Below are 445631 nucleotides of genomic sequence, written 5' to 3'. Positions count from 1 at the left end.
GAATAACTAGAAACAGTGCTGTTATTAGTACCACTCCAAACAGTTACAGACTTTCAAAGTTTGCATAGCTTTTAAAATGGACCATGTCAAAATCATTTAAGAAAAATGTAGATTATAAAATGTCACATTAGAGTTGTGCCATATCCACTTATGGTATTTTTCACTTATATTCGTAGTTAAATGTTGTCAAATTTTATGACAAGCCTCAGAGATACTGTGGTAATAAGGATAAAAACTTATTGCTGAATAAATTTTAGATATGATATATGGAGGGGTTTGATCGATACTCTCCATCCATTACATAATTGGGTGGCTATCATGTAATGTTGCAAACCTACCATTACTTAAAAAGTAACAGCTTTTCCTATTAATATTTCATTCCACTTTTTTATCAGATGCACTTACCTTGAGTATATTTTATAATTTAATTGTTTGCAATGACCATGGGCATCAACAAGACAACACAACTATATCATTTTATTTCTATACTAACCTCATACCCATACAGCTCAAGTGGCTGTCGTACCACTGACATTTTGACATGTTATGGGTATACCTATACACCAATGCATCTACAATATTGCATATATCTGTTAATCAAGAGCAATATCTATGCAAGCTCTGGTACTGCCATTTCCTTTCTTCGACTAGTTTATTTTTTTGGCTGCATTGGGTCTTCATTGCTGCGCACGGGCTTTCTCTAGTTGCGGTGAGCGGGGGCTTCTCTTCATTGTGGTGCACAGGCTTCTCGTTGTGGTAGCTTCTCTTGTTGTGGAGCATGGGCTCCAGGCGCGTGGGCTTCAGTAGTTGCAGCACGCGGGCCCTAGAGCATGTGGGCTTTGGTAGTTGCTGCGCGTGGGCTCAGTAGTTGTGGCTCGCGGGCTTAGTTGCTCCGTGGCACGTGGGATCTTCCCGGACCAGGGATCAAACCGATGTCCCCTGTGTTGGCAGGCAGATTCTTAACCACTGCGCCACCAGGGAAGTCCCTCTTGGACTAATTTAAAGAGAAGAATAATGAACACCTGCTGAGGTATAAGGATGGGAATATGAGTAATGGATTAAGCAAAAGCAAAGGAAAAGTGAATGCATATGTTGTATCTTGCAGTACATCTTGATTAATACTTTGTAATTAATTAGTCAAGGGTCTATGATCTTAACATGTCCTGCTTTATCTAATGGCACAGTGTGCTTCACCTCTGTTAGATCTTTACTATTTTCTTCTTGTTGACTGTCTTCCCTACTAAGCTGGATTTCTCTCTTTATACGTGGCACTTAGTACCATGGGAATAAAACACAGTATAAAAATAATGATTTTGAACTGTATTAAAATAAACAAAATTATAGTATTAAATATTCTTTTCAGTCAGGACAGTATCCAGAATAAAACCTTATTATTCCAGTAGTACAAAGCATTATCGCCTATAAAATACTGTTTATAAATAAGTGAATAACATCTTTAGATGTGGATGAATAGAGTCAAAGAAAGAGGGCATTTACCACGTTCCAATTGCTCTTTGTCCAGTTGCTCATTTCTCCAGCTGGTACTGGAGAAAAGAGATTTTGTTCTAAATTGTTAAGAACACATGGGGGAAAATATGAGAATTTGGAATTTTTAGCTGAACCCTAACCTTTAGGCGTTTGTCTTTGTTTATTCTTGGCAAAATGCAATCCTAGTTTGGAGATAAAAAGGGTTAACTGGGCTATTAAAAGTCTCCTTGAACGTCTCCTTGAAAGAGCTCTTAAATGAACATTTTCACAATTTAAATATGAATGAATGAAACCATGTGGGTTACTTTCCTTTAAATTACACATGCATTTAGAAATTAAGGGAAAATACATACAGAAAACAAATTATAGGTTTCATCACACTCTGTATTGAGGGGTCAATATGCCGTTAACATGTCTACAATTAGTTTAAAATTTAAATGTATCTAAAGCAGAAGAACAATCACTAGATTAGAATAAAACAAAAAAAAACTTTACCATAATACAAATCCTCAGTGTCACCAAAAATTAGTTACTGACTGTACATGATAATGTATCATAAAATGCTACCCAGATCCAGTCTCTCCTTTCTGGGAGTTTATAATAACTCACGGACATTGTGAGATAAGTTCATTCGTTCTTCCTAAAAAAGAACATTAATAATATTTACAGCATGTACAGTGTACCACAAGGTGCGTTGTTCTTTTCAAGACTGCATACTTGGCTGGAGAAGAACCATAGACACACCAAGTCAAAATCTGTAATGAGAGAGAGATATGGATGGGGAATTGAGAGCTTTTTTCTGTCACAGCTGAAAGAGAAATCTGTGAGATTTATTTTTAAATGACGACAAGATAGTGGCTTGTCAAGCTACAATTTGGAGGGACATTCTAAGTACATGGTGCTGCTAATCAAATCGATTCAGTGCACATTTACTGAGTCCTGGCTATTGTACGGTGCTACTAGTAAACAGTCCCTACAACGGGAATGACTGGGGACTCTGCTTTCAAGACGTATCTAATGGAGTGATGAATCTTGGAAAGAAACAGAGAAATCAATTGTATTTTTTGGACGCAAGTCATAAGTCATTTTAGGTTCTCCGAAATGAGATGGGAGACACAAAATACAATATGAAGAAATTTCTAAATGGCAGGAACCATGTCCCAGGTAAAATCAGTGAAGTGAGGCTCACATAGACATGTGGCCAGCTACAGTTATTACATATGTTTATCCTCACTTCCCAGTCAGGGTTTTCTTCTGGGTTATTGATGCAAGCTGCCAGAATTGTCCCTGTGGATACTGCTTTTTCTCATATCAGGAATCACATTCACAAGTTTATTTTAAATTGTGATGCAAGAGTGCCTTCTGGGTGAGCCGTTTCTTCATAGCCATTGCCTTACTTCTTCTTTAGAACATGCTGCTTGGCACTTGATACCTCAATTCAAAATTCAATACCTCAGTTTTTACAGACATCATAAGAAATTTCTTTTTACTATAGCCATATATACATCAATTAAATTGAGAAAACATATTTGTTTTTGACGTTTCAATCTCAGTACAACCAGGTTCCTATTTCTCCTACATTTATCTAAATGGGATACTCTGCCTTGGACTAGGTGTTCTAAGTATAATGAATTTATAGGCACAATCTTTGATGTATTGGTTTCTTCCAGGTCTTTTAGGAACTCAGAGTCAACTCACATCCATCGATTTGGTCTTCATTTGCAGAAAAGCACAGACGAACAATGATAGTTCTTTCTTCAAGCACATCAAACAAACTTGTTACCAGGGCCAAAACCTAACTGATCTCTAAGGTTTGAAACTTGAGCCAGATTCTGATCTCACTGGGAAGGATTGAGGTATCCAAATTAGACCCATGCACAAAGCCTCTATTCTAAACACTAATGGCAGTGTTCTTGTGTCAGTTGAAGGCCCTACGGGTCTCTCACAATTCTCAGCAATGAAACAATATGAAGTTTTGAAAAAAAGAAATCTCATTCTATGTATATTGTTTCCCAGAAGACAGCACTCAGTTGACTCAGTGCTGGTGTCTGGAAATGAAAGAAGTACCCATGACCTCTAGTTCTGAGTGAAATATTCTCTTCCCAAAGGAAGCCTCTTAACTCAGTATGAGTACCTGTTTATTGCACTAAGTTCTAAAGAGGGCAGGGCAGGTGAGACAAGCAGACTTTGGTGCACAGTCTTTCCTGTCATCTTCATCAGAGTATGTTTGATAGCAAGTAACTGAAACCTGCTCAAGCAGGGGGATTTTCTGCAAGCTCATGTTGGGTATCTCATGAAACACTAAAGAAAGAAGCACAGCTGGGCTGGCTTAGGATAAGAAATGCTTGCTGGAAAGTCATCAGGGATTGAGCAAGTTACTCTTGAGTTAGTATGGGATTTTATAGTGGTTAACAGCGTGGAATCTGGAACCAGGCGTCATGAGTTCAAGTCCCAGTTCCTCCATTTGCTTGCAGTACTTTTTTGAAACATAATCTCTCCCTGTCTCTTCTTTCTTCAGCTATAAAGTGGGATAATATTAATTCCTGCTATAGAGGATTGTTGTTGGAGTTAAGAAATACAAAGGGTATGTAGTACCTGGCATGTGTAACTGCACTCAATAAGAGGTAATCACACTAATAACCTATTTATTGACAATGTGACATTTATTTTATTACCTGTGGGCAATTATCCCTTCAATACTTACTTTTAGAAAAAGCTATCCCTTAACATAAAATATTAATAAACTGAATGAGTCAAAAAAGGGGTGGGACAGGGAACAACTGAGTAAATTAAAAGAGTAACATTGAACAAAATAGCACGTGATACAGAATATCCATGAAATAAGGTTCATATAAGATCAAACGCATTCAAATTGGTGGTTTATTTTATGTTGCACAAAAATTCTACATCAAGTCTTTCTTTCTGTGACTTTAGCCTGTATCAGTTACAAGTCAGCAAGATGTTTTGTCCTTTTAAAAAGTATAAAAATGGTTATATCAAATAAAAACCTGTTACATACAGTAACATTTGGCAAGTAAAAGAGAAAAAATCATAATATTGATAAATCCATTGATTTTTATGTGTGTATGTATACATACAAATGAAGGACATGCCCACAAAGATATGGCAGTGTGTTAGCCTTCTAGAACTTAAACCTAAAACTAGGGACTTGAGGGAGAAGAAAACGCCTGAATTAGCTGAGGTATCCTGACTTGACTGAGTTAGCATGCAGCAACTGAGTTTTCACTGTCAGGCAGAATGGGGACTCAAGAAACAAATTAAGTTCAGTTTTTATCTTTTTTTTTTTTTTTTTTGCATAAAAACTTCTTCATAGCAAAGAACATCATAAATAAAGTCAAAATACCAAAAAGCCATAAAAGTTTATTTAATTTGGCTACATATAATTATAACTTCTATAACTATACCATTAACAAAGTCAAAATACAAACAAAACACTGAGAAAAAGTCTTTGCAATGTGTTTCACAGAAAAGGACTAATCTCCTCAATATATAAACAGCTCATAAAAAATCAGTAAGAATAAAGACATACAGCCCAAAAGAAATATGATTCAAGATTAGTCACAGAAAAGAACTTTGGAAAATTTACCCAGCCTCATTATATAAATTGTATTCTAATGTCATAAGCCATCTAAACAACATGCTTTGTTTACGAGTCTGTGGAGAAACACACACTCTCATGGAAGTGGAAGTATAGTTTTTTGTTTTACAAACCCCGTGGACTATTAAGCAACGTCTCTTGAAAATACAAATGCATATAAATTTGATCCTGCATTTCATCCAGATTTATTTGCATGTACGTGAAATGAATGTGTTTTCTTATTATAGTACATCATTTTCTAAATAGCAAATTATTAGAAAAAGTTCAATGTCTATCAACAAAGGACCAGTTAAATAAATTATGGTAAATCAAAAGAATGAGAAAATATTTTATATATTTGTTCTGTATGAAGCTATGTAAAACAATCTACGAATATTATATGGAGAGATCTCTTAAGTGAAAAATATTTACTACATACCTTTTTATACACTTTGAATTTTCAACCATGTTAATGCATCACCTATTCAGAAAATTAAATTTTGAAAATTAGAGAAGTTATGGTAGTACTCACAACAAATAAAATCTAATTAGAGAGTTGTTCCATCATTGCAGGAGCAGTGAAGCAATATGTTTGTTCAACCTTTTTATTATGAGAAAACTTCAAATTAAAATCATGCTGTGATACCGTTTTTCATTTATCAGACAAGGAAAATCTAAAATTGACAATTCACAGTATTGGTGAGGCTCTCTGGAAATAGACACTTGTACATAGCTGGCAGAAGTATGAGCTGTCTGCCTACTATATAGCAACATCCTCACCTATTTCTTTCTTTCTTTTTTTTTTTTTCTTTTCTTCCAGCAGAGCCTCCCACTATAATAGCTGAACATATTAGCTACTTGCTTTCCCAGCAATGTGTAGTTAGAGCATGGGCATATATAAACTAGTAGAGACAAATAGAACCTGAGAGGATGTCTGGGATTTGGGGTTGTTATTCCCCCTTTCTAATAGAAAGGAACACACAGATGGAGAATATTTTCCACTCCATATGACACCTTTGACTGTGGTAACTATCTTGGACTATAAGGAACAAGCTAAAAATGCCATGCTTTCAGATTTTGTGTTATATGTAAAGGACATTTCTGTCTTTTAGCCACTTTTAGTTGGGTATTCTTATTTATAGCTGTAAGCATTCTGATACCTGAAGTTTCTCAGAAAGCAGATCAAATGCTAATAAATAGAGCAACTTCAAGTTATGTTTGTAACTGTTCTCCACAGGTCAAAAGTGGAAAATTAGAGAAGTGAGAGAGGGCGAGAGAGCATTAGAAGAAGGTGCAAACGTTGCAATTTTCTATAGGTGTGCATTGCTTTGCTTTAGCAACACCGTTCCTTACTTGTGTGGTTTAAGAACATACGGTTTTAATCTCACCATCAAATATAGTTTGTGGGCATAACAAATGCTAGTATAGTTTACTGAATGAATGTGGAATTCGAGAAAATAGCTTCTCAATGAACAAAGGTAACACTGAGTTTTACATCTTTCTCGATTTTGTCTATTTCAGGTGTCAGCACCTCTTTGTCATTTAGACCCCTAAAAATAGGGATCATTCAAAGCAGAATAACATTAGTGGTCTCTCCTAAGTTATCCACTAACCAGCAATTAACTTATGAAAATCCAGTTCATCTACGATCCTATGAAACCCTTGCAAAATTACTACTGCCTTATAAACTCAATAAATTTAAATTCTAAGCAAAATTTGTTCTTAGGCTTTCAATTCTATAGACTAAAAAAAAAATCCCAACAATTTTGTTTTTCTCTAAATCAAGTGATGCTACCAACTGACAGATTGTTGGTAAATTTACAGATTGTTGGTAAATTGTAAATTTTACAGTTAATTTGTCTTTGTTACATACAAACTATTTGTATGTAACAGACAAATTAACTGTTAAAATTTACAAAGAGAAATGTAAGTAAAGATTTCTGTTAGGAATGTCTGAACCAGTTGTAATCAATCAAAAAGCTGATTAAAATTATTAATTTACTAGACTATGAATTACTTCTCTAGCTCTAATTTTCTGTACTGTAAACACTCATTTGCCATGAAATTAATAGTATGAGCCTGAAACTGGAAAATTCTATGTCAACCAATATCCAAATATGTATATGGGTGTGTGTATATATATCTATATATATATTTTAAATTATGAGTATTAAGGACTTACTGATTCCTTCATTTTGCCATTTCATTTATGGCCAAATCATACTTCTTATGTAAATTTATTTTCATGCAACTAGAGTTTGAGATACATTTTTCCAAAACCTTGTAAAATCTAGATGAAATTTGGAACCATTTTATTTGCAGTGGAAATGGCATCTAAGAAATTATGAAATTTCACAAATATTTAGGGTCTCATTTTCCAGAATTACATGAAATATTTAATGTAGAACTTAGTAGAACAATTAAATTAGTTGTTAAATATTAAATTCTATGCTGGCCATTCAAAATATGTCACTCTACTTGTTGTCTATAATGATATATATTTTTGTCTTTATACTTAGATATTTTAATCAGCGTGAAATCCATATTGTATCTTTAGGAGGAACAGAAGTTTATAAAATTATGTAGCAGATTTAGTTGATTCCCTTTACCTTAAGGAAACAAATTGTGCATTGTCTCAAGCAGGGAACAGAGGTAAGGCATGCTCTGAGGGAAAGAGGAAGAAGAGGGGGGCATAGTAAAAGCCACTTGTGATCTTTTAAGCGACTCGGTTATATCTGAGGGGGAAAAAATCACAAATTCAGCACACAAAGCATTAAGGGATAATGTGGATTTCTCTGAATGAGTCATGGGAATATGCAGGTGGAGGCAATTGTCATCACATATCACAAACAAAACCTCCCCCAACCCCTCCTTGGGCATCTCTGGCTTGTTACAAGCTCTAGTCCCTGAGGCTGATGACTTCCATCTTGTTCTCATTCTCTCCTTCTGCCCAGACTTCCTTCTTCACAGGCCCGTCCTACCAGAATTCCCTTTCTCTCCTCCCTCAGCCTCTCCTTTTTTCTGCTTTCCTATCCTACCAAGCAAAAAGTGGCTCGGCTATGAGCCCAATTTAGATAGTGTTTTTCCTCTAACATGGCTCCTGAAGGAATGTGTGTTTGTCGGGGGTGGAGGAAAGTCTCAATTCTTCTGCTGTATATAATGTCTTATGTATATTTGTGAGAATGTATTTGTTGCATCTATCCTGTGTACCTAGCCCTGTGCTCAACAACAGTGATACACAAATAGATATGTAGATACCTATCTATATGAATATATACACACATACATACATATATCTACATATAAATACACACACATATATACACAAATATACGTATATTTTAATACATGTATATTATATAATATTCCCATTTCATTTCATATAGGACTAACTTTTTTTTATAATTAAGACTTGTACTCAAACACAGATTACATGCTTCCCTAAGTGGTTTCACCTCCCTTTCAAGAATGCTTTGATAAGATTTTTAAAGTAATTTTATTAGTCTTACACCTGATACTCATACTCATCATTATTCTCTTGCTTTCTCTGGGTTCATCTTGTTTCTGCTTCTTGGACCCTACAATGGTCACTACACAATGAGCCTCACAAAAAGTACTGTATGCAGAAGTATAGAATTCCAGAAGGAATGTATTAAAATAATAGTCAAAACAAGCCCCAGCTTCATTCCCAGCTACTCTTATTTTGTTAAGCTCTTTGTTCATGGTTCATGATGAGCATAATCTCTTGTCTGTTCTGCTATGACAAGAGCCCCAGACTGCACAACTTTACCATCATTTCATTCCGGTTGCCCAACCAGTTCAACTTTCCACACATGTGAACATGTACTGGTTTTACAATCTTGAAGGATGAAACAGTTAAACTTAGTTTTCCCAGACCCTTCCATTCTATTTTATTTCTACCCCCCACTTTACTAGAACCTAACTCATTCCTTCTTGTCCTTTTCTTAGTAAGAATGGTCATATTTCAATCATCTTCCCTTTATCTGAAGGCCATTATATATTCATTTTTTCCATTCTGTGTAATTGTATCCCAAACCTTTTGTCATTTTAAGAGCATACCACAGCTAAGGAATAACTAATTATTATTCAGTGCGATATTGCATTATGATTTATTGCCTTTCCTTTCAATTTCATCTATATTTTAAAGATAAACATAGAGAACTTTCCAAAATGTATCTAATTTTAAACCACTACCAGTATTCATGGGCGTTTAACCAAAGTTTTCACGCATTCTGAAATACCCTCAAATATCTCTAAGGAGTGTGTCTTCACGGGATGTTTTTTCACTTCCATGTACAAAGCAGTAGTGTGAGTATAATTGGCAGAGAACCTTAACAGAATAAAGCTTTGTTTCAGTTAACCAACAGGAGCAATAGGCTTTCTCAATTTCAACGTCTTTTTTTTTTAATATCACTCACCTACTCCAATTAGAAACATAAGGAAAATATATTCACTGTCCTTGGGCTTTCTAAGCTTGCATTAGTCCATGGAATAATGAAAAAGAAATGTCTTAGTTACACATCAGTGAAAATACTTGATTAAAATTTTTTAAGTGAATTTGTATAGAGGCACATCTAAGTATGGTATTTGTGTCACAAGGATTGGGTAATACCACTAACAACTACAATTATTTTTAGGTCTTTTACATCATTAGCCGTAATGCACTTGAATGGTACACGCATCTTAGTACCGGTAAGCAGTTCAAATGAGTATCACTTTATGACAAAATTGCTTAGGGTAAGTGAGTTTCCTTTTCCAAATAACTTTCTTTCAGTACTAAGGGGGAAGGAATTCATTAGAAGTCATGGAACATTCACTGTCGAGCCATTTCCATTTTCTGAAGGTAGAAACAGGTCATTAAAAAAACATTATGGGTAATGGTGGAAAAGCAACAAGAGAATGTTGTCTCACAACCCATGGGAGCATGGGAAGGAAGAAGCACCAAAGTAATCAGAAATTGTTTAAGGCAGCTCTCTTGTGCCAAAAAGAAAAAGAAAGAAAGAATGAGGGAAGGGAAGGGAAAGAAAGTGAAGGGAAGGGAAGGAAGAATAGCCTATAGTGTCTCATGAGATATGCCTTTACCTCTCTGGTCCTTAGATTCCCCTGCCCCTGCTACACACTCACTCTGCATTCTATAGATCTATTCCAGTTGGGAGTTGCAAATAATTTTTGTCATGTGATTCTTTCCTCTACTCTTCCACGAAAAACCTTCTTACTCAAAAATTTAAGAAAAATAAAAAACTTTTTTGAATGATACTGTGACAAGAGGACTTAGAAAATGAAAGTCTTTTATTCTCTTTCTTTCCCTTCCCCTTTCTTCCCTCTCTCCCTTCTTTGCTTCCTGTCAATCATCTACTGATGTATAACACATATTCCTCATTTTGTTATATTATATCATGCAATTTAATTCAGTTAGATAAACATTTACTAAGTGTTATGTACAAGGCACTTAGCACTTTTAAGATAAATCTTAGAATTTTGAAGGCCAGGGATGAAAACATCCACAATCAAGGATAAAAGGCAGCCAGAGCACGCTACTTCTCTGCCAAGCAGAAGTTCGTATGAGCCCTTGTATGTACAGGCTCTCATTCTTTCCATGGTATTCACTTGGTTTAGCACTTAGGGCCTTTATTTTGAAGATCTCTGTGACTGTGGTTATGTATCCAAATCTTACTTGTTTTGATTGCTTGATTCCCACTATTGACCCATTTAGGACATTGCATTTATTCTTTCCACCTCCATGAAAGTTTATTAAAGCCCTTCTCTTCTGAGTGGGAGGATTTAAGATACTCATTAAACTTGGACTATATTATTGCTATCAAAAAGCATTATAGTAGAGCCTTACGTTATTGTGTACAGTAATCCATTACAGGGGGATTAAAGCCTCCTGTGTGAAAGGCAAAAGTAGAAAAACTTTTCTAAGAACATATAGAAAGACGTTTACATGGACTTGGGACAGAATAAGATTTTGCAACAAAACAGAAAAGTGATAACCATAAAAGAAAAGATCGATAAGCCACAAAATTCAATTAAGAACTTCCGTTCTTCAAAAGACACCATAAAACAATGAAAAGACAAGCCAGACACTCTGAAATATATGACTGTTCAGAAAGAACCCATACCAATCCCTAGACAAGTGCACAAAATTCACGAACAGCAGGACGTTGATGCTGGGGGAGGCTGTGCACGTGTGGGGTGGGGAGTACGCGGAAGTCTTTGTACCTTCTCCTCAGTTTTGCTAGGGACCTAAAAATGCTCTAAAAAATAAAGTCTATTTTAAAAAATCATGAACAAGCATTTCACTGAGAAGGAAACATCAAAGATCTTAAACATGGGAAGATTGCTATTGATTAGAAATGTGCATATTCAGACTGCAATTAGTCACCATTTCCATTTATTCCCCCGAATTAGCAAAAGTCAAAATATCTGATGATGCTGAAGGCTGGTGCGCATGGGAATCAATGGAACTCTTTTATACAGTTGGAAAGTATGTGTATTATGCAACCATTTTGAAGGATAGTTTAGCATTGCCTTGTGGAGATAAACATAAGCATTTTCCACAACCCAGTGTTTTACTCTTGCAAGATGTGCCAGGATACAGGTACTTAGATGCTGCAATAGCTAAAACTGGAAACAATTCTCATGTCCTTGAAGAAGACAATATATAAACAAATCATGGTATATAAATAATGAAGTATTATACAGCCATTATTGAAAGGATTAATGAAAATAAATGAAATATAACTATCTTCAAAAACAGAATAATATTAGAAATATATATTTGAGGAAAGATATGAATTACAGCAGTAAGGTAACATTTTTATTGAGCTCAAAAGCAAACAAAATCTAACAGCATATAGGTTGTCTATACATACGTAAAGTTATAGAATAATTTAAACAGAAAAAAAAGGAAAAGAAATGATTAGCTCAAAATTCAGAATAATGATGGAGTCTGAAGGTGAGACAATGGGATGTAGTTGAGAAGCATACACAGCTGGGTATAAGGGATTGGCAGTGTTCTAGATCCAAAGTTGGGTAGTGACAATAAAAGATGTATACTTTGGTATTCAGTTTCTTAACTTCTGTGAATACTACATGTGTTTTTCCTGAGGAATTACCTGTCGCGTGGATACATTTTCACAATATCCATTTATTGCAGTGATTAATTACCAATAAAATATATCAAGTATTTATAAAATTTAAGGGAATGGCAGATTCAGAGAACACATTTGTCACCTTGCAGTTTTACCTCTTTTAAAGATAACAGACAATTGTAGCCAAGCAAATAAAGAATTTATTTTTCAAAAGATTAAATCCAAACTGTACAAAATTCAACTCTAAAGCTTATTCTATCCAAATATAGGAATAAAAATCAGAATCGATTCTCAACTTTAGACTTTCTAAAAAATTATATAATAGCAATCAGGAGAAGTTCTTGTTCAAAAGTACAACAAAGCAGTGGTACCTCACCCTAGGCCTTAATGCAAACTTTGATTCATTTGACTCCAGTGATGGGAGTCAGTGCTTATGATTCTAGTTGATCTTATCATAGACTCGTATCTACTCTGTCACGGGTGGATGACTTGTGCAGTCTTTGAGTCTTCTCTTTCTTTGGCCCAGTTATGCTAAAAGCTGGAAGATTCAACTATATTTTACTGATTTATGAGGAAAATAGACTTTGGAAGACAGTGGTTACTCATGCCAGCCCTGCTCTGGCTAGGTCTTCCCAGATAATACTGTAGAATAGAAAATTGCTATTTGGGGAGTTCCCTCAGTGTGCTAGGAATTGAAACTAAGACAATTTGGGCAAGGTCAACTGAGGTATGGGCTTAAACTATAACTACACTATATATATATATATATATATATATATATATATATATATATATATATACACTATACACTATATATATATATACTATACACTATATATATATATGTATGTATGTATATACTAGAACATTTTTCCAAGACACAGGAATACTTGTTTATCATTTATTAAAAAGAAATTAAACTTGATTCAGAGCTGGGCTGGTTTCCACCAAAGTGTTTATAATATTTTTTTTTACAAAGCCAGCAGGAAAAAATAAATTCAAAAATAAATCAATTTTGAGATAGCTTGAAATAATGAGTCAACATTTCCTTTCAATTATAGGAAATGTATTCCTTATAGAGAGAAAAAGTGTCTCTGACTCTGTACCCTAAATTACTTCTTTTATAACGTTTCATTTCGGGGGAAGTTCCTGCCGTTCAGACTGGGCAAACAATCTTGCAACTCCATAAGAATTTTTAGTTATAAAAAATGTGTTTTCTGGGCTTCCCTGTGGCACAGTGGTTGAGAATCTGCCTGCCAATGCAGGGGACACGGGTTCGAGCCCTGGTCTGGGAAGATCCCACATGCCGCAGAGCAACTAGGCCCGTGAGCCACAATTACTGAGCCTGTGCGTCTGGAGCCTGTGCTCCGCAACAAGAGAGGCCGCAGTAATGAGAGGCCTGCGCACCGCAATGAAGAGTGGCCCCCGCTTGCCACAACTAGAGAAAGCCCTTGCACAGAAATGAAGACCCAACACAGCCATAAATAAAATAAATAAATAAATAAATGTTAAAAAAAAAAAAATGTGTTTTCTGCAAAAGCCACCTAACTAGAAGCGTAGAGAATGTCATTACAGTAAGTTGAAGCACCCTCCTCCTCATCTGTGGGCATGTGGGCATACATTGTTTAAGCTGTAGACCAGGAAATCGGCCTACAACCGGGTGTGGAGCTATAATATTTACATATTCAGATAATTCTTCCTTCTCAACAGAACTGGTGATAGATATAGAAGAAGGTGTTATGAGTATAGCAAATACAATAGATTTACTTAAGTAAAATAAAAAGTCATTGAGCAAAACCTTGTTCATTTAGTGTTTGTCACATCATAGAAATTATATATAAAATCAGGCAAACCCAACTTGCCCTGATGCAGCTATAAGAGCAAATAGTTGAAAAATCAGTTAAGCACTAACAACAACAGTAAAAAAAAGCAAAATAAAACAACCAAAAAACAGCAGTAGTTTTGTCCAAACTGGACATTATTTTTTAAAAAGCAAAATTCTTAAATATTTTATAATTCCCAAATATTTTTACTCTAAAGAAAGATACTTGTTTTCTATATGTGTCTTAATTTTCCTCATAGCTATTAGATTCATGCCTGAAACCTGAATCCTATTTGCTTCCTCTCTGTATGATTAGGGTTAAATGGTCATTTAATGTGTTTCAGTGTCACAACTAAGGACACACTGACTCTTAAAGCAGCTCAGACTCCAGACTCTTGTCACCTCCCTTTTGTTCTTTTGTCCTTCTTGCCAGAGTTCCTTCCAGGTACACATTACAGCCGTCTTGCATTAGGAACACCAGACAGCGCTTCCACCCTACCCTTGGGGACCATTTTATTTTTTTGCTTATTCATTTATTTATTTAAATATTTATTTTATTTTGGAGCATAGTTGATTAACAATGTTTTGTTAGTGGCAGGGGTACAGCAAAGTGATTCAGTTATACATATACATATATCTATTCTTTTTCAAGTTCTTTTCCCTTTTAGGTTATTACAGAATATTGAGCAGAGTTCCCTGTGCTATACAGTAGGTCCTTGTTGGTTATCTATTTTATTTTATTTTACTTATTTATATAAATTTATTTATTTATTTATTTTTGGCTGTGTTGGGTCTTTGTTTCCGCGTGCAGGCTCTCTCTAGTTGCGGCCAGAGGGGGTTACTCTTTGTTGTGATGCGTGGTCTTCTCATTGCGGTGGCCTCTCTTGATGCAGCGCACAGGCTCTAGGCGTGCGGGCTGCAGTAGTTGTGGAATGCAGGCTCAGTAGTTGTGGCGCATGGACTAAGTTGCTCCGCAGCATGTGGGATCTTCCTGGACCAGGGTTGGAACTTGTGTCCCCTGCATTGGCAGGAGGATTCTTAACCACTGCACCACCAGGGAAGCCCTGGTTATCTATTTTAAATGTAACAGTGTGTATGTTAATCCCAAACTCCCAATCTATTCCTCCCCTGCACCCTTTCCCCCTGGTGACCATAAGTTCGTTCTCTAAGTCTGTGAGTCTGTTTCTGTTTTGTAAATAAGTTCATTTGTATCATTTTGTTTAAGATTCCTCATATAAGCAATATTATATTATATTTGTCTTTCTCTGTCTGACTTACTTCACTTAGTATGATAATCTCCGGGTCCATCCATGTTGCTGCAAATTTTAAACAGCAAAACACGGAAATGCAAAAAAAAAAAAAAAGAAAAAAAGGTAGTAACTAGATAGTGAAAGGGACACTTGTTGATAGCATGAATGCTGAAACAAGGCAGAGCTTGGCCTTGTTCAGCCTCAGCTGGGAACATGCACATTAGGTGACTCAAATTTTTTGCTGCTCTGCCCATGTCTGTGAGTAACCACAGAGGCACATCCCTAGTATTAATTTTGCATTTACAAATAAATTTTAGTAAGTAGGCAAATTAGCAAATACTAGGTCCTTGAATACTGAGGATTGAATGTATTTCTCTAATGCCACCTCTCAAACAGAACAAGCCTATCTCTTCTTGTATTAGCCCTTCTCAACTTCGAGGCTAAAGTAAGAGCTAACAGTTATGTAGCCTTTGATAGTTGCCAGGCCCCTTTCACAGGACTTCACTTGTATTTACTTCTTCGATTCTCACAACAGTTTTATGAGGTAGACATACCATGATCATCATCTTTATTTTATAAGGCACTCAACGAGCACAGAGAGTTTTGATTATTTGCTCAAGTTACACAGGCAGTAAGTAGCGTAGGTGGAATTAAACGCAAGCAGCCTAGCCCCACGCTTGTTCAGGTAAACAGATGCTCAGCTGTACAGCTCACACAAGTGCCTCCTCTCTCCCCACCGCCTAAATGTCCTCAACATACCCAGTGCCTTGGTCTCAAGTCATGCAGGTTTTGCTAGTTTGGTTTTATCTCTGAATCAAGTTAAAGTGCAGAAAATTCTGTGTGTGTGTAACATGGTCTTGGCTCCTTGGAGGAAGCTTTTCACAGTATTCTGTCCTGGGCTCACACGGTGAGATACCATAAGTGCCATATGGAACCTGTTACTTTATTTATTGGAGATATGTTGTTGAGGACGTTGCCTTCGACACTCCTCAGTGTTCCCAGTATAAAGAACCACATGAATCATTTCCCTCAGGCCTAGTGCCAGGAAGAGCCTAAGTAATACGCATGCATTTTTTTTCTTTTGGAACAATGTGGGTCAGATTAATAACCATATTTCTTAAGTGAATTTTAGGCAACTGTAGAACTCTAAAGGAGGCCATGTGTTCACAGCATCCTACATGGTCATTAAAGCTTATGTTACTATATACTCATTACATGTTTTCATCTTTCTTCTCTTGACAGTTCATTCTATTTGAATTTCTACCTTACATATATCTATATATGCTACCTCAAAACAATTGTGGGATGAAACACGGGGAAAGTATATAAAGAAATGAATATGTAAATTAATTTGATCTGGAGTCACCTCATTGTCCCTGTCACTGTCTTCTAATGCATTCTAGCTTATAGACACAACTTTAAAAGGAGCATCCAACACTGAATGTGAAATTCTAGAAGTGCTCTAACCGACACTCCTAGCCTTATTCTCATTTGCCTTGATCAATTTTGGTTAAAAGATAGCATACACTTTGTGTCTAAGTTTCCTTAATTCACTATGTGATAGAATTATAATATTTTAGAAATTTATAAGGATATATTTGGTAAATTCCAATTTAGATTTATAAGCATATGTTTTTAAATAAAAATCTTATTTTTAAATTGTATCAATTTTTTTATACAAACAATAAAGTTATATTCAAGCTCTGCAATATATTTTTAAAACTTCTGCAGATAAATCTAAACAAGACCAAAGTGACTACATTTCCTAAGAGTGAGTAGATGAACATGTGTGGGTGTGAGCAGAGTCACACCTGCATAGATTATGCTCCAAAGCAAGGAAGGACTCCTAGTTTTGTAGATGTTATGTCAGCCTAGCAACATGATCACATCACCTTCAATTCTAGGAATTCATCCACTGATCACAATTATGATGTGATCATAATCTTATGTTTTGACCATTTTCTTCTAGAAATGTAATGAAGTTATTTACTGTGGGTTATAGACTGGCATCAAAAATTGTTTTTAACTAAATGTGATGGGGTTGAAAAGGTGAAATTATTCTATGAGCCTGTATATATTAGAACTTTAAAAATAATCTTTAAAGAGTCATAAAGGAGCAAGAAGAAAGATGAGACTGCTAACTGTCTCATAGGAGGGATGAGTTTAGCATGTTGTAAAGTAAAACATGGTTTGGTCTCAATATAAGTTAACTTTATTTTATTAAGGATATTTTACAACCCAGAAGATATAGTCCATGTTGAGACTTTTAGGAGGCTTTAAAATTTATGTGTAGGAGGCTCTTATTTTATGTTAAGAGAAGTGGTATCTGTTTATTATCCAAGAGAGAATAATCCACATTTTGTTTCCATGATTACGGATATGATATTGAATACAGTTAAAGAGCACATTGTGGATTGATTTTTTTGACTTCAGAAAGTGCCAGAGATAGGTAGATATAAATACACACACACACACACACACACACACACACTCACACACTCACGCACACACACAGATTAGGTAGATGTGATTACTAGATCAGTAATGTAAAAAGCAGAATCGTCGGGCTTCCCTGGTGGCGCAGTGGTTGAGAATCTGCCTGCCAATGCAGGGGACACGGGTTCGAGCCCTGGTCTGGGAAGATCCCACATGCCGTGGAGCGGCTGGGCCCGTGAGCCACAATTACTGAGCCTGCGCGTCTGCAGCCTGTGCTCCGCAACAAGAGAGGCCGCGATAGTGAGAGGCCCGCGCACCGTGATGAAGAGTGGCCCCCGCTTGCCACAACTAGAGAAAGCCCTCGGACAGAAACGAAGACCCAACACAGCCATAAATAAAATAAATAAAAATAAACATAGAATAAAAAAAGAGGCCGGTGGAGGTCGTGGGAATTTGAGCTCTCATTTGAAAAAAAAAAAAAAAAAAAGCAGAATCGTCACTTTTCCAGAGAACCAAGAGGGCAGGCTTGACTAAAGGTAAAACAAAGTTAAAAATATAGACTATTTTCCCCAGAAGTTGTTGAATTTTAAACATACTAATTTTAAGCCTTTTCCCAATGTTGAATTTTAATCATTCAAATTTAAGCAGGGAACTGTAGGAAGAAACTAAGCTTGATAAAAAGTAATAAAGAAGAAAAAAACCACACTAGAACACCTAATATACATTACTCTATAGCATGGATCATTACAGACCATTATTGAAGCATTTTTATTTTGGTAAAAGATACACATTTTGCCACCTAATAGTTCTGATATTTGTAAGTGTATCCCTATAAAGCAGTTCTTAATGCTACCACACAGAGGAAAAGAGTGTTTCCCTGAATTAATTATATCAGTGAATGAAGTAACAGAATCTTCCTTAGGTATTTATTATTCTCTTTTCTTTTAGGTGGTCAGCAAACTTAAAGTCTTCAAGGCAATACAGGTACTTTTTTTATATATGGCTTTTATTCTGGCATAAATCCCTTAAAATCAAGTAAAACTCATCATGCTCAACCAACAGAAAACTTCAGGAAACATAGCTCCTTCTGATTAGTAGACATAAATGTATTGGCACAGACATAGGAAGTATAAGTCCCACTGACAACAATATTTTTGTTAGAGAAAATGCATTTATTTATAATGTATCCAGAGTCTTAAAATCATCTAAGTAATGTATAAAGAAACTTAGTCCCTCTCCAGCGATGGAGAGCACATTCTCTGTCTGATTGTGGATAATTACAGTCCCAGAAGTCAGCAGCAAAGAACTTTATCATGTAAACAACATCTCAATTTCTATGCAAAGGGTTGTATGTTAAGAAAACACTTAATATGGGACATAAAGCCACCTAAAACTAACATTTTTCTGAATAATGACTAAGGATGATGGTATTTTTCTGAGTTGTGACATAAAACATTAAGTGCTGGGATTTGAAAATATTAGAAATAAAAGAGAAATCACCAAAAAAAACATGCAAAATCTTAACCTGTCTTCTGGTCTACTAATTGAAAGCATAACATATAAAACAATTAATGGTAACATCCACTCAGTATATACTGAGTAGTTATTCTGTGCCAAGCACTGCTTACAATGTATAAGTGAATCTAGCACTCAAGGATCCTGTTGCATTCTCTTTGCCTTGACTGGTTTATATTCTTCTTTCCTGTATTACCTTATTTTGTTTATGTTTACTATTATTATCAGTTGTTTTTCCCAGTACTTACACAGTGTTTATTATTTTAGTCTAGATCTGTGCTATCCAATATGGCATCCACTAGCCACAGGCGACTATTAATTTAACTTAATTAAAAAATAATATTTAAAGTTTAGTTCCTCAGCCTCACTAGCCACATTTTAGCAGAGCTAACAGGATTTGATGATGGACTGCAGGAGGGATGAAGAGAAAGCAAGCCATCAATGAGGATCCAAGGACTTGGCCCTAAGCACTGCTAGGGATGAATTTGCTAACTACTGAGATGAGAAAGCCTGTAGATAGAGATCAGTAATTGCATTTGGAACATGTTAATGTAAGTTATGTATCTTCACATCTCTAAGTGGAGATGTGAAGAGGGCATTTGGCTATACAAATCTAGTGTTCAACAGAGAGGTTTGAATTGAAGATTTTAATTTGGAAATAACAACATAGAGGTGATGTTAAAACCTAGATAAGATCGCCAAAGTAGCAAGTATAGATAGAGGAGAGAAGATGAAAGACTGAGAATTTACATACTCCAAAATGAAGATGTCTGGTAGAAGCTGAGGAAAGAGTGTAGGAGAGCAGTGTCCCGGAAGCCGAGAAAGGGTGTGCAACCAAGGGGAAAGGTAATCGATTGTATCAAATACTTTGATAAGTCAACTATAGGGAGAACTGGAAATTAACCATTGGATTTAGCAACCTAGATGCAACTGACAGAAGCAGTTTCTGAGGAAGGTAGGAGTGAAAGCTTGATTAGAGTACGTTTAAGAATGAATTGGAGAGGGAGTTTGGAAACAGGGCTTATACTTGACTTTTTGAAGATTTTCGCTACGAACAGGATAGTAGCTCACAGGTAAATGGGATCAAGAGAAAGAACTTTCAAAATAAAGAAATTACAGCTTGTGTGGTTGGAGATGAGAATGATCCAATAAAGAGGGAGTATTGGTGATGTCAAGGGGAAAGAGGAGAATTACTGGGGTAGAGGAGAGGGGATAGGATCTGTGCTCCCATGGATGCATTGACTTTAGACAGGCTTGTGAGGTGCTCTTCCATAGTCTTGGATAGTAGCAGAGATCATGCATGAAAGGATAGATGTGGAGGAGGCACATAAGCTGGTGGGGGTCTGTGGAAGTTCTCCTCTGAATGCTTGCTTTCCTCACCGAGCTAGGAGGTTGTTGTTTGAGAGTAAGCATAAAGGAAGAGATTTGGGAGGGTAAGGGTTAAAGAAGAAAGTAGGAGATACACATTTAAGAGTTTATGATGCATAGTATTATTGTCTGGCAATACTAGGAGTCCTTTTTTTTTTTTAATTTATTTTTTTATTTTATTTATGTTTGGCTGTGTCGGGTCTTAGTTGTGGCACGCGGGATCTTCGTTGAGGCATGCGGGATCTTTCATTGCCGCGTGCGGGTTTTCTTTCTCTAGTTGTGGTGCGCAGGCTCCAGGGCGCATGGGCTCTGTAGTCGTGGCACACCGGCTCTCTTGTTGAGGCGCGCAAGCTCAGTAGTCGTGGTGTGTGGGCTTAGTTGCCCTGAGGCACGTGGGATCTTAGCTCCCTGACCAGAGATCGAACCCGAGTCCCCTGCATTGTAAGGGGGATTCTTTACCACTGGACCACCAGGGAAGTCCCTGAGAGTCCTTTTGAGGTTAAAGGGCATGAAATGAGATCAGTCCACATGATTGTGTGACTTTTCCCCAGCTTTCATCTTCACAGATGCAGCTGTGGAATAGGGCAGAAAAGTATTTAACCACAGCTGTGGCTAAAACTAGTATGATAAAGAAATCTAGGCAAGAAAATTAATTTTATATACAAAGGCGTACCTAAGCTGGGTAAAAGGGGCTAGAGGACCTCATGGAGTAAGGGACAAGGAAAAGATGGTAGCATCTAGAATGGTAGTTCTCAATGTGTGGTCTGGGCAGCCCTGGAAGTGCTCCAAGATCCTTCCAGGGAGTCCTAACTATTTTCATAATGCTACTAAGATGTTACTTGCCTTTTTCACTCTTATTATCTCATAAATCTACAGTGGAGTTTTATAGAAGCTCACGATGTGGATATCAAAGCATTGACTACAGAAACATAGGAGAATCCATCTGCCTTCTTTTAGCTAGACGTTAAAGAGATTTTCAAAATATAAAACAGTGCTACTTTTCTCTTAAAGTTTATTTTTGCTTGGGAAATATAGTAATTTCCCCAACGTGGAAATTGATGCTAAAATGTGTATTTATGTTTATATAACATAAGTCTATTTTTGCTGTTTTTAATAAACTTTTAAATAATTTAAATTTTTACTTTCGTTTATGATTCAACAAAAAGCAGTAGACAGCCACATAAATAAAAGCTTTTTGGCATCCTCAGTAATTTTTTGAAGTGTAAGGTGTTCCTGAGATTTAAAACTTGGAGAATTGATGAATTAGAGGAAGTGATAGAGTGAAACTATTGTTGAAGTCATAGTAAAACAGTGAGCTGAAAACATAGGAGGTGTTGATAAACACACAATGCATGCAGTTGAGCTTGGGGAGGGATTAAAGTTATTGAATTCAAGGTCTACAGCAGTACTAGCTAATGAAATTTTCTGTGATGATAGAAATTTTCTATATCTGAGCTATACAATATAATGGCCATTAGGCACAGAAGGCTACTGAGCCCTTGAAATGTGTTTAGTGCAACCAACGAATGAAATTTTAATTGTAAATTGTATTTAATTTTAGTTTTAATTAAATATGTATAGCCACATGTATCTACCATATTGAACACTGCAGTATCACTGTGAGACTATACAGCTGAAATAGGTTGGAAAACAAGATTATTGCAGAAGAAGAATTCAGCCAACTGAGAGAGGCCAAAATGTTGGAAGGATTATCTATCCATAAGTGCATTTTGCGTGTTGAAATCATCAAGAGTAATATAGTAATCATCAAAATGACTAATATTCATAGAGCACTTTATGTACCGGGCTGATACTTTCACATGTATTTATTCATTTACTTGTCATAATAGTCCTGAGATTTAGGTACTATTATTATCTCTATTTTACAGATGAGGGGACAGAGGCAGATGGCTGTTAGGTAATGTGTCATACAAGGTATTGTATGGTTGAGGGAGATTTAAACCCGGGTGCTCCAACTTCAGAGTCCACTCTTAGTGCATTATACGGCTTTTCTTATTTGAGGCTGGTAATCTTTTAAAGTTTCCTCTAAATATTGCAGATAGGTGATTTTACACCAGGTACACTCTGTGCTAATTGCTAAGACAGGAATCATACTAAAAGGGCTTGTGATACAACTAAAGCAAGCTTTATGATGGAAAATATACTATATAAATAGTTGACAGATGTGGCCTGGCAAATGTTCAATACATTTTTGAACCTCGCCCCCTGAAGTGTACTGATGGCTAAAATTTAGGTCATAAAGGCGGATCTCAATCTTTATGAACTTACATTTTCCAGCTGAGCTAATTAGCCCTCTTGGCTATTTCCATAATGCTGATAACTATAAACACTGAACTAGGTATTTATGATGATAACACAGGAACACTGAATAGGCCTTTTTTTCAGGGTACATTTAAATATCTCCAAGGTAGGAGGGACATTTCTTTGTCAGGGCAAGAGGTAATGTCACATTAACTTTACCAAATCGTTATCAATACCAATGATAATAGATTGAGAATATAACATTTTTCTTATAAATACATTTGGATTAATAATTAATTAAACAACCCTAGCAACAGAATAAAATAACACAGTTTAAAAAGATTTAAACTCCCTTTTACTAAAGTGTTTATTAAACTAAGAAAAAGGTAGACGTATTAATTACTTTGAAGGTAATATTTTATTTACTTAACTTTTATTTATATCTTTTATTAAGCATTTAACATCTAAAATTTATTTATTCAGAGAGGAAGAAGGCTTGGGTGAAAGCATGCAAGCACAAAACATGGGCAGTCCTAGTGGAATTAGACTCTAAACAATAAAATCATGTAGCTAAGAATCATTACTACAAAAATAGTGCTAATATTAAAAAGTAGTATTCCTGAAAGTTAAAGTCAGTGGCTGAGGCTGACATATGTGAATTCATAAGTATTGGTCAAGGGTCTGCAGTGTCCTGGCCTCCATCCTAATTGATGAGCATCCAGAGGTGAACAACACAGACATTATCTCTGCTTTAAAGTCACCACAACATATAGTGTTAGAAAATTAAAGGAACCTGAAATATTCAAACCTCTGTGAAGAACAAAATATTTGATTGTGAAGAACAGTTATGAAAATAAAGACAAATCTCATAAACACCACTCTATAACTTTTTCTTAATTAGAGTAGTTTCTAGGAGAAGCTGGTCAAAAGAAATGTGAGGTTTGTATATATAGTAAACAGTCTTTAGCACACTAATAATGTACGCTGTATTTTCAGTGTCTCTAATGTGACATCAGGAGTTATTGTAACTCTTTGAGCATTTTATTTTTCTATCTGTCAAATTACCATAATGACTCACTCACATCAGTTAACAATTCTCAAGGGTGTAACGAGCCATGCATATTTTTAAAAGAGCTTTGAAAAATTTTGTTATTGCCATTACAGTTTGATGTTGCTACAGGTTTGGCAAACTTTATTGCCACAATGTATTTATTATGAATATCAACATATAGAACAGGCATTATTATCTATGATTCAAATAGATGTTTCCAGCTATGACATTTATTTAGAAGTAAACATTCTAATCTGTTGCTATATAAATATTCCTAGTTTCTTAAGCTGTCTGACTGTTTACATGACACTCCTGTGGTTACTAAAACAAATGACGCACCATTTTTGCTTCTTTATCAGAGTAATATATTTGTTTCGTTTCCTCTGTAATATATAGCTTGATGAACCATTATGTACATATTTCATTCAACAAATATATATTTGTTACTAGGTGTACAGCTAAAGTTTAGCTCATGTGAAGAATACAGAAGAATATACAAATGATTCCTGTGATCCAAAGGTTAAAATTTTAATTGAAGAAGCAAGAAAAATGAAATAAAGGGTATAATATAATCGTATCGTATAGTAGATACAATACAGTAAAATTAACATCACAGTGTATAGAAAATAAAATATATTTCATTATTGATTTTCATGAGCAGAATGATTTTTGCTGTCATTTTTAGATCTATCAATTATGTTCTATTTCTGTTCATTTTGCTGTGGCTATTTCCTGAAATATACTTAGCCCATACTTGGCTTAGTTCATTATTGTTTTAGAACTCCATTGTGAAAATGATATTTTGCTCTCAAAGTAGAATGGTTTCCTTTGGTCATCTAGGTTTTGCCTGCTTATTTGGAAGTTTCCTAATTGTGTGTGTGCGTATGTGTTCATGTATACGTACCTTTATTTATTGTGTGAGTGATTGGAGCTCATGGTAATCAAACCCTGAAGAGGTGATTTTATTATGATGATATTTATTTTTTAATTTGCATTGCTAATCAGCCTAAAATCTTCATGTTGTTTGATCAGCTGACCTCTTCTTCATAGGAAAGCTTATGTGGGATAGTAACGTACTATCTTGTGATAGTAGATCAAAATAAAAGGGCCTTGGACATAATGTTGGCAAGTTATGATGCTGTTCACCTTCTCCATTTAAGGACGCATCTTCCTAACTTATCACAATATCTACGTTAGCAAATCCCAGCATCACATCACAATCAAAAAAAGGAGGAAAACATTCTGTCATTTCCCCATGATCTAAACTCCATGAAGATTGTCATCTTTTTGTATTTTAATGAATGTTACAATTTTAAAAGTTAAAATATATTTTGCCTTAGTTTTATTTTATGACAGTTGCATCCAGTTATGAAAAGATTATCAATTAGCGATCTCTTTAAAATCACAAGTGGGGTGACTTATTTTTGGAAAAGAAAACAATGTAAATCTCTCTTTTTGTGTGTTAAGTTTCTTGTATCTTTTCTCTGTTTTAGGGTTTATTTAGTTCTTCATTCCCTATCAGTAAAAAAAAAAAAAAAAAAAATCCTCATATGGAAGCATTTCTCCTTATAGTCAGATAGCTTTTTATATATTTGGAAATTGTCCATGGGTAACATATACTTAATCTCTAAATTTCTGACTAACTTGAAAGATTTCATTATTCGTCTTTGCAATTGACATTTTATTTATTTTTTATGTACAAGTTATATATATTTAACTTGTAACACTTCACAAGCACTAGATAGATACATAGATACATAGATAGACACATAGACAGATATTTAACCTTTTCATGCCCTTTAACCTTACACTGTTAATTCATTTTATTATGTTATATTAGTTTTACTGATGCTACTACTTTGAAGAGTTTTGTTCTTTGATGAGCAACGCTTACGAGGAGTTTAAGGGAATAGAAGGAGATTGGGGCTTCTACAGAACAGATTCTATACATTATAATTGCTAACAACAGTAAAATTAGAGAAACTGCTTTTTTTACTGAATAACAAAAATCATAGCCTGTTTAGGACAATGCTTGGCATATACAGTGATTGATATTACTTTCATTAGATCTTTGTTGAGACTATGAGCTTTCTTTATCTACTTTACTGATTATGCTGACCACTTCTCCTTGGCTGAGGATGGTATATACAGTACAGGGGACAGAGGGTAGAACACAGGGGACTGGCCAAAGTGCGGGAGACTCGCTGCAGATCAGAGCTGAGCAACCAAGTAGAATCTCTCCCAGCACTGACTCTCATCTATACAGAGATTCTTAATTTTCAGTGATTTCTTATTACCGTTTCCTGAATCAAATTTTATTTTTCTAAACCTAAATCCATGAAGAGATCTCAGCTAGTCATATGGTTTCGACTACCTGTATTCACTTTGCTGACTGAACCTGAATTTGGAGGGTACTTGTAACTGCGAGTAATCTTTTGATATTTTCTTAATTTCCTGTGGGTAAGAAGGGGCAGCTATATAATAAACTGTGTCTTAGGTACCAAGCAGCTGTGTAGAAGAGTTGCCAGTCAGGTAATAGGCCAGAACATCAGATATATGTTTGATCACTGTTAAATTTTTTGTAAACGGGTTTCTAAGAAAGTTACTTTTATAGTAAAAACTACAAAAAAATTACGTACTTTACTAAAAGAAAATTCTGAATCAAATATTCTATATTTTTCTTTGTCTAACATAAGTGCTGTCAATATGGGTCAGACGATTGTGCCAAAATGCCAAGACTTGTGACAATGTCACCTAACAAATACCAGGAATCCAGAGCAGTGCCAACTCAGATCAACACGAACTTTAATGTACTAATTGCTAACACTTCATGTTTCAGATCTGCTTAATATTGAAGTCATTGGTAGCCGTTTAAAGGTTGGCTGTGAGTTCAGAAGACAGTCATAAAGCTCAGTGAACTAAATAATACAAACTAGTTTAGAGACAAGGTTCATATAAACTGAGAGAATAACACTGAAGAGGGAAATTCCTGATTTCACAGAACAGAAATGAACTCGAGGAACATCCATCTTACTGTGACTGTGTTTTCTTGCCCCACTTCTTCCTAGTAGCTGAATTCACAGTGAACATTAGATTCTTCAGAGCAAGCTGCCAGTCTCAGTCTGGGCTTGTGGAGGTCATTGAAGACTGATTCTTAATTGGGGTTTAAGAGAATTTCAGCTTGAAGAAAGAATAAGATGTTCCAAAATATGCCTTATTTTGTTCCTCTGTAATTTAGATACCCTATTTCCCCTGTAGGTTCCCCAAGTTCCAAATTAGCAGTTGTGAAATTTACATTGTACTCCCAGCACTAATGTGATACTTGGTATGTAACAAACTTATATAATTTGTTAAAAAAAAAAAAATTAATTACATTATTTTACAATCTGTCCTTATTTATTTAATTTCACTAAAAATAAGCTGGTATATATCATTTAATTTTTAAAATCCAATTTTAATATAATATGAAATATACTTTATATGATTTTATCTTATATGACTATAGTATGTTAATAGTATATTATGTTGTACTATAAAATATATATTATAATTAATATATTTTAAAGGAATGTTGTGACATATTCATTATAAAATAAAAATATTAGCTAATTTAATGCACTCTATTATTTTATGTTTTAGAATTGTATTGATTATAACTAACCATGAGTGCATTATTTACTTACATTACATTTAGTATCATCACATTAATATTATAGCTTTAAAAGCCCTATTGAGTACTTGCTATTTCTTAGCCATTGGGTTAAGTACTATATAGCACCTAATGTTATCCTCAAAACAACCTCTGATTTATCATTCCCATTTTACAGACAAGGAAATTGATACAATAATTTCCTTGCTTGGTGAGTGGAGCAACTGGAATCTAAACCAAAGTATGCTAATTCTAAAATGATCTCAGTGGATATATCTCTGTCTCACCTACTTAAACATTACATCTGTCTTAGAAATAACAAACACTGCACAAATCTCATTTTAAGAGATTATATTTTGACTCCCACATGAAATCACTCAGTATGTCACTGATACATCAAAGTTTCAATCTTATGGCACCACCAATATAATTAAATTATTTTAGATGACACATGCATACTTTCCATGGAATAAAAGTTATTGTGTATTTATAACAATGAAACTGCTTCCAACAGCTCAGTTCACCAAGGGGAAAAACAGACAGATGTTAACATGGCTCATTATTATCATTTTTCTTAAATTCCAAATTTCAATTGATATTAGAAGAGGAAAAGCAAGCTAATTAAAGTCGAAAAATCAGCTGATTATTTTAATGCCCAAATGACAGCACTGACGGTCTGTTACCAAATGTCACTCTAACACTTAGTTTCTAAAACTATTATATTTAATGGAGGAGGATGTGAGAATGTGTAACAAGTGCTGCCAACTCTGTCCAATCTCAATGCTCAGCTTTTCACTCAGGTGTTTGAGCACTGAGGAATCAAAGGATATGAAGGTCTGGATCTTTCCTTCTGTTGAAGATGGAGCCCATAGCTAAAGCCTGGAGGTGCATTAATTAGCTCAGTGGGAGTACATAGCATCAAACACCTTGTGACGATGCCTTCTGCTAATCAGTATGTCACCAATATTAACTGGCTATAATTAGTAAGTAAATTATGTCCCGACTTTTTGAATGCTTTTCAAAGGGACAGGAATTTTATTTTTCTCTTGCCACAGTGTTTTGGATGTACTGCAAATTCTCTCCTTTATATTCTTTTCCACTTCTGTAATTAGATAAAGAGCCTTACTTTTTGGTAGAAGCAAGGGAAACCTTCCAAGATAATTACCATCTAAGTTTGTATTTCTTTCTCCTACATAGGGTTCTGATTTCCTAAATCCTTTGGTTCATCTGCAGATGTAGAGGCTTGCCAGGTTCTGCTCTACCTGAATGGAGGCATTAAATTTTAATTTGTTTCTTATGTATCTGTCTTCTAAACCCTCAAAATAATTCTCACCTAATATCCCATTTGGACGCCAAGAAACCATGAGTATAAATATCTAATTCATGTAATTAGCTCACAGGCTGTATTCTTTTAAGAAATGACATGCATGTAAGTTCTCTGTAAAAAGAATTAAATAATTTAAATGTAAAAATCCCTAATATAGGTAATTAAGCTTTCTAACTTTTAAAAGTGTTTAAATTTAATTTAAACTGAGATATGAAGATTAAAATTCCCAGTAAAGATGAGAATCATATCCACAAGGACACTAAAGAAAGACTCATTTTACTGCTGAATGGCATCTGTTCATTTAACTTCTATTTTTCAGTGAGTACTGATAATCTAATGACATCCCAGAAAATAACGGAAAAGAAAAAAAACATCAAGATTTCAGACATATTATCTTTCCATTCTGGAAAAATCATCAGTGAACATCCTTCTATAATAAGTTGTTACCCTAAGAGAATGGATGCATTATAACTCAGAATTGCTAAAGAATAAAAAAGTCCTTCACATAGATTAATACAAATTTAGAAAACTTATAAGAATAAAGCACTTATCAACTCCCCTGAAACTTTTTAAATTGCTATAAAAAGTGTTCAGTTCTGATTCTGATTTAATAAGACTATCATACTGAGGCGGGCTCAAATGTCAGTGGGTAAAAATAATAATGTATAAAATGATCAATAAAATAGATGATCACTCTGTACATAGCACTTGGTGGAACAAAATATAGGAATGTTTTTAGTTCCTTTTTATCTGGCATCTAAATTCTTGCAATGGAGCTGAGTCTGTGTTCCCTTTTTAAGATGAAGAAGCTCAGAGACTTTGACCAAGCAGAGCTGGTTGCACCAGTGGAGCCCCAAAGGAATATGACACAGAGGCCTCCATGGGATGTGGCGACAGTTTTTGATCCCCACATTAGACACGCTAGTCCTTAAATCTTCAAGGATAGTGGCTAAGAAATAAATGAACTTACAAATCAACACTTTTTCAGTTACGCTTTATAAAGATAGTTAGCAATGAACGAAACAATAGCTTTTGCTAGATTGGCTTACATTAATAAATATAAAGATTTTTTGCCACAGGATTCTTTTTCTGCTCCATTTAAATTTAAAAATAAATTGATTTCAATTAATGAAGAGTCTCCAGACACGTGACACTGTTAATAACAGCATTTTCCTCGATGTGTCAACATAGCTAAAGAGTAAAGGATGGCAAACCTTTAAGGAAAGTAAAATAGACTGCACAGTGATCTAATTCTTCCATCTCTGAGTACATAAGCCTGCCAAGTTTTAAAAAGCACACATACACGCTCACAAAATCTAACAAATCGCAAAATAAGCGGTAAGCAAGACTAAAAAAAACTCTCATTAGGCAAGTCCAAGAACTTAGCAATAGAGTAAGTACTCTAAAATACCCTTTATATTTGATATGTCAATGTATCTTTTGCTGTTTGATGTTATAATGTATTAAAACTGAACAGTAATTAATGCTCCATACAAAGATAAGAAGTCTGTTGATGAGAAACTATATAAATTCCAAATTATGACTCCATTTTCCTGTCCTCCATACTGATAACAAAACACAGCCCTTAAGGTTCTTCAATTCTACAGCAATTCTGCGGCAGGAAAGGCAAATTTTTTAGCATAAGAAAAAGGAGCAAAACTTTTATTTTACCATTGACATAGATTTCAGTAAGGAGTGAAACTAAGTTAAAATAGCAAGTGCCTCAAATTTTGTTCTTTAAAAGTTAAGAGTAAAATGGGTAGCTAGAGTTCATAAAAAATTGAAAGCAAGATTTGCTACATGAAGCTTGACTTCAAAATGTATCTAAATGGTTCTGTATAAGTATTTTTAAAATGCTATATAATTTAAACAATAACATTCCATAGTGGTAGTTAAGATAACATAGTAATTTCTACTTTTGCCATGAATTTTATTTTGAAGCCACTAGATATCTAACAAGCGTAGATGTATAGATTTGCACATATGTTTGTTTTCTTACATATACATATTCACATCATATATTTTCCAAACCATGTGCTAGAGCAAATTTGTATGAAAAAACTGCAAATAGAAGGGACATGTAAAAACATTTCTCTCCAAAAATTTTAGGCTGTGTGCCTTAACTAGGAAAAAAAAAAAAAAAAAAGGTAGAAAGACAGGCTGCTATTTTCTTGTTGCCAATGAGATTCTTTGGTAAAACTGATCATTTCCAGAAGTACTTGAGCTAAAAATGGAAGATGTCTAATCAAGGAGCTCAACACAAAGGGAGTAAATTAAGTATTCTTGATCCCAACTGTGATCTTAGTTTTTACCTTATTTTTGCTTAAATTAAATATATCTTTCTATAATTCAATTTCTTCAGCTTTGAAAACGTCATATTAATTTTACCAAGTGCCACGTATAAGGATAATTTTGTCACTTCAAGTCAAAAGTGTTTTGATGAAAGTTCAGTGTAAAACTTAATGAATAACTATTATTACTTATAGCCATTTCATATTTTACCTAGAAGTTTTAGTCTAGAATTTAATTTATATTTAGTAAGAATAATAATATGTCCATATACTTTTTCCAAAACTTTAGGGCCAGGTGTTTTTTGGAATTCAGGATTTGGAAATTTGAAAAAGTTAAATGGCACATATACCATATCTTGTGTCATATTTCTTCTAGAGTCTGGGGCTACAATATATAATTAAACTCATTAAATGCTTGCAGTGAAAACAAATTATTCATTCTGTAAGCAGCCTTATATCAATTCAGGTTAAATATTGTTGCCAAATGAATTACAAAAAGTCTATAACTTTCAGAGTATTTTGGATTTCAGAATTGTGGACCTGTGATAGTGACCATTTTTACATACTGCCATTTATCTAATCCTCAGTGAATACTAAATACAATCCTGCATGCTAGGATTACTTACCCCACTTTGTAAACGATGGAATTGAGATCCAGAGAGCATAACCGCGTTTGACGGACTCCAACCATGTGATCTTTCCGAAGACATACTGCCTCAAAAAAGGAAAGTGTGGCGATCATGTGGATGTGAGAGAGATTTTTGCAACTTTTCAAGCTGAAGGGAAGAAACTCCCCAAGTTTCTCCCTGTATTTAGAAATTATTAGGAAGAATAGGTGCTAAATTTATATAAAATAATGTAACCCTGATAAAAGTGCAAGATGTTTCTTGACCTTAGTCAACTGTGAGTTCAGTCACTGAAAAATCTGACAGATCGTTTTTTTCAGTTAGACATCCAGTTTCCTATCGTGGACAGTGTGTATTCTGTTATTATTAAATCAAATCTTGCATTTTCTATCTCAGTTTTCTTAATAAAACCCTTGAAATCTCAGTAATAAAATGCATAACAAGGAAAGTCGTAGTAGAAATTTGGCACTAGACTCAAATGAGTTTAAATTTCAATTTACTTAGTCATACCATGAGCAGTCACTAAACTTCAGTTTTATGAATTGAAAAGTGGGAATAACAATAGTTATCTAAAAGGGTTCTTGTGAGGATACAGGAGATAATATATGGCAAGTGCTTAATAAATAGTTGGTAATCAATAAATGGCAATCATGATAAATTCCATTTTATAAATGAGGAAGAAGGAGCATTAAATTAGGTGACTTTCTCAGTGAAGTATATCCTGAATCATGGGATCTGGCATCCAACTCAATTGAGCAATAAAAAGAAAAAAAATGGAAACAGGGAGTGAGAGATAAGGAGTTGTACCTTAAGGATATGAATTATATCTTTTCATCTTATTTTTTCTTAAAAAAAAAAAAAGCAAGGAACTATGTTAATACATACCTCAGAGTCTCTCAAGAGTTTGCAGTCTCTCCAAAACACCAAGGATATAAATGCTAATTAATAATGGTGGATCTAAGCTCTTCTCCCATGCTATATGTTATAGAAATTGTAGAGAATAGGTCATCCTATGTAATTCATGACTGAGTAGGAACACCACCAGTAGGAATCCAAGTTATGAGGATGTGTGGTTTCTAGAAAGAGAGAACCATAGACACAAACTACATAATAAGACAGGCCAACCATACCCTGAAGGTCTGAGCCTGACTGCAAAGTAATTAGCTTAAGTAGTTATTTGAACTGGCTTTGAACAAGTGCATTGTTTAAAGTGACTGTAATTTGCTTGTTCCAGGTAGGGAACGCAATTAAAATTTGAGTGTACAGGGGAAAAAAGGCCCAATCCTGAGTAATAATGAATAAGGTAATCTAAAATTATTTATACTCAGAGATTTGTTTTCCTTTTGCTTTTTTTTCTCTTACTAGTTAAATGATAGGGAGAAGAAACTCAAATTTACTGAGTTCACTTACTGTGTTGGGCTTTTGACATGATGCCTTATTTAATTGAGAAAACATTATGATGAGCTATTCCTATGCCTACTTTACGAATAAGGAAGATTAGCCTCCAAGATGTTAAGAAACTTGTCTAAGGTTACACAGTAACTGAAGGAAGCCAGGTTGCTCTGACTTCAAACCCCATGTTTTGAATCCATGTACATGTCCATATTCCTGGCTGTTTGAAGTTTGTTGGTTATTATCAGAACATATTTTGCATGAAGCTGACTGAATGTCTGATTATCATTAAGAAAATGAATTTAAAATGTGTCATTGTAATATATTCTATAAAACAGTGCAAAAGGATTAAATATTTTAAGGTAATAATAGTTACTCATCATAATTTTATCCCTGTAGAAAAATGTAGTATCTAACTAGTTGAATGATTTTTTTTCAAAGTTCACAGATTTTCATAGCACAGAAATTCATAACTCATAAACTTGACAATTTTCCACACTAAAATCTTATATGCAAAAGTGGGCTGATCTTATTCTTCAAGTGAAAAAAATGATTAATCAACCAAATGATCTTTCTTCTAGTAGAACATCTGGTATAGTATAAATATAGTAAACATTACAAGTAGCTTGGCTGCTGTGAGCTTTGGTAAATCATTATGAGATACAGGGAGAGGCCCTTCTCTATTCTAAATATGAAATTTAACAAAAAATCCTTTTACCATATGGTTCTGGATTAACATTACTATGTATACTGTTCATCGATATTGTTCCCAAGTGAGAAATGTTCTTCATCAAATTGTAGACTCTACTTTCCTGTGGTGCATATAATTAACTTGTTGAAATTTGGATACTCTAGAGAACATAAAACTGTTTCTCATGAAAGACCAAAATGATAGCTAAGTAATAGAATAAGGCATCCAGTAAATTTCGAGTTGACAAACTTTTATAAGGTCAAAATTGGTTACTGGATAAAATAGTCTGGGATAACTCAGAGATCAGATTTAGATTAACATTTATTAACAACTTTTATTAGCATGAGTTATACAGCTCTATTATCTATATAACATGCTAAAATGTATTTTTATTTCTGATAAATAATTAGAAATTGAAATAAGGTTTGCTCATGAATTAATCTTAGTTTATTTTAAATGCTGAGTAATTGAAAAACTGTATAACTTAATGACACATTGCTTTTAACAACCCAACTTTAGAAAACTTAATGTAATTTTCTTAAACTTACAAATTTTAATTCTCCAATTTTTAATTATAGAATAAAGTATATTTTACTTTATGTAATTCACCATTTCTCACATTATTAGTTTTCATACTATTGTCAAATTTTTTAAAATGTTTTAAACCAAGTAACAAAATTCAGAACATAAAGGCATCTTCAGATGCTAAATAAGTGTTCTAAGCTTAGTCACACAGATTTTCCCGTTTTTAACGTAATTCTTTTTCAAAATTACCTGAAATTACCAAAAATATTACCTGATGTTAAGTTTAATTTTGATATCACTGAATAAATAAAGCAGAAGGAAATATTGTTATTATTTCTTTCAAAATTGTTCTTTAGAGTTCTTTTGTAACTGTGTTCTATGTATATATTGTACACCCAAATGACTTCACAAGAGTAAAAGGCCCAAAGTCATCTTTTATAAATTTAAATGTTATCCTCCAAAAACTGTTGAAAAGTTCATACTCAATAAGTATAGCAATAACCAGAAGTCTAAAGGCATATTTTCTAATTAAGTCATCAAAATGAAATAAAATTACCTAGTATTTTGCTGGATGATTTTACTAGAAATGTAGTTATTCACTATGCATTTTCATCTTTTAAGGTCTATTGTTACTAGTAAAAATTTTAGAAGTGAGTTAAATCATTTTAAAATCAATTTCTAGGAAAAATTTTCACAGATTTATCTAAAGATGTTACAAGGAAAGAATCAGAAGAAAACAAGTATTGGACTAAGACATAGAAATGAATAATCATTTGCAAGAACAAATAAATTACATTCTAGTAGGTTAAGGAGTTAACACGAATGGCCATACTTAAAAAATTATTTCTGATAAAAGCAAATTTAAATTGGTTAAAATTTTTAAAAATTGAAATAATCTATGAGAGCACATCCTTCTCTATATTCTCAATTAAATAGCAACACCTAGAGTTTATTGTATGCTTACTTGTGTCACGAACTGTAGTAAATATGCACCTTCATTCCTTACCACATTACCTTTTGTAGTCCTCTCAACAGCATGAAGTAGGGGCTTTTATTATCTGTATTTTAGAGATGAGGAAACTGAGACTTAGAGGAATTATGAATCTTGCCCAGTCTATTCAGATCAGGCAACTAAGTGTCAGAGTCAACACTGAAATACTTTTCTTATTGCAGAGCCCACATCTTTTAATTCTACTCAAGGCTGACACTTAGAACACAATTGGTAAAATTATCTTCTAATTCAGTTGAAAATTACATACTAAAAATGCCTACTTCTTAGGATGCAGAAATAGAATACTGCTGATAGAAGAAAAGAGGCTAAGATCAGAGTAATGAGAAACAACACTGTTCTGTGAAGCTAGATGTAAGCCCAGAATAAAGGCAGAGAAAGAATGACTACTAAAATAACCTAGGTGGAAGCTGATGGAAGTCTAAATAAGAATTGTGATAATAGAGAAAGGGATGAGGGAAAATATTCAAGAAATATTTAGGGGATAAAACTGGTGGAACTTTTTACTTCATAAATTTGGATATTGGAAGAGGCAAGAGTTGCCAGTACCTCCCAGATTGCTCTGAGTTATTGAATGGATGATTTATTATTGATTGCATTTGAGTGTTTTGCCTAAATATAAATTTTCTTATGCATATACACACATTGAAACAGAATTTTCATGTAAATCCCAAAGAAAAGTTAATGGACTTACAAAAGCATCTAATGCTTTCTTAAATAAAGCTTCTCATCTCACTGTTTAGTCTGTGTTTTGGACTGAATGTTTGTGTCTCCCTAAAATTCATACCCCTCGATATGATGGTATTAGGAGGTGAGGTCTTTGTGAGGTATTAGGATTACGTGAATGTGATGGTATTAGGAGGTGAGTTCTTTGTGAGGTAATTAGGATTATATGAGGGTGGAGCCCTCATAAATGGGATTAGTGCCTTACAAGAATCACCAGAGAGCTTGCTTTCTCTCTCTGCTCTTTCCACCATGTGAGAATACAAAGAGATGTAGCCAGTCTATAACCCAGAGAGGTTTGTCACCAGAACCTGACCATGCTGGCTGGCACCTTGATCTTGGACTTCCCAGCCCCCAGAACTGTGAGACATGTGTCTATTGTTTAAGTCACCCAGTCTATGGTACTTGGTTACAGCAGCCCAAACTGACTCTGACAGTTTACGTTCTTTACATTGCTGGACTACAACCCAATGTTGAATGTAAAAAGTATTCCTTTTAAACATTCTGTGTTCAGTTATCATATCTCCAGTTCAGAGGCTGTATTTAAAGACCAGTCTGTATTGCTTCTTGTACTGTATACAATTTTTTGAGAGTTTTGCCTTATGGTAGAATATTTACACATTCACAGTTAATGCAGAGATGGTAAGGTTTGTGGAAAAAAATTTAAAAAAGGACATTGAGAAGGTACTGAGTGTGCTACCTTCGTCACATTTTTTCTGGACCTTCATCATCTGTATTAGTCAGAGATCTCCAGAGAAACAGAATCAATAGCATGTGTACATAGAGAGAAAGAGAGATTTATTTCAGGGAATTGGCCCTCGTGCTAGTGGGAGGTGGCAATTCAAAGTTCCAACAAGAGTTGATGTTGCATTCTTGAGTCCAAAGGCAGTCTGCAGGCAGAATTACTTCCTTCTCAGGGCTTCAGTGAGGCCCACCACATTATGGAGTATAATCTGCTTTACTCAATGTCTACTGATTTAAATGTTAATCACATCTAAAAAAATACCCTCACAATAATATCTAGATTGGCATATGACCAAACAAGTGGACCCCATAGCATAGCCAAGTTGATACATAAAAGTAACTATCACATCATCCTTCTCGACCCCACCATTGCTTTACTGACATTGATTTGCCTTTCACTCAAAGGCAAATGATTAGTTATTTAAAAGTCTTACTATGCTTCCTATAGCCTTTCAATAAACTGGTGCAAAAGTAATAACTTAGTACACTGCATTGTTTCTGATCAGAGATTAATGCATCGAGTCAAAACTGTTAGAACAAATTCATACTTAGTATTTTCTGTTTACATAAATATTATACCAATATTTTCCTGAGATTCAAGAGAATTCTCTAAGCCAGCTATTTACATGAGAATAATGAATTATATAAAACACTGTGGTCAAAATATTATAATTTTAGGAATGTATACAATGGCGTTTTCTGGGATAGAGAATCTAAAAATAACAGGTTTTTTTAATAGGAAATAGAGTTATTTTTCTTATGTTGTAATTCATGGCCAAAAAAATTGTAATTCATTTTTATTCTATTTGAGGACTCAAATCAATTTTCCTAATGAATAGAGACTGAGAAAGCTTATAATATAAAAATGTAACTAACACTAAAATTATGTAATCAGATTCTAGTCTTAATAGAATTTTATCAAACCTTTGACAATATATCTCATGATTTTTCAAATATTTAAAGCAAGAAGAGTATAATTTCATTAAAAATTTTTGAGGAAACAATTTGAAAAATTAATATACACATTTCTCAGGATTTTTTATTATGAAAATTTACATTTATATAAGTCAAAAACAATACTACAGTAAACAACCATAAACACTTCAGCATGCATGTCATTAAATTTTTCAATATTTGTTTAACATTTCTCTTTGATGTAAAATTTATATACAGTTTACTGCACAAATGTTAATTGTACCATTCTGTAAGTTTTGATAAATACACACAGCTATGTAATACAAATACCTACTAAACATTGCCATCCATCCAAAAGTTCCCTCATACGCCGTCCCACTCAATCTTCATTCCTACCCTTTAGTAAACAACCAGTGTTCTAATTTTTTTTCCCTTCCTTAAGAGTAATTTGCCTGTTACAGAACTACATATAATTAGAATCATAACAGTTTATGCTCTGTTGTGTAAGGCTTCTATCACTCAGCATATCTTGGAAAATTTTTGATTATACATATATTTGTGTGTATGTGTTTTCTGTTAGGTTTTTGGCATTTGGGCAAGTATATTTTTATGATTCCCAACATACACATTATAAAAATTCCATGTATTAACTTGCCTAATGTTTTTGAGCACCTATAGTACGTAAATCGAGGTATTTACTTGTTTTTTTGTTTGTTTTTTTAATAGTTTTTGTTTGTTTTTTTAATTTATTTGTATTTATGGCTGTGTTGGGTCTTCGTTTCTGTGCGAGGGCTTTCTCTAGTTGTGGCAAGTGGGGGCCACTCTTCATCACGGTGCGCGGGCCTCTCACTATCGCGGCCTCACTTGCTGCAGAGCACAGGCTCCAGACGCGCAGGCTCAGTAATTGTGGCTCATGGGTCCAGTTGCTCCGCGGCAATGTGGGATCTTCCCTGACCAGGGCTCGAACCCGTGTCCCCTGCATTGGCAGGCAGATTCTCAACCACTGTGCCACCAGGGTAGCCCGAGGTATTTACTTTTTAAATGTATTCAGTGGTTATGTATTTGGAAGTTTACAGTTTAGTTGGAAAAAAAACAGCAGAAAGCCAGAAATATCAATTCAATTTGTTAAAGTTAAGCACAAACTGCTATCAGAGCCAAAAATATATAATTAACCTAAAGGATCGTAGTTGGCTACCTCTTTGTTGTAAAGTATAAATAATGAATTGTTTTATTTCTTAATAAGATTGATTAAGGGTAACATAATAAGAAAAAATATATACACATACCACATTATCTGTTTCTTCATTGGTTTTAATAACTTCTTCAGTAATTGTTTAAAACCACACTTCACCAAAAAATAAATTGTATGAACATCATTATTTTTAAATAAATATTTTAAAGGATTAAAAAGAAAGCAATTGTGAAGCCTATATTATTTGCACTCTTTTATAAAATGAATAACTAATTTGCCTTCCACAGAGTAAATACCTGACTCTAGTACATTTTAATCAGAGCCAAGAAATATTTTCAGAAAAGATTATATTTAAAATGATGACTAAGAAATTAATCTATATGGTAGTCAATCAGTTATGAAGTAACAGTGGTTGCTGTGATAAGGGCATATCACAGCCTTATCACGTTGGGAGAGATCAGGACAATATTTATTCACAATCACAAAATAAGTGATAAGGTTCTGCTTAAAGATATAGCAGTTTTATGTTTTTAAAACTAACTTATATTTAAGACAATTATTTTTAATTTTATATCAAATGGTAAAGGCAAAAATGGTTCGATGTGTGATTTAAAGATATCAAAACATGTACAGGACTGCAAATCACAGAGCCGATAAAATTGTCAATCTGGAAGCATAATGTAACAGATTGCATATATCTTTCACTTTTCTCTAAGAATTACTAATAATTTCAGGCACAGAGAATAAGTATGTGACAAAAACAAACATGAAAAAGCTTTCTTAAAGAAAATACATATGTTGCTTAAAATGTAAAGAAAATACAAATGTTGCTTAAAATGTAAATAGCATTCATACATATTAAAACATTAACTACAGGAGAAAAACACCCCAAACAATATTGGCTCAAAAATTAATGAATCCTAATATAATTTTAAAACTCTCTTACTCACTATACCTAAATTTGATCAGTGCAATTCTTATGGTCTATGTACAATCTGTAATCTGTACCATCCATTCATTTATTCTTTTATTTATAAATAAGTATTTAGCATCTACTCTATATGAGGGATCACTTTGGGCACATTAAGTGTATTGGCAAACACACACAGCTTGCATTTATCAGGGGGTGACTGATAAAATAAAATTAATCTATGAGTAAATTACATAGCATGTTAAAAGGTGATGAATGTCACAAGGGGTTTTGAGGGACCATATGCAATGTTAACAGGGTGGTCAGAGTTGCCCCCATTGAGAGGATGACAATGGAGCAACAAGACCTCTCTCAACAAACCTCTCTCTTGGTTTGTTGAGAGCACAAACGAAGAAGATATCTAGAGATCTTCTAGGCAATGGAGGAGCCACTACATAGACTCTAAGGCAAGGAAACCAGGGCAGCTGGAGCAACCTGAGTGAGAGGAAGAAAAGTAAGAAACACAGTAGAGATGGGAAGGAAGCCAGAATATATATTGTATTGTAAGTCACGTTAAGGACTTTGGCTGTGACTTTGAGTGAAATTGGGAGAGTCGGCACAAATGAGTGACTGTAATAGCTGGAGAAGAAGTGGGTGATGGTTGTATAAGAGAAAGAAAGGAGTCAGAGTTGACTCCAAGGAGGGTTTCTTGTTTGTTGGTTTGTTTGCTTGTTTCTTTTAACCTGAGTATTGAAGGATGGATTTCTAGGGTGGCCCTACATTCCAGATTCCTCCAGCTCAGTGTTTGCCTATAATCTAATATAGTACACCTTTTACTTTGAAAGTACCTAGTTTGAATGATAAATTATATGGTTTTTCTGTGGTCAATGAAATACTGGCAAGAAGCAGAATTTTGAGGAAAGGTCAGTAGTTAAGTTTTGGAAGTGCTCAGTTTGATTTGCCTATAGGAATTGTGGTTAGAAGGTTGAGTAGGAAGTTAGATGTTGAGTCTTTTCTTTCCCCTGGTTTTATTGAGATATAATCGATATACAACACTGTATAATTTTAAGGCATACAGCATAATGTCATGACTACATTTGTTGTGAAGTGATTACCACAATAAGTTTAGTTACACCCATCCTCTCATATAGCTACAAAAAAAAAAAACAAAACAGTTTTTTCTCTTTGTGATGAGAACTCTTTAGGGTTTACTCACTTCACAACTTTCACATATACCTTACAGTTGTCAGAAATTTGGACAGGGCTCGAGCAGGTGATCATTTTGCTCTTCATAGCTTGACTAAGATCCTCAGTGGTATTGAGCTGGTGGAGGGCTGATCTGGAGGATCTAATATAGTTTCCTCACATGTCTGGCTTCTTAGCAGGGGTGTCTGGAAGGCTGAGTTCAACTGGGATGGTCTTGCAGAGCACTTATAAATGGTATCTCCAACCTGGCAGTCTCAGTGTTACCAGACTTACTACATGGTGGCTTAGGGCTGCCAGATGGAAAGTGTTCTTCAGGACAAGCAGTAGAAGGTGCCTGTGCCTTAGGTTCTGGGTCCAGAAACTGGACCAACATGACCTCCCCCATGTAGGGAAGGAGACATAGACCTCAACTCTGAGTGGAGTGATAAGAAATTCATAGCCATTTTTAATGTACTGTAGAGTGACTAAATGTTAATTGTGGCTGCCAGCCAAATCATATGAGGACTGAGAATTGACAGTTGGATTTAATAACATGAAGATCACTGGTTTCCTTTATAAGAGAAGTTAAGTTTCATTGTCATGATGATGATGAAAACTTGATTAGAGTAGGTTTAAAACAGAATAGGAAAGCGAGGTACAACACATGGGTTCCCCCTTATCACCCCCTTGGTGATAAGATTGAGCGATTCTAGTAGTAATATTGCAACTTAAATCACTCTGAATACTCTTCTAATGCCAGAAAATTGTCTTTTATTTACTTATTTATTTATTTATTTATTTATTAAACATCTTTATTGGAGTATAATTGCTTTACAATGTTGTGTTAGTTTCTGCTGTATAACGAAGTGAATCAGTTATACGTATACACATATCCCCATCTCCCCTCCGTCTTGCGTCTCCCTCCCACCCTCCCTATCCCACCCCTCTAGGTGGTCACAAAGCACAGAGCTGATCTCCCTGTGCTATGCACCTGTTCCCACTAGCTATTTCACACTTGGTAGTGTACATATGTCAATGCTACTCTTTCACTTCGTCCCAGCTTACCCTTCCCCCTCCCCATGTCCTCAAGTCCATTCTCTACCTCTGCGTCTTTATTCCTGTCCTGCTGCTAGGTTCATCAGAACCATTTTTTGTTTTGTTTTTTTAGATTCCATATATATGTGTTAGCATACAGTATTTGTTTTTCTCTTTCTGACATACTTCACTCTGTATGACAGACTCTAGGTCCATCCCCCTCACTACAAATAACTCAATTTCATTTCTTTTTATGGCCGAATAATATTTGATTGTATCTATGTACCACATCTTCTTTATCCATTCATCTGTCGATGGACACTTAGATTGCTTCCATGTCCTGGCTATTGTAAATAGTGCTGCAGTGAACATTGTGGTACATGTCTCTCTTTGAATTAAGGTTTTCTCGGGGTATATGCCCAGTAGTGGGATTGCTGGGTCATGTGGTAGTTCTATTTTTAGTTTTTTAAGGAACCCCCATACCGTTTTCCATAGTGGCTATATCAACTTACATTCCCACCAACAGTGCAAGAAGGTTCCCTTTTCTCCACACCCTCTCCCAAGAAAATTGAGTCTTTCAGAGTAAAAAATATTGACCTTGAAACTCTGCCAAAAAGTCCCTTTGAGTATTTGTTGTTTTTTATTCCTTTTTACGTACATTGTTGAAGTGGCAATGTTGGAACTATTCTGTAATAATTAAATAGCAAGAAATTTTTTCATACGTTGAGCATAGACTTTGTGTATTTTTTCACATCCTCAGCATCATTTATCTCAGATCAGACATAAGGGAGTAAAAATACAAAAACATAAACCATCCTTTCCTAGTCTAGCAAAGACATAAATATTTAATATCTTGTTTTATTATAATTTATGTTAATTTTATAGTTTTAAAATATAGATTTTGCTAATTAGTTTACAGTTTTAGAATAAGTTCAATTTCTTAAGCAATATAGAAAAAAACCATGGGAACTGGGGAAAGAAGAGCAGTGAGTAATGAGTAAGCCATTTTGTAAAAGGCACAAGATTTGTATGGTCTGAAGAGAAACATGAGTTTTGAGTAAGCCTTTTGGGAGTAAAAATACATGACTTCAAAAGCATGATGTTTTAAATCTAAGATTCCCTTTGAGTATTTTAACTTGTTTAAACATCGTTGTTCAATGAGGTGCTTCAATAAAAAGCAAAACTGTGTCATGTTATTCACCTAATATTGTTTCAAATTTTGCACAATAAATGTTTAATACTAGTATGAATATTTAATCAGTTAAATTTCCAATGACAGCATTGCAAGCCTAATAGATTTTAATTGAAAAGGTGTTTTAATTGTTTGGGTTATTTCTTATAAATATTTAAGTGTATAAAGTAATTTTAATACACTGTAAAATCCAAATAATTCATGATAACTAAATAAGGTGTTTCTAAGGGCCAAGGAAATATGTTCCATAAATTTCAGGCAATGTAATTAATTTAGATGATGGAGAATAGAAAATCACCTTTAATTGCAGGCACCCATTTTCCCTGATTAATATTTTCTTTAGCTCGTTATTTTTGTTACTTTTACTTAAGTAATTAATGTCTTCAAACCATCACCACGTGAATTGGTTAAATTATGTTATCAACTTGGTTTAAATGCTGCTGCACAATTCAGTCATTACTAAGTAAGTAGTGAAATATCATAGGGGAGTGTAAAGAAAGTTACATAATTGATTAAAAAGAATTTTATAAATACTTGTTTTAAATTGAAAGATTTTCATAGAAATATGTGTGCTTAAAAATTAAGTTCCTGAGAGCTTATGCAAAGTTGGTAAACAAGCACAGATAACTTCCAATAACTGCCATCCTCATTCACCTCTATAAGAGAATTAGACTATAAAATAACATACAGGATTCATGTTCAAAAGATGTATGAATTGACATTAGTATTTACTGGTAGTATTGATATTGACAAAAATGTTGAAATAAACCAAGCTTATTCATGACCCCTTTAACTATTCCTCTTATCATCTTTACTCCCAGTCTATCTACACTTTTCCTACCACCAACCCTTATTGCTACCACAAAACACTTCTACCTTCTGCATTTCTTTCAGCCCATCTGTTCTTAATATTCCCCTGGATCTGTTGCACCTCCCTCCATGTAAAATGTCCAGTAGTCTGTTTGATTTTTACCATGTCCTCCTTAGTTGATAATCAACTTGAAAAAAGATTGGTAATCTTATTTACACCAAAGTGTTTGGTTCATAGCTAACATCAGTATTAACAACTATATATAGTAGCATGAAGATGATCATGCTAGACAACATGAGAAGCAAATATTTGTTTCTTTCATTTTGTGTATACCTTATTATTATGTCCAGGGAACAGAGAGATGTCCATGGAAAAGGTACTGTTTTCAGGGCAGGGAATCTGTTTATAGCCTACGCATACTGTTTTAGTCAGGGTCCTCTGGAGAATCAAAACCAAAATGATATATATAGCTATATATAAGAGGAGATTTATTGTAGAAATTGGCTCATAAGGTTATAAAGACCTAGAAGTCTGACAGTATGCTTTCTGCAACCTGGAGAACCAGGAAACCAGGTGGTGTAATTCAGTCCAAGTCCAGAGGCTAGGAGCTCTAATGTCAAAGGACAGGAGATGATGGACAACCCAGTTTAGGAAGAGAGATTAAATCCATCCTTCCTCCATCCTTTTGCTCTATTTGAGCCCTCAATGGATTGGATGATGCCTGCCCACATTGGTAAGGGCAGATCATACACTTTATAGATTCAAGTGATGACCTTTTCCAGAAACACCCTCACAGATACACCCAGAATTTATGTTTGACCAGCTATCTGAGCATCCCTTAGCCCAATCAAGTTGACAGATAGAATTAACCATCACTAATACATATGTTTTCAAAACTAACATCACTTGTAGTCTACCTTCATGAGTTTTCCCATATCAACATGTCACATGTACTATTTAGCTACTTTTTAAATTTTAAGTCAACTCATTATTTGACTCATAAATTTATTTAGAATAGGAAATGTATATCACAATGGTAAATGAAAACCAGTGTCACTTGCCATAAGTAGTAAGGATTAACATCCATTAAAAAAAGGTAGTAAATATGAAAATTGAAAATATTTATTCATGCGCTGCCTAAAATATCACACACACTGAAAAAAATGAAATATGAAATCATCTACCTCCTATTATTTAAAAGATAAACCATCTTATGGCAGTCCAAAAGAGCAAATTAAAAGATCAGCTATTATGAATTTTTTAATTTGTCCAATCTCTCTTTCTCTGTAAATCTCATGAAAATGATAGTAAGTTAAAAATTGACCAGAAAAAATAGAATTGGAGAGAGGGATAATGACAGATAAAAGATACCAACAAAATTTTTTAAGGTTAAAACAAATCATGAAAGAAAATCCTTGTAATCTACCAGAGAAGAAACTCAAATATGCACAAAAGTCTACAAAGAACCAGATGATTTGTACTTCAGAAATATCAGGAGTTAAAAGCCTATATAACCATGAATGAACGATTCTTGCTCCTGTCTAAAGCTAATCCTTCCACATGTGATGTGGGTCTCATCACCTCTCATCTGCTCAAGAACAACAATCCAGGATTTCTCTCCTAAATCATCAGTGCCTTTTAATCTACTGGATGCTTTTCATCAGCATTCAAATATACTATGATCACTACCATCTGAAAACACAATAAAACAAAACAAAATTTAAAACCTTCTCTTTTTCCACTTCTACCACCATCTACCACTAAATTTCTTTGGTTTTAGAAGAGTTGTCCAATCCTGTCCTCCCATTTCCTTAAACCCACTTCAGTGAGGGCTTTGCTCTCCTTGGTCCATAGAAACTAGTCAAAATCACCAAAGTCTTCCATTCCGCAAAGTCCAATGGCCAATTCTTAGTACTTATCATACTTGGCCTATGAGAAGTATTTGACACTGTTGCTCAGTGTCTCCTCTTGAACCCTTTCTTCATTTGGCTTGCAGAACACCCCTCTTTTGGTTTTCTTTTCCATCTCCCTGAACAACTTTGTCAATTCCTCCTCTCCTCAGTCTCAGTCTCTTAATATTCGGGTGTCCCAGTCTCAGGCTTGCTCCTCCTTTCTTTTCTGTGTATATTCATTCCTTTAGTGATACTGTCATATCTCCTGGTTTAAATACCATGTTTATGCCAGGAATTTTCCAATTTATATTCCTACCCATATCTGTTTTTCTCTCTGTCTCCAACTCCAAATTCATATATTCAAATGCCTATTTGACATCTCTATTTGGATGTCTAATCGCAACATCTCAAACATCATGTCCAAAACTAAATACATTATCTTCCCCCAAACTTCATACTTCTGGTTACTAAAAATCATAGGGTTTTCTTGATTTGCTTTTTCTCACATTCCACAGAAAATTAATCAGGAAATCTTGCAAAATATATCTAATATCTAAACAAACTTAAGTTTCAGGTTAACATTTTCTCTTTCCGGGATTACTGCAACCTGCCCTTTGGTTAGGTTTCTCACTGGTCAACCTGTATTAATTCAATACAATACCGCTCGTTTAAAAAGGTAAAAATTATTGTCACAAAAATGGAGCTTTCCTTTCAATTCATGTGCCTGATTTAATTTGACTCTCTAGTGGACTCAGAGTTTCAAGGTCAACATAGTATAGCCTATTCTAATTTAGGTAGAATGATGCCACAATATTCTTGCTGTTTTTGTATATTTCTTTGACCTTAGTTTGGGAAATATTGAAAATGTATTTCTAAACAATATAATTATAGTGATTTTCCATAAGGCATGCTTATCTGAAGGAAACAATTTGTCCTGTAAAGTCGCATATCTTCCTGTGTATCTAAGAAGCTTACGAGATAGGTCATGTTGCAACAAGATTTAAGTTTAATATTTCAGAATATAAGCTGCTCTGTGAAAGACCTATGTAGCATTAAGTGACCTGTGGGACAAATGGGAGGCCCTATTATTTTGGCACTATTAATGATGTACAAATGTAATAGAAATAAGCTCTTTAATTGTGTAACACTTTATCTCTCCAGACCCGTTTTTTGTCTCCTCCGCTCTGGGAAAATTGAAGCAAATCTTTAGACCTGTTTCTTGGTATCTGAGCACAGCTGGCCAAAGCAAATAAAATATTCAAAATACAGCTTTATTTAAAAGTACTTTAAGGATGTTTTGGGGATGTGATTTTTCATTTTATTTCTCTTCCAAAACGTTTCAAATCAAATTCTAGTTCTTTTTCAGAGAGTCTCAATTCAGTTCCTTCCTTCCTTTCTTCCTCATTCTTATGAACAGAGTACTCTAACTTCAGGCCTTTTGTAGCCTCCAAAATGAAAACAAAAAATTTACATTGTGGATATAAACAGAGAAACAAACAAAAATCTTACATTACGATCACCTGTGCAACCTTTTAGCCAATTTAAATATTGTGTCATTTAGCTGATAGCAATTGCTGATGAGGAAGCATAGCAGAATGGTTAAGAGCATGGGCTCTGAACCAGACCCTGTCTGTCCTCATTCAGAACTATCACGTATTGCTCAGTGCTTCACCTCAGAGGTCAGGCCATTTTGGTCTCTCTGCCAAATAAGATTAATTTTACTTTGTAACAGCCTAACTATGCCCTTAACATTTAACTTTAGGTGGACAGGGAGTTTTAGTCAAAAGAAATAAAAATGTGCATTTTAGAAATCTCACTACAAAAACATCTAAAGTCCAGAAGAAATGCAAAGTGCTTGTTTTTTGTTTTGCCTTTCAGTAATTTTACAGTCCATGCAGAGGTTTTCTTTTACATAGTTCCTGCCCTCTTCTTTCTCCACTTATTTCTATCATTTTTATCTCTCAGTCCTCCCAACAAGATGCAGATTCTCAGTCATTTGGCTCCATCCAGTTTTCTGTGAATGCAAAGAAGGGGATTGAAGATCATTTTAGATTGAAGACGAAATCGTTAACATCCTCCTATCTGACTAGATCAGAGCTAGTAGTTTCTTTGGTTAATTAAAATATTTTGTTTACGTGTGGAATTTTAAACAAATTTTATAAAATCTATACATCTTGTTTTAATGTAAAGAGTAAATATATGTGTTCATTTGCCAATTTTGTGATACAGACCCAGGTCTCTTTTTTTGAATATGTGTCCATTAAATAAAGTTTTTCAGAGTATTTTATATTAAAGCATACCCATAATCATCTATGATTTTCACTTCAAAATTTGTTAAAGAGACTTAGAACTTAAGGATACTTAAAGCTGTCTGAGTGAATAGTAATTCTAGATTTTGAAACTTTTTCTCCTAATTTTTAACAGTTGTCTCAACAGTACTAGGTTTGATAGCAATTTTTTGATTGGCTTGTCCTTGTTAAGATTTTCCAAAGCATTCCATTAGTGGAAACCACATCTTTTTTTTTTTTTTTCATTCTGTTTGCATTCTTATTTCATTGGTTTGCATAATATTAACTGAATTCTGTAATTACGTTAACAAGTAAAATTAGCATAAAGAGACTTGAGAAGTTAACACCTGACTTTCAGTAAGAACATAGCTCTACAGGTGAGGAAAAATGGTCAGATATTTTAATGAACAGCTTAGTAACCTAGACAGTTCAGCATATTGTAAATCTCAGTGAACAAATAGACTCCGCAGACTATGTTAATCAATCTCATGCGTTGGTTAAGGTGAGGTAAATTACAATAGCTTTTGCTGGAATTTTAATGGCTCATGATGCCACTAGTCTCCTTCTCCTTTCTCATCTTATCTAAAGACCCTTTCTTCCAGCAAGGAGTTGTAGCAGGAAGAAGGGACAGGGTGAAAAAAACTCCATACTGCAACACTTATTTGTACACCTAAAGTCTTAGGCTAGAGTAATATATCTGTAACACATTCAATATGCTGAGTTTTAACAGAATTTATCATTGGCAGCAAATAAGTAGGGTATCTGAAGATAGATACATAGATTATGGATGAACTAAAGAACTATATATTATACTAGTAGAATAAGAAATGGTATATATTTGTGGAATTGATGGAATTTTAATTATTAGCCCAGGTGTTACTGAACACAAGTGCAGAGTGAGGCCAAACAAACTGTAACGTCGTAGTTTGGAGCAGAGAAAGGTTTATTGCAGGGCCATGCAAGAAGACGGGTGGCTCATACCCAAAAAACCCCTGAACTCCTTCAAGGGTTTCAGCGAAGCACTTTTGTAGGCAGGGTGAGGGAGAGGCGTGGTTAGTTGTTGCTTGGTGTCGAAACTTATTGGTGTTGAAATCCTTTGTTCTTGTAGCTGTTCATGTAGGTCAGGTCACGGTGTTCCTGTAAGCCTCCAATAAAATAAATGTTATTCTCTGTTCGTTAACTTTTTATCTCTGTATGAATGGGCTCTTAAAGGTCAGAGCCCTGAGGATAGGCTATTCTGTATATTTCAGGCTATCGATAATAGTCTTTTACAAAAGGTGCAGAGCCAGCGTGACTGAGCACAGGCAATAGGACAGATCTAATATGGAGTCAGATTTGTTCTTCCCTATTACACAGGAACAAGAATTCTTACCACAGCATTGGTCCTTATTTATCACGTCATTGGTTAATTTACGTTTTTGCAAATCTATTGGTAAATATCCACTTGAATTGTTTAACTTGTACTAGTCTTCTTGTCTCACGTTGGCACTATAACATACTTTCTCTGCTCTAAGCTTACTGATTTACTCTATACTATGTATTTCTATTGGTTTTAACTGCATTATAGAAAAAGTAGGATTAATGGGCACTTAATATATTAGTTTGCTGGCACTGCTGTAACAAAATACCACAAAATGGGTGGCTTAAACAACAGAAATGTATTATCTCACAGTTCTGGAGGCTAGAAGGCTAGATCAAGATGTTGACAGGCTTGGTTCCTTCAGAGAACTATGAGAAAGAATATATCCCATGCCTCTTCGCCTAGCTTTTGGGGGTTTGATGAAAATCTTTAACGGTTCTTGGCTTGTAGAAACATCACCCAAATCTCTGCTTCTATCTTTATGTATGTTCTCAGGCATTCTCCCTGTGTGTATATCTGTCTCTTCATGTGGCTTTCTTTTATAAGGATAGGGTCCCACCCTACTCCAATATGACCTCATCCTAGTTTAAATAATTATATCTACAAAAACCTATTTCCAAATAAGGTCACATTCTGAGGTACTTCTGAGGACTTCAGTATCTGAATTTTTGAAGTACATAATTCAACCCACATCACTTATTATCTTTGAATACAAGAATATGTAGAGAAATTAAATAAACGTATAATTTGAACTAGGAGAAATTGTCATACATTTGTCTAACACCTTTACTGTAAATCCCATAAATGAGGTAAGGGCTTAATATTGCTAGGACACAAGAATGAAAATCAAAACAACACCATGACCTAACAGATTTATGCTTGGCTAAAAGAACTAGATTTTTTTTTTTAATCTAAATTCCTCATTCACAGGAATGACAGCAAATCTTCCTTCTGATTTGTGTTTCATTTAGAATTATATTCAGCAGTTATAAACATGAATGAAAATATACTGTCCACCATCACTACCTTCAAATCACACATTCTTAATATGAATCATCAATTTTTCATAGTTTATACTCTCTTCCTATTTAGAGCTACATAAATAATTAAATTATTAAAATTCTTTTTTAAAGTTCAGTAAGTATATATACATATAAAATTTCCTTTCCCCTCTTCAACAATGTTTATATAAAACTGACATTATTCTTTTAAAGCACAGAGTACTTTAGTGACCATTTTAATTGTTTCTATTATATTTACCATCTTAGAATTTTCTACATTTCTTTTCCATGTCTCAGCTTACTTTCCATATTTGCTTCCTTTCTCTTCTATTTGCATTTGAAACGCTGCTTTATAAGAGCTTCATTTGTCAGTTACTCAAGTTTTCATATGGTTTTCCTGTTTTATTTTGAAAAGTGTGTTTTCTATCTTATAATTACATTTCTCCAAATTATAGTGTATAAAATGTTTGTCTCTTGAAGTTATGTTGTTTATGATACACTGTATTTTTTAGATCTTCTTGTATAGATTTTAAAAGTAAATGGGCAATGATAAAAAGTAACGTAGGAACAGACATCATATCAAGTAATATAATTTGGACTCCTTTGGAAATCAATTACATTTTTTTCCAAAATCACGTAAACATAAATCATATCACAACTTTATTATTTTAAGCGTGTCCTTTTAGTATTAACAGAATTACAGCTAATAATATAGAGCCCCAGAGAGCACTGATTTGCATCTGTAATGCCATTATAAGTCAATCAAAAATCAAGTTAAGCCCCTTGACATAATTGGAAGTTTTAAAGTGATCTGAAGAGCACAATTTTCTGTTACATATGTCAAAGCTAGATGGGAAAAGTACCATGGGAACAGAAAGGTCAAGGGCTAATCCACTCCAAAGTCATTAAAGATCGTATTTAAATTGCTTTGGAAACGTCAAGGTTTTTAAAGCCATCATCAAATTCCCCACCAGGACAAGGTGCCTCTGACATGACAGCCACTCTGTACAGGGAAGGAAGCAAGTTCCTTTCTCTGTCAAGCTGAAATGGATCTTTGGCTTTTTAAGTCTATTTTGTTATGCATATTTATGTATTACACAAATTAGTTAAATTTTAAAACAGAACTTTATTCTGTGTTATAATAGAAGGATTTTTTTTAGCTAAGTGAGCCTACTTCAAATTGAATAACACTGTATTTGAAAAATTAATTGTGGCAGTTTGCACAATGCCATCATATTAAATATTGAAGGAAAGGAGTTCCCCATTTATCCTGAGTATATCACCAGCATTGAAGACCTGGAAGAGCAAAGTAATTCCCTAAGAATTAAGGCTACAACATGAGCATTTTTCATAAATCATCCAGATAAGATAATTACTTCATTGTCACTACATTTGGGCAGTGGAAACCTATTTTATTATAAGCATTAAGTCATAATCATTTAAACTTGCTATATGGCTGTGTAATCAAAACAATGTTAGAAGACATATAAACATATCCACACACCACTAGCAAGTTGCTGGAACAGAATAAAGTACATAAACATATCCAAATATGTATATATTTGTGCATTTACTACATAATAAAAGCTGCATTTAAATTTAATGTGAAAACAGGTTATAACAAATGGTTTTGGCAGAAGATAAAAGTAAAAATGGACAACAAATCTATGGACCAGTATGCAACTGGAGGAAATGAAGATGCCATTGTGACTGGATATCACATTTTACCCATTAGACGGACAAATTTTAAAACAATAGTTGCCTCATTATTCACAATAGCCAAGATATGGAAGCAACCTGAGTGTCACTGGATGAATGGATAAAGAAGATGTGGCACATATATATATATATATGTACACATATACACACACACACATACATACATACATACAACGGAATGTTCGTTAATCAGCCATGAGAAGGAAGGTAATACTGTCATTTACAACAGCATGATGGACCTCGAGGGCATCATGCTTCTTGAAATAAGTCTCACAGAGAAAGACAAACACTGTATGGCAACCCTGACATGTGGAATCCAAAAAAGCCAAACTCATAGAAATAGAGAATAGAATGATGGTTGTTAGAGGCAGGGAGTGGAAGAAATGTAGAGCTGTTAGTCAAAGGGTACAAACTTCCAATTAGAAAATAAATAAGACATGGGGATGTAATGTACAGCATAGGAAATATAGTCAGGAGTATTGTATTAACTTTGTAAGGTGACAGATGGTAACTAGGCTTATTTTGGTGACAATTTCACAGTGTATACAGAAGTTCAACCACTATATTGTACATCTAAAATTAATATATTGTATGTCAATTATACCTCAATTTAAGTAAGTAAATAAATAAAATGTACTTTTATCATATTCTTTTTATATGTATGATATGTCTCACAACAACTTTCTTAATTAAAAAATTTGCAAAGTGGAAAAAAATAAAATACGTGAAACAATTGATAATATCAAATGTTGGTAGGGTGGAAGAAACTGAGAATCTTAAAAACCACTGGTGTATGTATAAAGTTTGCTAACATATTTTTAAAAAGATATTTGTCAGCTCTAGTAAAATGTGAACTATGCACACATTTGACAAAGCAGTCCTATTTGTAAGACTTTGCCTTCTGAAATAAATGCAACAGTAAATAAGAATATATTATAATAGTATTTATTGCGTCATTATTTAGAGTGGCAAAAACTCTAAATAATGACCGTTACAGTAATGACCGTTATTAGAAAAACTGAATAAATTATTTAATATCCATATTATGGAGCTATTACATTTTTAAAAACATGAGTTAGATCTGTAGATACTGACCTGAAAAGCAAGTAATTTCAAGATGTTGTTTGGAGGAGAAAAAAGCAAAATTTGTTTTAATGTGTGTAGTGAGATGCCATTTTGTAAGAACAAGGCAGCGGGGGCAATATATAATGGTGTGTATAGCTACAATTTAAGGCCAAATTTATGCTACCTAAGCTTTATTTTAAGTCAAATCACATATAAAAAGATCTAAGCATCTGGATTGGTTTAACACTCTATATTGCTGTCATTCAGACATTTTGTTTAAGTATTTAGTGTTTCAGACAGGAGAAACACAGGAGTAAATTATTCGCTTGGGGTTTACTGATTTTTAAAAAGGAAAGTTCAAGTGCTAAAATAAGTAATAGGTGACTACAAGTACTTCCTAAAATTCAACTCCCCTGATAGTATCCAGAAAAAATGTATACTTCTCTTCACCAATATCTCTGACCATAAGGGAAACAATGGAGTAAGAGAGAAGATGCGTAGCTGTTCAAATTGTATCACCAATTTTTGCCTTCCTCTTAAATTCCTAAGATCCCTGCTCACCTTAGGGAAAGTCATTCTTCGTCCTAGAAAGTTAGAATAATATATGACAACTAGTAAGTTCATATCACTGCATCTTTCCAATAGTCCTATTAATATAAGACATAGTCTAGTGTGTATTTGATGCACATTCCAGATACAAATTGATATTATGATTCCTGTATGTGAGGTTATCATTTTATCATTTTTAGAGTCATTAAATGGCATTTATTCATAGCCAAACTCAGTAACTAGATGTGCTACTGTTTCAAATAAATAAATACAATGGACTGAATTGTGTTCCCCTCAAAATCCATGTGTTGAAGCCCTAACCCCCTGACTGTATATGGAGATGGGGCCTTTAAGGAAGTAATTAAGGTTAAATGAGGTCATAAGGGTGGGCCCTAATCCAATATGACTGATGTCTTTATAAGAAGAGAAGGAGACACCAGGGATGTACATACACAGAGCAAAGGCCATGTGAGGACAAAGGGAGAAGGTGGCCACCTGTGAGCCAAGGACAGAGGCCTCCAGAGAAACCAAACCTGCCAACACCTTGATCTTGGACTTTCCAGCCTTCAGAACGGTGAGAAAATTAATTTCTGTTATTTAAGCCACCCACTCCGTGGTATTTTGTTATGGCAGCCCTAACAGACAGGTATACATCTATAACATGCTTTATAATAAAATGTGTTATATATAGTGTCATACAATAAACAATTGTTATATTGTAGATACATATATATACACATACATATATATGTGCTAGGATTGCCTTAACGAAATACCAATGTAGCTTAAACAAAAGAAATTTATTTTCTCATCGTTCTGGAGGCCGGAAAGTCCAAGATCAAAGTAATATGTTTTATATTTATACAAAAACTCAGACATGTGTAAGGCTACGTAAAACAATCTCACCGTAAACGTTAAAATAAAAGCTACACTGGGATGTTCAGGTAGAAATTTGTGCCCTAACCCGTGACACCAAAAGAATGGTAAGATACAGTGTGCATAGAATTTGGAAAGTCAAGTTGTGAAAGAGACCAACGTTGTGCAATTATTTTCCTTATTTTCATTTCCTTCATCTTCATCCTGTTCCTCCACCTACATCTGGTGTGAGTGGAGAGAACGTTTGCTACAAATGATCACAGATTTATGGTCCTAGAAAAATTGAAAGGTCTACCAGGAGGCCAAGTCATTTAACCAGCTGTTCCTGGATCATGTTTTATTACTTAGGATTAGACCATAGTGATACAAAGCCATTTAACATGTCCCTCAAGGAAAAGTGGAAACTTGCTTAAGTGATCATGAATCAACCGCTCTAATAAGGAATTAAATTGCTTTGGAAAAACTACTGGGAAATCCTCACTGGAGATAGCTATAAAGAAAAAAAGTCACATGGCAGGATGCGATTTGTGACAGGGACACGTGACAAATCATTTTCCCTAAAGAAATTTTTTAGAAAGCAGTAAGTTTACCTAGAGCAAGAAAACATGATTATAGTAAAAAGAACACTAGACAGAGAAATTCGGTAACTGAAAATTTATACCTCTAGATCATGCAACCTCAGTAGGGCTGATATCAGCCCCATGGCAGGGCAGCGGGATTGATTCTTGGGGAGAGTGAAAAAATTTTAAATACTGTAGTGGTGTGTGGCCCTCCAAAAGACCGCAGTACATAAACAGACTTACAAGATATCTGTGGTGTTACAGTTTCATGGAGTGGAGGTGAGGTGTAATTAGGAAAAATTTGACTACAAAATTCCTTAGGGAAGTGATTGCTTAAAAACAAACAAAAAAAAAGGTTAAGAAACACTGCTGTAAGTCAACTGTAACATGTATGTATGGAGATAAAGACTGGAAGAGTGCTGGACCTGTCTGTTGCCGCCCCTTGATAAGGAACCTTGGCTATCCCGCACTCACAGCCCACCAAATTCCCAACCTGCCGTCTCCAAAGCACTCCCCACACTTTCTCTGAGTTGATAGGGGGCTTATATTCTCTTGGTTTTCTCTACCTCCTGAGCTCTTGCTTCTCTCTGTTAGTCTCTGTTCACTCCTGTATCAACCAAAATGTGGACAGAGCCGCTTCACAAGATCCTCCAAAATAGTATTAATTTTTTTTTTTTAATGTGCTCAAGCATTTGTGAGTCTGGTAGGTTTTACTCCAAAGTTGGTCATAATAAACAAGGTCACAGAGTTTAGTGGACAACAAGCCCCATTAAGGTGCAAATCAGACAGTTAGGTTCTTCAAAAACCCTGCTGGCCAACCCACAGCTGGGAGTTAGTCCTGTATCCTCCTCATCCGTGCTGAACCCCCAGCCTCAACCTCGCCCCGGACACACACACAACTTCTCTTCCTTTCACACAAAAACGTTCACACCTTTTCTCTGGAACGTTAGAAGCAAAGGATCTCTTGGTTACATCCCTTTTTAACCGCTGGCTTACTGTCTGTGATGGTTAGTTGGTAAACATTATTTCTGTGTGTGTCTGTAAAGGTGTTTCAGAAAGAGATCTGCATCTGAATCAGTAGACTGAGTAAAGATTACCTTTATTCAATCCACTGAGGACCTGAATAGAAGGAAAAGACAGAAGAAGGGCAAATTTGCTCTCTGCTGGAGCTGGGACATCCATTTTCTTCTACCGTTGGGCATACTCCTAGTTCTCAGGCCTCGGGGCTTAGACTGACACACCATTGTCGCCTCTGGTTCTCAGGAATCCAGGTTTGAACTATACTGGGTTTGAGTTATACCACCAGCTTTCCTAGGTTTCCAGCTTGCAGAAAGCAGATCATGAGACTTCCCAGCCTCTGTAAATTACATGAACCAATCCTTCATAATAAACCCCTATCTATCTATCTATCTATCTATCTATCTATCTATCTATCTATCTATCATGTTTATATGTATATCCTATTGGTTCTGTTTCTCTGGAGTACAGGGACTAATACAGCATCACTCATGCCAAAATGACTTCTGTTACGTTTCTAGGTGGTTTCAATATCCATATAGATTATGTTTTCATTTCTCCAGGTTTTGAGTCCCTTCACCTTTTCCTCTCCAAATTATCTTCCTCATTCAACTTCAGCCACTTACTTCAACAGTCATAAGCTAGGCTTGTAATTACCAGTAGCTGTACCCTTTCTGTAGTTTTAATTCCAAGCATTACCAGTTTTTGACCACCACCTCTTTCCATTTTTCTCCTAATATTCTGACTGCAAAAGTACTGAGATCTCCAACTCATTGATACTCTTACCATTTCACTTTCCCTCACCCCCCTTCATGTCTTCTCTAGCATTCTAATCCAGTTTCTACTCCAGGGCAATCATTATCATCTTTTCCTTTTGAAAACTTTTAACTCCCTCTCATCTCATGTTTGTAAAAAATGAATAAACAGAAACCTCAATTAAACAGAGTTGGGAGACCAGAAGGGGGAGCTCTCATGCCTGGTGAGACAGCAGAGCCCAACAGGAAGGAAAAAGACACCTCTTCTTTCCTGGCAAGGGCTCAGCCAATAGAAAGCCATGGACTCCTTGTTTACTTAGCCTTTCCAACTTCCTTTTTCTCTCTATAAAATAGTTCTCCTTCCCTTGCCGTGGGGGGATTAACCCGTGGCTCGCCATGGTTGCAGACCCTGAATTGCAATTTCCTGCTGATCCTGAATAAATCATCTTTGCTGGAGAAGTAACTGGCAGTCTGTTTGTTTCAGATTAACATGTTCTACCGTCCCCATTGACAAAACAATTACAAGCCTGGTTAAATATAACTTCTTTCTTTCTCCATGCCTGTACTGGCACAGCTAAACATGACTATAGAAAAACACACAATTAATGCTAAATCATCTCACTTTAAATTTGTGACCTTTAACCTGGAGAAGGCCATTTTCCTGCCTGGTAATTCTATTTCCTTTTTTGCACTTCATTATATCGTTCATTTCATGTTACAACTTTGTGTGCTTCCTCTCCATTCCCATTCTCAGCTGATGATCATGCTTTTCTCATTGAGAATGTTGAACTACCAGAAGTTCCATAGATTTTTCACCACCAAATCTGTCCCTTTTCTACATCTGTATCCTTATATTCTGCCTTTCTGCCATTACCATAAATAAACTATCCTTTTATTCTGCCTTTCTGCCATTACCATAAATAAACTATCTTCGTACCTGAAAACAAATTTCCTTCATTTCTACACTAACCCTTTTCCCTTCCATCCACAAGGGATGTGACTAGTTACAGTTAGAAAGACTGTAATTGTCATGAGTATTTCCTTCCTTTTTTAATGAATATGTTTGTGTGTGTATGTGTGTGTGTGTGTGTGTGTATATATATGGCAAATATCTTTGTCTTCTTTCCTCTTTTACTCCTTTATTATGTAACATAACACATTGACTTTATATCGTCTTTAAGTATTGTTAATTTTACATCATGGATTTCAAGTTATAGGACATCAAGAGAAGAGTAAACATTATTCAAGGACTTTACCTCCTCTTCTAGGGAAAGGATTTTTGCATTTTCAGTTGTATGCAGGAGAGTTGTATCATGTTAGATAGAATTATGACTTTATTATTGTCTTTATTTGGAGACCGTGTATGGCTTAAGGAAATGCATATAGGCATCAAGTTGACAGGGGTGGACTTGTGGTTTTATGTGTTAACCAAGAAATGGCAAGATAGCCCATAAAAGGTTATTTCTCTGTATGTCTGTGACGGTGTTTCTGAAAGAGATTAGCCTTTGAATCAGTGAACAAAGTAAAGGAGATCCACTCTCACTGATGTGGGCAGGCATCATTCAATCCACTGAAGGCCTGAATAATAAAAAAAGTGGAGTAAGGGTGAATTATTCCTCTTCTTGAGCTGGAACCTCCATCTTCCCCTGCCCTTGGACATCAGAGCTCCTGGTTCTTATACTTTTGGACTCAAGGACTTATACCAGCTGTCCCTACTTTGTTCTCAGGACTTTGAGCTTGAGCTAAATTCTATCACCAGCTTTCTTGGTTCTCCAGTTTCCAGATGGCAGACTGTGGCACTTCTTGTTCTCTATAACTATGTGAGTTAATTCCTAGAGTAAATCTCCCCTCCCTGTCCCCCTCAATAGATAGATAAATAGATAGATAGAGCTATATAAATAGAGGAAGATTTATTTTAAATATGTGTATATATGTATATATATCCTATTTATATTTATTTTATATATGTGTACACATTCTATATATCCTATTGGTTCTGTTTCGCTTGAGAACCCTGATTAATACATATAACTGTGTAAAAAAAAATGACTACCAAGCTTAGTGGCATAAAAGAACCATTTATTATACCTCCTGACTCTTGTATCAGGGATTCTGACAGCACACAGCAAGGATGACTTGTCTGTACTCCAAAATGTGTGAAGCCTCAAATGGAAGTGCTGAAGGCTGGACGTTAGAATTATCTGCAAATCTGTTGATGCTGGCTGTCCGCAGGGAGACTCAGGTCCTTTCTAGGTGGCTTTTTCTCCTTGTGGTTTCACCAGAAAAGCTAGTTTGAGCTGCCTCTCCGTGTGGTGGCTGGCTTCCCCAGAGAAAGCATGCCAAAAAGAACAAGCCAGAGAGAAACCAGAACATTTTTATGACCTAACCTCAGAAGTCACATAGTAACACATTCACTAACTCTATTGGTTGAACAGTCATAAAACTCCTACCAGGTTTAAAAGGAGGGAACACAGATACACCTCTTCCTGGAAGGAGTATCAGTGTTACATTGTAAGAAGAGCAGGTGAGATGAGATGAGAAATGTTGCATCATTTAGAAAAATACAATCATCCACATTTGCCTCTGTAGATATTGCCAAGAAATTCCTTGTTCTCTGCCTCTTTACTGATGAATCTGGCTTGGCGTTCTTATTTTCCGTAGTTTAGGTGAAAGCCAGTCACATGTAATGTTAGACACGTGTTTAGACCTATCCTAACGACAACATATAAATGTATGGAATAACCTGTGTGTGTGTATGTGTGTGTACCTGTGGCATAATACGAAATATATTTGGTCTTTATTGTTAGTTCTTGACACAGAGCTACTAAATCCCTTGGAACTTCCTGAGAGAAAAGAGCATCTTTTGTTTTAATGAGGTGACTTTTTTTTTTTTTTTTAACATCTTTATTGGAGTATAATTGCTTTACAATGGTATGTTAGTTTCTGCTGTATAACAAAGTGAATCAGCTCTACATATACATATATCCCCATCTCTCCTCCTGCTTGCGTCTCCCTCCCACCCTCTCTATCCCACCCCTCTAGGTGGTCACAAAGCACCGAGCTGATCTCCCTGTGCTATGTGGCTACTTCCCACTAACATGCTCCTAGACAGACAGCTTCAGGATGGGGGCTGGTCACCAGACAGATGAAACCTTGATTAGAAGTCTAGAACTTTCAGCCGCATCTTCTCAATCCCCGGAAATAGGAAATGGCAGAAGACTGAGTTAATAATCAATCATACCTGCATGTTGAAACCTCTTTAAAAACCCCTAAATGATGGAGTTTGGGTAACTTCCAGGTTGGTGAACACATAGAGGTACTGAGAGAGTAGCATGCTGGGAAAAGGCATGGAAGCTCCATACCCTTCCCCCATACCTTGCTCTGTGAATCTCTTCCATTAGCTGTACCTGAGGTGTATCCTTTATAATAAAATAGTAATAATATGTCAAGTGACTGACTGAGCTCTGTGAGCCATTCTAGCAAATTTTTGCACCTGAGGAGGGAGTCATGGAAATATCAATTAATAAGCAGTTGATCAGAAGTACAAGAGTCCCAGGACTTGTGACTAGTGTCTGAAGTGGGGGCAGCCTTGTGGGACTGAGCCCTTAACCTATGGGGTCTGTACAAACTCTGGGTAGTTACTGTCAGAACTGAATTGAATTGTTGGACACCCAGATTTTGTCTGGAGAATTGGAGAATTGGTTGTTGGTGTTGAAAACACTGCAGAGTGTGCATATGTGTGTGTGTGTGTGTACATATATATATATATGTAAAATCGTGCTTGAAAAATGACTCATTTTCCAACATATTCTTTCTGCAGATCAAAAATAGATTAGATATCCAGTCCTAACCACAGAGCTTTATTTGGAGATTCCTCAATTATTATAAAGGTATTTCTCAGCATGAACGACTTATTTACCAGAGATAGGTATTCCAGTCTAGCTTCCAAAATTGGAAGCCAACCATGTGACAGCTATCACATCCTTTTATGCAATTTATTTTAACAAGATTAACATTTCCAGTTCTCTACTCTATAGCTCCTCTATTATGGTTACCCTCCTCCACTGCCCCCTCCGGACCTATCCAGCTGGACCCAGATTTAACCCAACATTTATCACAATTATCCAGACTTGGTTTGACCAGAGCCTGCCATGTGACTGAACCTCAGTCAATGGGTTGAATGACTGTTATCTGATTTAATACTTACAGCAGTTTTTTGAGGTATGTTTTACTATCTCCATTTTATAGATGAAAAAGACCACATATTTAATCTTATCATACTTCAGTTAGTGAGAGCCAAATTAGACCCCAGAGCTCTCTTAATTTTCTATAAAACAAAGATGCCTCTCTTTGGGGCTAATTCTGCACCTGTCCTCCGCTTTTATGACTGAGAGGCTACTCATCCCTCATCTTAGAGGAATCAAGATTCTGCTGCCCTCTTGAGCCTGCAGTATTTTCCTTGTTTTGTCCAGTGATGCATAGCCATGCTTATCACAAAACTTGAAACCGTGGGTAATCATTAGTCAGATCCATTTCACCTGCCTTCACTAATCAAGATTGTTTTCCTTGCTACTGCAAAAGACTTGCATGACCTCCAAGCAGCACGTTGCCTACAGTAAGATGTTTGCCCAAGTTGTTTTCCAGGAACTTGGAGTCAGTTGTGTCTAGTTCGAGTTGAGCTGGTTAAGACTGTGTAGGACCACCAACCTTCCAACTGGGCATGCGCAGATGTCCACTCGGTGACCTTTTGATGTCTGAGGGCCAAGAACTCCATGCTCAGATCCTGCTAAACGCCTCCAAGTTTTAATACACGGAGGCCTGTAGCTTAGTTATGCCTGCGATTACTGCACCTTTGTCCAGTCTCTTTTCCCCACACTCCCCATGCCTCAGACCACTCTGATTCTTTATTCTTTATCCCATAAGTACCCTTAGCCCCTTGTCTTCAGGGACGCTAGCCCAGGACTTGTTTTCCCATCTCCTTGCTTGGTTGCCTTGTGGAAAAAAAACCAAAACCTCTGTTTAAAACCTCGGCGTCTCAGTGTTTTGGCTTGCTGTTCTTCGGATAAAATGAACCTGTTTGGGTAACAAACTGTTGGGACAAACGTTAGAACAACCTAAAACAGGAACAATATGATGTGAGATCACCACCATGTTTGGGAACAGAATGTCATAGTTGGTATATAAAACTTGGGGTGAACTTGGATCAAAGTGCTTTACGATGTATTAGGTTCAAAATTAGAGAATCAGGTAATTATATGGCAAGAGAAAAGAAACTATCCACTTAGAACCAAAAAAAAAAAAAAAAAAAAAAGCAAGAAGAGGAATGAATTTCTAAAACTGAAATTCTCCTAATTAAGCTCATCACCAAAGCAAGAGTTAATGGAAAGTAACAGACATTTAGTTCATGCTGAGGGATAGTTATAGAGAAAGAAAGGTGCTGTGTTCCCTCTATGATCATAACACTTAATGGTGGAATAAGTAAAAATATAACTATAATATAAGGCAAAATAAGGTGAATGCTGTAATAGAGCCATAAGTAAAGTGCCGTGGGGAGTTGAAGGAAAGGTCAATGCCAAACAAGTCACAGTATAGAAACTAGATTGACAAAATAATATTGCAAATTTTGTTAACCAAAGAGCGGACATTTCTTCCTGACTCTGGGGGAATTGCTCATTGGTAGGGCAGCCTTCAAGAGCAGTATAACACTAAACAGAAGCGAGGCCAGTATTAAATGAATTTGATGGCTGAAACAGTTTTCTGCTCCTGGGCCTATAATTTAAAGTCATTATTGGGCCTTTGAGGCTAATCCCACTAGAACAAGTTTAGGGGCTCTGAGCAAAAGACAAGTAGAGAGGGGGTAAAGTAGCACCAGCAACTTCTGGTAAACAAATTCTGAAACTTAGTATTTCAGTAATCTCTTGGGAACCAAATTCCAACTATCAGAGGTATTTTATGACTGTAATATATTAAATTTACTTACATGAGTAGCAGCACAGGTGTGTCTTGAACTATAAAAATTGAAAACAACCTTCTAATAGTCATAAGAGGGTGGAGAAATGCCTTTTTTTTTTTTTCTGTTAAATAATGGAAATGCACCTAAGGCCTGGAAACCCTTAGAATTAGGTAGCAAAATTGACAAACTGACTGGCCTGTGTTATTTATTTGTATGTAGAGCTTACATTTTGTGGATATATGTTGTTTTCTTCTACGTTACATGTATTTAGTTTGAGACTAACTTGATGTTTTAAGATATTTCATTCTGTAGATCTTAGTTATTTAAATATTATTTGGAATGAAGGGATTGATATCTGACAAATTTTTATGGGACATAGGATCTTTTCATTATAAAGTTTTGATAAAGGCAGCCTCCACTGATTTTCCAAGTTAAGAAATAAAGTAGTCCCTTCAAACTGTTAATCATATTAAGGTTGATCCTTATTTTGTTTGTCTAAGAAAAGATGAAAGCCTGGTCACTCCAGGCATGCGACATTGTCGACAGACTTTTCAGCACTCCTCCTAATTTATGGCCATTCAGTGGGAACTGAAAAATACTCAGGTGGCTGATGGTAGACTTCGCCGCAGTGATTTATTCACAACATCTGCCATCCGATCACAGATCACATAGGCTCCATTCAGCAGTCCGTGTCTCGTAAAATGGTGTTCCTCCTGAGTTCCTTCTCTTGGGCAGGTCACTTCCCCTCTCAGATAGGTATTGAAAGAGTCTGTCTCCCAAGAGAATTATAGTGAATAAAGTCACTTTTCTGAATCATGTCGTATTTAGCCAGGCAGTTAATAGAAAATGGGGGGGAGGGGGTGATAACAGGAAAAAAAAAACCTACTGCAGGAATCTTAACCTTAGGATTTCATATCTACTTGTAAAATCCAATAGTGTACTTTTATTTTTTTAAGAGATCCATCTTCCAGAAAAGTATCTGTGATATTTATTTGTGAGAGAGATGATTTCAGGGAACTGAATATACTTACTTTCTCTGTATTACCTGCAGAGAAAGTAAGAAAGTAAATGTGAGCACATACATATTTATGCACAGTGAGCTAATTACGGTTTTGTAAAAGAAAAACAATCTCAGATTTCTACCTATTGTGATGATTAAAATTAATAAAGCCACAGATTATAAACAAAGATTGTAGCAATTAATATGCACTGAGTACAGTTAGTTCCCAATACATTTATGACCAGCTGTAAGCTTATTTAATAATACAACGGAACACAATAAGGTTCAGTTGCCAACTTTACGTTAAGTTGCCAATCTCTAAACGTTGTGTCCGCTCGGATATGTGCGTGTTGCCGACACCCTCTGAATTTTTCAGAGACATAGCATAATGAAACCAAAAGCAAGTTTAGAGCCGTTTAGAAGAAACAAGGTTCTGATTGTTTTTGAGGTCGCAGCAAACCATTTGGCACAGAAATAAACTTCTTAAACAAGTGAAACACGAAGAGCTCATCTATCAATCTTTCCTTTGTATTATGTACTTAACACCAAGATATGCTTGGCTGGGAGACCAGCCTCTAATTACATCGCGAGATGTATGATATGCCAACCTTGTAGCACCACATAACCGTTTTCTTCTTTTCCCAAAAGAAAATGCAGTACACTAAGTTCAGAACCTGGGTTGGGATCCTAGCTCTGCAGTTTACTTGCTGCGTGACTTGGGCAAATCGTTTAACCTCTTCGTCCTCAGTTTCCTCACCTGTAAAATAGAAATAATTTACTCATTTCATAGGTTTATTGTGACTAATGACTAAAATGACTAAATAGATGTGAAGACTTTGGACAGGGCTCGGCACATAATTTGTGCTACATGAGCATAAGCTATCCTTACTACCATTGTGTCTGGCGTGCGGGGAAGACGCACATTGCGCAATCACTGCATCAGGTACACACGTCTCCTTCAAACACCCCCTCTTACTTCTATTTCGGGCTCTTCTCTTTCAGCTTCCTCTGAGTGCCCCCAGCATACCTTTTTTTTTTTTTTTGGTCTTCACCAGGCTCACTTGCTTTAGCCCCCTGTGTCCAGAATGGCATCCCACACCAATCATAGCTTTCCATTGCTCCATTTCTTACACAGAACTTAGCTTTGTCTCAGCTTCTACAAAGTTGGATCCTCTCACCTTTACTTAATCTTGTCTTCACATACCTGAAAGTATATTTACTGTAAACACCGAATTTGTTCCCTCTCAGCAAACAAAAGACCTTCTATAAACTAGTCTCCAGTATTCTAGAAATGTGAGTCGGGAATTATAAATAAGGTTTTTTTTAATTTTTTGGTAATACAGGCCACACTTACTACCATTAATGTGACATATGATTTATTTTTATAAATATCTTTCACCATCCAGTAATTTGATACCATTGAAAGAAACATTAAATATATGAAAACATTAGCAAGTGTGTGTTCAGTGTAGTAATTTAGAATAATGGAAATGGTTTTATTTACCTGTTCAGGCTACTTAGTGCATAAAAGTCATGACTATAATCTTTAGTTAAGTTCCATATTCAGTTATAATAGGTAAAAATATATGAACATGTTTTCTTTAATCGGGACTGTACAAAAACTAAAACAAGATTACGTGTATATGTATATTTGTACAAATTTACTCAGAGTAGTAAATATTTTGTAGAGTTTTCATGTAGACAGAGATATAGATAATACGAACTAGAAAAAAATAATAAAGTCACTCTCACATAAATTTTCAATGCTTCCCAATTCAGGAAATAGTGAAAATTCAGAATGCTTAGCTAGATGAATGTGAAGAAAATTGTTTTCTACTGGAGCATTTAAAACCAGCTGTAAAAAATCCTCAGTCATTCCCCTACACACACCACTGCACACCCTCTCCCCCAGCCACAAACAATCATTCTCAGTTCAGATTTAATTTGTAAGTTTCCATCACTTGGATTTTTATTGTTCTAGTCATCTTTGCACTTACTTACACAGATCTGAGGTTTTCTACTTCCAATATAGTCTGAAAAATGCCAGTGCTAGTTAACATTTTCTAGGACCAATTTGTCTCTGTGTGGTATGAAGCTGTCTTGCATCTTTCTCTTTTCTGAAGGATTGTTCTCCTACTTGTGTATTTACTGAAATATCATGAACTATAGGTAGGAAGAGGATATCATCTTAAAAGGAGAGGGTAGTAGGCAAATTGAGTCAAAACTGAGACATACTCTCATTAATGCTATGGTGATTTACATCGTATTCAAACACCCTGCTCCTTCAGTTACAGAGGTTTAACTATTTAACTTGTAGTAGGAGTCCCAGCTTGAAAGACAAAACTAATGATCACAGGTGTCAGAGATCACAGTGTGCCTCAAAAGGATTATCTTGAGGTCTGCTAGGATTCAGCTGGCACGAAGGAATGTGGGACTTCCTATGAAGTAGAGGAAGGAAGATTCCTACCTCCAGTAAAGAGCCATGGACATGGGGCTGGTGTGGGTGAGAGAATTGTATCTGCTGTTCAAACTTTCTTCTGGTCCCATCTTCATGGTATATTCTCGATGGATGGCTAAACATGGGTAAGATAATAGAAAAGAGAAAAACACCGGGAAGCGTTTTTGCACTTTACTCTCTGGGTGACTCTTCTGGGACGAGGTGGTGGTATAAATCTCTGGCGGTTTCAGGGCTGGTGGAATGTGTCACTGACAGCTCTGAGGTGTGTCCCTGCAGTCTAAACACGGTTGGTGGGGACAACTGCAGCCTATGATGCCAGTATCACCACAGGCAGCTGGACAGGTGGAGTGGAAATTGTCATATGCTGCATTGCTCATGAGCATGAAAGAAAGAGGGGTGAGGGGGAGGAAGGAAAGAAAGGAAGAAGAAAACAAGAAAATATAGACCCAGCAGAAAATGCTCTGTGAAAATCAACATTGCTACTTGCAAAAATATACAATTCTATTACCTTTTAAAGGATTACAGTAGTAATTTCGTGTTACTACTTTCCCTTCTTTGCAAGATTTCGCTCTACAAGTTACATCTGAAGGTCACCAAATAACGAAAAATATTTTTGAAAAATATTTCGGCCTGAATGCCTTTTTTTCCTTCTTAAAATTAGCTCGGTCTTTTAAACTCACTCACTCTTTTATAGCTATGTCTTAAAAACAGGGAAAAATCTATGAAAAAGACAGGGAAAAACTGTCTTATGTTTTTCTTCATTTTCTCTCTTTCCAGAAGTGAATTACTATTTTCAGTAGCATTTTCCTATGAGAGTCATGAATCATTCTAGCCTATTTTGAAGAAGGTTCTTATGACATTCTTTATGCCCTACCAATGATATAAATATTTGTTGTCACACCTAAATATGCAACTAATTTAGTATCCTAAAATCTTTCAGTTTCATCCGTCCTTACCTTGATGTACTTCATGGCCGGATTTGAATGTAATTTAAATATATCGTATTTGGTAAAAATTGAAGTTAACAAAAGGAGTAGCAAAAATAATTATATGTTTTAAAATGCACTAGATTTAAAATTAAAAGACCACAGTATCAGTTTACTCTAAGTGATAACAATGTGAGTTTTAAGATTTTAAAATATCCAAGTTTTATGACATGTTAAAAAATATTTCTATAACAAGTTTAAAATATTTATAAAATTGATAAATTAAGCATTCAGCAAATAATGAAAGCTCTTTAAATATAAATTGTAGTCTTTATTAAAACTCTATTTTTTCTACTAATATCAAAGTAAATTATACAAAGTAAATTTGAGTCTGACTAACCTGTCAATTCGATTTAAAAATGACATAATTCGGGGCTTCCCTGGTGGTGCAGTGGTTAAGAATCCGCCTGCCAATGCAGGGGACACGGGTTCGAGCCCTGGTCCGGGAAGATCCCACATGCCGTGGAGCAACTAGGCCCGTGAGCCACAACTACTGAGCCCACGTGCCACAACTACTGAAGCCCTTGTGCCTAGGTCCCGTGCTCCACAACAAGGGAAGCCACCGCATTGAGAAGCCCGCGCACCGCAACAAAGAGTAGCCCGCGCTCTCTGCAACTAGAGAAAACCCATGCGCAGCAACGAAGACCCAACACAGCCAAAAATAAATAAATAAAATAAATAAATCTTAAAATGACATAGTTCATAACATATTTTAGTATTAATCACCCAAAGAGAACAGTGTTGTACTATGTATACTATCAAGAAAGTATGCAAATGAGCAGCCTTCTCCTTATGTTCCTTTGTTAAATATAAGGTAAAATCCCCAAAAATATTTGGTTCACATTTTTAAGTTAACCCAAATCACCACTCTGTCAAGCCGGTGTTCTTTTTTGGCAACAGTCATTGATTAATCCTTGATTAAAGGGATGAATGGGAGAGTCTCATTCTAGTTCTCTCACAATATGAGAAACAAAAAATTGGGAATCCCACAACTCCACACCTGCAATGGCCATAAACCGAGTTCAGTACAAACAAATATTTATTGAGAAGCATCTGCGTGCTGAGGACAATGTTATATAGTACAAAGGCCTAAGTATGAAGACAATAAATTCCTGGCTTGCAAAGAAGAATCAGACAGATAACAAATTGACTATAACAGAAAGAATAACCATCCAAGAGCTGTACTAGAACTACAAAACCAGGTCAGGAGCTCTGAGTATGAATACATTTGCATCAATCTTAAATCTGTCTCTTTCAATAGATTGTTTTCTTTTTCCCTCTATTCTTCCATTTTGTTCTCATTCCTTTTTTCCAAAGGAATTAAAAATACAATATCCAGTTTTCATTTCAACTGATAAAAGGTTGGACAAGGTCTTTAAAGGGAATATAAAGAAGAACTGAAAACTTGGTTCAATTATTGTGGTATGTGTAATACACTGTGTTCTTTATTTTCTTAATAATGTGATATTGACAAATTAAAAAGACACTGCTGATTATTTCATATGTTCAACTTCTAGGTGGAAATGGCTCTACGTATAGTAATAATCTTAAAAGCCAATGTTGTTTTTTTTTTCCAAGTGCCAAGTGCTTTAAAAAACACACACACTGTACTAACAGTGATTATTCAACATGGAATGCACTTACCTACTCCATGAATTTTTTAAATTCCCCTTTCTTTCAGAGTGCACTTATGCACATGAAACACAGTTTGTAGAGGCTTATGGATCTCAAGGGATAAACACTACATGCTCAAAAAAAGTCTTGTATGGTTATGGCATAGGATCCCCGATTACTTGTTTTCAGTTACTCAAAGAAAAAAGATACTTTTGGCAATTCTTAATGAGAAAACAGATGATTTTAGTTGAATTTATTTTATAACATGTGCAAAAATATAAGTATCACCCCAAATTTCCATTAAGCACAAAATTCTTTAGTAAGATTTGGACGTATAATATTATTTCAGTTTGGGAATTTGTTACAAGATAGAGAATTACTATCTACTTATAATCAGGAGAGCCTTAGTGTGGTACGTTTGTGTATGTGTGAGTGTTTATTGTGCTTATAAGGCTTTTTTCCCTATATCTAAGTTAGAAAATAGAAACATTCTTTTCACATCCATGTATGGCCTGGAAAATTATATATCCTGTATTGTGAAAATATTGCTATGGCTATTAAGTTCTTGCCCTATTTACCCCACCTGGTTTTTATGAAGATCTAATTTTTAAAAGAATGTGAAAATTTTTAAAAACTATATACTTATAAATTATAAAGCTCAAAAATTTGATGAATAACAATTAAAAATATCTTTATTATTAAGTATCATAATATAGCAACGCTACTCTAGAATTGAGAAAACAGTACATTAAAAAGTTAGCAAAGGGGGAGCTGAAATTTTTTTAACTCTCTGCTTTTCAGTGTGAATACGTATTTCATCCAATTGTATTTAAAGTGGATAATGAATAATAGAGTACACATCATAACCTAGAACTGGCATCCCTACCTCAAAAAAAATTCTTTCCCAGTAAATGCTGTCAAGTAATAAATAGGTAAAACATGGAGAGAGAGCAACTTAACTCAATGGCTTTACAAGACTGGAGGGAAGGGGAGAAGAGGGGAAAGGTAAAAAAGGTAAAGAAAAAAAGGTAAAGAAAACCAGAGAAACGTGTTAACAGGGACATTTTGCATCCTTTTCTCCTACAAAATTTATTTTCCTAAGGACAATATCAAGAAGAGAAAAGAAATTGAGATTGCAGAGTGAGTTAAAAATATTTGGAATTACGTGAAAGGTAGAGAAGTGCCTTCCAATGTGGATCCGCCTTTTACTCCTATGACACTCTCTTCCTAGTGATTCTTTGCTTTTGTCATCAGGTACTTCACTGTGGTCTTTTCCCTGAACTCCTAAATCTGCAACATTGGTCATTTCATTTCCCTTCTATATAGAGCATGTCGTAGTTTTTCAATTATAACTCACTAAGTATTAAATACTAAAAACTTAACTATGGGCAAGGCATCAGGGATATAAGATGGACATAGTCTCTGTCCTGTGATTTGTGATTTTACAACTTGAGATGAGAGGGAGAGAACACAGCCCTAAAGTAGACAATATCAAAGGTAATAGATGGCTTCACAAAGGTAGGATAGAAGCCTTTGGTAATGCTTAACAGAGCAGCCTGACTTAGTCCGATGCATCAAAGTAAGACTTCTCTAAGTATTGATAGTTAATCTGAGTCCTGAATGAGAAGTACCTATTAATCAAGTAACTCATGATGACGAAGAAGAGGGGAGGTTGTATCCAGAGGGTTGGAAGGGGAGAAAACAGTCTGCTCAACAAACTAAGCAAAGCTGGAGGAAAGAGAAGAAACAATCGATAGCATGAAATAAGTAAGGGGAGAGAAGGAGGCAGGTAATGGAGGACATTGTAAGTTTTGCTAATCCAGCTGAAAGGTATCAGCAAGCAGTCATCCCAGTGTTTTAAGCTGGGGAATAATATGATCAGATATGCATATTTAACAAAAAATTCTGGAAATAATGTGAGAACCAAATGGAGGTAGATTCCAGGAAACCACTTAGGTGGCGGAATATTCAATTTGATGTGCCGGTGAAATGTCTAACTGAGTATGTTCAGTGGGCAGTGGATTGATGGGCTGAAGCTCAGGAGAGCCATCTGGGCCAGAGAGATATTCCTTTGAGAGAAAGATTACAGTGATAGTAATTGAAGCCACCAGAGTGAATAAGACTGTGGAAGGAAAGCATGTAGAGGAAGAGAAAAGAGGATAAGATGGAGCCATGATGAGCTCTTCTATAAAAGGATTATATACAAGAGGAAAGGCCAGGAAATGAGAATTTTTTAAAAGTAGGAAACATACTACAGTTATAGTGTCATGAAAGTCCAAGAAAGAGGCATTTTAGAGAAAAAAATAATAGAAAACAATGTAATAATATTGACAAACAATAACTGACATTTTTAAATGCTTCCTCACTCTAATCAGTGCTACCACAAATTTTCTTGTCATGGCACACATTGCCACTGATAATATCACCATGACACACTTTGTTCGAGGAAGCCAGACTGGGGGCAAGGAGGTTTGAGAGAGAACGGGGCACAAGTCCTTTTTTCCTTGCATGCCACCCAGGAATTCAGCCTAAATAAACAGTATAAGTTTCTCTGATTTTACCACACTCTGCCACCAAGTTCACTCTGAAGTACTTTTGTTACCCGAAAAACTGGGTTCACCTCTTGGTGAGCGTCGAGCCAGAAGACACAACCAAGCCAAAGAGCGGGACAAGGAAGGATTTATTACTTGCAGCAAGTAAGAACACCAGGGATCTTTCCCAAAGCAGTGTCTCCTCCAACAGCAAAATTGGGGAAGTTTTAAACTAAGGTTACATGCATATTCATGAAGGGGCTTGAGCAGAGCAGAGTTTAGCATAAAATTGGGGCAAAGGTCTACAGAGTCCAAGCTGTGGTTGATTTTGAAGTTACAAGGGTCAGAAAAGGTCAACGTCAACCTCCCTTAGGTTCCAGTTGATTTAGTGGTTGAGCGCTTCAGGCTAATCTTTACCATTGAAACAGAACTGGCAGTCCTTACAACTGATCTGTTTTCTTTGCTATTGTTACTTCTCTTGACTGATAACAGTCCTTTGTTCATGCATGCTTTTGTCCCCTGAAGATCATTAATGACTGAGACCTGTTCAAAGACAAGCATGGCTTAGGCCAAAAATGGCTTCTCTTATGTCAAGAAAGCCATGCCTGGTTCACCCGGGACCCTATCTGCTTATACTTTGTTCATTCTTGGTGCACAGATGACTTTCCAAAACCCTAAATGGAAAAAGGGCAGAAACCTGTATTCCTGTGGAATCCCCAGACATATTTAACATACTTCCCTATTTTAATTGCCTTCTCTTCATCCTGTTAGTGAGGAAGGGATTCTCTTCCGAGGGTTATGGGGATGGCTGAACACAGGACACCCAACCCTGGGCAGATGAGATGGACAACAGTTGATAAGTCCCATGTACTTATAGCCTGGGGGAGGAGAAGTTCACACCACACAGGGCCAATGGGGGTTGCACCCCGGGCTGTGGGAGGCCGATTTTATAGTATCAGGAGGATGTGGTACCCCATTTCCCACGCAAGAGTGATTGGTGTGTTTGAATAATTCCAGCAGCTTACAGGGAATGGAAGTCCACTACTCAGAGGTGAGTGGGAACTGTACCTGGTCACTGTGATAGGAGATTGGCTAGTGGACCTTCTCCACAGGAGCAGAGTGGGGAGGGGAACTTGTAGTTAGGCTATTCAAATCCCTCTCTGTTTTCCCCAGATCTCAAGGCATACACGATACTGGGCCTAAATCTTAGGCCTTATGCCTCATTCCCATGAAAGCCCGGAGAATACAATTTGGCGACATGGATTTGAACACTGAATATCCCTGAATATTTTGAACTCTAAACACTGAGTATGGAACTCCCTATCTCTCTCTCACTCCTATTTTCCTCCCCAATCCCAATGACTATTTTCCAACGTAGAATAGAAAACCTTAGATTCAGTTGTTGCTTTTCCATAATGTGGAAGAATGTTTTGAGCTGAGCCCTCCAGGCTTGGTTCTTGAAATGCTAAAAAAGAGGAAGGATTTAGAAAATCCTCTCTGAAGATAGAAGCCTTGCTTAAAGGCTTTTTGTCTAGCCCAAAAGGTCAAGTGCCCATCAGTCCCTGCCCTGGGAAGGCAAACAGAAGAGTTTTCACTGGGGTGAGGACTTGCAAGAACAAGTCTTTGGTGGGAATTTAAATGTATTTGTTTGATATTTGTCAACTTTAGAATCTCTGCTTAGAATTGTTATCTTACTATATTGTATTACATGTTTAGAAGCTCTGCTCTATCCATAAGCTTTAAACATCTTGCATATACATATAATACATCCCTGTTATCCACACCAACAATCACTTAAAATTTCTTTTGTCTATGGCCTTGGACATATTTCCCCACTGAATTAGTTCTAGGACTTATACTTAAGTGACTGTGTAGATGGCTTTGCTACCCTCTGAGCTGGGGATTATAGGAGGGGCAGAAACTGAGTGGCTGGGAAGTGTTAGATTTGGTGACAAGCAGAAGTGGGCATAAGGAATTCAATTTGGGTCGTATTGATTTTGAAGTGTGGTGAGACACCAAAGAAAAGACCTAGCTTGAAGTTCAGGAAAGGGTCAATCTTGGAAGAAAGGCTTGAAAGTCATCAGTTTACAAACAGTAGTGAAAACCACATGAGTGAATAGATAGTTCTCATGAGAGCACATACAAAAAGAGAAGAATGCTCAAGCCCCAGGAACATGGGAGGTAGGCTCCCTGGGTCTGTAGTACTGAGAGAGAACACAATAATACTCACTTTGCAGACTTTCCAGAATTATCCTGAGTGAATACCCCATCTCAGGAATCAAGTTGTTTATATTCACGTGCCCTTGTTGTTTTGATGTTTCGTCTTGGTCACCATCTGTCTGGAGTTTACCAAAGGAAACTATTTTGTTGTATGTGCCTCTGAACAAGTGTTAGAAAAGGGTTGCAGACTCTCATTGGGTTCTACCCTAGCATCACAACCCCAAACTCCCAGCCTCACACTCAACTGATATCTCTACACTGATGTTGGGTAATCAGTGACAGTTATGATATACTTCCACAATATTCATTACAAAAAAATTCATACTCAGTATGATATCTGAAGTGCCCAGAATGTGTCTCTCAGATATACATGAAGAATATCTATGACGCTTTTGTTCTCAAATTGAGTATTTTATGCTTTCTTGGACTAAAAGGGGAAGCATGGCTTTTAGTTATAAATTTAAAATCATGGGGGAAATATGTTCCCTCTCAGAGTCTTGAAGAATTTGCTCTTCCAATTGGAATAGTAAAATACCATTTTCCACATTTTTTTGTCTGCTTCATATTTGTGAGATTTGCACAGAACTTCTAACATAATGTGTTTCTAGAATCCGGTTTATAATGGCACTGCAGGAGTTCGTTGATAATCCCATATGACTCATAAGGAAAAAGAAACAAGAAATAGTGTCACCATGTGCTTTGTTTTGAACATGTTAACTAAATATTACAAGAACAGATTAGAAAAGCAATCCCTTTATTTAGTTGAGTAATTGCCCACTTGAATCCCTAAAGATCAGTTATTGTAACATGAACTATAAGATTTCCACTAAGAGTCTTAAATGAGTCAATAAAAGGTCATGTTTATATACGTTACAAACACTTGAAAGAATAATATTAACATTGACTCTCAGGCCATGCCTACACTTGCCCAGTGAAAGGTATTTCTCTAGGAAATAAGCAGCTTTCGACATCAGTATTCTTCTAAATGTGCAGCAGATGTGACCATTGAAAATCATTTTCAGTATCTTTTCATTGAATAGTAGTATAGAGAACCCAATGTTAAGTTCACTGGTATGGAAGGAAGTCTTGTTTAATGTCATGCTGTTGATATTGGCCATTCAATTCATAGATGCAGAAAGCCTGAGAATTGTGTAACTAATGTGCTATTTCAGCACTGTTGTTTTTAATCTGGCAAAGTAGATATTAAAAAGAGAGAAGGTTTCTCACTATTCTTTTCAGTCGAGTTTTAACAGACAAATTGATACATGTGGTTGAATTTGAAAAAATGACTATGTACTCTGCAATTATAAAAGAATGTGGATTCTTCTTTCCTATCAAAGATTCGAGATCACTAAGGATATTGTGATCTCTAATAAAACTTGGTTTAAAAGTTTTCATACTCTCAGAATACACTTCTCAGTTACTTGTACTATAAAATGATGTAATGAAATATGTCACATGAGTTAAGTTGTAAAAGTCAGAAGTGAAAACATAAAAGAAAAATAAAACCCTCTACTTTAAAATTAAAAAAAAAAAAACCTTATGACTTTTCATTTTTGAGGAACACCTAATCATATATCAAAAAATTCAATGTGTTCTCTTAGACCCAAGTAGTATGGCAAGTTAGTATAGAATTTTACTATTTCAAATTATTTGTTAGAGTGTTTCTTTGTCATATTGAAAAACTTAATCTCTTTGGTTTATAACTATTACATTTTTGAGAGTTACCCTTTAGGATTTAGGGCCTAAGATTAAAATCATAATTTTCGACCTAAACTGAGAGTACACTTTTACTACAATTTCCAGTCTTTTTTGGGGGCAAGGGGAATCTGTTGGAAAAATATATGATTCATTAACAAATAATAAGTCATCATGACTCTTAGAAGAGCATTAGAAAGCCAAAGAGGTCTTGTGTGGATGACACCTAAGTTGAAGTTTCTAAACTGGTGGAAATGTAATGTTTGAGAACAGATTATACCAAAGCACTTAGAAATTATGAGTCCATTCGATTGAAGACATCTAAAAAATCCCTTGTAAAACCAAACTCTGAACTGGTTTTTGCACAGCTCCAGAGATTCAATTTCTTACAAAATCAGAGTCCTTTGTAGTCAAAGGAAGACTTAAGTGCACCTACATTTGGGCTAGTTCAAATTCTCTGCCCTGTGCCACCAGGAGAAATCAGATCCTTGGGTATCTGCCTGGGATCTTGGATGTAAGCAGGATTTGCAACTGCTAGTGCAGAGTAATTGCTAATAGAAAATTGAGAAATTCTTGGAAACTCCATTCTAGGAGCCAAAATTTGGAACTTTGAGGGTGGTTAGGATATGCAGCCGAACCCAGAAAGTTTACGTAGTTTTGAAGCTAGAATGACGCTCCAATTTCTGCAAACATCTCTAAGGCTTTACACTAAAGGTAATTTACAGACTTGCAGTTGTGAGGAATCACACTATGTACAGGTGACTCTTGCCATCTTATGGAAATGACAGGAATTCAGATCTCATCTTCATAATCATGACTGATTTGACAACTTATCCCGACATTTCTCAGATATCAGAGTCCAGCTGGAGTGAGATAAACCCAAAAACCATCTTCAAGTTGTCCTCCCATTTTCCTCAAAATCTTGGGGAGTGAATGTGGTCCAGCACTAGCTTTGGTTTTGGCAAATCGGGATAGGGAATACTGCTACCATGAAATCATTTATTCTCTGCAATGAAGAAAAAGGACCAAGGGGGTTAAGGAATCAACGCTTAGGCAGGTGTGTTTTCTCCATAGGAGAAATTGTGATCTGTGAAATTCCACAGAAGGGAGAAGAGTGGAATATTTTTCCCCCAAATGCAAGAGAATGAATTAAACAGTAAGACCAAGTAAGTACTCATAATGATATGCTGAAAGATGGAAGTTGAAAGAAATGAAAACTGATGTTACTGGGGAAAGCAGGGAAGAAGTTTTATTTTTAGGAAATTGGAAGAGCATGACTTTTTTTTTTTTTTTTTTTTTTGGTGAGATAATTTCTTAAAAACTTCAGCTAGATGTGCAGAAGTGGTTCTTGCCTCAGGTTCACAAGGGCTTCAGGAATTTAACACACCTTTGTTGATAAGATTTGTAAAATAATGGTTCCATCATTTGTTGAAAAACTTTACTTGCTATTCAGCATATTTGTTTATACACAGAGGTCCCCTCTTCTTGAGATAAAGCTTGTTAGTCATCGAGTCCAAACCCTGGCACTGATATGCTATTTGCCATTGTTCTTATGGAGATATGTACATATATATCTCCATACAAAGGATAAAGAAGGGTGTGCTATATTTATTTGAGGCCCCCCAGGAGAAAGGTGCTCTTACTCAAAGAACATAAGTGAACAGAATCAGGCAGTTTTCCATTCCCAGAATCCCATTAAAGAATGGATGTTGGTTCTAATAGCAGAAATAGCATCAGTGAAACTAGAGTGTAGAAACCTACTTCTCAAAGTGTGGCCTGCAGACCAACATCAGCATCACCTGGGAACTTGTTAGACAGAAATTTAGAATCTCTGGTGCTTCCCCAGTCTTACTGAATCAGAATCTGCATTTCACCATGCTCCTCAATTGATCTGTTCGCACATTAAAGTTTGAGAACCGCTGATGTGGACTACTCTTTCAAGAAACTTGGCTGTACAGAAAGTAAAGGAGATGTGAAGGAGGTCCTAGCTAGAGGTGGACCATAGGTTCATGGCATTTTTTTTTTAATTTGGACAAACCTTGAGTATGTAAGGAGAATGACATTAATGACAATGTGTGAGGGGTAAAGGGGGCCAGTCTTTTAAATTAACTAAATAATCCTTAATAAGTATTTTCCAGACTACATATTGAGATCCTTCTTGTATGTTTAAAACAAAAAACAAAAACAGTAGGAGCTATGTTGCATATACGGCTAGATGCTTATCAAATTCTTCCTGAAAACACAGAATGACTTCATATAGTTAGAGCTGCAAACTGCCAAAGAAAATCAATCCCAATACACATCAGACTGTGACAGAAGGGAGACATAAACCTTCGCTGTTACTAAGCTCCTAAGATTTCATGCTTTATTTTTAACCATGGCATAACTTAGTCTATCCTAATTCATAAATTGGCATTATATAGGGTTCCTAAAATATTTGTTAAAGACTTAGAGATCAGGTGATAGCAAGAAAAATGACATTGAAATTTAGAAAGATGATGATCCCTGTTATGTAGAGGCAAACATTTGGTAAAACTGTTGTGTGCAGTAACTTGAAAGGCAGACTAGGCTATTTGCCTATTCAGTCAGAAACTTTAGGGGATGTAGTTGGGGGGAAAAAATCACAGAATTACTATATTTTGGACATTATTGACTACTTTCAACAAGGTATTACCGTTAAAGAGAGAAACTCAGGAGTAAATTGGGCATTTTGCAAGCAGAAATGAAAGAGAATACAGAGTCCTGAAATTCTGTGCCTTGTAAAGTTGGAAAAGGTAGCTGCTTATAGATACTGAGCAGTTGGTGATGGTATTTTTAAAGGAGTGAACAACAAAGAGCCAGTAAAATGTGTCAAGTGAATAAAATAAATCAAGGCTAAAATCAATAAAGTGTATATAGTCTTCCCACCCTAGATAGGTGGTCCCAATTAAGGGAGAAACAAGTTGGTAAAAAGCAATAAAATAAAGATATTTGAGAACTACATCTGGAGATGAACTTTGGATATGTGATTACTGGTACATGTAAAATTAGAATAAAACAAATCAGCGGTCTACTGGTTTGAGAGAATTTTATTGCCCAAAATCACGAATTTGAACTAAAGAAGCCTTTGACTGTTTCAGGTTTAAACAAATGAGTAATAATAATAAAACCTTGAACCCCCAATTTTCCATCAGCGTGAAGCAAACTTTGAAGGCTGTAGAGCCCCAAAGGTATTCTCTCTAACACTCACTTCCAATGCAGCCATGGAGAGTAATGGATTAAGGGGGGTCTCCAAATGGGTGGACCAAGGGGCCATGGAGAAAATAGATGTAATAATTCCTCCTAGAGAGATGAATTGGATCTTAATCCAGGTACTTCCCCCCACCCCATGCTCAAGGTGGGGGACCTTCACAAAGTCTTCTCAGTGGGATTTCAGAACTGTAATGGACAAGTCCACTGTCTTTTATTCTTCCCTTTCTGACTAAGAAATTACATTCTATGTTTCAGCATTGGGCAGAGTGTGTGTGTGTGTTAGAGAGAGAGACAGACATACGGACAGACAGAGAGAGAGAGAAGGTAGCTAAAGAACTTGTTTATTTGGTTCACAGGTTCTAATACAAAAGAAGCCATCTATGGACTATTGGAGAGGACTGCGCCTCACCAAAAGGTACAGCACTTTGAGTTCAGTGCAGTCACTGGAAAGAATTTGATTTTTCCCCTGTGGGGAGGATTGTATATGAAAAGAAACAAGTAAATTTGATACTTAATGATCAAAAGACTAGACTGTGTTAGAAAATGGTTAGATATTCATCAAACCTGTTTCCTCTTCCTTGGCAAATAGGAAGATTATACCTGCAAGCCTCCTTTGCAATTAACTTTCACATGAACAGTTCTGTTTAATGGAAAGTGGGAGAAAATGATGAACACCTGGCTGTTAATATTTCTTCTGAGAGTGTCATGTAGTTCTCTTTTGCCTTTCGGCTGTGATCTGTGGTAATGTGTTCAAGATAAAGGTAGTACAAGATGGAAGCACCTCCAAATCCCTCCTTATAGGGAAGTCACAAGAGGAAGCCATGAGAAATAAAACATCATTGAATATATGGGTTACAGTAGCTAGCATTCTATGAAATATATCATTGATCCATTTCCTCCATTGCTACTATTTCTATTCAGTCTACATAATCTCTTCATTCTAAAACATTATCAACACAAATCACAGGGTAATATTATAGGTATGATTGTATTTGTTTATAAACATTCTATAAATTTTCACTGACTATGGCATCACCTTCAAATTAGTTACATAGACTGTAAGGATTCAAACTGCCTGTTATTGATTCATATACCTCAATTTTTTCTACAGTCTTTGAATCACTCCCTAATTTCATTTCTCTGGAAATTTTCTATTCATTTCTCAAGGCTTCTCGTAAATGAAGATTTTTCAGTCATCTCAGCAGGGCTGGGGTGGTGGGGGGGTTTAGTTGTTTTTTCTGCTATTCCTTCCATTCCTCAGTGCATGCTACATATCACTTTTTAAATTTTTTGCACTTTATAGTTTATTTCATTGCCATTGTTTTAATTTTTTAAAATATTTATTTATTTGGTTGCATCAGGTCTTAGTTGCGGCAGGTGGGCTCCTTATTTGCAGCTTGCGGGCTCCTTAGTTGTGGCATGTGAACTCTTAGTTGCGGCATGCATGCAGGTTCTAATTCCCGGACCAGGGATCGAACCCGGGTCCCCTGCATTGGGAGTGCAGAGTCTTAACCACTGCGCCACCAGGGAAGTCCCACATACCACTTTTATTTTATTATAAATGTTTGCTATGTCTGACTTTAATTGTGGGTATCTCCTGAAAAAAAGGTCAATTTACCTTCATATTGCCCTTCCCCGGCATAATTCATAGCACATATTAATGTCTTACATAAATAATAAACATAATAAATGAAAAAGTACCAACAGATACGTTATTCATGCCGGCCAGTTTATTCAGCCAATTCATTGACAAAAGGAGATTTGTTGAAGAACATACTTAGGGAATTTCTTCTATCATATATTTTCCTAACATATTTTTATAACCTCTTATTCATTATTGTTGGACTTCTCACCTAATAACCTATTTAGCGCAAAGCTTCTGTATTGTATTTTATTATGTTCTTATACTTTCTTCATGGTAGTTTTATTAGTCATGTTTCAAACAGTCTGAGAAGCCATCACTCTGAAAGGGAAAAATAGTTGTTATTTCATCCTTCTCCCCCAGACGCAACTAGAATGAGTCTTTGACGTAGATTGTTAGTACAAAGCTAAATTGGTAGTCTAAACTGTATTCAAAAATCAAATCACATCATTAATTTTATAGAAGATGTTGGGCTTAGAATTATAAACCCATGTCTATTTTTGGCTTATTCTTACTGACAATTGAAAATTGACTTCTGATTAAATTATTAAACGCTTTGAATTACACTATAAAAATTAACTTCTAACTCCTTGTCACTATGCAATGAGATGAGATCAAATCATTTATAAACCCCTGCTCTGCCAGCACGTGATGTCTCTTAGACCTCATCAAGAAAGAAATTCAAAGCAAGCTCACTTTCTAACTTAGAACTGAATTTTATAATAAGGTGTCATTCTTTAGAAACCAGCAATAATTTTATGCTCACACTATATTTATTTCCTTGGCAATGTCAGAGACTTGCCTTGAACATTTTTGTATGTGACTCAGTATTCATAACAGTGACAGTTGAAGTCAAAGTTTCCCTTCACATTTCCTCTTATTTATTTAGTTCTCAAGATATTTTGCCACCAAACACATTTAAAGTTTCCTATGATAAGTCAGCAAATGAAAGCTATGAACCTATAATATAAGGCACTATGCTAAAAGCATAGAGCTGCAATGCAAAAGCAAAGAGCTACAATGCAGCACAATTCACAAACTAGCTAACATCCTGGGACTTTTCAGTTTAGTTGGAGCAAAAGTAGCAAAATAAGCCAATGCATTAGAGGTGCCAAATGAGTGATAATAACAAAAAACTATGTTTCTGTAATTATTTAAAGTATCTTTTTTAAAAATTGAAGTGTAGTTGATTGACAGTGTTGTGTTAGTCTGGTATACAGCAAAGTGATTTGGTTATACATATATATACATATTCTTTCTCATATTCTTTTCCATTATGGTTTGTTATGGGATATTGAGTGTGGTTCCCTGTGTTACACAGTAGGACCTTGTTGTTTATCTATTTTATGTATAGTAGCTTGTATTTGCTAATCCCAAACTCCTCATTTATCCCTCACCCCCCATAGTTTGTTTTCTAATATGTCTGTGAGTCTGTTTCTGTTTTGTAAATAAGTTCATTTGTGTCATATTTTAGATTCCACACATAAGTGATATCATATGGTATGTGTCTTTCTCTTTCTGACTTACTTCGCTTAGTATGCTAAAGTATCTTTGTTTTTATATCAATTGGTGACCAAGTATCAATTGGTCATCATTGAAACTATATAAGGTAGAATATAGAATTATAGGATAGAACTATACCTCCCTTTATACAGATCCATTACTATTTGAATTCAATATAGGAGTGCCTCTCCATTGTCTTCGTTCAGGGAGAAATATTGAACAGATTTCTCTAGCAATACTTGAGTGGGGAAGTTGGTGATAGGCTTTACTTTCCATCCACTTAGGGGTCCAGGATCTACTTCCCTATTCTCTGGGGCTTATGACTATCCTGAAATGATAGAATGATTGTCTATATGAGGGTAAATCTAGTGAGGACTGAGCAAAATCTTGGGAAACGTAACAAGAATCACCTGTTAACTTTGTTAAGACTCAGTTTCCTGAGAAAACTGATTTCATATCAGTACCTAAGTTCAGAGATTGTTTTATGTGTGTTGTGCTTATTAAAAGACACAATCTTTTTAAAGTACTTAACAAAATACCAGAGAATGATAAATTTTCAATAAATGTTACAATTGCTAGAGGATTTGTGACTCTTTCAAATGGGAAAATTGGTGGAAAATCAGCTATGCTCTACTTCATTCCTCCAGTAATTCTGGCAATTCTGAGATGCCCTTCCCACAAGGGCATGCCTGCATTGAGGAGCAGGGGTGTCTGTCACATTTGGAAGGAGCATTGTAGTGATAATGTTACCTAGTCCAAACTCATTCTCTCCTCACCACAGGCCAGTACATCGGGAGATGTGTTTTTGGGGCAAGGAATAACAACTTTATTCTGAAAGTCAGCAGACCCAGAAGAAGGCAGACTAATATCCTAGAGAACCATCTTACCCGAGTTAGAATTCAGGCTTCTTTTATACTAAAAGGGGAGGGGATGTGGTTGCTTGTGGCGAACTTCTTGGTGTCAGAGTCCTTTGTTCTTGCATGTGTCCACGTAGGTCAGGTCGTGCTATTCCTGTAAACCTCCAACAAGACAAATGTTATTCTCTGTTCTGCAACTTTTTATCTCTATGTGAATGAAAGAGTGTTATACCTTTAAAGGTCAAAGCCTCGAGAATAGCCTATCCTATATATTTCAGGCTATAGGCAACAGTCTTCTACAAAAAGTGCAGAGCCAGCATGGCTAAGCACAGGCAACAGAACACAAAGATTAAAGTAAAAGAAACAGATCCAACATGGAGTCAGATGTGTTCTTCCCTATTACAATAAGAGTGGTTGAGAACCACTGTTCTAGATCTTGAAGTCAAGGACACTAATTATTTTGAATCTTCATAAGTGCAGATAATTTTTTGTATAAAGCAGATGTCTCAAAATTTTTTGCCGACCTGAATTGAAATTTAAAGTTAGATGTCATCCTAGTTTTTCATTCAAAACTAAATTTTATGCTAATTCCAATGGCTTCCAAAAACAAATTTTTTTTTTTTGAGAAAGAAATCATTTGTCTAGTGAAGAAAGAGTTTCAACTGGAACTGTGAAATAACAACACAGCTGAGTAAGAATATAATGAACAATACGTAGAATGTGGTCTTTTGATCATGGAGAACAATATTTGGAGCAGCAAGTTTGCTCTGTATGGGTGGTAGTATTTGTAAATATTCACGGTAACCATTCAGCCAGATTGCCACTTAGAAGCAATGTCTAGGCAAATAACTCAATCTACTTCCTCCTGACTGTTCAGAAAGTAACAACATGCCCTACAATCACACCTAAATCTGAAGACTGTCATTTCAGGAATTGTGCAGAGGAAAAAGAAAATTCTTAAAACTACTTTTGTTCCAAGTTAGTGATAACCTGATCTCCAAAACATGGATTGGAGAAATTAATTTTGTTTAGTAATTTATTTCACTTTAGACTAAAATTGATATGAAGATACCTCGGCCTCCTAGAAACAAAGGAATTGTTTTCTTTAGTGTTTCCACAAAAAGTTAAATTATGTCACAGGATTCTTAGACTCGCTCTTTTTAATGGGAAAATGAATGAAAGGCAACTTCACTTGATATAAAATAATGTAGATTTCACTTTAGTTTTAAAGAAAATTGTTCATCTCAAATTTATAAATTTTCCATTTTAAGTATCTGCTAAAAGAGTGCTTTATGACTATGTTAATTTTTTCACTTTTTTGTCTCAGTTAATTGAGTACCCTATGATTAAACTGGCATCTGTATTTAATCGTCAATTTTTTTAATGCAAAATGAACTGTTAAGATAGTATTTACATAATTTTATGGGTTTATGAGTTAGTGTTTCCATAATAGATATTAGTGTAATTTATATTTGCCTGTTAATATATTGAAAAAAAATATTGGTGATTTGGGCTTACTATGCAGGGACCAAATAATATATATGGACTACATTACACAATATATTTGTTTCATTAAAATATACATGATTTCAGTATTTTGTGGGACAGAACATGAATTATATTTTCAATATCACTTCATAAATTTATAAACAAGAAGGTATTATATTACCCAGACACTCTCTTTTTCAGAATGTAGAAGTCCACTAACAATACACTTCTTTTAGAATATATCTTTTAAATTTTGACAATGTAGCCTTTCTCAAAGTACATTGAGGGTAATCAACTAATGATGTGCATATTTTTAAGTTTAAAAAAATTAAGACCCTTTTAGAAAATGTTTTTGGAAAAATCTACATATAATTAGGGATAAAAACTCATTCTCCAAAATGAACTCTAAATAGCCATGATCAAAATTTGAAATATTGAGATTCAAAATTAAGACAATAATAGCATCTCTGCCATGGAAATATAATGTAGATCAATCAAGTGTTAATTATATCCATGTTTAATTTTCCTATCAATTACTAGATTGTTGAAATAATACATGTATTCTATATGTTCACATATGTATATAATTCTATAACTTTTTCCAAGAGTAAAGAATAGTGAAGTAAATATTATTTTAAGAAAAAACTGCATCTTTAAAAGTTTGATAAATTGATACCAGATTGCCTTGTAGAAATATGACCAACTTAAAATATATTGAACAGTATATTAAAGTGCGCATTTCTTCATGCCCCCTTCCAATTAGAATAGTATAAATTGTAAAACCATTGCTAATCTGGTAGGTAAAGAATGCCTGCAATGTTTCATTAGTTTACAATTATTTCATTACTAGTGCATGTTGTTGTCTTTTATCTATTTATAGTTGGTTTTCTCTTTTGCTTTTGTGACTTTTCTCTTTAAGTATTTTAAATGATATACATTTAAGGCCCAGCATCCAGTCCACCTTTAGACCAAGGACACAAGCCCTAGAAGTCAACCTAGGGCAGCAAGAATTCCCTTACATAGTAGTAGGTAGACCCAAGAGTGCAGAAGTGTCTCCTGTAGCAGGATAACAATATAATTTTGGCAATGGACCTGAAACTCACAGTCACTCTGACTGGCAGCTTGCCACACATTAGCATTATATAAAAACTTCAGGCATGCCTCTGCAAGGAACTCCAGAGGCGTGAGGGAGCTCCTTTCATCCTTTGTGATTTTTTTATCCTAGTTCTGCTTATAAATCAAAGTGAAGAAAATTTCAACTCAGTTGTCATTCTTATCCATATTCAAATTTGGATCAGTTCTTTGTAGTCTGGCCTACCCCTCACTTTCCAGGAACAGAACTTATTTTCTATGAGAAATTATCTCTGTGCCATATTCTATGTGGCTTGGATGAGCTAATAGCACATAAAAACGTTCATGTGACCAAGGATGACCAATCACAGAACTCATCTCTGGCTTCCTGATTATACTTATTCTGGAGTACATGTCCCAATCAGAGCAAATTTAAGCTTATCTTAGATTTTGCTGGTGGGATTCCTTTCTTGTTTGGGGTAGCTGAGAAAGTAAGATGTAACCCTGAAACTGCCCATGGTCCCCTTGCCACCAGAAGAAAAGGGCTTGTATGAAAATGAAGCCAATATACAGGAAAACATAACTCAGAGATGGAAAAAGAGTTCAGATGCTGTAGCTTAAACAGTTGAATCTAGCTTTACATAGGTTTTCCAGTTAAATGAACAAATATATCCTTCTTTCTATTTGAGCCAATTGTGTTGGGTTTTTGATATCAACACTGAAAGATTCTTGACTGATACAATAATCCATGGTTTTTGTCCCTTTTTCTTTTGGGGTGTACATCTTTTCATTGATTTGTGAAACTTCTCTTTACTTTTAATCGTGTTTATGGTATTTTTTGACAGAATTTTGATGATTTTACATTTTTATTAAGTCTAACCTTTACTTTCTTCCTGGCATGACTCCATGTTTATAAAATCATAATACACCTATTCATTTCACCTATTTATTTATTTATTTATTTATTTATTTATGGCTGTGTTGGGTCTTCGTTTCTGTGCAAGGGCCTTCTCCAGTTGCGGTGAGCGGGGGCCACTCTTCATCGCGGTGCGCGGGCCTCTCACTGTCACGGCCTCTCCCGTTGCGGAGCACAGGCTCCAGAAGCACAGGCTCAGTAGTTGTGGCTCACAGGCCTAGCCGCTCCGCGGCATGTGGGATCTTCCCGGACCGGGGCACGAACCCGTGTGCCCTGCATTGGCAGGCGGATTCCTAACCACTGCGCCACCAGGGAAGCCCTCACCTATTTTTTTTTTAAATTCTTACCTGCAACACACAGTAAATTTCCCTGTTTTTGCAGGTCTTTCTTTTGTTTCATTGCTTTCTTCATCTTTTAAGATAGTACCACACTCATTTTGGTCATATTATCTTTTAACACTTCTTAAAATTTTTTGTCCCTCAATAATTTTCCTTGCTGTTCTTATACTTGTAGTGTCTAGATAGAATTTTACAATCATTTTATCATGTTCCTTAAATTAATATTTGTATTTTGATTGCAATTGTATTAAATATGTGAATTAATTGATAGTAATTCCTATTTTTATAATATTAAACTTTTCCACTTAAGAGCATAGCATATCTCATCTGTTATTTAAATTTTCTCAGTGATATTTTACAGTATTTCCCAAAGAGGGCCTGCACATTTTCTTCTAATTTTTCCCCAAGGAACTCTATAGTGTTTATTTTGTAAATTAATTTTTTTCCATTATAGTGTATTACTGTATGTATTGTGAATATATTAGAAAACTATGGGTTCTGGCATATTTTTTTATGAGATATATTAATCATCTCATATTAGTTTTAATAATTATTTAACTAAATCTTTTGGGATTAATTGGTAGTGAGTTGCATTTTTGTAAACCTTAATAATTTGCCTCATCCTTTCCAGTATAGATAACTCTTCTTATCCCTTTGTGAATTGGCTAATATTTTCGACAAGATATTACATATCACTGGTGAAGAGTGTAGTTGTTTTATTTCTGACATTAATGGAAATACTTCAGGAGTTGCCAGTAATATTGTGATGACTGTAAGTGTATGTATATGCATGTGATTTATATATTGTTAAAAGATAAACTGAGGCATATTACAATTTTTAAAAGCTTATATGAGCAAACATGAATTCCAGTCAGGCAGTGCCAAACAGAAAGTGGTTAGGAACACTCCAGTGACAGGAGCTAGGAGCAAGGTGTTTGTTCTTCCTAACCTTGAGGCATTTGCAGGAATTGACTTTGGCTTAGGTTTCAGTTTGCTTACGTGGGCTATCACACATACAGCTTAAATTCACGTCACATGCAATGTGGTTGGATTGGCAGGAAAAGTCTTACTTAGGTCAGAGCAGCAAACATGATTTTCTACCAGGGATAGATATTTATATGTAACCAAAAACTACATGGGCACCTTAGTAAGCTGAATCGTGCACTGTTTACCTAAAGAAGCAACCAGTATTCGTACTGAAATTGTCAAATATTCTGGTTAAATCAGAAATCACAGTTTTTATGTATAAATGTTGGCAAATTTTAAAGGATAGGCAAGATTATGTTGTAGTAATGAGCAATTTGAAAATTCTAATGACTTACAGCAACAAAGTTTATTTCCTGTCCATTCTACATGGCATCACAGTTTCGCTGCAGCTGTGCTGCATGTCTGCTACATGTCATATTCACTTGAGGCTGATTGAGTTGCAGCAGAGGACAAGGAGAATGTGGCAAAGCATCCAGTGGTCCTTAAAGCCAAAATTAGTAACATTTCACATACTAAAACAGTCACATGGCCAAGACCAATGTCTATGAAGGCAGTAAGTATAATTCTTCCTGCAATGGGGCAGAGAATAGCAACTAATTCAGTCTATAGCAACTACTTCATAATTTATATGAATACAAAGTGGTACAAACAGAACTTGCCAGTGAACCACATTTGGCTTGTGGGCCACCATCTTGTAAACTTTATTTCACACTCCTTTGTTTTAAATTCTGGTTCTAAAACTATATGATTGATAGTCTCCAACTCACTGAACCAAAAAATACAGTTGATTTAGTGAATTGCAGCTATAAGCCTTTCAGTGTCCACTGAAAAATTGGAGAAGCAGAACTCCACAATAGCCTTTGGTGACCTTGTTGGAAGAATCATTGAACCATAAATCATGAGTAATCATTTAACAAAACTAGAATTAAAATTCTTTTCTGAAAGTCAAGACAAACACACAATCTCATGTTTTACCCTACAAATTCTTAAACTTGCCCAAATATCTAAACAACTAGGCTTCTATGGTATATTTATTTCTAGCTGTTATATAAACTAGATACATAAATTGAAAAATCTATTTCCTTAATCACATAATGACCTTCAAAAATAACAAACACATTTCCCAAAAAATTCCATTAATTTTATCACTTGTCAGCATTTCTTATTAAATGTTCAGTAGACCTTGTCAAGATATTTCTCATTGTCTGAAAATGTTTCTTGAACTAATATAGTTTTTCCAAAAGATTACATAAACCACTACGATGGACAAAGAGATGCTCTATCCTTTTCAAAGAAAGACTTCTTGTCAGAGCTGCAGGGAGTGCTGTCAGCGGACCACATTCAGCTGCAAGCTCCTTCAGGATTGCTTCAGCTGCAATGGACCACTCGCCCAAGGTTATGCTTCTTCCAAGGCTGCCTGTATCCAATGACTGATTGTTATGGGGGTACGTCAGTCAGCCTGGATGTGGAAGGTAGAAGAAACTCACAGTCTTGGCCCCACTCAGAACAACTCTAGTGTGTTAGTTCCAGAGCTCCCTATGGGATCAGCCAAGGCACATCAGTGGATGCACAACCTCTGCTTCTGTCAAATTCAGCTTGTGTCCCCTCCCTTCTTCGCTTCCAAAGTTATCAATCCAGAAGGAATTCCCTAATAAGCCTCTTATAGGCTAAACTCTGCTTCAGAGTCTGCCATCAAGAGAACCCAACCTAAGACAGTCTTTGAATATCCTCTCATTACCTTGCTGTTACAGTACATAAAATAGGAAGAAAAAGCCAGAAATTTTAAATATTTGGAATTTAATATTCACAGAATAAAAATTCTAATGAAATTTGAAAATTATAGTATAAGTTTTTTAGAGAATGAGAGAAAAAGAAACAATCTTAAAGTACTATGAGAGTATTAGTAAATATTTTTAATCTTATCTATTGATTATATTGACATTATTTTCATGATATTTTATTACTAAATATTACTTACCATGTAATGACTATTTTGTGATTAAGTCTGGCATTAATGAGTGATTCCTGTATTGTTCTATGAGCAAATACTTTACTGTAATATTGGCCAAATCTCCCAAATATGTGCCATTGATCACTAGAATATCGTCAAGTGATTGCATTTGGGGAGAGGAATGAGCTGGGTGAGTTGGAATGTGGACAGAGAAGGACCATTTTGTTCTAGTGTTGTTGTTAAAAATCTTTTAATGCTACTTTTAAAAATCATTGCATTAAATATTTGGATAAAAACAGAAAAAAGAAAAGGAAAAGGAAAGATAGACAATGGAAAATAAGGTGGGAAATTTGCTCTTTACTGAACATTTTTTAATGTTCTAAGCATTTGGTTGTATGTTTATCTCATCTAGTCCTCCCAAGAAACCAAAATTTAAGTCATTTGTTCGAGGTGTCATATTTAGTAAAATAAGACTCAGTTTTGAACCTAAGCAGTCTGTCTCCAGAGAGTCTAATATGGAATCACAGCATAGTGTACTTAACCCTATCTTTAAACCAAATGATTTGTACAGAGAACGATTGCTATGGAAATTCAGGTGTTAGATGGATTGGGAAAGGTAGCAAGAGGGATTAAGGGTTTGACCTGTGTCTTAAAGTGCTGATATGAATTTGAAATGAAAAGGGACGTCGCGGGGTTTCAAAACTGAATGTGATTGTATGTGTGTATGCGAGAATCGCAGGTCTGCAGACATCAGGAAAAGAGTGAACAAAGCTCTGGAGGTGAAATAATACAAGGCAAACATTCTCCCTTAAATTACAGATTTATTTTAACATGCATAATTAATTAAAAACATACAATTCTCCCTGGAAAATGCATGAACAAAAACAGTATCAATATTAATATATCACTAATTTGACATATAAGTCGATATCAAAAGCAAAGTTTACCTGCCTCTCAGAGTTCAAAGCTTAATAGGCAAATTCATGGTTCCCTGGCCCCCCTCTAACAGGCATTGATAGTGTCATATATTGACTCATCTGACCTCTGATTTTTCTATTTAGGTTATTATAAATATACTAGGATTAAGCTAGGATAAGGACATGCATCTATAAATTTGATATTAGTTGGAAGGGCATCTGTTCCCTTACATAATCGTTGCTAATCATGCTCACTAAGGGAAAAAAAAAAGACAAGAGTCGATATTTGTTCATTGATGCACATACTCATTCTACCTTTCTCAGAGGGGAAAATAATGAAAACCCTCGCTGCAAAACAACCCTGTGTGGAAGGTGTCAAGTCAAATGCCAAGTGTTCTTTGGCCTTTGACTTGAATTCCTGAATTACTGATCTAACTCTTCTTTGTTTATGCTATCCTCAGTGAACAAAAATTTTTGGATACCACTCCCCCATGTTTTCAACCTGTGTGATCATGTGCCCGCAGTGAGGCAAAGACTTGTCTCCCTTTATTTTTCCCCCTAAACAACGTCTCCATTGCGTAGCTTTAAAAAAAACTATCCCAAGTAGATGCTTAGTAAATATTTACTGATTTAATAAATGGTCATTTGATGTAATACTGAGAAATTTTTTCTCCATGTATATTTCCCATTACAAATTTGCTGATAGACCCTATTGGGGAACATTGCTAATGAAGTTTAGAAGTGGTTTCAGAGATGGTAAATAACAGTTTAAATGGCATATGACAAAGAAGAATTGTAATTATGTCAGAATCTTCTTTGTGAACAAAGTATCGTTTATATAGAAATTTCTCCTGAAGATGTTCAGTAATTTTATTATTTCTATAAATGACCATAATACTGAATGCACCATTATTAGCATTTCATTGGAATCTCAAACTGAATACATGACAAAGTATATTTTTTGTTCAGGAGAATATGACATAAACTTGCAGCCTTTTATAAATGTTCAATTTAAAGTAGAAACTATAAATATGCAGTTCTATTTTGTTTTCTTTCAACTTCTATAAAATTATTTTCATTTATTCCATTTTATAAGTGATTGGCATGATTCTTTAGGAATTTTTGAGTCAAATTAATGGCTATTTTTTTTTCAAATTAATTGCATGGCTTCTATTAATACACCATTCTCCACGAAATGTATAAGATGGTTTTAAAGCCAGGAATGCAAAGACAGAATAATATGTTGTATGGTAAAAGTGCCAGTTGGATATAAAATATATGGTAAAACAAAAACTTGTCAGATTGATAAAAATTAGGGCTTGCTTTTTGTTTAAAAAAATTATGAGGTATGAGAGATTTAAAGCAAATATTGCTGAATATTTTTTATTTGCCAGTGTCCCATGATACACATCTCATTATAAAAGGTCAGTCAGATTTTAGCCTTCCATGATTTCCATTTGGTTTCTAAAATAGTCAGTCTGGAAATATCAGTGAGCACTTACTTCCAAGTTTAAGTTTTGGGGAATGAAACTAGAAATTGGCCCAAAAGCATATTCATTTTTGTACTGCTTCAAAATTAAATCTTTACTTTAAAGTTTTATAATTTAGGCATGCATATCTTCATGCCTTGGAAATTTTTATATATTTGGTATATTCAGTAATATATTCAAATGAGGTTTATGTTTATTTTTTCCAAATCCATTTAATTCTATTAATTTTATATTTCTCTACTATCTATAAAATATTAATTGTTCTTTTCCACTTACATATCCTGGAGTTACATCCACAGTATTTAATGTAAAATATTTACTGACCAAACACATTTGAAGAATATGATTAAGCATTAATAAATTGAGGAGAAATGAGATCTATCCCTTTAATAATTCCACAACACATTACTTTCAGAAATTAGGAAGTTAATTCATCTGGAAATATACACACTAATTCCGAGAAGGCTGTTGAAATCCATTATCCCTAGAACATTGAAGGCATCATACATGGGAAACAGTGAGCTTTAAAGCAGCCACAGCTGTGGAACTTTGGACAACTTCCTATCTCTTAACTGTCATTCTTTTATCAGGAAAATGGGCTATAATGATGAAACCTAAGTTATTAAGGTTAAACTTACTAACACATGCACCTGAGCATATTAGTCCTACAAAACTGTTGGGTTATTTGCTTTTCATTTCTTTCCCCTCCTCTTTTTTCCTTGGTAATATGTTGGTGCTTAAGAATGTGACCTCTGTTTAGAATATTGACAAGTAAATGTAGCTGTGTCATTTAACAGCTCTTATAACTGAGAAAAGGTATTCCACTCCTCTTTTCTTCAGTTTTCTCATCTGTAAATTGGGGATAATAATATCAGTGCTTACTTCATAGGGTTTTTCCTGAGTATTAAAAAAGTTAAAACATGAATGAGTAATGCCTGGCTCATAATATAGATTCTATAATTTTAGATATTCTTAACGCCTAGAAACAGAGGATGTGATTTCTCAATAATATTTACCAATGACAGTATTTTTCCATACCTATAGTGAGTTAAAGAGTGTCATCCCAAAATTCATGTCAAATCAGAACCTCAGAATGTGATCTTATTTGGAAATACGGTCTTACTGATGTAATTAATGATCAAAATGAGATCATATTGGATTAGGGTGTGCCCAAAATCCAATGAGAGTGTTCTTACAGGAAACACAAAGGATACACAGGAACAGAGAGAAGAAGGTGATATGAACATAGAGGCAGGGATTGGGGTGATGTGGCTACAAGTCAAGGAATGCTAAGGATCACTGGCAACCTCCAGAAGCTCGGAGAGAGGCAGCACGGAATGGTTTCTCTGCATCGGTGATGTAGAGTATGATGTATACAGCGTGAGAAGATCAAGTCTTTGTCATCTTTACGTCCTTAGACTGAGCCCTATAAGATTTGGAGACTAGTGTTAAAGTCAACTTCAAAGGATTAATCATCTCCCTTGGAATATGCAGATTATCATTTATGGAGTATTGTAAATATTGCTGCTGGATGCATTGGGTCAAGATGACTATTTAGGAGATTAACTCTCCTACAGCTGGGAATATGTCTATCTGGAAGGGTTTGAATGAATCTAATCAAAACCCACTGATTTTTGTCACATTATTGTAAATAAGTGGAGCATTTTCATAAGGCATTTCCTCAGAGCACATGTGATAAGCCTCAAATAAGAAATGCATCAATTCACCGATTATGTACAACATTATGTTGTGTTTGAGACTGATGCATCAAAGGTGCTTTTATGTTCTTTAGAGGGTAGAAAGGTCTTCATTTAAGTCAGCATCCAGGAACAGTCTGAGCATCCCATTTCTTACAATAAAGATATATAAATTGGGCTTCCCTGGTGGCGCAGTGGTTGAGAATCTGCCTGCTAATGCAGGGGACACGGGTTCGAGCCCTGGTCTGGGAAGATCCCACATGCCGCGGAGCAACTAGGCCCGTGAGCCACAACTACTGAGCCTGCGCGTCTGGAGCCTGTGCTCTGCAACAAGAGAGGCCGCGACAGTGAGAGGCCCGCGCACCGCGATGAAGAGTGGCCCCCGCTTGCCGCAACTAGAGAAAGCCCTCGCACAGAAACGAAGACCCAACACAGCCAAAAATTAATTAATTAATTAATTTTAAAAAAAAAAGAAGAAGAACCTCTGCTTTGCTGCAGCTGTGAGGAAGAGGGAATATTAAAAAAAAAAAAAAGATATAAATTAAACTCTATAAGTGGTTATGGACCACAAAAGCTGAATATGAAATCTATTATTCATTTAAATGTTTTGCTACTTGAAGTTTGAGGAATTGACAAATATTTTTAAAATTATATTGTTAACACCCATAATATTCTAAATACTACATAAGACTGTAAGAAAAAAGTCTGAAACCCCATCATAAAGTAGGTGGAGACTAGTGTTAAAATCAACTTCAAATCAGTTGGCTAGATTTCTGACTGGTTATTACATTTAGTGGGAAATTAGTGTTGTAGGATTGGAACTTGTTAAAATTATGTCAGTTAGTTTTCGTCTCAATTATAGCATGGCTAGGGAAAGAAATTCAGAAATCATTTGATGACAGCTGTGTCTTAATAACAGAGATTTGGATTTATTTTAGAGGTCATTTGATGTCTTTGCTTCTGTTACATCTGCTCAATTGCATTTGGTTGCTTATTTGAAAAATCAACAAACTGCTTGCATGACTGCAGTATTGTTCAAAACAGTATGAAAAAAATACATCAAATTATAGCACTGTTATTAAGGTTAAACTTACTAACACATGCACCTGGGCATATTAGTCCTACAGAACTGTTGGTTTATTTGCTTTTCATTTCTTTCCCCTCCTCTTTTTTCCTTGGTAATATGTTGGTGCTTAAGAATGTGACCTCTGTTTAGAATATTGACAAGTAAATGTAGCTGTGTCATTTAACAGCTCTAATAACTGGGAAAAGATATTCCCCTCCTCTTTTCTTCAGTTTTCTCATCTGTAAATTGGAGCTAATAATATCAGTGCTTACTTCATAGGGTTTTTCCTGAGTATTAAAAAAGTTAAAACATGAATGAGTAATGCCTGGCTCATAATATAAGTTCTATAATTTTAGATATTCTTAATGCCTAGAAACAGAGGATGTGATTTCTCAATAATATTTACCAATGACAGTATTTTTCCATACCTGTAGTGGGTTAAAGAGTGTCATCTCAAAATTCATGTCAAATCAGAACCTCAGAATGTGATCTTATTTGGAAATACGGTGTTACTGATGTAATTAATGATCAAGATGAGATCATATTGGATTAGGATGTGTTAGTTTCTGCTGTATAACAAAGTTAATCAGCTATACATATACATATATCCCCATATCCCCTCCCTCTTGCGTCTTCCTCCCACCCTCCCGATCCCACCCCTCTAGGTGGTCACAAAGCACTGAGCTGATCTCCCTGTGCTATGCAGCTGCTTCCCATTAGCTATCTGTTTTACATTTGGAAGTGTATATATGTCAGTGCTACTCTTTCATTTTGTCCCGGCTTATCCTTCCACCTCCCCGTGTCCTCAAGTCCATTCTCTGCATCTGTGTCTTTATTCCTGTCCTGCCCCTAGGTTCATCAGAACCTTTTTTTTTTTTAGATTCCATATATATGTGTTAGCATACGGTATTTGTTTTTCTCTTTCTGACATACTTCACTCTGTATGACAGACTCTAGGTCCATCCCCCTCACTACAAATAATGCAATTTTGTTTCTTTTTATGGCCGAGTAATATTCGATTGTATCTGTGTACCACATCTTTATCCATTCATCTGTCGATGGACACGTAGGTTGCTTCCATGTCCTGGCTATTGTAAATAGTGCTGCAATGAACATTGAACTACATGTCTGTTTTTGAATTATGGTTTTCTCAGGGTATATGCCCAATAGTGGGATTGCTGGGTTGTATGATAGTTCTCTTTTTAGTTTTTTAAGGAACCTCCATACTGTTCTCCATAGTGGCTGTATCAATTTACATTCCCACCAGCAGTGTAAGAGGGTTCCCTTTTCTCCACACCCTCTCCAGCATTTATTGTTTATAGATTTTTTGATGATGGCCATTCTGACTGGTGTGAGGTGATACCCCATTGTGGTTTTGATTTGCATCTCTCTAATGATTAGTGATGTTGAGCATCCTTTCATGTGTTTGTTGGCAATCTGTATAACGTTTTTAGAGAAATGTAGGTCTTCTGCCCATTTTTGGATTGGGTTGTTTGTTTTTTTGATATTGAGGTACATGAGCTGCTTGTATATTTTGGAGATTAATACTTTGTCAGTTGCTTTGTTTGCGAATATTTTCTCCCATTCTGAGGGCTGTCTTTTCGTCTTGTTTGTAGTTTCATTTGCTGTGCAAAAGCTTTTAAGTTTCATTAGTCCCATTTGTTTATTTTTCTTTTTATTTCCATTTCTCTAGGAGGTGGGTCAAAAAGGATCTTGCTGTGATTTTATGTCATAGAGTGTTCTGCCTATGTTTTCCTCTAAGAGTTTTATAGTGTCTGGCCTTACATTTTGGTCTTTAATCCATTTGGAGTTTCTTTTTGTGTATGGTGTTAGGGAGTGTTCTAATTTCATTCTTTTACATGTAGCAGTCCAGTTTTCCCAACACCACTTATTGAAGAAGATGTCTTTTCTCCATTGTATATTCTTGCCACCTTTGTCAAAGAAAAGGTGATCACATATGCATGGGTTTATATCTTGGCTTTCTATCTTGTTCCATTGATCTATATTTCTGTTTTTGTGCCAGTACCATACTGTCTTGATTACTGTAGCTTTGTAGTATAGTCTGAAGTCAGGAAGCCTGATTCCTCCAGCTCCTTTATTCTTTCTCAAGATTGCTTTGGCTATTCGGGGTCTTTTGTGTTTCCATAGAAATTGTAAAATTTTTTGTTCTAGTTCTGTGAAAAATGCCATTGGGAGCTTGATAGGGATTGCATTGAACCTGTAGATTGCTTTCAGTAGTATAGTCATTTTCACAATATTGATTCTTCCAGTCCAAGGACATGGTATATTTCTCCATCTGTTTGTGTCAGCTTTGATTTCTTTCATCAGTGTCGTATAGTTTTCTGAGTACAGGTCTTTTACCTCCTTAGGTAGGTTTATTCCTAGGTATTTTATTCTTTTTGTTGCACTGGTAAATGGGATTGTTTCCAAATTTCTCTTTCTGATCTTTTCTTGTTAGTGTATAGGAATGCAAGAGATTTCTGTGCATTAATTTTGTATCCTGCAACTTTACCAAATTCATAGATTAGCTCTAGTAGTTTTCTGGTAGCATCTTTAGGATTCTCTATGTGTAGTATCATGTCATCTGCAAACAGTGACAGTTTTACTTCTTCTTTTCCAATTTGTATTCCTTTTATTTCTTTTTCTTTTCTGATCGCCATGGCTAGGACTTCCAAAACTATGTTGAATAATAGTGGTGAGAGTGGACATCCTTGTCTTTTGTTCCTGATCTTAGAGGAAATGATTTCAGTTTTTCACCATTGAGAATGATGTTTGCTGTGGGTTTGTTGTATATAGCCTTTATTATGTTGAGGTAGGTTCCCTCTATGCGCACTTTCTGGAGAGTTTTTATCATAAGTGGGTGTTGAATTTTGTCAAAAGCTTTTTCTGCATCTATTGAGGTTATCATATGGTTTTTATCCTTCAGTTTGTTAATATGGGGTATCACATTGATTGATTTGCATATATTGAAGAATCCTTGCATTCCTGGGAGAAACCCCACTTGATCATGGTGTATGATCCTTTTAATGTGCTGTTGGATTCTGTTTGTTAGTATTTTGTTGAAGATTTTTGCATCTTTGTTCATCTTTGTTTGCATTTTTGTTCATCAGTGATATTGGTCTGCAGTTTTCTTTTTTTGTGACATCTTTGTCTGGTTTTGGTATCAGGGTGATGATGGCCTCGTAGAATGAGTTTGGGAGCGTTCCTTCCTCTGCTGTATTTTGGAAGAGTTTGAGAAGGATAGGTGTTAGCTCTTCTCTAACTGTTTGATAGAATTCACCTGTGAAGCCATCTGGTCCTGGGCTTTTGTTTGTTGGAAGATTTTAAATCACAGTTTCAATTTCATTACTTGTGATTGGTCTGTTCATATTTTCTATTTCTTCCTGGCTCATTCTTGGAAGGTTGTACTTTTCTAAGAATTTGTCCCTTTCTTCCAGGTTGTCCATTTTATTGGCATATAGTTGCTTGTAGTAGTCTCTCATGATCCCTTGTATTTCTGCAGTGTCAGTTGTTACTTCTCTTTTTTCATTTGTAATTCTATTGATTTGAATCTTCTCCCTTTTTTTCTTCATGAGTCTGGCTAATGGTTGTTTAATTTTGTTTATCTTCTCAAAGAACCAACTTTTAGTTTTATTGATCTTTGCTATCATTTCCTTCATTTCTTTCTCGTTTATTTCTGGTCTGATCTTTATGATTTCTTGCCTTCTGCTAACTTTGGGGTTTTTTTGTTCTTCTTTCTCTAATTGCTTTAGGGTTAAGTTTAGGTTGTTTATTTGAGATTTTTCTTGTTCCTTGAGGTAGGCTTGTATTGCTATAAACTTCCCTCTTAGAAGTTTGCTTTTGCTGCATCCCATAGGTTTTGGGTCATTGTGTTTTCATTGTCATTTGTTTCTAGGTATTTTTTGATTTCCTCTTTGATTTCTTCAGTGATCTCTTGGTTATTAGTAGCGTATTGTTTAGCCTCCAAGTGTTTGTATTTTTTACAGTTTTTTTTCCTGTAATTGATATCTACTCTTACAGCTTTGTGGTTGGAAATGATACTTGATACGATTTCAATTTTCTTAAATTTACCAAGGCTTGATTTGTGACCCAAGATATGATCTATCCTGGAGAATGTTCCATGAACACTTGAGAAGAATGTGTATTCTGTTGTTTTTGGATGGAATGTCCTATAAGTATCAATTCAGTCCATCTTGTTTAATGTATCATTTAAAGCTTGTGTTTCCTTATTTATTTTCATTTTGGATGATCTGTCCATTGGTGAAAGTGGGGTGTTAAAGTCCCCTACTATGATTGTGTTACTGTCGATTTCCCCTTTTATGGCCGTTAGCATTTGCCTTATGTATTGAGGTGCTCCTATGTTGGGTGCATACATATTTGCAATTGTTATATGTTCTTCTTGGATTGATCCCTTGATCATTATGTAATGTTCTTCTTTGTCTCTTGTAATAGTCTATTTTAAAGTCTATTTTGTCTGACATGAGAATTGCTACTCCAGTTTTTTTTTTTTTTGATTTCCATTTGCATGGAATATCTTTTTCCATTCCCTCACTTTTAGTCTATATGTGTCCTAGGTCTGAAGTGGGTCTCTTGTAGACAGCATATATACAGTTCTTGCTTTTGTATCCATTCAGCCAGTCTATGTCTTTTGGTTGGAGCATTTAATCCATTTATATTTAAGGTAATTATCAATATATATGTTCCTATTACCATTTTCTTAATTGTTTTGGGTTTGTTATTGTAGGTGTTTTCCTTCTCTTGTGTTTTCTGCTTAAAGAAGTTCCTTTAGCATTTGTTGTAAAGCTAGTTCAGTGGTGCTGAATACTCTTAACTTTTGCTTGTCTGTAAAGGTTTTAATTTCTCTGTTGAATCTGAATGAGATCCTTGCTGGGTAGAGTAATCTTGGTTGTAGGTTTTTCCCTTTCATCACTTTAAATATGTCCTGCCACTCCCTTCTGGCTTGCAGAGTTTCTGCTGAAAGATCAGCCCTTCACCTTATGGGGTGTCCCTTGTATGTTATTTGTTGCTTTTCCCTTGCTGCTTTTAATATTTTTTCTTTGAATTTAATTTTTGATAGTTTGGTTAATATTTGTCTTGGCATGTTTCTCCTTGGATTTATCCTGTATGGGACTCTCTGTGCTTCTTGGACTTGATTGACTCTTTCTTTTCCCATATTAGGGAAGTTTTCAACTATAATCTCTTCAAATATTTTCTCAGTCCCTTTCTTCTTCTCTTCTTCTTCTGGGACCCGTATAATTCGAATGTTGGTGCGTTTAATGTTATCCCAGAGGTCTCTGAGACTGTCCTCAATTCTTTTCATTCTTTTTTCTTTATTCTGCTCTGTGGTAGTTTTCTCCACTATTTTATCTTCCAGGTCACTTATCCGTTCTTCTTCCGCAGTTATTCTGCTATTGATTCCTTCTAGAGTATTTTTAATTTCATTTATTGTGTTTTTCGTCATTGTTTGCTGGCTCTTTAGTTCTTCTAGGCCCTTGTTAAATGTTTCTTGTATTTTCTCCATTTTATTTCCGAGACTTTGGATCATCTTTACTATCATTACTCTGAATTCTTTTTCAGGCAGCCTGCCTATTTCCTCTTTATTTGTTTGTTCTTGTGGGTTTTTACCTTTTTCCTTCATCTGCTGCATATTTCTCTGTTTTCTCATTTTATTTAACTTACTATGTTTGGGGTGTCCTTTTTGCAGGCTGCAGGTTAGTAGTTTCCATTATTTTTGGTGTCTGCCCCAGTAGGTGAGGTTGGTTCAGTGACTTGTGTAGGCTTCCTGGTAGAGGGGACTGTTGCCTGTGTTCTGGTGGGTGGGGCTGTATCTTTTCCTTCTGGTGGGCAGGGCTGCATCCAGTGGTGTGTTTTGGGGTGTCTGGGAACTTGGTATGATTTTAGGTAGCCTGTCTGCTAATGGGTGGGGTTGTGTTCCTGTCTTGCTAGTTGTTTGGCATGGGGTGTGCAGCACTGGAGCTTGCTGGCTGTTGGGTGGAGCTGAGTCTTAGTGTTGAGACAAAGATGTGTGGGAGACCTCTTGCTGACTGATATTATGTGGGGCCACGAGGTTTCGGGTGGCCCAATATCCTGGACTCAGTCCTCCTACCTCAGAGGCTCAGGCCTGACACCTGGCCAGGGCACTAAGACCCTGCCAGCCACATGGCTCAGAAGAAAAGGAAGAAAGAAAAAAAACAAAAACAAAAACAAAAAAACAGACAGAACCCTCAGACAAATGGTTAAAGCAAACCTATACAGACAAAATCACACAAAGAAGCATACAGATACACAGTCACAATAAGAGAAAAAGGAAAAAAATATATATATACATAAGTATATATATATATGTGTGTATGTATATAAATGTATATATATAAAGAGGAAGATAACAACCAAACCCATAAACAAATCCACCAATGATAATTAGCTGTAAATAGTAAAGTAAGATAAACATAAAACCAGAAACAAATTAGACACAGAAAGCAAGCCCCAGGTCTACAGTTGCTCCCAAAGTCCTGTGCCTCAATTTTGGGAACATTTGTTGTCTATTCAGGTATTTTTCAGATTCAGGGTTTATCAAGTTGATTGTGGGGATTTAATCTGCTGCTCTTGAAGCTGCATGGAGAGATTTCCCTTTCTCTTCTTTGTTCGCACAGCTCCTGGGATTCAGCTTTGGTTTGGGCCCCACCTCTGCATGTAGGCCACCCTCAGGAGTCTGTTCCCCACCCAGGCAGGAGGGGGTTAAAGCAGCAGCTGAGTAAGGCTCTCTTGCTCATCCAGGTGGGGGGAGGGAGGGGTATGGTAGTCATAATTGGAATGCGGGGTGAGCCTGAGGCAGCAGAGGCCAGTGTGATGTTGCAACATCCTGAGGCACGCTGTGTGTTCTCCCAGGGATGTTGTCCCCGGATCACGGGACCCTGGCAGTGGCGGGCTGCACAGGCTCCTGAAGGGGTGTGGATAGTGACCTGTGCTTGCACACGGGATTCTTGGTGGCAGTGGGAGCAGCATTAGCAGTTCATGCCTGTCTCTGGGGTCCAAGCTGATAGTCGTGGCTCGCACCCATTTCTGGAGCTCATTTTGGTGGTGCTCTGCCTTCTTTGGGCACACGGGGAAGGAATCCCCTTTCCTCACGTGCCCCCAAACAAAGGTCTCTGGCCTCTCTGGCAGGTCCAGACTTTTTCCCGGACTCCCTCCCGGCTAGCTGTGGTGCACTAGCCCCCTTCAGACTGTGTTCATGCAGCCAACCCCAGTCCTTTCCCTGGGATCTGACCTCCGAAGCCCGAGCCTCAGCTCCCAGCAACCCCCGCCCCGGCGGGTGAGCAGACAAGCCCCTCAGGCTGGTGAGTGCTGGTTGGCACCGATCCTCTGTGCGGGAATCTCTCTGCTTTGCCCTCTGCACCCCTGTGGCTGCGCTCTCATTCGTGGCTCCAAAGCTTCCCCTCCACCCACCCACCCCCATCCCCACCAGTGAAGGGGCTTCCTAGTGTGTGGAAACTTTTCCTCCTTCGCAGCTCCCTCCCAGAGGTGCAGGTCCCATCCCTATTCTTTTGTCTCTGTTTTTCCTTTTTTTCTTTTGCCCTACCCAGGTACGTGGGGATTTTCTTGCCTTTTGGGAAGTCTGAGGTCTTCTGCCAGTGTTCGGTAGATGTTCTGTAGGAGTTGTTCCACATGTAGATGTATTTTTGATGTATCTATGGGGAGGAAGGTGATCTCCACGTCTTACTCCTCTGCCATCTTGAAGGTCTCCTATTTATGCTTAAAAACGTACTAGGTGAGTTCCCCCCCAGCCATACAGACAGCCCTGCAGGCTCCTGGCCCCACCCACCAGTTGTGCAGCCAACCATGCAGAAAGCCTACCCCACCATCCAGCAGGCCTACAGCCACTATACCACGTATGGCCTCGTAGCCAGCCAGGCAGGGGGCCAGGCTTGTGTACCAGTAGTCAACCCCACCACAACAGTAGGTTGCATGCAGCCCACATAGGGGGCACCCCTACAGCGTATAGCTCCAGAGATCAGAGGGGGAGCATGTTGCACAATGAAGTATTACGCGGCCATAAGAAAAGAAATCTTGCCATTTGTGACAACATGGGTGGATCTGGAGCATATTATGCTAAGTAGAATAAGTCAGACAGAGAAAAACAAATACCATTTGATCTTACTTATATGTTAAATCTAAAAAACAAAACAAACAAACAAAAAAATGAAAATAGATTCATAGATACAAGGAACAAACAGGCAGTTGCCAGGGGGGAAGGGGCTGGTGGGGGGGTGAAATAGGTGAAGGGGATCAAAAGGTACAAACCTCCAGTTATAAAATAAATAAGCCATAAGAATGTAATATATGGCATAAAGAATGTGGTCAATAATATTGTAATAACTTTGTATGGTGACAGATGGTTACTAGACTTATGATGAAATATAATTTCATAATGTATACAGTTGTCAAATCACTATGTAGTACACCTGAAATGAACATAATTTGTAAGTCACCTATATTTCAATAAAACTGAAGTTGTTTCATTTAAAAGAAAATTTGGAAAAATGGGAATATAGGCAACTGCCATCCCATAGCAGACATTACATTTCATGAGAAAACTTTGGCATCATTCACATTAAATTCAGGAACTGAACACCTGTTTGGTATAATATTAGAATTTCTCATTACTATTACAAGCTAAGAAAATGGTAGATTTATGAATTGGAAGAGAGAGATAACACTGTCATTATTACTGCATAGTCACCTACTTAAAAACACCCCAACATAAATGATTAATAAGAGTACCCAGAAATGACAGCCAGTACCAGAACAACTTACAAAGATTAATAACTTTCCTCTAGACTAGCAGCAACGTATGTGAGATTTTAATAATAGCAGAATTCACAGTGGCAGTGAAAAACTTTTAAGTATTTAGGAATCAACCTAACAGAAAATGCAGAAAATCATTACACCCTATACATGAAAGAGTGGCAAAAATTAGGAAAGGTTAATATCAAGTGTTAGCAAGGATTTATGGAGTTACAATTGTCAGTCTTTAGCAAAATTATGAGTGTGGATACCCAATGATTCAGTGCTCTAACTTAGGTATATATGGTTGTATCAGTTTTAGGTTAGGTAATGCTTTGGTAACAAATACTTTCAAGATCTCAAACCAGCGCTGATTTATTCTTACACTGTGTGTCCATTATGCAACTCGTGGAGGGTGTTATCCTCATGTCTGGATACAGACTGACCAAGAAATACCGTCTGTACTATTGCTGGTCAATGTGGCAGATAAAAAGAGTGTTTTGGAGGGGTTCTCCCATCAAAAATTCAATAGTTGGGCCAGAACTGACAGATGTCACTCTGTCGCACTGTCCCACTCCATTATTTGCGCCAAAGGCAGAGAGGCAGAAATATTTCATGAGCAGTATTAATGGTAACCACGGTTTGCCCTTCTGGTCATTTGGCCCACTCTCCTTCCTACCAACAAACTACACTCAGTCCAAATTTGCATCTGGTCATAGGCATCAGCTTGAAGTTCAGGATCTGTGGGTGATGTCTGATAGTCTCTACATCAAACCCAGATGTGTCTCTTCTCAGTTCGGAGAAATAAAAAAAATTAGCTGCCTCCACACTGCCAGTATACCCTGGTGGAACAAGGAGTCGTGTTAAATGCTCTTCTTCACAAAGGTGCGGGAATGATATGGACGCAGCAGTTATTGGTCCGTTGCAATTCTGAAATATATATGGGGAGCAAGTTAAAATCTAATGTGCTCTTATCAAATGAAATTGAGTTATTTGTAGTGAGGTGGATGGACCTAGAGACTGTCATACGGAGTGAAGCAAGTCAGAAAGAGAAAAACAAATACCGTATGCAAACACACATATATGGAATCTAAAACAAAAAATTGGTTCTGAAGAACCTAGGGGCAGGACAGGAATAAAGACACAGACGTAGAGAAGGGACTTGAGGACACAGGGAAGGGTAAGCTGGGATGAAGTGAGAGAGTGGCATGAACATATATACACTACCAATTGTAAAGTAGATAGCTAGTGGGAAGCAGCCGCATAGCACAGGGAGATCAGCTCAGTGCTTTGTGACCACCTAGAGGGGTGGGATAGGGAGGGTGGGAGGGAGACGCAAGAGGGAGGAGATATGGGGATATATGTATATGTATAGCTGATTCACTTTGTTATAAAGCAGAAACTAACACACCATTGTAAAGCAATTATACTCCAATAAAGATATTAAAAATAAATAAATAAATAATGTGCTGTTTTCAAAATGAAAGCAAAATTCTCACATGGCATCACATGGGCACTTATTCAATAAGTTTATCATGGCATTGTTTGTGGCTCTGGGAGTTGGAATTACCTACAGGAAATCACTGGGGAAATGGAAAAATAGAATGATTGTTGCATACTATGGAATACAGTGCTATACTAAAAGTAAGAAACTAAATACTAGACAACAGCATAAACATATCTCAAAAAGTGTTGCATGAATAAGGTAGATAAACATGTAAATTTTAAAGAAACAGAAATTTAACAAATATTTTCCAGTAATTTATTAATTTTAGGGACATATAGTAAACATATCAAAGAAAATGGCTAGGTAGAAAGTAGAATAAGAGTGGGGAGCAGGGAGAAAGAGACAAATAAAATGAGATAAAATGAAACCAGAGCAGCCTTGCATTGATTGCTAATGACAGTGGTCAGTGTACTGCAATGCTGGTTCACCTCTACTCTTAGCAACAAAAGGTGGTAATAAGTAAAAATTCACAAAGAATACATGAACAACACAGTGGTGTATAATAGTATAATAGGAGACTGCAATTTACTCACAGCAAAGAGCAAAACATATTTTAAATAGATGTAATGAATTACATATACCAGTTATTTACATAACACAGAGAAGACATTTTATATAGAAAATTTTCCTTTTATTTTGTGGAAATGATGCAAGAGTACAGACTTTTTGTCCAATAGTCTTCATTGTACATTTGTACTCGATATTGAGCGATGGTGTTTGGAATTTCCTCCCTGGAAAATGAGTCCTATAATTCAACACACTAACTGCTTTAGGACTGCAGCCTATATTGGGTTGTGCGTATTTGTCAGCTTTTGGTTGAGTTTTGTTTTGTTTTTTTTTCCTCAAAAAAACAAGGAAGCTTGCTGCTGGCTCTGCCAGGCTGCTGGATGGTTTTCGAAAATAGACTTGCTTCTGGAACAAAAGTCTAACTTCACTGACCAGGTCAAGTCTCACAACACCAAAGGCATTTATTTAAAGAAGGTAGAACTTAATTATACACATGAGAACATGGTTTCAGTGCTATGATTAGAAGTGTCTGCTGGAAAATCGGCCACTGTAATATGAGAGTAGAAAGCATACGAAGATGGGGAAATTGTGGACTTGAATATTTATATTTATGACTTTTCTGTTTTGTGGATAAAAAAAGTGGATATGGTCTAGCTTAGAAAATTTTTGATAAATTAGAAAAAGATGATTCTTATATAAAATACCCAATTGGTATCAAGTACAAATGCAATCAGGGCATTTACCACACAAATTAACAATATTTATCAATTCCTGATATTCATAATATTAAATGAGAAAACACTATGTTGAAATCAAAAGCATTTTGGTGCTAATAAGTTACAAATTATTAATCAACTTATCAGTGTTATACGTTACTTTGAACTAGGTGGAAAAACTTTTCCCATTCTTTCCCTCTCTGCTTCACTCCCCGTCCTTGCTCTCCTTTTTACTTGCATTTATGTGATAATGGCCTGTGGAAGTCAGTATCTGTCTAAGTATCACGCAATTTTACCCTTAGATAAAACTGAGTTCCTTAAAAGTTTATAAATCAATGTTGGTTAACAAATTTTGGAATGGCATTTTGAAGCCAATATATGCTACTAGAGATTTAAGCATAGATTAATGAATAGTAGGAAATTTTTCTAGGGACAAAATTTTCTGGTATTTTAAGAAAAGGCAGTAGTCTTATTTTAATAAAATAACATGCGTAAGAATAAGAATATAAAGTAGGTGTATATAAAATTCATGAATAGTATAGAAATTAGAATAATATGCCGGCTAGTCTAATACACACAAACCATACCATTAGATAGTCAAGAAGCCACATGAGGTGAATAAATTAAATTATAAAAATAGGAAAAAAATGTTGCTAAAAACTAACACTTACTTTGCCAAAGCAAAATATTTAATTCAGCAAACCACATTCTCACCTGTATTAATCTTTCCAGGAAAAATAAATTCCTTGCACTGCTAGCTGAACTTAAAATGCTGAACCAGACATTGTCAAAGTCTGAGATAAAAATTTTCTTTCACCGCAAGTGTCCTAACTGATCCTTATGAGGAATATTTACCTTGCATATGAGGTTTTAAAATTCAGGCCCCCAAACTGGGCTTGATTACATTCCCTGGGGGTAAAATAGGGAAATTTCCAGAATCCTTTATAAGTTAGGGATTTGGGAAGCAAGACCTGATTTCTCTCCAGATTCCTGAACCACAAGAGATCCAAATTATAGCTTTATATTTGAAATCCTCTACATTATGGGAGGGCCTGAATGTCGACACACATTTAATTGAAAACCAAGGACAGTCTCTAATACCCAAATTATCAACCCTCTTTTACACCCAGAACACAGAAAAATAACAGCTATTTCCCAGCTGTCTCAACATGTTTGTTTTTCAAGTGTCTACTTCTATTAACTTCCAATATTTAATTTTAATAAGTCAATATCTATAGCAAAATTTTACCCAAATTCACAAAATTAAATTTGAGGTTTACTACTTTAGATTGTTTGACTTAGTGATTTTAGTAACTTCAGTGATTAAGTGATTTCTTCTTGTTTTTTGATAGATTTATTAACTTCATTAAAATGAAAAAAAGTGGATATGGTCTAGCTTAGAAAATTTTTGATAAATTAGAAAAAGATGATTCTTATATAAAAAACCCATGTCCAGAAATAAGAAAATGGATCAACTATGGCTGGCGTATAAAAGGTTAGAAGCCGTTTCTCCTACTTCCCCCCAAAATGATTATGCTCAGTTTGTACCTTCCTCAGCTTATGTACAAAATTTCTGTTTCCATGAATTCAAATAAGATATCATTTTAAAATATTATACAGAGGAGATATGTATATATTTTTAAATTCAATGAACAGATATTCTCAAATCTGTTCTAAAAACAACCTTATAAACACCTAATAATACCCAATTGGTATCAAGTACAAATGCAATCAGGGCATTTACCACACAAATTAACAATATTTATCAATTCCTGATATTCATAATATTAAATGAGAAAACACTATGTTGAAATCAAAAGCATTTTGGTGCTAATAAGTTACAAATCATTATGCAACTTATCAGTGTTATACGTTACTTTGAAGAAGGTGGAAAAAGTAAATAAAAGTTAATGAAGAAATATATAAAACTGTATACTTATTTGATTGCCTAACCTTTTACTTACTATAAATGAGAAAAAAGTAAAATATATTTTCATGCCAGTAAGCTTTATTTTACCTGTGGCCAAGATTCTAAAATTGACTTTTTAATTTATTGAGGTGAAATTCACATAACAAAAAATTAATCATTTTATTTTATTTTACTTATTATATCTATTTTTAACATCTTTATTGGAGTATAATTGCTTTACAATGGTGTGTTAGTTTCTGCTTTATAACAAAGTGAATCAGCTATACATATACATATATCCCCATATCTCTTCTCTCTTGCATCTCCCTCCCTCCCACCCTCCCTATCCCACCCCTCTAGGTGGTCACAAAGCACCGAGCTGACCTCCCTGTGCTCTGCGGCTGCTTCCCACTAGCTATCAGTTTTACATTTGGTAGTGTCTATTAAAATGAACAATTTAGTGACATTTACTACATTCACGATGCTGTACACTCTCCACCTCTATCTCGTTCCAAAACGTTTCTGTTACTCCAAAATAAAACCCCATACCTCATAAGCAGTTTCTCCCCATTCTCTTCTCTCCTCTCCCCAGCCCCTGGCAACCACCAAACTGTGTTATGTCTCTAGGGATTTATATTCTTTGGACACGTCATACAAAAGGAATCGTACTATATGTGACCTTTTGTGTCTGGCTTCATTTGCGTAGTGTAATGTTTTCAAGGTTCATCCAATGCTGTACATGTATCAGTAGTTCATTCCCTTTTATGCTGAATAATATTTCATTGTATGTGTATATCACAGTGTATTTATGGATTAATCCATTGATGGACACTTGGGCTTTTTCCACTTTTTGGCTGTTGTTAAGGAAGTTGCTATGAACTTGAGCGTCCATGTATTTGAGTACCTGTTTTCAATTATTTGGCTGTATACCTATGAGTAGAATTGCTGAATCAAATGGTAAATACCATGTTTAACTTTTGCGGAAGTTCTTTTTTTCTTTTGAGGCTAAAGAATTTTTAGCACTCTCTCCTCATGACCACTGTGTGTGTGTGTGTGTGTGTGTGTGTGTGTGTGTGTGTGTATGGTGAGGGGACTGAGATGTAGCAAAAGGTAACATCTAAGAAACTACCTGATCATTTAGAGTAAATACCCTTTACCTTTCCTGTATTATTCAAAAACTGTGTTTGGTATATTTAGAAGTAGAGTGAGGGAAAAAAGGTTATTTAAAATCCTAATTTAGTTTTTATTAAACAGCCTTTCAAATGTTTTATATTTTCCAATTTGAATAATTTGAGGTCTAATCTTTACTTTTAGCTTCATTTGGTATCTGAAATTTGTCTTTATACACTTGATACGTTTATTTACTCTTTTAGAATGGCTTAAAAGCAATTTTTAAAACAATAGGTTTAATTAAGCTTAAACAGCAAAACTGGAGGTATATTCTTTAAGAATTAACGTATAACAACTTTCTTATAGTTCTGCCTCTTCATTAAAAATTATAAAAATACACATGGTAAAAATTAAACACAACATATTAAGCATTAGTACAAAATAATGAATTATTTAAATATTGATTACCCTTTAAATGAAGACTCTTATTAGGAAGACTTTGATTCCCTCCATTTTTAGTTTTAGTTGTACAGAGATTCCCATTCTGTGTGATGTATCCACGTGAACCCTTCCCATTCTCTTACTTTATAATACCTTAAAATAATAGAGAATGTTATCTATTTTTAAATTAAATTTATGATACAATTAAATAACTTTAAAATATAATTTTATTATTAGTTAATTAAGATTAATATTGGTTTGAGGTTAAAAATCGATGTATATAGATCAGAGAAAAATCTATGTATATATTAGAGTAAAATCTATGTATATATAACATTTTGTTATATTCAAAGATAACAGACAGTTTTATTCTCCTAGGGGTTATAATTTAAGGATCACATCTATGTATGACCCAGGAGTTACTCTAACTCATTTCTCTCTAGTCACAGTGCTACTTTATGTACTTAATGACTTTGCCTTAAGGTCCACAAGTAAAGTACAGCATGGTGACTAGAGTTAATAATACTGTCTTGCGTATTTTAAAGTTGCTAAGAGAGTAGATCTTAAAAGTTCTCATCACAAGAAAAGAATTCTGTAACTATGTGTGGTGGCAGATCTTAACTAGACATTATGGTGATCATTTTGCAATATATACAAATATTGAATCATTATGTTGTACACCTGAAACTAATAATAAGTGTTGTATTTCAATTATACCTTAATTTTAAAAAAAAGTTCCATGAATAGAGTGATGTTGAAAAATCTCCAAGACATATTAAGGAGAAAAAATGGTGTTTAAAATAACACACATACTAAACTTTCTGTAAAAAAAGGGGCAAATAATATATGTTTATGCTTATTTGTATGTGCTTAAACAGGAAGGATAGACTTAGGAATTATAAATAAGAAGTTATTAAGAGCAGTTATGGGTAAGAGTGGGGTAGATAATGATAATCTCTAGTTGGGAGATGGGCATGAATGGAGGACTTTTCACTGTTCATCTTTTTACAGTTTATTGTTTTTGAACCCTGTGGCTATATTACCTAGTGAAAATTGTGTTTCATTTGTTGTAAGCTAGTCAAAAAGCCCACATTTTCAAAGCCAAACTTTTTACCAGATAATGCAATTATGAAAAGGTCAGTCTTAAAGAGAATCACAATTATATAGTAAAACTTGTCATAAACCTTATATTTTGATTGGTTTTCTTCTCCCCCAAATTCCCTAATAAGAAGCTCATTTTATTCACTTCATGATTAATGTGCCTTCTGTAACTTTACCATAAGATGGGTTTTCCATGTGACATTAACTTATAAACTTTAAGTTGTCTAGGAAACCCAAACACAGGTCTGAATTACAAACTTCAGTAGTTTTCTAAGCAGGAAAGACAAGGTGTGCCACTTTCTAAAAACAGAAAGGCTGAGTTTACTGTAAATGAAATGACTCATTCTCTCCTGTTGTTTTTGTCCTTCTGAGTAATTCGGATGGCTCACAAAAAGGAGATCAAAGTTGGATTTCGTAGGTTTACCACACAGTATTGTCAATTTACTAGACTGGAACTATGGCTATCAAAAAGTAAGTGGGGGACTCCCTCCCTGCCCCACCCACACCCACACACACACATATTTATAAACACTACACACCATCCAGGCTTACCTCCTTTGAGCACAGTTTGCTTTATTGCACTTCGTAAATCCTAAATTGTTTACAAATGGAAGGTTTGGAGCAACCCTGTGTGGTGCAAGTCTGTTGGTGCCGTTTTTCCAACAGCATTTGCTCATTTTGTGTTTCTGTGTCACATTTTGGTAATTCTCATCATATTTCAAACTCTTGCATTATTATTACATTTTTTATGGTGACCTGTGACCAGTGATCTTTGACGTTATCACTGCAAAAAGATTATGACTAGTTGGAAGCCTCAGATGATGGTTAACATTTTTTAGCAATAAAAGATTTTTTAATCAAGATGTATACTTTTCTTTAGACATAATGCTATTGCACACTTACTAGATTACAGGATAGTGGAACCATTATTTATATGCCCTGGGAAACAAAAATTCATGTGTGACTCGCTTTATTACAGTGCTCTGGAAACAAACCTGTAATGTCTCCCAGGTAAACCTGTACACACCTACTTTGAACTGAATAGGAAGGAACCATTTTTCTTGGAATTAAATTATATATAGTTATTGCTCTAATAGAACAGAAACATCTATATCAAACTACTTTAGTATGGAGATCCCACTGCAGTGAGCTTAGGTTACCTGACTGTGATTAAATTGAATTGTGATTTTCAAAACAAATAATTAAACAAAACAAAAGTGGAGTTTAAACACTTCCACATGTCAGTCATGAAACTCAGAAAATTAAAGCAATCAATATTTTTCTTTATCTAATTTTAGTTATGGATACAATTATGAAACATATTGAAAACTTGAGGATTAACCTGATTCTGTATTCCAGCTACAAAATTTTAAACGTTTTGTGACTTAAACTGTTCATCAAATTTTGAAGATTAATGTGCCTAAGTACTTCAAATCTAAAAAAACAGAGAATATTTAATAGTAATTTCGATATTTACCCCTAACTCTTCAAAGTTGAGAATCGGTCTACCGTAAAATTCATATTTTATTTCTGGAACAAATTTTTCACCCGTGACACCTTTTACATAATCTGGACATGAACTATAAGACAGAAAGAAAATATTGCTAAGGATCGTGGCTTTGCTACAGTGAAGAAGAGTTTTCTATCTACTTTTCAGAGGGCATTGCAACAGCTATAGAAAATTGCTAAAATCAATGAAATTTCAAGTTTAAAACATGACTTCTAAATAGAACATAACTTGTATAATAAAATAATATGTATCTATATACCATACATTTAATAAAAGTAGAGTTCATTTTTTAATTAAAACACTAAATTTAATTATTAACAATAAACCAGGAAAAGGGTTTACTAAAACTCTGCTCTTTAATTACAAAGGCAAAGATTGAACTTTGCTTGAGTATATGCAAAAATAGAATGATCCTCAGACAGGTTACCATTAACTGATGTTGTGCTAACAATTTATTTGTTTTTAAGAGGCATCAGCAGGAAGGAGGAACTATTAATTCTACCAAAGCTAACATTTATTTCACTCCAGAACACACACAACTGGATTTCTAAGCCTCATCCATGTGCAGAATATCAAACACCTGCTAGTCATCCTTACTTGGAAAAAAAATCAGATTTTTTTTCTGGAAAAATACAAAAAAAGAAAATCATTCGTAAAGGAAAAAAAGGTTACTTAACCGTGTTTGAAAATAATAATATATAAACTTTCTTTGCTAACTGCTGTCATTCCCCAATCCTTTTCTTTCTCTTTTCCCTATTCAAACTATTGTATTATACTTAAAAACTAAATAAGATGCTCTTTATTGATTTTTGCTGCGATCTAACAGAACCCCAGTCTTGTTTGTGACAGCAGTGGGCCCAGGTGAAAATGATCAATTCCCCAAACACTCTTGTATGTAAGAGTCAACAGAGTTCTGGCCAGTGAGATATAAGAAGTGTATTGAATGGGACTTCTGAGAGAAGTATCTTGTGTAAGTTTGTGATAAAAAGATTAAAAACTTGTTTCTTTTTTTTCCTCTCTCTTTGAATGGAATGGTTAGAGTTCAACAGTTCTTTTAAACCAAACTTTAAGATGATAGAGTGGTGAGCTGGAAAGAGATAGGGAGTCATCCTATTAGCCCCGTACTTCCTAGCTCTAGACTTCTTTCATCTCCTGCAATGTTGTGTTGTTTTCTGTCAAATGTGTCTAAATCTAATACTAATACAGTGTTCCTGTGCTTTTCTACAATGCCCGTACCTTTATCACAGTACATTTTTCAGTGTTAAAATTACCGATTCATTGTACTAGACCAGATTTTTAATTTCATGGAGCAATATTTTTTTCTTTAATAAATCAGGCAATAAAAATATCCTAACATCAAATTTACTTCTTAGCATCATTTCATGAATGAAATAAAAGGTATTTCAACACCAAATGTATATTTTAAAGAATTTAGATCTATGAAAGCCTTGCAACTTTGTCTTCCCAGACAGCTTAAAATTTTTCATAAAGAAGCATGCACCTTATCCACATAGCATTTTTTAGGAATCACTGTACTCAGCTATGTGTTTCTCAGGGAAGGTCCACTATATTGTTCTCCTTAGCAAAGCATCTATGGTCAAGATATATCTGCTGAATGACTGAATCACCCAAAGAAAAATCTACACCCAAAGAGAAAAAAGAAAAAGAAAGAAAAAGTCATCTCTTTTCCTTTACTGGGGCCATGTGAAAATGATTTAAAATGTTCTGTGCTGATTAGTGCAAAAATGAAAATGATAATTTGTCTGTTGGATTGTTTGTAAAATCTTGTCACTCTGAGAAGGAAAGCCCGTTGTCTGTTGGTAATCCATTCCCGTATCTATCCTTCTTCCCTGACAGGAGGCTGAGTCCTCGAAGGCCACAGGTTTTAGCCTGCTGCCTACAATATAACTTTACACACTGAGCCTCCCTCTGTGGGCTTTAGTTTCCTGCTCTCTGAAAGAGAGACGTTGCACCAGACGATCTTACAGTCTTTTTCACTCTGGCCTGCTATGATTATATATCCAACTTAATCCTCTTAGGCTTTGGTGTAAGTCTCCTCTTTCCTTTTCTAACCTCCGGGGAGATGGAGATCACAGTCTCTGTGTGCTTGAAAATCATTGCTAAATTTATCCTTCGATATTCCTAGGCAACCTGAATTACCTCATTTCCTCTGTTTTTTTTTTTTTTTTTCTTCCTCATGCTCCCTTAACTGTAGAACCTAAATTGAATATAATGACTTACGAATTTATGAATAATATAATGGAAGGTGGGTAGGTGTGATTCCTATATTGTACATGTCCTAGCGCTCTGCTCGTGCGTGATGTGGATAGCAGAGAGAATTAGTAGTCAATATTAAAACTGGTCCTGTACATGGAAAAAATGCTGAAAATATGGTTATTAAAAGGAATCTTAACTATTCACTTTTAAGCTCTCCACCAAACTTTACAGTACTGCATTAGAATATGGATGTGTGTATTTCCGTCATTTATTTTGAAAGTAGAGTGAGAAATGCCACCTGAGGATGACTGCAGTGTTGTTCTGTAATTCTGCTTTAAAAATATAGTGTATTCTAAAAACATTAGGGAATAATATCCATGGAAGTTTGGAACAACGTATAAAGACAGAGAGAGAGAGCAAGAAGAGTTCAAGAACAAAGTTTATCTTACTGTTCCCTTAGGATATTTCCCATTTCTACTGCACAATTGATGAAACTTTATTTATTTTTAAACTTTTGGACAAAGGCCCTCAGAATTCAACAATAGTTCTCAGAGTATGAAGGTAATTCATCTAACTGAAACTCATTTAGAAATAGCAGTGACATCAGAGAACAATAGCAAACTAATTGGAGTGAAGAGATGCCTTGCAGAAGGGCTCTGGGCTTTGTCATATCTCAAATCTGTGGAGGCAGAAGAAAAACATTCATATTAATGAATCCAAAATAGATCAAATATTCCTTAGAATACATATTTCTCTGGGGCTGTTTTCCTTCTGTTGATGGTGTGTCTTTCTCCTGTGTGTTTACGCAAACACGGACACTGAAGGTGCTGAGTTTCCCCCTGGTGCCTCTATTCCCTCAGGCTCCCTCCCTAGATCAAAGGACAACACTGTGGTTAAAAGGGAACTAAATTATTTTCAAGGCAGAGAAAAGGGTAGTTCTGGTGTATACCCGTAAAACTGTTGCTCAACAGTCCATTCACTCCTAACACATTAAATAGTCTACCAACACACATTCTGACTTCATATTGCCAGCATCCAGCTTGGTCCAGAGGACCAGTATGGTGCTATTATTTATTTACATTGTGATCTCCAGCATTTATACTTATAAATTAGGGCAGGTCAGAAGTAGAAGGGATTCTAAAACCATTTTATGAAATTCCCTTTCCACATCTATAAAATGGGAATAAAATGGGAGTAATATTAATCTATATTTTAGATAGCTGCTGAGAGAAATAACTGAGCCTACATAAAGCAGAATAGTACCTATCCCACAGGTCTGTTTTAAGGATTTAAATGACATCCTGTTTGTAAAGGACATTTTTAAATGACATCCTATTTCTAAATAAAGTAAAACATTACTCAGTACTCAACAAATATTACCTAATAATTTCCCGATGGTACTACCACTGATGTTGTTTCTAACGTTGATGACAGCCTGTACTTTCAAGGAGTCTTTGTCCAACCTAGACTGCAAACACACACCCAGATCATTTTTTAAAAATGACATAGTACGAGGACTTGAGATGTGCACAGAGCCTTAGGGAAGCTCCACACAGGTGCATATATACGTTTGGCTTGCTCTGGGCTTAGTTTAAAAGTGAAGTCAGGAAAGAGTCATCTTGTTGGATCATCTAATCATTGTCTTCTTGCATATTTCTGCATCTTTTTGCCTTGAAAAGCCAAAACTGGCAAAGCAGCTAGAATTTACGTGGGGAACACGATATTAGCTGTGTTACTACTAAGCCTGAAGAGAAAATGGTAATAATGAAACTGTCAAGAGATTATAAGCATGAGGAACACAAGGCTTTGGTAACAAAAATTCATGCAGGTGTATTGCCTTAGGCAGAGGAAGGAGGCGTATTTAACCCGTTTTCTAAAAGAGAAACATAGCTGCAAACATAGAGAAGCAAGACTAGTTTTTATGAAGACAGGTGGTGTTATCCTTGATGTTACAAACTTTCAAGCCTGACTTGCTTCTTAGGAATTTTTCTTGTTCTGCAGTGGCCGGGAGTTTGTCAGGGCCCAGAATAAGCAAAAGTGGAAACTTCACATGGCCTCAGCAATTAGAAAATAGTAGTAGGAGTCCTTGGTGTAGGTCAGGGCCTCCTTGAAACATTTGCCATGTTCCCAAAGGCTCCTTGTGTTCCCTAAGGTTCCTCTATAGGAAAAGATCAGTTCCAAGGGTAGCCATGCAACTTTGGAGTGAAAATCACACTGCTGGGTCCTTCCTTAGACATAGGGAATTAGAATTGATAAGAATTAGAGATGTGATATGGAAATCTATATTTTTAGCAAGTTCCCCCAGGTAATTTTCATGCTTTGCCAAATGTAGCCATTGTTCCAAATTCATACTATGTAGTTACTGCCTCTCTGATATGATAAAAAGACATAAATTGGAAGGATAGCCAGAAAGTGACAATAACTTATTAACCTAAATTTTTAGAGAAAAAAGTGTTAATTCAATAAAAAATCGCTTTAAAAAATTACTTTGAAATCCCAATTAAAACTCTTCCAATTAAAAAGAAATCAATAGGTATATGAATTCTATTCTACTTCATTATGAAGAGCTTTACGTATGAAAATAATATCAAGAAAAGACAAACCCACGTAAGTGAGTTCTTTATAACAAATTAATCTTTAGTTGTAGAGTATCCATTTAATACTGTAAGCACATTAAGCAATGTCAGATGTAAGAGAATCTCTTTGGGCTTAATTTCCCTTAATGGATTTTGCTGGAAAGCCATAGAGTAATTCTAATTCATATTAAATTCCCAAAGGACACAGATAGCCCAGAGTTATCAAGTTAAATGCAAATAATCCTAAAATACTTTTAGTATTTGAAACTAATGTGATATTGAGATTTGAATCTCAATTTAAAGGACTTATTTAAATTGCTTATCAAATATCCATTTGCTATTAATTTCCTAAATGTCAAATACCACTTTAATTTTGAAGGCCAATATATTTTTATAAATATATGTGTGTATGTGAATGAATAAATGTATGTGTATATATGTATATACATATATGTTACCTTGTTTTTCAGAATGCCTTTGAAATTATGATGACATTAAGTTTGTAAAATCCTGTTTGGTAACATGTCATATCAAGGGATAAGTAATTGGTATAATTTGTCAGTATCAACTCTGTTCAATATAATAAGTGAATTCTGATTCTAATATTCAAAATATACAGTATTTAAGGCAATAACCACATGGTTTTCTATCCTCATTTAAGTTAGTTTTTGACAGTGGTACCATAAAAAAAAAATCTATTCATTAATTCAGAAAAAAATACTCATGCATTCTCTCTTCCACTCACTCTTGAAAAGGCTCTTATCAATGTCACCTATAACCTACACCAGTGATTCTCAAAGTGTGGTCCCCAGACCAGCAATATCAATATCATCAAGGAATTTGTTGGAAATATACATTCTCAAGCTCCTCTCAGACTTAATCAGAAAGTCTGGGTTCTAGCAGTCCATGTTTTAGCCTGTCCTATAGGCATCCTTAATGACACTGAAGTTTGAAAACCAGGCTCTGTTGAAAGCCAGTGGTCAACGTCACCTCTTCATCTTACTTGATTTTCAGCAAGAAATGTCATAATCGACAACTTACAACTTTAAAAAAAATTTATTTAATTATGAAATATCTCAGAAGTATTAAGAATAATACAAGATACTCATGACCTCACTCCTGCAACTTAACACACATTAAAAGTTTTGCCATACTTGATTCAAATAATTGTTTGAAAAGAAATGCTTCAGATTCTGTTGAAAGCCACTACCTTACCCAAAACCTTTTCTTTCCTTTTTAAGGTAATCGCTATCCTAAATGTGTGTACATCCATTCGATACATGTTTTTATACCTTTATTACCTATGTATATGTCCATAAATAAATAGAACGATTTAGTGTGTTTTAAATTTTTATCTAAACAAATAAATCTTTACAGTTTGCTTTTTTCACTCAAAATTATGTTTTTGAAATCTGCCGATGAACATATATTGCATTTTAGTTTGTTCTTCTTAAATATTATATACTGTATGAACAATTATTTATAAATTTTTTATCAATTCTCTACTGGTAGAAATTAATTTTTTTTCTAATAAATGATGCTGCAATAAACATTCCTGGAATTGCCTTTGTGTGTACCTGTGTGATGTTTTCTAAAAAATAATTATATATGTTTCTATGTATATAATTATAAATATTTTATATTTATATGGTATATTATAAAATTGTAATGACATGTATATATTTTAATACATATTAAATATTATAATATTTAACTATTATAGCTATTAATATTACATTTAAGTATTTAATATTAAATATTTAATGTTCAATATTGAAAATTTTTTAAATTTCTATTTTAAATGCTTAATATTTAAAATAATTTATAATAATTGTAGATATAAAATCTGGTTTGAGGTATATGTGCAGGGCTGCCACAAACACAGCTCCAGGGGCTACAATTTACATTTTCATTTATGTAAACACTGCCCCCTAGAGCTGTGTACTCCGCATCTTAGGCATCTGTAGAAACTTTACTAGACATTGCTAAATGGTCATAAATAAACAAACTTGTTATCTGGAATGGTGTCCTTCACCATTATTCTTTTCATTAAAAATATTTTAGTTAATTTTGGACCTTTAATATTCCATATGGATTTAAAAATGACTCTTTTCTTTCTTTCTTTATTTTTATTTTATTTTTTTATATTTTTATTGAAGTATAGTTGATTTACAATGCTGTGCTAGTTTTAGGTGTACAGCAAAGTGATTTAGTTTTATATATACATATATTCTTTTTCAGCCTCTTTTTTTGATTAGAATTTCATTATATTTTTATAGATCAATACGGGGAGAATTGATATATTTATTACACTTCATATCCCTACATGTATTCATCTATTGAGGTCTTTGTGCTTGTCAATAAAGTCTTGCCCCACCAGCCTGCATGTTATTAATTGGATGTCATCGTGGTAGGGTTCCTGAGTTAGCTTACCTGTGTATGTGTGCAGGTCTGCAGTTGGCTGAGTCCTAAAGGTAGCTTTTTGCAAAACTGAAGTACAAGCTGAGAAAGCCAGGCAAATCAGGAATCCTTTTAGCCTTTTTATTTATTGATTTATCTTGTTCTTTAGTCTTTCAATATTCGGTCTCTCTGACATGACTGGGGATATTATAAAGAAATTTTATCAGGGCCCACCTAAGCATGAATAGTCTTTGATTCAGTTATTTCTACCACAAATCACCTTTTGGTCTTACCTCAGGGTGAACTTTCTCCAGGGTTTCCTTTTTTAGGAAAAGTTGCATTGAAAACTGGGCTGAATTTGGAGGAAGGTTAGCTACGGGGTGATAATGCCATGTAGATCACCACTTTCTATTACTTACAGAAGAAGAAATCTTGAACTTAGATCTGGAAGAAACCATATGCTGTAAACCTATCCCTTCTACAGATTAAAATCAAGGCAAAGAAACAAATGAAACCCCCTTGACCCCTAGCCATATATACTGTTTACAAAGGACACAGCTGGTAATAAAGAAGAAGCCCTCTGCAAAAATGCTGTGAGAGTGGGAGGCTGCCTGACATGGTACGGTTTGGTTTTAGTTTTCTATTTTCACCCAGCAGCTCCTGGCTCGGAAGCTAGCTACATCAATAATATTCTCTTAGGAAGTTCAAGGTAGAGAAAAGTCAAGCTCCTGGGACTTTACTGTTTGTGGGACTTTACTCATGGGTACGGCAAAACTGCCTCTTCCTAAGAGCCCTAAAATACTGCATTTGTACAAAGTACTTTTCTCAGCTAAGTTCTTTAAGTTTACAGGATTTTTTTCTCTCATTAAAAATACCTGACTAGAATGGCCATCATCAGAAAATCTACAAGCAATAAATGCTGGAGAGGGTGTGGAGAAAAGGGAACCCTCTTGTACTGTTGGTAGGAATGTAAATTGATACAGCCACTGTGGAGAACAGTATGGAGTTTCCTTAAAAAACTAAAAATAGAACTAACATACGACCCAGCAATCCCACTACTGGGCATATACCCTGAGAAAACCATAATTCAAAAGAGGCATGTACCACAATGTTCATTGCAGCACTATTTACAATAGCCAGGACATGGAAGCAGCCTACGTGTCCATCGACAGATGAATGGATAAAGAAGGTGTGGCACATATGTACAATGGAATATTACTCAGCCATAAAAAGAAATGAAATTGAGTTATTTGTAGTGAAGTGGATGGACCTAGAGACTGTCATACAGAGTGAAGTCAGTCAGAAAGAGAAAAATAAATACCGTATACTAACACATATATATGGAATCTAAAAAAAAAAAAAGTTCTGAAGAACCTAGGGGCAGGACAGGAATAAAGATGCAGACATAGAGAATGGACTTGAGGGCACGGGGAGGGGGAAGGGTAAGCTGGGACGAAGTGAGAGAGTGGTATGGACTTATATACACTACCAAATGTAAAATAGATAGCTAGTGGGAAGCAGCCGCATAGCACAGGGAGATCAGCTCGGTGCTTTGTGACCACCTAGAGGGGTGGGATAGGGAGGGTGGGAGGGAGACGCAAGAGGGAGGAGATATGGGGATATATGTATATGTATAGCTGATTCACTTTGTTATAAAGCAGAAACTAACACACCATTGTAAAGCAATTATACTCCAATAAAGAAGTTAAAAAAAAAAAAATACCTGACTCACATATTGGTAATTAACTGTTCACATAGTTCTAGACTGGATGGGGAAAGTATAAAAAATCCCCCCATCCTTTTTTTTTCTCTCACTCTGGTTATTAACACAAATGAAGGCTTAGATCAAGGAAAGTTAGGATCACTCTTTGTTTGACAATTAACTAAAAAATGCTCACTTTCTAAAGTATTTACTTGGAGTCTTCAAAATTTTAGTTACATTAGCAAGCAACTACATGAATGCAACAAAACGGAGGTAAGATTTATTACTATTTCCCCAATATAATCTCCTAGAGACTGACTGACCCAACACATAAGCTTAAGATAAAATTGTTACTATTTAAGTAACATTTTATTCTATTTACCAATTCCTTATTATCCGAAGCATAAATTATTTCTTTAATTTTAAATAAAGAGAAAAATGCCAGTGGAAGATATTAGAAGTAGAATACATCAAAGCAATACTTCAAAAAGCTTTGAAATCACTGATCTAAAAGCCTTGAAGTTACTGACCTAATTAGTCATAATAATCACGTACTTAAGGAAACAGCTGTATTTTCATTTTCACACTGGACAAGCTTTATTCAACACAAAGGTAAGGATTTTGTTCTGTGAGTAAAACATATCCCTGTTCTTTTCACTAGGACAGAATATGTTAATTTTCTCTTGCCTCTTTTGATCACTACATTTATAAAAGAAAATATTCCAACTTAATATTTTTTCCAAGTAGGCTTCCTTATATTTCACACAATATTTGGAAAGTAAAAGTAGAAAATTATTTTTACAAATGTTGATGAAAACAAAGACATACATACCAAAGGGGCCATTCCACAAAGGTATGTTAAGTAATTCTTTTAAATAGTCACTGAAGAACAATACCAAAAAGTTTTGCACACAGTTAAAGCAATAAATTTAAATGAACCCATGACCTTTGATCTGTACAACCCAAAGTATATCTGTGGTGTGCATTTTGGAGGTGGGAGAGGGCAAAAAGGAAAGGTATAGAAACTAAAAATAAACACAAAATAAATCTATAGTGGTTTAAAAACATGTCCCCAGATTCTTTGACAGTTCTTCCATCAAGAATTGGGACTTATGTTCCCTCCCCTCCAAACTGTGTGGGGCTTTATAATTGCCTTGACAAATACTGTAGTATGTAACACAAGGGCCATGGCAATACTGTGGCTTCTGAGGCTTGGTTTGAAAAGGCCATGTAATGCGGCTGGCATCTCTGGAGACACTTGCTCTGAGAGCCTTCACTCACCACGTGGAAAGACTGCATTCAGAGCCTGGAGCCCATGAAGAGAGAGAAACAGAGAGAGACCCACAGAGCTCTTTGTGTCTTCCCAGCTCAGGTACCAGATACCTGAATGACGAATCCAGAGATGACCCCTACCGCTATCTGACTGCAATCCAGTGAGAGACCCTGAGCAAACTGTCTACCTGAGCCCAAATCCCAGATTTGCAAGCAAAATAAATGGTGGTTATTCTTTTAAGCCACTGTTTAGGATGACTTGTTACACAGCAGTAGAAAGATCAGTATGTGATAAAATTAGTATACTCGTTGTAGGTGAACCTAAAATAATAACACTTTTTCACACGGCTAAGCAGAATTACCATATAACCTCATATAAATTAGATGTCAACCTAATAATAAAAACATATTCAAGGTAGATGCTGACATAATTTATTTTCTAACAGTGGAAATATTATTGTTTGTTTTCCTTATGTTATTAATATCAATAATTGCTGTGATTTCAAGGTTAGCATTTCTCTATTTTTATAACATACTTTTAGAATAGCACTACTACTTGAGATCAGGATGCAAGAATATGATTTATTCTATATTTTTCTTACTGAAAATAAGTAGCTCTTTATTTATCTGTCAAAGTTCTTCCCTAAGAAAATTGTGTTTCCTTATTATAATTTCCATTAACTTATTCTATGTAATGTTCTTTCTCGATGGAATTATTGGTTTAAAATGCCTCCATCTTCTTTTTTTCTTTTTTTAATTTATTTTTGGCTGTGTTGGGTCTTCGTTGCTGCACGCAGGCTTTCTCTAGTTTTGGAGAGCGGGAGCTACTCTTCATTGCGGTGCGCGGGCTTCTCATTGTGGTGGCTTCTCTTGTTGCAGAGCACGGGCTCTAGGTACACGGGCTTCAGTAGTTGTGGCACGCGGGCTCAGTAGATGTGGCTCACGGGCTCTAGAGCACGGGCTCAGTAGTTGTGGCGCACGGGCTTAGTTGCTCTGCGGCATGTGGGATCTTCCCAGACCAGGGCTCGAACCCATGTCCTCTGCATTGGCAGACGGTTTCTTAACCACTGCACCACCAGGGAAGTCGCCCATCTTCTTTTAATAACTGTTGGTTTTCATGATCATATTTCTGTTTTCCTAAATTAGGTGCAATGTAAATATAGGACTTAGTTATATTTCTATACAGATTCACTGTTATCCTCCTTTAGCTTTATATATAGTCAATCCTTATTTCTAACTACAGTAAAATGCAAAATAAAAATCCAGGTGCTATATCATTATTCTTTTGTTATAACACCTTTTTCTCTCATTTGTTGCTTTTTTAAAATTTTTTATTGGAGTATAGTTAATTTACAATGTTGTATTATTTTCAGGTGTACAGTAAAGTCAATCAGTTATACATATACATATATCCACTCTTTTTTAGATTCTTTTCCCATATAGGTCATTACAGAGTATTGAGTAGAGTTCCCTCTGCTATACAGTAGGCCCTTATTAATTATCTATTTTATATATAGTACTGTGTATATGTCAATCCCAATCTCCCAGTTTATCCCCCTTCCTCCCTTTCCCACTGGTAACCATAAATGTGTTTTCTACATCTGTGACTCTATTTCTGTTTTGTAAATAAGTTCGTTTGTATCATTTTTTTTAGATTGTACATATAAGCTATATGATATGATATTTGTCTTTCTCTGTCTGACTTACTTCACTCAGTACGACAATCTCTAGGTCCATCTGTGTTGCTGCAAATGGCATTATATTATTTTGTTCTTTTTCATGGCTGAGTAATTTTCCATTGTATATATGTACCACATCTTCTTTATCCATTCCTCCATCAGTGGACATTTAGGTTGCTTCCATGTCCTGGCTATTGTAAATAAAGCTGCAGTGAACATTGGGGTGCATGTATCTTTTCAAATTATGATTTTCGCCAGTATAATTGCTGGATCATATGGTAGCTCTATGTTTAAGTTTTTTAAGGAACTTCCATACTGTTCTACATAGTGGCTATACCAATTTACATTTTCACCAACAGTGTAGGAGGGTTTCCCTTTCACCATACCCTCTCCAACATTTATTGTTTGTAGATTTTTTGGTGATGGCCATTCTGACTGGTGTGAGGTGATACCTCATTATAGTTGTGATTTGTATTTCTCTAATAATTAGTGATGTTGAACATCTTTTCATGTGCTTTTTGGCCACCTGTATGTCTTCTTTGGAGAAATGTGTATTCAGATCTTCTACCCATTTTTTGATTGGCTTGTCTGTTTTTTTGATATTGAGCTGCATGAGCTGTTTGTATATTTTGGAGATTAATCCCTTGTTGGTCACTTCGTTTGCAAATATTTTCTCCCATTCTGTGGGTTGTCTTTTCGTTTTGTTTCTGGTTTCCTTTCCTGTGCAAAAGCTTTTAAGTTTAATTAGGTCCCATTTATTTTTGTTTTTATTGTCATTACTCTGGGAGGTGGATCCAAAAAGATATTGCTGCAATTTATGTCAGAGTGTGTTCTGCCTATGTTTTCCTCTAAGAGTTTTATAGTATCTGGCCTTACATTTAGGTCTTTAATCCATTTGAGTTTATTTTTTCGTATGGTGTTAGAGAGTATTCTAATTTCATTCTTTTACATGTAGCTGTCCAGTTTTCCCAGCACCACTTACTGAAGAGGCTGTCTTTTCTCCATTGTATATTCTTGCCTCCTTTGTCATAGCCTAGTTGACCATAGGTGCGTGGGTTTATCTCTGTTCTATCCTGTTCCATTGATCTATATTTCTGTTTTTGTGCCAGTACCATACTGTCTTGATTACGCTAGCTTTGCAGTATAGTCTGAAGTCAGGGAGTCTGATTCCTCCAGCTCCATTTTTCCGCCTCAAGATTGCTTTGACTATTCAGAGTCTTCTGTGATTCCATACACATTGTAAAATTTTTTATTCTAATTCTGTGGAAAATGCCATTGGTAATTTGATAGGTATTACATTGAATCTGTAGATTGCTTTAGGGTAGTATAGTCATTTTGACAATATTGATTCTTCCAGCCCAAGAACATGATATATCTCTCCATCTGTTTGTGTCATCTTTGACTTCTTTCATCAGCACCTTATAGTTTTCTGAGTACTGGTCTTTTGCCTTCTTAGGTAGGTTATTCCTAGGTATTTTATTCTTTTTGATACAGTGGTACATGGGATTTTTTCCACTTAATTTCTCTTTCTGATCTTTTGTTGTTAGTGTATAAAAATGCAAGAGATTTCTGTGTATTAATTTTGTACCCTGCCACTTTACTGAATTCATTGATGAGCTCTAGTAGTTTTCTAGTAGTGTCTTTAGGATTTTCTATGTATAGTATCATGTCATCTGCAAACAGTGACAGTTTTACTCCTTCTTTTCTAATTTTGATTCCTTTTCTTTCTTTTTCTTCTCTAATTGCCATAGCTAGAACTTCTAAAACTATGTTGAATAAAAATGGCGAGAGTGGACATCCTTGTCTTGTTCCTGATCTTAGAGGAAATGCTTTCAGTTTTTCACTGTTGAGAATGATGTTAGCTGTGGGTTTGTCATATATGGCCTTTATTATGTTGAGGTAGGTTTCCCCTATGCCCACTTTCTGGAGAGTTTTTATCATAAATGGGTGTTATTTGTTTATTTTTTGTACAAGTTAAGATATTGTAAGGATATCACTTGCTTCCAGACACTTGAGTGGATCAGACATTTAATTCACTCTCAGGGTCTGAAATCAACCAGGTTAAGTTTAAGTCTTGTAGTAGTTAGCTTTTATGGAGTAACAAATCATTTCACAAATCAGGGGATTAAAACAACCACGGTTTATTTAGCTCCTGATTGTTTAGTTGGGTAATTGGGTTGCCTGAGCTGGGCAGTTGTTTTGGTCTGGGCTGGTTTCTCAGACATGCATGCCAGTAGAATTACATGCTTTATATAAAATTGATACTTTACCAAACACCTAACTCCTTTCAATTTAAGCTTTTAATTTCCACTTAGTTGCAGAGAGAAGGCAAAGAAGTTCTCACAGTTAATGTGACTTGATGACTTGAGACAATTATCTGTATAAAGAGAATAATCCTTCAAAAACACCATGGTTGTTAACGAAGGAGAAATATTCATTGATAAACCATCCCTAGTCTAATAAAACAATATTAAACAGAAACAAGAAAAATAAATTGTTGCCTTAAGAATCATTAAATAAATTAATTTTGATGAGAGGGTTGCTTCTTTAGAAACTTCTTTCCATCCTCTAAAATTTTTGCACCAAATTCTTTCTTCTGTGGTACTTACTGCCAACTCATGCTTTACAGAAAGATTCTACTATGATTCAGCCATAGAGAGAGAATTCTTTATTAGTCGGATTTATTCTTCACTGAAGAATTTGCTTTCATACTGTGTTGCGAATTTCTGAGGCAGCAAAACTCATTGGAAAAATACTGTGTAAAAAGTTAAAGAAGCCTAAAATGATGTTCCTGTATAGAAAATTTAAAATTCTCTGCTCCAACCATTCACTGCTTTGAAGAGAAAAATAACGTATTTCTATCTCACATGTAGATTACAATTAAAAGCAGAGAACCATCATGCCAAATTTCATTTACTCATATACCACCTTATATGAGGATCAACTGTACTAGCACAGTATTTTTCTATAAATTGACTCACTTCTTAAAATCAATCCTACATTAATCTCATCCTAAACAATAATGTTTATGAAATGACAAGTAAACTGTGTTAGTTATTTTCTAATATTTATGACCATTAACACATGTTTATGAATAGAAGATTACTGTATAAATCATCTAAGATCACTTACATAATACCCTTAGTAGGTACATTATATCTTGAAAAACACTAATTAAAATGTTCACAACTGAGAATTAAGAGCAAGATTTTCCTTTCCCTGGTGCTACATTCAGTAAGAAAAGTTGTGGTAATGATAGTGAATACTGATAGTAAATTCATAGTAATGGAAGTGATGTGGAGTAATTTGTTTAGTTCTCAGAACCATATTTTTAAACCATCATGGATAAACTAGAGCATGTTTCTAATCAAAATTTTAAAAATTAGACCATTTTACGAGTCACAGATTTTCCTGCAACTAAAAGTAGTCAAGGAGGGGTAGAATGAATAATTGCCAAAGAGGTGTGCATGGATTACAAGCATTAATAGATATGTTCTAGGACTCCTTGTAATATTCATATACTATCACTTTCTCATTGTTTTGGGCTGCTGAAAAATAACTGTGATTTTTAATATAGGTGTTATTAAAATCCATTGTTTGATGTATTTCACAGGAAAGAAAATTTCAGGAATCTATTGTGGTTCTTCCTTAAAATGTTTAACAACAATATAACTATAATAATTTCCTAAAGTACAGTTTTTCAATTATACAAATATTTGTTTCTTTTTCATATTCTAAATGTAAATTTTTGAGTTAAGTACATCAACACAATTATTTGCACTGTATACTTTTTTTTAGTTAATCCGTTTAAGCTGACAAGCCAGATGCTACACAACAGATGGCTTATAAAATCACTTTGACCTTCCAGTAGTAGAAATGTTATGAATCATTAGATGAGTCACTTGATAATCTATGCAAATAATATAGCTATATCTGTATTTCTTCATTCAACAAAATGTAATTTGAATGAAGAGTGATATATTATGTAAGAGTGATATACTAAAGGACAATTCAAATCTCAAAAATTTTTTTTTCAAATTCACATTATTTTTGAATTATACCAATTTTAGCTAAAGTACAATTCAGTTTCTGTCTCCCTTCAAACTTGAATCCTATACTTCACTTCTCAAAGAAAAGGCGGAGGGGGTAGGATTTACATCAATGGGTTGGGTTTAATGTGACCTAGGTATAGTTTCCCAAGTTTGTATTGGACTACAGTATAGAAGTAAAATGTATCTATACTGGGCTTGTACCACTACATTTTACATCAGATCAAGAAGGTACTGGTAAAACAAAGTAAATTGAATATTTTGTGTGTGTGTGTATGTGTGTGTGTGTGTGTGTGTGTGAAACCAGTGCTCCAAACCAGTAAAACTTAAAGTTAGCACTTATATAACAAACACAGAAACATCTAAATTAAGCCAGAATAACATATAAAAGAAAACTCCTTTGAATTTTGAATATGAACACGTTGTGATAAAATATTTTAATTAATCAATAAATAACTGATCATTAAGTAAGGTGTGCTCTTATTTCTGAAGAGAATTTGATATTATTTTGCATATCTCATAATAAGTAATTCATCTCTCTTCTAAAAAAAACACACAAAATGTATGCCTGTAAAAACTTATTTTAATTACTGTTACCTCACTTTATTCCATTTTTATCAGAAGTGACATTGAATGTTACTAAAGTTGGAAAACTGTTTCTTTTAAGTCAGTCTATCTAGTCAGTATTAACCCAAAGGAGAATAAATTTCAAGTTATGTGTCATTTATAGTTGTTTTTGAAACATGCCAAGTAATTCATAATAGAGATTTTAGGCAGTTAGCCCAATCTGTGATTCAGGTATTTCTTCTAAATTGCAAATTATTTAAATTTCAAATATTTATGTGTTGTAATGTCTTTCAATAAGTACATCTTTCAGTGTTCTAAAATTAGAATGAGATGATGGTTGTATAAATCTGTACATATACTAAAAACCATCCAATTTAACAATTTAAATGGGTAAATTATAAGGTGTATGAATTATATCTCAGTAAAGTTGTTTAAACTTTTTTTTTCTTACATCTGATATATGGTACCAAACTGTATGGGTTATCATACAGTTCGCTCTACCCCCTTGCTCTTTCTCATGGCTATATCTTTGTTTATTCTCTCCCACTCAGGCACCCTGCTTTGTATGTATCTTTATTATGAATGACCATATAGATTTTTCATAATTATTTAATATCTATTTTCTTTACTAAAGTGTATGTGAGCATTTGACAATAGAGTTTGTGGTTTCTTTTTATATTCTTAATGCTTAGCATGGTAAATAATACATGATAATAAATGTTTGTTGAACAAATTAATTAACTCATATTAAGGAGTTAATTATTATTAATAGCTTTAATATTTAATAACACTAAAAGTGGAAATGCAAAGTTACTACACATACTATGAAAAGAACAGAAGCCAAATGTTGAATATATGGATAAGTTTCAAGTTACATGGATATAAACGTACACATTCCACACTAACATGACTCGAAGTTTCAGCATCCTCTCTGTACCAAGCTTACTCCAAAATATGACAGATCAATTTTCTGGAAAGCCTGTTCTTGCTGCAATGAAAGTCTGGAAAAAATAATTACAACAATCAAAATTACATTTGGAACCCTGCCAGCTTACTTTTGGTTTTTCTCATGAGAAATGCTTCATGAGTATATTTGATAATTTCTCATATCACCACCCAAAATTTGGCAGATTTCCTAGGCAGGCAGGAACATATACCTGAATGTCCAACTCAGAGAAAAAGAATTAATGAAGCTATAAAACAAATAAATAGGCTATATTCTGTTAATAGGTTAACAGTTGAATACAAATTCCCCCTTTATAATGTGAGTTAAATATTTAACATACAGTATAGATTATGAGATATTTGATGTGCTGTTATGTTCATGATAAAGTGTCACTGAAACACACCAATGTAATTGACAAATTTAGCAAGATCTTTTGAAAGAAAACACATTTAATTTTAAATTTAGTTCTTTTAAATAAATCAATACTTTGGACTACTACAATTTCAGAAATTTCCAACTTTGTTGATTCCATCTGGTAGATTTATATATCTCTCTTTTAAAAAAATCGCCTAAATGTCACTCTCTTCCATTTGAAATCCAGCCATCTCTTAAACAGGAAATGGAAACTGAAAGCAGTGCAAAGTGGCTGTAGAACAGTGGAACCCAGTTATATAATAACTCGTTATTAAACAGATTTTATTATTCCATAATTTAAAATATTATAAAAACATGATTATGATTTATGATTTACTATTGTATAGCACAGCTATTCTGTAACTATAGAATTATACATATTGCCTACTATAATTATGATAATGATGAACTCAGGCTTCCCCCAAAACAAATGTCAACCAAATGAAAGAAAAAATTATTTTGTGAGAGAACAAGTGTGAAATTTATAGGACTCAGATAAAAGAAAATCTCATTGCAGACAGTCACTTGGAATACTAATTGCTTGACATTGAGATGATAATTAGGTACACTGTAACACACTACTATAACATTTTTACTGATATCATCATAAAAACCAATGCATTCATAAATATTTTTGCGAAAAAAATCACGTTCTTAAAACATCTGCTTACATTTTAGTTTATCAATTTTTTTTAAATTAATGAAAAAACCTAAGAGAAACTCATTTCTTTTTAACCACTATGTATTCCATATTAAATGCTATTACTTAAAATCCCACATTGGATCATTTTCAATAAAAACACAATACAAAATTTATATAACCTTTTCCATTTTATCAGCAAGAAAGAAATTCTCAGCAAACGCTTTGCTTGGCGGGCGGTATTGTGACTGAATCATTGGCAGGTGCTAATTAGCAAAAGAGAAGGCAGTTTGCAGTAAACACCTTTCTCCATAGAGAAAGTGTTGGGCTGCAAAACCCAAGTTCTTTGAACTTTATTGGCTGTTCAACAAATAGTCTTTTCATGGTAACAAATGCTTGGCTTTACATTAGCATTAAACAAAATTATTTGTAACTCTGAGTATGTGGTAAGTTTCACTGGCTTAATTTCCCAATTAGTTTTTATTGCTCCTACCAAAACGAATCTGAACAGTTCCATGCTTTAAGCAGTTAAAGTTTTTGTTGGGACAATTATTTCTCTCACTGAACTGCAAATGGACCCAAATTACAGGCACAGTTTTATATTTATTATGCAGTGAAAAAGTGCACCCTGTGTAGAATTACAAGGTTCTAATTTCATTGAAAGTTTCTGTGATGTCATAAACCAAAAGGCTGAAAAATAGAATCTTTAAAATCCTGTTATGAAAAGTTAAAAGCATGTATTACCTCAGTATGCTGTGTAATTTAATCTTATATTATTTGTTTCTTAAATGACCCATTTCCTACTTCCATATCAAAATTTGTAAATTTTAAAATATTCAGAAAACCTTTAGTATTTCATTTACCAATAAGTAATAACCAATTTTAAAACTCATTCCAGTAGGAAATTAACTATTTTCTTGCCCTAGAAATGGGCAAAATCATAATAAAATTTATGACATCAGTGAAAACATCTATTAAAATGCACATATAGTTTAAAACAATTTAATCAGGATCTGCCTTTTGCAAAATGCTAGGCAATCATGATGACAATAAATCCCAAAGTTACCCCAAAGTAATAAGAATGGCTCTGTTCAGAGCTTTAAACCCTTCTGTGTAGCTTGGGGTATTTTATAGGCAACAGATTCTTATAAAGAAACGTTGCTACCATTCCCTATTAGCTGGGGCCAAGCTTGAGCTTAACTACGCAAGTTGTCTCAGTGAATTTAATTTTCACCAGAGACAGAGAACCTTTGGGTCTGGGAGACTTGATCGATGGATTACAGTATCCTAGGAAGCAATAGAAGTTCTGAATATACCGCACTAATATTCACAATAGTTTGTATCCTATTCCAAGCCTCCCACAGATTTGCATATTTTGTTTTAAGGTCAGATGAGCTATAAATGAAAAGGTTCAAGAATTATTTTCAAACAGAAATCAGTGTGAGTTGTCTGGAAGCTTCACAGAAGGCATCGAGAGTCCTAGCCTCCTGCGATGAGTAATGCCATGTGTCTTTGGCACATGGGTAACACAGCACAGCATTCTTAGAGCACACACTCCAGAATATTTCCCCAGCCTGTGGTGGGTGACCTCAGTCTCTTCATTAGCACCCAGTCTGAAGCAGTAACACAGTAGTGGCACTTGGGCAACTGCATCCAAAGCAATGGGAGGCTGACACAGCAGTGGTAACCGCAAGCACGAACATCAGCCCTTACCCACAGTAAGAGGATGCTAGTGGCACAGCTGATGAAGGCCAGTCTTAAATGTGCATGCATGAAATGCCCCACAAGTGCGCTTAGAAAAAAAGTGCCAGAGATCTTAAGGGACCAGAGGTTCCCTAGAAATAGAGAAGAGTAGAGAAAATGTGTTTATTACTTATGATATGCAACCCCGTAATGTAAACAGTGGACTTGGGTGTTTATGATGGGTCAATGTAAGTTCATCACTTGCAACACATGTACCACTCTGATGGTGGATGTTGATAATGGGGGAGGCTCTGCATGTGTGGGAGCAGGGCGTATATGGGAAATCTCTATACCTTCCCCTCAATTTTGCTATGAACCTAAAACTGCTCTAAAAAAGTAAAGTCTTAATAACAAAAATTTTTTTAATTAAAATACAATCACACTTTCAGAAGCATAGATTCTTTACATGTTTAAAGTACATATATTGACATTACTTGGGGGAAAATTGAGGGGAAAGAAAATGAAAATATACTTCTAGGACTTCCCTGGCGGTCCAGTGGTTAAGACTCTGCACTTCCACTGCAGAGGGCACAGGTTTGATCCCTGGTTGGGGAACTAAGATCCCGCATGCTGTGCGGTGTGGCCAAAAAAAAAAAAAGAAAAAGAAAGAAAAGAAAATATACTTCCACCTATTAAATTAATTACTCTCATCTTCCTTAAACGCTTAAGAGACATCTGCTGTTTGCTCTTGAGGGTGATATTTCACTTTATTGAATAAAGTAGCCTAGGTAAAAACTTGCTTCAGTTTCTCATTTACCAGCACTAACAGACAGAACTCATTTACACAAATGAAACAGTAAATACCCTGACTGTGTGAGCCTTGGAAAACTTTTATACATGATATTATGCACCAATAAAACACTTTCAGCTGCAGTCATAAACTTATTTTTACTCTAATCATTTTCAGTTAGTTAAAATCAGATATTTTAAAGAATCACTTAAGATAGTCTTGTTCTGGGTAATATAAAATATTAGGTTCATATGGAACTTAATAACATTTTTCTAAAGTACTAATGCAAATACATGTATATATGTAATATAATTTTACATAAATGTGATCATAACATGCTTACTCTTTTATGGTAGTCTTTTTTTTTTTTTTCTTTTACTTGACTCTGTCCTTTACCTTCCTCGTCCCTCTCAGGTAACATGTCTCCCTTGTCCTGTGGTAACACCTCACAGGAACATCTTGTGCCTGTATTTTTAAATACCAATGCTTTCATTTTTATGGAAGAGATGTCTATAAGTTAGATAATGTATAGAATGTGTGGATTAACGTTTTAAAAAATAGATATCACAACTTGTATGGAAACACAAAAGACCCCGAATAGCCAAAGCAATCTTGAGAACGAAAAATGGAGCTGGGGGAATCAGGCTCCCTGACTTCAGACTATATTACAAAGCTACAGTAATCAAGACAGTTTGGTACTGGCACAAAAACAGAAATATAGATCAATGGAACAGGATAGAAAGCCCAGAGATAAACCCACGCACATATGGTCACCTTATCTTTGATAAAGGAGGCAAGGATATACAGTGGAGAAAAGACAGCCTCTTCAATAAGTGGTGCTGGGAAAATTGGACAGATACATGTAAAAGCATGAAATTAGAACACTCCCTGACACCATGCACAAAAATAAACTCAAAATGGATTAAAGACCTAAGTGTAAGGCCAGACACTATCAAACTCTTAGAGGAAAACATAGGCAGAACACTCTATGACATACATCACAGCAAGATTCTTTTTGACCCAGTTCCCAGAGAAATGGAAATAAGAACACAAATAAACAAATGGGACCTAATGAAACTTAAAAGCTTTTGCACAGCAAAGGAAACTATAAACAAGACCAAAAGACAACCATCAGAATGGGAGAAAATATTTGCAAATGAAGCAACTGACAAAGGATTAATCTCCAAGATTTACAAGCAGCTCATGCAGCTCAATAACAAAAAAACGAACAACCCAATCCAAAAATGGGCAGAAGACCTAAATAGACATTTCTCCAAAGAAGATATACAGATTGCCAACAGACACATGAAAGAATGCTCAACATCATTAATCATTAGAGAAATGCAAATCAAAACTACAATGAGATATCATCTCACACCGGTCAGAATGGCCATCATCAAAAAATCTAGAAACAATAAATGCTGGAGAGGGTGTGGAGGAAAGGGAACACTCTTGCACTGTTGGTGGGAATGTAAATTGATACAGCCACTATGGATAACAGTACGGAGGTTCCTTAAAAAACTACAAATAGAACTACCATACGACCCAGCAATCCCACTACTAGGCATATACGCTGAGAAAACCATAGTTCAAAAAGAGTCATGTACCAAAATGTTCATTGCAGCTCTATTTACAATAGCCAGGACATGGAAGCAACCTAAGTGTCCATTGACAGATGAATGGATAAAGAAGATGTGGCACATATATACAATGGAATATTACTCAGCCATAAAAAGAAATGAAATGGAGGTATTTGTAATGAGGTGGATGGAGTTAGAGTCTGTCATACAGAGTGAAGTAAGTCAGAAAGAGAAAAACAAATACAGTATGCTAACACATATATATGGAATCTAAGGAAAAAAAAAAAAAAAGGCCATGAAGAACCTAGTGGCAAGACGGGAATAAAGACACAGACCTACTAGAGAATGGACTTGAGGATATGGGGAGGGGGAGGGGTGAGATGTGACAGGGTGAGAGAGTGGCATGGACATATATACACTACCAAATGTAAAATAGATAGCTAGTGGGAAGCAGCCACATAGCACAGGGAGATCAGCTCGGTGCTTTGTGACCACCTAGAGGGGTGGGATGGGGAGGGTGGGAGGGAGGGAGATGCAAGAGGGAAGAGATATGGGAACATATGCATATGTATAACTGATTCACTTTGTTATAAAGCAGAAACTAACACACCATTGTAAAGCAATTATACTTCAATAAAGATGTTTTAAAAAAAATAGATGTTAGATAGATAATTGGTATCTTTTTAATACATAAGTTTGATAGATATTGCCAGATCATTTTTTAAAGAATATAATTTACTCTTTTTTCTGTATCTTCCTCTTTACAGGCATCCTAATTCATTTAAATACTTGCCAGTATTACAAGCAGTTCCATTATTATCAGTGAGCTTGAGATTTTTTTTTTGTTTTTTGAGATTTTTTTTTTCATGTTTATCAGCGCTTCGGGTTTACATTTGTTTCTCCTTGTATTTCCTATTCATAGCCTTTGCGCGTTCTCTTTGAGTTGCTTTCACCTGTGTATTATATAGCCGATATTCATACAGAATTGTAGGAATATCCATGACATATTGTCAGTTAAAACTAAGCAATTGCAGAGTAAGATATATAGTATAATTATTTATTAATTTTAAAAGTCAGATAAACAAACACCTCTCTGTATGTGCATACACGCCTGTAAACATGAGTGAACAAGGAAAAAGGTGTTGAAGAGCGTCACAGAAAGTTTCTCACACTGGCTGCATCTGGGGTGTGAGCTGGAGGGGAATGTGGCGATGATCATCTTGCATACATACATTTTTACATCGTAATGTTTCGCTTATGTCACAAAGCACATTATGATGTTCGTAATTTAAAATTCTAAGAAATTTTTTAAGATAATAGAAGGTCTCTGATTTCAGTGACAAATATCATTGCTTGGAAGATAAAAAGTATATACTCTACTTCTCATAGAAATAATCATTGTAATCATTCTAAACACAAATTTAGGAAAGAGAGAGCAAGAAAGAGAGATTAATCTCCCACAGTACTCTTAGAAACTTATATTAACATCTTTATAACATCCTGAGATTGTCCTTTTAGTACCAAAACACTTATGGGCATGTATTTATACTTTGGCCAGTGAATTTAATGGGAAAATATCATATCGTGGGAAAAGTTTTCTAGGTGTAAATTAAATAATTTGTTCATATGTTTGAGTTCTCATAAAAAAGGGATTTTCAGCTATGAATCGCTGCACTGAGATACTAAACATATGAAAATCAGGCTGCAAATTATAAATATCAAGTTGTAATATCTTGGTATTAGCAGAGACCTTAATTCAACATAAATTTATCGAGAAATATCTTCATTGTGAAGCTAACAATAGATTATATGAAATTTGAACGGAATATGGTGAAGTTACTCATCGCTTATTTGGTCCAATTTGAGAGAGGTCATGATACGCCCTCCTGCCAAGGGAACTGCTGAGGGGCACGAATTCTGACATTACCGCTCCTTTGAGAGCATGCAGTTGTTACAATAAAAGTATTACCTGTTATATCATTAACCTAGTAGTTCAAATTTCTTGAAAACATTAATTATCCAGTCACCCAGCAGTGTGCTGAGGTCATGAAACTCAAGATGGGTTGATTTTACATCACTAGGGGACTGGAAAGACTGTGGAAAAACATTTATTGACCTGAAAGATTAGGCACGCAAGAGGCAATGTGGCCTTTTGCCTGAGGTGAAAAGCCAGTGAGTTCCAGCGACCTGGAGACTGGGCCAGGGTGGAGTTGCTTGAAACTCTCCTCTCTGGGTTTCGTGGGCTTTTCATTTTCTTACACCTCTCCCCATAAAACAGTCATTCAATGTCATTGTTCCCTAGCATTCCACCCACCACCTTCTCCTATTCTCCCTCTTACGTAATCTCTTTGAGTAATGTCCATAGTGTTCTGTTTTTGATAGGTGGCCAATAGTTCTTATGTGTTGAATTTATGGAAGAATATGAAAACAAGCAAAAGGTAGGTAGGTATAGCGTAAATTTTTAAAAGTCTGAGGCTCCAAACTGTGTACGTGAACTTATTATTTTTAGAAACTTTTTTTATATGGATAGATATATATCTACATATATATTTAAATTATTTCTTATATTCTATATTTTTGAGAAAACAAAGAAAAATTATTTTCTTCCTCTCCTATTGGAAGGGATATGTCAGTATATTCTCATTGAGAAAAAAAAAGTAGAAAATCAGACAATAAATAGTTTAATAAAGAAAAATGCAAGATAAAAATACAAGGGGAATATATATCAATAGGTCTGAATGGAAGATGAATATATAAAAACCATTGAAAAATATTTATGGACCAGCTGGACCAACTAAATGGACTCAAAGTATGGTACTGAAATTACAGTGAACTTTTTTATGGCACACCTTTAAATGAGAATATCTTACAGCCATTATAAAGAATAAAGTAGAAATAATATAGAATAATCCTCAAGATAAATTAATGAAAAAAGCAAAACGTTTACCGCAAATGTTTTGCTGATTTCTAAAATGCTGCATCTTTTCCCCTCTCATATACAGTTTTTAATATAGTCAAATCTGCTGTCTTATTTGCAGTTACCTTTACAATTTCTAAGAATAGCAAATCTTGTACTGTCCATATTTGAAAATAAATATTTGTGTGTGTGTGTAAAAAAAAAAAAGAAATGCATGGTTCAGTATAGACTGAATAGTATGCTACTATTGGTGTAAACTTTTTAAAAGAGATTAACATATACTTAGAGCCTTGTGAGACTGAAATTTTTTGGAAAGCAAGAAATTGGAAGAGAATTTTTCTAAGGAGGGTAATTGAAGGATTGGTGGTCAGGAAAATAAAGACTTATTTGGACTCTAGACTGTATGCTATTTTTTTTAAACCAAATACAGGTATTATTTCTTCAAAAACAATTTTAATTTTTTAAAAAATTATGATACTATAATGTTTGTATTTCTCTACCATTTTATCAGTCTATACCATTAATGGGTATTATTCTTTTAAAATGAATATCAGGGACTTCCCTGGTGGTGCAGTGGTTAAGAATCTGCCTACCAACCAGGGGACACAGGTTCGAGCCCTGATCCAGGAAGATCCCACATGCCACGGAGCAACTAAGCCCGTGCACCACGACTACTGAAGCCCACGCGCCTAGAGCCCGTGCTCTGCAACAAGAGCCCGAGCACCACAGAGAACAGTAAGCCCCGCTTGCCGCAACTAGAAAAAGCCCGCGTGCAGCAACGAAGACCCAATGCAGTCAGAAATAAATTTTAAAAATTTTTTTTAATTAATATCAAAAGTTTTAAAATCATAATAAATAAGACTTAGTACAATGGATAGCTCTGGAGAGCTGATCATTGAGTCGATTCATAAATATCATCATTGGGTAGCACAAAATGTGGAGTACAATGCAAGAGTGAGTGTTTGTAAAAATAAAGAGAGGCTTTTAATTCCTTCACATCCTTGCCAACCCTTGTAATTTCTGTTTTTTTAATTATGACCATCTTAATTAATGTGAAGTGGTATTTTATTTTGGTTTTAATTTGCATTGCTCTAATGAATAATGATGTTGAGTATTTTTCATGTGCTTATTGGCAATTTGTATTTCTTCCTTGGACAAATATCTCTTCAGACCCTTTCATACAATGGTGTATGTAGCTCTTTGGCATACAGTCTGGCATTCTTCAAAAAGTGAAACATAGAGTTACTGTATAATCCAGCAATTCCACCTCCAGGTTCCCGAGAAAAATAAAATCACATGAATATTCATAGCATCATTATTCATAATAGCGAAAGGTAGAGACAACCCAAATGTCCATCAACTGATGAATGAAAAAATAAAATACAGTATGTCCCTATAATAGAAAAGGATTCGGCCATAAAAAGGAATGAATTACTAATACGTGTTACAAACATGGATAAACCTTGGAAACATTATGCCATGTGAAAGTAGCCAGTCACAAAAGATCACATAGTGTGTTATTCTTCTTACATGAAACTTCCAAAATAGCTAAGTTCATAGAGACTGAAAGTACATTCGTAGTTGTCTAGGACTGAGAGAATGAAGGGAAATGAGGAGTGATTGCTAATGAGGACAGGGTTTCTTTGGGAGGTGATGAAAATGTTATAAAATTGTGGTGATGGTGGTACAACTCTGAACTTACTAAAAACCATTGAATTGTACACTTTAAAAGGGTGAATGGTCATACACAAATTGTATCCCAATAAAGCTGTTTTTTTAATAAGAGAGAAGATAGAATCCAATGTCTTTAAAAATCTTAGACTCTCTATATTTCCAAAGCATTTATGTTTCTTATGAGACTGCTGTGGGTTCTGGGAAGGTAATCAAATAACCATGGTTAAGTATGAATCTTTGTTCATATACCGATATATTTATTCAACAAACAATTCCAAGGTGCTTACCATGGAACAATTAATACAAAGCAGGGTTAGAGATATGAAGTTGAAAAACAACGTGTCTGTGCAGTGGGTAAGAGAGACAAGATGAGAGCTGGATAAGTAGCACTAAATACTATGAATGTATTCCCAGATGTGGGGAGAGTGAGGGGGGTATAAGGATTTAACCAGAAAAGATGACACAAAAATCAGGCCTTGATGGTTGCATAGGAAGTCAGCCAAGTAAAAGTTACCGTATATTCTGAGAATTGCCCTTTCCTTCCCCACGCCCTCCACCAGGGATTTGCCCTTGACAGGCATATTGTTAGTATTAGATCCTGTCTGCTGACCACAATGGACTAGACCATAAATAAACCCCTGACCCAAACTGCTCCAGATGTTCTCTCCTAGGAATTAGGAATTTGGACTTAATCAGTCTAGATAGGTATAACTTGAACTGAAGGATATAAATTTAGGAATTATGGATCTGCCATCCTCTGTTATCTCTATGTAAGGGCTGAGAAAGCCAGGCTGGGAAGATGGATTTAAAAAAAAATGATACCCAGAGAGAAGCAGAGATAAGAAATGAAAAGCAAGTACTACTGGGTTACTGATAGCTTTCTTATTCCTGCTGCCAGGCGTGGCAGTCCTGCATTTTGTAAGATACTCCAATATCCTTCTAATAATATTTCCCTTTTGGCTTCAGTGAAAAACAAACAAACAAACAAACACAAAGGATAGTGGGGTGTGAGACAAGTGGGAATGGATAGTCCAGTCAGGAGCTGGCATGTGCAAGGACACAGAAATGTGAGATTTGGGCAGTACTCTATTTATTTGAATATAAATTCACACCTTTTGGGACTTCCCTGGCGGTCCAGTGGTTAAGACTCCACGCTTCCGCTGCAGCGGGCATGGGTTCGATCCCTGGCTGGGGAAATAAGATCCCTCATGCCACATGGCATGGCCAAAAATAAATAAATAAATTCATGCTTTTTATGTTACAGTATTTATTTACTACAGTATTGCAGTCATGTGTAGTCATTCATTATCAAACTTATATTCTCATTAGAGAAAATCTGAGAAAAATCACTTGATTCATAATAACAATGTAGTAACCTCCAAACATCAATGGGTAAGATGAGAAATCAATGGGAAGAAATGCGTAGTCCCACTGGTAATTCTTATTCCTTTCCCTTCTCTAAAAATTCAAGCTACTTCATGGAATACTTGATGCTTTTCAATTTTTTTCTGCAACAGCTTTGACACAGGAGATACATTTGTAATTAGAAGTAAAAGATGATCAATAGCAGAACTTAATCCTCTGGATTACAAATGTGAACCAAAAGCACATTTAAATTTCAGATTCAGGATATTTTTTTCCAAAGTCCAGAGCAAAGAACAAACTAAATACTTAACTCACATACATATATTAAAATTTTTAATTTAAAAGAATTCAAAGTGAGAACTGATAAACAGTCCAATTAAAATACTGAATTATTATAAAACAAGAGTTAATATATTTTACATGGAAATATAGAAGAGTTATAAAGATTTTCGCATCTTGAATTGCATTATATAAATGAAAAGAAATAGAAAATCACTAGCAACTTTCTTACAATTTGTTACCATTCTCTGTAGACTTTTAGCCAAGAAGGAAAATCTCCCCATTTATTTTGTTCATCTAACAAAACTTTCTCTAACATGTTTTTGCCTGGATTGATCCATAGGCATTTCAGTGTTCAGCAATTTCTTCCTATTATCGTATAAAGGATTCAGTAAGAGACATGATTATTTTCAGTATCACATCCAGATATGGTTCCTTCAAATCCTTATTATAAGGCAGCCTCACTTCAGTACATACAATGCCATTATAGCTAGCGTAGTTCCCGCAGTTAGCATATTGCAGGTAAAAAAAAAAAAAAAATGAGGATGGCATTTTAAATTCTTAAGCCAAGTCATTTATGCTTTACATATATAATTCACACATAATTTTGAGTAATGTGTTAGAAGAAGGATTAAATGTGTCAACCAAGTTATGTTTCCAAATAGGAACATTTCATTATTTTGGACTAGGCTGGTGGATGCTGAAGGTTTAGTACTTCAGTTTCTGCTTCAAATAGCTGCTTTATACAATTATAGTTCTTTTTTTAAAATTTCTATTATATCATTATTGTTCTAATCAAAATAGTGCTAATGTCAGTTCACTCTTCTATAAGTAACTCTATTGGAAATAATTTATACATTCTGTATATCAATGCAATTCTATATATTAGACACAGTTATAAGTGTTCTTGGGAATACAGTTATAGAGTTCTTTACCATAAAACTATTATGTCAAACCGGATGTCACTTAGGAAAGCAGTATACAAGTGTTAATGGGAAACTTTGAATAAAAAATAGTCACTTAGGGTAAACCAATGTTGTCCAATTATCTTCCTGCTACATACCCTATATCCTCTCTTTCCTCATTCTACTTGAACTCTTTAGTTAGAGTCTGTATACTTTTCATCATTTGGTCTCCAGAGTGTGGCACAGGGCCTATTAGGATAGACACTCATGGATGTTTACTCAGTTCATCCAGTCATGGAGTCCCATTCATTGCCTGGCCTTGCCCTAGGTAATGGGTTATAGCAGTGTACAAAAATAAAAAATCCCTGCCCTCATGGGGCTTGCATTCTAGAATGGTGAAACTTACAATAAAAAGTAAAAAGTTGATATAGTACACTAGATGTTAGTAAATGCTATGGGAAAAAATAGATCTGTGAACAAGAATAATAAACATTGGGACAGAGACAGCTACAGTTTCAAAAGGGGTGTCACATATGTTCCCACCGAAGTTCTATCTGAGTGAAGACCTGAAGGAGTAAGAGAACCAGCTGTGTGGAAATAGGGAGGAGGAGCATTCCAGGTAGAGGGTAGAGCAAAGGCAAAGATCTTAAAGCAAAAGACTATGTGTTCAAAAAGCAAGGATGCCAGCCCGGCTGCAGTATGAAACCAAAGGGGATACCAATAGGAGATGAAGTCGGAAAGGTAACAGGGAGCCAAATCCTGTGTGTGTGACATCTAGGTCATGTTAAAGACCTGAGCTTTTAGAATAATCAAGTTGGGAAACATTGAAGAATTAAAGCAGAAGCATGACATAATTTAACTTGGGTAGTTTACAAGATCACTCTGGTCCCTGTATTGAGACTGAGAAGAAGAAGGCCTGAAGCAGGGAGACATGGCCATGGAGAGGAAGCAGAGATACCTGCACCACCAGATACAAACACTTCAAAAAAACGAACGAACATGTAATCGATCGGGAAACAGGTGGAGAACTCCCTGCAACAAAATTATGAGTATAATTTGCCGAGCTCTCAGTATGTCACAGAGAGGACAGTGCATTTGTCTGGCCTCCCACAGGTATGTGGTTTGAAAGGGAGAAATCACTTTTTGAGATAACTGATAGTGGGTATGTGTTTCTTTGTCACTGCACCGAAGGTCAAATAAACAGTAGTCTTTTTAATGCTAGTTGCAGTAAGAAATCTGAAACCACATCAGTCAATGTTCTGTACTCTGTTACACTGAAGTCCATTGGTCTACCTTGCACTTCGATTGGATGTTTTATTCATTCATGATCTTATAATGTCATTATAAGAACATTATAATGTTTTGGTAATTTGGAAAATATCGGCTCACTGAGTTACGCAAATATTACAAACACTGACATATTTTATTATACAGTATTTTAAAATAGCACTTTCGCTTGTATCATGTCCATTTTATCAGAAAAACCTTGAGTATTAGGAAGCACAGGTGGCAAATACAAATTGTTCATAATCATAATTTTCATTTGAAAGCTCAAAATTTACCACTGGCAATGAATTGTCAGTTGTTTTTCTTGAAATGACTCACTTTCTTTATTTGTGAGAAAATGTCTGCCAGACACCCAGTTAAGAATCACAATAATTTTTTTGTCAGTTGCTCTTTCGAATAAAAAGTGTATTCCATGAAAAAAGCACAAATGCTTTCCTAGGGACAACTATCTTCCTTTAGTATGCAATAGTAAGGCTTTATGTGTCACCCAGAATATTAAAGACATATACTCGAGTTGAAATCTAATATTAATTATATTAATATTATATATAATATTAATATTTTTACTGTTTCCTCTAGGGCATTCTTAACTGTCATTTAAGAAACTTATTTTTTAAAATGAAAGTGCTTGTTGATGACTTCTATGATAGTTTGGTGCCAGTACCTTAGCTATGCTAAGACACCAACAATTTTCCCCTCTATTACTTTTGTATCTTTGGAGCTAATGTGAAGAACATGGTGAAACAGACAAACAACATGTATTTTTATGAGAATAATTTTGATTTCTCAGACCCCTTGCAAAGGTCATGGAGACTTCTAGGAGACTGTGGACCAAACTTTGTGAACCACTGGTCCAGGAGACTGGGAGAGTGAATGTACTGGGGAAATAAAACATGATCATCAGGTAGCTTCCAAGTTCTTGGCATGAGCTTAAAGTGAAAACTGAAAGTGGTTGTGTGTTTTTCACTAGCCTTGTTCAACTGTGTGCATATTGGCTAAGATTAGACAAAGGGTGGAATTAACCAATATTGTAGTTTGGTTGAGCAAACGCTTGGAAAGGAGAAGTTCAAGAGAATTGAGTGTGCATACCAAAGAGTGATAAGGATTGACTCTGAAATTTAAGCTGTAATAGGAGGAAAGTAAAGAAGTGATGGAAGAAGGAATAATAAAAAAAAAAGATGGCAGGATTAATAAAAGCTGTGTCTGAGCAGGGTCTAAGGATTGTTTTATTTGGTTCTAATTTGGAGCTAGGAAGTTGGGAGGTATCATTTGGACCTGAAATATTTGAGAATGAGATTAAAGATATTTAAAATTATAAAGGTTGTCTAAGGTGTGGCCCTCTATATAAACCGAGTGGACTCTGAATTCCTATCATTGTTGAAATTAATAAGGACTCTATGGTCAGGCCATTCAAGATGGCTGTTCTCTTGCTTTCTGTACATGCCATGTTTGACCGGTCATTCACATGACTATCCAGTCCTCTGAATTATAGGGCTTAGTCAGTAACTGTTGATGTGCTTGCCCCCTGCCCAGCTGCTGGTTTCCCTGGCAACAAATGAGCCAACCTGATGTCAATTCCCTCTATAAATGGTAGCCTCCTTCTCCCCTGAGTAGCAAAAACTGCTTTCATGTCCTGCTTGCCACCATCTGCCATCCTCGGTGGGGTGTTGCTCCAGGACCTTTTGCTTCAGATGTGTAAAGTCCCCTCTCCTATAAACCATTGATGTCTTTGTCTCTGTATCCAGGCTCTTTCTTCAGTCTCCTGGCTGGGCAACTACAAGGCTTGCAGGCCTACGGGTGCAGCCCAACAAGGACTAAGAAAGAGAATGACTACCATGTTGTTGCTCCATGATCAGGGCTAAATACTGGAGCTAAGATCTGCCTCTCTGGTAGTGTGGGTAGTGATAATAGATGCTTCAGGCATAGTCCTACAAGCAAGGTCCTGGTGACTGGGATTAAATATATTTTGCATTACTGTTCAAGAGAACTCTCCTCCCTCTCCCCACCCCTCCCCAAGAAAGGCAAGAGCTACAGTGGGAGGCTGTTCCCACTCATTTAGTTCCAATGTGATGAAGAGGGTAACAGGTGGGTGCCTCTTAGCAATTGTGCTCTCATCTGCTGGTGCTTTACACACAATAATTAGTGTAGGCCAAATCCAGTGTTTATCCCTAGAGAGCTGAAAACTTTGAGTGGGCTCAGCATTTCCTTACTTGTGACCTCAAGGAATATCTTATAGTAATTGGACTTTATGAGGAAAAGAACTCAGTATACACTATCTTTCTCATTCTGCTAAAAAAAAATAGATATTGGAGGGGAAAAAAATGACATTTAAACTCTAACATTGAGGCATTTATTTTTCGGGAAGCCCGTGTATGGGAGGAAAAATAACTTTAGCTCTACACTTCTAGGTTCTTGGCTGAGACCCACCTGTAATAAAAGAGAGATTGATAGGAAAAAAACAAACAAGTCTAATGATGTATATACCTCCTGCATACATGGAGAGACCAGAAAAACTGCGTAACTCTGAATGGCCCAAGCCACCACCTTAAATATCATCTCCAGCTAAAAACCAAAGATGTGGGGGGAGAGGAAAGGCCAGTTGTGGGAGGTTACCAGGAAAAGCATAGTAAAGAAGGGTATAATTGTCATGCAGATTTAAGTCCAAGCCTTCTTCACTGATAAGTTTCTAGAGATTTGGTCTCCTCCTCTTCCTGGCACAGAGAGGGAGACACTCTCACAAATGAAGATTTCTCTTATAAATGTGAATGGACCTTACAAAGGAAAGCTTTCACCCTTTTAACCCAATTTTCAGAGCTTCTCCTGTGTCTGCAGTTTCATAAAAATAACCAGTCTAAAATAAACCTTATGCCGCATAGATATAATCTGGGAGTGGCAAATTCTGCTCCCCTTCCTACATTCCTTCTTTGTAAGAAGGACATTTTTTAGACCAAGTAAGAACCTCCAGAGGCATCACATTAAATATGGAAAAATGGAATGGGATTAGACCATAAATAGAAAGAGTATCTAGACAGGGTAATTAAAACTGGAGCCCGCTTATGGAGGTTCACGAGATGGGAGAATATGTAACAGGGATAAGATTTATTTAACATGTGCATAAGACCTGTATTTCACTTACTTCCATGCTAACAAGACTGTAATTTTTGTTTGTCATGATACTGCTATGACCCTTCCCTCTTCTATGGCTTTGCCAACCCATTCCAGGATTTTTCTGTAATTGAGAATGTGGAGAGTATTGGAGGTAGACTAGAGGTCAGAGAAAGTAGAGAAGGATTTAGCACAAAAGATTAAGGGAAAGAAAGCTGGGAGCGTGGGGGGCTGGGTGGAGGTTCAGAGAAGCGTTGTTGTTTGTAAGGAACTGAATCTCTTAATCTTTCTTTAGAAGTTGCATTTAAATACAGTAATGCCCCCTTATCTGAGAGGAATACATTACAAGACCCCCAGTGGATGTCCCAAATTGAGGGTAGTATTGAACCCTACTTATACTAACAGGTGGGCAGCATGTACAGCGTGGATACAGTGGACAAGGATAGTTCATGTCCTGGGTGGGATGGAGTGGGACAGGGAGAGATTTCATTCACGCTACTCCGAATAGTGCATAATTTACAATTTATGCATTATTTCTGGAATTTTTCATTTAATATTTTCAGACAGCAGTTGACCATGGGTAACTGAAACCATGGAAAGTGAAACCTTGGATAAAGGAGGATAGTGTATTGGAAATTTTTTTATTCTAATTTCTAGATTTGCTTACATGTTAATCCATAGACTAGACCATGTAAGCCCTGCTTTTATTAGGATTTTACAGTCTTCACATGCAGCTCACACTGTAGAAAACTCTCTTACCATTTCCTGCATACACTATAACCAAACATGCTATAACCATGGTTCTCAAACTTTGATTCAAGGTACCATGGGGCACTGCAATAAACTCTCAGAGGCATCGTCAGGTCTTTTAAATATTCAAGGGAAATACACTTATATTTGTTGCATACCATATGAACTACTACTATAATTTGTTTGGACTTAAACTACCTAATAAATGGATCTGTCATGAATTTCTTTTGACCTATAGTTGATATGAAAAAGTTACTGAGACATGAAGGGTCATGAATCAGAAAGTTCTGTAAGTCTTCCAAGTTTCATTCCTTCTCCCATTGCTTTCATTTCACCTTAAATAATTTATTCCCCATCTTTATTTGAAATATAGTTCCTTACTAATTTTCATATTCAGTTTCAAATGCTCCCTCCTCCAGAAAGACTTCCCTTATACCTACTGACCTCCCTGCCTCCATTCTCTGAACTTTTGGTCTAATATAAAGGGGAGCAGAATTTGCCACCCCAAAATGTACCTTTTTGACATAAGGATTATTTTAGGCTGGTTATTTTTAAGAAACGGCAGACACAGGACAAGCTCTGAAAACTGAGTAGGTTACTCATTTGTAAGGGACATTTATATTTATAAGGGAAATCTCCATTTACGAGGGTCACAAATGGACCTCTCTGTACCAGGAAGAGGAGAATGACTAAATCTCTAGGATTTATCAGTGAAGAAGGCCTGGACTTAAATCTGCATGACAATTATACCCTTGTTTACTGTGCTTTGCCTGACAAACTCCCATAACTGGCTCTCCCTACCTCCAACTTCTTTTGTCTTTAGCTGGAGATGATATTTAAGTGGTAGCTTGGGCCATTCGGGGAGCAATTCAGTTTTCCTAGGTCTCTCCTATGTATACAGGAGCTATGTATGTTATTAAACTTCTGTTTGTTTTTGTCCCATTCACCTCGCTTTTATTATGGCAGGGTGGGAGGGTGTGTCTTAGCCAAGAACCTAGAAGGATAAAGGGAAAAAAATTTTCTTCCCCTACGATTAGAACACTACTGTCTTCTCTCCTACAACACTATAAACTCCTTAAGAGTAGAAATCACATCTCATTTGTAGATTGAGATTTTTAGAGGTGGCAGAGACTTGAGGGATTATTTACTCCAAAATATCTTTTACACAAATGAGGGCAGTGAAGCAGAGAAAGAGTAGTTGATTGACAAAGGTAGCACAATAACTTACTGGCAGAACTGAGACTGAATCCCATATTTTCTGACTCTTGGTAACATTTATTCACACAGGGAATTTCAAGTAACATGTCTAAAATATTTGATGAATATATTATTAAACTAATGATGAAATTAAATTGACTTTTTATCAGGATAATATAAATTTTCAAGATATAATCTCCTAAGAAAAAATTAGGTCTAAGGTACCATTTGTATGTCTTTGAGATTGACATTAAGATAATTGAGTAATTTCTATTCACGTGTATTTGCTGAGTGAAAAATCTGGGCTTTAAGAACTTCCCATATATTTCTACCTTAATAGGGTCAGAGGTGTAACAATAAATACCCAATTCATTACAGTCATTTGAAAAAATATATATATATGGAACATGTGATGGCGTGAAATTTTGCAGCCATGTGGGAATTGGTAATTTTATGCTGTAGTTAGAAATTATGTTGTTATTACCAGCTATGTTATTTTTTTGGCTGTATGTAATTTTAACTTACAGTCAATGAATTTACAGATTTTTATAAAGTAATAGCATTAATATTTTTATACTACCTACTATTAATCTTTCATTGTAATCAGATATTTGTCTTTATTTCCTCTGGCAAAGAATATGTTGAAAGTTGTTGCTTTGGTAAATAATAATAATAATATAAATTAAAATTTACCTGACATTCGCATAGCACAGGGAGATCAGCTCGGTGTTTGTGACCAGCTAGAAGGGTGGGATAAGGAGGGTGGGAGGGAGGGAGATGCCAGAGGGAAGAGATATGAGGATATATGTATAACTGATTCACTTTGTTATCAAGCAGAAACTAACACACCATTGTAAAGCAATTATACTCCAATAAAAATGTTAAAAAAAAAAAATTTACCTGACATTTATAAAGCTTAACACTGATTTTCAACTTATATGTGTTATAGTCCAAATTACATATTTATATTTTTAATATCAGTACAATATTCTCTCTGTATAATATGGACTTTTTATAAGCAGCTATTTTCTTTAGATTAAATAGACCTGTAAAGTTGCCAAATCTAATCATAAACTCTGGAAGTGTTCATATGTAAACTTAGTATACAACTGAATTCTCTCTAGACATGTATACACACACACATGCAAATGTATATTATATAAATTTGGATATCTCTATAATCATGGAACTACCAGATTACTTGAGAAAGTCCATTTAATAAGACTGACTTTTAATATGTTCTTTTTTACGTTTCCAGAATTTCATAGTGATCACTGCCATGAAATGAGTCAAGAAAGTCTGAGTCTTAGGACAGATTGCCCTAAAATGAATTAGTGCTTAAGACAATTATATCAACTGTTTGTACTAAAAAAAAAAAAAAAAAAAAAAAAAAAATTTATTTATTCATTTTCTTTGTATATATACACATATATATACACACACATATACATGTATATATACAGAGAGAGATCTTTTCTTGAAAAAACATTATTTAAATTAATTTGATTCTTGATCTGAAGTATTTTAATATATGACATATTTCTATTTCTTTTTTTTTGTCCTTACTCAAAAACTTTTCAAATATTAATGTGTCACATTAAGGGATCAGGTTTTTATGGAAGTATCTATTACATGTATTAGTTATTCAGAATGAGATTTGATTTCTCTTCTACGCTAAATAAATGTCGTAAAAATTTCAGTAAGAATTTGTTAATATTATATCAACTTGTAAATATTTCAACTTATGACCTGATTTTAAGCTTTGCCTTTGATTGCATTTCACAATTTACCTGCCAGTTAGAACTCTAGCACCAAAAGGTGTAGGAATTCAAATAACAAATGCCACACATACCTCAGTCCTTGGATTTCTGTTTGGATGATATGGGTGTCTAAGACTTTCAGGCAACCAAATTATTTGGTTTAATGAAGAGGAATTGAGACTATTTTTACAACAGTAGCAAAGATTTCACCCTTTGAGCCACAGTTATGCTTAACACAAAACACACCACTCATCATCTCTCTAACTCCTTAATGGTTCTTCGAAATGTTTACTTTAGGTAGAGAAAGCTTCTTAAATATTTCTGGAACTAACCATTTAAACAAAGAGTAGACACAATACACTGTGGAATGAATATTACAGACACAGAACCATCATTACAACAAGCAGACAAGCACAAAGTAAAGGCTGACCAACTTTTTTTTTAACCCTACACTAAAGCTTGAGAAGTAAACTATCAGGAGGTAAAGAGCAATCAAGATAAAAAGATCAAAATGGCGCACTCAAGTAGATTTCTCAAAGTCTTTCTCTATTACACTTTCTTTATTATACTTTCTCCATAACCTTGAGCAGGACTAAATAGATTTAATCCCTTGTGTGAATCTTATTTGTCTGAGGGTATTTTATGACTGAAAACTCAACATGCTTTTAGATATCTATCCACCCTTGGTTGAAAGTAAAACAACCTCATTGGTTGTCCAGTGTACATTAAGTAGTTTTAATCTGTTCTGCTGGGGTTTTTTTAAAGCTTCTATGGCTTCATTTTTTTTTTAAGTACTCCCTTGTGTTAATTGTAGCTGATTTGAACAAAACTCTGCAGTTTTGCAGCTGGTTTTCTAAATAACCTTGGGGCAGTCATGTAATATACTTTTGTGATTCCATTTCTCTCAACTATTTAAAAAGGGAAAACTAATTCATGTGTCACAGAGAGGATATACAGGCTCTATAAAATATAAAGATTTACATGATGGAAGATATATTTTATGTATGCATCTTTTATAAAACAAAATTAAAATCTTATTTAGTAGTTCCTCAAATCCCCCATCAACTTTAAGAAAAATCTTATTGATCATTCATAATATTGAGATATGCTTTGGGTTCTTAGGGGAAAGGGCTTATCGGTTACATAATTAGTGACCAAATAAAAACCCCAAAACCCCACATAACTGAATAAATAAGAGTGAGATAGGTAATGTTACTTTATTTGAGAAACCAGGGAACTGGGGAAGGGGAAAAGTAGAAGTTAGAGCAACCCATCCATCCCGGTTTGGTAGGAGAAAGGGTAAGGAACAGAATTTACCTCAAACTTTGTTTTTAGATTGGTCAAGTATGAGACCAAAACAAACGTGTGTGAAGCATAAGAATGTAACTATCCTTACTCCTGTGGTACAAATGATGAGCTTCAGTGATTCTTGTGTTGAGATGAATTTATGATGCTCAGTATATCTGCTATAAATAAAACATGATCTAAGAAAAATAATGGGATAATGAATAGAAATACTTCCAACCTAGTTTCAGTCCTCTGTTTTCTAGTTTTTTGACCTGGGAATGTTATTTAACAACCCTTTGCCTCAATTGCCTAATCTCTACACAGGCATGACAAAACCTAAATTACAGCACTAATGTCTTCTTCTTGTGGATTAATGAAAATGCATTTAAAGTACAGAGCATTGTGTCTTATAAAAGGTTGTTTAAAAATAGTAGTTTTCATTCATTTGTAGCTAAGTAGACATTTCTAGGTTGGTACCAATCAAAATTATAAAATAATTAGATGGATTCTATAACTTTAGACTACTGAAATGGTCTAGGATCACTCACTCACACCATTTGAAAAAGAAGGAGGGGCTTCCCTAGTGGCACAGTGGTTAAGAATCCGCCTGCCAATGCAGGGGACACGGGTTCGAGCCCTGGTCCGGGAAGATCCCACATGCCACGGAGCAACTAAGCCCGTGCTCCACAACTACTGAGCCTGTGCTCTGGAGCCCGTGAGCCACAACTACTGAGCCCACGAGCCACAACTACTGAAGCCCATGCACCTAGAGCCCGCACACTGCAACAAAGACTAGCCCCCGCTCACTGCAACTAGAGAAAGCCCACGTGCAGCAACGAAGACCCAGTGCAGGCAAAAATAAATAAATAAATAAAGTAAATTTATTTAAAAAAAAAAGAAAAAGAGGGAGAAGCAAATTCATATGGGCTCAAAGGGGCAGCAATCCAGTGCTCTTCACAGCCACCGCAGCCAGTGTCCAGAAGGAGGGACCTGCTCCGTGTGTGTCTCTCTGCTAATTGCCCTGTGAGAAGCCCAGGGCCAGAGAATTTATAGCTTGGGTTTTAAGACTTATTTCTTTCTCCAAACCTGTCTGTGGAGTGGGAAACACACTGTTGCTTTCAGAATATATTCTTGCCAAGTATTTAATTTCAGTCATGTTAAAAATATATTCATAGAAAAATCACTTAATGAAAGTTCAATGCAATGTTAACCAAAATGATGACTAATCATGATTTTTATACATTGTACAAGATTTTTCAATGTGTTCTTTAATTTAAAGTAACTTTCAAATTATGTCACATTCCCTTTGATATAACAATTCTACTTGGAATTTATCTTAGGGAAATATTCAAAGAAGTGTATAAATATACCTACTGAAACATTATAAACAATAGCAGAAAGAAGCAACTGAATTGTTCATCAGTAGATGATGTTGTTGAATATTATCAATATATAATGTTGATCAGCATTAAGATGATTTCTTAAAAGATGATACGTACAAAATGTACATGCAGTAAAATATGCAGCCATTAAAGAGAACTAATATAGTCATTGAAAACATACACAATATATTTTAAGACAAAAAATGAATAAAATAGCATGTTTTATGTACAGTATAATCCCAATTTATTATAATTATATATATATATTTTTTAATAAGAAGTTTGTACTTAGAAACACAAAAAAGTTTATTGTAGATTTCTCAAGGTGATGGGTTTATAGGTTTTCTTAATTTTTTAATAGCTCTCTTTTTTATTTTGGCATTGAGCATAAATGATTTTCTATCAATACTTGGAAAAATAAAGGGTAAAATGACAATTTATGAATCATGCAAAGCTTATGATATTTATTTATTTTTAACATCTTTATTGGAGTATAATTGCTTTACAATATTGTGTTAGTTTCTGCTGTATAACAAAGTGAATCAGCTATACGTATACACATATCCCCATATCCCCTCCCTCTTGCGTCTCCCTGCCACCCTCCCTATCCCACCCCTCTAGGTAGTCACAAAGCACTGAGCTGACCTCCCTGTGCTATGCAGCAAGCTTATGATATTTAAAACAGACCAATACTTATAATTTTAAAATCAAGAACTTGAGATAATAGAATTTTAAATATCTAGTCAAATGTCTTTATTTTTCAGATAAAGAAACTGAAGCCTGGAGAGGTAAAATTATCTTCTTTATGTAGCTCATTAAGTACCCAATGCATGCCAATTCTGTGATTCTGTAATGCTTTTAAGTTTGCTTTCTTCATTCCAAATAATTAAGTAGATGTTACACATGCTTATATTATTTATGTGCTTGAAGATTACAGCACAATTTTGTGCAACACCATAATCTGATTCAAAGACCTGGCCATGCCAAGTCTGTAAGATGGGCTTTTAGATAACGTACTGTTTTACCTCCTCCCCATTCCTCAACTTGTTGTTTGTTCGCTTTCATTTTTAAAATACATGTTGAAATAATGCAAGGATTATGTGATCACTGAGGTTGCGAAAGTGCAGTCCTCACTATGATTTATGGGGGAACCCTGGACCCTCTCCCCATGAGTCCTGAATGCCTTCCACTGGCTGAGGTCTTCAAAATGGTAACGAGCTCCCTGCGGTTTCACAGCCCAAGGTAAAGTGGAGAATCCACATTCCACCCATTCCTTCTAAGGAGGGAGCTTGTCAGGCCTTCAGTACAGAGCACAGCTGCTGAGACCACAGAGGAGATTCCCACAGACCTAGACCGTATCAGTCCAGGCGCTCTCCCCCAGGGCTCCACCCCAGCATCTAACCTAAGCACCTGCTCCTTTCCTGCCACCCTCCTTCCTGTGAATCAGATAAAAACCCAGGCTGCTTTGTGACCGCGTTTCTCACGGTCATTTAAGCAAACAAGTACTCCACACCCCATTTCTTATTTCAGGTGTGTCAAATGCCCAGAAATTTGAAATCAAATAGTAATAGAGTCAGAATGATGGCAGAAAGTCCGATTTCCTATATTTCTTAAAGAAGTCCTTGAGATTTTTATGAAGATAGGCACTAACTCACACTATGGTAAAAATTAGGATTTTAAATAATTCGACAGCTAAGACCAATTTAATTTTTCCCTGAGAAAATGCACAAACAGGCAATTATTCTCACCAAATCTATTTAAAATGCACAGATGAACACATCCTAACAGTCTAATGTCTGTGAAAAAATAGAAAACTTCTTGAAATATAATTCTTTAATTCAATGACATATTGTTGCAATATTAAATAGTGTCAGTAGGTACTCCACTGTTCTTAATGATAATCTTCACACTGTTTGTAAAAGTATAAAGCAGTGAAATAATTATTTATAGTTTCTAAATCTTTTATCAGATAGAAAGAAATTCTGGCTAAACTAACCGCCTTGGTTTTATATTTTTCCTCTTTCCTTGAAGATGTGTGTACTTGCATTCAGTTTGCTAGTTATTAAAAATGATGGCAAGGGGCTACATGTTCTTGACAGCTTTTCTTTAAAAAGGAAACTGATGTTATGTAACATAGAGCTCTTACTAAGTAACCCACTCTAATGTTTTCTTCCCCTTGGGCTTTCTCTCAGTCTCCACTGCTAGTTTAAGGACCCAAGAAAGCTGAATTTTGAGCTGGAAGTTTTCCTAATAGGAACCATAAAAACCATCCTTGAAAGATTTTGATTTCTGCCTTTAGATGTTCATAGTTCTCAGATTATAAAATAAAGGTGGACCATTATTGAGTGCAACAATGACAGTTGCACAGATTTGGTTATTTCTAAGACAATAAAAATTGTAGGAGCTGACATAATCACCTCCTTTAAATTGTAAAGGAGCAAAGGCAAAATTATAAGCCTTCCTTTTTTAAATAGTGGAAATTATTTTCTAATATCTTTATATATTGTATATTAATAAGCAACCCTACAATTAAGTATATAGTCTAACATTTTTCCTCTCCTAGTGGTAGAAATTACAGAGCGGGATTCTATGCATAATTTTCTATTAAATGATAACTGTTTCTAAGAATATCATAATTTACTACCAATTGATAAATTACCACATTACATTTACAACCTAAAGTTATCTTGCATATTAAGTTCAAAAGCTTTGGTTGTAAGACTGCTATGAATGGTGATAGGAATCATGACCCTCCCCTCCACCGCAGAAACTAGAGATAGTCATCTACAGGGTAGGATCAAGGTGAGAATCGCTTGGGGAAATGTGGGATTCTTGGGAGCCTAAACTTTCCACCACGCCCTCTTCAAGCAGCTATGATCTGGCTTCTCTGTCTACTGACAGTGACTACACCTTGAAGCAAACCAGTGACCACCCCCAACACCCTCACTGACAAAGCCAAAGCTTCTGCTTTTACTTAGAGTGTGTATTTCAACTGAGTTTCTACTTCTTGAAATTCTCTTTCTTCCCTTGGATCCTCTACGCTTTAACTTTGGTTTATATTTTCTTTATCCCTCTTTCTGAAAGTTAAATGTTACTGTTCTCCAGAGTTATTTCCTCAGCCAATTTCTGTTCTTGAATTGTCTCTTGCTGAGTATTCACATCCATTCTCACAGCTCCAGTCTGTGGTTCCACCTGGAATCCATAGACTGGTTACTGCCAAACAACTCTTTTTGGTCCATGCTTCCTGGCCTATTCCAACACGTCCCATTTTCTGCCTCACATCTCCACTGTGTGTCCTACGGGGACCTCAAATTCAACTTGCCTAAAATTCAGTGCATCATTTTGCGCTTCCTGTTGTGTTTTCTATCTCATTTTTGATGCCAACTTGCACCCACAATCCAGGCAAGAAAACCAGGAGATGACTCCTACTCTTTTACTCTTCTCCAAATAATGACCAAAACTTGCTGTTTTCACTTTTTACACGTTTATAATTATGTCCCCTTTTCCCAGTCACTGTTGCCACTTCCCTTAAAATCATATATTCTTTTTCCTAGTTCATTGTAGCAACCTTCTAATACCAAGTCTCCCATTCTCAAATACATTCTCTTCTAAGCTGCCAAAGTGATTTATATAAAACCCAAATCGAAACATATTGCGCCTCTGTTTCAAATCCAGAAAAGCCTCCTATTATATAGAGGATAAAGATAAAGCTTTTTGGCAGACCGTCCAAGGCCTCCCTAATCTTCCCCTTTCCTGGATCTCCACGCTCATCCTTCCCTTCTTCCCTTCCACTCTAAACCCCCTGTCTGCTCAGCCCACTCCTTCAGCCCCCATTGGCCCTGGCCTCCAGCCTTTCATCTTTCAGAAAAACTCCTACTTGTGTTTTAAGTTAAAAAAAAAATGTCTTATTTCCTCTTGGCAACCTCTGATCCCTCCCCCACTTCCTTTCCCAGCAGGGATTGATACCTTTAGCAATCAGTAAATTTTTTTATTATCTGTCACTTTATTAAAATTAATGTCTTCACTTTCTAGCTTTCACTTCATTCCATAACCCACCAAAATCTGGCTTTTACTACTTCATCCCACTGAAGCTATTAGGAAAAGCCAACCGACAATTTTTAGACTTGTTAATAATGGACCGTCTGAGGCATCTCACCGTGTTGGCACCTACACAGTATATTCATATCACATGTGAACAACAGCTGAGTTTCTTGCTTATTCTGTGCAGTCTTTAGCAAGATATTTGATGGTTCTGTCTTGCATTCCTCATCCGTAAAATGAGTATAATAATGGAATCCATCTGAAAGTTTGTATAATGCATTAATACATGGAAACTGCTTAGAACAGTTTCTGGCCCATGGTTATTATCATTGAGCTGATATACATAATAAATGTGTCTGTATAGGTTTACAAGTTTACTTGAAAAGAATAAATGTTATCTTGAAGAACTGACCCTAATGGAGATATAAAGCCAGATATACATTTGTCATTTATTAAGCCAGGATGCCTTCTAAAGAATGACAGTATAATAATAATTTTGGAATATAATACAATAGTACAGATAAACATATATGTAACTAGTTTCTTCTCTAGACGCAAGGAAATTCTCCCATTTAAAACATGTATTTTCTTGTCCATCTTAAATCATTTTGTTTTGGTAGATAACATAATAACTCTGAAATAACATTTTTATACGTAATATCAAGTTTTCTTGGCCTTTGCATTACATTTTTATACGTAATATCAAGTTTTCTTGGCCTTTGCACTACATTCCTGATTCATAAACTCAAAACTGCATGTTCTCCTCCCTAAAAACATATTTTTTCCTTTTAAAAAAATTACTTACATTGTCCCAGAAATGTAAATCACTGAACCTCTACTTATACTTTTATTTATCGTTGTAGGTATTATATAATTATCTTGTCTCAACAAGTAAAAACCAAAAACAAGATCTTTTACAATGAAAAGGCTATCTGCTGTATTTTAATCAAAAGCGATATAAGTATCAGTGTGTGATTAATTGTTAAATTGGAAAAGTTGTCTTCCTTTCCTTCCTATGAATGAGTATTTCAACTGATATATACAAAGTGCCAGCATACTGTCCCTTTGTCACCTCACCTGGACCTATCTCCCTTAGGCCCACCCCCTTCCTCAAGATCGTTTCCTTTCCACATTGGAAAGGGTCGTTTCCTGGTCATTGTTTATTCCGTCCATGACTTTTCTGCTTTTATGACTGGATAGTGACAATAAAGCTTCTGAGTCAGTACCTTAAACCTCAAAAGTAACGTATATATATATTTTATGGTAGGGGTCTTCAGACACGCAATAGAAATGGGCATAATGGCAAGTCTTTCAATGGGTTGGGAAGGTCATATTTTGGAAGGGTAAGCTGTGTGGCATCTCAATTTTGAACATATATGGAGGTGGACAAGTGAATTTCTCCATCCTCCCAATGTGACATTAATTCTGTTAATATAAAATATTCTGTTATCTTTCATAATAATAGGGAAAAAAGGTTAAAATTCTTCCACATTTGACTGGAAAATCATAAATACTATAATTTATATGAATAACCTCTACCTTTATGGAGAGATATTTCTGGAAACTGTGTCATGGGATCCATGGCCACAACATAGAGAATATGTACTGCTGTTCAAACATGCTTCCATCATCGATGAGCTGGTAGGGTGGTGAGAAAGGAAATCATTTTGACAGTAAGAGAATAATAAAAGAGTAAAATATTAGCCAATGATAAATAGCTGTGATTGTTTTAAAAATGCATACTGGCCATACAAATTCTATATTATGATTAATTAGCATTGTAAAAAATGTTTTAGGGTGCACTCATACTTTTTTGCAATGAAAAGCTACTTGTATTTACTCAAAAGCTCAGGAATGGAGCATGCAAATGTTTACAGAAAATAAAGTCACCTCCCTGAAGAATGGCACTACCAGGTATTTTCCAAACAAATCGCAAATCTCAAAACAGGGGGATCTGTCATGTAGAATTTTTATTTAAACTGGCAATGCCACATTTATTTATGACATCAAGGAATGAAATAATTTGTATGACCAAAATTGCAGCTAGTAATATTCCTCTACTTTAAAAAAATCCTCTAAGAAAATATAATTTTGTCATAATCTACATTTTAAGAATTAAGTAGTATTTGTAAAATGTTTGCATATACATTTGCCAATCATTAGACTAATATTAAAATTTTAAGTATTGAAAATCGGTTCAATCCATTTTAAAAAGTAATGAATGGGATTAATTATGAAACTTTAAATCTCTATACTAATACATTTTCAAATATATCCCAAATAGCTAAATCTTATAAGTACTCAAATATTAAGTGTTGGAGACTTTAATATCTAGATAATTGGAAAACTATTCAGTTCTTAAACATTTTAAGGAACCTTGGTTATCTAAAGCTAATACAGAAATGGAATGTAAGAGAGTCCCAGGAACTGGCCTCCAGTAGGTACTCTGGCTAGGGCATGTTCTAATAAATGTTTGATATGAGGGAGCCATGGTTTATGTTGATTAATCACCTGTCCAGTATGGACTCCAACAATCCTACAGCCTCACTAGGGTCTACAGTCCCTGATCCTACCATCTCTTCAGTGTCCTTCACAGCCCACCTCATTTGATCACTCCTCCTTATCCTAGTTACATTCTGTGGTCAGTCCTTATGCTCATTCTGAACACTATTTCAACTCTTTTTGTCTCTTTCTTTCTTCATCATATTTGCCTCGGGGCCTTTGAACTTGTCCCTGAGAATAGAAAAGGACTTATTCCCTTACCTCCTTCAGGTCTTTAATTAGCTTTAATTATCACCTTCTCAGGAGATCATCACTGGGCACGGGATTTAAATTTTAATATCTCCATAATCCATGCTCCTTTCCTTTTTTTTTTTTTCCTTTATTGCATTTATTATCCACCATAATACAATCTACTTACTCTTTTATTTAGGTCATTTGTCTTTTATTCACTGTTGGTTTTTTTAGTAACTAAAACAGTGCTTGAGTGTAGTTTTTTCTTAATACATGCTTGTTATATAGCTTATGACTCTTCCATAGTGATTATGCATCTTCCTTCTTAAAATTTAAATTATTTATCCAGAAAAGAAAATACAATTCATTTTTAACCATCATAATTGGTAAGAGCTCATGCTCTAGGATCAAAGATCTTGTGTTCACTTTTAGCTCCACCAGTTACCCGATGCATGACCACGGGTGTAATAACAATGTCTACTTCACAGAGTAGCTGTGATCTATTAATGGAGATCAAGCAAGTAGAGTGTTTTGTAGCATTTCTGGCCAGAGTAAATACTGGTAATTGTTAGCTATTGCTTTAATTAGAATGGGTTAGGTGGGCAGGGAAATAGTAGTATAGATCCTGTATGCTGTATCTCATTAAATCTGCTTGCCTGAATGTTAGACATCTTACCTTTGGGGACTCCAGAAATATCTGGGCTCCTCCAGACTAAAGGAGGGTATGAGCAGGTTGATGTCTGGGGCTGTGTGTCATGTCAAGTGTTTACTGGGCATATTTTAATTTATTCTGCAATTACTCATACTCACCAGTACTTATTGGAAATGTAAATAAAGAATCCTATGAATTATGATGAATAGGATGGGAAACCATAAGAAAAACTAAAGGAGCTAGAAATACTCTCTGAAACCCCGACCAGACCAGACACAATGATAGGTCTCGTAGGGGATCCCAGGCCCTAGGAATCCCCGAAAACCTCCAGGGTTTGCCTTTTCCATCTGGGTGTGGGCTTGTGACTCAGGCTGATTCATCACCACTTAACCAGTCCAGCTGTTTCCGTTTTCAGAGCTGGGAGAACCTCCTTGGCCTCCAGGTTGTCAAAGTTAGTCATTTACAGTGCTTTTGAAATTGTTGAAGTGACTTCTGCCTTAGAAAAGCAAAAAATAAATTCTACCCTGTTTTTAGACTTGTGAATCAACCTGGGAGTCCATTCCTAAATTACAAAAAGGACAAAAAGTACTCCAACTCTCCATTTAGAAACCACTCTTGGACTGTGCCTCTTTTGATTTGATAGCACTTTCTCACATAGAGGAAAAAGAAAAGAGGAAAAACATTAAACTCAGTAAAAATGGTAATTTCTCAAAAAAGGCTTTGGTCACAATTTAGGACTTGAAAAAAAAGGAATTAAAATTCTTCTTATTCTAACAGATAGTCCTATAGGGTTGTTAGTAAATATATCTAAATGGAAATCAATTTATTTTGGAAGAATGTATTTTATAACTGTTTGCAGAAGATTTTGCAAGTCAATACGTGGTAAAGTATTCAAAGCTAAAAGTGCTAGAGATGAGTTAGATCAGACTCTGGCTTATTTCCCAGAAAATATAATATTCTATAAAGGAAAGCATTATAATCGGTTTCTTATGCTACTCATTCAGGTGTCTTGTGTTTAGAAGAAATGTAAACCAGATCTTCAAAGAGAAATCTACTTAAAATGTAAAGGAATAAGACCAGATACCAACAGTAGGTGAAGTATTTTCCTGTGCAGAAGAATTTTAGATGCATGAAATTTACAATTTTCATAAAATTAGTGGAAATAAACTATAAAATGATATTGATAGATTTATAGAATTAGAACATACTCATTAAGGAAAAAAGAGCTCAATTTCACTCTTATAGGCAACATAATCAGAGAATCCTGTTCTGATTTAAAGGCTAAACCACATTAAGAAAATACTAATCACTGTGCTGGGCACAGACATGTGCTTGGTAGATGCTGAATGAATGAAGGAAAGTAGCTTTTAACCAGACTCAGAATGAGAAAGGCAAAGAAGATTGAGAAGCTAACCTGAAATGAATCGAATAGGTAGGTAAGCTGATATTAAGTATATTCAAATGATTTTTTTTTTTTTTTTTTTTTTTTTTTTTTTAACGTGCAAGCCCAGTTTCTTTTTCTTTTTCTGTCTTGGGCAGTCCATCGGGAGAAAATGGCAAAATGCGGTAAAGCTTCCAGTCGGCTTGGAAGAACACGATGGCCCTGGGATGGGTGGACAGTCATTCATGCCGGTCGACGATGCTGACACTGTGGGTCCTACTTCGGATCCGACTTTGGAGCTGTTCCGTCTATTTTGGATTCTGTTACCTGCAGTTCCTGAGTTGGCCCAGGGCTGTAGCTCGGTTACAGAAGTAGCTGGCTGCGGGATTGAGCTCCATGGCTTTTCCTTAGAAGTTCACGGCAGCTTCCAAGTCTTCTACTTTCATCTGCTCAGTTCTTCTTATTTCCCGACTCAGTCCTCTTCCGAAGACAAGGCTCTCTCTGGGCTTCGCAGGTCCTGCGGCATCTCCTTGCTTGCGGGGACCGCCTCATCTCTTTCCGGGATTGTCGGAGGAAATGTGAGGTCGCTGTTTTCCACCGCCATCCCGAAAGCGGTCTCCAAGCACTGGACTGGAATACACTGAATGTACACCCTTGTGCTTTTGAAAAGGATACATAATTTAACTGGCAGAGATAAACTCATTGCTAGAAGAATTAAGGTAATGTATCCTGAAAATCTGTTTTACTATTATCACCATCATCGTTATTTATTCTGATTTTTTTGCACTATAGCAGCAAACCTTAATGGGTTTTGTATGACCAGGGATTTGTGGAGGCATTTTTGGTTTTCCCAGTGATTGAGGGACACTACAGCCAGGGATGATAGCCATACTGCAATATGAGAATAGTTCGGCACAAGAAAAAATTTCTCACATAACTTTGAAATATTTTGCTTAACATTCATATATTTGAAATACTTACTTATAATTATCTGAATCTAGACTCTCATTCTGTTTTACACATAGGCAAAAAAATTTGGGGGGCGTTTTAAAATATACCAGATTTTCTAGGAATGCAACTACGTGTAGATGGAAATGTAAATTTATATGTTTATTTGCTTTTATTACCGGGGCTTTAATCCCCACATACTCTGGGAATTCCACTATTTCTCTAGTTTAAGGTCTAGACTAGAAATTAGGCTTACCTGCCTTTTTCCTGATCTTGTTCCTCGGAGCACCCTTCCCTGTTGACAGAGAGGCAAAGAATCTCCACCCAAGTAAAAGAATATTTCTCCCTAAGGTTTAGAGAAGAGGTGCTATAAATTGGCCACCCCAGGTGTCCTTTCCCTGGTTTTACTTACAAAGACAAAGGGACCTCCCAAGAAGAGGTAATCACAAGCTCATCCTTGCCACACCAGCCTAAGGGGAAAGGAAGCAATTTAGAAAGAAGGGAGAATCCAAACAGAGAACACTCCACACAACAGCTTGTAACCCCTAAGTTCCTCACTGGGAAAGCTCTTCCAACACAATGGCCTACTTTGTCCCTACTGAGAAAGGTAGGCTTAGGGCCATCTCTGTGGTGTAAGCCAATACGTACAGTAACTTACCAGAGCTATTTTCTTTGTGATTTTTAACATAGTTTGAGATAATTTTATCAAAAGGAAAAGAACTAAGCAATTATAACCTAATAATTATGATAGACTTTATATGCACATTTATTACTACTATATTAAAATGGAACATTTTAATATCTTTGCAGGAATGTAGAATGTTTAATTCTTCTATTATTACGTGAATTACTATATTAGAAAATACAATCTACTGGAATATGTCAGTGTATTGAATCCTTTATATATGCTAGAACATTTAGAAATTTTTCATTAGAAGTTTACTGTACATCAATGCTCTGTAACTATTTTATTACACTTTTTCTCTATCCTTACTTATAATCTGTCCACATCCATTTGTATTAATTTTTGATAAAAGGGTGATCTGAGGTCTCACATACATGCATAAACACAATGGAAAATGCCCTGGAAACTTTTTTTTTTTTATTTTAATATAACTAGTACATTTTACATATTATACTGGAGTGGGAATCCAGAGCTTTACTACTCAGAGTATGACTCATGGACCAGCAGAATTAACATCACCTGGAACTTGTTTAAAAGGCAGAGTTTCAGGCCCCAGAATCGAAATCTGTACTTGAAGAAGATCCTCTTTGTGATTTGTGTGACATAAAATTTGAGAAGCCAAAATCTTGATCAAGGGTTAGCAAACTTTCTGTAAATGACCCCATTGTATATATTTTAGGCTTTGTGGGCCATTTAGTTTCTGTTGCAACTGCTCGATCCTGCAGTTGTAGTTCAAGAGCAGTCGTAGATAATGTGGAAACATGCGTATGGTTGTGTTCCAATAATACTGTATTTATGAACACTGAAATTTTAATTTAATTTAGTTTTCATGTATCACAAAATATTATTCTTCTTTTGATATTTTCCCCCCACCATTTAAAAATGTGAAATCATTCATAGCTTACTGTGGACTGCCTTAGCCCATGGTACTATAATTTGGTGACCTCTATTCTACAGCACAGTAATCTTCCATAAGATGACTTTTTATGCAGAAGTAATAGGATATTTGAGAAGCAAAACATAGAGTTGCAAATAGAATGGCTCTAGTCTCAAACATCTGCAAATTATATTAAAGACAATAATAAAATAAGGCAGTCATGTAAAGAAAATGTCCTTTGTTATGTATGTAGCATATGCTTACAGAATATATTGAAAATTATAAAGGAGAAATTTAAAGTTATGGAAACTGTTCCCTTCAGGAACAGAAGCTGTAAAACTCTCAGTTTAGCAAGATATTTTTGTACGCATACAAACATGTACAATTTTATATTCCAATTTTCCCACCTAATACTATTTCATAATACTTTTACATGTTAATAAATTGCAGCCTAATATTCTAGCATGAAGCTGTCACATTTTATAAGGCCTTCGTATCTTAAGAGACCAGTGGAAAACACAGTAAGGATAACTCAAAGTTTGGAGAATGAGTAACAATTACTCAGCTTAACATGTTAAATCTAAAATAAGAAGGGCTACAGGCGTACCTAATTATAGATTTCAGAAGATGAACAAGGGCCTCAATTGAGGAATCACCTCAAGGAAGGGTGGGCACTTGGATATATGAAGGGAAGACACCTGGGTATATTTTTTTATTGTAAAGTTAATGCCTATATAGAAAAACATTTTTTTAAGTAGGCATAAGATATTTGAAAAGTCTTACTTCTTCTGAATATGTTTCTGAAATACAAAATAGAAGTACTACACACCTAGACAAAGGAAAGCAATTTCAAACCTACTCTAATCATAATTCAAGACAAAAAGTTATTGAGATCATACTGAAATGCTGCTAAGATGTTCAATGTACATCGCCTGCATGAAGAAAAACAAAAGTAAATAGCGAGACTAGAATGGTTCCTCCTGCTTGAAATTAACAAAATTATTTACAGTGATGTGATGACAAAGATAATACGTTAAATACAAGAACACTGAAATGAATTTTGTAGCTGTGTTGGCTTCTTGCCAAAAATTGTACCATTTGCCATTCTGACTTTCCTTCACTTATGTTATTAGTGAAAAATACCACACATGATATTTCATGATAATATTTTTTACTATTATAAAAGTAATTTATTGTCTTCCAACTTAGAGATGGAAAGAGCCAGAGTAGAATATTAAATTTTCATCATTTAAATTCCAAAAGTGTAATTATTTTATAGAATTAGCAGAGTATAAGCATTTATTTTTACCTAACAAGTTGTAAGTATTCCTTTGAATTCCCTGAATTTGTTGAGAGACAGTCGGTGTGTTTGTGTGCATGCAGGCATATGCATAATTTGTTCCTTAATATAAAGCTATTCTTGGGATTTATTTTGCGAGGATTGCTTTATAGATAAAACATATTTTAATAAAAGATCCTTCAATAAGTGGGTAAGCTAACACTCTACAATGGTGTGCAAGGTACAATTACGACTACTTTTACAAGAGTGTCATTTTATGTATACAAATAGCAAATTATTAGGCCAGCTGTAACTTTAGTCACAACTTGGTTAGAGTGTCCCTATGAAAGACAACAGCAGACTGCCTGGACTACCATCCTGGTTTTGCATAGAGATTGTCTCAACAAAATTATAAAAATAGCCAAAGTGAGTATGACCAAGCTAGTTTTTTTAACATAATGAGATCTTGAAATTATCTTTTGTATTGTGTTGTCTTTTTTTCAAAAGATTACTTATAACTAATTGAGAACCCTTTAAAATGGAAAGTACCTCTCAAGTGATAAATTACTGCAAAACAGCTGTTTAAGAATAAGATGTCAAATAGGAAGTGAGTCACGTAATATGAAATGGACATTGAAAGTTTCCCTTTAAGTATAGTGTGCCTCTCTTGACTCAGGGTGCATTTCCATATTATAGGTGACTGTGTTTTATGAGATTGCACTGCGCATCTTGTTGGAGTCTCTTTCTCCCTTGCTCACTTTGAGGAAGCTAGTGACGATGTTGGGGAATCCCACATGACAAGAACCTATGGGGGGCACCTCTAGGACAGAGGGCAGCCCTCAGGGACAGACTGTAAGAAACCGAAGCCATGGTCCTACAGTCACAAGAAACTGAATTCTACCAACAGTGAATTTGGAAGTGGATCCTTCCCTAATGGAATCTGAGATGTGACCTCAGCTCTGGCAGAAACTATGATTGCAGCCTTTTGAGACCCTAAGCAGAGGACCCAGTGAAGCCATGCCAGACTCCTCCCACAGAAGCTGTGAGACAATGTGTTGTTTTAAATCCTTGAGTTTGTGATAATATTGTTCCTCAGATAATATACTTACCTAGAAAACCATGGTGAGGTGTCACTATTTCTAAGGATGGTTTGAAAAGAATATTGATAATGATTTTTTAAAAAATACATGCTCAGAGCATTCTTCCATTGAGAATTAAATGTTTATAAAACAGGTGATTGAGAAAGTAGGTCTGTAAATGGACAGAAGGGAATGGTTAGAGACCATGGTAAATCTTGATATAAGAGTTATATGACCTTGGTCTCTTATTTGCTTAATTTTTTGTTTTTATTTTCTTCTTTTTTTTTTTTTTAATGAGAGTTGAAAAATGAGCAGTGATTTAGTGACATGGAGAACATCACTTAGCTTTGGTGATGTGATGGGAGGGGTGGCCTGACTATAGGTAGTAATTTGTAAAGAAAGATGAAGAACAGAAAAAGAGAGTAAAAGGGACTTAAAATAATTGCTATAACAAGAAAGAGAATGATGAAGAGATAGTAGAGGGAATGAGGTTTATGAAGGTAGTTTGATGTGTATGTGTTTCTTTCTTTAAGATGGAGAGACTTGAGCACATCTAAACACTTATTGAAGAACGATTGAAAGAGAGAGAAGGAACAATTGATAATGTAAAATTCATAAGAGGTTGAAAGAGACAGAGTCCAATGTACAGCTAGATGTACTAAAGGCAGATGAAGGAAGGACACCACATCTAATTTCACCAGACAAAAAGGAAAGCAGATGTGCGGTAAGTTTCTAGCTTTTTCTATGAAATAAGCATCCAGATAATCTGCTATGACTAAGTAGAGATTTGAAGCAAGTGTTGATTACACCTTTGAAAAGAAAATCTTTGGAAGAAAGTCCTGAGAAGAGTGGACCTTGAGTTTAACAGTAAAACCTCCAAAGACTGCCAGAGAGTATAGAGAGACCAATTGAGGTAATGTTTGTATCTTTAGTGGAACATCTTTCCACTCTTCCATGACTTCCTGCAGCAGTGCCCAGCTACCTTGGGTTTAGTCATGGAGAAAACAGGTAATCAAGTTAATCCAAGGCTGGAGTTTTGCCAGATGGTAGAAGAATAAAAGAGAGGGACTAAGGAGTTAACTTATTGGCAATAGCATTATTAAAATAAGGCAATCTTAGTTCAAAGCAGGATAAAGAGGGAAATAAAGACATTAGAGGGCTGATGAATTGGAAGAAAGTCAAAAGGTTAGTAACCTAAAGGTCCTGATGAGATGTGGCCAAATCTGGCCCTGTTTTTGTACAGCCTGCAGCTAAAAAAAAAGCGTTTTACATTGTAAAATGGTTGAAAAAATATCAAAGGCGCATATTTGGAGGCATGTAAAACTGGTAAGAAATTCAAGCTTCTGTGTCCGTAAAAAAAGTTTTATGTTTCTAACACAGCCATACCCATTTGTTTACATATTGTCTACAGCTGCTTTTGCATTACAAAGGCAGAGTTGAGTAGTTGCCACAGAGACCTGATTGGTGCAAAACCTAAAATTCTTGGTCCCTGAGAGGCCAGAAGGATTTGCAATAGAAGGATTGAGAAATTAAACTTGGGGTAGAGGAATTTTTGCTCAGAGGATGATTACTGAATTAATGCTCTTGAAAATAGAGCAGATTGGTAGTGAAAATACCCAGGTTGTAACCATGAGATTGTTGCTGAGGGAGAAGCAAACCATTAGTGATTAGAAGGTCAAGGAATTGAAAGGGTTGCTAGGTAAGTCATTCATTTGAATAGTGAAGTCATTTGAATGCCATGAGCTAGTGCCATAGTCTTTGATGAAAGATTGGAGGTAATGATGAGGTTGTAGCGGCATCCATGGGGAGAGAGTGGTTAGTTCGAAAGGTATAAGCTCCAAAATAGCAGAGCTTTTTAAAAGGACAATGAACTATTATTGCCTTTGGGAGGGATGGAGATTGAACATGGTCAGTCTGTGCTGCTGTCTCAGCTTCTAGACCAGAGTGGTGGGAAACCCAAAGAATCCCGTTGGGGGAGGAGGAGATGAGCTTTGAAGCTTTATTCTCGACAAATCAAGGTCTTGGTCACAGCCAGAAGGAACCAAAGAATATTTTTTAGACAAAATCTTTACTATGTAAGGAGTTTATGTTAGTGCCAAATATAGTTTTAAATGATCATCTTATATTCAGAGCAGAGCACGATGACTGAAGATGTTTTTCTTTTCAAAATTTCTTTATACTAGGCTCACCTTGAATGATTATATTCTAAAAAATTTTTATAATTTCAAAAATTTATACCTAATATTTTAATTATTAATTTTAAACTGCTTTATTGAGATATAATTGACATACAAGAAAATATATCAGATTTATGATTTGATGTTTTGACACATGTATATGCTCATGAAACCATTGCTGTAATCAAGATAATGAATATATCCATCACCCCCAAAATTTCTTTATTTTTAATTATTAATATATTATTATAATATAATGTCTTATAAAACATAACCTTATTTTAACTTGAAGTATTTGATATATTTTCTTTCATTCATTTGTTCTTACATTCTTCAGTAATGAATAAATGAGTACATTGACATGAATATATTGATATGAGTATATGCCCAGGCTTTTAAGGGTAATGTCACCTAAGCAAGGAGTATAAATTTGGTCAGAAGAAATATCATTATCCCAACATGTAAATAATGGATATTTCTTTTTTAAATCTGTGGATGAGCTTATTTTTACAAAGAAACATATCCCTAAAATAAATTAAATTACTGTAAGATACAGATTTTATAAAATATTTTGCTCTGCAGATTGAATTGTTCAGCATAATTTTCAAAAACATTTTATACTCTGTTAAATTCTGACCTTGTTGAAATGTGTTAAAGACTATTCCTATATTGATTGTAGGATATTAGCTCTCTTTTATTCTGAGAGATGAGATTGTCTTTCTGCAAAGTCATTCATTTCATTAGTAGGAATGGAGAAGTATGGGGTTACCTAGTACCCACATCTCTTCAACCGTACACAGGAGACATTGATATATACAGCACTACCTCTGAATGCATGGAACATTAGGAATCACATAAGAGTTAAGTTATTTAAATCCTGAAAAATCAGTTATTCATTTGTAATGTTATTTCTAGAAGTACCTGATCAGAGATAGTTCTTAAAAGGAAAAAAAAAAAATTTAACCCATTATTCAAATGGTGGGGAAAAAAACTAACTTATCAATATTTATAGACCTTCATGCAGATCTTTTCATACCCCCCAAAATTGAAATGGAACTTATTTAAATATTTTACTATACAATGTTAATATAAAAACGATATAGAAAAATATGGAAATGTTTGTATATTAAAGCTTTGAATGTAATCATATTAGTTTCAAAATTCTTATTCCATTTAAGCTTATTATAACTATCTCTATTATAGATGCTAGAAAATGATGCTCAGAAAAAATATTTTGTTTAAGGGGACCCAGCTACATAGTATTAAAGCAGGATTTAAAACATGCCTTTTTACTCTAAATATAGGTCTGAAAAAAAACTTCCACTTAAAAATATAATGACAGATATGTGTAGAGAGTTGAAATATAAGAAATTGGTGTTTAGCATTATACATTATAAATTAATTATGTTCAGCATTTGTTTTCTTAGTAATTATGTCTTGTTAGCTTTTGACTTGTAATAAAAATTTAGAGCTATTATAATGTAAGATATGGATTTCTGAAGGGAAAGCTGTGTAGGCAGAGGAAACAGCAAATGCAGAGGCTCTGAAGTGGGAGTGTGCTTAGCTAGGATGGAAACTATCCGGGAACTCACTGTGATTCCAGTGGGGTGAGGGAGAAGAGGAATGATACCTAAGGTGGATAACACAGCAGGGGCCAGATCAAGAAGGACCTCAGAGACCACTATAAGGATTTGACTTTTATTCTAACTGATATGGAGCAGAAAAGCATTGATGGAAAGGGACCTAGACATTTCCATTTACTGGGATGGGGGAAGCAGGTTTGCAGATTGAGGAGGCGAAGGGCAAGTAGAAACCAACAGTTCTATTTGAACATGGTAAGGTAAGAATGTTTATTAGACATACAAGTGGAAATCTCTACAAGACAATTGGATATACAAATCTGTCTGAGTTTCATGGAGGGAATGAGGGGTTGGATTTATTGATGTAAATTTGATACCCAGCACATAGATGTTATGAAAAATCATGGTCTTGGGTGAGATGACTAGACGATGTACAGTGGAAGAAGGAGAGCTTCTAGAACATATAGATGGATTTGTTACAGAAACTTAACCTTACGCATTTGTGGAAGCTGGTTAATAAGTCTCTTTAAAGCTGTTGTCCTCATGTCTGATGCTGGACTTTGAAGCACACAGGGCAGGCAGTAAGAGGAGAAGAAGGATGTAAAGTTGAAGAGGAATTACAAGCTGGAATCCACAAGTATGAACTGGAATGCAATGAGGAAAGACTGAAAGCCCTGTCAGCAGTTGTTGCCTCTGACCTTGATGTTGTGGGTGTCCAGCAAAAGCCAGGGCCCTTGGTGGTGGAGTTAAACACATACACCTGTCCCAGGAGACAAAAGCTGAAGGAGGTTTCCAAGAAGGTGGAGGAGTTGCAGATGCAAATATAAGAAAATAAGTATGTTACAAAATGACTGCTGTTTCCCTTCCGCTCTCCAAATCTCCCAAGTTTCCCCTTTGGCTCAACCTAAACGGAAACAGGCAAGAAAGGGAGTTCTGGGAAAGGGAGCTCAGCTTAGCCAGGTTGACCTGCTGCAAATCCACCAGAGGGGGTGAGCATAGGGAGAGGAGAGATGAGGTTGTAGGTTTGAATCCCATGGCACTCAAAAACTTAAGAGGTCAGGAATACGAAGTTTTTTAGCAAGTGTCCTTAAATGCAGAAGGCACGTCCTTCTTCATTCATTCCTAATTATTTTTGGCTGCAGAGAGGATGTGATGGTTGGAGCTTGGACTGTGAGTTGGAGTCTGCCTATTGGGGATGAATAAGCGACAAGATAGAAAATGCTTCTATTAGTTATGGATTAGTTAGCTCCTTATTCTGCCACTTCAGCCCTGGCCCTACCCCCAGACTGTGTTTACAAAAAGGAGAAGTAAAATTTGTCACATTTAAACCACTGTTGTTTTGAGTTTTCTACCACCTGCAACCAAACCTAATTCAAACTGATAGAGTGGATTCAAGAGAAAATGAGAGGCCAACACGTGAAGACAGACTATAGCCAATATTTTGAAGGAATTTAACTGTAAGTTGGAACTCAGAAATAGGTCCCTAGTTGGAGGATTAGTGAGGATAGGGGGAGATTTCTTTTAAGATGGGAAATGTTACCATATTTTTCTATAAGATTGGGGATTATCTTGTAGAGAGGTATTATTCATCCTCTAGAAAAAGATTAAATTGATGCAAGGCATTGTGAACTGAAAAATAGGAATAACAGAAAATTCTAGGAGAAAGATTTACTTGTCTGGGGGAAAATTATATTTGAATTCTTCTCTCATATAGATGTTAATACTGTTATAGTTAAAAACTGTAAGAAACAGCATTCTTGGAATTCAAGCAAATTAGCATAATTTTCAATCAGGCAATCAGGAAAAAAATGGATGATATGCCATGTTTTTAATGGTGTAAATCTTACTTCATTGAAAATAATTAGTAAAGTAGACTTTTTATTTTAAGATGTAGATCAATCAAAAGATGTTTAATTTGATTTTCTCCTTTATTTGCAGTACACATTGTTGTTTCTTGTATTTTAGTCCTAGATAGAGCTTATCCAGTTATTGTGAGGATATGATGCACCAATTAGCTTTCCATGCTTAGCTATTAAAATGTCATTCAAAGTGTACAGTTTTTATTCAAATTCAACTTTTACACCATTTTAACAATGATAAGTGATCCATCTTCAGATCATTAAGTGATTTATTAAAATTCTCCTGCAATTAATTTTAGGCAGAGCTCTAATGCACATACACTAATTTATCCTTGAAAACATGCTAATTTCTTACTTGTATCTAATACAAAGTAAAATTCTAGCTTGAAATATTCTTTCACTTTAGGCCTCGGGGAAGGACATTGTTTTATGTGGTTATATTTTTTTTGGCAAGCAAATAGGGTGAGGTTGGGATTTACTTGATATTTTCTGTTCATATTTTTGCATTATTTATTACCTAGTATAAACATGGGATTATATAAAGACATATTTACATGCAATTATATCATTGTCTCATAGTAATAGTAATATTAGAGATGCTTTAGGTATAAGACAATAGTCATAAAATCAGGGATGATTAAATTTAGAGATCTCCAAACTATTAAATTTTCAACTGAGTTTGCTAAATTTTCGTCAACACATTTTCACAGGAGATATTTTCCTATTTAATACCTTTGTTTCTGACACATTTATGGTCATCTCTTCAAAATTCTAAGCCTCTTGTTAAGAAATAGTTTCTTAACAGAAGTCTTAGTGTTTTTTAAATTAAATGTTGTAGAAAGAACATTTAAATTATTTATCCTTAACTGTCAAGACCCATTGTATCAGCCATGAAAAGTGACCATGCTCAGAATATAAAGTGTCACATTATCATTAGATAAAGCACGTTCTTTATTTTGTATAGTAAACAAACTGCGAGCACGAATAGGCTTGTACTGTGGTTTCATTTACAATTGAACGCATGTAGTACCAGTCTTGGCCTCCACATGGTGCTAGTGTTATGTACTGGGACATCACAAGCCAGAACTACCTGGTAATGCAAAATAACCACTCATACTGCCCATCAAAAATAATCCCAATAATGAAACTAATAACCACTCATACTGCCCATCAAAAATAATCCCAATAATGAAACAACAGATTCAAATAAAAAGACACTACACCTGAAATCCTGCCTTCTTTAAAATCTGCCTCATGCACAGTAATAATTTTGGCAAACCATTTGTGGAAATTGTAGTAAAGCTAAACAAAAGGTGACATGAAATAATGAGTTTAGATTTCTTGTTTCATCTTTGGGATCTCACCAGTGGGTTCAAGATCATGTTCTTTTTTCTATGGATTGTTTTCTCTCTTCCACAGGTTGTTATTTGGAATGGTTTTAAGGAAAGGAAGTCCTTGGGGGAAAAGAGGCTTCGTAGGACTTCTGCCAGGTTTTTATTTTGGTGATTGTGATTCCTTTGAAGTCTAAGATTCACCTTCATAGCCAAAATGTGATTTATTTTGAATATTCTGATTTTCTGTCAGATTCTTCACAACTTTAGTGTTTGTTTCCATTTCTTTTAATGTGAAACATTCATTGAGTTGATGGCAGCTTTATGTGGTATATAAAACTTTATATCCATCTGCCAACTGTATGACAATTGAAGATGTTATAAAATATTGCAAAATATTTGGCCTTTTTGCTTAGTTTCTTGCCAACTGACTAATGGTTAATTGCATTGGCTTTATATAAATCCTTCCTTTTCTTCTTTCATAATGGGATACAATTGTTTTCTTCCTTTTATGCTTACCTATTGGCCATGTGTCCTCTGTAGAGTCAAAGTGAACAAGTAAAAAAATGATCCAAAAAATTAACAGAAAGAAACTAATCTTTGGTTTCTAGATAGCTTAAGCTATACGAGTGCCTTGCAACTATCACACTCTCAAATATTTATTGAATAAATTACTCCATGCCAACTGGTTTGGGCCTGGCTTTAGCAGTGGTAGTTAAACAACAATGGAGATCATGAAGAAAATGAAAGAGGATTCAAAACTTGAAATAAAGTAGAAAAAAATATTACATTGAATTATCACTTACTTTCCTCCTGCCTTCCTTCCCTGCCTCCTTCCTTTCCTTCCTTCTTTCTTTAAAAAAATAATCTGGAAACTGACCTTGAAAAATTTAGACCACTTCTTGCCAGGAAGACAAAAAATACAGGTGGTCTTAAATTCTAGAATGAGATTAAAGAAGCCAGTGGATGGATGACTCCTTTACTGCAATTTATGGCATTTATTTTTGGTCTCATACTGAGTCCCTTTCTTAAGTGGACTGACTATGAAATGTTTTTTTTCATTTGGGTACATTAGTGGTAATGTTGTTTGAAAATGTTGGAATCTTTTGGACAAAATAATATAAACATCAGTTTATATTGGTAAGTGATTTACTACCCCTAAATCCTTTCTTGGAGACTTCTTTCTTCTCCTGCAACCATAACTAGAAATGTGTGTGTGTGTGTATATACGTATGCATACATATGTATATATATTTCTACAAATAAGAGTAACTATTATTATCTGGCAGTTTTTCTTAAAATATCTATTTGTTACAAAACTATTGTACTTTTCAATATGGAATAAAGATTATTAATAGAAAAAAACCCTATTTGCTTAGTTCCCTTAGAAATTGGATCTTTAATAATTTTGCCTACTGTATTTAGCTCCAGTGTTGTGCCTGATTACCAAACTCAGAAGACTCCAGTCAAACCTAACAGCTTACAAGGGTTAGTATCTAGTCAACGAAACAAGTCACTAGAATTTGTGCAATTGGACAGTATAGCCTGGAATGGAATGAACAGAGTATGTGCTGCCATCTGACACAACCTGGGATGGAGGGCTTTATCTGGTGAGTTCAATCTCAATCATAGAGGCTGGTTGTCGACTAAAGCACCAACTGCCTTGAAAGGTTTTTATTGTTAAACTGTATATACTTCCCTACTAATATTTATTAAAGATAAGTTCCTGCTAGTGTAGTAAATTGGAAGAGTCATTACGAAGTCTTATCTAAATAATATTCTCCAAGAAGGCAAGTGTAATGATTGGAACACGGGCCCTGGAGTCTGGGTGTAAGAGGGCAGATTTTTTGCTTATCGGTACTTCACCTCAGGCAAGTTACTTAACATCTGCGTCCCAGGTTTTTTTTTCTGAGTAAATGGCAGTAAAAATGGTTTCTATTGCGTAGGGCTGTTGTCTGGATTAAACTGGATTATATGTGAATGTGCCTTGTACAGTGCCTAGTATACAGAAAACAACAAATGAACATTTTTGTTATTATTATAGTAATCGTTTTTATTCTATTAAAATGGAATCAGTTTGAAGTGCAGTGCTAGGTGTTGAGGACACTAATCAAGTATTAAGAACAGGTCACCATCAGTGCCACCAGTAACTCCCAAATATGTGTTAAAACACGCATATAAACCAATAAATTACAATGTAGTATGGAGGTTTCTGTTACATTTTTTTAAGGTAACTAATTGGATCGCTGCCTTTTAAAGGAATTCTCTATAACCTATAAGGAAGAATATATAGGGAAACCTCTCAGGACCTACAAATTAAAGGATTTCTAGAGTTAATGACACATAATAATTTCATTTTGCCATTAAAAGGGCATGAGAAATAGCGCTGCTCTTTGATTAAAGTCAATTAAAGCTGATACCTGGTCAGAATGCTTCTGCTTTTCTTTATTATCAAGGACCTAAAAGAAAATTAGAGAAAACCTAGTGTCAGTCAGAAGTAAAGAACTTGAAAATTCTATAAAATGTAAATTTTGCTCAAATTTTGTCTTTTTTTTTTTACTAATAGAAAAAATGGAAAAATAAAAGGCCAATTTATTGAATTATTAGCTATCTAAATGATGACATCAGAATGGCATCAGCCAAACCTCTCTCAGGCAAGCGACTGGATTGGCTCCTGGCTGGTACTGATTGATAGGATGCCGTTCTCTGAACTACTCTCAATTACATACAAACCAGGAATAATTTAGTTGTCTCTTTTCCGTCATCCTCTTGAATCACTGAATGTGAGAAATAGTGAATCCAGACTTCTGGAATCCTCACAGATCCTGTACATCATCTGAATGGACTGATCAATAAACACATCAACAGTCTTGGTTGTAAAACCCATCAGCAGTGATGTGGCAGCGGCAGCCGTAGCTGGCAGTATTGGTGGAGCATTTGAGATGCTCCAGGTTGCAGGGCTAGCAGGAGTGGAGGAAGGATTAGTGAACCTGAAAGGCCATGACCATTGTAGAGAAAGTTTATCTTTAGTTCTAAAAAGGATCATCATCGTTGCTATTGTGATATGTTGGTTGTTAATAGCTTTAATCATAATGTTCTTGAGATGTAGTACTTATTTGTTCACCTATAAATACTGTTCATGACACCATTTTTGTGTGCAGTGTTCAACTGGAAAAGCTAAGGGCATGTCTCATCCCATTCTAAAAGTGACATAGGGAATCATGTTACCTCTTACTTAGCCCTCAACTATCTGCATCTCTCTCTGGCTGAAATAAGTTTTAGTGATAGATAGGAAGGAATACAATATCAGTGACTTACTGATGCCATATGTTTGTCTAAGAACCTGTTTCCCAAATCACAGTAAGTAAAGTGTGTGCAGTTCGTTAAGAGAGACTATGTATGCTGTGGTAATAAATAAACCAAATAGTTTAACATATGTTTACTTCCTGCTTATATTAAATTTGCTCTGGGCCTGGGTAACTTTCCAGGACAACTGTCCCCAGTATGGTGATTCATAATTCAAGATGGTTCAGTCTCATAGTTTCACCATTTCAGTGTAAGGCCTCCTCCAGGACTTGAGAGAGACAGAAGAATTGCTTAGGAGTATTTCACTGCCTCAGCCTAGATGTGATACACGTCACTTCTGCTCACATTTATTTGGTCAGAAATTGTCACATGGCTTAACATAACTGCCAAGGGGCTGAGAAGGGTAGGCTTCCATATTTATCTCCTGTCTTCCTGGGTAGGAAGAAAAGAAAGAATGGATATTCTCGAGGCCGTTAGTAAATACTGTGTCCCACAATATGTGAGATAATTTTAAGTGGTGCAGAGAATAAACTTTTACAATTTTTGCTTGTCTTCCACATGTGTTTGAAAAATGTAAGTAGCACACTATGCCTATGAGGTCATGGCTTCGTTTTATATAAATTTAAACTTTAATTGCAGACACTGTGTTCTTATGATGAAAATGGTAAAAAGTGCCAAACAGATGTCTAATGTTTTAATAACACTGACCTAAAAGAACCACTCTAAAACTCAAATTTTAGTACGTAAAACTTTAGGTAAACTGGGAGTACAAGGTGGGGCATTAGAATTTGCTCTTTTAGCAAATACCCTATACCCTTCGTGATTCAGCAGCAGATAGTCTTGGACCACATGCTGGGAAGAATTGTTTCAGAGGCCAGTTGTTCTTCTGCTGTTAAAATTGGGGAACCAGGGACAGAACCCACCATGGGGGAGCCTGGAACTCCTGATAAGTACTCAGTTCCCCTTGTTTTTTTTTTTTCTCACTACTGTGTTGTGACACTAACCACAAAGGGTTAAGGTTTTGGACAGAAACATTTGACCTGGCAGGCAGTACCTTCAGAGCTGCCATTTTCCTTCTTACCTGGCTTTCCATGTTGTCTAAGGTTGTTCAAACTGGCAGTCTCACTCCTCTCAGATCAAATATAATAAAATCAACAGATATTATTGCTAGTTCCAAAGCTCTTTCATTTACTGAAGCTCCTCGTTCACTGTTGGTGGTAAGTCAGTTTTGTTATTTAATTTTTTTTTTTCCATTTCCATGTTTTCTAAGGGAGCCTAGAAATCTCTCCCAAGGAGGGTGACTTTGATGTCCTGATTTGTCTGTAGTAGTCTTGGCTGTCTGTGATTATTAATAGAAGGCTCTTTTACTTTTAAAAAATGTTCTGTTTGGATGATAACGTATATGGTGACCCTGTTCCTGAGAATTCTTCTTCTTTTATTTTATGATGTGAATGAGTGATTTGGTCCCAAAGACCCTTCATTCCATTGCTAGTGGCTAGAGCCACATGCGGGTAGCTGAAGCTATGGTTAGTTTTTTTTGTTTTTTTTTTAAACATTGTTTTATGTTCACTTTTCTTTCAGTTACTTTCAACTTAGGAGAGGTGATACAGGTTTTCCATTGATAGTAATTTATAAAAGTTTTACTCTTTTTTTTTTTTTCAATTTTATTTATTTATTTATTTATTTATGGCTGTGTTGGGTCTTCGTTTCTGTGCGAGGGCTTTCTCTAGTTGCGGCAAGCGGGGGCCGCTCTTCATCGCGGTGCGCGGGCCTCTTACTGTCGCGGCCTCTCCTGTTGCGGAGCACAGGCTCCAGACGCGCAGGCTCAGTAATTGTGGCTCACGGGCCCAGTTGCTCCGCGGCATGTGGGATCTTCCCAGACCAGGGCTCAAACCTGTGTCCCCTGCATTGGCAGGCAGATTCTCAACCGCTGCGCCACCAGGGAAGCCCTATGGTTAGTATTTTTAATAGTCATTTTGGGGGGTCATCATCTGTATGTTCTGTAGAGACTAGAGAGATAGGTAGAAGGACATAGAAAGGAGTTAAAGGGAATAAACAGTAGAAGGACATAGAAAGGAGTTAAAGGGAATAAACAATGACATTGATGACTGAGGGATAAACCAAAGCACATTTCTGAGGAACCCAAAGGAGCTCATTATTCTGGCCCAGACTTCAAAAGGTCCTAACCTTATCTGAAGGATGACATGTAAACACTGAAGATGAATCTTGGTGTATAGCCATATGTATGTAACTAGCATTCATAACATTTATCCCTGCATCAAGATTTCATGGTGTGAATTCTGTACCCTAATGAAATGGTTGTAATGTCTTACATTGCCTCAGTTCCTTACTAGGGTTAGGACAGGCTCTGCACAATCTTAAGTGGACTTTCAGTTGCATGAGTGTAGCCACGTATTTGTAATAAAATTATTTGCATCACATTTACTTTTTCTGGAACCCTACCATTAGATAACACATGTAAAAGCTGCTATTTACTTTCTAGTTATTTCAATTCTGGAAGAAAGTAAAAGAGGATTCCAAAGGTATATTACAGCACACTTAGAAAAACCTTTAGGTCTGTAGCTCATCAGACTGGCTTTTAAAATATGCAAGCACCTACAGAGACCACCCCAGGTTAAAAGTATCTAAATACTTCATGGTACTTTACTCTTAAATAATGTTTAGAGTTTGTTATCTTTTGTAGACCTTGGAAATCCAATTATTTATAATATCCAGTGACATTTACATTTTGCTAAATATACTCTGCTTGTAATAGAACGTATTGTGCTTAGGAAAATGGGTAGAGAATGCCTGGCTCTACATTTGCTTATATATGATGCAAAATACCAGGGTAAACTGTGTTATCTTTTTGTTATAAGTACATGATTTTAAAACCATAATTCTCAAGAGGTATCCTTAATCATTACCATGTAAAATGCAGAATGAGAAAAAGTTAGAGTTGAAACCATTTGTTGACCATTTAACTTTAGGCTATCAAATCAAATATCCATTCAAGTTTATTGGTATCTTAAAATAATACCATTCATTTCCATGCCAACAGCCACAGAGTGTTTGGTTTAGTTTTTGAGACTGATTGAAAGTAGATTGTAAAGTTGACCTATTGTGTTAAGCTTATTTACACAAACATAGTGTCTTGGAAAATAAACTCTGGAAGTGCATAGCAGTTGAATCCCAAGGTATTTTACATCCCGAGTTTTCTAATGTCTACTTTACTGAGATCTGTCCCATACAGAATCTCAAGTTTACCATAGTTATCTTATGTAAGAGAAAAATCACCTTAAAAGTTAATTATTCCAAAATTTGAGATGAAATTTATGACTTGCTTATAAAGAAGAACTTGCTTTTAATTGATTTGAAGAATTTGCCTATGCAAAATAATTTGTTAGTTTTAACATATCTATGAAACAATCAGATGACAGTTTTTCAGATTCTTGAAACGCTTTCCTTACAAAAGTTGAAAATAACATTTCTAAGATGTAATCAGTACAAAAAGCCAAAAATGTGAAAAAAAAAATACAATTTCAGTGGAAACGCAAAAAAAATCAATTTGGGTACTGGATAGTGACAAATAGATTGTTTAAAATGAATCTGTATTTATTCAAGGGTTAATCTTGATGAGTGAACATTTAAAAGCCCTTCCTGATACTCCATCCTCTTCTGTTATTCTTAAGTAAGCAGCCTATGATGTATCATTCTCCCTCCTGATTCCTCTTTCCCATCAAAATGCGAACTTCCCTGCTGTCGCTGAGTGACGCGGGGCCAATAATACTGGGAGGGCGGGTAGGGCCGAGGGCACGTGCACCAGAAACACTTCCTAGAAACAGCAAGTACGCTGCTCAACCCTGCCTGAACTTTCCCCGAAAACACAGCTCGCTGACAGAGCGGCATCCCTGCTGGGTGGATCCTGCAACTCCTAGAGGGAATGGCACTTCTTGTTTTTAATTAGCAAGGTGAAAGGTGAATTAAAACTAGCTGTTTGGCAAGTCAGTGCAAGAGGCTGACTTCTGAGAGGCTAGAACGAGCCAGAAGAGAACAGGAGCTCCACGGGGGAAGGCAGTGGGTGTACTGGGGTGGTTGTTTTTTTCTGAATGAACCGCTTGCAGAAGTGACTAAAAAAAAAAAAAATACAGTTTCTTCCTGAATCCACCGGCATAGTGACTGAAGAGAGCCCTAGACAGGACATGGCTCTGAAGACTCACTCCTTGGAATGTCCTCTTGCTCCCGGCTTATAAACAACTGTCCTGGGGAAAGGCAAGTTTTACGTATCCAAATACAGCCTGACAAATGGCACTTTGGAACTGTGCTTTCTGATGACAACGCGTTCGATTTCTGACAAAGCCTCTCTCGCACGCTGCGCCTGGAGGGGAGTCCTAAGTAAAACTCACCCCGCCTGAAAGTGAGGATCGCTGGCGGCAGGCAGGCAGCATGGCATCTGCCGGGTACCTCATCACCTGGCTCCTGTGGGGCTACTTGCTGGAGCTCTGGACAGGAGGTCACACAGCTGACACCCCGCACCCCCGCTTACGCCTGTCACATAAAGGTAGGTCACCTTTTCAGATCCTTTTGTTACAAAAAAATGAGAAAAAAATTAAAGTCATTTATTTAACGTTGATCTTTGGTCTTCCCAGACCCTTAACATACACCTGAAAAAAATGATTGCAACACTGACCGAAGCTTCTAAGTACCTCTAATGAATAGGTCATACTTAACCCCAGCTTAAAATAGTGTAAAATCACAGGCTAACTTTAGAGATGTTATTTTTGTCTTGTAAATATTAGGTTTTGTTAATAAGTTCACTCACTAGCAGACATAACAGAAGAGGGTAGGAAGCAGGTAGTAAAGAGCCTTGAGGGGCTGAATCCACCAAGTTAGCAAAGGGTATTTAAATACCAATTTATGCATTTTGGGAAGCAAGGACGTTGGGGAAGGACTGCAGAAATAGAGGTGCAATTGGTTTTCTGTTTTGTGTTGTCCATAATGGGGATGAGAGGAGGAAAAAAGAAAACTCCTGAGACTCAAAATGATTCCTTGCCCATGATAACAAAGTCATCACCGTGTAATTAAAATGACTAACAACTGTTATAAATGAGCTTTCTAGTTGAATTGATTATTAGACATTTTTTTAATGTGTGGCAAAAAAAATCTGTTAGCAATCCTTGTGAACTGATTAAAGTGTTAGATACTATTTACTAGCATCTATTCTTTTTAATGTAAATTCATATTGCTTAACTGAAGATCCATCTTTCAGAGAGCGCTTAAATATTTTATTCTGCAACCATGTCTTGTAAGGCAGCATTTAGTCATAAATGATTAAAAGGTAGCTTTTGCATCAGGACCAGTAAAAGCCAGTCATGAATAGGTTTGACGACTCTTCCTGTAAACAAACAAACAAACAAACAACAAACAAAACCCACACTCAAAGTGACTTTGCTGACTTAAAAGTAACTTGGAATAAATTTTCAGGAAAGAAGTATTTATTATCATTAACCACTGAGACAGATAATAGATGGAATAGTGAGAATTACATAAAAAACATTTTTCAGTTGTGTAAGCTTTTAAATTGTCCCCACTGTAGAAGGAAGTCTGTATTTTTAAAATATGAGTGTAATCTTTACCAGAAGGAGAAACAAAAAGGGAGGGCTCAAATTTATGACACAGTTTTTTTTTTTTTTAATTGACAATCATCAGTAGATTGGACTATAGAAGTTTCTCATTTTTAGAACAGCTGTAATCTAGGGGTATTTTCTTAGTTTAAATAGATTTCCTATAGTACTCCCCAGTAGATAACATAAATTTAAGAAACGCATTGACACTGAATTTGTAAAGTATTTAAAATATAGTGCCTAGAATTAGTATAATTCATTTGATTTGGGAAGATGTATCATGGTATGTATCAAAATACATATTCCTAAGAAATTAAGATCAAATATATCTAAATGTAAAAATTTGATGTGATGGAATATGGACACATAAGGATGTCAGGAAAAAAAACCATAATAATGGATTCTTTTTCTTAGGTACACAAACGGATAAGCTGCCAGTTTGGGCAAGCTGCCATTCTGCTATGCATGGTATCAACCTTTTATACCTCATTACTAGGATACTTGTTTTTTGATAGCTCAATATCAGTATGTTTCCAAAGATACCTCATTTTAATATTTCATTGGAGAGCTTCTGATTTAGTCAGTGCATACCGAAACTCTAATGCATAATGTTGTCATCAGTCTCGTCTTCACCACATCTCTCTTAGTCAAAGGAATAACTGTAATTGATTTTATGAGTCCCGTTAAGTGGTGTGGGAGGACCACTGCTAGAAGCTATGGGTACACTAGACAGAAAACTCCCGTAAGATTTCCTTTTGGCTTTTCTTAACCTTTTGATTTAAGGGCACTAGCTGAAAATGTGCAATATTGTGCTCTTATGCAGACAGTATAGAGTTACCTGAAAAGAGAATGTTCCCACTTGTTCAGTTTAGTTAGCAAAGTCAGCTAAGAGATCACAGCGGAGATGCAACCGGAAGCAACAAATGCCTCCTGCACCGCAGGTGACTCAGTGAAAGAGAAGCACAGGACTGCCTGAGCAGGGATATTCCATCCCTTCGATACAGTATGAACAGCACATTCACCTCTCTGCACTCGAGACTCAATGGACATTTTAGTGGTGTCCGAAAACTGGGGGCAGAATATTTTAGAGTATACTCTTCTGCTACCTTAAATGATATCCGAAATGGTACAATTTTAGTAGTGAGTAAATTAGGTGATTAGTATTATAAATGAGTGCATGGTCCTTAAAAGTAAGAGACACTACTTGTAAGTAATCTAGCAGCTCTGCACTGCTGCCTGACCCCCAGTGGAGAAAGCCAGTAGGCTCCCTGGAGGTAGCCTACTGGATGCATCCAGGGATTCATTTCATAGCAGTAGTCCATGCCATATTGGAGAAGGACAAGCATCTTTCTTATATCTTCCACTATCAAGATGGTGTCGGAGAACGCAAACCTCGTGTCACTTCCCAAAGAGGAGGAGAAAGTGTCAGTGTCGTATATTTACCAAGCTTGAGTTAAATTATATAAAAATATGTTCAGAAAAAAAAAAAATGCCCAGGAATTGCCCTTTTTCTTTCTCCTCCATCCTTCTCTAACTCTGGAAGTGGCGTGTTCTTAAACACAGCTTGAGAGGAGAAGACCATTAGGACCAAAAGGGAGAAAAGGCAGAGAGGGAGAGAGAAAAGGTAGAAAGTTGGGATCAGATGTGGAGCATGTTTGAGCTTACTCCTCTCTACTCTCCACCCACAGTGGATAATATTGAATTCCTCCCTCTTCTTACGGAATATCCACTCCACCCCAATATTAAGCAAATATGCTAACTTAAGGCAAGCCTTGTAGCTAAAAAGATGAAATATTTGCTCTTGTTGAGGCAATGCATATCTTTTAATGCATTTTATAGGTACAAGATAAATTGGGTTGACAAATAAAAACATACAAAGATAAAAATGGCAAGATTCTGCCCTGCCCTGTAAGAATTTTCAGTCAAGATTTGAGTCCAGATTAACTATATCAGACAAGAATGTTAAAATTTATGAACAGTTAAGAATTTATAGCCAACTTTATAGCCAGTACCCTAAAGAGGGTAGTTTGGGTATAATTCATACAAATTTATAATATTCTACTACAAGGATTTCTTTGAAAAGTAGCTATGCTCCTCATGACAGAAATGAAGGAAAGAGAGAAGAGAGGGAGAAGTGTCCTGGTGGATTCAGCCACTTCCCTCCGTTGAAGTCCATTCTCTCCTTATCTTTCACCATCCCGCATTAATGAGGTTACAGGGAAGATAAAAATAGCCTTCTTGATAATGGAGCTCAAAGAAGAAAAAAACAAATGAGGAAAGCCCATGTCAAAGAAGGAATCCCAATGCACGTGGAAAGCCCCAGAAATCCAATCGAGGGAGGCTCCAGATAGGGTAGGTGTTCAAAGACCCAGTGAGGAACTTCCCAATTGCAGAAGCCAAGGAGAATGGCTGATGATAAGCAGAGGATGTTCTCCCAGGATGTTTGATGAAAAGATAGCTAAATAAAGGCGTGAATATGGCAGAAGATCATTGCTAAAATATGTTGATATTATAAATGTAGATTTGAACATTGAATACATATCCACACATATAGAACGTGGGATAGCTAGTGTTAATTAGTCTATCTGTATTTGAATATTGTAACCAATTAAATACAGATTTGTCATAGTTCAGAAAGCTCAGATTTGAAGTCAGAGGTCTCCAGCTCTAATTCTTCCACTTATACTAATGGTAATTATCTGTGCCTCAGTTTCCTTAATTTGAAAGTAGGGGTAGTACTGGTATTTTCCCTGTATATCTCACTGGGTTTTTGAGAGGATCAAAATGGAACAATAATACTGTAAAAGCACTTTATAACCTAAAAATTATTTTATTAATGTTTCCTGAAGACTGATAGAAAATGAGAAGGTTAGAAGGAATCATGTCCTAAAGAGAAAAAACTCTTGGAAATGGCTTGAGTTTGGATATCAGTAAGTCCTAGAATGATGCTAGTATAGACGACAGCGAAACTTGCTCTTGCTTTGCATAAAATGTGTGATTTATCCTGATTGCATTCACTCCAAATCCCATTTCCATACCTTTGACCTCTAGTTATAATAGTTTAGAAGATAATTACATCATCTGTGCATTTTCCAAGATTCATGGCCAGTATTTTTGTAATAGAAGTGTGCATATATCTGTTTATTTTACATACTCACTTTTCACCACACATTTTAGAATTTTTTTCAGTTTACATTAAAAAAATTGAGATAGAATTCTAGAAGAGCGCAGTGATAAATAAGTTTTGAATGATCATCCTGGAGGCTGTGGTATTTATATTCTATCCAGGGCCAGTTTTATAAAGGCAGTGACTGAGCCAGTTTTTCGTGAACCAGCTCATAGCTTGGGTTTCTCAGCCAGTAACTAGGTATGATCAATGGTGACATTAGTCACACATCCCTGTGTGGTTAATAAATAAAAACTGGTCATAAGGCATGATTCATAAAGAAAGTAGTTAGATAGGACCCAGGGGTAAACACAAACCTTACTGCCCAGATCTCCATGAGGGGGAGTCAGTGAGAATTAAGTGGTGGATTTATTAAGAAACAGTTTATATTAAAAAAAAAATAAAAAGCCACTGGGTAACATGAAAGGAATTACAGTATGTTTTGTGGAGTTTAGTTTACACAGAATATACTTTCTATAGAGGAAGTCTATGTAAGGATTTTAGATAACAGTATTTTTTGTATTTTTATATCTGCTACATAGAAATATTGCTCGTGCATCACAGAAATGCATCCGGAGACACAAAAGCTTCCGAATGGTTCTATGAATTATTCGGTTGTTTTTTTTTTAATAAATTTATTTTATTTTATTTATTTTATTTTTGGCCGCATTGGGTCTTCATTGCTGCACGCGGGCTTTTCTCTGGTTGCGGTGAGCGGAGGCTTTCTCTAGCTGTGGCGAGCGGGGACTACTCTTCGTTGTGGTGCACAGGCTTCTCATTGTGGCGGCTTCTCTTGTTGGGAGCATGGGCTCTAGGTGCGCGGGCTTCAGTAGTTGTGGCACACAGGCTCAGTAGTTGTGGCTCATGGGCTCTAGAGTGCAGGCTCAGTAGTTGTGGCGCATGGGCTTAGTCGCTCCGTGGCATGTGGGATCTTCCCGGACCAGGGCTCGAACGCATGTCTCCTGCATTGGCAGGCGGATTCTTAACCACTGCGCCACCAGGGAAGCCTGAATTATTCGGTTCTTATCTGTATGTTGAGTATGACAGTGAGAACACAGTTATCTTTAGTATAGAAATAGGGTGAGGGAAGGTCAGAGTTAGGAAAAGCAATAAATGAACTGGGCCAATTTTGGACCAAAAAATAATTTAGTCACATAAAATCATTTCTTAAAAGTTTTGTGAGGACTGTGTTCTATCCATAATATAGAACCAGTGCTTGTTCTTGACTAAAAAATACATGCAACAGTCATGTTGTCACAATGGAATATTCTTGTAAAAATTTATGTTCCTATATTATTTTGCTGTCCATGTCAGATTTGTCATTTAACGAGGGTATTTCATAGAGACCGCCTATCTTTCTGTCTGGTATGAGATCACTTGGTGGCCCCAGTTCTACGACCACATAATAAAGCACCAAACATCAAATTGGTCATTGCTGGTGAAAATTATTGTTAACAATCTGCTGAGTCAGTTTTCTTTCATCAAAGATATCTACTGGAATCATCCTGGGGAGTTCTGAGTGGGAGAGCGTGCAAAGATTTACTCCTTTATCTTGTGTCTAAGACTCTTCTGTGGTTTAGTAGAGGAATTCAGTCTGCAGGAATCCAGAAACGGCACTTTGCATGCATGCATGCCCCTTCATACATAGCCACCGCGGTATTTAAGTGTTCTGGTAAGTTCAGTCTCAGAGAATTTAAAAGAAAACAAAACTGAAATTATACCGCTTACAACATTTTCCCAAAAGGTGCAAAGTAAAGATTTCAGTTATTCTCTTTGTTTCAATAGACAAGGCCAGATGCTGTTAGTAGTCTTTAGTACAACATATGACACTTTGGAATATTATATACATTGTACAAAGGATGATGATTATTTTAATAAAGAATTTTTTCACGGTATGGTTTTAAATAACATTTGAAGCATAAGGGAAACTATCAATGTCATTAGTTATTCCTTGGGCTTAAGCAAGCATTATTCTTTGTACTCATGATAAGGATGATGATGATAAGACTAGATATTTTATCAGCTGGATTTTCTGAACTGTGAAGGAAAAGGATATGTTAATACCCCATTTGAACCAAGTGTTACAATCTCTGATATTGGAGAACATTTTCTGTCAAAGAATGTGATGATTTCAAGAACAGAAATGTCTGTGGAATTGATAACTTGATTTCCTGTTGCCCTGGTGGTGGCCAAAGCAATTGATTACTCAAGAAGTTTTCAGCCTGCCTTGGGTCTAATACCTAGTTTAGGATATTCCCACCATAAGGCCCCATTGTCCTGGTAACCTTGACTCTATAACTAGTGTGGAAAAGGAAAAGAGAAATTCATGACTTGCCTGGTTTCTGGGGCTTAGAAATATATTTCTACTTCTGTCTTTAGTCATCACTGCTTTCTGCTCAAGGACTTAGCTCATAGCCTTGGCACAGTAGGTGTAGAAAAGTAGTTTAGGCCCAAGTTTTACAAAACACTCTCACATTCTAATATCAATAGCCTAAAAGCTCTAGACTTCGGTTGAGGCCTACCTAATCTGAATGTTGCTTCCGGCTGTACGACATGAGCAAGTTACTTATTTTCTGAGTATGAATTTTCTCATCTTTAAAATGGGGTAGTTTGCAACACCCTGAAAGAATTACATGAGATAATGCGAATTCGTGTGGTAAATACTTTAGCCTTAGGAAGCTTTTCATAAATTACTCCATGAATCAGAAGAGATCCAGGGAGAATTAGCCTACTCTGGTTCCCTTTTTTATTCTAAAAGCAATCATGAGTTAATTATTAACTTAACAACTTAAAATAAGGGAAAATCTTTAGTCATCAGTTTTTTACTTGAGAGCAAAGATTTTTAAAAAATGAAATCCAGCTCTTATTGGAGTAGATGACTAGAAGTAACTAGGGATATTGGTATCTCTCATGCTTGTAAGTTACTGTAAGATTATTTTGTTGATAATTTAGGGAAAGTTGGAACTTTATCTGATGGCACCTTGGAGACAAGAGACCAAAGCCATAAAATAAACAAAAGTCACTAACAAAGGTAATTGTAGGCCCGGCTTTGTAAGGCACAATAGAACAGATATTACTAAGACCAGATCACACTGTCAAAAGTTAAACCAGTGTCCTGTAAGCAATCAGCCCAACATGCATTGTTTGCTTTGAAAGAAAGCTTTCCATTCTGCCTTCCCCTGGACCCACACACAGGTAAGGTATCTGCCGCAGAGCATGGTTCCTTACCCTTAGTAAGTGTTCAATCAATGCTCATTGACTGGGTATATGAATAAAACAGAATGATTTAGAGCAGTGTTTTTTAAAGAAATGTCTGATTCCAGGGGTGGGGTGAGGAGTACCAAGGAAACTAAGGAATCATGAACAACTATTTATGGCTCCTTTGGTAAAACATACATGAAGAGGACGGCTGGGGCTTTCTCTGCCTATTCACCTTCCTTCCCCTCAGCGCTGCATTGTGTGAAGCAGCTGGGGCCACCACACACCCTCCTGACAGGTCAGCCATATTCTCTCATCTATAATCAGTCTTCTTTTGAAAAAAAACAAAAAAAAACTACTTGTTGATGCTCTCGTCATTCCTGGATGATCACCACAACGCCTTCCTTTTCTTCTCTTCTCACTTCTTTCTTTAACTTCTCCTCGGTGTTGTGTCACCACCACCCCACCTCTTTTTGTCTCCACCTTGCTTCTTTCCAAAGAGAGATTTTGATTTCTTCCCTACCTTAAGCCGAAAGTGAAATTAAAACATTTTAAGTGAGTGCTATCTATTTATTGGTCCTCAGTTTACCTGAGTATTTCTTTTGTTGTCTCATTCAACGAATAGAAGACATGACTTTTGAATGTAAAAGAAGTTTAACTGCGTTCATGAGGCATTCAAAATTTGTTGAAATTCATGACTTAGGAAATAATGAAATATGAAATAAATAGCTTATGAGCCACGTGGACAACTTGTCCTGTTTGTCTAGCCTGTGTTTCCAGTGGGAGGCTGATGTCCCCAGCACCATGGCAGTGTGGGGACTGGGAGGGGAGACTTAGGGTCCTGAGAAGGACAGAGCAGGGCCTGCCAGCCTGTTCCCTTTGTGGCTAAACTTGAGTTAAGTGTAAGAATATTATTTATATAAACCTATCTATTTCCATGTAGTTTTGCCTTGTTTTCTCTGAGTTAACGATTTTTAACTCATTGAAACCAGAATAGACAGGGGGTTTTGTTTACAGGATAGAGCAGAAGAGTAGCATCCCTAAGGATACGTCCCAGTGCTGATTTTAGGTGGCTGGACTCACTCCAGAACCAGAAAAGAACAACAGCAATGAAAATGGGAATAAAAAAGGGAGAAAATAAGGTCAGCTGGGGACAGTGACCTTTTCCCTCCTGACCAGTTTCCTCTCAGGAAATGATGGGAACCGAGGAGAGCTTTAAATTCAAAGCTCGAGATACACTGTGGAACTAAAGCTGAAGAGGAAATGTGCTGACAGCCTTGCATGTAGCTGTTCACTCCTGCTGATTACTTTTTTCCTAATCCTGAGTCAAAAATGTATTATGGTCCATGTGATTTCGGAGATCGTTTCCAATTCTAGAAGTGTTAGGACTCTTTTCTTCTCCTCACCAGACCTCCCAGTGTGTCTAGTTTCTCCAGAACACTTTGAACATTTTATTAGGAGACAGCATGTTCTAGTGGGAAGAGTATGTATGGATTCACAGTTTAAAAATCCCAGATTTGAATCTACAGCTTATCCTATTTGATGCCTATTATTCTTGCTAAATTATTGAACTTCTGAGGCTTCCTCTCCTCATAAGTACACAGAGTCTAATTTCTATCTCGTGATTGTTGTAGAAAATTGAAATGTACCGTGGAGATGTAGGATATTGTATAATAACGGCTTATAACATTCTCTAAGTTATGTAATTGTCTTTCACTGTATTTTAGGATCCTTGAGGGCAAGGAGTAGTCTTTTGGTGAGACCCTTGTGGACAGAATAAAATGACTTAATCAGATCATTCCTAAAGGCTGGGTGTTTAGTATCTACTGAAAAAAAAACAGAAGAAAACTTTCTCTTGTTGTTTTTGGCTCCCATGTCATGGTCAGAATGACAAAATAAAGGCTTATTTCTTTAAGAGGTAGAGCTAATGCTGAGTAACTAACCTGAGAGAGCCTTAGTTGAAGTTCACTGCAGAGGAGACGATGCTACTTGTGATTTTCTTCTGCTCTTCTTCCAGAGGAGGGGCAGGGAGGAGGTTGAGCTGGGATTAAGCCAGTGCTGTACAAAGTGTCCTGGTCTGGCAGCATCCGCATCCCCTGTGAGCTACTGAATTAGGTTTACTGAGTCAGTAATTCTGGGGCTCAGGAATCTGTGTTTGAACAAGCCCTGCAGGGGATTCTCAATGCACATTCGAGCATGAGAAACACTGGGCTAAGTGTTTGGGATGTTGCTACAAAGGAGCCTCACTTTCATATTAACGTTTTCATTTCTTTCCCCCCTTCAGATCCATCACCCAGGCTAAGGTGTCATTTATTTAAATTTCCAAATTACAGCCTTGGTCTTCATACATATATTTAAATTCATAAATATCTAACTATTATACCATTCTCTACCTATTATTTTTTCTATTAGGTAAGATATATGTATAGTGTATATAGTTATTGATAATAATTTAACATATAAATTAAATTTGTTTTTAATGATTATTCGTGGTGTAAATTGTGACACATGGTGCTATCATCGAGTTCAGATAAGAAAACATTTAATGTTGATGGACTGTGGAAAAGCATTTTGTAAGATTCCAGGTGTCCTTTACCTCTCAATGGGAAGTTTTCTTGGACTAATGAAGTTAGCTGCACTTCATTCCTCAGCTACACATCCTAACCTTTCCCTTAAGGGATACAGAAGTTTCTATATCTTTTTAATATTTATTCATTCAATCATTCACTTATTCCATGACTATTTGTTGACCTTCTTCAATGTATTAGATACTGAGCATCATGCTAGGAATTTTAGAATAAAAAACGCAGTTTTCTAAATGAAATGTGGTATCCTGGGTGGTATCCTGGCACAGCACAAGAATATTAGGTAAAAACTAAGGAAATCTGAACAAAGTATGGGTTTTAGTTAATAGTAATGTGTCAATATTGGTTCATTAACTGTGACAAATGTACCACACTAATGTAAACTATTAATGATAGAGGAAACTGGGCTTGGGTATATGGAAACTTTCTATACTAGCTTCACAACTTTTCTGTAAATCTAAAACTATTCTAAAATAAGTTTATTAAAATACACACACACACACACACACAGTGCCTCTACCCAAACCCTTTCTCCAAGAAGCTTAAGGTCTAGTTGTAAAAAGAGACAAGTCATGATAAAGCAGGATGTTTTTTATACATACTAAAGGTTAGAACAAAGTGCTATGGAAACATAGAGTTGGGAATGAAAAAAACAGAGCTCAGCCTTGGAGATGAATAGGAGGAGACCGGGTAAGAAGCAATAAGCAAACTATCTATATGTCTTAGGCTGTCTTGCCACCATGCCTGCCATCCTTCCACTGCCATCCCCTCTGCATACAATGCACTGTATCCTCCTAGAAATACAGTTAGCCTTGAATATCTAATTAACTGAATTCCATTGTATTCATAGCTTTACTACTGGTAGAATCATGAATGCTCTTTACTCATGTTAAGTTGGCCTCATTTCTATATGACTTTAAGGAATTGTCATTTTCTTTGTATGACTAATATATGATTAATGCACATTCATGGGTAGATTTTGAAAGTTTTGAAGGCAAGTAGGTTGCATTTTATTGTTTGAATCCTTAGAATCTAACAAATTTAAGGTACTTAATAAATTTATCTTACCTATTTCGCTTAATGTAGAGAATTTCATTATGTCTCTTCACATTAGTATTACCAATCTTAATTCTTTTGTCCGATGCCACATGTAGCTAGATTCCTAAAAAAGATGACAGAAAATGAGCTGATGGAAATCAGGAAAAAAGATGGGAATACTTCTCTTCTGCCCCTGCTCCAAAATGTTAGGCCCTAGTTTGGCTTCAGGTTTTGTTACAAAAGCTATGATGAGAAATCCAGAACGTCTACAAAATTTTTCAGAAAATATCCATATTTTATCGAAAGAGAGTGTGAAGCTTTTGCAGAGTGGTTTGAGTTCATCTGGGCCATTACATGATCAATGTCCCATTTCAATCTCCTTTTCTTCCCATTTGCCCCTGCTGTGATCTTCCAATGTCCAATGTAGCATTTCATTCATGTCTAGAGTGATGAACGATGAAGAGAGACAACTAATGCATGAAGTCAGTGACAAAGCAGAAAGCAAAGGGGGGGCTTTGAAAACGTAGCAACGTATCCTACACCATTGTTTTTGAGGAATGCCCTAAATGACCAAAAGCAAGAATGCTTTTTGTTTTTATCAGTTTATCCCTGTGAGAAGGTTGTTTTACGAATAATTTGACCATGCTGCCTTTTTGTTTTGTGAATTTATCATTTAAAAGCGTAACTGTAGGTGATGATATTGTGAGAAGAATAAGCAATAGTTACCAGTTTTATAATTATGGTTAGTTATTGTAAGGTATTTTCCAAACCAAGTTAATTGGGAAAGAACCAATGAAAAATTTACCTAAGATTTTATTATGTATAAGCCTTATAAAAATTGACAATATATTTTGAAATGTTGTATCCTTGAGTGTTTTGTTTTGTTTTTAGCACCGTATGAATTCATCAGATATGATACACCTAACATAAAAGAGGAAATTAATGGACATAAACAGAAATGTTATAAGTAAAGTTAATTCAGGAGAAAGCACACATTTGTCACTGCCCCTTACTACTCTAAGGAGAAAATAAATATGGAAATGGGAGGTGCTTGATTATTTTATTTTTAGAAACTAAATCCAGTTGTCAAAATCAATGTGTAGAAAATAAGATCATTTTGATTGTTTTAAGCAAGGCAAAAATATATGTTTTGTAAAGAAAACATTAGGAAAAGTAATGGAAAAGAAAAATTGAAATAGCTCTATCATTATTGATGAAACTGATATAGCTAATTTTTCCTTATCAAAAGCAAAGTAAAAAAAAAAAAAAGAAAAGAAATGCAAAAGAAATTTCAACTTTGACATTACCACAATGCATAAATGCTACACATATTTCAGGTCAGATGAATGATATCTGACGGATACTTTACAATTGCTTAGAATGTGTACTAGAATATTGAGCTTGCTGGCAGTTTAAGGGTCTGCATAAACTTGAGTTAACCATATGGTGTATTCTTAGAATAGTCATACCACCCCATGTTTAAACTTTAAAAAGAAAAAAATATTTTTTTCAAAGTCAAATGTTAGAATTTTAGTTGTTGGCATGTTCAACTACCCATATAATTGCACCGTCCCATTAATAAAGGAACACAGAATACTCCCTTTTTGTTCATCCAGAATGAAGAAAAAGAAAAGATAGGACTTTGAAGTACTGGAATGGATATGATGAGCCACGCAAAAATATCAGTTTTATTACTATATTGTTCCAGTTATGGGAAGTTAATATGTTCAAACTTCAACACCTTAATATATTTTGACTTCCTAGTAATTCCCCAAAGTAAAATTCCCTTGCAATAATATTTAGATAACCATAGAAAGAAGAAAAGTATTACAGTTAAGTCAATTATACTTATAATTAAAAGACTATAATTGTATCTTTGTCATTATAATTCTCAGAAATAAGACAAAAGTTATGTACTGGGCACTGCTTTTGACAGATTTTTTTGCCAAATGTTTTTTACTTGCTCCAAAATGTGTATTCCCAAACTGAAGCCTGACATATTTTAGGATTGTAGAAGAGTTTTTCATATCTGGAGAAAAAATTGGAAGTCTCTAAGGCTTCAATAAAATTGAACAAGAATAAAAATGAAAAATAAAATTAGAAAATTGATACTAATGAGACAGTCCACATGCAAATCAAGCAGTAATCACTCAGAAACACATTAGATGCCTATTATCATATAGGTCTCAGGAGATGTAAAATAAATAGAATACTAGGATTTTATTATATGCAGTTATGCTTTGGAATATGTGATTATGTTTACTATGCATTTACATTTCTATATTAGTGGAATATGTGACAGCAATTTTTTTTTTAGATTGGAAATGCCATTTGTCCTTTTTAGTCTGCTAATTTATACCCCCTACGCAGTTAGAACAGACATTGATATTGCTTAATTTTTGAATGTCCAGAATACTGGTAATATGAGAAAATATATACAGAATTTGTCATTGGTTAAGTTTTGCTCTTGATGGAATAAAACTCTTGCCAGCAAAAGCAGTGCTGGAGGAAGCAGTCTCCCCGTGAATGGTTTGTGCGATACTGTAATTTGGTTGCTGACAGCACTGCTGCATTTCACTTCTCCGGCTCCCCCAGCTAGGCTCCAAGTTTCCATTCACACTGCTAGCCACTGAAATTTCCCTTTGTCTTAACTGAAGATTTTTTTCCTCTTCACAAATAGGCCCAGCTGCTACTGCAGCCGGTTGCCCACACTCCCCCATACCGCTCTTGCTGAGGATGGCAGCCAGAGTAAAGAATAACAGCTGGGATTGGCTTACTTTGGCATCTAAATAATTTGGGGTGGGTCCATTCCTAACTTTATTATTTCATTTAATTTGCTAATCTTTCCTTCTGCTGAACTTTTAAAAAATTGGCAAATGATGTTTTTCCAAAATGTTTTCCTCATCTGGATGTGGCTCTTTTATACCTGGCTGCCGAAAATGATTCATTTTGCACATTGTTATTTTTTCCACTTCTGGGCACCATTTAGAAAACAAATGCAGCAGAAACTAATTTATTTACGTGATCTTGGAAAAGTTACTTAACTTTTTCTGACTGGAAGAGGTGGGTGATAAATAGCACCTATGTCATTGATTGTCTTTGATAAGGATTAAATGAATGAACATTTGAACCATGTAGAACAGTGATAGAAAGGCAAAGAAAGAGAGAGGGAAAGAGAGCAGACGAGAGCACATGAAAGCAAGAGTGGAGCAAGAAGGAGGGGAGTGAGAAAACGAGGGAAGGAAAGGAGGAAGGAAAAGGGAGGGAGGGAGGGAGGGAGGGAGGAATCATTGCTGGAACGCAGAAAAACCAATAACTCTACTTACTCAATTAAGGCATGTATTTGGCACTTAGCATTTTATATATCTTATTCCATGTTCCTTCCCCCCAAAATCAATAATTAGGAAAAGACTGGAGTTTAGGAAAGCTTGTGGAATTTTACCCAAATCAGAGAATTTTATTGAAGGTGGGAATTTTAGTGACTTAATTGTATCTGTGGCATCCGGACAGGTGGTCAGACACGTTTTTTCATTTGAATTTGTACATCTCATGGAAAGGGAAATAACTGCCTGATAAGAAGGTCCGTTCCATTTTTGACTGTTCTGATAAGGAGAAAGTGTTTACATACCTAATCCCAAATCTGACTTACTGTATCTCCCACGTTTTAGCCTTGGTTCTTTCCACTAATGCCATAAGGTCATAAGTCATAACAGACCTCCAAATGTTTCAAGATAGTTCTCATGCCCTTTGGTCGTGGGTGAATATTCCTCATGCCATGTTTGTCCTGACTGATACCAGCATTCTGATCCGGCGCCTCTTTGTTAATTTCCGCCTTAAAATCAAGCACCACAATCAATACTCAAGAGATCCCTGACTTGGTCACAGAATTGTGGTGCTAACTGGTGACTTTATGTATTAAAGCCACCTGAGTTGACAGCAGCTTATTTGACAAATATGCCAGCCTTTTGGTTTGTGTTGAAATGACTGTCAGTTTTTCCAAGGGTTTTTCACATAGACTCTAAGCCAGCTCTTTCCTTTATTTCACACGTGTGGTTTATTTGTTGAAGTTAAGGAAAACTCTCTCCTACCCTCTCCAGTGTAGAATGTGGCTCAGAGCAGAGTAACAGCATGTGGTGCCCTGGACAAGGACGTGGGCTCTGGAGTGAAACATTCCTAATTTCAGACTATTTCTGCTGTTGTGTGTTCTCACTTAATTTAACATCTGTGTCCACATTTATTGTCTTTAGGAAACTAGCTAGTTAGGAAAGATGAAACTTGCATTCGTTGTAGAAATTCTTTTATTTTAAAATTTAAAACTACACATTGAATGGGCTCGTTCTAAAATGTCAGTATTTGGAAGAAGTGTAATGCACATAAAAGACAATTTTTAAATTAGAATATATAAAATGTATGCTTTTGGCTTTCAGGGATGGTGTACACCAATAAATGTAATTGCTGATTTTCTTTATAAATATAAAATAATTTGTATAATTATAGTAAATGAAAGGTTCATTTGAAATTCTTTAATATGAAAAAATTAAACAGTCTTTCTTCACTGCTAAAATAAACAGGAGACTTTTAAATGTCTTAACAATTTTTATTTAAAAAGAATCTGGAATGGTCACCACAACAGAATGGCAGAATTAAAATACCATCATAGCTGTGATTGCTTAATTTTGTAACTTTAATTTGCTGTCATTTTGTAGATTTGCCAGTCTCTCTGGGTATTTGTAGAATGTCCTGTGATTTGAAAAACGAGGCATATGATTTTTCAGAATAATTTTTTTCATTAACTCCTTGTAAGTCAAATGGTAAGCTCTAGAAAAATAATTCTGCAGAAGACTTTATATGTTAAAAAATAAGCATCATTAAAATTAAATTTTAAAAAACCTGTATATATATATATATATATATATATATATATATATATATATATATATATATATATATATATTTTTTTTTAAGCCAAACTTACTTGTTCCGTTCTTGTTATAGGATTAACTTTATCAAATGCTCTTTTCCTATATCACTGTATTAGTTTATGACCTGTTTACACTTTTTTGAATGTAGAGGAAGAATGACTCTAAGAATAGCGCTGAGTCAGGTGGTCATCGAGTTCAAAGAACACTATATATTCAATCAATTTATATGCCTGGTCCCACTAATGTTTTTATGGTCCATCTGCTTTATTACAGTAGCCTCCTGACTGATATCTTACTGTCAATCCAATCTACTCCTCATTGGAAGAGTAGATTGGACAAATGGCATTTCCAATCTACTCGTCATATCTTACTGTCAATCCAATCTACTCTTCAAATTTTCACCAATCTACTACAAGCAGAGTCATCATTAAAAATGCAAATCTTACTCGTTTCAACTCCCCCCAATAAATCTTTAATGGAAGAATAGACATGGATTTTTAGAGAAAACACACTCCTGTTGGCATGGTACACTAGGCTTTTTGCGATGTGAACCCTGTTTACTTTTCCCCTTCTTTTTGCTTTGCATCGTTTTTGAGTTCCAGTCTTCAGTGATACTGAGCTCCATGATTTTCTGGCCACCTGTCAAGCTTTTTCTTGCTCTGGACCTTTGTATATTGCTTCTTCGTAGAATGCCTTTTCCTTTTGTCTCCATTCTCCCTTCCTGTGCTGCTTACTCTTAATGTCTGCTCATTTTTAGGACTCAATTTAGACGTGGTAGGCTCTTCCAGTCATCCTTTAACCTCCACAGTACTCCATGCATACTTTACAACAATTATTTACTGTATTACAATTGTCTGTTAATCTATTAAGTTCACTAGGATGAACTCATTAGGAGTAGGGACAATATTTTATTCATCACTATGTCACAAACACATATCACAATATCTAGAAAAGAGTAAGAACTTATTAAATATATGGATGCCTGTGTTGTGTTATGGTCAATCTGTCTTTTCTGGGTGCTCGTTCTACCCAAGAAACACGTGGGAAAAGCTAAACTTCAATGGCACAAAGGAATCTTTCTTTACCCTAGGAGGGCCATAAATAGCCTGTTCCCAGATAACTCCAAATTTATTCACAAATATGGTATCCATAAACTTAATCAATCTTAAGTTGGTGTTATTTTTTTCTTGTTGTGGAAGAATACTTTTTAGGGGCTACTCTACTATGTATGAATTCCAGATCATTGTCTTTGTTGGATAAGATCTACTACATGAAACGACCTTTTAAAAAACCCATCCAGCAGTGATTTATAATTTCCTCTTTCATAAAATCACTTAGTTACCAATGTATCCAAATTATAAACTCTGGTAAAGGAAATGGAAGCTCTTTATATTCTATGACACAGTTATGGAAAAATATTTGCTGCGGTTAGTTTCATCCCTTTATAGTTAACCTCCTAAGGGCATTTATTGGCCCTCGTATATGAAATGGAAATTGGTCATTCTCAAAGGAGGATTATATATATTCGATAAATAACACTGCAAAGTGAAGATTATATAGGAACATCAAACATAAAAAATTTAAAAATATTTTAATGATGAAAAGGAATTTATTGACTATAAAATATTTTAAATTATGCGAAAATATATTTTACACTTTGTATTTCCTATTTAAAATATTCCTAACATATATTTTGGAATTTTAACCAAGATAATGTTTAAGATGAAGAATGTAAAGAGTGTGAATTGGAATTTTTGAAGAATGTTTCCTGACAGAGGTGGGATCTCAGATCTCATCTGGGCCTTGAAGGACAAGTAGGACTTCAGGAAAGAAAGAATGAAGAGGAGGGCATCTCAGGCTGATGCAAAGGCAAAAGTGATGTGGAAGTTGTGGCTTTTCAGGAGAAAGCTGGACTTTTGAAAAAGAACAGGGAATGCCATTGAGTAAGTAGACTGGTGCCATTTTACCAGATACTTTCTTTCTTTCTTTTAGAAGATATAGAAGTGTGACAAATTGTGGTTTTTATAAAATAAAAATTCAAATATAGTTTCTTTTCCTATTCTGGCAAAATGTCCCATCTTAGAACTAGTTACGTCCAACATGAGATGTATGGTGTTTCTATTTGATCTCGAATGTGCTTGTACAAAAATTAGGAAATGCAAAAACAGATGTTTTCTTATGTAAAAGAGGTCATAACATGAACGACAGTTGCCCTTGCTACTTACATCAAGTTTTGTTATAATCCAGATATGTCTATATTGTGTGTCACAATTGCTGCCGTAGTTGGAAATGTTTTTGCAGTATGTATACTCCCATTTGCCAAAAGCTTAAGAAAATAGACTCACACATAATTAACAGCAGCTATTTTCCCCCAACTGAACCTAATGACTGAAATCACAAGTCGTTGGAAAAGGACCCCAACAAATTCACTAGTTCATGGTCTAATTTCTTCAAGGGCATACGTTTAACCTACGACAGCATAGGTACTTACTGAGGACTTTTTTTTTCCTTTGTTAAATCAAGCTAATCCATTTTACTAACTTTAGGCAGGATTGTTTAAAACCATGCCTGATGAAAAAATTCCATTTAATAAATAAAACCCTCTGGAGAGAGAGAGATTCCACAGCAAGCTCTTAATACTGAGCAAAGCTTAGTGTTTAAAAAGTTTATAGCAAACAAGTTCTTTATTATATCTAAGGTAACTCCCCCATGCTTCTTCCATTTAAGACCATTTTCTCTAGTGTCGTGTGGTTCACTTACAATAGAATTGTTTTATAGTTGCTCTAATCTGCCTTTAGGTGGGAAGGTGTGGGTGTATGTGTACAAACCTCTGTCCTTGAGTGTTAAAAACAATGATGGAGATCTATAAAGTGTGGCATTATTAAGTTATTCTTTTTATGACCTTAGAAGTCTCATGTCATTTTCACCTATAAATTGCCTTTCTTTAAAAATAGAAAGAGGCTTCTTCCCCTGCCAGCTTCAAGGAGCCTCCATGTTCACTCACGGCTGCCCACATCATAGTAAAGCCCATCTGAGCCTGTTTTTTTCTCTGAGCCATAGTCTAAGCTCTTATATTTTCCCTACATTTTTCTTATCATCATTGTTTTATTCTCTCTCCACATCCCTCAATGCCACGCTATCTGCTAAGTAGGGGGTTTAAAAACAACCTTATGTGAATTAAATGTTATCCATAATGTAAACTTTATAAACAATATATTCACATTTTAGAAGTGTTTGGAGGCATCAAATCTCAAATTAAGGGTAACAATGGTAGTAATTTCAGGTTACTTGTAGAGATATACGATATATGGGTGTCACAGAAACCCTGAGAACAGTGCTGGACACAGAGAAGGTGCTCAATTGATATTAGCTCCTGTTATTAGCTGTGATGAAGATGGTGACAGTGGTGGTCTTGTCTAAATACGTCAGAGTACGGGCTGTATTGTATTCGTTTGTATTTTCTGCAGGGAATATAGTGCTTTGTTCTATTCATAGATATATTCAGTACATACATTCATACATGTATTCAGTAAGTATGCATTTGATTCAACCACATAAAATCCTCTACTTAAGAATGATAGGAAGTTACTTAGACATTTATGTTTTGTGAAGAATCATTTGAACTGTTTATTAATCTTTGAATTCTTCATTGTTTCATGGTAGAATTGCACATCCCTATCTCCCCTTGGAGGTTAACATGGCTTTGTGACTTGATTTAGTCAGTTAAATGAGGTCAGAATTGACAAATGCCACTTCTGTGCAAAAACCTTCAGAAATTAAGACCAAGAGTGTGATTTGTAACGTTTCCTTATCCAGCCTCAGCAGTCACAAATGCACTTGCCAAGATGGAGGCTCCGGTACCCTGGGTCCCAGACTTACTTGATAAGCAGGGTCCCCCTTGAATACTTGCCTTGGTTACATAAACTGAGCTAGAAATAAACATCTGTTCTTTGAAGCCACTGAGATTCCCGGGGTTTTGGGGTTTTTTGTTTTTGTTTTTTAACATCTTTATTGGAGTATAACTGCTTTACAATGGTGTGTTAGTTTCTGCCTTATAACAAAGTGAATCAGCTATACATATACATATATCCCCATATCTCTTCCCTCTTGCGTCTCCCTCCCTCCCAGCCTCCCTATCCCACCCCTCTAGGTGGTCACAAAGCACCGAGCTGATCTCCCTGTGCTATGCGGCTGCTTCCCACTAGCTATCTATTTTACATTTGGTAGTGTATATAAATCCATGCCAGTCTCTCACTTCGTCCCAGCTTACCCTTCCCCCTCCCCGTGTCCTCAAGTCCATTCTCTACGTCTGAGTCTTTATTCTTGTCCTGCCCCTAGATTCTTCAGAAGCTTTTTTTTTTTTTTAGGTTCCATATATATGTGTTAGCATACGGTATTTGTTTTTCTCTTTCTGACTTACTTCACTCTGTATGACAGACTGTGGGTCCATCCACCTCACTACAAATAACTCAATTTCTTTTTATGGCTGAGTAATATTCCATTGTATATACGTGCCACATCTTCATTATCCATTCATCTGTGGATGGACAGTTAGGTTGCTCCCATGTCCTGGCTGTTGTAAATAGAGCTTCAATGAACACTGTGGTACATGACTAGGATTAATCTCCAAAATTCACAAGCAGCTCACGCAGCTCAATATCAAAAAAACAAACAACCCAATCCAAAAATGGGCAGAAGTCCTAAATAGACATTTCTCCAAAGAAGATATACAGATTGCCAACAAACACGTGAAAAGATGCTCAACATCACTAATCATCAGAGAAATGCAAATCAAAACTACAATGAGGTATCACCTCACACCGGTCAGAATGGCCATCATCAAAAAGTCTACAAACAATAAATGCTGGAGAGGGTGTGCCGAAAAGGAAACCCTCTTGCACTGTTGGTGGGAATGTAAATTGATCCAGCCACTATGGAGAACAGTATGGAGGTTCCTCAAAAAACTAAAAATACAACTACCATACGACCCAGCAATCCCACTACTGGGCATGTATCCTGAGAAAACCGGGGTTGTTTTTTATTGCAGCCTAACCTATCCTCTCTTGACTGACAACTGGCAACACATTTATTTGGGAAGAAAACATTTTTGCTCCTAGACATGACTAAGCAAACTGCTTTTTTCCACACACAAATGAATTATGTTCAGGTGTCACTCCGCATAACTGACTGTGCCATGCCAACTGTCTCTATACTACATGCGGTGAAATTCTTCCCTTACAAGGAAGAAACATAGCATCTGTTGTATTTGAACAGGAAAACAGCTTCTGGCTGGCTGTCCACAGTGCTGAATCGGGAATAAAATCAGTCTGGCTGTTTGTCTCCTGGATTGTAGGACTTTGGAGGAACGTGAGCAGCTAGACTTACGCATATAATTGTTATCTTATCCTCCTTTTTCTCTTGGCTCATGCATTAGAAAGTATAGAGTGAAGTGACAACTTGGGACAGGTATAGTTGTTAAATAATCACTTGGGACTTTCCAGAGCAAACACAGCAACTCCTCTGTCTTATTAACAGCAAGAAAGACTGAAGGGTGGAGAAAATAATCCTCACTTCCACAGACTTGGTAATTCTCTGAGAGATTCAACCATATTTCTGGAATTCTTGTTTCCCTGCCTTTACATATGAATATTGTTTTATATTTTAAATGCTTTAAAAAATGCTGCATCCTTAGAAGTCATTTTTGTTGCCTTTTTTCAGTAAATGATTACAATGAAAATTACATTTCATATTCTCTAATGGTAAGGAGTAGGAAACTGGGATGAAATATGTAGTTTTAGTGACAACTAAGAGAGATATATGAAAAAATATTATTTTCAATTTGTTTACACCATCCTCAAGAGTACTGGTCTTGAGTTTGTTCTTATTTTTTTACATTAGTTTTACTCTCTTGGTGTTAAGAGTGAAAAATTATGATCAAAAGTTGACCTATGGATTGTGGAATACAAAAGACTATTAAATGCAGAAAAAGTACAAATAATCTTCATTCAAAAGCTTTGTTAAGTGTATTAATATGGATTTTTAGGTTTGAATAAATATAAACAAATATATATATTTGTTTATATATATAATATGTATATAAACATATATATAAAAATAAATATATATATATATATATATATATATATTTTGGGGGGGGGGGGACGGTTTTCCTTTATTTTTTTCACAAATTAAGTCAGAGGACCTAGAGACCAGGTGTGTAGCACCGAGTGTCCTGTTGCAGCAGTTACTTCTCAGATACCTTGTCTTCCAACCCAGCCCTCTGACATATCCAGTTTTTTTTTGACAAGTGCAATCATTTCAACAACAGGGCCGTTCAGATCCACTTCATTTATTCAGAAGCTCTTCTGAGAGGATCTCTGCTTGACTGCTTCAAGGATCTCCCTGCTGGTAATGGCTTTTCTGTGGTTATAGAAGGACAGTCTCACTGCCTCCAGGCTAACCCGTTCCAGTTGCTAATCCTTCAGAAAGCCCAGTGCATCCAAGACCCAGGAACACCTGCTGAAGTCTGGGTGGGTTTGCTTTAGGATTTTCCCCATGAAACTAAAATAGGTCTCCTTCTTCCTCCTCCTCCTCTTCCCAAAGGTGGAACTGGCCCATTCGTATTTCTTTTTGGCTGGGATATAAATTGTAGTTTTCTTAGGAAATTGTAGTCCATGAAGTAAATGAAGTGCACATGGAAGGCTTAATCCAAATACATCTAGCTCAGACCACTGGCCTAATGATTGAAATATATATATGCTAGTTGTTGAGTAATACTTTGAATAAAAATCAATAAAGTAGGTTAAAGAAGATAGAATGTGTCAGGGGTTCTGCTTTATATAGGGTGATCAGGAAGAGTGTCTCTGATGAGTGATATTTCAGTAGAGAACTAAAAGAAATATGGAAGCTTAGGAGGAAAACATTATGGACAGAAAGACTGTCAAGTGCAAAGGCATTGAAACTAGAGGGTCATTGATCCATTCTAATAGTGAACTGAGCAGGGAGAGATAGAGGTGAAATTAGTGAGGCAGATGGGGAGCTAACCTGTGGGTCTTGTCTACCATGCTGAAGAGTGGACTTCAGCTGCAGGAATAGGAAACCGTTGGAGTTCTGAGTTACAATGACTTGGTCTGACTTTCAGATTGGAGAGGTCACTGACTATTGGATAAGCAGGTGATAGACTTTAGGGACAAGGTCTGAAACAGAGAAACCAATCTGGAGGCTATTTTAGTAGTTCAGGTAAGGGAACTTGGTGGCTTAGAGGTGAGTGGAATTGATGGAGACAGAAAGAAAAGATGTGGATATTAAAAGTAGATCCAACAGAATTAGCTGATAGATTCTTATGGGATGTAAGAGGAAGAGAGGAGCCAAAAAATGATTTCAAGTGTTTTGTCCTAAACAGCTGGAATTGTGGAGTTGATACTTTCTCATAGGAAATGTTGCTGGAGGAGTAAGTATGCAGAGAGATTGTGTGGTAGCTGAATGGGGACCTGAGGTCAACGGGAGTGATGGCTAAACGTGGGTGGCGTACCACATGCTTGTCTAGTGATGGAATGATCTGGTGAGAGGGAACAATTGATGATGCAAAAGAGGGAAGAAAGTCCTTGATTAGGTGAGAGATGGGATTTATTAAAGCAGAGAAGAGGCTGGGCTGTGACAGGAATGCAGAGGGCAGCAGGGTATAGGAGTATTGATGCAGGGGCTTAGGTAGAATTGATGGTGGTGGAAAAACTGGGGACTTCTCTTTTTACAACTTCTAGTTTCTCACTTATATGTGAAGCCAGGTCCTCCACTGTGGGAGAGGAAGGAGGAAAGGCACGTGTATCATTTTGCTGGGGCTGCCAATAACACATACCACAGACGAGGTAGCCTAAACAACTGAAATTTTTTTCCTCACAGTTCGGGAGACTAGAATTTCGGGATCAAGGTATCGGCCAGATTGGTTTCTTCTAAGCCCTCTCTCCTTGGCTTGGTCATCTGTGCCCTGTGTCTTCACATGGTTTTCCTTCTGTGTCTGTGCCCTAATCTCCTCTTCTTATAAAAATACCAGTCACATTAATTTAGGGCCCATCCTAATTGCTTCATTTTAACTTAATTACCTCTTTAAAGAGCCTATCTCCAAATACAGTCACATTCTGAGGTACTGGGGATTCGAATTTTAACATATAAATTTGGGGGACACAATTCAATCCATAAAAAGGTATTGGAAGTTTGAGGAGAGTATGATATAATTCTCGAGAATGGGCTCGGGACATTTAGGATTGTATGGCAATGTTTCAGTTAATGCTATAAACATGTTCAGTCACAGTCACAGCATTGTAATATTCATAACACTTAAGAAACTCAAGGGATAACTTAAGTTTAAAGTTTTAATAACTCGATTCATGCCAATTAAATGTAAAAACTATTTTCTGTACATATACTCTAGTTGTATAGAAGAGAAAAAAGAAAATAATAATAGTAGCTCTAGATTCCTTTACTATGCATACATATGTTCTAGGTATTTTTGCCAAGTGATTTGCATTTGTTATTTCATAAATTATGCCCACAGAGGGTCAAAATTAGAAAACTAGAAAAGCGGGGGAGATAGGTAGAGTGAACTCTCTACATCTTTCATCCCATGACCTTCAGACTAAAGTCCAGCTTCTGCTACTCTCTACAACAGTCTTATATTCAGTATGAAAAGTCTATGTGCATTCTCTGCTTTGGGTATTTAATACATAATATACATTTTTTTCAAAATTTATTTATAGTTTGTCTTTAAATCCAGATTTAATGTTTTCCACAAATATCTTGATTTTATTTTACGGTTCATTTTAGCAAATTTAAAAATTGTTTATACAAATAGAGGGGAGTCTCTTTGGCTTTCTTAAAACTTATCCATAATCACTCAGTATGCGATGTTTAACTTTATTACTGTAATGTTTAAAATACAGTCGAAAATGAAGAAAACACATAGCAAATATTTAAGTAGGAGACTAACATACATGGTTTCAACATACCTTTTTGTACTATTGATGGGGCATCCTCTGAAACTCATGGTCATGCTATATGATCAAATATAATCAGCAGTGGTTAAAAATGTTACTCAGAATGTTATTTTTAAGAGAGGTGGGACCAATTCTAAGATGGTGGAGTAGAAGGATGTGCGCTCACTCCCTCCTGCGAGAGCACCGGAATCACAGCTAACTGCTGAACAGTCATTGACAGGAAGACACTGGAACTCACCAAAAAAGATACCCCACATCCAAAGACAAAGGAGAAGCCACAGTGAGATGGTAGGAGGGGCGCAGTCACAGTAAAATCAAATCCCATAACCGCTGGTTGGGTGAGTCACAAACTGGAGAACACTTATACCACAGAAGTCCACCCACTGGAGTGAAGGTTCTGAGCCCCACGTCAGGCTTCCGAACCTAGGGGTCCAGCAACAGGAGGAGGAAGTCCAAGAGAATCAGACTTTGAAGGCTAGCAGGATTTGATTGCAGGACCTTGACAGGACTGGGGGAAATAGAGACTCCAATCTTGGAGGACACACACTACAGATGTCCGTAGTGTGTGCATTAGGACCCAGGGGGAAGGAGCAGTGACCCCCTAGGAGACTGAACCAGACCTACCTGCTAGTGTTGGAGGGTCTCCTGAAGAGGCAGGGGGTGTCCTTGTCCCCGTGGTGAGCCACGGGGACAAGGACACTGGCAGCAGAAGTTCTGAGAAGTACTCCTTGGCATGAGCCTTCCCAGAGTCCGCCATTAGCCCCACCAAAGGGCCTGTAGCCTCCAGTGCTGGGTCACCTCAGGCCAAACAACCAAGAGGGAGGGAACTCAGCCCCACCCATCAGCAGATAAGGGGATTAAAGTTTTACTGAGCTCTGTCCACAGCCAGTCCCACCCTTCAGGAAGCTTGCACAAGCTCTTAGCCTCATCCACAAGAGGGCAGACAGCAGAAGCAAGAAGAGCTACAATCCTGCAGCCTGTGGAACAAAAACCACATTCACAGAAAGACAGACAAAAGGAAAAGGCAGAGGACTGTGTACCAGATGAAGGAACAAGATAAAACCCCAGATAAACAACTAAATGAAGTGGAGACAGGCAACCTTCCAGGAAAAGAATTCAGAATAATGATAGTGAAGATGATACAGCACCTCAGAAAAAGAATGGAGGCAAAGATCGAGAAGATGCAAGAAATGTTTAACAAACACCTAGAAGAATTAAAGAACAAACACCTAGAAGAATTAAAGAACAAACAAACAGAGATGAACAATACAATAGCTGAAATGAAAGATACAGTAGAAGGAATCGATAGCAGAATAACTGAGGCAGAAGAACGGATAAGTGACCTGGAGGACAGAATGATGGAATTCACTGCTGCGGAACAGAATAAAGAAAAAAGAATGAAAAGAAATGAAGACAGCCTAAGAGACCTCTGGGACAGTAAATGCACCAACATTCCCATTATAGGGGTCCGAGAAGGAGAAGAGAGAGAGATAGGACCTGAGAAAATATTTGAAGAGATTATAGTCGAAAACTTCCTTAACATGGGAAAGGAAATAGCCACCCAAGTCCAGGAAGCGCTGAGAGTCCCAGGCAGGATAAATCCAAGGAGAAACACGCCGGGACACATAGTAATCAAGCTGACGAAAATTAAAGACAAAGAAAAATTATTAAAAGCAACAGGGAAAAACGACAAATAACATACAAGGGAACTCCCATAAGGTTAACAGCTGATTTCTCAGCAGAAACTCTACAAGCCAGAAGGGGGTGGCACGATACATTTAAAGTGATGAAAGGGAAGAACCTACAACCAAGATTACTCTACAGGGCATCTAATCTCATTCAGATTAGATGGAGAAATCAGAAGCTTTATAGACAAGTCAAAGCTAAGAGAATTCAGCACCACCAAACGAGCTCCACAATAAATGCTAAAGGAACTTCTCTAAGCGGGAAACACAAGAGAAGGAAAACACCTACCAAAACAAACCCAAAACAATTAAGAAAATGGTAATAAGACCATACATACTGATAATTACCTTATATGTGAGTGGATTAAATGCTCCAACCAAAAGATACAGGCTTGCTGAATGGATACAAAAACCAGGCCCATATATATGCTTTCTACAAGAGACCCACTTCAGACCTAGGGACACATACAGACTGAAAGTGAGGGGATGGAAAAAGATATTCCATGCAAATGGAAATCGAAAGAAAGCTGGAGTGGCAATACTCATATCAGATAAGATAGAAGTTAAAATAAAGAATGTTGCAAGAGACAAGGAAGGACACTACATAAGGATCAGGGGATCAATCCGAGAAGAAGATTTAACAATTATAAATATATATGCACCCCACACCGGAGCACCTCAATACATAAGGCAACTGCTAAGAGCTATAAAAGAGGAAATCGACAGTAACACAGTAATAGTGGGGGACTTTAACACCTCATTTACACCAATGGACAGATGATCCACACAGAAAATTAATAAGGAAACACAAGCTTTAAATGACACAATAGACGAGATAGATTTAATTGATATTTATAGGACATTCCATCCGAAAACAGCAGATTACCCTTTCTTCTCAAGTGCACACAGAACATTCTCGAGGATAGATCACGTCTTGGGTCACAAATCAAGCCTTGGTAAATTTAAGAAAATTGAAATCATATCAAGCATCTTTTTTGACCACAATGCTATGAGATTAGAAATGAATTACAAGGAAAAAAACCCATAAAAAACGCAGACACATGAGGCTAAAGAATACATTACTAAATAACCAAGAGATCACTGAAGAAATCAAAGAGGAAATCAAAAAATACCTAGAGACAAATGACAATGAAAATACGACAATCCAATACCTATGGGATGCAGCAAAAGCAGTTCTAAGAGGGCAGTTTATAGCAATACAATCCTACCTCAAGAAACAAGAAAAATCTCAAATAATCTAACCTTACACCTAAAGGAACTAGAGAAAGAAGAACAAACAAAGCCCAAAGTTAGTAGAAGGAAAGAAATCATAAAAATCAGAGCAGAAATAAATGAAATATCAACAAAGAAAGCAATAGCAAATATCAATAAAACTAGAAGCTGTTCTTTGAGAAGATAAACAAAATTGATAAATCTTCAGCCAGACTCATCAAGAAAAAGAGGGAGAGAACTCAAATCACTAAAATTAGAAATGAAAAAGGAGAAGTTACAATGGATACCGCAGAAATACAAAGCATCATAAGAGACTACTGTAAGCAACTCTGTGCCAGTAAAATGGGCACCCTGGAAGAAATGGACAAATTCTTAGAAAGGTATAACCTTCCAAGACTGAACCAGGAAGAAATAGAAAATATGAACAGACCAATCACAAGTAATGAAATTGAAACTGTGATTAAAAATCTTCCAACAAACAAAAGTCCAGAACCAGATGGCATCACAAGTGAATTCTATCAAACATTTAGAGAAGAGCTAACACCCATCCTTCCCAAACTCTTCCAAAAAGTTGAAGAGGAAGGAACACTCCCAAACTCATTTTACAAGGCCATCATCACCCTGATACCAAAACCAGACAAAGATACTACAAAAAAAGAAAATTACAGACCAATATCACTGATGAATATAGATGCAAAAATCCTCAACAAAATACTAGCAAACAGAATCCAGCAACACATTAAAAGGATCATGCACCATGATCAAGTGGGATTTATCTCAGGGATGCAAGGATTCTTCAATATATGCAAATCAATCAATGTGATACACCATATTAACAAACTGAAGAATGAAAACCATATGAACATCTCAGTAGATGCAGAAAAAGCTTTCAACAAAATTCAACACCCATTTCTGATAAAAACTCTCCAGAAAGTGGTCATAGACGGAACCTACCTCAACATAATAAAGGCCATATACAACAAATCCAAAGCAAGCATCATTCTCAATGGTGAAAAACTGAAATCATTTCCTCTAAGCTCAGGAACAAGACAAGGATGTGCACTCTCGCCACTGTTATTCAACATAGTTTTGGAAGTCCTAGCCATGGCAATTAGAGAAGAAAAAGAATTAAAAGGAGTACAAATCGGGAAAGAAGAAGTAAAACTGTCACTGTTTGCAGATGACATGATACTATATATAGATAATCCTAAAGATGCCACCAGAAAACTACTAGAGCCAATCAATGAGTTTGGTAAAGTTGCAGGATACAAAATTAATGCACAAAAATCTCTTGCATTCCTATACACTAACAACAAAAGATCAGAAGGAGAAATTAAGGAAACAATCCCATTCACCAGTGCAATAAAAAGAATAAAATACCTAAGAATAAACCTACCTAAGGAGGTAAAAGACCTGTACTCAGAAAACTATAAAACACTGATGGAGGGGCTTCCCTGGTGGCGCAGTGGTTGAGAATCTGCCTGCCAATGCAGGGGACACGGGTTCGAGCCCTGGTCTGGGAAGATCCCACATGCCACGGAGCAACTGGGCCCGTGAGCCACAATTACTGAGCCTGCGCGTCTGGAGCCTGTGCTCCGCAACAAGAGAGGCCGCGATGGTGTGAGGCCCGCGCACCGCGATGAAGAGTGGCCCCCGCTCGCCGCAACTAGAGAAAGCCCTCGCACAGAAACGAAGACTCAACACAGTCATAAATAAATAAATAAAAAGAACGTGAATTTCTTTAAAAAAAAAAAAAAAAAAAAAAAAAAAACACTGATGGAAGAAATCAAAGATGACACAAACAGATGGAGAGATATATCATGTTCTTGGATTGGAAGAATCAATATTGTGAAAGTGACTATACTACCCAAAGCAATCTACAGATTCAATGCAATCCCTATCGAATTACCAATGGCGTTTTTTACAGAACTAGAGCAAACAATCTTAAAATCTGTATGGAGACACAAAAGACCCCGAATATCCAAAGCAATCTTGAGGGAAAAAAACGGAGCTGGAGGAATCAGACTCCCTGACTTCAGACTATACTACAAAGCTACAGTAATCAAGACAATATGGTACTGGCAGAAAAACAGAACTATAGATCAATGGAACAGGGTAGAAAGCCCAGAGATAAACCAGTCAACTACTCTATGGCAAAGGAGGCAAGGATATACAATGGAGAAAAGACAGTCTCTTCAATAAGTGGTGCTGGGAAGACTGGACAGCTACATATAAAAGAATGAAATTAGAACACTCCCTAACACCATACACAAAAATAAACTCAAAATGGATTGATGACCATTTTGTAAGACTGGACACTATAAAACTCTTCGAGGAAAACATAGGAAGAACACTGTTTGACATAAATCACAGCAAGATCTTTTTTGACCCACCTCCTATAGTAATGGCAATAAAAACAAAAATAAACAAATGGGACCTAGTGAAACTTAAACATTTTGCACAGCAAAGGAAACTGTAAACAAGACGAAATGACAACCCTGAGAACGGGAGAAAGTATTTGCAAATGAATCAACGGACAAAGGATTAATCTCCAAAATATATAAACAGCTCATGTAGCTCAATATTAGAAAAACAAATGACCCAATTAAAAAATGGGCAGAAGACCTAAATAGACATTTCTCCAAAGAAGACATACAGATGGCCAAGAGGCACGTGAAAAGCTGCTCACCATCACTAATTATCAGAGAAATGCAAATCAAAACTACAATGAGGTGTCACCTCACACCAGTTAGAATGGGTATCGTCAGAAAATCTACAAACAACAAATGCTGGAGAGGGTGTGGAGAAAAGGGAACCCTCTTGCACAGTTGGTGGGAATGTAAATTGATACAGCCACCATGGAGAACAGTACGGACGTTCCTTAAAAAACTAAAAATAGAACTACCATACGACCCAGCAATCCCATTACTGGGCATATACCCTGAGAAAACCATAATTCAAAAAGAGGCATGTACCACAATGTTCATTGCTGCACTGTTTACAATAGCCAGGACATGGAAGCAACCTAAGTGTCCATTGACAGATGAATGGGTAATGAAGATGTGGCACATATATACAATGGAATATTACTCAGCCATAAAAAGAAATGAAACTGAGTTATTTGTAGAGATGTGGATGGACTTAGGGATTGTCATACAGAGTGAAGTAAGTGAGAAAGAGAAAAACAGATATCGTATATTAACACATATATGTGGAATCTAGAAAAATGTTACAGATGATCCGGTTTGTAAGGCAGAAGTAGAGATACAGATGTAGCGAACAAATGTATGGACACCAACAGGGGAAAGCGGGGTGGAGGGGTGGTGGTGGCGGGATGAATTGGGAGATTGGGATTGACATATATACACTAATATGTATACAATAAATAATAAGAACCTGCTTATAAATAAAATTCCAAAAAAAATAAGAGGTAAATGAGAGAGAGGAATAAATTGTATATGGTATAATGTTTAAATTATCTTTCTCAATACAAATTAATTTGTTAGACATTTCTCTATACTTTCTCAATACCTAGAAATTTGTCAGATGGCTTTACTTTTACTTCTTGGCAGGCATCCCTTGAATCCTTAAAATGAATGAAATTTTATGCTGCAAGTTGTACCACAGTGTACTTTTCTTTCACTTAGCTCTCTCACACAATGAGACTTGGGATTTTACCAACTTTGAAGACTTATCTGTACTCATAGCCATTTGGGTTGCATGCCATTTGAAAACCAGATGAATACTATGGAATCTTTAGAAAAATTCAAAACTTTGCATGTACGTTCAAAACATTGCATCCAGATTCAAGCAATTCATGGATTCCTATAAGACAGCCTGTGAATATCCATGGACTTCAAATTATAGTGCTTCTACACTAACGGTAATAGCCTGGTTATACCAATTATGACTTATCTTGATGGAATATAATATATAACAGGAACAGGGGGATGTTTATGATGAACTAAAGCATGAAGAAAGCAAAACACAAAGTTATATATGTACTATGATTACAATGATATAAACTACACATCTCGACAAAAATATTTTTAACTCATATAAAACAAAAGTAGCTGTCTAAAAGTAGTAGGATTATGAAAATTTTTCTTTTAAAAATTCCTTATTTTTAAAAATGCTATATTGTTTTGTATTAAAAATAATATAGTAATATGAGAAACCTACAGAAGAGATAATCTATAACCTGGACAAATGCAATCATTCCTTAGGTGCTCATTGAACATCATTCTTTTTTTATTATCTTTTATCATCCTTTTTGTTCTCTTGACTGAAGCTAAAATAATCATTAAAAAAAATTCAGTCTGGTTATACCATCTCTGCAATTAAAGCTACTCAGTAGCTTCTGACTAGGGTCTCCAAGTCTCCTTTTCATGAGATGGCCTTGGCCCATCTCCCTACATTTCCCCCACTTCATCAGCCTTTCCCAGAAAAAGCCTACTCCTCCTTGCCTCTCTGCCTCTACACTTGACTTTGCACAATCATCCTCTTGTCCTCCTGCTGTCCTCTCCTAAATCTTACTCATCCTTTAGATTTCAGCCCCAACTTTAATTGTTAAGGAAAGATCCTATTTATTCTCCAGCCTGAGAGCAGTACTGCATTATTCACACATACAAGCATTCTGATTTTAATTTCATAGATTTTTTTTGTGGAATGAATGACTAATAAACCCACAAGACAGTTCATATTTTTTGTAAAACATTAAAATATTAAAAACATGGAGTTTTCTTTTTATATATATAGATAATACTGAGAGCAAAGCATTCCAATTGAGTAATTTAATCAATACGGGCAACCCACTCCCATAATATTAACATATGTAAGGCAAGTCCTCTTCAAGATAGTACAGGAAGGAAATTACAAAGGTAGAGAAAGTGCTCGAGTGGAGAAGGTATTTTATAACACTTACAGTTTATTTCTTGAGATTTAGGCTGATAATATGACCCCAAAACATCCAGCAATTTTCAAACGTTCAGAGAAAATGAAAGTCAATTAAGTTTAAAAAAAAATTGAGTCAAACATGTTATTTGTTGTCATGTGGACACAATAGCTAACTGATTGAATCTGTATTTCTTTTAAGTTACATAAGTACTGCCTTAGGTCATTTCACACTGGGGGGTTCAAGAGGAAAGACAAATTAGCTCAGTGGGTGCTAATCTCAACATCATCTCTATGGTTGGAATAGCACTTCTGAGTGTTCGTATAGAAGTTCAGCCTTCTTGAACTATTTCCAGTTTTACCAACCAGAAAGTGTTGGTACAAGTTTGCGTAGCTTCATTCCTGTGGACTTAACATTTAAGGAATGGTGGTCTATATCACATCCTGCATTTTGCTTCAAGTAGCCTTAGTACAACAAAGATCATGAAATTACACTGTTTTTAGTTTTAATTTCAAATATTCTTGGAAGCTTTACTTTAGTAGATCCTATTCTGTAATCTTATATTGGTCACAATATAATATGCAAATAGGAAAATACATATATTTGTTTAAAACCATAATATCCAACCTGACATTTTTAATCTCATGAGATTACCCAGGAGGGGACTTCCCTGGTGGCGCAGTGGTTAAGAAACCGCCTGCCAGTGCAGGGGACACAGGTTCGATCCCTGGTCCAGGAAGATCCCACATGCCACGGATCAACTAAGCCCGTGCGCCACAACTACTGAGCCTGCGCTCTAGAGCCCGCAAGCCACAACTACTGAGCCCACGTGCCGCAACTACTGAAGCCTGCAAACCCTAGAGCCTGTGCTCCGCAACAAGAGAAGCCACCGCAATGAGAAGCCCCTGCACCGCAACGAAGAGTAGCCCCCACTCACCGCAACTAGAGAAAGCCCGTGCGCAGCGACGAAGGCCCAAAAATAAATAAAGTTAAATCTTAAAAAAAAAAAAAAGAAATAAAGATTACCCAGGAAATGGATGAGCTGCTAAAATATTAAGGCTAACAAATCATCAATTCAATGGCGTTTTATAGGTCACCCTGACCAGAAGAACTGTTAACCATTTTGTTCCCTTCATTCTGTAAATCAAGACTTTCAAAGGTTTTGCAGCTTAGAATGCATCCAAGGCAGTAATCTGAAAGTTTTCAATTTTCTTACCAGGTACCATCACCTAAACCTGCTGAATGCTGAGTAGATATCTAATGATTGCTGTTCACCAAAGGGCAATTAGGATTCTGGTCTCAAAATGTTTAATAACATATTTGAGAGATGGAAACTTTTATTATTTGTTTCAATTGTTCTTAATTTTAAAATTGTATCTTTGTACATATTTAAAAGTTCATAGAATAAAAGGTTTCTATGCATATCTAAATAGTAAGGAAAAAAACACTTAGGTTTAAAACCAAAAAATTGGATCACGTCTGCTTGAATTCCATCTAAGAGCCCTAACAGCCAGGTATTTTTTCATAAATTATAGACAGCTTGATTCAGACTATACACATAGCACTTAAATGGAACAATATATCTGAAGAGAGGCATTCCCTTTCTTTCTATACATTTATTGCTTCTTAAACAAATTTTGCTTCACTTTCAGGTGTAAGGGATGAAATTCCTCTCTCCTCCTCTTTAAACCTATTTGCTTTGCAAATGTACTAATGCACTTTATTCTAACAGTTAAAGAAGAAGTGCTTTATCAGTAGCTAGAACAATTTCACTTTCCAGAAATGTGATTATATTCAAGTTCATTAGGTGAACCATGCAGTTAGGGATATCAATCTTCCCTTTCGGTACCTGAAGAAACTTCTGACAGTGGGTGATTTGGCAAGATAAGCTCTACACAAATTTAACTTCCTGTTCAGTTTCTTAGCACCTTAATTTTCTTACAGCTTTTAAAAAACACATGTGCAAGAGGAGTAGCCAAATCCAAAGAATGCAAGTGATGGTATAAATACTTGTTATAAGTACTGTTGTGTTGCAATAGACAGCTCCAATGATTAAATGGCTAGGTTTTTATACAATATTTTAGATGAATGCAAAGGTTTACAGCAAACAGATTATATTCATGTGGCTTAAAGGATTAGAAAATATTTACTTTTGTGAGAAAATCATTGAACTTTTGGTCTTTTTCTTTACACTTTAAAAACTGTACCTATCTCACTGCTGATATTAGAACTAATTTTTTAAAGAACTAAACTTAAACTAGCACAGGGAGCAGAGTACCTTCTGATTTCCTTAATAAAATGTCTATAGCAGCATCTAGTTTTGTTCAGAAAAGGTGGGCCATTTTTCTATATGAGTAGTTATAATTTAAATAGTATTAGCTTTCATGTCATAAAAATATGAGACCTTTTCTCACTTCCTCTACCTAGTAGTAACTTGAAGATATTCCTATTCACAGTATAAAGCAAAAAAGAATCCACCATAAAGTTTTATGTTTTTTTACTCCTTTTTCTCTTTTATGTTTCACCTTCCTCATATAGCCAGCAAGCACTGAAAATACTTCAACACTTGTATTAACGTATGAACTTCAGGGGTTTTTTTGGGGGGTGGGGTGGGGAAATGAGAGTTAACGATGTACACATTCATACTGTGCTTGTAAATGCTTTATTATTCCCAGAAGTAGGGGACTTTGCCCAGTGGGTAAGTGGTATTTCTTGGAGAAATATAGTGTTGGGTTGGAAGCTTATTGAATAAATACTATACAACTTAACTATTTTTTCTTGAACAAGTATCTATGAAACTCCATATTTTTGGTGGACTAAATATCAGTTTCAATTTCACTTAACAAATATTTATTGAGGACCTACTATATGCAACTTATGATACTCAAATGAGTCAAATATCCAAAGAACTTTAGCTGGTGAGTCAGGTTCACCTGGAATATGCAGGGGAAGAGTGTTCAGAAAGGGATCTTATGTGCATATCACAGTGAATAGGATGGATCAAAGAGAGTAAGTAGTTAATCCAAGTTCATACAGTAAATAAATGGCAAAATGGGACTTCAGAACACAAATTTTGTCTGAGTTAAAGCCAAAGTGGCTTTCATTGAATTGTATTGACTTTTGTATTAGTTTCCTATTGTTTTTTTTTTTTTTTTTTCCTATTGTTAATGTAGCAAATGATTATAAACTTAGTGTCTTTAAACAACACAGAGTTATTAGCTTGCAGTTCTGGAGGTTGCAAGGGCAACTGTTCCCTCTAGAAGCCCTAGGAAGTATCCATTTTCTTGTCTTTTTATAGCATCTAGAGGCCACTTACATCCCTTGACCTGTGGCCTCTTCCTTGAATCATTTCAAACCTCTGCTTTCTTCATCACACCTCTTGCTCTCACTCTGACCCACCTGTTCCCTTTTCACAAGGACCCTTGTGATTGCATTGGATTCACCTGGATAATCCAGGATTATCTCCCATTTCAAAAACCTTAACTTCTTTACAACACTGAAGTCCCTTTTGCTGTGTAAGGTAACATATTCACAAATTCCAGGGATTAGGGTGTGCTTGTCTTTGGGGAGGCCATTATTCAGCCTACCGCAACTCTCTAGAGCCTAGTTCATTCCTACTTAATTTTGCCATTGGAATTTATCTTTCAATCTTCTTTTTGCATCCTAACTTTCCACTTACTTCTAGTTATCCTTATTTCTCTAAGATTATGACCCTGTTTAGCAAAAAAAAAAAAAAAAGCCACAATTTTTCTTTGTTTTACCTTCATACTGCTTGAGATTCTGCCATGCTTCTAATAGTGAATATTTCTTGGTAGTGGTAATTCCTGGATTTTAATTTTGATGTAATCCGTCTGTTTCTTGAGAAGGACTTTGAGGAAAAGTTTTAATTTTGACAGAGATAGAAACAAAGAGAGAGTATTTTATTTTGAAGGATTTTGATGAACAAAGGCCCAGAGCAAGATGTATAAGGTAGAACCAAATAAAATAATGTTACCTAGTCTATAGGGAACATTTGATAGTCTGTAGGATGAGAGAGGAAGAGTAAAATATGGGAGCCATTTTTCAAAAGCCCTCAAATTAATCAGTAGTATACTTATGTAATATGATTGATGGAAAAAATGATTATTATTGCAAAATTAAGTTTTCTACAAATCCATTACTGATAAAATGTGTTTATTGTGTGGTAAATGCTCATTTTTAAAAAGCTTGCTCTTTTTATACACTGACCTTTAAAATTCCAAAAACGTCTTTCAAAAACAATTGTACTATTTATTATTTAGAAACAGATACACACACACACACCAACACATTAGCAGGACCTCATGCAATGCTGGCTATAAAACAGGATTGGAACACTATAGGCATATACTTTTGAACAAGGGTTTATTTATTCTGCTTATCTCATTAGGTAGTTCTAGTGATTTTTAATACTATTGAATGGTTTTTTGAATGTCTGAATGTGGAAATTAGTCTATATGTAAACTGCCAGGTAGTAAATGCCCAATGGGCCGTCTATATACTCACTTCTGTTGTATTCGTCTTGTGTAGAACTACTCATATTTATGTAACAAAAATCAACTTAATTTTACAGTCATTAAGGAACAGCTATGAAAGTATTTAATAGCTATAAATTAACCTTGGAGCAAAAGTTTTAAATTATTAAATTTAAGCTCCCAATAGAAATGAACTATTTTGTCATTCACTAGATTAAAATGATTAAATTCCTTCTCTCGTGTCTCATATTCACATAGGAAGTTTTGTACTTTTGCTTAACCACAAAATACTTTACCCTCTAGAAGGAAAAAAATAATAATCTCATAGCTTTTTAATGAAAGGGACATTGTGTTCTGTATAACTTAATGTTTCCTCTGGATTTACTATTTTAGAAAGGGCTAGAAGTGGAAAATGTTAGATGCTAGTGACTTACAATGACATCATTCTGTAATTAAAATGTGTACTTAATACTTCACTAAGACTTTTAAAACCACAGAGCTTTATCTACTTTCATTTTTTGCTCTCAAAAACTTGAGTTCTTAGAATTTTCATATTGGACATTATTTTCTGAAGTGTGATAAAAAATAAATCCAAACATTTAAGCAAATTTAACTCAGAGCTATTTTGCCTACAAAAATTTTCCTAGAGACTGTTTATAAAGAAAAACTTCCATAATGTTTACTGCTTATAAATTTATTTAGCTGATCTTTACTAAGTGCCACATATTTAGGGATGCAGTCTTATAGAGATATGAAGTATTAAGAGATATAAAAATACATAACATACAGATTTTGTTCTAAGGAGAAAATTGATATACAGTTAAGTACATAGCATGTCATGGGTTAAGTGCTGATAAAGACATGTAGAGATGCTGTAGAAGCACAGAGGGGTATCACAACAGGTTTTCTGGAGGTAAATTATGTTATCACTAAGCCTTAGGAGCCTTGTTGATTCTGAGTATTTGATTCCTTAGGAGAAGATTGGAATTCTCCTGGCTTAAGTTCTGCAAATGTCCAGAGCAGCAAACTGCAGGCATTATTAATGCAGCATATTTCCAATGAGAGGACTCTAGCCTGTATAATAGCACCGACTCACCATTGATTTTTATATATAAACACTGACTTAGTTGTCTACCTGGGAAAGCAAAGAATGGATGAGTAAAATCCAAGATCACTTTATAAAAGCCACTAGGATTCAATACTTTATACTATTTAATTATTTCACTGCTTTCCCTCACTAACTCATTTACTAAAGTTGACCAACAGAATAAAATGGCATCATTTATCATGGTGCCATTCTTACAGTCTTTTAAAGGATCTCTAAAACAGTTACATTTTAATATTGTGAAAACTTGAAATATATAAAAAGATACTGGAGAAATGCTAGACCCAGGATCTCACTGCATTTGTTTTGGCAGTCCTTGTGCTATCTGGATGATCCAGCCTGCACCTACCACCGCAGGTAGATTTAGCTAACCTCTCCCCTAGCATTCTCAGCTTCAGTGGAGCCAACTACCATAAATCTCCATATTCATGAGAGACTATAGTACATGTGAGAACCTTTTGGAAACCACAATTGATATGTTTATACGAGGTTTTATAATAATAGTGCAAAGTTAGTTGCAATGCCTTCCAAATATTTTTCTTCCTCTCAATTCCCAGAAATACACCATCAGATGAATGTGGCCATTCTTTTAATCTAAATTATTTCTAATTCCTTGTCTCATATATATATTCTTTTGTACCTATATATATTTTCCCATTAGGATAATTTTTTCTTCATATCAAATTTTGAAATATTAGTTCTATAGGAACAGTGAGGGATAATGGTGAAGTATTTGAATTGAGTTTGATATTAGATTACAACAACTTGACCCTATACTATCTACAGAGTAAATTTTCCATGAATTCATACTGTTACCACAGCAATAACCAAGAAAAATAGAGTTGTGTTATATTGTCTTATCTATGTTTAACCTATGTTTGGACAAAGTTGAATATAGTCCAGTAAAATGTAGCATCAATTACTGATTGGAAATGTACAAGAGACTTGTAAAGCTTGCTAAACTGAAACAATGTGTATGAATGTATTCATAGGACACTTTCTAATTGGTAGGACAGTTCATGGAACCACAACTGAGTGAAAGCTGGTAACAAAAGAACTAGTGTTGAGCAAAACACAGTCAAGACAGTAAAATGGATGGACATAAAAAACAGAGTGCTAAGACAGTGTATTGATCTAATGCATTCTTACCAGAGAGTCCATAGAGATGGAATATTACAGAGTGAATATCACTGAAGGCTCTCCTTGGCAGTGACACATTTTCATTAGCAAAAATAACTACCATAAAAAAGTATCAAGGTTTTCGACATGAGATCTGGGTCCTACAATAACCAGAGACCTTCATGATCAAAACTGGCTAGGCTTAGAGCATGATTTCAAGTGTTTTATTCTGGTTCTTGTCTAGTCTGGCTCACTGTGGCATAAGACTTTGTGTCACAATGTTAGTGTCAGAAGAGATACTTAAATAGATGTGTCCCTTGCCAGGACTATAAAGTATATGGGTGCTATCCGTAGATAGATAATTGTGCTGATGGTTCTGTAAGCTGAGTGTTAGTGTTGTTTGTAGAAGTGTCAGACTTTCACCTGTCCAACTGGTCTAGCCATCAGTTTATAGATTAATTGAGAACAGTGTGGTCGTGGTGTTGAGGGTTAAATGGGAAATCTGTAATTGGGGTACACCACTGGTAGACTGTCAGGTAAGAGAGATCAGGTTAAGAGTCCCACCTTAGGAAGTTATCATTTTCAATTAGAATATTTGACCCTACTGATATTGTTCCTCTGGGCCTAGGAAAATTTTAGGGAGCAGCCAAAAGATTCACATAAATTCATATAAATATAGGAAGGTCCAAGGTCCAAGATGCCATCATGAGATCAGAGCGTGGGGGGAGGACATAAGAAAGAGATTGGGACATGCAACAGTGTTTATGAATGTGTTAATATACGTACATATATCTCCTGTCTTTATTCATTGAGAGAACCTAGAAGCAGTGAAGTGAAGTGTCAAAAGGACACAGGAGCCAACCTAGAAGAGCTCACTATGGCCAAGGCTGGAACAATTCGAGCAACACATAAATTATGACAGTATTTGATTATACCAAGAGAATGATATAAATATCTGTGAGTCCATGCTATTATAAATAAATAAATAATAAGTGAATGGGAAAAGGGACAACTCTTTCTTATAGAAGAATTTCAGTTAAAAGTGTAGAAGAAATGAGGGAAACAGAAAATCACCATTAGAACACCATTGTAATAATTGCTGCAGGCAAGACCCAATGATGGATGCTAAAATTAGTGGACAGAAGTTTAAGGAGAAAGGGGATATTTGCATACTCACAAGCTATCCCTTCCCCAAATCTATCAATTACAAAGAAAAACATAGTAACTTTACAGTGGAGAAACCTGGCAGTTGCCACCTTACAGAATGATCAGTGTGAACATCACCAGACTTATCAAATCTTGAGTTTCTATTATGATGCACTGAGACGTAATGTATAGCTGTGGCATCCCCAATGCATAACCTCAATCGAATTTTGAGAAAACACCATACAAACCCAAGTTAAGTGACATTGTACAAAATAACTGACTAGTATTCTTTAAATGTGTCAAGGTCATGAAAGACAAGGAAAGAATAAACAGATACCGCAGAATAAAAGAGATTAAGAAGACATGACAACAATGCAATCTGGGATCCTGGATTGAACCTTGAGACAGAATAATGACATTAGTGGAAAAACTGGTGAAAGCTGAATAAATTCTGTAGTTAATAGCATAGTACCAATGTTAATTTCTTAGTTTTGATCATTGTACCACAGTTAGATTTTAACTTAGGGAAAACCAGGTGAAAGGTGTATGGGAACTCTCTGTGCTGTTTCTGCAACTCTTCTGTAAATCCAAAATCATCTCAAAATAAAGTAAAAAGAAATATAAGACTCTAAAGGAAAATAGGAATCATTTTATATGTCATGGAAATGTGAAAAACTGTGGTTTAAGCATACTAGTATTAGGATGCTTTTGGTTGCAAGTAACAGAGAAACCAACTTAATTGTCTAAAATAATTGCTTATTTAACTGAAGAAATCTTTAAAGTAAGGGAGTGCTCAATCAAAATGTTGTTCTATCAAGACTCGAACTTCTTTTAACTTAGATTCCCTTTAGTTTAGCTTTCCTTCACAAGCCATTTTATCCTCATCCAGGTAATGAGATAGCAACAGGAGTTCTAAGCTGTTCACTAGTGGCCAGAATGAGAGGCCTGCTAACTGCAGTGACTGTCTTTAAAAAGGTAAGGGACTGTCTTTCCCAGATATTCCTAGGAAAACTTCATCCCCCAAAGATCCAACTGGAATAAGTTGGATTGGACGCTCATTACTAAGCCAACTGAAAGTGCAAAGGGAATCATGTAGACTCTTTGTCATAAGCCTAGTTTCTATAAGCAATCGTTGGCCAGGGGATTTCAACTACTATGCCCCCTCTGGAGCTGAGCTGGGTGGAGCTGGTTTAAGTAGATGGACTAAAATCAAGGTCTTAGGAAGGGGAAATGATTATTAGGAAGGAATGAAACATTCCAATGTAACACATTTTTCAAAATAAAAATTGTACACATGATCTGGTACTAATAAATAAATATTCTAATATGGAAATGAAAGAAAGAATATCTGAAATTCACACCCTTCTATAAAAACTGGGAAGGTTTGCACTCATCCTCTCTTCGGCAGTGCTATAATTATTTCGGCAATCTGGTGAGACCCAGTAGGTTAACTTATTAGTCCTTTAAATTCCATCACTGATTAGTCTGACCCGTTTCCACTTGTTTCAGTCAGCATCCTTGGAAATGGTTCCTTTGTTTACATACATTTGGCGCATCTCCCATCCCTAATTTGATCACCTGCACTTGGAAAAACTGGTAATTTCATTTGAAGATTCAGGTGCCCTCATTAAGGAACAAAGCATTACATAAGCTTCCTGCTGGCTGAACAATTTTAAATTGTTCTCACATAAGCTCCTCACCTTCTTACATACAAAATGTTACATGAAAAGCAAAACAAAAGAGTGTCCTTTGACAGAGAGGGTAAAAATATTCCATGCTCTCTAGAGAGAAACAATCTTTAATTGGAATAAGCTGGTAAAGTTCTCTGTATTGGCACAACTGCCTGTGTGGAAAAATCTCAGCCACTAATGACAATAGTGTATGTGTTGTAAAGAAGGGACACAACTGGTTTATGTACCTCCAAACGCAAACATAACTTTTAACAAATGTGAAATAGAATACCTTTCACTTACTTTTTTGCATTCAAATATAGTTTTAAAAATTATTATCTACAGGTAATTAAAGTATAGTTTTACAAATGCCATCAATGGAAACCAACTTCCATTTATGCACTACATGTTTTGTTGGGTATTTCTATGATGTATGTATTTATTTTTTAACACCTTTATTGGAGTATAATTGCTTTACAATGATGTGTTAGTCTCTGCTTTATAAAAAAGTGAATCAGCTATACATATGCATATATCCCCATATCTCTTCCCTCTTGCGGCTCCTTCCCTCCCACCCTCCCTATCCTACCCCTCTCTCCCTGTGCTATGCGGCTGCTTCCTACTAGCTATGGGTTTTACATTTGGTAGTGTATATATGTTCATGCCACTCTCTCACTTTGTCCCAGCTTACCCTTCACCCTCCCCGTGTCTTCAAGTCCATTCTCTAGTAGGTCTGCATCTTTATTCCCATCCTGACCCTAGGTTCTTCATGATCTATGGTGTATTTAAAAGTATTTTAAAATATATGGATAAATTGCTCTGCACTGAGGATCAATTAAATCCACATCTGTAGATCTGAATCTTCTTTGTCAATAGATCCAGTATCTTACTGCTTGCTGGCTTTCTCAGTGTGGATACACCTTGACTGCTCAAACTCAGTCTTTTCAAAATGGAACTCATTATAATAAAACCCGGACCTATTCTTCTCCCCACATATCTACTTCTAGTTGAGAGTACCACCATCCTGCTGGTGACTTCAGTCTACGACTCCCACTATCATCTCTAATTCCTCCTAGCTGCTTTTCAGCCTCTACATGCTGTTACTAAGTGCTCTTGATTTTATATCTAAGTGTTCTTTTAATCTGTGCTTTCCTTTTCATTCCCACAATGATAAACTCGTTAAGATAGACTACATATTTTCTAGCTGGTCCAAAATTCTCTCCCTCTCTCAGCAACCCCTTCCCCGAACACACACACACACACACACACACACACACACACACGTACACACAGACACACATACACACACAGCTCTCAGAGATAATTATTACTACATGGATTTGATTTTATGATATTGTCACTCCCCGCTTCAAAATATTTGATGGCCAGTGAGGTAACTAAAGTTTAATAGACAGGGCTCTCCATAATTTGGCCACTAACTACCTTAGCAGTCTACTTCAGGAAATGCTTTTTAGGTCTCAGCTTAATTGACTTTATTCATGTCCTCCTTTTTAAAAACACTTGCTTCTCTCATTCTCCAAGGTACCTCTCTCTCCTATTTCTCTTCCCTCTTTGTCTTAGGCAGTTAGGATTACTATATCAAAGTATAATACCATAGCCTTGGAAGCTTATAAACAGCAGAAATTTATTTCCCGCTGTTCTGGAGGCTGGAGATCTGAGATCAGGGTGCTAGCATGGTCGGGTTCTGGTGAAGGCCCTCTTCAGTGTTGCAGACTGTCGAATTCTCTTCATCGTCACATGGCTCAAAGTGGGCAAGAGAGTTCTATGGGGTCTTTCTTTATAAAGGTGCTAATCCCATTCAAGAGGGCTCCACCCTCATGACCTAATTACCTCCCCCAAACCCCACCTCCTAATACCATCACATAGCATGTTAGGATTTCAACATATGAATTTGGAAGGGACACAAACATTCAGTCCATTATACTCTCTGACCAGGTTTTCTTCAGCTGTTTCATCCACTTCCTTTATTTTAGCTAGCACCTCTACGGTAATTATTCCCAAGTTTAGTGCCTTCAGCTGAGATACTTTGCTGAATCCCAAACTTACATATCAACTGCCTCCTACTTACTATATCCTCCTGGATACCAAATTGAACCTATCACTTTCCTCTCCCCATTTACTATGTCCCTCTATATTCAGTCATCAAGTATTGTTAATCCCACCTCCTAAATATCACAGTGATGTTAGAAAAGTTCTAAGCCTTTTGGCTTAATCCGGATGATGACCATTGGTTAAGATGAGATAGGAAAAAAAATGTAAATTTGGGTCTGTTATTTTAAAATTATATGAACCAGAGAAAATGCTAAAAAGATAGGATAGACGCAATAGTACTTTAAAACCTAGAAATAATTAATGCTTTGTAAATACAGCAAGCAAAGTATTATCCTCAACATACCCATTAGCCTAACCCTAATTACATATTTATTTATTTTATCTAGCTTCTGTCACACTTAGCACAAAGCAGAAGTTTGATTTTGAATAGTAATCCTCAGCTAGAGCAGCTGAATAAGTTAGAAGTCTCAATTTCATCCTTTTCCATGTAAATGATATTCTAAAAATGAAAGCATTACCATATATAGTATTTCTAAAGTTTATGGCAAAGATTTTTTTCAACATACTCTCTATAAACTGTGGTTAAAATATACATTAGCATATTAACAACTGTGCTCTGTGAATATACAAATACCTATAAATATTTTTATTCCTACAATTAGAATAGAACATTCATTATAGTTATAAGGCAGTGTTGTGGTTGTATTTTTTTTTTGTATGACTGCATCTGCAAACAGATTTAATGTTATAACTGGATCAAAAATGTGTGACTTAGAATTACGTAGAATAAATTGATGTACATCAACAAAAAATAAAATCCCCACCCTATCCCTTTCCCATTTGCTATGTTACAGTTGTCTTACCAAGCAGAGCTCTAGTTTCTTAGGTAAGTGACATAAGCATTCTGAACTTCTATGATCATTATGAAAAGAAAAAAAACTTTGAAATTCAAAATAATACCAGTTTTTGTATTTCTTGAAAAAGTTTTAAATGTTTATTTTAGTTCAAATCATGTGAAATTGCCAATACTTCATCATTTTGCTTACAAAAATGGCAGTTTTATATGATTAATTTATATGGTTTGATCCCACTCCATTAAATCTATCAAAGTTCTTAATTTCTATGTTTAAAAGTGTATGTTAAGTAGAAATGTTGAAAGGATATTTGAATTTGGCTTTACCAACTGGTAGCTAAAACTACTTTTGTTAATATTGTATTATATATGATAAATATAATACATAGTTTATATTTTACTTTTCTTCAAACTCAGGGTGTGGAATACTCTGAGCAATGTGTAGACTATAGTAATTGAACAGGAAGAAAATCACCACACTATAAAAATAAACAATTATAACTTGCTACTGACAGCAGGTCCCATGATATTCTATAATCCAGTGAAGATTTCCACACATACAAAAACATTTTAAAATAAACAATTCTGATGGTGTGTTTACAGTTTGCTTACCTAAATTGTGTCAATGTTATTTCTACTGGCAGTAAAACTGAACATTTGTATTTCTATTCTTTTGAGAATTACTCTTTCTTTGTAAATAACACGCAGATAAAGTTATAATGTATGGATGATGTATGGAAGTAAATTGACAGAAAATTAATAACTTCCTCATCAAGAACTGGTGGCTTAAATTCTCAATTCACTAATGAAAGTGATTCCTATTTCATTTTGACTAACGTCTATAAAACATATTTTTCTTGTTGTTTGCCTCAATTAAGATGCTTTAAGCTTCAAGGAACAGAAAACACAGCCAACAGTGGGTTAGCAATAAGAAGGTTATTATCTCACATCTCAGGAAGACACCAGTTCTGTGATGGCATCAAAGATCCTGTCAATCATTTCATATGCTTATTGGGTTTTTTTGAATTTTATTTTATTTATTTTTTTATACAGCAGGTTCTTATTAGTTATCCATTTTATACATATTAGTGTATGTATGTCAATCCCAATGTCTCAATTCATCCCAACATCACCACCCCCTTCCCCGCCACTTTCCCCCCTTGGTGTCCATATGTTTGTTCTCTACATCTGTGTCTCTACTTTTGTCCTGCAAACCGGTTCATCTGTACCATTTTTCTAGGTTCCACATGTATGCGTTAATATATGATATTTGTTTTTCTCTTTCTGACTTGCTTCACTCTGTATGACAGTCTCTAGATCCATCCACGTCTCTACAAATGACCCAATTTTGTTCCTTTTTATGGCTGAGTAATATTCCATTGTATATATGTACCGCATCTTCTTTATCCATTCGTCTGTCTATGGGCATTTAGGTTGCTTCCATGTCCTGGCTATTGTAAATAGTGCTGCAATGAACATTGGGGTGCATGTGTCTTTTTGAATTATGGTTTTCTCAGGGTATATGCCCAGTAGTGGGATTGCTGGGTCGTATGGTAGTTCTATTTTTAGTTTTTTAAGGAACCTCCATACTGTTCTCCATAGTGGCTGTATCAATTTACATTCCCACCAACAGTGCAAGAGGGTTCCCTTTTCTCCACACCCTCTCCAGCATTTGTTGTTTGTAGATTTTCTGACGATACCCATTCTAACTGGTGTGAGGTGACACCTCACTGTAGTTTTGATTTGCATTTCTCTAATAATTAGTGATGTTGAGCAGCTTTTCATGTGCTGCTTGGCCATCTGTATGTTTTCTTTGGAGAAATGTGTATTTAGGTCTTCTGCCCATTTTTTGATTGAGTCGTTTGTTTTTTTAATATTGAGCTGTCATATGCTTATTTTGATATGTTAACTTCTATCCTTAGGCTGATTCCTTTCAGAGCCACAACATGTCATTGCAGGCATCACAGGTAGACAGCAAAGTCCAAAGAAAAAGAAGACTGTTCATTTCTATGCAGCTGTTTTTATGAGCAAGAAAATCCCTTCCTTGTCCCTTGTTTTCATTGGACAAAACTACATCGTGCACCTTTGACAAAGTTAGTCATTGGCTAGGGAAAGGGAATTACCTCATGGGCTCAGACAAATCAATATCCCACTTTTTAGCTCTTCTGTGCACACCTGGCAACAGTGATTGTGAACACTCAGACAAAATAGGAGCTCTACCAGCAAGGAAGAGTACAGTGCCTTCCATTAGGTCACCTAATGTTTCCAGTAGTCATCAAACATGTTAATGCACTAGACCTTGCCAGTGAATCTACTTATCCTCATTAGGCAAATCTGGGTGCAGTATTTAGTACCTCTGTCTAAACATCTATTTAACATAGAAAAATGTCTAGAATGATACACAGCAACCTTGAGTAACTCTAGGGAACAAAATAGGGAATACAAGGGGAGATTACTTTCAGTTTTTAATTTATGTGCTTCTGTGGTGTTTGATTTTTTACGGTGAGGATTTGTTATTAATCTTTTAATTTAAAAACAAAATTGTTTTTCCTAATTCTGTAGTAAATTACAAAATGATTGCATTAAAAAGAAATATTCTTTCTGCAACTTTTAAAAAAGCTTAATAAAGCATGTAGTGCTGGGAGCAGGCTACTATGTATTGATCTGAGAAAACCGTTTCTCAAGATGCGAGGAGTTCATCATTGGACATGGTATACCGAAGTTAGTTTGGTATTTAAGAAAAGTCTTAACATGAAACAAGGTTTTTAGATCAAGCTTAAACTGTTGAGCCAGTTGAAACCCAGAATTTTTGGAGTATCCAGATCTCTACTAAGCAATAAAGTAGCCACTAAACACATGTAGTTATGCATTTGCAGTGTGGCTAGTCTAAATTGAGATGTGCTATAAGTGTAAAATAGATACTCCTTTTCTTTTTAAAAAAAAAAAATTAATTTATTTATTTATTTTTGGCTGCATTGGGTCTTCGTTGCTGCATGCGGGTTTTCTCTGCGGCGAGCGGGTCTACTCTTCGTTGCGGTGTGTGGGCTTACTGCGGTGGCTTCTCTTGTTGCGGAGCACCGGCTCTAGGCGTGCGGGCTTCAGTAGTTGTGGCACGCAGGCTCTAGAGCGCAGGCTCAGTAGTCATGCACGGGCTTAGTTGCTCCGCGGCATGTGGGATCTTCCCAGACCAGGGCTCGAACCTGTGTTCCCTGCATTGACAGGCGGATTCTTAACCACTGCGCCACCAGCGAAGTCCCGATACTCCTTTTCAATAAATATAAAATTTGTCATTAAATTTTATTTTGATTATGTATTGAAATAATACTTTAGATATATTTGGTTAATAAAAATATATTATTAAAATTATTTTCATCTGATACTTATTTACTTTTTTAAAAATGTAGCTCATAAAAGATGTAAAGTTACATATGTGGTGCACATCTGTGGCTCACATTATATTTCTATTGTACAGCACAGGTGTAGATGTCCCATGAGGAGGGCCAGTTAAGTTCCAGTTGTCTGAAAGCTAAGCAGCCTCATGAAAGGCCAGTACTTGAATGTGCTGGGAATGAAGTGAAATTTACCAAACTCCCATCTTTAAGTCTCTCAGGAACAAGAGCAATTTTTAATATCATAGATAATTATAATTTTTATATATATATATATATAATATAGGCAGAATCTCAATAAATAATCATCTTAGGTGGGAAAGAAACTCACACTGAAGAAACAAGAGAGGAGTATAAAACAAATAAGGCTACTTATTTGTTAAAAGTCTCAGGAAAGGAACAGTGTTGAGAGTAAGAGAAAATCTTGCCAATCAGATTATCTTCTGGACTAGGTATAATAACAACTGGGTAAAACTACAGTTAACTTCAGAAAATGATCATTGGTAGAGCCAGTGAAGTACCCTGAGGGCTGAGGATGGATGCACTTGATTCTGACTTGATGATGGAATTGAACACGGAAGTGAAGAGGGGTTCTACCCTTCTTTCCGACTCACACACCTCAGTTCAGTGAGCTGCAAAAGATGAGAAGTGAGGGAGGCATCCTTTTTGGAAGGTTCCAGGGCTGTCACCACAGAGACAGGAGCTCGTCAGCCTCTGTTGGGAGCATCTGAGGAGCAGCATGCTATAACTGTAAGATCCCCCAGGAGCTTTAGGAAGTAGCCATGGGGACTTGGGGATGAGATTTCCAGAGATTACACTAGTGGGGCTGTAACTAAGATTGCCTCTTTCTTTGTTTTTTATTATCATGACCTTTGTTTACTTTTCATGCTAATGTGATCTAAGGCAAATGTGGACTATTTAGAACATTCAGAAACGAGATGAAGTCATTAAAGACCATTAAGATAGAGGAAAAAGGGTCTAACACCTTTAAACTTTAAGCTATTAGCAAATGCATCTATAATAATTGTGTGACTTTTGTCATCTCCTTCACTAGCTTTGAATACTAATAAGTGACACTGCATTAATATTCAAATTAATTACTAGAGACTTCACATTAGATGAACCTCAGTGTCTTCACCTAGAAAGAGAAATACCTGGCTGCTTTTAAATGTCAGTTTCTTAATGTTCATCTGCCCAGGCACTGAACTACAGAGGTTTTCACAATGCTTATGTTTTTATTTTTCTTATTTTTTAAAATATCTTTACTGGAATATAATTGCTTTACAATGTTGTGTTAGTTTCTGCTGTACAACAAAATGAATCAGTTATATGTACACATATATCCCCATATCCCCTCCCTCTTGAGCCTCCCTCCCACCCTCCCTATCCCACCCATCTAGGTCGTTGTTAATAAACATTTTTTGAGCTTCTTTAAATGTATGAGAATCAATTATTATACCAGCATAAACACTGAGTGACTTTTACCGTTAAAAATAAGTTAGTAAAGGGCTACTAGTATAAATATTGTCAGTTTCACACCAAATATAATTAACATATATAAAAATCAGTTAATAACTGAAGTATAAAAAGTTATGAAAATATAGAAGTTGCTGCTTAGAGCTGTATTTAAATATTTTAATTACATAAGTAATTCTCAAATACCTGTTTGGGTTAAAAAATCATATAACACAGATTCATATTTTATAACACATTTTCATCTCCACTCCTTTTATATAGTCATTATCTTAAAAAATTTTGTAGTATACTTTCAAACATTGTTCTACATAATCTTATGTATTTACAATATGCTATTTATAATTATGTATACATGCATATATATTCACATGACCATGTATGCACAAGTTTTTATATGTGTATGTATGGTTTTTAGCTGTTTTCTACATAAATGGGCTCATACCATAAAATAATAGAATATTTGGGAACTTGATTTTTAATCAACAGTATATCTGGGATTCTTCCTGTATCAGCATATCTAGATCTACCTTATTCTTTTAAAGGGCTGCTTAGATTTTTATACTATGGAAAAACCATAGTAAATAAAGTAAAATAACTTTCATTAAAATTGAAGAAAGCAAATTGCTTTATTTATGAGAGAATAAACTATATTTTTTTCATCTAGAGTATGTGAGCTTCCAAGGGTTTCATATGTGAGAAGATGCCCTGTATTATCATCTGCATTTACGTATAAGGAAACCATGTCCAGAGAGCATAAGAAACATACCGCAGGTCAAACAGTAAACTGTGTGCCAATGTCCTGTATTTGACAGCCTCCCATTTATGTCAGCAATGTGTGAATAAATTTGACTGAATTAAGGATGGTGTAAAAGAAGAGATTTTTGAACTGAATATATAGTTGTGATGAAGCAGTATTTCTGATTAAGGACAAACACACAAGTAAATACCTAATAGAGGGAGTTCCCTGGTGGCCTAGTGGTTAGGATTCTGGGCTTTCACTGCCGGAGCTCAGGTTGGATCCCTGGTGGGGGAACTGAGATCCCACAAGCTGCGTGGAGCGGCCAAAAAAAAAAATACCTAATAGATATTATGGAATATAGGTTGTGATCGGTATTAAAATGAAACTGAATCATGCATGAATCCTTAAGTGACTGTGACAACATGGTAGCAGTTACCCAACATATGTGCAGCTACATTGCTTGGATAAATTGCCATTTTAGTGGCAAATATATATATTTGTATATGTATACATACATATATGTAAATCTATTTAAATGGTCTGCATTCCTTTTGCAAAGGATCGAACCCAACAAATTTTTATTGAAAATTATAATGAATTCTTCTTAATTCCGTATGATTAATATCTAAAGACACACTTTAGAGCCATGAAGCCCCCCCAAAGAGGTAGGATATGTATATCCACAGTCCTTTCCCTTCCTGTCTGCTAAAAAGATTCTGAGTCTGCTAGGTCGGCTCCTGGTCCTTTGCTAAGCTTAATCGGGGTAATGGTTAGAAAAAAAGTAGATACCAGGAGTGGTAGATTAAATTGGAAAGGACAGCTTTATTTCTGGAAGAGAAAAGTAATACATTCATAAAGGAAGGAAAGAGAAGAAAGTTTTTAAATTCTTGGAGAAAAGATTGAAATTTTTGTGTGCAGCCTCTGTGTAAATGAGGTAGGAAGATGGGGAGGATTTTTTGCTGTATGTTATGAGTGGGACCTCTTTTTACCATTTAGAAAAGATTTTAGTATAGATTGGTAAACTTTTTATGATTTTTCAAATACGAAATTAAAGTGATTAAAGAATAATTTGAAAAATAGATTGAATTTGCCCAAAAGTATTTAGCATGCTGTTTAAGGGTGTATAAAATTGAACAAAACATCTTGAATAAACAAACAAAAAGAAATAGCAAGAACAGAAGCAGAAAGTATTGGGAAGAGAAATACAAATGCATGAAAAGCCATAAAATATAATAAATACCAGGCTGAGGAGTGTCAGTTGGGAGTAATGAATTTTTAAATACTTCAACATGAAGGAAAAGGGCACATGATGAAAACTGAATTGTAAGAGAGTGAATCTTTGAGCAAGGTACAGTATAGATGTAACTGAAGAGAAATGGAAACCATATAAGAATGTACTACCATGAAACAGGCATGATTAATTAATAAAGGGTTAACTGTTTCCTACAGGCATTATTAAATACTAACACTTTAAGATAACAGGGATGTAACTGAATTTCTGACCTAACCTAAATTTATTAATTTCTGACCTAACCTAAATTATTAATTTACTAATATTTCCTGTGAGAAATATTAAATGTAAGGTAGAATTCAAAATATTATATGTAAAATGAGATTAGTAGTATATCCTAATGTATTTTTGAGTCAGATACTCCAAATATCTGATTATAAGATGTTACAAAGATATTATAAGATATTACAAATATCTAAATACAAGAATGAATGACCAACATGATTCATAGTACATCAGGAATTTATTTCCTGTAAACCTCAATGCCATGATATTGGTATATAGAAAAACTTTTGAAACTTAGATTCAGCAAAGTATACATTAATAAAAACCTTTTTCATAATAATTTAAATAAGATTATAGCTAACACTTATTGGACACTTACTATATTCCATGAATTCAATAAATTCAAAGTAAGATGCAGTATTAACTCATTTAATCCTCAAACAACTCTAAGTTAGTTACTGTTACTAGCATTTTAGAGAAAACTGAGACATTCATAAGTTAAGTAACTTGCTAATGTTGCCCATCTTTTCACTGGTGGATACAACGTTTGAATCCTGGAAATCTGGTGCAAGAACCTGTACTCTTAACCACTGCTTACCATTGCCTCACATAGCAATTCATCCAAGCTATTTTTAAAAGCCACAGCAAAGTTCATTTTTAAGGGAAAGCAATCACTCTTCAAAGGCACAACTTTTAAAACCAATTTGATGACTTTCAAGTGAAAGGCTTCCACCCACATAATCACTTCTGTGCTTTACAAAGAATAAAGGGGCACTTATTGTCCATACACCACATAAAAAGGGCTGTTTGTCAGATCGACAACACCTTGTTCCAATCTAATAATTTGTCTTCCGTATATTCTTCATATGTATACAGAGTGAATGAACTGAAAATTAAGCTTTCTTTAACTTTCAAGAGACACTGCCTGATAATCCATAATATATTTCTTTTTTAATTGAAGTATAGTTCATTTACAATGTTGTGTTAGTTTCAAGTATACAGCAAAGCGATTCAGTTCCATATATATAAATGAAACTGAATATATATATATACACATATATATATATATATATATATATATATGTATATGTTAATCCCCAACTCCTAATGTATCTCCCGCACAACCCCCGCTGCTGCCACTATACCCTTTGGTAAGCATAAGTTTGTTTTCTATGTCTGTGTGTTTGAGTTTTGTACATAGATTCATTTGTATCATTTTTTTAGATTCCACATATAAGTGATATCATATATTTGTCTTTGTCTGACTTCACTTAATATGGCAGTCTCTAGGTCCATCCATGTTGCTGCAAATGGCAATAATTCCTTTTTATGGCTGAGTAATATTCCATTGTGTGTATATGTGTGTGTGTGTATATATATATATATACACATATACATACATATATATATATATATATATATATATATATATATATATGGTACATCTTCTTTGTCCATTCATCTGTTCATGGGCATTTAGGTTGTTTCCATGCCTTGGCTATTGTAAATAGTGCAGCAGTGAACATTGAGGTCATTGAGGTGCATGTATGTTTTTAAATTAGAGTTTTCTCTGGATATATGCCCAGGAGTGGGATTGCTGGATCATATGGTAACTCTATTTTTAGTTTTTTAAGGAACCTTTATACTGTTTTCCACAGTGGCTGCACCAATTTACATTGCCACCAACAGTGTAGGAGGGTTCCTTTTTCATCTCACCCTCCACAGCATATCCATAATATATTTCTTATAAGCCTCCAATTACTTCAAGCCTCAAAGTTACGATTTTGTTAACTTGAAAGAGGTGAGAAACATATACAATTTATTTATTTATATAATTTATTTTATTTATGTAATTTATTTACATGAAATCACTTGACATATGATTTATTATATGTTTGTACTGTTGACATTTGCTTCATAGATGATATTCTGCAGAAAGTTCTCCAGTTTCTGTTTGGTAAACTTTAGAAAGGATTTAAAGAGAAACAGTAAACTTTAAGAACCTTAGTATCCAATTCTTCCTAGATGTATATCTATTCTAACTTTTCTTTCATAGCCTTCAATGTACAAAATGCAGAAATATGGCTGTTCTGATAAGAATGACTAGCAAAGAAGAAACTTCAGCAAAGAAGTTTCCTTTGCTGAAAGAAATAAGGAAACTGTGTATTTTTCATTTGCTTTTTTTTCTGTCTTCATTCTTACTATGACCCTTTAACTTGAATATAGCAATTTCAGAGCTCAGGGAAACCTGGAGTCTGTATTTATATTGTTGACTGTAGAGGTTATTTCCTTTGCTGGAGGATGGTGGGTAATGACAGACTGCACATAAGAAAACGGAAACCTGTAGATTTTTATTATAATGTTTGGAAGAAGATAAGTTTACTTAAAACAACTTCTCTTATAGTCTAAACAACTTCTCTTATAGTCTCTTCATTGGCTTGCTCTTGGTCTTCAAAGATAGGATCTTACTGATTAAAATAGCTTTCCAAATCTCTTTGGCTGCTTCCAAGTCATATAAACCTGAAACATTATATCAATGTAATAGCTAGAAAGGACCTTCAAGATTCTTCAAATTTGAGATTGTATCTCTTTTGGCAGTCCCAAACCCTTCTGAGATCTGATGAAATTTATGCACGTTCTCCTTAGAAGAAGGTATATTTAACTATAACTAACATTTGCATGCTTAGCAGGAATTCAGGACTCTGCAGGTGCCCCACAAGGCCCACTAATATCAGATTCACAACTTCTAATCTCGCCCCGTGCCACTGTTTGTTACATATATAATAAATATGATTTGACAAGATGAAGATGATGACATGGGGATATGTGCTCAGCTGCGTGCATTTATCTCTCTATTTGCATATGCATGTGCAGTGGTATATTTGCTTTTTGTAATATATGTTAAGCTGAGTTTAAGAAATCCAATCTCTGCCTTCATTTACACATGGCCTTTTCTTCTTCTCTCCATGTGTCACTTATAAGAGAACACTTGTCATTGCATTTAAGGTCCATCAGAATGATCTCGTATGTTTTTGGGAATGCCATTCGACTCACTATACTTATTGTTATTGATCATATGTTAGGCAAGTGGTATTATATATACGATTTCTTTTGATTTCACCAAAATTCTGTGAAGTAGGTAGAAGGGTACTTATTACCAATGAGGAACTGGAGACCCACAGAAGTTAACATTCCAGACTTCAAACAGCTTCGTTAGTGGTGGAGTTCTTGCTTGGCCTATATTCTCACTGCTTAAGGCTTGTAAGGAGGACTCAGTTACCCAGAGTAAATCAGAACAAACAAATAAAAGTTCTTAAAGACCTCTTGGACTTTGTGATTTAATGAAATAGAAAATATATGAACACAAATAGCTGAGATACAAAATAGAAGGTACATAGAGTGAAGAGAAATATATGTAAATTGTTAAGGGTATTCAGAGGGAGCTGATTACCCAGCCATTTATCAGTTTGTGGTGTCTTAATACCCTAATATGATGAGGCTGATTATAAATGTCTCATGTGACAGTCTGTCTCATTATTTTAATAATCATATACGCAAATTTATGCTGTCTTACTTAATGAGCATTCAATCCTTCATCTATTCAATATTTATGGAGTACCAGAAAATTCTGTTATACACTTAAGATGTAATGGTTAAAAAAAAAAAAACAAAAACAAATGTTGTCTCTGTCCCAATACACATGCAAGTGCGAAAGACAGACAGCAATGGAAAGGCAAATATATAAACTGGTTGCTAATATTAGTGAGTGCAAGGAAGGCAATGGGAATCTCTGTTAGAGCATACTGGATGGGATCCTAGCTCAGGTGGGATGGTGAGGGAAGACCTCTCTGTGAATGGGGCATTGCTGCTGAGCTGTAAGCATAGAGAAGCACTTACCTATGATAAGAGCAAAGAAAGAGCATTGTAGACTGAGGGAACAACATATTCAAGTCACCCAAGACCAGAGAATGTTTAGCATCTTCAAAGAACTGAAAACAATGATTAGTAATAGGAGTCTAACATACTTTGAAATAGGCAGGGGTCAGGAGATGCAGACTCCTGCACAAGGGAAAAAAATAAGGATTTTTTTCCTGGGTGTTTTGGGAAAACAATACAGGGATTAAGGAGGGAAATGACATAACTTGAGTTGCTTTGGGGAAGATTGCTTCTGCTCTTCTATGGAGCATGGACTGGAGAGGGGCAAGAATGGAGGGGGAGGGGCCAATGAAGAGGCTTGGAGAAATTAAAAATTCTCTTTCAGTATTCAGAGTTCACTTGAATGATGGCCTGTCTCTGATATTATGAAGAGTACATTGTACCTTAAAAAACAAATTTTTATGTATAGTCAATAGTACTGTGTGTGTGTATATATACACATATATAATCAATTATCTGGTACCAATTACCTCGTACTATGTAAATGTTGAATATTTTATATATATATATATACACACACACACACACACATGGTAGCCATATTTGTTTCATTGTTATATAAAAGAGAAAATTTATCTAAAAATAATTTATCTCAGGAAGAGATTTGATAGCAATCCATTCTTTGTAGCATTTGGCTATCCAAATAAAAATTTATCATTAATAAATAGTGATCCTTATTTACCTGTCTGTACTGCTATGCAACTTTGCTTTCACTTGAACGCTTGATAGAGGTGTGACAGTCTACAGAGCAGAATGATTACTGGTTGTCAGACCTTCATCTAACCAATGGGAAAAGGAGATATATTATCTTATTGTCTAGATTTTCACGTGGACATGAACAATCTGAAAACAGAATTGTATTAATTTGTGTCTTAGGAAAACTCTAATGCAGTTAGTTTCCAATTCCATTTTTCCTTATGAGTCCAGACTTCTAATTGTGATTTTACTTTTTTTTAACAGAGATAATACAATTCTTTTTTCCTTGTACATATGAGAAAAATACTTGTACTTGTGACTTCAATAGAAAGCAATATTCTCTCCATGACTCAGAAGTCAAGGGTTGGTATAGAGCTATGACCCCTCATTAGACCTGCCTTAAACACTTTAGTAGTCTTAAGATGTGTGATTCTATTTCTTCTCATAACACATGGAGAGGAATAATGGTGGTATTTTGCAGTTAATTCAGTTACTTTCTACCAGTGAAAATAGTAACAGGATTTCCTATTGCTAAGTCAAGTCCCCCAACCATTACCCTTGATTGGCATTGTAGACAAAACTTCTTGTGAATGAAATAAAAACATTCCTAATTCATTTCTACCTATACACTCTGACAGACTGTTTTTCATGGGGTTTTAGTTTAGTTTCTAATACTCTGACTTCAGTAATAGTTTAATGAGTAATTGTTCAGCTAATAGCTTTCATCAAATTCCAGATTTTAATGATCACTTACTGTGATATGAGTTATGTGTCATTTTATGCCATATTTGTTTTTAGATTTAATCTACTCATGTTTGCAAAATTTCTTTTCCATGGTGCAAAATTCAATTTATTAAATTGAAAATATTAAAAATAGTAGTTTGAAGATTTTAGTTTTAAGAACACTCTACAGGTTAAACAAATAAACATACCCTAAAAACCAAAATAAAAGAATATTTATAGTTTAAAACCCAGTGGTACTATTATTCACTAAGAAAGGTCCTTCAAACAGGAAAATTGATAGAATTCACTTCCCTCTTTTTGAAACATGGACGTTTAAGTTACAAGAAAAATAATTCAAGGTCCAGGCCTGTAGATGTTACTATGAACAATGTAGTAGTCTGCTACAGTAGACTGTGTGGAACATTTTAAAAAACAGTTTGGAATCTTTAATGGTGAAATAATACTCAATGGTAGGGACTTAGAAAATATGTGTTGATTTTTATTTTTAAAGGTGTTTGAGGAGTTAAGAACCTTAGCCATGATATGGATCCTTGAAAGATGCTGAATCTTGTGAAGTTTTAGATCTTAATTCCAGTTACCATATAGAATGACTTTAGCATTCTGATATTACTTTTGAAGGGCTAGGATAATAAATCAGTTTCAGGGTAGACATGTACAAGGCTTAATTTATGAAACTTTAAACTACTTAACATTAACTTTGTTCTTAAAATCCAAATTTATCTAGGGAATGTAATAAACTATGCAATAATAAAGATCTGATATTATTTTTGACCTGAAATTCAACATATTCATAAGTACAAGGATGAAGAATTAAAAATAAAATTCTTGGTAACAGTATTCATTGAACGAACATTCACAGTATTTAGTGCCTCATATTTGCTTGGAACAGGAGTTAAAAAATTAAAATAATATAGGCTTTGCCTTCAAGGGAAAGAGGAGAGGTTTATATAAATTGACAATTATAGTTCAGTGGCATAAATACTAAAATAGAGAGGATTAAGGAAGTCTAGAAAAGAAACTTATCAAATTGAAGTGTTAAAGAAGGCCTCCCTGAGATAATTCATGAACTGTGTTTGATATAAGAGTTGGAGTTAGTTATGTGGATGAGAGTTGAGGAAGTGCATGCAAGACAGGTGGCAATCATTCAGTTAGTAAGATACAACCACAAAATGATCATAGTCAAAATGGAGGAAGGACCAGTGAAGGTAAAGTGGAAGGGATGCACATGATAGATAGTAAATGGATAGAACATACAGGATTTGATGAGAAAATGGAAATGAGAGAGCTAAGGTGCTAGTAAGGGTGACTTCACCTTTGACCACATTATGTAGTTTGCAGTAGAGGTGATTAGTGTAAGGAGAATAAATTTGAGAACAGTCAAGAAATTGTGGAATTTGTTGAGCAGTCAAGAAATTTTCTACTTTAAAAATAGGAAATAGAGAGATTAGAATATTCTGCGTATTTGTAATTATTCCTGTTGAGTTTTAGGAAGAATTTTGGACAAAGGACTTAAGATGTCATCAAGGTCATCCTTTTACCTAAGTCAAAATTTTTGTTGTTGTTGTGCCTTTTTTTTTTTTTTTAACGGAATTCACTCATAGAACTAAATTGGTTGTTTTTTAGGCAGGGTAGAGTGTGCTTTGGTTAACTAAAGTGGGCAAAAGCAAGAATCTTTATTATGTTCCTAAGAATGACTCATTCCTTCAGTGAGTTCATTCACTGTTAGTCTTGCAAAAACAAATTTAACAAGCCAGATTTATGGACTAGTCTTAGGTACTTTTCTAGCTAGACAATCTTTAACTGGCTGTGGTAAATGTGAATTAAGAAAGGAAAAATGTAATTGTGGTGTTGAAACTTGTTCCTAGAGTTTTTATCCAAATTTACTTTATATTTTATATACAAAGTGGAAAATTATACAAAACATTTTGCATTGACCCAGAATTTTTATTAACAGTTTCTTTTTCCATATTTCTTAGCATATACCAATGGTATACAAGTGATATTTAGAAATATCTGCCAGTGTAGTGGGCCAGTTTTAATCACAACCTGATTTACACTAATCTGTGTCAAAATATACTGTACAGTTGTGCAACTCTAAATTCTATTTATTTGTCTATATTACAAATGATAGACTGATTTTTTAAAAACTTTTTCTAAGATATTTTTAATTTCAAATTTTAAATTTGAATTTGAAAATTGGTGGTAATTTTTTAAAAGAATACTCAAAATTGTTCTGCTAATCCAAACTGAGATTATCACACTAAAGCAATTAAAACATATGAGTAGATTGCATTTACATAGTTTATTATATAATACACAATTTATGCATATAAGCAATAGATTTTAGTTTCTTTCAAAACAATCTCTGTCCTATTAAAGTATAATTAAATAATGTCATTCAACTATGAAAAGTAAAAATCTAACAAAACTTCTATCCAATTTGACATGTATTTGCAAACAGTTAAATTACATGATAGGATAAATTATATTAGATCTTTTAGAATCTATTTGTCTTAATAAAACATAGCCAAACTTAGCTGTTTATATATTAAATACTACAATATGAGTAGTTATTAATTGAATTTCTATACACTTCTGATTAATTCAAATAATGGTACTAACTGATTCCATAACTTCTGTGACTTATTATTCAAGGACTTAACAAAGCTCACAAGTCTAAAGGGCCGATATTTGAATAAGCTGTCTTTTATTATGTCTACATTTAATCAAATTTAGGCATAATATATTTTTATTCTGAAGTCATCTGCTTTTTATTATAGTGAGTCCTTCATTTCTAGGTCTTCTCTTTTTAGTTATAACTGATTCTACTATGAGAGGAAGTTTATTTTGGAATAGTCATGGAAGAAAATAAATAGTCTCTAAGTTCATTTTAATAATTACTTTTTTGTTTGCTTTATACATTGCCATGAATGTTTAAAACATTTTTCTGTGTTGAATGGTACCTTTTAATAGTCCCCACTATGGATTCTATCTTTTAATAACTGCAACAGTAAAAAAAGGTGATTGGCGTAGCAATATTACACGATATAGCCATTAAACCAAATTTAATATTAGAAAATTAAAAAACATTTTGGGGAATGTGTGAAGCATTTTTATTATTTTATTGTAGCATTTTCTTATGAGAAAGCTGTCATAGTCATAACTGGATGCAAACAACGTTCTTTCACAAAAACTTAGAAAGGTAGAAAGTATGAGGTAATATCCTTTGCCTTACATGTGCCAACATTATGAGTTAATACTTAGATATTTTTCAAATTCTGGCAGCTATTTAGATTACACATGTTCCTCAGAATGAGTGTATTTTAGGTTTATTTATTTAAAAATAAAAAAGAGTAATATAAAAATTGAGATTAAAATTTTATATGGCAACATTTTTGCTATTTCCTTATGGATTGTTAAGATGCAAATGCTGTAAGATTATTTACACTTACGATAAATATGAAAGAATTACAGAATATTGCATTATTTTCAAACTTCTGAACTGAGATTTGTTTCTTCCAACTATATTTTAATTTCAAAAATTCCCTTTTTCTCTCCTAGGGCAAATTTTCCTCTATTCTCGTTTTAAACTGTCTGTCATCTATCACAGGCCTCTAGAATTAAAATGAGTGGATAATCTGCCAACACTTTATTTCAATTTCATCTAGTTTTTTGTATATTAGAGTATTATAAGGATTTAACTCATTTCGGTAAAGCATTACTTATCTATGTATCACATTACAGTGATTTCCCCTACCTGTAAAACAAATGCAGTACTGATTAAGTGGCTACCTGTGAGACATGTGTGATTTCATAACTACTAGGACATGTCTTGGACGTTGCATTATCCCCTAGTATTTTTTGAACAACATCTTAAACCTTGGCAAGTTACTGATATCCTATTGTTCAAACTCTAACTTCAGTGAAAGTTGTAGTGAGTATGGCAAATACAAACTAAACAACAAAGGGCTGTCATACAACACAGGGTTTTTAAAACTTTCCTCAAGTTTTGGTCCTTTTGGACGAAAGGAGCTGTATATTCTTCCAATGTCTATTAATTTATCTTTTTTATTCTTCATTTTTTTGAGTTCTGTATAAAATATGTCTCAACTCTTGTTAGAGACTAAGGGCAGGGTAGTGGCATCCTATCTATCTATCTATCTATCTATCTATCTGTCTCATCTATCTAATCTGCTATCCATATATATCTGTCATTACATGTTGATACACATGTTCATGTATAAATTTTAATATAAGTATTTTAAAATTTAGATCTAACTCTGGTGGTTTGAATAGTGATTAGGTGCATAATATATATAAGTGAGCTGAGTATAAAACATTGCATAAGTGAGAAAATGTTAAATCCAATTTATAGGTTTTAACATGATATAAAATGAATATAACTATCATGGAAATTATTTAGAATTTAACTAATGATGATGACTATTAAATATAGATCAGTCATGTTCTTTCAGCATAATACATTTTACACATTCATCTAAGATATTAAAAACACAGGTTTATATGGCAAATTCACTTACAGAAAAAGGCTGCTAGTTAGAAACTCCTTGGTAAGTTTTAGCATTTCATGGTTATCTATCCTGTGACATTTTCCTCTTGTTTTTTAGAAACAGAACCCTAATTTTTAGCTGGGCTTAATGTTACCTATTTTAAAGCCTGCATTTCCTGTCTCCCTTATAATTTATATACTATTTACTCAACATTTACATACATCTGAAATTTTCCAATAAAATTTATAAAATATTAACTGTCAAAACTCGATAGATAAACTTCTAAAGAGTGCTCATGTAAATTAAAGAATAAATGACCAAGGCATCTAGCATATGCAAATAAAAATTTTTTATTATTTATTAAGATGCTGGCTGTGAGAAACAAACCTTTAGTTGATTATCATTCGCATAATAATTCTTACAATGAAATTTATTTTTATGCATATCATCAATAGATTTATATCCTAATATATATTCCAGTTCATATTCTTCAATAATAATGTGACACTGTTCACTTGAAGTTATCTTTTCTGTGTGAACTAATATAACAATACACTGAAGCTCTGCAATTGGATAAAACTTAACCACCCAAGTGCTTAACTACATGGATAAAGCTTTCTTTGTAATGCTGTAAATAGGTGAGTTTATCTAGTTATTTATGGATTTAATGAAATTACACTCTGCAGATTATAACATGTATCCTTGTTCTTCCATTAAGGGTTTATAAATTGGTATTTTCCCCTATAAATACAAGGGAAAATGTTAAAATAGCTCTCCTTTTTCTATTATTCTGAGGGTAGAAAAATCAGAGAGGAGATGGTATATATCTTTGGTGTTCAGAAAGGAATTGACCCACAGCTTACAGTAACATTTAATTATCACTGAGAGCACACTCTGTTGCAGCAGTTCCAGAGAACTATGAGCCCAAGGGCTGACATAAAAATAAAAGAAATCAAATAGTTTTGCATGAGAGTTTTTTATCTTAAAACTCAAAAAGAGTAGAACACAGGAATATGAGTAAAATGTCAGGCATATCAGAAATCACTTTTGATAAATACTTGTTGAATTTAAGTGGAACCAAGTAAAACTTTATCTAGTAGCATATGTAAGTAAAATCAATCAATAATATTATTAAGTATTAATAAAAATTACTATTTTTACTTTGTCTCTAAATGGTACGTATATTTAAGATATCATAGTCCATCGAATACAGTGCTAGATCTGATCTTTGGTTTGACTGTTTCTTGTAAGCAAGTGATAAAACTGTGATCTATTTCTATCCAAAGAAAAATTTAAGATATTGCATCCCTGCTGCCACCCTCCTCCAACTAGGGATAGGAGGGGAGGTGTGTACTGTTACTTCTAGCTTTTTAGCAAAGCTGTCTTTTAGGGTAAAAATAAACCTACAATGAATCAGACTTATTAAACAAATGCACATTTCAAAGAGAAGTGAAATAGTAACCTATTCTGAAGCCAGCAACTAAAATGAAATACCAAGTGGAGAAGTGTTTTCTTTCTCAGCAAAAGCTACTGTCTCCTCATTTCTGTTTATTGTTCCCTGCATCAGTTGGCTTTTGCTGTGGATCAAACCACTCTAAAACTTAATGACTTAAAACAGTCCAGTTTCTTTTGTTCACAGTTTTGTGGTTGGAATGAGCAGGGTCTCTCCTGGGCTCTGTCATGGGTCTGTGGCTAGCTGCCAGGTTGGCCGGCCGTGGATGATCTAGAATGGCCTCACACATATCTGGCTATTGGCAGATGGCTGGCTAATGGGCTGTTGGCTGAGGCTCCTCACTTCTCTACGTGACCTCTCATTCTCCAGCAGGTTAGCACAGACTTGTTCACTTGGTCTAAGGTTTCCAAGCACAGCATGAGAGAGGAAGTCTCGGTAGGCAAACTCTGTTGAAGTCTCCACTTGTATAGTGTTTACACTTATCTCATTGGCTAGAGAGAATCACATGGCTCAACACAGGTTTATGTGGGTGAGGATTACCCAGTGACGCAGATGCAGCGAAGGGAGTTAATTACTGACATTTTGCTAGCAATCTCCCTCACTCTCTCTTTTTTTTTAACTTCTTTTTTTTTTTTTCTTCTCTCCTTTTTTTTTTTTTTTCAGAGTATGGATCTCCTTCTCATTGTATGTATTATTTCTCTTTTATTTCTTTCCCATGGGAGAGATTCCTCTCCCATATCCCTATCCTTTCCATTTTCTTTTATTCTTTCTCTCTTTTCCTAAGGGTGAAAAATTAAGTTAAATTTTATTTTCCCACTTTTACTAAGTAAAGGTTTTTGACTAATATCAAATTAGAAAAATAGGATTATATCCCTTTCTATAGCTTTGTTCTTAAATCCTAAATAGTGCTGGGAACAAACTTGAGATCTCTTTCAGGCAGAACAAGGCCTGAATGTTGAAAATTCTACACTGAATAATGCAAGTCCCTAAGGATTTGGGTTGCATTTCTATTTAGTAAAGAAATGGGAGGAGGAGTCAAGGTTAATATTTGAAGATCAAGCTGCAGTCCTAGTATTTACATATAAAAACATGAGCATTGATCAGAGGCAGGAGAACTTGTAGCTCTAAAATTTACAATCTTAGCCCATTTTTAAAGCCTATTTAAAACCTTACAATTGCTTTTTTTAAAATGGCTTCCAGGAGCCAGTAATGAAACTGATTAGAGCTATTTTTTATTATTTTTTTTCACCTTTCACATTTCCTTTTTTTTTTTTTTTAGTTTTTACAGCTTTACTGAAAAATAATTGACATACACCACTGAATAAGTTTAAGATATACAGCATGATGGTTTGATTTACATATATTATAAAATGATTACCACAATAAGTTTAGTTCTCATCCATCACCTCATATAAGAGCTATTTTTAAAATTATCTTATTTTATAAAATGCTAAAGGAAACAATATTACACAAGGTTAAAATATTTTTCTGATAAAAATAAGAACCCAAGAAGAGTGGAGTATCTGATATATAATAAAACAGCTATTTTTATTATTACCTCCACAATTTAAAAGGATAACATTAATGTATACATTTCTTTATTTATGATGAACTAGCTACTCAAAGAGGAAAGATAAGAAAGCCAAAACAATAGATATTAAATAAGTTGAACTCCCTAATTTTGAAGGTTATATTTAATTACAGAGGTCACAGAAAATTACAAATATATGCTCATTATTTATGCTTAAGTCAAAATGTCTTTATCTTCCTCTTATTTTTATAACTGATCAGACAATTTCAGAATGGTGATAGCAACCAACTAGATTTCCCCCCTTCATTCCCAGAATGTTGATTTTTGCCAGAAAAATATCAATTTTTCCTGTGACAAAATTTGTCTTAAGACAAATTAAACATTTGTGTATGTGTCCGTACACTTTGTGTTATGAATTTTAATTATGTTAAATATGGTAGTCTGTAAAAGTATGGATTTGACTAATTTAAGGATAGCTAAAAAAAAAATGCTTGAAGACTGAATAAAGTTGACAATGACATTCTTCTTCAATGTAAGAGTCTTATAGAAACCAATTCTGAGCAGTCCCTACAATTTTAAAAACAATTCTAAAAATAAAATAGCTAACATTTATTGAGTGTCTATTTTGTACTCAGGATGTGTCATCCCTAGTTGTCACAATATTGCCTGTATTCCTCTAAAAATAAGGTTGTTGACAGCTAGAAATCAACTTGCCTTGTATCAAATAACTATAAAGTGTTGGAACCAAAATTCGAAGAGTCCAAAGTTAATGTTCCAAAATTTTTCTCTATCTGATAGTTTCTTACAGAACTCAGTTTCGGCTGCTTGACACTCAACAGCCAATAATCAAAAGGCAAGTGTCAGTAGAAAGGAAAGATGCTTTAATCAGAAAAGCCGGCAATCTGAAGAGAAGGTGGACTCATGTCCTGAGACCAACTCTGAAGATTCTGCTCAGCCATGACAGTTTTTAAAGGGAAAAAGGGGGAAAGAATCTCTGTGAATCATCAAGGCAGAAGGTTAGGTTCTGCGTCATTCTCCATTGCCTGCAGACTAGCTGACTCCCTTCAGATGTTACCTTCCCCATGTGATCTGCCTGCAGGATTGGTAAGGGGGCTGTTGGGGGTAAAGAGCTAGTCATTGTTTAACTGTTTAATTCTTCATTCTTACTTCTTTTAATCTAGGAAAAGAATCAACAGGTTAGATAAGGCATGGTGTGCATTTGGGAGGGCATAAGTCAGGAATTAGGATAAATTGCCTAGTGATCTTATTAGGTTCTTTCAAGGTTAAAGGGGGACAGAAATGGGCAAACACGAAAAGGACAAAAGAGCTGCTTTCATGTTTATTTCTTTGATAGAGAATTAAGATTGTCATAAACAAATTTTTTAGGCAAAGATTATAAGTATGAAGTTGTCAATATGCTGGAAAACCAAAATAGCATATAAATAGACATTGACAGAATGAAGGGGAAAATAAGTTGTTCTTCAAAACATGCTAGAATTTAGAAAAGCTAACTATGTTGGGGAAAATAATCAGCACTAACAACACAGACTGGAGGACAGCCGTTAAGGTATAATGCCATGAGAATGTCTTGGACCTGCAGGCTAAAATCAAACTCTGCTCTTGAAGGGAGAAAAAGCCAATACCACAGTAGGTCATGTTAGAACTTGTATAAGATGATGAGCCCAAGGGTTAATATGTCTGATGTAGACTGAAATAGTAACCCCACATATGAAACAGAATTTAAAAAAACATGAGAAAGGCCAGAGAAGAATCAATCATTGATTTTAAGGTTGTAAATGTAGCATACGAGAAGAGGCGAAATGAGTTAGGTGTTTTTAGAACAAAAGAATGAAAACTTTGGGTAAGTAAGGCAGGAAGCGTATAAATCAAATACAACTTTAAGATGTGTTCAAAAAACTGAATCATGGTAAGATTTAAAGTTCTCAGAAAAAGCTTTTTAAAAGAAATAAGTTAATGTGGAGAAGCTATTGGGGGGGGCAAAAGGAGTAACTTCTTTACTGTCAATATGATAAAATGCCAGAATTCCAAAGATCTCATAAAATTTCCACCCCTGGAAAGTGAGAAAAACATTGACAGCTGTTTGTTCTGTTTCAATATCCTGTAGCCTTGAGGCAAGGAAGCTGGAGCAAAAGCACTCTCAAGTCTCTTCCACAAAACCAGTATTAAAGTTTGGCTATCAAGTATATATTCTGGACATCCATACACAAATTTGCAATGAATGGCAAAACACATTAAACCTTCATGCATTTACTATCTATTCCCGGGCAGTATTTTTGAGTTCACAATAATTTCTAAGCCTATCATTATTTTCTTTTTTAAAAATTATATTTATTCTTTTTTACCAACCACAAAATTTTCATCCTTCTATTCCATCATTCCTGCAAACATATATTAAACAACAAATATGAGCTGGGGGGACATCCCTGGTGGTCCAGCAGTTAAGACTCTGCACTTCCACTGCAGGGGGCGTGGGTTAGATCCTTGGTCAGGGAACTAAGATCCCGCATGCTGCGTGGTACGGCCCAAAAAAATAAAAAAAAAAACAGAAAACAAGAAAAACCCAAATATGAGCCAGGTATTGAGTCAGGTGCTAAAGTTACAGCAGTTAAAAAGGCAATTTCCCACTTTCATGGAGCTGACGGTTAATTGGAAGAAAGATTTACATAAATGATTAACAATTGTTATATAACAACAATGCCTATGGAACAAAAATATTTACTAAAGATATTTTAGTAAAAATGGGAGTGATATATTGGTGGAAAACTTTTTAAAATATGCTAATGAAAGTGTAGTGTAGAGAACAGTGATCCAGAAAGACCTGAACATGGCATTCCAGGAATGCAGTTTTGTGAATGTAATTTTTTCTGTAACACTTGAGGCTTTTTTTGTTAAGCTCCTTACAATATAATTTTCCCCCAGAATACAAGTTCATTTTATTTTATTTTATTTATTTATTTATTATAAATTTATTTATTTATTTGTTTTTATTTTTGGCTGTGTTGGGTCTTCATTGCTGTGCACGGGCTTTCTCTAGTTGTGGCGAGCAGGGGCTACTCTTCGTTGCAGTGTGCAGGCTTCTCACTGTTGTGGCTTCTCTTGTTGCAGAGCATGGGTTCTAGGCGCACGGGCTTCAGTAGTTGTGGCACATGGACTCAGTAGTTGTGGCTCGCGGGCTCTAGAACGCAGGCTCAGTAGTTGTGGCGCATGGGCTTAGTTGCTCCGCGGCATGTGGGATCTTCCCGGGCCAGGGCTCGAACCCGTGTCTCCTGCATGGGCAGGCGGATTCTTAACCACTGTGCCACCAGGGAAGCCCACAAGTTCATTTTCAAAAGTGACTTTATTTGCAAAATATATTTTGAGAGGCTATATTAAGCAATGGCGTTTTAGAGAAACAGAGTTCATTGCCCACTAAGAGATTTTAATTCTGTATTTTATTATATTTCCAAAATCATCCTCCATATAGAATTATAGGAAGTTTGACGGCTCTTATTTGGCACTGTTTTCATACATGATAGGTTGGACTGGTTGAAAAATGAAGGGATACATGGTCAATCTAGTTGAATTGCTGTCATCTTAAATTTAAAATTGATTGATTGTATTTCTATTTTGGTGAGTTGAGTTTTAGGCACAATTCCAGACAGATACCAAGTAGGAGTTGATTAACAGCTTTGACGCCTGTGGGCAAGAAGAATAATGTGAAAAGTTGTGTTTAGCTTAGAGACAGGAAGGCTAAATGGGGGTGGGAGAATCCTTTTAAACAGTTATGTATTTATATTTTCATACAATTCAAGTATTGAGGAACAATTAAACAGATAATCCACTGAAGTTATCAGGAAGCAGGTAGAATAAAGGTAGACTGACATATTTGCATTGAAGGGATAAAGCAGCAGTTCTTTAGTTTCTGATTAAGTAGGTCTGGGTTAAGACCCTAACATTGGCATTTCTAATGAATTCCCAGGTACTTCTACTGCCTGAGGTCTGGGCACCACAGTATGAGACTCACTGGCTTAGACTACGTCTGGTTAAGAGTAGTAGCCTTTGAGTAAAAAAGTAATCAACAATAAAAACAAAAATAGTAACAGTAGTGGCAGAGGCAAAGCAATGGCAAAAGAAAAAGCTGTGGGCAAAGTGTGCTAGGGAGTTGTTTCATTGTATGCTTTGTTACAGCTCATTTATAGAAAAGTTGACGTTCCCACAGCCCTGCTGCCTTTAAATTATCATGTCCTATTACAAGTGATAATCATGACACTGTAAGCTCCATGAAGCCAGGGACTTTGCCTGTCTTTTTCATCACTGTGTTTGTTACACTGTCCCTGACTGCACAGTTTATTCAACCCACCGGCTGTCTAAGGACCAGATTCTGACTCTCAGGAATCTGAACTGAGACACACAGAGGATGCCCACAGTGGACACTGGAGCTAAGAAGTGAACTGATTCCACCAAAATCATGAGGAAGTGGAAACCAAGAGTAAACAGGGAATCCTGTTTAGGTAGAGAGGAGAGAGCTGGAGAAGATGTAGCCCCATTCTTGAAAGCAGCTGGTCTGCTTCAAATGACTTTCCCTTGCCACTGAAATTTGCTCTGTTTTGTTTCCTCTTTTTAGATTCTTGTAAATTTCCCAATATCTATAGACTAACTCTCCCCTCTCTCCCCTTTTTGAAGATAGATTGGATATGTCTTTGCTCCATGCCACCAAAAAGCTCACGCTAGGACCAAAAGGCTCATTTCCCTGGCATTAGTTGCAAACGTTATAATAGCCACTTCTAAAGGCTGCAGAAGGCAGTTTTGTCAGCTGAAACCAAATTCCCTTTGCTACAGACAAATGAGGTTTTCTAAGGAAGATCCTGCTTTAACTGTCGATATCTGCCAATCTCAAGGGAGAGCGGGGGCAGAATGTGCCTTTCTGAGATAGTGCTTTTGCTGTCATAGTCATTTTATACATTCAGCTGAAAAAGGAGATTCCACTCTGGCTGCCACTGCCTGTAGTCCTGGATGTGTACCTGGGTTTCTGGATGCTTCGTGGCAGGAGCCAAAGACAGGTGGGAAAATACGCAGACGCCCCCATTCTCAACTGCATTGAGGAAAAGGAGTTTATAGTCAGTATTTGGAAAAAGTAAGTCCTTTTTTCAATTGAAAACTCTCAACCAAAACAAAGAAACAAAAACCTGAAAGTAAATGTAATCAGAAATCATTTTCCAAGACAGAGTTTTCAATTTTAAGGTTAAGAAAACTCTGGGGTTCTGAACTGTTCCTTTTTAAACGTGCTTTTTGAATAATTTCTTTTGAAAGATTTTCATTTAAAGTATGCACATTCAATAACTAAAATGCTGAATGTCAAACTTATGACTTATGAATACAATGCTTGGGTAGCCTTTGGCATTTTCCATACTATGTATATAGGAGTCCAGTATCAGCCATGGACGAAATGCTTCCTCCCGACCCAGGGCTCAAAGTCAATAGGGAGCTTAGCGGTGATTTCATGTGTGTTTTTCTTTCAGGAAGAGTTCTGTGACTAAAGACTGTTGGAAAACGCAGTGCTTAGAAATTAATTAGTATGCTTCCCCACTTATATAAGCTAAAAAGTCTAATATTTTCAATTTTATTAACTATAAGTCAGTGATGCTATATATACCAGCAGTGGGGTATCTGAAAATATCATTTTTGTTAGCATATTGATGAAATACTTACCCCCAGTAAATAGATTAACTTTTAAAATCAGTTTGTTATAATTCAGCTACAGGTAGATTGACACACATTTTCTAGAGTGAATTGAAAATGCTATCAGCTAGTTACTGTGAGAGCTCATATGCTTAACAAAAGCAGCTTAATTCAAAGCGTCAATTGATTCTTTCAGGAACAGGGCATTAAGGACAAAGTTGCCTGCCAGAGGTAAGAATATTATCAGGGGAGAAGAGGCAGGCAAAATTGAAAAACAGGGAAGAGAAAACTGAAGTATTTGCAGAAACCTGAAAATTCTACCATGCAATTATTTTAGAAGCTCAACACGGGGGTAGGCAGTCAAAATTTTAAGGGAATCAAGAGAAGAACCCCATGGGAAATATTTTATCATAAATGAAGTATAGAGGAATAAAAACCTTTTCCTTTGAATAAACTCCTAGTTTATTTTGTGGAAGATTAAAGCTCAGTTAAAATGGATTGTTATTTTGGAGATCAAGGTGAGTTTTCACATCTGTCATGTTGAAAAGGTAGGGCTCTCAATTTATTCTGTATTTTCACACTGGCAACTTTGTACAAAGTTTGGTAAATAAAGATTCCTTGTTGGTTTTGTTAATTCTTTGAGAACAGCTGTACTTTCTTAGCGCAATTAATGGATGCAATAAAAGGACACTAAAATTCCCATATTGTATATTATAATTTCTTTAGGATTTCTAGATTAGGAAATTCTAAAAAATTAACTCATAGTTTATCATGTGTCTTTATTCCATTTTTTTTAAAACTGTGCTTTGGAAAGCAGCATTATGTAATTGACAAGATTAGTTTACCCCAATCCATATGTTTAAAACTCCATTACACACTTCAAAAAATCATCTAGGGTGAAAATTAAAAAGATATAATAGGAACAAAAATAATATGCTCAATGAAGTCTTCTAAAAAATTCTTTTCTAATTTGCAAATTCCATTGATATGTGGATCATACAATTTATTTAAAATGTAGAGCAGATTTAAAGAATATTTTTTAAAAGTTAAAATCTCGGCTCGTATAAACATTAGATGAACATGTGTCAACGGTTAATTTAACTCATTGCTAGAGAGGGACCTAGTAAGATGATATTACCAGTTCAAAGGAGAGCCTAGGAACCTCATATGAATAGAGAAAAAGGAATTTTCAAATGAATTTATAAATACATGCAAAACATATCTATTCACAAGGCAATAATCAATTGCATACCATCACACACAATAAATTTGCATTTCTATGGACAAGAATCACTTGGATTATTATCAGTTTTTTACATGAAAGGCAATTAGGTGAGCTAGACGGGGCACCACAATTTTCTCCCTGTTTTGTTTTTTTTTTTTTAAACTTTGGGTTTACTTACTTATTTATTTATGGCGGCGTTGGGTCTTCGTTTCTGTGCGAGGGCTTTCTCTAGTTGCGGCAAGTGGGGGCCACTCTTCATTGCGGTGCGCGGGCCTCTCATTATCGCGGCCTCTCTTGTTGTGGAGCACAGGCTCCAGACGCGCAGGCTCAGTGATTGTGGCTCACGGGCCTAGTTGCTCCGCGGCATGTGGGATCTTCCGGGACCAGGGCTCGAACCCGTGTCCCCTGCATTGGCAGGCAGATTCTCAACCACTGCGCCACCAGGGAAGCCCCTCCCTGTTTTTAAAGCGTTATTTTCTGATAGTAATAATACTTTGAATATCAAAACAAATATGAATATAACTAAACCACTAAGACTGAGTTTCCACTAGTGATTGCTTTTTATCGTGGCACAATGCTGTATATCTATATCTATATGTATATATATTTGTGTGTGTATATACATATATTCTTATATATATATATATATATATAAGAATATATATATATTATATATGTATATATATTCTTCCAAGTCTGTCAAATACCATTAGGGAAAGGTTCCATTTTACAGAAGAGGGAACTAGGGCTCAAGAAAATAACCTTTCAGAAGTAGCATAGTTAGTAACTATCACAGTGATGATGTGGACTTTTTCTCTTACTCCAAGTCCAAAACTGTTTTTGCTACTTCAAAATTGATACAGTCAAAGAAAAGCAGTAATTATTGGTGCTAATTTAGGATGATTAAAGACCAAAATGGTTTTATTTATCAACTAAACATGTAGCTGGTTAAATTTATACTTTATTCAAAACCTGTGAGGTGAAATATTATTAAGAATAAACATCACTGTCAACCGGTGACCTAACTGGATTTAACAGTTCAAGAAAAGCAAAAAAAAGAGCCAAATTTGGAAGCTTATATTTAATTTCTGTTGCATTTGTTTATTAAAGAAAATATTGTGTATTTGTTGAAAATTTGATTTTTGTAATGACATGACACATGATTAGTCGTTCCTAATATACTATAGATAAGAATTTTAATCTTAATTTTAATCTTCCATCTTTAGGATGCTAAAATAGAAGAAATATTATTGTATTTTATTATGGTTTGTCATTGTAGCATTGATTCTCAACCATATTTTTATTAAAATGTATTAGAATATTTAGTTTAGTTCTGAAATATAACCATAATTTAGGAAACCCATCTGGAATACATCTCTGCTAATATTAGTGGCTCTATTGTTTTTTCCTGCTTCATAATTTGACAACTGCACTTTTTGAAAAGTGGATAAATATATATTTTTATAACTTTCTTTCTCTCCCCAAATGCCACATTTTACATTTTAAAGGGAAATTACTAAAAAAATGCTATTGCAACAATCCTATATTTGTCTTTTGAAACCAAATACCAGTAGCATAGAAGACCACAAAAAAATTATTCAGTAAAATCTTGGTACCAGTCCCTATAAATTAAAACAGTGTGGAAAGTGTGTTGTTTTGAAAAATCAAGGCTGGTATTTTTTCAGATACATTACAGTTGATCTTTGGACAACACAGGTTTGAACTGCACGGGTCCACTTATACATGGACTTCTTTTCAATAATAAGTACTACAGTACTGCACGATCTGCAGTTGACTGAATGTGTGGATATGGAGGGCTGACTATAAGTTATACGCAGATTTTCTACTACATGAAGGGTCGGCTCCCCGAACCCCCATGTTGTTCAAGAGTCAACTGTATTATCTGAATTATTACTCATGGTGGAATGGGGCACCTTTGGTGATGTATTCGTCAGGGTTCTCTAGAGAAACAGAATCAATAAGATGTATACAGGGAGAAAGAGATTTGTTATAAGGAATTGTCTCGTGCAATTGTGGAGGCTGAGAAGTCTCAAGATCTGCAGTTGGCAAATGGAAGACTCAGGAGAGCAGTGGTGTCGTTCCCATCTGAAAATCAGCAGGCTCAAGATCCAAGAAGAGACAGTTTTTAAGCCCAAAGGCAGGAAAAGATCAGTGTCCTAGCTCATGAGTCAGGCAGGTGGAGTTCCCTCTTGCTCAGCATTTTTGTTCTATTCTGGTCTTTGATTAGATGAGACCCACTCTGCTCTACTCAGTGTACAGATTCAAATGTTAATATCATCCAGAAATACCATCACCAACACACCAAGAATAATATTTGACCAAATGTCTAGGCATCTCATGGCCCTGTCAAGTTGATGCATAAAATTAACCATCACTGGAAATATCCTCAAATCCTTGTCTTTTTTTTTAATAGCTCTATTTATTTCAGAGCTTTCCCCCACCATGGATTGAAATTATTTACTATACATTACATCTACTTTTCCAGATTGTTAAATTATGAACATTATGAAAGCTATTATTAGGAATATATTTTAGTGAACAAGTGAAATGGAGAGCTTAATTGGACAAGGACCTCAATTTTCTCCTATAACCTGGTACACAGAAGAAATGTTTATCCCTCTACACCGTGCTCATATAGAAAGGTGTATTACTGGGTTTAACAATCTTGGGTATATGTGCAAATAAGAAATTAATTATTTCAGAAGCATACTGTGTACATTTTGAATGAAGTGATAATGCCTTATTTCTGGGGATAAAACTGGAATTTGCCTCATACCTCCCTGTCAGAATAATTCTTAGTTGAGCAATAGAGGAGTGTACATTTAATCAAGTAAACTTTATGCTAAAGAAACACAAGCTACCAGCCATAAAAATTTTATTTTTTAGATGAATAGGAGGAAATAGGGATATATTTCTTTTCTTTGTACATCTGTTGGCATTTTTCCTGACATAAAGCATAGAATTTTACTTGTAATTTATAGAACCTCGTAAAAGGTTTTTCTTGAATAATTTGTGAAATGACAACTGTTTGTTTAAAATAACTACTTGTATCCTTTGAGAGTTCCCTAATAACTGGCGTTCATGATAATTAATGAACACTTTAATCTTTTAATTTTTATTTTATTATTTTTAATCTTTAATTATTTATTTTTGGCTGCGTTGGGTCTTCATTGTTGCATGCGGGCTTTCTCTAGTTGTGGCGAGCGGGGGCTACTCTTCGTTGTGGTGAGCTGGCTTCTCATTGCAGTGGCTTCTCTTGTTGCGGAGCATGGGCTCTAGGCGTGCAGGCTTCAGTAGTTGTGGCACGCAGGCTCAGTAATTGTGGCTCATGGGCTCTAGAGTGCAGGCTTAGTGCTGTGGTGCACAGGCTTAGTTGCTCTGTGGCATGTGGGATCCTCTTGGACCAGGGATCGAACCTGTGTCCCCTGCATTGGCAGGTAGACTCTCAACCACTGTGCCGTTAGGGAAGTCCCTTATTTTATTTTTTTAGTTAATTTTTATTGGAGTATAGTTGCTTTACAATGTTGTGTTAGTTTCTACTGTACAGCAAAATGAATCAGCTATACATATACATATATCCCCTCTTTTTTGGATTTCCTTCCTGTTTAGGTCACCATAGTGCATTAAGTAGAGTTCCCTGTGCTATACAGTATGTTCTCATTAGTCGTCTATTTTATACGTAGTATCAATAGTGTATATGTGTCAATCCCACTCTTCCAATTCTTCCCACCACCACCCCCTTCCCCCTTGATATCCATACATTTGTTCTCTACGTCTGTGTCTCTATTTCTGCTTTGCAAATAAGATCATCTCTACCATTTTTCTAGATTCCACATATGTGTGTTATTATACGATATTTGTTTTCCTCTTTCTGACTTCCTTCACTCTGTATGAAGTCCATCCACGTTTCTACAAGTGACCCAATTTCATTCATTTTAATGGCTGAATAATATTCCATTGTATATATGTACCACATCTTCTTCATCCATTCATCTGTCAACAGACATTTAGGTTGCTTCCATGTCCTGGCTATTGTAAATAGAGCTGCAGTGAACATTGGGATGCATGTGTCTTTTTGCATTATGGGTTTCTCTGAGTATATGCCCAGGAGTGGGATTGCTGGGTCATATGGTAGTTCTATTTTTAGTTTTTTAAGGAACTTCCATACTGTTTTCCATTAGTGACTGTATCAGTTTACATTCCCACCAAGAGTACATGAGGGTTCCCTTTTCTCCACACCCTCTCCAGCATTTATTGTTTGTAGATTTTTTGATGATGGCCATTCTGACCGGTGTGAGGTGATACCTCACTGGGCTTTTGATTTGCAATTGTCTAATAATTAGTGATGTTGAGCATCTTTTCACGTTTGTTGGCCATCTGTACGTCTTCTTTGGAGAAATGTCTATTTAGGTCTTCTGCCCATTTTTTGATTGGCTGGTTTATTTTTTGATATTGAGCTGCATGAGCTGCTTATATATTTTGGAGATTAATCCTTTGTCTGTTGCTTCGTTTGCAAATATTTTCTCCCATTCTGAGGGTTGTCTTTTCATCTTATTTACGGTTTCCTTTGCTGTGCAGAAGCTTTTAAGTTTCATTAGGTCCCATTTGTTTGCTTTTATTTTCATTACTCTAGGAGGTGGGTCAAAAAAGATCTTGCTGCCATTTATGTCAAAGAGTGTTCTTCCTACGTTTTCCTCTAAGAGTTTTATAGTGTCCAGTCTTAATTTAGGTCTTTAATCCATTTTGAGTTTCTTTTTGTGTATGGTGTTAGGGAGTGTTCTAATTTCATTCTTTTACATGTAGCTGTCCAGTTATCCCAGCACCACTTACTGAAGAGACTGCCTTTTCGCCACTGTATATCCTTGCCTCCTTTATCATAGATTAGTGGACCATAGGTGCATGGGTTTATCTCTGGGCTTTTTCTCCTGTTCCATTGATCTATATTTCTGTTTTTGCACCAGTACCATACTGTCTTGGTTACTGTAGCTTTGTAGTATAGTCTGAAGTCACGGAACATGATTCCTCAAGCTCTTTTTTTCTTTCTCAAGATTGCTTTGGCTGTTCAGGGTCTTTTGAATACTTTAATATTTTTAAATTGGAAATGATGAGCATAGAAATGTTTATAACGTAAATTAGATAGAATTAATTTTAAATTATTTTCCCATAATAAAAACATTCATTTCAATACAATTCTATTGTAATGTGCTTCATTAATTAATTAAACTATATTAATGTAAGCTATTAATTCCTATATTTAAAAATACATGTAGGGCTTCCTTGGTGGCGCAGTGGTTGAGAATCTGCCTGCCAATGCAGGGGACACAGGTTCGAGCCCTGGTCTGGGAAGATCCCACATGCCGCGGAGCAACTGGGCCCGTGAGCCACAATTACTGAGCCTGCGCGTCTGGAACCTGTGCTCCGCGACAAGAGAGGTCGCGATAGTGAGAGGCCCGCGCACCGCGATGAAGAGTGGCCCCCACTTGCCGCAACTAGAGAAAGCCCTCGCACAGAAACGAAGACCCAACGCAGCCATAAATAAATTAATTAATTAATTAAATTTAAAAAAAAAGATCAAAGTATTATATGCTGTGTGCTTTAAAAAAAAAATACATGTAGTGATTTTTTTGATTTTATGTCCTAGTTATAGATTAATATAAATTAATAAAAATTACTTATCTTTTACCTGCTCAATGAAAAATTAGGTAAGGTTCATTACCTAAGGTTCACACATAAATGTAATTGTTATGTACATTTAGTAATAGAAAATTCACTTTCAAGTGAAATATATTGACATAAGACTTTTTTGATCCTTAATATATTGTAATCCTTACATTTATTCAGCAATTTTTAAACTTAGTAAGCTAATTCATAAATCAAATATATTTTGAGATCCCCAGATAATATTCTATATCATTATTATGTGCCTGCCACCTGTACCTACAAATGCCTCCATTGTAAAACTCTGTTAAACAAAATATAGAGTCATTAAAATTTAGGATTTGTTCCCTATCCCCTGAATGTCTATGTCTTTTTCTAAACAGTTTTTTCATAAAATATGAGATACATGAGAGTGGGAATCATTGCTTATTTTGTTCATTGATGTATCATGACTCTAAAAATTGTGCCTGGCATTTAATAAGGAGGTCAATAAATAGCTGTTGAATGAATGAATAATACTTAACTGAGCCACTTGGCCTTGGTAAGATAGATTGAATGAGAATATCCATGAAAAGTCCTTGGCGTACTGAAAGGCTCATTTCTCCATAGATATATACCAAATTATTATCAATAGTTACTTCAGGAAGGAAAAGGAATATGCAGAGAGGGTGGGGGGGAGGAAACTTTTTTTTCCTCCTTTTATTTCTTTTTTAATTTTTTTTCTTTTTAACAAGTTCATCTTACCTATATGAAAATTTCCTATCATGCCATAAAGAGAACAGACCAAAGTGCATTTGGAGCTGCCTTTCTCATTTATTAGAGTTTAGACTGAGGACAATCACAGGATGCAGAACAGAAATTTAAAAATCTGTAGTTTAAAAAATTGGATGTCAGAATATATTGGATGCATGGCATGGTCCCTCTTGGGTGGGAGTTCCTTGAAAGGTCTCCACACTTGTAGTTTTAGTATGTCCATGGATGACAGGTTTATAATGAGTGATCCATGCCACCAAACGCAGATGTGAAGCAAGGAAAAGTAAAATGGAAAATCGGAAAAGTAAATTGGAAAATACTCAGGAAAAAAGTGAGAATGTATCATGAGGGTGCAAAAAGACCCAACTTCCTCATGTGTAAAATGGGTATTCCAGAGTATCTCTGGTATCTTTTTTACATCTGTAAAAATTACATGAGTTGATTTGTTCAGTGATTTGCACTGAGACATGAGCAAATCATGATTGCACTGCACCTCACTTTCTTAAGTCCCATTTATACATGGGAAACATATTTGCCTCTTGTGGGAAAAGAGAATAGGTAAAAAGAAAAGGTAATAGAAGTAGTTTAGGATATAGATAATTTTAGCTAATAAAACACATATTTTTATCTCTATGGCGGAAAAAAATGCTGTGACTTCCATCATGCACATTGTTCTTTCCAACCCATTTAAGTGGGAGAAAGAAAAAAAGGAAAAAGTAACTCACTCATCCACAAACTTTTTGATGCATAAAGGAAACTAGTATTAGATAGATTTATTCCTGTACCTTATGTCAGGGCAAAATTGTTTTTGGTGAAATGAATTTTTTTTTGGTCTACAATAAATAACAATAGGAAAAGTAGTGTTTGCGTCACAGAATTCAAGGCTGCATCTATTCTGAAGAAAGCATGATTATTTCACTTACATTTAAATTTTCTCTGTTAAATTGGAATGTTTCTATGAGAAATCCAAGTCTTTAAAGTGTTCTTATGATTTTATAAAGTGAATGTTCTGACATTATGCATTAAGAATAATGCCCAAGAAACTTTCCCTTCTTTTACCTTAAGTGGCAAGGTAATTGCTCTTCACTGGATTAGGAAAATGTTGACATACTAAGTTTTGTAAACTGGATCTTTTCAAAAGTCCAGATACTTTTCTTTCCTCTTCAAATTTCTCACGTGTATCTACATTTCTAGAATGGTCAGCAAAATTGGCTCAGCTCTATACAGATTTTAGAAGCTTTAGTGAATGCGCGTATCTCTACTCAAGGTCTGGAGAAGACTGGGTGCTGCTTCCTATCAAGTGTTGGGCTGCACCCCTCAGGCCTGCAAGCCCTGTACTTGCCCATCCTTGGGTCTGAAGAAAGAGCCCGGAGTGCGTGACAGAGGCATCAGTGGCTTAATGGATGGGGGATCTTACATGTCTGAAGCAAGATCCTGGAGTGACACCTCACTGTGTAGGGCAGATGACTGACAGGACAGGGCTGCAAGCTTTGCTCCCAAGGGGAGGGGGAGGTTACCAGTTATAGGGAGAATTGATGGCAGGTTGGCTCATCGGCTACCAGGGAAACAAACAGAGGGCCCGCCCCTCACTGCTCCTTTGATAAACTATCATGGTGGAGATGTTCTGACCTCAAGATTAGAACAACCACTAGCTGGGGCCTGGGGCATGTTGGAAGGTCAGTCATGTGTGTAGGGCGTAGGTGAAACAAGCACTGGTCAAGCAAGGGATATACAGAGAGCAAGAGAACATCTTGGGTGGCCTGATCATATAGCAAGCAATTTGGTTTCAGCTTTTCTCTGTGGATTCATCTTTCCATTTCTTGTTAATTTGACAACCTTGATTTTAAGATTACATTGAAACCTTAGAAGAAATTACAGACTTTCACACCTATGTTTACGTAGAAAGTCAATAATCATTATTTTCATCATAAAATGTGAAAAAAATTGCTTTATACATACAACATACATAACTCTGAGTTAAAGTTGTGCTATGACAAAGAGTTGTTATATTTATTTCTTAGTTTTTGTTACAAATGTGATTATGAGAACAAAGTCTTGACACATTCAAGTGTTTTAGAGTTGCATACTTAAGTATGCAGGAGTGAAATACTTCTGACATATGGAATTTGAAATAATAATTCAGCAAAGAAAATAATAAAATCAAAGTTGATAGAGAAAGCAATTAGGGCAAAATCATAATAATCATTAGAATTAAATAAGTGCATGGGGATTCACAGCGTTATGCTCTCAACTCTTATATATGCTTGAAAATTTGCATGACACAAATACAAAAATCTTGACCTGAAAGAGACATTCCATAGTTCTTCAAAGGTAAGTCAGCAAGAGATTTTGTATTTAATTTATGGATTAGTATTGTGTATGGGAGGAAAAAAATTCCTTTTCCTTCTACCATTCTAGATTCTCAGCTGGGGCTGTGTAATGAAAAGCACATACAAAGGGGAAAAGCATACAAATTTATTTAATGTAAGTTTCATGTGACACAGGAGCCTTCATAGGGAAATGAAGACCCAAAGGTGTGGTTAAACCTGAGTCTTTTTATGCTAGGTTTGATGAAAAGTGGAAAGTCGTGGAAAGATATGGTGGGGAAAAGGGTACAAGCTGAGTATAGGAAACTGGGGGAAACTTAGCAAGTTCTGTTTGAGTTCCTCTCAACATCTCTCCATCTTCAGAGGCAAAGACGCTCTAATCTTATGTTGTGCGAATCTCACATAAATTATTCCTATAAGACAGTAGGTCTCAAGTGGAGGATATTTTGCCCCCAAGGGATATTTGCCAACTTCTAAAGACATTTTTGGCTGTGACAACTGGCAGCTTCTTACTCGCATCTGGGAGTAGAGACAAGAGATGCTGCTCAACATTGTACAATGCAAAGACAGCCCCACACCGCAAAACAATGTTCTGGCCCAAAATGCCCATAGTGCCAAGCTTGAGAAACCCTTCTCTGAGATTACTATTGATCGTGTTTTATGAAAAGTACAAGGAAAACAAAGCGCTGAGTTCTCTGATATTCATTCATGCAAGTAAATGTTTTAGTATGAGTAAGTTATACTATAAATTATAAAACATGTGTACCTGTGACCCTATTACTCAGTTTAAGATCTAGAACCTTCCCTGTTCCATGTCATCTGCCTGTGTGCTATTCCCCTAACTCATCCTCTTAGTTTCTTCCAGGAGGCAATTATTATTATGAATTTTATATTTCATTCTTATTCTTTTAAAAAAGTTTGTCCTTAAATAATAGTTTAATTTTGCTTGGTTTCACACTTCATAAAAACAGCATCATGACCCATGTGTCCTTTGTTATGTGTTTTTATTTCACTCAATACTATGTTTTTAAGAATTTTTAACATCGTTGAGAGTAGCCATATTTCATTTATGTTCACTGCTGCCTATTAGCCCATGGTGAGTGTATGCTAAATTTATATAGCCAGTCTTCTTTTGATGGCTATTTGGGCTTATTTTCAGTGTTTTTTGGTGTTATGAATGGAATGTTATAATCATTATTGTATATCTCCTGATGGATATGTACAACAATTCTTTTAGGGTATACACTTAGGAGTGGAATTGCTAGGTCATAGGGCATGTGAATGTGTAGATAATGACACACTTTCCCAAAGGTTATACCAATTTGTAGTCCCACCAGCATAAGTATGTGAGTGTTCCTTTTGATTCACATATTAATCAACCCTTAGTATTATCTGATTTCTTTATTTTTTCCAATCTGATGGGTCTAAAATTATACCTCATTGAGGTCTTCTTAATAAAATAATTATTTTATTACTAATGATTACATATGTGTTTTGACATTTGTATTTCTTCTTTTGTGAAAGCTAATCATATTTCATGCCTAGTTTTCTACCGATATGTTTGCATTTTTCTTGTTGATTTGAAGGTTTTGTATATATTTTCCAATTCTCTTGTGCAATATCAAGAATTAATGATCCCAGGAAATGCTTGGAGTTTTTCCTCATCAACTCATCAGAACTGCTTGATTAAAAGAAAAAAGAATCCCCTGATGGGTACATGATAAAAGAATGTTAAGAAAAGAAATCTCATTTGGAGATATTTTATTTCTGCCATTTTAAATATTTTATCTTTAATCTGTCACATTGTAGTAATAGAGAGCGAGACACTGAAACTGATGGCTATGCTATAATATAAAAAATGAAAAAAATTCTCTAAAAGGTCATATGTTTCTTTGATAAATGAATGGAATGTCAGACAGTAACTTCTTGTTCATACTTAGAAAGTATTACTATGTTTACCTTTTGAAAAAGATATGGCACAACTTTTAAAGAATCAACAAAAAATGAAGAAAGAGCAACAACTCCATTTTCCCCTATTTGGAAAAAATAAATATAAAATGGTTAAATGAAGTATTGCCCCATCATGCCCATATATGTATATATGTATAAGCATTCCACTGATATTGTTGGGTTCCACACATATGCACCGGAATTCAGAAGCTAGCCTATGGGAATTGAATAGAATAATCATTTTAAGATAATAAAAATTTGATCAGTTCTTCAAAGCAGGGATTTCAGATCAACACAAAGTATCATCTGTCTTATGCAATTGTGAATGTAGGTGTTACTACTTCTCCAAATGATTGGTGACCTACAGATTCAATACCATATGTGTTTAATATTGAAGGGGGATTAGATAAATGAAGACAGTTGATTTTCTTGGCTCTGGATATTTCTTTAACATATTTTCTGCGATTAACTTGTGTAACCTAAAGCAGTGTAAATAAAACCGTGGTCTTTACTTTGCAAAAAATAATGGACTAGAGTAGATCTTCTGCAGAATAAGAGGAGGGTATTCTGACATTCCAGTGTTAATAATGTGGATGATCTAGCTTGTTTGATTGAACTAGAAAAACTCCTTGATTTTGAATATGAAAACTCTTATTAAATATGATTTATCATTCATTTCTGGGGAGAAATTGGTAAGACAAGGAATGCAGAGAACAAAAGGGGGTAAGAGAATTGAATTTGACTTCACAAAGATCAAATTTTCTGGGAAAATTAGAAAATATTCACAATGGCTGACACTAAAGGGAAACCTTAGAACTTATAAGAAATTTGTCTGGGATCTAGCAGAAGATGGGAAAAAAGTAGATAAACTCCTTTTTAAATATTGTTTTTTCTTCAGTGGTGATATTGGTGGAAATGTCCTATGGATATAGGATTAAAGAAACGTAAGTCAGACATTAGATGTACAGACAAAAATGATTCAATGGGAATTGATAAAATAGTTAAATAAGAGAAGAATTTCCATTAATTTTTTAAAATGAATTTTTATTTGAGTATAGTTGATATACAATGTTGTGTTAGTTTCTGCTGTACAGCAAAGTGAATCAGTTATACATATAAATATCCATTAATTTTTAGTAATAGAGATGGGATAAAAATTAAACAGATAAAAATGTAAAAATATATCATTTAAGAGGCTGTTAGACAATGTGTCAAGGAAAACAGTGACAAATGTTAAAAACAGGAAAAGAATCCTTGGATTTGATTATCAGATAATAAGTGGTAGAAATCAGGATTCTACTCAGGTTCACCTGAAAAGCTATTCCATTTACACTTAGCTGTATCCTTTGGAGTATGTAATCTAGTGGTTGAATATTTAGAGATAATAAGAGTAGTACTGGTTTGTTGAGGGATTAAATGAGAGAACATGTAATACTTTGTAAATTAAAGAGATTTACAACTATAAATTGATATAGGATATTGATAGGAATGTTTCAAATGACTCAAAACTTGAGTCTTCAGTGTGTGACAGAATGCAAATTTCAGTAAAAAAAATTCTGTTTGGTAGGAAACAAAATATAGTGTAAAATGAGATATTTGTTTTGGTCTATTTTTACTTCCAAATTCCCAGAAGGTAGTGAGTTCCTTTGTCTTGGGAGCGTATGTGGTGTTAGGCCGAAAGAAGAAGTTACCAGACAGAGGTAAGCCCTCTTCCTGGCTTTTGTTTTCCGAAACCTAAAATGTTGAGGGTTTCTGCTTAGACCAGAGAGGTAGGAGTTGAACTTGTGGGTAAAAAGAGTCCTTAGTTTAGAAGGCACCAGAAACTTGGGACATTCTGGGAGCAGTGTGGACTCCTGCTCTCCTTTATTTCCCTGCTCCAAGGAGGTGCTCATACCTAAGAGGAAGATGCTGTGTGGTTTATTTAAGGAGAATGTACTTAGTGCTCTGGGCACTAGGGTTCTCAGCCTCAATAAGAAGCTTGATTCCCAAGTTTGAGAAACACCAGAGGGATGACAACTTATCAAGGGACTATGCACCTGGGACCACAGACTATTTAGGGGTGATGAGGGTGAATAAGAACTAGAGAATCTGCCCACCAAACATTCTTCTGGATATGAAAGAGGCTTCGGATCTTCTCAAGACTCTATAGGGAGGCAAGAAGTCTCAGTAGCGCATTAAATTTTGACACTCTTCCTTCCTGTATAGAGGGGTTTCAGAATAATATATAATTTTACTTAGATAAGAGATTTTGGGGGTACCTAACTGGAGTACTGTAATATTATAACTTTTATTAAAAAGGTAAATCCTGGGGAAGGACAAATCATAGACCTTTATACCTTGACTTATGTCTAACAATCAATGAAAAACATGATATAGGGCTCTGAGGTGGAACAAACTTAAAGTCATTAAATATTTCTAATTACCTGCATCATAATTACAGCATCAGTGTGGGTATGAGAAATGATCAAGTTCTCTGTTTCTTAAAAAGCTCTTAAACATAGGTGTGAAAATGGAGAAAGGAAAGGCCTGGTGATAGACACAGGGCATTAAAAGGAAAGTAGAGAAGGATTAATCCTGGAACAAAGACAGGAGATAAAGGAGACTAAGGCTCTGGTTTCTGAGCCTACCTTGGACTCACTGGAGCCAGATATGGAAGAAGATATTCTACTGAGGGTGGCAAAGTTCATTTATCTGGATCTGGCAGCCTCATCCAGACTGGGGAATGCTACCAATTCCTCATTCTTGTGTATTGCATTTTCTGTTGAAAGATTGATGATTACTCCAGCATTAGAGTGGGAGAACTTTTTCACATATCTGCCTCAGTAAGCCTACTGGAGTCTGGCAGCTTGCCTTACCTGCTAGCAAAAAGGCAGGATATACCCCTCTGAAACTCTGTGGGTGGAAGAAAATTTCACTTGGGCTGTGTTTGCATTAGACAAACCTACTAACCACCACCTTTAGCAGCAACCAAGAGGTTTTGGTGAGCAGCCAATTTTCTAAGGTTAAACAAATCTTTAAATATGATTTAATAAGAATATAATAATATCGTACATTCTTTATTTGGGCAGTGTTTATACCAAGGTGTGTCTGACCACAGCAGACCAGTCAGACCAAACTACCAGGGGTTACTTTCCTTGTTTAGACTGTGAAAATGGCAGAATGAGTGATTCCATTGTGAAGAGAAAGCACACGTATATAGAAAATTGTAGTTGATGGTATTTTTGCAGAAAGCCTGTGCTTTCTGCTAAAATTTTACCAACAATTTTACAAACTGGAGAAAAAATAGGAGAAGGTTATAGACCAGTGTTTCTTCTTGGCACCCTGATGAACTGGTCTCAGAATATTAGACCTTATATAGTGCTTGTAGGTGTATACTGTGTAGTTCCATAGATTGTGATTTCTGAATCTGCCTAATGCTAATTTAATTAAATGCTAATTAATAACCTGAACTATAACTTATTAAAGTTTATTAATAAGTAAAAGTAAATTTTATAAATCATTCATAAATAAAATTCCTAATAAAATCCATAAATATGAATTTATTCATTATATTATATTATAATTATTATTATAAATAATTTATCCATAAAAAAGTTGTAATATTTATTAAAGTATACTTAGGACTCTAGTTCAGTATCCTAAAAAGAAAATTTGGCTCCAGTTAACATTTGGTAGTTGTTCAAAACTGTTTTTTTAAAAAAATTTTTATTTTATATTGGAGTATAGTTGATTAACAATGTTGTGTTAGCTTCAGGTGTACAGCAAAGTGATTCAGTTATACATATACATGTATCCTTTTTCAAATTCTGTTCCAATTTAGGTTATTACAGAATATTAAGCAGAGTTGGGCAGATGGTTGAAATTTTAGGAAGGACAATTTACTAATTCATCCTCAGCCTTGTTTTGAGTTGCTTATAGTTTTCAATTGTTGCCATTCTTGTTTCATATTAAGACATTATGCTTACTTAATTTCATTTCCAATTTATTTTGTCATGCACTTTTTTTTAAACAAGTTTGAGTAAGATAAATATCTCCATCAATAGAATTTTGACCTAGGATTTGGTAACATTTACTTTAACTAATTTGCATTTTGAATACAAATCTTTCATATCTTTTTTGCTAAGGATATATATATATATATACACACACACACACACACACACATATAATTCAAATGGTCACTGTACTATTTATCGCTGATTTATTCTTCATTAGAATGGGAGACTTGGTAGGATAATGAACATGAAATCTTTTCCTGGCCTCAGCAAGAAACATTGAAATGTTTGAGAAACATTGATAAGAAGTGATTTCAAAGTATATAATAAGATATTGATACAAACATAATCTTGACTGTAAAGTGAAATCTAAATGAGCTAATAGAGAAAAAAGAAATGCATATACGACTTTTTGTAAGTAAATTGTAACATAGGAAATGTTGGTCTTTTTTCTCTTTGGTCTGGAGTCCTTGACAGTTCTCACTCTCCTGCTGCCAGGAAACTGGAGCCTGTCCCTTTGGAAGACACCCTCTCCCATTGCCCATTACCACTAGCCATACACTTGTCTTCCACGCACTATATTCCCCTCCCTGCCCAACACACACACACACACACACACACACACACACACACACACACACATGCACACAATGCATCTTTAATATAGTCCATCAAGCACTCAGTATTCAACTAGCTAAGTTATCAAATCATCCAGTAAGCCTACAATTGTTTGGGTTATAGATCCTTATAAATCTTGGTGCTTTAATGGAGCATTATAAGTTACTGATATAGCTAATTCTATCACCTAAACATGGAACTTTTTTCAAAAATGAAAAAAATAAAACATTATAAAATATAAGCATGCAGTTCTGCCTCATCCAGTATCCATTGTTGACACTTTATAGCACTGGTAACCTTAGAAATCTGTATATCCATTCTACTACTGGAAAATGGTGTTAACATATAGTTTTCTCCTATAGTATTCACAGCAAAGGGAAGAGAGCCCTGTCATATGTCCTTAACAGCTGGAAGTTCACACTGTCCAGCACTTGCCTCAGTTTGACTCTTTCTGGCCCATCTGTTTATTTTTCCACTATGGTCTCTCTTTCCGCCATTTCTTTTCATTTCTCTTGAACTGATCCAGGATAATTGAAAAAAAATTTTCCAAAGAAGAATATCACACTGGATATAATACTACAAATTTAATAAAGTCTAAAAAAGCTTTCAAGAAAAATCAGTAGGCATTTGAGGATTGGGAGAAAACTTTTGTCATTAGGAAGGGCATGGTAAATATCACTGCAGCCTGGGAGGACTAACCCAAAATGGATAGAACTAGGAACTGGGTGAAGCCATGGCCCCAGGAGTTTATCTTGGCTTCAGAGGTTTGGACAAAAAAGGAAGAACTTTTGCCATCTTAGCAAATGGATATAGTTCCAAGTGGATTCTGCCTCTTGTAGAGCTTATTCAGTTATGGCTCCCATTTCTGAACATTCCTAGCATTAAATGGGGCATGCAATGTACAATAAAATCACATCTCCAAACAGTCTTTTTTTTTTTTTTTTTAATTTATTTATTTATTTTTGGCTGTGTTGGGTCTTCGTTTCTGTGCGAGGGCTTCCTCTAGTTGCGGCGAGTGGGGGCCACTCTTCATCGCGGTGCGCGGGCCTCTCACTATCGCGGCCTCTCTTGTTGCGGAGCACAGGCTCCAGACACGCAGGCTTAGTAGTTGTGGCTCACGGGCCCAGTTGCTCTGCGGCATGTGGGATCTTCCCAGACCAGGGCTCGAACCTGTGTCCCCTGCATTGGCAGGCAGATTCTCAACCACTGCACCACCAGGGAACCCCCAAACATTCTTTTCAGGAGTGACAAATGATAACTAAGTTGTTGGATTTAACAAGGTCAGCAGATCCTGAGTTTCCTATTAATGTATTTATGATGCTAGTTCATTAATTTTTTTCAACGGGTAGCATTTATTAGCTGGCACCAAAGGTTTAAGTTTGAGAGTGTTTTTATCCAGTAGTCTAATTTGTCCTGTGAATTAGAAAAAAAATGGAATTTTTGATTTTATTAGTAAATATCTTTTGTCCAAGGAAACCATCATTTTATTAGTAAACATCTTTTGTCCAAGGAAACCATTAAATCATGGATTTGAAAACACATAACTAATCCAAGGAGCTATAAAGGAGTGAGATGAAGGGTCCCATATAGATGAGATATAAATGTTATGAGACTACAGCATGAGACCCCTACTGGCTTAGTGATTAGGAAAGCCACCTTCAAGGCTTAGATTCAGAGATTCTTGTCTTGGAATACCAGCTCTACCTGTGTATAGGCAGTGTGTCCTTGGGGAAACTAATTAAACCCTAAGTCTGTTTTCCCATGAATAAAATGAAAAAAAAATTTGTTTCTACTGTACTGAGTTGTTGTGATGGTTAAATAAGATAATGCAGGTAAAGTACTTAGGACAAAGTACACATGTAAGCACTTCGTATCTGGCACTTGCTGTGTTAACTGGGACTTCTGAACACAGCACAGCAGAAAGTTTTGTCTCTCAAAGCTTTCTTTCTCAATGATGCTTTCATGCCTCCCAAAGTAGAGCTCTGTAGTCTCCTACAAATCATATCAGTAAATAGTCATCAACTTGGGGTTTAGAAATGATTATTACTTATATGTGTTGCTGCTCAAATGAAGAACTAACACTGCTTTCTAAACAATATTATTATTGCTATGATATACATTGGATTTGTTCAGGCACTATAGTTCTCATTTATCTGTACTTAGAGTTTTAGGTAAAAGTTGCATCAGGAAGGAAACAATATAAAACTTTATAGAGTCTACTTAAATATATTTTAACCAGCCTGCCATTAAAGGCCCATACAGTGTTAGTGTCTTCTACTAGGCAATTAGGCAAGTGCTTATTTCCAAGATGTCTTATGAAGTCTTAGAAGTAATTTTATCAGTACTTTATAGAATTTTTTTGGTTGATGTCTTTATTCTAAAAGGAACCTACCCCCTGAAAAAGGAAAGAGAAAGCAACAATTTAAAGGTGATTTTTAGGAGGAAAGGTTAAATGGAAACCATAATGATTAAAGAATGATTGACCTAACTAAAATGTAAAGGTGAAAGTAAACTGATCAAGAAGTTTGAAACTAGAGTAGTATAAACATCACCCTGACTTTGAAGTTTTAGCTTGTGTTTCCTCTTTTGCCTGTAGCTTAGCAAAAGGGGAGCATGTTTGTAATTCTGAAGTCGAGACTGTTTAGTGCATCATTTTATAGGCACACAGGACGAGTCCAGGGAAATACGTGATTCATCTGCTTAGAAAAAGAGCCATATTTAACCAATTTCCCCACCTCTATCCATTGATGTCATCTTCTTGTGCCAGGAAGAATTCATTTTACTGTTTTGTGTAGCTACAATAGAACTGTTTTAGCTTGTTGATTCCCCACAAGCATTTTTACATACATATATCACCTTAAATTTCTAGAGCCATTAAATCACCGACTTCCCATTACAAAGCAGCTTGTTAAGAGGAGGAGTTGGAACTTTACCATATTGAGTAACCAGAAACACAAACCTGAGTTTGTATGAGTCTAGACACATATGCAAGCTCTCTGGAATCACAGAAGAGGTATTTTAGTACTTGTAACCCCTAACGGATTTGGCTTTTTATCTTGCCTAAGAAACAAAGAGAAATCTATTTAGTTTTATGTTATCTTTGCTTTTAGAATAACACCCTTAGTGTTTCAGAGGATCCGTGGAAATTAATGGCCATATTTAAGACTGAGGTTTGTGAGGTTTTGGGGTTTTTTTTTGGCTGACATGTCCAAATCACTTTAAATCTATTTGTCTCAGTTTCTCCAAACTCAAAATCAGTCCATCTATGTGTTTTGTCAGTGCAAGACTATCAATAATAGCAATACCACTTACTGAGCACAGACTATGTACAAAGAATTTATACATTGTCTCTCATATCAGTCCTACACGTAGGTATAATTAGGAAAACTGAGGCCAATATTAACATAGGAAGTAAACTTCTGAAAGTCTTAGGACTAGTTAATTTTTATATTGTCTGTACATATATAAAGCATCTCTCTTTTTTGGACTTACAAGCCACAAAAATGCTATTGTTCAAAATTCTCCATTATTTATCCAATACAATATGAATTTATAATCTAATAACCTGGTAAAAAGTTTTTGAGCATCTACTGTGTACCGGTTATAGTGGCTTAGAAACAAATAAATTACCACCTAAACCCTGCCCTTCAGGAGTTTGACAGTCTAGTGAGAGGGACAGACATTTAAGTTGATTATGAGACCAACTAACTATAATGAAAATGTAAGGATAAAATCTATGTCGGGAACAAAAATCCTGTATCTTCTGTCTGCCTTCTAGGGTGAATTATTACATGTTATTTCAAGTTATGCTTTTGAAAAGGTCAAGTTTTCTTCTATGAATTTTATTTTGCTCACCTAAATATTCAAACGGTACAAAGTTCTATCAACTATTCTATTACATATATAATATATATGCCTAGTTCTATTATTTACAAAACAAAACATATTATAGACATTTAATATATATATACCTATGTATACATATAATGTATTATATGTATACATATTATACCAAATATATATGTATTTAAATGCATTATATACACATGTATTTAAATGCATTATATATACATGTATATATAAAATCTATTATATACATAAAATCATATAACTAATTTATATACACATATATAACTAATTCTATTATATAAAAAACAAAAGAAAATTGTTTTCTGTGTTAAAATATTTTAAATATACGTTTTCAGACTTTTTAAGTATAAAACAAGAGTTAACAACAAAACATTTGATTTCTTTGAACACTAATGCTCTAAAAATTCTCAGAGTTCCTTTTCAGTTTATTTAATTCCCATCATTAAAGAGTCAGGCCTCAATCTTGGCTGTCAGAGATTGACTGCACAGCAGACCTTATCAAAAGCTAAGTCCTACAGGATACCACTGACTGTAGCAGTGAGGTCATGCCAGTCTCTTCCATCCCGCTCTCCACAGATTCTGTTTCCTTTCATCTAATCCTTCTGGGGCCTCTTTTAGAGTATGTTTTCCCATGCATTCCCCTTCTAAGAGCACTTCTTGGAAATATGAGAGGTTATGTATTCCTTCTGACTTACAGAAAGCTACCTATCATAGTGTGTATTTCTGCCACCATCACTGGAGATCTCGCTCTGAGGGCTTATACCAGAGTCAGAGTCTTTCAATTCATCTGCAGGGTAAGCTTCATGACTGCTCTGAGCTTTCTTGAATTTGCTGGCAGTACTGCACTGGTTGTTCACAGTTCTCCTATCTACTTCAAAGAGATCAAAGTTAAGCCAAAATCACTCCCTTCAACCATCTCCTGTTACTATGTTGTTGATGTTTCATTGGCCTCTGAGAGGGGTTCTCAGATGAGCTAACAGTAACCTCTGTTTTTGCCTCTCTTGAGGAGAGGGGAGGGATTGATGGAAAGAATTAGGCTCACAGTGCTGATTCTGGTGGAATCCAGTAGCATTACCCTAAACAGCATTTATATTTTCTTAGCATTGTAGCCTCTCACGGTCAAGCGTCAGTATCTGTTCGTTAATTCAGTGTTTACTGACCCCTACTGTGTGTGGTGGGCACTGTGCCGGATGCTGAAGGTGAAACAAGGAATTTGATAGAAATGATCCCTGCCTTCACAGTGTACAGGAACTTTAATTACAACCTTTACATAACTTCAAAGATTGTTTGAAAAGTCCTGCCCAGTCCTCCTCTCAAGGAAGTCAGTGTGACACGTACAAATCCATGTTCTTAGACTCTAGTATTCATGCTGCCAAAACTAATGAGGTAGAGAAAATGCCGGCAACTTCCATTCCCCAAATGAATTAGTTGGAGTCATTGTTGAAGCCCTTTCCTAAAGATCTGAGCATCTGAAAGTACTCAGTCATCCCTTCACTGAGGGTCTAGGCATCTCATCTCCTTTCTTGAACTCTTTTCTCCAGACATAACATGAAAGTGACCTCTAAGTCATTTGGATACATATTTGCCAAATCTTTTTTTACAGAAAACAGTTAAAACCCACTGTGTCTTATGCCATTTGGCATATAAAAAACAAATTCATTAAAACCTAGAGATAAAATTAAGTTCCTAACCTCACAAAACACATTCTTTATGGTTCATTGTGATTCTAAAATTTTATTGTGCTTCAGATTTACCTAGGAAGGTAAATAAAAATGAAGACTTTACCCTCAGAGATCCATACACAGTAGCTCTTGGCTGAGGCTAAGGAATTGACATCATTATTCAAACTTTTTGCACTTTTTACTGTAAATAGTCTGTGGATCAACACTTGGTAAATATTACTTTATGTTATACATCCCATAATTGTGGAGGTAGAATATCTGGTAGGATATTAATGTTGACATCTACTTATTAAAGTATTACATATTTTAGAATGATATATTTAGAATGGATGTATGCATTCTAGGGACATAAAGTAAGGCAGAGTGTAAGGAAGAAATATTATTAAACATACTTTGGCCATATATGTCCTTAGAAAATTATCTTTATAATATGTATTGGGTTATTTCCAATTCCAAGACCAGCAGTACTGGTTGATATCCCCATTGATATAACACTCAAAATTAATATGGTCTTACTAGATTAATATTTAGAGAAAAATTATGCTTGGTGGATAATTTCAGATCTAAAATGATATCCATGTCCCTTTATGCAAAAAAAAGGTGTTAATAGAAAAATTGAATTTGTTCTCCAACCGCTTTCAAGACTAAAATTAACTTTAAAAATGGAAAGAAGGTTTTTTTGTTGTTGTTGTTAAATGACAGATAGAACATGCACCTTAGCTTTCACCTTTTCTCCAACAACTCATTAAGTGCAGATAAGGCCAATGGAAAATTTGGTAGCCATGACAATAGGAAAAAAGAACGGGGTGGGGCACATGACAGCAATGACTTTAAGAAAAGAGGATGAGAGAGGGCTTAGCAGCAGTGACATTTGGAAGGCTGAAAACCACAGAGGTAAATGATAACTGAATTAGCAAAGCAAGAAAGCTAGATCCTAAACTGGAGTAAAGAAGACTGAGAGAAAATTTAGTCTACAGGAAACACCCCCAAAGTTTGGGAATTGGGAGTACCAGATTGTCTGAAATTGGGCTAAGGTGGGGCTAACATGAGAAGATTGCTTGGAATTCTGTTTAAGAAGTAATTAGATAGATAAACAGCAAGGTCCTACTGTATAGCACAGGTAACTATATTCAATACCTTGTAATAACCTATAATGGAAAAGAATCTGAAAGAGAATGTATGTATAGCTGAGTCACTTTGCTGTACACCAGAAACTAACACAACACTGTAAATCAACTCTACTTCAATAAAACAAAAAGTAATTAGAACATCAGACTCTCTTTCCCTTCTCTACAACCAGATGTCTGCCACTTTGTATATCATCAGAAGAGTTAAGGTTTATTACCTGTAGAGGATAAAGCAGAGACTTTCTGACTGGGGGATACCAGGCACAGTTGAGAGGGAGGATAAATCTTCTAAAAAATCTGGTGATAAAGAGAAATTTTACTAGAGCATGTTGAAATTCTAGCTCTCCTCCCCCCTGGGCTCTCAGAGCCTGGCACTAAGCTATACCTAACATAAAAAGATTGAAAGAATCTTTTGTGATTAATGAGACCAGCCCAAAGGTAAGATCCTATACTTCCTTAGAAAGTTGCCAAACAAAACCACCCTGTGGGCCTATAGATGAAAAATTGGAGATTCTAATCAACTTTTTAATGTTCCAGTCTTATATATGAGTAGATAGCCTTGAGTCTCACCAGGTAGTTGAGGAAAGACTTTAGTAAAGAATCCAAATTGCTATAAAAAAGCAAGTTAGAGAACATAGAGGTTATGCAGAAGCAATAAAACTAAACAAACAAAAAAGTTCATTCATATCCTCAGAGATAATTCATTGACTGCTTATGGCAGTCATGAAACAACAAAAAAATACTATTTTTTTAAATTAGAGAAAAAAGAGCTTTTTACATTAAACACGTGATAGTTGAAAAAAAATCAGTAGATGAGTTGGACATAGGATTAAGGAAATCTCAGTGAAAGGAAAACAAAGAGACAGATGGAGACAAACAGAAAACAGAGAAGAGGAAATAATGAATAAAATAATTAATGTTTCCCCAGATGGAAAGGTTAGTATAAAAGCTGAAAAGACTCAATCTAAAACACTGTATTGTTAAATTTCAAAGTACTGGGACCAAAAGAAGATCCCAAATACTTCCAGAGAAAAAGTATAGTTTCACACAAAGAGCAGGTGTCAGAATGGCTTCGGACTTCTCATTAGCAGTACTAAGCTAGAAGACAATAAACCAATTTCTTCCAAGTTCTGAGGCAAAATCATTTCCAGCCCTGAATTCTATGCCTAGACCAATTATCAATTAAATGAAAGGGTAGAAGTAATATCTCACAAATTTTGCTTCCCTTGTACACTTTCTCAGGAAGATACCAAGGACGTATTTTACTACCAAGACAAGAGAGTAAACCAAGAAAGTGAAAGTCTTGGGATCCCAGAAACCAGTCTTCAACATGAGAGAGAGGGATGGGAATTCCTAGGTGATTGTGAAGAGAGATTCCCCAAATAATATTTGTGTAGCTGACCTAGAGCAGGTCAGATGGTGAGATTTATTCAAGAAGATAAAGTTGATTTTAATGTATTGAGAGATTGATAACAACTGAGAAAGATTTCTGAGATGCAGCAGCAGTGAGAAGTACATAGAAGAAACAACAACAAGAAGGTAATTACTCCAGAGAGGGGAAAATTATGAAATCATAATAATTATATGGTTCAGTTGTCAAAAATATTTATATAGTTATAATAATATAATAATGTAATAACCAAATACTGATTTAACAAAAGCACAATTTCAGTATATTGGAAGAAAGAGAATACTAGGTATGCATGTACATGATGTGGGTTGCTGTGGTAGGATGAGAGACAGATGATAATAGACATTTCTCCAAGGAAGATATACAGATGTCTAATAAGCACATGAAAAGATGCTCAACATCATTAGGCATCAGGGAAATGCAGATTAAAACCACAATGAGATAATACTTCATACCCACTAGGATGGCTAGAATCAAAAAGTCAGAAAACAAGTGCTGGCAAGGATGTGGAGAAATCAGAACTCTCATACACTGCTGATGGGAATGTAAAATGTTGCAGCTGCTTTGGAAGACAGCTGACAGTACCTCAAATGATTAAACATAGAGTTATCATATGACCCAGCAGTTCTACTAGGTATATACCCCAAAGAAATGAAAGCACATGTCCACACAGAAACTTGTGCACAAATGTTTATAGTAGCATTATTCATAAGAGCCAAAAGGTGAAAACATCCCAAATGTCCATCAACAGAAGAATGGATAAACTAAATGTGGTATACCTGTACAATGGAACAAAGTACTGATACATGCTACCACTTCGATGAACCTTAAAAACATGCTTAGTGAAGAAAGCCAGTCACATATTGTATGATTTCATTCGTAAGAAAGTCCAGAATAGGGAAATTTACAGAGACAGAAAGTAGATTAGTGGTTGTTTAGAGCTGGTGGGTTTGGGGGGGGTGGTAACGGGGTGGAGGAGGGAGCAGGGGTAGAGGGGTGATAGCTAAAGGGTATGGGTTTCATTCTGAGGTAATGAAACTGTTCCCGACTTGACTGTGGTGATGGTTGTGTTTATCTGTGAATATACTAAACCCCATTTAATTATACACTTTACATGGGTGAATTGTATGGTATGTGAATTATACCTCAATAAAACTGCTTAAAAGAAAAGTTAAGAAGCAGGAAAATGACCATATTATTTAGAGATTTGAAGATAAACGTGAAAAAAGTTGTAGCCTAAAAGTGATTGCGTCTAAGGCAGAGTTCTTCAACCTGGGCATGATTGACATTTGGGGCCAGATCCTTCTTTGTTGTACAGAGCTGTCCTATACATTGTGGAATGTTTAAAAGCATCACTGGCCTCTACCCACTAGATATTAATAGCAACCCTCTCTCCCCCCATTTTTGATAACCAAACGTGTCTCTAGACGTTACCAAATGGCCACTGGAGGGGTGGGAGTGGGGGTTTGGTTTACCCTAGATAAGAACCCCTGCTCTAGGGATTGGGAATTGGAGTAGGAGAGCTGCAATGTGGAGGCATGGCTATTTTCATAACAAATACTGAAGAACTGTTTGATTATTTAAACTGTGAACATGTATGTCTTAGTTAGTTTGGACTGCTATAACAGGAAACCACAGACAGGATAGATTAAGAACAGAAATTTATTAATTTCTCACAGTTCTGGAGGCGATCAAGATTTGGTTTCTGGTGAGCACTTTCTTCCTGGCTTTTAGTTGTTTCCTTCTCTCTGTGTCCCCTTACATGGTGAGAGGTAGGAGGGAGATGATCTCTCACTCTCTTTCTCTTCTTCTTCTTCTTTTTTTTAATGCTACTTTAAAAAAAATTGAAGTATAGTTGAGTTACAATATTTCAGGGGTATAGGAAAATGATTCAGCTCTATATTTCAGGGGTATAGCAAAATGATTCAGCTATATATATATATATATATATATATATATATATATATATTCTTTTTCAGATTCTTTTCCCTTATAGGTTATTACAAGATATTGAATTATTTCCCTGTGCTGTACAGTCGGTCCTTGTTGTTTATCTCTTTCTCTTTTCTTGTAAGGCCACCAATTCTACTGGATTAAGTAAGGCCCACTCTTATCAGCTCCTCTAACTTAATTACCTCCCCAAAGCTCTATGTCCAAATAAGTCACATCAGGGGTGAGGGTTTCAACATATGAATTTTGGTGTGGGGGGGGACAAAATTCAGTCTAAAGCAATGTATAACTTTGAATAAAACAGAAACTAAATACTAGACATTTTCACAGAAAACCTATGATAAAATTAGCCATAATAGTTATTTCTTTACCAGGTTGCCAAAGAGGTCACTGTCACTGGGGATATTATTAACTATAATAGGAATACTGTTTTTTTGTTGTTGTATTGTTTCTGGATGTTTATATTCATTTGGCAATGATATTCCCAAATTGTATTTGTGGTGGTTTTTTAAACTACCTCAGTTCAACTGGTTATTAGATAACTGTTTTATAGGCAAGATTTTAATTTTTATTACTTGCTTTACTTGTTTTGTTTTCCTTTAGGTGGTCTTGGACATAAATATTTACCATATTTTTCAAATGGTTCAGGGGAAAAAGTGCCATATAAATGAAACATTAACCTAATCATTCTTAAAGCACTTTCATATCAGGACTGAAATATATAGGTAATTACATTATTTTTATAAATTGTTATTCGAAGCCCTAAATATGATATTCGTAACAGATATTAGTTTTAATTCATCTAAGATGCTCTCCTGGTAAACTAAAATCATTTGATGTTGTGATTATTTCCCTGTATGTTCAATCCTTTGAACAGAGATTCAGTTTAACGATTTTATTTGGTCAATTCATTAAAAAGAATCAAATCTTCTTAGTCAAAGTGATCAAAGCTTTATTTAGATTTTTAACAAATAATTAATCTTGGTTTTACTATGTACATTCATCTATGTATTAAAAAAAACAGAGTAGGTACTTTTGAATTACCCCATTTATCAAGCTGACATTTTGGCTGCTTCACAAAAAAAGCAGATTCCATCACTGGTTTATATAGAGGCAAATTCAAGTCAAATCATTTCTTCCACTTGGGGATGTTTGATTAATGAGATCCTGCTTGGTTTTATTAATCTTTCTGCATTCTTCACATCTCACTTTTGACACATAACCATTCTCTTTGGAAACCACCTTTATTTACTTTATAATGCAGATTTAACCATAATTTAGGTTTGGAACTTTTTTCTTTTAGAAGTCTTTTCATAAACTTTTCATAAGTCTTATAGGACCTTTATTTCTAAGCTATGTATATTTACCTACTATACTACATGTTGTGAAGATCTTCCTATTTTTTTCTAAGTTCGGTTAATAAAACCCAGCTGGTGAATAAAATAAAACATTAAAATAATTAACTGAGACCTTTTGCCTCAAGCATATTTTTCTTATCATACCTTTTAGAATATGAAAAGATATAAAAAAGCACCTTTAAATTATAGCATCAGACCAGTAGGGCTTTAGTAATCATTCTCAAGGTCAACAACAGGTTTTTCAGTGCTGTCTTTGAAGCAAGCATGAATAGAATCTAAGTTGCCATTAAGAACTGTATAGTTGCTATGTTTACTTAAAGCAAAACATATTTGATGAATAGATGAATAGTGTAAATGTTTACTGTGTCAGTTTGATGAATGAATTAAGCATTACCTGCTGAAAAAAAAAAAGCTTTATTTTTTTACTGGTCTCTTGACCACCTTTAATGGGTTTGCTGCTTATTTTATGTACTGTCAAAACCACAGCAGCTTCAGGCAGGAAGCATGGTTGATCCACACCACCACCTCTCCTTAGAGAACAGAGGAAAGCCACCTTTAGGTGGAGCCAGAATGCCCACTGAATACAGCCCAGAGTTATGAAATCCTCTGATGAGACTCAGGCAGGAGTCTTTAATCTAAAAATAGGAAGATTATAAATTCCAGCAGTTTCATAGTCAAAGAGAAGCAAAGGCTAAGTGTACATTTAGCAGATTCACAGGGAACATCAACTATTGGAGCCTAGAAATGCACAAGGAACAAGACATAGTTTCATCCCTGCCTAATGTGCTCTGTTTTCAAAGTTTCAGAACCCAGCTGGAGACTTGATCAGCAAAAAGGGTCACTCCTACATGGAAATGGTTCATTACTGCCCCTGGGATAAAATCCAGTCCTTAGCTTAACATACAAGACCATTCAAGATTTGCATCCTGATTCTTTTCTAACCTCTTCGCTTCTGCCCTCAGTTCCACCCCTCCTAAGGTAAAATACTTGTTTTAAATAAGGGGGGTAGGCAAACTTTCTCTAGGTCAGATAAGAAATAGCTTAGATTTTGCGAGTCCTACTGTCTCTGTCACATTGACTCAACTCTGCCACTGTTGCAGGAAAGCAGCCATAGATAACACATTAAAAAGTGGGCGCGGGTGTGCACCAGTACAGCTTTATTTATCAAAACAGATGGCGGATCTGATTTGGTCCATGGGCCATAGTTTGCCAACTCCTGCTCTACATCAGTTGGCTTACAAATTGTGAGTTTAATAGAGTGTGCAATCAATTTTATAGGTCACAGGATTTAGGATTTAATTTAAACCTTAAATCCCACAACCATTGTTTTTTTTTACAAATGGTGAACTCCGATCTTCATGAAGGGCTTATCGGTAGGATTTCTGGTAGCGCATACGGGCGCCCGGGCCTCCGAACTTTTTGAATTAGCAGCGACAGGGATCAGCCACCAGCAGGGTTCGGTCTTACTGAATGAGGATGTCTTTGATCTTCTTGGAAGCCTCATCCACGAATTCCTGGTACTAGGCCACCAGGGCTTTGGAGATGGACTGGCTGATTGGGTAAATCTGGGTCACGAGACCACTACCGTTTACGCCGACACGCACGACCACGCACGACCACGCCCCCGAGTCGCTCTTTCAGAAGCAGAGGCGGTTCGGGTTGTTGCCTTGCAGCTGCCTGTTTCATCTCGGTGAGCTCTTTGCCCGGTTTGCAGCGAGAGACGGAGGCTGTGGCCTTTTCCTTGTGTCGGAAGACTGCACAGACTGCAGAGGGTTGCACGGCTGCGGATGTACACAAGAGTTCCTCACTGGGCAGCGCCGCAACGGGAAAAGGCCAGTTTTGTTGTTGTTTAATAGATGCTTGTTCTTATTACTGTTTAACATTGTTTTAAAAATTCTGGGCAATACAGTAAAACAAGAAACAAAATTAAGAAATATAGTGATTTTAAATGAAGAGAGAACTATTATTATTTACAAGTGATAAAACCATATTCTTCAAAAGTCCAAGAGGGTCACCTGAAAATCCTTTAGAAAGGTGGTTCCCAAAGCTACTTACACATGGGAATCACCTGAGAAATGCCGGAAAAAAAAACCCCAAAAACAAACAAAAAAAACCCCCAAAAAGCGAAAACAACTTGATGCCTGAGTTTTACTCCAAAAGATTGGGATTTAATTGGTCCAGCCAGTGTTTTGTTTTGTTTTTTTAATATGGGAATCGGAAAATATCAGTGCGTATTGCATATAGTAAGTACTGTTTTGTGAAACCTTGTTTTCGGATATATGACATGAGCCTATCTAATGGCTCCGAAGTGAAATCTGTTTGTTATCTGTGGACGTGGTCTAAAAAGTTTGAAAGCTGCCCTGAATTACCTAGAATTGCCAGCATAGGTTTAAAATGGGAGCTGCGTTGTCTTTCCTTGAAATATGTTACATAGAACAGTATTGAGTTGTCAGTAGCACTTGGAGTAAAGAGAACTCCAGAGGCAATAAGCCCTTCCAGAAACGCAGTCGTGGGTATTATTAGCAAGGAGAGTGATCTCCTCTTTAGGACAATGGCAGTAGGGAAGGACCTTACCCAGCCCCAGTGCCTCTGCCATCTGAGGACAACAGTTCCAGTAACTCACTACTTTTTCTCCTCCTGCTCCGTTTTAATTATTCAAATCTCCGTTAAGCATAGTAACAGAAGGAAAGGAAGTTTCAGCTGGAGGTAACTTCCCAGTAGAGTGCAATAACGCAGGCTGAGGCACAGTAGGGGCTGTGGAGGCTCAAATGAAGGATCTGTGTAGCATTTAATTGTTCCTCTTCTGCCTCTCCAACTTGCTTGTTTTCTTTCCACTTGTGACTTAAACATAAATTGAAGTGAGAAAGGGGAGGTTCCCTTTTAGGTTGTAAATCCTGGGACTGTACATGATGCCCTAAGGAAATTCAGGTAGAGGCAGTTAAACTGGTGGAGGGGCAGGAAGCGGAGGGAAACATACAGAAGGAAGTGGTTGTAGAATAGCTTATTGGTATAGTTATTTCTGTTTGAGGGATGGAGAAATCCTAGATATTTGTAGGGGGTGAATGAGAAAACCATGTAAAATTAACCAATTTATGTTCAGGATTTAATATTCATCTTCATTAAAGTTATAAGACAGAAGTTCTGATGAGAGTTCCTTACATTACAGATCACATGGTAGTTCATTAACAAATGAACATAAATAGTCAAAGCAAGACTGTAGCCTCCCATTTATTGCATTTTGTTTTTTCAAACAGATCGTAATTTCACCTAGGTTTTATCTAAAAACTGGAAAGGACTTCAAAATTATATACAATCATCTGTCCCCTTTTAGGTTATTTATTTTCTTATGAAACACAAGTATTGAAAGTAAGTTAGTCAGAATAGGCGCAGAGAAGAAACTGATCCCAGGTTTCAAGATTCCTGGTTAGATTGTTTCCATCAAAGCAAACTTCTTTTTCTTCAAAAAGAAAAGGTTACACCTTACTGTATGTTATTACGCCGTCCATTCATGCATTGATTCATTCATCCTTTCAGAAACTATTTATTGAATTTGTGTTATGTGCCAGTCATTTTACTAAGTGCTTCTGTCTAAAAGTAGAATGAGATGGACTTGGTGTCTGCCCTCATAAAGTTCATGCTCTAGCTGGGAAGAGAGACGTTAAAGCGCTTTGAGAATATTCATTTCTGGAGAGGAAAGGCAATTGAACACAGGTTTCCTAAATTCTTAAATCTGTCGATGTTCATTAACTCATATTTTCTAGAATGTGAGGCTAGCTTCCTAGCTCCATTTTATGTCCTCAAAGTAAAAAAGTCAAAGAATATAGCAAGAAAAATAAAGATGTGATGAAATAAAGAAACCTTACATTCTAAAAAGATCCCTGATTTGTATTCTTAAGTGTTATCGTAAGTTTTTGCATTGGAATATCTCCTTCAGATTTCCTTAATTTGTCCGTGCTTTTACCCAGAAGAAATAACAATCAGCAATACAGGCTAATTTTAAAAGTCACGTTTATCACATGTTGGTTTGAGAGCCAGAAGCCAAATGTCGCATCTCCTGAGGATGCCCCTATGGAACAGTGGAATGCAAATATTTATCTTGAAGTTATTTTTATAGGTGCCAACCTTATGTCTTAAGGTGGTTCAAATTAATCCAAGAGAAAATAAATAATTCTTTCCCCCATAATTTTTACACTAAAAAAGAAGAAAAATATTTGTTAAGTAACATATCTTGGCATCTTTAAATGTATGCATTTTCATACTTAGTGTCTGTTCTAAATTGGAAAATAAATTTTAAATAAGTAAATAAATCTCATATAAACATGAAACAAAAATATAGATTTTTGAAGACATCTATATTAAGAATATTCCAATCAAGAAGCATAAATACACACCATGACTTGTTGCTTAAAACAAAGTAAGATATAATAATATTCCCAACTTGTTTGCTTCTTGTTTGATTTTCCTACAAAATAGAAATAAATATTTATACTGGAATAAACAAAATGATAACCTTAGGTTCTTAATAATAAAAGTTATAATATTAGGCAGATATTAGGAGAAGCTGATTCTTATATTTTTATTGATTGTGTATGCCAAAATAAAACTTTTCATATAACTGCAAATACCAAATTTCCTTTCTTTAAGAAAATCCATGGTAATTTCAGGGAAAAATGTATGTGTGTATTTATAGACATATGTGTGTATAATGTATATATACACACATGAATCCAATGTATAGTATATATGTGAAATATATACAACTTATAATAATATACATAACTTAGTATGTATTTATTGTGAAACATATATATTTCCACAGACACATTGGATTTATTTTATACCGAATAGACTCTTGAATTAAAAATATATATATGTCTTGGAAATTGTTCCACATACGACAAATAAAACTTCCTCCTACTTTTTAATGGCTATATAGTGTTCCATGTTATGATTCTTCCATGATTTCTTTAACCAGCCCCAGTTGAAAGGTACAATATCAACTTTAGAGCTCAGGAAAGAAATAAGAATTAGAGAAGTTAATGCATCGCTGAGTGCACTGCATCAGTGAAATGGCAAAATGTGCTGACCTAGAGAAATTGTGCGATTTCCCGATTTGTGGTCATATAAGCAAAAATGTCGAGGCAATGAAACTAAAACACAGAAGACTTAGAAGGAGACTGACCTGAGCATCAGTAAGCACAGCCCCCAGGGCATTAAGATATGATCGACATGTCAAATAACTTCTAGATGCAGTTTTAAAGTTCACTTAGGCAACTGGGTGGTTTGGTTTTGTATAACACAACTACTGTGTGACCCTTCATTCTCTTTTTCAGTGGAATTATTATTAGTGCATGTGTTTATACAGTATTGTCTGATTTTTATGTTTTGTAACATATTATTTGATATCTCATAAAAACTCTAAAGTTAGACAAAATAGATTGCTGATGTTACAGAGGAGAAGTTGAAGCTTAAAAGTTAGATGATGTGCCTAAGGCAGCAGAGACAAAAAGCGTCAGGACTGGGACTGGAAAAGTCCATAAAGAAAATCTCCGTGTTGGTTGTGATACTGCCTCTCAACCAATAAATACATTCTTTTAGTTTAAATTGTAAATATTTTGTACAATGCTAATTTCTTCCACTATGATATCATGGTCATTTTTATTTAGTGCTATTTTGAAAATTAGAAAAAAACAAAAAAGAAATGAGGTATTTTGATCTCTTTGAAAGACTGAGAAACACCCTGTGAATAATGCTCATTTAGTTTCAGGTTAAAATGGCAGTATTTTCTATGGAAGCGTAACCCAAACAACTATCATAAAAGTATTATACTTATGAATACAGGATGTAGTAAATATTAAAAACATTTATCCAAAATAAATATTTAAAGTATCTCATAAATCAACATGAACATTTTCCCTTACAGCAATGCAAATTGATATGTATAATTGGTATGCTGTCTTGTTCATCTCTTGGGGATAATGAAAAGAAAAAAAAAATTCAGGGAGGACAACTCTTGTGCCAAAAACTATACTTTAGAGTGGTTTAGAGGGACCAAAATGATTTAGAGATGTGGAAATCAGGACCATAAAAATTAAAGTAACTAGGATAACTAGAATCCATTTTACAAGGAAAAAAAGAGTACGAATGCAGTACTGCAATGAAATATAGGAGAGCACTTTGTAGAATAAAAGAATGAACACAAAGTGACCCTTTGCTTCTGTTTATCATTTGATAGAGTGACATCCCATTTATGCTTCATAAATAAAGGCCATAAATGAAGCTTGTTTCTATTGTGTTCTCCGTGACACTGATCCATAATCTGACATATTTTATATCATCTGTAAGGTTTCTGTCCCAATGGAAATTTGAAACGTTGGGATTAATAGTGGGGAGTATTGCAGGCTGGGTTCCCTGAGAAGCAGACTCTAAGAGAGATTAGCATTCAGGGAGTTTATTAGAGAGTGCTTTTCAGAGGGACACATATGGAAGGGAAGGGGGAAACCAAGAGTGGGCGGTGAGAGAAGGTTGGATGGAGGTGCAGTCTCAACTGTGACCTCAGCCTGATGTGGGAGGAGCTCTGAGACTGGGATGATCTTTCAGAGTCGACCTGCATTTTACCCCCGCATGGATCAGGCATAGGGTACAGGCCACCCTGGGAAGGGGCTGGACCTTGGGCAAGGTGGCTCCCTTTCTCTCTAGCTGAGAGAGTTCCTGGATGGGCTGATTGCTGAACTCTGTTGGCAGCATGCTCAACAACTCTGGAAGTAAATTCCTTTCTTCCGAAAAGAGGGTGTCCCCAGTGCACGTCGCAGTGCTTATTGTCACAACTGAAGCAGAGAAGGAAGGAGTAAGGTTGTTTGTTAAGGCCTGGAGTTGAGATTGGTAAAGGAGACATCAGGCAGGAGAGGTGAGACACTGGGGACTGAAATTCTACAGGTGACAAATACTTTTGAAGAAATAAGTCCTGTTATTTTTTATGAGCAAGTCATTGACTAGTTATCGTCTAGGTGTATAAAGATAATGTTAAGAACATATATTTCTTATATTTGTTTATGGTGAGATGCAGTATTGCAGAGTGGTTCAGAAGACACATTTTGAGCCAGAATAACCTGGTTTATATTTCAACTCTGCTACTGGTTGTTTAAGACCTTTTTACAAGTTAAACTTTCCATTCAGTTTTCTAAACTGTAAAATGGAGAAAATAATATGACCCGCCCTGTAGGGCTATTGTAGAGAATAAGCAAGTTAATACCTCTGAAGCCCTTAGAATAGTGACAGGAGGCTTGTAGTAAACAATTCACAACATGAACTCTGTATCCGTGTCTTTTGAAATGTAAGTTCATGTGAACAGAGACTTTATCCCTTTTGCTCACTGCATTATTCCCAGGACCTAGAAAAGTTGGCAGCACCTAGTAGGTATGGATGAATAAAACCTGAATTCAAATCTGATAAGGTGTTTATACAATTTGAAAAATACCTATATTTAATAATTTTAAGTAAGAATTTTTAGGATATAAGTAAGTATATTGATCTTATTTTGAAAAATACATGACTAAGTTTCAAGATAATATCTTTATCTTTTACAATTTACTTGAAACTTTAAAGTAATGAAACAGGGTACTAAAAATGTACGAAAAATGGCAATTCTTTCCAGTTATGCTAATTTGAATTAATTTTTTTCTTTCTATATTTTTGTCCTAATATATAATGAAAAAGTTTGAAGAAGATACATAACATTTTATCTGTAACGTCTGTCTGTATAATGTTTTTCTCAGTCAAAACTAGCTTACTCTTTTGGTTTTCATTCATTTTTTAAAACATTTAATTAAGAGCCAATTTACAATGACTTCTCTTTCTTTACCTCTTGGAAACTTCTACCTAGAATAGAGCATCTGATGATTTATTGTGTTTGGCAGACATCTCCTGGGAACCCATCCCTATGGTGAAACCCACTGTTGGAGACACAAATGTGAATGTACCTTCTGTCTGTTCAAGGGACCCACGACTTAGCAGGTGACAGACGAATGAGGGCTAGGATGTGGTAAGAAAGAACTACTACGTGTGGACTAGTCCTAGGATTAGCCAACAGGAACTGGCAGGTGGGACTAAGGTGCATCTTTTTTTTTTGAACATGTTAAAAACCATTCAGTTTTATTAATTAACATATATTAAGTTCACAAGTAGTCTAAATAAGGCCTTTCACAGTGCACTGCATGATACTAGATAAAAATACAGATTACAAGAAATCAGAAGCATTCTTCTGATATAATGATCTGAGAATTGTGATTTCTATGGTTTACAAGACAGAGACTAATTCTTTATTAAACATGGATGCAGGGCATCTTTGAAGGTCCTATCCTAGCAGCAGCACATCTGATATTAAGTTTCTACTCTAATTTGTAGTGGTAGAAAAGCAACCCACCTTTCTTAAGAATTTCCAAGCAATTCTTACTTGAGTAGTTATCATAATAGTGTGACTGAACGCAAGTTCCTGTGCCTGATGTACAGTGAGGCCAAACAAATTGAAAACGTCAGAGTTTGGAGTAGAGAATGGCCATGCAAGGAGTCGGGTGGCTTGTGCTCAAAAAAACCCTGAACTCCCTGAAGCTGTTTCAGCAAAACATTTTAAAGGCAAGGTGAGGGAGGGGCGTGGTTGGTTGTTGCAAACTTCTTGGTGTAGGGATCCTTTGTTCTTACAGCTGTCCATGTAAGTCAGGTCACTGATGTTCCTATAAACCTCCAACAAGACAAGTGTTATTCTCTGTTCTGCAGCTTTTTATCTCTCTGTGAATGGAAAAGTGTTATACCCTTAAAGGTCAAAGCCTTGAGAATGGGCTATCCTGTATACTTCAGGCTATAGGCAACGTTCTTTTGTTTTTTAAATTAATTAGTTAATTAATTATTATTTTTTGGCTGTGTCGGGTCTTAGTTGCGACATGTGGGATCTTTCGTTGTGGTGTGTGGGCTCTTCATTGCGGTGTGCAGGCTTCTCTCTAGCTGTGGCGTGCGGGGTTCTCTCCAGTTGTGGTGCACAGGCTCCAGAGTGCATGGGTTTTGTAGTTTGCGGCACGTGGGCTCTCTAGTTGAGGCGTGCAGGCTCCGTAGTTGCGGTGTGCGGGCCTAGTTGCCTCGTGGCATGTGGGATCTTAGTTCCCCAACCAGGGATCAAACCCGCGTCCCCCGCATTGGAGGGCAGATTCTTTACCACTGGAGCACCAGGGAAATCTCAACATTCCTAACTGGTAACAAAAGCAATAGGATACAAAGGTTAAAGTAAAAGAAACAGACCTAATATGGAGTCATATTTGTTCTTCCCTATTACAATAGCACTTTCAGATCACCAACCAGAAAGTGTGTCGGTTCCTAGTATTTTTAAAGAACGGCTTGGACATCTGGATAATCTCAAATACACTGTCTTTTCCTTTTGCCCATCCAGTAGACGGGGATGTGGTAGTCGTGGTCCCATTTCCCTTTTCAGCTAAGGGTAAGTCCTTTTCTTTAGGGAGCTACTCCTGAGTCCATGTAGTTATGGAGAGGCTGACTTTCAAGATATCTAAAAATCTCTCCACTATTTTTGACATATCGGTCCATCACAGTACTCTATGCCCCTAAATACAAATTAGTTTCAAAGGGTGAGCATGAGATGCATGTCAGGATAATCAGAGTTATAACCCTTAATTCTTTGAAATTGTGGTGGAAGAGTAGTTTTCCGTGGGTTTCAAAGGGTATCTCTAGATACAGTCCAGGCTTGGGCCTGATTGCAGCTCTTCTCCATCATACGGAGTGGGTCTGACAACAGATGGAGAGAGGAAAATAAAATCAGAAATGAGTGTGTGGGGGGAGAGGAAAAAAGAGAAAGAGAGCACTAGTGTAGAGTCCCTGATTTCAATCCCTAAAGCTCCGATTCCTTTGACGTTGAGAATTACCCCAATATACTTAACAATCACGTGAATCCTTTTTTTTTTAAATGCTCACTCCAATTAAAGTTGAATTTCTATCACTGAGAGAATACTAAAACTTGCTTTCTGCTTCTATATCCCTGCCTAGCATTTCTGTTCCATGGATTCCTGACACACTGGTGGGTCTTTATCACACTGTTGAGCTTTCTCCTGACCCCTTTCCAGGTAATAGTAAATTCTAGATCTACTAGCTGGAGTCCAGTAGTGAATGGTCTGATCACCTGGAACAGCCCCCTACCTAACCACAGCCTAGTCTAGGATTAAAAACCCTTTGTATGCATAGATTACCTGCCTGCACAAAATGTTTGTGAATCTTTTTGAAGGCAGGATCTAGTTTCTTCATGAGAAATTGAATCTCTTTACCATATACTCATATATTGATATTATTTTGTAAAACATATTTACTAGTTTTTGACAGAGCTCAATTTTCCACCAGTTACCTAGAGTATGGAAAGAAGCTAGTAACTCTTATATACCTTGGAAAATGGCTTTCTGAATCACTCACCCTTAGCAGGAAAGTAAAGTCACATGCAAACAGAAACAGATATATTGAGGAAATCACTAGAGTACAGTTTTAGGCCATAGAATATGCCAAGTTACACTGCTCCCTGGTAGAGGAGAAATAGCCTTTCTTCCCTTTGATCAAGAATATAATTTTCTAGTTATTTGAAGAACTGCTTCTACTGGCAGTTATAAAATTCTTTAGTTACTATTTAAAACACTTATGTTACATTCCAGTGACCACTATGTGAATGATTTGAAATACTCTACCAAAAAGATAACCCTTAATAAGGGTAGAATAGGCAACTTGAGTGCTCTTCTATTCTCAGACCATGTTTGGAAGATTTTTGTAAGAACATAACACTCTCATTATCTAAAAAGTATTTACTTCTCCACTTGAGTGTATTTTTCACATTTTTAAGCCCTTTTACAGTATGGTTCATTAAAAAAATTTTTTTTAAAGACTCTCTGAAGATAGAGAAGAGTAATAAATCACTGCAATTTCATTGTATTTTATTATGTCTTATCCTTCTAATACTCTCTGAAAATGTATTCGTTTTAAAGATTTCTTTTTAAAAAAGAACTTAAAAACCTAATCATGTTAAACAGATATTTATTTTATAGGTCATACATTGCAAATGGAGTTTAAGCAAAAATGTTAAAACGGTTAAATATCTGGATAGGAGTGGCTTTTATAATGAGGTCTTGGATTTTACTTATTCAGCCTTTTTTTTTGCCTTTATAGATTATTGAGTGAGTAATAAGAAAATGAATAGTGAATTGATTAAATTATGAAGGAAGTTTGGCTATAATATTTATCTATGACAAACTTTACGCTTTGATAATAATATCTTATAGTTTGTAGTTAGCACTTTATTCCTTCACCCATTTTCAAGGCCCAGTTGGTGGTTCACGCTAGTTAGTCTTAAACTATGTCCTCAGTTTCAGTAAAGCTCCTATTCGATCCCTGATAATATTGCAGTGCAATTTTGACTTTGGTGAAAGAAATGAAAATATTGGACATTATACTTGTGATTTTTGATACTTAGTTGTTTCATCCTTCAAGCTTTTTTTAAATTTTTGAGTGTACCTAGTTAGAAATGCTTAAGAGCTCCTTTGCTTAAGATTCATTTTTACAATGAATATTATATAGAGGCTATTTGTACTTTATTTATACTCCATATTTTCATTATGTTAACTTAGATGACAATTACTTTTGTCTTATCAAAAAGACCATTACGGTAAGAACTATGACAAAAACTATATGTAAGCATATAATTACATAAGTTCAGTAATTAAATATAAATTAGAGAGTCATTTTCATCATATGCATAGACAGGGGTTATAAGTTGTTTTTGTTTTAAAAGTCCCTGCCTCATCACAACTTATTCTTTTACTTTCTTTCTTTTTTTCTTCTTTTAACCACTCACATCTATATTTACTCAATTCCTTTAGTAGAAAACTTAGGTTCTAGATATAATCACTGTGTAAATATTTTTATAATAATTTCTACAAATGATATAGTTTGTACCCTCCCATCACTAATGACCAAAAGTAAAAAAAATTTAAAAACTCATTGAAAGGGTTGTGTAAATATTCATAATATATCTGATTCTGAGAAAAAGTGTATATAGTAAAAATGCTGTCTTAGCTCAAGAAATCATTGAAATTACTGGTCTTTGCTACCAACTAAGATTGAACTTTCTAAATATCAAGGGTGAAATATTTAAACCAAAAGGCTGCTATTTTATGTCTGCCACATGTAGCTTTTCAGTGTTTAAGCGCAGGTAGATTTGAACGTATATTTCTGAGGTCCTTGCACTAGTTATAACATTGATTCTTGAATACCTGAGGTAACTGGGCGATGTAAGCAGAAGAAGGGAACTAAGCATCGTATCCTCCATAGGATCAGGGCTTAATGATGGAGAGGTTATATGAGTGCGGATTGCCTAGTCTTCCTTTTCGCTCTTTGCCAGCTCACTCCAAGGAAAGAGCAAAGCAAAAGCCTTGGAAGCAGACCATTGGAGGTTGTCTTAATTTTCTAGAGCTACCTTAACAAAGTACCACAAACTGAGTGGCTTTAAACGACAGAAATTTATTCTCTCACAATTCTTGAGGCTAGAAGTCCAAAATCCAGGTGTTGGCAAAGCCATGCTCCCTCTAAAGCATCCAAGGAAGCATCCTTCGTTTCCTCTTCCTCGCATCTGGTGGTTGCTAGTAATCCTTGGCATTCCTTGGCTGGCATTCCTTGGCTTCCATTCTTTGCCTTCACTGTCACATGACCTTCTTCCCTGTGTCTCTGTGTCCAAATTTCTCTCCTCTTGTAAGGACACTAGTCATTGGATATGAGGCCACTCTAATCCAGTATGACCTAATCTTACCTTGACTACACCTGCAAAATCTTTAATTCCAAATAAGGTCACATTGGAAGCTGTCATACTTAAACTCCGAATGTTTAATTAAAAAAATAGTCAGATAAAGATCGATAAATTATGTGCCTATATTTTCATAAGCTCCTCCATCTTCCTAAACGTACCATAAAAGGATTTTAAAGGCACAAACCACTACATAAAAAAGGGGACAGAAAGCAATAGCAGCTTAATTTTGGAAAATGAATAGCACATGGGTGAGTGTAATTGACTTGGCATAACCAAGAGAACCATATCCTAAGCCCACAGAAGCCCCAGTCGAGAAATAACCTGATTTATTGCATAGAATCCCCCAAAACTTCAGGAATTGGAAGCATCAAGTACCTATGAGAGTGGATTCAAAACTTTGGAAGTCTGTTTAATAAGCATTAAATCCCAAGATCTCCTGTCTCATCCGGTATAACCCTGCCACTTCCTCGCTCATATCTCTGTGAAGATTGAAATGTTTTCTTTGGAGTAGGCAAAACAGAGCATCTCTGAACTGAAGGACTAGACTGAAAGCAGTGGAACCAGATGAAAGACTAAATATTAAATATTAAGACCAGCAGTGTGCTGGTATATGTTCAACAACCAGCTCTCTACTTGATTTGTAGCATTTGCTGATTTCCCTGGTGTAAATAGCACCATCATGCCCAATTTCAAGCTATCAACGTGATGTCCCTGAATGTAAAGTAGGGAAGATAATGCACATAATCAGTCCTTCCGATTGAGTTCTTACCAGGTCCAGCCCACTATTGATTGAAAACTGCTTGTCCTTCTTCTCCTAAGGCTTTCGATTGCTGGCAGCCCTCCAGGAACACAATTGGAATAGTCTTCGTAGAGGAATATGACCAGTCTAAAGAAACGTACTGTTATTTGGCCTCCTCAAATAAACAATCTACCAACTCTCTCTATAGCAAAGGTCTCCAATTGGCAAGGCCTACTCATGTCTTAGAGCCTCCATTCTTAAGCCCCCTCTTAAATGTAAACATAGAGTTCAAGACCACTGGACAGCTGAGGAAAGCTTCTAAAACAAAAAGTAGCGTTCCAAAAAAAAAAAAAAAAAAAAAGATAACAAATAAAGGAGCTTGGAGGGAATAGAACCTATGCTGAGAGAAAGAAAAGATCTTCATAAAGATCAGAGAGATATTGCATTCATGGAACAGGATCACATACTATTTTTAAAAGAGACAGAAAATAAAACAGCTCCCTGAATTTAAAATCTGAGATGAATAAAAATCATAAAAGAAGTTTTGAAAATTAAAGTTAAGGAAATATCCTAGACATAGAGGAAAAAAAGAGAAAATGGATGGAAAAAGTGAGACAACATAAGAAAATTTGGGGGCAACTCAGAAGCTCAAAAAATAAGTTTTGAAGAAAGAGAAAATAAGGAATGTGCAAGAGAAGTTATCAATAAAGTCATTGAAGAAAATTTCTTAGTACTTAAAGAAATTACTTCTAGATTGAGAGGGCCCAGTACAATGGATGGAAACAAACTCATACCAAAGCAGGTCATCATAACATTTTAGACCACTGGGAAAAAAATAGAAGACTCTGTGAGGTTCTGGAGAAAATAAGCAGATTATATGCTTTTCCGAGATTAGCAATGCTTTGTCCTTCATAGCTTCAACCCTTAAATCCAGGATGCAACAGAAAAATGCATTCAAATTTCAGAGGAGAATACTTTCCAGTGTAAAATTCTGTATCTAGCCAAAATATCAATTAACATAGGAGGTTGAATACATTTTAGACATGCAAGTTCTCAAATAGTTAACCTTGATGTACTATTTCTTAAGAAACTGAAGATATGCTCACCATAACAGGAGAATAAACCAACAAAGGGTTAGATCTAGAAAGAAGCGATTCAAATCAGGAAGGAGTAAAAGAAATCCCCAGCGTAAGTGTGATGGGCCATCTCACAATGAATGTGTGCACCAAGGGAGGACAGCCAGTCCAAGAGGCTTCTGGGCAGAGGGTCCGAGAGAGATTTCTTCGTGGCAGTGAATCTGATGGAGTAGTATTGAAAGAGAACTCAGACAACTGGTGGAGGGTTGGAGGTTGGATTTGTGATATGCATGTAGAAAATTAATCAGATAAAAAAATCAGAATATTAAATCCAATGATTAAAAGAAAACCAAAAAGAAAGAAAATATATTCCTATTAGGAATAACTTTGTTCTAAGACAAGCTTTAAAAAGTCGCAGTTCTGTGTTATGTACAGTGACTGGATAAATTCAGAAAACACACCACCTGCTTCTAGGAATGCGGCATGGCCACTGCACAGATTGTGTTCCCTGCATTCCTAGAAGTGCTAACTTGGTGAGTAATGAAACAACTTGGAATTTTTTTTCCCTTTGACTAAGTACTCACAGATATCAGACATTTCTCAGCTTTTGGAACTTTAGGTCCAGATTTCTTAGAGATAGTTCTGGCCTTTGTATTTCATTCTGTTGTGGAAGATTTGAGAATATCCCTTCCTTTAAGGTATCTCAGGTGGATTCACAGAAAATAAGTGCATGAGAGATTTTGTAAATTTCTGTACTGACATGACTTCTCTGTTAAGGGGGAAGGAAAGCTGTTCCTGCAAGTTATGTAAGTCAGACCTAGCTAAGTAGGAATCAAAAATGTAACTTTTTCCAAAGCTGTGTTCTACTTGTGCAAAGGCAGTTTGCTTGGTTTATGTCGTTTATAAAATATTGGGTAACATTATTTTAGTTAACACAGAAAATAAAATGTTTTCATAGTTCACTCATGATGAAGCAAATATAATGTTTCTCTTTTATGGGATTTTTAAATGAGATTTTAAAGCATTTTCTCAAAAGAAGAGTGTATGAATTATTATTTTTTGATTGTATGTTGTTTATTTACTCAAAAATCAATGACTAGTTACCTTCTAGGTCTCAGGCAATGGAAATGTAAAGATTACCCGTGGATTTGCCGTCATAATGGAATTTTTAGTCTTAAAAAAGAAAAATACATCAATGTTATTCCTTGTAATTTGATAAAAATGCTTTTGAAATCATAGATGTAATGTAGGGACAGAAGAAGAAAAGACATAGGATGAGAAAGGCCTTAATGATATCAGTGTTTATGAGAACACTGAAGAAGAAGAAAAATCCAAGGAGACAGAGTGATTGCCCAGAGAGGGTGAAGAACATCTAAGAAAGTACCAGGAAAACCAAGGGTAGACAGAGTTCAAGATGGCAGAATGGCTCAAGACAAATGCCACTGAAAGGGAAAGAAGATCGTGACAGGAGAGCTGGTAGGAAATTTGACAGGAGTGAGTTGTTTGATTACCTTCCTGAATGGAGCTTCCATGGATTGGTTGGGTTGAAACACGTTGTAGTGAGCTTCTCCATTCATAGGAATTCTGTTAACATTTTTTAAAGTGCCACCCCTATGATTCTCTCCCACCTCCATTCACTGACCTCTTTCCTGCATCCTCTCTCCTCCTCAACTAAAAACCAGTTCTCTCCTAGGAACATTCTTCTCTGTGAAAAACACAAGCAGAAACTATTTAGTCTCCAGCTCACCAAAAGTTGAAGTCCGGAAGATGGCGGTCAGGCCTCTGAGTCCTGCATACCAGTGCTAATAAAGAAGAGGCAGAGCCACCCCTGAGTGCATAGTGTCTGCCCTGAACAGGAGGCATGGATGCTCATTTCCCCCCTCACGCTCCCTCTAGCTCTTTTTGCCACTGCCATCTGCCAGCCTCCTGTCTGTTTCCTTGGATTCATCCCCTCTTTATGCTGGTATTGCAGTTATCCTGTGCTGTTCAAGTCTCTCTGTTACTAGTCAATCAAACACCAGAGCCTGACACTTCCCCACCTTCCCAACTATATTTCCATCAATCCTGAGAACTGTGCTTTGGGGTTCATTAAGGATAACAGGAGTGTTAGGAAAAAGTAAGAAATAAGGTGAAACCATGTGTCTCAGACAGGCTGAGAAAAGTGAAAGGGAAAAAAAGAAGAAAGTCCTGGGTGAGACAGTGAACCAAAGAATGAGGGATTAAGTTTGAATTGCTAAAGGAAAGTCAGCTAGGAGGTTGTCAGTATAAAAGCTGCTAACATTTGACATCTCCTGTTTATCCCCATTGTATCTTCTTGATAGTGTCATAGATGTTATCTCAAGTGCTGTCTGAGGTTGCATTCCCCAGATGACCCTGAGTATTGGTGTGCAAGGGGTTTATTAAGGAAGTGCTCCCAGGGGAGACTGGTAAGGTTGGGAGAATCTGGACAAAGAAGTAGGGGAGAGAAATAAGGGTAACTTCAGCCTGATCCCACAGGGAAAATTTAGGTTATAAATTAACCCCTAGAGGTACCCCGACTGAAGCAAGGGACCTGGGCTTTCATATGCATGAATCTGTCACATATCGGTCAATGGCTGACTGAAGAAATGAATTCTGAGGCACTTCTGGTTCTCCATTGTGTTGGCAGAACAGCTCCAGTAGCTGAGGACAGTGATCTGAAGACAGCCACAAATACAGGGTGTTAGAAATAAAAGTCCACTGAGAGAAACATACAAAAACAAAAAATGGAGAAAGTGATTTGAGGGGATGTAGGTAGAACACTAACAAGTATCTTTGGCTAAAATTATTGCTTAAGATAGCATTGAAATTTAGGAGAAACCTGATTTATAATTTCTCACGAATCAACCATGATATATCTCTATGACACTTCTGAGTAGTGCATCTTTATAATGCTTCTGTATAAATATCTTTGTAATACTTTCATAGAACACTTATAATTCTTGTCTCTTTCCTGAGTGTCCTCATAGCATTACTCTATTATGTAACATGTGGCTTAGTTTTTTTTTTAAAGGTACCTAATATAGGCTGAATTGTGTACCCCTGCACCCAACACCAAATTCATACGTTAAAGCCCTAACTGCCAATGTGACTGTACCTCCTAAGGATATAATTAAAGTTAAGTGAGGTCGTAAGGGTGGGGCCATGATAGGATTAGTGTGCTTTAAAGGAGAGACACCAGAGAGCTCACTTGCTCTCTGCCATGTGAGGACACATCGAGAAGGTTACCGTCTAAAAGTCAGGAAGAGGGCCCTCACCAGCACCTCGATCTTGTAGTTCCCAGCCTCTAGAACTGTGAGAAATAAATGTCTCTTGTTTAAGCCACCAAGTCTTCGGTGTTTTGTTATAGCAGCTAGAGCAGACTAATACAGTACCACATGTCTGTACTTGTCTTTAAACTCGTTTTCTTTTCTCCAGGGAAAAATAAAACTAAAAACAGAATTCCAGAGAGAATGTTTCCCCTTTTATCACCATCTTCTCCGTAGCTAGTGAAAAACAGTGCACTTTCTTAGTCACGTATAGGTAATTTTCATATGTTCATTGTTATAAACTGTGCCTCTTTAAGATGGCATTGTGCCTAAATTTGCTCTCGGACCTTTGCAGGCTGAACCTCCCTGTTGCCTGCTTGTCTTGGTAAAAGTGTTCTTTCTGTGTTTAGAAAGTCAGAACCTGCCCCTGGCAGAGACTGGTTTCCAAGGCACTACAGGAAAGACTGGGATGTGGAAAGAAAATGTTCCTTGGCAAGGACGCTACATAGGTCTCTATAAAACTTCCACTGCCATTCTGTCCATCTATACACAGGACCTAAAATACCTTAAAAGGTCCAGGTGCTTCCCAGAACAGGACCAAAGCATCTGTTAACTGCAGTGAAAACTTTCTGTTTACAGGCATGCTGCAGAAGAGCAAGGATCCACGTGACTGACATCACGTTCACCCCGCAACCTAAGGCCCCATCCTCCTACAGCCCCACACAGCAGAGCAAGACAGGGTGCTTTTGGGAGCTGGCCAGCAAGACCTGGCAACACTCCAGCTTCTTCTCTAGGGCGGGTGTCTATAAATGGCCAGTCACAAAGACCTTGAACTTGCCAATTTGCTGAGATAGACAAGGCTAAGTTTGGCTTAAAGTTATCTTTGAGTGGCTATGTCTTTAAATGGACTCAACAATAACTACTATCCTGTCTATCCCCTAAACAGTATTTGAATTGGAAATGCTAAATTTGTGTCTTTTTCTTAAATGAAATAGAGGTTAGCAATGCAGTAGAGAGGTAGATTTTGTTCCTCAAGGAGCTTGCTACCCCTTCCTGCTGCAGAGCCAGCCTTGAATTTGTTCTCATGTTCCTTACACTTTGCTCAGCCTCTCTCTGAGCCCACACTTCTCAATTCCTCTCATTTACGACTGGTAGAGTGGCAGTGATGGGAGGTGTCAGAGAAATCAGATGAACTTTTGTGCTGGCTGATTAAGAGAGAAGGAAATATAAACAGGAAAGAAAAGAAAAGAAAAGAAAACAAAAAAACTAGCCTTGGTTCTGTTACCAAACATTCTCTCCAAGGTCCTTTCATTGGTGAAGGGGCTTGGTAACTGAGCTTGGAGCAGCTGTCTGGCCAGGCCCGTTCCTGAGATTCCCCCATCTCCTAATGAATGTAATTTTCTAACTGTACTCTCTCAGGCATCACTTGAAAGAAGAGTTGTAAGTGGCACTCAATAAATATTCAAATGCATGCAAGCTCTCTGGTGCAGAATGGTTTTGGAGCTTTATCTACATAGAGAGATCAGGAGATTGCCTGAAAGAAGTTAACAGACTAGCAGTGCCAATGCCAGATGAATATCAAGGCTGATTTTATTCTAAGCCTTCTTCAACTAAAGCTTACATGTTTATTCATCTTTTACATATTTATTGAGCACCTACTATTCAACAAGCTTTTGGGTTTGATTGGCCAGTGTAGTGCTTAGGAGACTTGGATAGCTCAAGCAGCCTGCTTCATGGCCCAGTTCTAAACCTTAAAAGTTTGTGACCTTGGGCAAATTAGTTCACCTCTCTATGCCTTGGTTTCCTCTTCTATAGAATGGCAATGATAAGAAAGATACATATCCCATAGGGTGGTTTTGTAGATCACTTGTGTCTGGTACATGGTAGTAGGCCTTCAATTTAATAGCTGTTGTTACCATCTTTATGCAGGTTCTACCCATGCAGAAATCGATCAGATAAAGCTTCCAAGATTCTCATAGTTTGGTGGGGTCCAAAGGAAATTCGTGATTAAAACTCAGTGTAATAAGTACTGTAAGAGAAGATATGTTTCAGAGCTGTGACATTCATAGAGGAGTCCCCCCTTCTGAGGAGAGGGGTATGATGTTAGGGTTTGGGATGAGTCTTGAAGGACTTTACCAAGAAGGCAAGACGATGAGGACTACCGAAAAGACACAGAGGCATGAAAAAACGCGGTGCCTTCTAGGCGTGTTACCTGATTTAGCATATCTACTACGGGAGGAGATGCTGGGAGCATGTTGGAGAATGAAGTTGGGGGTAATAGAAAGGGCCAGGCCATGCTTAAAAATGTCCATTTTCATTGTAGGACATTAGGCAGATTCTAGAAAGTTTGCCCTAGGTGTAGTGAGAAATATATATTTGAGTTGATAATTCTGAAAGCCAAGGCAAGATAGAAATTTATAAGAAAAAAGAACTGCGGTGGGGAGTTTCATTATGCTGTAAAGCAGGGTTATTGGCCCTGGTGGAAACAATGGCTAAATTCAGGGGTTGTGATGTAATAGAAAGGAGAAGTGAGGAGCTTGCCTGTAAGGGAGGGCTGTGCCAGGATCTCTGGGCATCACTGAGGAAAGGAAGAAGTGGAGAAGGACAGGGAAGCATGACCACTGGCATTCACTGACATCTCCTGTTATCCTCTCCTTTTATTAATGGTCGTAGTACTGTATTCTCCTATTTTGCTGCTTTACATAAATCATTTAACTTTATCCTTATGATAACTCCATAGGTAAGTGCTATTATCTTCTTTGCCTGAATGAGGAAACTGACACAAAATGAAGATAAGTGATCTGTCTAAGATCAGATAACTAGTTAGAAGGTGAGCTTAGACTTGAACTCAGGCCAGACTGAAACCAAAAGCGATTTCTCTACAGCTTTTCCAATCTGTGAGTCCCTTTTCTGTTTATGTGTCCTCTTACCTTTTTCCAATCTGCAGTTTCAACTACTGGTATTTCTGTGACTGCAGATTTCCTTGTACCTTTTCCTTTTCTTACCTGTGAGTTTTAAGTGCTCGGTCATCTGCTATGTCTTATTTCTGGGCTAACGAATATATTTGGCAAAACCCACAATTGTTTATTCATGTTCTCCAACTTCAACTGAATCCTTATAGACAATTTTCTGTATGCATCTTGTCCATTCTGTAACCTGTTCCCCATGAAATACATCTCAAATTGAGATTATAGTCCATTCCTGACTCACTGATGTCATACTTTTTTCCTTTCATGAAGAAAACCAAGGCCATCATGTGCATCCGTTCAAATTTTTATTCCTTCTGTATATTGTCTCCTCCTTACAACCCACCATACTTTTATGTGCCTCTAATGGAAACAAGAGCTTTGGGGTTTCTAAGCTCCCAATGGAATTAACTCTAGTAATTACTTTTTCCACCCAGAATCCCCAAACCATTTTCTTGCACCATGGTCCTCATTTACTACTTCTGTCTAAACACATTCTCATTTACCTCAGATCCTGCTAAAAATTTACCTGTGCCCGTTCTCTTTCAAATTGCTTTTCCCTCAGCTCTCCATAGTGGTTAAAAACTGGAAAAATCTCATTTTCCATTGCATAACAGGTGTATGGGGTGTGTTGCCAGCACCTAAAGTTGGATCTCTAAAGGTGTTTTTTTTAACTTATATGTTGATTCTCTTTTCCTCATCCCCTACTTTCCTTTTTCCTCCCTCTGTTTATATAATTTTGCTACTCTAAGCTTCTACTCTCCTTTTCCCTAACCCTCACTCCATTCTTCATGGCAAGGCAAGGGAATAGTTAGTCAAGAAAAATATTCTGTCTCCTTAGAAGTGCGTTTGGTGATCATGGTGAAGTTAGTATTTTTCAAAGATAATGGTGAATTAGTATTTTTTTATGTATCCCTGGTTGGAGGGAGTATAGCAAAAGCAGCATTTCCTGGAGTATAATTACAGTTAAATCACAAAATGCGAATAGTTTTTCTTCTTCTGAACTTGGGGGTAAATAAAGTCGATGTATTTAGAATGAGCTCTGGAGGTGACAGTGCTTCATTGCTCGCTTTTCCTCCGCCTCTACAAAGCCAACTTGTTATTTAGAGCACAGAGTGTGTAAAGGCCATGGAGCAGTCTTTCATGCTCTGTCTAGCATAAGGCAGCTGCCAAAACACATGATTTGGAGCATCAGGGCCATTGCGGAAGTCCTTCCTTGTCAATGCAGATGTTCAACTTAAATGTATGCACTTGTAGACCCTGAAAGGAATAGGGTCAGTCTGTTGTAGGAACACTAATGATGTGTGGTGTTTCGTTCATTTTGATACTGACAAGAGTGCATTGAGTTTAAAGTTGTATTCCAGGAAGTAAAACTTTGTATGGAATGGATGCAGTATTCTGACAGTCACAAATTCCCCTTATACTCTGTACTATATGCTGTATGCTCTATATACTCGACATGCATACATGATGCCTATGATTGTACATTCTTACTTTTATTGCTAAAATTTATTATTGTAGTGAACTGGAAGGTACTGTTAAAATTCAGACTCTCTCAAGCATGTCTGACTTGTGTGATAGTTAAAAACAGTGTGGCAGGTGAAGAAAATATAAATTCCCTGCTATTGCTTAGACACACCACTTGTGTTCACTGATATTGAAAACTAAAATTAGGTGATGAAATATAAGAATACATTGTATTTAATGGCTATGATGTATTCTGTCTGTTCTAAGAATTTATGTAATTCATAAATTATTGCATCTACTCGAGCAAATACTATCTCAGCAATGTCAGAATCAAGAAAATCCTCTTCGTGTTAAGATTTGCTGATTATTTTTTATATTCTGAAAGATTTCAAATATCTTTATTTGTAATGTAAATATATTTTTTTCCCTAAATAATTTAGCCTTGCTGGGAATTTTTCCCAAGTACAATGAATGTTGAAAAAAGTAGAACAAAATATCTTTACATACTTTGTATCTCTGTCAAATAATATTTAAAAATTACTATAATTGTCTAAATGCCTGTTTAGAGAGAAAATATTTTCTCTTTAATGGAGAAAATATGTTTTGTTAGGAGGGAAACTCTGTGAAGCCAGGGCCCATGACAGTTTCACGCATCTGTATACCCAGAAATTAGTACTATGCATAAGAATACTTAATGAGTAAAATTACATTGACATGGAAGAAAATTAATTTATGGTTGATTGTGATATGTTATCTAAAATATCAATTTAATGATCAAAGAGAATCACTGACAACTATATAAAAACTCAGTATTTGGGAAAAAAATATATCAAATCCAATTTTTTTTAATAGTCCAGGGGTCTTGCCATTGCTCAGGTGACCAGTCTTTCCTAGAGGTACTAACTATTTCTGGTGATAAGTGTTTCTGTAGTAAACTCTAAGCATGAAGCGGATGGATTAACAATCATGGTACAGGCAAAGCTTGTGCTTCCAGAAGTACTTTGTGATGGGCGGATGATGCACGTTACGAATATCTCAAACTCTCCCCTCTTCCAAGCAGTACAGGGAGGATGGCTGAGGAGGCAGTAGGTTAAGGAAATCAGAATCACTTTCTGCTAGTTTTCTTGATAATTTGTCCTCATATTTCAGATCATCCTTAATACAGAACAACAGCTCGGTGCTCAAGGTCCCAAATACTTTGTAACAATATTTGCTTGCAATTCAGGGCAGCTCTTCTTTTCATAAGCAAAGCCCTTTATTGAGCTTAAAAAGTACGTAGACACAAAGTAAAACACCTGCAGGGCAGAAGGTTGCCTGAGAGGCCTCTGCCCCCTGCCTGGAGTAGAGAGAAGGAAAAGAAGATGAGGCAGGAAGAGGGGGAGGAGGTCCTGGGTGAGGGGAGGCTGGTGCAAACTCATTGTTTCCCAGTCTCCCATCTGACCAAGGCTGTTGCTTAGTTTAATTTAATCTCGTATTTGTCCTGGCAAGGACAAAGCACATTTCAATTAGTCAGGCTTCTGCTTGCAACGGTGGCGGGGGGCGGGGGGGGGGCGGTGGTAAGGGGTGGGGAGTGGAGTGGTAGAGAAAATCTTATGTGGGAAAAATCATTTTTCTTCAGTTTTTGCTTACCGTGTATACGCATCTATAGGAGAAAAGTGTGTGCTTGTAGGCAGGTGAAGCATCTTAAGTAAATATGATATTAAATCATTACCCAAGATAAGATTCAATTTTTCCCTGTCCCTCTTCCTAACTTTACTGTTTCTTTAAAAAAATCTTGATAAATGCAGGTGAAAGCAGCATATTTCCATTTAATTATTCACAATTTGTTACAGAATGTCCAGCTAATGATGACCGTGTAAATCTAACTTTACTTCATTAATCTTTTTTCCTCTTCAGGAAAAGAATAGGAATGTTTTTCTCCTATTGTGGCTGGGTAGTTTCCAATTAAAGAGGGAAATAGAACCTAGATTGTGCATTAATGATGATATTCCATCAGCCAGTAAAATGTATGCTTGATATTTAAAGTCAAGTTTGGTTGTAGTTACATTGGACAATAAATAAAGTTTTTGTTCTTTTTCTTCATTTTTAAGAAAACAAAATCTTTACGAAGAAAGTTATAGAGGTAGATAGTAGAAACTTGTTAAATCCTGTTTTTGAACCCTTGGTACATTTATACAAAAAATTTTCAGGAGATTTTGACAGCTTGATCAAAATAGTATGGAACTCATTTGAAACATATGTAATTGGTTAATGATATTTCAAAACCTAATTGTATGAGTTTTAAGAACACAATGTGTATTGTTTTCCCAAAAGTGTATACCAGAGTCACCCAGCTAAATCATTTCTCTTGTAGTATAAAAGTGTATGTATGTGTGTATTTTTAAAAGAAGAGCCGGTGATAGCTTTGCCATTAACGAGAAAAGCTAGCCTAAATGTGGTCTCATAGACTTTTAATCCTGTGGCAAGTTCTCCTTCTCCATAAATGATATAATTAAATTTATAGGATTTTAGAATGTGTTTGTGCAATCAACATTGAGCAATCATTGTTAAGAACTAATCTGTTTTGAAAAAAATGTGTACCTTTTTTCCTTCTAACTTAAAACATTTATGGCATCTCTGTGCTGGTTCTCCTGGGAACTCTGTGCAGAGCGTTTGGAAGTGTTGTGGAAAGGGATAATTATTCTGTCCAGGGAATTTGTCAGGGAACAGAGCTGTGGGAGATTAAAGGAGATGTGATGGTTGCAGGGGTTACAGCCTTGATTTTGAGCCAAGACTCACTATCACTGTTTTAATTGAGTCTGAAAACTAGAAAGCTGTGATGTGGTAACCACCTATTACCAGGGAGGACACAGCTAACTAATTGGAAATGAGTGAGCATGGGGCTTAACTCCAAAAACAAAGAACCAGAACAACCAAATATGAATGGCAGTTCATTAAAACAAATACTCTGATAAATAGAGACTTTCATATTATAATTGATGTGCGCCCTCCCTTTGCTATTTAAAAAATATAAATTCCTCACTATCCCTATTTCAAAGCATCTGAATAGTTTTAGCCTCTACTCTAGCTTTAGTCTTTATGTAAGAAGCTGAGTAAAATTCTTTCCATTAGTGGTGAAGCTTTGAATTAGGATCATTTTTATTTTTATGTATTAAATGAAGTTTAAAAATTATATTGACAGCATTAATGCATCATATTATATTTCTTTCTATATTACACCAAAATTAAAAAGCAGGTATAATTTACATCACATTGTCATATTCAGAGTACAGAAATAGCTTGTGTTAAGATATTTAAAATACCTTATTTACTTAATTTAGTGCAGTTGCCTTTGTATGGCTCCACTTCCTTTTCAGCACATTTCCATGTATATTCAAACCTTAGATGATAAATTACTGATTTCAAACACTATTTAATAAAACTAAGTTTTATAATAGCAAAATAATTTGCAGTTTTAAAGAAACGTGACATATATTTTGTATTCTTAATAAGCTCAAATTAATATTAAATACAAATATCTCTAAAAATAATTATCTGATTTTTTTTTCCTGTTTCCTTTCTTGAGAACTTGCAGAGTATCAGAACAAAATGTAATGCCTTTTTGAATGTAATGCCTATCCCTTTGCCTCGTCTTATCCAGTGTTTATGTACACAGTAAAATGAATGCAACTAATCCATAGCCTGTATTTCAAGAGTTCTCTAGTGTGTGAGTCCTTATAAATGGAGACTCAGATCAAACGCTTCAGCCGTAAGTAATTTCACAGTGTTCATACAGCTTCTTCAGGGTTGCCAGCCTGAGAGATCTGCTAATTATATATCCCTGTCCAAAGACTCTTCCTTTTTTTGTCCAGGAAGTGTGTTTGCTTCCTCCAAGCCCACAGTTTCGAGGGGGCAGTATAAGTATGGATTGGGGAGGGTGAAAGAAATCAGCCACTTGGATGATCACTTCGGTTAAATTAACCGTGGGAATTGAGTGAAAATGTTAGTCCTAGGAGATTTTTGGACAGATTTACTGTTATGGGCCTAAACAGTTTCTAGCATTCACCTTCTAGTTTTATATATAAGTATATATATATATATATATATATATATATAAGTATATATATATATATATATATGTATATATATATATATATTTGTATAGATACATAAATATGTATTCATTTCTTTGAGGTTAAGAAATGAAGTTAGCAAATCATGACGTTTATCTCCTGTACTGAGGTAACACTGACATAGTATGCTCCTTCCTCAGAAAATACTTTTCATGTGTTGCCACAACTAGAACGTGCGATGTTTTCTTGTTTTAATGTTGCTATTAGAGAACAGACGGGGACCTTCCCCTTGACCCTAATAACCTCAGTAGATGAATGGAGATCTCATGGGCCTATATCCTTACCCCTTAGAAGCATTCAGCTGCTGGTGGGCAGGGACTAGATCATCTCAAACCTTTTAAAAATGCTCATCTACTGAGTAGAGAACTTCAGACATGAGGAGTAACCATGAGTGTTGTTTCATACCCTTTTCTGTAGAGAATACGACGTTAGAAGCCTTTGACAGGTCTCTGTATCTTGGTGTCCTAAAGTGTCTGCTTTATTTCTCACTATAAAATAAACACGTTTAAGCCTAACCCAAAAGAAAAGAGTTTACCTCTAATATTGACGAACACTTCGTAAAATGTCCCACCACATCTTCGCAGTGCCTGAGTTAGACAGGGCCTGAAGTCTTTTATACTAGCTCAGTTTCTTACCTCAGTGCCTTACAAACGTTACAGATGACAAGAGACACATAGAGTTTATTAAGAAATCTGGGAGTTGAAAGTTGCTCCTTTCAAGATCAAACCTGTAGAACTCAACAAAGACATTTATTTTTGAGTTTATTCCCCTTTTGTGACAAATCTGAGTGATGAAGCACCATCTTTTAATACTTTCTTCCAGTTCAAATATTCAGGGCTAGCTATTGTTCAAAATATGCGATATCTTAAATATAATTATCTGAACATTGTACAAAATAGATTCATCACATGTCTTATGGTACAGATGAAGGGCATACTACTAAGTGTCAACTAATCACACCATGAAATATGTACAGACACACCTAGGAACAGCCAGCATTTGCTTCCAGCATTAATATGTTGATATAATATTCAAGTAAGGTTTTTTCCTCACCCCTTCTTGGTCTTGTGTATAATGTCAAGCAGTGATTAGTTTTAGTTTCCTCCTGTTATTGACATGATTGGATAATGACTGGAACAGTTTGGTAAATTTGGCCTCTTGGCAGTTCTTTGTAACTGACGCCCCCAAGATTGTAAAACCTGTGATTATGTGCATATGATATTTGCATCATGTCTTAATAGCTGAGCTTCAGCAGAATCATTCTACAGCAGAGTTTCTCAGTTTTTATGTTATAGTAGAATTACCTGGGGAGATTTTGAAAACATACCAATGCCAGACTGAATACACAACCCTCTCTTGGGGAAGGACCCAGGCATCAGACTTTTTTAGAGCTTCCAGGGGATTCCAGGGTGCAACCAAGAAGCAGAAACAGAATCAAAATCAGCATGAAGAAACCACCCCCCGACACTGAGCCCTGAATTTACCCTGAAAATAATGTTTTTCTGTCAGGTTGATGGACGCCAAAGTAAATTTTGACCAAATTACTTAGACTTTGGTGACACTGTTCAGACATACCCTCATGTGTCATGGAGTGTGTCTGCTCGCCTCCAGAAAACTAGGCCAAAAGTGAACAATTTCGTTCATTCTGGACTCCCTGTTTTGGCCCCATAGCAAGCTGTGTGCCTGGACCTGGAGAGCTGGCCCGTTAGGGCGACACTAGGAATAGTGTCAACCTCCACACCCCCACTGCCCCTACGCACCCTAACGTAATATCATCCCTTTTTCCCACACGAAAAACACCCCTTCTCTAGGTTCATCTAATGGTGTATTCATGCTCAACCCCGTTCAAGTGTTCAGACAAAGCTAAGTTACTAGTTGATAAAGGTTTAAGGTATAATCCCTCCCAGAGGTTCCAAAATTTTAATAAGGTCTCTTGAAAGCCACAAATATCAAAGTTGTAAAACTTTAATGACAGTAGCAACTGGGGGAGGATTAAATAATTGGACTCACAGGGCCCTCTTCATTACCCCTTTTCAAATTATACCACTTGGGCAGTTTTGCTCATTAGATTAACCCTTCTGGAAAACATTAAGCTTCTGTTCACAGTAAGTTCAGAGAACTTACTATTACCCATTCAAAAAATTTTTTTTGTCCTTTTGGTTCCAAATATGATGTCTCCTTGGTCATATAAGTAAGTAGACAGTTACATTAGAAATTAATTATTATTTTACCAAAGGTAATTTGCCACTGAAGCACTAAAAAAACACTGTATTTGCTAAAGAAAGTGTGCTAATTGATTGCCTTCAAAATTTAATTTACTCCAGATAATGTATTATCACAAAATACCGTAGATGCCATATGCACTATGCTTTATCAATGAATATTAAAGACACGAATGAGGTAACCACAGAATTTTAAATGATGCAATTGATGTTGCAGGAGTTACAGCCTCTGTTGATAATCTTGCCTTTGCCAAAGAAAACTCTGTTACCAGTTATTCACTTAGTTAATTTTTTTATGTTCTTTAATGTTTTCACTATAACTGTTTTAGCAGTTAGAAAGCATTAATAATTTAGGTAGAGTGTATATGTTTTTATTTCTTACGTGGAAAATCAAGAGGCTCTCTGAGAGCTGGAATTGGTAAGTTCTACAAAAGCAGGCTGGGACTTGATAGCTTTAAACACCTCAATATCATATCTATTAATTTATGTTATTTTTAGCAATATGAACTGTAACGAAAATGATCACCTCTTGATGTTATTTACATCAGTGTTAATTACCATTTTTCTTTTTCTCTTTCCCCTGTTGCACTCAGCGAGAGGAAATGGTGAAGGGAAAGCTTTTACACCTCCTGCTTGCCTCTGCTTGCCACCTCCCCACAACTACCTTCATATTCTTCAGTTGTCCTCTTTCTCTTTCATACACATACACAGAGAGTTCTGTTTTAAGGTGATAAATCCTAGCAGTCACTAACCACAAGCATTCTAAAAAACTGCATCATCACTTTGAAGGGTGTCTGCCAATAAGGGAGGTTAATGCCATTTGCTCCCTTCCAGTGGCAGAGGCTATCTCTGCTTGGTCATGGCAAGGAAAAGAAAATTGACCTCCTGTTCCCAATTTTATGTGGAATTTTTTTTCCCAGATAGGGGCAGTGACCTTGCCAGAAGGATCCAAGTACATGTAAAATCATATTTGACTTGATGATGGATGGCCAGTTACGTGGGTACACGCCTCTGTTCTGATAAAGTTGGGGCCTGGGGATAGGGCAGCTGCATGTTAATGCATTTTACTCTTGCCTCCAGCTGGCAGGAATGATATTGTCAGAAATTCAGTTGATTCTCAAAGGAGATGATTGGCAGTCCTATCATAAAATATAGAATAAGGACCTAATCTTGAGTTTCATGGCAGAACTTAGGTTTCATTCTTTCAACTTGCTCTACTAATAAATTGCTTGTCTAGAGCTAATTTTATACTTTGAAGTTTCTCCAATGAGTTCTATGAAAGACATTTTAATTTATCCCATAAAAATGTCTTCCAAGCTTTCCATGCTTTTTCTTATTTATCATCTATTCTCTTGCTCTTAGCATGTGGGAGGATGTTCACATTTGCCAAGTTACTTGTTTCCTGAGTAATAAGGTTTTGGCTTAAGTGATTACATTATAATTTATAAAGGTTTTGTCACAACTTTTAGTTCTTCTAATTTTAACGTGAATTCATGTTATCTCATTTTCGTAATAAGTGTGTTATACCAGTATGAAGCTAGACTATATGTGATTGATTGCTTCCCCCTTATATTTGAAGCCTATTAAAAATTATAAGAGACAGATCAATAACAATAAATTTGTTGGTTGTTTTTTTTGTTTTTTTTTTTTTACCCATAGTGATATGCCTTTTTGGACACAAGAACTCAACAGATATGAAATTGTATCTTTAGCATTAATTCTTATCTTTCCATACAGCTAGAATTAATTCTGCAGTTCTCATGGTTTGCAAAAGCTGACAAATTAAAAAATTCTAGAGAGCATCCTTTGGACACTTCTAGTTTATGTTTTCCCCAACTGGAGACAATATAGTTCATGATGTGATATAGTTTGCGAAGCTAGAAGGAACCTTAGTAATGATCCCATTCACTCCTCATCCTGCAAGTGGGGAATTTAATCTCCTGTGAATGGTATATTCAATGGTAAATTTGGGAACAATGTCTTGATTTATTTTTCTCAAATAATTTTTATTTTTCAGAACCTTATCTCCTCTAACCGATTTGAAGTTAAGAGGTATATGTTTTCGTTTTATTTACTTCTGATCTCTGTATTGTCTGACCCTCTGGGTCCCCTTTTTTTCTATTTGTTGTGATCGGATTATGTAACATAAACATGGCTGCCATGAAATCGCCTTTAGGATGAGTGAGGCGAATTATGAGAAAAGGCTGAAGTACAGGCTGAAACATTGCCAGCCTCCAAAGTTGTCTATGGCTATTTATTATGGATAAATGTTATTTGATAAATGCATGAAATATGGGAAACACCTGTAACTCTTCAGAGATGTACCTCACTGACAACCTATGACTAATCTGAGTCTGTGAAGAAACTATATAATTATACAAATTCTTTTTTTATGATCAAATATACAAAATAAGCTAAATAATATACTAGATCCAGAGATACTGACATTCACATGACGTGTGGCCTTAGGAAGTTTTTAAGTTTCTCTGTGAGCTTCTGTTTCCTAATCTGTAAAATGGGAAGCATTATCCGTTCATTGTTGCAGTGGTGTGAAGGGCAAATGAAATGATGCAAAGTGGATATTTCACACAGTACCTACCACACAAGAGCCTTTCTGTGAATGTGCATTTCCCTTCCTTCAAAGTTTCCAGAGAGAACACGGGTGGTCTTTTTAGGTACTATTTGCCTTGTGACAGGTTATAAACAACAGGGTTTTCTGGGAAGTGAATCAATGCTTATTGACGATTGCCAGGAAAGGAAAACAGAGGAAGAATTTGTTAGCAGCTTAGTCACTAAGGCGACTTCTTGTGAAAGAAAGTCATCAGTGAATTGTACACATAGCATGGGTTTGTCTTCTCTCTTCACTTTTCTCTTGGCCACATCTGAAGAGAACCCACCTACCCAGGGGGCCTATTACCTATTAAGGGGCTTCCTCCGGTTCACATGGCAGCAGCTACAGTAATTGAGGCATGTAATTTAAGAGCAAATGAGCTTTTAGTGGTTGTCCTGCATTTCCAAAACTATCAAATGATGGCACATAACACACAGCCTCATTTCTACATCAGATATACATCTACCAGTGATAGTATTTTCTTTGTCATTATCATGTGGCTGAGTAGATTCAATTTCCATTTAATTCTTGGGATATCAAAAGATTATAAAGTTGCCCTTCATTCTGCCTGGATTTGAAATTCAGTTATTATTCTATCAGTATTGACACTATGAGGAAAATGCGATGTTAAGAAAGTATCTAAATTACACAGTAGTTACTACGTTATGGTAATATGTCAGTCTGGAAACGATATATTTTTAAAGGTGCAAATGTTCAGTGTGTCAGATGATCAGATTGCAAACTCCCAGGACATCTGGAAGTCATTTTTTCTTAGAAGGAATGTTTTATAGGATTAAATTATATGGGTTGAGAGAAGGCTTTATTTTTATAAAGATGAGACTAAAGATCTTTACTAGAGGTCAAAAGAGGAGAATGTAGAGGGTGTTTAGCTGTGATGCTTTAACACCATGTCAAACCACGCACCTGTCTAGAAATGACAACTCTGTTCTTATAAAAACAACTACCAAATTAAATACTGAAAAACTCATAAAAATCTAAGGTTTAATAGTAGTAGCAACAATGTTGAAGGAATGTTTGCCTGCTGTTCTGCTACTTAGAATTGAAATTTGAGGGGTTAAGTGGAGAATAGTTCAGTATAATATATTTTAGATAAAGCTTATAAATAAATGGATGATAAAGAAATGAAGCACATTTTCCAAGGACGTATTCTCCTGCAAGCAGAGATGGATGTGGATTAACAAAAGAAATAGAAAACTATCCCAAGCTCCTGTTGGTAGGAAAACAAGGTTTTAACTTACAACACAGACTAGCTGTTTACGCTGATCATAGTAATCATGTACTTGGAAAATTTCCTATTTCACTTTAAGCCTATATGAAAAGCCTAGACAGTAACTATGTCCACTTGCAGAATATAATTAAGAAAGGCCTGTTTCTATAGGAGAAGTTTTCATTCAGTACCCTTCACCAGTAATTTATCAACATCAAAGAAAGGAGAAAGAAACCCATATATATCGACTGTCCATTACGTACTAGGAGTCATTTGATTCTTAGAGCAATTCTGCTGATTTGTTGTTATCCCCATTTTACGCTTGAAGAAGTTGAGATGTAGAGAAACTCATTCATTTCACACACCATTATGAGTGTTTACGAAACAGGTGGCTAACACTGGCCTTGGCTCTGGGGTATCACAGTGACCAAGATGGAAAATGTCACGCCTCCCGTGGCACTTGCTTCTCATCAGAGGAGGAAGAAGATACACAAGTTAAGAAAAACACAAACAAGCCAAAACCAAGTAGCATTCATGCAATATTAGAATACTAAAAGGGAGTGATGCAGCTGGGAGTGTGTAAGTGGGAACTCCGGATTCCTTAGTCTGGGAAGACTTCACGGAGACAAGGTCCAAATGGAGGGAGGAGCTGGCACTGTGGAGGTCAGAGGGAGGCACGGAGGAGGCAGGAAGAAGAGTCACGGCAAAGGTCTAAAACCCGTGCCCTGCAGCTTTGTGAGCAAGGAAGAAAGTGGAGCAACATCTGGGGTGAGGTAGGCGACTGATAGATCACGCCACACTTGGAGTTTAATCTGAGAACACTGAGAAACAGTTGGAGGGTTTCATGCAGAGGAAGGAACATCATGACCCAGTTAATTGTTTTTTAACCTCTTTATTGGGAGTATAGTTGCTTTACGATGCTGTGTTAGTTTCTGCTGTATAACAAAGTGAGTCAGCTACATGCATACATACATCCCCATATCCCCTCCCTCTTGCGTCTCCCTCCCTCCCACCCCCCCTATCCCACCCCTCTAGGTGGACACAAAGCACCGTGCTGATCTCCCTGTGCTATGCGGCTGCTTCCCACTAGCAATCTATCTTACATTTGGTAGTGTATTTGTGTTCATGCCACTCTCTCACTTCGTCCCAGCTTACCCTTCCCCCCCCCCCCATGTCCTCAAGTCCGTTCTCTACGTCTGCATCTTTATTCCTGTCGTGCCCCCAGGTTCATGAGAACCATTTTCTTTTTTTAGATTCCATATATATGTGTTAGCACATATATTTGTTTTTCTCTTGCTGACTTACTTCACTCTGTATGACAGACTCTAGGTCCATCCCCCTCACTACAAGTAACTCAATTTCGTTTCTTTTTAAGGCTGAGTAATATTCCATTGTATATATGTGCCACATCTTCTTTATCCATTCATCTGTCGATGGACACTTAGGTTGCTTCCATGTCCTGGCTATTGTAAATAGTGCTGCACTGAACATTGTGGTACATGACTCTTCTTGAATTATGGTTTTCTCAGTATATATGCCCAGTAGTGGGATTGCTGGGTCATATGGTAGTTCTATTTTTAGTTTTTTAAGGAACCTCCGTACTGTTTTCGATAGTGGCTGTATCAATTTACATTCCCACCAACAGTGCAGGAGGGTTCCCTTTACTCCACACCCTCTCCGGCACTTATTGTTTGTAGATTTTTTGATGATGGCCATTCTGACCTGTGTGAGGTGATACCTCATTGTAGTTTTGATTTGCATTTCTCTAGTGATTAGTGATATTGAGCATCCTTTCACGTGTTTGTTGGCAATCTGTATGTCTTCTTTGGAGAAACGTCTGTTTAGGTCTTCTGCCTATTTTTGGATTGGGTTGTTTGCTTTTCTGATATTGAGCTGCATGAGCTGCTTGTATATTTTGGAAATTAATTCTTTGTCCGTTGCTTCGCTTGCAAATATTTTCTTCCTTTCTGAGTGTTGTCCTTTCGTCTTGTTTATGGTTTCCTTTGGTGTGCAAAAGCTTTTCAGTTTCATTATGTCCTCTTTGTTTATTTTTGTTTTTATTTCCATTTCTCTAGGAGGTGGGTCAAAAAGGATCTTGCTGTGATTTGTGTCATAGAGTGTTCTACCTATGTTTTCCTCTAAGAGTTTTATAGTGTCCGGTCTTACATTTAGGCCTTTAATCCATTTTGAGTTTATTTTTGTGTATGGTGATAGGAAGTGTTCTAATTTCATTCTTTTACATGTAGCTGTCCAGTTTTCCCAGCACCACTTACTGAAGAGGCTGTCTTTTCACCATGGTATATTCTTGCCTCCTTTATCAAAGATAAGGTGACCATATGTGTGTGGGTTTATCTCTGGGCTTTTTATCCTCTTCCATTGATCTATATTTCTGTTTTTGTGCCAGTACCATACCGTCTTGATTACTGTAGCTTTGTAGTGTCGTCTGAAGTCAGGGAGCCTGATTCCTCCAGCTCCGTTTTTCTTTCTCAAGATTGCTTTGGCTATTCAGGGTCTTTTGTGTTTCTGTACAAATTGTGCAATTTTTTGCTCTAGTTCTGTGAAAAATGCCAGTGGTAGTTTGATAGGGATTGCACTGAATCTGTAGATTGCTTTGGGTAGTATAGTCATTTTCACAGTGTTGATTCTTCCAATCCAAGAACATGGTATATCTCTCCATCTGTTTGTATCATTTTTGATTTCTTTCATCAGTGTCTTATAGTTTTCTGCATTCAGGTCTTTTGTCTCCTTAGGTAGGTTTATTCCTAGGTATTTTATTCTTTTTGTTGCAGTGGTGAATGGGATTGTTTCCTTAATTTCTCTTTCAGATTTTTCATCATTAGTGTATAGGAATGCAAGAGATTTCTGTGCATTAATGCTGTATCCTGCAACTTTACCAAATTCATTGATTAGCTCTAGTAGTTTTCTGGTGGCATCTTTAGGATTCTCGACGTCCAGTATCATGTCATCTGCAAATAGTGACAGTTTTACTTCTTCTTTTCCTATTTGGATTCCTTTTATTTCTTTTTCTTCTCTGATTGCCATGGCTAAAACTTCCATAAGTATGTTGAATAATAGTGGTGAGAGTGGGCAACCTTGTCTTGTTTCTGATCTTAGAGGAAATGGTTTCAGTGTTTCACCATTGAGAATGATGTTGGCTGTGGGTTTGTCATACATGGCCTTTATTATGTTGAGGTAGGTTCCCTCTATGCCTACTTTCTGGAGAGTTTTTATCATAAATCAGTGTTGAATTTTGTTGAAAGCTTTTTCTGCATCTATTGAGATGATTATATGGTTTTTATCCTTCAGTTTGTTAATATGGTGTATCACATTGATTGATTTGCGTATATTGAAGAATCCTTGCATTCCTGAGATTAAACCGCACTTGATCACGGTGTATGATCCTTTTAATGTGTTGTTGGATTCTGTTCGCTAGTATTTTGTTGAGGATTTTTGCATCTATGTTCATTAGTGATATCGGCCTCAGACCAATATCACTGATGAACAAAGATTTTTGTGACATCTTTGTCTGGTTTTGGTATCAGGGTGATGGTGGCCTCGTAGAATGAGTTTGGGAGTGTTCCTCCCTGTACTATATTTTGGAAGAGTTCGAGAAGGATGGGTGTTAACTCTTCTCTAAATGTTTGATAGAATTTGCCTGTGAAGCCATCTGGTCCTGGACTTTTGTTTGTTGGAAGATTTTTAATCACAGTTTCAATATCAGTGCTTGTGATTGGTCTGTTTATGTTTTCTATTTCTCCCTGGTTCAGTCTTGGAAGGTTGTGCTTTTCTAAGAATTTGTCCATTTCTTCCTTGCTGTCCATTTTATTGGCATATAATTGCTTGTGGTAGCCTCTCATGATCCTTTGTATTTCTGCAGTGTCAGTTGTTACTTCTCTTTTGTCATCTCTAATCCTGTTGATTTGAGTCTTCTCCCTTTTTTTCTTTATGAGTCTGGCTAATGGTTTATCAATTTTGTTTATCTTCTCGAAGAACAAGATTGTAGTTTTATTGATCTTTGCTATTGTTTCCTTCATTTCTTTTTCATTTATTTCTGATCTGATCTTTATGATTTCTTTCCTTCTGCTAACTTTGGGGTTTTTTTGTTCTTCTTTCTCTAATTGCTTTAGGTGTAAGGTTAGGTTGTTTATTTGAGATTTTTCTTGTTTCTTGAGGTAGGATTGTATTGCTATAAAGTTTCCTCTTAGAACTGGTTTTGCTGCATCCCATAGGGTTTGGGTGGTCGTGTTTTCTTTCTTTCTTTTTTTTTTTTTTTTTTTAGGAATTTTCTATTTTCTTTAATAAAAGTGGTTTCAGGAGTTCAGACTCTAGATTCCTAATGGCGGTCGTGTTTTCATTGTCATTTGTTTCTACGTATTTTTTGATTTCCTCTTTGATTTCTTCAGTGATCTCTTGGTTATTTAGTAGCATATTGTTTAGCCTCCATGTGTTTGTATTTTTTACAGTTTTTTTCCTGTAATTGATATCTGGTGTCATAGCATTGTGATTGGAAAAGATACTTGATACGATTTTAATTTTCTTAAATTTGCCAAGGCTTGATTTATGACCCAAGATATGATCTATCCTGGAGAAAGTTCCATGAGTACTTGAGAAGAAAGTGTATTCTGTTGTTTTTGGATGGAGTGTCCTGTAAATATCAATTAAGTTCGTCTTGTCTAATGTGTCATTAAAACTTTTGTTTCCTTATTTATTTTCATTTCAGATGCTCTGTCCATTGGTGAAAGTGGGATGTCAAAGTCCCCTACTATTATTGTGTCACTGTTGATTTCCCCTTTTATGGCTGTTAGCATTTGCCTTATGAATTGAGGTGCTCCTATGTTGGGTACATAAATATTTACAATTGTTTTATCTTCGTCTTGGATCTATCCCTTGATCATTATGTAGTATCCTTCTTTGTCTCTTGTAATAGTCTTTATTTTAAAGTCTATTTTGTCTGATATGAGAATTGCTACTCCAGCTTTCTTTTGATCTCCATTTGCATGGAATATCTTTTTCCATCCCCTCACTTTCAGTCTGTATGTGTCCCTAGATCTGAAGTGGGTCTCTTGTAGACAGCATATATACGGGTCTTGTTTTTGTATCTATTAAGCCAGTCTATGTCTTTTGGTTGGAGCATTTAATCCATTTACATTTAGGGTAATTATTGATATGTATGTTCCTATTCCCATTTTCTTAATTGTTTTGGGTTTGTTTTTGTAGGTCTTTTTCTTCCCTTGTGTTTCCTTCCTAGAGAAGTTCCTTTAGCATTTAGAAGTTCCTTTAAAAGTTCCTTTAGGTCTTTTTCTTCCCTTGTGTTTCCTTCCTAGAGAAGTTCCTGTTGTAAAGCTGGTTTGGTGGTGCTGAATTCTCTTAACTTTTGCTTGTCTGTAAAGGTTTTAATTTCTTCGTCGAATCTGAATGAGATCCTTGCTGGGTAGGGTAATCTTGGTTGTAGGTTTTTCCCTTTCATCATTTTAAATATGTCCTGCCACTCCCTTCTGGCTTTCAGAGTTTTTGCTGACAGATCAGCTGTTAACCTTATGGGGATTCCCTTGTATGTTATTTGTTGCTTTTCCCTTGCTGCTTTTAATATTTTTTCTTTGTATTTAATTTTTGGTAGTTTGATTAGTATGTGTCTTGACGTGTTTCTCCTTGGATTTATCCTGTATGGGACTCTCTGTGCTTCCTGGACTTGATTTCCTTTCCCATGTTAGGGAAGTTTTCAACTATAATCTCTTCAAATATTTTCTCAAACCCTTTCTTTTTCTCCTCTTCTTCTGGGACCCCTATAATTCAAATGCTGGTCTATTTAATGTTGTCCCAGAGGTCTCTGAGAGTGTCCTCAACTCTTTTCATTCTTTTTATTTTGCTCTGTGGTAGTTATTTCCACTATTTTATCTTCCAGGTCACTTATCTGTTCTTCTGCCTCAGTTATTCTGCTATTAATTCCTTCTGGAGAATATTTGGTTTCATTTATTGTGTTGTTCATCATTGTTTGTTTGCTTTTTAGTTCTCCTAGGTCCTTGTTAAACGTTTCTTGTATTTTCTCCATTCTTTTTCCAAGATTTTGGATCATCTTTGCTGTCATTACTCTGAATTCTTTTTCAGGTAGACTACCTATTTCCTCTTCATTTGTTTGGTCTGGTGGGTTTTTACCTTGCTCCTTCATCTGCTGCATATTTCTCTGTCTTCACATTTTGTTTAACTTACTGTGTTTGGGGTTTCCTTTTCGCAGCCTGTAGGTTCGTAGTTCCCGTTGTTTTTGGTGTCTTCCCCCAGTGGGTGAGGTTGGTTCAGTGGCTTGTGTAGGCTTCCTGATGGAGGGGACTGGTGCCTGTGTTCTGGTGGATGAGGCTGGATCTTGTCTTTCTGGGGGTCAGGACCACATCTGGTGGTGTGCTTCGTGGTGTCTGTGACCTTATTATGATTTTAGGCAACCTCTCTGCTAATGGGTGGAGTTGTGTTCCTGTCTTGCTAGTTGTTTGGCATGGGGCGTCCATCACTGGAGCTTGCTAGCCATTGGGTGGAGCTGGGTCTTAGTGTTGAGGCGGAGATCTCTGTGAGAGCTCTCGCCGATTGATATTACGTGGGGCCAGGAGGTCTCTGGTGGTCCAGTGTCCTGAACTCGGCTCTCCCACCTCAGAGGCTCAGGCCTGACACCATGCCAGAGCACCAAGACCCTGTCAGCCACACGGCTCAGAAGAAAAGGGAGAAAAAGGGAAAGAAAAAAAAAAAAAAGTAAAAATTAAAAGTATTTTTTAAATTACTAAAATAAAAAAAAAAAGAGAGCCACCCAGCCAATAAACAAATCCAGCAAGGATAACAAGCACTAAAAAGTAAACTAAGATAAACATAAAAATGAGAAACAAATCAGTCGTAGACAGCAAACCCCCAGCCTACAGTTGCCCCTAAAGTCCACCACCTCAGTTTTGGGACGATTCATTGTCTGTTCATGTATTCCACAGATGCAGGGTACATCACGTTGACTGTGGGGATTTAGTCCGCTGCTCCTGAGGGTGCATGGAGAAATTTCCCATTCTCTTCTTTGTTTACACAGGTCCTGGGGTTCAGGTTTGGTTTTGGCCCCGCCTCTGCACGTAGGTCACCCTCAGGAATCTGTTCCCCACCCAGATAAGAGGGGGTTAAAGCAGCAGCTGATTAGGGTGCTCTTGCTCACTCAGGCTTGGGGGGAGGGAGGGGTACAGTAGTTCACAGTTGGAATGCGGGGCAAGCCTGCAGTGGCAGAGGCCAATGTAATGTTGCAACAGCCTGAGGCACGCCATGTGTTCTCCCGGGGAAGTTGTCCCTGGATCGCGGGACCCTGGCAGTGGCGGGCTGCACAGGCTATCCAGGGTGGGGGGTGTGGATAGTGACCTGCGCTTGCACACAGGATTCTTGGTGGCTGCAGCAGCAGCATTAGTGTTTAATGTCCGTCTCTGGGGTCTGAGCTGATAGCAGTGGCTCACGCCTGTCTCTGGAGCTCACTTAGGTTGTGCTCTGCCTTCTGTAGGCACACAGGGAAGGAATCCCTTCTCCTCACACACCCCGAAACAATGGTCTCTTGCCTCTTTGACAGGTCCTGACTTTTTTCCGGACTCCCTCCTGGCTAGCTGTGGTGCACTAACCCTCTCAGGCGGTCTTCATGCAGCCAACCCCTGTCCTCTCCCTGGGATCTGACCTCAGAAGCCCGAGCCTCAGCTCCTAGCCCCCACCCACCCTGGTGGGTGAGCAGACAAGCCTCTCAGGCTTGTGAGTGCTGGTCGGCACCGGTCCTCTGTGCGGGAATTTCTCCGCTTTGCCCTCTGCACCCCTGTTGCTGCACCCTCCTCTGTGGCTCTGAAGCTTCCCCTCGACCCCCCGTCTCCGCCAGTGAAGGGACTCCCTAGTGTGTGGAAACTTTTGTTCCTTCACAGTTCCCTCCCAGAGGTGCAGGTCCTGTCTGTATTCTTTTGTCTCTGGTTTTTCATTTTTCTTTTGCCCTACCCAGGTATGTGGGGAGTTTCTTGCCTTTTGGGAAGTGTGGGGTCTTCTGCCAGCATTCAGTAGGTGTTCTGTAGGAGTTGTTCCACATATAGATGTATTTTTGATGTATTTGTGGGGAGGAAAGTGATCTCCACGTCTTACTCCTCTGCCATCTTGAAGGTCCTTCCCCTGCCCCCCCCCCCCCAGTTAATATTTTTAAAGGCTACTCTTTTTAAACCAATTGGATGGAACGGAGAGTTGGGGAGAGTAGAAGCAGGAAAATTGGAAGCCGTTTCACTGGTCCAGTTGAGTAGTTGTAGTGAGATGTTGAGGACCGATAGTATGGCATTCAGGGAAAGGAGAATCAGGACAAATCCTAGATTTTTGGCGAGAACCAAAGAACCATTTACTGAGAGTGGAAGCCTGAGAGAGGAGTTGGTTTGTAGGTAGAAATCAAGAGTTATTCTTCATTTGCTCAATTGGAAAAACTAGTTTGTTAGAGTCCAGGAGAAGATGGCAAGTAGGCATTTGGCTAAATAAATATGGATTTGGGGGTCAATATAGGAGGCAAGAAATTGAGTATCATATTACTTTGAAGAATTTCAGTTATCAAATATTTGAACCAGTGTATGATGAAGTAAAAATTCGATTCCAGTTTTAGTTAATTTGCTTGTTTGTTGTTATGTGATGGAGTATTTATTAGAGAAAACATTATAGACCAATGATCAATAAAGTTGTTATAGAAAGGTACAGAATTTCAACGAAAACATAAAAATTTACGTGTGGGGGAAATGGGTGAATGTGTTCAAAAGGTACAAACTTCCAGTTATAAATAAGTCACGGAGGTGTAACGTAGAGCCTGGTGTCTATAGTTAACAGTACCGTATTGTATCAGTATATTTGCAAGTTGATAAGAGAGTAGATCTTAAAAATTCTCATCATAAGAAAAAAAATTATAACTATGTGAAATGATGGATATTAACTAAACTTATTGTGATAATCATTTCACTATATACATATATCAGATCGTTATGTTGCATACCTTGAACTAACCCAATGTTACATTTCACTTATATCTCAATAAAACTGGGGGGAAAAGCCCATAAAATTTATGCTATGTATTAGCAAGTTATATTAGTCTAACATTTAAAATGATCAACTACAAAATGAAAAAGTGGCTGATAGACCTAGTCACCTTCTTAGCATGACCTAACTTCAATTAAACATATAGCCTGTATAAAATGTATTCGTTTTATTAGCATAGAGCACTTCTGGGTCAAGATAATATTGAAATATATTTATAATTTAATAGCTAATTATGCTAATTACCTGGAGGGGTTGTGTATACCTTAGCCAACTTTGTTCAAAAATCAAAAGTATCTTACAAAAAGCAGTTTTTTGTGGGGTGTAGTTTGAGTGACGGGAGTCAGGATTGTTCAGTGTGTGTTAGAGGAAATGCATTATGAAGTACTGTTGCTCGCTTATTTTAAATCCAATTCTAAGACAGAATACAGTGTAAATATATAGAACAGTTGTGTTTTATTATTCAAGTTTTAAATATTAAATGAGAGCCAATCCATAGTGAAATGATATAATCCAGAAAAAGTGGCTTTTAAGATATTACTGTAAAATGAATGCTATTTATACGTCTCACATTAAGAAATAAGTAACAAATAACTAAATGAAATCAAAGCTTTATTATCACAGATAATTTCATAGATTGTATGAAAATATTTTGAAAGGAAGAAGTTCAGATGATGATCAAACCTATAGCACACTATGATAATGCTTAGAGCACTTCGTTGGACTTCTAGGAACGTGTTTCCTTTCACACCCCTCCTCTCGATAAGTTTTAAATGACTAACAGTATAGAAATCATTACGGTATTTCACACATATTCTTGGCTTTGTTAACTTCTGCTCTGACTGAACATTTAAAACATCTTGTAGATTACTTGTTACTTAGAATTTTGGAATTCTCATAAACAAGTGTCCGGAAATCAACACAGAGTCAAGTTAAGAAGAGTAGGGTTGAAAGGTCAGTTTTGAGTGAGTCATTTTTCCCCTCCATGTGAAAGAAACTTTCTCATTGGCTAGTGTTCAATAAAAGCCTGACTATAAGTAAAAATTGACCTCCACAGTAGTGGCCTTGGGAAACTGCATGTTAAGCACAACATTTCTGATATTTTATAGTAGTGAGTAAATTATTAAGAAAATATTATGCCTCTTAATATAACTCCTAGTTAATCTGTGTATGAGAAAGGGTTGTGGATTTGGGAATCATGAGTGACTGGAAATAACTGTTAAAGCAAAACCAAATGAGTAAAAATGGATTCAATGGGGATCTTCAAAAATGGAGGTATAGGAAAAATCCAGAGGAAGTCTGAAGGGGATTGGAGTCTGAAGAGGCCAGTTGGAAAACATGGCCCTGAAGGCAGGGAAGATGGATGAGGAAAAAGTCTGGATCAACCATGGTCTCCTTAGGGAGGAGGAAACATCTCATAAAGGCCTCTGGCTGTAAAACCACTGTCACCGCCCCAACGGTGGCACCTCCACTGTGGCCAAGGCTCCACCTTTCCTGACCCACGTAGGGCTCCCCAGCTGAACAGCTGTGCCTGGGAGTTTGTTGACACCCAGTTCAGCCTCCGGGAGACCGAGCATGTTCCTTGATTTATAACATTTTTTTGGTGAACTGTTAATGACAAACTGGTTAATTACCCTGGATAATCAAGAATTAACTCTACTTACTAAAGCAAAACTATAACACATTAAAAATATGTTTCTAACATGGTTGAAGCACAAATTTCTACATTTAAGAACCTCGCCTCCTTCATCTCTCAACCATGATGTCACAAAACATAAAACTTAACAGTTTAAACATTTCTTAAATTCAGATGTTGACAAAGCACCTTTAATCCTGTGGAAAAACAGGCAATGGACATAAAGAGAAAAATGACAAAAAGTGACAATAAGGTACTCTGAGATATAGGAAAGGATGCTTAACTTCATCCATAATAAGAAAATTAATTTGTATTTCCACAATCAGATCTGCAAAAATCCTAAATTTTAATAACATACTGTTCTCTTAGGTGATGCGCAACAGTCACTCTCACATATAGTAGTAGAATATTAAACTGATATAATTCCTATGGAGGCACATTGGCAGTATCTGTAAAAATTTATGAACTCATGTATCTTTAGGCCCAGTAACTCCACTCTAAAAAGTGGAATGTATATTACAAATATATTTTCACGTATATGAATTGGCATATATTCATGTATACACATTGTTAGCACTGTTTTTTAAACCATTTTTTAAAATTGAAGTGTAGTTAATTTACAATGTTGCATTAGTTTCAGGTGTACAGCAAAGCGATTCAGTTGTACATTTATATATATATTCTTTTTCATATTCTTTTCTATTATAGGTTATTACAAGATATTGCATATAGTTCCCTGTGCTATACAGTAGGTCCTTGTTGTTTATGTTTTGTATATAGTAGCTTGTATCTGCTAATCCCAAGTTCCTAATTTATCCCTCCTCCACCCCCTTTCCCCTTTGGTAACATAAATTTGTTTTCTATGTCTGTGAGTCTTTCTGTTTTGTAAAGAAGTTCATTTATATCATTTTTTTTAGATTCCACAGATAAGTGATATCATGTGTGGTGCTGTTTTTAATAGCAAAAATTTATAAGAATGCAGTGCCTGCCAATAGCTGATTCATAAAGTGGGATATTATGCAACTGTATCCTCTCTGAGTTTTGGTACAGAAAGACTTTTAAAGTATATAAAGTGAAGAAAAGCAAAGTAAACAACAGAGCTTATATTATGATTCTTTTTATATACAAAAAGTTAGGAAAGTATTAAACACCTATATATTTACCTTATTTGTTGTGTAGGTGTAAGAAACTCTGGAGGAATACCCAAGAAAGTAGACAGGGTTTGACCCTTCGGGGTGAAGGAGTGAGAACTGTACAGGGGGAGTGAGAACTGTACAGGGAGAGTGAGGCCAGATGGAAGGGAATCTATCATTGTAAATCTTTATATTCTTTCTGGTTCTGAACCGTAAAAAATATATTCTTAAAAAAAAAAAAAGTAAACCTGCCTGATTCTATCCAGTATGTAAGCCTGAAAAAACTTACCTCTAAAATTTATTTACAGAAATAAAATGAAGAATGCAAAAATCTGATCTGTGTTATTTTTACATAATTACATTGATTTTTAGTATCCCTCTGAAACCCCAGATCTAGTACCTAATGCAGAGCATCTCAGTATGCATTGAATGTTTCATCAAAATGAATTACAATCTGTTATCCCAATCCTAAACAGCTTAAAATTTAAAAAAGACTTTTACCGTATTGTGTAAAATTTGATACCTAGCTTTCTTCCACTTAATCTTTCAGGTCTCTGCCTTCACAGTGCACCATGCTTTACTACTATCATTCTCCTCACCTGCTTATAATATATATATATATATATATTTTTTTTTTTTTTTTCTCCATCCCTTTTATTTAACTTTTGCCCCCTGCTGGCAATTATGCCCATCAAAACCAATTGGTATTTTTAAAATAAATCCAGTCATGTACTTGCTCTTAAAACCTTTGAGGGCCTTTCCATTATATTTAGAATAACATGTCCTAGTTTACAAGGCCCCAAAGCAATGTTGAATGAAGGACACAGGGTGGTCCCAGGTCAGGGTTCCTCTGGCCTGCAGGCTCAGCTTCGGAAGCTGTTCACTTAGGACTTGCTCCTTTGGTCTCCACTGGAATAAAATGTAATTAAACATTTAGGAGGCAATCAAAAATTGTTAAATCATTGACTTTTATGGAGTAGCACTTTATATTCTATGATTTTGTTCAGTTCAATGATTTAAGTATGTGCACTCACACACATAGAGTACATGCATGGACGGTGATTCTGTGTACCCTTTGTCCCATGGTGCCCTTGTGTGCGTGCACGAGTTCATTGACCTGTAAGGCAGAACATCGCGTATAATACTGAATAATGATAATTTATATAAGATAGGAACATAAGGAATATTAAAATTCTGACACTATTATTTTTCTTGACCGAGGAAATAAAAGGCTGTTTAATGCCTAGGCTATTCATGTGTACTTTTGAACTTTTTCTGCTTTTGTTGGAAGCAGTTTATGATTAAAAGTTGGAACACCACAATGCCTGTTGTGGACCTTTGACTTATAAGAAAGATAGAAATCTAAAAGTTCAGAAGGTGCCTGAAAGGCTGGCCACAGTCCATTGCTGGAAAGACCAATTAGGAAGCCCTGTTTACACTTTAAAAAAAGTTAATTGCTTATTTCTTTACCACTCTGTTTCAACGTTACTACAAGCCATTAGTGAGTATTGATCAGGTCTGTCAAAATCATCAAAGCATGCAGTAAGAAACCTTTTCCTTTGGAATTGTTAAGAAGTTGAAGAAATTTCTAACCTTTATTTCTACATTTCATTTTCTTTAATAATGCTGACTTTGTGTGTGATTCAATATTTTATTGTTGAATTAACTTTAAGACATTGAGTAAAAGAATTGATTTGGAAAATAATAAAAAGTTTAAAGTCCTGGGTCTCAGGAAGTCACTACTTTGCAGGTGACTGGTAGAAGTATGCATTCAAAAAAGGAAACACCCATCCCTAGGAGATCTATTTTTTGTTTGAGAACTTAAAAATATGTACTCTGTCCTCCCCCACCTTGTACATGGATGTGTGGAATTTAAATATATTTTGACAAAGTGAGGAGAACTGTCTCTGTAATATATTGATGTCAGTGAGTTTTAAAACTATTTCCCTTGCAGTTTTAAAAGAAAGACCATGAGAGGAAATGACTAAATCCTCTGAGTATGCCTTCATTGACAGCTGATAATTAGCAGGCAGCTTAGCAATAATAATTAGTTCCCTCTTGAGAAAATTTCCGGATGAACCCTGAGTTGGTGCATCCCAGTTTAGTCTTGTTTCTTTGTCCACTGCCTCCCCCAAGTAATTCGTGTTATTTTTAGAGTAGGAAGAACTCAAGATGAGCTTCCTCCGTTTACCCGAGTCAGCACTGTCCATTATTTGCACTGTGTTTTCTGGAGATTACCTGAGATTAGAGTTTCTTTGTCCCCCTCTTCCTGTATGTTTTCTGATTCTTTCATCTAAGCAGCCTGCAGCAGTGCATAGGGATAAATAAGTCAGCCATTGCTTGGTAAATACGCCGAGTCCGCCGACTATAATTTGGTGCGAAGACCAGTATTATGACTTAAAATGCTGGCTCTAAAACTAAAAAGAGGAAATATTCTTAAAGAAGGAGGGAAGCTTCCTGCTTGAGGTTTTTGTTTTGTTTTGTTTGCCTAAGTTTATACCAAAAAATTTTTCAATTCATTTTGAAACGCTATCACAAGTTACCTACAAATATTTCAGTTTTCTTAAAGTAAGATGTATAAAACTGAAAATGTCACCAATTAATAAAGCAACATGAACACGTCCGTAGTTATTTGAGACAGCTTTTTAAATACATATGAAAGGTAATTAAAATTAAAATTGATATTAACCTAAATTTTCCTCTTGATGTTCTTGCTGTTGAATTGTTTTGAATTATATCAATCCCAGCTGTTGAATATTGGGAAAACCTTCCGTTTTACTTTATTATTAATATCAAGCTCTGCAAAAATGTATTCAAGTTCAGAAACATTATAATCCCTTAATAGACTAGACTTTTCTTAGTTGCTTCTATAGGGAGTTTTCTATATAAGGCTATGGAGTCACTGTTTATAAGGAACAAGCTTTTAACAAGTCAAACAATCTTGATGCTCTTTGTCTCTGGGGACCAGAATTGGGGGTGACTAAGCTCTGTGAGTATACAGTGGTGATAAACACCCCATCTCACATGGATCATTAATAGCAAAGCTCTCTAGTCAACCTCTTATTCAAATTTTGGCACCAACAATGACCAAATAACCTTAGCTGTGCACTGAATCTCTTAAAAACTCTCTTTTTGCAATTAGAAAACGGAGGTAGTTGTAGGTCCTACCTCGTGGAAGTGCCCATGATTAAATGAGATGTTTAGCCAAATATCTGGGCAACCCTGATCTAGTCAAGTTGAGACCTAAAACTGATCATCACATCAAGCAGTACTGTTAAGCAATTCATTTAGTTTTTCTCTTGTATTATAGGGACTTTTAATTTGAATTTTAAGAAGCCTGGGGTCAATTTTGATACTCACTTTAACAGTGTATAGGATATTAGAGAATAACCTTCACTTAATAGCATTTATTCCAGCGTTCCCATCTTATTTTCTTTGTTTTTTATTTCCTTTCATTTTAGCACCCCTAGCAATATATTTGTTTGTTCAACTGAATATATTTGTATGAGTCATCTCAGATCCTTTTTGGAAAGATGCAAGTTAAATAAATAAATAAAAGTAGAAAATTAGAGTTAGTATTAAAGCATAACTATGCACAACCTTTAAAAAATGTTGCTATTTTAGAATGCCTCTGTGTCTGTTATTCCAGATATATGTCTAAAACACAAATATTTACACATAACGGGTACTTTTAACCTTTCCTGACTTAAAGTCGAGGATGTTGGAGAATCATAGACAGTGGTTAGTACCTTGATTCTGAAATTTCCACTGAAAAGTCTGAACTCCTTAGGAATCAGTCGTTGGCATTATTCTGTTGGATGGTGATGGTCAAAGTGGAGAGTTGCAGAAACATTCAATGCACAGCTCTCATATTGGGAACATGTTTAAAGAAAACTGCAGCCTATTTATTGGATCTTATATTTTTTAAAAATAAGTTAGGAATTATCCCAGGAAGTGTCTTCGTAAGTGAAATGAAATTTCTTAACTTACTGCCTAAGGCATGTACATGATATTCAATTTTATGTATCCAAACGTATCTTGACAGCAATTTCCTCTGAGGCGATATGAATGAATCAAAATAAATTAGCTGCAAAATTCCTGATAACCTAAAAGTATTCCCTGACCCTATAATCATTTAAATATATGAAAAGTCATAAATGAATATTTTAACTGCTTCCTTTTAGGCAAGCTTAAATAAGGGTGGTGGGATATGTAGACTTGTTCATTGATCACTCCCTCCATTTGTTAAGATTCCAAAAAATATAGATTCAGCACTGTACTTTGAAAGGCTGTAGAATATCTGTGGTTGGGTTTGTTTATTTTTTTTGACAATGTTTTATCACCTCTATTTTAGAAATGCAATTTAGTCAAAGAATTAATAATTTTGAGTGTACAAGGGTGATTAAGATATGAGGAAACCAATCTAAAGAGGTTAAGTGGTTGTTCATAGTTACTCACGTAATTAATGGCAAAGCCAAGACCAGAACCTGGCTCTTCAGGTTCTCAGCCTACAGGACTTTCATTATGGCATATACATCTGTTGTACTTTGATTCTCATTTTTGTTTTTTTTTGTAATTTGTGTGAATTTTCATTGTAATAGTATATAGCTGTAGGATAGTCATTTATTCTCTGGGCACCTGAGTTTCTTCATAAGTAAAAGAAAGGACAGTGGTAATTCAAACGGTTACACTGTGGTTGTTTACTGTGGTGGAAAAAAAATGGATACATGTCAAGTCTGTAAGAAATTAACATTTAAAAAATTTGCATTTGTTGAAATTTTTCCCTTTGCATTTTCCAGTCTACATCTCCACAAGAACATGAGTTCATCTTTGTGGTCTCATGGGATAGACTTCTTCATAGAGATGGGAAGATGGGTCAGAATAAAATTTGATTAGAAGAAAATAAGACTGATGGGCCGGTAGTTAGTCTCTATTACTGACAAAGAAACAGGAACGATGACCTTTAGACTATAAAAATTATAGTAAGCATAGTATGCATTGCAGAAGTTGGCAAGTCATAAAAACAAGTAGAAGTTTTGATGTCTGTATCTCTTTGTATGTACAGAGGTAATGAGGTTCTAATGACTCATTGGGAAAAAGCAAGGTCATTCCATCCCTAGATGGAATTCATTTATGGAGTGCCTCCTTTACTGGTTGAGCTGCCTTTCTTTCCAATTCATACTTTTAAAAATTGGCACTGACTACACTGTGGCAGCACTTTAGGGTAGCGCCCTCATGTTTGATTCCTTTCATGGCTTTCTCTCGTTTTCCAGCCAACTTATTCTCCTAAGCTTTGTACACTACTGTGTTTGGTAAGTCTGTAGTTTAGAGACCTGCTAATTCTAGCTAGTGTATAACCATTCTTTGAACAGTTGAATCTTTTCAGATAATGATTTCACCATGCATAATGCTTGAGGAATTTTAGCAACATACTAGAATAACTGGGGAGGCTTTTCTGGAAAATACTCCACTTAGCAGCCCTGATGTAAAACCATAAGTGATTACATGTGAAGACAAGGTGTAATGGCAGTGAGAGCTCTGATTTATATTTTTGTTATGGTATTGAATCCCTAAAATACGCATCTCTGTTTGTGAATGCCTAGTTAAGAAGGAAAACAATGTGATTCTACCTTGACAAAATTACTGAGTGGGAAAAAATGTGTCTTCCAGGATTCAAGAACCCCTAATCTCTCAAATTCCTTTTTTTATCTTCCCTAAATAAAGCACATTATTATTATTTCCATCTGTCCCTCAAAACTTTAAGTTCTTTATTTAGGTGAATGGTCAAATGATTCAGTATCACAAGTTTTACCTTTAAAATAATTTAATAATTTGATGTTAGCAAAATTGGTTGTTTTAACTAAAGGTTTAAAGTTAGCACCATTCCACAAAACTTTGGACATCAACAGTTTTTCAGAGTAGAGAAATAGAAGTTAATACATTCGTAATAGAGGGGAAAAGATACTCCATTTCTCTTTTCTCAGAAACAGGCAGTGTAAGAGTGGGCAAAGTGCTATGGATTTGTCATATTTCATACTGCCGTCTGGGTTTGAGTGTTCTGGTTACCAGTATTTCACCTTCTTTGTCAGATGCATTAGGAGCTGACCTTTGGGAAATGAAGTTATCTTCTACCTTGTCAATATTTCCAAGGAGCCTCTTTAAGAAATCTTCAGCATGCAGGGTTTCGTATTAATTCTCTCTCATCCTCAAAGGCTCTCACATGATCATTTACCAACCTTAAATAGTGAACTGCCATATGCAATTAAATAGCTTCAACAAACAAATACACACATATGAGAGGTTTGCCAGATTCTGGCTTTCTAAAATTAAATGTATGTTAACTAAAACAAATAATTTGTAATTTCTGAAGTAGGGGTGAATGCATAAACACCAGCCCGAATCACAGTGGTAGAAAGTAGATCCCCATCAGTTTTAACAGTCTCCCACTGTACTGAATACTACCACATTAACAACCCTGATAGTTTCCATTCTTGGACAATTTGATTTTGGACGTGACTTTCAAAACCAGTTTCAAGTGGAAACATTTTTTCTGAGTTGTTGTTCATCTGGAATTAAATGGACTTGCTTTGGGAATATTTATTGTAGAATTGGGATTTTTGTTATACATAGAAAAGTAAATATAAAAGTCATAATGGAATGACTTTTCCGTGTAGCACTTTACATTAAAGTTTGTGAAAAATAATTCTTTCTGTATTTAAAAACATAGGATATTTACCTTACCTATTAAGTTGAATCGAAGCTTTTCATTTAATAAACTTATAAAAGATGTTAGTTTGTGCACATCACAACTTATTTCCATTATAATTTTTTTTACACACTGAACAAATATTTAAAAATTTTTTTCCGGTTTTATTGAATTATAGTTGATGTATAATGTTGTTTTAGTTTAAGGTTATGACATATTGATTTGATATATGTACATATCAAGAAATGATTACCACAATAAGTTTAGTTAATATCCGTCACCTGACATAGTTAGAATATTTTTCTGTTGATTCGAACTTTTAAGATCTACCATCTTAGCAACTTTCAAATACACAACTAAGTATTGTTGATGCACTATATATTTTTAATCTTTTTGAGTAATAAATTTTAAAGACTTTGTATTTATGATAAAATGAATGTTAATTGCACAGTATTAATAGATATGAAAATACAGCCATGAGAAAAGTGTTATAAAGGTGTTTGTATTTTCTCTTGCGTTTAGTGTACATTTTCTTTTGCATTTCAGAGCTCTTGGATCTAAACAGAACGTCAGTCTTTCATAGCCCTTTTGGATTTCTTGATCTCCAGACAATGCTGCTGGATGAATATCAAGAGAGACTCTTCGTGGGAGGCAAGGATCTTGTGTATTCCCTCAGCTTAGAACACATCAGCAGTGACTATAGAGAGGTATGGAAACAGCAAACTATATTTCAGGAGAGAAAGAAAAGGAGTAAGGGAGGTATCTTCTTGCGTGGGTGTTACTTGGATTAGATTTTTCATTGTCTTGGCCATTTAACATTCTGAGTGATAATATTACTGAAATAAATAAAATATTCATTAAAAATAAAATCATTTTGAGAAAAAGTTATAAATGATGGAGAATGAACTTTTTTAGCACACCACAGATCTCTGTGTCCCCAGAAGACTTCTGATTGGTGCACTGGACGTTTCTCTTGCCTGATGGCCCTTGTCACCACACCCAGTGTCCTGACACCTGGGTTTGGAATATGCTGATTTAAAGTGCCTTTAGCACTTACTACTCTAGAAATCCCAGCCTGAAGAAATACCGATGTGTGAACTCAGTATAGCTAACTCATATATTTCTGTTGGTGAGATCACTAATTCAGGTGGATGCTTTTTAAACCTGAAGGATTAAAGTATATTAAAATAGGTGAGCACCCAACTTTTCTGAGAAAGATTAACTGTAAGAAGAAAAATGGTTCTTATAACTCTGTGCTTATAGAGTTGAATTGAGCTAATATGTTTCCAGAAATATTGATATATCAACCTTATATAAAACATGCAGAAATTTTTATAGACCATAGGATATTTTTGGCATAAATGTATGTATTACATAATACATTTTCTTTATAATTTACTTATTTATTTTTATGTTTGTCGAAATGTACAGTGTCCATATTTTTTTAAAGTCATTTTTAAAAAATGTATCATAAAAAGCAGCATACCTTCATCCCTGACAGTTCCTCATCTCTAGAGGAAATCATGTAAAACTCTCATTTCTTCTGGTTCTTACCTCTGTATGTCTAAATAACATTTGTGTACTGTTCTTTCTCGGTATCGTTAATTTTAGATAGTATCTGTTGACTTTCTGTAAAGGAAGATGAGGATTTTAGCTTTCTTTTCTTGCAGTACCGTAGCTAAAATATCTGCACTATTTCACCAGCAACCCCTACTCATCTGCCCGGTCATCTTCCCAATAGAGCTGTACCACAACTTTCAGCTAAGTAATAACTATTTATATTATTATAATTGGGAAAATGGATCACACTTCTTCCCGCCACCCCAGATGAAATATTTTCTCTTTGTTTCATTTGCTTAGATTACTTTTACTCATTTTTCACCAAACTTTCTACCAGAGTTCTTATACTCCTCTCAATATTGTAAACCATATGGCTTTCCAAATCAGTTTTTGGTTTTTAAACGAGATGCGTCCTTCCTGATTCTCTTGTCAGCCCAGAGTTGAACTTCACCATCATGCTGGAGCATCCCCTCAACCTCCCAGTCGTGTGATATTCTTTCGTAGTTTAGTCTGACATTTTACTGAAACACACCTTCAATTAGCTTGCTGAAGAAAGATCCAAAGTAAACTTTTGAGGTTTTTTTTAATGTTTAAATATAGTATTATTCAGACTCCACACAGAATTGGTAGATGAATGTAAAATTCTAGAATGAAAATCATTAGCTCTAGAATTTTGAGGATGGCGTTCCATTGTTTTCAGACTTCGAGTATAGCTGCAGAGAAGTGCGATACCATTCTAATTTCAAAATTTTATTTATAAGCTGTTTCCTGCCACCCTGTTCCCCTAATCCTGTCCTCATGCCCTTCTGTGTTTTAACATTTTCTCAAATGTTCTTTAAGGTTTGATCTGTTTTTCATTCACTGTGTTGAGACACAGTGGGCCTTCTGCAGGGGAAAGCCTTGGCCTTCAGCTCTGGAAAATGTTCATTATGTCTTTGATGTTTTCCCTTCTTTCCATTTTCCTCCTGACTCTCTTTCTGGGACTCCTATAAGGCAGAATTTTGTTCTCAATTGTCTGGCCTGCTGTTTATTATACAGACGTTGAACGATTTCTCCTGATTTCACCCACACCCACCCCTTTTCCCATTTTCAGAGGAGTCCTAGACTTCTAATTCCTGAGAATTTTTCAAGTTCGTTTTCATGAATCAGCTTGTTTATTGGCTCCCTTCACCTTGCAGGCATTTAGTTTTCAGCTTTTCTCGTGTGGAAAGCCAGTCAACACTTGTCCATATGTTGTAGAACTTCCAAAATGTTGCTAGTATTTCTTTGGCATCTCCACTCAAGTTCTATTTGTCCTTTTTGCCTTATGTCCTTTGGCTACTATTTTAGTTGCAGGATGAAGTGGAGACACATAATATGTTTAACTCTTTCCTTTTTTTTTCTATCATCCTTAATCTTATTTTCTCTACAGTTCTCAAAAGAGATGATTGCTCTCTCTCTCTCTCAATGTCTATCTATAATATATATTATAAAATTGTATATGTATTTATATATATAAAACATAAATATACATTATTTGTATTATACACACACACATACATCATTTTGGGGGATTTTTTTATTGAAGTATTGTTGATATCCAATGTTTCAGATGTACAGCAAAGTGATTCAGTTATGTATATATGTATATACATATATATATTCTTTTTCAGATTCTTTTCCATTATAGGTTATTACAAGATATTGAATATAGTTCCCTCTGCTATATAGTAGGACTTTGTTGTTTATCAACTTAATATATAGTAGTTTATATCTGCTAATCCCAAACTCCTAATTTATCTCTCCCCCGACTGGCTTTCGCCTCTGGTAACCATAAGTTTGTTTTCTATGTCTGTGAGTCTATTTCTGTTTTGTAAATAAGTTCATTTGTGTCATATTTTAGTTTCCACATATAAGCGATATCATATGCTATTTGTCTTTCTCTGTCTGACTTCACTTAGTATAATAATCTCTAGGTCCATCCACGTTGCTACAAATGACATTATTTCATGAGTAATATTCCATTGTATGTATATACTACGTCTTCTTTATCCATTTATCTGTTGATGGACATTTAGGTTGTTTCCATGTTTTGGCTATTGTAAATAGTGCTGATGTGAACATTGGGGGGCATATATCTTTTCAAATTCGAGTTTTCGTCTTTTCCAGGTATACACACATAAATCTTTAAGACCATCAATGACCTCTTTTCTCCAGACAAATTCAATGGATTTTCCTCTCCCTTTTATGGATGGTCATTTTCCTCTTAACTGTGGTGTTCACCACATGGCCCCCTTCTTTTTCTCTCGGGTAGATCATCTGCACACTCCAGTTCTTTGAAGGAATAGCTAAGCTAGGGGTGGTTAGAATGGGGGCCATAGAATAGTCTCTGTTATGGGATGATTTCCTCCCCCAACCCCCAGTTCATATGTTGAAGCCCTAACTCCCAGTACCTGAGAATGTGACTTTAAAGATGTGATTAAGTTAAAATGAGGCAATTAGGGTAGGCCTAATCCAGTCTGACTGGTGTTCTTATGAAAAAGAGGAAATTTGGATACATTAAAGAGACATCAGGGATGTGTGCCCATAGAGGGAAGGCCATGTGAGGACACGGTGAGAAGGCAGCCATCTGCAGGCCAAGGAGAGGCCTCAGAAGAAACCAGACGTGCCAACACCTTGAACTTGGACTTCTAGCCTCCAGAACTATGAGAAAAGAAATTTCTGTTATTTAAGCCAACCAGTCTGTAACATTTTGTTACAGCAGCCATAGAAAACTAATAAAATCTCCATATTAAAATTATAAGTACGTGAATATGGAAAGATCCTTCAAGGGATCCGACACCCAGAAGATTAAGAATCTTTGCATTAAGAAAGTAGTTCTTAAATTGCTGTGCTTGGATCTGGATCCTGTAACTCTCATGGACTGGGTCCCTGAAATCTGCATTTATGACATGCTTTCTAGATGACTTTTATGTACACAAAATCTCATAACAGTTTTCCTGAGCCCTCATTTCCTATGTGGAACTAAGGCCAGGAGTTAGCAGCTTCCCACTTTAATGTGATTCTGCTTTAGAGTAGGGTAAATTGAATAACCTACTATCCTTTATTGTTTTGGCCTAATTGTACCCTAAGGCCTTTAATGCTAGAAAGACTGCTTTAATGGAGGAAATGACCTGTGAAGACTATATAAGGATAAGAAACCTGGAGAGTGATGAGTTTTTATGAACTGCATCTTAGGGAGCTAAATAGAATAGTATCTGGCCGTTGAAGCTTCAGGGTTCCATCCAGCAAGGATGTCACGGAAAGCAGCTATACAAATTATTAAATTGAATAACTTTGCTGCATTCAAGGGTAAATCCTTGTTTTGTGGGACCTGAAGTATATACAGTTCGCTGGGCCACTTAAGGAAATATAATTCAAACTTAAATTTCAAAATTGCTAACGCCCCTCCCAGGGCCACAAAAGGGCTGGGTAATCGCGAGGAATCCTGAGACGTAAGCTACATTAGCTCTGAGGTGACTTCACCCCACCTGTATTTGTTACTTTATACTTTTCTTGCCTATTTCCACAGAATGATTAGCAATAAAACTCCACATAGACGTTCTGCATTTATTTTCAGCAACAGCAGAGTTAGACAAGGTCTACTTCATAGACAGTCTGTTTAAAAAAAGTAGAGTTAAGAATGAGAGTTGGTGCCTCAGTGCTGTCCAGGCTCTGAAGATGTGATGTTTCTGCTTCTTGGCCAGGCTCTCCTCCTGTCTTTCCTGGATCTTACTCCTTCAATTATTTACCTGTTATTATATTTTTAATCTCTCCTGCTTTATCTCTGGGTTTCTTAACCTCAATACTGTTGACATTTGGAATAAGTCTAGGTTGGAGCAGAGGGTGTCCTGTGCCATTGTAGGACGTTTAGCTGTATCCCTGGCTTCTATCCAATACACTCCAGTAGAATGCTCCCCCTGAGTCATGACAATCGAAAAGTTTCCAGACACTGTCAGATACCCCCTGGGAGGCAGAATTACCTCAGGTCAGACCACTGTGTCTAGCCCATCATTTTATAAGCAGGATAGAGACCTCTCATTTAAAAAGTCCTGCCGTAAACGTATATCTACTTGGTGCTACCACATCCCTGCTTCTTCCCCTGGGATCAGTCACCTTGGAAGAGTAGCCAAAGCCCATTTTCCCCACTTTCTCACTTGCCATTTATTTCTTAGTTTTTAATATCTTTTAAAATGTAATATGTGATACATAAAAGATATAAATAACGTAAATATGTTAGAAAGCATAATAATAAAATAAATACACAGGAACTCACCACCCAACTCAAGAATGACAATATCACCATTCCCACTGCAGATGCAGCTACCTTTTGTTTCCTGCCTCTTTGCCTCCTCATGCCTCCTGCTGCCTAGAAGCAATTAGCTATGCTGAATTTTGTTTATTTTTTTGTTTTTCATAAGTTTTAAAAATTATTTTATCATAACGAGTGTTTTCCTATACAGTATATTGTTTAATGTTACTTCTTTTGAGCTATGTAAAAGTGATACACAATAGTAAGTTGTCGTCTCCTGGGGTTGCTTTTTTGTTTTGTTTTATTCAGTATTAGTTATTAGAGTCAGTCGTGTTACTTGTAGCTCTACTCCCTTTGTAGGGATAGAAGAGTGAATTAGGAACACAAAGTAGATTTCTAGGTTCAAATCCTGGCTCTGCATTTATAGCATTGGGTAAATTCCTTAATCCCTTTATGCTTTTACTTCCTCACTTGTTAAAGGGGACGTATTAGGCCTCTCCAAGGATGAAACTGAATTAATATATGCAAAGGACCAAGAACCATGCTTGGCACACATGTATAAGCTATGTATAAGCTATCCGTAAGCTCCTGTTATTCACTTTGGTTTGTATGTAATATGTTGCATCATATGAAGCCATCAGACCGGTTAATCCTCACTCTCCCATCACCAGGGGTACTCCTCTGCCTGACTTCTTCTACCTCCCTCCTTGTTAGTGAACGTGCTCTTTCTCCTTTTATGAAACGCCATTTCATCTGCACACGCTCTGCATCCCAGTCTATTGACATTTCTCAAGGACTGGTTATCTTCTGTCTGTTCTACATTATTGTTTTCTTTCTCTCTACAAAATCAGCAACAAATAGGTAGGGCCTTGTATATGGGTTCTCAACTTTTCTGTATGTCATGGATCCATTTGGCAGTCTGGTGAAGTCTATGCACCGTAAATGCATTAAATAAATATGTAGGATTACGAAGTAAAATATTGAAAAAAGGTTATTAAAATATAACTACATTGAAATACAACTATCATAATATAAAAATAACAATTTCTAATATGAAAACATGTAGCTTCTTTATTAATATTAAATAAGAAGTCTTAGCAATAGTTCTCATAAGTACCATAATTTCAAATTGATGGTGAGTGTTAATAATATTTTGAGATACCTGCAGCAACTCTAAGTTAATATTAAAATATTTGTTATTTATCTTGGTTATTAAGCCACAGATACTATTAATACTACTGAGGTTAGTTTTCTACATTTATAAGATAGAAAAGCTAAATTTCAGTTAGAGGTTAGTGCAAATAATAATGTAATTTTTTTTTCCAATCAAAGTTGGTACATTCCCTGAATTCTTTTTTCAGGCCCCAGTTAAGAACTCTTGCTCTACAATTTTCATCTTAGAAAGCATTTATTAAAATTTTGAGTAAAAATAAACATAAATTTCTCAGTTTAGCTGTGATAGGTCCTCAGGATCTACTCTTGTCTACGTTTTTAGTTTAATCTCCACTTGTTCACACCAATACATTGGCAATCGGAGCACTTCTTTTTGCACTTTTTTCTCCCAGCTTTATTGAGATACGATTGACATACAACACTGTGTATGTTTAAGGTGTATAACATGTTGATTTGATACACTTGTGTATTGCAAAATGACCACCACCACCGCTTTACCTAACACCTCTGTCACATCATGTGATTCTCATCTCTTTTTTGTAGTGAGAACATTTAAGATCTACTTTCTTAGCAACTTTCAAGATATTATACAGTATTAACTATAATCACCATGCTGCACTTTAGGTCCCCAGAGCTTATGTGTCTTATAACTAGACGTTTTTACCCTTTGGTCAACATCTTCTCATTCCCCACCCATCTCCCCCCAATCCCACCTCTGGTAACTACCATTCTACTCTTTGTTCCAATGGATTCAGCTTTTTTAGATTCCACATATAAGTGGTACCATACAGTATTTGTCTTTCTCTGTCTGACTTATTTCACTTACCATAATGCCCTCAAGTTTTATTCATATCATTCTAAATGGCAGGATATCCTTCTTTCTCATGGCTGCATAATATTTCACCATGTGTATTTTTGTATGTATGTGTGTGTGTGTGTGTATGTGTACATACCACATTTTTTTTAATCCATTCATCCCTTGATGGACAGAGGTTGTTTGCATATCTTGGCTACTGTGAATAATTCTGCAGTGAATATGGGTGTGCAGAATATCTCTTTGACATTCTGTTTTCATTTCCTATGGATATATATATCCAGAAGTAGCATTGCTGGATCGTATGGTAGTTCTATTTTTAAATTTTTTGAGGAAACTCCATGTTGTTTTCTGTAGTAGCTGCACCAATTTACATTCCCACCAACAGTGCTCAAGGGTTCCATTTTCTTCGCATCCTTGCCAACACTTGTTATCTTTTGATTTGTTTGATAATAGCCTTTCTAACCGGTGTGAGGTACTAGCTCATTGTGGTTTTGATTTTTATTTTCCTGATAAGTGGTGATGTCCGTCACCTCTATTTGCTCTTTAATGCTTCTTTATCCTTACATTTTCCTTCTTTGGACTAGCCTTCACACATACCCAATTTTTGCTTTTGTTGTTTTAGCTATTTCCTTCCTCCTCTAAACTAGAATTGGAGAAGGTTCTCCCAGCCCTTCCTTATCCCTTGGTTTGATTTTGATTCCCATGTTGTATTAAAAGTGGCTGTTTACTTATCAGTGTACTTTGTCAGTTGGATCCTTAAGAGTAGGTACTAAGTTGCATTCATCTTTGAAGATGTAGGCATGCAAGGAATGTAGACACTAAAAAGATGAAGGTGTCTGTTTCTAATATTGACATCGTCCAATAAATCTGTTCTCTTCAGTGTCTGCCCTCTTGCAAATCCCATTGTACTTATTGTAGAACCACTTTCAGACTAATTTTGTCTGCCTTCCACTCTCTCCCTCCCCAAGCACCTACCCACTTCCCCACTGGCAAACAGGGTAAGGAGCCTGTTTACAGTATGGTAATAGTTTTTACTTTGGATGAACGTTAATAATACCTAAGGATCTTGTAAATGTCTATGCCTTGGCCTTTCCTCCAGAATAAAATGAGGAATAAGTAGTACTTTTTAAAACTCTCCGAGGTGATTGTAATGTACATTTAAAATTGTGATATACTAGAGTATTATATGTCCCTGCAAGCCCTAGGAAATACTATTCCTACATATAGGGCTAAATAAATAATTGTCTTATATATACAGTTGACCCTTGAACAACACAGGGGGTTAGGGGTGCTGACCCCCAAGAAGTTGAAAATCCAGGTAAAACTTTACAGTTGGCCCCCCATATCCACAGTTACATGTCCGCAGATTTAACCAACCTCAGCAGATGGTGTAGTACTGTAATGCATATTCACTGAAAAAAATCTGCATGTTAAGTGGACCCTCGCAGTTCAAACCCACATTGTTCAAGGATCAACTGTAATAATCAGAACTTATATCATGATACACACATAGGACTGATTTTTCCCATGCAATTTTGAGATAGATAAGAACTTACCATTTAATAGATTTACTATATTAGTTTTTTTCGATACTGACTTTGCTTTATAAATTAATTCATAGCGTTTCCCAGACTATGTAATGATACTTCCACACTGAAATTCTGCTCTCTTATATCTAGGTCACATTCCTAAAAAACCCTTGACCCTCACTCAAAAATGGAAAAGTCAACGCTGGTGGTAAATCATACTCTTCAGTGTAAAAATTCTACCCTTATTATTCCATTTGTTTTACCTCATATGAGAACCTCCTACCTGCCAAAGAAAGGTTTCTTCTGCTCTCTTAAAAAGTCTCTAAAATCCACAGATAATATGCGACTTAGATTAAACTCTGACTTCATCAGGAACTTTCTAAGAAATTTTTTTTAAAACATTTTTTTTTTCTTTTCACCTTTCTCTAAAGGCTTTTGGTACAGAAAGGTTTGGACTGAGCTAGAGGAAATCATTATTTGGGTGAAAAAATTGAAGTATCTTGAGACTCTGATCATAATGTGACAATAGCAGGACATTAGTATAGATCAGAAGACTTGGAAAGGGAAAGACAAACCTATGCTGGTGGACACTTTTCACTTGATTTTCCTGTTTTCTTGTACAACCTACATCTGTATCTGTCTCTTGAAAAAAGCATTTATTTATGATGAAGCCCCAAGGTCTCTAAAATGGGATAGGACTATAGCCACAAGAATTCAAAGCTATCCATGTTTAAGTTGGCTTTTTTTTTTTTTTTTGGCCGCACTGCACGGCATGCAGGACTTCCCCGATCAGGGGTCAAACCCATGCCCCCTGCATTGGAAGCACAGTCTTAACTGCTGGACCACCAGGAAAGTCAAAAATCTTCCTCATTAAATTTCCTTTCACTCACTACTTAATTTTAAAATTATCATTTTGTATTGAGGAAGAACTTCCAATCTAGATCATTTGAAAAGGAATGTACATGTTTCTTGTCATATCCTCCACCCCCAATTTATTTATACTTAGCGCAATATCAAGATGTGGCCAAAAGAGATAATGAAAGTTTATTATGTTATTATTAAATTCTCTAGTTAGCAGCTGTACACTCAGCAATATTAAATGTTATTTATACATGATGCATAGTTGTTTGAACTTCAGTCTGGTGAAATTTAATTTGAGTTAAATCTAAGGGGATTTAAATATATGCATGCAAAATTAATGAGTTAAGTTTTTTTTAGCGTTAAACATGTAATTCATAAAAAACTAAATATGTATGTTAAAAATATGATCAAGAAAGGGAAGCAAAGGAATAAATACAAAACATCCTGGTATTTTGCTAGCATTTAAGGAGCATTTAAGAGTAATATTTACACAATTATTGAGTAATTCAAACAATTCTTAAAAAGAGGATTTAAAAAAACTTTTCCTGTGACTCTAAAATATTTCAATAATGTATGATAATATTTCAAAATGGTGAATAATAGTATTAATTAGTAAACCAAAACTAGTAATAATTTAAAAATCCCTCTAGATATTACACAAAGTAAAGTTTTTTCATATAGCACCTAAGAATTATTGAAAACATTTTTGTGCTGTTTTCCGTATTCCAAGAGAAAAATTTATTTCCTTATTCATATTTATCAGGTTTATTTGTATTACCATAAAGAAACATTAGCCATGGTACCTTAATCTGTGTTTCTTTATTGGTTGAAAGTTTGTCTTCGTTCTTTCTGATCAACATTTCATTTCTAGAATGAGATATAACGGATCAACAGTTACATTTTTTTTTTGAAATTTGACCAAAAGAGCCAACAAATTATTTTTTGTTTTATTTTAACTTATTTCCATTTGCAGATATTATAAGACCTTTTGAAAAGTAGCAGAATGTAATAGCAAAGAACACGTTTTATAGCCAGATTGCCTGAACTCCCGTATCTGGTCCAGCACTTAGGAGATGAGTGATCTTGGTCAGCTTATTCCATAACTCTATTTCTCAGTTTTCTCATCTGTGAAAGAGAGATAATCATAGTATTTATCTCACAGCTTTTATAAGACAGTTTATTGACTTATTAGTTGCCTAGGCCAGTGCCTGAAACATAGTAAGTATTATCCAAATATTTGCTATCATGGTTATCATCTAAACAAGACATAGAATCAGCACATGATTCCTATGTGCTGCCATTTCTAACTGAGGTAGAAGAGTACTGCATATTTTTAGAGACGATTCAACTCAGTTCTAGAAACAGTCGTGGAGATACGAAGTATGCAGAGATGAATAAAACAGTCCCTACCCTAAAATATTTCTAATGCAATGGAGAAGATACATACATACACATCTGTCACAGGTAGCACAATTTGAATAGAACTATAACAAAGGCCCAAATAAAATGCTAAGAAAGTATACAGAAGCTGGGAGTTGGGGTTTCCTGGAGGAGATATAATTTAAAATTGGACTTTGAATCATAGTTGGAATTTTGATTCACACAGATAGGTAGTAGGAACAGAGAGAGTACAGGGAAGAAGGTCAGAAATTTTAGAGCACTTTGAAATAATGACTTGGCTGAAGTAGATAGGTGAGGTGGGGGTGTGTGGGTATCAACAGGGTAGAGTGAGAGTGAAGGATGGAAATGGGGTTTAGACCAGATCCTGAAGAATACTGACTGCTGTGCTGTTGAAACTTAATCTTCTAGGCAATGCAGGAGCCAGTGGGAGAGTCTGAATATGTGTATAACATAATCAGAACGGTAGTTCAGCATGATTGCTTTAGCAGCAGCATGTTGGGTAAATGGAAGGAAGAGGAGAATAAGGCCATGAGGCCAGTAAGTAGCAGTTAGAACTTAAAACCAAGTTCACTTGTCTTAGAAGCCTAAGGTCTTTCCACCACGCCACGGCGTTGAGAGCCAGGCTGCTGCTTTGGTGTGAATCCGTGTCTCCCGAGGTGGTCTTCAGTGTACTGTTAGTTCTGCCTCTTGTTATGAGGTGTCTCTTTCCTCTTGGTTCTTATTCCCTTTGCATGACTAGCATTTACCTTAGTAATGGTTAATAGACTAGTGGAACAGTTAGTGGTTGGTGACAGTAGTGGAGGAAAACCACTGACAAGTGCGAGAAGGAACTGTCTTCCCCTTGTTAACTTAACGGCAAAGTTGAGTGCCCCACGAGGCTCCGGTATTCAACCACAGGTGAGGAACTAGCTTGTCCGTCTTCTATCGACGTAGCCCCTTGCAATCTGTGCACATTTGAGAAATACTGAGATTCCTGAAAAACCAATCAAAATTATTCTCAGGGAGGTAGCAATACTAGTTTGAGGTATAAAATCTTCTCTCCTTTTTTCATTTCATGAAGAAATCAAAAGTGGAAATGTTTGTTTATTTACGCTATATTTTATAGGACTTCATAAAACATTCCATATTTAGTAATAAATATTCACTTTAACAAACTTTCACTCCTGGCTTTCTCTAAGTTTCTAAATTTCAGCTTTTTTTTTTCCTAAAATTACTCTCACCACTATTATTTTAAGCTAAAGTTACACTACTTAATTTGGATATCTCTAAATATAACTGTCACTTCTGTTTGTAAAAATATTTATACTTTTCTCATTTACTCGACTTTACTGAATCCAAGGTGAAAAAAAATGCTTGAATTTTAGAATTTAATTTTTTTTAAGTGAGAGAAAGGCATTAAAATCTAATTTGCATATAAAATGGCAAATGGTATTTCACATTAATGATGGCAATTTAGTAAATTTCATCCATTAAAAAGGGCATACACAAGGCCAAAAATGTTTGTGTCATAATAATAGTGTTCTAACTCAAAAGCTTTGGATTATAAACATTTCAAGAACAAATCTTGCCTATAGTCCAAAAGATTATAATTCTGGTATACAAACTACTTGAATAATGACAGCCATTGTAATTAAGTATAAAAGCATAAGCAGTAAGGATAACATGTGTCAGGTTAAAGCTACCATTTATAAACCATTAGGCCTCTTTTAATGTGTTATACTCAATCTATTTTCTTGATTTTAATGACATTTATAGGACCTTTAATTAAAATATACCTTGATGGACACTGGTACTATATATAGATATAAAATATATAAAGAAAAGCTAAAATATAAACAAACATTTTTCATTAGAATAAGAGAATTAGGAAGAGAATATTAGATGAAGTTATAATAGTGTCTTAATCACTTAAATGTATTCCAAGGAAGAGAGACTTATATTACCTGGATCATTTTATTTAATTTTTTTCAATAAAAAAGGAAATAATGTTTTTTAGACAGTTAAATTATTGCTTCTTTGTTCATTTGTTTTTGCTCTCCAAAATCTCTGAGTGTCCTAACATCTTGTAACAATAGAACTGTTAAATTCTTAATCCTGGTATAATTAGGAGACTCAATAGGGAGTCCGGGAAAGAATTACTTTGTAATTTAATTTTTATTTTATTTTATTTTTCTCCTTTGAGATATGCAAGAATAGTAAATGGCCTGTTAAAGTGCATTGGAACAATTAAATTATATTGTAGGAGTATTGTGATGAAATGATGTGTATTTAACCTTCTGCTTTTTGTACCTTTCTCGGTGCAGAGAATTTGGAAATGTCATTACACCCTGTTGCTTAACTGCCTTTAAAAATGTTTTATGCAGAACAAATAGCTTAATTTTATGGGTTTTTGTTGATGCTATACTCTGGAGCAGAACCAAAAGGCATCCTTACTGCCAAAACAAATGAGGAAAATCATTTCCCTTACTGTATTGGCAGAACATTTGTACATGATGGCTTTAACATAACTTTTGATTTCCAGTGAGATCATTCTCTTATCTTTTCTCACCTGAGTGGACCTTTGAATGCAGTCCTGAGCCTGTTAAATTTTGTTAAAAAAAAAAAAAAAAAGAAAGCAAACTAATGTATAAACAACAACAAAAACAAAACTTGAATAAATATATAATTACATTGTTCATTTGGCGAGTTCCCCTGTGTTGCACTTTAGTGGTGAGTGTTCATAATTTAATCTTCTACCTCTCACCCTTCCATGGACCCAGAGTGATCTGGTTAACACCCTTTTCTCTGCCCTCAGAAATCCTGCCAGTCTTTCAAACTTGCTAAATCCTGCAGGATTTCCTCCCTGATTAAACTGGAAAGTGTTACTTGTCTCATTTATTTGACACTGCTTGCAGCATTTTCATGTCAGTGAATCTATATCTCAAACTTTACTGTAGGATCCTTTACTGAATTGACTTTTTGAAGAATGTGATAAAGAAATGTTGACTGATACAAGTCTGCCAAGAGACGATGAATGAGCAGTGATTGTATTTAAGGCCTTGTGCCAGGTAGGCATTTTAGGACTGCGGAAATAAGTCACTGCCTTGCCCTCTTATAACTTATAGCCCTAATAAGAGAGCTAAAGTTGAGTACACATATCATTATAGTCATAGGTAGAAAAAGTAAGAAAAACAATATAGAGGATCAAAGGAGGGAGAAATACTATCTGTTGAGAAAGTTAATCAGGAAACGTCTTCTAAGACGTGCCTGAAATAATGATTTCATTATTCCTAGAGCAACTGCCACTATTAGGTTTGCTGCTAGAAACAACACATGTTCTGGCAATCCTAGAAAAGCCATGTATTGTCTTCGCCACCACATAATATATGATCTTTTGTTTGTGCAAGAACTGTGAAGGGTCTGAAATTTTACCTTGCTTTTAAGACAACAGGTTAGCCTGTCATAGTTTCATTGATGCTGGCAGAAGACAACGCCTGGGCTAGAGACAGCGCTCTGTCACTCACAGCACAGCAGGCAGCATGAGCCTCTGTTTCCATCTTGTCTTTTCCTCCTCAAGTCCCACAGGGGATGCGCAAAGCAGCCTAAGTAGACGCTGTACACACAGTGAATTTGTGTCATACCCGCTTTACCAACCTCCAGCTCAGAAAACTCCCAGTCTCACAAGGGATTTGCTAGCAAAGCTGTCCAACCTTTGCCCAGAGGGGGACATTATCTTTATTATCCCCGTCAGGAAACAAATCTTCTATTTGCCCTGAAGGGAGATTCTATCTCTGTCTTCCAAGGCTCTTTGAAAAGATAATGTGGAACAAAAGCTGTCAATAACGTATAGGAATCCTCTAGAGAATTGCTCCCCAGACAATATGTTCAAATAGTCCCCGAAATAATCCTTATGAAGCAATGATTGAGGAGAATGAGGTAATACATTGAGGTTGTTCTATTGTCTGGATACTATTTCAACGTTGAAAAGCTGAACTTTCGTATATTTTTCCAAGGAATTGGTTATCTAATACTTTGAAATTGTAGAAGTACAGTTTAAAGAAGTCACCGTTTTACATAATGATGAAAAATGAATAAAAAAAGATGCTAATATTCTAAGAAGAAAAGCCCTGCATCTCATAAATTAAAGGTGTTAAGAATATAAAAGCATTATTCTGCTCTACCGATGAGGTATTCTCCGATTTATTCATGTCAATAAGCAAATTAGTCATGAAAATCTTTCCAGTGATGGATGATCCTAAAATGAATTTGTATTTTGAATTTGTATTTACACACACATATACATTCTAGCATATCCTTTTGAATAATTTATGCATCCACGTAAAATTATAATTCCAAAACCAAATTGAAGCTCAAATTAGAATGAGTTTTAGAAATCATCTGAGAAAACCTACTGCTCAGTGCCTGAATTTTTTCCAAAATAAAGGATCAGTGAAGTTTATAAATTCTACAGCTTCACTTCCAGGATCCTATTGTCTAGTGGTGTTGGTAACCTCCCTCAGGCTGATGTTAAGCCTGCAGTCGAACCTGACATTGTCTTATTTATGTGATATCTTTCCTGAATCATATGTGATCCACTGATAGATCTACTGCTATAATGAAGAACATTGATTCTAGGGTATTCTGTGTGTGCTTTGGACTTTTTAGTTGGTTTTCTTTTATATCTCTACTTTTTTCCTTTTGTCTTTTTTCTATGCTGTAACATAACAAAAAGCGCTTGTGTTTTTATTTAACAGTTTATATACTGTACTATGAAAACAAAGGAACACATGAATGCTGAATATTGTTAGTAAGAAACTTTAGGGGGCTCATTACACTAATAATAACATCAAAATAATGTCATATACCTATAGTTCAAACCATAGAGTGCTTACTCCCATGATAATAAATTTAGTCATAAAAGGATCATCATAATCAAATGCTATTGACACCACTTTTATAAATCCCCAATATTTTTCATGTATCAGGGCCTGGATTTGACTACGTAATGTGTGAGTTAAGTGACAAACCTCTTCCCCATCTAGCATATAAATGCCTAACCTGATATTGTATGGGACACAGCGTTTTTAAAAATCTTAAATTTTGACCATATTTGGGATTCAAACATGTATATCAGATTTCAAAAACTAAAATGCCTACAGGGGCCACTCAGGTAAAAGAAAAGTCTGAAGAGAATCAGAGAGTGCCTGTCCCATTGAAAGAAGACTTCAGACTCAACTCCAGAAGAATGGTGCCACATAGGAAGGCATGCCTGTTGCTCGCCTTTTAGATTTTTCTAGAGACACCAGAAATCTAGATTTTTATGCAAAATTTCTCACTTTCGAATATTGGGCAGTAATTTAAAAATAATTAAACAGTCCTCACTAAATAAAAATACCTTCAATCAGCAGCATCTAGTATGTAGTTCAATAACCAGAAAGTCCTTCCAGACTAGCAGAGCACAGGATAGGATGGTGGTGGGTGGAAAGAGGGGAGACATCAGGGAGAGATAATAGAGACCCTTAGGGAACAAACTGCCTTAGATAAGAAGACAGTTTGTCTTATTGGCACAGGTGGAGCAATATAGTCTAATATATATGACCATTGATACCGGGTAGTAGGATGCCATACCTGAACTCTTCTTAATCCAGGACCTGAGGCTCTTAAGCATCCTGAGGAGGAAAAGGCTATTTTTAGAAATATTAATAATATCTTAAGAGACCCAGTCTACTCTACTGGGAAATTTCTACTCATTCACCAAAATGTTCACTTGAGAGTGGAAGATGATTGCCTACAAAAAGAAGGGAGCCAAAGAAATGTCCATGTAGCCTGGCTCAAAGCAGCCGTAGAGGCAGGAGAGGAAGAGAGAACATCTTAGGAGTCCTGTACACCAGGGCATGTGGATCCAAGGCACAGGCCTTTGGAGGCTATGAACAAAAAACTATAGGGGGTTCTGGTGAAAGTCAGCATCGCTCAAAATAGAATTCATCATCGCTGGCCAGCAGAGCCTGTGAAGATGATACATTAGCATGAGAAGGTGATCCCATGGAATTCAGAAAGAGACACAAGAAAGGGAGCCGATTGAGCTTTTTCAGTCGGGGGAGGGGGAGTGATTGATCCAGCAGGTGAGGGGATAAGCTATTAACCGGGAGGCTTTTAGGTCTTGAGGCACAGGAAACATTTGAGAACTTACCAGTTGCTACAATTACTTAAGGGAATTGTATACCTTGGTTCCCATCCATAGATCTGCACTGTAGAGTTGGACAGAGAAATATGCACTTTTTTAAAAAGAAGCTCCCAAATAATACTTAGGTAAAGTTCTGGTAAGGATTAAATTAAATGTTGAATCTGAAGTGCTCAGTACAAAAGTTAGAAAGCTGATAATGCCACGTGTCAGTGAGGATTGCTGGTAGAGTATAAACATGTCACCATTCTGGAGAGCAACCTGACACTACAGTAGAAGATTAAATGTATGCTTCGCTAAGACCCAGTAATTCAGCTCCTGGTTATACATACCAGTGGTATTCTTATATAGATCCCAGAGGGACGTGTACAAAGATGTGCTGCTGCTTTTGGGGGGGGGGGGGAGGGAGTGGTTCTTGTCAATAAAGTACTTTATTAATACAAAACAGACTATTGTGGTAAGAAGCCTTTTCCCGCAGTAGCTTATACACCGTCACTTCTGGTGTAGTCACTGCAACTGAAATGAGGTGTTCATGGAGATCATAAACATTAAAATGATTCCTCTAGGTTTTATTGGGAGAAGATGTGCAGATGTTTGCTGTGGTGGAGATTTGGAGACAATTTGGGTGTCCTCACTGGGAGAGTAGAAGAGGGAATATGGGGGATCCATACCCCAAATATTACAAAGCAGTTAGAAACAACGGACTGTATGTATACATAGGGCTTTGTATAGGGGTCTTCAAAACCCAGTTCTTAATATAAAAGATGAGAAAGACTTTACATAAATTAAAATATACCATTTACGTAAATTAAAAAATGCACAAAAAGCAATATAGACTTTATAAGAACATATGCAAACAACAAAAAAACTGTTAGTCTTCCCAGGAACAATTTACAGTGATTGCCTCCTGGAGGGATGCAGGGAGAAGATGGAGGGGGGAAGGGAAGGAAATAAATAGGTAATTAAAATAAGAGAGGGACCTTTTAAGACCAATGATAATAATGAGCCCTCAGTTGCATAGTATAACAAACTCAAACCTCTGCACATGAGTTTATAAAGTAAAAGAAAGAAAAACTAAAAGTTCTTGCCACGCTATCTGGCACATGGTATGATTAATCTATCATTTAAGCAAAAAGAGGAACAGAAACAGTCTGAGAAAAAAGGATAGAGAAAACAATTTCTTTCATTCCAAAAAAAAAAAAAAAAGCAGTTCACGGTTAAACATTTGTGGAATTAGATTTAAAAAGTACTTAATGATTTCTGCCTGTGGTCCCAGCAAAGTGCTAGGCACTCTTTGAGATGAAAAAGAGGTATTTGATATATTCTCTCTTCAATGAAGAAACCAACAAATTTGAAATACAACGAAAATTTCCTGAAATCCAGTGGGAAACTGGTAGAGTTAAATAATGTTTTAAAAATAATCAAAGATGTTTGTGGTGTATTATGAAGTGATACATTATAAACAAAGGATGAATTATAAATTCATTCATTATAAATCCTTTCATTCTTTTGTGCACAAATGTTATTGAGAGTCCACCACACCAGGTTCAGTGCTAGGTGGTAAAAATGCAAAGGGAACTCAAAGAGGTTCCTGGCCTTTGGGGGGCAGACAAGTTCAGGAGAAAGATTGGACAGCAGAGGTTACAGCAGGTTAAATGCAGAGCAGTGCTGGTTGAAGTATAGGTGGCCTCTAAAGGCCTGAGACTTGAGATGAGCCTTCAGAAAGATTAAAAAACATAATAAAGTTTAGCATAAAATAAAAGCTGAAAGATAAGTGTCTTAATTTGGCAAATAATGCCATAAAGAAGATAAAGTCTTGCTTGATCTTCTCAAAGAACGAAGTAGAACCAACAAAAATAGAACAAAATAAAATGTATTGAATTGCAGAAAAAAAATGAAATGGTTTTTCAGTGTGGTTTATTTTTATATGCAGTTGCATAACAGTCCATTACCTTTTATTCCAGATACACTGGCCAAGCACAGCAGTAAAAACAGAAGAATGCATAATGAAAGGAAAAGATGCCGTGAGTATTTTTTTTTTTTTATTGGGTTTTTTTTTTTTTTTTTAAACTTTTGGGTTTTATTTATTTATTTATTTATTTATGGCTGTGTTGGGTCTTCGTTTCTGTGCGAGGGCTTTCTCTAGTTGTGGCAAGTGGGGGCCACTCTTCATCACGGTGCGCGGGCCTTTCATTATCGCGGCCTCTCTTGTTGCGGAGCACAGGCTCCAGAAGCGCAGGCTCAGTAATTGTGGCTCATGGGCCCAGTTGCTCCGCGGCATGTGGGATCTTCCCAGACCAGGGCTCGAACCCGTGTCTCCTGCATTGGTAGGCAGATTCTCAACCACTGCGCCACCAGGGAAGCCCCCGTGAGTATTATTCATTGTAAATTAAACAAATCATCAATTATAGTCATGGTCAGTGACAAAGGACTGAATCTCTAACCTTTTATTTGCTCCTAAAAAGCATATATGCAATTCATTTCAAGAATAAATATCTATCTATATATATATCTATAGATATATATTGATATATACATAAATATATCAATATATATGCACACATACATACATGTATATACACACATGTATACACATGCACATATGATATATACATATACATTTTCTATATATATAATTACTTAAAAATTAATTTCAGTGTAGAGGTAGAGTAGGGCACCAAGATACCATCTAGATCTTGGTTTTATTTTGTCTTACAATATTTTAATCAACTCAGATTTATAAATTCCTTTTAGTCAGGCTTATCTCCTATGTATTGGGGAGAAAAATAATTTCAGGTAATTTCTTAATTTGAGGAAAAGCTAAGCACCGTCTTTGTGAGATTTCATCTCACCCTGATTAGTAAATTAGAAACAAATGAAGAAACTAAAGGAGAAAAAACAAAAAACTTGAACGAAGATGGCAAAGGCAATAAACATGCTTTATATATTCCACATGTTTTGAGGATGTCTCCTACTGAAAGAATCAATATTCCATCTCTCCATAACTTCCCTGCAGCGTGTGAGAGGGAAGAGGTGGTCCAGCTGCAGCAACCCTGCCATAGTTGCTAACACATGAGTACGCGGGTGAAAGGACTTTTCACATGCTAGGAGTAGCTGGCCAATGACACAATTCACAGCTTTGGAGGAAGGCATGCACAACTCCTTTTGAAAGTTAACTCATCCTTTTTTTCAGTAAGAAAAAAAAAAATACCATGTAGAAATCTAACACACATTATACCAACTCCTGATTCTTGCAGCAACTGGGTAACAGCCAAGGGATGAGTCAAGACATCCTTGCTGCCTTAGTCTACAGCGTGATGCTGACTAATTGAACACATTCAGAGGCTGTGTCAATCTAAGCCCCCCCGAGCCAAAATGTGGTCTAATTGGCTTCCTCAAGATGTGACAGTTTCAAGAGATGAGAAGCAGGTGCTTATAGCAATATGAAAATAGGATATTAGATTTTCCCAACTATACGGGTCATATACAGACTAGGATGCTGCATGAAGGGGAAATTAAAGGAATAAGTCTGTGTGCTCCCAGATAATCGGTTCAGCAGTGTGTTACTTGTTCTTACCAAGGGAATGCTATATTCTGAATCACTTACGGTGAGATAGTTCTGCTGGCTTTTTCACCCTAATACTGTTACATGAGAGAATTTAAAAGTCAGAATCTGACCTTATAAAACATAGTATGCACTGACTATTGCATGTACTAATGTCAAAGTGATATTTAGCAATAAAAGGGTTTAGTATTTCTCTCATAATTTAAATGAACTAGCAGTACCTGATTTGCCAACAAGGTATTTGCTAAAATTAATTTAGTCAAGTTTGTCTGAAGTAATTTTAAACTTTTTTTCATTCAGCATACTCACCTAATGACTGATCTATTAAAACTTTGTTACACATGGAGTGTGTATCAGGTACTGGGTTTGATTAGCTACAGAATACAAAGATGTGTAAAATCAAGATTCTGTCCATGATAAGATTACAGTTGAATCCCATTATGGGCAAACTAGAGCTCTGGGGCCGAATGTGACCTGCCATAAATGAAGTTTTGTCGGAACACTTCCATATACATTCATTTTTCTGTTGTCAACGGCTGCTTTTATGCTATAGCTGCAGAAGTAAATAGTTGCAGCAGAGACCAGATGGCCCATCAAACTAATTATATTTACTCTCTGGTCCTTTATAGAAAAAGTTTGCATATCTCAGGACTGTAATCTTATAGTAATAGGTATAAAACATTATTTTTATCAGTTAGCTTTCTATCTGTTTACTTAAAAATTCTCTATGAAAGTACTTTATATGAATTTATGAGTTTGAAGATATAAGACTTATTTTGTTGTTATCCCAAACATCAAAATTCTGTAGTGCCCTAAGGTCTGCATATGTTCCCTTAAGTGTAATGAAGCTTTTTCTAGTTATTTGTTTTCTGACTTTCTGCTGATTCATTGTTTATATGAAATTTAAAAACATAACAGGTTTGGGAAGAATTTAATTATTTAGTGAAACATATTGCCATGTAAATCTTTATACCTGGATAAATTTCTGAACAGTGCTTTTTTAAAATTCCTCGTGTACTAGAATACATGAAAATGATACACTCGCATTATTAAATGTAATTCATACATCGCTGTATTGGTCACCTCCGTCTCTTCTTCCACTGGTCCTTGTCTTCTTTTCATCTGCCCCCTTTGCCTTCTCTAACCAAGCAAGGATTATACATGAGATTTCTAGGGCTCGGAAAAGCAAAAATCAAAAAAGAACTAAATATGTTCATTACACTAACCAATTTCTTTTTTTTTTCCGTGTTTTAGAGTGAGTGTGCAAATTATGTTCGGGTTTTGCATCACTATAATAGGACGCACCTTCTGACCTGCGGTACTGGAGCTTTTGACCCGCTTTGTGCCTTCATCAGAGTTGGATACCATTTAGAGGTATGATGATTTCATTCATTGCTCTCAATGAATTATCAAAAGTAATGCTTAAAAGAACTTTGTTTTAAAAGAAAGGTTGTGGCATTTCTTCCTACAAAAGAGAAAAGCATTTGTGATCTTCTGATTAAGCTTTCTTGAGTCAGATAAACGATCTCTCTGGGCCTTTAAAATTCTTGCCATCTTCAAAGTCTGTGAACCAATTAATTCTTTATGTATTCATTCACTGAAGAATTTCATTTACTTAATTTGTCCGCTTAAAAATATTTCTTAATATCAAACTGTGTTCTCTATTGTCTTCTTATATAAAATTTTATTGGTGTAAGTGCCAAACTAGAATGAATATATATATATATGAACATATATATACAAGCATATATGAAAATAAATTTATATAAATAAAATTACTACATACAGTATTTTTTAAAAGACATGCAAAGGCTTGTTGATCCTGTAATGACTCCTTTTCTTGGCCAGGTGAGGTGGGGGAGGTAGAGTTGGGCTGGGGGAGATTGCAGACTGACTTAAGATAAACTTTACTTGATGAGAGCTATACATGTCCTCCCCCGAGACCCCACCACTAGATGGTATGGTATCCTGAAAGCAAATCCCAACTGAATTCTGCCACATACACCACATTATATTTACTAGCAACTAGGCTTGACTTTCAGTCATATAAGTGGTTTCAACAAACTGGGTAAACTCTCAGCTTTGGTTTATTTAGGCGCATTTTCAAGCACCTTACATCACAGTTTTACTGTGAATAAGCCTACTAAACAATATACTGATGTCAGGATCTGTTGCCTTCCCTTGTGGTCAGAAGGCAGAATCCTGCATCAAGATGGGACACAGATAAAGCAGAGCTCTGGATGATCTGTAGTTAAGCAGCAGACTCTCTCGCTCTTTTTTTTTTTTAATTCAAGTATAGTTGATTTACAGTGTTGTGCCAGTCTCTGCTGTGCAGCAAAGTGACTCAGTTATACACATGTAAACATTCTTTTTTTTAATATTCTTTTCCATTGTGGTTTATCACAGGATATTGAATATAGTTCCCTGTGCTATACAGTAGGACCTTGTTGTTTATCCGTCCTGTATAGAATAGCTTACATCTGCTACTCCCTTGATTCTTGGACCCCATTTATGAAAGGGCAGCGGTGACTATAAAATATTTTCACCCACCACATATGAAGAGCAACATTCATTTCACTAGTGAAAAATTATTTCTGATATTCCTGATACTAGTTAACATGCAGGTGCACACATAATTAGCAGTATCTGAAATGCTCACTCTAGCTGCCTTTGGAGAGTGCCCCTGATTCAGGCACTTCAGCTGTTTAAGCATCCTTATAGGCAGGATTTTTGATTAGCATATTTTAAATGTTAACTAACCACCCCTAGTTGTAGATGAAAGTTAAGTAGCATACACAAACACATCACAGTGTATTTACTAAATTATTTTAAAGAAACAATGCAGGTAATATAGTAGGAGAACATTAGAAGGCAAGTAAGTCCAGTGCAAAGTCAGAATATTTACATATATACAAAGTATACATATGTATATACATATGCATATGTACATATGTGTATACAAACGCACAGGTATACATAAATACAAAGTCAGAATATATACAATTTGTGATGCAGATTTATTGGTGACAGATCCTCTCAGTTTTCATTAATCTGAAAACGCCTTCCTTTCATCTTTATTTTTGAAGGATATTTTTCCCTGGATATAGAATTCTGGGTTAACATTTTTTTTTCTTTAAGCGTCTCAGAAATGCCTTATTGTTGTCTAATCTCTTTCTCATGTAGATTTAGGTTTCATTCATGCTGGTATTATCCTGTTTGTAACTGTTTTATCTTTCAAGATTTTCTCTTTATCTTTGGTTTGCAGTAGTTTCTCTATACTGTGCCTATGTGTGTGTGGTGGCAGTGTTGGAGAGATTGATATTTATATTTCTTGGGATACTAAGATTTTTGGATACAGAGTATATGTTTTACACCAAATTTTTGGCCATTGCTTTTTCCAAATAATATCTCTTTCTCATTCTTTCTCTCCTCTCCTTCAGGGACTCATAGACAGATAGACAGACAGATTGACTTTTGGGCATTGTCCCACAGGTCACCGTGATTCTGTTCATTCTTAGTCAATCTTTGTTTCCTCTGTTTTTCAAGTTGGATAAATACCTTTGATTTATTTTCCCTTTCTTCTGACATCTCCCGTATGCTGTTAAGCCCACTCCATTAATGGTCCATGTAAATATTGTACTTTGCAGTTCTAGAACTTTCATTTTGTATATTTTCCATTTCTATCCTGAGTACTCCCCCATATTTTTATTTATTATGACTCTCTTTTCCTTTAAACTTTTGAACATATATTTTAATAGCAGTTTAAGAATCCCTGTGTGCTAATTTTAACATGTGGGTTACTTTAGGTTTGCATTGACTGTTTTTTCTCTTGACGATGCATCATATTTTCTTGTTTCTTTGCATGTCTAGTAATTTTTATTTTGTACTGGACACTGTAGATTATATACTTTAATTCTTGACTCTGAGCTCTGTTACCTTTGAAGAGAGTCTGTTTTTATTCTAGCAGACAGTTTACTTGGCTGGACTCACACTCAAAACTACCTTGCAATGGGCAGCATCCACGCATCTCTTTTAACTTTCCAGCCACTGCTTTTCAGGGTCTGCTTGCACATGCAGTTCAGGTGTCAGCTAAGGACTTGGGAAAGAGTATAGACACAGATCTCAGGGCGCCTCCTTCAGTTTCTGGGTACGCCTTCTCACTTTTAAGTTGATCTGGTACCTTAAATTTCTGCCCTATGCCTTTCCAAGCTAGAAGGTCTCTAGCTTTCTGCTTGAGTTCTAGCCATTCCTCCCCACATGAATTAGGACATTCCTTGAGTGAAAAACTCTCCAGTCTTTGTCTGCTCTTACTGAATCCACTGCCTTCAAATAATTTTTTTTGTACTTTTTTACTTAGTTAATTGTCATTATCTGTGGGAGTTAGTTCAGTACAAGCCGCATTGTCATAAGTAGACGTGGAACTCCATGTAATTCACCTTCATATACATAATGTTGAATAGTTTTCTCATGTAATTATCTTAATATTAGGTCTGATTAAAAACATATTTTGAAAAAAATTCTGTGTGTGTCATAAAAGGAATATGTGGTCAGATGATAATAAGGGCAGTGAGAGATTTATTCCCAAAACTCCATTTGGAGGCTTGGTAAAATTTCATATGAGGGGATGAAAAATTACAAATTGTTATAGGCAAGGAAAATGTTTAAAAAACACAGAGATAGGCATATATGGAATAGGTTCACAGACATTGGTTGGTTGGGAAACAGCAGAAGATAAAGCTGGGGCAAATTGGTGGAAGATGTTGATGCTAGACAGTGGCATTCTGTAGGTATTTCTAAAAACAGCATGGAGACTAGGAAGGAGGTTGAGCATAGTGTTTGATTGACATGTCATTAGTAATATTTAGGACTGGTTCAAGCAGAGAGGGATGAAAGGCAGAGAGAAATTAAAGGGAACTCTTATCAGAGTCTTAGTGAGAGATCATGAGGATATTTGAGTGTTGTCACAATAGCAAAGGAAAGGAAGTGTGGAGCTGATGTGAGAAGCCACTCAGCAGGAGCTTGTATAACTTAACATTTTATTGGATGTTGCAGATGAAAAGGAGTCAAAAAACAATTCCAATTTTATTTCTTGATGATTGGGAAGAAAAAGTCTAACAGCAAGAGGAAACTAAGAAGATAAGAGTATGTTTCTGTGAGAACATAAAAAAATGCTCAGTGTTTCTCAGTTATAACTGTTTTATTTCCACGTACAGTTATTTGAAATATTGATCCTGCAGCTAGGATAGGGTGTTATCAGAATAGGTTGACTTATTGAACCCTAGGGAGTTAATGGTCCCTGAAGGAGTCGCTCCTTTCTGTTTTTCTCTCTATCCCTCATTCTCTATCTTATTTTTTTTCTCTTGCTTTCCTTCTCTGCCATTCACTTTATCAAAGTAACTTGGAAAATGCCATTATTTAGGTGACAGTAGAATGTTTAGGGAATATCAGTGTAAACAGACTTAGCAGACATAGTAGTATAAGGCAAATCATGTCAGTGCAAATTAGAATCACACTTGTAAGAGTGAAAGGAAAAAAATTAATAATAGACAACATTATCAGTGCTACAGAGAGGGCAGTTTTGGTAAAGGAATGAGAAATTAGAATGTAGGAGATGAAGAAGTGACTGAATTGTGATAAAGGCAGTAATATTGCCTATTCAATCCAGAAATAAAATTGCTAAGGAAAAGAAATATGGAGAAGGATATAAAAAATGTAGGAGTGTTGAAAGGTTTTTCTTAGGATAGTAGATGGGCTTAAATTATTTATTGAACAAGAAGATATGATCACTTTCCTTCTTGGAGTTAAGGAGGGCTGGGTGGGAAGCAAGTTTGACAAGGAGGGGGACTGTCTTATAGTCAGTGGAGAGATCTCATTAACAGTTGTATGTAAAGGGCTATTTTTCAAGAGAGAAACCAGAACTAGAAATGCAGATTTGAGAATTAACAGCATGTATATGTGTGAAAGCTGAGCCCTTTAGGTATGATATCATTGCTTAGGAAGAGAATTTGAGTAAAAAAGGGAAAATAGTTGAATATAGAGTCCGGAAACACCAATATTTGAAAGGCTAGGGGAGGAAGAAAAACCCACAAAGGAGACTAACAAGAAGTGACTAGAAAGGTTAGGAGGAAAATAGGAGAGGGGTGTAGCACAGAAATGAGGAAGTGATCACCAGTGTTACAAGTCTCAAAGAGTCAGTGTCATTGGACTTAGAAAGTCTTTGGAGACATTTATGAGAGGAGTTTCAGTAAAATGTGGATGCAAATCATGGTTTTCTGGCATAAAGGATTGAAGCCAACTTTCTCTGGAATCACTTTTGTTTCTTTCTTCATTTCATTATTTTTAACTTTTTCCTGAAGTATAATATAAATACAAGATGTACACAGTGTGTGAATGTATTGCTAGATCATGTCCACAAATTGAATACCCCTGTGTAACGGACACCCAGATTGAATCATTTCTTTTATTTTTTGCTTTTATTTGCACCATTTTTTCCCTCATAGGTTGTAAACTCTTGGTTTTGTTTATCTTTTGCTCTTATGCCCCTTCTAGTTTAGTCTTCATTTTCAAAATTATTTTTTCTTTTTATTTCAAAGTCCTTCCTGAATTCTATCACTTCATTTTTGAGTTTTCCTAATTTTGATTTATGTATTTTATTTCTTCTATCTTATTTTAACTTCTGTTGAAATACTAAGTTATGTTTGATTCTCATCCACTTTGTGGCATGTCTGTTTGACAAACTTTCATTGTCTGTGGTAATGTTATTCTGTTTATTATTCTTTTATCCTATGGTAACATTGTACTAGATTCAGGTGGCATCTTTTTCTATTGCTCATTTTTGTAAAAAATTAGTTCCTGAACTTTTAAAAGGAAAGTGTGGATCAGAATAGATGTATGTCTAGCTTTACATTTTAGAACTCACCATTCTGTTTTGTTTGGTCAAGTTTTGAAAAATATGGAGATATGGATATAGATACAGATATATAGATATGGATATGGATATAGATATTTTTCTGGACATGATCTTTTTCTCTTTTGTCTGGCTGTTGCTTTCCCTTGACCTTCTTTATCCCTCATCTTGGACAAATTGTATTCTACTTCCAGCAGTTTCTTCTTGGAAGGGAAATGGGCTGGTTAATTTTGAGGATTCATAGGACTCCATTCTTTCCTCAGGCCCTTTGAAATCACCCACAAATTGAATCAGCAAGAATTCCTCCCAGGTTCACCTGACATTCTAAGCGATGCTACACTACTAGTGAGCGCTTATTGGAAATATGAGAGTTATTTTCTTCTCACATTTGACAAAACCTGTTTGCTTCTCTCTGCTTCCTCTGGCAAGATGTTAATACCCTGTGTGTTTTATAGCTTGCAGTAGTTCATCCACACCTGCTGGTACTTGGGGGCTCATGGAGATGTCTTAATAGCCACTTTGCTGTAGGTGTTGTCTGTGAGCTTGTCGTTTGGCATTTCTAGTTGATCTGTCTGTTTTTCTGAGAGAACTTATGGAAAATAGAAGGTATGCTGCTATCCTCTCAGAAATCTAATATTACCGAGTCCAATCTTGTACTGCTTGCTGCACGACAGGCCAATAAATCTAGAGATGGGTTGTTGGGGCAAAAGGAACAGTGACTTTATTCAGAAAGCCAGCAGACTGAGAAGGTGGTGGACTGGTGTTACAAAGAACCGTCTTACCCGAGTGAAAATTCAGGCTTCTTTTATCCTAAAAGGGGAGAGGATATGGCAGGTTGTTGCAAACTTCTTGGTGCCGGAATCCTTTGTTCTTGCAGCTGTCCACGTAGGTCAGGTCGCTGATGTTCCTATAAACCTACAATAAGACAATTGTTATTCTCTGTTCTGCAACTTTTTATCTCTGTATGAATGAAAAAGAGTTGTACCTTTAAAGGTCAGAGCCTGGAGAATGGGCTATGATATATATGTCAGGCTGTAGGCAACATTCTTTTACAGAAGGTGCAGAGCCAGCGTGACTAAGCACAGGCAATAGAGCGCAAAGGTTAGAACTAAAGGAATAGATCCAGCATGGAGTCAGGTTTGTTCTTCTCTGTTACACTAAGAGTACTGTTTATGTATTTATTTTTTAATTTTTGGCTGCATTGGGTCTTTGTTGCTGCACGCGGGCTTTCTCTAGTTGCAGCAAGCGGGGGCTACTCTTCATTGTGGTGCACGGGCTTCTCATTGCAGTGGCTTCACTTGTTGTGGAGCATGGGCTGTAGGCACACGGGCTTCACTAGTTGTGGCGCACGGGCTTAGTTGCTCCGCTGCATGTGGGATCTTCCCAGACCAGGGCTCGAACCCGTGTCCCCTGCATTAGCAGGCAGATTTTTAACCCTTGCGCCACCAGGGAAGTCCCAAGAGTACTTCTTAAATAATAAAATGCTATACAAATATAAAGTACTATGTAAAATACTACAAGTTTATGTCTACTTCTAATTTTACTCACCTTTCATAGAAAATCTAAATTATGTGTTGAATATAGAGGTTCAGACAAAAAAATCCCAGAGGTTCAGGTATAAAACGTATGTTTCTAGAGAACTGGCAAAGGCCTTGAACTGCTGCAAAATAAAAATTGCTTTCATCACTTAACCTAAGTTTCTCTAAGAGCACAGTGACTTTAGCTCAATGCTATTAGCCTGCTACTATTTGTATTAGTTTTCTGTGTTGCAGAACAAACTACCACAAATTTGGCAGCTTAAAACAGCACACATTTATTATCTCACAGTTTCTGTGGGGCAGGAGACCAGGCACTGCTTAGCTGGCTCCACTGCTCCACGTCTCTGAAGGCTGAAAGCAGTGTGTTGCCTGGGCTGCCAGGTTGCTGGAGCTCAGGGTCGTACTCCAGGATCTTGTGGTTGTTGACACAATTCAGTTCTTTGTAGTTGTAGGACTCAAGTCCCCATTTTCTTGATGGCTGTCACCCAGGGGCTGCTCTCTGCTCCTAAACGCCCCTAGCAGTTCTTTGCCATGTGACCCTATCACAACATGACAACATACTTCTTCGAAACCAGCAGGAGAATCTTTCTGTCCAATTTACTAAGGAGTCATATAGTATAACCTAATTATGAGAATTACTATACCATCACCATATAAAGTACTATAATCTAGAGGGGGGTTTCTACCATATTTATAGGTCTTGTCCAAACCCAAGGGGTGGAGATTATAATAAACCTCTATAAGAGGGGATGCGAATATTGGGTGCCATTAGTATTCTGCCTACCATACTCTCATTTACATATCTTTATATGAAAGGAAGATTTTATTAATAAGTACAAGTGTTTTAAGAGGATGGTTCTGGGGGAGGCAAGGCAAAGGCACAGAGCAAAGGGTGAAAAATAAAAGTCATTCTTTTTTTTTTCTTTAAACTTGCTTTTTAATTCATTAATTAATTTATTTATTTATTTTTGGCTGTGTTGGGTCTTCGTTTCTGTGCGAGGGCTTTCTCTAGTTGCGGCAAGCGGGGGCCGCTCTTCATCGCGGTGCGCGGGCCTCTCACTATCGCGGCCTCTCTTGTTGCGGAGCACAGGTTCCAGACGCGCAGGCTCAGTAGTTGTGGCTCACGGGCCCAGCTGCTCCGCGGCATGTGGGATCTTCCCAGACCAGGGCTCGAACCCATGTCCCCTGCATTGGCAGGCAGATTCTTAACCACTGCACCACCAGAGAAGCCCAAAGTCATTCTTCTCTAAATTTTGTCCACGGCTCTCCTCTTAAAAAAAACAAAAAACAAAAAAAACCTAACATTCCTCCTTGTAAGAACTGTAAAGACTGAGGGGTGAATGTGTGGGCTGCCTCCAAATTTTGCCTGCTCAAAAACGGGAAAATTTGATTGTCTTTGTGAGCATAGCATTTGAATGTAGGTTGCTGTGGTATTTCATTAGTGTAGGGTAAATTTTCTCAGTGTATTTTAATTTAAAGCCTATTTATATCAGTTGTTAAGTATGCAGACTGTATTAGTCATGCAAATGTGTCTGGCACCAAAGATAATAATGTGCTTTTTGATTTTCAGTATATGATTTTGACGTGTTTCATCTAGTGCAGAAAGTAGCGGCTCAGCTACTTAAGTTGGGATACTGTCAGCTCAAAATCAAAAGGGTTTTATACATTAACTCAGTCCAGTATAAATCTCTTTGAAAATACGTTAGGAACTGTACCCAAATAATGTTTTTTACCAAGTTCACGTTTGTACTTCGTAGACTGGAAATTATGTATTTTTCTAGTTGTTTGTATTCCCTAGTTAAATATTTTCTGATGTGCCAGTAAGAGATTACTATCCAGACACAACAGGTTCTTGCCTTTTAGAGTCATGTGTTTTATATATTATCTCTTGGGTCCTTTAGAGGTTGAATCCTTTATTTTCAATAAATATTGAAAATATCTTTTCAGGCAACAATACTTAAGTGTCCAAAATAGATTGAAACGTAAATCTTATGAGTACATGGATTTTTATCAGATATATTTTCCTCACAGGTTCTTAATATTCGTTTCTTAGCAGATTTTTAAATTGTTATTTTCTGCTTATAGTACAGAGTCAGAATCCCATTGGGAGAGCCAGCAAAACTAATAACAATTCCCAGAGGTTTAAAAAGTTACTCTCTTAGAGTTATATGACTGATCTTTGTAGTTTGTTTTACACAACTGAGATCAGTATAGCCATGCATTTAATATTCTTTGTGTTTTTCACAAAGAAATATGCATATTTTGATTTCACAAATTATTTTGTTTAATATCAACTCTTGTCACACCCAGCTTTTAAACACACAAAATTTCAAAGATTTTCTAATTTGTTCTCTTAAAGAGTTTCTGTTAGGTCCCTATTTATATCTATCGGTTTACCTGCAGTTATCTTAGCAGTAGGTACAAAAATGTTAAAGGTAATAATTTTTTAATTATTTTGTAAAAATCTAGGGTGAGCATTAGCCATTTGAATAGAATAAATACATGAAAATTTACATTGAGTATTTAGCAACATTTATTTTTTCAGATAATTTTTATATATTAAATTAACTATTAGTTGACAAAAATGTCTATATTATAATTTGTATCAAGATTATTTTTATAAACCTTGTTGGTCAAATGTTTTGAAGGGCAACTCTGGTCTGTAATTTCCTGATCTACTTATGTGAAAATAATATATAGAAATGTTTTATTGATTTAAAAATTATGGCAATTTATTTTATATTCATTTCAAGTAAGTGATTAAAAGGTTATATGTATGACCCTATGAAGTCAGGTTTATGTTTTATTCTGACTTCAGTCTATGAGGTTTTCATTCTGAGGACCATGTGTTGTACAGGTATTTTTGACTGCAGGTGTAATGGCAATTATAAGCAATGAAAATAGCGATTACCTAACAATAATACTTTTTTTAAAAATTAAATTAAATTAATTTATTTTTGGCTGCATTGGGTCTTCATTGCTGCGCATGGGCTTTCTCTAGTTGCGGTGAGTGGAGGCTTCTCTTCGTTGCTGTGTGGAGCTTCTCATTGCAGTGGCTTCTCTTGTAGTGGAGCACGGGCTCTAGGCTCGTGGGCTTTAGTAGCTGTGACATGCAGGCTCAGTAGTTGTGGCTCATGGGCTCTAGAGTGCAGGCTCAGTAGTTGTGGCTCACGGGCTTATTTGCTCCGTGGCATGTAGGATCTTCCTGGACCAGGGCTCGAACCCGTGTCCCCTGCATCGGCAGGCAGATTCTCAACCACTGCGCCACCAGGGAAGCCCAGTAGTTTGATATTTATTTTTCCAAACGTGTGTGTATACGTGTAAGAGCAAAAAACATACCCTACTTGAAGTTCTGATTTTGTTAATTTTTACTCAAAAATTTTTCAAAGACATTACTATTTATATATTTGGACATAATAATTCTATCTCATTCATTTAAATGGTGCATAGTATTTCATAGCAAGAATGAACCATAATGTAATTAAGTGATTTATTTTTAAACCGTTAATTCTCAGTCTACAGCGAAACAGAGAATGAATGTGGTACTTAAGTGGTTGTTCACCTAACGGACAAACGAGCTTCTCATGGCTGTAACCCAGTAAGCATTCATGTCTCTTTAATTTGATCAGACGTTATAAACTGGCAGCCATATGTCTGATTCAGCTCACAGATGTGCTTTGTTTGTCACAGTGTTTCTTGTTTGTTTTCTTTTAAAGAGACTACATTTGAAAAGCGGTTGGTTTCACATAGTAAATTGTGATTTCCGTTGGACCGACATGAAAAGAATCAGTGGGTCCTTAGTAGTTGCTGCCCCATTCCACACATAGGGGCATGTGCTTAACAGTATTGCACAGTCCCTGCCACTCACACGATGCACGCTTACACCAGGCCTCTGCTAGCTCGCCATCTCCACCTGGCCCTGATGGGCATTTGCATTTGTTGCCCAAGCACTAGAAGGATTGTGGACTTCCTCAAAACACTTTAGCGGTTAGAATCTAATAATCAGTAACCATGGGATGAATGAATGAGTGAGCAAATTAATGAATAAATGAATGGATTTTGTTACATTCATACTTTGATGTGAACCTCTAACGTTCTAACAGCCCTGATTAAGAAATTTCTGGACTTTATTTTGAGATCTGAAAGTTTTAGTTAAATTTGGTGAATCTTTGCTTTTTGATGACTTTATAAACATTTTTTGCTTTTTAAAATAATTTTATTTGGTTCAGTTGGTGAAAGTGTTTATAAGATAGCTTCTATCTTATAAATTCCATAATAAACAAATCCCCTCTATACACATACTGGTTTCTTTTTATTTTATGGACTCTGCCCACTCTTGAAAAGGTTTCGTGATAACGTGATAAATATTTGTTTTTACTTTTCTGGCCTTTAGAATATAAATTAAGAAGCATAACATGGGAAGCAGAGACGTTCTTTAAGTATACTTTTCTGTTCACTTATAAAGAAAAGTGAACAGATGCAAACAAATGTACCCATGTTCGATTTCACAAATTGAATGCCCCTATGTAACCAGCACCCAGATCAAGAAAGAAAACACCACCAGTAGCCCCCCAGGATCTCTGCTGTGATCCGTTCCTGTCAGCATCCACTACCTCCCCCACTGCCCAAGCCAAACTAACCACTGTTCTGACTTCTACGCCATAGATTAGTTTTGCCTCTTTTAGAATTTTATGTAAGTGGAATCATACAGCACATTATTTTTTTGTGTGACTAGCTTCTTTTGCTTAATAAAATGGTAACATTAATCTATGTTGTATATAATCATAGTTCATGTGTTCTCATTGCTGTGTAGTGTTTCTTTGTATGGATACACCTCAATTTATTGACCCCATTCTCCTTTGGCTGAGCCTTTGGGTTGTTTACAGTTGCAATGCTGTTATCATGCTGCCATGAACATTCTTGTGCATGTCTTTTGGTAAACATGCCTGTGTTTTTGCTCAGTATATTCTGGGAGTAGAATTACTGGGTCATAGAGGATGTGTATGTCCAGCTTTAGTAAATCCTGCCAAACTGTTTTCCAGTCATTGTACCAATTCTGTGCCCTCTGGCAATATATGCATGTGCCAGTTACTCCACACTCCACAGACAATACTTAGTATTGTCTGCTTTTTTCTAACCGTTTTGATGAATGTGTAGTGGAATCACATTGTTTTAATTTTCATTTTCTTGATGACTAATAAAGTTGAGCACTTTCATATATTTATTGAGGCTTAGAATTTTTGAGTAACTCTTTAGTTGAAGCCTTCAGTGTGCCGTTTAAGAGCTGCTTGACATTTGCCAAATAGGTTTGCTGGGTGATTTTATGACAGAGCAAATGTAAAATGTGCAGTTCAGTGTTAGACATAGAGAAAATAGTTAAAAATAGTTCTTATTATGACCCTTTTCCTTTTGAAACCGATAGAAAATTTAAAACAAGGGTCAAAAATACAACTGGGGGAAAATGGTGGAAGAGAACAGTTGAATTAAATATTAGAAGTGGTAGTAGGAAAAGAGGAACAGGTAAAGAGAATAAAACCAATATTTCCTGATTATGATATTGACATTCTTGGTAATCAAGGTAAATCCAGGAAAAAAGATGTGTTACATAGTTCTCATCAGGAAGGAAGAGTTTAGAGATTAATAATAAAAGCTTTGGATTTAGGAGTACTGGAGTTTTCATTTATATATATATGTGTATATATGTGTATATATAGATTATATATATGTATCTATATATAATTGAACAAAAAATATTTTAAATATAAAAGTATAGTAAAAATCATATATAGCCCAATAGTGAAGTGGTACCTCAATAACAATTAGCTATTTTTATTAACTTCTCCATCTTTGAGCTTTGAGATATAATTATGGCATAATTCTTCATATAAGAGTGGATAGTGTCCATAATGCAAGTCCATTACTTAGAAGAAGCACAGACTTTCTACATATGGACTTTTGTACCTCATGCTAAAATCTTAATGTTACCATGGTGTATCACTTTCCACATTTATAATTCTATGGCAACCAGATGATTTATTTTCCTTATCCGATGGCTATTGAGTAATGGTGGATGTTTTGTAATAGCTGCATTAGCCTGCTTTAGGTTGGAAATGATGTCAAATGGATTCACTTTTTAAATGCTCTCATGAAAGTATCTGAAGAAATTTTGAAAAAATATGCCTAAAGATGTTCAATTCTCTAACTCTAAAGATACATTTGGCATTCATCGCAACAATGACTCTAAGGACAAAGCATGCTAGCTTGGGACTTTCTTGTTTTCAAGAATATTTTCACTAAGACATTTGAACAGTATTTTAGATGATTAAGTAATCTGTTGGCTCCTTACAACTAACTTGGATTTTATTAGTGGAGTCAAGTTAAATTAGTTATAAATTCAGTCACGTGCTATACTGCTAATTCATGGACATGAAACAGAGCACATGTACATAGAGTTAAATTTGGTAGCCTAATTAAAATATTGACAATTAAAATGACTTGCTTATTCCAGTCTGGCAAATTGAATTTTGTCAGGTTTTACTTTCCAAAGGGAAATTAAAACATATTTTAAAAAGTAAGCAAACTCAACTTTACTCATTTATTTTGTTAACTTTTAAAAGTCTACATCGTTGTAGATGTATTTTCCAGAAAACTTTCTTTTCAGCATTTGCATAGATGAAGAAACATCTGGACAGAAAAAGGTAAGAAAGAGAAGAGAAGAAATTTGATAGGAATTCAGGATTCTTGATGTGTTGCTTATTACCATCATCTTCCTACAAGAAAATGAAGAAAAAAGTAATATACGAGACCAAAACAGAATGGAGCCCTCTTATTATCCTGATATTGGGTAAAATATCACTTGGCCACTGTGCCTTCTTTCTACTGATCTTACTCTCTTCTTCAGCATTTCCTACGCTAGGTATATCTTCAGTGTCACTGGAAAGCTTAGATGCCTCAATTTTTCTCTCTCTCTGCCTAAATAACTTTTCTGCTTAGCGTTTGGGTAAATAAGCTTCTGTGTCCACCTTTCCTCTTTTTCTCTAACAAAAGCCTTCCATCTTCTTCTAAGATTAGAATGTTAAATAAGGTCTTATATGTCTATCCATATCCTCATATCTGAAACATTTGTCAGACTTTGGTAGCCGGTCTAGATTGATTGATCAGTATGTAGATTCAGTTTTATTTCTGGAATGATATTCTGAGCAATATTAACAAGCTCTAGTCTCATCCTATTTCAGTCTCCTCAGTCAAGTTTGTTTTCCTCTCTAATCCCCCATTTTCCCTTTTCTAAAATGAGATAAGAGGTCATCTTTTAGATCTAAAATTACATATCAATGAAGTAGTATTGTCTACCTCAGTCTTATCTGATGAATCAAAATTTCCCCCAAAGACTCTTGATAAATATAAGTACCGCATATTGAGTACATACCACGTGCCAGATGTTTTTGTTCGTCTGCTTTAATGCTTATAACTTCCCATGAGGGAGGAATTACTGCTCTCATATAACAATGTGGAAATTGAAAAGAAATTAAGTGGCTTCTTCTTGCTGCCCAGTAAGTGCCAAATTTGGGCCACATGGTCCAAGGCTAAGTGTTGTCCATTATACTGTGCTGTTTTCCTGAATGGCCAACTATATTAAGGCATTTTGTAAACTGTGAAGTGCCATGTAAGAGTTTAATGATGATGGTAATAATTGTCTCTACTCAGGCATCTTCTACATGAATCTATGCCTTCCACAGCTTTTCCACACTTCATCTCAACTTGATCTTCATCATTAGCTGTCAGTGGACATGTTCCTATTTTCTCAATCCTTGAATCCCTCCAGATTTTACTCCCTTCTTGACACAGTGGCAACCTCACTGCACTGATATTAATGAAACACAACAAACTACTTTGGTCTTTTTGTCTTCACCTTTGTGATTTACTAACCCTACTCCCAAACTGCTGAATCGTACTAGAGACAATTAGAGAACATTGGTTGTCACCATTACTATTCAGATGGACCCATGTTCATACGGTCAATCATTCATAGTCCTCAATTAACAATCCTGGCATTGTCCAAGTCACTACTGTTCTGGAAGTGGGGTAGGGGCAAAATAATGCAGTGAAAATAATAGAGGCTTTGGGACCAGACTGATGAAATTTCAAGTCTAGGTTTTGCTACGTACTACCTGTGTGACTTTGGGTCAGTACTTAACTTCTGTGAACTTCAGTTTCTCTATTTTAATACCTAGTTTGCCAGAGCTATATGGATTTTCTGAGATCATATATGGAGAGGCAGCTGCCCTAGGAACTGGTACATGGTATTGCACACTTGATGTTAACAATTTTTTCCTGTTAAACCTCCAGTGCAGACTTCCTAGTTCTTAACTCTTGGCATTTGAAATGTCTTCCTATTAAAAAGGCAAATGGAGGCCATAAAGTAAAAGTCTATAACCTCTCCTCTTTTCCACTTCTTAATTTATGTATTTGATGCTGCATTTCCCTCTGTCTCATATGGAGACATTTCTGGACTCTTCCTTCCAAGATTACTTGTTCCACCTATGCCCTTTATCACATCTATTACCTTCTTCATTACCTGTTTCCATTCTCTTTTCTTCCCGTGCACAAAAATGTTTAGAATTCTCCATGTTTAGAGTTGTCTCTAAAATTAAAAATTATGAAACAAAACTTGAGCCTCAACTCTGCTTGGCCACAGGCTTATCTCCTGACTTCTCTGGCTCTCACCCTTCCTATGACCACCTTGAAAGAAGAGTTGGTACTTCCCATCTTTCCTTCCTCAGCTTCCATTTGCTCGTCAGCCTGGGGTGCACCTAGCACTTTGCGAAAACTGCTCCCAATTCTGTTACCCATGACTTTCTAGTTGCCAAATAAGTATCTCTTTAACTCCTCATCTTATACTACTTCTCTGCTGCATTTGATAGTATTTATAATTTTTGTAGAGATGTGCTTTCCTCTTTTCGTTTTTAGGATCATTATTTTTGTATAGTTTTACAATTCTGAATATTCTGCCTTCCCAGCCGCTTAAATTTTGGTGGTGGCAGGAATTCTATCCTTGGTATGGATTTTCCTACACTGCATGCTTTCCTTGATGTTCTTGTTAATTCACATGGCTTGATCTCTTATCTACTTGCTGACTCTGAGATTTTATCCCAGTCTTGACTTTTATTCAGTACTGTAAATCCACATTTCCTATGCCTGTAGGACATGTAGAAAATAATTTTCCGGAGACATTGTAAGGAAAGAGTTCCTTTAATAATAAAACTCTGAGAATTCAGGTTGACAAAGGAGGGAGCCCTGGTGGGAGGAGGAGGAAGAGCCCACACACCCTTCATGACTCCCCTGATCCTATGGGACAAAGAGGCAATGACAGCATTTTGTGCCATGTCTTAAAGATGTTGTATTCTGTCACTTGCTTATGTTTTTCACTCATGCTGATTCCTTTACTTGAGGAACTGTTATCCTTATTCTCTGTTTGGAAAATCCTAACTCATCCTTCAAGATTCAGCCCATAACATCACCTCCTCTGTGATGCTTATCTTGACCTCCACCTGGTGAAGTTATTTACCTTTCCTTTGGATTTTCATTGTACTTAAGACAAACCTTAGTTATGAATTACGATTTCTATATGAACGCCAGAGTCTTCTTTAGGGAAGACACTGTCATTTCTATCTCAGTTTCTTCGTGGCCCGACATAATCCTGGCAGTAGTCATTGAAATCATTCACTAAAAAGATGTAATGAGCTTAGAGATTATCATACTAAATGAAATAAGTCAGAGAAAGACATGAGGAGGGGCGAACTGGTTCCTTAAATGGGGTGAGGGTAGAGGCGGATCCATGGGTCGGGCAGGAGGGGTTGCTTAGGTGGTCTGCCCACCGCTTGGCGGTGCTGTGTGCAGGGATCATGCGCAGTACCCTGCTTTTGCTCCCAGCACCTCAGAAATGACAGTTGGTTTGTGCCCTTTTTGTATCTTATTGTTCATAATAGCCCCGACTATGCATGCATGCAGTTATGTTTAGTCCCTTATTATTTCTTTGTATTCTGTTGCTCCAGGAGATGTTTGTCCAGATGCAAGCACTCCAGTAAAGGGTCCCAGGACCCAGCCTGTCTAATATATATCAGGCTTATCATTTTACTTAACCTGATAATTTATAACCTACTATTTGCCAGACCTTTAAATTTGTTGAATTGATATGAATCTATAAAAACTGTTTCTGAATAGAATTGAGTGTTGGATTGACTTTTTTAGAATCAAGATGAGTTCTGATCAAACATTTGAACATTCAGTAATTCAAGAAGGTCACATATATGCATGTGTATGTAGAAGTATATATAATTGTAAATGTATATGTATGTATGATGATTATTTTCAGCTTTCTGGACAGTTGTTTTTTGAATGTTTCCTCTTCCATAATACTGAGTTCTTTTTTTTAAATTAATTAATTTATTAATTAATTTTGGCTGCATTGAGTCTTCGTTGCTGTGCGGGCTTTCTCTAGTTGCGGCGAGTGGGGACTACTCTTTGTTGCGGTGCGCAGGCTTCTCATTGCGGTGGCTTCTCTTGTTGCAGAGCACGGGCTCTAGGCGCACAGGCTTCAGTAGTTGTGGCTCACGGGCTGTAGGTGCGTGGGCTCAGTAGTTGTGGCGCATGGGCTTAGTTGCTCCGTGGTATGTGGGATCTTCCCGGAACAGGGCTCAAACCTGTGTCCTCTGCATCGGCAGGAGGATTCTTAACCACTGTGCCACCAGGGAAGTCCCTCTTCCATACTACTAAGTTCTTAATCATCAGTTAGATTTTTACCTCTTATATAATACCTAGAGTGAACTACTTTGATTTCAGCTCCAATAATCTTCCTGTACCCTCAGATGGAATTAGTTGCAGGCTGTCTCTCCCTGGTGCTATGCAAGTAAACCTTGCTTAGCTCAGATCAGCAAAGTCATGGTTGAGTAAGTCACAAGAGGCAACATCTAGTCTGTCTTGCTGTGGTTCTGCTATGACCTATGCCAGTTCATATAATGGTGATGCTCTGGTTTTGTGATGACACTTTATACGTTTCTTCTGTGATAAGTGGGCTCTTTGGTTTGGGTTTTTGCCTATGAACTATATAGTCCAGCCCCAGGGTCCTACTTTTAGTTTTGTCTCCTTCCTTACCCACTACCCTGCTTCCGTGTCTGCATGTGTTCCACACTCAGAGACACTACTACCCTGCTCTCTCTCCCTTCCTGAATTTACTACCGTTCTGGGCAGCAACTAGATGTTGCTTTGCTGTGTCAGCCTTACTCTTTAGTTTGTGTCTCATCTTAATTTTTTTGGCTTTACCATCATACACAGCCTCAGCCATGGGTCTCTGCTCTGACAATCTCATCTTCTGTAATTCCCTGCTGTTTCCCCAGTTCTTCACATGTACATCCTCACCACAGCTTCTTATTATTCATTATTGTCCTATGCTTTCTGTCCATCAGTTTCATCTTGATCTTTCTTTCCAAACTTGGCCGTTTTCCAGGCTCAGGCAGATCAACTTAGCTTTCACTATCACCCCAGGCTAGTGATGTTGGACCTACAAGTTTCCACTGGCTCTTTCTGCTTCAAAAACAAGCATGCTCTGCCTCTGTGCTTTAAAAAAAAAAAAAGCTTCTCATAATAAGCTGAATGCTAAACTTGATCAAAGAGGTAAACTATCAAGCATAAAAAGACTTACAAGAGCATACTTGTGATTAATTTATCTCCTCCTCAGCAGGGGAGGCAAAAGTCAACAAGAACAAAAAGCAAAAGGAAAATATTGATGTTTGGGTTATATTGGGTAATTAAAAAAAAACTTGTGTATTTAAAAATTGCATCATAAATTGACTCAAAACACAAGTAACAGAATGAGAAAATATTTGTAACAGGTAACAAACATTAATATCCTAAACTCTGAGGAGTGTCTGTAATGCATCAAAAATATGCCAAGAACTTAATTAATAAATGGATATCAAGATAGATTTGCAGAAGAGTGAATACGTATGCTACTAAATACGTGAACTATGCAAGCTCATTTTAATTAAATAAATGCAAAACAAAATAGAGTTATTTTGGTTTGTGAAAATTTTAAATATTTTCAGTCAATTGTGGATGTCTGGACTCAGGAACTCTTACATACTTCTTACTGGTGGGAACATAAACGTATACTGACTTTTTGCTGTTTCTTTTAAAGTATTATTATTATTTAATTTTGCATCCAGTATAGTTCACTTTTATTCGATAAATGAATTCTAAATTGATTTTATGAATTTTGTCATGTGTATGGATTCTGGTAACTACCACCACTAACAGGATTTGCAGTCAAGCTTGCTGATCCCCTTCCCAGACCTTGGCAAATGCTGGCCTGTTATCTGGCTCAATAGTTTTGTAATTTTGAGAATGCCATTTAAATGGAATTACACGGTAGGCAAACTTTGAGACTGGCTTCTATCACTTAGCATAAAGGGTTTGAGATGCATGGAGTCGTGTGTATATCAATAGTTTATTCCCTTGCATTGCAGAGGAGTATTGCATCGCATGGGTGTATCACAGTTTGCTTATCCACTCACATATTGAGGGGCATTTAGGTCATTTCCAGTTTGGGGCGATTATGAATAATGCAGTTTGTGGTGGGCGGATCCATGCTCTGTATAATCCCTTTCCCTTGAGTGGGCAGGACCTGGACCTATAACTTGCTTCTACCCAATAGAATATGACAAAAGTGATGTGCTATCACTCTCCTAATTAGTTTATATTATGTGACAAAGGGAAATTACATTCTCGGGACATAATTCATTAGTCCCTAATCATTCACCTTTAAGCTGGCAGTTGCTAAACGTTGTCAGTAGATGGCGCTGCAAGACGTTCCAGAAGGAAGAGGCCATCCTCATTGGTTCAGGTTTGGCTTCTTCACCAGACTTCTGGAGAGTACACTTTTTTCTCCGCTGCCCAGCCTCTTTGGTTTTCTTCAGTGTGAGGGTGCCCACAGGACACAAGTTTCTCTAGCATCTGGCTGCAGCTCTCAATTCGGACAGAGGCAGCATGAGATGTGGGGCTGCCCCCAGCTTGTGCAGAAGTGCTGCTTCCCTGCATCCTTTCCTGTCCCCTGCCTGCGGGCCCATGGGGCTGGCCATCCGGTGAGCCACCCCAGTCCAGGCCATACCAGCATGCTAGGTTCTGCAGGGGGCGATCTCTCCAGCTCCAAGTTCCCTCTGATGTCCTGTGCATGGGTGGTTTCAGAACTGTGTGCCTGAGGGTGGTTCCACTTGCCTGGGGACATTGAACCAGCCCTGACCTGGACACACTGCAAGCTTCTCCACCACCCATCGGCATGCAACCGTACATCTTTCAAAGAGGTCTGAACCCCCCGCTTCTCAGTTTCTCCTTCCTCAGCCTGCAATTCATCTTTATACTTAATCTCCTATCATCACTTAATGTTTATGTTAAATGTCCCCTGTTTAAACTTTGTGGGGTTTTGTCTCCTGATTGGATCCAGGCAGATACAGGTAATAACCTACTCCCTCTACTTCTTAAGAACCACCTTGTTGCTGATTTTCTATTGAAGTTACTTAGAAGGCTTTCATCAAAGGGGAGAACTTGCATCAGCATGCACTACTAAGGACGAGAGTGCTACCATATGCTGGAAAGTCCAGGGACATTTTATTAGCTGTGATGCAGAACCAGATTGGAGGAAGGCACTTAGGGTCAAAGAGCACAACTTGACAGAGCAGTGCCTCCTCATGGGAAGCAGAGAAGTTTCTGGCAAACTCTCAGGACCTTGCCAGCAACATCTGGAGAGGGGCTAGGTGAGAACACATTACTTACATGCTGTACAGGCTGGCCTGAATGTAAAGTTGTATACAGAAAGGCTATAAAACAGAACAAAAAGATGCAAACAAAAATCTGACCCTCAGTCTAACACCTTTTGCAAACACAAGAAGGAAGAAAACAGACATAGCCTGCACAGTTGGTGTTTTCCTTTCAGGACTTCCTGTAGGGCTGCCATCCCCTTGCCCTCAGGTGGCTGAATCACTGTTGAGATGATATAAAATTTACAGCAGCTGAACGTGTGAGAGGCCAAAGGTAACAGGAGCCCAAAGGACACTGAGATCAGTGAATGGGGACTTGCTTATTACCTTGTTTCAAGACAAAACCAGGCTGGTAGATATCTTTTCACTCCAGTGATATCAAAGTAAAAATCATCGAATGTCGGGGCTAAAGAAAAGGTTCTGCCCATAGAGTATCACAGCACTGGAGACTGAAAAGTATTTATTAAAGAAATGGAGACAGAATGTCTTATTACTTGTTTGACACCCAAGTAAAACTCGGTGTAACATGAGCTCTATGAAATAAGATATCAAAGATGCTATAAAGACTGGAAGGAAATGTAACAGCTTCAACAGTGGTTCTCTTTAACTAGTATGACTATGAAAAATCATTATTTTCAGCCTTTAGAGATTTATATTCTACATTTTTCTCCATAATGATATATTGATTTCATATGTAAGTAGTGATATCGTTTCAGTCATTTAAAGTCATCCATGTCATTGCCTTCTCCTTTATGAGGGAGTCAAAGCACAGAGACACACTGAAAGTATTCCTTCAACATTTCCCCAGTCTCAGCCCCTCCCCCAGACTAAATCACCACCAACACTTTGGGTTGTGTCTTTCAGACCTCTCTCTCTCTGGAAGGCCACAAGCCAAACTGATGGTGGTGGTGCAGTGGTGATATTAATTACATATATAGAATAATTCCCTACCTCTAGGCTTAATCCCAGTCTTTTACTAACTGTGTAATAATTTAGGGCAAGTCACTGTTCTCTCCATGCCTCAGTGTCCTCTTCCATAAAATGGGGCTTATAATAGTGCCTCAGATATAGGGTTGTTATGAGGATTGGATTAATATAAGTCAATCACCTTGACTAGGGCTTGACAGATAAGAGATATTATGTAATTGTCAGCTGTCATCAGCAGCGGCATCTTCAGTCTCATTCCTTTAACTTCTCCAGTGGCATCAACTATTCACGAATCTGAATTCCTAGTCCTAACACATCTGCTGACGTCCCATGTCAAGTTTCTATTATTTCCCATCATCATTTAAAAAGTCTCCAAATGAATAAATCAAACACATTCCTAATATGAAATTTATCATGTTTCCTAAAAGCCTATTCTTTCATTCCTTTTTACTGGGCTCCTTATCATAGTTAAAAGATACCACTTTTTTTCTTTCCACTCATGCTTAAAACTCAACATTGTACTGTCAGCCTAGCTTTCCTTCAAGTTAAATCAGTAGCAAAACCCTTTCAGCTGTATCTTTAAACTATCTTTCCAATCCATTCCTCTTTCTGTTCCTTCTGCCAGAACCATTGTCACCCTCCACTAGCTTTGCCCCAGTTTTCACTTGCTCTTCAATCTGGCCGTATCTCAATCAGCTGTCAAATTAACCATGCTTAACCGTAAGTCTTTTCAAAACATTTTTTCACGATTTCCCCTTGCGCATTGAGGGAAGGAAGTTCAAACACCTTATCTCAGCATCCTTCACAGTCTGGTTCTAATGTACTTTCTCAGCCCTCTCTCCTTCCCACTTATTAAACTTCCTCTGTACAAGTTTGATTATAGTCAATCAGGGCTACTTGCTTCTTTCCTACCCATTCCTTCATCATGAAATGTTTTTTCTTTTCTCCTAGAATACCTTCTTTTAGAAGAGTGGTTGAAAGACTTTGGAATTAGATCTTCGTGTTACTAGCTATGTGAATTTGGATACATTTTTTAAATAGCTTTGAGCCTTAGAAATTTTATTTGTAAAATGAGGATAAAATCGTCTGTCTCTTAAGGTTGTAGTAACAGTGAAATAAACAAATAAGCAATGTTCTTAGCACAATATTTGAGCCAGAGAGAGTGTTTGTAATATAAATCTTAATCAACTATTTTTTTGTTTCCTTAGGAAAGACATCCCAGAATATTACCATTCCCTTCCTCAACCCAGACCACTCTACCCCCAGGACTAGAATTAGGTTCCAATTTCCTGTTCTCATAACACCGCATTATAGGACTTCTGACACTGAGGCACTCAATATACTAATTGTATTTCCCTATCTAGAGCTCAGAAGACACAGTTCCTTCCTGTGATGTTCTTTGGAGGATCACTGTATTTGAGATAGGTTAGATACCTATCTTAAAGATTTGTGATAAGCAGTAAAGGAAGAATACGTAGGTAAAAGTGCTTTGTATCTTCGTAAGTGCTCTGCAGAAATGATTTATTATTAACTTTGCAGCACCTAGCACAGTGCCCAGCACGGAGTAGTGAAGTGCTCATGGAATTCAAGTGCACATTGAAATCATGTCCTCTGAAGTGCATGTTAGGCCCTGTGTTTATTGTCCATTCGGTGTTATCACTGATCATGGGGCCCTAGTGAAACATGATGGTTGTCTCTTTTAATTGTACTCTATTTCTGTTCTATTCTATTCTATTCTATATCTACAGGCTTGAGCCTCCAGAATAATCACATTAAAAAAAAATATGCTCACATGCCTTTTACCTCTATGTAATAAACTAATTTTTGTGGTTTGATAAAGGGAGGAATGAGATGCAAGAAGAAAGAGGGAACATATACTCTCAGACTCAAGACTATCTCGTGGAGCAGGTTTCCCCATTTCAAGCACAGCAGATTAGAGTGTTTCCTGGGCATCATAAAATCAGAAAGGGTTTAATTGTTACCAGCTTTGAAAATAATTTTGGAATACTCTTCTGTAACTATGTAAGAATATTATAATGTGGATACATTTCCTCATGAGCATTTTTCCTCTTACCATAAGAAAAAGCCAGGAATCCCTTAACCTAGACTTCTCTGATAACCATGAAAGTCTTTACTCACTAAACCTATTTTCCAAAATTTCCTTTGTTGGCACTTTTAACTCTGAGAGCTGTATGGTTCCAGCCAGAGCTGAATGACGAATCACCTGTTATAGAAAGCGTCCCTTCCCTTGCAGCTGGTCAGTGCTTACTGTGCAGAGGGTGGATTTCTTTTTCCTTTTACCAGCCGTTCTTTTCTTTCTTCTCCACACAGGACTGTGATCCTTTGTGATCATGTATGAGTCAGTCATCGGTAGGAACACTCATAGGACTGAGGGGTTTTCAGAAGTGTCCAAGTGAAAGGGAACAGGGATTCAGAAGTGAGGAATGGCTCCGAAGGCTAACTGCATACTAAAAAGGGACCATGACTTCCTTCCCGTGAAAAGTAGATATTCATAGTTTGATCAAAAGCATCTTTGTCCTCAAAAAAGAATTTTGATTCTTGCTTCATTGTGTGTGGTCAAAATAACAGTGAGAGTAGTCAGACCCAGAGAAGGTGGACAGGAAAAGCAATGCAGAAGAGAAATCCAGATCATTAAGCTGACTTGAGTCAAGATGGGTTTTCTCTTGCCATGTGTAGAAGTCTAGATAATTTTCTCCATCCTTCAGTTAAATTTTTGAAAGTATACATAACTGTTTATTCTTGATTATGTCTAGCGTTCTTCTATTTAATAGTTTAATATGAATCAATTAATAGTAAGGAATATTTAATATTAATATCTCCTATTTATACTTTACATATTAAAATATATAATGCTTACATATGTTATCATATATGTAGATTATTCTATATACATATATATAAATTATCAGATACCATATATTTTATCTAAGAAACAAGACACAGTTTAATCCAATTGCTTATTAGATATGCTATGCCAATTATTTTATCATACAATGTATAGAGAATATCAGAAGGTAAACACCTGTTTACATTGAACAAATATTTACTACCACTATTTTTTCGTCCAAATTCACCCAAAAATGTCTATGCAGGACAGCACGTCCATAACTGCTCAAAAAATAGCCATAATTGCATTCACTAAATTTCTTGGCATTCTATTAAGCAGCAGCTAGTTTTCATAATCCAGACCATGATGTCACTTACTGCAAAATTTTATTTTCTTCAGCCTTTTTACATGTAGATATACCTGCTTTTAATATTGCATAATTTGTTTATGTAAAGAGATTCCAAGTAAGCTATTTGAGTAATTTGTTATAGAATGCTGTTTCATTCTCACTATGAGTTCAAAGTCAGTTCAATATGTAAATTCAATATGAATTCAATATGTAAATTCAAAGTCAGATTAACTGGGTAGTTCAGGCAGGGACTGACTAGACATATGTGATGGATTTTCTATCACATTAAATTTGACTTTTTCCAAAACCAAACACAGATGATCATAAGGTAAATGAATCAAATCAGAACCCATGATATCATTATAAGAAGACTGGCTATGCTCATCTTTCAAATAATTAATATACTAACTTTCCCAATCTTAGAACTACATATTTAATTATAATAGGACACTTACTAATGTGGCCTTATAAGATATTTCCAACAAATATTGCCAATATTCAGCTTTTTAATATTCTTTGGCTGTTTAGGCTTATTTCAATCCGTTGCAGTTATTATTCTTATTGATCAATGAATTATCCCATATTTGTCCGGTAGATACCTCTTTAAGTTGACATCTAAGTCTTTATAACCCTAATAGTTTTGATAGCTTTCTTTGCTTTCCGGAATGAAAAGGTATTCCATGCCTACTTCATACATCTATGACCCCGGACCATTTTTTAAAATTAATTTTGTGATCTTTTATTGATTTGTATAAGTTTATTATATATTAAGGCAAAAATAAAGGTCTTGTTTTTTATTTGAGTGAAAAAAATGTTTTTTTTTTCATACAGGATTTTTTAAAAATTTTTAGTCATATTATTTATCAGTCTTTCTTTTAAGTCTTCTGAATTTTGGTCTTATTTTAAAAGGCCTTTCCCTGAATCAAAGGTTATATACAAAATTTTTGTCTTTTTCTATTCCCTGTATAATCCTATTTCTTATGTTTTAAGTTGTTGATCAGTCTGGAATTTGACTACAGGGCTATAGGACATGAGGTAGTAATCAAACTTTATTTTTTTCCAGATGGCAGTCCAGTTGTCCAAACACCATTTATTGAATAATCCATCACTTATCCACAGTGCTTTGAAATACTATCCATATTAATGTGCATTCTTACACCACATTGGCTTCTTATAATACAGAACAAGGTTTTAAAGTTCACTGTAGAACAACAAAAACAAAAACAAAATGCTGAATGAAATCAGCATTATGCACCATTGGGTTTGATATAAAATATTTGGTTGCAAACCCTTGGATTTGTAGGAGATCAGTTTTCTTTTCATGTATGGTTATGTCACATATCTATATGTTCTAGTTCTTATGGTTTCTCAATGGCCTTTTATACTCATTCCTTCCTCTGATTGTCACAACAGTCATAGGAGATAGCAGCATAGAATTATCATTTCTTTTTTTACAAATAATGAGTTACAAGTAATTGAGGTAGAAAGAGGTTATGGGACTTGAGCAAGAGCAAATCAGAACCTTTCTTGTCTCCACTTCGAATTAACTCTCTTTGTGAAGTATCCTGACTCTTATTCCAGTTCTTATTCCTGTTCCTATTTTCATTCTCCTTCTCCTTCTTCCTCTTCTTTTTTTTCTTTTCACTAATTTATGAGAAGAACGTATCAGAGACTTTATTTCTGCCATTGAAATGATGTATTTGTCTGATATGATTCATTGACGTTCAGTTAATATATTGATTAATGAAAAAATTTTATCCTATTATATATTACTTTCAGTCACCTGTTCCTTTTGGTTTGCCATTTGTTAAATTGGCGATTTATTATTTAAAATTTTTAGATTTAACTTGTTTAAACTAAAAAAATAAAAGTTGACCCATGTCTCCTACCCCCCACTCCCTGCTTCTGACAAGCACCAGTTTGTTCTCTGTAGCTCTGAGCTTGTTTTTTGTTTTTTTTAGATTCCACATGTAAGGGAGAGCATATGATGCTTGTCTTTCTCGTATTTCACTTAGCATAATGCCCTCACGGTGCATTCATGTTGTCAGAAATGGCAAGATTTCATTCTTTTTTTTTTTTAAATTTTTTTTTTTTTTTTTAAGATTTCATTCTTGTTTATGACTGAATAATATTATATTCCACATATGTATGCCACAATTTTGTTATCCATTCATCTATCAATGGACAGTTAGGTTGTTGCCGTATCTTGGCTACTGTTAATAATACTGCGGTGAACGTGGGAGTACATATATATTTTTGATTTAGTGTTTTCATTTTCTTTGGATAAATACCCAGAAGTAGAATTGCTGGATGTATGGTAGTTATATTTTTAATTTTTTGAGGAACCTCCATACTACTTTTCACAGTAGATGCACCAGTTTACATTCCCACCAACAATGCATAAGGGTTCCCTTTGCTCCACATCCTTGCCAAAACTTGTTATTTCTACACTTTTTGATATTAGCCATTCTAACAGGTATGAGGTGATATCTTATTGTGGTTTTGATTTGCATTTCCCTAGTAATTAATGATGTAGAGAATCTTTTCACATACCTGTTAGCCATCATATGTCTTCTTTGGAAGAATATCTATTCAGATCTGCCCATTTTTAAATCAGATGATTGTTTTTTTTTGTTTTGTTTTTTCCTATTGAGTTGTATGAGTTCTTTTATATTCTGGATATATATATAAAATACATTGTCAGATGCTTCTTCTGAATCTATTTAGATGATCATATGACTTTTATTCCTCATTTTGTTTTGTTAATGTGGTGCATCACATCGTCTGATTTGCGAATGCTGGACCATTCTTGTATCCCTGGAATAAATCCCACTTGATCATGGTGTGTGATCCTTTTAATGTATTGTTGAATTCAATTTGCTAATATTTTGTTGAAGATTTTTGCATCTAAGTTCATCAGGCATATTGGTCTATAATTTACTTTTCTTCTAGCGTATTTGTCTGATTTTGGTATCAAGGTAATGATGGCCTCATAAGATGAATTTAGAAGAGTTCCCATCTCTTCTATTTTTTGGAATAGTTTGAGAAGGATTGGTATTAATTCTTTAAGTGTTTGGTAGAATTCACCAGTGAAGCCATCTGGTCCTGGACTTTTGTTTGTTGGGAGGTTTTTGATTATGTATTCAATCTCCTTACTAATAATTTGTTCAGATTTTTTATTTCATGATGATTCAGTCTTGGTAGGTCATATGTTTCTAGGATTTATCCATTTGTTTCTAGGTTGTCCAATTTGTTGGTGTATAATTGTTCATAAGTAGTCTCTTATGATCCTTTGTATTTCTATGGTATCAGCTGTAATATCATTTCTTTCATTTATGATTTTATTTCTTTGAGTCCTTTTTTTTTTTTTTTTTTTTTGGTGAGTCTGATGAAAGGTTTGTCAATTTGGTTTATCTTTTCTCAGAACCAGCTCTTAGTTTCACTGATATTTTCTATTGTCTTTTTAGTCTCTATTTCATTTATTCCTGCTTTGATCTTTGTTATTTCCTTCCTTCTACTAACTTTGTGTTTTGTTTGTTCTTTTTCTAGTTCCTTGAGGTGTAAAATTAGGTTATTTATTTGAGACTTTTCTCATTTCTTGAGGTAGGCATTTGTCACTGTGAAATTCCCTCTAATCTTCCCTGACAATTAGGCTACTTTGCTTAATTTTATGGTGGTTAAAAGGAATAGCATGCATCATGCTTCCTAAATTCAATATTGTCTGAATGATTGGAATATAGTAGGCTTCTTAAATGTTTGCTGAACTGCCCAGATGTACATCATCACAATGCAGTGAGAATAATGCTACCAGAGATTCATAGCCATGGGAGAAGTTTTGCTTGGTGATATCTTGGAGAATATCAGTGAAGTCATTTTTCAATATCATTTTATCATTAGTAGGAGTTAGTATTGTAGAGAAAAGGAAGACTCAAATTCTCTTTTCCCAAAGGGAAAGTGTAATCAGAGCTATGAGTGTTATGATGCAGAAAATTTTAAAGATAGCTTATGCTGCTGGAATTTTGATTGGGTGGTGGAAATCATAAGGGATAAAGCATGAAGTCAAACCGTGAAGGTCCTAAACTGCCATTCTAGAAATTAGACTTTATTCAGTAATCATGAGGAAGCACCAAAGATTTTTCAGAGGGAGAGTGACATGATTATTTTTAAGAAGATGATGAGGAAGAGGTAAGAAGCAAGATTGATGCTGTTTTCTAGTAAAAGCAGGCTTCAGGACAACATTATAATTACAGTTTGAAGAATATTTGCTTCCAGTATTCTTAGTATACCCTGGCATACATATCCAGTAGACAGAGCTATCAGTGTGGAATTTAAGAGAATATTGGCATATGATGAGGGCACTTAGGGTGAGGAATCCTGAAGTAATAATTAAAACAAAAGAGAGGAAAAGATGATTTTGCCGTCAAACAAAGGTTAAAGTAAATATTTATTTAAAAATTCAGCACAAGACATTTGAGTTAGAATTTTACTTAGATGTAGTATAAGCTTTTAAAAAATTTTGGTAGCCTCTGCAAGCTATTCCGATAATATTTAAGGAAATAAAACATTTGAACATGTAATTTAATAAATACATAAAATAATAATAAAATACTTTTCTTCTTTAAAAATATCTTAATATACGTTTTTGAACCTTGATTATACATTAAGTACCTTACAAAGGACTCAACCATGCCTAGCAACACAAATATATCCATCCTCTCCTTTATAATGGCAAGTAGGGTAATACTGTAAAATAATGTGGAACTAGAAGACACTCTTTGAGACTAGCAAACCCTCATTCTGCCTGTGATTCCTCACCGATAAAGAGAAAGTAATATTGTGAACAATATTATTGACCCTGTCTTACTTTACAGACTTATTTTGAGGATGAAACAAGATAATATATGCTAGAATACTTCCTAAATTTTAAAGTATTATAAAAATATAATGTATCATTTTTGGAAAAACAATGTAAAAGAAGAAAAAAGCAATTAAAATGCAAAACTATTAGCCTTAAAGTCAAAACATTTACTTACAACTTCACTCCCTTTTTGCATTTTTTTCTACTTTGTTTACTTAGCCTTTGGGAAATGTTTCACATATTCTTTAATAAATGATTTTATTGCTTGGCAGAAGAAAGGGAAAAAATAAATGATACAGTGAATCACATTCAAAATTAATTTGTGATACAGACAATTGAATAGCTATTTTTTTGTGTGAAGAATTAAAGCGCATATTATGGTTATTTATTCTAGGCATTCTTGTACCCAAACCACCTTTGTTGATAGATACAGGGCTGTGAGCCTGTGTATTTTACTTTTTTCCTATTAGAAATAGCTAATAAAATAAGTGATTACTTGTTTTATCTTGTATTTGTAATGTTCCAATTTACTTTTGACATCTTTCAGAATATCTCAGTGGTGCTGAGGGCAAGAATAATATTAGTTCACAAAGCTGATTTATTAATGGGAAACTCATTTCATTTAATTGGCATCACGTTTAACACCTGATATGCAGCAACTCACGCCTATTGACAGTAGCTTACAGCAGGCTTGCTGGGTTTTGAGGGCTCTCCTCAAGACCTAAATGAGAAAATTCTTCTGGGAAGATGTACCATTTATTCTTTACAAACGTTTTTCTGAAGAGCACATGCATCTCCGCACATTTGTGAGCTAGATGTCCTGCTTTTTCTCAAGCACATGAGGATCTATTGAAAAACTTCTCTCTCTGTCACACTGAAACAAAAAGTGCAGCCTACGTTGTTAATACTAGCGATGTCTTGTAAATTTAAGCCACATTACTCAGGCAGAAATTCCAGCTGTTAAAACACAGATAATGGAAAACCAGTCTAAGTAGTGACCAACATTCTCAAAAGGGTTAAACACCAGCATTACACATTACTTGAACCATAAACTCGATTGCTTTGGGGTCATTGACAAGGTCATTATGACTCAAGTTTTCTGGTTGGTTTGGTTGCTGAATTCTACTTCATGGAAGAAAATTATATTACTTGCTTTTTAGTATTTTATTGGATTGTGCACTAAATTAAACACTGCATTTAAGACCACAGTGAACTCTCCAAATAATGTGAAAAACTTCATTCTTAAATTTGTAGTTAATTTTGAAGTTAGCTTGACCTATACAAAACAAAGCAATAAAAGTTTGGAATTTGCCTGTTTTCTATCATAATATCAATACTATTCTGTGTATGGTAAATTTTCTTCCTTTAAAATTTCTACATCTCAGCTGTATAAAGTTGCAAAAATAACATATTCAATCCTGAGGAATTAAGATGACTTGGATCAGTGTATTTTTTTGTCATATGCAGCTTAACAAGACAAAGAAAGCCTCTGCTTTAAAATCATGGCACAAAAGACCAATTAGTATGTTAAAAACTAGTGTCAAATTGGTTGTTTGATAAAAATTAAGAACTCAGTCTTTATTGCCCATTCAGTTTTGAAATTTCCTGACAATACACAGCAGTATCAAGAGAATACCTTTTCCTCATTAAAAAAAAAAAAAAAAAAAGTCATGCGGGAAAGGGAAGCCTTAACTAACAAATAAGTGTACGTCCACGTCACACCTCCATATTACTTCAAATTACATGCTGTCATTAATAAGGTCTTTGGGGATAAAATAAGTCATCTCTATAATTCTTCAGTATTTGATTTTATTTTTAATGACTGCCATGTGATATTAAATTATGTTCTATTCATCCAAACCTTTAATATATCAAACCTGGCAAGAGTTCATCATAAATTGTCAAAGTGTTTATGAAAATATATTATCTTCAATAAATAGCTGGGGAAATTAAGAACACATTTATTTTTCCTTTAGTTGTTACTAAAGCCAATGGCAATCAAAATATAGAAAAAATCGAACTGTGATATTGCTGTATGGGTAGCCCCAGGAAAGCATGTACAGCAAAGAATAGCATAATAACTTGTACATGTTGTCTAGTTTTAAATCAACATACCTATCCATAGCTCTGTTTTGTGAGTTGTTTTAGATCTGTGAGAAAGTAGGCAAAGACCACACAACAAAGGAGATAAAGCTATTTATTCAAACAATACAAACAGCTGTGCATTTATTATATATCAGGTGTTTTATTTGATAGAGGGGATCAAAGATAAATGTCACATAGGCAGTTTCCTCAAGGAAGCCTCACAAACCAGTAGGGAAAAGAGTCAAACAGACAGTTAATACAGAGGAGTAAATGATGTAAAAGGGGGATTTGTATGATGCTTCAGGAGGACCCAGAAAGGGAAAGGAATCCATATTAGGGCAGGCAGATCAGGATTCCTGGAGGTGATAAGGTCTGTGCTGAATTTTTAATACCCTGTGAGCATTGTTATCCTAAACACATTAATAAGCCCAAGTAAGATTAAAAAACCTACAAGCAGTCAGAATGGTTGGTACTCAAACTGTAAGAGCAGCATTTTAGAGATGAAGTATTTATGTAGAAAGTCCCTTACGTAAATACCCTAAGGACTTTAGACTTTTTTTTCTGGACTCTATCAGAAGTCAATGAAAGATTTTAAGTAGGGAGGTGATAAGAGGAAATTCACATTTCAGAAAGAAGTCTTTGGCAGCAGAGTAAAGAATTAGTGGCTGGGGAGACCGCTCAGGGGGCTGGTTAAAATTAAGGTGATAAGTGGTAAAGGAGTGAATTAAATAAGTGCCATGGTGCAGGCAACAGCGTTGAATATTGCAGATAGATACAGTAAAAAAAAAAAAAAAAAAAAAAAAAAGTCTATTGGGGGTAATTTTATGAGAACAGTAGAGTGATAAGGCTTGGAGTTCTGTTTGCTACTGTCTTTCCTGTTCCAGGGCCAAGACCTGACAAGTGGAAACTGATTTTTTTTTTTTTTCTGAATAATTACATAAATAATGGAAACTGATTTTCTCCATCAAACGTAAGGTGTGAGGCTGTCTACTGAATGTCAAGAGAGATCACGAGCTAGGGTGTTTGAGCACATAGCTGCTCAGAAGAGTTATAAAAGGACGTAACCAGGGAAACACATTCCTTGGCAATTTTGAGGGCTGAGCTAAAAACCACTGGTTGTTAGTGATTGCTTTATATTTTTGAATGGTTTCCTTTAGCAGCATCACTATCCTAGGTTTAGAAATGGCGAAGGTAGACATGTGGATAAGAGAATAAGGGGCAAAGTGAGGGCTGACTAAGGGGGAGAAGACGGGAAGGGACCTTTGTATTTTGAAAAAAATAAAAGGGTCTCAACTCTGGAGGTTTGTATTGGGTCAAAAATATTTATAATTTTATGATTAATCATGTAAAAGAGCTGGAAGTGTGAGAAGCTGTGTGGAACAATATCCTCATAGGAGCTGCATTCATTTTTTAAGGCTGCTGTAACAAATTACCACCAATTTAGTGGCTTAGAATGAAACAAATGTTTTATCTAATAATTCTGTAGGTGAGAAGTCTAAAATGATTCTCACTGGAATAAAATCAAGATGTCAATAGGGATGCATTCTTTCCAGAAGATCTCTGGGAAGAATCCATGTCATTCTTTTTTCCAGCGTCTAGAGAACCACCCACATTCCTTGGCTCATGGCCCCATTCTTCCATCATCAGAGCCAGCAGTGAATGGCGGGTCTAGTCTTCCCCACACTGCGTTCCTTTGGTTGGTTCTTGGCTGTCATCATCGAATCTTCTCTGACAATTTTTAGGACTCGTGTGATTACATTGGGCTCACCTGGATAATTCAGGGTAATATCCCCATCTGAATGTCCTTAACTTAATCACGTCTGAAAAGTCCCTTTTGCTATGCAAAGTGAGATATTCATAGGTTCCAGGCATTAGGACATGAACATTTTGAGGCTCCATAATTATGCCTAGTATGGGAGCTCTGACTCAATTAAGGCAAGGAGGTATTGAAGCATGTTGTAAATTGAGTGTGGTTTTAGAGATTCACTTACCATGAAATAAGGATTTCAAAAAGCATCGTAGAAAGGTTTTAGAGAAGCAATAAAATTAGATCAGAAATATGGTTTTAGTAGTCATCTTTATCTCCAATAGAAATTGCCTTTCTGACCTTGTTCATTTTTCATGATTTGTTCAATGGAAATCTCATACTTGTTATCACCAAAGATTGACGGGTTAAAAAGAGGAGTTTTGAGTACGTTCGTAAAAGAGGCAAACTTGGGCTTCCCTGGTGGCACAATGGTTAAGAATCCACCTGCCAATACAGGGGACACGGGTTTGAGCCCTGGTCCGGGAAGATCCCACATGCCGTGGAGCAACTTGAGTCCGTGAGCCACAACTACTGAAGCCCGTGCACCTAGAGCTGGTGCTCTGCAACAAAGAGAAGCTACCTCAGTGAGAAGCCTGCACACAGCAACGAAGACCCAATGCAGCCCAAAATAAATAAATAAATTTTTTTTAAAAAAGAGGCAAACCATTTTTAGGTTTGATTAGCTTTCACCACAGGCAGATCTTTTGTCTTTACCATGTCATAAAACATTGATTAGGTGTAAGATAACTTTATCTTCTTACTTTTTCTGCCTTGCTTCTTTTGTTTAACTTCTCTAAGTGTCATCTAATTATGTGTTAAAGTTTTGACTGCACATAATGTGCTCAGATAAAATTTATTGAGGCCACTCACTCATTTATCACAGACAAATGAACAGTTGTGATAAAGCTATACCTTGTATCAGCAAACGAGGCTGAGTTCAAAGTAATAGGAATGTAAAGTTGTGTGTAATCATAGCCATACTTAGACTCTCAAGTCACTCACGTAAAAAATGTCAACCATTTACTGGCTTTTATTATCAAATGTTATTTTAGTCATAACATCATAATAGCCTTTACTAAAAACCAGGCAACATATTTTTAACAATTTCATTTAACTTAGTAATTCAGAAATAAAGTAAAAAGCAGGGAGACAATATTACTGTTTTTAAGGCATCCAGTGACTTAAATAAGGAATATTGACAGCACCTATATTATACTTCTGCAGAAAGGTATATTCTGATTAATAAAAATAAATATAGAGCTTCCTGTTCTATGTAGTGACATTTTAATTTAGTAATGGAAATGTTCATTTAAGAACTAGTCAGGTTTGGGAACAGGGTCAAAGAAGACTATGTGAAGTGATGAGATACAAGTTATAGAACTTTGAAGCGTTCAAAGCACCTCTTCATTATTTTGTTAGAAATAGCGTAGTCTTCAAATTTAAGAAGTACATAGCACAATTTACAATCCAGCTTAACATTTTCATCCGTTTTGTTATTATCTGATTTCTGCAGTATTATTAACCAAGGGTTATGTATGCATGAAATGACTGTAACCTCTACAGATTTGGACCTTTCTTCTTTTTATAAAGATAATGGTGCTTGTCTAAAGCAGGGATGTTCTAATAGTTTATCTTTTTTTTTAATCATTAGTGGGCTGAAAACCTACAAATTGCAGAATACACGTATTTTTTCCAGCTTTATTGAGTTCTAATTGAAAAATAAAATTGTAAGATATTTAAAGTGTTCATCGTGATAATTTGATATAAGTGTACGATGAGAACACATGCATTTAAAAAATTAAAATGATAGGTATGTCTATCCTTTAAGCTATTCAAAAATGTGGATTTTTAATACTAATGTGAAAAGCAGGCAAAAAGGCTTAATTTAATTTGTTCATTATTTCAAAAGACTATGTGTTGAGGCAGTTTTAGCCATTAATCAAATTAATGAGAGATATTTGAAGTCTTCTGGAGAAAGGTGGGAAGGGTTCAGTCAAGGTACATCTGAGTCTGGACTTGAGGTGTAGATCTCTGAGAATATATGAGTACTTAGTATTCAGTATTCAGTTGTCAAATTTGAAGTTTCATGAAAGAGTTCACCCTTTTACAGACTCAAACAGATTTTACATATTGCACAGAGTTGTGCTTCGTACATCCTGGGTTCCACTTATTTGTTCTCAAAATGTTAGGGTTATAGGCTTTTGTGCATATAGTTTCCAGTTGATTCAATTTACTTCCCTTGAAAGTTGAAGACACTGCTCTGTTAGATACTTGATATCTCAGAAACATGCTGAAATTCACAAATCAACAGTAGTAGCCTTAGGAACCTAGATCATGATTTATATTTACGAGAACCTGTGACTTTTCTAAGAAATTGTAACTTCATTTCCTTCATCTAGCTCTGTGGTTCTTCAAAATCTGAGATTCTCTTGATCTTAGCATTCTTACAGTTTGCATTTTCTGTTTCACCCACTTGACAGTTTAAATTTAAATGAATATATTATATTCCTTGAATCAATAAGCAATATACTTGTTTTTCTCCTGAAGTTTCAATTTTAGTGTTTACGGTTTCTAAGTATATCTGTTAGATAAATCAACTTCATCCATCATTAGAGACAAAAAGTTGAGTATCACAGAATGTTGAAGCTATCAAACGTCTTGAGTTAAGAAAGTAGTTCAGTATATTTCTTCAACTGCTTTCTATGAGCAAACATTTGGACATTTGACTGAGTTAGAGCAAGTATAGTATGTATACCCTACCTGTTTTTACCAAATAGTCTGTAAAGTGGCAGTAACTAAAGGAGTAGACAAGTATTTCTTTCATAGACTTGATCATTTCTTCCTCCATATAACACTATGGATATGTTTTGCAAATTTAGATGAAATCCTTTCCGCTTAAGTGTTAGCTGGGTAGACCAGTCATTCTAGCTCATTTCAACAAACATTTTCTTTTCATGTCATTGCAAATCTGTTGTCTGTGGGAAGCGAACACAAAAATGTTTCAAATTATTTACTGGCATTCTTTCTCTTTACTGATTCGTGTGACGTGTATAAATAGATAAACTTTTTTTTTTTCTGGCTTAAAATACCGGTTTAGCCACACCTCTGGATTCAGAGGGCACATTTGTTCTCTAGGCTATGGTTCAGTTCCAAGAACAAGACTGGAGTTTTATGAGTCAGGTGAACTCTGCACTTACCAGAAAGGTCTTGAAATGGCGGGATCAAAATGGTGATTTTAGAATATCATAGAGAGAAAGAGGAATGTGTGTTGGATAAGAATGGCAAGAAAAGGATGGCATAGATAATGTGGAGTAAATAGGCTGTCTAGGAAAGTCAAGATCAAGTTCTAGAAAAGTGCATGCAACCCTCAGAGGTTCCTCAGGACTTTGGATTGTTTACAGGTTCATTATTCACAGATGGGCAGGACTACTTATAGATGCCACAGTGGGCAGTATTGACAATATTCTATTGCAAAGTGGGCGTTTTTTTCTGACAAAATTTTGTATATTGATTTTTATTGTCACTTTTCCAGACTACTTTTTTTTTAACTGAAACCATTTATAGCACACTTAATGGCGATTACTTGTAAAAATATCCATTAATGAGAATTTTGCAATCTGAGAACATTCAGAAAAAGTTCTGTGGTTATGTGATTGCGATAGGAACCAATAAAGTAGTAGTTCTTCATGGAAATGTTTATTTTCAAAATCTCATTTGTATGAAACCATACTGAAATATTGTTCATAATATGGCATCAACTTCTACATGTATATCCCAGTAATTATTTATGCAGTAATCATTCTCTAAATTATTAAATATTAGGTGTCTATACAAAGAATATGCGATGAAGAATAAAAATGATTGGAAATAAATATTCCAAATTATTGATAGAAATTTTATCATTTTCTTTTAGAGATTATTCAAAAAATCAATAATGACCTTTGTGGAATAAATGCCCATTTTCATGTTTATCAGAGTCTCCTTTTTAATAACCTTTTTTTTTTTTTTTTTCAGCAAGTCTCCATTCATTTGGAATATTTAACTGACACATCTCAGAATAACTAATACTGGCTAATCAAGTGATAAAAACTGCAGAGTTCTTTCATTTCAGCACCTGCATCCTTTTTGAGAGAAGTGATAAAACCCACATGGGCCTGAAAACCCACGTGTTTATGTATAAAATCCAGTTTGTTCCTAAATAACTTGATGTTTCTCACTGGTGCCCTATTTACAATGCCTGTTTTGTAAATAATCAAGGTTGAATGTATTTTTTTCTGAGAAATTAAATTCTTATTAAAGTTGGCAAATACATAATGGCTTTTCTGGTTTTCTTTAAAGGATCCCCTTTTTCACCTGGAATCGCACAGATCTGAGAGAGGAAGGGGCAGATGTCCTTTTGATGCCAACTCCTCATTCATCTCCACTTTAATTGGTAATTATCATGGCTGCGGACATCAGGTGGTAGTCATATTGATTTCGAAACTTCAGGTAGATTCTTTAGTATTTCTTCATATACATTGCTGTGTCATATCTATTTATTGGTGCTGGGAGCATGGATATTAAATTTCAAGCCATGCTCACCTGAGCCAATTTTACTCTAAAATAAGTGCAGCTGCTATGAAGTATGGACGTCTCATCCAGAAAACACAAATTGTCCCTTAATACCTGATAGAAGATATTTTGTATTATGTCATTTATTGTTCACAAAATGCAATTATGTAAATACTTTATAAAAATGTAGCTAGAGAAACTAAACTATTTTAACATATGTTAATTCTTTATGTATTAATTACTCTGTGACTTTAAGGGAACTTCTAATATTCTCTTCTAATATTCTCTTCTAATATTCTCTTGGTGCCTTTCTCTGTCTCAGTAGAATTCAGCAGAAAGTCATCTCAATTTGGAACTTCAAAGTCATTTATTTAAATTCCTGTTAATTTAAAATGTAAGCTGTAGAGGTTGACTGGCTCAAACTATGTCCACGTTGGAATAATAGAATAAGCTGGCCATGTCTGATCTGGATTTCAATTGGATTTCAATTAAATTAGACGAGATACATGAAAATCTCACTTAAATCTCAGAAAAATACTTTTTCTTTAATACAGTTTGGGATTGAAAATGGCACACCCTTATCAAATACTCCAGCACTGCTATGGTACAGACAGCTGGTTGAGTTGCCAAGTATAAAGTTGAAGAGAGCAATCCCTGACACCTCACATGGGTGCTGTCAGGAATCATTCTGTTTTCTCAGTGTTGAGAGGTTCTGATAGGTATATGGTACAGATGTACAAGCTTCTGTTATTACATTTGCAGCACTTAGAGTTATAGGCTAATATTAGGTCATCCTGTTTACAGAAAATGAAAACATGTAAAATAACAGGTAGAGATTTCCTATCCTAAATAAGTGGGTAAAACTTAAAACTCCCCACTGATGAGTAATCAGAATATCATATGCTGGATTTAGAGTTGATGCAGATGTTCCTGTATATTCTAGAGATAACACGTTCCCTGAACTTATTCCAGACAGTTGATTCTGATGGGCCTTGCATCCCACTCTCCACAGTCCCCCGTCTCAGTAATGGTACTCAGGTCCAAATAAGTAGAGCTTTTATATATACGTATATTTATTTGTATAACAAAAATCTTACGTTAGCTCTAAACAGTAGGGAAAGTTTGATTTACTTCAGCTTCATAATTTGAAAGTGCTTTAAGATGAGAATTTCACGTAGTGATTAGTTCTTTAGGAGCTTGAATAAAGAGATATTTTTAAAGAATATAAGATTTTAAAGAAAATACTGTGATATTCTGAGTTCCTCTACTCACTCGTGTATGGGTGTGTGTAAACACAATATGAGGAGGGGAGATTTTAAATATGGGAATTGAGTTGCTTAAGTCAGTTTGGACTTAGTAGGAATCAAAACCTTAAGAATGCCACTTTTGGAGAATGCCAGATTCATAAATGTTAGAAATTCGTGGTAGATTGGCAGCATATGAGTTAAAATACATGCATTTGATAGACTCATACAATTTTTTTCTAATGTTTTTAGTGATTTTTGTAACTTCATAGATTTAAGATTTGAATATGTCTGGAAGAAAGAGACTGTCTTATCATCTTTCTTTTACCATACAATATATTGCACAGAAAAGGCCTCCTTTAAATATCGACTGAATGAAATACTCACTGAGCTTCCTAAACAAACAAACCAAAAATAAATTTGAGGATGTTATTCACAAGAATATTATAAAAGGTATTGAAAGTCAAAATTACGCAGTAAACGCTACTTCTCTAGTAAAATCCTAAGAAGATTGGAAGAGAACACCATTTATTTTTAACATTTATTTTAATGGTTAAAAGTAATTTTTTTTAGCCACTCACCACTCAGCCTCCTTGTAGCTTGTTTTTGCATGAAACCAGGAATTTGAAACTGAATTTTTTTAAGAGGGGAAATATTACTAGAGGGACGTTTCCAAGTGAATTTCATTGAACTTCCAAATCGAATTACACTATGCTAAAATATGAAGTGCTTGCCATCTGGGTGACTGTTTCGCTTATTCAGAAAAGAAATCAAATCATAAGAGCCCTCCAAGCTAAACACAAAAGTTATAGAATAATCCCTCCAAAGAGAAGAAATAAAAATATAATTCTTCTCATTTATCCACTAGCTTTCATCCCAAAGTACCTTTGAGAGATCATTCACTCACTGTGGATATGCAGCGGCCACTGGGATGGAAATCTGATAACCTATGTGAGCCAGCAACTCTTTAAAAGACAGGAAGTAGAAATAATTCACCCAATTGAAAAAGCAGCAGGAATTTGGACTGGAAAAAATGGAGCTACCTGAGTTGGAATTTGGCAGGCTTGGTGCAGCTTACTCTGACAGGAAAAGAATGCATTAATGTGGTATTTTATGACCGCACATGTTCTCTGCTGATGGGTTAGGACAGGACTCCAGCAAAAAGGTGACCATCTTTAGACCATTTCTGCTTCTTTGCTTCTTTGTTAATTATAGGTCACACTTAACTTTTAATACCTGTTCACATTAAGATTCACTTTCATCATTAAAAAAAAAAACCCTCAACTTTGTAACAATACTCATACAACTAACAAGGCCCCCAAAGAAAAAAACATGCTCACAAATCTGAGAATTTCTTATAATATCTTAACTTTAGATACAAGTTTCATTTTATTTAACTTAAATTCAGTTGGCTTAAGATCACATGGAGTAAAAGCTTACTGAAAAACTTAAGTAAGGAATAAATATTATTTGTTAGGTGAAAGACAGGTTAATGAACACTTTTATTAAATTTATAGTCTAATTTAGAATGGAAATGTTAGTAACTGGCAATGATTCTGTGTGAAACAAGATTTAAGGAGTAAAACAAGCCTCTTTATTGAGCTATGTTCTATATGTTCAGAAACCAATCAAAATGAAGTCATACATTAATTAGGTTTGCTCTTTAAATGTCACTTTGTATTAACAGAATTTATCTTGGTGGTGTATAAATTCATATCACAGGTGCAATATTTCTATATGTTTAACCACACTTTCCCTCTACGGTGATTACTACTATTACATTTAAAATGGTCTTAAATAACTGGTTGAAGAAGGCAAGACATTATAATCTGGTTTTAAAAACAGTTTTTTGAAACAATGAATTACATAGTAAAATGAATTGCTGCATTACTTGTCTGTGCCTTTCAAGTCAACGAAAGATACTTAGGACTTATCTTGCCACTAAAAATTATTAGGTTTGGTGGCCGGCCAAATAAAAATTCAGGAAATATTTTCTTTATGTCATATGTCATTTTGGTCAGGAAGGAAAAGTATTAGCTGACTTTTTTGCATCAGTTTACATTTGATATAATATTGCAGTATTCTTTTTATTACGTTGATAACACCTTCAGTAACTTTGGGATTTCTTTGATACTTTGCCGACTCAATCTATTGCTACTGTTTTAAAGCATTTCATTCTGACCCAGATTTTTATTACCAGTTCTAGGTGTAATTTAATACATACCATACCTGAAGCACCTAAGGTATGCTAATGTACATGTTACTAGTGTTTGGGGGAAAACCACTCTGATTTCTCAGGTACCTTTTCACACTTTGCTTTTGAAAGTGCTAGCTTTGTTGTTAGAATTTTTAGGATACTTTCAAGTTAAAGACTTACTGAATTTTATATCAACAAATAACCATGAATGAGGTATTTCATGGTCACCAAAATTTTCTTTCTGCGCTTTTCATGTCTTATGTTACGTTTTACAGCAAATAAAACTACAGAAGTTTACAGCTGCTGAAATTTTGTTCCTGCACTTTTATTCATCATAATGAGACCTTTGTGAATATATCCCCTCATTACAAATTCTGTGAATTAAAGGTCAATGTTAATTGAATGAAAGGGAGTCGGAATTCATGCAGGGAAAATTTAAGTGATTATCTCAAGCTCTTAATACCGTTAAAACTTTTTTCACAAAAAAATGTTTCTATTTTATTAACTATATATTCAAGGCAGAATTACAAATGAATAGTTCTGGCACAAAATAGGACTTCATAAATATTAGAAAAATAAATGAAATCATCGAAATGAAGGTAAAATGTATGTCTTTACAATCACAACCTCTATAAACATAAGTGAATGTGCTGGCTCATTTCTTGAATTCGTCCCAACTGTGTAGAAACTTATTCCTTTTGCATATTCCTGTGCCTAAAGAATATCTGTAATTTCTTATCCAGGTTAAGAATGCTGTGCTTTCTCATTTGGCAGAATGCCAAGTATCCACATGCTGACTGTTGCTTCTGGCCATTAACTGCTAGTTGCTAAAGAGCTATTTGGATACTTGCTTATGGTTTCCTCAAAACAAACAAACAAAAAAATCAAAAAAAAGAAGAAAAAAAATGTCCTCTTCAATTCCCCATTGACATTCTCCCCCTTAGAAATCTGATTTGACCATGCTGGTATCAATGTCACTGTTTTGCCACCAAGGAAACTCACAGTACTGTCATGGATGCTAGCAAATGCAAATGAACAGATTCAGAACGCAGTTTTCTTTTTTCCTTCATATGTCAGAAACCACCTTCTTTTTTTTTTTTTTAAACATCTTTATTGGCGTATAATTGCTTTACAATGGTGTGTTAGCTTCTGCTTTATAACAAAGTGAATCAGTTATACATATACATATGTTCCCATATCTCTTCCCTCTTGCGTCTCCCTCCCTCCCACCCTCCCTATCCCACCCCTCTAGGTGGTCACAGACCACCGAGCTGATCTCCTTGTGCTATGCGGCTGCTTCCCACTAGCTATCTATTTTACGTTTGGTAGTGTATATATGTCCATGCCACTCTCTTACTTTGTCACAGCTTACCCTTCCCCCTCCCCATATCCTCAAGTCCATGCTCTAGTAAGTCTGTCTTTATTCCTGTCTTACCCCAGGTTCTTCATGACTTTTTTTTTTTTCTTAGATTCCATATAGATGTGTTAGCATACGGTATTTGTTTTTCTCTTTCTGACTTACTTCACTCTGTATGACGACTCTAGGTCCATCCACCTCACTACAAATACCTCCATTTCATTTCTTTTTATGGCTGAGTAATATTCCATTGTATATACGTGCCACATCTTCTTTATCCATTCATCCGATGATGGACACTTAGGTTGCTTCCATGTCCTGGCTATTGTAAATAGAGCTGCAATGAACATTTTGGTACATGACTCTTTTTGAATTATGGTTTTCTCAGGGTATATGCCCAATAGTGGGATTGCTGGGTCGTATGGCAGTTCTATTTGTAGTTTTTTAAGGAACCTCCATACTGTTCCCCATAGTGGCTGTATCAATTTACATTCCCACCAACAGTGCAAAAGGGTTCCCTTTTCTCCACACCCTCTCCAGCATTTATTGTTTCTAGATTTCTTGATGATGGCCATTCTGACCGGTGTGAGATGATATCTCATTGTAGTTTTGATTTGCATTTCTCTAATGATTAATGATGTTGAGCATTCTTTCATGTGTTTTTTGGCAGTCTGTATATCTTCTTTGGAGAAATGTCTATTTAGGTCTTCTGCCCATTTTTGGATTGGGTTGTTTGTTTTTTTGTTATTGAGCTGCATGAGCTGCTTGTAAATTTTGGAGGTTAATCCTTTGTCAGTTGCTTCATTTGCAAATATTTTCTCCCATTCTGAGGGTTGTCTTTTGGTCTTGAGAAACCACCTTCTTGACATTGATAGCTAATGCTAGCTATTTGCCAAAGCAAAAACAAACAGAAAGTCCAAACAACTACATAACTAATAAAAGGACCTGCTTTTCCTGATTTCTTTCAGCATCCTACACAGACCGTGAGTGTGAACTAGGAGGTTGGAACCTATGGACCATTCTCATCCATCCTCATCCTCCCAAGTGCATTTTGTTTCTCTTTGCAATTATGCATGTCATAGTCGCTCTGTGAAATAGTGCAAAAGTAGAATGATTTTCTAACAAAATGATGCAGTTCAGTTACAAAATGAGGTAGTTAAATCCATCTTTAGCCATGTCTTTTCCATGAGACGAATATGTTTCACATTATTCAGATTCGTAGACATTTGCAACATAAATAGGAGAAATCCTTGAGCAAGACTGAAGGGCATGAAAAACTGTGAATTTTTCCTACTAAACAATTAAAATCAGTATTTACAACATGGTGAGTAAAAACTCTAATCGATTAATAATACCATCTATGAACTAAGCTCTTGATAAGGTTGATAAAATATTAAGGCAATGAAGTATGTTTCACTAAAACTTCAACTGGAGTTTGTATTGTAAAAAAAGGAGTTGTGTAGAAAAGTATTTTACTTATGCATTTTAGCTTAGATTATTTACAATGGGTTTGTTTTTGTATCGCCAAGGTCAAATGATTGTTTTATTTTCTTTCCTACAAACTAGTTTGAGAGTAGACACAGTCTTCTGGGGCTGAAACTACTGGGGACAAATACTAGAAGATAGAGTCCCTGTGTTCCTGGATTAAAATTATTAAATATAGGCTTTTTGAGGAACAAAAACTCAAAGAACTCTGCTATTCATATAAATGCCAACAGTGTTTTCTTTCTTTTGATATTTTCTCCCTGAAGCATTTTCGAAAAATCAGAATCTTATCCTGAGGTGCTTTTTTTAATTGCATTTCATAGTTTTTTTAAATATGAACACTAAAAGTTTTAGATTTATTCACTTGTTAATTAACTCATTATGCCATTCTTTGATTCAACAAATGCTTATTGAGCATTTTCTGTATTCCAGACACTCTACAAGATATTGGTGACAAAAGAATATAATAAGACACATCAAGAAGTCTGCATTCTAGTGAGGAATAATGTCAAACACAGGAGACAAACTATAGTAGGATGAGAAATATGATAGGCATGGGGGCTATGGTGGTACTAGGAGCTACTAAACTAACACAAGTTTGGTTAGGGAAGGCTTCATGGAGAAAGTGGGCCGTGGCCAGGTAAATGGGAGGTGAAGTGGGAAGTGGGGGGAGGTGCAGAATTGCAGGCAAAGAACATACAAACCAAAAAAAAGGGCAGCAGAGAGAACAGAAAAGCTTGGCAACCTCAGGAAATCACTTGTACACCTCTCTGATTCTCCAAATAACCGAGGCAGTGAGATTCCAAACAGTTTTGCCCCAAACAGTAGGTTTGGGGCTGCGGGCTTAGTTTGCCAGATTTCCAGTGCAGAATTGTTTCCACCCTTCTTGTATCTGTACACAGAGACTATTGTTGAACATGACAGTGATAAGTTACATTCACCTGTCAAAATACCCTGCAGATGTGTTTTATTTTTTAATTATAACCAACTAACATTAACATAACATCAGCTACCATCGGAAACCAGTGCTATAACAATGAAACATAATATATGGCATACAAGTCAAATTGGTCATTTATATTCAGAATATCAAAATAGGTACCAGTAAACTTTATGACCAAGCTAATACATTTATTAAATATCATATCTGCATAGACATAGAAAACTAAAAATTTGAGTAGTTCTGTTCTTATCATTGAAAATCTAAAACATATTTTACTATTTGTATGAAATTTTTTTTTAATCTGTGAAAATATGAATTATCCAGATATTATTTTTTGCTCTATACAATACCAAAATATTGATTCACAAATTGTCTCTATACCAAATAGCTATAATTTTAAAGTTTTCAACTAGAAACTATGTATTTGCCAAAAATAGTATCAATTATAATAATGTTGATTATTTTTGCTCATTTAATTACTATTAGTTAACTTTGTGCCTAAAGCTTTATTCTCATTTATTATTTTTCATTAAAGTGTTTATTTTTTCTTAGGAAAGGATTTTACCAAACATCATTATTATCTATTACTATAAATTTATTTTGTTCTTCACACTGATAATAAAATATGAAAGGAGAATCTTTCCCTTCTGAGGAAGATCTAATGTTTCCAACACAAACACGTTTGGTTCAGTTTACATAGCATATAGTTTTTAGCACCTGTCTAGTAGCTTCTTCAAAGTTTAAGTCATACAGTTCATATTGTATTATTTGAATTGTTCACAAACCATTTTCTTTTATCTGGATACAAAAAGGGAAACTGGGTAAAATTGGTACTATATCATCTTTTCCTTTTTGCAGATAACCTGCCCTGGATGTACATTATTTGGTATCATATGGCTCCATCTAGTGGCTGCAAGGGGAACTTTTTTGTTAAATTTGTTAAATTTGTAGAACTGATTACAAGTAGAACTTGGAAACAGTGTTCAAATTGGGATAAGTGCAAGAAAATTGATGTGAACTAAAATAAAGATTATTTTTCCAAAGTAATATTTTCATATATAAAAGTTCTGTAAATATTTTAGGAAATTGAATTACATTAAATATTAAAAACTTAAGAAATATAAAACTGTCATGATTTTAAAGAAATCTTTTTTTTGTACCCATTATGAATTAAACATTCAGTCCAGTCCATATTAGAAAAATAAGTTCTGTTTAGGACAGTTTTACAAAATGGCCTTTTTATTTTATTACTGTATTTTATTGAAGTATAGTTGATTTACATATATATATTCTTTTTCAGATTCTTTTCCATTATAGGTTATTACAAGATATTGATAATAGTTCCCTGTGCTATACAGTAGATCCTGTTGTTTATCCATTTTATGTATAGTATTATGTATCTATTAATCCCAGATTCCCAATTTATTCTACCCCTCCCTTTCTCCTTTGGTAACCATAAGTTTGTTTTCTATGTCTGTGAGTCTATTTCTGTTTTGTGAATAAGTTCATTTGTATCATTTTTTTTTAGATTCCACATGTAAGTGATAACACATGATATTTGTCTTTCTGTGTCTGACTTACTTCAATTAGCATGAAAATCTCTAGGTCCATCCATGTAAGATGGCCTTTATATTTTTATGGAAACTATAACCAAGTACAATAGTTTTTTTAAATTTCAGAACAACCCTTGCTCTGGTGGTTCAGTAGTCAACTAACTCTTTTGTGCGTGAACTCGTTCATTTCTGCCATAGAGTTGATGATCTCCAAAGCCTTTTAATGAATTCAACATGACTCTCTTTTATCTATGTTCAAGTAGTACGGATTGAACCCCACATATGGTTTATATCCCTAACCACTGAATACATTTTATCCCAAAATACTCTTTTTCCACATGGATATAAAACTTCTGGTGAAGACAGCGCTGAATGAATTTGATACAAATTATGTTGTTCTTCCCCCCTTCTAGTTTCAAAGAATATGCTTAAATAAGAGTTCTGATATAACTCTTCTCTACCAAATTTTATTTTCTTAAGTCCAGATATAAAGCATCTTTATTTTTTAGTTTTTGTTATTTTCCTTATCATATTTCTCATTCAGCATGCATTGAATATACAGGATGAACTCAACAAATACAGCTCCTTTTTTAATTTGTTGTCTTGAAAATTTTCAAATACAAAGAAAAATTGAAAGAGAAGTAAAAATTTATAGCATTTACGTTGGCCCACCAACTGTTAATATTCTACCACATTTGCCTCTGTCTCTCCTGTCTGTCTCTCTCTTTCTCACTTATATAATATATATAGTTTAAAAGTTAATTCCTTTGCGAAAGACCTGGATTTTATTTATTTGTATCTTGTATAGTTTTTAAATATCCATAGTGGGTTTTGTGAACCAAAAAAACCATTTATGGTTACTTGTCTTTTTGTAAATGAAGAATAGTTTATTATAGTAACATTTATCAAAACTTAGTTTTCTTGTTTTTAAATTCAATGTATATCTCACTTTTCTTTTTCTAAATCTAACAAAAGCAATTATCTTTACTTTTGAAAAATTGTTAGTTATCTCAAGGTGGAAATAAACTTCTTACAGTGATCCTATTTACAACTCAGTTGATTACTTTCTCGAATTTTAAACCATACAAATATATTTAATCTGTTCAAGTTTTTTAAAGTTTTAAAGATCTTACCTTAAAGTTGAAACAATTTTTAAATCTAATCAATAAAATTTATAAATATGACACTCAAGTTTTGTTTAATTCTGTTTAGATACTTGGTCACATTTTTATACTGTAACTTTAATAATTCTAATTCTAAAATTGAGTATACAATTAAATTTATTATATTGGAAATCCAATTAATTTGAATTCTCTTAAAAAAAGCGCTTTAAATACCACTTGGACACATATGTACACATTCCAGATTTAACAGAAAGGCATTAATACTTTGAGTATACTTTTAGTATACTCGTCTATATTTTAAAACCGGACCACAGTTAAATGACACTCATTAAGAAAATAATTTTGTCACCCTAAATTGAGGTTGCTATATCCAGTGATCTGTTGCTATCATCTGCTTCTTGGCCAGAGATTTTAGCCCAGGACAGGATTTGAGCCTCATATGCCCAGGACAATCCTTCTGGCCTCACTGAGGAGCACACCAGTTACCTTTTGTTGTCAGTTCGACGAAAGAGGACCCCAAGTTCCTGTGCTTGAGAGGTTTTGGTCTTTCTGGAGGTCTAGTTATATCATTATGTTATTTTTCTTTTTGTTAATTATTTTTTCTCTTCTTGTGAGCAATTTTAATGTCTTTCTTTCTGGCTGGCCCCAAAAATACGTTGTCATGGCTTGAGATCCTGCATACGTTTGTGTACTCCTTGGTCTGATTTAAGTCTGTGACCTTCACCACATGTTGCAGCTAACTTCATTCGTTCTGTTGACTGCCTGATTAAATTATGAACTCTTTCTGTCATTTCTGTCTAAATAAGCCACACACTTACAAATTAAATGACAACTAATTGGATTATATACAGCTTTGTCAGACTTTGTGGTTCCTGCATTAAAATCATGTTGACGGAAGCAATTTCTTACTACAAGAAGAATGTGAGTTAGCTGACTCACATATAATACCAGTACTAATACTAATACCAATACTAATACTAATACCCTGATGATATGAAGGTTAAAAGAAGTTTATTAAAATACCATAAAGCCAGGTTATTTATCAAATACTCATGTAGGCCTTAGTATATGCCAGCTACTCTTCTAAATGCTTTACTCTTAGCAACACTTCTGAGTGCTATTCCCCTATTTGTAAGTGTGGAAACTGAGGCACCGAGAGGTTAAGCAATTTGCCCAAGTTCACACATCTAGTAAGTGGCAGAGTCACAATTCAAACCCTGGCCGTCTGCCTGTACCATCTATGCTCTTAGCAGTAGTATCCGTTTCACTAGGCCGTATACACGGGAAACCTGGATATGTTTATTGTAATTGTGGTTTTATACATTGTCATCAGACCCAGAAACGAATACGGACTTATCTTATCTGATGTTTTCATGCAGGTAGTGAATTGTTTGCTGGACTCTACAGTGACTACTGGGGCAGAGACGCTGCCATTTTCAGGAGCCTGGGCCGACTGGCTCATATCCGCACTGAGCACGATGACGAGCGCCTGTTGAAAGGTAGGATTGAGGAGAAAAGCGTATGTAAATCAGAACTGAAAGCAAGTCCAGAGCTCACGGGAAACTTGCCATTTTGATAATGATAACAATACAAATGTAATTTATAGTTTTCACAAATTTCAGGGTTTTTTTCCTTAGCAATATTCCCGAACTAAAATAGTATATATGATATATGTATATCATTTTATAGCAGAGTGGATCAGCTTTATTATACAACCAGATTACCCTCATAGCAATAGTTAGAAATCAGGACTTAAATGAACAAGGCAAATATATGAAAAGTGAAAACTCCTTTCATCCAATAAGTTGCTTTGTTTTCTCTTGTCAGTTGGTATAATTTTGCATGAATTGATTGCTTTGCTTTGCTTGTTTTAATAGGATCACATTGTACTTGAGAGACAAATGAAATTCTAGGAGAATCACTAGGCATTCATTTACATAGAATCCTTTGTAAGGAATCATGTTTATATTTTGGCACATTGGTATATCTAGGGACTAAAGTCATTTTATAGTGAGTGGTTTCATTATTTTCAGCCTTTTTATTAAGCTTTAGAGTGCATAATCATTATTGGCAGCATTTTATCATTAAAATATTTGACATTCCGTATCAGTCAAAGGTCATTCCCTCAGATCCCTTTGATTACAAATACAAAAACTTAAACTGGTCTTCCATGAGCTGGACTGGTAGATAATTTATGAAGTAAAAAATAATGATAGACTTCTTTGCTAAAATATTTTACATATATTATATTGACTTTAATATATGCCTCCCATATATATATATGGGAGGAAATTTATGGAGATTATAATCATGCTGCTCCTAATCTGTTCTTCTTTGAATTCATTTCAGGTCTATAATGTATGCTATTTGAAATTGATTTATTTCCCTCCAACTCAGTTAAATTTTAAATACCCTAACATTTCTTAAAAATTGTTGATTTGCACAGAATATGGAGATAGCTACATGATTGTAATGTTTAGTACAAAATTTCAAGGTAAATATATTAACTTATTTTGTTGTAGTAGTTATTTCATTTTCTTCTATTTTTTACTTCTCTAGAACCAAAATTTGTAGGTTCATACATGATCCCTGACAATGAAGACCGAGATGACAACAAAGTGTATTTCTTTTTTACGGAGAAGGCCCTGGAAGCAGAAAACAATGCCCAGGCAATTTACACCAGAGTGGGGCGACTCTGCGTGGTGAGGACCGCCTTCCTCTCTCACTAAGCTTGCCTAACTCACAATTAATGGTCAGACCTTTGTTCATTTTATAGTAGGTTTCTACTGTAAAGTATTTTCTTCTATTCTGTTAGGCTCCCTAAAATTGGTATTTACTATCTAGTCTTCAGACTTCATATCTACTGAAAGTTTAATCTGAAAAGAGCTTTGCATTTTGTGTGATTTTCTCCATTTTCAAAGCCCTACTAAGAAATGGCCTGTAATTAGGCTATACTTCTTCCTACACAGAAGTTTGAGCTCCATTTTTTAAAGTTAATTTCACCAAAATCTTGCTAGTTTCTTTAATCCACATTCTAAATAATTTACATAAGCATGTTTCAACAATTCAGATGGTTGATTCTGTAGGAAAAACATATATAGTTTGTTGGGCATAGTCAGATAGGTTGTTTTGTGAACATTCATCACCAACTGAAGTGGCCATATATATTGAGAGAATGCTAATAGTATTATAAATGTGAAGTTATTTTGATATTTAAGAAGGTACTTGAATAAATTTAAGAAGATGTTTATATGTATGTTCAGTATATACGTATGTGTATATATATTCACATATACACACGTACGTATTTTGTGTGTGTGTGCAAATATATATGCCTGTTATGTGTATGTGTGCTTGTGTGTTTGTATTTCAAGGCTTTTTCCCTAAATAAGAAAAAGAAGTGCATGCTTCTGTACTTCTGAGATAAGCGGATTATTTATCAATAAAATAATAATAAACATTACTGTATCATAAAACTTACTACTTTATTTAGGAAAGTGTACTCTACTCTCTACTAACATTGTTTAATGCCTGGAAACTGTATTTAATGGGCCAGGGTGAAAGTACACTGACAAGGCAGAATGTGCAAACCTAAAGAAAAAGTTTATGGGGAATTGCATCTTTAATATTATTTGAAGATTATGCTCAAATTTTCATATTAAATAAAAGAAGTATAGCTCTTGCCATCTGCAGGTTTAATAATACAAAATCTGTTGTTGGTAAAAGTTCTCTGGGTACCCATTTACCTGCTTTCTGTTTTTTACAGAACGATGTAGGAGGACAGAGAATACTAGTGAACAAGTGGAGCACTTTCCTGAAAGCTAGACTGGTTTGCTCAGTACCAGGAACGAATGGAATTGATACATATTTTGATGAATTAGGTAAATATTATCGGGAGAGTTAAATTTTCCTCTTCGATATATATGCTTCTTTGTATAACCCTCATTGTTTCTAGCACATATGGAAAATTTGCTTTTTGCAGTAATTGACTTCTATCTAACTTAGAGCGAGTTTCTATTCTTTTCATCTCGGCCAGGTCCACGAATGGGACAAGGGAGTTGCGGGAACAGAAAGACCCTCTCTTGTTAGTTTAGAGTCGGCGCCTCTAGTTCCCTCCTTGAGGCCCAGCTCAAAGTCATCTTGAACAGTCATCAGTCTCACTATGTTGTGATTTGGTCATTGTCATATGACTGTATATGGAAATTTATATCTTAAAATCTATCATGGGTTCTAAACTATTTTATGTCAATGTATTTTCTTCACATGCAACGAGGGCTAAACATATTAAGTAACATAATGGTCTTTAATGTTTCAGAGGATGTTTTTTTGCTGCATACCAGAGATCATAAGAACCCAGTGATATTTGGACTCTTCAACACTACCAGGTGAGAAACTTATATGGTCAGTCAAAACATCATGAAACAAAGGAAGCCAAACCCCTTCACCGTATATGCAATTGAAAATACTATTGACCAATGTGTTATTCTCACTTTCTGTACTTTATAAGTCACCCGTTTCTCTTCGTTCTCCTGTGTTTGCAGTTGTACTTTGATGTTTAAAGCCACAATCTCAATCCAGATCCTTATTTGTTTTTGTTTGAAGTACCAGCATCCTCCTATGCTCAGTGTCCTAAGTTCTTCCCTCTCTGATCTACAACAGAATGATTTTTTTTTCCTCATACAGTTTTTAAGGTACTAGTTCTATGCTATAGAGTCTAGGATAATTCTTTCAATCATCATATACAATTGTCCAAGTCAGGCTTTCAAGGCTCTCTATCAACTATTCCCCATTCAGGATTGAAAGTTTTTCGTCTAAGTTCCCACCGACTCTGCTTTTGACAAGATAATACCTTGTCAGAATCCCAGTGTCTGCTTTCCCTGTGACTGTGATTTTATTTATCTACTTTCCCTTCTAACGCTGATTTATATCAGTTTTTCCAATACTTGTCAATTGCCATCTTCATGAAACACTCCTTGATTCCTTAATCACAGAGTGCTTGGCTCACTCTTTTACTCTGGTTGTCTTGCTCCTATGTGATTCTTAGAGAACACACATCTATGATTTACCCTCTGAGTTTTAAATTTTAAAAAGGTGCTCAAGTTTAGGGCTTATGATCTAGTATTTTTCTCTTTTATGCTTTTGTATTTTGTATCCATTGAAGAGTGCTGGAAAAATGAATCAGATATTTCATGTGTGTTGATACATGAATGAAAAAATTATTAGAATCAGTTTTGGTTGAAAGTTTATATATATAATTTCCTGAGTGTCTTTCCAAATAAGCAGAGTGGAGATGATATGGCTGGAATGAGAAATAAAGAACATACTTCAATTCTCTTGACAGGAAAAGAACGATATTACTCAGTTCCTCGTTTGCATTGCATTGGCCTTAAACTGTTCTATAGCCATGTATACCTTGTTTGTTTGGGATCTCTCCACATAGTTTTTGTTTACTTTTTCAGCAGGTAGTTTATTACGCTCACTTTGAAAAAAAAAATAATAAAGCTCTTTCAATAAGTATCCTGCTATTGTAAGGAGACCTTTTCTTCAGCACAGAAACATGGGAACAATTTTGCTATCAGTTATTCCGTGATGCGAGGAGATGTTAATGTACATTGGTAGCTATCACAGTCCCTGGAAAATCCCTAACCTCTTTTTACACTTCATCTTCTGCCTTATGCCAGTGAAGAATTTGTACACTGCATGATAAATCCATGGCTTTATATGATAAATATAAGCTATAGGATAATCAGTATAGATTTTTTTATGGGTTATAATGATCAGTTTATAAGCTGCTTTCATAAATGATAGCATAACGGATCTGTCTGAGATTTCAAAGACAAGACATTATTTTCTTCCATAATTTCAATTTTGACTGTTCAATTTATACGTAATTGTGAGAAAAAGGCTTGCCAGCTGTTACCTGACGTAAAGGTTGATATCGTAGCATGGTGATCAAAGGTTTACTGCCACGTTAGTTGGAAGACTATCTCTGGTTTTCTCACTGTTGCAGGCATTTCCAATTGCTTCAAGGTGTGTTATAAAATGTGTGAATTGCTGTTCTCAGACAGTAACATAACTGCTGTTCTACAGGTGTCTCAGAATGTAGGAAATGTTACACTTACAGAAAACTTTGCATTTTGCAAAGCACTTTCGCAAACTAATTATTTTAATTCTCACAATAAGGAGGCTACGGAAGTGTTAGAATTCATTCAGATTATGCCAAATTAAGAAATGCAGCCAGATCTTTAAAACAAATCATTCTAAAATGTCCTTTTGCAGAATCTTATGCCCCCAATAAAGCTTGCTGTAGTTAGTCAACTACTGTCTTTATCTGCAACAAGTAGAAATTTTTATCAAAAAAATAATTTCAGTTGCTAGTAGTTCTGCAGGTAAAGAATCTGAGTTTTGTAGAATGTAAGTCTTTTTCTCAAAATTAATCTGGTGCAGCCCAGTAAACCTTTCCACTGTAGCACTGTTTTCAGTGACCTGAAGGAAGGAATATACAGCAAGCTTATTAATGTTTCCGTGACCCCAAGCTAAAGAATGAAACAAAGCCCCAAATTTTCTTTAGACTTTAAATTGTTCTTCAGATCATATACACTAAGAGAAGTAGTAAAATTTGAATAAAATTTATAGCAATATTAACAGCATGGAGAATAGGAAAACACTGTCTACTTGGAAGAGAGGACAACGTACAAGGAGATAAAGCCTTCCTCAACTTGGGAATGAATCTTTAAAATATTAAGGCCAAATCTTCCTTAATAAAAAATATAAAAACACAAAAGAATCTGAAAAAGAATATGTGTGTGTATATATATATGTATATATATGTGTATATGTGTGTGTGTGTGTGTATAATTATGTTTGTGTGTATATTATATATATATATATAAAACTGAATCACTGTGCTGTACACCTGAAACTGACACAGCATTGTAAATCAACTATACTTCAATAAAAAAAATAAGATTTAACTGGAAAAAATGAAGTGACACAACTGCTTTTGTGATTCTAACAATGTCATTTTCAATTTATTATAATAAATAGGCAAAAAATGGTAAATTTTGGAGTTTCCATACTTGAAATATTGCAATAGTTAATATCTCTAGAATTTCCTATGCTTAAGAGATTGCAAGTCTTTTATCCAAAAGACTTCATCCTTATCTATGTTGTCTGCGGGGCTTGACTCGGTGACCTCCTAGTCTGTTCCAGAACAGTAACTTATCTTTTTTTTTTTTAGTAATATATTTAGAGGGCATGCTATATGTGTCTATCACATGTCCAGTATCCGGGCAGCCTTTAATGGACCATATGCACATAAGGAAGGACCTGAATACCACTGGTCACTCTATGAAGGAAAAGTCCCTTATCCAAGACCTGGTTCTGTAAGTTTAGGCATTTAACAAAGTATTCTTATTTTTTAAAGACTCTTTTAGTAATATTCTGTTCATTGTTTCAGATGCTTTACTAAATTAGCATGAAATAGTTAAATTCAACACCTAAAAATATGCTTGATTACTTGCAAGGTAAAGAAATATTACTTCTTACATCAAGATGTATGCTTGTTATTTAATGAAAAGAATATAATCTAGCATTATAGACTATATATTATTGTTGATATTTTAGCTATCTATGTAGGTCTCACTAAAATTTTATTTTTAAGGGTACTGGTGAATACAGAAATATCCAGTGAAATGAGCATCATATTCCTCTCAGCCTCTTCAGAAGAATTAGTGCCACATGTGATTTCCAAGCAAGAGAATGTTACCAAATTTTTATATTATAATATTTGAGTCAGGCTCTCAGTTCCCTAGGCCAAATTTTCTCCCTACTTCTCACTTTAACATGTCAAGAGGAAGCTTTTTCTCTGGCTCTTCAGAATTCTGAGCACCCCATTTGCCATCCTTGCTAGCCTTCTGGAAGAAAAGTGACAATACAGCTGTTTGCTAGAGAATAAGAAGTTCCACCATTTGCCTCTTAACTGATACTACTAAGATTCTCCCTAACTAGCCATTCAAACTTTGTGCTTTTAATTGCACACATGATGATGATTATGATGAGGATGATTTTGTATCATATGTCCCGTACACAACTAGGTTGGGAAAGTGTAGCATCAATTGTATCTGCTGTCCATGGAGAACAAATACGGAACTTGTCATGCAAGTCACAGTCTACACTATTATGAGCAGCTGGTGAAAACCCAACACTAGGCTGATTCCACAAGTGCTTGCACGTCGAGTAGAAACCATTTTTGCAGAGCCCAAATTCAAAGTGGAAACAAAGCTTACCTACATTAACAAGTGTAAGGCTTTACCATTACAATCACTCTCTCTCACTAGCTTAGAATTATTACTTACAGTAAGACATAAAGTATATTTTATTTCACTCTATTGATTGAAATTACAATTTAAATGGAGAAAACCCACTCCTGTGGCTTTGCTGGAAATGCTTCTTGAAACCACATGGTATTAAAGGAGATTTGGAGGAAGTGACTGGTTACTGAACTGCTTCCGGGCTGGTCCACAGTGTTTCCAATTATAGATCATGAAAGTACACTCAAGTGAAAAATTCATGCGAAATTGAGAAATATGGCCCAAATTTTTAAAACAAACCATTAAAAATGCCCTCTTTGCAGAATCTGATTACTAAACTACTGTATTTATACTCTGAAGTGGAAAATTTTTATCAAGGTCATCATTGCAATTGCTGCTGGTTCTGGAGGAAAATATGTGAAATGAGGGAGCGCTTAATAACAAGCATGAATCAACGCAGTTAAAGGTATTCCAAGAAGTAACTTAGGTACTGTTGAACATTTATTTTTAGAGTCAGTGATTTAAGAATTGAGACACATTATGGCAAATATTTCTGGTTTTCTCAATTTATTGTGTCTAATTCATACAAAAATAATATAAATTCATACAGATTACAGTAGAACAGAGAGGGTTTTTTCCTTATTTAACAATGATGGAATTTGAGTAGGTTTCAGTGTTACAGCACTAAAATTCTGTAGTCAGTGAGCCAATTGGAACCATCACCAATCATAGTATCAATAACGGGAAAGCTATTGTGCAGTTGTGATTCTTAATTTGGGGGGAAGATTTAGCACAATAAAGAGTCTCTTTGTTTTGCTATAAACAATATATTGTTCATAGCAAATTAAAATTTAATTTACAAATATGAAAAATAAATTTGAGAAGCAGGAAAAATAATTAGAATATTTATAATGTTATATGTTTGTATTACCTCTAGACTATACCAATATTACACATACTTTACTTTTTCAGGATTTCACTACTATCTGTCTATTTCTACTGCTGCATGTTTGAAATAATTCAGTCTCTCTATGCAATTTTTAATGCAGATTTTATTTCTGTAATGAAGAATATATGGTTACTAAATATTGCTAAATGCACAGTTGATTAACTGAACATACCCAGTTTTTGTAATTTTTTTTCATAATTGAGTATAAATTTGCTCTTTAGATTTCAGGGGAAAAAAATTCATCCGTTTGTATTTCAGTGTGCCAGCAAAGTGAATGGAGGGAGGTACGGAACCACCAAAGACTACCCTGATGATGCCATCAGATTTGCAAGAAGCCATCCACTTATGTACCAGCCCATAAAACCTGCCCATAAAAAACCAATACTGGTGAAAACAGATGGAAAGTATAACCTGAAGCAAATAGCAGTGGATCGAGTGGAAGCCGAGGATGGCCAATATGATGTCTTGTTCATTGGGACAGGTAAAGAGATTAGAGACTACTCAGAGAGACATTTAAATTGAACCTTAAAATCAATAACATTATTACATTAAAAAAACCCCACCTATCAACAAAACCCTGGTTGACCCACATCGGCTCATTTACATACTACCTGTCTACTGCAATGGAAGAGAAGATTTGGAGCAGTTACAGCACATAATTCCTGATACATGGTCAATACTTAATACATTTGAACAAATGAATACATAAAGGAACGAGTAATTGATGTTAACGAACAATGAATAAACAATGTTGGTTCCAAAAAGAACTCATAGAGGAAGTAGGGTGCCATACAAGGATAGTTCTCCTATTACTCCCCCAGGTCCACTGCTACCTTTGGCTGTTCAACAAGGTCTCAAGATTTTTCAGTCTTTAGGTGAGGTTTAGGTAATTTCACCTAAATCTGTAATCTCAACTATGCTTATCAGGTCCCGTCAGAAGTCAACCATGCATAGCAAACAAGACAAGTGTTACACATAATGGAGATAAAATTTTAGACCAAAGCTATAATATCCTGCATTAATAAAGTGTAATAAATATGCTAAAAGTGAATATTTCAAATAAATTTGTAATTTCAGTTAATGCTATACATTAGATCTAGCTTGTGGAAGAGAACTTGGAATCTTTTAGCGTCCAGGGTAATATGTATCAAATTCTGTCAAGTACTTTAAAATTATATAGTCATTTAAAGGATCTTTGAAATGATCATTTCTTTTTTTTTCATATGCATCATAGTAATTGCTACAGCAGATCCTATTTAGAAGAGGAAACAGTCTACCATACTTAACTTTAATCATTGACATATTCTAAAGAGACATTGCATATGCCCAAATCAGGAATTGGGATATAGTATTAATATTGGTGCTTGAGCTTTTCCAGTCATGCTTTCTGAAAAATCAAAGATTTAAGTAAGGAGATATTAATCCGATTTCCAGAAATTGATCTCTGGTGCAGGCTGTATTTTATTCATTTATTTTAGGAGGTTAGTAATGTGCTCTACACTGTGGGTTCAAGATTAACAAAGCATCAGATTTCTTTAACAAAGTTAAAGTTACCTGGCCATGAATTCACTTATAGTGATATCCAACAGAGTTAAAAAAAAAAAAAAAGAATTCCATAAGCAAGAGTAATATTTGATAAAATTAATCATAGAAAAAAGTATGTTATTTTTAAATGAGAAGTCATATATAAGTCCAAGGATGTTTTCAGAAATACTTTTTTATTAGATTGACCAAAGCTATTTGAGAGAATTCCAGAAATATCAGGTATATACTTACACTTTCTTGTAACCTATGTTTAACTTAAAGATATTGTTATATTGAACCACAGTTTTTCAGCACAAAGAGCATATTTGATAAATGTGTGATGAGTACAGCATTGGAAAATCCCACAAAATAGTTATTTTTCCCCAAATTTATCAGACACTTGCTTTAATGCTATATAGACCTTATTGCAAAATCACTGGTTGCAAATTGATAATTTGAGTTTCATCTTTGCCTTTTACTCTATATAATAATTGTGGGATATTTATAATGTGTGCTTGATATGATAATTTTTGTTCCTTTTAATGTATGATACAGGTAATTGTTATTAGTTTCATTTTAATCAAATTTTATTAACCCAACCGCAAGATTTCATAATTTTTAAACAAATTGCTTAAATACCATAGAAACTCTTGGATCAGAACCTCCAACATGCTTTTTTTCCCTAAGTTATTTCTAGCCACTACACCAAATCTTTCTTACAAGCAAATTAGTGTCTTATTAAATTTTTCATTGGAAATAATAAGCTCAGAATATCAGGAATAATAAAAATAATGTGGAGTTTTAAAAGGTGAATATAAATTTATAAAATTATTGATAATTATGGAAGCTAAATGGTTTGTACAGGAGGACTCATTATACTATTCTCTCAATAGTGTATGCTTGAAATTTTTATTAAAAGTGTATATAACCAAATTTGTGGTTACTGGAGGTGAGGGGTGGGAGAATTGGATGAAGGTTGTCAAAGATACATACTTCCAGTTATGAGATAAATATGTACTAAGGATATAATGTACACCATGATTAATATAATTAACAGTGCTGTATGTTATACGTGAAACTTTTTAAGAGAGTAAATTCCAGGAGTTCTCATCACAAGGAAAAAAATTCTTTTTATTTTGTGTCTATATGAGATGATTGATGTTCACTTATTGTGATAATCATTTCATGATGTATGTAAGTCAAATAATTATGCTGTATGTCTTAAACTTATACAGTGCTGTATGTCAATTATATCTCATTAAAACTGGAAGGAAAAAATAAAAGTATATATAGATATAAACATATTCTATCTATATGCCTATCTATCTATATATATCTATATATCTATATATATATCTATATATCTATATATATAGATATATATATATATATACATATAAAAATTTCCATAGTGTGTTGCTTGGAAGGTTCCATAAGATTAAAGGTATAGTTTCTTACAGGGAAGGTAGCTTTAGGTAAAAAATTTTCTTTTATCATACATCACAGAAGAAGCTAGAATAATTTGCCATCTGTCTTATACTTCATTAATTCCAAAAGACATTTTGATTTCTGAACCTTTAACTGGATTTTTGAATCAAATTTTTGAAACAATGAATATGAATATATAAGTAGTCATATTGTTTGCAATAGCAATTAGTAAATGTTTTGTACATCTAGATTTCAAATCTTATTTGAATTTATAGTCTCTCCATGGTTTTTACTTGTTTGAAAACCAGATTGTGACAAAGCTTCTAGTTTATCTCTTTTGTTTTCTCACAGATAATGGAATCGTGCTGAAAGTAATCACGATTTATAACCAAGAAACAGAATCAATGGAAGAAGTAATTCTAGAAGAACTTCAGATATTCAAGGTATTTTTAGTAAAAAATATAGCCAACATTTATGTATTACAGACAGTTGCAAGTGAGTTATAAATAGGAAAAACATTACGTCAGTTTTTTTCTAACAGGTATATTGTGAATTCAGAATGAATTGAAGAATGATTTAAAATTCTGATACATCTATTTGATTGTCATAGACTGTTCAGACGAAGAGGCCAGTATTTACCGAGCATGAAAAGAATTTCATTGTATGAACTGTAACATAAAGAAAAGACACTTATCCCACAAATGAATTCTAGAATCATTATTGCAATGTATCATCTTGAGCAAATTTACTATCGATATAGACAGTTAAAAAATAGCAGTAGATTTCATGTTGTGGACTTTGTGGTATGGTAAGTAGACTGCTTTTTTATGGCATGCGGTTTACACAGAGAATTTACTAAAAGAGAGAAAACTACAAAACGATAATGGAAAGATTAGACATGACACAAACAATTGTACATATTCACAGACAGACAGACACAAACACACACACAGAGTAAGTCTCAACATTTGTGGCACTTACCGTCTTTGAAGTCACCCTGAACGCTGAATTAATTAGTAATCATTGCTCCTAGGGGAGCTATAAGGTTAGGTTCCTGAGAGTCTCTAGTCACGACATTTTTGTCAACTTTTCGATACATAATCTTGTTTTATGTGTGTTTCTGTTTAAAGACACCTTAGTTAGTATACATAGTTGATTATTTAACATTGAACTTACGGCTAACAGCACTATAACTAATGCCTTGAACAAGGCTTATTTAAAACATGTTTTCTTCATAAGGCACATCACAGTCTTTTGGAGCTTAGGAACACGAGACAACACTTCAGCACTATGCTTAGGGGCCTTTTAATCAGCACAATCACTAACAAAAAGCACAACAGTATGAAAATGGGGCACTAAATAGACCATGAAAAGGATACCTGTTTACAATATGAGAGCTGAAACAAGAAGGCAGGGTGTCACCTTGAACGACGTCATCTGGGAATGTACACGTTGGGCAACTCAGAGCTTTTGCCATTCTGAGCACACACATGTCTGTGAATGACTGCGAAACACCACAAGTATTGATATTGGAGTTACAAATAAATTTTGGCAAGTAAGCAAATGTGCAAGAACACAATCTGCAAGTAATGAAGATTGTGTATGTAGGTGATGAATGTATATGAAAACATTTTTGATGAGAAACAGTGTATTTCACGTTGGCTCTTCTGGAGATTAGATTCCCCATAGCTATGCACAAAGTTAACCACATTCTTATCTCAACCAGAGCAGCTATGCTTTTGTTTATTTTGCGTATTGGACCTCTGTAAGATTTCATTTCACATTAGGAATCATAGCTCTCATATTAACCACATTCATCACAATGTCTTGTTCATATAAACCCTTAAGAAACATTGTGTTCTGAATGAATAAATGCATGCCTGCATAAATGGTTCTGTAGTTTAAAATATTTTAAAAGATTTAATAGAGAGGATCAGTTTTTCTCTTTCAAAAAATAATTGTTTGAAGGGTAATTATCCACAGAGCGGATCCCATTTGCCTATGGCTTCTCCACTTGCAGAATTGACTGAGTTTGTGGTGTCCTTAGAGACACTGTCGTCTCAGTCACCGTCCCTAGAATTGCACATAGGCTCTCAAACTATCGTGTAGATTCATCCTTCCTCTGGTGCAATTCTAGGACAGTGATGATGACAGTGCATCTTTTTCAAAGCGTTCTGGGTTCATGGAGATTGAACTCTAACAGAAAAGTATTTTGTTTAGGCCTGGGTTAAAACAATGAAAGATCACATGGTTTATTGGCAATAAGACCTATTCAAAGACGTAAGTGTTTTACTTCTAATGGTTCAACTTTCTTTATAAGAAAGAACACTCTGACTTCATTATTTTATTTAAGGATATTTGAGTTTCCAGAGCATGAGTAATATTCAAATGCAAACACAAAAATTGTAATCCAGAGACAAACTATAAGATGCTTAGATTATTCACTACTTTTCTCATCCACATTTTGTCCTACTCTACTAGAAAATATTTTTTAAAAGAAGGCTATATTTTATTTAAGTGTATTTTCCTTTTGATTTACTAAAATGAAAGCTGTAGACTGCTTGGCAGGAAACAACTCACTTACCTAGTATGATTTCAGGTAATTTATAACCACACTAAGGTATGTTTCTATATTTTTATTCCTAAAAAGGAAACATATTTTTTTAATTTTTCAGGATCCAGTTCCTATTATTTCTATGGAGATTTCATCAAAGAGAGTAAGTTGTGTGTGTGTGTTCTATATATCAGATAAGGTCAAAGGATAGAAAGCTTAAGTATGTGTGCTTATATATTAACAAGTTACAGTTTTATTCTGACAAAAATACATAGTGGTTTACAGGTAATAGATTTCTGCATTTTCTGTTTTTAGAAAGGTAGACAAGAGTAGGTTTACCTCTACAACCATGATAGGACCTTATTCCATGATTTTTTTTTTTGGTAATGTTTTTGCAAAAAACAATGGTAATGATGGTAATACAAAAGAGTGTACAATGAAACACAAACCTCTTTTCTACTTTACTGGAACCAGCTTCTGGTGTAAATTTCTTCAGAAGTAGTTGTTGCATATATTGCCTCGTTTATTTATAAATAACCTTTTATGTTTAGGCAAATGGGAACATGTGATGTTGATTGTTCTGCTACGTCTACTTTTTACTTAATAACATATCTTACAGTTTATTTCACATCATTCTATATATATCTACATCACTTTTCTACATGTTATATGTCAATGTGCACTGTTGGTGGGAATGTAAATTGGTGCAGCCACTATGGAAAACAGTATGGAGGTTCCTCAAAAAATTAAAAATAGAACTGCCATATGATCTAGCAATTCTACTTCTGGGTATTTATCCAAAGGAAACAAAAACACTAACTCAAGAAGGTATATGCACCCCCATGTTCATTGAAGGATTGTTTACAATAGCCAAGACATGGAAATGAACTAAGTGTCCATCTATGAATGACTGGATAAATCAATTATATACACACACACACACACACACACACACACCCACATACATATATACATACATATATACACACACAATGGAGTATTATTCAGCCATAAAAAAGGAAGAAATCCTCCCATTTGTGACAACATGAATAAAACTTAAGGGCATTGTGCTAAGTGAAATAAGTCGGAGAAAGACAAATACCATATAATCTCACTTATATGTGAACTACTGGCAAACAACAACAGCAGCAACAAAAACAAGCTCATAGATACAGAGAGCAGATTGGTAGTTACCAGAGGCAGGGGCTGGGTGAAATGGGTGAAGGTTATCAAAAGGTACAAACTTTTAGTTATAAAATAGGTAAGTCCCGGTGATATAATGTACAGCATGGTGATTATAGTTAACAATACTGTATTGTGTATTTGAAAGCTGCTAAGAGAGTAGATCTTAAAAGTTTTCATCACAAAAAAAATTTGTAGATTTGTAGTGTGTGATGAGGGCGGTGAAGTAGACTGATTGTGATCATTTCACAATATATACAAATATCGAATCATTATGTTGTACAGCTGAAACTAATATAATGTTATATGTCATTTGTATCTCAATTAAAAATGCAAAAAAGACCATTTACTTTTCCAGTCTCCTACTGGACATTCCTATAGATCTTTTAAAAAGACCTACAATGTTAGATGACGAAAGACTCTACTTAAATAATGAATAAAATAGTCGACTTCTTGAGATTTTTTGTCAGCCTAACTCTAGCAATTTTATTACTCATGCATCCAAGCCTGTAAAAGTATTTCAGATCTTGGAGAAAATGAAAGTATCGGTGTTCCATTATCCGTCTTGAGTAACTGCACTCATTTAAGTGAGTATCCACAGAGGCTCTTGTGTAGGAATGTGAAAATCCAGGTGTAAGAGCTCAGTGAGAATTCTGTCCATTTCTACCAGTGGCCTCTCTCTTCCTTGATGTCTGTAGCAACAGCTCTATATTGGATCTGCTTCTGCCGTGGCCCAAGTCAGATTCCATCAGTGTGACATGTATGGAAGTGCTTGTGCAGACTGCTGCTTGGCTCGAGACCCTTACTGCGCCTGGGATGGCATATCCTGCTCCCGGTATTACCCAACAAGCACACATGCAAAACGGTGAGACAGAGTCTTCCATGGAATCTTTCGCTGATTTAGAGAAACAAACCTAACACTATTTTCTTTTCTTTTTGTACCCATTCCATGAAAATAACCATGGTTTTTTTTTGCTTGTTTGTTTCTTTTTAGTGATTTTTCATTTATTCCAAAGTAACTTTGTTTTTTTTGTTTTTATATTGGAGTATAGTGATTTACAATGTTGTGTTTATTTCAGGTGTACAGCAACTTGATTCAGGTGTACATAGACTTTAGGTATATCTATTCTTTTTCAGATTCCTTTCCCATATAGGTTATTACAGAGCATTGAGTAGAGTTCCCTGTGCTATACAGTAGGTCCTTGTTGATTATCTATTTTATATATAGTAATGTTTATACGTTAATCCCAACCTCCTAATCATCATAGTCCTATTTTGTTCATAATATAAGTTTTGAAAACTCCACATTTTACTGAAAAATAACTCCCATTAATTATTGTGTAGAGCCTGGGCTGAGCAGGCTGCCGGGGTTTTATTTTTCCTCCGGGTTTGAATCAGCTCTTCCCCCTCCTGAAACTTTTGCTGCAAGACATCAAACCAGTTTAGATAAACGTAAAATGTGGAAATGGCTAGCCACCCCACACATGAGGAATTCAAAGACTTAAAAGGAAAATAAATAAATAAATTCTAAAATACATCCTGCATTTGCCCTGTGTCCTCCCGACCAGCTGGTCTTCATTTATTTCATTTTGAAAGTGAATATTTTAACTCCTAGGCAAATGCATGACCTGTATAATTAATGAAATGTGTGATTTAATTCAACACAAATGAAAGGTACTTAAAGACCTCCAAACTCTAATATCTACAATTCAGTGGGGTCATTGCCACTTGTTAGAGGAGGTAAATCCTGGGATTCTTTGAACAGGAGACCTTGAGGTACAGAAAGTATTTTAAAGAATAAGGATCTTTCTTCACTCAAGTCAGAAGAAATTGTGCATTCTTTGGGGAGAAAAATAAGGGAAAATATTTTTATTATAGAATAAGCAATTATCTTTTTCACTTGATAAAGTGACTAAAGATAATATAAAGCAAAAATATAGACTCATATACAGTTTCCCTACTGAAAAGCAACTTTTATTAATTTCATTTACTCTTGCTCTTTCACTTTGGGCTACTTTTCTTTAAACCTTTTTCAAAATCGAATTTAATCTAATTTAATACAGTTGTTATTTTTCTAAGTTTACATGTATAGTAGAATCTCATTTTTAAAAAAACTTAGTCACTAATTCAAATTTTTGTTAATTTGACCTTAGCTAAGTTAACATTCCATTGAGTGTTTAAAGGTATACTAAGCAGATAGTAAAAAGATGCTTTGAGAGGGCATTTGTGATCTTTATAATTTACCAACTGTATTAAAGAATAGAGTGAGTTAATTGATTTTGTACAAATGCTTATTGATAGTTGAAAGCAATTCTTGAGGAATATAGCCATGTTATTAATTGAAAATATTGTTTTATGATTTATTCACTCATTAAGCCAGTTTCTGTACTGTGTTCAAGGGGTATGAAGAAACAATCACAGCCCCCTGTCTGTAGGAAATCAGAACCTGAAGTGGAGAATGGAATTGTAAATAAGGATGATAGCTCACCACTAAGCACTTAGTATGTGTAAGGTACTGGACTAAGTGCAATACACATAACACATTATTTAATTCTCAAAAGAACCCAACCTTTGAGCTCAGTCTTAAAGGTAGAGATATAAGGAGATTCCAGCTAAAGAGAATTAATTGTTTGTACAGAGGCACAGAATGTTCTGGGAAAGCCGTGTAGTTCCATAGGTTAGGAGTGAAGTGGTAGGATCTAAGGGCAGAAAGGTAGTTTTACCAAAAGTGACAAAATTATTTACCCTATTGTTTTTAGCAACAATCAATATGTTTACAAGCCTTGCATCAAATACTTCCGAATAGCAAGGTTTTGTATTAGGCATGCAAGAGCGTTGAAGAATTTTAACTGAGCAGTTTCCATAGGTAAGTATGTCTTGGTATACAGTGCATCTTGTAAGATTGTACATGCACAAGTTTGTAAGATAGTATTTAAAAGGGTGGACAAAAAGAGTTATTTAGAAAAAGTTAAATGAATGGGCAAAATCATAGACAGGAAGGAGTGAGATGCTGGAGTCAGGAGCCATACTCAAGTGAATTAGTTCAGTTCGGTGACATGTAATGCAGATCTTCCAGTAGCGTCACTCTTGTGAACCGTCACCCACCCCTGGAGGAGAACTTTTTGGATAAGTTCCAGACATAAAGGGAAAATAGTTTGCTTTTATAGCAGATCGTTTTTGCTTCAGATCTGACTAGCAGCAGAAATTGAAAACTGGTCATTAAAATAAATACTCTTCTGTTCACGGAGTGAAAATGAGTCAACAGAGGAAAAACATTACTTCGCAATTCAAACCACTTGTTTAAAATAGTCTTCCAAAATACACTATAATTTCTAGAGCTAGGTCTTTTTCTTCCCCCTTGCTCTTGTATTCTGTCTATTTCCAGCATTCTCTTTAAAAGTTTCCAAGAGGCAAGAGATATAAGAAAAATATGCGACTTTGAGAATAAAAGACAACTTTGCTTGACCTTTCTAAAACTCTTGCTTTTAATACACTCTTTTTTTAAATGCTGAAGTAAAGAACAGCTATTTTAGGATAGTATAAAATGAACTGAAGCTTTATTGGAGAATGTGATATCTTTCTTTTTAAATGCATGTTTCCAGTGATTTCAAACAAAATTTTTGTACATCTATCCACAGTGCTTATCTAGTATTAGCTGATTGTAGTTCCCTTTATTCTCACATCATCTGTATAATAAATATGATACAATATCATTTCTGCAAAGCGGAACCTATTTCCCATTTCACTGATTTATTCCTGTTCCATTATTCATTATTGCTCAGCAGGCTTGGGATTCCCAATACCAAAGCAATACTCAATGAAGTGAGGAATTAACGACAGCCTTTTATTCTCATCTAGAGCTGCTATCAGTTGTATAATAGATGTTAACGCTAGTATAAAATAATATAGAGGCATAAAACTTTTAAATTTTGCTCCTTACTTTTCTGTCAATGTTTATTTTCAGTTTAGCTCAGTAGAATGATCCATGTGGCAGTTTTAATCTTAACTTTGTAAAATCTCAGGTCTTTAGGTCAGGTTTTCTAATCAACAGTCTATCTTTTTTTAAACATGCTTTTGCACAGAGGTCATAATCCTAAAAATCGATTGGAAATATTCATCTGTCCTAGCTTTCAATATAGGGAAATACTTCAATTGTTGTTTAAGTATTGAGTTCTTAACTAGGATCTGAACTCATGTGTGAGAAAGCACTCCATCTCTTGAAATAACGTTCCAATATCACTATTTGGTGACCATGAGGAAAACCTAGAATGAAAAAAAAAAAAAAAAATTGAGAGTGGAATTTAGGGGTCATTTAGCCCAACTTTATTTTACCAAGGAGGACACACGGAACCAGGAAAGGCGAGGGTTATGTATAAGTTCCTGCAGCACATGAGTGGTGCCATTGGGATTTGAATCTGGTTCCCTTTTCCAGATTTGATCATTGCATATGATTAAAGCATCTCTTTATCACTCTGGAAGTCTCACCAATTTCCCTCTGGGGTAAAACTTCTGTTTTGCCTTCTGGTTTTCCCTCAGTCTTGAAGATATGCCATGATTTAGAGAAGCAAGTAGTATTTTCTGCCTTTATGTAATACTTCTGTTTTTATCTCAAATCTGAATTAATATGCTGAAGATCTTGATTTTAGCTTCCCAGTGCTAGTAATGATAATTTCTATTGTTTAATTCTTGAGAACAATGCTTACAAATTTGGAACATGGTATATATTCTGGAATTCTTTTTCCATGGGTAAAGAATATTGTCATTTGTCAATTATATGTCTAAGCGAACTATAAAACATGAAAATATACTAGAAGCGTATTTGCCTATTAGAGGCAAATTGAGGAGAAATACAATATTTCTTGAGTTCCACTATATGTAAGACATCCTGTTAAATAGGTAAATGCACCATCACATTCAGTAGAGGCATATACTTTCTAAATGTTATAACTGAATAAAAGTAAATTGAGTATATTATTATTTTATTTTTATTAGCAATCATATTGATCATGATGGCTGTAGAACAAAATATTTGGATCCAAATACCTTTACTTAATGCACTTTAATATAGATAGGAATTTTATGCATTTTTACTCAAATAGGTAGTCTGCTTCAAATCCCACTGTCTTTATCTGCACACATTCTTTACCACCCAAGACACTCATTTTGAACTAGAAGACTTCTTGTTTAACTAAATTCTTAACGAAATGTAAAGAGAACCTTCTGGAATTATAATCAAACTCATGTGACGATTTAAAAAACAGTTTTCTATAGATTTTGTCCATTGAATAACATTCAATGGAAATATGGAAAACTATGAAACTTGGATTTTATCCTGGTGTCGTATGACTGATCAATTTTTTCAGTAGCAGAATACTACTTGAAACTTTAATGCGGTTGGCTATCTTTTAAAGTCGGGAACATTGAAATCTGAACATCTCCTAAATGCATTTACTTACTTTCAGGCGATTCCGCAGACAAGATGTTCGGCATGGAAATGCAGCTCAGCAGTGCTTTGGACAGCAGTTTGTCGGTAATCCATAGAAAATCGATTGCCGTGGGTTTCTTAGAGTGTGCATTGAAGATAAACTGCCAGCTTCTTAAAAAGCGTCCTTGTTTTCTTTGTGATTGATACACACTAGAACAATGTTCCTGAAAGTATTCTGGTTTTCCATGTAGTTAAGATTTTGTGCATTTGATATATAATCTTTCCTAATTAGGAAAACGTTTTATCTACCCACCAAGCTTTATTGTTAGAATTCAAGAAGGGGACTCCTAGAACAAAAATGCTGCATACTTTAGGTGGCAGATGCCACAGTGATTTGCAGGATTTATTTCACCAGTTCAACCCTGGGAATATCTTCACTGTGCTTTTATAACTTACAGTAATTTTATCAAGAGTGATCTAACTTGAATCAAGTCACCTGCTAAGCTTTGGAGAGAATAAAGTGAAAAACTTCGATTCTTTCACTGGGTTTCTGATGAAAGGTGGTAGGTGGTCCAATGTGTAAAGGAAGAGACAAAATTTTAGCTGTAGACAAATGTAAAGAAGTCAGACAAGACAGAAAAACACCGTCCTGACTCTTTACACCATGATGGTAGTTGGTGAACAGGCTGCGCTCACCAGGAAGCAACAGGAGGAAGGGGCACCATGATTGGGAGACCAGAGGTGTTTATACACAGATCCAGAGATTGTGGTCCGGGATCAATTTGCTAGACCCCAGGCTGATTCAGGATTTGATGCAAGATGTAAGCCTCTGAGAATATTAGCTAGAGAAAGGGGGCATTATAATTTTAGGGAAATTTAGGGGTCAGTTTTGAATGCAAGGAGGACTCAGACATAGAAAAAAAAATCCTGGGATCTAGTACTGAATTTGATCTTGGTTGAAACAACAAAGAATAAATCCACTTGCTTTTATTCCAAACTGCAGTTAGGTATACTTGCCTCTGTGCCCATTTGAGTTCAAGTTCAGTGAGAGCCTTTCTGGGCCAAAATACAGATTATAATCAAGAAGCTCTGGTTCACAAAGTCCTTAGTTCAGTTTCGTACTCTTTTCTTCCTTCAGGAGCCCCATATCTGGATAAGTGCAGTCCATTGTCAAGATAACGCTCACACTTGTAGTTTATGTAGTGCCATGTCTCCTCAATTTCTGCTTTCTGCTTTTGGTTGTAACCATGAATTTTAGTTCTATGCCTTGCTTAATTGTTTTGTGCTCACCTTCTCTTGCCCACTTTATCAGTGGATGTTGCCACTGATTTTCCATGAATTTAACACTGATGCACCTTCTTACTGATCTGACTGTTACACATCCTTTGGAACCAAACTTCCAGGTACTTCTTTCTGTCTCACTCCATGGCCTGCTGTGCCTTTTTAATGCCTAGATTTTGGTATGCTACTCTCCCTAAATAACTCCTGTATAGAAATTAACAATGAGTAATAAAAGTTATTCACTTTGCTATAGGGGTCTGAATAAAGAATCTTTAAAAAATATTGTTTACCAGTAAAATCAAAGTCTCAAGGCTGATGTTAACATTTATGTTATAGGGGATGTTTTGGATAAGACTGAGGAGCGATTGGCCTATGGCATAGAGAACAACAGTACTTTGCTGGAATGTACCCCGCGATCTTTACAAGCAAAAGTTATCTGGTTTGTGCAGAAAGGACACGACACAAGAAAAGAGGAGGTAATTCATAGCTGCACATTCACACCGTGGTGTCTTGCATACAGTGTGCCATCAGTAAATAGATGATGATTTATTTGGGTACTTAAAAATTAAACAATCTCTTGTGCTATACCTGTCATTTTAAAAGTGGGGTTTTTTTTACTATGTGTGATTTATATACATATAAATATATATGTGTATAGGTATATGTGTATATGTATATATAAAGGTTTTAAAATACACATGTAGATTTTTATATACATCTATATTTATAGAGATATGTAAATAAATTATGTATGTATGTATAAATAAAATTTGGAACCTAGAATTAGATTTTAACTTAGGAGCTTTTTTTGGCTTCATGATTTTAGTGTCATATTGTAAAATTATAGTCTCAAATTGTATCACCCAAGGAAGGCAATGTTTTAGAAAAATAGCGAAATTAAATACCATTATCACACATACCTTAGACACATGGATAATAGAATTGAAACAACAGTAGCAGCGACATTAAACCAGTTGTTGATAAAGCTATTAAGTCATATGTGAGACATCAAATCAGGGGTTCCACTGTTGTCCAAAAAAAAGGCATCAGCTCTTTTATCCTTCTAAGCAGGTTTAGTGGTGGAGATTATATTTCTATAATTATCTAACTAATGAGAGAGGAACGAGTTGGGCTGCTTTTATAGATGGAAGACTAGGCAGCATTTAAAGCACACATACAGAATAGTCTGGTGGCATACACTGTATAGATGCACACAGGTCTAGGGAGCTGGTTTTATGTAGGGAGGGGTCAAGGGTGTGAAGCAGATAAAGCTTAGGGAAGGCAGATAAAGCATTGTTGATGTGGGCTTTGAACTTAATTTTTACAAAAATGGAATTATAAAAATAGAAAATAGAAGAAAATTTGGTTATATTAAAGGTGATAGACTTGGTGAATACTGGGGAAATGGTCCTTAGTAAAGAAAGGGTTACAAGTTGAATAAGGGGAAGAAATTCTAGAGACCTGCCTTAGGACACAGAGGACAGCTAATAGGTATTCATAAGATAGTGAGTCAGGAAAGTCTGTACCTCGTTTTGACTCTGGAGACGAAACCTTTGTCATTGGAAGTTTAAATGACTGATTCTACATGTAGAGCACAATGACATTTTATGCCTTTTTTTTTCCTAGCCTGTTGTGAAACTAAAACTCCAACATGTTTTTGGTCGAGAATCATAAAGTACATTCTGGGAGATGACTAAATTTCTATATCCCAGGTTCCTGGGATAGCTGTTAGAGAGGAAGATACCTCAACTTAACAAAGGCTATTAGAGATAATATAGAAAGGCAATCAGGAGAGGAAAATTCTCCTAAATTTTCATGACATCATAACAATAAATATGTGTCCAAAAAAGTTACAGTACATTGCACTGAAATAAATTATTGATTTAGTACTGAAGTATTTTCCATTGCACAAATCTGAGATAAAACTGGTTTTTAAATTCCATTGTAACTGACTTGGCAGGAGAGGACCTGGGAATGTTCTATCGTTCCTCCAGTTGAATGGCTTCAGAAGACAGAGAAGTAATTCTTTCATCAGTAGTTTTCTTCACTCAGTATGTTCTGTTTCTGATTTGGAACTCCCTGTAATCTGCCTCATTTGGAAACCTTTACCAAATCATTTTGACATGCTGCATCCAGTAGTGTTCAATTTTAAGTTTCTTTATCATATTAATATAATCTACTTCTTTTTCCCCAAATATTAGTCCCTATTTTCAACTACATTCAAATTTCCCTGGTATATTTACTGATACTCGAAATTTTGAGTTTACTCTATGCATGACAAGTTGTATCATAATCAGGTAGTGCTTGATTCTATAGACATAGCAGTATATATTGATTTATTTACAATCTAAAACAAAACAAAACACACAGTTGCTGACTTCATCAAAAGCTAAATGTGCGTGCTGTGTACACAAAGCAAAATGACTTTACGTGTGTATTCTTTCAGAGTTTTTTAGAGTCTGTTTAGAGTTCTTTTAGCGTTTAGAGTTTGGACCAGTTTTGCATTTATTATAGTTACTATAAGACATATAAGATAATTTTATTATCAAATCTAGACCATTGCAAAGGATGTTTAAGTTCACCTAGTCCAATTCTTAACTCATGCGGGTATGCTTTTTTAGAGTATCCCTGACAATGGCTGTCAAGGCTCATCCTGGACGCTACAAGCCATGGTCAGACCATAGCCTTTCTGCAAAATTTTGATTGTCTATCCTTTTATTGAACTGCTATTTTTGAGTCTGGAATCCACTTACAGATCCACCCTCAACTCTCCTGAGCTGTCCAGAAATCATGTATTCAGGTGGATGACGTTTTTACTCCAATTAATACGTAGAAATGCTCCATAACCAAATTTCTAGAAAGCTTTTAGCAATTCAGTTATCTGGTTTCTAAACTGGATCACTGCAGTTCTCTCGAATATGCACTTTATAGTTTCTTGCTTCCTTAAATAACACATATGAAATGTAACATTTTATTAATTCCAGAAATGTTTATGGAAAGCCTAATTTATAAGTAATTTATAAGTACTTCATGAGGGAGCATTTTCCCTTGGCTTGATGACCTGGTTAATTGTGGTGTGCATTGTGGTTATGACATCCTGGGGGAGAAGCCTTCATAGAAGGGACTTGGGAGATGAGGTTTTTCTTTAATGTGCATCTACTGTATACAGGAACTGGGGTAGGCACCTTACCTTATTATTCTCGGATCTCACAGCTGCACCTTAGACATAAGAATCCTCATCTTAGAAATGCAGAAACTAAAACTCAAAGAGGTAGAGCTCATAAAGTCAGTTACAGACCCAAGGTTTGAACTCAGGTATTCCTGACTCCCAAGCTGAGCTGCTTCACATTTATTCATCAGCCAAGTAACTAGGAATTTGCTATTTGCGTTTTATAAAATGTACCATTTTGTTCTTAAAAATGTATTTATAGATGAGATCATTGAGACACAGAATGTTTAATCACTGTCCTGGTTACTCATAGCTAGTGAGGCAGATTCAAATCCAGGTCTCTTAGTTCCTTCTACTAAAGCACACCATCTTCTGAAATCAGAATTCTAAATACAGTTTCACATGCTCTGGGACAAGCATGGGGCAAATGGAAAACTGTTCACTGCAGCAGTTCTGGAATTTGATTTCTGAAAAATGCTCCTGTTGTCAGATATATATATGTGTGTGTGTATATATATGTACATACATATGTATATATATATCTCTATATTTTTTTCCACCAGAGTTTAGTGGAGCATGGTGCTTCAGCTTTGTTGGCACTCTACCTCATTTTCTTGGGTTTTAACTAAAATAACACTTTATTCATTTATTTGAAACTTATTTAGTGAGCATCTATTATGTCCTGCTTTCATAAAACTTGTACTCTGGAGAACAGAGAAAGATAGTAATAATAATAAGATGACTAAATAAGAACATTATTTAATGTATCAGATGATGGTAAGGAGAAAAATACAAGAGAGATTACTTGCAGGGAAAGGTTGCAATATTAAACGGGTGGTCATGGAAGGCCTTACTAAGAAGTTCACCAACAAAGTGACATTTACAAATGACTTGACAGAGGTGAGGTAATAGGCCATGTAACAGTGTTGGATAATGGCTTTCTGGACAGTGAGAACAGCAGGTGCAAAGGCCCTGTTTCATCAGGAGGGCACCTGATATATTAGAAGAACATCAGAATGGAGGGCAACGTGGCTGGAGGAGACAGAGCAATAGGGAAACTAATAAACTGAGTCAAAAAGTGAGGTAAAGGACCAGCTCATGCAGGGATTTGTAGGCCCTTATAAAGGGCTTTAGTTTTTGCTCTGAATTAAATAGAAAGCCATTGGGTAGTTTTCATGAGAGCTGTGATATGATCAAAATTTGGTTTTAAAAAGATGACTTTGGTTACTGTATTAAGACTGTAGCATGTGGGTGTGGAGATAAAGGTGGAAGCAGGTAGTCATTGGGATGATAGGGACATACATCATTATGTTCTATGACAACATTAACTGTCAACGTGCCCTTCACCTACAAAGTCAAAGGATGGGCATGTGGCCGCCTCATACACATAAGAGCAAGTGCTTCACATATATTCTTCAGTATTATTGAAAATTGTGAAGGCTGTTTAATGTATTTAATATCTCAGATGGAATGCATTTTCAGCCTTCTGTTCTCCTCCCCAAGTGTCTAAAATTAGTGTTTTGAATTCAATAAATATTCATTCAGAGTCTACCTTAATAGGTGATGAACAAATCATAGCCTTAGCCCTTTCGAAGCCTATAGGCTTACAGTGAATACGGTTATGTAAACAGATAGTTATAATATATTGTGTTCATTACAACGTAGTATGAAACCATGGGAAAAGAAAATTGTCTCAACCGACAGGTCAGGTGTGGAGGTGGCACTATGGACACTTAGGAAAAGATCCAAGGCAGAGGTGTCATTTGAGCTGTGTCTTAACGGATAAATAGAAGCCAACTAGCAGAAAGAGTGGTGTAATCATATGTGCTAGAGATGACAAACAATACGGTCAGTGTAGATCTGTGGAGGATATGAGGATGCCAAAATGAGTAGATCCACCAAGGAACCATTTCACTTTATCTATAAGCCAATGAGAATGCCTTAGACAAACTGTTTAGACACATTACTGTAGAAACTGGCTTACCAGCTTGGAGGATAAGCAAGATGTCAAGGAGACCATTTAAGAAGGTATTTCATTCGTCAAATGAAAGAGTTTTGATCAAACTAAACAGTGGTAGTAGGAAGGGAGAAGACAGGTTTTAATTTTTATGAGATAACATTGGGTTCATTTGATATTTGAGTTAAAAGAGAAATGATCAAATGTGATTCATATGTTCCCGGTTTGGGTGTTTGTGTGGTTGATGGTGCAGTGATGTGATTCCAAGAATACAGGGAGGAAAGGAAGAGTTTGATTTTGGCCATATTGAATTGGGGCTCCTGTAAAGCTTGCGGACAGAGCCGTCCTTCTGGTATATGCATGCCTGGGAATATAAAGCCCAAAGGAAAGATTTGGAATGGCAAGAGATGCGTGAGAGACATTAGCAAAGAGGCAGTAAATTCATGGAGATAATAAAAGTAAGAATAATATAGCAAGCATCTATACTTAAATATGGCTTACTGTGTGCCAGGCACTGTCCTAAGAACGTTACCTATAGTAATACTTTTAATCATTGCAACAGCCTTATGAAATAGATAGAATTATTGTCCCCACTTTATAGATAAAGAAAATGAAGCACAGAGATTGAGTTACTTGCATAATATCACATAGCTTGTGAAATCAGCCTGAATTTGAGCCAGGTATTCTGGTTTTAACCCTAGGCCCTTCGTTACACTGCAGTGGTGCCTCTAACTGCCATAGCCTGCCTTGGAGGCTTGGAGTCAATAAGAAGCGTTGTGAACTAAAGCTAGAAGCAAGGGGAAAACTCACATATAGGGAAAAAATAGGAGAAGAAAAAACTCCAAAAGATGAAGAGTAAAATCGTTAGAGAAACAAGTCGTAATTATAGTTAACATTCATTTAGTGCTTACTGTGTGCCCTGTACTGTTCTAAGTGCTTCATGTGTAGTAACTTTATTTTAAAACTTACAACATTTCTCTGCGGTAGGGTAGTTAGTATTATTATGTGCATTACAGAGATAAAATTAAGTAACTGATGCAAAGTACACAAATGGTAAGTACCACTAGAGTACTATAGCTTGAGGAAGTAGAGATGGTGCAGTTGGGGATGTGGTATAGTAGAACTCAGAGACAAGGAATTGGGTAAGGACAAAGTAACAAACAGCACCCATTGAAAAATTCAGAAAATAAGTGCTCAGGCTCTAGTGAGAATGTTCAGTAGAATGGTTAAGCCAGGAGCCGTCTAGCAACAGATGAAGTGATGCTGATGCACGGGGCTGTGTGGGATTCGAAACAGTTCGTATAGTGTTCTCGACCTGAAGGTTTAGGTGAGAAGTTCGAGAGAGGTCAACAATGGGAGACAAGAGTTGAAAGAACTTCTGCTTTGCTTTTTTGGCTTAAGAAAAACAGTGACTTGGTCATGTTTAGAGGTTGAAGGGAAGTAGCCATAAAGAAGAAACTGTGCAGTTAATTGATGAAGCAAGACGAAGAGTATGGGAGAGAATATCATTACAGAAGTGACAGGGTCGATTCTAAGAAGGAAGAGGAAGAACCCTCATTCTCTGAACTGAGGAGGAAAGAAAAGAAAGATTTTATGTATGTGGATAAGGGTAATTTCATTTACAGAATCCTAGTTTAGCTGTTCCATAGGCCTTCTATAATTGTTTAAATCAGGTGGCCGTATATATTTCTACATATAATTTTAATTTGGAATACAGCTCAAATCTTCCTTTTATGAAGGAGGTATAAAGTATGTTTGTGTGATTGCAAAGGACAAAACTGTTAGAAACACAACTAAATCTCCCAAAAATGATATACCCTAGTTTATGAAGTCTCAATTTCTGCAGTTTGATGTATTTGAATTTACAAGCCTCCAAAATAATTGCAAAAATTTAATCCTGAATAACATCCCAAAGGAAAGGCATCCATACTTGTTAAGGCATGTGGTTGGACAATTGAATTATTTCTCTATGTATTTCTCTTTCTCTAAAACGCATGAGCACTATATTTTAAAACGAAGTAATTGAGGGACTTCCCTGGCAGTCCAGTGGTTAAGACTGCCTTCCAATGCAGGGGGTGTGGGTTCAATCACTGGGCAGGGAGGTAGGATCCCACATGCGAGGGCCAAAAAACCAAAATGTAAAATAGAAGCAATATTGTAACAAATTCAATAAAGACTTTAAAAATGGTCCACATCAAAAAAAAAAAATCTTTAAAAAATTTTTTTAAATGAAATAAAACTAAGTAATTGAGGAAAAATTGAAATATGCATTGATTTGCTTAGATTTAAATATTTATTAGTTCACTGTGTGTAATTTTCACTTATCATGACAAAGAAAGCCATAGTTTCTTCAAGCTACTCAGATTAGTGTAACTGCTCACGTTAAGAGGATCCTCATTTTGAATGTTTTAAGTTTGGAATATATTATTTTTAACCTGAAAATAGAATAGTCTTTGGAACCTTGACAATAATTTAAAACAGAAGTTGGCAAAGTACAACCTGTGGGCCAAATCTGGCCCTCAGCCTCGTTTATAAATAAAATTTTATTTGAAAACTGCCACGCTCATTTGTTTACCTGGTGTCTATGACTGTTTTCATGCTACAACTGCAAAGTTGAGTAGTTATAACAGAGACCATATGACATGTGAAGCCCCAAATCTTCACTTTATAGCCCTTTACAGGAAACGTATTGCCCTCTGATTAAAGAGCTCAAAATGAAAACGTATACAAGTAAAGTCTTATTAAGTACCTCTGTACTTTGGACGAAATATCTTTTCATGAAAAACCAAGTCCTCATTTTGTGCTGAGCACTATAATTTCATTGGAATGAGTTTTCAACAAAACCAAACAAAATGAATATTTTCTTGGAATGTGTTCTTTTGGATTTTATTCTTTACTGACAAAACCAATGTGCATCCCAAAGACACCGTAAACAAAGTTGGATTCTAGGAAGGAGTTCATAAATCTCCAGTGGGGCAGTTTCAGAGCAATCCCAAAATACGTAAAATATTCTTCATGCCCATGCCAAAGTGGTGTAAGGCAAGCCAGTAAGCTGCTGGTCCATAAGACCATCATCATCATTTATCCCTTGGTAAGCATGGAAGATTTATTTCCCCCTTGATCTTTGTTGATCCTTCCATTGAGCATTCTCTACTTAAGGGAAACTATTTTTGTGTGTTTGTGTGTCTTAAAAATAAAGTATCAATTTTATGTACTGTATAGACTGCTTAAATAATGCTCAAATGTGCATGTTTATTATAGAAAATTCAAGAGAGGATGTAAGTTGACAGTAAAACTCCAAAACTTGAATTTGACTTTACTCTCTCAATTCTTTTTTAACTCTATACCAGAAATTTGTCACTTCTTAACTTCATCTTCAGACCACCTACTGAGTAGGATAAATTCATCAAAGTTATTTAAATATTGTTGAGAGATCTAAGAGGCATAGTTAACTTATCAGTCAGCAGTTCCTTCCAGATAACTTAGAGTCCATTGCATCTATGCTAAATTTGTACAGTCTCCATGAAAGCATAATTTTATTGATGATTCAATGCATTATGGAGACAGCTTCTCCTGTAAAAACAAAAGAAAGAAAAGTGGAGTACACAAAGTACTCTTTTAATGTTGCAGTTGCATTATGTAATCAAAACTCGGAAACTTTTGAAGCAAAATCTTATCTTCATTGTACCATCTTGTTTGCTAGATGGCTCATATTTTCTTGAACTTCACCAGTGCTAGCTAATCCATGACAGGGATCAGTGACAGCCCTAAGTTTACAATTCTGTCTTTATTTACATGTTTTGAAAGCATCAGGTATGTTTCACGTGAATATTATTTCTTTGTTTTTCTTGTTATCATAACATTAAAGTATGTGAACTCTGCCTCGTTTGAAACATCTGTTCAGTAGTTTTGATGTTTCTACTTCAGTCTATTAAAAAATGTTCTCATCTTTTCTAAACTAACAACTATTTACAGGTAAATATTCAAAACTTACATTTTTGAACCTTGACAGGCACGTTTTTATAATGTCATATGCCCCGTATTTTAGTTCTGGAGTAATTAGCAATATAGCTTATTAATTTCATTTTTTCCATTGCAATGGCAAGGACAGTTTCTTTTGTATGAAGAGAAAATATAAAGCAGCTATGCGATCATAAGAATGGATCTAGAGCTTCATGTAGAACTCTCTTCTGTTAATTTTCCAAGAGAATGCTGAACATCTTTGCAAATTAGACATATATCTTTCTAGATCTATGGAATCAGATCCCGATCTGTTTTATCCCATTGAGACCAGTCTGACTCTGGACCTCTGATTAAACGAAGTAACATGGTAATGCAGAAAGTAACTTTAAAAGTATATTTTAGGGCTTCCCTGGTGGCGCGGTGGTTGGGAATCTGCCTGCCAATGCAGTGGACACGGGTTCGAGCCCTGGTCTGGGAAGATCCCACATGCCGCAGAGCGGCTGGGCCCGTGAGCCACAATTGCTGAGCTTGCGCATCTGGAGCCTGTGCTCCGCAACAGGAGAGGCCGCGATAGTGGGAGGCCCGCGCACCGCGATGAAGAGTGGCCCCCGCTTGCCACAACTAGAGAAAGCCCTCGCACAGAAACGAAGACCCAACACAGCCATAAATAAATAAATAAAAATTAAAAAAAAAAAAAAAAGTATATTTTAGAGACACTTGGATCTCAGAATTTATCATACTTTCCTCTTTCCTTTGGTCACTAGGAAATTTAGTTTTGAATTTATACTCCAGTTAGAGTAGCTGTTCAGTGCCTTATGGTATGCAGTTTTGTGTTCAAACATTATCTTTACTTTCATCCTCTGTCCTCTTATTCCCTTCATCCTGATCATCCTGATATTCTTTTTTTTTTTTTTTTTAATTTTATTTATTTGGCTGCATCAGGTCCTAGTCGCGGCATGCGGGATCCTTCGCTGTGGCGCATGGGCTCTTTGTTGCGGTGCGCGGACTTCTCTGGTTGCAGCATGTGGGCTTCTTTCTAGTTGTGGCTTGCAGGCTCCAGAGCACGTGGGCTCAGTAGTTGCGGCACGCAGGCTCTCTAATTGTGGCATGCAGGCTCTAGAGCACACGGGCTCAGTAGTTGCAGCGCGTGGGCTTGGTTGCCCCACAGCATGTGGGATCTTAGTTCCCCGACCAGGGATAGAACCCACATCCCCTGCATTGGAAGGCGGATTCTTAACCACTGGACCACCAGGGAAGTCCCCTGATATTCTTATCTATAGAAATTTTAAGAAAAACATTACTTTTAAACTGCTGTTTGCTTATGTTCAAACACTGTTTCTAAAAGTATATAATTATAGTATACTAGAGCATGAACAGATCTTACAGACAATTTAGTTTATTGTTTGCCAAACCAGGATGATCATTACAAACATTTGGATTTTTTGTTGGTTTGTTTGTTTTGCTTTTTGGTTCTTATTTTTGACTTCAGTTGCATAATTTAATCATACTGCTTAGTTTATGGCACATTGTCATGATCAGTCCACACAAATGTCCTGTGTTGTTTGACTTTGTTTTTCCTAGGCCACCTTTCTCCATTTTCATCCTTGCTTCCCCATGTACATCCACTGTAATGATTGGGATAAGTCCAGTACTACATTTGTATATTGAACAAGTATGTAACGTTTTTAGTGTACATGAGCTGTGAAAATAAATGTATTGTGTTATAACTCTTATTCTGCTTCTACTTTTTAAAACTCAGCACTATGTTTGTATGGTTTATCACTGTTGCTGTTGTGTGTCTGTGTTTCATTGTTTCTGAAGGCTGCTCATCCCATCGCGTGTATTCATTGCTCCTAATTGATCCATTTCCCTACGAGTGGACCAAGAGTGTTGTTAATTCTCACTACCATATCTTTAATGATCATCTCTGCAGGTAACCTCTTATAGATCTGAGTGCAAATTTCTAAATTATTATCTGTCAACATCTTTCATTTCTATAACTATTGCCAGCTTGCTTTGCAGAATTTCTGCACCATCTGCACTCTCAAAGCAGTTCATGTGGGTTCCCATTTCCGTATATCCTCACCTATATTTGGTATTTTCTGTTTTTTGCCTTTCTTCTGGGTATAATGTAGTATTTCGTTTAAATTTGCATCCCTAAAATTACTAGTAAGGTTGAACATTAACTCTGCATACTTATTAAACATTTGGGTTTCTTCTCTGAATTGCCTATTTATATGCTTTTTCCATTCCATTTTTTATTTCTCTTTGTTGACTTTCAAGAATTCTTTGCATCTTCTGTGTACATTAATCCATTCTTGAATATAAATATTCCAAACTTCTTTGATATAGTTGATATTTTGAATACATTTTTCACAGTATAGAGTTCTTATTTATGATAACTTTCTTCTCAGCATCTTCTTGTGTTAGATTTAAGTTTTCTCCAGTTGGATCTTTAATCTGAAGTAAATACAACTTTACTTGTTCTCTGTGTAGTGTGGTAGGTTTCCCCAAATGAGCTATTAAGTAATTCATCCTGTCTCTCTTGGGGAATCATCTCTGTCATATAGCAAGTTCACATTAGAAAGTGTTTTTAATAACAGGAAAATTTTATTTTTATACTGTAATATATGATACATTTTCTGTAAGTCAAACAATTTTTTTTTTAATTGAAAGCAGGCCAGATAAACAAACAAATATATAAAATTGTTGGTCTTTATTTCTTTATTGAAACTGATTTCATTGTTAAATATATTCTGAACTAAACCAATTCAAGGCCTATGTCTGTCCATTTCCTATAAAAAGTGTGGAACCATATGGTTGATACACATGGAAATCACTGCTTCTTCCTGACTAGCTACCAGATGTGCAGGGTTCTTTGTTCAATTACTTTTTTTATTTGACATTATGAAACATACTGAATCAATCTCTATAGCTAAGAATATTAAAACCATTTTCAGTAAGAAATTTTGTGTTTTTATAGATTGCCTATAAGAATATTTGGTAAAATGATGTATTATGTACCATCTTCTTGACCAAGGAAATCTGGTCTGCAGACAGAACAGCTGGATGAAGACAATTCTGTAATAAAGATTCGATGTTGAAGGTATCCATGTTAACAAAAGTAGAAAGATTAAATCGTGGAAAGACTTCAAATACAAATTTCTAAGTCATTTTTTATTTTTAGGCATTCATAGGCCATGGAAGATATATTTAACTTTCAAAGCAGTTTAACCTTCGTAGTGTACAGCTGTCCAGACTCAAGAGTTAAAACATCTTTTCCTGAATCTATGATTCACTGTAACCAGGAAGGGAGACCAAAATTCCAAGACAGGCACTATCTATAACATGCAAATAAATGATGTAGGATAATTCCCATGTAATTGTTGTGCTTCCACATTTTTGAACCAGTCTGGACTTTATCTATAACTGCAGTTTCTCAAACTTGGGTTTCTGATTATGAAAGAAACACCTGCTTTTTATACCAGACTTGGAAACAAAAAACAAAGTCCTTCTCATCCAGTGATGAAAGATTTGTATTTATTTCTATTTTTGCTTTTTGTTTTATTTCAAAACACTTTCATAGACTGCTTGCTGTATGCCAGAAAGTAGGCTAGGTGACTTTCGTGTTTTCTCATGTATTATTCACTCTCACAGGAGGTATAGTAGGGAGAGATCAAAGGATCATATTCGTGATGATGTTTGTATGCAGATTCTTTTCAGGGAAAGACAGTGTCCTGGAACTGTTTCTTCTATGTATCTGTGGAGCACAGACGTCTTCTTTCATTAGTTAGTAACTGCTCCTGAAATCATGCTTGTTTCCTCTCTATCCAAGTCATTATTGAACTTACCTAGAAAAAGTGAATAACTTTTGGATGTATCTTTAGTGGTATACCCCATTGTTTTGCATGTTTGTGCCCTATGAACTAATTAGTATGTTCTCGTTTTTCAGTGTGTTCTGAGCACTCATTGTGGAATATTCAGAACGATTAGGAGATAGGCCTTTGCCATTATGAAACTTAGTATATGGTTCAAGAGATAAAAATTCTGTGGAAAAATAATTTGAAGAGGAATAAAAATACCAACTTATATACTACAGATGTGAATGCTATTGAGTTACAAAAAGAAACAAAAGATTTTTGTGGGCTGTAAAGAAAGTATTCATTTAAGAAGGGAAAATTTAAGGCTAGAAGGAATTTTTTAAAGTAATGTATGGGTGGAGTTCCCAACAACAGAAAGGAGTTCAACTAATGGAAAGAAAGGCTAAGACCAGAATAAGACCTGGGAGTGTGAAATAAGGGGAGAGTTCAGGGGCCAAGAGCAGCGGCAGTTGTGAGGAGGAAGGTTTGATTCTAGTATTGTATAGGTTCCCCCCACCACCTGCCGTTAAAAGTAAAACATTTTCTTGGGCTGCCATCATAACTTAGAATGTTTATTAAATATTCACAAGACTGAAACAAATGCATTCTTTATGCTCATAGCTTTTATTCAAATATAGAATGAAAATAAATTTACAAATAAAATAGAAATAAGTATATGCATCATTTAAATGTTTATTTAATGTGATGACTTTTTTTCGCTGAAATAAGATATCTCCATGAACATATTTTGGAATACAGACTACCACATATGAGTGTGTATGTGTGTGTGTAAAACATCTATCCACAACACCTTGTGCCATATGATGATGCAATCCCCCCACACATTGTTCAAGTGACTTCAAAACTTTTTATGTACATTAGTACGTAGGGATGTTGTTTGGTTTTCATATGGCTGGAATGTATCATTAACATATTAAATTTACCTTTGTTCTCAGCAGCTGGAAACTATTCAAGCTTTAAAAATGGTTCATAATAAACACAAACACTCACAATGAGGTTGATCTTCCACACGATCCCAAATAGAGTTTATTAATTTATATTGATTATCATGAAAATAAACACATTAAGAAATCCTTCTAGAAAATTCATTCATCTCCAGAAGTGTACCTCTTCCGCCAACCCTAGTGAGAAACACCACATTAAGCTACTTTGGGATAGACCATCAGAAAGGCAGAATCTGGTTCATTGAGCAATTCTCACCTGCCCAGAGGAGCAGGAATAGAGTCTGAATAGAGAAAGAATAGTGTCTGAATAAGTTCTCAATCAGGAGCATGACAAAAGGGAGTGGACTTTGAAGAGTAAAATAGTACCCATATGTTGACATAAAGGGGAAAGATACCAGGTAAAAGAAAACTTATTACAGGACTGTTACGTATTTGCAGGTAATGTTGCAGGCTCGGGTGTACAAAGGTTAACAGGTGAAATGATGGTATTAAGGGAAGGAGGATACTTTGACATTGGGTGTGAAGGAGGCCTGAAGAAATGACATTTAGTTCAGCCTTTCGGGATGAGAAAGAGCCAGCCGTATGGGCGTCCCTCTAGGTCCTGAAACAGAATCAAGTTGAGCATGAAAGCAGGAACAGAAAGAAGAAGGATTTGGGGGAGACTGCCATGAGATAAGGTCAAAGAAACAGTCATGAAATATGTAGCAAAAAATAGTGAAATGGAATGGATGGATTTTTTTTTTTTTTTTTGGTAAGGAGAGAGAGTATAGGTATCCCAGCTCTCTCAACACAGGTCCTTGTAGGTACATTGATCATTATGATCTGGGAAACATAAGAACCCCTGAACTAATAATGTGAGAAATGGCATTTGTTCTGGCATTACAAAAGAAATTAAATTTGACAAATCTTCATTTCACTCAAACTTTGAGTGCTATGCTGAACTGGAGAAAGCTCTCTCAGTTTGCTCTTAACAATACTGATGTAAATTGACCTCAAAGTCATTGATATGAAGTGATCTCAATATAAATAAGTTCAGGACACACACACACACACCTGATGTAATTACTTACCTCTTTCTCATATATATTTATATTATATTTATATATATTATAACCATATAAATATAAAAGAAATATATGTATTAAAATATGAATGTATAAATAAAATATTAACATAATTTATATAATATATAGTTAATATACTCATATAATAGGTATATAATATATATAATTATATATATGATTTTTAGGATTTCATCATATGGTAACAAAAATGAAAAAATTCTAGATAGTGGAAAGGGTTACAGGTTGGCGTTCTTTTGTCCTGGATAATACTTCAGTGCCATTGATTTTCTTGTTCTTGCAGGTGAAGACAGATGACAGAATGGTTAAGATGGACCTCGGTTTACTCTTCCTAAGGGTACGCAAAGTGGATGCTGGGACCTATTTTTGCCAGACAGTAGAACATAGTTTTGTCCATACAATCCGTAAAATCACCCTGGAGGTTGTGGAAGAGGAGAGAGTGGAGGAAATGTTTAACAAAGACTACGAAGAGGACGGGCCTCACAAGATGCCTTGTCCTGCTCAGAGCAGCACCCCACATGGAACAAAACCCTGGTACAAGGAATTCTTGCAGCTGATTGGTTATAGCAACTTCCAGAGAGTAGAAGAATACTGTGAAAAGGTATGGTGCACGGATAAAAAGAGAAGAAAGCTTAAAATGTCCCCTTCCAAGTGGAAGTATGCCAACCCACAGGAAAAGAAGCTCCGTCCCAAAGCCGAGCACTATCGCCTGCCTAGGCATGTGCTGGACTCCTGATGGGGCGAAACCATCTACTGGCTTCTGAAGAATTTATATTTAGAAACAAAAAAAAAAAAGAGAGAAAGAGAAACCATCCACCTTCTTTGCATTACTTAAAAGAGATTTCTGTAATACAGAAAGGACTATAAAGGTGTTATGATAAATTATTCTATATACTCATTTGACTGGTTGAACCTAACATAAAATTAACTAATTTTTTAAAAACAATCTATTGTTCGATAATTTCACATTATATTTATCAAAAGGTGACCATAGCTGTAGCTTTGAGTACTTGGCTGCTTTTCCATGGCAATTATTATTTTACCCTGGGAAAACTTAAGATTATTGCAATATTGCTGAAAAATTAGAGATTTTCATAATCATGGCAAAAATAAATGTTTTATTCCTTCTGAATTTTGCCTTTCCACCACGATGTAAAATATATAGACTATCAGATACTTTAACATTCTCATGTGAACCATCTGTAGTCTTTAAGAATTATTGTGTTAGTGTTGTCTAAGCCATGAGCTTCATGAAGCAGGTATGTCGTAATTATCATAAACCATGAAGGAAAAATTGTGGTCACCTTGAGGCTTGTGCTTTTCATAAAACATTCATTAAACCATATTCACAATAGTTCTGTTTCAGGATGAAAACACATTCTTTCAATTTCACTCCAGTGCAGAAAGAAGAAAGTTAAGGTAACTTCTCAGAAAAACAGCAAAATGTGTCAGAACAGCTGCAGTGACAGACTCTAACTGAAAACATTTTTGCTGCCCTCTTGAGGTAGAAAAGGTATATTCTCATATCTTTTTTTTAATTCTATGGTTTGTCCAGTAAAGATCTGAAACCAGTTTCTCAGTAACTATATCTAGCTCATTTTCAGAAAAAAAAACTAACTGAAGTAAAAATGTGTTAATGCTTATATCATGTTTTAAAGTGGAGATAATATGTTTATTATTACCTCACAAGCCCAAAATGAAGATACTACGGCACTGAAGCTCTATTAAAACTTAAATTTTATGCCTTCTAAATAATCTTCCATGAAATCTAAAAGATATTCCAGAAACATGTTTTATTATTTTAAAAAAAGTAAAGCATTCTGCTCCCAGATATCAAAATTTCCTTTCAGTTTTATATTAACAAATAGGAAAGTTGTTTCATGAGGTTCACTTAACTACTGAGATGTTTAGAGCACCTTAACTTTTTTCTTATAAATCTTATCAGAGGTTTTTATTTTTGAGAATCCTTATTTTCTGAAGTTTTTTCTTCTGTTTTATTTAGCCATTAACTTTCTAAAATATGAAATTTTGAGAGTTTTCATTTAACTAAAGACTAAAAGCAAGTGAATTACACATGAAAACAATTATGAATATTTAAATGTTAATTTTGAATAACGTTAATTTCAGTTTTCAAAATTAGCTTATAGGCTATACAATTATGAAAGTTAAAGTGTTGATAACTTGTGATGGTTTGCAATTTCATTCAAACATTAACAAATTTAAGAAAGTTTGGAAAGTTCATTCAATAAGCTGCCAAGCTCCAAAAGTCCTAAAGGAAACAAATATATCGGAAATTAACATTCTCTGAAAAATGCAGTTGTTATTTACCTAGAAATCCACTGGAGGTCATTGCTGCCCACCAATATTAACCGAAAACTGTATGTGTTTCAATAGAAGCCTGCCCAACATGGAGAAATAGACCCATAACCACAAATCACAGGGTCCTTAGCAAAGTTTATGTCTGAAATACTCAAAGTGAACAGATAAGGCAAAGCATAATTGAAAATATTCTTCCATTAACACAAGAGAAGGGAAAGTAGGATTTTCTCCTGTATTCAAAATTTTAAAAAAATAAGGCAGTTGCGGTATAAGTAGTTATCACTTTAAATAACACACACAAGCAGTTAATAATAATGATGGCAGTGACGTCAATGTGAACTAAAATATTTGGTAACTGAAGAGAGAAGACTAAGGAAAATAACTTTTCTATGACGTAAGTCTTAAGAATAAATGGTCCTACAAGCTGTTCAACTAAAATGAGATGACTATTTTAACAAGAAAAAGAAAGAACCTTTTTAAAATGCTAACTTGAAAGAAGCCTGATAAGAAAATTTTGAGGACACAAGTTCACAGTTTAGGGAGAGCACTGAATTTCATACACACTTATTTTTCTATTTTCTCAGTTTCTGTCTCTCTCTCTGTCTCTCTCCTGCCTGCTCCTCCCTCCTCTTTTCTCCCCCCATATGTGAGTGCAGGTACACAATCACACACACACACACACACACATCATGACATACTTTAAGATAAATCTCCGTTGCCCTCTCAAAAGACAAACCAACAACCTATGTTGTCCTCTCCTTCTTGAAAATCTGAAACATACCACAGAAACATATTCGCAATCTTTTGTTCTGTCTGGCATTAGAAATCAAATTTAGAATCTCCTTTGAGACATGCCCAAGCTGGGAAAATCACAAGTGAATTGATCCTTTTTATCCCCTTTCTCTTGAACTCGGGAAGGGCACATACTTAGTCACCTGCCTTGACTCCAGCACATTTTCGCCAGACCCCGTGCCCTCTGGGAACACACAGCTGAGAAAGAATCATAACCCATAACTACCCATCCTAGATTCAAAGGGACACCTCCATGGGGGGGTCAGTCTCCTGCTTCTTCAGCTGTCTTCTCTGTTATTCTCTGGGAAGGGAGAGGACCTGTGAATAGAATGAGTTTGGCATAGGACAATGTGCACCTCTGTTTTCAGTCTTGTGTCACCCATTGAGCTAGATAGAGATGGAGATTTGTTAGCTAGAAGGATTACAACTTGAATGGATCTTACTTTATGATTTGTGAGGTCTCTTCCACATCTAGCCTTCTACATTGCTAATGTTTTCTTTTGTGGTTATTACTGAATATTTCAGTGCAAAGCTATCAACTTGGAGAAACAGGAATTAAAAATAGTAATAAACACTAATAAGAGCTCTAGCAAAAAGGGAACAGAAAGTCTTTGCCTGCTTATTAGTAAGTGGCAATTCCATATATATTTTAGAGTTTTTTCCTTCCTAAAGTTAGTTAAATACTTAGGATGTTTTTAATCAAGTGTTTCATATTTGCTCTAGGGTGTAGGGTTTTGTAAATCTTCATAGTTATTATGAACATTTGTAAAATTTGTAAATTACAGTAAATCGTTTTGAGTGTTAGTGGTAAGCATGAAACGAACACAGCAGCTGTTGTCCCTGAAATGAATTGTCTTCAGCCTGACTGATATATTAAAAATATCACTTAGCATTGTATAGGTATTTGAGATCCCAGGAGAAAGTGCCACAGTCATGATACCAGTAAGGAGTTGCTGTTATTTTTCTTAGAGCAAAGTATCACGTTGAGGTACTTCTTCAAAAGCAGTGCTCATTTTTCAGGCCAACAACTGTTGCATTTGAATCAGATATAAATAATAGATTTTCCAGAAACACTTTCGATTGTAGTATGTTAGGTAAGCTGGTACGTTTATTTTATTTTTCTTGGGAAGATAGCATTATCTTTTTGGCTTTCATTATAAACTCAGTGTGTTCTGTTTGTGTCTAAATGGCTTAGTTACAAGCTGGAGGGCTGTATTAGGGTATTTTTGTCTGTATGGCTTCCTTTTATTTGCTTGCCTGTGTCCATCACAGCATGTGCCATACTGTTTCTTCTCACTGATGATAAGCCATGAGACTTATTACCATCTGGTGGCAAGCTACAAAGACCATTGACAACGGGTCTCTTTGACTATTGCATGAATCTGCCACTGTACACTGCAGAATTTGTACCATTATGTATAATTTCTATTTAGTTCAACTTAGAGGATAAAGAAATAAATATTTGTAAAACCCTTGAGTGCTGTCCGAGGAGTGTTTTCTCACTTTTTGGCAGTTGAACCCAAGTTTCATAATATGTCAAGCTGAACGTAAACATACAATGTTAGACAAACACTAATTTTTAAGAAGTTAGAAAAGAATTCAGTTCTCTTTCATTTCAAATGTATAAGTCAACTTTCTTAAGAAGGAGAGTTCATTCATCTCAATACCTTGCAGCAGTTGGATTTGTTTATGTCACATCATGTTTCTAGGACCAGCATCCAGAAATCCCTTTCAAAGCTGCATCATCCAGGTAAGAGATATGGAAAATGAATGCCTTTAAAATGGTAACTAATAGGATGTTTACAATTTTTACAAGCCTCGACTGGTATCTAAATTGCTGTTTTCTCTGCTATTTTTTATAAGAACTTGGGGAGGTCATTTAAATGAGATTTAGTGTTAAATGACTCCTTCTTTGGGGAGTTTTGTTTTCAAGGCCAATTTTATTGTATCGGTAAGTAATTAGTTCCGATGTTTTAAAGGAAGATTTTGGCAGCAGCCTAGGACATGTGTCTGGCAGCTTTGTGATATGACAGTGCCATTACTGCTTATACATGTTTCACACTTGCATTTATTTATAATACAGGGCCTACTTTTAGTGTAGTATTTGATGAACCCGTTGAAACTGCTTTTTAGATCCATACCCAGTCATTAATCAAGGAAAAGTAGAGAAACGTTTGTGGGGATTAGAAATCTCTTACCTATTATTCAAAGGGAACAAAAGTATGCACCCCTTTTTATTCAGAACTATGTGCCAGGCAGTGGATGGTTGCTTAATAATGCCATTAAGTTATGTAGATAAATAAAAATTGAATTATATTTGTTCTCAGAAGATGTTTTCATTGGAAAAATTCCAAATCTTCATTTTACTTTATGTACTGAGACACTCAACAACAGTGTAGCTTTTAAATCTTTTTTTCAAGTGTTTTGAGTGTTGTGAAAAGTACTTCTAATTATGAATCTTGGGACTTCTGGTCAGGATGGCATTGAAAAGCCACGCTTTGATTCAGAGGAGCTGCAGTGATGTAGCAATGATAGATGGTACATAAAAAGAAAAGATAATTTAACAAAAAAAAGCAAGAGACAAGTCACAGCAAGAAGATAGTCATCTGCAAGACAGGAAGAGGGCTCTCACCAGGACTGAAGCGGCCAGTCCCTTGATCTTGGACTTCCCAGCCACCAGCACTGTGAGAAATAAAATTAATTGTCTGATGTGCAAGTCACCCAGTCTATGGTGTTTTTTTTATAGC

General features: G+C 35.6%; 1 protein-coding gene and 1 pseudogene across 3 annotated transcripts; one reads left to right on the top strand and one right to left on the bottom strand.

Moving 5' to 3' along the window:
• The first annotated feature begins 180662 nt into the window (after window positions 1-180662).
• SEMA3E (semaphorin 3E) lies at window positions 180663-441596 on the top strand. Of its 3 annotated transcripts, XM_068550461.1 has the most exons (18): window positions 181262-181315; window positions 310867-310901; window positions 331752-331912; window positions 350941-351000; window positions 353796-353915; window positions 392007-392100; window positions 403502-403621; window positions 404682-404824; window positions 405889-406003; window positions 406438-406507; window positions 409363-409507; window positions 411642-411864; window positions 414687-414778; window positions 417011-417052; window positions 418770-418936; window positions 423534-423601; window positions 425114-425253; window positions 440057-441596. In XM_068550461.1, the coding sequence occupies exons 3-18, from the start codon at window positions 331817-331819 to the stop codon at window positions 440507-440509; spliced, it is 2148 nt and encodes a 715-aa protein (XP_068406562.1). In that variant the 5' UTR covers window positions 181262-181315; window positions 310867-310901; window positions 331752-331816; the 3' UTR covers window positions 440510-441596. The 3 variants fall into 3 exon arrangements, with proteins under 3 accessions (XP_068406561.1, XP_068406562.1, XP_068406563.1); XM_068550460.1 differs by lacking the exon at window positions 310867-310901 and having other exon boundaries at window positions 180663-181315; XM_068550462.1 differs by lacking the exons at window positions 181262-181315; window positions 310867-310901 and adding an exon at window positions 313440-313461.
• LOC137768700 (histone H2A.N-like) lies at window positions 203641-206333 on the bottom strand (annotated as a pseudogene).
• Window positions 441597-445631: the final 4035 nt, after the last annotated feature.

Source organism: Eschrichtius robustus, chromosome 8, assembly GCF_028021215.1.
Source record: "Eschrichtius robustus isolate mEscRob2 chromosome 8, mEscRob2.pri, whole genome shotgun sequence".
Lineage (NCBI taxonomy): Eukaryota > Metazoa > Chordata > Mammalia > Artiodactyla > Eschrichtiidae > Eschrichtius > Eschrichtius robustus.
This window is presented reverse-complemented; position numbering and strand designations above follow the sequence as displayed.

Excerpts from the sequence above, each read along its gene's own strand:
- SEMA3E (XM_068550460.1), top strand. The coding sequence starts at position 181,201 with ATGGCATCTGCCGGGTACCTCATCACCTGGCTCCTGTGGGGCTACTTG. Across the intron at positions 181,316-331,751 it reads CTTACGCCTGTCACATAAAG|AGCTCTTGGATCTAAACAGA; the intron begins GTAGGTCACCTT and ends TTTGCATTTCAG. Across the intron at positions 353,916-392,006 it reads GAGTTGGATACCATTTAGAG|GATCCCCTTTTTCACCTGGA; the intron begins GTATGATGATTT and ends TTTTCTTTAAAG.